We start from the raw sequence: 576716 nt of genomic DNA, 5'->3' as shown, positions 1-576716 counted from the left end.
CACATCTCCTCCAAGAACATGCCATATGTACAAGAGGCTGTTCCAAGGAGAAGCACATTTGCACATCCCACTCAAAGGGGGAATGGAAAGGATGGGTGTGAGGAGCCCCCGGATTTTCTGCTCTTCCTCTGAGGCACTTTAGGAAGGAGCACACAACTCATTTCAAAGGATCAGGGAAAGAACACCACCTGGGGAGTGAGAAATGGTCAAGAAGCCTCGGATAGCAAAGCAGCTTTAGGATTGGTAATGAAGCAATGTCGCTTTCTTAAGTTGATCTGACTGATCATTGTTTTATGGCCCAACACACTCAGTTTACCAGCTGGTCATATATAATTTAGCTCTTAGTTATAACTTGTCTTGTGAGGTCCTCAGAATGCTTCATATGTGAGCTTCATTCCAGCAGCTGGAGCACAGGCTCAGAGAGTCCTTCAGAACATTCCTTTCAACAAAAGTGGGCTTGCTTTCTGGCCTCTGTTTCAGCTGTAAATTGGAGACCTTCCTGGATTTCTATTACTTAGGTTGGAAGCATGGATGCTGAGTACTGGGAGAACTTGTTTGGAGAAGAAGGGGAAAGAGAGCAGAGAGATCTGAGGGCTCATGGACCTAATCTGACTATATGCTTTTTTTTTTCACCTGGCCTAGGATTAACTTTTTAAAATATCATTTTCAAATTCTATACAATTTGGAAGTTTTACATACAAATCTGTATTTCTAGTTTGTCTTGGAAACATGTAAATTCTTGTGATAGCAGGCTGGCTGTCTCACAAGGGAGCAGAAGTGGAACTGAACTGAATAGTGGTGGCTCCATTTGGACGGGGCCTGAGCTCTCCACTGGGCTTGGTCATAACACAAGATGTGTGTCTGTGTATGTGTGTGGTGGTGGGGCTATGTATGTATATGAGTGTGAAACTCCAAATCTACATCTTTATTCCTAATTGGGTGTGTCCTAGGTCTTAAATTACTACAAGTCTTTTTTCTGCCTCTTTGGATGTGACTAATGACTATTTTGGGATATGCATGAGGGTTGGTTAATGACTTGGGATCAGACTAGGAAGATGTAACATTGGGCCAGGTCTACATATGCCTTGGGGAAAGTTAACCACACTCTGAGTTCATCTTCGCACCTCTTAGATTCTGCTTTCAAGTTTTTAAGCAGGAGTGTGGCTTGTAGCTAAGACCTAAATCACTTCATTATATGATGCACCAGATCATGAAAGGCCTTGAATGCCATGCTAAGGGTTTATATATGGACAATGAATTTGAAAACACCAAAGCACCCCAAGTTCTTTCACCCCAGAGCTTTTTTACTGTGTGCAGTGCAGTGCAGGGCCATGTCATGCCAGACACTCTGTTTGAAGTCAGATGCTCCCCACTTACGGCCAACAGAGCCATGTAGAATGACTCAGAACTCCAGGGACCCATCATCCACAGAAGGACCTTCATTTTTTTTTGTTTGTACTTTCATATCTTCTGGCCCATCATCTTCCGTTTTGTGAATTTATGTCACAGATATTGGCATATGTGCATGATGACATATGTATGACCTATTTGCAGCAACCCTTTTGATAACTAGAGCTTGGAAACAATCTAAGGGCCTATCAATAGGGAAGCTGAACTAATGGGGGCACATCCACACAGTTGAATACTGTGCAGCTATGAAAGGACTTAGATGTCTATGGCTCATACAGAATGATCTCTAAAGTATATTTTAAGTGAAAAGAGCAAGGTATCGATTAGTATTTTTACTGTGTTTCCATTCATTTCAAAAATGTGCACTTGTTATATAAGGCGGCATAGTTTTAGGAGGTAAACAACTGCCGGGGAGAGAGCATGGGGCACAAGTGTTGAGAGATAGATGTCCTTTTCATGGTACATCTTTCTGTACTGCTTGCTTAGTTTTCCATGTTCATATATTGTTTTTTTCCCAATAATAAATATCAAGTAGTGTGGTTGTGGGCACTTAATTTTGAGCTTCATTTCTCCTAGAGACTGCTTCATTTCTTTTAGGAAAACATCTACACTACACAGTACAGTTTTCTAGAAGGAATCGCTGGTCCTGCTTGCTGGCAGGACAGAGCAGGTCATCCTGGGCTCCTGCTGAGAGCTGGGATTTTTTTCTTGGAATTCTGGGTGAGAAGAGCTCTCGGGTACTACATAGTGCCTTGTGGAGCTGCTCAGTGAGTGGGCCAAGAAGATACAGAGCCAGATGACGACTCTGTGCTACTTTCCACATCTTGTCTTGCTGTGACAACTCCTGCCTGAGACGGTCTCCTTCCACATATCAAATGGACATGATGCTATTTGTCCTTCCCACTCTGGGGACATTTCAGGAAATAAATAGTGGAGATAAAACTCTGTCTTGGAGGACTATGTCCTCTCTTGCGGGAGACAAGGGATGTCCTTTGTCCCCCCCAAAGGACAGAGAATGATGGATCTCTTGCCTCAACACCTAGGATATAAGCAGAGTAGAGTAGGGTGAGTGGGACTAAGTTTGAGACTGTGAAGGACTGGCAAGGGGATTATAGAAGATAAATTGCTCTGCAATCAAAAGGGGAAAAGGACTTCTGGGGAAAGGAAAGGAAAGGTACACACGCATCTTAGAATTGGTTGCATTTTAGGAAAAATGGTAGCTCAGAGTGGCTGGGACACTGGCTGAAATGGGAGAAGCAACTAGGGGTGAAGCTGGAAAGTTCAGTAGGGAGTATAGAGTTTATTCTGGAAAAAATTGATTCCCAGGAGGTTTTTTAAAGCATATTTATTTATTTATTTTTATTTTGGCTGCATCAGATCTTAGTTGCGGCACGTGGGATCTTTCGTTTCAGCACGTGGGCTTCTCTCTAGTTGTGGCACGCGGGCTTCTCTCTAGTTGTGGCACGCGCTCAGTAGTTGCAGTACGTGGGCTTAGTTGCCCTGCAGCATGTGGGATCTCAGTTCCCTGACCAGGGATTGAACCTGCATCCCCTGCCTTGGAAGGCAGATTCTCAACCACTGGGCCACCAGGGAAGTCCCCAGGAGTTTTTTTATATAAGAGAATAATGATATAATTTTATTTGACAAAGATAACTAGCATATATATAGGGTATAGTTACTAGAACAAATTCCTCCTGGCTAGAACCAGGAGAGAGACAATTATTGTAATGATGCTTTCTAGCTCCATATAATAAACCCTAAAGGAAGGCTGTGACAGTAGGGTTATAGGGGTGAGGGCTAATCTGAAAGGGATTTGTGGAGTAAAATCCAATAGCTTGGTGAGCGACTAAATGCAGAAGTAGGAGGAATGTCAACAGTGACTTTGTTTGGCTTGGAGAAAACAGTGACTCTGTTCCAGGAGACAGAGCACACAGCTGGAAGGATAGTTTTTGACCTTGAAGTTTGAAATCTTTGTGTTTCACCCACAGGAAGTGTTGCCTGTGAGGGAATGCCCTCTGATTCTATGAATTTACTTGACCAAACATTTACTAAGTCCTAACGCTGGGACCTGGAACAGGGATTGTGTCAGGTGTGAAGGTCAAGAAAGTCTTTGGAATTTAATATTTTAGATCTCTCTCCCCCTCTTCCAAAAGAACCAGAAAAGATATTTCTTCCCTTCTAAAGAACCATGAAAGCATCCATAACAATTAAAAAGAAATAACGTTGTTTTTCTTTGAAGATCAATTTCAAGCCCTGAAACTTCAGGGCAATGTCCCTTCTACCTCAATGGCAGTAACTTGGGGGTTACCCAGGGAAGACAGCAAGGAGATGACTAAATTATGAGCAAAATCAGTCAAGAAAGACCGAGCAAGACTAGCAAGGATCATATTTGCTGAGTGGGAAAATACTTTCACTTTGTTGCAAGCAGCTCAGACCCAAGGGAAATGGGTGAATCTTTGGAATTGCTGGGAGGGACAAAGGGAAACAGTGGGGGATCAACACTCAACTGGCAGACTGGCTTCTTTTGCCGCTGAGGGTCCTGCTCAGTGACACCCTGCAAGGCATCTTGGCCCTATTGGGATATGGTTGTCACGCTGTCTTGGTGAGGGCAATTCCTCCTCTTGACAGTTTCCTGGAATCTGCTGGAATTTCTTTTGCCTCAAGCAGGATTTAATGAGCTGGGGAGGTTTTTGCTCTGTTGCTTTTTCTGCAACTCTTTTCTTGTTCAGGTGCCAGCGGGGCCCTCGTCCTTCTAGGATTCCAAGCTGTAGCTTCTGGGAAGGCTGATGTAATGGTTCTGAGCCTCAGAATAGAAGACCCACTTTCTGATAGATCTCTCTGGTGTACGTTCACCTTGCTGACTCTTCTTTCCTCACTTATCAACTCTGGTAAAGACCTACTGACACTTGTCAGCATCTTCCCCCACGAAGATCCCTCCTTGGACCGCCTTTCCTCTCTGCCTATCACTCTATACTTGGCTGCTCCATTAAATTGTATGTTTTCAGCTAATGGATCTATATAAGGAGACTCCAACACTCATTTCCAGGCTCAACTTCTTGCCTGGATTCTGGCCCAGCATTCATTCAGAAAGTGTTTATTGATCATCTATACTACACAGGCTCTGCCTTTGGCACTGGGCATATAACAAGACGGACACGGTTGACTCTCATGGAATCTGTGTCAATCTTCTAGCTGTCTGTTAGACATTTAGGCTTGCATGTGCATCATTCCTGTCCTAGACCAGATGTATATCTTTGTCCATCCAACCTATCCCTTTTCCTGGCAGACTTCTGTTAAGGGCATCACAGTCTCCTAGTCGTCTGAGGTTGAACTTCATCTTCATTCTTCACTCCTCTCTCTCTTAACCTCATATCGAATCTGTTGCCCAGCTTTATTGATTCTGCCTCATTTCCCTAATTTGATTCTTCCGCTCCTTGCCCACCTTTACCACCTTAGTTAAGTTCCCATCATTCCTCACCCTGTAGAGCTTCTTGACTGCTTTCAAAGATTCTGATCTTTTCTCCCCTCCACTCAAAATTGTTGCAGACCTTCTTGTTATTTAATGACCATCCATGGCTTCCCATCATCTTGAAATAAAACCCTCAGCCATGGTCTCTCAGCTGCATGATCTGCTCCTGGCCTGCTTTTGGGATGTATTTGCAAGTAGCCTTCAGCAGAGCTTCCCTGGAAGAAGGAAGAAAGGAGGAGAGTAGAGGAAGGAGGGAGACAGGAGGAAGAGGATATTCAGGCACATTGGGAACAGCAGATTGAGTGTCTACAATGTGCGTGGTTAAACTGTGGTAACCTGTGCTAAACGCTACATTTTATTTAATCTTTTTCATCCCACCCCCCGCTGTCCCCCCTTGGTGTCCATACATTTTTTCTCTACATCTGTGTCTCTATTTCTGCCTTGCAAACTGATTCATCTGTACAATTTTTCTAGATTCCACATATATGTGTTAATATACAATATGTTTTTCTCTTTCTGACTTACTTCACTCTGTATGACAGTCTCTAGGTCCATCCATGTCTCTACAAATGACCCAATATTGTTCCTTTTTATGGCTGAGTAATATTCCACTGTATATATGTACCACATCCTTTTTATCCATTCGTCTGTTGATGAGCATTTAGGTCACTTTCATCACCTGGCTGTTATAAATAGTGCTGCAATGAATATTGGAGTGCATGTGTCTTTTTTTTTTTTTTTGCGGTACGCGGGCCCCTCACTGTTGTGGCCTCTCCCATTGCGGAGCACAGGCTCCGGACGCGCAGGCTCAGCGGCCATGGCTCACGGGCCCAGCTGCTCTGCGGCATGTGGGATCTTCCCAGACCAGGGCACGAACCCGTGTCTCCTGCACCGGCAGGTGGACTCTCAACCACTGCACCACCAGGGAATCCCGCCTGTGTCTTTTTGAATTATGGTTTTCTCTGGGTATATGCCCAGTAGTGGGATTGCTGGGTCATATGGTAATTCCTTTAATTTTTTTTTCAGAAATATTTGTTTAATGAATGAATACGTTGACTCCTCTCCCAATAGATATTGAAACACAGGGCCGCTATTCCATAGAAAGTTCCTATGATTAATAGAAATACAACGTGAATCATAATAACCATGATAATAGCGGCACTGGTGGCGATGGCAGCTACTACTATTTTTCTTGAGTGTAATAAGAGTGTCTGAGTGTCAGGAACTTGATATATATAACATGTCAGATCTCTTTAAAACCTTTAAAATTAAGTGTTATCCATACTTTACAGCTGAGACAAGTGAAGCCCAGATAGATTGCATACCCTGCAGGTGGTAGAGCTATTGACCCCAAACTCTGCTATGTATCGTATTTCTTCTTCTTTTTTTTTTTTTAACATCTGTATTGGAGTATAATTGCCTTACAATGCTGTGTTAGTTTCTGCTGTATAACAAAGTGAGTCAGCTATACATATACATATATCCCCATATCTCCTCCCTCTTGCTTCTCCCTCCCACCCTCCCTATCCCACCCCTCTAGGTGGTCACAAAGCACCGAGCTGATCTCCCTGTGCTATGCGGCTGCTTCCCACTGGCTATCTGTTTTACATTTGGTAGTATATATATGTCCATGCCACTCTCTCACTTTGTCCCAACTTACCCTTCCCCCTACCCATGTCCTGAAGTCCATTCTCTATATCTGCGTCTTTATTCCTGTCCTGACCCTAGGTTCGTCAGAACCTTTTTTTTTTAAGATTCCATATATATGTGTTAGTGTACGGTATTTGTTTTTCTCTTTCTGACTTACTTCACTCTGTCTGACAGACTCTAGGTCCATCCACCTCACTACAAATAACTCAATTTTGTTTCTTTTTATGGCTGAGTAATATTCCATTGTGTATATGTGCCATATCTTCTTTATACATTCCTCTGTCAATGGACACTTAGGTTGTTTCCAGTCCTGGCTATTGTAAATAGTGCTTCAGTGAACATTGTTGTACGTGACTCTTTTTGAATTATGGTTTTATCAGGGTAGATGCCCAGTAGCGGGATTGCTGGGTCATATGGTAGTTCTATTTTTAGCTTTTTAAGGAACCTCCATAGTGGCTGTATCAATTTACATTCCCACCAACAGTGCAAGAGGGTTCCCTTTTCTCAACACCCTCTCCAGAATTTATTGTTTGTAGATTTTCTGATGATGCCCATTCTAACCCGTGAGGTGATACGTCATTGTAGTTTTAATTTGCATTTCTCTAATGATTAGTGATGTTGAGTGGCTTTTCACGTGCTTCTTGGCCATCTGTATGTCTTCTTTGGAGAAATGTCTATTTAGGTTTTTTGTCCACTTTTGGATTGGGTTGTTTGTTTTTTTAATATTGAGTTGCATGGGCTGTTTATATATTTTGGAGATTAATCCTTTGTCTGTTGATTCATTTGCAAATATTTTCTTCCATTCTGAGGGTTGTCTTTTTGTCTCATTTATAATTTCCTTTACTGTGCAAAAGCTTTTAAGTTTCATTAGGTACCATTCATTTATTTTTGTTTTTATTTCCATTACTCTAGAAGGTGGGTCAAAAAAGATCTTGCTGTGATTTATGTCAAAGAGTGTTCTTCCTATGTTTTCCTCCAAGAGTTTTATAGTGTCTGGCCTTACATTTAGGTCTTTAATCCATTTTGAGTTTATTTTTGTGTATGGTGTTAGGGAGTGTTCTAATTTCATTCTTTTACATGTAGCTGTCCAGTTTTCCCAGCACCAATTATTGAAGAGACTGTCTTTTCTCCATTGTATATCATTGCCTCCTTTGTCATAGATTAGTTGACCATAGGTGCATGGGTTTACCTCTTGGCTTTCGATCCTGTTGCATTGATCTATATTTCTGTTTTTGTGCCAGTACCATATTATCTTAATTACTGTAGCTTTGTAGTATAGGCTGAAGTCAGAGAGTCTGATTCCTCCAGCTCTGTATCCTGCTACTTTACCAAATTTATTGATTAGCTTTAGTAGTGTTCTGGTGGCATCTTTAGGATTCTCTATGTATAGTATCATGTCATCCGCAAACAGTGACAGTTTTACTTCTTCTTTTTCCAGTTTGTATCCCTTTTACTTCTTTTTCTTCTCTGATTGCTGTGGCTAGCACTTCCAAAACTATGTTGAATAATAGTGGCAAGCGTGGACATCCTTGTCTTCTTCCTGATTTTAGAGGAAATTCTTTCAGGTTTTCACCAATGAGAATGATGTTTGCTGTGGGTTTGTCATATATGGCCTTTATTATGTTGGGGTAAGTTCCCTCTATGCCCACTTTCTGGAGAGTTTTTATCATAAATGGGTGTTGAATTTTGTCACAACCTTTTTCTGCATCTATTGAGGTGACCATATGGTTTTTATTCTTCAGTTTGTTCATATGGTGTATCACATTGATTGATTTGCATATATTGAAGAATCCTTGAATCCCTGGGATAAATCCCACATAAATCATGGTGCATGATCCTTTTAATGTGTTGTTGGACTCTGTTTGATAGTATTTTGTTGAGGATTTTTGCATCTATATTCCTCAGTGATACTGGTCTGTAATTTTCTTTTTTTGTGACATCTTTGTGTGGTTTTGATATCAGGGTGATGGTGACCTCATAGAAAGAGTTTGGGAGTATTCTCTCCTCTGCAATTTTTTGGAAGAGTTTGAGAAGGATGGGTGTTAGCTCTTCTCTAAATGTTTGATAGAATTCACCTGTGAAGCCATCTGGTCCTGGACTTTTGTTTGTTGGAAGATATTTAGTCACAGTTTCAATTTCCTTACTTGTGATTGGTCTGTTCATATTTTCTATTTCTTTCTGGTTCAGTCTTGGAAGGTTATATGTTTCTAAGAATTTGTCCATTTCTTCCAGGTTGTCCATTTTATTGGCATAGAGTTGCTTGTAGTAGTCTCTTATTATGGTTTGTATTTCTGCAGTGTCTGTTGTAAATTCTCCTTTTTCATTTCTAATTGTATTGATTTGAGTCCTCTCTCTATTTTTCTTGATGAGTCTGGCTAAAGGTTTATCAATTTTGTTTATCTTCTCAAAAAAACAGCTTTTACTTTTATTGATCTTTGCTATTGTTTTCTTTGTTTCTTTTTCATTTATTTCTGCTCTGATCTTTGTGTTTTCTTTCCTTCTACTAACTCTGGGTTTTGTTTGTTCTTCTTTCTCTAGTTCCTTTAGCTGTAAGTTTAGATTGTTTATTTGAGATTTTTCTTGTTTCTTGAGGTAGGATTGTATTGCTATAAACTTCCCTCTTAGAACTGCTTTTGCTGCATCCCGTAAGTTTTGGATCATCATGTTTTCATCGTCATTTGTCTCTAGGTATTTTTTGATTTCCTCCTTGATTTCTTCAGTTATCTCTTGGTTATTTAGTAATGTATTGTTTAGCCTCCACGTGTTTGGTTTTTTTTACGTTTTTTTCCCTGTAATTGATTTCTAATCTCATTGCGTTTTGATCAGAAAAGATGCGTGATATGATTTCAATTTTCTTAAATTTACCAAGGCTTGATTTGTGACCCAAGGTGTGATCTATACTGGAGAATGTCCCATGTGCACTTGAGAAGAAAGTGTAATCTACTGTTTTTGGAGGGAATGTCTTATAAATATCAATTAAATCCATCTGGTCTATTATGTCATTTAAAGCTTTTGTTTCCTTATTAATTTCCTGTCTGAATGATCCATCCATTGGTGTAAGTGAGGTGTTAAAGTCCCCCACTATTATTGTGTTACTGTTGATTTCCTTTTTTATAGCTGTTAGCATTTGCCTTATGTATTGAGGTGCTCCTGTGTTGGATGCATATATATTTATAATTGTTAGATCTTCTTCTTGGATTGATCCCTTGATCATTATGTAGTGTCCTTCCTGTCTCTTGTAACATTCTTTATTTTACAGTCTATTTTATCTGATATCAGTATTGCTACTCAGGCTTTCTTTTGATTTCCATTTGAATGGAAATCAAAGTCTTTTTCCATCCCCTCACTTTCAGTCTCTGTGTGTCCCTAGGTCTGAAGTGGGTCTCTTGTAGACAGCATATATGTGGGTCTTGTTTTTGTATCCATTCAGCAAGCCTGCGTCTTTTGGTTCGTGCATTTAATCCATTCACATTTAAGGTAATTATCAATATTTATGTTCCTATTACCATTTTATTAATTGTTATGGGTTTGTTTTTGCAGGTCCTTTTCTTCTCTTATGTTTCCCACTTAGAGAAGTTCCTTTAGCATTTGTTGTAGAGCTGGTTTGGTCCTGAATTCTCTTAGCTTTTCTTGCCTGTAAAGCTTTTGATTTCTCTGTCGAATCTGAATGAAATCCTTGCCAGGTAGAGTAATCTTGGTTATAGGTACTTCCCTTTCATCACTTTAAATATATCGTGCCACTCCCTTCTGGCTTGTAGAGTTTCTGCTGAGAAATCAGGTCTTAACCTTATGGGAGTTCCCTTATATGTTATTTGTCATTTTTCCCTTGTTGCTTTCAATATTTTTTCTTTGTCTTTAATTTTTGTCAATTTGATTGCTATGTGTCTCAGCGTGTTTCTCCTTGGGTTTATCCAGCCTGAGACTCTCTGTGCTTCCTGGACTTGGGTGGCTATTTCTTTTCCCATGTTAGGGAAATTTTTTACTATAATCTCTTCAGATATTTTCTTGGGACCTTTCTCTGTCTCTCCTCCTTCTGGGACCCCTATAATGTGAATGTTGGTGCCTTTAATGTTGTCCCAGAGGTCTCTTAGGTGGTCTTCATTTCTTTTCATTCATTTTTCTTTATTCTATTCTGCAGCAGTGAATCCTACCATTCTGTCTTCCAGATCACTTATCCGTTCTGCCTCAGTTATTCTGCTATTGATTCCTTTTAGTGTATTTTTCATTTCGGTTTTTGTATTATTCTTCTCTGTTTGTTTGTTCTTTAATTCTTCTAGGTCTTTGTTAAACACTTCTTGCATCTTATTGATCTTTGCCTCCATTCTTTTTCCGAGGTTCTGTATCATCTTCACTATCATTATTCTGAATTTTTTTGGAAGGTTGCCTATCTCCACTTTTTTTGGAAGGTTGCCTATCTCCACTTCATTTCGTTGTTTTTCTGGGGTTTTATCTTGTTCCTTCATCTGGTACATAGTCCTCTGCCTTTTCATTTTGTCTGTCTTTCTGTGAATGTGGTTTTCATTCCACAGGCTGCAGGATTGTAGTTCTTGCTTCTGCTGTCTCTATGCTACACGCTTTATATACAATAGTCCTCCCCCACCACATCCATGGGGGATTCTTTCCAAGATCCCCAGTGGATGCCTGGAATGGCAGATAGTATTGAACCCTATACCCAAGGGTTTGTACCCTAAACACAAGCACTGCAATACTGGGACAGTCCATCTGATAACAGAGATGGCTATTAAGTGTCTAATGGGCAAGATATGCTGGACAAAGGGATGATTTATGTCCCAGGCGGGACAGAGCAGGACAGAGTGAGATTTCATCATGCTACTCAGAACAGCGTGCAATTTAAAACTTATGAACTGTTCATTTCTGGAATTTTCCATTTAGTATTTTCTGACTGCAGTTACCCACAGGTAACTGAAACCACAGAAAGTGAAACTGCAAGTAAGGGGGGGATTACTGTATACAAGGCTATGTAATAATCCTCCCCAAGGGGAAGATTTTTATTCCTCTTTTTTTTTAATTGAAGTATAGTTGATTTACAATGTTGTGTTAACTTCTGCTGTACAACAAAGTGATTCAGTTATACATATAAGGGGCAGATATTTTTTAATATCCCATTTAACTATAAGGAAAGAGAAGTTCTGAGAGTTTAGACAATTTAGCCAAGGTAAATGAGATAATAAATAATAATGGTCCACATCCATTGAGAATTTAAAAGGGTCAGGCACTGCCAAGTGTTTTACCAACATTATCTCCAAGAGGTAGGTGCCCATAGGAGTCCCATTTTACAGATGATTAAAATGGGGCACAGAGAGGTGAGTGACATGCTGGGGCTGAGGCTTTCTACCCTCTGTGTGGTGTAGCTAAAACAAAGTTTCAACCTATGTCAAAAAATTTTTTAAAGCAATTTAAATAGATACTGAATTCTTCTATAGGAGCAGCAAAGGGAATTCTATTGCTGGATATAAAGAGAAGCCTCTTATAATCCTCTCTCTCCACCTTTCTTCTAAGAGTTCACACATCATAAGCATGGCTGGTACCTATAGTTTCTCCCCCCATTCCCCCATTGCTACCCGCCCCTTTCCTCCTTCCATCTCAGATCTCTTTTCTCATGGAAATAGCTCTGTTCCTTTTAAAATAAAAATCCATCAAGACTTTCTTGGCTTTATCCAGTTCTCCTCTCTACACCAAATACCCCAAACCAGTGGGCTGTATTCAACCACCCCAAGTGTTTTTGTCTGGCGAACACAATTTTCAAAATATTTTAGGTAACACTGAAAAATCGGTGGCTTTCACACTGACTTGCAAATTTATGGCTTGCCTTTGCCTCATTTCTGAAAGATGTAGTAAGAGTGGTCCTGCATCCCTGGCCACCCAGTCACACACACTATCCAATTTGTCTCATCACCTCTGTTCACCACCACTGTCTGCTCATCTCTGAATCTTGACTCCATCCATGCTTGTTTCCAGGTATCCTTAAAGATAAGGAAGTGAAAGGTAGAGAGACATGTTGACACACTGCATGTGTCAAGACCCCATATTTTCCTTTGGATGCAAACAGTAATCACCCATGTTTGAAGATTAAAAAGAAGAAAAGAAGATCAAGGGTCTTTGAAAAAAGAATACAACCCTGGCTTCTTCCTCTTCTACATATTCCTGTTGGCACTTGAGTTTATGAGCTCTAGATCAGATTGACAGAACAAAAAGACCCCTTCTCACCCGCCCAAGCCTGGATCAAACAAACAACCAAGACCCAGTTGATCAGACAAACACAGAAACCACTTTAGGTGGGGAGGTGGGAGGAGAGAATTTGTGGATTGCATGTTGATATTTCCAGCCATTCTAGTTGCAACTTTCAATCGCCCTTACCTTGTAACAAACAAACAAACTCCTTCCCAACAAAAATCCCCAGCTGTTAAGTGTTCTAGATGTTATTTGAATTTAAGTAAAATGACTTCTTTGGCAGCTACCTGGCAGCCCACAGCTTTTACGACATGTTTTCTGATACAAACCGTTTCACAAAGAGCTTGTATCTTTTTACTACCAAGCATTACATTCTGAACAGAAAACTTAATAAGATTTTCAGCAGCAATTTTAAGAGGATCTATGGTAGGACTTAACAACAACAGTGACCTATTCTTTTTAGTGCAAGTGTAAAGACCTGAGAGAAATAGCATTTTCAATTTGACTTTATGGCCCTCCCAAGTTGTGTTCAAGTTAAGTGAAAGTTAAAACTTGGTGCTGGGGAAAGAGCAAAGATTTTGGACTCAAACTGATTTGAATTCCACTGTTATTCACTTATGAACTATTGCACTTTGCGCAAGTTGCTTAAACTAATTTGTGCCTCGGTTTTCTCATCTATTAAAAGGAGACATTCCACTGTATAGGATTGCTGCAGCAAAGCTTTGTGGTACAGGGCCTGAAACATAGTAGTTGCCCTAAATGCTTTAACTTGTATGTGACAGTAGCCCAACTCAAGCCAGCTTAAGGAAAAATGAGAATTTCTTGGCTTGCCTAATTGAAATGTTCAAGAGTATATCGGTTTCAGGCATAGCTGGATCCAGGGGCTCAAGCAATGTCCTCAGTACTCAGTCTTTCTCCACCTTTGGGCACTGTTTTCTTCTGTGTTTGACGTTGTTCTTCATTGAGCCCAGCAGACTAGCTGGTTATTTTTTGGAGCAAGCAGAACAGAGCTCTGAAGGAATATAGACCAAGATATTTAAAGCCTGGTTGACAGCCCTCTTTAGACAGGGCAAAGCTAGTTTGGGATGTCCTAGTGGGAGTGGCATTCAGGGCCAGCATAAGGACCCAAGACATTGCATCTTCATCAAAGCCACACAGAATAGGCAGATCCAAGACTATAATTTCTGCTTGACAGATAAGGAAACTGAGGCTCTGTATTAGCTTCTTATTGGTGCTATAACAAATTACCATAAACTTAGTGGCTTGAAACAACACAAAGGAGTTCAAAATGAATCTTACTGGGATAAAATCAAAGTGCCAGCAGGGCTGCATTCCTTCTGAGGCTCTAGAAAAGAATCTGTTTCCTTACCATTTCTGGCTTGTAAGGGCCACTAGCATTCCTTGGCTCATGACCTGCTTTTCACGTTCAGAGCCAAGAGCACAGCATCTTTAAATCTCTCTGACACTGACACTGACCCTCCTGCCTCCCTCTTTCCTTTATAAGGACTTTTGTGATTATATTGGGCCCACCTAGATAATTCAGGAAAATGTTCCCATCTCAAAATCCTAAACTAATGACATTTGTGAAGCCCACTTTGCCATGTAGGGAAACATATTCACAGGTTTCAGAGACTGACATGGACACCTTTCAGGAGACCATTATTCAGCCGGTCACAGGCTGATAAAGGTAGAAGCTTCCTGGTCACTCCTTAAGGTAACAGCTGAGTCATGACTAGAACTGAGGTTAATGGTTCTAAATTAAGACAGTGCAGGTGAGAATCCTGGCAGAGTAGCTGGATGGCCTCAGTCAGGCTTTTCTGAGCCTCTGTGTCCTCATCTGTAAAATGGTGATAATGTTATTAAATGAGACACTATTTAAAAGTGTCTAGCACAGCATCTGATATGGAACAGAAAATTAATGATGCTAGGCATTCCTGCTATTTTTAACAGCCTTGAACGAGCAGGTGCCTTTGAACATTTAGCTCTGGGAAAACTAGGGAAGAGCCAGTGGCATGATGGGGTGCAAAGAGCATGGGATTTGAGTCTGCCATACGACCGTAAAGAACTTGAAATTCTCTTGAGTTCCAGTTCCTTATTCATACATGAAGATAATAGGTCCTTCCCTCACAGAAGGAAGTGGAGAATGTCTACCTGGTGCTTGGCATCCTCAGTCAAACACCTCCCTCTGTCACTGCCTTCCTTTTATCTTCCTTCTCAACTTATATCTTTCACTTTTTCTTTTCTCCCTCTCTTCATTTCTGTCTTTCTCCTGTTTTCCCTTCCTCCCTCCATCCTGCTCTGATTTCCTTCTCTCATTTCTTCCTCCCTACCTCCTTCCTTTCCTCTCTCTCACCCTTCCGTTGCACATTCTTGAGACATCCATTTAAGAGCAGTTGATCAATTTCAGGAACTTCTGGTGTCTGCTCTTGGTCTCCCCTCTTATGGGCCATAGCAACCCATTCTTTTTTTTTTTTTTAGTTTTGCTGTAGAGGTGTGTTTTTTTTTTTTTTTTTTTTTTTTGCTTTATAACAAATTTAATCAGGTATACATATACATATGTTCCCATATCCCCTCCCTTTTGCGTCTCCCTCCCACCCTCCCTATCCCACCCCTCCAGGCGGTCACAAAGCACCGAGCTGATCTCCCTGTGCTATGCGGCTGCTTCCCACTAGCTATCTACCTTACGTTTGGTAGTGTATATATGTCCATGCCGCTCTTTCACTTTGTCACAGCATAGCAACCCATTCTTCCCACTCATCAGTTTCTCAGTTGTGCAATCTAAATGCTAATGATCCCTGACTAACCTGCTGCTTTATCCCCCTCTACTGTTACAACTAAACACACCCTAGAAAAACTTCCCAGAAGTAAACAGGATCTATTCCCCCCACCCCCACCCTTTGTGCAGGGTGTGGGCTGGAAACCTTGCCATCTTTGGAAACTTCTGACAGTCCAGAAAGGCGGGGGGAGTCCTTCATCTGGAGTCCCCCAGAGCTTCTTCCTCCCCAGCAGGACACTGTTTATCAAGCTGCCCGATGCCCACCCAGATGCCCTCATTCCCTTTCATGCATTGGTGGTTTTCAGTCTGATATTGAAAGTGCAATATGCTTGCCAGTAATGATGTCTTACTGGAGTGTAAAGATTTTCCCATTTCACTGCTTTATCCTGAATTTAAAGTGTTTTGAAATTCATTTACATCGGAGAGGACCAGCAGCTGAACGTTTGCTATAAATAAACTGGGGGCTTCTAAGGTGTTATCTCTGAAATGGGAGATGGGATAGGTTACTGCTCTCCTGCAGGCTGGGCAGAATCAGTGGCAGAGTTTTTCCATCACAAGGACCTGGCAGCTTTTATGCTTCCAAGTGCTGGTCAGGGTGTGAGGGCGCTCTGGCCTTGTGTTTTGATCTATTCAACTGAAGTTTGTCCAAGGTGTTGAGTTGGAATATCACTGAGCTCTTGAACACCTGCTTGGAAAATCAGAAAATCTTAAAGCTAATGCAGAGACTGACAGTAATTCAAACAGTGGGTAGTGGCGGTGGTGGCTCTTATTATTGTTGCTGTTGCTATTATGATCAGTGAACATTCACTGAATGCTCTGTATTCTGCACCAGGCACTCTGTTAAGGGCATTGCATGGATTATCCTCATCTAGCCTCTTAACAACCTGTGAGATTGTTGGGATGCCACCCAATCTGGCTGGCCAGACAGATCTGATGCTCCTGGGAAATTTCTTAACATCTAGTATCAAGGCCATGGCCACAGGTGTCCATGGAAAATAAACCAGGGAAACTTCTCACGCAGGTTGCCTTAGTTGCTTAGATTTACTGATGTATTACACTGGCCCATTGTGACCAGTGTGGCAAAGAGGAATGCCTGAGACTCTGGGCCCAAAGGCAGTGTTGTGTCAGCCACAATGTATGACCTGGGGCCACACATCTCTGGGCCTCCGTTGCCTCTGGGCCTCAGTTCCCTCCTCTGCAAAATGTGAATAATAGTGGTACCACCTCGTTGGGCTGTGTGAGGATTCCATGCGTCATTGTATGTAGAGCACTTGAACAACGCCTGATGCCGTGGTGAAGGCTGTATAAGTATTTCTTTATTAAAACCTTTAAATACTGCTTCACCTTTTCAATACCGGCGATGTTCTGCATTGTTTCCCATGGGTTCCGGTCAGTGCTATGTCCTGGATGATAAGCAATAGAAAATGGGGCTCTAAAGCCATCTTCTTCTCTTTTCATTCCTGTCCTTTCCCAAGGGCTGGATGTGGGAAGGTTGTGGTAGTGTAGGGTGGCCAATTCATCCTGGTTTGTCTTTCCAGGTGTTAGCACCGCAGTTCCCAGGTTCCGGGAACCCCCTCAGTTTCAGACAAACCAGGAGGAAGTAAGATATGCTGACTTGCGGGTTTTGTGAGGATAAGTGTGTATGATTGGAGACTGTATTCATTTGCTAGTGTCGCCATAACAAAACACCAGAGACTAGGCGGCTTAAATAATAGAAATTTATTTCTCACAATTCTGGAGGCTGGAAGTCCAAGGTCAAGGTACCAGTGGGGTTGGTTTCTCCTGAAGCCTTTCTCCTTGTGTGAATGGAGGTGTAAGTCCCCCGTGGGGTCTTTAAGGATCACTTCAACACAGCCATGGAAATTATACTTGGCGAGGCATAGGAAATTAGAGGAATTATTATACTTACATGTCCTAGAAGGGGGAGCACGGCACACTGCACAGAGGAACACATGGGAGGGGAATCCAGGGAACAGGTTCACCCAAGCAGGTAAGGAGCCGAGAGAGAGAGAGAGAGAGAGAGAGAGAGAGAGAGAGAGAGAGAGAGAGAGGACTGTAGGAAGTACCTTGACTGAGGATCAGAGTGGAGTTACAGAAGCAAAAGGCATGAAGGGGGTGCATTGGTGCATTTGAACATCACTAGGTTACACTCAGAGGAGGGCAAGAGTAGCAAGCACCAGCCTTATCACACTGGTATATGTGGTCACCTGGGCAGGTGCTCACAGTCTGTTTGTGGGGATGCTGAGGCATCAGGAAAACTAAGTTTTTAAAATGTACAATACACACCTTGGCTTGCAGATGGCTGTCTTCTCACTGTGTCCTTACATGAGCTTTTTCTCTGTGTGCAGGCATCCTTAGTGTCTCTTCCCCTTCTTATAAGGGCACCAGTCATATTAGATTAGGGCCCCACCTTTATGATCTCATTTAACCTTAATTACGTCTGTAAAGGTCCTATCTCCACATTGGGGGTTAAGGCTTCAGCATATGAAATTGGAGGGAACACAATAACAGCCTCTGTGAGTTTTAAAGCAAAGGCTTTTCAGAGCATCCTTTCCTGCATCAAGAACTCAAGGCAACTGAAAGTGCTCTCCGCACATTGTTTTTCTGTCATTTCCCTGTTGGGGGCCTCTGTGGCACGTGCAGTGATCTTTAATTGGAGGGCATATCTCAGTACCAAACTAGCACCAGGTGGAATTTTGATAACAAATTCAGATCCACTGACTCTAATGCTTCTAAAGCAGAATAAGGCCTCTCTCAACCTCTGCCTGCTCCAAGCCCTACACAGCTGCCCACACTGGAGCAGCATCCCAGCTCCTCAGCTCCTAGAGGCCCTGTGCCATCCATGTGCCTCTCTGACCTTGGCTCACCCACTTGCTGATGCTGCTCCTTTGCTCTGCCCAGTCACACTGGTTTCCTTGAAAATGTTAAACTGGTCTCTCTCAGGGGACGTTTGCATTTGCTGTTCCTTCTGGTAAGAACTCTGTTCCCCACATCATCCCCTGGTGGCCTCTTCATTATTCAGGACTCCACCTCTTTTGCATTCTGTCCACTAAATTCCGATGTTGGAGGGGGGGTGGGGGGTGGTCCCTCCCATACTTCCAACAAGCAACTCTATGGACATCAACCAGGTGTCCAACAATTCAACTGAATTCCGACACTATCAACCCGGGTACAGTCAGATTCCACAGGTTAAGAGCTCAGTCTTACCCTCTCCAACAAGTTCAGATGCCAGTCGAAATCTGTACTTCTGACCAACTGGCCATAAATCAGAAGTTCCCACAACTCCATTCTCGGGTCTGATTAATGTGCCAGAGTGGTTCACAGAAATCAGAGAAATATTTTACCTTTTAGATTACCAGTTGATTACAAAGAATTTAACTCAGGAACAACCAGATGGAAGAGATGCCCAGGGCAAGGTATGGGAAAGGGACATGGAGCTTCCAGGCCCTCTCTAAACACACCACTCTCCCCAAATATCCACATGTTCACCAACCCAGAACCTCTCTGAACCCAGTCCTTTTGGGTTTTTATGGAGGCTTCATTACATAGGCATGATTGATTAATAAGTCACTGGACATTGATCATTGAACTCAATCTCCAGCCCCTTTCCCCTCCCTGGAGTTCAGGGGTAGGACTGCAGGTTCTAACTCTCTAATCTCAGGTTGGTTCCCCTGGCAACCAGTCCTCAACCTTAGGTGTGGTCCAGAGTCATCTCATTAACATAACAATAGACACCTTTATCACTCTCAACACTAGGAAATTCCTAGGGTTTTAGGAGCTGTGAACCAGGAACCATGGACTAAGACCAAATATATATTCCTTATTATAAATCACAGTATCACACCACCCAAATGCCACCTCCTTTAAATGACCTTCCCTCTGTGTCTTAGTCATATTACTCACCACATTTAACTTCTTCTATCACTTTTAGGTGGTGGGAAAGATTAGGTGGGTCCTTTCGTCAGTTATCTATTTATTGGGATCCTCAGGTACTAGGCAATGGAGATTCAACAATAAACAAGACAATTCCCATCTTCTCCAAAGAACTTACATTTTGGAGTGGGGAGGCAGAGAATAAACATATAAACATCCAAATATAAATGTAAATATAAATATAGATCTCTCGTTCAGTGGAATGCTTTGAAAAAGCAACATGTAAAACTATTAGTCCTGGAAAATTGCTGGACTAATCCATGTGGCCTAAAAATCCATTTCTAAGATCCCACTTGAGTACACAGATAGAATGTTATTCTTGGGTTAGTTTTCAAACAAGGATAGCTGGGGAGAACACTTCCTTTCTCACCAGAGGTCTCAAGCTACTTCCCTGTAGGAGTGGCTTTGGGCTGTCAGAACATTTCTTGGTCTAATATTCAAGCACAGCGTTGTTGGTGGGGGTGGAGGGGAGGATAGCCTGTTCAGTCTCTCTCCCCTTAGCTTTCCCGGATTCAAGGCAAGGAGCATACTTACAATAGCCATGAAAAGGAGGTCTGGTCTCAGCAACGGGGAAAGACAGTAAAAAGAAGGTATTTTGCAGAGAAATAGTGCAAATCCCAGAGCCCAGCAGTGGGGAAACAGGCTTATATCCCTAATGGCTTATATACAACACTGGTGACAAACTCTGGAATCTGCATGCAACTTTCCATATGTGCATCTGACTCTGGCTCTGTGTTGGCATGCTTGTTTCTTTTGAACTTGTAGAGTTATAAATTATAGTGATCTTAAGAACGGTGAAGGCAGGAGAGTTTGTGTGTGTATAAGAAAGAAAGGTTCAGTTTGTTAACCGTGTGTTCATCCCGTATCTAACACTGAGGATAAAGAAAATGAAGAAAATGTTATAACAGCTGGCAGAGTACTCTTCTCCAGAGGACCCCTGGCTGTCAACTGAATATAAACTTGCTATGGAATCAGTGTTTGTGTCCCCTCCACATTCATATGTTGAAGTGATGGTATTTGGAGGTGGGGCCTTTAGGAGATAATTAGGTTCAGATGAGAGAGGGGCCCTTCTGATGGGATTAGCGCCCTTATAAAGAGACATCAGGAGAGCTCAGCTCTTTCTATCTCTTCATCCCACCCACCACTTGAGGGTGTAGTGAGAAGGCAGCCGTTTGCAAGACAGGAAGAGAACCCTCACCAGAACCCGACCATTGCTGACACCCTGATCTCAGACTTCCAGCCTCCAGACCTGTGAGAAAATAAACTTCTGTTGTTTAAGCCACCTAGTCTGTGGTATTTTGTTATGGCAGCCAAAACAGACTAAGGTAGAGCTCAGATCAGCAAATATTTACTGAGTGTCATCAGGCAATATGCCAAGCCCTGGGGACATAAAATGAAAAGGCCTTTGCCTTCGAGGAACTCATAGTTTAGTAGTGGAGACTGAAAAGTAGATTGCACTACACAAAGAAAGTTCTCTCAAGTGACCTCCACCTACTCTTTTTCAGGGATTCTCCACATTTTCCCATTTCTTCTGTAAAACACTGTCGGGGGCTGAACTGTGTCCTCCTCTGATACCTATGAATTTGGCCTGATTTGGAAATAGGGTCTTTGTAGAGGCGATTAAGAAACTAAAAATGTGATCAGACTAGATTTAGGGTGGACTCTAAATCCAATGACTGGTGTCCTTATAAGAGAAAGGAGGGGAAGATTTGAGACACACACAGAGGGGAAAACCATGTAAAAATGGAGGTATAGATTGGCGTCTATCAGGGAAGGAACCCAAGGATATCCAGAGCCACAGAAGGTCAGAGAGAGGCATGGTTCCAGAAGGAACCAACCCTGCCAACACCTTGATTTTAAACTTCTGGCCTTCAGAACAATGAGAGAGTAAATTTCCATTGTTTAAAGCCACCAACTTTGTAGAACTCTGTGACGGTTATCTCCTGGTTGTTGGAGGATTGAATGAGCTAAGATGTGTAAAGGGACTAGAACAGTGCCAGGCCAGTGGTGAGTGCTACATGAGTACTAGCCATCAGCACTCAGTGATTTCCTCATTCTACAACTTTTTTTTTTTTTTTTGCGGTACACGGGCCTCTCACTGTTGCGGCCTCTCCCGTTGCGGAGCACAGGTTCCGGACGCGCAGGCTCAGCGGCCATGGCTCACGGGCCCAGCAGCTCCACGGCATGTGGGATCTTCCCGGACCGGGGCACGAACCCGCGCCCCCTGCATCAGCAGGCAGACTCTCAACCACTGCGCCACCAGGGAAGCCCCATTCTACAACTTTTTACTGAGCATCACTTTTGGGCCAGCACTGTGATTCTACCTCAATTTTGCATTGAAAGGTTTCAAAGGTTCAATGCATGTTAGTGTTCCCCCCGAAATTCATACGTTGAAATCCTAACCTCTGTTAGGATTTCAGTACCATCAATGTGATGGTATTGGGAGAGGTGGAGCCTTTGTGAAGAAAGGAGGTCATGAGAGTGGAGCCCTTGTGAATGGGATCAGTGCCCTAATAAAAGGAACCCCAGAGAGTTCTTTCCCCCTCTTTCCACCACATGAAGACACAACGAGAAGTCTGCAGCCCAGAAGAGGGTCTTCATCAGAACCCGACCAAGAGGGCATCCTGATCTCAGACATCCAGGCTCTAGAACTGTGAGAAATAAATTTCTTTTGTGTATAAGCCATCCAGTCAGTGGGGCTTTGTTATATCAGCCTGAACTAAGACAGAGGTTTGTTTTTTTTGTTTGTTTGTTTTAACATCTTTATTGGAGTATAATTGCTTTACAATGGTATGTTAGTTTCTGCTTTATAACAAAGTGAATCAGCTATACATACACATATATCCCCATATCTCCTCCCTCTTGCATCTCCCTCCCACCCTCCCTACCCCACCCCTCTAGGTGGTCACAGAGCACCGAGCTGATCTCCCTGTGCTATGCAGCTGCTTCCCACTAGCTATCTGTTTTACATTTGGTAGTGTATATATGTCCATGCCACTCTCTCACTTCGTCCCAGCTTACCCTTCCCCCTCCCTGTGTCCTCACAAGTCTATTCTCTACATCTGTATCTTTATTCCTGTCCTGCCCCTAGGTTCCTCAGAACCATTTTTTCTTTTATATTCCATATATATGTGTTAGCATACGGTATTTGTTTTTCTTTTTCTGACTTACTTCACTCTGTGTGACAGACTCTAGGTCCATCCACCTCACTACATATAACTCAATTTCGTTTCTTTTTATGGCTGAGTAATATTCCATTGTATATATGTGCCACATCTTCTTTATCCATTCATCTGTCAATGTACACTTAGGTTGCTTCCATTAAGACAGAGGTTTTATGTTATGTGCCTTATTGGACGTTACCTTGTATGTGAACTACATTCCAAAGCCCTCCAAAGGGGCTTTTTGTCTGGAACAAATGTTTGACATTCATAATCACCCAAGATGTCAAAGGGAATAGAAATATTGCATGTTTATAAACGCATTTTTCCTCATATTACTGGAAAAAGAGAAAATTCCTGAAAAGCAGAAAAGAAAGTAATCATCCATAATTTGATGCATAGCCACTATTTACATTTTAATGTCTTTTCTTCGGGGCTTTTTTTATGCATAGTTTTTTTTCACATAATTATATCTATTCTCTATATGCAATTTTTATCTTTCTTTTTTTCAACTATTATATCACAAGCATTTTCCATATTATACAGACTTTGTGAACATTGCATTTTATGACTCCATAATGTTTCATGCTAGGATTATGGCATGCCTTATTTAACCAAACATTTAAATTAAAAAAAATTTTTTTCACTATTAAATATGCTGTTGTGATGATAATCTTGTTGCATAAACTCACCCCCTCCCAGTCCCCAGCTCACCACCAGTATTTCAAGTGACTTCATTAAGCTACATATTCCAATGTGTAATTACTGGATCAAAGGGTGTGACCATTTTAAGGCATTGGATAAACACTTAAAATTGCTCTCTTAAAAAAGGCTGTGCCAGTTTACAATCTGATCTGCAATGTTAAGAACACACCCATTTGCATTTCCCTGATGATTAGTGATGTTGAGCATCCTTTCATGTGCCTGTTGGCCATCTGTTTGTCCAATCACTGATCCTTGAAGATGATTTTGTGTCCAGCTCTCCTCTGTTGTCCACCCTGACGTCTACTCTTGTTACTCCAAGTTGGGACTGGGAGTTGAAAGAGGATGAGCTTCCTGGAGATGAGTTTTATTCTCACCCTCACCATGTGCCCCATTGTAGATCCCTTGGGTGACCAGAGCTCTTTTCTTCACTAGTTTTTCTTCCATTTACCTCTGCCTGAATTTCCTTCTTCCCCTCCAGCCTGACAAGTGCCTTGCCATCATGGGCACCCACTGATTTGCTTTCTTTCTCAGAGAATTTCATTTCTTCCTGATAGGAGGCAGATGCCCCCCACCCAGGGTCAAAACCTTATTCTTAAATCTTTGGAATACATCTTTGTCGACTTCCTTCCAGACCTGATGATTTTCAGATTTTGTTACTTCTAATTTTCCTCAAGTATTATCTGGTCCTTTGTTACACACAGCAGGGGATGAGAAGAGCTAAATTAGGGGGATGCCGAATTCATGGTAGGAAAGGGGGACCAAGGAGCTATTCCATAGGAAAACCCTCCAGGCTATCTAAGTGGAACTCCACGAGTCCCAGAAGTTAAAGGAGCAATATTCAATACACATGCTGCCCAAAACACTCAGGCAGGAACCTCTAGCCAACAGGGCAAACAGATCACAGGATATTAATACTCCACCATATCTGCAGGCCAGCTCAGACTTGTCATCCTCTCATCTTGCTATAGGAGCTGATAGTCTCTGTTTAGCATTTTGAAAATGAATTCAGATTCTAAAAGGGCATGTTTTCAAAATCCATCAGAACAAAGCCCGTGAAAGGTCTGAGCAGATCATACCACTGTGGATCAGGTATCAGCAAAGGCGCCAGGTATAGTACAAATACCCAGGGCAGGATTTATTCATTCACTTGTTTACTTATTCATTCATTCATTCATTCATTCATGCAACAAGTACTTAACAAATTCTTACTCTGTGGCAGGCATTCTTCTCATCCTAGAACTTGGGATCCAGTGGTGAAATCAGCCTGGTCTAATGGAGAAAGCATTCTAGCCAAATCAAATGGAGGAGACAGGTAACACAATGCATTATTTCTCCTTCAGTCTTCTTTTTCAACCTTCTCCATTAACGCTTATAAATGAAATGTGGAAATCTAATCTGGTTGCGGTTTACTGGTAATCAGTAGAGATACTTTCCACACAGGCAACGCTGCTGGAAGCTACGTGGTGAATATGTATTGTGACTCTTATAAATATGTTTCTGCTTAGCACTGCCTCTTGAGAAGAAATGATTTCACACCCACTGGGAATCTGCATCTGAGCTATTTTGCTAGTAAAACAACCAAAGGACAGATAACAGACAGTTCTTCCCACGTGGGATCAGAGAAACTGGAGATGTCTGAGGGGGTGGCAGAGTCTTTTCTTGTAGATCCACCCAATATAGCAAGTTGTTTGAAAACAAAGAAAAAAAATTTTTTTTCTTTCCCCTAAGGGGTTACAAAAGGGAGTGTGGGGGGGAAATGAACATTCAAATAAGGAAGAGTCAAGATTAGTTATAGATACTTTATGGGCTTAACTGAGAGTTGGGAAATTCTTAATTATAAGTTAAAATCTCTTGACTTCTTTATTTGATTCTGCAAATCCATACTTAGCCATGGCTTATTATGGGCCTCGCACAGTGTTTGGCATAGAGTGGGCCCTAAGTGAGTTTCTTTCTTTCTTTTCTTTCTTTTTTTTTTAACAGGGCACTGTGACAGATTCTGGAGATATAAGATACTGCCATTAGCCTTAAGGAGGGAAGACAGTTTTGTGAACAGCTAACTCTAATGCAATAATTACCAATGTTTATTGAGCTCTTACTGTATTTCAGGCACCAGGCTCAATGCTTAATGCCTGTTACCTCCTTTAAATCTTGTAACAATCCTATGAAATGGGCACTAATGTCTTCTTTGGTTAAGGATGAGGACACAGATGCTGAGAGAGGTTCACAATACTACGCAGGAATGGTGATTGGAACCCAGATCTTTGTGATTCAAATGTCTACATGCTTGAGTACCCAGCTGCCTGGCCTCTCTCGCTGTCTCTGTTGCCTTGCAGGTATGGGTAATGTATCTAGAAGGCAGGACAGGGAAAGTGGCTGGTTCTCCTGGAGAAGGGTTTGGAAAATGTTCACCGGGAAAGTGCCTTTCACTTGGCACCTTGAAGGTTTCTAGCGCGGGTGAGCTGGGTGATTCAGCATGCCGTTAACTGAGACACTGGACACTGTACCACATCATTTTGCTACTAGTCTGGTTTTGTCCTGGTGACCCCAACCGGGTAACTGCAAACTTATCCATCCTGATGGGCACCTCAGTGTCTGGATTGAGAGGAGAACTTGGCCCCCCTTCCAGCTCCTCTTCCTCGATCAGTGACTGAGGATGTCTCCCTGACAGTGGGGCCTTCCTCCCTGTCTGGATGCCCTCTGGATCTCCATTTCTATTGTGATTTCATGCTGGGCAGTGCTGACTTTGGGCTGAGCTACCACTTCTGTTATTGACAAACCCACACTGGAAAATCAACCCAGTCGGCTAGGTTTTCTCTCTTAGTCTGTAACCAACCTTCACTCTGCAATCCCATCAGTGTGGATTCCAGTGCAGTGGCTCCATTAAGTCCCAGCTAATGGCCTTTTCATTCCCCTTCTATCATGCAGCTCACCCCACTTCAGGCCATAGGAAAAGGGCTGCAGCATTGCTCTCAGAGCTGGGCAAGAAGGATCCCTATGCTTTGGAGGCCCCATCCTGGTTCCTCTCTGTCTATGTCCCCCTCCCCACACCACCCACACACATTATGAAAAATTATCATGCCAAGGAACATACATATCCAGAGGCAGTGCCCTCCTAGACCACAATCTGCTTATCAGAATCCTGCAATTCCCTGTTCGGATGGCCCCATGCCCACTTTCGGGACCTGTTCGGGGGTCTTCCCGTGTCTGTCTTCCAGAGGGTGGGTTATGCTGGTATGTGCCTTCCTAGGCCTCAAGGCTGTTTGTGACAAAGTGTGGACAGGCTTGGACATGCAGTCTAGGGTATACACAGGCTTGTACAAGAGGATGTGGTGTAGAACAGAGCTGAGAGTGGGCCAAAGGCTCAGAGGTGGCTTTTCCCATACATGGAATGGGTTTGAGAACTCTGCAAGAGAACTTGGCCTTCTAGGTTGTTGTGAAGGTATATTTATCAAGGAAGCAGGCTAGAACATATTTTATTTAGGTTTTCATTTTGTTAACTATTTAACATATGGTATATGGGCCTTGTGTTTTTACTCTTGCCGTTGGCCCTTGCAAATGTTAGAGGTGAGCAGACCATTGTACTCTTATCTTTTATGAAGGAACCAAATCTGGACAATTTTTTTCTTTCTCCCAGGGAAAGGTGCATCTTGGTGTATTTCTTGCCAACATGAAGATGTTAGTTCTGGGCACAGTCACAAGATGCCAGATGGTACCCAGGTACCAACTGCTAACTATTGATGAATTATACCATTTAGAGACTAGAAAATCCTGACTGCTTTCTATGTGGCCCTATGGTAGCTCATGGGATGTGGGAAAGATTTACTGCCTTGTTTAAACAGAAAGGACCACATGTCAAGTGAGCAGGGAAATTCACCTCTCAAAGAGGACCCTTCCTACGTTTTATCACAAATCCCTATTATCATAAACCAGCCATTATGGTAAGCCAAGCAACTTCATACGTAACTCACATGCATTACATTTTATGGAATATTATTGGGAACCAGTCTTCTTTCCTCATTCAACCTCTTGGAAATAACCCACATAGAAGTCATACACTCTCATCACATTGCTTTTGCTAAGAGATCTTGTATTAGTTATACACTGCTGTGTAAGAAATTGCCCCCAAAACTTAACAGCATAAAATAGCAGCACTTAGGAATCGGGGTGTGGCTTAGGTGGGTCCTCTGGCTGAGGGTCTCTCAATCAACTACAATCAAGTTGTGGCCAGGGCTGCACCATAAGGCTCAGCTGCAGGGGAGGGAGTCCTCTTCCAAGCTCACTCACCTGGTTGTTGGTGGGATTCACTTCTTCATGGGCTGTGGGACTGAGCCTGCCCTCAGTTTCTGCCACATGAGTCTCTCCACAGGGCAGCCCACAGCAGGGCAACTTGCTTCAGCAGAGGAAGAAGAGAAAAGAGCTTGAGAAAAAAAGTGCGAGCAAAACAGAAGTCACAGTGTTTTGTAACCTAATCTTGGAAGTGACCGTGGGATACAACATTCTAAGATGTTCCCCTGGTGTACACATCCTGTATGACCCAGGAGTGTGAATATGATGGGCTGGCACTCCCATGATTCTATTACATCATATGGCCAAAAGGATTTTGCAAATGTAATTAAAGTCTTAGATCAGTTGACTTAAAGATAGGGAGATTATCTGGGTGGAACTGACCTAATCACATGAGGCCTTTAGAAGGGTAGCTACCACATGTGTATTTAATGAGTCTGGGTCTCAAGGTCAGAGATGAGGGAAGTCAGAGATTCAAAGCACAGGAAGGGTTAGACATGCTCTTGAAGATGAAAGGGCCATGTGGCAAGGAATGCAGGTGGCCCCAGTAGCTGAGAGCAGCCCACAGATGACAGCCAGGAAGGGAACAGGAACCTCAGTGCTTCAACTGCAAGAACTGACTTCTGCAAACAGCAAGAATGGGCTTGGAAGTAGATTTTCCTCCAGAATCTGTAGACAAGGACTCAGCCTGGCCCACACCTTGATTTCACATTTGTGACACTTAGAGCAGAGAACCCAGGTAACCTATACCCAGATTCCTGGCCCACAGAAAGAGTGAGATAATACATGCATATTGTTTTCAGCTTCTCTGTGTGTGGTGATCTGTTATGCAGTGTTATAGACTGAATTGTGTCTCTTACCCTCAAATTCACATGTTAAAGCCCTAACCCCCAGTGTGATTGTGTTTGGAGATAAGAACAATAAGGTTAAATGAAGTCATAAGGTGACTGATCCAAACAGAAAGCTCACTCGCTCTTTCCATACACACTCACCAAGGAAAGACCATGTAAGGATGCAGTAAGAAGGCGGCTGTCTACAAGCCAGAAAGAGAGCTCTCACCAGAAACCGAATTGGCTGGAACCTTGATCTGGGACTTCTAGGCTCCAGAACGGTGGAAAAATAGATGTCTGTTGTTTAAGCCCCCTCATCTGTGGTATTTTGTTATGCAGCCCAAGCTAATACATGCAGTGATAGAAAACCAACAGTAACTTTCCACCACTGTTGCTCTTTTGTTCATTAAAGGTAAAGTAACTAGATCCAGCCTACACTCAGGGGGAGGGGTTCCCTAGGGTGTAACACTAGGTGATGGGGATCATTGCATGCCAGCTTAGAAGTCTACCTGCCACAGATATATTTAACAAAAAATACAACAACAAAACGAAAATATCCTTTAGCACATATACTAAACATTAAGTAGGTGAACTGCACCCTGAGAATATTGGGGTAATTCCACTCCTCAACACCATCTACTCCTTGTGCAGTTGTGGCAGTTTTCTATTTCCCAGGTGGGCATGGCAAACCTTGGGGCAACTTACTTCTCTGTTCAGCTGGGTGGCAATGTGGCCTAGTGGTGCTTGGCATATAGTAAGTTAAAGTCCCAGTTCTGCTCCTTCCTAGGTATGTGGTCTTGAGCAAATTACTTATATATTCTGAAACTTTGTTTTCTGGCATGTAAAATGGGCATAAGAAGAATACTTGACCCACAACATCATTAGGAGGAATAAATATGCTGATGCATGCAAATTTAGAGCACGGTGCCTGGCATATAGTAAATGCTTAAAATCTTTATTTATGTTAACAAAATTTAATCTGAGTAAATTTTAAAGATCTTATTGGCTTTATTCAATGATTCATGAATTAGACAGCATCCAATCTAGCAGATGGAAAGGAGCTCCAAAGAGCTGCACAAAGAAAGAGATTTTATAGGCAGAAGGAACAAGGAAGTTGGATAAGGCAAAAAGCCAACTGGTTATTGCAAGGTTACTAGGGAATGGCAGGGGTTTATCAGATGATTACCTAATTAATTCTCATCAAGTTATGTCTGAGTGGTTGGTTTAAGGTTCCACTTCTGAGGACTTCCCTGGCAGTCCAGTGGTTAAGACTCTGTGCTTCCATTACAGGGGGCATGGGTTCAATCCCTGGCTGGGAAACTAATATCCCACAGGCCATGCGGCATAGCCAAAAAAACAAAAGCAAAAACAGAAAAGATTCCACTCTGGGAGAGCTGAAACATTTGTTGAATCTCGGTTTGGTGACATGGGACTTAGCACAAGTGACTCCATTTTGGGCCTGTTGTCTTGTCTTTAATGTCTATTATTAATATCATTATCAGGAAGGTCTCATGGGCTACTTACAATGCCACAGACATGTGATGATGTCTGCTCTTCATCGGAGTAAACAGTTGATCTTATTCATATATTTTATTTCATTTCATCTTTACAGCACACCCTATGAGATAGGTATTTATTATACTCAACTTACAAATAACAAAATTATTAAACCCTAGGGAGGCTAAACAATATCATACAGCAATTTAGCAATGAAGTTAGGATTCCCTGACTCTGAATCCCATTGCTTCCCACTCCACTGAGCTGCCTTTACTGATATCCTGATGCATTTACTGATGCCTTTACTGGCTTTCATGAGGCTCCAGATTTTAGCATCACCAGGTTACATAAAAGAGCTCATCTTCTTTACATGGAGAGCACTTTTGGCCCAAGCAGAGGTTTTCCTTCATCCTGGATTCCCAGGTCACCAGGGCAACTGAAATTATTTAAATTTTTTACCATTCCTCACTTTCACTTTTTACATTCTAAAACACCTCAATAAGCCAGGCGTGTTGGGAGGATTCCACACAGCTCTCTGGGAGAGCATGAGTGGTTGGAAGGGTGGGTTTGAAGCCAAATTCTCCAGATCTTCCCCAGCCTGGCTTGTGTTTCATCACCTACAGCCCTGGGGCTTTGTGTCTGAGGCTGAATGTGGGGACGGGGGAGGGCTGGGTGTAAATTCTTCCACCCCCACCAGTGCTGCTGGGCCTCTGGGAGCACTGTAGAGATGCAGTCCATTAAGGAATTAGCTTGGTGCTAATGCTTTCCACTGAGAAGCTATTCTGCTGAGGCCTCCCGAGGGGTAGCTGAAAGTGTTTCATTCCTATTCATTCTATTCTCTGCATTCCCCAATTTAATGAGGTCTTTACTTTTGCCTTTAAAGAGTGCTCTCACCCCTGTGGTGTCTAGCTGTTAGCTGGAATTTGAATATAGAAGGGAGCAGGGAAAGAAGGGAAGAGAGGGAGCACGAGGGTAACCCCCCACCCCCCAGCACACTGAGAAGGAGCTGGCTGTCTCTGGCTCCCCATCTTTGGTCAGCCCTACTTCTGCCTTTCCTGAAATTCCAAATTTTGTGTCTCAAAGACCTCCCACCTACTGGCTGAACCATCCCCAGTTACAGAGCAGACTTCCTTAGGGGCACAGAGTTTGTTAATAGTCTCCACCCCCAGACCAGTAGGGATCAGAATAAATTCATATTCTCAGAAAATAAAGCCAACACAATAGCTGGGCCTCTGGCTGCCTCCACCGTCTTTGCTCCTTCCCAGGCTCTGTTGGTGGCAATCAGACAACCCTCACTGGACTGAGAGTTCCAGCAGATCCTTGGATGCCCACAGAGTGTTGAAGGCAGAACTTCTGGAATATGGAGTTTCATTCAGTGTTTATTCCATTCAAGAGACAGGGCTTCTAGCTTGATCAACCTCCCAGTGATACTGCTAAATGCTCTAGATTCACCTTTAGCCTCAAGCTCAAAGCCAGCATAACTCTCCAGAGCCCTGTTTGCTCTTGCTACTTTCACCCACAATGGGCAGATCTCCCCATTCTATAACCACAACTTGTCAGACTCCTAAATATTCCCCAGGTGACTGAACTTCTTGTTACCATGGCCTAAGTGATCGCTTCCCCATCTTTTACAGATGCCTCCAAGAATTAGCATTGAGAGAGTCATATAGCCCTGGACTTTGTCTACATTGTTTAGTTCCCCTCTCTGTGCCAAGTTAGTTTTATCAGTGCCAGTCCCAATTTCCTACCATCATCCTATGACATCAAAAGAAATCTCAGAAGCTGATTTTATTCTTTGTTCTCTGTTTGTATATCTTTATTATAACCAGTACATTCCTTTCAACCTGGAATGGACTTACCAATAACAGAATGGAACTGACCTTAACTTCTGGAAGAACTCAATGCAGTAAGCCACTGCAGAAGACTGTCTTTACATAAATTGCTGGTAATCAGTCACCAGGCATCAAATTCAGAGTCCCAGGAGATTTTTCAATGCCCCCATGATCCGAAAAGCAACATTTCTGGCATATAGAGCTCGGCCCAATTTTTATTTCATTCAAGAGATTGGGCCTCCAGCTTCAATGGCCATGCTATAGTCCTCCCAGTGACCCTGCTTAATGCCATAGACTCAGCTTTAGCCACGAGTTCAACCCCAGCCTGTCTAGAACACTTAGACATGCTTAGGTGTTCAGAAACTGGGTCAACAGCAAGGAGAAGTAAACTAAGATATGGCATGATGGAAGATTGAGGCACCACCATGAAATCAGTCTGATCCCTGTCCAACTACAAGAGAGTGACAAACTCAGACTTGGACTACCCTATCAGTTAGTGTTCAAAGTCAGGCAGCTGTTGGCAGTGGTGTTACAGGAGAATGGTTCCTTCTTAATGTCACCTGACCTCATCTGAGGCTAAACATGGTTCTTTACTTTGGCTGCACATTGGAATCACCAAGGGAGCTTTAGATATATCAGATGCCTGGTCTCCATAAACAGAGATGATGACTTAATTGGCCTGGGCATTAGCAGTTTTGGAAAACTCCCCATATAATTGTAATGGGCAAGTACTGACAATAATGAGAACTACTGACCAAAAAAGAATAGGACTCAGGTATTGATGGTGGCAACCAGACTGAAGGCTCTAGCTCTGACTTGGAAATGGAATTTGAGGCAGAAGAAAAAAACAAACCTAATCATAGACTAGGCCAACCTAGATACATTTGGTGATTTCTTCCAAATCCACCAGTTGCAGTCTAGCCAGGTCTTCCTCCCCAACCAACTGAAAGGCTGAGGTTCCTAGTGGACCACCAGAAAACTCCCTGGTGCGTTTTGGTTAAAGGACTGGACTGAACTGAGTTTAGGAGTGAAGGGCCTCACTGACCACATCTGGATGAGTCAGGGACTGACATTTTGGTAAAATCACTCTTCCCATTAACGTTACATCCTTATATTATTCTCTGGCATAAAATCCTTCCAGGACTCTCCTTTAAATTGTTACAATAAGAGGAGGCTATAGACCTGAGATGCATAGAAGATAAAATGGGCCATTGAAGAGCCTTCTTTTTTGAGTGAAATGGACCAAGTATATTCTTTTTACACAGTTAACCAGGAAAGAAAACCATCTGAAAACAAACCTTGTGGATGATGGCGATGTGCAGAGAGGAGATTGAGCCTGGAATGTGGTGTAGGAGGTAAGCAATGCTAACGGCCAATGATCCATTAGCTTGTGGAGTTGAGCAACTACTGGGTTTGCTACCAACCGTATCCAAGTGAGAGCCTTTCAGGGACGCGCAATGGCTGTCAGTCCTCGGAATAAAGCTGTGTGAGGCTGGTGGCTGTGTGTGAGCTGTCATTGGCTGGTTTCAATAAGCAGATGTTGCCTAACATAGCTCAGTCTCATTTCCATACAAGCAGCCCATGCCCATCCCAGGCAACCTCTGAGCAAGGGCCTTTGCTTCCCCACAATCTGCAGTGCCTTGGTTCTAGGTGAAAATGGACAGAGGCTGCAGGGGTTGCTCCTAAAACCGATTTGGGGGGAGGGAATAGATAGACTCACCACTTACTCATACACTTTTCTCATGGCTAACGTGTTGTCCCTCACAGTCTACTGTTTGCTGGGACAGTACAAAGAATCTTATGTTTATTTATATAGAATATTTATCAAGTGTCTGCTTTGGGAAAGGACTATTTTAGGCACAGAGGATGGAGCAGTGAGCACAGTAGATAAGCTTCTGCCTTCAGAGTGCTAATCGTCTAGTGGGAGACAAAAAAGAGCCAAGGATACCTATAAATAAATAAATATCAGTAAGCATAAAAGCCATGAGGAAAACAATACAGGGTGACCTGAGTATCAAGAAGTCAGCACAGGGAATGATAGACAAAATAGACTAATTGGACTTGATCAAAATGAAAAGCTTTTGTGCTGCCATGGAAGTGATACAGTGAAAAAGGCAACCTAATTTTTATTTTTTAAGTAAAGGGCCAATGATCTGAATAGATAGTTCTCCAAAGAAAATATACAGGTGACCAATAAACACATGAAAAGTTGTTCAACATCATTAGCCATCAGTCAAATACAATTTGAAACTGTAATAAGATATGACTTTACACCTATTAAGATAACTATAATAAAAAACACAGATGAGAAGTGTAAGCAAGGACATGGAGAAATTGGAGCCCTCATATGCTGCTGGTGAGAATGTAAAAGGATTTGGCTACTTTGGAAAGGGTCTGGCAGTTCCCCCCCGCCCCCCACCAAATTAAACATAGAGTTAGCATATGACCCAGAAGATCCACTCCTATGTATATACTCAAGAGAAATGAAAACACGTGCCCACATGAACACTTGTATGTGAATGTTCCTAGCAGCATGACGTAGTAGTCAAAAAGTGGAAACAACCCAGATGTCCATCGAATGATGAATGGATAAATAAAATGTGGTATATCTATACAATGGGATATTACTTGGCAATAAAAAGTAATGAAGTACTGATACATGCTACAACATGGATGAACCTTGAAAACATTATGCTAAGTGAAAGAGGCCGCTCACGAAAGCTTCCACTGTCTGATTCCATTTATATGAAATGTTCAGAAGGGGCAAAGCGACTGAGCCAGCAAGTAGACTAATGTTTGCCTAGGGACAGCAGGAAGTGGGGAGAAGGGGAGTGACTATGGGTTTTTTGGGGAAAGAGAAAAACGTTCTAAAATTGAATGTGGTGATAATTACACAGTTTTGTGAAGATACTAAAAAACTGAATTGTATTCTGAACTTTAAATAGTGATGTTCTATGGTATATGCGTTATGGCTCAGTAAAGATTTTATTAAAAGAAGATGAAGAAGAAGGAGAATAAAGTAGCAGCATCTGCCCCCCCCCCCACCATAGAAGGATTAAGGATTTGGGGGAAGCATTCTGTGCAGAGAGATTAGGTAATGTAAGTGCCCTAGCTTTTCTGTTTGATATTTTGTGGTAAAATAAAAAGAACATGGGTTTGGGGCCAGGCACATCATCATCTGAATCCCATACCGACCATTTACCAAGATTAGCTTCCTTTAAAAAATTTTTTAAGCTTTCTTCTTTGAGAACTTACGTGTACTAGATATTGTGCTAATAGATTTCCATGCACTGATGTAATTTCCTCTGAGGGAAATGGTATTATCTTCTTCTTACAGGAAGATGAGACCCAAAGTGCCTGTAAACAGTACATGATACTGCAGGAATGACCTGAGATATGCACATCATCTCCTTGGCTCTTAAGTATCTCATTTATGAAGTGGAGATAATATCTACCCAACATGGCCTTGTAGATGGAAAACCCATGTGTACCTAACCTAGCACTGTGCCTAGAATTACTTTAAAAGTTTTTTTTAAGTTTTTACATTTAAAAAAATTTATATGATCATTTTTTATGAATGTCTTATTTCCACATTCGATTGTGAGCATTTTTAAGAAGTGGCAATGATTTACATGCCTTTCTAATTTTAACCTTATAGCACAACAAAACTGGGTTTGGTATTTGTGGCAGGTTAAATAATGGCTTTCCCCTCAAAAGATATGTCCAAATCCTAACTTCCAGATCCTGAGAATGTTACTTTATTTGGAAAAAAGTTCTTTGCAGATGTGATAAAGATCTTGAGATGAGATCATTCTGGATTACCCATATGGGACCTAAATAGAAAGACAAGTGTCTCTATTAAAGACACAGACACCAAGGAGAAAGCCATGTGAAAATAAAAGCAGAGGTTGCAGTTATATATTCACAATCCAAGGAACACCTGGAGCTGCTAGAAACTGGAAAAAGCAAGGAAAAATCAGAGTGGGGCCCAACCAACACCTTGATTTCAGACTTCTGGCCTCCAGAATTGTGAGATAATACATTTCTGTTGTGTTAAGCCTCCCAGTTTGTTACAGCATCCATAGGAAACTAATATGGTACTTATGAATAGTTAGATTATGAATAAATAAATATTAGATTATGAATAAATAACTATTGATTGATGAGGGTGTTAACAACAAAGGCCACCAAGAAACAAGGAATAAAGGGAGGATTGTAATTAGTAATTTTTGAGCACAAGACACTGTCTTGATACTTTCACAGCTATTAACTTCTCTCACGCTGGAGCCAATCAGGATGGTTAATTGTATGGATTTTGAAGTTAGAGCCAGGTGCAAGCCTTGTTCCCACCACCTATTTTATATATGATACCAGGCAGTCGGTGTCATTTATGTATATCTCAGTTCCTCCACCTGTAAAATGGGAAAAATCATTGCATCTGAGGTGGTTATGTAGAGTAATGAGAAGTAAAAATATTTGAGACAAGCTATTTCTCTGATGAAACAGACAGTAGGGTCTTGAAAGGCTAACACTCCTACACAGAGATGAGCTCTAGGCAGACATTGCTCCCAGAATTTAGTTAAAGATTTTCAGCAGTCTGATTATGATAGGCCCAGGCATGGTTTTCTTCATATATGTTTTGTTTGCTGACCTCCTTGATTCTGTAAATTTATGTGTTTCACCAGATTTGGGAAGTTTTCAGCCATTATTTCTTCAAATTATATTTTCTACTCTTTGTTTCAGCAACTCTAAAAATCCATATGTTAGAACTTTTGATTCCCACCCCCCCCAAAAGTCCCTGTACATTTTTTCCAGTATTTTTTCTGTCTTTTCTTCATTTTAGGTAATCTCTGTTGATCTATCTTCAAGTTCACTTTTACTGACTCTTTTCTATGTCATCTCCATTCTGTTATTAACCCCATCCAATAAATTCTAATTTCAGATACCGTGTTTTTAGTTCTAAAATTTCCAACTGATTCTTTTTCATATTTTCAATTTCTCTGAGTTATCCTATCTTTTCATTCATTATGAGCATATTTTCCTTTACCTATGGAGCATAGTTATACCATTTTAAAGTCCTTGTCTGATAATTTTATTTTTTATTTTAAAAATTTATTTATTTTTATTTATTTATTATTTTTGGCTGTGTTGGGTCTTTGTTGCTGCATGTGGGCTTTCTCTAGTTGGGGCGAGCAAGGGTTACTCTTCGTTGTGGTGCGTGGGCTTCTCATTGTGGTGGCTTCTCTTGCTGTGGAGCATGGGCTCTAGGCATGTAGGCTTCAGTAGTTGTGGCTCGTGGGCTCTAGAGCGCAGGATCAGTAGTTGTGATGCACAGGCTTAGTTGCTCTGCAGCATGTGGGATCTTCCCGGACCAGGGCTCAAACCTGTGTCCCCTGCATTGGTAGGTGGATTCTTAACCACTGTGCCACCAGGGAAGCCCTGATAATTTTAATAGTTGAGACATCTCAGTGTTGGCCTTTGTTGACTGTCTTTTTTTTTTTTTTTTTGAGAATGGGTCACATTTTCTTTATTGTGTATATGTTGACTAGTTTGGACTTGTGTTCTGGACATTGTGAATGTTGCGAATTCAGTTATATTTCTCCAAAGAGTATTAATGTGTATAACCTGCATTAATTTGGTTAGGTGGGTGGCAACTCAAATCTCAGTTTTAATATTTTATATTTAGCTGGGCTGTTTATAGCCCATGCATATATGGTTCAGGCATCAGCCTGAGACTTGGGGCAGAATCTGTACGCAGAATTTAGTGTTATTCTTCTCTGATTCTTTCCTTATTTTGAGATTGCCTCCTCAGTCTTCAGCAGCCATAGTTGCTCCAGGTTCCATCCCTTTGTTCCTTAGGCCAGAAAATTGGGTTTTCTATGGTTTTAGATTCCCTAAATTATGACTGGAGTCTGCCATCAGGTCAAAGCCCCTATCCCCAATGGGAAACTCACTTTATCATGATTGCCTCTTCCAGGTTTTGACTCTCCTCCAAAATCTTTTGCCTTTGTTCACACTCTAGACCCTTCAGGTGGTTGTCTTAGGGGGTACTTTGTCCCAAGTTTATAGCTGTTTTCTGTAGGAGCGTCAGTCTATTGAAACTTACTCCTTCACCCTGGAGATAGAATCTTGCATTTAGCTATAGATGGAAAATATAAGAAACACTTCGATAATGTCTGGCCCAAGGTAATCCTCAATAATAATCACTACTGATTATTCTCATCATAACACTGTGTAAGTTATTATTCCCATTGTGCAGATTAAGAGTAAGGGCTCAGAGAGGTTAAGTAACTTGCCCAGCATCTTATAGCTAGTAATTTGAGATTTATCAAAAGGAGTAAATTCAGTTTGGAGTTTTGGCTAGATATTTCCATTCCTGTTCTCTCTTGAATCTTCAATGACCTTGAATATCTAAGATTCATTGATTTCCATCTGTAAATGGAGATTCATAACTGTGCTGCTGAACCCCCGATGCTACTTTTCATGAAGAGAAATGAGCTTGAAGAACCTCAGGCTCAGGTTCACCTTATGAGCAGATATAATAAATAACCACAATGACTATTTAAATGGGGATGAGAAAAGGACCCAAAGCCTTTACTTGGCTACCACAAAGACACTCAGCTCCTCCTTTTATTAACTATGTGGCATTGATCAGTAATTTTTCCTTGAGTCTCAGTTTCTTCATCTGCGAATCGGGTGTAATAATTCCTAATCTCCAAACTGGGAGAGAATTCAGTGAGAAAGCTGACTTCCCCATGCCAGACTTTGTCCTTCACAAATGGCAGGATAGATTTAAGTTAGCAGAATTGGAATAGTGACTCCATATGCAGACCAAAGAGAGAAGAAACAGAAGTCAGTGGCACAGAGGAGACCAATAGTTTCTCTGGGTTTTCCCGTGGTACGGTTTTCCTTTTCAGATGGCTGGGAATGAGGCTTCTGCTTGCTGGGGAGGCCAGTCCTCGACAACAGTCCGTTCTCCTCACTGCCACACACGACCACTTTTCCCCTTGAGTGGCCTCTGGCTTTGGCAGACAGTTAGGCAATGGACAAGACTGCACAAGGTTTCTGGGGAAGTGGCTTCTTCTTATTACTTGATGCTTCATTTTTATTTTTAATTTTCTTATCTTTGCTCTCATCCCAGGGGTAGTCTTCACATATGCTGTATTACTAAATTCTTGCAATGGAGCAATGGAACAATGGAATAAGTGATAAAAAGTAGATTTTGTAATTCCCCAGTCTCTCTTGGGATGGGCTTGAATAGTCCAATCCTTTGGACTTATATTTGGAAATATTGGTTCATCTAAAGTTTATCACATAGGTTTTATTATCCCCTATTTAACAAATAAGGAAACTGAGAGGCAGAGATGGTATAACTTGTGCCAATCTCCACAGCTTCTTAGTGCAGAGCTGGTATTCAGTGTCATTAAGGGCCATGGAAAATTGAATGTAGCTGGAGGAACACCATTTCTTTTTTTTTTTTTTTTTTTTCCGGTATGCGGGCCTCTCACTGTTGTGGCCTCCCCCGTTGCGGAGCACAGGCTTCGGACGCGCAGGCTCAGCGGCCATGGCTCACGGGCCCAGCCGCTCCGCGGCATATGGGATCCTCCCAGACCGGGGCACGAACCCGTATCCCCTGCATCGGCAGGCGGACTCTCAACCACTTGCGCCACCAGGGAGGCCCATGAACACCATTTCTTTAGACTCTGTCTCTGGCTTTTACTTATAACTTTATAGCTGCAGTCTAGATTAGAGACTTAATTTTATATTTTCTCGAAGATTTTGCTTTGGATTTTTTGGTATGGGAACTTGGAGGGTGAGAACCGAGTGTGTGCAACCATTTCAATTTGGAGATTGCATTTTACATGTCTGTGGGATGATACAAGAATAGACTTAAACTAAACTGTTTATTTCAGGTCTGTTTACACTTCCCATTTTATTTCTGACACCTAGCTCTTTTTTCTACTGCATCACAGCTCCGTCCTTTCCAGTACAATTCTTTCCTGTCTTCTATATGCCCAGGGACCACATAAACAAATAAAGACATAGAGCAGCACATGTAGACAGTGTCCTCTGAAAGTTGAAGTGAAATCCCCCAAGATGAAAACCTCAGTTCTCCAAACAGGCTCACCTCTTCCGCCACATGGCTCTGCTAAAGGATTTGTCTGGGAAGGCCTCTGAGTCCATGTCTGTTTGGTGACAGCTGTCCAAATATAAGAGGTGTTATGCATTTGGAGAATGAAGTTATTTGGCTGAATTGATGGTGTGTGACCATGAGTGGCAGATGTGTGTTTTTGTGCTGGTCATTACAACCTCACTTCTTTTGGTTTCCAAAGCAAACATGTTGGAGAGAGACGAATTTGAGGTAAACATCATTTTCCTTTGTAGGAAAGAATAATATTATTCCCAGCATGTGAAGTCCTGCCAGGAGGGTATCTCCTAGAGTACAAAAGGAATCAATGCAAAAGGGCACAGTAAGAGCTAGTCGAACTCTCTTTCTTAAAATTACAGTAGAAAATGAATAGAAGGGACCTTGCCAGAACTCAACCATCATTTGCTGGTTTAGAAGGGGAATGGCTTTAGGCTGGAAGACACCTGAGAAACACTGGAGTCTAAATCCCTTTTCACTACTGTTGAACTTTGCAGAGCTCGGAGGCCTCAGAGAGAGAGTGGAGATACAGTGCTAGGAAAGGGAGCCAGCTGTTACCACGTGTGCATGGGATGAAGACAGGCCAAACAGAAGATGTCAAATTCTAGGTGATTGCTAGGTTAAGAAGTTGTAGAGAATATCAGTATGATGGTTGGGTGATTGGACTGCATAGCTCTTAGTACGTCTTCCTAACCTGAGAATATTTGATTGTGTGAATTAAACCAAAGTTAATTCACTCTATATTCAAGTTCTGTGTTGCTCTACAGATTTTGATCGACTGCCCCAAGGGAATGAGATGGAATATACACCAGAAACATGTTTTCAGAGAGAGTGAAGAATTGATATAAGTTATAATTCAACAAATTACATATATTTGAACACCCACTGTATACTAAGTCATGAGATTCCAAAGATGAAGAATAGATCATCAAATTTTAGACGGGCTTAAAGTCAGGTAGCAAAGAAAGACACTTAGTATATAGTGTCTTTATATACTTAGGGTATAGTGTGATTAAACGCTTTAATAGACCACTACTTATAGTGCTTAGAAACACAGATGAAGGATAATTAATCGGCCTCATGGAAAGCTAGAGAGAGGAGATGATTTTTTCCTGGGCCTTGAGTATTAACTCATGATATTAACTCATCAGACGTTATGAGAAGAGAGAAAATAACGTAATATGACTGAAACATGTAGTTAGGTAAGGGAATGGTCAGTCATCAAAGTGGAAAGATTGGATGAAGCCAAGTTTGTTTGCTATGCTGAGGAATTAGTACTGCATTCTGCAGGAACTGGGGAGCCATTAAATTTACCTCTTAGAAACTCTATAATGGCAACATAATCAAAATGGATTGAAGACTTCTAAGTAACATGGTAGGGGGAGTACATCAGAGATCTCTGCCCTCCAGTCCAAAAACATAGAAACGATCAATAAAATGCTTTGAAAGTATAAAAATATATAGATGTGCTACAAATAAGCAAAAATAAACAACAAAAATACCTCCTGCCTTTTTCAATTCAGAATTGAATTCAGAATTCGACCGCAGGCTGTTGGTGGTTTCTTCATTCTGGTTCCTACTGATCACCACCAAAGATTTCAAAAAACTCAGAAGTGTTCAAATCTTATTAGATTAATAGATCCCCAGAACTTATTCATCTTACATAACTGAAACTTTTTGCCCTTGACCAGCATCTCCCCATTTCATGTACAGCACTATGACTGCAGTTAACAATACTGTATTAGAACCTATAGGGGAAAAGAATCTGAAAAAGAATATATATATGTATAACTGAATCACTGTGCTGTACACCTGAAACTAACATGACATTGTAAATCAACTATATTTCAATTAAAATAAGTTTTAAAAAGTACTATATTTGATACTTGAAATTTGCTAAGGGAGTAGATCTTAAGTATTTTGTTTTGTTTTGTTTTTGTTTTTTGCGGGGCTGAGCCATAACGCTTACAGGGATCTTAGTTCCCCAACCAGGGATCGAACCTGTGCCCCCTGCAGTGGAAGTGCAAAGTCTCAACCACTGGACCACCAGGGGATTCCCGATCATAAGTGTTCTTACCACAAAAAAGAAAAAGAAAATGGTAACTGTGTGAGGTGATGGATATGTTAATTAGCATGATTGTGGTGGTTATTCACAATGTATATGTACATTAAAACATCAACTTGTACATCTCAAATATAAACAACTTTTATCTGTCAATTATACCTTAGTAAAACTGGAAAAGAAACTAATAGGAATAACTATTTTAACTGCTCTCTGTTCTGTGCCGATCTAATGAAGATTAAGGGGTCTTTTCACGTTCTTTGCTTCCAGATTCTTAGAGCAGAAATGTTATATGATTCTAAGAGAGGGACTCCTAATCATTTTCTGTGCCATTGGCCCCTTTAGGAGTTTGGTGAAACCTGTAGACTCCTTCTCAAAATAATGCTTTTAAGTACATAAAATAAAATACATAAGGGAAACTAATTATATTGAAATACAGTTATCAGTTACAGAAAGAACCCCAAATCTGTAATATGGGAATATATGTGCTTTTAATTAACATATTAAATAAAAAAGATCCAGCAGTGGGTCTAATAACTCATTTTAAAGTGAGGAAGAGCATCAATAATATTTCTGTATATCTGCAACAACGGTAAAATGGTACGAAAATATCTGTGATTTTTATTAATGACAGAGTCACGGATACAAGTAAGAGTCATATTCAGAATTCAAATTTACACCTTTAGTTTGAGAATCAAACCCCACATAAGGCTTCTATGAAATCATTTCCAATGTTGACCCAGCAGATTTTGTGCATCTATTAGTTGTGGGGCATGTCCACTGACTATATGAATACCTGGCACAAGGAAGGTGCTCAATAAATATTTATCAATGAATGAATGAGTGAATGAATGAATGGAGCTGATCTACCTGAAGAACAAGCAAAGGAAAGTATTCTTCTCTCCTGCCCACACTTTCTCTCTCTGTCCTCTTCCTCATTCCTTCTCATCCCCACTTGTATATGCACACATCACTGCACTGATATTTATTGGGCAGCTACTGTATTAAAGTCACTGTACTAGGATTTGTGGTTGACACTCAGATGAATGAACAAATTATAAATCTAGCCCTAAGATAGACATAGTCTGGGAGGATGTGATGGGAACCCAGAAAAACCATCCTCATGTTCAGCACATGACAATGTTTTATTGATTGCCTATTTTTTCCTTAAGCATTCCTATAAAACCTGGGAAACCATCAAGGCAAATCTCAAAGTTGGCAATAATGAAATAGCAGCCAGGTTGCAGTCTCTGAAAAAGAAACCTGTCACACACAGGGCCTTTTCAAATCATGCAATTTGCAAAGCTGAGTTTGGAAGAAGTAGGTCAGTTTGCAGAGTTAGCTGCCATAAGATTCTACAAACAGCTGCCTTAGCTGGAACCTGTGTTAGCCAGGGAAAAATCACAGATGGGACAACTTTAAAATATGCCATAGAGTGGTGCTTGCTATTGAATTTTCTAAAGATTGTTTTATGAGATGTTTCCATACTGACTTTTTGAGAAATAGGTCACTTCTCCCACAAAATTTGATAACATCTGATTGGATGTGCAGCCTTTCTTCTGTATGCTACCTCTAAACTTTCAGTAACCCCGCTCTACTGGTGGTTGATGAAGACAGCTACACAAGTGCAGATGTGGTGCTGGTTGGTTGTTGGGGAGAACTTTCCTCCTTCCACAGTGGTCAGCTGGCCTGTCAAGTGTATGTCCACAGCAGAACAGAAAATACTGCCTATTTTCCATTTTCCTGGTGAAGAAGTCCATAATCTAGAAGAGGCGTTGGCAAACAATGGCCCAAGGGCCACTGCCTGCTTTTGTCAGCAAAGTTTTATTGGAATGTGGCCACACCAATTCATTTAAATTTTGTCAACAGCTGCTTTCATGCTACAACAGAAGACTTGAGTGGTTGTGACAGATACTTTAAGGCCTGCAAACCTAAAATATTTACTGTCACTCTTATAGAAAAAGCTTGCCAACACTTGCTTTAAAAGGCCAACAGGGGCTTCCCTGGTGGCGCAGTGGTTGAGAGTCCGCCTGCCGATGCAGGGGACACGGGTTCGTGCCCCGGTCCAGGAAGATCCCACATGCCGCGGAGCAGCTAGGCCCGTGAGCCATGGCCGCTGAGCCTGCGCATCCGAAGCCTGTGCTCCTCAACGGGAGAGGCCACAACAGTGAGAGGCCCGCGTACCGAAAAAAAAAAAAAAAAAGGCCAACAGTTCAGATGTGTCCTCTTGCTCATGGGATGGCTGGGATCCCCAGGACATGTTTGGGAATGCTGGAAAGCAATCTTATGGGCTGACTTAATTCAGACTTGCTTCTCCTTTTTCCATCTTAAGCCCTGTAAAGATGCTAGAGGGTATCAAAATCTGCCCCATCTAAAGAGGAAGTATTTTTATTTTGTATAGGTATAGGTAAAATAAGAAAGGTCCATAAATAACTATAACATAAAGATCAAAGTAGTAAGAGAGATACAGAGAAAAGCACTCTGGGAGCACAGTCTGGGAAAAACTACTTCAGACTTAGGGGAACAGAAAAATCTTTACAGGGAAAAAAAAAAAAAAGGTATTTAATCCAGGCTTTGAAGCATGAATAGATCTGAGCAAGAACCTTATGAAAAGGATCAGAATCACAGATCACATATGATCTGTGAGGATTTGGGGAGATCATCCAATCTCTTGGGTCTTCTACATTGATCTATCTATGCATCCAACAAATATTTATTAATTTTCTACTAGGTCACAGGCATGGAATTATGGAGATCCAAAAACAGTGGTCCAGCCCTTCTCCCTCTTCTCTCAATTTCCAAGGTCTTGCCAAAAATGACCCAAGGAGTACGCAAAGAGATGTATAAGGGAAATTAAAGAAGATGGCATATACATGCTACAAACATCAAGAAATTTCTCCTAGAATTAGAGAAGCTAGGACTAGATTAAAGACAGTGTGATGGCTAATTTTATGTGTCAACTTGACTGGACAATGGGATGCTTGGGATTGCTGGTAGAATATTATTTCTGGATGTGTCTGTGAGAGTCTCTAGAAGAGATTAGCATTTGAAACAGTAGACTGAGTAAAGAAGATCTGTTCTCACCAATGTGGGTGAGCATCATGCAATCTGCTGAGGTCCCACATAGAGCAAAAGGGCAGAGGAGGGGTGAATTCTTTCTCTTTCTTCTTGAGCTGGGACATCCATCTTTTCCTGTCCTTGGCCATCCCAGCTGTTCTCAGGCTTTCAGACTTTGGGACTTACCCTAGCAGCTCCCCCTTTTCAGGACTTAGGGCTCTGACTCAATTACACCACCAGCTTTTCTGGTTCTCCAGCTTGCAGACAGTATATCATGGAGCTTCTCAGCCTTCATAATTATGTGAGCCAATTCCCACAATAAATCTCTTTTATACCTATATGTATCCTATAGGTTCTGTTTCTCTAGGGAAGCTTGACTATTACAAGAAGGCAGCAAAGGTCACAATAAGAGATGTGCAAAGTTAAGAAGAAAACTGCACTGCTTTTCAAATGTGAAGAGGAACTGTCTAGAGGGAAGGATAAATCATGGTATGTAGGGGAAAAACTACATATGAATTTCATTTATCAGTCAAGAAGCTGCTGCTTCCATGGTCAAAGGTGGTAACAGCCAACGGAAGCTGGAAAACAAGAAGACTTGTCCATGACATAGTATGATTTCCCCTGATCCGGTTGGCAGCATCACTAGGAAGGTCAGTAGAACCACTGTGTCTCCTTGAAACAGAGGTTAAGATTCATAGACTATAAAATGAACATAACTGGTGCTCAGCTCAGTAGCTTTTCCAAATACAAAGAAAAAGTAAGGCAGAGACCTTCTATAGCACCTTGATTCTTATCCAATCTGTACAGTCTGTTAGATCCTGTAACTGATAATGAAAAAAATCATGATGCTATTGCAGCATCCAGATGGACAGGAGAGAACTTAAGGGAGATGGCTCACACTATCTTTCATAAATATGAGGCAAGGATCGAAATATCTTCCATCAAGCCTAAAAAATAAGAAAAACAACTTGAGACCCAGGGAAAGATATTTCAACATAAAAAAGGAAAGAAAATATAGGATTCAAAAGAAGATATCTTTAGAAAAAAACAGAAGTACATTTTAGCTAACACGTACCTTCCACTCTCTATGAAGTGAAAGTAGAAAGACAGGATGATATCACAGCAGTCTGTGATGAAATTGTAGCCTGGGATAAAGGGAAAATACAAGAAAACCAATAATGGCAGTGCAGAATTTTAAATGACATTAGAAAACTAAGTCGGTGATAATATGACTCAAACTTGGGAAGCTCTAGAATGCAGAATACAAGAAAAGGCAATGAAAACAAAGAGAAGAATGTTACAACTTATGTCTAGAGGACAGAGGCCGGAGATTCATGATACAAACAATTAGTTGTTGGGAGAAAGAGAGAGAATGAATTTTATATAATAAAGACAAAACTGAATACAGCACTCCTGAACAGAGAATGAACCAAAACTACTGATGTACAGGTTCCAGCTAGTTGTGGGAAAATTTAACAGAAAGAAGTGAACTCTGGGCTATCTTTCAGGATAAAGAAAATTCTATGAGCATAAAGATTGTATGAAAATGATTACCTACAAAGGCAGATTATTAGGCTGGCAGGGTTTTTTTTATATTGCCTTTCCCTTTCCTCATTCTTGAAAAAGAAGAAATCTTTCCAGGCTCAGGAGTTCATAAAAATACCACATTAAAAACTTTTTTTTCTCTGTTTACCCTTATGGTATCTAAATCCCCTCCATCCATTCATCCAACCACCCATGCATTCTTTATCCATCCATCTAACAAATATTTATTGAGCACCGACTCTGTGCCAAGTACTGTTCTAGACACTGCAGTTATATCAACAGACAAGAGAGACCAAGTTCCTACTCATGTGGGAATTATTTCCTAGTTGGGGGGAGGAAAGTCATTAACAAATATGTGTGATAAGTGCTATGGAAGGGAAACAAAGCAACCTCAAGGAAGAGGGGCAAACAGCTCCTCCCTAATAAGTTGGCATTTGCACAGAAACCCAACAAAATTGAGGAAACAACCCTGGCAGATATATCCTAGGGAAGAAGGAACCATAAGTACAAATGACTTGAGATAGAAATGGGCTTGTCTGGAGCGTTTGAAGAAGAGCAAGAGGTGTGTTTGGCTGAAGCAGAGTGAGAGAGAGGAGAGTGGTTAGGATAGGAACTCAGACACATAGGTGGGTAGGGGTTCGACCACTACGGCTTTGAGACAATGGTTAGGAGTTTGAATTTTATATCCAAGTGACATGAGAACCATCTGTAGCATTTTGAGCAGGAGTGACATGATCTGACTTACATTTTAAAAGAATCTCAGTGGCTTCTGTTTGCAAGATAGACTATGGGAGGCAACAAGGGAAGGAGCAGGGAGACCCTTGGGGAGCCACTGAAGAAGCCCCAGAGGGAGAGAAAGGGGGGTTGGAGCTGATGAGATCTTCCCAAACTGCCAACCAAAGGCAGGGTGTAGCGCTCCAGTCAAATCCTGTTTGTATTCAGCTCCTTTCCTCATGAACCCCTATCCTCTGAAGTGACATCTTCCTCCTAAACCCATGGCCAGCTTTCACACATCTCTGAACTGAAATTCTACCTGTAAAGCAGCAATTGCTGTCACGTGTGGCTACCAGACTGGTACCATGTGGTACAACACCTCCACAAGTTCAATCCACTTCCACTCTCCTCTCAGACTTGCCTGTCTGTCTGAACGTAGGAATATGTTGGGCTGTCCTTGAAGTAGGGTTGACCAAGTTCTCTGATGGTTACAGTCACCACATCCCTGAGCCAGGGGAAGTACTGGACTGATGAAAAGTTGTTTTACCTTTTTCTGGTGCTCTTGCTTTCATGAATCAACAGAAACAGAAACCCAAGCAGGTCTTAATTTTTATAAGTTTAGATCCATTTACCCTATAATTGAATTAAATTCTCCCCAGATTTAGGCATCGACGATTTTGTCCGTTTTATTTATTTATTTTTGCTGTAAATATTTATCTTTAGAGTCTTTGTCATTTTTAGAGAGTAGAAAGGCAAGCCTATACCTAAAGCGTTAATCATTGACCATGTTAAACCGGATATTACCCACATTGTACTTAGAAGTGCAAAGTAAGATAGTAGAGGCTATCCCACTGCAGTCAGGGTCAAGACAAGAATGGCAGCAATTATCACTATTATAAGCATTTCCACAACAGAATAAGTTTTCAAAACAAGAATTAGATAAGCACAACTAATTAATTAGGGAACACAGTTTATACCATGTGGTCCACTAAAGTTACAAGAAAATCTCCATTTCTGTATATGCACAGAGAAAAAAGCTGTTGTGCAGACAAGAGACACACACTTGCTTTGCTTTAGAGGTTAGCTGTGCTTTTATGTTGCATTATTTTATTTTGTTGTTGAATATCAATCAAAACTTCAAAGTCAAGGTCATGGATGATAGAGGAGGCCAAGAAATAGCTGAGTATGTAGAATGAAGAAAAAATAAGGCAATGTTTAGGTCCGTTTTTGTCAATTTTCATTTGGCATTTTTAGCTTATAATAACAAAAATACACTCAAAAGTATTATTCTTGGGCTTCCCTGGTGGCGCAGTGGTTGAGAGTCCGCCTGCCGATGCAGGGGACACGGGTTCATGCCCCGGTCCGGGAAGATCCCACATGCTGCGGAGCGGCTGGGCCCGTGAGCCATGGCCGCTGAGCCTGTGTGTCTGGAGCCTGCGCTCTGCAGCGGGAGAGGCCGCAACAGTGAGAGGCCCGCGTACCGCAAAAAAAAAAAAAAAAAAAAAAAAGTATTATTCTTCAAATCCCTGCAGGACAAAAAATGTTGTAAATCTAAAACTCTCTAGCTCCACGATTATGTTTTTTCCAATGGAGCCTACATTTAAAATGCATCTTTGAAACTTTTACAATGTGTTTATAACAAAATAATTCAGTTATAGAAAAACGTACTGTACATTGTTCTAGAGCTTCTTGCCAACATAATAAAACAAGAGAAATTATCAGTATACATATTGGAAAAGCAGAGACAAAGTTATTACTTTTAAGTGATAGGAAAGTCTACCTTGAAAACCCATGAAAATCAACTTAAAAACTATTGGGATTAAATGAAAGCTCAATGAGGTGGCCAAACACAAGAGAAATATTAAAAAATTAACAACTTTCAAATATGCCTGAAAAAAGAAACGGTGAGAAAATTGAATGGATTGTAAAGGTGCCATTCACATAATGACCCAAAAATAAAATGTCTAGGAATAAACTTAAAATGTAAGAGTAGAATTCTTATGAAATAATATAAACTTGACTGGGGGACATAAAAGAAGACTGAAAAATAAACAGAGTCAAATAATGAAGAGACATATCAAGTTTTTGGATAGAAACATGGAATTTCATAAAGATTTCTATCTAATTTCCTAAAATTAATATGAAGTTTAGGGATATCCCAGTAAAGATACCAAGATAGTTTTTTGTTGTTGTTGTTTTGGTTTTTTTTTGCGGTACGCGGGCCTCTCACTGTTGTGGCCTCTCCCGTTGTGGAGCACAGGCTCCGGATGCACAGGCTCAGCGGCCATGGCTCACGGGCCTAGCCGCTCCACGGCATGTAGAATCTTCCCAGACCAGGGTGTGAACCCGTGTCCCCTGCATCGTCAGGCGGACTCTCAACCACTGCGCCACCAGGGAAGACCCCGAGATAGTTTTTAAAGGCAAAGAGGATGAAAAAATAATTTAATAGTTCATTTGTAAGAAGACATAGGATTATAGCCAAGAATATTTTCAAAAAAAGAAATACAATGTGATACACTCTAGTTATTAAAACACATGATGAAGTCATACTCTACTGAAACTGTGTCTTCATATAGAGACCAACAGATCTTTGGAACAGAAAAGAAAGCATAGAAATAGATTTAAGTACAAATATGTATTTATTACACAAGGATGTTAGCATTTTAAATAAGCAACAAGATGATCAGTTATTCAATAAGTGACTCTGAGGCAAATGGTTGACTATTTGGGAACAAAGTTTAAATTCCCATTTAATATTGTGCACCAAAAAAAAATCCCAGATAGATTCATAAATTAAATGGAAAAAGTTAAAACATAACAACATGTGAAAAAAAATGCTAGTAAATATGTAATGTAAAATTTAGTTAGGGATGACCCTTCTGAGTACAGCACTATATCAATTTACTGTAACTCCATGCCAACTATTAGATATTTTGACTATCACCTGTAATGGAGACTCACATATGTTTGAGGTCATTGGTGGCCTGATTAATTTACTTTTCAGAAAATTATTTATGAGAGAGTGAAAGTGATTCCATTGTTAGAAAAATAAGTCAGGTGTGATAAACTTGACCCAGTGTCTAGACATAGTGATTATAGTTAAGAGTTTATTGGGGATCCAGCATGATGGCTACCACCAGATTTTGTCCCTATGTAGCCCTGTGCACTAATTACTAGGGACTAGATAGAGACACCTGTACATAAAAACTGGAAGAGTTGTTTCACCAAAACTTACAAAACAGTAGCCCCACTTTGGTACATTTTATATCAGAATGAAACACAAAACGGATGTGTGTGTGTAGGAAATTGATGGATATGTTTTCAGTCAGGCTAGGCTAGAGGATGCTACACTAATAAATGATCCCAAATCTCAGTGACCTATAACAACAAATGTTTATTTCTGGCTCTCATTATATGTTCATCATTGCTTAACTGCAGTCCTGCCGCATTACATCTTCATCCAGAGTCAGGCTAATAGAGCAGCTTGGGTTGGGGTCCATGAGCATTCATGGCTAAGGGAAAAGAAACATGGTAAACCACACACTGTCTCTTAAAGCTTCCATTTGTAAGTGACACTTCTGCTTACATTTCACTGGCCCAAGTAACTCATATGACAAAGACTGATGTCAATGGAATGAGGATACATAACCTTCCCACGAGGAGGGGCATCACAAAGAGGACACAGGAACATTTGGTGGATCAGTAACACAAACTAACACACTCATTTTCCTAAAGACTGTCTTGCTGCTCTGGAACCTACAGGTGCCTAGGCACTTCTGGTCCATTTGGAAAAGTGCTCTATGGCATCAGCAAGACACAGAGTATTTCTAGAAGCCATCTGCTTGCTCTCCCCTTCCTAAGGTGAACGTCACCCAGTGGAGCAGATGTTGGCTGCCAAGGTGGTGCCAGACCCCACTGTGATGGACAGCTCTTATGTTTTGTTTACTCTTCCAGGCAGGGTGATAAATTCTCCTTCAAATCAGGTTTGGTGTTTCTCCCTCTCAGATGCACCAACCTTGCTAATGAATGATTCACTGAAGTTAGCGGCTGAGACATAGCATGCTGCACACCGCTCTGCCTTTGTTATGCAAAGTCATGCCCTCACTATCTCCGGAACACAAAATCGAGTTCCCAGAGTATGGCGTGGATAGATGATGGAGTGTACAACAGCCTCAGGTAATTGGTTCACAGTTATTCAGGCCAGTATATTCTGTCAAGTCCTCTGCTGAATACATTTGGTTTAACTTGCTGAGGGAGAATGGCGCTTGGAGGGAGCCTTTCGATGTTGATCACTGCAAATAAAGTCCTGAGAGTTCCCAAGCTGTCAGTCCAAGGAACCGGATGGAGCTAGTACTCTGAGCCTTGTCACTGGGTCCTGAGAAAGCTTCAACTGTGTATAGGAGGAAACCCAGGAGGTAACTCCAAGGGAACCCCATCCCTTGACTGCCACCATTGCCACGGCTTGACAGAAATTAAATCGACCAAAGGATGGAATTTTCTTTTTCTTTTTCAAAATTCGTATTAAAACCGAGACCAGTCAAAAAGAATTAAAGGAAGAGGATCTCAAACCATAGCACTTTTCACTGGACCTACTCCTGAAGCTACATTCCAAACCTGGGTATTAAAAATGGGGCAGGTTGGGCCTCCCTGGTGGCGCAGTGGTTGAGAGTCCGCCTGCCGATGCAGGGGACACGGGTTCGTGCCCCGATCCCGGAGGATCCCACATGCCGCGGAGCGGCTGGGCCCGCGAGCCATGGCCGCGGGGCCTGTGTGTCCGGAGCCTGTGCTCCGCAACGGGGGAGGCCACAGCAGTGAGAGGCCCGCGTACAGCAAAAAAAAAAAAAAAAAAAAAAAAAAAATGGGGCAGGCTTGGGGGCAAGACATCCTAGGATGTTAGTTGTAGGGACAGAGAAATGCCCCTGGCTGTGTGGCTGATACCCTGATGAGAAGCAGGGTAATCCAATGTTGTGACTATCTAAAGGGTGTTTGGGAAATGTTGTTTGGGAAAATGTTGTTGGTACAGCAGAAGATGAGAGGACTCAGCAGTGAGAGTACCCGTAGAAGTTAGAGCTCAGAGTCAATTGGGAGGAAGAGTCATACCACACAACTGATTATTTTACAACCCTTAACCTGAGAGTTAAATCAGAGCCCATGTCACCTGATATGCAGGCTAAGTCAGAACTCTCATCACAATCCTCACCTGGACTCCAGGCATGGCTTTGGACAGTCAGGGGCAACATTGAGAATAACCAGGGGGGAGGCTGGGATTCTTTGAACACTGGCCGCCAAATCTGCGCAACATTCATTGTGTCTTTGGGAGAAAATCGATCAGGGTTAGACTTGGTTTTGGTGATGTAAAACACACTGAAGTTAACTAACGTGTACTGCAAAGGAACCTGCAGTTTTAGGACGTAGCCAGAGAGACAAGAAAAGAATGTCAAAACAGATGTGCTTGACAATGGTAATTCACTTCCCATTGGACCATCTTGATCAGGGATAACTTGTCAGGAACAGAGACCCACTTGGGCCACCTTAAGTAAAGGGAATAGTAAGTGCAGTGGGTACAGATATCAGCCTAAAAACTTGAAAATGCAGGAAGTATCTCTTTGTTTTCTAAAACAATCTTTCTCTCCAAGTCCTCGATCCCCCAATGACATCAGAAAACTAACTCCTATTCTTCCTGTAATGCACCCTCTCCCAGGGTACGGTTTTGATGTTAGGCTGCATGAAGGCATCAGTGGAATGGATGTTCGGCTTTCAGTTTCTGGCCTTCATGGAGTGTTGCTGACATGTCCATCATGTCTGCCTACATGGCCCTTGGGATTCAGGGGCTTTCTGCTATTTTGTTTTCATGCTCAGAGTGAGGTTGCCCCTGGTCCCACCCACCTATTCACACCATGGAGTCTGTGTCAGTCAGGGTTCTCCAGAGAAACAGAACCGATTAGATATAGATATAGATATATAGATATACATCAATACATAGATATAGATGAGATCTATTATGAGAGATTGACTTATGCAATTATGGAGGCTGAGAAGTACACAATCTGCTCTCTGCAAGCCAGAGGCCCAGGGAAGTTGGTGCAGTTCCAGTACAAACCTGAAGTTCTGAGAACCAGTGGAGCAATGATGTAAAGTCTTGGTCAGGTTCCGAAGGCCCAAGAACCAGGAGTACTGATGTCTGAGGGCAGGAAAAGATGGAGCTCAAGCACAGAGCAAATTCACCCTTCCTTCACCTTTTTGTTCTCCTCAGACCCTAAACGGATTGAATGATGCCCACCTGCATTGGTGAGGGCAGATCTTCTTCTCTTGCTCTACTCGATCAAATGCTAAGCTCTCCTGGAAACACCCTCACAGACACACCCAGAAATAATGTTTTACCTCTATCGGCATCCCTTAGCCCAGTCAAACTGACACAAAATTAACCACCACAGAGAGATTTCCCCTTTGGAATCTAGCTGCTTTGTTGGTGGTGTGACTGAGAAGGAAGGAATAGGGTCCCGTTTGGGGGCCCTAGACAACGCACTCTTATTTTTTCCCTCTCTCCCCACATCCCCAGACTAGGGAAATGTCTTGGGTTAAATATCTGCTCTTCTTTGCCAAGCCTGAGAATACCTGGGACATTGATTTTGAAAAGAAAATCCAGGACAAGAAGACATATTTGGTAACTTTGATTTTTCCACTCAGATGCCTCCCTCCTTTGAGCCAATGAGCATAGATCCAACTTCTGTGAATGAAGGGAAAGGCAAGAAGAAAATGGAAGAATATGTATAGACCAGGCACATAAGGAAATAGGATATTTCAGGGAACTCAAAGAACTTATGTACAGCTGAATCTCATAGTGAACTAGAAAGCATCAAAGAACTGAGGCAGCCAGCCATGCTTTGTTTCTCTGGTTGGGGTCACGTGGCTTCTCATCTCTGTTCTTCTTGGTGCGTCTGATTCACTTTCCTTTCTTAAAAAACTGATTTCTTATTCTTGCTTATACATGGTCACCAATGGCTGCCCGAACATGGCATCCCCAGTTCTGGGATTACATGACCTTGGTGTAGAGAAAACATGGTAAATTACCTACAGCCCCTGGCTCCAGTTCCAAAAATCTGTGAGAAAGCATATTAATGTTACCACTTGGGACAAGCCTGATTAGCTGTAGTTTAAGGAAGTAGAAGCACATGGCACAAATAGGACTCTGGGACCAGGGCTTTTTGGTGAGCACAGTTCTTAGATAGGGAGGCATGGGTTGCACAGGCACTTGAAAGGACATCCACCACAATTCCTCACTGAATAAATGGCACTTGGATGCTATTACCACAGATATTGATTCTGTTATAGTAGTAGGTTTCAAAGTCTATTCATGGGCAACGCGAGGAAGATCATGGTCTTCGATACTGAATGACCTAGCTGTGAATCTAGCCCCTCCAGCCAATAATTGAACAACTTTTCCTTTTTTTTTTAATTTTAGAAATATTTATTGTTAAGTAAAGTTATTTCTAGTGAATTAAACTTTACAAATAGAAGTAATACATTTATACAACTGACAGAAATTTTAATTTTTTTTTTTTAACCATAGTGCCCTTAGTACTAACAATGAACAATGTTTTCTTAACTGCAGCCTGAATTTCTTCGCATGAAAGTGGAAGTGGAAGTGAAAGTAAACAGCTCATGGGGATGTTATGAGAAGGAAACTTACTCAATCTAACGATATCTTGAAAGAACACAATTTAAAATCACACTAGGACACTAGCTGTGTGACTGTAAAGTATTCACTAAGTCTCTCTGGGCCTCATAGGCAAAATGGTGAAAACAATAGCAAAGTCATAGCACAGAGGCTAAAAGAAGAGGCTTTTGTGTCAGAATGCCCTGAGTTGAAGTCTGCTTCTACATTCCAAAACTCTGTGCCCCGTCTTAATTAGGAGTTGTTAAACTGCCCCATCTGAAATCTCACCTTTTCCAAGAAGCTTTCTTGGATTACTGCCCTAGTCCAGGACTTCATCATTTTTTAATTGGTTGGTTCCAAGGGATTTCTAATTGATCTTTTTGCCTCCATGCACTCTGAGAATCATTTGATCCCATGTATGACTTATACATCTCAGAATACCCCTTACTTGTTTACCAGCCTCTAATGATTTCTTCCCAACTCAAGGATAAAATCAAAACTTCATCACTTTCATGCAAACTCCTTCAAATTTGATCCTTCCATCTTCCTTTATCTCCCTTCCTTCCTTTATTCCCTCTCTCCCTTCTTCCTTCCCCCCCACTCTTTTTCCGAGTTGCAGAATATCTAGATACATTCTTTTCATAATTACCTACACGCATGTGTGTATATTTAAGGCAGATATATACAAAATACAAAGTGAAAATTTCCCTTCTCATCCTTCTACCCCCACTCCCAAATTCCCACCCTCAGTGTAGCCCTGGATATCAGGCTGATGTGTAGCCTTCCAATTATTCTGCATATGTATATATCTCAATCTGGTTTTGCACCTATACCCACGTCTGTGTCTATGTAATCTACATCTAAATCTGTATCTATATAACAAGTGTTTGTGCATTATTTAAAAAATACAGTTTACCTTTGCCTTTGTGCGACTTTTTTCTTTTAACAGAATAGCGTCATACTATATATATGTTACCGCAACTTACTTTTCCACTTAATGTGTTGAAGATATTTCTAGATAAACACATATAAATCTACTTCTTTTATTTAATAGCTGCATAACATTCTATTACATAAATGTTCTATCATTTAAGTGTTCTGCTACTGCTGTTTACAGACGGTCCCTGATGTAACAATGGTTTGATTTACAAGTTTTCAACCTAAAGATGGTGCAAAAGCAATGCACATTCAATAGAAACTGTACTTTGAATTTTGCTCTTATTGCGGGCTAGTAGTGTGTGGTATGATGCTCTCTCCTGATGCTGGGCTGTGGCAGCTGCAGCTCCCAGGCAGCTACGTGACCACGAGGGTAAACAAGCGATACACTTAGAATCATTCTGTACCCAGACAACCATTCTGTTTTTCACTTTCAGCACAGTAGTCAATAAATTACGTGAGTTATTCAACACTTTACGATAAAATAGGCATTGTGTTAGATGACTTTGCCCAACTGCAGCCTAATGTAAGTGTTCTGAGCATGTTTAAGGTAGGCTAGGCTAAGCTGTGATGTTTAGTTGGTTAGGTCTATTAAATGCACTTTCGACTTATGTTTTTTTTCAACTTACTGTGGGTTTATCAGGAGGTAACCCCTCGTAAGTTGAGGAAGATCTGTATTTTGTTCATCTCCAATTATATGTACCCCTCTGTGCCCATGTATTTCCAGAGGATATCTACCCAGATTTCTTGGTAGAGAGGTCAGATGCATTTCTTTTAAAAAATTAATATACTGTTGAATTGCTTTCTAGAAAAGGTTTACCAGATTGATCTTCTACCAACAATGTATGGAAATGCTTGTCCATAGGCACTTAATATTGCTTAAACTTTACTATTCCATTGGGAAAAAAAATCCATGAAATTTCACTGTTGTTTTATTTTACATTTTCTTGGTTACTAGTAAGGTTAAACATCTTTTTGTTTGCATTTTCTCCTTTTTGTGCATTGCCTGTTTATATTGTCTGCCAAATTTTCTATTGTGTTAGTATTTATATCTTATTGATTTTGGAGAAATCTTGATATATTTGGATATCAAGCCTTTGGTTCATTTTTTCCAGCATTATTGAGACATATAACATCATATAGGTTTAAGGTGTACAACGTATTGATTTGATACACTTATATACCACAAAATGATTACCACAATGACATTAGCTAACACTTCCATCACATATTTTCATATGTTTTCATGTAACTAATTTCCTTTCATTTCAGCTTGAAGAATTTCCTTCCAGCATTTCTTGCAAGGCAGGTCTAGTGGTGATGAATTCCCTCAGCTTTTGTTTGTCTGGGAAAGTATTGATCTCTCCATTTCTGGAAGTGACTTTGCTGGATATATTTAGCTTTCTAATTCATCTAGAATTTACTTTTCAAGTACGGGGAAAGGTGGGTATCTACCTTTTCTCCCATCAAAGAGCTAAATCTTATTTGTTGAATTGCTTCTCCACCACTTTGAAAATGCTGGTTTGACAGTATACTAAACCCACATACGTTCGCGAGCCTTTTCTGGGCTCTCTATCCTATTCCATTGACCTATGTATTTGGCTAGTTCCATACCAGACCCACACTGTGATAGGCTGTAGCTTTTGAGGAGGCTTTCCTGGAGCTTTGCGGTAATGGAAGGGAGATACTAACGTATAACTGAGAGAATGACTTACATCTCTCACCCATGCCCAGATCTCTCCTCAGGAACTCTGCCTCAGCCCCTTTCCTGCTTCCTGAGGGCAGGGGAAGCTTGTGCTCACCCCTGGAAGAGTTTCAGGTATTTTCATTGTTCTATGATTGGCCTAAATTTACTAATAATCACAGAAAGAAGACAGAAAATTTCCCTGGTCATCTCAGTCTAGACCTGCCTCTCAAATCCTCATGTCTTATCCAAGGGCTCAGCCCTTCCCAGCTTGACTGATGACAGGAGGAATTGCTCACTTCTGGGCCGACTCCACCTTAAGTGTGCGACCATGGGGCCTTCTGGATGGTCCCTATAAGGATAACCACACAGTGGTCCAGCAACAGTGACTTCAGAGTGTCTGTCTTGTCTTCTATCATGTGTGATGTCACAGCCCAGGTAGTTTTAGGATATGCCAAGCCAATCTCATTACTGCTCAATTTCTTTTTTTTTTTTTAGCATTTATTAAATATTATTTTTATTTAAGGGCAGACTTGGAAATGGACAGTAAGCAGTACTTAGGCTTTTTTTTTTTAAGTAGTATAAATACCTTACCTAAACCCTCTTTCTATGACCACTGCCATACAGAATCTATGACAGAACTGAACTGCTCAATTTCTTATCAAGCGTTGAAAAAAATAAACATGGAGTTCAGTCGCACCCAAGACCATACAGCTGTCCATTTATCACTGGACTTCACATCACAGCTTTTCATTTCTGCTTTTCTTTTCTTATTTAAAAAAAATTTAATTGAAGTATAGTTGATTTACAATGTTGTGTTAATTTCTGCTGATAACAAAGTGATTCAGTTATACATATATATGCACTCTTTTTTTATAGTCTTTTCCATTATCGTTTATCACTGGATATTGAATATAACTCCCTGTGCTATACAGTAGGACTTTTTTGTTTATCCATCCTATATGTAATAGTTTGCATCTGCTAATCCCAAACAGCTTTTTGTTTCTGAATCTGCCTCTAGCTCTGGACCGTGAGCTCCTGTAAGGCAGCGACGGCACCTTATGTGTCTTTAAATTTCCTTGTCCTGATTTCCAGGGCTGAGCACAGAGCCTGGCACAAAGTAAGTACACTATCACAATAACATTTGTCTAAGTGCATTGAATAATTAGCAATTTCCGCCTCCCCGCAACATCATCCTCTTTACATAAAGCTATTTTAGCCCCAGTCACTCATCCCACAATTTCCACTTGCTCCTTTGCCTCCCCACGATGCCATTGTATAACTTCTCTATCTCAATATTGGCTCAGTTGTCTGTGTGACCCTTATGTCTGTCTCCATCAACGTCTTTTACATTCAATCGGATATCTGCAACAGCACAAGAGGCTCCTGGCAGCTTGATCAGTGAGCAATGGATCAGACAGCTGAACGGTTGATTTAATTGGCATAAAATAACTAAGCCATCTGTTCCGTGGAGCTGATCTTTTAAGTGTTACTCTCTTGTCTGCTCTGAAATGTCTTGGCCACTTGGAGAGACCGTGTATGTCAGATGGCAGGTCACAAAAAATGATTGCTTTAAGATGGAGAGCAACAGTTTAAGGGAAATTGAAGAATTTTATGGTGCTATCGTTTATCCTGCTCTCTCTCTCTTTATAGCACTTGTTAGTACCTGCTATATTACATATTCACTTGTCTGTCTCTCTCAGTAGAGGCTAAGCACCAAGAGGGCAGGGACTTTGTCCTTTATGCTCCCTGCTGATGCCAGGGCTTAGAATACATGACCTACCTTGATTTGATCACCAATGAGACATGCTTAGCTCCTTCTTGGGTTAATTCTGTGTGAATTGGTGTTACAAAGGTCCATCATGAATGTCAGATAGATGGAAAGAGGGTGCAGAGGCTAACTCAGGAAGGAGTCTAAAGTCTAATTTGGCAAGTTCAATGCCCGTAGCAAGCTTGACTTTTGTGTAGGATGGTGTGGGATTCAAAGGGTTCAATCTAGAGGAGCAAGGAGGGGTAGTACAACACTGGTGGGTAGTGGCAGCTTAATGAAGTGGACCTTGGGAATGTTCTTTCATCTTTCTGAACTTAGGTACGCTCATTTGTAAAATGGGGATAGTATTTATCATCTTGAATTTATGATGATTAAATGAGATAATGTACATGAAATAATAGTCAGCACTTGTAGCACTTACTACCTGCCAGGTAATATTTTAAGGGCTTATATATACTGACTCACAATAACCCTCTGGGTTAGGAACTATTATTATCCCCAGCTTATCCAGATGGGGAAACTGAGGCACAGAGGGTTGCCCAAGTTCTCCTAGCTAGAAAGTGCTAGAGCTGTATCTGTCTATACTGACACCTATCTATCTATCTATCTATCTATCTATCTATCTATCTATCTAGAGAGCACTCTGAGAATCCAGTTCAACCATTCTAGTAGACAAATACACACACAGAGAGAACACTAGTATCCTGGACCTACTTCAACCATTGTAATACACGAATATACAGAGACAGCACGCTGACATGCATTTGCTCTAGAGCCTTCAGTCCCTTTTCCACACAGTAGCCCAGGTGATCCTATAAAAACACAAAGCTGACTATGCCATGGTGAAGCCAAGAGCTCAGGGGAGCCCAGCAGTGTCACTGAGTCCTGGCTGTATCTCTTGGGTAAGGGGATCAGAGGATACATGGGCCCTCTAATCATTTGGGGATCACAGGCTAAGAAATCTGAATTCAGTTGCCAGCTAGGGGAACTTCTGGGAAATGAGAGCTTCCATTACCTGGAAATCTTGAGAACTCCCCATCAGGTGAGAATTTGAGTTCAGGCAAAACTCCTTTTATCAGAGGTGGCTGGGGCATCATCATTGTCCGACAACCTGAAGAATTTGTCAAGCCTCACTCTTCAGGAAATCCTGTTTGGTTAAAGCCTTTAAATGGTATTTCATTACTCTTGGATGAAACTCCAAGTCCCCTGCATTGCACACTAGCCTTGGCAAGAGCTGGTTCCTTCTCCTCATTCACTTTGTTCCAGCCATACTAGCCCCCTTTCCATTTCTTGAAAGCATCATGCTTCTCCCTGTCCCTGGACGTTTGCACATTCTGTTCCCTTTGTCAGCATCTCACCACAGTTCTTGCTTAATTAATTCCCATTCTCCTGTCAGATAGCAACTCAAATGTCACTTATTGTGGGAAACTTTTCCACACCTCTGAAAGTTTTTCTTTAAGAAACGTTTTCTTGTTGGTACCCTATAGTTTTTCTTCACCACACTGAAATATATTTATTTGCTTTGTTCCTCTGTTTGCTTATGATTCGCCTCTATCACTAGTATTGTAATCTCCATGAGAGTAGAAGCAAACTTATCGTATGTTTTCTTTGCTATTGTATCTTTAGTGTTTAACACAGTACCTAGAATACAAAGGTACTCAACAAATATTTGCAAAATGTATGAATGAATCTTTAGAACATGCTTATTCAAGTTAAAACTATTCATCAATGAAATTGGGCAAACTCAATCCAACTTAACCCATTGCCTGGCCCATAGTAGGGGCTCAATAAATATTTGTTGACCAACTGACAAATGTAGAAGGAGGTAATGAGAGATATTCTCTAAACAGGCTTGTTGTCCTCGGCATCTCCTTTCCAGTCCATCAGCTCAGCCACAGACATCCTATAAACGTCTGCATCCTACGGTCCTCTGGGATGCTTTCTAAATTCTGCATCCAGAACCCACTTGCTTTGTTTTGCTTCCTCTCTATTGTTGATTATCTGTTTTAGTTCCCATTCCGTCTTTTTGTATGCTTGTGACCTAATGATTCTACTGTTCTGTTCCTTTGCTCCATTCTCTGCCACTGGAAACAGGCCCATCCCCCTCTGGGATTCTTTCTGGGATTTCAGTTCTTTTCTCTGTGTTCTGAAGCCCTGGACTAGTCCCATTTTCTCCCATGCTCAACTGGTCTTTAGAGACAGTCCAGACCAGAGCATTTGAATAACACTCAGGAGAGAAAGTCATGGTCATTATCCACTGTGATTAATATTGCTATTTTGGACACTTAACTGGTCATGAATTAAGTTATAAAACCAGAAAACAGAGTGGCCTGCATTATAACTACATGATCAGGCAAAGCACAGAAGCCAGGTTCTACCCCTGACCAAATGGGCCATTTGTGGATTGGTTAGTTTGGCCATTGGCCACTCCAAGCATTGGCTGGTTATCCTCCTCCAAGTGGCCACGTGTGATGGTAGCTTTATTTCTCAGCAAGGTCTTGGCTGTGGGAAGAATTGTGAAGTGCCGGGGAATGCGGTGGTGTTGGCTTCTTGGGACGCAGGGTAGAGTCAGGGCTCCTACCCTGTATAGCCTCTCAGCATTTCCTCCTAGGCACACGGCTGCTGTGCAGGAGCAATGGACTTCATCTACATGCAACTCCCATTCCCAAGCTTTAGATGAAATCAAAAAATATATTCCTATCTCTCCAATTTGGACCAAATGCATAGAAGAATCTGATGTGAACTTCTAGGGTGGTGGTCTTCAACCTTGCCTGCATATTAGAAGCAACTGAGTTCCAATATGACTAATATAACTGAATTCTAAAAATCCTGGTGCCCAGTTCCACTCTAAATCAATTTTAAAAGTCTGTAGGCATCAGTATTTTTAAATCTCAAGAATTTCAATGCACACCAAAGCAATACAACCACTGATCTAGTCAGTGCTTCTCAAACTTGAACATGCAGAATAATCATCTGTAGGATGTGTTTTAATAAAAACACAGACTCCCAAACCCCAAATCCAGAAACTGGGTTCATTATTTCTAGGGATGGGCTGAGAATATGGATTTCTAACAAGCTCCCGGGTGAGGCTGTTGCTGCCTTTCCACAAAACATACATTGAGTAGCTCTGTCCTTTGCTATTCAGTGTGTACTCCATGGAGAAGCAGCCTTAGCATCATCCAGGAGCTTGTTAGAAATTAAAAATATCAAGCCCATCCCAGACCTGTTATATCAGAACCCATTTTTTTTTTTTTTTTTTTTTTTTTTTTTTTTTTTTTGCGGTACGCGGGCCTCTCACTGCTGTGGCCTCTCCCGTTGCAGAGCACAGGCTCCGGACGCGCAGGCTCAGCGGCCATGGCTCACGGGCCCAGCCGCTCCGCGGCATGTGGGATCTTCCCGGACCGGGGCACGAACCCGTGTCCCCTGCATCGGCAGGCGGACTCTCAACCACTGCGCCACCAGGGAAGCCCAGAACCCATGTTTTTAAAAGGGCTTTAGGAAATTTGTATGCACACAGGATTGAAAAACATTACTACGTAGAGGGTACAAACATTCAGCACCCAGGCCAAATTTTGCTGGCAGATGGATATTTCGTGGCTTACAGAGTATTTTTTGAAATTTAGAAATGATTGACAACACTTAAAAGTTGGGATTTTTCTGACCTCTCTTGAAAGATTGGAAGATCGAGCAACACTGATGGTAACTGGAAACAGACTATATGTGCTCCCAGCTGCCATGGCACCACTTGGTTCACTTAGGATATCTGCATGGTCTCTGCAGGCATTTCTGTTTGCAGTTCCTACTTCATGCCCTCACCTCTCCACTTCTTTCCTAGTTGGGAATTACTGTTCCCAAGCATTTCATCTTGAGCCAGCCCATTTTATGTCTTTGAACCTCCTTTGATTTATCTGTAAAATGGATTGATAACACTTACCCAGGGTTCTGATAAAGATTCAGTGGAACTGGAGATCGTGCTTTAAGCTCTATACATCTGTTTTACACACAAGTTGTTCCTATACCCAGAGTTCCAGTCTCAAAGTATGGTCCTTGGACCAGCAGCACTCACACTACCTGGGAACTTGCTAGAAATATATTTTTTCAGGCCCCACCTGCAACCTAAATGCTTAATGAATTACCAGGTGTTTCAGGGGAGGGTGGAACTTCATGTGAATTTCACCAGGATCAAAAGTCCATCATGAGCTCCATAATTTATGAGAAGACAGTTCAATCAAGACTTGTGGGTGGGTGAAGTTCTACAGGTCAGAGAGACCAAGGCAAAAGGTTAGTATGTGTAGGATGGAGCTTCCACATCTCCTTTCCTCTGGAATTTCTGACATCCCCACCTGTGGGCTCACCTGTGCTCCCATCCTAAGCCAATGAGCTGGGCTAAGACCTGGTATCTAGATAGCTTACCCTGAACCTGGGCATTCCCAGGCTCATAAAACAGGCAGCTTCTACTTTCACCACATTGGCCCAATCCAGAAAAAGCATCTTTTGCCTTAGTTTCCCTTAGCAGGCACCTGATAACTGAATGGACATCTCCCCAGCCAATGCCATTGCCATCTACCTGTACTGACTTTGGGTGCTGCCTGCTGCCTGGGCTCCCCTGATTTCACCATATTCACTGAACTGGACTCCTGAGACCATGATGTCTCTTCAACCTAGCCTGGAACTGCTGCCTTATATTAGACATTGTATATTTGGACAAGCTCTATAGTGAGGTCAGTTTCCTTGACCCCTGCCTCCCTCCCTATCTACACTGGCTGAATTCCTGGAGCCCCAGGATGCCTATGACCACAGCCTGCCCGAGCAAATAGCAGAGACCTGGAATCATATGACTTTCAGGGGAGGAAACTGTGAAGTGACCATACACTATTCTTAAGACAAGAAAGGTCACACCAAAAACTTTTTTTTTTTTTCCCAAAACTTCTTTGTCTTGATTAGGAGTAGCACATGCATGGAAAAAGTGGTGAAAGAAAAAGCTAGGAGGCAAGATATTTCTCCTCAAGGTGATGATAGATATGTATTGTGCTGGAATGCAGAGGAATTCCTTGGGAACTCTTGCTCTGACAGTTTTTAAAATGTGAGTCAGCAAGAATGACTCAGCCATCCTGGATTCATTTGGTTTAATACCGATGAAAACAGGATGATATAATTTTTCAGAATTACTTCTAAGCAGAGGAACCAGTCAATAATAATAATATGGTATTGATAATAATAATAGCAGCAGCATTTTTTGAGTGATAGGTATCATTCTAGGCAGTTTATATACATTATCTCAGGAGTCAGCAAAATTCTGCTGTACAGGGCTGGACAGTACGTATTTTAGGTTTTGTGGGCTACGTGGTCTGTCACAACGACTCAAGTCTGTACTTGTAGCACAAAAGCAGCCATAGGCAATGAGTAAACAAATGGGTAGGGCTGTGTTCCAATAACACTTGATTTACAAAAACGCGTTAGTGGGCCAGATTTTCAACACAAGCTATAGTTTGCTGACTCCGACGTTATCTCACTGACCCCAATGATACTGGGAAGTAGTACTTTTACTCCTCCCCATTTTACAGGTAAAAAACAGAATCCCGGAGTGATGAAGTAACTTGTATGAGATCCCAGAGCACTAAGTGGTGGATTCAGGACTGAAACTGTCAACTGAAAAACAATGCACAACCTAAAAGTTGAGAATTATATTTTATTCTGTGGACTTTCTGAGGACTTCAAACCAAGGAGGCAGCCTAGCAGACAGCTCTGAGGGACTGCTCCAAGGAGGTCAGGGAGGAACCAGGGTATATAGGGGTTTTGCAACAAAGACCAGGTAGTCGGACTTTCAAAAGACTACTGTTAATTAAAGAAAACCAGATAAGTTAATGAATTTAGTGCTTTTCTATGTAGGGGAATATGCAAGAGTCTGGGTTCATTGAAATCATTCCTTTGATATGCAACTTAGCTATCTAGGGCCAGCAACCTCTTCTTTCCCATCCTGAGTCTCCTCAGGGCTCACTGTTGAGGGCAGTTGGAGTGGCGGATGGTCTGAGGGCCACAACATCCTTTGTTTGCTCATGTGGCAGGCAACATTTTTCATCCACACAACTCAGGATTTCCTACACTATAGTGTCTGGGTAAGCTTTTTCATTCCCAGGGGCATTTCATCATTCGGCTCCCCACATCCCATATTCAGTTCTTCAATTATTTAACAATTATTGGGCAGTTTCAACATACCTATCATCATATATCATCTTATTTAACTATCAGGACAACTGCATGCAGTAGCACTGTTTTCCCCATTTAGTACCTGAGTTCCTAGAGGATAAGGTGGGATTCTCAAAGCCCACTCTTTGTGAGAAGCTGAGCTTGGAGTTAGACTCTGATTCTCAGTCTCTCTAAGTTCAGTGATCTTGCCTCCAGACCTGTTGGCTCCAGATTTTAAAAATCTTTAACAATTTTTGAATTATCAAAGCAGTACATGTGTATTGTACCAGAATTGGAACGATTATAAAGATAGTGACAAAGAATCACTCACGATTCTCCATGCCCAAATAATCTCTGCTACCAATCTGATGCTTTTTTCCCCCTCTTGATCCATGCTCATTCTCCATCAATTTCATACTAAATAAAATATTTTGTATATTATTTTACTAATCACATAAGATTGGGAGCAATTTCTTGAATTATTTTAATAAAATCATAATTTTAATGATTGCATATTTTTTCATTATAGGATATAACATCATTTTTAACAATTTAGATACTTTCTGGTTTTTTCTATCATAAATGCTTTGATTACATTCTTGTGCATAAATCTCTCTCTGAATCTCCAGTTATTGTCGTCTTATTCATAGCAAAGGATACTTCAGATCATGAGCATTCAACCCATCCAACAGCAAGAGTAGTAGCAAGAACAAATGCTTCCTCTATGAGTAGAATTTGCCAGGTGGCTGGAAATCCCAAGCAGAGAAGCTTAGCTATGACTTCTAGATCTCTGGTACAGACTGCAAACGTGCTGGGCTGTGCTTTCACACATGTAACTCCAGGGTAGAAATGAGCCCAAATAGGAGGCAGCCAGGGGATATAGAGAGGAGCTTTTGAGACTGACTATAAGCCGTGAGCAAAGGGTTGCCTTTGTTCTACGTGCAGCCACAAAGCACTGATTTCCTCACCATCCTTTCAAATAAGTAGAAGGAGGTGAAAAACAATGAAATGAAAACTTTGTTAAGAAGTCTGTGAAGTTGAAGACAGATAGGAACTTCATTCTCATACTCTTTGGTAAATTTAGAGAAAAGAAAAATGACTTGAGGCCTGACATTTTCTCTCCTCAATCCTCAGCATATTTCATTTTGAGGAAAAATAATCCTTCATGTCAGGTAAATCCCTTCTTTGGAAGCAATAACATTTCTTTCTGTGTATTGGAATGGGCTATGGTAATGTTTCTCAATCTTGGTACTATTGACATTTGGGGCAAAATAATTATTTGTCTGGGGGGGACTAAAGAATAAATAAATTAATTAATTAATGATTCAACAGTTTGCATTTAAATATTTTAAAAATTGTGAAATGAGAAATTCATCTCCCCCCACCATTGGTCCATAGGGCTGAATTAATTACAGGGAGAAAGATATTGGGATCAGTGTAAGAAATCTTTGTTATAATAAAAACAGTGCAAAAATAGAATGGTCTAGATCCAGAATTAATGAGCTCCTGTTCACTGGAGGCATTCAAGGAGAGACTAGGTTGTTCTTAGACAGGATCTTATATAAGACGTTCATACAAAAGAGGAGAGATTCAAAGTTTAAGAGTATCTCTCATCCCTGAAATTCTATAAATCTGTGTTTCTTGCTGTCTTTCCTTTTTAATATTTCCTATGCAAGTAGTAATTCCACTTGAGAAACGTATTTCTTTTAAAACAGAAGATAAACTTTTCTAAAGTGCTCAAAAATCATCACACATACTGCATAAACTGGCTTCTTTGGGGCTTCACAGAGAAAGCATGCTTTCAAGAAGTTGAATTAGGGATTTTCTGCAAAAACTAACTCATTTCCAGTAGCCTAGAGCTGGAAGATTTTTCATGGTCTCTTAGATACCATATGATTGAAAACGAGCAATGGAGTCAATTGAGGGGGCCTGGGGAAGGCACAAGAAGTCTGTACAGGGATAGTGCACTCCTAGGCAGTTTCCATAATCAGTGCTACAGATTTCTGTTGAGGTTCCAGACCTTCCCTGAACTGAGATCTAGTTTTCAGGAACCCTGAGTTTTCTGAAGGATTGGATCCTTTTCTTCTTCCCATTACAAGTTATGAGTGAACAGAAGGCATCGGTTAGCAGGAGCTATATTTCAGCAAAAGACATGGGTCAGCAGAAGAAATAAATGAGTAGGGACTAAGGGTCATTAGGAGTCAGAGTTCAGTAGGATCCATGGAACAGTAAGAGCAAGGGGTCAACAGAAGCCATGGGTCAGGAAGAACTGTGGATCTATAGAAACCAAGAGTTAGCATGAGCCATGAGTCAGCAGAGGCCACAGGTCAACAGGAGACAGAAGTAGCTTTTGTAGGAGATTTTGTTCATCAGGTCAGTAGGAGCTTTTGTTCATCAGGAACCATGGGTCCGTAGGAACGATTGTCAGCAGGAACCATACATCAGCCAGAGAGAGAGTCAGCAGTAGGTGGTGGGAGCAGAGGCTAAAAGACACACAGAAAGAGAGCAGCACCAGACTTGGAGGCGGCTGATGCCATAGGACAGTGGAAGCCATGATTAAGCAAAGGATGCAGAGTAACAAGAAGCTGAGTAGACAGCACTTAGCAATAATAGTATTGATTAAGTACAAAGTATAAGTAATTCACCGTCATAACAGGGTAGGAAACAATGTGTTTCTGAGCACGTGTCAAGATAATGTAGGGTCTACAAGAGCGTTGAGTCCTGAAAGATCTAATCCTGGATGACATTCTAGTCTCTATGAGAACTAGTAGTTTAGCAAATGAGATTCTTGTCTTTCCTAATTTCCCAGGTATTCTTATTGTTTTAGGTTGAATGCCTAAAAGGGGGAATTTTTTTTTTTTTTTGCGGTACACGGGCCTCTCACTGCCGTGGCCTCTCCTGTTGTGGAGCACAGGCTCCGGACGCGCAGGCTCAGCGGCCATGGCTCAGGAGTCCAGCCGCTCCACGGCATATGGGATCTTCCCGGACCGGGGCACGAACCCGTGTCCGCTGCATCGGCAGGCGGACTCTCAACCACTGCGCCACCAGGGAAGCCCTCAAACTTTTTTTATTACTGCTCTTCCTGCACTTCTTAGGTACCTCTAGTTCAATGTTTCCTGTATCCCTCAGAGCTCGTTCAAAAGAAAGCACCACAGAGTTAGTTGAGCAGAAAGAATTTAATATGAAAAAGTGCTAATGGGTATCGAACTGAAAAGGCAAAACTCTCTAACTTTCAGGTGCGATTGCAGGAAGCAGCTAGCATCACTAGAAAGAAGAAACAGAGAGAAGATGCTGGAATTGTTAAAACACAGAAGCTTGGAGGAGGGGTCCCCTGGTGCTAGGTCCCAGATCTCTGAGGAGGGGCACTGCTTGGCTGGGTCTGCTGTCTTTGAGAGGGTGCCATGAAGCTAGTTCTGAGAGTGTTGGAAAAGCTGCAAACTGGCTTCAGCTGCTGCTTCAGGAAGGAAGTGTCACTGCCATCGTGAAGAAGCATTGCTAGGGTGATGGTCGCAGGAACAACAGGCAAGTCCCTCCTCCCACCTCCAGCCTTGCAATCACCCTCTAGTTTCTCTCTCTCTCTCTCTCTCAGCAGAGTCTAATAGGAAGCCAGCTGGCCATGCCCAAATGTCACTTTCAGAGCACCAGTGCCAGCTCCAGGTGAGTTGAAAGCTGAGACAATAGCTTAATAATTGAAACAACTCTTTTACTTTCTTCCTATCCATCCTCCCCCGCCCCCCCCCCCACCCCGTCTTCATTTTCTTGTCTGTCCAGCTTGAGATTAATTATCTCCTTTCGGTTACTCTCTGGCTGCTATCATAAACTCATTTTGTTCCAAGCAAGCACATTGGTAGCACTGATTACCAGCCCAATGCCGCCCATACATCTCACTACATTTCTCTAGGCAGCCTGTTTCTCCACACTCGGCAAAGATTGCTTTAAATCTTCTCCACTCTTCGCGAACTTCGACCTCATTTCCCCTTTTGCTAGTTTCTGTTTCAATGATGGACACTACCTCTCAGCTCTGAGAACAAGCCAACGTCTGCCTCAACCTTCCTGTCCCCTCTCCTCTCACAGTGAGAAAGGTGATATTTCTCTGGGTAAGGCCAGCCTGTTCTCTGGATCCCGTCCTGTTCTTTTTTCTGGAATCTTTAATGTTCACCTATCCCCACTGGATTTTGTATCTTCCCTCTGTTCCTCTGTACAGGTTCTTGCCTTTGGCTTTTTTTTTTTTCTAATTGGCGTATGGATGTTTTACAATGTTGCTTTAGTGTCTACTGTACAGCAAAGTGGAGTTCCCTGTACTATACAGCAGGTTCTCATTAGTTATCTATTTTACACATATTTTTATGCATTTTAATTTTATTCACTAATTTTTTCTTGAATTTTTGAATTTTATTTATTTTTTTATACAGCAGGTTCTTCTTAGTCATCAATTTTATACATATTAGTGTATATATGTCAATCCCAATCACCCAATTCATCCCACCACCACCACCACCCCCGCCACTTTCCCCTCTTAGTGTCCATAAATTTGTTCTCTACATCTGTGTCACTATTTCTGCCCTGCAAACTGGTTCATCTGTACCATTTTTCTAGGTTCCACATATATGTGTTAATATACGATATTTGTTTTTCTCTTTCTGACTTACTTCACTCTGTATGACAGTCTTTAGATCCATCCACGTCTCTACAAATGACCCAATTTCATTCCTCTTTATGGCTGAGTAATATTCCATTGTATATATATATACCACATCTTCTTTATCCATTCATCTGTTGATGAATATATAGGTTGCTTCCATTACCTGGCTATTGTAAATAGAGCTGCAGTGAACATTGGGGTGCATGTGTCTTTTTGAATTATGGTTTTCTCTGGGTATATGCCCAGTAGTGGGAATGCTGGGTCATATGGTAATTCTATTTTTAGTTTTTTTAAGGAGCCTCCATACTGTTCTCCATAGTGGCTGTATCAATTTACATTCCCACCAACAGTGCAAGAGGGTTCCCTTTTCTCCACACCCTCTCCAGCATTTGTTGTCGGTAGATTTTCTGATGATGCCCATTCTAACTGGTGTGAGGTGATAGCTCATTGTAGTTTTGATTTGCATTTCTCTAATAATTAGTGATGTTGAGCAGCTTTTCATGTGCTTCTTGGCCATCTGTATGTCTTCTTTGGAGAAATGTCTATTTAGGTCTTCTGCCAATTTTTGGATTGGGTTGTTTGTTTTTTTAACATTGAGCTGCATGAGTTGTTTATATATTTTGGAGATTAATCCTTTGCCCGTTGATTTGTTTGCAAATATTTTCTCCCATTCTAAGGGTTGTTTTTTCGTCTTGTTTGCAGCTTCCCTTGCTTTATAAAATCTTTTAAGTTTCATTAGGTCCCATTTGTATATTTTTTTAAATTTCCATTACTCTAGGAGGTGGGTCAAAAAAGATCTTGCTGTGATTTATGTCAAAGAGTGTTCTTCCTATGTTTTCCTCTAAGAGTTTTATAGTGTCTGGCCTTACATTTAGGTCTCTAATCCATTTTGAGTTTATTTTCGTGTATGGTGTTAGGGAGTGTTCTAATTTCATTCTTTTACATGTAACTGTCCACTTTTCCCAGCACCACTTATTGAAGAGACTGTCTTTTCTCCATTGTATATCCTTGCCTCCTTTGTCATAGATTAGTTGACCATAGGTGCGAGAGTTTATCTCTGGACTTTCTATCCTGTTCCACTGATGTATATTTCTATTTTTGTGCCAGTACCATATTGTCTTGATTACTGTAGGTTTGTAGTATAGTCTGAAGTTAGGGAGTCTGATTCCATATTAACAAATTGTAGAATAAAAACCATATGATCATCTCAATAGATGTAGGAAAAGCTTCTGACAAAATTCAATACCCATTTATGATAAAAACTCTCCAGAAAGTGGGCATAGAGGGAACCTACCTCAACATAATAAAGGCCATATACGACAAACCCAGAGCAAACATCATTCTCGATGGGGAAAAACTGAAAGCATTTCCTCTAGAATCAGGAACAAGATAAGGATGTCCACTCTTGCCACTATTATTCAACATAATTTTGGAAGTCCTAGCCATGGCGATCAGAGAAGAAAAAGAAATAAAAGGAATACAAATTGGAAAAGAAGAAGTAAAACTGTCACTGTTTGCAGATCACATGACACTATACAAAGAGAATCTGAAAGATGCCACCGGAAAACTACTAGAGCTAATCAATGAATTTGGTAAAGTTGCAGGATACAAAATTAATGCACAGAAATCTCTTACATTCCTATATACTAATGATGAAAAATCTGAAAAAGAAATTAAGGAAACACTCCCATTTACCATTGCAACAAAAAGAATAAATGCCTAGGAATAAACCTACCTAGGGAGACAAAAGACCTGTACTCAGAAAACTGTAAGACACTGATGAAAGAAATTAAAGATGATACCAAACGATGGAGAGATATACCATGTTCTTGGATTGGAAGAATCAATATTGTGAAAAATGACTATACTACCCAAAGCAATCTACAGATTCAATGCAATCCTTATCAAACTACCAGTGGCATTTTTTACAGAACTAGAACAAAAAATCTTAAAATTTGTATGGAGACACAAAAGACCCCGAATAGCCAAAGCAGTCTTGAGGGAAAAAAACTGAGCTCATTCACTAATTTTTGAAAAAATTAAATTCAACAAAATCGTACAGTCACTGTAGAAAACAGCTTGTCAGTTTATGATAAAGTTAAACATACAGTGATCATTTGGCCCAGCAATGCCACTCCCAGGGATTTACCCAAGAAAAAGTAAAATTTATGTTCACACAAAAACCTGTGTGTGAATGTTTATTGCAGGTTTCGTCATAACTGTCAAAATCTGGAAATGATGCAAATGCCCTTTAAGTAGTGAATGGTTAAAGAAACGGTGGTACATCCCTACGATGGGCTACTACTCAAGAATACAAAGGAATGAACTATTGGTACCCACAACTGCACGGATGAATCTGAAGTGTTTTTTGCCAAGTGAAAGAAGACATACTCAGAAAGGGACGCACTATATGATTCCATTTGTATGACATTTTGGAAAATTATAAGGACAGTAAACAGATCAATGATTGCCAACAAGAATCCCTTTGAAATTTAAATAGAGAAGCCTCTTCTATTAAAAAAAGTACTCACAAAAGCCTCTTTTGAATCTCACCCTCCCCTGCACACTATTGCTAATATTACTCTGACTTTCACAGTAAATTTTTCAAAACAGTTGTCTACACCCATTTTCCCCCCATTACTTCTTTCCACTGGCTCCTCAACCAACAGGAAAAGTTGCTTCACTTTTGTTTCTCAAACCCGAGAAATTTACAGATCCCCTTACAAAACTTCTACAGAAGTTCTAGTGTCACTTAAGTTATTTTTATTCAAATATAGATTAAATATTTACAAATAAATGTCTTAGTTAAAAGTTCCTTATTCTTTTAGCTCTTACACAGTTGTAAAACAAAGGAAAAAATTGAAAAAATTAAATACCAACAAAACCACAAGACCCATCCGTTTCACATCCACAGCCTTAATTTAATGTGAGAGGTGATGGCTTTCTGCTGCAACAAGTTGCTGCTTTGAGGCCCAAGGCCAGTCCCCAGATTTGCCAGAGTGTGAATACAGGTGTCTACTGCCATATGTGGGTGATGATTTAATTCTTTCACAAGCTTCTCTGGGTGAAAATTCTTCAGAAAACTTTATTCACACAGAATGGGGGGTGGGCAAAACTTTCTGTAAAGGGTCAGATGATAATATTTTAGGCTTAGCAGGCCCCTGTTGCAACTACTCAAATGTCGCCATTATAGCTTGAAAGCACTCACAGAAAATACATAAAGGAATGGGTGTGTATGTATTCCAATAACCTTTATTGACAAAACAAGCAATGGACCAGAATTGGCTTGTGGGTTATAGTTTGCTGACCTCTTTTCTAGATCATGGACTTCAACCAGGAAAGCAGAAGATTGGTAGGATTTCTGTTCAGCTGTGGACGCATACTTGACAAGCCAGGAGACTATGTGAAAGGAAAGGAGTCACCACTACAAGCAACCATAAAATTTACTTTAAAAAGCAGGCAACAGGCTGGATTTGGTTCGCAAACCAAAGCTTGTGAAACTTGGATATAGAAAAGTGTCAGATAACCATGACCTCTTTCCTTAACATCTGTATCCAAATCAGCTCACAGCAAGAATGATCATATTGCCACTTTCCTTGGCCCAGCATGTGGTTTCCACCCAGAGCCCCTCAACCTTAAGAGACTTCAGAGATGCCTGCATGTCATAACCACTTGTTTCCTGCTGGGACATCCAGAAGGGTGGGGTAATTATGGACTTTGCCCATTAGCCACCAGAGACTAATGCTTACTAACAGAGTCTGAGCACCATGATGTTATAATTCTGAAACTCTAAAATGCAGTAAGAAAGGAGACTTGGGGAAAAGTCTTTTTAATTTGGTACCTAACTTTCTATCCACACTGCAAGGCATTTGGGATCAGAGATTTGATTCTCTTTATGAAGCCCTTCTATATATAGAATCACATCCTACCTTTATCTTGCAGCCTGATACACCAGAGAATTAATTTTATTATTAACATTATGCTTTAGTTTTAGACAAAGAATACATTTTGAAACAAAGGAGAACCAAGAAATACTATAATTTGGATAAGAAACAGCCTCCTTTAATAGCATGTTACAAGGAAAGAAAAACTTTGCCAAATATTTCCCTTACCTGGTTACTCCACTCTTCCCAAGATAGTAAATTCAGGAAAAAAAAAAAAAAGAGGGATAAAATCTGATTATTGTGTGTGTGTTTAAACTTCTCATCCTGGTGAATAGATGGATAGCTATTTATCAGCCAGGTACAGAGGGCGAGTTCTCCAGTGGGGCTTCAGGCATGTTTTTCTGGGTAGTCTTGGAAGAACTGGATTCCATTGCTCATAACCATACTTACCCACGCCAGGCTCTAAGGTGGACACTGGTAAACTAGAATGGAAGACAAGAGGGAGCTTGCCTCCAAAAAGATGGCTCTGATATGAGTACCACCAAGAAGTGTTAGCTTTAATGAAGTACTTACTGTTTTGCCAAGCACTTATGCTAAGCGCTCTACAATTTCTCTGGTTAATACTAATGACAACTCTACTTAGTAGATATTATTATCTTACTTTACGGATAAGAAAATTGAGACTCATAGAGGTTAACTAACTTGCCCAAGGACAGTCAGTGTTAAGCGGCAGAGTCAGGTTTTAATTTGATTTGCCCTAATCTCTGAGCTTCTCTACTGCCTTCTACAGAAGATAAACACCCAAACAGACAAGTTCAAGGCATTCTGTCAAGCTGCAACACAGCAAGAGCTGCAGAGGAGGCTCTGGAAGCATGGAAATTGTAAGGGTGGTGGGCTAAGTTTAGAGTATTACAGATGAAATTGATCAGGTCACATGACTTATGGGTGGGACACAAGCAAAACCCAGCTTCTGAGCCTAGTGGAGCACTTGGCTAAAAGTCCCATTTTAGATGACTCTGGACTATGTGGAGTAAAAAAAAAAACCAACAGTCAACCAGGCTCTCCTCCTAAAGGTCCCCATGGATGATTCCCTCACCTCTTTCAAATATGTTTTCAAACGTCATCTTCACAAGGAGAGCTACTCAACCAACTTATTTAAATTGCAACCTGCCCCTCCTCTCACAATCACTCTGATCTCTTTTACCCTGCCCTCCTTTTTCTTTTGTTATGGAACTGTTTTCACCTTCCACCAGATGGTACTGTATAACTTACTCACGCATTACGTATGTTGCTTATTCTTATTGTTTATTACTTGAATCCTTTCTTTAGAATCTAAAATCACTGAGAGGAAGGATTTGTATCTGTTTTCATGAACATATCCCAAATTCCTAGAAGAATGCCTCATGTACAGTAGGTGCTCAATAACTATTTGTTAAATTAATGAATGAGTGAATGAATGCTTGAAAAACAAAACTGTAGATATAAGTTTGGGCTGAATGATTTTGGTAGCCAATCCCAGACTTGGCATTCTGCTCCCATGTCTAAAAAAAAACATCCTTCCATTGAGGATTCAGGGGTATTGGAAAGCAAGTGTTCACCTGTCCAGATACCTGATTTAGATCTCACTGGGATTGTGCTTTTGAACCTGGATTAAATCTACGTGTTCAATAAACTCTCACCCTTGGTCTACTGTGCTCATCTTCATTCCAGTCCTGTGCTCTCGTGACATGGGCAGTTAAAGAAAAGAATTTAGTGCATACAGCAAATATTCCCCATATCTCAATGGCAGGCAGAACAAACTCTGAGATTTGAGCTGGAAATATATATTTTTTAAATTCATGGGAGTGTCTTTGAGTTTGAATTAACATAATTATAAAATTTACAGCCATCCAGTGTGCTTTTTATAAGGCTTCTATAACAGATGTGTCAAATGTCTAGTTTTGAAAGGACTTCATAATTCAGTTGCAGTTTCCTCTGGGTTAAATAAGGGAGTCTGCGAGTTGGGAGTGGGGGGAGGGGCAAGAGTAATACATTCCTTGACGTGCCATCTGAATGCAAGATGAACGCACTCTGTATCAAAGGCTTCCTATTTTTCTTTTCTCATTATGTTGAGTCATACCCCCTTACTAGGGTGAGGAACACTCCCTTTCTTTAAAGGCTGAAACTGACTTCCAAATTCTTTCTTGAGCACATTTGGGTTTCTACCAGGCCTAGTTTCCTTTTCAACCCCAGGGATGGAAGAAATGGAGGGTACTAAAATTTATTTCTGTATAGCTCAATGGTGATAAAATCAGGAGCTCTGATTTGACAGTTGATGTCAATGAACAAAGTGTCATTTTTTGGTGCTTTTGTTCCTTTTTTATGCATATTCCTTTGGTTTCTAAAGCCAAAAATTGTCAGTTGATTCTTCCCTTGATTATTCCCTCTGCCCTATTTCCTTCCCTGGCTATCATTTAGTCATCAAGTTCTATCAACTTACCTCTAAATATTTCTTAAATCCATTCATTTCTCTCCATCCTCACTATGGCCGCCTTGATTATGGCTACCATATTGTTCTTCTGCTAAGGTCCAAAATGTTGAAGAAGGCCAGTAAATAAGGTGACCAATTCATCCAGGTTAGCCTGGGACTGTCCCAGTTTTAAGATGGAAATTCCCACAACCCAGCACCTACCCCCCACCCCTCAGTCCTGGTCAATCTGGGACTGTCGGTCATCATACCTATAAGTCTTTGTAACTCTCTGCTTCCTTTGTTTGCTGCAGCCCCCCAACCTTCTTCCAGTTACTTGAACTTGACCATGTTCTTTCCTACCTCAAGACCTTCACACAGGCTGGGTTTTCCCCCTGGATTGCTTTTCCAATCACTTTTTGCCTGGTTAACTCATTCTCCTTCACCAGACATTGGCTTAAATGTCACAATTTCAAAAAGCCTTTCATGATCCAGCACCCAGCCCCACATTAATTTTTGATCTTGCTATAACCTCTCATTGGACTCTTTACTTTTCCTTCATACCACTTTCAATTGGTAGTTGTATTTTCATCTGATAATTATATGTTTAAAGAAGCACTTCCTCATCCAAAATTCAGCTTCTCCAAGGCAGAAGACATATCTCTTTATACAGCTGTTTTGTCTCCAACATCTACTCCAAGACCTGGCAAGTATTAAGCACTCTGTAAATATATCTTCAGTAAATTAACTTTCTATGTAGTTTCCATTTCCCCTTGATTAAACTTGCAAGACCTTTGTCTATCCTCTCTCCCTCCACCCCTTCTTCTTAACCTTCCTGTCTCTGGCCCTCTCTTTTCCCTTGCTCTTTCTTTCTTTTGTAGAAACAACTCTCGGAATTAGTTAATTCTACTGTTTTTATGCCCTTCAAACCAAAAATTTCTGCTTTAATCAATATCATTTCCTTCATCTAATTTTTCTTAGGTATACTCTATTTTATTTTTTGAGCTCTTAGGCCCACTTGCCCGCACTCTCTGCCTCCCTCTTGATTTAGCTACACCGAGTCGGCAGTTTTCCTGAAGAGACTAAGCTGTTTAAACTTTGTCACTTTTGCTGCACATGTTGCTTCCTCTGTGTGATATGCCCTTAATTTACTGATCTGACAAATATTGAATGGATACCTCCCAATCTTACCTACTCAGCTACTAATCTTTAAGACCTGGCTCAGCTGTACCTTGTCTATAATGCTTTTTTGCTTCTACCCAAAGAGAGTTAATACATTTCTTTGTGTCATGAGCATACCTTGAGTAGACATCCATTATAGCACTTATGCTGCATTATAATTTATACCCCACCTTCCTTACTGAACTCTGAGCTCCATGGTGACAGTGTCTGACCTCTGTGTCTATTTTGGGGAAGGTTTAGATTCTGGAGGAAAGGGGCATACATAATTAGCATAGCTCTCTCTACAGTCTCAGCCCCCTAATAAAGACATAGATCCACTAAAAAGTAAGTACAGTAAGTCAATAGGAAATGGTCTAGGAGACAAATAGATAGGGAAAAAAAACCATTGGGTCATAGGCCATGTACATTTTCAACTTTATTAGATAATGCCAAAGGAAATTTCTTTACTTGAGGTGAGAAAGAAAAAAGAGAGAGGCAAATACAAATATAAATTTGATGTAGATAGGAAAGATTTTGAGAAAACTCACATTGGATGGACTTGGTCCCCACAAAATATGATTTTGCAGGGTTCGGCGGTGGGAAAGGAATATGTCCTTTGATCAGAGTGGAATAGGTTTGAAGTGCTTTAAGAATATGTTATGGAGTCAGCCAAGGAAAAATCAAGGATGTTAGAGCTATCAAAGGACCCAGTAGATAAAGAGCAAATACCTCTCATGATTTTACTAAGTGTTGCCTGATAGTTGTTCTAGATATTGAAGGGAGTAGTGAGTGGCACAGCTGAGGATGGAAAGGCAGGGGTAATGGAAGTTCATGGAGGCAAGGGCAGTGGATGTTCATAAGAGCCAGTGAAGTGGCTGACTCTTGGCTGAAACAAGTGAGATCAGATTGTTGTGAGACTGGAGCTCCTGGGCTAGACAGACAGTCGGTTCCAGGGGAAAATAGAGGCAAAGAGGCAGAAGGAGAAGCTACTATGACCAGTGGAGTTGATTTCAGAATTCACACTAGGTGTAGGGTAGGTCAACACTGGGGTTACATCTTCTCACCAGCCAATAGCATGCTTTTATTCCATTTGATGGAAATGAAATAAGCATTATGAGATATTAAAAGGATAAAACTGGTTAAAGTCTTTATCTATCAAACCCAAAGCCAGGTACTATTCAGGTATTATAACCTACACTATTCCTGTCTTCTGGTTTTAGTCAGGACGGCCCTGGGCCCCAGAGTTACTATGGTTCATTTGTTGGTGGAACATATTTCAGTGTGATTGTTTTACCTTGTAGCTGAGCCTTTGCTCATGGGCAGCAGGGAGAGAGGGTCTCCTCCTCTTTGATTTGTGCTGTGCAAACACAAGATTTTTACCTTATTTGGAATGTGGAGGGATAAGATTCTCTATACATTTTTATAGGAATATAAAAGCAAACAAGAATGATTTTTAAATATATGGGACTTCAAGGTACAGATTTACAGACACATTTTTCCCTTCCTTGTTGCATATCTCTAGCCTTTCTGGGAGGAAACACATAGATCTTTGTGTGGTTTTCTTTAAAACAAGAGAAAAGAGTCAAAACAGTTAATCTCACATGCTTCAAGTGATAAGAAAAAAATCAGCACAAGCTGGTGTAGGGGGACATGTAGGTAGTAGAGCCGAAGTAGAGAATTCTCCCAGTGGGTCCCCGCAATCATGCTCTTAGAGGAGGAAGACTCAGAGTAATACAAAGATCCAAGGTGTGGCCAGGTCCGTGAATGACTCAAGTGGTATGAAAGTGATGGTCACATCCCAAGAGGAGGTCAAGGAATCACAGCCAAGACTATGGATGGTACTGGCCCTGAAGATAATATAGCAAAAGAAGAAATAAGAAGGCTCAAGGTATAGGGGCCAAGGTTTGAAACTTCAGCAACTAAGACGATAATGCTGCCATCAAAAGAAAGGAAAGATGCAGAAGGAAAAGCAAACCTACACTGCGAAGGGATTGAGTGGAATGAGCCTGCTTGAGACTGTAAAGAGATGGCTTCTTGAACTGCAGGTGGGGAAGTTGGGGAAATCAGAGGGAGAATGGCCACTTTGACCATCTTCAAATTCTAATTCAACAGATGTCTAAGCTCTATCTTCTTCCATAAGACGGAATGCTAGTCCTTTTGTTTCCTGAACAGTGCATTTGGAAAATCAGTTTCTAAGGCAGACACCATAGTGACTGACATGGATGCACTAAGACTTGACAGCTGCAAGACTTTTGGTCTTGGGTGTCCTCAAATCCTTGCTTGCCATTCCTTTCCTCCGCCTCCGCACTTCCATTAGGAACAGTAACAGTTGTAAAGATTTTAACTCCCTTCCTGTGAGTTTCTACACACGTGCCAAGTAGATGCTGAGTGGTCAGTTGGTTCACTTACCATCTATAGCTTCAGCATCCAACTCCATGTGTGAGGTAAGTTCGTGCCCCTCCCGCCACGCCCTGCCACACAAAAATTCACAATTGTTACATCTCAGAGTCACTTTCAAATAGTCTAAATTTTAAGTACTGGATGTGTAAGTGGCAAGGGACTGGCGTTTAACAATATTTGCATATGAACTTATTTCTAAGCTATTCTGTGGGTCTCATGCCATTAGTCAATGTCTCTATAGGCTCTTTAACGGTGAATTCATTATGTTTTATTAGTTTGTGCTGTTACTGTTGCTCCCAAGGGGTTACACTGTGGAGAAGATACTTAATCATGGCTTTGAACTTTGAACTTTCTGGTAAATAAACTCAAAACCCCTGTCTTTAACCAAATTAGTTTCATTTCAGGGAAAGAACAGATCTTGGATTGACTTGTTGGTTCTTAAAGATTAACACAGAGTAGCATTTATATTGAATTTTAGATTAAATGATTTCACTAAAGCCTCTAAAATATAGCCCTTTTTTATTAGGTCAGACAAACAGCTTTGCTTCTGCAATGTCAGCACAGCCTCCAGGGTGAATTGCTTGTGTGCAGTGTCTCTCTCTCTTTTTTTTTTTTTTTTTTCCCACCTCCACTTCCCAGATGAGAAGCTCTTAGGGGCCTCAGTCTGGGAAGGAGTTGGGGAGAGGGGGCTACTGTGTGGCCAGTTCTGGGGATGTTATTCACATATGAGTCTGCCCACGTAAGTCTCCATCGTGGTTACAGGTGCAGGGATCAGAGAGAAAAGTTGTTCTCAGTTATGTAGATGGATAAACCTCTTAAATAAAGCATCCTAAGTGGCTGAAGTCAGGATTCCTAGAAGCAGGGCCTGAGATGGTGATCTTGGTGGAGGTGAATTATTAGGGGAGCGCTCTCTGTGGACGGGGTGTGAAGGAAGCAGGATAAGGCAGGAGAAGAAAACTAAGCAAAGCTGGGGTCTCAGCTGGAGACTAACTTCAGCTCGATACCCTGGAAGTCTGTGGTCCACCTTGAGGCCAGGCAGCCGGCCTTTTGTACCCTGGTCAATCATTGGCCACTGACTGATCGCTGGCCAGGAGTAACTTCCCAGGCAAGGCAGCTCCCTTTTAGCAATGAATACTCACATCAACTGAGGTCCCACCAGTGAAGGGGACCTGGGCAGGGCATCAGCAGCATCCTCTATATTGGGGGCGGGAAGGGAAGATTAGAAAAGCAGGAAAGGAGGGCCTCTGAGCAAACAGCTTACAAGCTGAGACCAGAAGTGTAAGTAAGAGACAGGATAAGTAAGAGACTTGGAGGAGGAGCAGGGAGTAGGGTGTCCCAGGCAAAGGAAGTAGCACATGCAATGGCCCTGAGGCAGAGAAGAGGATGTTGGCCTCCTTTTCTCTTTCTTCAAGATGGTTTGGCCTCCTGATTCTGGGTTTAAGAGAAGGAACGTAGCTCCCGTAAGGCAACAACAGGACAGGCAAACATTTTTTTATTTTACTCTGGAGTTCTGCAAAGAACCCAACAGATTTGTGCAATAAAATATTATGAGTGTGTACTGGGCTCTGAAGATAGCTAATATCACCATTCAAGTACTCTAATCTCTGTACAAAAGTATATTTATTTGCTTTAGGGAGATGAGTTAAGATTTCTGTGCCTGGAAACTTTACAAATGCCTACCAAACAAACTCTTGGTTTGCAAGGGCGAAGGGTCTTCTGTTCTCAATGGGTTTATGTGGTCCATCCCTTCCAGGTACGACATCCTATGTGCCATCCCCTATTGACTTATGGCACTCCAAATTCAATGGAGATACATAGATAGATGATAGATAATAGATGGATGGATAGATAGGTATATAGATAGGAAGGAAGGAAACCAGGGAGTTAAAATACATATTTTTGGCATATGAATTCTAACATATCAAAAGCAGCACCTCCCTAGGAAATGAAACATCTGAAGGGTCCAGTGAAATTTAAGGGACAGGGAAGAATTAACCCTTCTGTTTCCTCAGTGTCCCAGCATGAGGTTTTTTTGATGAGCTATCCTCGACTCAGCTGGAACTGAGGAAGGCAGGTGCCTGCAAGGATAACTGGTGGGGGAGAAGGGCCTCAATTTTGTTTGCAGGTTAAAGATGCCAAATAAATATTTATTGGGTAGTAAGCAAATATCCTATTGAGGCCTCACCTCTTACCAGCCACTCTAAAGACAAGCTGAAAGGAGAAGAAACAAAGAGAAAAATATAGGATAACAAGGAGATTAAGATGAGCTCAGAGCTACAAATTTAAAAATGATTTAAGATTTCAATTAAAGACTGAATTAAGGACTTACATATACCAAGGTCCTTAAAAATGTGAAAACAAAACACCAACAACCCTGTGTTTTAAAAAGAATTAATCCAAACAACAAGGACCTACATATAGCACAGGGACCCATATTCAAAACCTTGCAATAACCTATAATGGAAAAGAATCTGAAAAATTATGTATATATATATATATAAATAAATTATGTATATATAACACTGAATCACTTTGCTGTACACCTGACACTAAGAGAACATTGTAAATCAAGTGTTCTTTTTTAAAAAAGAATTAATCCATAATAATGTTAGAAAACTAGAAAGGCAGGCAGCTGGAGGACATTTTGATGCAATCCTAGAAGATGGAGAGCAGATGGATCTGACTGATGAAAACAGATCATAGGAAGTTGTAGCCCAAATGCTAGAGGGAAGAGGGATCCTTCCCATAGGAGTCTTTTAAAACTCCAAGCTCCTAGTCCACAAATCTAAAGGACAGGAATGAGATATGGCACAAGCATTAAGGTAATTAATATGTTAATTATAGTCCAAGTCCTCCCATGTGGTCTGTTTCCCTGACTTTATAACCTTTCACTCAGTCTCTCCTTTGCTCACTATATTATAGCTTTGTTGACCTTTTTTATGTCCCTTTTTTTTTTTTTTTTCCTTTTTGCGGTATGTGGGCCTCTCACTGTTGTGGCCTCTCCCGTTGCGGAGCACAGGCTCCGGATGCGCAGGCCCAGCGGCCATGGCTCACGGGCCCAGCCGCTCCGCGGCATATGGGATCCTCCCAGACCGGGGCACGAACCCGTATCCCCTGCATCGGCAGGCGGACTCTTAACCACTTGCGCCACCAGGGAGGCCCTATGTCCCTTTAATATGTGTTCCCACCTCAGTGCCTTTGCACTTGCTGTTTCCTTTGTCTGGAAAAAATACCTCTAGACCTTCACGTGGTTGGCTCTTCCTTATCATTCAGATCTTGGCCCACACTTCAGCTATTCAAAGAATTCTTTTCTGGCCACAATATCTAAATTAGATCCCAACCCTAGGCAGTCACTCTGTCACATCTCCCTGTTTCCTTTCCTTCACACTGTGTATTACTCTCTGAAATTGTCTTCCTCATTTATTTCTTTGTTTATCACCAGCTGAGGGCAAAGGCCTTATCTACTTTTGTTCATCTTGTATTCACAGTACCTGGAACACTAATACAATTTGGTGCTTATATCAGTTAGCTTTTGCTGTGTAATAATCTACTCCAAAACTTCATGGCTTCAAATAACAACTCTTAACTACTGTTGCACCATCATCCTGTTACTCAGCTGTTGAGTTTACCATTAAGAGTTCCTCACCTCATTAAAGAAGTTTTAATGAAAAACAAAAAGCAAACAAATAAAAAAACAACTAACAACTCTTTATTCAGTTCATGATTTGGATCATCTAGGCAGTTCTTACCTGTGTGAGTTCAGCTAGTCTCTGCTGGACTCTTTCAAGCATCCATGGTCAGCTGTGGGTTGACTGCTGGTTGGATAATCAAGAGAAGTCTTTTTTCATATGCTTAGTGTCTAACAGGCTGTTGATCAGAGCCATAAAGGCAAATGGGCCACATGCCTCTTCTTATATCCTCTTGGGCTTCTTCCCAGCACTGTTGCTTTTGATATCTCAGAATTCATATGTAAAAGAATGTATTTTTAACTTTCTGGTCTTTCATCTATCTTCCCTACAAGAGCAGCAAGAGAGAACAAGCCCCAGTGTTCAAGAGATTTTCAACTCTCTTTCAGGTCACTTTTTTACAGTCCCATTGAGCAAAGCAAGTCACGTGGCCAAGCCCAGATTCAAGGGGGTGGAGAAATCGACCCCAACTCGTGCTAGGGGGTTCCAAAGTCATATTGCAAAAGTGCATGGGGACGGGGATGGGCAGAATTTCTAGCCATTTTTGTACTCTTGTCATTTCAATAAATATATGTTGAATATATTTGGTTTAAAGAACTAAAGCTGAGAAGTCTCAGCTAGTTGGACCTCGTCACTCTTCCCTGACTTCCCCCCAAATATATACAGCAGATAACTTTTTGCTCCCACTTAAAAATCCAAGTTGTGCACTCTAAAGAAAGTGTCTCACCCACAAGGAGATGCCTCTTTTTCGAGTGTAAGACCATGAATGGGAAGAAAAACAGAGTTCTAGAAAACTCTAAAACACACAGTTTGTACCTAATGAAAAAAGAAAGGCAAGGCAGCCTTTCTCAAGAAGGAATACATCAAAATAAACTACTGCTAAAGTCAAGTCCTCCTTTTTTTTTACTTGCTATCCACAGCCTACTGACCCTTTATCCACAACTCTTAAATGTGGTTTTCCAGTAATCATACCCCACCTACTGGTACAGAATCATCCAGGGAGAAGTTTTTTTGGGAACAGATCTATACAAATCCAAATGAAACTCTCATTACTTAATAGAGTAATGAGATATTTCTTCATAAACATGAACGAACAACCAAAGATCAACAAACATGAGAGAAAAAGAAATCACATGCGTGAGAAACATTAAAATTCACAAATAAGATAATTGTGTTTTTAGGAAACACAGATCATTCAGGAAACAAAACAATTTTTAAAACATTAACAAAGGACTCCAGTGAGATTGGAAAGATGTCACATACATAAGTCAGAACAGACTGCTACTGCAAAAAAAGGAGCAATCAGAACAAAAATGAGTACGTGGTAATTAAAAATATGTTTGGCACTAAAAAAAAAAAAATTCATTGGACAGACTGAATAAGAGAATGGCTATGTTTAACAACCATGTTGATGATCTGATGATAAAGTCAGTAGAATCCTGCAGACCTGAGCCAAAGGCAAAAGAATGGACTATATGAAAGAAATATAAAGCAGCATGGATGTTTGCTATTTCTTTTATTGGGGTTCTGGAGACAGAGAACAGAGGCAATAAAAGGGAGGAAAAATTCAATGTTCTATCAGAAGATAATTTCCCTGAGAAAAGCCTAGGGAGGTCTCTCAGGCCTCTTTTATAAAAGCACTAACCCCACCCATGAGGGCTCTGCCCTCATGACCAAATCACCTCCCAAAGGCCCTGTTTCCAAATATCATCACATTGGGTGTGAGGACTTAACATAAATTTTAGGGGGACACAACATTCAGACCACAGCAATGGGGCCGCAGAGAATGATATAATTTATCTTGCTTTGAGCATCTGGGTATACTGCAAAGGAGAGATGTCATTTCCGTTCCACTTCAAAGGATAAATGGGAATTTTCCACTGAGCCAAGAGAGGCAAGGCATTTGAGGCAGAGGGAACCGTATATGAACAGAAATATAAAGGTCTGAAATTACCTGGCATGTTTGGGAAAAAAGATTAATAATCTAGTATGGTGAGAATTTGAGATATATGGAAGGAAGTGAATAAACATGAAGTTGAAGAGATAGTTTGGTGCCATATTGTAAAGAGCTCACATGTTATTCTGAGAGGCTTTTATGCCTTACACTACATACAGTTGGAAACCCTTGAAGGATTTTATACAGCAGAGTGACATAATCATAGCCCACTTCATTCTGAGTTATGATGATAGAAATACAATGACCTCTGAGTAGCCATTCCCTACAGATACAAAACTCAAGAGGAGATGAAGAATTTCAATAGCACAGGGAATTAGCAGTATTATACAATGACCTGCTAGAAAACAGGAAGAATACCCATGAGTTAAATCTTTAAAGCCCATAGGTATAATGGTGGAACGATTAGTGGAAAAATATTTCAAGAAATCTCACAAGCTTGGACTTTCTTCCATCAGAGTGAAGGAATTCAAATCTCCCTCATATAGGAACTGTGGACTAGAGTATTCAGAGCCTTTTAACACCCTTACAAAGCATCAGTTGTGATATAAAATCTGCATTTGCAGAGAAATGAGCTGTGGAGTGGCCATGGTAAAGATTGTAGATTTTTAGTCATAAATGCAGAAATAGCCTATTCAGGAATAAATTCTAAATACCATAGAGGGATAATGAGGGAGTGGTACTAAGATATCCCTCTTTAAGTCACCAGAATATTAAAGAATAATTGGCTTTTTAAACTAGAACGTTTAATAATAGTTGGCTATGTTAAACTACAAAGCTGGCTAAAGGCTGCACATCAAATAGCTCTCCAACATCAGAGCAAAAAGGAGGAATAGATCACATTACAACCTGATGGGCACTCAGGGGAAATAAGGAGGAAATTTACATATGTAGCAAATAGGAAAAGGCTATAAATTTCTTGTTCCTTGATGAATAAGCAGAAGTAGAAATAAGAACAACGAACATCTCAGCCATTTATCTCAGACTTATTTTTTTCAAGATTATATAGCATGAGGACAGAAATATTAAGCTCAAGCATCAGAGGAAGGGTCTTTGAAATGGTACTGTTAGAGGAAGCAGAAGCATACTTTGGAAAGTGTTGTGCCTGTGTTCTCGATAAAATTTCAGGAAATTCTTTGCTCTATGAACCAAGAAACAAAAAATTATACAGTAAATTGAGAGATTGAGATGAAAAGGGAGATTGGAGTAAAATAAATAGAAATAAAGAGGAAATATTTTGAAAAGGATGTATTTCCCTTGAGATTAAATGCAGCTTACAAACAATAAAAAATAGAATTTATACTCCTGGGAATGAAATCAATAATGTTGAAGCCATTCTTGACAAATTCTCTCAGAAAGAAGGGCATAAAGAAAAAGAGATAAAGTAATGAGTGAGAAGATTCCAGAGATGGAAGAGATTCCCACTATAAGAATGACTGCCATATCTGATGGAGAGAACAGAGAAAATGGGAAAAATAATATTTAAAGATATGTCAGAAAAACTTACCTGAAGTCAGGAAGGGCCCCACTCATCAAAAAGGCACATCCTATACTAGGCAAAAGTAATAACACATATAGAGAAAGTTTTTGAATTTAAAGGATAAATAAAATTTTCTAGGTATCTAGGAAGAAAGAGAAAAAAGGCCATATTTGCATTAAACTGCTCATCTGCGATTCTGGAATATAATGAAGTAATGTGTGTAGATAGAGATGAGGGGCAAAATTTTGTGAGATAAGCATTCTATAGCCAGACAATCTCTCAATCCTGAGTGAAAACAGAAAGAAAAAGAAACATTTATATTAATGTGCAAGGTCTCAGAAAATACACTCTACGCTATTTCATTTAGTAACAATACTATAAACAGAGTTGAAAGATGAGTCAGACTCAGAAAAAATATTAGCAATACACAAAATAGACACATGATTTCTATTAATACTGAAGAAGGAGCTCCATAAACCCAATTAATGAACAGGCAAAGGGTATGGATAAACAATTTACTGAGAAGAAAATATAGATGACCAATTATGCAAAGATGTTAGAATTCATTAATTAAAAATGAAATTGACAATGGAATATCATCTTCAACCATTATATTGAGAAAATGAATAATGCTGACAATATTATGTGTTGGAAAAGCATGTGACAATAGGTATTTGTAAAAATTTTGGGAGAGTTTTCAGCGTCTGTAAGATAATGACGGCTCTCTGAATCCAAATCTCTTCACAGTCATCAATCAGCTCCATCCAAAAAACATAATCAACAGGGAGAACAGAGCTACATATAGCCAAGCCCTCAGCATTACAAGAAGACAAAGAATACCATAACCTTCAAATTATCTGTAAGTTCATAAGTAAACATCAAATTCCAACCAAGTTCCCACCACTACTGAAAGCCTTTGAGAGAGTGGAAGGTTAGAAGGTTTAAGGAACGTCATGAAAATGAGGAGAGGATCATGGAGGAATCAGATGAAATACAGATACAATCATCCTCCAAAATAAGTCCAGGGGCTTCCCTGGTGGCGCAGTGGTTGAGAGTCCGCCTGCCGATGCAGGGGACATGGGTTCGTGCCCTGGTCTGGGAAGATCCCACATGCCGCGGAGCGGCTAGGCCCGTGAGCCATGGCCGCTGAGCCTGCGCGTCCGGAGCCTGTGCTCTGCAACGGAAGAGGCCACAACAGTGAGAGGTCCGCATATGGCAAAAAAATAAATAAATAAAAAATAAGTCCAACACTAAATGCTAAAATACTGAACACAGGTCTCAGGCTTGGTAGTTTTCAGCATTGGCTATAAGCAAGCAGCTTGAAAATGAAAGCCTCTGGAGGTGTCAGCCTTGGAAAAGCATTGCTTCTGTGGGAGAATCAGAGATCTGGAAAAGAGGTAATGCTCCTTAAAGATGTGGCAATGAAGGAAAAAGGAAGTAAGGAAACTAGAAAGGAATATTAAGGATCTTGCATAAATGAAAGAGAAACAAAATACATTTCTCATTTCCCAGTAACATTATCTCTTAAAGAAACTGCATTTCATTACACTGACAGAAGTGGCCCCTCTAAAACTTGGAATCCTGTCCATAAAATATCTAGGAAGAGAAAAAATTTTTTTCATAGAAAGTTACTGTAAGAAGAAAACAGAAAAAGTGAATCATAACATCTCAGCTAATAAAAAAATTCTCCTCTGCTCCTCCAAAAACATGAAGGAGAAAAACTGTAGCACAAAACTCCACATTTAATTATTTTAAACAAACATTTGAAAAAGTTAAAAAAAAAAAGAACACCTAGAATTAGAAATCCAAATACTAAGAACAGAAATGGACATAGCATAGAAAGAAATGAAGTGAGATTTGATCAAATTTAAGAAAAAAATAGAAGAAAAATATAAAAGCATCTCAGGAAATGAAGACTAAAATAGAAGATGTCTCAGCAAGAATCCATTTGAATGTGAAAATTCAGTAAAACCATTGAAGAAAGGCATTAAACCACCAAATGGTTGAAATGGAAGATAGGCAAAGAATGTCCAAGCTACATACTGTTGGAAATTCTGGGGTTTGGAAGTGGGGTAGAAAAAACAACTGAATAGAACTAGTACTTAAAACTGTAGTTCAAGAAAGCTTTTGGGAAATTTTTGAAAACTTAAATATTCATTTTGAATAGGACCACAAAGTTCCTGGGAGAACTGACCTGGAAGAATCAATTCTAAGCCATATCCTAAATGATTAAAATTCAGAGACAAAGAAAAAGTCCTCTGGGCTTCCAGGCAGAAAATAAAAATCAAGTTTATTTATAAAAATAAGAAAATTATGCTGGCATCAGACTTTTTAAAAGCAACAAACAATTCAAGGGAACAAGGGACCTCAAGGAGAGAAAAGTGCTAACCAAAGCTTTTATATCCAGCAAACTGTCCTTTACATATTTAGGCTGTAGAATAATAGTTCTCAGCTGAGGCAATCTCTCCCCCAAACCCACAGGACAATTGGGCAATGTCTGAAGACCTTTTATGTTGTCATGATGTGGGGGATAAAGTGCTACTGGTATCTAGTGGTTAGTGGTCAGGAAAGCTATGTGCAGAACAGTCGTACATAACAAAGAGTTACCCAGCCCTAAAGGATAATAGTTTTGAGGTTGAGAAGCCATGCTATAGAAGGAGTTTTGAACTTGCAAAAATTCAGGAGATATTATACACTTGTGCCCATCCTGGAGAATCTATTTGAGCGTGAACTTCAGCCAAGCAAGAGATAACTGAAAAAATTTTGGCGAAAGGGCTAATGGTGAACATTTAATATTTTTAATTGTATTTAACAAATATATTAAGCATAGTTAATATATTTAGGTATAAATGTATTTCATTTAAATGTAATAATATATAATTGTAATATGTTTAATTGTAATAAGACTAAAACAAGGAAGGGGACATGAGTGAAAGAACAATATATAAATGTTAAATATTCCAATAATGTAGACAAATGCAACTAAGAATGCTGATGTTCTACATATTCAAAATAAAATTTAATCATCAAAATGGGAAAAAACAAAGCCTAAATTGAACCTGAAAAGAGACAAATGAACCCATTTGTTTTGCAAATTTAAGACAATCAGCTGCAGAGGAAAATAGTAATGCAACTGACTTTTGCATACAGTACTTTTACTCTAGACCATCAGTCTAGGGAACAAAAAACTACGAATTAATCTCAAACATGTATTATTAGGTATGTTTTTCATAGCAATTCTGAGACGCTTTTCTGTGTGACACAGGATTGTGCAAATGAGGAAGTGTGCTGATGTTTTGGAAGTCAGGGTTCTCAATGGGGTGTATGGAAAAAGCAAGGAAAGACTTTGTTGGGTTAGAATGGAATTGGAGGGAATATCAGTATCTACTCATGATTTCTAATGTACAAATATTTCAGTAACTGGCAAATGAAAAGACCTGGAAGCAATGACAGCTCAGTGCCAATGAACAAATCCAGAACCCAGATCTTAGTTTCCAGTCCCAACAAAGAAGACCAGGAATCCTTGGAGGAAGTACTAATTCCAGGGTTAGAACATCCAAGAACTTGGAACATCTTACAGTGCCAAGAGGTAAGCAAGCCCTGACAAAAACTTATGGGAACTTATCAAAATGACACATGAACCTGCTTAAAGGGGATCCTCCTGGACAGATCTGGGGAAAATTGAGTATCAAAATAAGTAAGGATTTAAATGTATTTTAACCCACTGAATAAAATAGTAATCCACTAGTCTATACTAGTATCAGTGTATCAGTGTATCAACACTGATAGTAAATAGTTAAGTAGATGGTATATGAAAGGGTGGATATGCAGACAGAAACATAGCAAAATAGTGAGATAGGTAGGTAGACAGACAGACAGATAGATAACAAGAAAGCGTTCTTTCTTCAGTAAAATGCCAGTTGATAAATGTGAAGGGAGTGGTAGAGGTATAAAATCACCATTTTGAAATCATTTTATTAAAGACTTGTTCAGATAATAATTGTCAATGGATAGAATATTTAGGAGATGAAAGTCTGATGAAGAATAGAATATTATCTGAAAGTGTCTCCCTTCAGAGAATTTATTAGTTATAAGTGGATAGTAATTATTATACAGTGAAACTAGACAACACTTTCATCAGTTGAGAAAAATTAAAATCACCAATGAGGGGGCAGATGGCCAGCAAGTGCCTCCAGACGTAAACTTCTGAAAACCAAACATGACTTACAGTCGTGTATCCAGGAAGGTATAATGTGAATCTAATCATGAGGAAACAACAGACCAACCCAAACTGCAGGACATTCTATAAGATAACCTGCCATGTTTTATAAAAACATCTCAGTCATAAAAAACAATGAAAAGCTAAGGACTATTTCCAGAATAAAAGAGACTAATGAGTCATCACAATTAAATACAAAACATGATTCTAGAATGGATCCTGTACTGGTGGGGAAAAAATACTGTAAGAGACATTATTGGGACAATTGACGAATGGAATGTAAACTGTAAAGTGGATATATGTTAAAATTTCTGAACTTGATGAGTGCACTGTGGTTACATAAAGGAATCTCCTTGCTTTTAGAAAATACACAATGAAATATTAGAGAACAACTTGGTGTTATATATACAAACTACTCTGAACTCAGAAAGAATGCAAAAAGGAGAGAGGGGAGAATAAAACAAAATGTTAACAATTGGTGAATCTTGTTTAGAGGTATTTGGGAGTCCTATGCATTAGTCTTGTAATGTTGTATAAATTTAATATTTTTTCAAAATAAAAAATTAGAAATAACTGGGTGAAAATATAAATTGCAACATATTTTTAGCTCTTCAAATTATGAAATCACTTGAACCAGTTGACACAGCAATTCTACTGCATAGAAATTTATGTATACACACACATATGTATTATATATATGCAATATTTGTGCAATATGTATATATATTGCATATGAATTTAATTTATATGTAGTTTGTATATATACACACTCCCAAATTATAAATAACCTAAATGTCCAACAGTAGCATTGTTTAATATTTTATGATAGATGAATTTCTGTGTAATACTCTTTTAAAATTTAATTTTATTTATTTATTTTTTATATATCAGGTTCTTATTAGTTACCTATTTTATACATATTAGTGTATATATGTCAATCCCAATCTCCCAGTTCATCCCACCACCACCACCCTACCCCGTGTAACACATGGGGTAGAGCTATACATTCCAATTAAAAAGTCTCCTAGTAACTGCTGAACAATCATCGAAAGGAAGACACTGGAACACACCAAAAAAGATACCCCACATCCAAAGACAAAGGAGAAGCCATAATGAGATGGTAGGAGGGGCACAATCACAATAAAATCAAATCCCATAACTGCTGGGTGGGTGACCCACAAACTGGAGAACTTTTTTTTTTTTTTTTTTTTTTTTTTTTTTTTTTTTGCGGTATGTGGGCCTCTCACCGTTGTGGCCTCCCCCGTTGCGGAGCACAGGCTCCGGACGCTCAGGCTCCGGACGCACAGGCTCAGCGGCCATGGCTCACGGGCCCAGCCGCTCCGCGGCACATGGGATCCTCCCAGACCGGGGCACGAACCCGTATCCCCTGCATCGGCAGGCGGACTCTCAACCACCTGCGCCACCAGGGAGGCCCTGGAGAACTTTTATACCACAGAAATCCACCCACTGGAGTGAAGGTTCTGAGCCCCACGTCAGGCTTCCGACCCTGGGGGTCTGGCAACGGGAGGAGGAATCCCTAGAAAATCAGACTTTGAAGGCTAGTGGGATTTGACTGCAGGACTTTGACAGGACTGGGGAAAAGAGAGACTCCACTCTTGGAGGGCACACACAAAGTAGTGTGCGCATCGGGACCCAGGAGAAGGAGCAGTGACCCCACGGGAGACTGAACCAGACCTACCTGCTAGTGTTGGGGGGTCTCCTGCAGAGGCGGGGGGTGGCTCTGTCTCACTGTGAGGACAAGGACACTGACAGCAGAAGTTCTGGGAAGTACTCCTTGGCATGAGCCCTCCCAGAGTCTGCCATTAGCCCCACCAAGGAGCCCAGGTAGGCTCCACTGTTGGGTCGCCTCAGGCCAAACAACCAACAGGGAGGGGACCCAGCCCCACCCATCAGCAGACAAGCAGATTAAAGTTTTACTGAGCTCTGCCCACCAGAGCAACAGCCAGCTGTACCCACCACCAGTCCCTCCCATCAGGAAACTTGCACAAGCCTCTTAGATAGCCTCATCCACCAGAGGGCAGACAGCAGAAGCAAGAAGAACTACAATCCTGCAACCTGTGGAACAAAAACCACATTCATAGATAGACAAGATGAAAAGGCAGAGGGCTATGTACCAGATGAAGGAACAAGATAAAACCCCAGAAAAACAACTAAATGAAGTGTAGATAGGCAACCTTCCAGAAAAAGAATTCAGAATAATGATAGTGAAGATGATCCAGGATCTCGGAAAAAGAATGGAGGCAAAGATGGAGAAGATGCAAGAAATGTTTAACAAAGACCTAGAAGAATTAAAGAACAAGCAAACAGAGATGAACAATACAATAACTGAAATGAAAAATACACTAGAAGGAATCAATAGCAGAATAACTGAGGCAGAAGAACGGATAAGTGACCTGGAAGACAGAATGGTGGAATTCACTGCTGCAGAACAGAATAAAGAAAAAAGAATGAAAAGAAATGAAGACAGCCTAAGAAACCTCTGGGACAACATTAAACGCAACAACATTTGCTTTATATGGATCCCAGAAGGAGAAGAGAGAGAGAAAGAACCCGAGAAAATATTTGAAGAGATTATAGTTGAAAACTTCCCTAACATGGGAAAGGAAATAGCCACCCAAGTCCAGGAAGCACAGAGAGTCCCATACAGGAAAAACCCAAGGAGAAACACGCTGAGACACATAGTAATCAAATTGACAAAAATTAAAGACAAAGAAAAATTACTGAAAGCAGCAAGGGAAAAACGACAAATAATATACAAGGGAACTCCCATAAGGTTAACAGCTGATTTCTCAGCAGAAACTCTACAAGCCAGAAAGGAGTGGCATGATATACTTCAAGTGATGAAAGGGAAGAACCTACAACCAAGATTACCTGGCAAGGATTTCATTTGGATTCGATGGAGAAATCAAAAGCTTTACAGACAAGCAAAAGCTAAGAGAATTCAGCACCATCAAACCAGCTCTACAACAAATGCTAAAGGAACATCTCTAAGTGGGAAACACAAGAGAAGAAAAGGACCTACAAAAACAAACCCAAAATGATTAAGAAAATGGTCATAGGAAAATACATATCGATAATTACTTTAAATGTGAATGGATTAAGTGCTCCAACCAAAAGACACAGGCTTGCTGAATGGATACAAAAACAAGACCTATATGTATGCTGTTTACAAGAGACCCACTTCAGACCTAGGGACACATTCAGACTGAAAGTGAGGGGATGGAGAAATATATTCCATGCAAATGGAAATCAAAAGAAAGCTGGAGTAGCAATAGTTATATCAGATAAAATAGACTTTAAAGAATGAATGTTACAAGAGACAAGGAAGGACACTACATAATGATCAAGGGATCAATCCAAGAAGAAGATGAACAATTATATATGCACCCAACATAGGAGTACCTCAATACAGAAGGCAACTGCTAACAGCTATAAAAGAGGAAATTGACAGTGACACAACAATAGTAGGGGACTTAAACACCTCACTTACACCAATGGACAGATCATCCAAACAGAAAATTAATAAAGAAACACAAGCTTTAAATAACACAATAGATGAGATAGATTTAATTGATATTTATAGGACATTCCATCCAAAACCAGCAGATTACACTTTCTTCTCAGGTGTGCACAGAACATTCTCCAGGATAGAGCACATCTTGGGTCACAAAAAAGCCTTAGTAAAATTAAGAAAATTGAAATCATATCAAGCATCTTTTCTGACCACAATGCTATGAGATTAGAAATCAATTACAGGGAAAAAAAGTAAAAAACACAAACACATGGAAGCTAAACAATACGTTACTAAATAACCAAGCGATCACTGAAGAAATCAAAGAGGAAATCAAAAAATACCTACACACAAATGACAATGAAAACACAATGATCCAAAACCTATGGGATGCAGCAAAAACAGTTCTAAGAGGGAAGTTTATAGCTATACAAGCCTACCTCAAGAAACAAGAAAAATCTCAAATAAAAAAATCTAACGTTACACCTAAAGGAACTAGAGAAAGAAGAACAAGCAAAACCCCAAGTTAGCAGAAGGAAAGAAATCATAAAGATCAGAGCAGAAATAAATGAAAGAGAAACAAAGAAAACAATAGCAAAGATCAATAAAACTAAAAGCTGGTTCTTTGAGAGGGTAAACAAAATTGATAGACCATTAGCCAGCCTCATCAAGAAAAAGAGGGAGAGGACACAAATCAATAAAATTAGAAATGAAAAAGGAGAAGTTACAGCAGACACCACAGAAATACAAAGCATCCTAAGAGACTACTACAAGTAACTCTATGCCAATAAAATGGACAACCTGGAAGAAACAGACAAATTCTTAGAAAGGTATAACCTCCCAAGACTGAACCAGGAAGAAATAGAAAATATGAACAGACCAATCACAAGTAATGAAGTTGAAACTGTGATTAAAAATCTTCCAACAAACAAAAGTCCAGGACCAGATGGCTTCACAGATGAATTCTATCAAACATTTAGAGAAGAGCTTACACCCGTTCTTCTCAAACTCTTCCAAAACATTGCAGAGGAAGGAACACTCCCAAACTCATTTTATGAGGCCACCATCACTCTGATACCAAAAACAGACAAAGGTACTACAAAAAAAGAAAATTACAGACCAGTATCACTGATGAGTATAGATGCAAAAATCCTCAACAAAATACTAGCAAACAGAATCCAAGAATACATTAAAAGGATCATACACCATGATCAAGTGGGATTTATCCCAGGGATGCAAGGATTCTTCAGTATACGGAAATAAGTCAATGTGATACACCATATGAACAAACTGAAGAATAAAAACCATATGATCATCTCAATAGATGCAGAAAAAGCTTTTGACAAAATTCAACACCCATTTATGATAAAAGCTCTCCACAGAGTGGGTATAGAGGGAACCTAACTCAACATAATAAAGGCCATATATGACAAACCCACAGCAAACATCATTCTCAATGGTGAAAACCTGAAAGCATTTCCTCTAAGATCAGGAACAAGACAAGGATGTCCACTCTCACCACTATTATTCAACATAGTTTTGGAAGTCCTAGCCACAGCAATCAGAGAAGAAAAAGAAATAAAAGGAATACAAATTGGAAAAGAAGGAGTAAAACTGTCCCTGTTTGCAGACGACGTGATACTATACATAGAGAATCCGAAAGATGCCACCAGAAAACTACTAGAGCTAATCAATGAATTTGGTAAAGTTGCAGGATACAAAATTAATGCACAGAAATCTCTTGTATTCCTATACACTAATGATGAAAAATCTGAAAGAGAAATTAAGGAAACACTCCCATTTACCATTGCAACAAAAAGAATAAAATATCTAGGAATAAACCTACCTAGGGAGACAAAAGACCTGTACTCTGAAAACTATAAGACTCTGGTGAAAGAAATTAAAGATGATACCAATAGATGGAGAGACATACCATGTTCTTGGATTGGAAGAATCCATATTGTGAAAATGACTATACTACCCAAAGCAATCTACAGATTTAATGCAATCCCTATCAAATTACCAATGGCACTTTTTATGGAACTAGAACAAAAAATCTTAAAATTTGTATGGAGACACAAAAGACGCCAAATAGCCAAAGCAGTCCTGAGGGAAAAAAATGGAGCTGGAGGAATCAGAATCCCTGACTTCAGACTATATTACAAAGCTACAGTAATCAAGACAATATGGTACTGGCACAAAAACAGAAACATAGATCAATGTAACAAGATAGAAAGCTCAGAGATAAACCCACGCACCTATGGTCAACTATGACAAAGGAGGCAAGGATATACAATGGAGAAAAGACAGTCTCTTCAATAAGTGGTGCTGGGAAAACTGGACAGCTACATGTAAAAGAATGAAATTAGAACATTCCCTGACACCATACACAAAAATAAACTCAAAATGGATTAGAGACCTAAATGTAAGGCCAGACACTATAAAACTCTTAGAGGAAAACATAGGAAGAACACTCTTTGACATAAATCACAGCAAAATCTTTTTTGATCCACCTCCTAGAGTAAAGGAAATAAAAACAAAAATAAACAAATGAGACCTAATGAAACTTAAAAGCTTTTGCATATCAAAGGAAACCAGAAACAAGACGAAAGACAACCCTCAAAATGGGAGGAAACATTTGCAAACGAATCAGTGGACAAAGGATTAATCTCCAAAATATATAAACAGCTCATTCAGCTCAATATTAAAGAAACAAACAACCCAATCCAAAAATGGGCAGAAGACCTAAATAGACATTTCTCCAAAGAAGACATACAGATGGCCAAGAAGCACATGAAAAGCTGCTCAATATCACTAACTATTAGAGAAATGCAAATCAAAACTACAATGAGGTATCACCTCACACCAGTTAGAATGGGCATCATCAGAAAATCTACCAACAACAAATGCTGGAGAGGGTGTGGAGAAAAGGGAACCCTCTTGCACTGTTGGTGGGAATGTAAATTGATACAGCCACTATGGAGAACAGTATGGAGGTTCCTTAAAAAACTAAAAATAGAATTACCATATGACCCAGCAATCCCACTACTGGGCATATTCCCAGAGAAAACCATAATTCAAAAAGACACATGCACCCCAATATTCATTGCAGCACTATTTACAATAGCCAGGTAATGGAAGCAACCTAAATGCCCATCGACAGACGAATGGATATAGAAGATGTGGTATATATATACAATGGAATATTACTCAGCCATAAAAAGGAATGAAATTGGGTCATTTGTAGAGACGTGGATGGATCTAGAGACTGTCATACAGAGTGAAGTAAGTCAGAAAGAGAAAAACAAATATTGTATATTAACACATATATATGGAACCTAGAAACATGGTACAGATGAACCGGTTTGCAGGACAGAAATTGAGACACAGATGTAGAGAACAAATGTATGGACACCAAGGGGGGAAAGTGACGGGGGGGTGGAGGGGTGGGATGAATTGGGTGATTGGGATTGACACGTATACACTGATGTATATAAAATTGATGACTAATAAGAACCTGCTGTATGAAAAAAAAAAGCAAGTAAAACTGATATGCTAAGGAAAAAAAACGTCTCCTAAATCTTTGTGACAAAATGAATTTGATAAGTAGTATTATTTATAGTATAATCCAATTTTTATTTATATATATAAAAGGAAAGACTAGTGGCAATCAAACTGTTAACAATAGTTACTTAGGGCAAGTCTACACTTTAGGATAGATTAGGTTCTGAAAGGATATTTGTAAGCCCATATGTTTTCAACTCCAAAGCAACTAAGACAGATTTAAACGTGTGATCTCCACTGCATTTCTGCCTGACAGGAACGTGAATCAACTTCTTTGAAGCTTGAAAAGCAGGCATATTCTTCTCCTTCTTACACATATATTTTCTCGCAGATTTATTTTCCTCAAATAGATAAATTTTGTCTTCCTTGGAAATCTGTTAAGGCAGGTATTTGTCTCTTCCTGCACAATCTTTGCAGGAGTCATACATCATCCTTTAGCAGTTTGAAGTCCACGTGTGCTAGTTTGCCACTCACATTGATGGTGTCTTGATTCAGATAGGCTTTCAACCCTGGTGGGAATAATCCATGAGACAAAAGAGTCAGGAGTAGCCTGTTAAGACCTACTTAATTCTTCAATTCCCCATATCAAGTCTTGTCAACAATGAACACTAGGCGGATGGACGTCTGACTTCTTTCTCTCACTCAGTCAAATGGTTTTTCTCACTTCTTGATGAATATAGTGGATTTCATAGCCACAATCCTCTTTTTATCTCGTGCAATTCATTCTTACTTCAAAATCACTCACACTCTCAAATAATTCATGCCATGCACATATGCCGCCTTCTTCCTTCTCTTGCCTTTTATTTCCAGAAATCTCTCTTTTTTTCTTTTTTAATCATGTGCCCTTTCTTAGCAACTTTTTCAATATCCTTGCTGCTGCTCTTCTATTTATCAGATATGATGGTTTCAATAATATTTGTAAAATATCTAAACACCAAGCATAAGCATGGGAAATACAGTGTAGACTGAATGGCAGCTTGAAGATCAGGGTAAACAGCATCACATCATCCGTCATTGGTGGACTCAATGCATTTTAACTTTGAAAAGTAGCTTTCATGATATCTATGAGAATTCATAAATTCAATATTTGTTAATAGAGGGGCTTCCAATTACATCTGTATTCTCGGATTTATTTTTTGCTAAATTCTCTACAATGTAGTCATATTTTATTTTGTAATTATAAAACCAGAAAACAAAAGAAAGATACCTTATAATTGTGTCATCTACTGGTGGGCTGAATGAATTGCATTTCTGTACATTTTTATCCTCTCATGAAAAATGTTTTTTGTTTGTTTGCTTGTTTGGATCTAATCATAGTTTGAGAATCCTTTGTGTCCAGAGAAACAACTGATTTTAGTCTTTTATGTAAAAGCGGACTACTTAATTGGGGGCCCTGCCAGGTTCTGGCTCCAGTTAGAAGCTCAAACCCTGTGGAAATGTGGAGCGATATATTCCAGAAAATCAAAAGTCAAATCAAAACACCTCCCAACTATAGGGAATGTGAAGGGACTGGAATGAATAGTTGAAGTTTAACATTGTATGCACTGAGAACCCATGATTATATAAATATAGATGGAAAACACATGTAAATATAAAGGAAGATATACAGTTAAAATATTGATGCAACAATGATGAGTCCAAAATTCCAAAGTTTATACCAGAAATTAAGTGGCAGAAAGGTTGAGAGGAGCTGAGAGTAAAAGCTGGATAATTTATTTTATATAGGAGGTGTGATGGTTAATCTTATCTTCCAACTTGACTGGCTGCAAGGTGCCCAGATATTTGTTCAGATATTACTCTGGGTGTGTCCCTAAGGGTGTTTCTGGATGAGATTAACATTTGAATCCATAGAATAAAGCGGTTTGCCCTCCCTAATGTGGACCTTATCCAATCAGTTGAAGGCCGGAATAAAGCAAAAAGGCTGATGGTCCCTTCAGTAAGGGGGAATTTTTCCTGCCTTTGCACTTGAACTGAAACACTAGCTCTCCTGGGTCTAAGGCCTTCGTAGCTGGACTAGAGCTATACCATCAACTGTCCTGCAAATCCCTGATTTGCCCTGCAGATCTTGGGATTTCTCTGTCTCCATAATCTAGTGAGCTGATTCCTTATAATAAATCTCTCTTCTCTCTCTATATATATATATACATATACTCCATTGGATTAAGTAGAGTTTTGCCAAAAGAAAAGACTGTCACTCTTTGGAACATTCCTGATTCCAGCTCAGGGTAGGGCCACAGGAGATAAACAAGGACAGTGAACCTGGTCCTTTGTGGGGAAGTTCAGTGCCAGGTGTGCCCAAGACCCCTCTTGTCACCTTCCAGGAAGAAAGTGTCCCCCAGCAATGGTGCCAAAGGAAGGGCTTGGTCTAGGGAGGTTCTTTGGGCCTACCCCCACCTCTCCCACCCCACAGTCCTCTCTCCTCTTTCCCCAGCCTGGGGCTCCAGGATTCAGTTCTCACATGGGTTCCTCAGCATCCCAGCCATCTAGGCCACAGCCCTGGCCCCGAGTTCATGGACACGGGCATGACTGCTCAAAGAGATGACTACCCATGGCAGGCAGGGTTGGCCAGCCCACCAACAGGGCCACCCAAGAGACATCCCATACCCTGTTGAACACATGAGTGCCAAACTCAGAGACAACATTCAAACTAAACCTATATATTGGCTTCCAGATTTGGTTCTCCTATATATATATGGAGAGAGAGAGAGAGATACATACATACATACATACACACATACACAGACATATAGATAAGCCTGGAGCATTTTGAAATGGCCAGAAAGAAGTAAGGAAGTATCAAACAACAACAACAAAAACAAAAAATGAGAACAAGTGGAAAGGATACAAGAGCCAACATGAAAGAACTCCCAATGACTAAAGTTGGAACATTTTCAACAACAAAATAAATTACAATTTATATAGATTATACTGATTGTGTAGATCAAAGAATAAAATAAATATCTGTGAGTCCATACTGATGTAAGTAAGCAATTGAATAGACAAAAAAATGGAAGGGACGAATCTTCCTTAGATGAAAATTCCAATTAATAAATGTAAAAAATGAGAGAAATAGAAAATCACCATTAGACCACCACAGTAATAATTGCTGCAGGTAAGAGCCACTGCTGAATGCTAAAATTAGTGGATGGAACTTTAAAGAGAAACAAGATATTTGCATAACCTCAAATATCTCCCCCCCAATACTTATTAATTATCGTACTGATTTTAACATATGTTTGCATAATCTTTGATAGTCTTCCCTCCAGGAAGTGAAACTTAATTGCTCTCCTTTTGAGTATGGCCTGGACTTAGTCACTTACTTCTAAAACAAAGAGTCTAGAAAGAGAAAGAAAATAATTTTATAGTGGAGAAACCTGGCAGACACCACGTTAATCTTGTTTTAAGGCTAATATCACCAAGAAGTCATGTCGATGTCCTGTATCCTTGATAGGATGTGATGAGGAGAGCGCTTCCTTTGTGGTTGTCTTCCTCCAAAACCATACCCCCAAACTAATCATGAGAAAAACATTAGACAAATCCCAAACTGAGGGGGTCTACACAATACCTGTCCAGTGCTCTTCAAAAGTCTTGCGGTTGTGAAAGACATGGGAAGATTGAGAAACTCCCACAGTGTTGGTTCACAGCCTCGGGAGTTCCTGGGGGTGAAATCTGAAACTAGCCCCATACACGGAGGGCAAGGAGAGACCAGAAGAAGAGGCAGCCATTCCAGATTGGTAGGTGGCAGGTTTAATAAGCAAGGGAACTTAAAAGGCTTGTCATGAGTGGCCACAATATGAGTAGATCTCCACACCTGCCCTCCAGAATCCTCCAAGTTTATATAGAGACCTTAATGGGGCTTAGTCATGTTTACTGTCCAGATGGTCGCAACAACACGTTACCCTCTCAAGTCTGTGTCCTTGAAAACGGCTCTAACTGTGGAAACAGTGAGCAGAACATACATTCCAAGGACAGGGATGGGGGTGAGGGGCCTCCAGTTGGCAGAGTCCAGCTCCAGCATCAACCAGCAGTCATATCCTCTCAATGACCTCCTCCAACACACAGACCAGAAGAGATGAAGAAGACATGACAATAAAATACAACACAATTGGCTACTGGAACAGGAAAAGAATATTAGTGGAAAAATAGTGAAATGCAAATAAAATATGTGGTTTAGTTGATAGTGCTGTAGCAAGGTTAGTTTCTTAGTTCTGACACATGTACCATGCTTTATGTAAGTTGTTAGCATTAGGGGAAGCTGCATGAAGTGTATAAAGGAACTGTGCTATCTTGACACACATCTGTAATTCTAAAATTATTACAAAATAAAAACATTTAAAAAAACCCAGTGAGTTCATTGTAAATGAGTTCACTGACATGAATAACAATGAGCAATCATTACTTCCTCCTACGAGTCATGTTTTATGGCTCCTCATAATTATAGAAAGTGTATTTTGCACATTCTAACACTCGTGCTCATTTCAGATAGGTAAAGAAATACTCTGTTATAAAAATTACTTCACAACTAGAGACTTCTTTTCTTTGTACATGGTAGGGCAGGGAAATACACAGGCTCAAATCTGTCACTTATGATGGAGATCAGATTACATAGTTACATTTATCTCTACTTGCAATATTCCTACTTGAGAACCTCATCTTAGTTTAATATCAACAAACCTAAGCTCCTTGATTAGTTCATGAGGTTGTCAATTTAGCTTTCTTATCAGAATATGGAAAGAATTTACGTTGTAGCACCTGAATAAACAAAGTCCTTTTTGGACTAAGAAATTTATTTTAATCTTTCTATTTAATTAAAAAATCTGTTTCCCTTCTTAAAGGGAGACTAGTTTTTCTGATTACACATTTTATTTTCTCAAAGAGGGGTTTATGTCACTTTGCTTCTGTAACTCCATGTGAAATTTAGAATTAACTTATCAAAATATACATAATGCATACTTACACATGACCCTATTGGGATTTTGTTTGAAATTACTTGGAATTTCGTGATTAATGGTGAGAAACTTTATCTTTACAGTACTGAGTTTTTCATTCATAAATATGATAAATGAATAAATGTGTAGGTTTGTTTATTCATACAAGTTTATGCCTGTTGTGAGTTGAATTGTGTCTCCCAAAAAGATATTTTGAAGTTCTATCCCTCAGTACCTGAAAAAGGGAACTTATTTGGAAATAGGGCCTTTATAGATTTAAGCAAGTTAAGATGAGCTCATCAGGGTGGGCCCTAAGCCAGTATGACTGGTGTCCTTACAAGAAGAGGAAAGTGTCATATGAAGACAGAGACACACAGGAAGAAGACCATGTGACAATAGAGGCAGAGATCAGAGTGATGCAGCTGCAAGCCAAAGACCGCCAAGGATTGATGGCCACGACTAGATGCTAAGGAGCAGCAAGGAAGGATTTTACTGAGAGTCTCAGAGGGAGCATGGCTCTGCTGACTTCAGACTTCTAGCCTCCAGAACTGTGAGAGAATAAATTTCTTTTTAAGCCACACTGTTTGTAGTACTTTGTTATGGCAGCCCTAGGAAACTAATACAACGCCCTTCCAAAGAGTTGTACAATTTTATCTATAAAGGACTCACTTGCCTTCTATTACATTTATTTCTAAGTACTTAATGGATTTTATTGTGGTTCTGAAGAGTATCTTCTCTTAAAATTATATTTTCTAAACGTATCTAGATTGTATATAAGAATGCTATTACTCTTTGTATTTTGAATTTTATTCAGCAACCTTGCCAAACTCTTTTGTTTGTAGATTTTCATACATTTTCTTTTGCCAACAAACACATAGTATGCAAATAATAATCATTTGATTTTTGCTTCCCAATTCTCATGTTTTTTATTATTCTTTCTTATCTTATTGCATTAACTGAGAACCCCAGTTTAAGGCTATTCAGGACCTGTGATGGCAGGTATACTTGTCTTGTTCCTGTCTTTAAAGGTTCAGCTCTCATATTTTGTAATGTCTCATTATAATGTTTGCTGTAGGTTTTTGGCAGATGGGGAAAAATAACTTAACCTTTCTCTTAGTCAAGTTACCTTCAATGTAGTTTGCCAAGTATATTGACAAGGAATGAAGTGGGTGAGATATTTCACATAGTAAAAATAATCTTGCGTTCCCTGGCTTAATCCAGTTGTCCCTTTATATGTGGATTTAAATGTCACTTCCTCTTTGAAGGCTTCTCTTTTGCCTATATACTAGTTAGGAATATCCAACAGTGTGTTCCATGGTACATTGTATTTTCTCTTTTTTAAATGCCTAACTTTAGGGGCTTCCCTGGTGGCGCAGTGGTTGGGAGTCTGCCTGCCAGTGCAGCAGACACAGGTTCGAGCCCTGGTCTGGGAAGATCCCACATGCCGCGGAGCGGCTAAGCCCTTAGCAGCTAAGCGGCTAAGCTCAGAGCCACAACTACTGAGCCTGCGCATCTGGAGCCTGTGCTCCGCAACGGGAGAGGCCGCGACAGTGAGAGGCCCGCGCACCGCGATGGAGAGTGGCCCCCGCTCGCCGCAACTGGAGAAAGCCCTTGCACAGAAACGAAGACCCAACACAGCCAAAAATAAATATAAATAAATAAATAAATTTAAATGCCTAACTTTATTGAACTTGCTTGTGTAACTGTTTCTGCCTTCATGAGGACAGGGTTGTTGCTTTCTGCCTTGCTATTTTATCCTCCGTGTCTAATCCAGGGCCCAGAATATATTAGTCTCTTGAAAACGACAACTGAAAGAATGAGTAAATGAATGAAACAAAAAGAAAGCAAGAAACTATGAAATTGAACAAAGCAGAATTAGCTGTGAAAACACTCATCCAAAGATTTGTGTAAGGTTTATGTCAATAAAATTACAGAAGTCCAATAAGAGATATAAAAGAAGATTGAATGAATGGAGATTCACTTTCTATATTTCTGCGTGGGAAAACTCCAACATTCTGGGTTTATTATATAACATTGGTGTTTCAAACTGTTGGGAAATAACTAGTGCTAGGGAAATGAAGATAAAAATAAAGTTAGGTTCTCATGTAAGACTACGTACTGAAGTAAATTTCAGATGGTTTAAACATTTAAGTGTAGAAAGTAAACCAAAAAATGTCCTAGAAGAAAATGTACATTTACATACTTTGGGGACATGGTTTTCCACAAAAGGTAGAAACTACAAAGGAAATAATAGATTGTGTACATAAAAATGAAAAACTTACGTAATCAAAAACACTAAAAAACAATTTACTGAAAGGCAAATTGGTAATTTAATAATTGGAATATATATGAAAGAGAAAAAAATCTGATATCCTTACCACATAAGAGACTTTTATGAATCAGTAAGAAATAACAACTGAGCAATAGAAAACTGTTAAAAATAAACACCTTCACAAGAGTGTGCTCAGACTCAGTGTGAACATGAGTGGGGCTAAAAGTGTGTCCCAACTGGACAGAGTTCTCGGTTATTCTGGTGGATCTGGGGGACTATGCCCAGAGATGACTATACTTTTTAAAAAATTTCCCTACATCATCTCAACTTGTTTCCTCCCTACTTGATGCAGTGGTCATAGGACCAGGGCTGCAACTAAAGGGGCTAGAAGTAGGGATGATTCTTAAACAAAACACTGTAACTGTGCTTTTACCTTATGTCAGACAGAATTCCTAAGGGCCTGATGGGGGCCCTTAGGAATAGTATCCTGGGGGGCAGGATGTACCTTCACCCCATCCAGCAAAACTGGGATTAACACAGACGCAAGAGGGAAGGGATGTGGGAACAGATGTATATGTATGACTGATTCACATTGTTATAAAGCAGAAACTAATAATAAAAACAAAAACAAAAACAAAAACAAAAAAAACCCCCACTGAATGTAGATATATCATCTGGGGGGAAAGATAGCCTGCTAGCTCTGTGCCTGTTTAACCCTCACTTAACTGAATAGAAATGGAACAGAAGGGGAGGCACTTGCTAGACCAGTATTGCTGCCTGCAATCTAGACCAGCACAGGGGCTGAAACTACTGTCTTTCCATAAGTGGAAATGTTTGGGTATAAATGGAAAAAAAAAAAAAGAAAAATAGTAGCTGAGGGAAAGGGAATCAATAAATAGGCTATGCAATGAGGGAAATCTAGTATTACATTAACACCTCCAAAGGGCTCAGAGGAAGAGATGTTATTGTCTCTTAGCTTGATGATACCAGGCGCCTGAAAGGGTGAAGCCACATATTGCTGAGACCACTTCTGCTTTTGGAGCCTGATGAGATTGAATGGAAGCCTGAAAACCTGAGTGGGCTGGCCCCGGGAGGCTTTTTCATACCATTTGATGATAGTTATTAATGACTGAGTGGGATTCTAGTAATGTGCCTGTATCTTTTGACCTTTATGATTGTTTTGCTCTAAGGGATCCATGTTAGAGGAGTAGGGGGTGGACTGTGATATTGTGAGTTATAAAAGAAATATGTATTTGATCCCCACCCCGGTTCCTGACACAGAGTTCCTAAAACCCTTGGAATTTCTATGATAGGAGCAATAAAGGTGTCTTTTGTTACGTTAGTGAGGTGACTTTTGGAAAGCCCTTAGGCAGCCTAAAGATGGAGCCTGGTTGCCAGGGGAACAAACCATGTGATCAGAGGGTTGAAACTTTTGGTCCCTGCCCCCACCCCCATCCTCTCCAACCTCCTGGGAGGGGAGAGGGGCTGGAGGTTGGATCAATCGCCAATGGCCAACGACTTAATCCTGTGTAATTAAGCTTTCATAAAAACCCAGAAGAACAGGTTTGGAGAGCTTCCAAGTTGGTGAACGCAGGGAGTTACTGGGAGAGTGGAGCGCTCAGGGAGCATGGGAGCTCCACCCCTGTTCCCCTGCTTTGCCCTGGGCATCTCTTTTGCTTGGCTGCTCGTGATTGTATCCTTTTATAATAAACTGGTCATCTAGTAACTAAAATGTTTCTCTGAGTTCTGTGAGCCCCTCTGGCAAATTAATCAAGCCCGAGGAGGGGGTCTTGGGAATCTCTGATTTATAGCCAGTGGCGACAACCTGGATTTGCGATTGGCATCTGCAGTGGGGGAGGTCTCGTGGGACTGAGCCCTTCATCTGTGAAATCTGATGCTGTCTCCAGGTAGACAGTGTCAGAATTGAGTTGAATCGTAGAACACCCAGCTGGCCTCACAAGAATTTCTTGTTGGTGTGGGGACCACCCCACTCCCAAAAAAACATACACATTGGAATTGGTACCAGAACCTATTTACAAAACTGTAAAAGATAAATGTCTTAGCTTGGGTCACCATAACAAGATACCATAGAGCAGATGACTTAAACAACAGAAATTTATTTTCTGACAGTTCCAGGGGCTGGAAGTCTGAGATCTGGTCAGGTTCTGGTGAGGACTCTCTTCATCGTTTACATAAGGTCCGCGTTTCACTGTGTCCTCAGACGGCAGGGTGTGTATATGTGTGTGAAGAAACAGACAGAGGTATCTCTTTAGCTTCTTATGCGGCCACAGTCCTATCCGATTCGGGTCCCACCATGATGACCTCATTTTAACCTTACTTCCTAAAGACCCTGTCTCTGGATATGGCAACATTGGGGGTTAAGGCTGCAACATACACATTTTGGGGCAACACAGTTCAATCCACAGCAATTAATTGATCATTTCCATTCTTCCTTACTTGACCCTCTTGCTCTTTTTCTAGCTTCTTCATTTCCTTTTAATCTTTCTTCTTTTTGGATAAGTATATTGAAGATACAATCTTTCTTATAAGTATTGCTGAATTCCACTCACCAGATTTTGTCATGTAGTGCTTTCAGCTCTAAGTATTTCCTGATTTCCCATGTGAGATCCTTTTCAATGCAAGGTCCTGTAAGTTCATAGCCATTATTATTATTTTTTAACCTTTTGCTCCTTTTATAAGTATATAATGTTCATTTTTGTCACCACGTTGCTTTTGGTTGGAGCTTTACCTCCGGATTTCTATAGATATACCTTTTTATTGACAGGTAGAAGACAAAATGGGGAAATACATTTGCTGTATATGAGACAAAGGTTCTGTCTATACTGCTGGGACAATGTAGACTTCTAATCCATCATTCACCCACTTCTGTGAAAGGGAATTCTAATATTGGCTTGTGGAAGTCATTTTGGTACACAGCAGAGGAAATTCATAATATGTATGTTTTCAACAGTCAGATAGTCTAGGTTGTGTTGTATTCACAAACCAACCCTCCACTCTCAGGAGCTGAGAACAAGCAAGGTTTATTTTTTGTTCATGCTACAAGTGATCAGGGGCTGGATCTTTACTGTCCTTGCTCAGTGTGGAGGATTGAGTAGATGGCAGCTAAGAGGGGCTCAAGCCCCCTCTTGCACAATCGCCAGGCAGGAAAATCATTCCCACCGGTAAATCTCCCGCTGTGTTTCAAACCTTCTTCCTGGAAGAGACAATCTCACTTCCTCTTGTTTCATTAGCCAACACGGCACACAGTCACACCTAACTTCAAGGGGCCAAGAAAACACATCCCTCCCATGGGCCACAGGAGCGCCGACAATATTTGCTGAATGGCGGTGATGACAACTGTACACTTATCCGCCCCATTTATTGCCTTTTCCAAAGCTGACTGTTGCTTTTTGTTTGTTGTTGATTTTTTAAAAATTCCCTCAGTTACATGAGTTATATACATCCTTCTAGTAAATTTCTTTAATAAAAAACCGAACCAAACCGAAGTTGGTCAGTTAGTTTCTATTGCTTAAAGAAACCCAAAAAACTATCGAAAGCTTTGGACTTGGCATTATCAATGCAACTGAGCAGCTTAGGAAAGTGAACTTCAGCTGACACATTCCGCTGGTTTTGAAGAAAGGGGACACACATATTTTTCAAGGATAAGGTTTTAACAAGAAAAGAAGACGGGCATGGATGAGCCAATATTTAGATCCAAACAATTATTGGTAGCCACCGCATGTCAGGCAGGGAGCCAGGTATTTTTGCATATGCTCTGTAAGTCAATTTGATTCTTTATAAAAACAATTTGGGGTGAGTCTTACTGTCCATAATTCATATATGCAGAAAATGAGGCTCAGGGAAGTGAAATGACCTGTCCGAGAGAGCCACTCAGCTAGCAAATGACAGCTTTGTTTTAATTCTATTGTCTGACCATATGGAGATGAAACAATGATGCAGCATGCATGTTTGAATGGTAGGTACTGTTTGGTTTGGCAATGACTGTGAGACACATAAAAGGTGGAAGGGCACCCTAGTGCAAAGGTAAAGAGGTTGGAATCTATGAGTTCGGCAGTGAGAGGAAGGGTACAGAGTCACTGAGGGCATTTGTAGAGCTCTGTCTCAGAAATATCCTTCCCTAGGAAATAGAAACAGGCACGCGAGGCTCAAGGGAGGCCTGGAGAGCAGTTGGAGGAATATTGCAAAAACTCAGATAGGCCTTAATGAGCATGGGTGTTGGCAGTGGAAACAGAAAAAAAAAAAAAAATCTATCTGGTCTCCAGAGCCACTGGGATTTGCTGAATGAAGTCTGGGTTCTCCCTATGTAGATAGCTCCTGCTTTTTATTGTAGGTTTCTCAAGAACTCGCTTCCAGAAAAAGCCTGGATCAAGAGTAGAAAAAAATAGACAACTGCCTACGTGAGAAATCTACAAAGCTCCTCTGGTCCCCAAATCACCTCTTCACCATCAGTTGTGGGGCTGACACTTTACCAGTGGGGCTCCATTCTTTCAAGAGTCTTTTATTAAAGTGTGACTATTTGGGGACAAGAGGGAGAAGGGATTCCGGAAAATTTCCTCCTTAGCATCGTCCAGGCAAGCAACATAAATATAGGGGCACAATCTGGGTGCCCCATGAAGAATACAGCATACGTGCTCCTCCTAAAGGAGGCTTCTCAGCTCTGGCTGAGGGGCCCATATCTGCTGGATCTGTTATTTCAACAGAAACCTCATCTCCAGATATTTTTTGCTGGAAAGCCCTTAATATTTAAGTACTGCAACTAGCTGAAATTTCTTCATATCACTGTGCTGGCCTCATTCAGCTTTGCTGGTCACCAGTTTGCCACCTCTGGGTTAAATTTTAACACAGTTTTATCAAAACCTTGCCAAATGTGAAAAAGCACATCTTTAGTAAAACTAGATACAGAGAAGGTTTATTTGGATTGCTGAGAGGGTAGATGGAAAAGTTTGGGCACTTGGACTACAGGGTGGCCCTGGGCCACATGTTGAGTATCCTGGGGCATGGCAGCGGCAACATTTGCTGCCACTGGGGCCTCCTGGCTGACCACCCAGAGCTGGGCTTGGAGTGGGAAGAGAGAAGGGCCAAGCTTGTGGTTTCTCCCAGCTCCAGTTGGCCCCTTCCCTTTAACATTACAGTAATGCAGTCGTGTGGTGTTTGAAAAAAGCATCTCTAGTTACACGGAATGATTTACAGGACACCAGACTCTGCATTTCAGAGGTCTCCAGTGGACCGTAAAAAATATATTATAAAGGAATAATCTTTATCTGAACTAAAGCTGCAGTGAAGGAAACTCGTGTCCAGCTGAGAGCAGCAGTGAGCTTTTGTTCACTCAGGGAAAAGTCCGTGTTCTTCATCTTAGTTGATTAACATTTGCTTCCCCTCTTTGGCACTAGGTATCTAGTTAATATTTAGACATTATATACTTTTTTTTCAGCTGTTGTTTCTATTATGCGATCAAACAAAACCGGAGATGCCAAACACATCTGTGAAAACAGACAGACCCGCCAGGCACCCAGCTGTGGCTGGCAGGGTAAATGGGGTAAATGGGACTCAGCGAGCCAGCCCCTGGGAGATACTGGCCCTGGGTGTGTGCGGGGGCAGCCCCTGTCCCCAGCAAGCAGAGTTGATTGCTCTGCCTCTCCCTCCCGTTGCAGACTCCCAATTCCCCCACTTCCAAGAAGCAAGACTCTAGTTTTGAATCTCCCAAATCCTTCTGATGTTTGCCATTACCTCCCCAGGAGAGGGAGGTGAGGGATGGAAATCTCGCTGAAAAGAATGCACTTAAAAAAAAAAAATCAATGAAGCGATGCACAGACACCCTGCAACGCAACTTGTCTCAGCTTCTTAGATGTTTAGAGCGATGACGGTCTCAGTCGGTTTCAGTCCAGGGAAATCTAACTCCTTTCGCGGCAACGCCCCCAAGGGCCGCAGGTGTACCTCTGGTTAAGGGTGTAGAGAAAGGGACAGCCTCATTTTTCGGAGCAGAAAGCGCAGTCCCCCGGTGGCGGGACAGAGGCAAAATCCCTGTGGGTGGGGAAACCTGGGGATTTGTGTCCAAGCTCAACCCGTCAGGAGCTTCAAGATAAGATGGGGAGGCTGGAAAGACGGAAGTTGGAATGAGAGAGCTGTTATGGAGCAGAAACCACTCCTGGACCAAAGGCAGGAGGATATCCAGGGTTAGAGAAGGGCGCGTCAGGGATGGGCCGAGTTTGCCTGGAGTCCCAGGGGGAAAGGGGACAGCGAGAGCTCGGTGAGCGGCACCGGCGGCGGGCGTCCGGCTCTACGTCCTTAAAAGTACTGAGAGAGGGATGCAGAACGCGGCGTCCCAGGCTCCCAGGAGAGGGGAAGCACGCGGGATGCGGCGGGGAACACCTCCAGCGAGTGCGTGCCGAGCCGGGGGGCGGGGGGTACGATCTCCGCTTCCCCAGGTGCCCCAGCCCTAGCGCACGCCTCCGCTCCCGCGGCCCGCTCCGCAGGCGCGCACGAGGCGCACTCCCCCTTCCCTCGGCGGCGCGGGGCGCGCGCCCGGCCCCCTCCGCCTCCCTTCGGCGCCTCTCTTCTCTCCCGACAGAAAGTTAGCAGCGGGGAAGGAACTCGGGGCTGCAACAGCGCGCGGCGGCGGCGGCAGAAGCTGGAGCGGGAGCCGCGGCGGAGCGGGGGAAGCTGGGGCGCTGCAGACGGAGAAGGTGCAGCCGGCGGGTCCGCGCGCCCCCCTCGGGCCCCTTGCCAGAGGCTGAGGGGGGTGGTGGGGGGCCCCCCGGACGCCTCGAGGAGAGCGGGGAGGGGTGCCATGCGGCCGGGTTCCCCCCCGGTGCAGCGGGACAGCGGCCAGGGCCGGGGGCGCAGCGGCGTCGCTTCATGCAGCCGGGGCGGCTGGGCAGCGGCGGCGGCGGCGGCGGCGGCGGCGGGGGCGGCGGCTGAAACCATGTCCGGGCAGCGCCGGGGGCCGCCGCCGCCGCCGCCGCCGCCGCGAGCCGGGAGCCGCGATGGCTCAGTGGTCCGCACCTCCTCCGCCTCCGCCTCCGCCTCCACCTCTCGCCGCGCCGCCGCCGCCCGGCGCCTCGGTTAAGGGCCCGCCGGCGCGCAAGCTGCTTTTCATGTGCACCTTGTCCCTGTCCGTCACCTACCTGTGCTACAGCCTCCTGGGCGGCTCGGGCTCCCTGCAATTCCCCCTGGCGCTGCAGGAGCCGCCGGCCGCCGCCGCCGAGCCCCAGCCTAGCCCGCCGCCACCCTCTCTGCCGCCTCCCCCCGTGCGCCTCGGCGCCCCCTCGCAGCCGCCCGCGCCGCCGCCGCCGGACAGCGCGAGCCGCGGGGAGCCGCCCGAGCCCCCCGAGCAGCCTGCCGCCCCCGGGGCCGACGGCTGGGGGCTTGCGAGCGGCGGCGGGGGCGCCCGGGACTCCTGGCTCCGGACCCCGCTGGCCTCTGGAGAGGTGGTCACGGCGCAGAGCGCGCTGCTGGAGAGGGAAGCGCAGGAGTCCAGCACTACCGACGAGGAGCTCGCAGGCCGGAGGGCGGCCAACGGGAGCAGCGTGAGGGGCGGCGCCGTCAGCACCCCCGACTACGGGGAGAAGAAGCTGCCACAGGCGCTTATCATCGGGGTCAAGAAAGGAGGGACCCGCGCGCTGCTGGAGGCGATCCGAGTGCACCCGGACGTGCGGGCGGTGGGCGTGGAGCCGCACTTCTTCGACAGGAACTATGAAAAGGGGCTGGAATGGTACAGGTAGGACCCCGAGCTCGGCGGATGGGATAGGCGCGAAGGGGAGACCAGCACGGGAAGCTGCCGCTCCCCTGGCCCTTGGGGATCCGGGCAGTGTCCCGAGAGGTCTTAACCCCGCGCGGGCTCTGCGCACCCTGGCGGGGCTGCTCTGGGGGAGCGGCGGAGAGGGCTGGAGGCTAGCCAGGGATCACTTTATTGCAGGGCGAGGAGAGAGGGGTCCCCCTGCTCTGCCTGCCTCAGGCTCCTCGTCCAGGGAGCTGCTTTCCGAATCTGCCTTAGTTCCAAGCCTGGGAATCCCCAGGCCTCGTGCCCCCGGGGTGTTTCCTAACCCAGGCTCTTGCGGGGCGGTGCGCTTCTGGGCTGGGGACGCTGAGGAATGGACAGGACAGCTAGATTGACCAGAGGGCTTTGGGATCCCCTGGAATCTCTCAAAATCGCCCTCAAACGCATTTGCGTGGCTGGAATCCAGTGTTTTCAGTTAAGAGCAAAATGAACAGGGAACAGTTAAAAAGATGATGCTGGCGAGTTTGGGCTTTCTAGTAAAAACTCAGGATGTCCCCCATCTCCAGAACTTTCTATCCCTCTTGGGCTGCATGAACACTGGGTTGATTTTGCATCAGAAGTATCCGTGCCTACATGACAGTTGGTGCCCTAAGAGTTTTCATGCCCTGCACCCGTGCCCTTTCTAACCTCCTTTGCAACAGATTGGAGCTTGTGTCTAGTGAGTTGTTTGTTCATCTCCCTCCTTTTCCACCGTCTGCCAGCGTTGAGGGAAAGGGAGAAGAGAGGAGTAGTAAGTTAAGTGTGGGTAAAATAAATTAATAAGCCAGCGTCGTACCCCCGCCTCCTCCTTTCCTCTTGTTTTTTAATTTCTCTGGAAAACAGATCTGGATGGCTGGCCCCATCTCGGTTGTATCTCAGTAATTAATTGCAGTTGTCAACCAGAAACACAGGCTTTGTCAGTTAAAGTGATGTTATCATCTTAACAGAGCCAATAGGTAAAATAAGGATTGCTTCCTGACAAGTCGCCTTCTTGTTGAAGAGATGTGCTTTCTAAGTTTAAATTACAGCCTAGGAAAGTTTTAGAAATAACTTAACTTTGGAAATACATGATAAATGTGTATATTGTGATTGATTTCTTTCCGTTTTAAAAATATGCCTTATGCTTTCAAAGCTTGAGAGAAGTACACTTAGGGATGAACATTCCAGCACATTAAACATTAAATACGTCTGTTCATGTCTCTTCTGTTTCAACAGAGAGAACTAATTGCAATATTTTAGGAGGCTTCAAACAGCCCCTTCCTATCAAAATAAAAAACAGCAAATGCCTAATTTAACTGGAAAATCAGTATTTATAACATCACAAGCCATGGCTTCCAGTTTGCAATTATAATTTTTTTTAAGAAAAGGTATGTCTGGGAAGGTTTCAGTTGTTTAACTGTTGATTGGAGGAATGTTCTGGTTTCTGCTGTGAGGCAGCCGTGTCCCTAAGAGGGTATAACTATGGCTTTTTCCAGGTTCTAATTTTAAAACCCTGTATCTTGTGAGAAGTGTCAAATGCCCTTTGGGGGAGAGGGAGGCATAAAGATCAAATCTCTCCAACACGTGTTTGGGTTGCTTTACCGCAGTTGGAAATGGAGAAGGGGGTGTTTTATTTGGATGAGTTAAAATAAAGTTGATGAAGGGTGTGTGGTGGACTGCATGTCAGGAAGTCCCATCGTAGGGTGTGGAGCATTTTCTGAATGAAAAGATAAAAGATGCCAGGTTTTCTTACGTTCTTTTATACTGTGGCTGGGAAAAGGAGGTATGTAAACTGCCTCGCTGTCAGGACATGGCTGTTGAAGATCTGTGGTACCCTCAGCCATCACTTGTGGTATTTGGGGCTCAGTGCCCCATAGGACTCAGAGATGTAGATGGAACTGGGTTCCCTTGATCCTCACTTAAGAGGACCATGTGATATCTCTGTATCCCTGATCTCCTGCCCCAGCATCACACGCATGGTAGATCTTTATTATGCTTAGGGGTGCCGATTGGAGTTGCTGGAGGAGAATCTATCTAACGTAGAGGAATCATTTTCCACCGAAACCTGGCTGTTGAGATGACTCCCAGAAACCCTTTGGATCCTAGGATAGCCCTCTAGCCTTAGCAGGGACAGCAGTCTTTTGAGGGCACTTTGGGGATTTCCGTTGGCTGCATCTCTTCAGGCTCTTCTCTCCCTCTCCCATGTAGGAAGAGGGGACTGCATCCTCACTATATCATAGAAAGGAAGCACTGGCATTGATTCAAACCGGTAGCAGAAACCCTTTCTCCTGGTTCCCTGGTCCCAATCTTTTAAATGGCGGCATCTGTACTTAAGTGGTTACATTTCCTCCCCATATGCCCTGTACCTTATCTGGAATCTTACTCTACTATTTGCCTGATAGAGATTCACAGGTTAATTAAAGGTTTTGATCCCCTCTTCCCATTATTTGTTTTGTTTTTCTTTTTCATTTCAATGCGCTTCCCAGTAGCCTACTGATTCTGCAGGTGATCATGGTTGTTTTGATTTCCATGAGAGGGAGAGAAAGAAGAAATTGGGGCTGCTCTCGGCAGAGCTGGCAAGGGTTTCCTCATATTCAACTAAGCAGCCCCAGTTTTATTTCCTTGGTGTCACTCTGGTTATGTCTAAATCCGGGTTTTGCTTTCGCCTATGCTGTTAATCTAATGTGATTTAAAAACACATTTGTGATTAGAACATATGCATCAGATTTGCAGAGCAAGATAGACTGATGGATTAGGGTGTGTTAAAGCTGTGGAACAGCAAGCCTCACTTGGTGGGTTGACACAGGCCAGTGATTAATAAGTGGGGGTAGATTAAACTCTCCATCCTTCCCCCCCTCAAAAAATTAAAAGGGCAAAGCCACAATACGCCTTTCAATAGGAGCTAATGCACACTGGGCAGAGACCTTAAACTCCTCTAAGGGGTTGGGACCTTATGGCAGGCCAAGTGGCTGCCATGGCAGAACTCATTAAAGTGACGGAAATGACTTGAGCTGTGGTCTCCCTCGTGGATTACAGAGTGTACGGTGACTGCGACCACTTTGCTTTGGAAACCGCTCAGCTGTAGGGTGATGGGAAGTGACCTTCCATGGTTTCAAGTTGTCTTCACTGCCAGCAGTTACTACACACATCCTGTTGGCTGGAGGGAAATAGCTAGCTGGCGTTCAGTAGTCATGCTTATGCTACCCAGAGGAGAGAGTGGTCCACAGCATCATTCGGACGTGGTGTCCAGAGAGAGAAAGAAAGAGGGCAGCATAAGGCACTGGCATGTATTGAACACCTATTATCGTGGTGGTTTGCGTTTTATAGACGTGTTATCACATCTGGGCGGCATGATGAGGCTGTGAGCAAACAGCATTTCTGCTTTACAGTTGGCTCCCAGAGGGTAAAACAACTCGCTCGAGGTTGCTCAGCTGGCCAGTGGTTGAGCTGACATTTGAAGCCACATCTGTCCAAAATGCTGGTATATAGAGTGCTAGCAAGGTCTTTTCCTTCCTTCTTTCATTCAGCAAACATTTAATGATACTTAATATGTGCGCAGTGTACTGTTTTAGGTGCTGGGGGTAAAGGGGTGAACAAGACAGGTGAAGCACCTGTTCTCTTGGAACTGACATATTAGTGGGGGTGGGAGTGGGAGAAGGGGAGACAGCAAACAAACAAGTCTTTCTGCTTACTCTTGTAATGTGGCTACTAGAAAATTAAAATTTACACTTTTGACTCCTGTTTTATTTATTTCCACCGGGCAGCACTCCTGTAGGGCAGTGCTTTTAAAACTTGGAGTGCACACAAAACATGGGGAGCGGGGGTGGGGAGTGGTGGTGTTAACGTGCAGATTCTGAGTCCGTAGGTCGGGGAAGGGGCCTGAGATTCTGCATTTTTGATTTCCAAGGTGATGCTGATGCTGCTGATTCCTGGACCTCCCTTTGAGTAGCAGCGGCCTAGAAAGTAATTGGTGTGTGTGTGTGTGCATGTGTTATTTTAAATCAAATGATGAGGAAAAACCTCTCCGTGGAGGTGGTCTAAGTGTCATGAAAGAGTAAGATCCTCCCATGTGAAGACCTGGGTGGAGAGGTTTCTCAGCAGAGGGAACAGCAAGTGCAAAGGCTCTGAGGTAGAAACAAGCCTCATGGCTTTTCAGAGTGTTCTTTCATTATTCCAAAAGCACAGTGTTTGTAGCTGCGCAAAACTGGGTTCAAAACCTGGCTTTGCAACTTACTTGTCGGATGATCTGGGTTGGATAACTGACATAACATCACTTGGCTTCAGTTTATCTGAGAGTAATTCCTTCCTTGCAAGGCTGTTAGGAAGAATAAATGAAATACTAAAAGTGAATATATTTTCGAAACAAAAAATGAGTATCCTAGAGCAGAAATCCAAATGAACCCAACTATTGGGTTTTGGTCTCATATGCTTTACGTTCTGTCACAGCTGTTGTAATATTGACTGGCGGCTCTTATTGGGGATGTTTTTGGGAAAAGCCTAATAATGATTCGCTTTGAAATCTACATCTGCTTAACCTTTTAAACCAAGGGTCACCAACTCAGATGCCTTCAGGGCTCATGTGGACAATATACATGAGTGAAATAGACTAGGTAGGGAGGAAATGGGGCACAGATGTTCTTTCCAAAGGAGCAGCTACTGCTATATTCCAGCTGCCTTTTTCCATGTGCAAATGTGGCATCAGGGGAACCAGGTCTTCCACTTGGAAAAAGAAACTGGAAATCCAGGTTTTGGTGTGAAGTGGCCTGGTTTTTAATGTTGGCAACAGATAGAGATTTCTTAAAAGCATGGTGTGGGCCAGCACTGCAGGACAAGCAAAACACATCTGTGGGCTGGATACAGCCAACTGGCTGCTGGTCAGCGACCTGTGGTTTAAACTCATTTCAGAAAGTACCTGGCATACCCACACCCTCTGCAGTTGCCAGAATTGTGGCTTACCTGTGCTATTTTAGTTTAGATATTTTCCCCCTTAACTGATTTTGCAACAGCATGGGGGAAGTACCTCTGAGATATGTTGCAACAGCAACAAAGGAAACTGGATATAAACTGGAACTGGATATAAACTGGATATAAGCAGAAAAAGACAATTCACAAATAAATTTCCCTTTTGTTCCCAGTGAACATTTTCCTGAAGGAGGGGAAATTCTCAGTTGTTCGCTCCTTAATCAGGAGTATCTGTATTTGATCCGTTTAGGTCAGTTGCACTTACAAAATAGATTCTGGTCCCATGGCCGGAGTAAGACCTGAGAGTTTTCTAGGGTTCTAGGTTTTTCTTTGCCACATACTAGTTCCACTGGATGTGAGGTTCCTTAATATCTTCCTCCCTCTTCCTCCCTCCTTCCCTCCCTTCCTCCCTTCCTTCTCTATTACTTAGATGACGAGGCTCTGTTATCTTCATAGGGTCCATTCAACCACTGAAATATTTTTGTTCTAGAACAAACACTTGTATTAGACTCTTAAGAAGGAGGAAGCTAGTCAAGTAGTAGCGACATACTTTGGAGCATGTATTTGTATCTCTGAGCCTGAATCCACTGCATCCTCATTGTGTGACCTTGGGCGAATTACTCAATATCACCAAGCCTCAATTTCTTTATCTGCAGAATGGGCTCAGTAGTCTTTACTTTGAAGGGATGATGTGAGGATGAAGTGAAATGACACTGACAGTGCCCTACACAGTTTGTAAGATAATACATTTTTTCTCTCCCTTCTTTCCTCTCTCTTTTACTCCCATTTTTTCCTTTTCCCCCTTGGTTTTCTTCTTCATTTTCCTTCCATTCTTTCCTTTTATCCTGCCTGTCAGTACAGAAGGCCCTAAAGAGAATGCGGTAATGCATTTTTCATTTGAATATAGTCTTTTATTTCAAGATTATGCCTGAATGAGGGATTTCCAACCCTGAAGCAGCTCTTAAGTAGCTCTCCAGAGAATAATCAAAACCAGATTCCAGAATTTGGTCTATGGTAACTTGAGCTGAAGGAGAAGAGTCTGATTGCAGGAGGTAAGTGCAACCAGAATTCTCCATAAAGGGGATGGGGTAGGGAAGTGGCTAGGCTCTCTGGGCTGGCCCACTGACATTTTCTTGAGCCTATGGTAGGAATTGATGCTGATTGCTCCGATAGGTACAGGGATATTTAGGATGCCAAGGGCATGCTTGCCTTCAGTTTTCCTGCAGATTTGAAAGCTTTTGAGAACGCAGGATGGTTCAGGAAGACCCCATGAGACTCCCTGTCTTGAGATTTGAGATTTGGCAGCTTTTTCTGGGGAGTTCTCTAGCCATCATGACATGATTTATTTATTTTTATTTTTATTTTTGTAAATCATACCAAGCATTTTTACTTTTAAATTGAGTCAGGAGAGAGGCCTCCAGACTTCAGGTGAATGAGGGATTGCTAGGGTTGCACGGTAGAAAGTTTTTAAAGGTTTTGGTTTTGCATAATGGATGATATCTCTGAAACTGGTTGAACCACTGCCCTGTTAAAGTAATCCCTTGATTCCATTGGTTTCTGCCGTTTAACAGGCTCCTCTATAACTGTCTTGGGAATTTCAATCTGAAATTATAATTCACTGAGGGAGCCTTTCAGCATATCTTGCCATTAATTAAAAGCAGGCGGTTGATTTTTTTTTTTTTAACACTCACTAGTTAGGATTTTTTTTTTTTTTTTTTTTTGCGGTACGCGAGCCTCTCACTGTTGCGGAGCACAGGCTCCAGACGCGCAGGCTCAGCGGCCATGGCTCACAGGCCCAGCCGCTCCGCGGCATGTGGGATCTTCCCGGACCGGGGCATGAGCCCGTGTCCCCTGCATTGGCAGGCGGACTCTCAACCACTGCGCCACCAGAGAAGCCCAGGATTGCCTTTCTTTAAAAAACTTTTTTTTCAACCTTTATTTAAGTATGTATAAAGCATATATGGAGGAAAACAAAGCAGCACATGAATTAGGCCGTATTTTTTGGTTGTAAGTCATAGAAATGGAGCTAAACCAAGAACGGTAATTTTTGGCTTATTACTTAGGAAGTCTAAGGGGTAATGGCTTTAAGAAAAGCTGAATCCAGGGGCTCAAATAATGGCACTAGGTCTCTGTCTCTTTCCATTCTTTGCCATGTTTGTCTATACCTTGCTTCATGCTCAGATAGGTTGTCTCACTACATTTTAGGCAAGATGGTAAGCAGCAACCCTAGACAAGCGTTTTTTTTTAATTTATTTTTTATTTTACAAATTTAATCAGTTATACATATACATCTGTTCCCATATCCCTTCCCTCTTGCGTCTCCCTCCCACCCTCCCTATCCCACCCCTCCAGGCGGTCACAAAGAACCGAGCTGATCTCCCTGTGCTATGCGGCTGCTTCCCACTAGCTATCTCTTACGTTTGGTAGTGTATATATGTCCATGCCGCTCTTTCACTTTGTCACAGCTTACCCTTCCCCCTCCCCATATCCTCAAGTCCATGCTCTAGTAGGTCTGTGTCTTTATTCCTGTCTTACCCCTATGTTCTTCATGACATTTTTTTTTCTTAAATTCCATATATATGTGTCAGCATACAGTATTTGTCTTTCTCTTTCTGACTTACTTCACTCTGTATGACAGACTCTAGGTCCATCCACCTCATTACAAAAAGCTCAATTTCATTTCTTTTTATGGCTGAGTAATATTCCATTGTATATATGTGCCACATCTTCTTTACCCATTCATCCGATGATGGAAACTTAGGTTGTTTCCATCTCCGGGCTATTGTAAATAGGGCTGCTATGAACATTTTGGTACATGTCTCTTTTTGAATTATGGTTTTCTCAGGGTATATGCCCAGTAGTGGGATTGCTGGGTCATATGGTAGTTCTATTTGTAGTTTTTTAAGGAACCTCCATACCGTTCTCCATAGCGGCTGTACCAATTCACATTCCCACCAGCAGTGCAAGAGTGTTCCCTTTTTTCCACACCCTCTCCAGCATTTATTGTTTCTAGATTTTTTGATGATGGCCATTCTGACTGGTGTGAGATGATATCTCATTGTAGTTTTGATTTGCATTTCTCTAATGAGTAAAGATGTTGAGCATCCTTTCATGTGTTTGTTGGCAGTCTGTATATCTTCTGTGGAGAAATGTCTATTTAGGTCTTCTGCCCATTTTTGGATTGGGTTGTTTGTTTTTTTGCTATTGAGCTGCATGAGCTGCTTATAAATTTTGGAGATTAATCCTTTGTCAGTTGCTTCATTTGCAAATATTTTCTCCCATTCTGAGGGTTGTCTTTTGGTCTTGTTTATGGTTTCCTTTGCTGTGCAAAAGCTTTGGAGTTTCATTAGGTCCCATGTGTTTATTTTTGTCTTTATTTCTATTTCTCTAGGAGGTGGGTCAAAAAGGATCTTGCTGTGATTTATGTCATAGAGTGTTCTGCCTATGTTTTCCTCTAGGAGTTTGATAGTGTCTGGCCTTACATTTAGGTCTTTAATCCATTTTGAGCTAATTTTTGTGTATGGTGTTAGGGAGTGATCTAATCTCATACTTTTACATGTCCCTGTCCAGTTTTCCCAGCACCACTTATTGAAGAGACTGTCCTTTCTCCACTGTACATTCCTGCCTCCTTTATCAAAGATAAGGTGACCATATGTCCGTGGGTTTATCTCTGGGCTTTCTATCCTGTTCCATTGATCTATCTTTCTGTTTTTGTGCCAGTACCATACTGTCTTGATTACTGTAGCTTTGTAGTATAGTCTGAAGTCAGGGAGCCTGATTCCTCCAGCTCCATTTTTCGTTCTCAAGATTGTTTTGGCTATTCGGGGTCTTTTGTGTTTCCATACAAATTGTGAAATTTTTTGTTCTAGTTCTGTGAAAAATGCCATTGGTAGTTTGATAGGGATTGCATTGAATCTGTAGATTGCTTTGGGTAGTAGAGTCATTTTCACAATGTTGATTCTTCCAATCCAAGAACATGGTACATCTCTCCATCTATTTGTATCATCTTTAATTTCTTTCATCAGTGTCTTGTAATTTTCTGCATACAGGTCTTTTGTCTCCTTAGGTAGGTTTATTCCTAGATATTTTATTCTTTTTGTTGCAATGGTAAATGGGAGTGTTTCCTTGATTTCACTTTCAGATTTTTCATCATTAGTATATAGGAATGCCAGAGATTTCTGTGCATTAATTTTGTATCCTGCAACTTTACCAAATTCATTGATTAGCTCTAGTAGTTTTCTGGTAGCATCTTTAGGATTCTCTATGTATAGTATCATGTCATCTGCAAACAGTGACAGCTTTACTTCTTCTTTTCCCATTTGGATTCCTTTTATTTCCTTTTCTTCTCTGATTGCTGTGGCTAAAACTTCCAAAAATATGTTGAATAAGAGTGGTGAGAGTGGGCAACCTTGTCTTGTTTCTGATCTTAGTGGAAATGGTTTCAGTTTTTCACCATTGAGGACGATGCTGGCTGTGGGTTTGTCATATATGGCCTTTATTATGTTGAGGAAAGTTCCCTCTATGCCTACTTTCGGCAGGGTTTTTATCATAAATGGGTGTTGAATTTTGTCAAAAGCTTTCTCTGCATCTATTGAGATGATCATATGGTTTTTCTCCTTCAGTTTGTTAATATGGTGTATCACGTTGATTGATTTGCGTATATTAAAGAATCCTTGCATTCCTGGAATAAACCCCACTTGATCATGGTGTATGATCCTTTTAATGTGCTGTTGGATTCTGTTTGCTAGTATTTTGTTGAGGATTTTTGCATCTATGTTCATCAGTGATATTGGCCTGTAGTTTTCTTTCTTTGTGACATCCTTGTCTGGTTTTGGTATCAAGGTGATGGTGGCCTCATAGAATGAGTTTGGGAGTGTTCCTTCCTCTGCTATATTTTGGAAGAGTTTGAGAAGGATAGGTGTTAGCTCTTCTCTAAATGCTTGATAGAATTCGCCTGTGAAGCCATCTGGTCCTGGGCTTTTGTTTGTTGGAAGATTTTTTATCACAGTTTCAATTTCAGTGCTTGTGATTGGTCTGTTCATATTTTCTATTTCTTCCTGATTCAGTCTTGGCAGGTTGTGCATTTCTAAGAATTTGTCCATTTCTTCCAGGTTGTCCATTTTATTGGCATAGAGTTGCTTATAGTAATCTCTCATGATCTTTTGTATTTCTGCAGTGTCAGTTGTTACTTCTCCTTTTTCATTTCTAATTCTATTGATTTGAGTCTTCTCCCTTTTTTTCTTGATGAGTCTGGCTAATGGTTTATCAATTTTGTTTATCTTCTCAAAGAACCAGCTTTTAGTTTTATTGATCTTTGCTATCGTTTCCTTCATTTCTTTTTCATTTATTTCTGATCTGATTTTTATGTTTTCTTTCCTTCTGCTAACTTTGGGATGTTTTTGTTCTTCTTTCTCTAATTGCTTTAGGTGCAAGGTTAGGTTATTTATTCGAGATGTTTCCTGTTTCTTAAGGTGGGATTGTATTGCCATAAACTTCCCTCTTAGAACTGCTTTTGCTGTGTCCCATAGGTTTTGGGTTGTCGTGTCTCCATTGTCATTTGTTTCTAGGTATTTTTTAATTTCCCCTTTGATTTCTTCAGTGATCACTTCGTTATTAAGTAGTGTATTGTTTAGCCTCCATGTGTTTGTATGTTTTACAGCTCTTTTCCTGTAATTGATATCTAGTCTCATAGCATTGTGGTCGGAAAAGATACTTGATACAATTTCAATTTTCTTAAATTTACCAAGGCTTGATTTGTGACCCAAGATATGATCTATCCTGGAGAATGTTCCATGAGCACTTGAGAAAAATGTGTATTCTGTTGTTTTTGGATGGAATGTCCTATAAATATCAATTAAGTCCATCTTGTTTAATGTATCATTTAAAGCTTGTGTTTCCTTATTTATTTTCATTTTGGATGACCTGTCCATTGGTGAAAGTGGGGTGTTAAAGTCCCCTACTATGATTGTGTTACTGTCGATTTCTCCTTTTATGGCTGTTAATATTTCCCTTATGTATTGGGGTGCTCCTATGTTTGGTGCATAAATATTTACAATTGTTATATCTTCTTCTTGGATTGATCCCTTGATCATTATGTAGTGTCCTTCTTTGTCTCTTCTAGTAGTCTTTATTTTAAAGTCTATTTTGTCTGATATGAGAATTGCTACTCCAGCTTTCTTTTGGTTTCCATTTGCATGGAATATCTTTTTCCATCCCCTTACTTTCAGTCTGTATGTGTCTCTAGGTCTGAAGTGGGTCTCTTGTAGACAGCATATATATGGGTCTTGTTTTTGTATCCATTCAGCCAATCTGTGTCTTTTGGTGGGAGCATTTAGTCCATTTACATTTAAGGTAATTATTGATATGTATGTTCCTATTCCCATTTTCTTAATTGTTTTGGGTTCGTTATTGTAGTTCTTTTCCTTCTGTTGTGTTTCTTGCCTAGAGAAGTTCCTTTAGCATTTGTTGTAAAGCTGGTTTGGTGGTGCTGAACTCTCTCAGCTTTTGCTTGTCTGTAACCGTTTTAATTTCTCCATCAAATCTGAATGAGATCCTTGCTGGGTAGAGTAATCTTGGTTGCAGGTTTTTCTCCTTCATCACTTTAATTATGTCCTGCCACTCCCTTCTGGCTTGTAGAGTTTCTGCTGAGAGATCAGCTGTTATCCTGATGGGGATTCCCTTGTGTGTTATTTGTTGTTTTTGCCTTGCTGCTTTTAATATGATTTCTTTGTGTTTAATTTTTGACAGTTAGATTAATATGTGTCTTGGCGTATTTCTCCTTGGATTTATTCTGTATGGGACTCTCTGTGCCTCCTGGACTTGAACTATTTCCTTTCCCATATTAGGGAAGTTTTCAACTATAATCTCTTCAAATATTTTCTCAGTCCCTTTCTTTTCCTCTTCTTCTTCTGGAACCCCTATAATTCGAATGTTGGTGCGTTTAATGTTGTCCCAGAGGTCTCTGAGACTGTCCTCTGTTCTTTTCATTCTTTTTTTCTTTATTTTGCTCTGCAGCAGTTATTTCCACTATTTTATCTTCCACCTCACTTATCCATTCTTCTGCCTCAGTTATTCTGCTATTGATCCCATCTAGAGTATTTTTTATTTCATGTATTGTGTTTTTAATCGATGCTTGATTCATCTTTAGTTCTTCTAGGTCCTTGTTAACTGTTTCTTGCATTTTGTCTATTCTATTTCCAAGATTTTGGATCATCTTTACCATCATTATTCTGAATTCTTTTTCAGGTAGACTGCCTATTACCTCTTCATTTGTTAGGTCTGGTGGGTTTTTATCTTGCTCCTTCTCCTGCTGTGTGTTTTTCTGTCTTCTCATTTTGCTTCTGTTACTGCGTTTGGGGTCTCCTTTTTGCAGGCTGCAGGTTCGTAGTTCCCGTTGTTTTTGGTGTCTGTCCCCAGTGGCTAAGGTTGGTTTAGTGGGTTGTGTAGGCTTCTTGGTGGAGGGGACTACTGCCTGTGTTCTGGTGGATGAGGCTGGATCTTGTCTTTCTGGTGGGCAGGTCCACGTCTGGGGGTGTGTTTTGGGGTGTCTGCGGACTTTTTATGATTTTAGGCCACCTCTCTGCTAATGGGTGGCGTTGTGTTCCTGTCTTGCTAGTTGTTTGGCATAGGGTGTCCAGCACTGTAGCTTGCTGGTCGTTGAGTGAAGCTGGGTGCTGGTGTTGAGATGGAGATCTCTGGAAGATTTTCGCCATTTGATATTATGTGGAGCTTGGAGGTCTCTTGTGGACCAGTGTCCTGAAGTTGGCTCTCCCACCTCAGAGGCACAGCACTAACTCCTGGCTCCTCAATTTGGGATGATTTGTTGTCTATTCATGTATTCCACAGATGCAGGGTACATCAAGTTGATTGTGGAGCTTTAATCTGCTGCTTCTGAGTCTGCTGGGAGAGGTTTCCCTTTCTCTTCTTTGTTCTCACAGCTCCTGGGTCTCAGCTTTGGATTTGGCCCCGCCTCTGCGTGTAGGTCGCCGGAGGGCATCTGTTCTTCGCTCAGACAGGACAGGGTTAAAGGAGCAGCCTCTTCGGGGGCTCTGGCTCACTCAGGCCGGGCGGGAGGGAGGGGCACGGAGTGCGGGGCAAGCCTGCAGCGGCAGAGGTCGGCGTGACGTTGCACCAGCCCGAGGCGCGTCGTGCGTTCTCCCAGGGAAGCCGCCCCTGGATCCCGGGACCCCGGCAGTGGCAGGCTGCACAGGCTCCCGGAAGGGCGGTGTGGACAGTGACCTGCGCTCGCACACAGGCTTCTTGGCGGCGGCAGCAGCAGCCCCAGCGTCCCACGCCCGTCTCTGGGCTCCGCGCTTTCAGCCGCGACTCGCGCCCGTCTCTGGAGCTCCTTTACGCGGCGCTCTTAATCCCCTCTCCTCGCGCACCAGGAAACCAAGAGGGAAGAAAAAGTCTCCTGCCTCTTCGGCAGCTCCAGAGTTTTCCCGGACTCCCTCCCGGCTAGCTGTGGCACATTAGCTCCCTTCAGGCTGAGTTCTCGCCGCCAGCCCCAGTCCTCTCGCTGCGCTCTGACCGAAGCCCGAGCCTCAGCTCCAGCGCCGCCCGCCCCGGCGGGGGAGCAGATAAGCCTCTCGGGCTGGTGAGTGCCGCTCGGCACCGCTCCTCTGTGCGGGAATCTCTCCGCTTTGCCCTACCCAGGTATGTGGGGAGTTTCTTGCCTTTTGGGAGGTCTGGGGTCTTCTGCCAGCGTTCAGTAGGTGTTCTGTAGGAGTTGTTCCACGTGTAGCTGTATTTCTGGTGTATCTGTGGGGAGGAAGGTGATCTCCGTGTCTTACTCTTCCGCCATCTTTGCTGAATTATTTTGACAAGCGTTTTTTTTGTTTATCAATTCTTTTGGAAAAATTTTTTCTTAAGAGCTTCTGTGAGAAATTCCTGGAGATGATGTTGACCCAGGTTGGGTCAGGTGTCCATCCTCAAGCAATCATTGTGTAGTTACTGTAATCAGGCCTGGGGGATGTGGCCACCCCTTTGGCTTGGGGCGATGGTGGGAGTAGGGAAGCAGGGTTATTCCCAATACAACCATAGGGAGTAGTTTCCCCATAAAGAATGAGGTGTTCAGGGGTTCTATTGATATAAGAAGTAGGGACCAGTTAAAACCACATATTCATTAAACATATAAAGATCCACTCTGGGGAAGGCATATGATCTCTTTGACAATTTTAAGCTGGGAAGAGGTACAAATGGTTAGTTTGCGGAGGCTAAATGTACCTGTTATTTCAGTTATTCATTTATTTATTCATTAAACACGTATTTAATGTCAATTATGTGTCAAACATGAATCAGTCATGTCCTGTGATCTGAAAGAACTCACAGAGCGGAGAAATGAACATGTAAGTGATTACATTACAAGGTAATTAAAGTCTTGAAAAAGTGCCATTTATTCTAGGAATGGAAGGATGGTTTGATCTTGGGAAATCTAATAAATATTGTGATTGACTTGTAACACTTCTCATTTAGAGAAAAATCTTATGATTATTTTATGGATGCTAAAAAGTCTGATAAAACTAAATATTTATTTTTGATTTTTAGAACGTCTGCTAATAAAAGTGGATCATACCCAAAGCAAGCATCATATTTAATGGTGTAACACTAGAAATACTCCCATTACATCCAGAACAAGACCAGAATGCCCACTATCATCACTATGATTTACCATTGCTCAGGAATGAATAGATAATGCAGTTAGATGCAAAAAAGAATAAGAATGGGGAAGTTAGAATTATCACCATTTGCCAGTAATTTCATCATTTTTTGGAAAACCTAAGATAAGCAATCCCCCCCAACCCATGAATCTATTAGAAATAATAACAGGATTTATTAATGTGAGGAAATTACTATGCAAAATCTATAGTTTTCATATCTGCCTGTGCCAAGCATTTTGAAAATATAATGAGAGAAAATATCCTATTTATAGAACCAACCAAAGAGACAAAATAACTATGAATAAATTTAGCAAGAATTGCAAGGGACTTGCAAGAACAAAATTTTAATACTTTACTCGGGTGTCAGAGAAGAAAACAGTAAATGGAAAGAGAGGCTCTTTCTCTTGGATAACACTTCTTTTTTTTCCTTCCCCGCCCCCTTCCTGCTTTCCCTCCCCCTCTCCTTCCCCACCTCCCCTTTTTAACTGGAGAGCTTTGCTACTACATTGAGGTCAGGTGTGTTTGAGAGTGGTCTGAAGATATTGTCTCTATGAACATGGCCAAAAAGTTGTACTTCAAATGTAGGAGTCCCTTACTTTCTATATTTTATTTGACTGAGGAGAGGATGGTAAGATGACCACTCCTGTTCAGATTCATAAACAGTGTTAGAATTCCTCGTGGAGGGTGGGTGCTGGCTGCTTTACATCCCAAATTCAGGGCTGGTAGGATCGTGCCAAGGGGAGGATTAACAGTTGAATTGGTGTAAATTAGTAAACTTAGGTGCACTCGTGTTGCTACAAAGCAAAAAACAAATCACAGACAAATGATGGTTATTTAATGGAACAGGGAGATGAAGATTTAATATTTGGACCTGAAAGAATCACAGTAGCAGGGTGGTAAGAATCGTGGTGGTGGACACGTACTGTATATGCCAGCTTCTGCCCCGAGCAGTGGGTTCATTCAGTCTTCCCAACAGCCTGGTGAGACAGGTACTGTGATTGCCCACAGTGTACAGGTCAGGGAACTGAGGTGCAGAGAGGTCAAGGAACTTGCTCAAGATGTGGAGTTGGGATTCAAACCCAAGTGTTTGGCTCCAAACATACAGCAGTTCCTTTTTTTTTCTTGAAGATTTTTTTTTTGATGTGGACCATTTTTTTAAAAGTCTTTATTGAATTTGATACAATATTACTTCTGTTTTATGTTTTTGGTTTTTTGGCCATGAGGCATGTGGGATCTTAGCTCCCTGACCAGGGATCGAACCTGCACCCCCTGCATTGGAAGGCGAAGTCTTAACCACTGGACTGCCAGGGAGGTCCCCAGCATTTCCTTTGATTTGTCCCCAAACTCTTTTCCACTGGAAGGGTTGTCTTCCAGCATCCTGGGGGTGAATAATAAATGCCAGCATTTCTGTGCTAGAAGGTTTTGGTTTCCTGTGTGTGCATGGCCTACCTACAGGACAGGCTTACTGTGGGGTTTTGCCCCCAAAAGAGACCATGGACGTGTCTCCCTTTCTGTTCTGGGACCAAGCTCATTCCCACTTCAGGGCATTTAAATCTCTGTTTCCTCTTCTGGGAATTCTCTGTCCCCAGATCCCTAGACTGCAGGTATCTCATTACCTGTCCTTCAGATCTTGGCTCACATTTCAGCTACCCGCCCAAGACCTTTACTAAGTACCTAATTTAAAGACCCTTTTCCACTTCTGAGCTTGTTACACTGTTTTATTTTCTTCAGAGCACGTATTACTCTCCCAAATCATCCTAATGACTTACCTCTCCCTCCCCAGAAGGTCAAGTACGGGGGAGCAGGGCCTTGTCCCACACATCTTGCCAGTGCTCTGAACCAGAAGCAGTACTTGGCACATGCTAGGCAATCCATAATGGTGGCTTATTCATCACTAATTCTGAATCAATGACTTATTGAATGAAAGGGGTACCTTCTTTGTGCTGTTTTCTTTCAAAACCCCAGGCTTCTGCAAAGAAATCACACACTCACATTCCTTGGGAACTCTGTCTAAGGATTGTTCTCAGCTCTTTCACGTACTATTTTTGCAAGACTATTTTGGGTACAAGAAAGAGAAACCCACTCAAACAAGCTGTGTGGGCTAGACAGTCTCCCCAAAAGGTCCCAGCGGCATACCACGTTATCCCATTTATTCTTCTCGGCAGCCTCGTGAAGTAGATACTGTCTTATCCCAGTGTTACAAATAAAGAGAAAGAGACTTCAGAAGGGCAGGTGACCGTCCCGGGGTCACACAGCAGGTGTCTTTCCACATTGTAACAGGTGGTTTTTGGTTCCTGGCCTTTGTTGCTGTAGTCGCCAAAGTTTTAGAAGAGCCTGGATGATTCCTGACAGACTGTTATGCTCCAAGAGTAGTTTGGATGGTGTTTCTCTAAATGCATTATCAAAATGGCATTATTGCCTTTTAATAATCAAACAATTACATCAAGGCTTTGTTCGATTTGTTGCTCACTATAGGTGCAGATACACCTTTCTGCCTCCAGGTTAAAGCCTCTACAGGGGGTTGGAGGTTTGGGTGTCCCCGGAGCTGAGGAAATTTGAGTCAAACTGCTTGAGTGCCTTTATCTTAGGGCAGTTTGCCTGCTTGGAGCTCTGTGATATTTAGAAAAGAAAGCTGAACCTAAAATCAGAAATTAAATATTTGGAGTCTGAGTTCTGTGTCTACCTTGCGTTGTGTGCGTAGAGAGTATTTAGCCTTTGAGCCTTTGTTTTCTCATCTCTAAAATGGGAATAACAGTTTCTAATAACCCTGCAGTGATTTTGCAAGGGCAGAATAACGGTGGTGCTCGCATCTGCTTTGTGTACATTCTGTAGTTGTTGTTAATCCATGCACGTTTTCATGAACTTCCCCAGGTAATTGGTTTTCTGGAATGTTGCACTCCAGGGAGTATCTGAAATACAGGACAAGCACTCTTATCATAAAGTTAGATTAAGAACTTTAATTTACAGAAACTATTATATAGCATGGATATCAAACATTGGGAGGGCAGACTGCATAAAGATCCTGAGAATTCCTGGAGAACCTCTGTCTGCATAATTCTTTTATCTGATTCATGACCACTAATGCATCATTCTTTCATACTGAAAAAGCATAAATAGCTATAGGGGGGCTTCCCTGGTGGCGCAGTGGTTGAGAGTCCGCCTGCTGATGCAGGGGACACGGGTTCGTGCCCCGGTCCGGGAGGATCCCACACGCCGCGGAGCGGCTGGGCCCGTGAGCCATGGCCGCTGAGCCTGCGCATCCGGAGCCTGTGCTGCGCAACAGGAGAGGATACAACAGCGAGAGGCCCGCGTACCGCCAAAAAAATAAAATAAAATAAAAAATAAATAAATAAAATAAAAATGAGAATAAAACTCCTTAAAAAAAAAAACACAAAAACTATAGGGCACATTTGCTTTTTAGGATTGCCCTGCAGTTGACGAGCTTTGGGAGTGACCAGAAGATTCTCTCATTTTGCTCTAAAATGACCTGTCATCTCTTTTTCCTGTGCACTCTCTGCATTTCCCAGATGGGCATATTAAATTCCCACCTTCTGGCTGCCTGACTAGCCTACTTTCTAAGCTATGGAAGGCAGAATAACGCAACCTCCCAATAACCACATCCTAATCTCCAAAACCTGTCAGTATGCTACATTAAATGGCAAAGAATTAAGGCTGCAGATGGAATTATGATTGCTAAACAGCTAACCTTGAGATGGGAGATTATCCTGGATTATCTGGGTGAGCCCCATGTAATCACAAGAGTCCTTTTAAATGGAAGAGGGAGCAGAAGAGAGAGAATTAGAGGGATGGCAGCACGGGAGGGACTCAACCTGCTGTTGCTGGCTTTGAAGATAGAAGAAGCGGCCACAAGCCAAGGAATTCAGGCAGCTTCCAGAAGCTACAGAAAAGGAAATGGATTCTTCCTTGGAACTTCTAGAAGGAATGCAGCCCTCTTGACACTTTGATTGTAGCCCATGGAGACCCATTTCAGACTTCTGACTTCTAGCATGTTAAGCCAGTTAGTTTGTGGCCATTTGTTACAGCAGCAAAACACTCTTCCCACATATCTTTAGAAGTCGCCATCTTGTTTCTTTTCTTCCCTTTGCTTTTTCTCTTTTTTTCTGGAGAGTATAATCTCTGGGGCTCTTTGGTCTCTTGCCAAACACCAACATAGATGTCACTGTCCACTATTTGCAGATGGTCACTGTATTAGTTAGGGAAAAAACTGAACTGTTGCAACAAAGAGACCCCCAACCTACAGTGGATTAAATAAGATAGATGATTTTTTTCTCCCTCATAATGCAAGTTGATATTCAAAGTTTGTAGCGATTGTTGCTGCCTGGAGACCAACCACTCAGAAGGAACACAAGCTGCAAACAGTGAGTTCAGGTGTGCAGGTGTATATGTTTGAGTAGCAGCCCTGCATGGGCACTCCAGCCAGACTGGACTGCTGGAGCAGCTGTGCTCAGGGAGACCATTCAGAGACCCAAGTTCCATTCTTTCCATCTTGTTGCTCTGCCATCCCCCTGGGAGCATGTTAGAAATGCAGAATCTCAGATCCCATCACAAACTTTCGGAAGTAGTATTTACATTTTAAGAAGATACTTGGGGAATAATTTTGCACAAAGTTTGAGAAGGTGGCCTTACAGTAAAGCTGTTCAACTTCAGCATAGTGGACATTTGGGGTCAGGAAAGTCTTCGTGGTGGGGGGCTCTTCTGTGCATTGTAGGAGGTTTAGCAGCCTCTCTGGCTTCTGCCTTCCCCAGATGCCAGTAGTTGACTCCTCACCCCTCATTTGAATAGCCAAAAATGCCTCCAAACATTGCCAGATGTCCCTGGGAAGCAAAATTGCCTGTGGTTGAGTGAGAACCCTTGCCTTAGAGGATTTTCCTCCTGCGTGATCAGAGCTGAGGCTCCACCCCATTTACCTTCCAGCCAACTGTCAGGCAAAGAGGGCAAAGTCTAGGAAGCAGTTTTCTCTTAAGCAAGTAGCAGAAATGACCCTCATGACTCCCACTCTCCTTCTGTTGGTGAGAATTCCAGTGCATGGCCAGATCCAACTGCAGAGGATTCTGGGGACCATATGAGTGTCTCTCTGTGCTCAAGAAGGAGGGGAGAATGAAGGGGGTCAGCTATCTGCCAAGGTAACTAACACAAGGATATGGTCGTACTAGACCTCTTTTTATTCTCTTCCATCAAGAAGAGAATCCAGTTGGAAGGATGAAATAAATTGAGTAGGCATAATGTTTTTCACAGTTGGAACACAGAACTATTTTAGGAGGTCACAGGAAATTTTAGAGGAACACATAAAACTTACCTGATTCTCTAATAGTGTATTTTGGTATTGAGAGTTTGGTATCTTCTAAACGTCAGTCATAAGTATTACTCTTGCAGGTTTTTTTTTTTTTTTTTTTGCCATATAGATATACTTGCCTATATTGATTTTTTTACATGAAAAATAATTTTCTTCAATATTTGTAAAGACTGTATCATTACTATAAGTGTGTTTGATGAGGTGGAGACATACATACATACACACATTTATGTTTGTATACATAGATAACTGTCTACCTATCTATCTATGTATCTATCAATCTGCCTTGGTACCACATGCATCTCTTGCCCAGACTGTTGCAGTAGACTTCTATTCTTATTTCTGCTAACACTCTTGACCTCTGTAGTCTGCTCTTCACAGTGATTAGAGTAAGTGATCCTTCTAGAACATAAAGCAGACCACATCACTCTCCTACTTCACATTTTCCAGTGGCTTTTTGTCAACGTAGAAAAAAATTTTAAGTCCCAGTCATGATCTACAAAACCCTAAAGCATCTGACCCCTGCCCACCTCTTCAACCACATTCATTTGCCTTCTTGTCTTTGCTTCTCTGCCTGAACCACACTAACCTCCTTTTTGTACCCTGAGAAGCCAAACATGGCCCTGCCTCAGGGCCTTTGCACTCGTTGCCTCCTCCACTTCCTGTAATGCTGTTTTCTTAGATAATTGCGTGGTTTGCTCTTCCATTCATTTGAGCCTCTGCTCAACTGTCCCTCCTCCGTATGACCTTTTCTTTTACTACCTGGACTCACTTTGTGTATTCCTAGTGGTAAGAGGTCCAGTCGTTGGTAAATGCTGGTAAAAACAGTGTTACCACCAGCAGTTGCTTAATTCCACAGTTATTCTGCTCTTACCCAGATTTCTGCTTTCTTAGTTTCCTGGTTCTTAATTCCACCATCCTGGAGGGAAAATCTAGTTCTGATCAAAATGACCATGACAGTGCTGGGGTCCATTTAAAAGATGTTTATTGTAACTCTCAGCTATTCCTGCTATTTAAGTACACCGCCACTAGGTGGTGGTCATGTGACATAGGCTCACTTCAAAGCACAATAAGGCTTTTCCTGAGATAAAAGATATGAATGGTTTCAGGCTCCTTCCACCTTGGGTTAACCCTGCATATTTTGCCCCTGCAAAATTAGAGACTTTATAAAAGGTTCACTTTCAGTAAACAATAAACAGACATCAAAACAGATATTTAGAGCCTGTTTAAAACAAACAAACTCAAATACATTTGGCTATCTTTTTTCTCCACACACTTCTTAGCCAATTTTTAAAATTTGTGTTCAGATACAGAGAGTATATTGCCAGGTGGCATTTTTCTTTCCTTCTTAGCTATGAATGTCTGAATGTGGACAAACAAAATGAATATACCATGTTTCCAAAATTATATGTTAAGGCATTTAACATTAGAAATTATTATTATAACATATATGCCAGATATTAAATAGGTGTACTGCCTATATAGACTCTGAAAATTGTATGGCGATTTCAGCCAACAAAAACCCCATGACCTTATCCAGAACCACTGATTTTCTTATTTAAAGTAAAATATGAGTTTGTTCTATACTCACTGGCTCTCATTCATGTATGAATTGCTGTGTCGAGAGTCCCTTCTTTTAGTTTACTTTCAGCTGTTGACCTTGGTGCTCCTAGATTTCTTGGGATTATGTCTCTTTCCCTCTCCTCCACCAGGAGGAAGAAATTGCCCCCAATCATAATATGTTAGAGCACATTTAAGGGAAATCTTTCCCAGTAGTTTGAAGTGTAGCTGTGGAACTCTGTTGTCTAGGATTCTTCTGGTTATAACACGCAGAAATTCCTGGTAAAATCTGAACCAAGCATGAACCAAAAAGGAGTTGAATGGCTTATATATTTAAGAAGTTGTGGGTGGGAATGGCTTAATTAGGGCTTAAACAGTGTCAGCAGATCTCTCATTTTTGGATTTTACTGCCTCTGAGGTGGTCGGCTGCTTTCTGAAAACCTGTCCCCTTGTGGATGGGAGTAGGCGCCAGCGCAGTCTTCTCACCCCAAATGCAGTAGGAAAAATGTGCCATCTTTGTCCCAGAAGTGTCTGCTGAAGTCTCATTGCCTCTTACGGGGTCACAAACACATCCTGCAACCAGCTGTTGTTGCCAGGGTGGGTGTGAGGCTTGAGGTACTCGCCCCTGTGGAGCAGAGGCAGGATGCTTCTCCTGGGGGCACGGAAGATGAGATGCGGGCATTTTCCCAAAACAGAGCCAGGATATGGTTATCAAAGAAGGGAAATGGATGCTGGTGCCAAAACCACAGATGTCTATTTTAAGACTCTTCTGTTCAGACATAATCTTTTGCTAAAGCACAACAGACTAAAACAGATACACCGAGAATTCCGCTGACCTGTGAGGGGATGGAGGGCCTGGGTCCTCCTCTGTGTCTCTCCACCAAGGTGGGCACACCATGGCTCAAAATCTCCCTCTCCAGCTTACTGCTTGAAGATTCTTTTTTTTTAAAATAATTTTTATTGGAGTATAGTTGATTTATAATGTTGTGTTAGTTTCAGGTGTACAGCAAAGTGAATCAGTTATACATAAACATATATCCACTCTTTTTAAAATTCTTTTCCCATATAGGCCATTACAGAGTACTGAGTAGAGTTGCCTGTGTTATACAGTAAGTCCTTATTAGTTAACTATTTTATCTTCCTTAACACAGAAAGAAAGGAAGAAGGGAAAAAGAGAGAGAGGGAGGGAAGACAAGACAGGTCACTTGTCCAGTCTTGGTACCTAAGCTGTGTGACATCCTGAAAAAAGTATCTAAAGTACCTGCCCCGCAGAAATCACTAATTATTTATTTAGAATATTTTCTATTTCCATCACTTCCTTAGCAACCCTTAGCAGCTGCCTGGGAAAATTTAAAGAGATTGTATATCTTACAAGAAAATTCTTCAAATAGCAAGTGAAATCGTTTCATCACATGAAGCGTTCCTGCCCAGATTCACTTCAAGTCAAGAGGGAGAAATGATTTGGCATTTCATCAGCCTAATGGGACAACTAGATAGCCCAGAATTTCTAGAACAACCCTGATTCTCTGTCATTTTCCTCTTTGCAGCTAAGGTAAGGCTGATGATAGAATATTAAGTGTGATTTATTTTTTTATGCTTTTGTAAGACTTTTTATAAAAATCTACATTTTGGGGAGTTTTTTGGGTCAAATCTAGTGTCTTGGTGTTTTGTTTAAAAATAGGTACCTTGTGGGCTTCCCTGGTGGTGCAGTGGTTGAGAGTCCGCCTGCTGATGCAGGGGACATGGGCTTGTGCCCTGGTCCGGGAAGATCCCACATGCTGCAGAGCGGCTGGGCCCGTGAGCCATGGCTGCTGAGCCTGCGTGTCCGGAGCCTGTGCTCCGAAACAGGAGAGGCCACAACAGTGGGAGGCCTGCGTACCGGGGTGGGGGGCGGGAAATAGGTACCTTATGTTGTCTGGGGGATTCTTATTAGCACGCAATGATGTTTCCCCCTTTGCCGAGGGTCCCTCCCCATCATTTCCCCCCAGAAGAAAGCCATAGGACCCTTCCCTTGAAGGGTTTACCTGCTGTAGGTAAAAGAGATGGAGGAACTAGGAACGGCCATCCAGCCTCTGGCAGCTCATATATTTGAACCCTTGTTTTCAGAGAGTTCTTTTCCAGCTTTCTTGTGATTTATTTTAAGAGTCGAAGACCTCTTCCAAATTCTCTCTTGGTTCAGAAAAAGGCAAACTTTCAAGACGAACAGGTTAGGTGGGAAGTGAACTTTTGTGATTTCTCCTTTCTAGCAATTGTGCTTTTGCATATTATGCATTTTTAATAACAACTGCTAACTTCCTTGATGTGCTTATAGGATTAAAAGAAAACCCCAGTGCATACATGTCCCTCCTTTATCTTATTTATTCCTCCCAGCAATCCCTGCTGAGCTAGGGTACCTGGTTTTAGGTGAACACTAAGGCACAGAGTGGTGAAGAGTGATTTCCAAAGATACACAGGTCCATAGGGATGCGACCTGGATTCCAGCATAGGCATTTAGGGCATGTTCTTTTAGCCACACAGCTGTAATGCTGAGGGAGTGTTCCATCCACAGTCCAGCTGTGTCTTGTTCCTGTCGGCAGACAGAGTGGTGATTCTCCGGAAACCACTTCTGCAGCCAAATTCCACATGTCCACATCTTAGAGAACAGCTCCCGTTGTCGCATTTCAAGGCTGTTTGGGAAATAAACTCACATCTCCTAATGCTCTGAAAGACCGTTGATAGTGTTTATCTACTGGAGTTTGGTCTAAAGGTCTCAGTACTTTGGATAACTTCAGAGAGAAGTATTGATTTTCCAAGCCCTGCTGTGAGCTGACAGCTTCAGAGACCCAGTGACTCAGCTACCTCTTCTCAGGACAGCAGAGGTATGAGATCTGCCCTGGGCTGTGTATTTTTTAAAAAGAAAGGGAAGGAAAAAAAATCCTTCAGGCTTGGCTATTTCAAAGCCGTGTGAGGGAGGGAAGGCATCTCTTCACTGGCATCTTATTTAGGAATGCTTCCTACCTGCTGCCTTGGTTGTGGGATGTCTGCAGGGAGGGGCTGGTCGCAGGGGCTGGTTTGCTCAGGGAAATCGTGGTCACATTCTTGTTCCTGATGAAGCACATTTAACCCCCCTCAGGTTGACAGCTAGCTTTGGGAAAGTGTTTCCATGAACAGTACTTTGGCTGAAATTTTAGCAATCTCGTCACGCCTTGTTACAAAGCTCTGTGACGTGCGTACCGCCGGCCTTTACAAAGTGCAGGGTGGCTGGTGTGGAGTAGAACAGCTTCTGAATCCTGGCTCCTCCTCAAGCCCAGCTTTACTTCTTGTCCCCCTGACTGCACGGTATGAACCACACCTATGGAATTTCCCTGTCCTGATGAGGGACACCTGCTATTCCTGGAGCTTTGCCCTTCTTCGAAGTTGGAAGGTACATTACAGTGCCACTGATGGAATGTTATTATTGAATAACATTACTGAATGTTATTCCCACCAAGAACTTTTATATGCACTCTCTCCCAAACAACAGACCTCCTGATTACCCCATGACCACCTGTTCTTATACCCATTTTACACACGAGAAAACTAAGGTAGGGAAAGTTAAATAACTTGCCTAAGGTCACCCTGATCCTAACATGAGTTGGTCTGAATCCCAGAGTTTCACTATCAAATTTTGTATTCTTGTCATTGTTGTGCCCCCCCCCAAATTCATGTGTTGAAATCCTAACCCCTGAGACCTCAGAATATGACCGTATTTGGAGATACGGTCTTTCAAGAGGTAATTAAAGCAAGATGGGATCATTAGGGTGAGCCCTAATCCAATAGGACTAGTGTCCTTTTAAGAAAAGGAGATCTGAGATACAGTAGGATTTCACTTAAATTATTATTTCGGTAAAGTCAATTAGAAAATACTGAAAGCGGGGCTTCCCTGGTGGCGCAGTGGTTGAGAGTCCGCCGGCCGATGCAGGGGACATGGGTTCGTGCCCCGGTCCGGGAGGATCCCACATGCCGCGGAGCGGGTAAGCCCGTGAGCCATGGCCGCTGAGCCTGCGCGTCCGGAGCCTGTGCTCCGCAATGTGAGAGGCCACAACAGTGAGAGGCCTGCGTACCGCAAAAAACAAAAAACAAAAAACAAAAACAAACAAACAAAAAGAAAATACTAAAAGCATAAAAAATCCTAATCACCCAGAAATAACTATTATTAATAATTTAGTGTATGTTCTTTCATACATTTTTCCATACTTATGAAGTATATATAAATCATTTTATTTCAAAAATGTGTATTTTTAAGTATAATTCCCTCTTTTCACCTAAATGTGTATCATGAATGTTTTTCTGTGTCTAAAAATCTATTTCTGTAATATAATTTTAACATTTTTATGAGTATAAAAGTAATATAGACAATGGGTCACCCCAAAGTTAGGGTCTGACCACACCCATATTACAGAAATATATTTCGGATAAAGAACGAAACAAAAGAGGTGCCACAGTACAACCATAGCAATAGTAACGGCAACAAAGATGATAAGAAGGCAGTATGGATATATCTTAATAAAGTTGGGATGGCAGAATCCTTTTAAATCAAGATTTAAAAAAAATGACAACCCAGAATCCATAAAGGGAAAGATTGGTGGATTTGCACATAGAAAATGTAAAATTCATGTATGGAAAAGGAATCACGAACAGAGTGTATTAGTTTGCCAGGGCTACCACAGCACAATATGACACACTGTGGGGCTTCAACAACAGCAATGTATTTTCTCACAGCCCTGGAGCCTAGAAGTCCAAGATCAAGGTGTTGGCAGCGTTGGTTTCTTCTCAGGCCTCTCTCTCTGACTTGCAGATGGTTGTCTTCTCTTCCCTGTGTCTTCACATGATCTTCCCTCTGTGTGTTTGTGCCCAGATTTCCTTTTCTTACAGCGACACTAGTCCTATTGGATTAGGGCCCACCCTAATGACCCCACTTTGCTTTAATTACCTCGTGAAAGACCCTGTCTCCGAATATGGTCATATTCTGAGGTCCTAGGGGTTAGGATTTCAACACATGAATTTGGGGAGGGGGACACGATTCAGTCCTTAACACAGAGCAAAAGCCAAGTGAAGAGCCTAGAGGACACACTTGCAAATATGAGTCTAAGGACCAAAATTCCCTCTCCCCTGTGAACTGCTTGCATGCCCTGCCACGTCTGCTGTTCCTGTTCTTCCTAAGCTACTAGGACTCGGTGCCATCCCCACCCTCAGCCCATAGGTAGTCATATCCTTTCTTTAGATACGTTACTGTTTTCAGTTGAGTTACATCAGGTCCTGAGGCTCGGAATCTCCTTCCCGGGAACTTTGCATATCTCTGCTCTCATCCATTAAGAGATGCCATTAAGAGATGCAAGTTTAACTCTTAGAGGCCAATCTTGAAAAAAAAAAAAAAACACTTTATGATAAAAGAAACACAAGCTGGTTTTAGAAGAAAAAAACCACTAACATATAAATGAAAGTAAAGCCAAAGACTTTTCCTCTTTCCTTTTTTTCCATCCTGCTTCCTGCACTGCCAGCCTTGTGCCCAGAAAGGAGCCACCGCTTATAGTCGGCCTGTGTTTCCCTTTGAGTGATGTATACAGTGGAGGAAGAAGTGTTGACCGATATAGTTTGATGACACTGATGAGGTGTCATTGATATTACTAAGACTGCCACAGAACTGTGGTGAGGTAACAGTTACCCCATATGCCAACTCACCATCTACTAGGCTAAGTGCTGTGCTTCATCCTACAGGACCCTCTGAGGTAGTGCTGTTATCACCCCATTTTTCAGATAAGCGACCTCCGGTTTAGAGATGTTGAGTAACTTACTCATAGTCTCAGAGCTGGGAAACAATTAAGTGAGACCTTTTGGCTTCAGAGCCTGCATTTGCTATGGCTACTTACCATGAGAGCGTGAACACTTTTTCATGACACTGTATAGAGGCTGAGTTCACTATTTCGTAATCTTGACAGTGTGTTTCCCTGTAAGGTCGTATCATGATACACTTAACCTCTCTACTCTTTGTGACCATCTCTGTCATTTCCATCCTTCGCTTTTACAGACAAGGCTACAGAGGATACCCTTGTGCTCTTGAATGCATGTCTCCAGAGACAATGGAAGGAGTATGCACTGTTAAAATTTTGATACACTTTGATATATTTTGATAAGCTGTCAGATGGTAATCTTACTTCTAAGTTCTTGGGAAAGACCTCCGTGTCATCCCCAAGTAATGTTACAGATTTAGTACAACTCAGCCTGTTTTGTGCCCCAGGCACCTTGATAAAAGCTTTTAATAATAAGGATGGTGATTCCATGTACCATTTCCATGAGATGAAAGAAAATAGGCAGTTTGAATATGGTTATCCTTCTCGGATGATCTTATTTAGAGTTTAGTTTCTAGTATCAAAATAGCAGTCAATGCCCCTTTCCCTTCTGCATGAAGGGGACAGAGTAAATACTTCCTTTCTCTCTTTGAACTGAGGCAGAATCGTTGTTTTTCTATCAGACTTGAGAATTCACAGTGAGGCCAGAGATTCCTTTTTTAACTTTTCCCAAGCGAATTTAATTGGAGTGACAGGATTGATTTAGCTGTAAAGCAAGATTGGATTTCTGAGGTGGTGGTTGGCGACAGGTTGGGAAGGCCCTCAGTGCGTCAGGTAAGCAAAGCCACAGTCCTCCTGTAGGTGACCTGCCCTGGAGGGATTCTGCAGGCAAAGGACTGCCCCAGGGCAACCTGAGAAGTCCCGCCTGGCACCTGTAAGCATTTTGCATCATTCAGAGAGAAAAGGTCAAGGCAGGCCTAAGTGAGTGACAATGGGACGAACCTCTGAAGGCTTCTCTCTGGGCAAACACACTTTCACTGGAGCCCAGGACCCAGGGGTTTAGGAAGTTCACATATGGGATGATGGTGGTGGTTTTCTTTAAAATCCACCAAATGCATTTATGTGCCTGTTGCTGTGACGGATGTGTTTCTGGGGAGGGTGCTTCTACAATCTCATTTGCCCATTTCATCTTTTATGGAGGCACTCCTTGACACAAAATGTCCAATTTCCATGTAAGAATTTTCCTTTCACTGTCTTGCTGTAAAAGAGGCCACTATTCATCTCTCAATTTTTGTTGGGCACATGACAATCTGAAATAAAGACTCTGTTTCCCGGCCTTCCTCCTGCTTGATGTGGCTTGACAAGGTTAAGTTCGGGCCAGTGGGATTTGAGAGCAGATGCTGGGTACGACTTCTGAGGAAGGTCCTTACAAGGATGCTCTTTGCTGTTGATGAGAATGTGAGTATGGGAATTGAAGTTCAACGGTAATTTGGTGCTCTGTGGAGAGAGTGTCATCTTGAGGATGAAGCAGCAGCAGGACAGAAGGAGCCCGATGGAAACCTCTGGGTAACAGAGGGATACTTTTCTGTGTTGCTTCAGCCATACTATTTTGGGCTTTAGTTGTTCTTGGATAAACCTAATTGTAATGGATACATCTGCTTTCTGTGTTCTGGGCATTGCTTTAAGTGTAAAAAACCTACCTAAAAGGTAGGTCATCTTATGAATCCTTATTATTGTCCGTATTTTACAGATGAGGAAATTGAAACTTAAAGAAGAGAAATTCTAAGTGATGTGTCCAAGGTGACACACCTTGTATTTCTATGGGCCCAAGACTTTATTTATTTGTTTTTATTTTATTTTTTAAAAATATTTATTTATTTATTTGGCTGCGCCCGTCTTAGTTGCGGCATGTGGGATCTTTAGTTGCAGCATGCGAACCCGTAGTTGAAACATGCGAGATTTACTTCCCTGACCAGGGACCGAACCCGGGCCCCCTGCATTGGGAGTGTGGAGTTTTAGCCACTGGACCACCAGGGAAGTCCCTATGGGCCCAAGATTTTAACCTGCTTGACTCCACAACTTGTACTTTTAATCTCTGTCCTTTCCAGAAATGACTCAGACATTTATTTCTCATTCCATATTGATTGCCTCCCAATGTGCCAGGCAGTGTGCTTGGGGCTGGGGACACAAAGGTAAGTAAAAGCAGTTGATTCTTGGCCTTGTGGCACTTGTCTTTCAATGGAGAAGAACGATATAATCAGTCAGTGTAAATAAAGTTAAAATGATGAGCAGAATGAATACTGTGAAGGAACAGTATCCAGTGCTGTAAGAGACTATAATGAAGGGGGTGCAGTTTGAACATCTAGCAAGAGCTGTAACCTATTAGAGGTTTGGAGAGTTGAGGAAACTCTCCTAAATAAGTGGCATTTGAGAAGAGATCTGAAGGTTGAGTAGGAGGTGAAAGTGTGAGAGAGAGAGCGTGTGTGTGTGTATGTGTGTGTATGTTGGGGAGGGTAGCAATCCAAGAGGGAACAGGACATAAAGACCTCATTTCAGGAAGACGGCTGGCATGTTGGAAGAACTAAAGACCCACGGTGCTGGAACTCAGTAAGAGAGAGAGGCGTGGCTTAGAATGGAACTGGAGAGGAGATAGCTATGGAGAATTGCAGGACATGTTAAAGATGTGGGGTTTTATCCTCAGAGAGATGGAGGGCTGTCTAATGGTTTCAACAGACAGGGGACAGGGTCAGGTTCATACTCTGAAATGATCAGCCTGGTTGCTACGTAGGAAATGGACTGGGGAGATGAGAGTAAGTACCTATAGGGGGTTCTTAAAATAGTCCAGGAGAGGTTTCTGGTGGCTTAGACTAGGGAGATGGCAGTGAGGTTGGAAAGAAGTGGATGATGTTGAATGACATTTGGGAGGCAAAACTGAAAGGATATGGTGCTGGCTTGCCTTTGGGGGGTGAGAGTGAGGGAAGTTTTCAGGAACTCCTGGGTTTCTGGCTTGTATAAGTGGATGGGAGAAGGATGGCTTTACTTACCAAGACAGAGACCACGAGAAGAAGAGCTGGCTTGGGGTAGCTGCAGGACATCTTCTCAGTTAACTTGTCCAGAAAACCCTGTGCTCTCTTTTGTTGAAGAACTGTTAAATCCAATCATCTGATTTTGGGTTAGATTTCCCTTCAGGAAAACCCACCTCCCCTGGCTGTAACAGGCATTGGCTTAGTGACCAAGGTTTGCACAGTGAGATTCTTCTTTGTGGAATGTTGGAGGTGAAGGCAAAGGGGGCTTGCCTTTGGGGTCTTGGAGCAGGAAGGATGGAGTCCTACAGATGCTTCTACCTATGGAAGTGTTTCCTACCTATGGAGAAAGCTGGTGTGCAGTGAGAGAGAAAGGAGTTAGATGGAGATTAATAGAGATGAGAGATGGCAAGAGAGACCTTATTGTGTTGTTTAAATTCCTGAATTCATGCATGCCTGAGACCAGCTCTGTCCAAGAACTTTTTGGTTCCTTGAGCCAATACATTTCCTTTAGTGCCCTAAGTCAGCTTGAGGTAGGTTTTTGATACCTCCATCTGGATGCTGATGAGTCAGGGAGGATAATAAGTTCAGTTTCAAAAATGTTGAATTTCAGATGGTTTTGAGACATATATATATTATATATATATATATGTATATATATATTGTTTATATATATTGTTTTAAGACTATATATATATATATATATATTTGATATATATATTTCAAATAGGTAGATGTATGTAGCTGAGCTCAGAGGAGAGGACAGGGCTAGGAGATATAACTTTGGGACTTATCAACATAAAGTGATAATTGAAGCCATGGTCAGTGATGATTGTGAGCAAGTGTATGGTGGCAAGAAAGGAAGGCTTAGAATGAGGCTTTGAAATTGGGTGCAGAGTACATAAAGGCGAGCTTGTAAAAGAGAAAAGTGTAGAGGACAATAAGAAAGCAGTTGTGAATAGTGCTGCTAAGAACATTGGGGTGCATGTATCTTTTTGAATTAGTGTTTTTGTTTTTTCTGGGTATATACCCAGGAGCAGAATTGCTGGATCATATGGTAGTTCTATTTTTTAGTGTTCTGAGGACTTTCCAAACTGTTTTCCATGGTGGCTGCACCAATTTACATTCCCACCAACAGTGCACAGAGTTCCCTTTTTTCCACATCCTTGACAACAGTTGTTATTTGTAGACTTTTTGATGATAGCCATTCTGACAGGTGTGAGGTGATATCTCATTGTTGTTTTGATTTACATTTCTCTCATAATTAGCGATATTGAGCATCTTTTCTTGTGCTTGGTAGCCATTTGTATGTTTTCTTTAGAAAAATGTCTATTCAGGTCTTCTGCCCATTTTTTTTTTGATTGGGTTGTTTGGTTTTTTTTTTTTATATTGAGCTGTAGGAGCTGCTTGTATATTTTGGATATTAACCCCTTGTCAGTCTTATCACTTGCTAATATTTTCTTCCATTCTGTAAATCAATATTACTTCCATAAAAAAGAAAGCAAATCAGTTTTATGGCACTATGGATTTTAAAAAGGAAGGAGTGATCGACCAAGTTGAATGTCACTAAGAGATTTTCTAAATTGAAGTCTGAAAAATATCCATTTGACTTAGGGAAAGCTTGAAAAAGAGTTGACTTTTTAAGATGTGTCATAGCGTTCTGAGAACTGAGAGGTGCCAGATCTAACATCAAAGATACCTCTAAAGGTTCAGAAAGATAGAAATGGGTCAGCATCGAGTTTTAGTTCTTGGGAACTGGGGGAGGCAGGTGTGAGGGAAATGAGTCTCTCATTTAACAAATGTGTAAGGCATCCCATTCTTTGCTGTATGCCAGGAGGAAGGTAAACAACAAGACACTTTCATCCTTCTGGAACTCACAGTCTAGGTGGGAAGACAGACAAGCAAATGCCAATCACAATTTAGGTTAATAAGTGCAGGATATGCCAGTCTGGATGCTTTTGGCTGTAAGCGAGAGAAAACCTAATGAACAGTGACTTAGGATATTTAGATTTCACTTAGCAAGAAATGCAGATGGGTGGTTCCAGGGTAGAGTCAGCAGTTTACCAGGCTGTGAAGGGTTCAAGCTGTTTGCATCTTTCCATTCTGCCATGTTAGCCTGTTGGGTTTTGAACTGTGGGTTGTTACATTGTGATCTGAAGATGGCTGCTGCAGCTTTAGGTATTACATTCTTGCATGAGAGTATGCAAAGAAGGAAGGGAGGAAAAGTGACAAAAAGGCTTATTCTTCAGGCAGCTCTTGCCTTTCATTAGGGAGAAAATTCCTTCTAGAAGACCCTGGTATATTTCCTCTACACCCACTGGCCACAAATGGGTCCTATTCATTTATTCTAAAAAATCTGTTCATTCACTACTATCTGCCAGGCACATTTGTAGATAAAATAAGGGAAGTGACACCTAAGCTGAGAAGTAGGGGACTTGTAGGGGTTAGCCATTTAAGCTAAGGGTCAATGGTGAGGGAAGGGTGTTGGACATAAGGAACAGGATATGTGAAGGCTTGGAGGAGAGAGATGTGATACCTACACATCTGATGGTGAAATGACATGATTCTTCTCTTTAAACGTGACTTCAGTGTGGATTATTACAGAGAAGGGGTTAACTGCAGTCTAACCATGCTGATCCCTGAGGCACACTCATATTCTGGATTGAGAGTTGCCTCGAAGGACTATCTTATACGGGCTAACCTTAGTCTTTTTTGCTTTTCTTCCCCTGATAATACATGTCTGCATAGCAATGAGATACCCTTCTTTCAGCCAAAGCAATATTTTTCACAAATCTCATCTAAATGAATTAGCATTCCCAGCTCACGTGACTCAGGTTATGGCAGGAACAAGTTCCTGTGCTCACACTTGGGCTGGTCTAGTTGACCGTGGCACTGAAAATCAAAGCTGGTCAGTGTATTTTTGTGCAGACAACCCTTGAGAGGCTGTTTCTGGCCATTTTCTCCTCCATGTTCACAGTGACATCTGTTGGATTATAGCTGGCATTCTCTGTAAAGTGTACACACTGTTCAGTGCAAGAGGAGAGTGGAAGAGACAGGCACATCGTGAGATGAGGGGGTAAAAGCACTTTATATTTTTTACTTAGATGTTTGTCCTGGAGCCTCTTTTTATTTCTCTCTTTTTCTGCAAAAGTACTGGGTGGATTTGTTTTATGATTCAAATGCATATTTATACTGAGAGTTTTCCTTCTCTTGACAAGAAACATCAAGCTGGAAGGAAGGCATGGAAGACGTGGGGGAGCTTTTATAGGTCTCCTTGTTCTTCTGTGACCAGATTTCCTTAATGCACTCAGTTTTTTTCAATGCTAAAGAAAGACCCTTTGTTGTCAGCAGTATGTTTTGGCAGTGGGAAACTCAAGTTTATTAGATAACTGTCAGGGAGACTCTACTGGGAGTGGGTTGACATAACCAGACTTTTTGGAGCACAAAACTAACCAGCCAACTCCACCCTAAAATTAGCCTGCTACCTTCGGCACCCTACAATGCAAATTGTTTTCATTAAAACTTGCAGGGCTTCCCTGGTGGCGCAGTGGTTGAGAGTCCGCCTGCCGATGCAGGGGACATGGGTTCGTGCCCTGGTCTGGGAGGATCCCACATGCCGCGGAGTGGCCGGGCCTGTGAGCCATGGCCGCTGAGCCTGCGCGTCCGGAGCCTGTGCTCCGCAGCGGGAGAGGCCACAGGAGTGAGAGGCCCGTGTACCGCAAAAAAAAAAAAAAAAACCAACTTGCAGACCTCTGTCGGATCTCAGAAGGTACAAAACCCAGGACATAAGGGCACTTCCTCCTTCATGTCTCTGAGACTCCATGAGGAGGGTCATCTGGTCTACCAAGGTACCAGGTGACTGATATATGTTCTCACTTGCCATCCCTTTATTAAAACCATTTTATTTGTTTACATCCAACACACAATGTGCCCAAAGAATCCCTCATGTTCCTTTTCTTTTGTTTCATTTGCTTTGCTTTTCAGCTAGTGAGGAATGAAGCTGGCCTTGTGGGAAATTACCTTGGTCTCTCAGACAATACCCAGCAAGGGCATACAGTGACTTGGGGAAGGTCACAGTATTTTAACAAGCTATTTCACGTGGTTTTGGGGGAAAGAATAAGATACCATCTGCCAAATGTTTAGAGTGCTTCCGAAATAGGGGGCACTAGGGTAACATGGGCTTTGGAGCCAACTGCTTGGCTATGAGTATGGGCTGTGGCACCTGCTGGTTGTGTGGCCTTGAATGAGTTACTAAACTGATCTGTGACTCAGTTTCCTCATCTTTAAAATGGAGATATTAATAGTATACTTTAGAGGTTAGTTACAAGGATTAAATGAGATACACATGCAAAGCTCTGGAAAATAAATACTAATAGAGCAAAGCAGATAATGTGGAGATTTTTAAAAATGAGAAGTCGTCTATCAGTATAGACAAATTAATCCATGTGCCTTTGGTATACCAGTTGTTCTCCTTAAGCATCTATGTTTCTTTCCTCAAATCCTTATTGGATTCCACTAAAAAATCAAGCAACTGTATTTATCTAACATTGGATAATTACTTTATAACTGTCTGCTCTCCCCAGTGCTTTGCAAGATGCTAGGGATACACAAATAAATCAGAAGATTTGAAAAAAGTGATATAAATTTGACCCATATACTCTTCGGAAATCATGATCTGTGATCAACCTTAGTTTGGCCCCAAATTTTCACAGTAGCATCCAAAAGGATGGGTTTGTCCATCTGTCCAACAATTTTGTACCTTTTATTCCCAGAATATAACTGGTGAGGTTCAAATGCTTTTCTCCTTCAGCCTAGAAGTGATCTTACTCTTCCTGAGTTAGCACACTCTTTTCCCAGTGTTCTTCATATCTTGTTATTTATGTTTAGTCTGAGTGGCAGTAGGAAGGGTGGTTTTAAGTCTTATCACCAGTCATTTCCATCAGCAAGCATTCTCTTCCAAGCCGCCTAAACCTCTACATCACCTACGTAAATAGAAATCCAGGAGTTGCCATTGTCTCCCCCAACAGAATATAAACATTTTGAGGACAGGGTCCCATCTCTACTTGAGAAAGATTTGGAAAGTGAAGAAATGGAATTCATACAGAAAAGCTGCCATTTCCTTGCTTAACATTGAGTAATTTCATTAGTTATGTGCCTCACTGGGGTACCACTGAGGTGAAGCAGAAGATAAATAGCATCACTAATGATTATGCTTCCATACTAAAGCCCCTTCCTCAGAAAAAAAAAAATGTAACAATGTTTTCCTAACAGTGAAGTGATCACCTGAACCTGAATTAGCACTGACTCATCAAATCCCTCATCCAGTTTGAAAAGAGGTCAGGTCATTGGCCACATCATTAACTCATTATGAATTAAAAAAGGGTTTATTGAGTTCCTGGGCGTTTTAAAGTTTAATAACTTCAGGATGATATTTGCTGGCTGAAACCTCTAGTCATAAAGTGAAAGCTTTGTCCAATTTTTTTGCTGCTATGTATTAAAGACAAGCTTTCTTTCTCTCTCTTTTTTAAAACATATCAGCTATTTTTGGTACTTTCTTTTCTTTTCACTCTTCCCTTCCATTATTTCTGTTCCTTCCCTCCCTCCTTTCCTTCCTTCCTTTTTTTTTTTTTTTGGGGGGGGGTACGCGGGCCTCTCACTGTCGTGGCCTCTCCCGTTGCGGAGCACAGCCTCCAGATGCGCAGGCTCAGCGGCCATGGCTCACGGGCCCAGCCGCTCTGTGGCATGTGGGATCTTCCTGGACCGGGGCACGAACCCACGTCCCCTGCATCGGCAGGCGGACTCTCAACCACTGCGCCACCAGGGAAGCCCCTTCCTTTCTTTTTTAATAGAAACAACAGTCACTTGTGTATACTCTGTGATACAGAATAAGAATACTTTCAGTTCTGAACTACTATTATTTTACTTTTCCTGTGCACCTTCTTATAGGACCATGCTGCTTGTCCCAATGTGTTGGTATGCAACATTTCTGAAAGAAGATTTTTCATAGGAGGGTGTCAGAGGATGGAATGAGTGCCTGGTCACCTCATTCATTTATTGTCACCCTTGACTCATTTTTGGAGCATCTTAAAATACTTAACATACTTACCAAAACCATATTTGGAAATAGCCTCTGTTTTTTTTCTGCTTATTAACATAATCAGAAATTATAGGAAATTTAGAAAAATACCAGAAGCATGTAGGGAAAATAGAGAAAAATTACCTTCACCCATAATACTACTATCCAGAGAATGTTTCTTTTCTGTGCACATATACACATACATATTTGATTGTTGGTATTATCTCAAATTTGGGATTATACTATATAATTTTTAACCTGTTTTTCCCCACTTAAATGTAGAATGTTGACATATTTCCATACTAGTGAATATTCTGTTGCCACAGTGGTTTTCAGTTTTGTTTTTTTTTTACTATATCCTAAAGTAAGAAGTACATTTTATATACTGACCCAGAATAAACACACATCCATTTAAATAAAGTTTCATGAAACCATACTGACACTTACTTTGTGTGATGCGCTCTGATATTCTTCTATTTAAAAAGCTGTCCATGGCCCACAAAAACTGGTTTCATGACTCAATGATTTGTGACCCACAGGTTGCAAACTATTCCTTTAACACATGAATTTTATTGGCTGTGTAGTTTTCATTGTATGGTATGAATACATTATAATATATTTAACTGATACCCTACAGGTGGACATTTACATTGCTTCCGGTGTTTCTCTGGTCCTAAAACATTGCAGTGAACAAATGGGTACAGAAAACACACACACACACACACACACACACACACACACACTTTCTTAGGATGAATCCCAGGGCATACATGGGCATATAATTACTGGGTCAAAAGGTGAGCAGTGAGCATGATTTTAAAGCTTTTGGTACACATTGCTGAATTTCCCTCCAGGAAGCTTATATAAATATTTACACTCTTGCTTGCTGTGTCTGGGGATGCCCAGTTCTCCCTGCCCTCACACGTAAAAACTACATTCTTTGAGTTATCTTAGAATCTCAGTCACAGACGAAGTTCACAGCAGCATTCAACAGTGAGGGGAGAAATGTTTTTGGCGGTGATGGAAGTCTGCTCTATGACTGAAGATTGCTATTGTGTCTAAATTGTATTATGTTAATGTCCCATGCAGTGTGCTTTGCTGGTGAGGTTTAACATTTATATTTCTCTTGTACACCGCCAAAAAGAAGTGCTTATTTTAAACATTGCACAGTGCTCTTTAGATCCTGTGGATCTTTCCGTTGTCCTTGGCCACGGACCCTCTGATTCTCTCAGAAAGAGTATAGATGCAGTAACCATGCATTGTGCAATTTTCAGGACAGATTTTGTTTCAGATGTGCCTGCTCTCTGTTGGTCCAGTTTATGTCTTAGTTGTTGTCCTTACTTTTGAGTTGGATCATAGCATCTCTGGAAGAACAGGTATATGCCTGCGTTGAGAACAACACTACTCTGTGTTCAGTTTGGAGAAATCTTAATTGTCCAGCAAAAAAATATGTACGAGTTGTTTTATTTTTAATGGCAAAAGATTGGAAGCCACCCAAGTGTACCTCAGTACGAGACTGGTTGTGTAAGTTCTGGCTTACCCACGGAAGGAATACAATGCAGTTGTTTAAAAGAAAGAGACAGCTCTGTGCATATAGCCGTGGAAAAAACTCCAAGATCTGTTGTTGATGAGAAAAAACAGGCTGCAGAGAGGCGTCTAGTCTAAATCCTTGACAGCGTGCATGTCTCTTTTTCTAAAATCCTCTGAGTGTATTACTTCAGTTAAAATAGATAATGGAAAAAAAGTAAAGATTAGCAAGTGTCTAAGGCATTTTAGAAAAATACCCATCAGAAAACACCTCAACTGTCTCATATTGATACTGTGTTGTTTCTGATTGAGAGTTTTTTTTTAAATTTATTTTTTTCAAGTATAGTTGATTTACAATGTTGTGTTAAATTCCACTGTACAGCAGAGTGATTCAGTTATACACATATATACATTCTTTTTCATACTCTTTTCCATTATGGTTTATCACAGGATATTGAATATGGTTCCCTGTGTTATACAGTAGGTCCTTGTTGGTTATCCATTCTATATATAATAGTTTGCACTTACTAATCCCAAACTCCCAATCCATCCCTTCCCCCTCCCTCCCTCCCTGGATTGAGAATTTGGAGCTGAGTCCTCCCAGGGTGGAGGATATCCCTTGGGGATCGAATAGACACTTGGAAAGAATTAACTCCACTTCCCAGAATGCCTGTACACTACCACCCCATTTACACCCAGGGAGAACCCGTATCATTCAATCATACTTAATCCATTTAGAGGGGGCCTCTTCAAAGCTGAATTATGCCACTTGGTACACCTCATGACTAGAATTATGATTGGCTTCTGGGCTTGCTGATCATTTAAGTGTTTTATGGAAGACTTGTAACTGGCAAAAACACATGTGCGCACCCAGATGCTCGTGCACACACTTCATTTATTTATTTATTTATTTAATTAATTTATTTATTTTTATACAGCAGGTTCTTATTAGTTATCCATTTTATACATATTAGTGTATATATGTCAATCCCAATCTCCCAGTTCATCACAGCACCAACACCCCCCTCCGCCCCTTTCCCCCCTTGGTGGCCATACATTTGTTCTCTACATCTGTGTCTCAACTTCTGCCCTGCAAACCAGTTCATCTGTACCATTTTTCTAGGTTCCACATGTATGCGTTAATATACGATATTTGTTTTTCTCTTTCTGACTTACTTCACTCTGTATGCAATTCATCCTTGTCTCTACAGATGACCCAGTTTCATTCCTTTTTATGGCTGAGTAATGTTCCACTGTATATGTGTATCACATCCTTTATCCATTCATTCGTCTGTCGATGGGCATTTAGGTTGCTTCCGTTACCTGGCTATTGTAAATAGTGCTGCAGTGAACATTGGGGTGCATGTGTCTTTTTGAGTTATGGTTTTCTCTGGTGTATGCCCAGTACTGGGATTGCTGGGTCATAGGGTAATTCTATTTTTAGGTTTTTTTAAGGAACCTCCATGCTCTTCTCCATAGTGGCTGTATCAATTTACATTCCCCCCAACAGTGCAAGAGGGTTCCCTTTTCTCCACACCCTCTCCAGCATTTGTTGTTTGTAGATAGTTTCTGATGATGCCCATTCTAACTGGTGTGAGGTGATACCTCATTGTAGTTTCAATTTGCATTTCTCTAATAATTGGTGACGTTGAGCAGCTTTTCATGTGCCTCTTGGCCATCTATATGTCTTCTTTGGAGAAATGTCTGTTTAGGTCTTCTACCCATTTTTTGATTGGGTTGTTTGTTTTTTTAATATTGAGCTGCATGAGCTGTGTATATATTTTGGAGATTAATTCTTTCTCTGCTGATTTGTTTGCAAATATTTTCTCCCATTCTGAGGGTTGTCTTTTCATCTTGTTTATGGTTTCCTTTGCTGTGCAAAATCTTTTAAGTTTCATTAGGTCCCATTTGTTTATTTTTGTTTTTATTTCCATTACTCTAGGAGGGGGGTCAAAAAAGATCTTGCTGTGATTTATGTCAAAGAGTGTTCTTCCTATGTTTTCCTCCAAGAGTTTTATAGTGTCCGGTCTTACATTTAGGTCTCTAATCCATTTTGAACTTTTTTTGTGTATGGTGTTAGGGAGTGTTCTAATTTCATTCTTTTACATGTAGCTGTCCAGTTTTCCCAGCACCACTTATTGAAGAGACTGTCTTTTCTCCATTGTATGTCCTTGCCTCCTCTGTCATAGATTAGTTGACCATAGGTGCATGGGTTTATCTCTGGGCTTTCTATCTCGTTCCATTGATCTATGTTTCTGTTTTTGTGCCAGTACTATATTGCCTTGATTACTGTAGCTTTGTAATATAGTCTGAAGTCAGGGATTCTGATTCCTCCAGCTCCGTTTTTCTTTCTCAAGACTGCTTTGGCTATTCGGGGTCTTTTGTGTCTCCATACAAATTTTAAGGTTTTTTGTTCTAGTTCTGTGAAAAATGCCAGGGGTAATTTGATAGGGATTGCATTGAATCTGTAGATTGCTTTGGGTAGTATAGTCATTTTCACAATATGGATTCTTCCAATCCAAGAACATGGTATATCCCTCCATCTGTTGGTATCATCTTTAATTTCTTTCATCAGTGTCTTATAGTTTTCTGAGTACAGGTCTTTTGTCTCCCTAGGTAGGTTTATTCCTAGATATTTTATTCTTTTTGTTGCAATGGTAAATGGGAGTGTTTCCTTAATTTCTCTTTCAGATTTTTCATCATTAGTGTGTAGGAATGCAAGAGATTTCTGTGCATTAATTTTGTATCCTGCAACTTTACCAGATTCATTGATTAGCTCTAATAGTTTTCTGGTGACATCTTTCGGATTCTCTATGTATAGTATCATGTCGTCTGCAAACAGAGACTGTTTTCCTTCTTCTTTTCCAATTTGTATTCCTTTTATTTCTTTTTCTTCTCTGATTCCTGTGGCCAGGACTTTCAAAACTATGTTGAATAATAGTGGTGAGAGTGGACATCCTTGTCTTGTTTCTGATCTTAGAGGAAATGCTTTCAGTATTTCACCATTGAGAATGACGTTGGCTGTGGGTTTGTCATATATGGCCTTTATTATGTTGAATTAGTTTCCCTCTATGCCAACCTTCTGTAGAGTTTTTATCATAAATGGGTGTGGAATTTTGTTGAAAGCTTTTTCTGCATCTATTGAGATGATCATATGGTTTTTCTTCTTCAATTTGTTAATGTGGTGTATCGCATTGGTTGATTTGCATATATGGAAGAATCCTTGCATCCCTGGGATAAATCCCACTTGATCATGGTATATGATCCTTTTAATGTTCTGTTGGATTCTGTTTGCTAGTATTTTGTTGAGGATTTTTGCATCTATATTCTTCAGTGATATTGGTCTGTAATTTTCTTTTTTTGTAGTATCTTTGTCTGGTTTGGGTATCAGGGTGATGGTGGCCTCACAGAATGAGTTTGGGAGTGTTCCTTCCTCTGCAATTTTTGGAAGAGTTTGAGAAGGATGGGTGTGAGCTCTTTTCTAAATGTTTGATAGAATTCACCTGTGAAGCCATCTGATTTTGGACTTTAGTTTGTTGGAAGATTTTTAATCACAGTTTTAATTTCATTACTTGTGATTAGTCTGTTCATATTTTCTATTTCTTCCTGGTTCAGTCTTGGGAGGTCATACCTTTCTAAGAATTTGTCCATTTCTTCCAGGTTGTCCACTTTATTGGCATAGAGTTGCTTGTAGTAGTCTCTTAGGATGCTTTGTATTTCTGCAGTGTCTGTTGTAACTTCCCCATTTTCATCTCTAATTTTATTGATTTGAGTCCTCTCCCTCTTTTTCTTGATGAGTCTGGCTAATGGTTTATCAATTCTGTTTATTTTCTCAAAGAACCAGCTTTCAGTTTTATTGATCTTTGCTATTGTTTTCTTTGTTTCTATTTCACTTACTTCTGATCTGATCTTTATGATTTCTTTCCTTCTGCTAACTTTGGGTTTTGTTTGTTCTTCTTTCTCTAGTTCCTTTAGGTGTAAGGTTAAATTGTTTACTTGAGATTTTTCTTGTTTCTTGAGTTAGGCTTGTATTGCTATGAACTTCCCTCTTAGAATTGCTTTTGCTGCATCCCATAGGTTTTGGATCATTGTGTTTTCATTGTCATTTGTCTCTAGGTATTTTTTGATTTCCTCTTTGATTTCTTCAGTGCCCTCTTGGTTATTTAGTAACGTATTGTGTAACCTCCGTGTGTTTGTGTTTTTTCCTTTTTTTCCCCTGTAATTGATTTCTAATCTCATAGCACTGTGGTCAGAAAAGATGCTTGATATAATTTCAATTTTCTTAAATTTACGGAGGCTTGATTTGTGACCCAAGATGTGCTCTGTCCTGGAGAATATTTCGTGCACACTGGAGAAGAAAGTGTAATCTGCTGGTTTTGGATGGAATGTCCTATAAATATCGATTAAATCTATCTGGTCTTTTGTGTCATTTAAAGCTTGTGTTTCCTTAGTAATTTTTTGCTTGGATGATCTGTCCATTTGTGTAAGTGAGGCGTTAAAGTCCCCCACTATTGTTGTGTTACTGTTGATTTCCTCTTTTATAGCTGTTAGCATTTGCCTTATATATTGAGGTGCTCCTGTGTTGGGAGCATATATATTTATAATTGTTAATCTTCTTCTTGGATTGATCCCTTGATCATTATGTAATGTCCTTCCTTGTCTTTTGTAATATTCTTTTTTTTTTTTTTTTTTTTTTTTTTGCGGTACGCGGGCCTCTCACTGTCACGGCCTCTCGTGTTGCGGAGCACAGGCTCCGGACGCGCAGGCTCAGCGGCCATGGCTCACGGGCCCAGCCGCTCCGCGGCATGTGGGATCTTCCCATACCGGGGCACGAACCCGTGTTCCCTGCATCGGCAGGCGGACTCTCAACCACTGCGCCACCAGGGAAGCCCTTTTGTAATATTCTTTATTTTAAAGTCTATTTTATCTGATATGAATATTGCTACTCCGGCTTTCTTTTGATTTCCATTTGCATGGAATATCTTTTTCCATCCCCTCACTTTCAGCCTGTATGTGTCCCTAGGTCTGAAGTGGATCTCTTGTAGACAGCGTATATATGGGTCTTGTTTTTGTATCCATTCAGCGAGCCTGTGTCTTTTGATTGGAGCATTTAATCCATTCATGTTTAAGGTAATTATCGATATGTCTGTTCCTGTTACCATTTTCTTAATTGTTTGGGGTTTGTTTTTGTAGGTCCTTTTCTTCTCTTGTGTTTCTTCTCTAAGAATACTTAGAGAAGTTCCTTTAGCATTTGTTGTAGAGCTGGTTTGATGGTGCTGAATTCTCTTAGCTTTTGCTTGTCTGTAAAGCTTTTGATTTCTCCATCGAATCCAAATGAGATCCTTGCTGGGTAGAGTAATCTTGGTTGTAGGTTCTTCCCTTTCATCACTTTAAATATGTCATGCCACTCCCTCTGACTTGTAGAATTTCTGCTGAGAATTCAGCTGTTAACCTTATGAGAGTTCCGTTGTATGTTATTTGTCGTTTTTCCCTTGCTGCTTTCAGTAATTTTTCTTTGTCTTTAATTTTTGCCAATTTGATTACTATGTGTCTCAGTGTGTTTCTCCTTGGGTTTATCCTGTATGGGACTCTCTGTGCTTTCTGGACTTGAGTGGCTATTTCCTTTCACACGTTGGGGACATTTTTGACTATAATCTCTTCAAATATTTTATCTGGTCCTTTCTCTCTCTCTTCTTCTGGTACCCCTATAATGTGAATGTTGTTACGTTTAATGTTGTCCCAGAGGTGTCTTAGGCTGTCTTCATTTCTTTTCATTCTTTTTTCTTTATTCTGTTCTGTAGCAGTGAATTCCACTATTCTGTCTTACAGGTCACTTATCCGTTCTTCTGCCTCAGTTATTCTGCTATTGATTCCTCCTAGTGTATTTTTCATTTCAGTTATTGTATTGTTCATCTCTGTTTGTTCTTTAATTTTTCTAGGCCTGTTAAACGTTTCTTGCATCTTCTCTATCTTTGCCTCCATTCTTTTTCCGAGGTCCTGGATCATCTTCACTATCATTATTCTGAATTCTTTTTCTGGAAGGTTGCCTATCTACACTTCATTTAGTTGTTTATCTGGGGTTTTATCTTGTTGCTTCATCTGGTACATAGCCCTCTGCCTTTTCATCTTGTGTATCTTTCTGTGAATGTGGTTTTTGTTCCACAGGCTGCAGGATAGTAGTTCTTCTTGCTTCTGCTGTCTGTCCTCTGGTCCACATGCTTTACCTTGATAAAGTCAATATATCTGATTTCAGCATTACAGATCCCATGGAAACAATGGGGTGAGCTTGTAGAGAGGAGGTTTGGCTCCATGTGGAGAGCCTGGGAATGTGCATTATACACTTCACACCACTTATCACCTGAATTAACTACTCTTCTGTCTTGATTAGATTTTCAGTAGACTTATATTCAGGCTCCAATCACAGGATTGCCAAATCCTAGCTCTGTGACCTTGGGCTAATTGCTTGACTTCTCTGAACTATATTTTTTCATCTAAAAAGTGAAAAGTATAGTACCTTTGTCGTAGGGCTGTTGATTTGGGTTAAAGGAGATAAATTATATCAAGTGCCTAGCCTGATGGCCGCCCCTTGGTAGATCCTGGTTAACTGGAAGCTGTTTCTTGTTATGATATAGTTCTGGTAGTACAGACCTCCTGTTAGGAAGGTGTCAGTGGGAATTAAGAAGGTATCTGGGCTGTGCAGGGTCGGGAGGGCCATAGCAACCACACATTCAGGAATAAGGACTCAGAGACTCAGTGGGGAAGTGGCTGTGCAAGCCAAGATTCCAGGAGAATCTCCAGTGTTTGTTTCTTTGTGTCTTCTGTTTCTCAGTATTGATAACTAGGAAACCCTTAAGACGTTTTAATCCTATGGGTTTTGAGGGGGTATGAAGGAAGAGGCTGGAGAGATGGGGCCCCACTGAGCAGCCAGGCTGGGAGCATCAAACCAAGGAATTAAGTAGGGAAATTAGGAGTTTTTTCTTGGGATCTTTTCCTGAAAAAGAAATGGGACACAGAGAAAGACAACTATTATATGATATCATGTATATGTGGCATCTAAAAAATAATACAAATCAACTTATTTACAAAACAAAAACGGACTCACAAACATAGAAAACACAGGGGAAAGGGGAGAGGGATAAATAAGGAGTATGGGATTAACAGATATGTACTACTATATACTAAAATAGGTAACAACAAAGATTTACTGTTTAGCACAGGGAACTATATCCAATATCTTGTATTAACCTATAATGGAAAATAACCTGAATCAATCAATCAATCAATCAGTCTGTCTATCTATCTGAATCACTTTGCTGTACACCTGAAATTAACACAGTATTGTAAATCAATTATAGTTCAATTTTAAAAAAGTGCACCTATTATAAAAGCAAACCATTGCACTCTACAGCCATACCACCCTGAGTGCTCCCGATCTCATCTGATCTCAGAAGCTAGGCAGGGTAGGCCTGGTGAGTACTTGGATGGGAGACCACCTGGGAATACCGGGTGCTGTAGGCTTAAAAAACAAAAAAAGCAAACCATTGCATAAAGCTTTTTTGTTTTAATTAAATAAATTAATTAATTTTTTGCTGTGCTGGGTCTTCGTTGCTGCACACGGGCTTTCTCTAGTTGTGGTGAGCGGGGGCTACTCTTTGTTGCGGTGCGTGGGCTTCTCATGGTGGTGGCTTCTCTTGTTGCAGAGCACAGGCTCTAGGCGTGGGCTTCAGTAGTTGTGGCATGCAGGCTCAGTAGTTGTGGCTCGCGGGCTTTAGAGCGCAGGCTCAGTAGTTGTGGTTCACGGGCTTAGTTGCTCCTCAGCATGTGAGATCTTCCCGGGCCAGGGCTCGAACCCGTGTCCCCTGCATTCGAAGGCGGATTCTTAGCCACTGCACCTCCAGGGAAGTGCTGCATAAAACTTTGACTCACTAATTGGCAGTGTTCCTTCAGATAATATGTATTAGAGAAGAGACCAAGTATAATTTAAGATGTGTCGACTCTGAAACTATTGCTATTTTTATTTCTTGGACCATACCTTTTCCCACCTTTAAAAAAATTATTGTGATAAAATAAAAATAACATAAAATTAAAAAGAAAAAAAAAAGAAATGGAAGAGTGTTTGGAAAATGACCCCAGGCATCTCACGGTGTGAAATCCTGTGGTTTCCTTCTCTGGCTACAACTTCTACACGTGTGTGTATTGAACCCTCCAAAATCCCACTCGTGCTATCCACTCCATAGTACACCTGCATCATTTTGATTTGGGAGTTGTGGAAGGTGTGGAATAGATGCAGGTTCCATCCTAGTGCCTGGATTTCCATCCTCTTTTGATGAAGTGTAGTTAGGTTTAACGTTACCACCTGGGCAGGCAGGGAAACGATAGAGAGGAAGTTACTTTCTGGGATTTCAATCCCAAAGACATATTTCCAAGTACGAATTAGAGATGCCTTGTATTGTGAGAGACTTGAAGCCTCAGACTGTCACTCATTTCCTTTCCCCTTTTGTTGTCATGGGGACTTCTTTTCCCTGAGTTATTACATCTTGCACTTCAGCAAAAATTTTATTGGTTCGGGACCATCGAGTCTCAGGTGGGACATTTTTCACTGCTCATGGTGTAATACATAGAGGTAATTTCTTTCAAATGATTTTTGCTTGAAGTGGTCTTCAATGAATTGAGAAGGGTTAAGTGTATGAATGGAGGCCTGAGTTTCTAGTATTGGGTCCAGGCATGGAGCGTATCCCCTCGGCTTTGCCAGAGCATTCAACGTGGTTGTACAATTGACCTGGCAGTACAGAAATAGGCAGCAATCCATTTTCTTCTCGTTTGACCACCAAAAGAAAGAAAAGTATTATTTAATGCTGTAATCTATTTAAATCTCTTCAAGATCACTTTTGAAAGTTTTATTTTATTTCTGAAATGGAATGTTTTCATCAGAAGGGAATAGTTACGATTTCTCAATGGTGGAGGTTAGTCGTTGTACTGGGGAAACAGTTAGACAAAGCAATCTCAATGACGGCATGATAGAGTCTTCAATGATGCCTTGGGTGTTGCACGGGCAGCCTCTGATTTTTATCTGTGTTCTGTGTCTTTCGAGGCTCTTGTATACGTGGTATTTTCTTTCCTGCTGTTACTTTGAGCCCAAACAGCAAGAAATTTGGCACTAGAACAATTCCTTGGCTTTTTTTCTTCTTGTTTCACTTTATTCCTTCCCTCCCTCCCCTTTCCCTCCCTCCCTTCCTCCCTTTCTCCTTCCTTCCATCCCCCTCTCCCTCCCTTGCTTTCTTTCTTTCTGTCTTCCTGCCTCCCTCCCTCCTTTCCCCCTCTCTCCCTCCCTGCCTGGGTTGGGTATCTCCAAAACCACCTTCCTGTTTGATGATTTTCAAACAGGACTCACAGAACTCAGAAAAGATGTTATACTCCCAGTCAGGAAAGGATGCACATTAAAATCAACAAAGGAAAAAGACATAGAGGGCAGAGTCCGGGAGAAACCAGACCCAAGCTTACAGTTTTGCTCTCCCAGTGGAGTTGCACAGACGGCACTAATTCTCCCAACAACAGTGACAGATGTGCTACGTGTTGCCAACCAGGGAAGCTCACCGAGACTTGATGTCCAGGAATTGTACTGGCAACCAGTCACCTAGGCATGGAGTGCCCGACTGATGACCTTAGCAACTCAGCCTCCAGGATCTGCCCTTCTAAAGGTTCAACTGATTTGGCATGGCTCAGGGCCCCAGGCAAACAAAAACAGCTGTTCACTGTAAATCACAGTGTTAGCATAAATTGTTTGGCGTGGTCCATTGTCTCAGGTATACAAAGACACTCTTATCAGGTAGGGTATTCCAAGGGTTCAGAGTTTATCTCCCAGGGCATGGTCAAGGGTCAGTCTTTTCTTTGGAGTGTGCAAGGTTTGGGGACCCCAAGCCTGCTGAGTAAACCCTTTAGTGCACACTCCCACACCAGCACAGACTCTAGGTCAGGCAAGTGCAAGCTGATGGGAAAATAAAGATGCTTTCTTTTTTTTTTTTGCTGTATGCGGGCGTCTCACTGTTGCGGCCTCTCCCGTTGCGGAGCACAGGCTCCGGACGCACAGGCTCAACAGCCATGGCTCATGGGCCCAACCGCTCTGCGGCATGTGGGATCTTCCCAGACCGGGGCACGAACCCGTGTCCCCTGCATCGGCAGGCGGACTCTCAACCACTGCGCCACCAGGGAAGCCCTGCTTTCTTATACTATATGCAAATCTGAAGACTTGCTTTCATCTCTTTGCTGTCCCACAGTGAGCAAACCATTTGGTTAGACTCTACCTTGGAAGGATAAATCTTTTCATAATGTTTGCAAAGGAGCCATTTCATCATATTGCTGCATTTTCACTTGGCCTCTCCTGATGCAAGATTGGGGTGGAAATATTGTAAGACCCACAAGGGATGTGGCTAGAGGTGGCCTGCCCTCTCTTAGGATTCCAGGGAGCAAGTTTCAGTCAAAGTAACTGGAGCAGGCTTTCCATTTTTGAAACTTATGTCTTTAAAACAAATATTCTAAAGCAAATACCGTAGCTTTTCCCTCTCCCTTCCTTTCTCTCACCCCTTTTCCTGCCCCGTAAACCCTGGGCACCAGATGAGCATTAGGAGAGATTGTCAAGTAGGTGGTACTTTTTGGAGGCAGTTTAAATCAGCTACCTTTTTACACTGGATGAATTCTCTCAACACATGTCTGCTCAAATAAATTGATATTCTCATCCTGATGACTCATTTGGTGAACCACATTGTTTTGCCATCTCTTTGGCTGACCCTTGTAACTCTGCCACCCAAACAGTAGGAAATGCATGATTATTTTCATGCTAAGAAGCACTGGAGAGCAACAAGTTTTTTTTTCGCCCCAGCTGTTCACAGTGATACCCATTGACTTTTGGCTGGCATTCTGGGTGTCACAATGGATGGGCAGAGCCTGGGTGACCTCATGGAGCTCTTGACACCCTGAAGCGGCCTTTAAGAAATGGGTTTTGGTGATAAGCTCATGCAGTCTTGACTGGTTGAACAACAGAACTCAAAAAACATCCCACTACTTGAATAGGACCAATTAGATTTCTGGAAGGAGGTAGGGTTGCGTGGGTTATTGGAAGCCCTGGGTTTGAATTGCTGACCTTGCTTCTGCTGCTTCCTAGCTGTGGAGCTTGGGGCATGTCATCTCACCCTTCAGACTGTCTGTTTCCTCATCAGTTACAGGAGGGTAACAGTAGTACCTACTTCATGGCATAATTATGGTGATTAGTAGGTTAGAGCAAGTAAGGCTTTCCACACTGTGCTTAGCACGTAGTACACAACCATGTAATGGCAACCTCCACAGCCTAGATGTCCATCGACAGAGGAATGGCTGAAGAAGATGTGGTATATATAGACAATGGAATATTACCCAGCCATAAAAATGAATGAAATAATGCCATTTGCAGCAACATGGATGGACCTAGAGATTATCGTACTAAGTGAAGACAGAGAAAGACAAATATCATATGATATCACTTATATGTGGAATCTAAAAAAAATGATACAAATGAACTTAGAAAACAGAAATAGACTCATAGACTTCGAAAACAAACTTATGGTTACCAAAGAGGAAACGTGGTGGGGAGGGATAAATTAGGAGTTTGGGATTAACAGATACACACTAATACATATAAAATAGATAATCAACAAGGACCTACTGTATAGCACAGGGAACTCTACTTAGTATTCTGTAATAACCTATATGGGAAGTAATCTGGAAAAGAATGGATATGTGTATGTGTATAAATGCATCACTTTGCTGTACACCTGAAACTAAAATAACATTGTAAATCAACTATAATATAAAATAAAATTTAAAAAATGGCAACATCCATTGTTGCTAACATCAGTAATCATAGTAACAATAATACCTTCTGATAATAAATTGTTAGTGAGCTAAGGAGCTCCATACCTACCTTGTAGATTTATAGATTAAAGGTGCCTTCCCAATAAGACAGTCTCTGAGATCCACCTCATGTAGAGGATTTCTAGAACCTTTTGCCTAGGCTCCCTCTTCCTCCAGGATATGGGGAAATGGGAACAGTGGATGGTATATTTTAGAGATTATCAAGATGGAAGCACATGCGTCTTATTATTTTAGAAGTGCCAATAAATTGGTGATGTGAGATGCACTCTTAGTATCTTTGGTTATTGTTCCTCTGAGTCATCTTGACTCTTTCCATCTTGAGCCTGGGCTCAGATAACTGGATTTATTACACGTTCCCCTTTCTCAAGCATCTTGGTGCAGGGTGCCAGGAGTTCGCTGGGAGTCACCTGTCTGCCAGGAGACACCCATGCACAAGCCAACACTGGACACCCCTCTGTATTTGGGCTTGTTTCCTCGGGTATTTGAGCCTCAAACCTGGTTATGTAGCATCACATTTTACAAGGTAGTGAGTGGGACTCTTTATAATGACTCAGGTTTCTTGGTTCCTAAAGAAGCTACATGAGAATTTATCTCCAGTCTAGGCTCCAGAATTAAACATCCTGGTGTTAGAAAAAAGAGCAGTGCTGGAAGTTGGTTGGCTTGGTTTCTGGCCTTTGTCCTGTCCCAAATTTTTTAATGATTTTTTTGGGAAAAAAAATTACTTCCCATCTGTGGGTCTCAGTTTCCCTTTCTGAAAAAGGGTGGGGAAGCAGAGGAGACTAAATTGGTTAACAGGTGAGTGCAAAAGTCGGGGCATGAGTTAGGCTGGGTTCTTTCAGCTCAAAAGCATGTGGCAGTGGCGTGTGATAGGTGCATGCGGCCTGCCTGAGTTCCAGGTTTAGAGACTGCTGACTGGCTGTGTTATCTTGGACAGATTACTGAACCTTTCTGTTTCTCCGTTTCTTCTTTTTAAAAATTTGGATAGTCATAGTATCTAGGACTGAATGGGTGAAATAAAGGTAGTGTGCTTAGGGCTTCCCTGCTGGCGCAGTGGTTGAGAGTCCGCCTGCTGATGCAGGGGACACAGGTTTGTGCCCCGGTCCGGGAAGATCCCACATGCCGCGGAGTGGCTGGGCCCGTGAACCATGGCCACTGAGCCTGCGCGTCCGGGGCCTGTGCTCCGCAGCGGGAGGGGCCCCAGCAGTGAGAGGCCCGCGTACAGCAAAAAAAGAAAAAAGAAAAAGAAAAAAAAAAGTAGCGTGCTTAGAATGGCACCTGGCGTCTATAGTGACGCTGCATGGGTGATGGATGTATTATCAACTACGTGGGGATTAAGTTCACTCCTACAAAGGAATGTGTGCTCTCTAAATGTTTTTTAAAACATGACCCTCTCGGTCTATCTTTATAGACATTTATTTCCTAAAAGAAAAGAAACAGAATCATGGGATCATAAATAGCTGACCTTTGGCCTTGGTGCAGGGACCACATTGGGACCGTGGAGGGTGGGCGATTTTAGGCTCCATCCAGTGGTGCAGCCCTTACTATTTTCTGGCCCTTCGCCGCCATGTGCAGTGTGTACTCAAAATTGCCAAAGCTTCCATTACGAAAGAAAAACCAGAGATCTGAATTTTTATATGAAATCTCCCAGTTTTTTAGATTGTTACAAGAGTGTAAAATCGCGAGATGGGCCAAACAAACCCAGCTGTGCAGGACTCCTGGATTTGATCCTAGATCTCAGAGGCCCACATCCTCATTTGGAATGAGGGCCCAGGCCCTTAGAGAAGCATGAATAAACGTGCAGACTTGGGGCAGAGCTACGACTGGAAACCAGGCCCTAACTCCCAGCCCCAGGCTGTCTCCCATCAACCGTTTATCCAATACATATTGATTGTGTGCTTGAGTTCCAGGCACTAAGTGAGGTGCTGGGTATACAGTGGAGCCCAGGAAAGACACAATTCCTCCCCCTTAAGGAATTTACAGGGTAGTGGAGCCATAAACAAGCCAACAATCCCAGGCCTTTCTGATTCCCCTAGGAGGCTGCAGCTGGTGTAATGAGCAGACCTGTGTGATCTGGACAGATGAGCTAGTCAATTCAGGTGATCTCTCCTGTGTGACACAAATGGATCCCAACAGAAGCCTTTGAGAGAGAGAGAGAGCAAGAGAGTGCTAGAAACCAGAGGGGGCACCTGATGGTGGGGATTTCAGGCTTTATTATAGGAGTGATGAGGGGACCAATAGCTACATTGGCCCAATAGAGTTTTCTTGTGCATCTTACATTGTTCCCCTGGGACACTCACGCCAGGCTGTCGGGGGCTGACCTTACCAGGAGTCCTGTCTACAGTGGAGTGTGCTTTGTGAATTCTGAACCAGTCTTTGATCTAGAAAACCTTTGGCAATGTACTTGATTTCCTAGGGTATTGCAATGAGTATACTTCTGGTGTCTGTGCATGGAAGACCTTGGCCGCCAGCCACTTACACTCTTGTGGAAAAAGTCTCATTCAAAGCTTGGATAAGAGGCCGACACGGTCCACCTGCCTGAACATTTAAGTCATCAGCACTACAGGATATAGTAGTGTACAGGATTCCCCCGCTATCCGAAAGTAGAGCATGAAACATTTTGTAAGCTGAAATGGCGTAAAGCGAAGAAGCAATTACCTTAGGACACATCTTGCTCACAGATACACAAAATAAATTGAGATAAAGCACAGGTGCTCACAGACATATTTCAGGGCTGTGGCGGCTTGATGCCGAGATGCTGAGTGTGGTTCCTGGGGAAGGTGCTTGGTGATGCCACTCCTGCTGCAGGGGCTGTGCCCTCTCTCTATAACGGCTGAACTTGCTGCAAAACAAGCCCTGAACGCTGTTTTTGCTTTTCACCTTTTTTTGTAACAGTGAAAATCCTCTTCAGATTTCTTTCAGTTAGCGAAAATAGATACTAGTGTAGGTATTTTGTGAAAGCGAAGTGGAGTAAAGCAAACTTTTGAAAATGGAGGATACCTGTATAATGTTTGTAAGTGAGGGCTCTGTCTGTTGCAAGTGACATTTGCTTCACTAACTGAAAAATCTAACATTGTGTAGAGGTTTAAGGCAAAGCTGGATCCAGGGATTCAAAACCATCTGGGCGCTGTCTGTCTCTACGTCTTTGCTCTGCTCTGTGCTGGCTTTGTTCTCAGGCAGACCTCCTCTATGTGGTGGCTGCCAGTAGTTCCAGGCTTACTTTCCGATGACCCCCCCATAGCAGAGGATAGGGAATGCGGCAGAAGTTTCAAGGCTGATGCTCACTGATTGGGCTATGTACCCATCCCTGAACCAATCACTGTGAACCTAATGGCACAGACCCGGGTCTCCTGCCATCCCTGTAGCTAGGCTGGAGGCATCCTGCACCAAACAACACAGACTGAGAAGAAGGAGGGATGTTCCCTGAAGGGAAGTTGGGGTACAAATTACTAGAAGATGGAAGAATAAAACCTAGGCAGAGAGACTCTGGTGGGCCAAATTCTTTGCCTAAGATGTTGCAACAGTTTAATTTTTTCCATCAGGTTCCATCCAACTTTGCAGGGCTTCTCACGAATCCCTCTCCATCTGTCCTAGTGCAGGTTTCATCCCTTCATGCCTCCGAGTGGCTCCAGATGGGCCTCCCTATGGTGTCTGAGCAGAGGTCAAAGGATGTTTTCCAAGACTGTATTAGGGTTCTCCAGAGAAACAGAACCAATTTCTATATCTACACCTGTATCTCTATCTATATATCTATATCCATCATCTATAGAAAGATATTAATTTATTATAAGGAATTGGTTCATGTGATTACAGAGGCCAAGAAGTCCCATGATCTGCCATCTGCAGGGCGGGGAACCAGGAAAGCTGGTGGTATGTAATTTATTCCAAGTCCGAAGGCCCAAGAACCAGGAGTACCAGTGTCTGAGGGCAGGAGAAGGTGGGCGTCCCAGCTCAAGCAGGGAGAGCAGATTTGCCCTTCCTCCATCTTTCTGTTCTATTCTGGCCCTCAAAAGGATGCATGATGCCCACCCACATTGGTGAGAGTGGATCTTCTCTGCTCAGTCTACTGATTCAAATACTAATCTCCTCTGGAAAGCCCCTCACAGACACGCCCAGAAATCATGTTTTACCAGCTCCCTGGGCATCCCTTAGCCCAGTCAAGTTGATGCTTAAAATGAACTATTGCAAAGGCAGAGTGAGGAGGCTGATTGGAGTGATGATCCAAAACAATGATGCAAGACCGTGTCTTTGAGGATGGGACCACTCTTGGTCATCGTGTCCCTGCAGAGTGACCTTGGCCCTTTAAATATTAGACATGGTTCATTTGAAGTGAGAAAAGAAACCATGCCACGTGAAGTTACTTATTCATGTCTGTGAAGTGGAGTTCATCCTGTGGATTTTAGACTGCTGCTGTGAGATTCCTTGCTGTATAGCACATGTAAAATTCCTGGCACCGGCTGGATGTTCAGTAAAGGTTCTCAGATTTCCTCGAATGTGTAATGTGCTCTCTTGCTCTTATGATCACTAGGAATAGAGCACTGCTAATTAAACCATGACGGTACTTCTACATGTAGAATTTTTTTTTGGCGGTACGCAGGCCTCTCACTGTTGTGGCCTCTCCCGTTGCGGAGCACAGGCCCCGGACGCGCAGGCTCAGGGGCACGAACCCGTGTCCCCTGCATCAGCAGGCGGACTCTCAACCACTGCGCCACCAGGGAAGCCCTTCATGTAGAATTTTTAAATTTCACGTTTATTGGAAAGAGCATCCTTATGCTTGAACATTTATCTTTCATCACTCTTGTGCATTCATACATCAGAAAAAAATAAATGAGATAAATTGGTCCATGGATTCCTGACATTTCTTATTCCAAGTTTGACCCTTCTAAGCCACCCCAGTTAGCAGTGTCCTTCTCTTGCGTGTTCTTCATGCTCTCATTCTTAATTCCACCTAGGCTGTTGCTCTGGCAGCATTTCTTAAAGAGTGCTCCATCCTTGCCCTCAGGATTTTCTTCCAGGCTGCTGCTGGTTTTGACACACAGACTCAGGCAGTGACAATACGTGATGATGATTGTGAGACACATTTTGATTCCAGCTAGGTTGAAATGTGAATAAAGAGATACATTTTAGGATTGATGAAATATTGTAGTTTGCTCACTTTCCTCTCCTCCCAGCTTTGCTAATTGCAGCACCTGGGCAGCAAAATGCCATCAAATTGCCGATAGACTTGTATCCCCTTTCCTGGTACTGTACAGAAAGTGTGTGTGTGTAACTGTGGCTTCTGTGCTCTGCTCATCCTCTGTCTCCTGTATGAAATCTTCCCAGCTGACAGCAAGCAAACTCAGTATGCCCAGCTGAGCATATATGGCTATAAAGTCAACTGTCGCCTCTTTCCCCATCACCCATTATATGCCAAGCACACTGGCCTTCTTGCTGTTCATTGCACAGCCCAGGCTTGTTTCTAACTCAAGGCACTGGCCTTTGTTCTCTGCTGTATCAGAGGTTCTCAACAAGGGGAGTTGTAGCCCTTCCTCTAGGGAAAAGAGTGGAAACATTTTCGGCTACCCCAGTGACTACCCAGAGGACCCTACAGATACTGGGTACAGGGGAGGGTCAGGGGATGCTAAATGTCCTGCGATGCTCGGGACAGACCCACACAAGAAAAACAATCCCATGCCAAATGCCAATAGCATCCCGTTCGAGAAAACCTGACCTCGGTGGCTTTTGCCCTTGGCTTTGCATGGCTGTCTCTTCCTTGTCACTCATTCATGGTGTGAATGGTACCCTCTAGAAGTGTTCAGAGCATAACTTGCCTGCATAGGCTGCAGCCTTGCTCCCTCCAGCCTGGGTCACTTTCTATCATACTGCTTAGTTTATTTCCACCATAGTACTTGTCACTGCCTGAGGTTATCTTGTTTGTTCATCTCATTATTACTATTTTCATTGTAGTATAGTTGACTCACAATACGATATTAGTTTCAGCTGTACAACATAAGGATTTGATATTTTTATAGGTCATACTCCATATAATGTTGGCTCTATTCCCTGTGCAGTACATTACATCTTTGTAACTTACTTATTTTATACCTAGTGGTTTGTACCTCTTAATCCCCTTCACCTGTGTTGCCCTTTCCCCACACTTCTCCCCTCTGGTAATGACTAGTTTGTTCTCCATCTCTGTGAGTCAGTTTCTGTTTTGTTATATTTGTTTGTTTTATTTTTTAGATTCCACATATACTTGAAAACATGCAGTATTCGTCTTTCTCTGTCTGACTTATTTCACTAAGTATAATACCCTCCATATCCATTTATGTTGCTGCGAATGGCAAAATTTCATTCGTTTTTATGGCTCAGTAATGTTCCATTATATATAGGTGTATATATGTGTATACACACACACACACACACACACACATACACCACAGCATCTTTATCCATTCATCAGTTGATGGACACTCAGGTCGCTTCCATGGAGGTTCTTCAAAACATTAAAAATAGAACTACCATATGATCCACCAATTCCACTCCTGGATATTTAGCCAAAGAAAATGAAAACACTAATAGGAAAATATAGGTGCACCTCAGTGTTCATGGCAGCGTTATTACTTTATTATTTTTGGTTTGTGTCCTGCCACTAGTATATACATTGAGAGCAAGGATCTTGGCTATTTGTTTACTGCTATATCCTCAGCATCCAGAACAGAACCTCACACTTAATAAATATTTATTGAATAAGTGAACAAATGGATGAAGAATCAGAATTGTCTACTAATTATCTCAAGCCTCCAATTAGACAGGAAGCTATTTGTAACCTGCCCATTTTCCCTGTCTCCTCTTTAGCGAATGACACACTTAAACAAACAAACAAAAAAGCAACCCAAAAGACTACCCAGTAGTTGGCTGTCGTAGTGATGGTCTGTCATTCCTGTTTCTGTTTTCTAAGGAACAGTGTCATCGCTCATCAGTGTCAAAGTGAGTTGGATGGGTGATGTCTTAAGCTGATTGTTTCCTGAAAAGTGCTTTCTGGAGCCCGACTCCCTGATCGTTGGGATGGCAAAACGTGAGGAGGATTATGTTGTTGGTTATTGAAAGATGTTCTTTCCACTTAAGCTTTCTTTGAGATTTCAAGCGTGAGTTCACAGACCTTTTGATTACAGGGGAGCAAAGATGCATTGGCATCTTCCCGTGGTTGAAGTATTTAAAGTATTGGCACCCTTCCGGCCTCCTCCGGAAAGGCAGAGAGGAGACACAGGAGAGACTATTTAACCAGTGCTCAGGACACGTTTCTGCCTGTTCCCTTAATATAGGTATTTGCCTGCTCTGAACAGGTCGATTCTCAGATGGAATGAGCCTCAAAGATCTTAGGTTCCAAGTGACTCCTTTTCAAGACGTTGAATTAACTTGGTCAAGGTGGGACAAGTATTGATAGTTAGAAGCAGAGCCACGATTGGCAGTCAGATATTCTGGTTGTGGCTTCTTTCACGGAGAGGAGTCTTGTTGACGTCATGGTGGCTGGTTTAAACCACGCAGAATGAAAGGATAATGTAGAGTGATCACTCCTTTGTGGTAAGCACTGTCCATGCCGTTTTCTGACTCCATCCCAACGACCTATGATTATGTCACCCCTTATATAGATGCAGAAACTGAAGCTCAGAGAGGTGAGATGACTTGCCTGAAGTCATACGGTGCCAGGTCCAGGGACTCTCATTTTCCCTGCCCTCCCAAACCCACATTCTTAATAGCTGTAGTGGATGAGGTTTCCTCCTCTCCCCTTAATTTACTTTTAAATTTCTGTTTGCTAAGATCCAGGGAAAGAAAGAGTATATAAAGGGTAAATATAGTTGAAAGATATGGTGAGAGTTTCTCATTACTGAGCCTATCAGAGATTTTTAGTTTCTGTCTAGAATCTGTCACTATTATATTTCTGATTATATTATACAGTTGTGTGTGTGCGCGTGTGTGTGTGTGTGTGTGTGTGTATACTTTCCTTTTGTGAAAAGTATTTGAATTGAAGAGATTTCTATTTTTGAGTCATTTTCTTCTTTCCTTCTCATGCAGGGCTTCAGCAAATGTTGCAGAATTCATTATACACAGACATTTTCCATCCCATTTTGCGTTTGAACATCAGAGATGGATAATAATTTTTTTTATTACTTTAAATGATGTACTACTCCTCAGTCCTTTTTGTTTTGTTTTGTTTTCGTATAAAGGAAAGCATTTACCTTGCCAAGATTTGATTTTAAGTGCCAGCACTGCATTTCCTTAAAGGGTACATTCGAGAAAGAAGAGGGGGGAAAAGGCAGCAGGCCAAGATTGTTAAGATTATACGTGGCTGAACAAAGTACTTTGAGGGTACCTCTTCTTAATGAACTTGATTGAACTTCAGATTCAGTAAGCTTTAAACATAAAGACAGGCTGTGATATCATCTGTCTTTGATATAATAGTAAAAAAATATTCTGTGGCTTATAACACCCTCTTGCCTGTATTATTTCATTTAATTGTTGTGAAATAATTCAGTGAGGTTTGTTTCTACCAAGAATGTGCCTGGCTCTGTGCTAGGTGCTACCATGTGGGGAAGCACATTTCTTGCTTTCAAGGAGTTTATGATGTAATAGAGAGGCATGGATACATAAAGAAAGAGGTATCTTTGAGACATAGGTTATATATTGGCCATCGCTTTCAGTGGCAAATGACAAAAAACAACTGAAAAGGAGAATTTATTGGCTCACATAAATGAAAAATCTAGGGGGTATATGTAAATACTCAAATAGCAGGATCTGGTAGTACAAATGCCCACCCCCTGGCCCCAGCCAGTCCCTTGGCTTTACTTTTCTTTCCGCATTGGTTCATTTATGGGCAAGCTCTCCCCATAGCGGCAAAGATGGCCCTGGTAGCTCCATGCATTCATCTTACTGGCTTAGGTACCCGGAGTGGTAAAGAGGAAGTATCTTGCTAATAATTCCACCAAACGTTTCAGTGTTGATTCTCATTAGACCCACTTGGGTCTTATGTTTGTTCACCCTAAACCAACCGTGGTGATCAGGGGAATAGTCTGCTTATTGGCCAGGTTTGAAATACGGGCAGCCTTGGATTCTCCAGGGAATGGGGTCAATCACACCAGGAAAACATGACAGAGAGGGATGGTTCTCAGAGGAAAATGGGGTGCTGTTGGAAGAATAAGGGGGAATGGATTCTTGGCAAACAAAAGCAGCAGAGATCTCACACTTCTCAGTTACTCAACCCTTTGAAAGATTCTTGTACTGTCTTCTGGAGCATGAGGCTGTTTCCATGCTTAGCTGCCACTAGTTTCTCTTTCTACTCTCTGTGTGCAATGCATGGTTCATGGTTTCAGCCTTAGTATCTGCCTTCTTTGGTCTCTGCTTTCTGCCTTCTCAAACGTGAATGCTTCATGGCTTCATTGGTCACATATCCAAAGAGTGATTTCAAATTCTTTATGTCTAGCCTTGACCTTTGTGACAAATGTGTGCCTCTGATTTCTAATGTTTCCCTTGAACTACCTTCCAGTTGTGTTACATTCACATCAAATTCTACATGTTACAAACCCAGCATATCAGCAGTTCCACAAAACCAGAATCCCACTGAGCTTCCCCAAAGTCCCAAGTCATTGAAGATATCAGAGGTCCATCATACCCAGTTGTCACCTTAACATTCTAGACAGCTAATTGTTATGGTCTGCTCCAGTAACAGGACAATCATAGGAAGCCTTGCGTGTTTCAGCGAGGAAGAGGCAGTGTAGCTGTCTGGTGATGAACACGTGGGCTTCCAGGGCCAGTGCACTTGCCTTTGAATCTCAGCTTAGCATCCATTTTCTTATCTGTGTGACCTTGGGCAAGTTACTTAACCTTTCTTTCTCAGTTTGCTCATCCATAAAAATTGGGGTAATAATAGTAACTACTTAAGACTGTTGTGTGAATCAAATGAATTATACATATAAAGCACTCAGAAGAGTGTTATCACATAATCACTTTGAAATGGTAGGTGTTTATTTTGGGCACAAGGTGAGGTGTAAATCAATTAATCAATCAGCATATCAGAGAAGTCAGTATTTTGTGAGGCAGTTCATTTTTTTTGTTGTTTGATGGGCCTTCGTATGCTGATTTCCACTGACTCTCACATCCTGTTCTACTTGCTTCTTCTGTAGCTACACAGAATGAGTCTTACTGTTCTAGAACATGATGGCTTTGCAGATATTTTCCATCATCTGTATCATCCCATCCCAGTATTCCCTTCCCAGGTTTAGATAGCCTAAATTCTTCGGTTGACATTTTCTAGGCCTTTGACCACTCTCTCTATTCCTTTCTGGATCACCTCAATTTTGTCAACATTCTTATTCAAAAGAGGTGTTCAGAATAAATTCAGTATTTCATCCATTGTCTAAAAAGCCTGTCGGAAAGCTCATCTTCTTTGTTCTTTATACTCTACCTCCTTTAATGTAATTTGACATTGAATTAGTTTTTAAAAATGATCTACATCACAAGGTTGACTAAAATGAGTCCTGTGGTCAACTAAGGCTCCCAATAGACTTTTCCATTCATCCCAATGTTGGCCAGGTATCTTTTTTTAAACTATTTTTTAAGTTGAAGTATAGTGGACTTACAATGTTGTATTAGTTTTAGGTGTACAGCAAAATCATTCAGTAACACACACACACATTCTTTTTCAGGTTCTTTTCCATTATAAGTTATTATAAGATATTGAATATAGTTCTGTGCTATACAGTAAGTCTTTGTTGTTTCTCTGTTTTATATACAGTAGTGTATATACGTTAATCCCAAACTCTTAATTTATCCCTCTCCCCCCTTTCCCCTTTGGTAACCATAAGATTGTTTTCTATATCTGTGAGTCTATTTCTGTTTTGTAAATAAGTTCATTTGTATCATCTTTTTAGATTCCACATATAAGTGATATCATATAATATTTATCTTTCTCTGTCTGACTTCACTTAGTATGATAATCTCTAGCTCCATCCTTGTTGCTGCAAATGGCATTATTTAATCCTTTTTTTTTTTCGGTACGTGGGCCTCTCACTGTTGTGGCCTCTCCCGTTGCAGAGCACAGGCTCCGGACGCGCAGGCTCAGCGGCCTTGGCTCACGGGCCCAGCCGCTCCGCGGCATGTGGGATCTTCCCGGACTGGGGCACGAACCCGTGTCCCCTGCATCGGCAGGCGGACTCCCAACCACTGCGCCACCAGGGAAGCCCCTCATTCTTTTTTTATGGCTGAGTAATATTCCATTTTATATATACCACATCTTCTTTATCCATTCATCTGTCAATGGACATTTAAGTTGCTTCCATGTCTTGGCTATTGTAAATAGTGCTGCTGTGAACATTGGGGTGCATGCATCTGTTCGAATTAGAGTTTTCTCCAGATATATGCCCAGGACTGGGATTGCAGGATCATGTGGTAACTTTATTTTTAGCTTTTTAAAGGAACCTCCCTACTGTTCCCCAATTTACATTCCCACCAACAGTGTAGGAGGGTTCCTTTTTCTCCATACCCCAGATATCTTTTATAGTTGCCTGAAGTTTGATTCTGTCACCCAGCACACTGGATAATGAAACAAGCTTGGTGTGAAATACAAAATTAATAAACTGCATATATGAGACAGTATTAGGTTTGGCTGCATCTAGTGGAAACATCCCAAATAACAGCGACTTAAAATAAGACAGAAGTTTGTTTTTCTCTTCAACATAAAAGAATTCCAGAGTTGAGCTTGTTCTAACATAGTCTATAAATTCTCCATGGCCATCAGGGACTCAGGCTCCTTTTAACAGGTGTTTCTCCATCTTTAATATGCTGCCTCAGGGTTCAGGATAGCTTCTGGGACTCCAGCCATTGCAAGTGGGAGGCATAGAGAAGAGAAAATGAAGGTCATGTTTCTTCCTTTTATAGGAGTTTTCCTGGAAATCTTGAAGAACACTTCTCATTGGCCAGGACATAATCACGTGGCCATATCTAGTTGCAAGAGAGTCTGGGAAATACAGTCTTTTGGCTATGTACCCAGATAAAAATAAGAGTTCTATTACTAAAAATGGAAGAAAGAATAAATGGTGAGTTGGGCAACTGACAATATTGGCCACAGATATGTTGGTGATAACATTTTTGAACAAGGTCAAGCATTAGGTCATGTGTTGCGCAACTTGAGACCTTCCCGAATATGACTCTGAATAGACGATCACTCCATCAGTGTTTCTGAAATGGTTTTTCTTAGACTGTATCCCATTTGCTAGAGATGCTTATTAAAGATGCAGAATACTGGGCCATGTCCTATATTTTATGCACATTAAGTATTTTATTACTCCCTTAAAAATCAATTTTATTGAAGTATAGTTTACATTCAATACAATTCACAAAGTTTAAGTGTTAAATTGATAAATTTTGATAAATATATACAGTCATGTGTACCATCAAGGTATAGAACATTTCTGTCACCCCCAAAATTTCCTTGTTTCCCTTTGCTGTCCCCTCCCAAGAAATATGCTTTATGTCAGTTTTATTTTTGCCTTGTCTAGGATTTTATATAAAAGACTATATAGTACGTAGTCATTTATATACCGTTAAACTTGGAGATCCACTGATCTACATGATTTCAATAAAAATAAGCTCTGACTTAACTGTTGTTTCATTTGGCTCTAATTTCTTAGTCTGGTGTCTGTAGTATCATGGGACAATTTATCAGATATTTGACAAATATTGAGATGCAAATGTCCACTGCATACAAGCTTTTGCCTTCATTTTCACCCATTTAAGTCATCCTTCAGATCTTAGTATAGATTTCACTTCCACTGTAAAGCCTTCTTCACTCCTCTTGTCATGCATCAGATGTGCTTGTTCTATATGCTTCATTGTTCCATGGACTTACCTGTTGATTCTAAGCTTACTCTAGGTTTGCTCCCATTAGACTGTGGGCTTCTTAAGGGCAGTGCCTATTCTTTGCCTGTCATTGAATCCCCAGTGCCTATGCCAATATCTGGTTTTGTGACGGTACTTGAAAAGTATTTCCAAGTGATTGATTGAACACAGAATGGTGTTACAAGTGCAATAATTTGATGTAAAGTGCTACAGGTTAGTAAAGGAATATGGCTGAGGAGATTCAGAGAATGACTTACAGAAGTTGTCATCTGGACCTTGAAGGAAATTTGCTAGGCAAAGAATGGGATGAGAGCATCCTGAGTAAAGCAGTCACTCTGTGCAAAAAGCATGGCCTTAGGAGTGGATGTGAGGTGTTTGAAGAGGAAAGAAGAGTTACAGGTGATCAGAGCATGAGGTGTGTAGCAAGCAAGGAGGGGATCAAGCTGTGAGCCCACAGTTGATGATACCCATTACAATAATCAGAAAGAATGAGAGAAACTTATGTCTGCCATGGAAAAATACCCTGGGCATTATTACTTGATACTCGTGTAAATCCTCTTTCCATTGGTTTCTGGCCAGTTAGAGGCTTGTGGACATGACAGTCAGAGAGAGCCATGAGTGCTAGTTCCAAAGGCAGAGGTATGGCTCGTTTTCAGCACCATGTGTGTGGACAGCACCTATTGCAAGGATGAGCTTTTGCTGCCTTCTGCAGGCCGAGATATTTGGTTTGTCTCTATGCTGGACATACGGCAGGATGGGACTCGAAACCTGTGGTCCAGAGCATCTATACTTCAGAATCAAAAAGTAACAGGTGCCTCACTGGCCCAGGGGTATTGCATTTCTCCATCGAATCCTCCCAGCTCTTCTCAGGTAGATGTCATTTTTACTTCTCTTTCTCCAGAATGGTGAACTGAGGCACAGAGACAAGAGATGGCTGGCAGATCTAGGACTCAAGCTTGGGTCTTCATGACACTGATATCTGTGCTCTGAGCCACTACACTTGTCTTACAGTGGGCCCCAAAAGACTCCTGTGGAACTCTCCAGCTTCCTTCAGATGCCCAAGTGTGGATATCCTCTCAGTGGAGACAAGCACTGTAGATGATTCATAGTTGGAATCTTGCTTGAGCCAGCAGGAGTGGTGGTAGGAAAGGGGGCTTTTCCTAGCTTGCTTCCTCCTGAGTTTGAAAGGGTGGTCTCAGATAAATGCGTCAGCTGGCAAGCAGGTGTGTGCGTCTGGATGTTGTCTCAGTTGCACCTGTGAAAGGGAAGTTTGTGGAATTCAAGAATTTAGTCTCTCTCTCTCTCTCTCTCTCTCTCTCTCTCTCATGCAAGTAGGAGTCATTGAAGATCCAGTGGAAAAACACTTGGGCTCCTTTCCCACTAATTTCATTTATAATTATACTTCCTTAATGATTGTCTGGGATCTGGTCAGTGGGAGGTCCAGCTCCAAGTCTGTGGGAGAGACGCATCGAGTTCTCCCCAGAGAACTCCTGGCTGTGCTTGGATGGGTATGCTTACATATGGCATAAGCATTTCTTTCTTTTTTTTTTTTTTTTTTTTTTTTTTGCTGTACGCGGGCCTCTCACTGCTGTGGCCTCTCCCGTTGTGGAGCACAGGCTCCGGACACACAGGCTCCGCGGCCATGGCTCGCGGGCCCAGCCGCTCCGCGGCATGTGGGATCTTCCGGGATCGGGGCACAAACCCGTGTCCCCTGCATCGGCAGGCGGACTCTCAACCACTGCGCCACCAGGGAAGCCCCAGCATTTCTTTCTTAATGGTTGCATGCCACTCCTCCTCGTTTTGAAATAAGCCCATACTGTGCCCCAGTAGCTGAAATTGACATGGTGGTTATTTTCAATGCCGTTTCTTTAAAGAACTCTCTCTCACTGTGCATTGCTAGCTTTCCGTGCCTTGCTAAGTGGAAGGAAGAACCCCTGGGAAAGTGTGGTGGCAGCTTTTCAGAAGCTTCAGAGCCCAGCTCCTGCCTTCCCACCCTCGTATCTACAGCTCAGAGAGCATCACACGTTATACAAACATTAAGGATTCCTTTCTCAAGGCAGAATCCTCTGGAAATCTCAGAATCAAAAGCTCCATGATAAAAATGCATGAAGCCGTATCCTTATTGGTAAACTTACATATCCAGCTGAGATACTGCACATGATAATGCAATTTTCTATGCAAAAAGGGTTTATCTCCATCCACATGTTATTCCACATCATTATTCATTCTGGGGAAGTGATTGTTGTCCTAGGTTAACTGATTGAACTTTTGGAACCAAAGCTTCAAGCTTATCTTACTGGCTATTGCTTGACTTCTCATAAATTGCCATTAGGTTGGTAGGAATGATTAAACATACGCTCCATTAGGAAATGTTAAAGTTTTTATACTGGTTTAGAATAAAAACAGGATTAAGGGGGGGCATTTCTAAGGTTCAGTACAGCGTGAAATTGAAATCTTTTTGGCGTATGAAATGTACAATATGGATAGTCTTCCCATTTTCTGGGGGGATTATAGACAGTGGGCAAACATGCCAAGTTCACCTGCAGATGCTAACACAGGGAAGTAGGAAAAACCCATTTTGGTATTTCCCGAGTCTGTATCTCTTAGTTATCAGATTCTTAAGCAAGAACGACAGCCACAACAATAATAATTACAACAAGTAAACATCGCTCAAGCTTAAATACGTGTTAGGCACTGTCTTCTGTGCTTGACTGTCTATAAGCAGATTTTTAGAGTGGTTAAGAGGCTAGAGGAAGCCTGATTTGGTTTCGAATTCATATTCTGCCTCTTACTGTGTGAGTTTCGGAAAACTACATTTCTCTCTGTGCCTCAGTTTCCCACTCTTAGAAGGGATAATAATGGCTTTGTGCTTCATGAGTTTGTTAAGAGAATTAAGTTACGTGACATGGGATTAAGAGCGCCGCGTGGAGGAGCTCCAGAGACGGGCGCGAGTCGCGGCTGAAGGCGCGGAGCCCAGAGACGGGCGTGGGACGCTGGGGCTGCTGCTGCCGCCACCAGGAAGCCTGTGTGTGAGCGTGGGACGCTGTCCATGCCGCCCTTCCGGGAGCCTGTGCAGCCTGCCACTGCCGGGGTCCCGGGATCCAGGGGCGGCTTCCCTGGGAGAACGCACGGCGCGCCTCGGGCTGGTGCAACGTCACGCCGACCTCTGCCGCTGCGGGCTCGCCCCGCACTCCGTGCCCCTCCCTCCCGCCCGGCCTGAGTGAGCCAGAGTCCCCGAAGAGGCTGCTCCTTTAACCCTGTCCTGTCTGAGCGAAGAACAGATGCCCTCCGGCGACCTACACGCAGAGGCGGGGCCAACTCCAAAGCTGAGACCCAGGAGCTGTGAGAACAAAGAAGAGAAAGGGAAACCTCTCCCAGCAGCCTCAGAAGCAGCGGATTAAAGCTCCACAATCAACTTCATGTACCCTGCATCTGTGGAATATATGAATAGACAACAAATCATCCCAAATTGAGGAGCCAGGAGTCAGTGCTGTGCCTCTGAGGTGGGAGAGCCAACTTCAGGACACTGGTCCACAAGAGACCTCCCAGCTCCACATAATATCAAACGGCGAAAATCTTCCAGAGATCTCCATCTCAACACCAGCACCCAGCTTCACTCAACGACCAGCAAGCTACAGTGCTGGACACCCTATGCCAAACAACTAGCAAGACAGGAACACAACACCACCCATTAGCAGAGAGGCTGCCTCAAATCATAAAAAGTCCGCAAACACCCCAAAACACACCACCAGACGTGGACCTGCCCACCAGAAAGACAAGATCCAGCCTCATCCACCAGAACACAGGCAGTAGTCCCCTCCACCAAGAAGCCTACACAACCCACTAAACCAACCTTAGCCACTGGGGACAGACACCAAAAACAACGGGAACTACGAACCTGCAGCCTGCAAAGAGGAGACCCCAAACACAGTAACATAAGCAAAATGAGAAGACAGAAAAACACACAGCAGGAGAAGGAGCAAGATAAAAACCCACCAGACCTAACAAATGAAGAGGTAATAGGCAGTCTATCTGAAAAAGAATTCAGAATAATGATGGTAAAGATGATCCAAAATCTTGGAAATAGAATAGACAAAATGCAAGAAACAGTTAACAAGGAACTAGAAGAACTAAAGACGAATCAAGCATCAATTAAAAACACAATAAATGAAATAAAAAATACTCTAGATGGGATCAATAGCAGAATAACTGAGGCAGAAGAACGGATAAGTGAGGTGGAAGATAAAATAGTGGAAATAACTGCTGCACAGCAAAATAAAGAAAAAAGAATGAAAAGAACAGAGGACAGTCTCAGAGACCTCTGGGACAACATTAAACGCACCAACATTCGAATTATAGGGGTTCCAGAAGAAGAAGAGAAAAAGAAAGGGACTGAGAAAATATTTGAAGAGATTATAGTTGAAAACTTCCCTAATATGGGAAAGGAAATAGTTAATCAAGTCCAGGAGGCACAGAGAGTCCCATACAGAATAAATCCAAGGAGAAATACACCAAGACACATATTAATCAAACTGTCAAAAATTAAACACAAAGAAATCATATTAAAAGCAGCAAGGCAAAAACAACAAATAACACACAAGGGAATCCCCATCAGGATAACAGCTGATCTCTCAGCAGAAACTCTACAAGCCAGAAGGGAGTGGCAGGACATACTTAAAGTGATGAAGGAGAAAAACCTGCAACCAAGATTACTCTACCCAGCAAGGATCTCATTCAGATTTGATGGAGAAATTAAAACCTTTACAGACAAGCAAAAGCTGAGAGAGTTCAGCACCACCAAACCAGCTTTACAACAAATGCTAAAGGAACTTCTCTAGGCAAGAAACACAACAGAAGGAAAAGAACTACAATAACGAACCCAAAACAATTAAGAAAATGGGAATAGGAACATACATATCAATAATTACCTTAAATGTAAATGGACTAAATGCTCCCACCAAAAGACACAGACTGGCTGAATGGATACAAAAACAAGACCCATATATATGCTGTCTACAAGAGACCCACTTCAGACCTAGAGATACATACAGACTGAAAGTAAGGGGATGGAAAAACATATTCCATGCAAATGGAAACCAAAAGAAAGCTGGAGTAGCAATTCTCATATCAGACAAAATAGACTTTAAAATAAAGACTACTAGAAGAGACAAAGAAGGACACTACATAATGATCAAGGGATCAATCCAAGAAGAAGATATAACAATTGTAAATATTTATGCACCAAACATAGGAGCACCTCAATACATAAGGGAAATATTAACAGCCATAAAAGGAGAAATCGACAGTAACACAATCATAGTAGGGGACTTTAACACCCCACTTTCACCAATGGACAGGTCATCCAAAATGAAAATAAATAAGGAAACACAAGCTTTAAATGATACATTAAACAAGATGGACTTAATTGATATTTATAGGACATTCCATCCAAAAACAACAGAATACACATTTTTCTCAAGTGCTCATGGAACATTCTCCAGGATAGATCATATCTTGGGTCACAAATCAAGCCTTGGTAAATTTAAGAAAATTGAAATTGTATCAAGTATCTTTTCCGACCACAATGCTATGAGACTAGATATCAATTACAGGAAAAGAGCTGTAAAACATACAAACACATGGAGGCTAAACAATACACTACTTAATAACGAAGTGATCACTGAAGAAATCAAAGAGGAAATTAAAAAATACCTAGAAACAAATGAGAATGGAGACACGACGACCCAAAACCTATGGGATGCAGCAAAAGCAGTTCTAAGAGGGAAGTTTATGGCAATACAATCCCACCTTAAGAAACAGGAAATATCTCGAATAAACAACCTAACCTTGCACCTAAAGCAATTAGAGAAAGAAGAACAAAAACATCCCAAAGTTAGCAGAAGGAAAGAAATCATAAAAATCAGATCAGAAATAAATGAAAAAGAAATGAAGGAAACGATAGCAAAGATCAATAAAACTAAAAGCTGGTTCTTTGAGAAGATACACAAAATTGATAAACCATTAGCCAGACTCATCAAGAAAAAAAGGGAGAAGACTCAAATCAATAGAATTAGAAATGAAAAAGGAGAAGTAACAACTGACACTGCAGAAATACAAAAGATCATGAGAGATTACTATAAGCAACTCTATGCCAATAAAATGGACAACCTGGAAGAAATGGACAAATTCTTAGAAATGCACAACCTGTCAAGACTGAATCAGGAAGAAATAGAAAATATGAACAGACCAATCACAAGCACTGAAATTGAAACTGTGATTAAAAATCTTCCAACAAACAAAAGCCCAGGACCAGATGGCTTCACAGGCGAATTCTATCAAGCATTTAGAGAAGAGCTAACACCTATCCTTCTCAAACTCTTCCAAAATATAGCAGAGGGAGGAACACTCCCAAACTCATTCTACGAGGCCACCATCACCTTGATACCAAAACCAGACAAGGATGTCACAAAGAAAGAAAACTACAGGCCAATATCACTGATGAACATAGATGCAAAAATCCTCAACAAAATACTAGCAAACAGAATCCAACAGCACATTAAAAGGATCATACACCATGATCAAGTGGGGTTTATTCCAGGAATGCAAGGATTCTTTAATATACGCAAATCAATCAACGTGATACACCATATTAACAAGTTGAAGGAGAAAAACCATATGATCATCTCAATAGATGCAGAGAAAGCTTTTGACAAAATTCAACACCCATTTATGATAAAAACCCTGCAGAAAGTAGGCATAGAGGGAACTTTCCTCAACATAATAAAGGCCATATATGACAAACCCACAGCCAGCATCGTCCTCAATGGTGAAAAACTGAAACCATTTCCACTAAGATCAGGAAGAAGACAAGGTTGCCCACTCTCACCACTCTTATTCAACATAGTTTTGGAAGTTTTAGCCACAGCAATCAGAGAAGAAAAGGAAATAAAAGGAATCCAAATGGGAAAAGAAGAAGTAAAGCTGTCACTGTTTGCAGATGACATGATACTATACATAGAGAATCCTAAAGATGCTACCAGAAAACTACTAGAGCTAATCAATGAATTTGGTAAAGTTGCAGGATACAAAATTAATGCACAGAAATCTCTGGCATTCCTATATACTAATGATGAAAAATCTGAAAGTGAAATCAAGGAAACACTCCCATTTACCATTGCAACAAAAAGAATAAAATATCTAGGAATAAACCTACCTAAGGAGACAAAAGACCTGTATGCAGAAAATTATAAGACACTGATGAGGGCCTCCCTGGTGGCGCAAGTGGTTGAGAGTCCGCCTGCCGATGCAGGGGATGCGGGTTCGTGCTCCGGTCTGGGAGGATCCCATATGCCGCGGAGCGGCTGGGCCCGTGAGCCATGGCCGCTGAGCCTGCGCGTCCGGAGCCTGCGCGTCCGGAGCCTGTGCTCCGCAACGGGGGAGGCCACAACAGTGAGAGGCCCGCATACCGGAAAAAAAAAAAAAAAAGACACTGATGAAAGAAATTAAAGATGATACAAATAGATGGAGAGATGTACCATGTTCTTGGATTGGAAGAATCAACATTGTGAAAATGACTCTACTACCCAAAGCAATCTACAGATTCAATGCAATACCTATCAAACTACCAATGGCATTTTTCACAGAACTAGAACAAAAAATTTCACAATTTGTATGGAAACACAAAAGACCCCGAATAGCCAAAGCAATCTTGAGAACGAAAAATGGAGCTGGAGGAATCAGGCTCCCTGACTTCAGACTATACTACAAAGCTACAGTAATCAAGACAGTATGGTACTGGCACAAAAACAGAAAGATAGATCAATGGAACAGGATAGAAAGCCCAGATATAAACCCACGGACATATGGTCACCTTATCTTTGATAAAGGAGGCAGGAATGTACAGTGGAGAAAGGACAGTCTCTTCAATAAGTGGTGCTGGGAAAACTGGACAGGGACATGTAAAAGTATGAGATTAGATCACTCCCTAACACCATACACAAAAATTAGCTCAAAATGGATTAAAGACCTAAATGTAAGGCCAGACACTATCAAACTCCTAGAGGAAAACATAGGCAGAACACTCTATGACATAAATCACAGCAAGATCCTTTTTGACCCACCTCCTAGAGAAATGGAAATAAAGACAAAAATAAACACATGGGACCTAATGAAACTTCAAAGCTTTTGCACAGCAAAGGAAACCATAAACAAGACCAAAAGACAACCCTCAGAATGGGAGAAAATATTTGCAAATGAAGCAACTGACAAAGGATTAATCTCCAAAATTTATAAGCAGCTCATGCAGCTCAATAGCAAAATAACAAACAACCCAATCCAAAAATGGGCAGAAGACCTAAATAGACATTTCTCCACAGAAGATATACAGACAGCCAACAAACACATGAAAGGATGCTCAACATCTTTACTCATTAGAGAAATGCAAATCAAAACTACAATGAGATATCATCTCACACCAGTCAGAATGGCCATCATCAAAAAATCTACAAACAATAAATGCTGGAGAGGGTGTGGAAAAAAGGGAACACTCTTGCACTGCTGGTGGGAATGTGAATTGGTACAGCCACTATGGAGAACAGTATGGAGGTTCCTTAAAAAACTACAAATAGAACTACCATATGACCCAGCAATCCCACTACTGGGCATATACCCTGAGAAAACCATAATTCAAAGAGAGACATGTACCAAGATGTTCATAGCAGCCCTATTTACAATAGCCCGGAGATGGAAACAACCTAAGTGTCCATCATCGGATGAATGGATAAAGAAGATGTGGCACATATATACAATGGAATATTACTCAGCCATAAAAAGAAATGAAATTGAGCTATTTGTAATGAGGTGGATGGACCTAGAGTCTGTCATACAGAGTGAAGTAAGTCAGAAAGAGAAAGACAAATACTGTATGCTGACACATATATATGGAATTTAGAAAAAAATGTCATCAAGAACATAGGGGTAAGACAGGAATAAAGACACAGACCTACTAGAGCATGGACTTGAGGATATGGGGAGGGGGAAGGGTAAGCTGTGACAAAGTGAAAGAGCGGCATGGACATATATACACTACCAAATGTAAGGTAGATAGCTAGTGGGAAGCAGCCGCATAGCACAGGGAGATCAGCTCGGTTCTTTGTGACCGCCTGGAGGGGTGGGATAGGGAGGGTGGGAGGGAGATGCAAAAGGGAGGGGATATGGGAACATATGTATATGTATAACTGATTAAATTTTAAAAAAAAAAAAAAAAAAAAAAAAGTTACGTGACATGGGTCCAGAAACAGAAGAAGCTCTGAACAAATGTTAGTTTATTATTAATTATTATTATTATTACTATGATTATATTTTAGTGGCTCTTCAAAAAACTCTGTGAGGTAGATATTATTAGTTCCATTTTCCAGATGCTGAAATTAAGGTTAATTATGTAGAAATTGATTATTTTCTGAAGAAGCAGAGAGACTAAACACATGCTATTCTGATTCGCTGTTGTGATGTAACTCACTCACAAAATTTTATACCATACAACAACAATTATTTTATTAGGCTCATGGATTCTGTGGGGAAGAAATAGAACAGTGCCCGGCACAGTTGGTCTGTCTCTGCTTCACAGAGCCTGGGGCCTCAGCTGGGAGAACCCAGATAGCTTGGTGCTAGAATCCTCTGGAGGCTTCTTAATTCATATATCTTGGGCCTGGGCTGGTATGTCGCAAAGGCTGGGTTCAGCTGGGATGGTTGATTAGAATGCTTCCATATGGCTTGGGCTTCCTCACAGCATGGTGACCTCAGGGTAGTCAGACTTCTCACATTGCAGCTCAGGGTTCCCAGAGCTAGCATTCTGGTGACAGAGGTAGAAGCCTCATGGTCTTCAGTGATGTGGCCTTGGAAGTCACCTAACATCACTTCATACTCCAGGGGTCAAAGGTGATGAACCCACCTGAACTGATTTCCATTTTCTATGGAACGAGTGTCATAGACTTTGCAGCTATGTTTTATAGCCACCACACATGCTGCTGGGACTTGATGTTACCTTTGTGCCTGGATGTAGACTGCTATTACTTGCTCCAGCTAATATTGTGTAGCTCTTGGAAAGCTCAGAGTATACAGTGGTTGAGGAACTTTCTCAATACTCCTGAGCCCAGCCCTCAGCGGTGTTGCCATCTTGGAAGCTCTTTGCATTCACACGTACGCAGTTTCTCTCCTATGAATATTCAGGTTCCCACTCACCTGCCCTGCATCTGTGTGTGTGTGCATGTGTGCGCTGTGTGTGTCTTCGTCATTCCATCCTGTTACTTCACTCTCCTTTTTTCTTTTTCCCTTCTAATTCTTTCTTTCCAGTGGATTCAATTAGTTCTCTTTGCTCCCTTAGCAATAAAGCAGTTCCCTCTACAGCATTCGAATGAGTCTCTCTCATTATTTCATTGAGAGTGTTGTTATGTTTGAAAACTTGAGGGCAGGGCAGGCGGAAGGAAAGGAATGTTAATTTGCAGGGAGTCCCTGTTGTGTGGTGCGAGCGCTGCCGAAGAGGAGACAAGAAGCTGCCACTTGATGTTCTCACAATACATAAAGAATTGATGATGCATGCTTAAAACCGCACCCCTCCCCAGTGTCTGCACATGCCGAGACCCATGACCTTACAGGAGGGTGTCGTGTGGGTCCTGGCCAGAGCCTGGTTTGAAACGGCTCATGGCCATCACTCCTCTGTCCACCTCAGAAGAGAGATTTCCCCTGACAGTGTGTGAGGATGCGGATGGATGCCTGTGTGCTTAAGTGCATGTGAACCCGGCTTCATTCATTTCCCCTCTGTACTCTCCAGTCATGGAGATCCTCTTTCATTGTGGCCATCACTGGGAAAATGCAGTACGTGGCAGAGACCGAGCTGAGGATCTTTATAATATGACTCGCAGAATGTCAGAGAACATTACACAAAGCCAGGAATTAAGCTCTCTGAGTGCCGGAGCGACATTGATTATGTAGGGATGACATAGAAGTAATTACATAGCACTCTGGGTTTTTATCGGGAATCTGTGTTTTGAGTCTCCTTTCAGGAGTTTATGTCGTCAGTTAGCTGAATAGCGAACAGAACCTGCATTTCATTCCTGCTTTACACTTTGCTAAACAGGAATCATATTTGTTACTAGACCGAAGAGTCTCTTAGTGGAAAAAAAAAATGAACTGGTGGGGAGTAAGCAGGACTCGATTTCAATCTAATTGCCTTTCATGTTTTCCACTGCTGTTTGGCTTACACACAGTGGTAGTGTTTTTGGGAAGTGAGGATTAGACTGTTTGCTGGAGGTTAGAGTAAGAAAAGACGGGTCTGCTGCCGTTGGTAGTGATCTCAGCCTACTATGATGAAAGGAAGTCCCTAAGTTGTTATGCATTCGATTGTTAAAAAAAAAATGGCTTTCCCACTGTGTTTCTGTGACACATAAATTTTAAATCTGCTCTACTGCTTCCATTTTCTTTTCTTTTCTTTTTTATCCTAAGATTAAATCTGGGACTGTTTGGAAGCTTCCAAGCCAGGGAGAGATTCAGACCAGCTTTGGGAAATACAGGTGGAGATGGGCTTAGGAAGGGTCTTCCCGGTTCCTTTTACTCCATGAATAAATATGTCATGAAAAGAGGACTTTCATGAAAGACTCTGAGGGTCACAGTCACTAATTATGCCGAATGATTATCGAATCAAGGTGTTGGGCTCTTCTGTAGCACTGCTCAGCCGGGCCTAGGTATATTTCACATTTGCAAATGGCCAGCCGGATGGGCCAATTGAATACTATTATTAATAACCCGGAGACATAAAATAGAGATGCTCTGGGGGGAGTGCAGATATGTGTACTGGGAAAAGAAAGGCCATTCTGCACATGAAAAATGAGATCTTAGAGGTGGGCAAGAATGAGAGAAAAGTTTAGCAATTAATCACGTTGGTTATAATGAGGAGAGGAAATCAACGCGATAAAAGGTTTTGTGTGAATGGATTATAGGCAAATTTAAAAGAAGGAGGAAAAAAGCAACGAAGGGCATTGCTGGCTTGGGATTTGGGCTCTTTCAAAATCCTCAGTCATTCTCACAATCATTTCTGCATTTCCTCAGTAGCCACGTGAAACACAGCTCTCTCTTCATTGTCTGAGATTAACCACTAACTGCAAACATACATTAAATGAAGTATTGAGTGTTTGTCTTCCAAAAATACACTTGAACGCTGTTTATTTCCCCGATAGGTCTGCTGTGATGCATTTAGGTGCCATATTGCTAAATACATACTGTACTTTCATATCTGCACCGGTTCCTCTCCAACTGCCGTACTTGGGAAGCAGGTGTGGAGGACCCACAATTACAGATAGAGTTTTTCTCATAAGCTGTTTTAATTGTTTGCTTCTGGAAACAATTAGACTGACGGTATTATAGAGTGAGTGTTGTATTGCAGCCGGCAATCCTCTTTATGAGTTTTCCTAGCAAAATACCATGTTGACATATGCTGGGCCCACAGAGAAGATTCACTTATATGGTGGTCTGACCTCCAAGGAAACGGGGCTCAGGAGAAATTTCCCCAGGACAATGGCATTGCCAAGAGGAAGTCAGCCTGGAAACAAGTGTTGTCCTGGCACGGGTTGCTTCTGATCAGGCTGGCACGGGGTGTGGACACCGTTCCCCCTCAGCTGCAGTGGTGGTGGTGGGGAGACCCTGAAGCTTTCTGGTGAGTAGCACAGAGGGTGATGTAACACTCGTGACCTTTGTCCAGCCCAACAGGCTTTCACAGAGCTGGTGGCTTGCAAAGCCCCAGTAAGTAAAGTGCTTTGGGAAGGAGTCAGATGTGTTGATGTCTTTGTTTCACAGGCCATGTCTCATGACATTAGGGGTCAGTGGGCATGGCCTCACAGTCCCCACCGTGATGCTGCTCTTCAGTTGGTGTTCAGTTTGTGTTCTATAACTGAGGGTTCGCAAGTTAAGTGGTTTTCCCAAGGTCACTTAGTGATGATAAGTGACAAGTCCTGGTCTCACACTCAGGTCTCTCTGGCTCTAAACCCCAAACTCTTAGCAGCTATAACATGCGGCTTCCTAGAGGAAATCTTAATAAGGACAAGAGATTTCTTATTCCCAGTGTTGTTTTGTGTTTTGTTTTGTTTTGCCACAAAGGCCAATAAAAAACACCAGAGAAGTGGGTTCCACTCATTCATTTAATTGATTATTTCCTTCCTAGTAATCACTTTATTCATATTTATTCAGCATCTACAATGTTCCAGACACAATGGTAGGCATAAATCTGTAGCAGTGCCTTCATGAAACTTTCTAATGTAGGTGGATGAGAGGCATAAAATATATGTGTAAAAACAAAAATATAGACAAAGCAGTTTTATTCAGTGAGAATTACTAACGAACCCAACGATGTAATAATTATTGACTTTGTTGTGGTTCTTATGATTGGGATGGTTGAGAAAGGTTTTCTAAGGAGGTATCATCTGAGTTGAAGCCTGAATCATGAGAAGGAGCTAGTCTTGGAAAGAACTGGGGAAAGAACAAGGTCAAAGTCCCTGGTAAAGGAATGAGCTTAGTGTGTTTGAGGAACTTAAATAAAGCCAGGGTCGGGACTAATCCATGACAGCTGTTCCTAAGGCCTTGGTGCGGAGCCTCCAATCACACAATCCATGCATCCATGCATCCATCCAGCCAGCCAGCCAGGCACCCATCCATCCAACCAATATTCATGCAAGCTTACTCTGCAATAAGCCCCGTTGGTAGCATTGGAGCCATAGAGATGAGTAAGACATAATTCTTACCTTTAAGAAGTTCACATGCTATTAAGAGAGACAGAAATTAATATAAAAATTAATATAAACAATGTGAAAAGTGGGTTCACAGTGTAATGTTCAGAGTACTAAGGGAGCCCTAGAGAGACAGCGATGAACTCTGCCAGGGGAATCAGGAAGGCTTCACTGATGAGGTGACATTCATGCTTTGTAGGAGAAGGAGTTTTTTCAGGTAGAAAAGGAGTAAGAAGAAACAGCATGCGCAAAGATGCAGAGGTGGGTGAGTCATGGCATGCATGGAGCGGGTCTAAGAGTGAACGGAGCAAGTCATTGCAGTGCAGGGAGGTGGCCTGCAGCTGTGCTATGTTCTGCCTGGATAGAGGTTTTCAAAAATGAATCAATTTCCCCATTTTTTTTTTAAAGGGCTTCAAATGCTTGGCTATTTATTTATTTATTTATTTATTTTATTTATTTATGGCTGTGTTCGGTCTTCATTTCTGTGCGAGGGCTTTCTCTAGTTGTGGCAAGCGGGGACCACTCTTCATCGCGGTGCGTGGGCCTTTCACTATCACGGCCTCTCTTGTTGTGGAGCACAGGCTCCAGACGCGCAGGCTCAGTAGTTGTGGCTCACGGGCCTAGTTGCTCCGCGGCATGTGGGATCTTCCCAGACCAGGGCTCGAACCCGTGTCCCCTGCATTAGCAGGCAGATTCTCAACCACTGCGCCACCAGGGAAGCCCAATTTCCCCATTTTTAATTAAGAGATTCACACACAGAAATCCAGATTTCCAGCTTCTCTTGGAAAAATCAGAAAATTCAGCAACTCTGGGCCCACCTTGGGCTGACCATCCAGTCAAAGCTGTTCTCTGAAGCTGGGGCACGTGTCTCCCAGCTTGCCCCAGTCGTGCCCTCCCCATGGTATTCCCCACATTGAAGCTGAGTATGTTTTCCTTTATCATCACGCTTGTACTGCTGTTTGTCTGAGAATAGAGAGGAACATAAAATATTTCCTTTTCTTATGTCTCTATTAAAAGAAGAAAAACAAAAGCTAGACTGAGAGGTCTGTCTCTTTCAAGAAAAGTGAGAGAGAAAACATATTTCTTTGTGGAAGTGAAGAATATTCCTTCATCTTTAATATGCAAACAAAGTATGTCAGTGTGGGAAGGATACAGCTCTAGGTGGCATTATAGACACACACACACACACACACACACACACACACACACACACACGCTGGTTTCTTTCCTTTATGTTACTCTTTGCTCCTGAAAGACATTTGAGTCTGTAACCATTACTGCAGGAATCACAGAATCTTGGAAGAATTTTAAGCAGAGAAGTGACATAGGTATTGTTGGAACAGTGATTTAGTAAATCACTCTGGTTGCTGATGGTGATGGTTTTACAGTTGGAGGGGAGGGTGCTGGACAAATCTAAAAATAGAAAGGCTGTTACAGTTATCCAGTTGAGGAAAGATGTGTGTCTGAATGAATATATGACAGCAGCAGGAATAATTGACAGCAAGGGCAAGAGAAGAGATTGAGACAGAACCTGAAAGGGTGAATCACATGGCAGCCGTTTGTACCACTTCCCCTCCTCTCATTTCACCCCGAAGAAGAACTGAGGCCTTCAAGTTCAATATTGACCACAAACCTTCCTGTGGAGGCAGAGGTATCTGCAGCCCCTCAAAACCTACAATCTAACCTTATAGTGAAACTGCTTTGTTGATAAAAATGATCCTTAGTGAAACAGATGTCACTGGTGCTGGTGCAGAAAGATGAGGAAAGATAAAGAATTACAATGGAGTTGAAAACACTGTAAAACAAACAAAACAAGGACCTAACAGCACAGCACAGCAAAGAAGCAAAACTGCTTTGAAGTTACGTCTTTCTTGCACCTGAAAGCCTATGAAACTTCATGCTTCATTGAAAGAAGTGGAGCAAAATTTGTTAGAATAGCTCCTTCAGCTCTCATCCTGAAAGTACTTCTTATGTATTTAATAAGATCAAGAATAACATGAGGGCAGGTAGCTAGCCATATGTTTCCAATATTAATTTAATAACCTCTTACCTGTGTTTATAGTTTAATAAAATCAGTTTCCTATACATTCGGGATTGCCAAGTAAGGTTGAACAGGTTGTGCACTGCTCAACTCTAGGACAACACTTCACATAGATCCCAGTGTGAATGCTGCTCTCTAGATTTATGCCCTGGTCAACTTGTACAACTGTACTAAGTGGCCCTGGTAGATTAGTTAATTCCAGTACCACACTATTTTGACTGTTGTAGCTTTGATGTATGTTTGAAATCAGGAAGTGTTGAGTCCTCCAACTTTATTCTGTTCAATAGTATAACTTTTTAAAACCTGGGTTCAAATGTCAAACACTTATAGGCATGTGACCTTGGGCAAGATATTTAAATACCTTGAGCCTTATGTTCCTTATCTTTAAACCAGGTACAATTATGATACCTACCTTCATCCTAGGCTCTGGGGCCAGACTGCCTGGGTTTGAAGCTTTCTGCCACCTCCTGGTTGAGGGACTTTGACAAAATTCACTTAAACTCTCTGTGCCTTCATTTTATCATCCATAAAGTGGGATAGTAATAGCACATACATCATAGACTTGTGAGGATTAAATGAGTCAATGTATGCAAATTGCTTAGAACAGAGTACTGCACATAGTAGGTATTCAATAAAGGCCAGCTCTTACTATGGTAAACACTTGGTGCAATGTCCAGTATACATTAATAGCTCAATAAAGAGTATTATTTTAACTCAGAGAGCAAAGTATTGCTTGTTTTGTGGGTTTAAGATGTTATGTCTCCCCCAGAACTTGCTCCCTGCTCTGTAGGGCCTGGAGAAAATCCCAGGGCCTGAGACATAGCAGGTGTTCAGTTATTGATAGTTGGATGACTGCTATATGCTACATAAACGTTGCCAATTAGGTTTTGAAATGATTAGAACGAGGTAGTCCCAGTTCAAGTCATTGAAGCAGGAGATTGTAGAATTTTTCCTTTGCTAGAGGAATGGTAGTAGCGTCCTACTCCGTACAAATAAATTTATTTTTGTACTTTAAAATTTTATTTTTGATTGATTAATTAAATAGTTTGCCTTTTTATACTTTATAATTTATTTATTGCCATTTTATGCATCTTTAAAGAGCAGTAGTCTCTTTAAAGAGCAATTTTAGATTCACGGCCAAATAGAATAGGTACAGAGATTTCCCATATTCCCCTTTCTCCATACATGCATAGCCTCCTCCACTGTCAACACCCCCCGACCAGAGAGGTACATTTGTTACCGTTGATGAACCTACATTGACACATCATTATCACCAAAGTCCATCGTTTACACTGGCTTCCACTCATGGTGTTGTACATACTATGGGTTTGGACAAATTTCTAATGACATACATCAAACATTATAATTTTATATAATGTGTTTTCACTGCCTAAAATCCTCTGTGCACTGCCTAGTCATCCCTCTCCCCCCAACCCTTGGCAAACACTGACCTTTTTTACTGTCTTCATAGTTTTGCCTTTTCCAGAATGTTGTACAGTATGTCGCCTTTTCACATTGGTTTCTCTCACTTAATAATATGCATTTAAAGTTCCTCCATGTCTTTTCATGGCTTGATAGCTCATTTCTTTTGAGCTCTGAATAATATTGCATTGTCTGAAGGTACCACGGTTTATATATTCGTGCACCTACTGAAGGGCATCTTGGTTGCATCCAAGTTTTGGCATTTACGAGGAAAGCTGCTCTGAAGGTCTGTGTGCAGATATTTGTGTGGACATACATTTTCAACTCCATTGGGTAAATAGATACAAGGAGCACAATTGCTGGATCATATGGTAAGAGGATGTTTAGTTCTGTAAGGAAGTGCCAAACCATCTTCCAAAGAGGCTGTACCACTTTGCATTCCCACTAGCAGTGAGGGCAAGTTTTCGTTGCTCCACATCCTTGTCAGCATTTGGTGTTGTCAGCGTTCCAGATTTGGCCGTTCTAACAGGCGTGTAGTGCTCTCTCTTTGTTACTTTAATTTGCATTTCCCTGATGACATACGATGTGGAGCATCCTCTGTAATTTATTTTTATGTCTATCCATTACATTCTAGTCATATGTTACGGGATTCCTGTCTCCTTTCCTTTTCCTTTCCTCAGGTGCGTAATTGAGGGGGAATCTCAGACTCCTCAGCCTTTCTTCCTAGACACTAAGATGGAGATTGTCTGGGTGCAGGTGTCTCTTCAGGTGGAGGCCAAGGAGGAGCAAAAGCACGGGAAGTCGAGGACCGAACCTGTCTTGTTCTGTGTTGAGTGTCCAGCCCCTGTGACGCTGCCAGAAACATTGAAGATCACAGTAAATGTTTAATATATCGGCTCCCCAGTTGGGAGCTTGGAAAGAAGGTAGCTTCTTTTCTACCAACCACATAGACACTGAGGACAGGTGCTAGAGAAGAGAGGGCCCCAGTCAGCCTGAGCTGACAAGAGGGGCCATGTGCTTATAACAGGCCTGTTATAGAAGTTGGAATGTGATTGGTCCGCTGAGATGTGGAAGCAAGGGCTTGGTGGCTGAAGAGGGGAGGGAGGGGAAACTTCCTTCACACAGGAAACAGCCATGGGGCCAAAGAGTGATTAGGACAAGGGACTGATAGCCCTAGGAGATAGAAGATGGGCGTTTCCTTCTTTTGTAAATAGGAAAACTGAGGCTGAGGTTCGGAGAGCTGCCGAAGGTGGCATTGTAAATGGCAGAGACTTGAACTCCACTCTGGGCAATTGTATTCGTCTGCTTGGGCTGCCCTAACGAACTACCACACACTGTGGAGGCTTAAAGAACAGGAGTGTATTTTCTCACAGTATTGGAGCTTGGAAGTCCAAGACAGGATCAGCTTCTCTGCCTTGGCTTGCAGACGGTCGCCTTCTAGCTGTGTCCTCACATGGTTGTCCCTTGGTCTGTGCGTGTCTCTCTGTGTCCTTATCTCCTCTTATAAATACATACTGGATTAGGACCCACCCTAATGACCCCATTGTAACCTAATTATTTCTTTCAAGTCTCTGTATCCCAATACAGTTATATTCTGATAACTGGGGGCTAGGGCTCCAACCTATGAATTTTTTGTGGAGGGACACAGTTCAGCCCAAAGCAATGACCCTACCGAAAAAGAGGGCTTAGGATAGTCTAAGGAAGTGGGCTGTAGGCGTGGTGCTGAGTCGGAGGCAAGGGAGACAAACTACAGAACCTCCCTGATGTGGGGCTTCGAACAGGAGTGTGTGCAAATGGTCAAAGCCAAGCCAGACAGGGCAGGGGGGCTTGGGTGATTGGATGCATGCAGAGTGGTTTCCAAACCAGATACCAGAGTCAGAGAGAGCCAGGTCAAAGCCAGGTGAGGTTAGGGTCCTAGGGAAACCAGGGCCTGGTCAGGATCTATCCAGTGATTTCCTGCAGCTACATCTTGCTCAGCAGATCGTCACTGTGCATCATTCCATAGCTACCATCTAACTCAGATGGCCCTGCACTGGCTCTGTTCAACAGGACTTTCTGCCATGATGGAGATGTTCTCTGCCTGTGTGCTTGATTGAACATGGTGGCCACCAGTCACATGTGGCTGTTGAGCACTTGAAATGTGTCTAGTGCATGTGACTGAGACTTTTAGTTTAACTTAATTTTAATAAATTTAAATTTTTATTTATTTTTAACAAATGTAAATTTTACTTTATTTGTTTTTTTGGCCATGCCGTGCGGCTTGTGGGATCTTAGTTCCCTGGTCAGGGATTGAACCGGGCCCTTGACCGTGAGAGCACCGAGCCCTAACCACTGGACCGCCAGGGGATTCCCTAAATTTAAGTTTTAAAAAGTCACATGTGGCTAGTGGCTACCATATTGGATACCTCAGACCTGGACAGTGCAGTCTTGATCTAAGCTGATTGGTAGACCATCCAGGAAGGAGTGGGGATCTCCATGAACCAGGCCTGGGGTGGGTCCCACGGAGAAATGCATGTGTTGCATGGAGCCATTTGTCCACATCCACTTGCCACGGGGACTGAGCCACGAGGCCGAAGGGAACCAGTTCTTGGTTCTTGGGCTGCTCTCCAGCATCTTAAAGGGCAGAGTTTACTTATTCATTCAGTAAATATTTCTTCAATGCCTACTCTGTGCCTCTGTTCTAGCATCACTGCTGTGCTTCACTGGCATAATAGCTATTACCTAATTATACTGTTTACTGAGTGGTTGCCATATGCCAGCTACATGTACTTTATATGTATTAACTTAATCCTCAGAGCGATCCTCTGAGGCAGCTATATCATCTTTCTCATTTTACAGTCAAGGAGGGCTTCCCTGGTGGTGCTGTGGTTGAGAGTCCGCCTGCCGATGCAGGGGACGCGGGTTCGTGCCCCGGTCCGGGAAGATCCCACATGCCGCAGAGCGGCTGGGCCCGTGAGCCATGGCCGCTGAGCCTGCGCGTCTGGAGCCTGTGCTCCGCAACAGGAGAGGCCACAACAGTGAGAGGCCCGCGTACAGCAAAAAAATAAATAAATAAATAAAATAATAATAATACAGTCAAAGAGAGTGGAGTTCAGAGAGGATGACTGACTTGCCCAGGTCATGGGAAGAGGCAGGATTGAAACCCAGGTCGGTCTGACTCCAGAGTCCACACTCATACTCACTGTCCTCTTATGGAAGATCCCACTGGAGAGGGGTTGCAGGTGAAGGGCGTGGGCTGGGGAGTTCCACGAAGAGCAAAAGAAGAAGGATCACGTCTGCTTGGCTTTAGAGATGCTGTCACTTGCAAGACCAGCTCCTGCGAGGAGGATGCTGCGGATGAGGCATCCGAAGGCATCTGCCAAGAGATTTAATTCAAGCAAAAGGTGGGGCAAAAGCCGATGGTGAACATGCCAAACCAGGAAGGGTGGGGCATCCAGACACAGTGATAGGACTCGAGTCTGTAGGGTCGTGAAATGTGTGGTGGGAAAGGAACAGACACCCAGGTGCCCAGGAGGCAGAGAGGATGCGCGAAGTTGAAGAGCTCGTCTCATCGACCCGCTTCTCATCACTTCCTGCACCCTTGCCCCTCTGGCAGCTTCACCTGATACATCTTAGAGCAGCAGCAATCTCAGGTAGCAGGCTGCCTAATAAGAAGGCCGCTCTATCGTCAAGCAAGGTCATCTGAGGCCCAGGAGTTACGGTAGGAAACTCCAGGTTTATAGCAGAAACTTGCCTTTGGGGACGTTGCAGCCTCTTGTGAATCTCCAAGGCTGCTTTGCTTTCTGCTCAGCTGCTTCTGCAGGATGGAAGACAGCCCAGGCAACAGGAAATGCCACCTGATGGCCACCTCCCAGGTCTCCTCCAGGCAGGCTTCAACCAGTTGTGAGAATGGATTTGAAAAGGTAAACCCAGCCCAGGCCCTCAGGGGTCCAGAGCAGACATTTTCCTGCCACCTCTGGACAAACCTTTGAGTGTCACATTATTCATGCATTTGCCAAATATCTGCCAAGTACCAGGCACTGTGGTGGGTGCTGGGATACGAGCACCGACAGGACAGACACTGTCTAGGTCAAGTATCAGAAGGATGAGAATTTGTCAGATGAGGGGGTGTGGCTGGGGGAAGGACATGGGTCTTGCAGGAAGAGGAAAGGAACAAGTTCAGAGCCTTGAAGGGTACGTACAGGAGTCAGAAAGAAAGTCATTGTGCCTGGATCTTAAAAGGCAGAAGGGAGGGGCTGCAAGTGTGGCTGCAGAGGGATGGAGAAGATCGGACACCGAAGGGCTTCCTAAGCCGTGGGATGTAGACAGGTTGTATTTTATGTTGAAGGCAGTGACAAGCCACTGAAGATTTCTAAGCAAGGGAGTGACTTGTTCAGATTTGAGTGTTTGGAGACATGGCTTTAGCTGTGTGGGATTGGAGATGGATGAGATAGGGCAAGAAAGGATTCAGAAAGAGCACTTAGAAAACTAGGCTAGGTGATGGCCTGGATTGCATTAGGGCGGCAGGAGCAGGGATGGAAAGAAGTGGATGGAGTCAGGAAATAGGAGGCAGATTCTAAAGGACTCGGGAAGGGGAGCACAGATCCCAGGCTGACTGCTGGCTTGGGCAACGGGGTGGAAGGTGGTCCCAGGCAGTGATGCAGGGAACACAGAAGGATGAGCAGGTGTGTGGGGGAAGATGATGAATTCTTTTGGGGACATGTTGGGACATTGAAGGGAGGTGCCCACAGGCAGTCAGACCCTGAGCCCAGCAGTTGATCTGGACTGGAGATGATTTGCAGAGCTGCAAGAGGAGGGGGTGGTGAGAAAGGGCCTATTCATCCCTAGTGTAGTATAGGCACATTCATCAAACTCTTTTCCTTTAATATTCGCAATACAACCCCATTTTACAAGCAAGGAAGCAGAGGCACAGCAAGGCTAAGGATCGTACACGGCTTCGTGCCCAAGCTGAGATTTGAACCACACCCTGTGTGTGTGTGTGTGTGTGTGGTGTGGTGTGTGTGGTGTGTGTGTGGTGTGGTGTGTGTGTGGTGTGTGTGTGTGTGGTGTGTGTGTGTGTGGTGTCTGGGTGTGTGTGTGGTGTGTGTGTGGTGTGGTGTGTGTGTGGTGTGTGTGTGTGGTGTGTGGTATGTAGTGTGTGGTGTGTGTGGTGTGGTGTGTGTGTGTGTGTGTGTTTTCCCCAAGAGGCAATCCTGTCATCACTCTTTCCCGTGCCAGCCAGTGCTTGAAAATATCACAGTTGCCTTTGCCAACTTGGCTTCCTTCTATGGGACATCTAGCGGCGCCTGCCCCTAGAAAGGGATGGCACACTGATACCAGTAACTTGGGACGCAAATTGGTGCTAGTGGATGGATCGGAAAACGAAGGCAGAATAATGTAACCATGACTGCTGAATGCTAGATGTAGCAAGTTCTTTTTTGCACCCTGCCATATGGCCAGCTACCGTGGCCATGAATGTGGATCTTGGTGAAATCAATTTTCGACTGAAGAACAGGAGATCAGAAAATAATTCCACTCGGCGCTGTGTGTGCATGAACTTGCCACGGAATTATCTGAGGTAAGAGTAACCTTGTGAAAGGCCCCCTCCTGATCCTGCCAGCTCACTCCTTCACCCAGAAAAAAGCTTAGACATCAAAGAAGAGAAATACCTTAAGGGGAAGAGATGGAAGAGGGGGAAGAAATAAATGGTGGCAGTGGGTAGCACAGCCACGTCTGCAGCACACTTGGCCGTTGGAGCGTGGCAGGGTGGGGATCACGTGAAACATTTTGTGAAAGTGGAGAGCAAGGCCACAGCCACTGGGCTTCCAGAGGCCACCGTCACCTTATTAAAAGTTATGTTTTGATCCTTGGAAGCAGACTCGTGTGTGTGTGTGTGTGTGTGTGTGTGTGTGTATAAAGGAAATGAATCCTGGCGTGAAGTTCTGTTCCACTGAATTTATTCTGAAAGATGCTCCTATTCAGTGGGCCGAGGCGTCATGGGAATCCAGCAGTGCCGCTGAGAAGGCATTTCTGAGGGATTCGGGTTGTCAAGACCTAGTCCTGAGGAGCTGGTTGCCCTTGACATTGTTAGAGTTGAGCTGGGACTGGAAATGCTGATTCCCTGAAATAAGGGCCAACTCAGATGGGGTTTAGAGCTGGGAGGAGAGCACATGGGCCAGATTCTAAATCAGATCCAAAGATGAGAGGGGCTGTCAGTGTTTGGATGGGAGATTCAGTGGGTGTTGATTCCACCCTTCTGCGAGTAGGATTCAGGAGTGGAACATCTTCCTCGAAGGGCTGTGACAATCTTCAAGTCCCTTTTAGACCCTGCCGTGGCTCTTGGCTTCTCTGCATCTCAGTGAATTTGCTCTGACTTGTCCAGAGGGGACACCCTCATTGGTTTAACTAAGTACCATTGCACCCTAGTGGGTGGAACCCTCTATAGCAAGCCTCCTGGTAATGGTTGGCCAACCCATGGATATATCTGTAAATGGGGTACCCATCCTGGTCTGATCAGTGACCAACTCAGACAAAGCATGTTATTTTACTGAGTGCACCGTTCTGGGAGGGGGAGTTGGATGTGGCTGAACCATGGCTGACTGGCCCAAGGCACACTCTCTTGTTGTGGGAGAAGGCTTGGCTCAAGAGTTACCAGACTGGTTAATGGTTGGTGTGTTAATCGGCCACTGTGGTTAGAGAATGGGACCAGAAGAGCACACGTGTTCAGTAGCAAGTCAAGAATCCCAGGATAATGCAAAGAGCCTCCCAGGCTTATCTAGTCTATTCTATCAGGAATGTGGGAATATCTCTGGACTTGGGTCAAAGGGCAAGGTTCAAAAATAGGCACAACCACTTAGAAGCTGTGTGCTCTTGGGAAGCTCAGTTAAGCAGTCAGAGCCTCAGTCTCTTGTACTGTGAGCTGGATGGACAACAGTGCCCACCCTTCCCCCACCCCGCCACCCCACCCAGGGTTGTGAGGATGGGGTGAGATGATGGTGCCTGCCCTCGCTCCTGGCACCCAGGAGGCACGTAATGACGTTAGTTTCCCTACAGTGAAGGTCACTTACAACTGACCTTTCAGTGTAGAATGAATTGTAGCAAGACTGTGTCCACCCAAGGGCATAACATGTGTAAAGATGTTAGTAACTGTGGCCAAAAGAGCTTGGCAGACTGTGGCCAAACTTTGGGTCAGTATCCAGAGAGGAGAGATACAGGTGGTAGTAGTGGTGACAGGTCTGTCTGCTTCTCTTTCTCGCTCACTCATTCACTCACTATTTAACCCACCTCTCTCTATATCATCTATTTATTCTTCCACCCACCAGTCATCTATGTCCACACGCATCATTTTTTTTGACATATTTATGACAACAACAGTTTATTAATTAATTAATTAATTTTTGCTGTGTTGGGTCTTTGTTTCTGTGCGAAGGCTTTCTCTAGTTGCGGCAAGCAGGGGCCACTCTGCATCGCGGTGCGCGGGCCTCTCACTATCGCGGCCTCTCTTGTTGCGGAGCACAGGCTCCGGACACGCAGGCTCAGTAGTTGTGGCTCACGGGCGTAGTTGCTCCGCGGCATGTGGGATCCTCCCAGACCAGGGCTCGAACCCGTGTCCCCTGCATTAGCAGGCAGATTCTCAACCACTGAGCCACCAGGGAAGCCCAACACACGCATCATTTTTTAATTGAGAAATATTTATTGAATGCCTGTTATGTGCCAGGCACTGGGAATCCAGTGACGAAGAAAACGAGCCCCCTGACTTCACAGAGCTTACATTTTGGGTATAAAGATGGTGCAAAAGATGATACGTAAAAGTAAACTCACTGCGGATAGTGACAGTGTAATGAGCTTCTGCCTGCATTGCCTCATTTATCCTCACAGCATCTCTTATGGGTCTTATCATCCCATTTTAAAGATAAGGAAAGTAAGGCTCTGGGAGGGGCGTCAGTTTCACCAGGTGGCCACAGCCAGTCTGGGGCAGAGCCTCCTGACTCCAAATCCTGCATTCTTTGGAATTCCCCGTAATGTAACTTCCTGGGTGAAGGAAGAAATATAACTGACAGAAAAGAAAGAGAAGGTTTTCAAAATAAGAGTTTGTAAATCAACCTTTAAGAAGTGCCAGGAATGGCAAAGGGGAAAAAAATAGCTCACTCAGTTACTTTTATTTTCATTTCTGGTTTTAAATTTCCATAGCACACTTTCTCTGAGTGGTTCAGGGTACTTCACCTTCTTGTAATGCCAGGCAAATATTTATCCTTACTGGTAACGCAATGCCACGGTCAAGTGTGCCGTATTATTCTGGTTTGACATTAGCCCGGCGTTCTTGATGACTCTCCTCCTTTCTTGTTGGATTAGTCCAGGGACTACAAGGCAAGTGCCCAGTGGGACTGGACAGGTGTCAGAATAAGTGAAGGGAGTCTGGTGGGGATGCTAGATGTAGCAAGTTCTTTTTTGCACCCTGCCATATGGCAGGGTGATCCAAGAGTGATCCACCCTCCCAGGGGTGGCCACCACTCAACTCCATCCAATTCCCATGGAGGCGGGGAGGTGGAGGGTTTGAGGGTACTCAACATTGTCAGTGCATCTAGTTTACGAGAAACACAAATGAAACGTTTATGCATAGTATATTGAACTTAAATTTTTTTTTTGCGGTACGCGGGCCTCTCACTGTTGTGGCTTCTCCCGTTGCGGAGCACAGGCTCCAGACGCGCAGGCTCAGCGGCCATGGCTCACGGGCCCAGCTGCTCCGCGGCATGTGGGATCTTCCCAGACCGGGGCACGAACCCGTGTCCCCTGCATCGGCAGGCAGACTCTCAACCACTGCGCCACCAGGGAAGCCCTGAACTTAAATTTTAATTAATTTTCAACAAAAGGAAACAAAACGCATATTGTGGGCTAAACCAAAGAAACACGCTTGCTGGCCAGGCCATTTTATGTCATAGGCTGAGGTTTTTTGATCTCTGAATAACAACATGCTGGTGATGGGACAGGGATGGCTGCTTTGCTCAAAGCGCCTCCTGTGTGCTTGAGTACTTAGCAATGCCTGGCATGTTGCAAATGCTCAATAAACACTTCTCCATGAAAACGGGAACTCAGAGAGGTTAAGTCACACACCCAGTGTTGCACAGCGAGTAAGTGACAAAGCTTCCACTCAGACGCATGTTGGCTTGTCCTTTTCAGTTTCTTACGGCACCCAGGCAGATTTGTTCCTTTACCATGTGCTATGTCCCTGGCGCTGTTCTTAGTAGTGGGTACATGGACAAATAGAAGCATATCTGTGTCGCTGTGGAGCTCACAGTGGAGATTAGAAATTAAAAGCTTCCGCATGGCACAGGGAGGTCAGTTCGGTGCTTTGTGACCACCTAGAGGGGTTGGGTAGTGAGGGTGGGAGGGAGGGAGACGCAGGAGAGGGGAGATATGGGGACGTATGTACATGTATAGCTGATTCACTTTGTTGTAAGGCAGGAACTGGTGCACCATTGTAAAGCAATTATACTGCAATAAAGATTTAAAAAAAAAGAGAGAAATTTAAAGCTTAAGGCCCAACCTTCCCATGTTATAGGGGAGGAAGCAGAGGCCCAGGAGATGAAAGATCTAGGCCCATGTCATGTATGGGGGGTGGAGTAGGATGCAGAACTAGGTTTTTGAAGCCTGTGCTTTTTCTAATACCCCAAACTTGTGGCTTTCCTGTCTTTTTTCACCCATGCACGTTTCAGTCAACAGAGATGAAATCATACTATACATATACATACACATACACGTATATATATACTCTATGTGTATATACACACGTGTGTGTGTGTGTGTGTGTGTGTGTGTGTGTAATTTTCCTAAGGATCATACCCTTCCAGTGTCATTTATTTTTCTTTTAGAATCGTCACAGCGCTGCTATGTGCTTGAAAGGGGAGTGTGTCTCCTGGGGAAATCAGACTGATCCCGAGGCCCTAGGAGGGTAGCTGTGTTACCTCTCTCTCTGTTTCTCTTGTTTTTGAACAAACACAATCAGAAGACCAACTCCTGGGTGATAGGAATTCAGGGCAGGGGATCCCACAGGGCATGAGCAGGCCAGGAGCTGACAATCCAGAATGTTGCGTGAGGGAGCAGATTGGACATTTTGCAGACCAGATGTAGAGTGGAACAGGGCCTGCCCTACAAGGGATTTGATTTGTTTAGCTCAGAGGGTTTTAAGACTACTTTGAATCCATGGCTAATGTTTTAAAATTGGGAGATTTCACATAAAAATCTGGGTTTCTGGCTTCTTAAAAAAAAAAAGGGAATAATGGAGAGCCATTTGATCCCCATCCTTGCCCAGTCATAGTCTGCTGGCGTTGAGTGGTGGCAGTCCCTTTAGACAGTTAGGTGCCACAGTCCCCACCACTCCCTATGACTGATTTCTGGCCCATTTCATTTACTGATGTGATCTTTCTGGCTCCTGTAGGCATTTGAATTTGTGATCCCAGGTTCAAATCTGTGTTGGGCCAGAACACAAAAGGGGCATTCCTTCTCACCCGGTGTCCTTGTGGATTGGCAGCAAGGATCAGAGCGCTACCTCTTCCCAAGCAGGAGATAACTCCCAGGGGCAAAGTGAGTCCTGCTGGGATCTTCCTGCTTCAAGACTCATTTCCTTTTTACCTGCATCTGGTGTAAGGTGTGTGTGTGTGTGTGTGTGTCTGTGTGTCTCTGTATGGGTTTGAGTGCGTGTGTGTGTACACACCTGCATTTATTCTGTGTGTGCGCACATGTACACGTGTCATGCAGGTTTGATCCTTCTCATGTCTGTTTCAGTCTTTCAGCTTCCTCCGCAGTCATCTCTGCAGTCTTCAGCCCTGGCTCTCAGGCTTGATGACACGACCTTTTGCTATTTGATGCAGGGAGGACTGGGCATCTTCTGGCTTATGGCAGGCCCCTTTAGTGGCTGGTGTTCTTGGCATTTTACCCATTGTTTGCCTCTCACAATCATTTTCCATTTGTGATGCTCTGAAATTTGTAGCAGTCTCCTTGAATGCGTGCGTTCAGCAGGTGGTACCACTCAAAGCTTTATCCCTCCATTCCGCCATTACTGCCCTGCTATGGAAAGGATTTGAAAAGGAAACCTTGACTTTTAGATTGATTTTTAAATAAGCACATATTTAACTGTTCATGCTTGAAGTGCAGGCTGGATTATATTCTTACAACAAGCAAACAATATCCTAATTGATTCCACTCCTAGATCATGAAAGGGGCCATCTGCCATAATTCCTCACCAGCCTGGGGACAAACCTGATATTTACAAGGTTGTTGACAACTGTTGGGGGTGGGTGGGGGGAGACGATGGCAAATGCAGTCACGGGTGGAATTTTTTCTCCTCTCCTCTCCTCTCCTCAGTCCTTCCCATGCAGACTCTGTCTTGCCCCTGCTTCTCCCTTCTAGTTCCATTGCCATATTTTTGTGGTCACTCCAAGGTTCTTTTTTGTGTGTGCCTCACTTCTAAATGTAAAACACAGACAAGGAAGTACTGTTTGATTGTTAACCTAGTGGAGTTTCCAGTAAAGATGATGGGACACAGTGTTGACCATTAAAATAAAACTTAGAAATTTCAGGATTCATAGTTGCCTCCCACCCAGTGAATATTCTTCTCTGCTTTTCCTAGAGATGTCTGGAATCTCAAGTGGTTTTCCCGAGAGATGAGTAAAAAAAGCCTTTGCTCCTCCATCAGGGCTTCCTAGAATGTGAGAAAGAAAACGTGTACTTGTTTCGCTCGCGTAATGATGGCCTTGAAGGTGATAAGTGAATAGCTAACATTTATTGATGGCTCCTTACATCCCGACATTGTGCTGTGTGCTCTCCATGATCATCTCCTGTAATCCTCACAACTGTCTAGGGGGTTGGTTCTGTTATCATCCCTAGTTTACAGATCAAGAGACCAGGGCACAGAGAGGTTAGGTAACCTCTGTCAGGCCACACAGTGTGGATGGTGGTGTTTGGATTTGAGCTCCGCTTATTCTCTTAAGTGGAACACATTGCTGTACTGTAGCCTATGTTGATACATTTCATCTGGCTGTGTGTTTCCTGATACTTTTCTCTCCATTAGTTGAAGATCAATGGAGGCTGAGTGTTGCAATTTATGAAGCATGGTTAGTTTGCCGGACATTTCGGATCAGCCCCATAAGATGATATTAACAATAGAAATGAAAATTCAAGTGCTGTTGGTGTACCGGGGATGGTGCTAAGTGCTTTAAATGCATTTTCATGTTGGCCCTCACAGTGACTTTGAGAGCTGGGTATGGAAGTCACTGACCATGATCCTATAGCCAGAATTTGAACCAGGATGGATAGGGTTGGGATTGAACTGGTGGAGCCTGTCTGCAGAATCTACTGTACAGCCCATGATGTTGCAGCTTCCTTCTCTGTTCTTCCCCCATTTAGTGCCCTCCGCTCCAGCCCCAGGATGGTTCCTCGCTGTTGGTTTAACATGCAAAGTGATTTTCTACCTCAGGACCTTTGCACGTCCTCTTCTCTCCTCTTGGTACACCTTTCCTCCTCTTCTCTGCTTGGCAAACTATGCTTTAGCACCTGGTTCAGATGTCACCCCAAAAAGCTTTCCTCATGTTCTAGGGAAAAAAACTAGTTGCTTCTTCCTCCTTCCTCCCAGGGAAGCCCAGTGTCTTTAAACTCTCTTACTAGCCTCCTTACATAGGGTTGTCATAATTTATGTACCCAATGCAGTTGTAAATTCTTGGAGGCGGAGATTATGAGGTATGTATCTCACTAGAATATGCAGTTTATGTTTATCACTGTCTCCCCAGCACCTGCTCCAATGTCCGGTACATAGTAGGTACTAAATAAATGTTTGTTGAGTGAGTAAATGAGTCCTTCTCTTGCTGGCGCGCAGCCTGGAGGCCGGTAACAGTCATATTGAGTACTTATGATAGGTTGCTTGTATTAGGGCTTTCCAAATAAACAGAACCAAAAGGATATTCATAGATGCATATAAGGGGAGATTTATTATAAGAACTGGCTCATGTGTGTCAGCTGAAAAAAATGCACAACTTAAAAGCTGAGAGTTATGTTTTATTTAGCAGACAAAACTGAGGACTTAAGCGTTGGACACAGCTTCTCAGAGGGCTCTGAGAGACTACTCTGAAGAGACAAGGGCGGTGGAGGAAGGGGGGAACCAGGATATGTAGGAGTTTTTGCAACAAAGACCAGGTAGTTGGAACATCAAAAGACTACTGTTAATTAAAGAAAACCAGATATCTCAAGTTAAGGAATTTAGAGCTTTTCTATGTATGGGAAGATGCAAAATCTGGGCTGATTGAAATCATTCATTTGATATGCACTTCAGCTATCTGGGGCCAGTATCCTGTGCTTTTCATCCTGAGTCTCCTCAGGGTGCACTGTCAGGGCGCCTGTACCGTGATGGCTTGATGGCTGCATCATCCTTTGTTTACTGATACGGCAGGTGGCATTTTTAGTTCACACGTGGTAATGGAGACCAGGAAGTCCCGGGATCTGCCATCTGCAAGGTGGAGAACCAAGAAAGCAGGTGGTATAATTCAGGCTGAGTCTGAAGGCCCTGGAACCAGGAGCTCCAATGTCTCAGGGCAGGAGAAGACGGATATCCCACCTCAAGAAGAAAGAGAGAATTCGCCCTTCCTCTAACCTTCTTATTCTCTTCGGGCCGTCAACTGATCGGATGATGCCCGTCCACTTTGATGAGGGTGAATCTTCTTTACTCAAGCTCTGATTCAGTCTGTTCCAGAAACAGATATATCCAGAACAGATATATCCAGAAATAATGTTTTACCAGCTGTCTGGGCCTTCCTTTGCCCAGGCGAGTTGGCACATGAAATTAACCAGTACTCAGTACATTTTTAATGATGGTTTCTCATCATTTTGCGCTCTCTCCCACCTCTTTGTTATCTTCTGGCTTCAAATAGCATATAGTGGAAGACGAAATGATGTTTCTAGCCTGGGGGTTGATAAGCTTTTTCTGTAAAGGGACAGACAGTAAGTATTCTAGGCTTTGCAGGCTGTGTAGTCTCTGTCACAACTACTCAACTCTGCTGTAGTAGCGTGAAATGAAACTGTTGACAAAACACGGCAGCAGGCTAGATGTGGCACATGGCCTGTAGCTTGCTGATCCCTGTTCTAGAGTATTCTTATCATGACAAATACTGCAAGATGGTAGTTGGGTTTCTCTTATCACAGTCAAGATTAGCTTAGGTGCCTAAGCGATTATTTTAAACTAGACCTTGAAGAAAAGATTATCTGCTCAATGTCATATACATATCACTCTGAATACAGCACCGCTAGCCCATTTAGGTATCATCTTACCACAGGTTATAGTGCAAAGGACCTAGGCTTTGGAGTCAACTGTTTTGGTCTGAATTTTGCATTTGAGCTGCGTGATCTGGGTGAGTTACTGAGCCTCTCTGATCCTCACTTTTGTCATCTCTATTACTTAGATCATCATACTTACCTTGTAGGTTTTTTTTTTTTTTTTTTTGCGGTACGCGGGCCTCTCACTGTTGCGGCCTCTCCCGTTGCGGAGCACAGGCTCCGGACGCGCAGGCTCAGCGGCCATGGCTCACGGGCCCAGCCGCTCCGCGGCATGTGGGATCTTCCCGGACCGGGGCACAAACCCATGTCCCCTGCATTGGCAGGCAGACTCTCAACCAATGCGCCACCAGGGAAGCCCAGCCTTGTAGGGTTTTAATGGGTGGAAAATATTTAGTGTGTTTCAGGCACATAATAGAGATTGAGCAAAACTAGTTACTTTGTCTTCTTGCAGACTTTTATCCAAAAGCTCAACCTTTTAATAGAAACATGGAAATGTAAACTGTGAAAGTCAGTGGAGCCCTGGGAGGCCCAGTGTCTTTGGAATTCTAGAAAGAGTCTTTGAAAAGTGAGAGACATTTCAGTCTGAGGAATTCATCATTTCTAACTGTCTCACCATTCTTTTGGAGAGAGAGTGAGAAAAATTTGACATTTCAGTTTCACACCTGCAATGTTACAAGTCTAATATAAGCCTGGGAATCAAAGGTGGCTATGACGTCAGGGGACAGGGAAATAAATGGAGGTGGCAGGTAAGCAGTCGGCAGACCCAGGCCAGAGATGCTGTGCTCAGCTCCTCAAGGCAGGTAGATCTGATACCTACAAGATATCGAAGAGACCCTTATGAAACTTCGGGGACCAGAAGGAGTAAGAATTGAGACTCTGCATCAGGAAAAAGAAGAGGCTGGATATCTGTACATGCCACATACCAGAAGTTTATACATTGTACAACTACTTGCATGTGGTGTAGGGCAACTAAATGTCACATAGAGAACTGTCAGTTTCCGCATCTGCCCACATTTCCCCGGTTCTGTTCCCAGACAGGATCTCTGCAAACGTTCAAAATTGTCTCTATTTGGTCCAAGCTGCCTTCCACACTCCTTAGCTGCAATATCTTCATGGTTTTTTTTTTACCACTGAGCTTTGGTGATCTTTTACATCTTATCACCATGACCTGGCCCCCTCCCCAAGGTAGAAAGAAATGCTCCTGGTCCAGCCCCATAGCATTTTGTTTTTAATACCCCAGAACAGTTAAAACATGTAATTGACCTTGGTTGTGAATTTGTCTCCCTAACAGATTAAAAGCTCCTTGAAGCCAGGGGCCATATCTTATTAATCCTCTTAGTTTGAGGACTTAGCATGGTAGTGGGAACTTAATAAAAGCCTGATACATATTGCTGACTTTGAAAATAGGGACTTATTTATAAACGTGGAGATATTTGCAAGTTGACATTACTGAAAATGTCTTGGAAATACTGGCAGTCTGGAAAAAAAGTTTTGTGTTGACTTCAAAGTTGAGTGATCCAGCCTTTTAAACCAGCCCTGCTAATAAGTCTTTGATGAATCTCAGAGCATCCTAGTGACCAAAAAAAATTACTCAAAAACTTGTTGTGATTGTTTTTATTGCTGGGAGCACTGTCATTCAAAAATCAGTCTTGTAGGGCTTTTTTTGTGGGAACCCTAGGGAAGGGAGCCACCCTTCAAGGAACACCCCAGGATCTGAAGATTTTGACACTGTGGACTAGTTATGGTCATTATGTAGATAAGTAGGAGGTTTGATCCAGGATGATTGGAGGGCAAGGTGAGCGGGTTAAAGGAGTCACTTTGGGAAGTGATTAATGCTCATTGTGTGAGCTCTTAAATTAGGAGCAGCCACAATGAGAGCCCTTTGGATAGCTTCTCAGCTTGGGAGTTAGCCAGGATCCACCGGCTGTCCCCTGTGCACCAGGGACTCACTCAGTCGGTTCAAGACCTTCGGAGATAAGCTCTACAAGTATTTTCATTTCACAGTTGGTAAAATCAAGGTTCAAAAGATTAAGCAACTCTCCCAAAGACTTAGAGCTAGAGCATTAGAAGGACTAAGATTCAAACTCAGGCCTCCCACTTTCAAGATACAGTCTCTTCCCTTGCTGTGGCCATGATGGTTTTGACCATGAACTCTAAAGCCAAACTTCCAGACTGGGTTTCACTTCCAACTCTGTTGCTTATGAGCTGTGTGACCTTGGACAAGTGACTTACCCTCTCTGTGCCTCTATTTCCTCATCTGTAAAGCGAGGATAATGATAGCCTCCTACCTCATTGTGAGGATTAAATGATGTAATATGCGTGAAGTGCCAAGAACTGTGTCAGACACACAGCCAGCACCACACAAGCATTTGTTATTATTACAGAAGACTGCCTCTTCCACACACACAATACCTACTTGATCTATTTGTTGTGTAGCTTTGCATTCATCTTCCTGATGGGCCAGTTGCCTGACAGCAGAGTCTGTTTGCATATCACAATGTACTTTTCACCCACCATTCCTTTCTTGGCTTACACGGAATTTCCAAGGACACGGAAACCTTTGCTGCATAATGCCCCAGCTCGTAGCTTAAAATCTGGTGATGTTATTATTTTCTTCTGCAAGATTATGCATCCCAGGGATGTCTTTTTTAGCACTGATGAAATAGGATGTTATTTATGCAGGGGCCTTGGTGGCTAAGTTGCTGTTGCACCCACCATGTTTATGTGTAGATTGCGAACTGGCAGAGTGATCCATCAAGGGTTCCAGAAGCAGAAGCGCATTTCATTCTGTTATTCTGTGAAGACCTTGGTCACGCTCTCTGTTTGATATACTGGAGGATTGTTTTGCTATGGGCCCCCAACTCGAGGGACGTCAGTACTGAAGATTCTAGAGAATGGATCTGGACAATGAGTGCGACTGGCATGTGTCTGCAGGATGAGCAGCTGTTGCCTGCCTCTTGCCCTCCCATAAAAGAAAGCAGCACATCACTGCAGAGTGTTCTGTGGCTGAAAGGACACAGATTCTGTCATTAAAAAACATCAGGGTTTGTTAGATGGTTCAGTGGGAAAAGCCCTTTTTAAACCAATCCAGTCATCTTACCTGCCTGCTTGCACACCTCCTCTGGCTATTCGTTAGGTGCAAAATCGACCCCAAAGTCCTCAGCATGGCACATAAGGCCTTTACAGTCTTAGGCCCCTCATCTCCATCTGTGTCCAAAAATCCACCTGCTTTCACCACATGTACCCCATAATCACTTTCTACTGAATTTCTTGACTGGTTTCCAGATAGTTTATACTCATTTATAGCTTTTGCCTTTGCATATTCACTTCCTTTTGTATGGAATGCCCTTCCTCCTTTTCTCCAATGGCAAACTCCTATTTATCCTTCAAAACCCAGATCTGATAACTCTTCCTTTGGAGAAGACTTCTGCGAGGCCCATAAGCCAAATTACTTGCCCTCTGTCCTCGTCTGCCACTCTCTTCTCTGACATGATAATGGATGCACTTACTTTTTGTTACGTCTCTCCACCAGTTCATATTCCTTGATGGCCATTTATCTTTGAATTCCTGGCATAGTCCTAGCCCTGTGCATATTATAGGAATGAAAGATGAGTTAGAGCTACCATATGAGTGGCATATATGTGGAGAAAACCATAATTTGAAAAGATACATGCACCCCAGTGTTCATTACAGCACTATTAACAATAGCCAAGACATGGGAAGAACCTAAATGTCCATCAGCAGAGAGGAATGGATAAAGAAGATGTGGTGTATATATACAATGGAATATTACTCAGCCATGAAAAAAGAATGAAATAATGCCATTTGCAGCTCCATGGCTCAACCTAGAAATTATCATACTAAGTGAAGTAAGCCAGACAGAGAAAGACAAGTATCATACGGGATCGCTTATATGTGAAATCTAAAATATGCTACGAATGAACTTATATACAAAACAGAAATAGACCCGCAGACATAGAAAACAAACTTATGGTTAACAAAGGCGAAAGTGGGAAGGGATAAATTAGGAGGTTGAGGTGAACATATACACACTGCTATATATAAAATAGATAACCAACAAGGACCTATTGTATAGCACAGGGAACCATACTCAATATTTTATAATAACCTATAAGGGAAAAGAATCTGAAAAAAATATATGTATATGTATGTACAACTGAATCACTTTGATGTACACCTGAAACTATCACAACATTGTAAATCCACTATACTTCAATTTAAAAAAAAGATGAGTTAGAAATCCTGGTTTGAAGAAGTCCGGTTTCTGCAGGGCCAAGCCTACTTGGTGAGGCTCAGCCGGGGGTCCAGCAGTGACATCCTGTCAAAGAAGTTAGCCTTTTCCTCCCAGGCCAGAGGCCTGGCCTTCAGTTGAATTGCACCTTAGTACTGATGATGGCTGCTTCTTCAGTAGACTGTCAGCTTGCTGTTTCTGCTGGGTGTTCTTCAACCCCTCGGTGCAAGGACTAGACCTCAGTCTTCAGATGCTTGGCTTAATCACACTGGCTGTGATCATGGCCCTGGGAGGAAAAAAAAGTCGGGTACTAGGCGCCGTATATGCCCAGTTGCACGCACTCAGTACATGACCTTTTATCTGAAGCTCTAGACCTGGGCCACGTGTTCTTCAGCTCTTTCCTTTCTCTCGTGGACACAAGGATATCTCAACTCTAAAAATCTCCTCTGCATCATTCCTAAGTCTCTACACATCTTGGTGACTGAGTCATGTTTGTCTAGTCCTGCTGATTAAATTCATTCTATTATTAGTAATAATCTGAACCGACCCCCACCCCCAAATATGCATGCCTTCATTACAAGGTGCATTTTTCCCATGGGCATTGCTTAGTCAATATTTTGTCCTTAATTTAATCCATGTCCCTCCTGATCAGCGTCATCCTGCACCCATTCCTGTAGGGCTTCCTCTCTGAAAAGCATTAGGTGTCTCTGATGTGCCCCTGCAGTGTGGGTCGGAATTCTCTGTTGACACAAGCACCTTGGTCTCCACGTTGGCGAGTTGAACTCATGTGGCGTCTGGCACGACTGATACATTAGCATTTGCTATCCCCGCTTTGTCTGTTTTGTTTGTTTCTCGAACCCTTTACTCAAAACCTGCCAATATCCTTCACACCTCCATAGCTTTGCCAGGATTCAGTAATCACTCATTTTTTTCCCCCAGCAAATATTTATTTTTTGCCTCTGTGTCAGACACAGATCCAGGCATTGGGGATATGGTAGAAAGCACAACAATGTATAGCTGATACATTGTATACATAACTAAATTAAATACTATGAGAGAAGATGAGAGTACTGTGGAGAAAAGTCGGGGTGAAAGAATAAGCCTGGTAGATATTTGGAGGAAGAACATTCCAGGAAGAGGAATCAGCAGGTGCAAAGGCCCTGAGGTGGAAGAGGGCTTGATGGATTTCAGCAAGGAGGAAGATCACGTAGGGGATGGAAGACCACTGAAGGACTCTGGCTTTTATTCTGAGTGAGGTGGGAAGGCATTGGAGAGTTCTGAGTGGAGAATCATGATTGACTTCATGTTTTCACATCATTACTCTTGCTTTTGTGTTGAGAACGGACCGTATGGGCCCAAAGGTGGAGAGACCGGTTAGAAGGCTGCACAGTAATCCATGTGAGAGATTAACTTCTCGGCATCACCAGACGTTCTCCAGGGACTTTGGCCATTTGGTTTGGGACAGCGACTCCTGAGCCTGTCAGGTCTGCGTGGCTGATGACTGGCTTCCTGAGGTTGAAACCCCATGGTGCCTTGCCTCCTGTCCTCCCTTTGAGCCTCTTACCCCCTGCCCTGGCTTTTCTGCTCTTACATCCTTTCTGGCTCAAGTACAGCAGGAAGAAGAAATTTTTAAAGATGTGATTAACGTTTAAATCTGTAGGTTTTGAGTGAAGTAGGATACCCTCCATAATGCGGTGGGCTTCATCCGATCAGTTGAATCTACCTCTGTCTCTGTCTCTGTCTCTGTCTCTACCTCTACCCCTGTCTCTACCTCCTTCTCTATCTCTGTCTCTGTCTCCATCTCCATCTCAATCTCCATTTCCATCTCCATGTCCCTGTCCACCTCTGTCTCTGTCTCTTTCTCTGTCTCTACCATCTATGTCTATTTCTATGTCTATATCAGTGTGTATTTCTCTCTCTCTCTATGTATATATCCCCCCTCTTGGTTCTGTTTCTCTGGAGACCCATGACTAATACAGCTGTGATTAGCCTGGCTTGAGTCATGGTCCTCCCCCTGAGGAAGTTACTTTCTCCATAGGAATGGAACACACCGTTTGGCCTAGCCTAAGGTTATATGTTCACTCCTGGGGCTATGGGTAGGGTTAGATCTACCCAAATGACCAGAGTACCAAGGGTGGGAGAAGGATGGGTCACCAAACCGAAATCAGTGTGTTACAGGAAGTAAAATAAATGGAGGCTGGAAGGAAACAAAATAAGGCAGAGAATACAAGTCCATCACTGTAGCTAATATTATTCCCTTTTACAAACCAATTAACAGGCTCAGAGACCTTAAGTGACTTGGTCAAAGTCACACAGGAAGTTGGTGATTGAGCGGGATCCATGCCTAAGTGGGCCTGCTCTTAAAGTCTGTATTCTTTCTTCTGTACTGATCATTTCATTCATTCATTTATTCATTCATTCATCAACCAACCAACCAAGCAATCAACCAACCAACCAACCAACCAACCAACCAACATTAAACTAATATTTACTTGTTGCTCAATATTGACAGGCATAGACCGAGCTGGACCCTGAGGAATCTAAACCATCTGACCTTAAAAATATCCCTCACAAGAGAAGAAAATATGTCTTGTGCTATAGACCACTTTTCAGATATTCTGAACAAAATCCACTTCCCTTGAGCTTCTCAGAGCAGGCACATTCAAATCCAGATTGGTCCTCAGAGATGAGTACAAATTCTTTTTCCACCAGGCTAACCCATTTTCAATTCACTGCATGAGGTCAAACAGAGAAACAGAAGGGTAAGAACAATGATAACGACAACACCCACTGCACCTTACAAGAGGGAAGCCTTCCTGATGGGTCAGAGGAAGATGTACGGTGCCCATGCGCAGAGCTCGCTTGGCATCTCAGCAGCTGCAGATCACTGCTTTCCTCCCGAGGTCCCTGGGTTGGTTATTGCTCTATTTCTTCTTTACATGAGTGCTGAGGGTGTCTGTCCTAGGAGGCAAGCAGGCCTACAAGTGCGAACAGTTGTATCATGGATTTACTGTTTCTTCTCTGCTTGATTCACTCTCTTGGCTGCCCCTGTGAATGAGTTCCACTGTGAGAGCAGCTCCTGGCCTTGCTGCTTCTAGAAGCTGCCGTGTTGACTCCTACCTCTGGGCCTTTGCTCTTGCCTTTGTCTGATGTGTCTGTCCTCCCTGTTATTGTAGGTCAGTCCAAGTCCTGCCCTTCCCATATGGCCAAGCTGTAATAATAGTAATCATGGTCCCTTTTGACATTCATGGAGCACTTATAGTTTATAAAGGACTTTCAGAGATGTGGTAGATCTCACTACTTCAGAACTTGGCCTTTGGAGCCCAACTGTCTGGTTAGCCTTTGCAGGGTAGATAATCTTGGGTTACCACTCCCTCTACCTAGGTTTCTGCATCAATAAAGTGTGGGCAATCAAAGGGGGCTTTTATGGAGAGGAATTTGAGCTAATCCATGTAAATCACAGGGTAAATCCTAAATAAATGAGAATGATTATTTTTATTATATTACTTAAGTCATCCCCAAAGAAGGAGGAGAAGCAGAGAATTGACATCGTTGCTTGAAACTCCAGATCTGCCACTAATTAACATGACTTTGGGCAAGTTATCAGTTTTCTGTAAAATGAGAATGATGACGGTTCCCCTCCCCGTTGCCCCCCCCCACATAGGGTTGTTGTGAAGGTCAAATGGGATGTTGCCTGGAAAGTGTTGAGCCCAGTCTCTAGCATTTAGTAAACACCCAAGGGACACAATCATTTTTAACTCTGCACCTTGAAACATTTCACCACTGTTAAATGAGCATGATCTGTGTGTTGTCATCCTAAAAGTAACTTTATTTTTGTCTTCTGTTGTCTCTTTAGATTTACTCAGTGGGGCTGGTTCTGTGGCTGCCTCTGGATGAAAATTCTGGAAGGCCCTACTGACTTTCTGGTACCTATTCAGTAATAGAAGGTCCTACAGCCCCTGGAAGTCGCAAAACTCAGCTGCACGTCACTAATTAAAATATCCACCCCAGTGCAATTGCTGAAAGTTTGAATTTGGTTTCTGGGGCTTGCTACGTGCAGGGCAGCTCACTGTCATGAAAGGGAGGTGGCCAACCTCTGGCTCCTTCCTCATCTTACTGGCCAGTTTCTGCCTTCTCCAGGGTTGGAGGGCCCCAGGGGGAGAGGGGAGGAGGTATGAATGTGTTTACTTGACCAGAACTGTCATGAGCTGGTATCGGCACTTTCTGGAATTGGCAGATGTTTCAAGCAGGCTTTTCCTCTCATGGTTGCTTTTGGGGTTTCTTTGGAGATTCCTGAACACATATCCATCCCTAATTGCTGGAGCGTTCTCACCAACGATTCTCTGGATGGCAGTAATTGCATCTCTGTTTCTGCACTGTCACTTACGGCTTCCTCCTCCACCCTTAGGAAAGCAGATTCCATCCTTTTTCCATTGAGGTTCCGTTTTTCCTTCCAAGTTGTCCTCTTGGACGGAACCTTCTTTCACACATGGCTTACATCTGATCCATGGAAACATGAGCTTCCCCACAAACTCATTTGTTCTTACCCTGCCCTGATGGCATGGGACCTGTCACTGTCTGCATTGACAGAGGCAGAACCCAAGCCATCAGGCACACACATAACTTAGTCAGGATCTCACATCTAGCAGGTGATGAAGTCAAGATCTTAATCCAGGTCCTCTGACCCCAGAGCCCAAGGTTTTAACCACCCAAGTCATACTCTCAACTTAAAATTTAGCATTACTGTTTTCCTTTACTGTCTGGGAAAAGATGTCTAAAGATTGTGTACAATTCTTTTTCTTTGTTTTTGAATTTTTTGGGTTTTTTGGGGGGGTATGGGGCTAGCCAAATTCTAGTTATCTTCATCTAGTATCTTCTCCCTTCTTGCTTCTCCCTCCAAAAGCACCTGACCATACAGAAAAACAGAACCAAACTCAGCTACCAAATAGAAACACCCCTGTCTTTTACTGACATCTGTTGGTTCAGCATCATGGAACTCGACCCCCGGGCTCAGTGGCATCCAGTGCCCTTCCCAGGTGCTGTCTCTGTGCCTCTTGCCTTTTCTGTGTGTTTCACACCAGTTCTCTCTGGCACACACTTAGATTTTCCCCACTGTCAGATCTTAACGGTATAATTTGGATTCAGTTTATAAGAAGAATATATTACACTTGACCAGGTTATATTGTATACCCTCTGTATCTGTTTACGTATATCTCTGGTGTCCCAGGATTCTTTCAAAGCCAACTTGATTAAGAAAGTGCTAGATTAGTTAAAGAAGTATGCACTTTGCTGCTGCTTGGCTAGTCCATTGTTTTTTAATAACAATATTGGATAATTTAATGCAAGCAAATCAAATATCAGCTAGTTTTTGTTAATGTTCTAATCTCATTTAAAATCAGTGAGATCTGGGCTTCCCTGGTGGCGCAGTGGTTGGGAGTCCGCCTGCCGATGCAGGGGACATGGGTTCTTGCCCTGGTCCGGGAAGATCCTACATGCCGCGGAGTGGCTGGGCCCGTGAGCCATGGCCACTGAGCCTGTGCTCCACAACGGGAGAGGCCACAACAGTGAGAGGCCCGCGTACCGCAAAAAAAAAAAAAAAAAAAAAAAAAAAAAAATCAATGAGATCTTATTAAATTAGAAGATCCCAATAGGTGAAAATAAAATTGATTTCATATATTTTTGCAATCATGAATGTATGAAATCAAACTGCCATTCTTACTGGCTTAATAGTTTAAAAATACTTCTCTTAGATTTTAGTTCTCTTGTGGTAATAGCTTGTCTGTTTCATTGGTATTGGGTCTCTTTTCAGATGCTTTCATTGTCATCAGCATTTTCTTTCCCTACTTAACACAAAGAAAACCTAATCCACCCTCATTTTGCTGCTTTCTTTGAAAAAAAAAAGAGGACGATTGGGAGCTATTTAGCCAGTCTGCCTTGCTCCAATTTCTTATATCAGAGGAATCCCGTTCTCCTTTTTTTTTTTCCTTTGTATTTTGTATACTGCAAATATGTTTGAAGATGTCATTGTTAGTGAAAGTCTTCTTTTTCAATTTTCCACTGTGTTTGTTTTCACCAATCTAATTATCTCTTTAACTCACCGCTGCTCTTATTTATAGCTTGTGACTTCTCTTTTAAGCCTTCTAGTACTTTCCAGAATTGTTCAGTTTTTTTTTTTTTTTTTTGCGTTATGCGGGCCTCTCACTGTTGTGGCCTCTCCCGTTGCGGAGCACAGGCTCCGGACGCGCAGGCTCAGCGGCCATGACTCACTGGCCCAGCCGCTCCGCAGCATGTGGGATCCTCCCAGACCGGGGCACGAACCCGTGTCCCCTGCATCGGCAGGCGGACTCTCAACCACTGTGCCACCAGGGAAGCCCCAGAATTGTTCAGTTTTTAAAGCTAATGCTGATTGCCCAGATTTCCAGTTTTTGCAGTTAGAACCACGGAGGTTTGTCTTGCCTGTCCTCTGTTTTAACATCAGCTCCATCGATGGCAGTTGTCACTGAAAATCGCATCACTGCTTTGCACCAGAGCTTTGGTAATCAAGCCAGTTCTAGTTTTTTTTTCTGCCTGTGGAGTGACGACAATTTTCTGATTTCTAGACACTTGAGCCATTTTGAGGCTGCAACTACTCTTGGGGAGAAATTCATTCTATTAGAGGATAGGGCAAGGTGACAGTGAAAAATATGATTAATAAAGAGTTTGTGGTAATTCAGACACGGAGGTTACTTTTTCTTTACACTCAGAAGAAAGACATGTATGAACTTTTATGTTGTTAGTAAAATATACATAACATCAATTTTGCCATATTTAACCATTTTTAAGGGTCCAATTCAAGGGTGTTAAGTCCATTCACAATGTTGTACAACCACCACCAGTATCCATTTTCAGAACTTATATAGATTTCAGAGATTTTGAACTACTTGGGTGATCGAATTTGTTAAACACTTTTAAGGCACTTTTTATATCATTATATCTTTCTTATTTGTTCTTTAAAATATATCTTTTACAATTCCCAAGATATGGAAGCAACCTAAGTGTCCATCAAAAGATGAATGGATAAAGAAGACGTGGATCAAGGGATCAATCCAAGAAGAAGATATAACAATTGTAAATATTTCTGCACCCAACATAGGAGCACCTCAATACATAAGGCAAGTACTAACAGGCATAAGAGGGGAAATCGACAGAAACACAATCATAGTAGGGGACTTTAACACCCCACTTTCACCAATGGACAGATCATCCAAAACGAAAATAAATAAGGAAACACAAGCTTTAAATGATACATTAAACAAGCAGGACTTAATTGATATTTATAGGACATTCCATCCAAAAACAACAGAATACACATTCTTCTCAAGTGCTCATGGAACATTCTCCAGGGTAGATCTTATGTTGGGTCACATATCAAGCCTTGGTAAATTTAAGAAAATTGAAATCATATCAAGTGTCTTTTCCGACCACAACACTATGAGACTAGGTATCAATTACAGGAAAAAATCTGTAAGAGATACAAACACATGGAGGCTAAACAAAACACTACTTAATAACCAAGAGATCACTGAAGAAATCAAAGAGGAAATTAAAAAATACCTAGAAACAAATGACAATGAAAACACAACGACCCAAAACCTATGGGATGCAGCAAAAGCAGTTCTAAGAGGGAATTTTATAGCAATACAATCCTACCTTAAGAAACAAGAAACATCTCAAATAAACAACCTAACCTTACACCTAAAGCGATTAGAGGGAGAAAAACAAAAATCCCCCAAAGTTAGCAGAAGGAAAGAAATCATAAAGATCAGATCAGAAATAAATGAAAAAGAAATGAAGGAAACAATAGCAAAGATCAATAAAACTAAAAGCTGGTTCTCTGAGAAGACAAACAAAATTGATAAACCATTAGCCAGACTTATCAAGAAATAAAGGGAGGGGCTTCCCTGGTGGCGCAGTGGTTGAGAGTCCGCCTGCCGATGCAGGGGACACGGATTCGTGCCCCGGTCCGGGAAGATCCCACATGCCGTGGAGCGGCTGGGCCCATGAGCCATGGCCGCTGGGCCTGCACGTCCGGAGCCTGTGCTCCGCAATGGGAGAGGCCATGGCAGTGAGAGTCCCGCGTACCACAAAAAAAAAAAAAAAAAAGAAATGGAGAAGACTCAAATCAATAGAATTAGAAATGAAACAGGCGAAGTAAAAACTGACACTGTAGAAATACAAAGGATCATGGGAGATTACTACAAGCAACTGTATGCCAATAAAATGGACAACGTGGAAGAAATGGACAAATTCTTAGAAATGCACAACCTTCCGAGACTGAACCAGCAAGAAATAGAAATTGTGAGCAGACCAATCACAAGCACTGAAATTGAAACTGTGATTAAAAATCTTCCAACAAACAAAAAAGCCCAGGACCAGATGGCTTCACAGGCAAATTCTATCAAACATTTAGAGAAGAGCTAACACCTGTCCTTCTCAAACTCTTCCAAAATATAGCAGAAGGAGGAACACTCCCAAACTCATTCTACGAGGCCACCACCACCCTGGTACCAAAACCAAAGATGTCACAAAGAAAGAAAACTACAGGCCAATATCACTGATGAACATAGATGCAAAAATCCTCAACAAAATACTAGCAAACATAATCCAACAGCACATTAAAAGGATCATACACTATGATCAAGTGGGTTTTATCACAAGAACGCAAGGATTCTTCAATATACGCAAATCAATCAGCATGATACCATATGAACAAACTGAAGGATAAAAACCATATGATAATCTCAATAGATGCAGAGAAAGCTTTTGACAAAATTCAACACCCATTTATGATAAAAACCCTCCAGAAAGTAGGCATAGAGTGAACTTTCCTCAACATAATAAAGGCCATATATGGCAAACCCACAGCCAACATCGTCCTCAATGGTGAAAAACTGAAACCATTTCCACTAAGATCAGGAACAAGACAAGGTTGCCCACTCTCACCACTATTATTCAACGTAGTTTTGGAAGTTTTAGCCACAGCAGTCAGAGAAGAAAAAGAAATAAAAGGAATCCAAATCGGAAAAGAAGTAAAGCTGTCATTGTTTGCAGATGACATGATACTATACATAGAGAATCCTAAAGATGTTACCAGAAAACTACTAGAGCTAATCAATGAATGTGGTAAAGTAGCAGGATACAAAATTAATGCACAGAAATCTCTTGCATTCCTATACACTAATGATGAAAAATCTGAAAGTGAAATTAAGAAAACACTCCCATTTACCATCGCAAAAAAAAAAGAATAAAATATCTAGGAATAAGCCAACCTAAGGAGACAAAAGACCTGTATACAGAAAATTATAAGACACTGATGAAAGAAATTAAAGATGATACAAATAGTTGGAGAGGTATACTATGTTCTTGGATTGGAAGAAGCAACATTGTGAAAATGACTCTACTACCCAAAGCAATCTACAGATTCAGTGCAATCCCTATCAAACTACCACTGGCATTTTTCACAGAACTAGAACAAAAAATTTCACAATTTGTATGCAAACACAAAAGACCCCACATAGCCAAAGCAATCTTGAGAACAAAAAACGGAGCTGGAGGAATCAGGTTCCCTGACTTCAGACTATACTACAAAGCTACAGTAATCAAAACAGTATGGTACTGGCACAGAAACAGAAATATAGATCACTGGTACAGGATAGAAAGCCCAGAGATAAACCCACACACATATGCTCACCTTATCTTTGATAAAGGAGGCAGGAATATACAATGGAGAAAAAACAGCCTCTTCAATAAGTGGTGCTGGGAAAACTGGACAGCTTCATTTAAAAGATGAAATTAGAACGCTCCCTAACACCATACACAAAAATAAACTCAAAATGGATTAAAGACCTAAATGTAAGGCCAGACACCATCAAACTCTTAGAGGAAAACATAGGCAGAACGCTCTATGACATAAGTCACAGCAAGACCCTTTCTGACCCACCTCCTAGAGAAATGGAAATAAAAACAAAAATAAACAAATGGGACCTAATGAAAGTTAAATCTTTTGCACAGCAAAGGAAAACATAAACAAGACGAAAAGACAACCCTTAGAATAGGAGAAAATATTTGCAAATGAAATAACTGACAAAGGATTAATCTCCAAAATTTACAGGCAGCTCATGCAGCTGAACATTAAAAATCCAAAAATGGGCAGAATACCTATATAGACATTTCTCCAACGAAGATATACAGATTGCCACCAGACACATGGAAGAATGCTCAATCATTAGAATTAGAATGCTTAATCATTAGAGAAGTACACATCAAAACTACAATGAGGTATCATCTCACACTGGTCAGAATGGCCATCATCAAAAAATCTACAAACAATAGATGCTGGAGAGGATGTGGAGAAAAGGGAACCCTCTTGCACTGTTGGTGGGATTGTAAATTGATACAGCCACTATGGAGAACAGTATGGATGTTCCTTAAAAAACTAAAAATAGAACTACCATATGACCCAGCAGTCCCACTACTGGGCATATACCCTGAGAAAACCATAATTCAAAAAGAGTCATGTACCAAAATGTTGCAGCTCTATTTACAATAGCCAGGACATGGAAACAACTGAAGTGTCCATCAACAAATGAATGGATAAAAAAGATGTGGCACATATATACAATGGAATATTACTCAGCCATCAAAAGGAACGAAAGTGAGTTATTTGTAGTGAGCTGGATGGACCTAGAGACTGTCATACAGAGTGAAGTAAGTCAGAAAGAGAAAAACAAATACCATATGCTAACACATATATATGGAATCTAAAAAAAAAAAAAAAGGTCATGAAGAACCTAGGGGCAAGATGGGAATAAAGATGCAGACCTACTAGAGAATGGACTTGAGGATACGGGGAGGGGGAAGGGTAAGCTGGGACAAAGTGAGAGTGGCATGGACATATATACACTACCAAACGTAAAATAGCTAGTGGGAAGCAGCCACATAGCACAGGGAGATCAGCTCAGTGCTTTGTGACCACTTAGAGGGGTGGGAGAGGGAGGGAGATGCAAGAGGGAAGGGATATGGGGACATATGTATATGTATGTCTGATTCACTGTGTTATAAAGCAGAAACTAACACACCATTGTAAAGCAATGATATTCCAATAAAGATGTTAAAAAAAAGAATTGGTATATATATATGTATATATATATGTATACATATATATATATACACATACAATGGAATACTACTCAGCCATAAAAAAGAATGAAATTTTGCCATTTGCAGCAACATGGATGGACTTAGATGGTATTATACTAAGTGAAGTAAGTCAGACAGAGAAAGACAAATAGTGTATAATATCACTTATGTATGGAACCTAAAAAATACAACAAATGAGTGAATATAACAAAAAAGAAATAGACTCACAGATACAGAGGACAAACTAGTGGTTACCAGTGGGGAGAGGGAAGGAAGGAGGGGTAATAGAGTGGTAGGGGATTAAGAGGTACAAACTAATATGTGTAAAATAAGCCACAAGGATATATTGTACAATGGGAATATAGCCAATATTTTATAATAACTATAAATGGAGTATAACCTTTAAGATTGTGAATCACTATATTGTACACCTGTAACTTACATAATATTGTACATTAACTATATTTCAATGAATTTTTTCACTTATTTAATGTATGTCTATTGAGTGTTTTTGCTAATCTAGGCATAATTCTAGGTACAGTGATAACTAGAAAGACACAAGGCTCATAGATTAGTGAGTTGACTGGAGTGATTTACATGTCTTATTTAGCTATTTGACATTTATTTATTACACATGTATGTGAGTACATTATCCTTTTCAGAGAAATAAGGCCAAAGCCCCCTTACTTTGATCTCCATGCCAGCCTTCTTCTCAAACCCCATCCCAATAATGTATTTGGATTGTATCATTCTAGTCTTTTTTCTCTATAGATGTGTACTCTCTAGCCCTGTTTCATGGGTGTTTAAACAGAAATACTATTATATTGTATGTATGGCTGAGCAATTCATTTTATTTTTTTCCAGTTTTATTAAACTATAATTGACATATAGCACTGTGTAAGTTTAAGGTGTACAGTTAATGATTTGGCTTACATACATCGTGAAATGATTATCACAGTTAGTTAACATCCGTCATCACATATAGATACAAAAAAAGAAAAAAGAAAAAGAAAAAGAAAAAGAAGTTTTTTTCCCCTTGGGATGAGAACTCCTGTGATCTACTCTCTTAACAGCTTTTATTTTATTTTTTTCAAGATTAAAAGAGACTTTATTTGAAATTTGATCCAAACAAACCACACATAAAAAGTTGTTTTGAGGGCAACTGGGAAAAATTGAAAATGGATTTGGTATTAGAATATGTTAACATATATTTTAAAGTTTTGATGGTGTGGTAATAGTGTTGGTACATAAGAAGATGTACTAAGATTTTTGAAGCTGAAACTATAGTATCTAGGGTTAACACAGTGAAATTACGAAGGTAGTTATTATTTTTTTTAGTAGATCTTTATTGGAGTATAATTGCTTCACAATATTGTGTTAGTTTCTGTTGTACACCAAAACAAATTAGCCATATGCACACACATGTCCCCATATGCCCTCCCTCTTGAGCCTCCCTCCCATCCTCCCTATCCCATCCCTCTAGGTCATTGCAAAGCACCGGGCTGATCTCCCTGTGCTATGCTGCTGCTTCCCACTAGCTAACTGTTTTACATTTGGTAGTGTATATATATTGATGCTACTCTCACTTCGCCCTAGCTTCCCCCTCCCATCCTGTGTCCTCAAGTGCATTCGCTATGTCTACATTTTTATTCCTGCCCTGCAATTAGGTTCATCAGTACCATTTTTTTCTTCTTTTTTTTGTTTCCATGTATATACGTTAGCATACGGTATTTGTTTTTCTCTTTGTGACTTACTTTGTGTGATAGACTCTAGGTCCATCCACCTCCCAACAAATAACTCAATTTCATTTCTTTTCATGGCTGAGTAATATTCCACTGTATATATGTGCCACATCTTCTTTATCCATTCATCTGTCAATGGACATTTAGGTTGGTTCTATGTCCTGGCTATTGTAAATAGTGCTGCAGTGAACATTGTGGTACGTGTCTCTTTTTGAATTATGGTTTTCTCAGGGTATATGCCCAGTAGGGGGATTGCTGGGTCATATGGTATGGTAGTTCTATTTTTAGTTTTTTAAGGGCCCTCCATACTGCTTTCCATAGTGGTTGTATCAATTTACATTCCCACCAACAGTGCAGGAGGGTTCCCTTTTCACCACACCCTTTCCAGCATTTATTGTTTCTAGATTTTTTGATAATGGCAGTTATTTAAAAAAAATTTATTGCAGTATAGTTGATTGACAGTGTTGGTTTTTTAAATTAATTTTTATTGGAGTATAGTTGCTTTACAGTGTTGTGTTAGTTTCTGCTGTACAGCAAAGTGAATTAGCTATACATATACATATATCCCCTCTTTTTGGGATTTCCTTCCCATTTAGATCACCACAGGGCATTGAGTAGACTTCCCCACAACTTTTAAATACACCATACAGCAGTTTTAACTATCGTCATCCTGCTGTATGTTATATCCCTAATACTTGTTTATCTTATAACTGGAAGTTTGTACTTTTGGACCACCTGCAATTTGCTCTATTACTAAGCAGTATTTCTTGGAAGTGAAGCTTCCAGTAAATGCTAGTTGGATCCTCACCACGTGGCGGGAAGGATGAGCTAATATCTTCACCTTTCTTCCTCATTAAGCTTAACAAAAACCCTGGGAGGGAAGGGCTGGGTGTTGACACCATCCTCATCTTATGTAGGAGAAAACTGAGAATCAGGGAGTTGGAAGTGTTTTGTTCAAGGTCACTCAGCTAGTAGGTAGAGTCAGGATTTGAACTCAGGTCCCTGACCTCCCAACATGGATGCCTACCATTTCACCAAGCTGCCTCTGACTGTTCGTTAACTCAGAAATTTCAGACATACAGAAAGAATTTGTTTCTGATTAGTCCAAATAAGTGGGCCTGGCATCATGTGGTTACACACATAAATAGAACATCGTAATTGTGGTGAGTGTTTCACCAGCACGGTAGGCTGGTTCTGTGAGAGGGCTTTGACCTGGTCCAACCTTCCCTGCCTCAGCTTCCCTGAGGAAATGATAATGAGCTGAACTTGAAAGACATATAGAAGTTACCCAGGTGAGGAGGAAGGGAAGAGAATTCTGGGCGGAGGGAACAGCATGCACGACAGTTGTGACCAGAGAGGGAGCACAGAGCCTTCAGAAACCCAGGAGTCTGGTGTGGCTTCCGGAGTACAGACAGGAAGAGGGGAAGTGGGTGAGGCAAGTGGGGAGGGGTGCGGTGCCGGGCAGGCGGGGTGCAGGGCTAGTGTTGCCAGGTTATGACTTCCAGTCTTTATTCTGAGAGTATCGGAAAACCGTCCAATGATGTAGAGCAGGAAGGGTGGCGTTTGCGTTTCTAGAAGATTTCAGCCACATAAACACAAACTGGACACGGACTGAGTGGAAGGTGGAGGCTGTTGCGTTAGAGAAGTGTTGGTGGCTTGGACAAGGCTGGTGGTGGAAGAGAGGCGAAAGAAGTGAATTGGTAACAGTTGCTTTCGAAGAGGTAGCATTAGCAAGTCTTGGAGCTGCATTGAATTTGGGCAGGGAGGGAGGGAGATAGAATATGAATCAGTAATGTCTTCTGGGTTTCTGGCTTGAGCAGCTAAATGGAAGCTGGTGATAGTCACTGAGCGAGAATAGACCGGAAAATGGCTAGATCTGGGGGGGAAAGATCAGAATCTGTGCAGAGTCGAAGTTGGGTAGCTGATTTCAGAAGGGCGCTCCGACTTTATAGTCAGTGAGGGGTTGAGAACATAGTTTCTGGCGTCAGACATGGACTGGAGTCCACGCTCTGAAACTTCTGGCAGCTTCCAGTCACTTCTCTGAGGCTCACTCAGACTCCTCTTGGGCCAAAGGGATATTATCGTACCTGCCCTCAAGCGTTGAGAGGGTTAAATAAAAAATGCGCCTGAAGCACTTAGCCCAGTGTTCTACAGATGCTAAGTACCCAGTCTACTAACCTAGATCATTATCATTATCACCATTGTTATTATTCTGAAATGATTTGTAACTAAAATACTGGAGGACCTCTGGGCGACAGGGTAGGTAACGCTTTACTTTTTCAGTATATACCTACTGAACCTTCTTCTTGACTTAACAATGGACTCCCTTGAACAATGCGATCTTGTTCCCCATAAAGGACATTTTATTACAAATAAATCAGGCAAACAGTCACCTTTGAATGCATGCTGTACAAGAGCCACAATACATAATTTTAAAGGTCATGGGTGTCAGTTTTTAAATTAATTTTTTCCTTTCTTTAATAGTTCAGATCAAATTCTTGATTATATTATTAAAAAAATAATAAAACCACCAAAAAATCACCCTGTAATTTCAGAGGCTGGTGTCTGCCTCCAGAGTGACAGCCACATGACTGTGCTATAAGAGGAGGCTCTCAGCAGAATGAACGGAAAAAATTACTTTTATGAACACCAGATTCTCCTGGGAGGACCCTGCCTCTGACATGTTTTAAGAAGCAGCTGCCAGATTATTCTCTTCTCCATACTTGCTAAATTAAAAGCAATTCAAACATGGCTGGTTGAGGTTGGAACTTCGAGGCTGTTAAAAATGTGAGGTGCATGTTGGAATAGGGTAATTTTCCTTCTAGAGCTTGTATAGGTAAAGCCATCTGATTTTCAGAAAGTATAATATAGTTTCACTAAATAATATATGCCAAAGCTTCTATGCCTTGTCTCTGTTTAAAAGAAATATCTTTTATAAGGAGAAAAATATTGGGTGTTTGGAGAATGGATGTTAGCAACCGTGTAAGTATTGCCTGAGTCTTAGAGGGAAAAACAGAGCAATGTGCATTCAAAATCAGAGGTGGGGAAGGAGTCTTGCCCAGACTTCATTCATCTTGCAGATGTCTTTGGCCTGCATGGGGATTGGAAAGACATTCCTAGGTAGCCACAATGGAGTGGAGCTGAGCTACCTGCCTTGGCTGGCTTGTATTCATCCTCTGCTGTACCTTGTTGTCTTACCTGCCTGACCCCTGTAGGAATTTGAGTCTGAACCCCTTCCCTATGTCTGTTCTTTTAAAGCAGGGATATGCTGCCCCTAGGAGTAGTGGTACTGTATGGGTAGCATGGATAACTTCAGAATAATACAGTGTTGATTTTACATGATGATATGGAAGAAATGTTTTCACATTAAGACAGAATATTATGGAATAGGTTTGAAAATTTACATGATTTTCTTTTTTCTTTTAAAATAATATATGAGACTTCAAAGAAACTTCAAGCTTGCAAGCAGAAGGGCTTGATTCCGGAATCTATTGTTCATTCTCCTTAGGCCATAAAGGATGCTTATTTGGAAAAGTTTGGAATGCATTGCCTAAGTCATGGAATTAAAGCTGGAAGTGGCCTTGGAAATTTTAACAGTTAGTGCTCTTGGCTGCACATAACAGAAACCCAACTTATTGCCTCAAGCAAAAGAGGGAATTTATTGGCTCACAAAACTGAAAAGTCCAAGATTGGATGTGACTATATTCAGATTCTCAAAAATATGTCATCATATGTCAGTCTCTGTGAATAATCTATTTATTCTATATTTCTTTCTATCCATCACTTAGTATAGTCTACGGCTCCATCTGTCATCTTTTGTCTATTTATCTATCTATCTATCATCATCATCATCATCATCTCTGCTTTTTTCTGTTTTTTTTTTTTGTTGTTGTTCTCAGGCAGAATCTCACGGTGTGATAGCAATGCTAAGGATTGTGTTCACTAGTTAATCAGTCTCAGTGGCAACCTTTGCTGTTCTTGTCGAATAATTCCATCAAAAAGCTGCCCTAAAATCATTGATCCTGTTTGGGTTATATGCTCATTTCTTAATCAATCAGTGATGTGGCCAGGAGGTGGAATGCTCTGATTGTCCAGGTCTGGGTTTTGTGGGATTGGGGGTCAATTCTACCTGAAATTGCTGGTCTGGGAGTGGGGGGGGGCATGGATGTTTTCTACCAGAAGTTGAAATGACTGCTACAAAAGATCTTATATAATTCCAGTTTTGCCCTTTACTGATAAAAGAACCCAGGTCAAAAGAGATTTTTCTCTTTTATTATCTCATGAAAAGATAATAGTGAGTAGAACTGGATTTTTAAAAGTAATTTTTAATGGAAATATAACACATACAGGAATGTACATAAGACCTAAACATACACTATGATGAATTGCCACAAAACGAATATACCCATGTAACTAGCACCCAGGTCAAGAAATAGAACACTACCCACTTGTATCCCACACCATCACTACCATCCAATCCCTAAGACTATCGTGACTTCTGTTACCACAGATTTATTTTGCCTGTCTGAACTTGACATCAGTGGAATCATAAAATGTTATAGTTTTTGCATCTGGTTTCATTAGTGCCACATGGTTTGTAAGATCCATTCATGTTGTCTGTCGTTCATTCTTTTTCATCACTGTGTAGTATTTCATTGTGTGAGTATACTGAAAATAATGTGTCCATTCTACTCTTGATGAATGTTGAGGATGAGTCTGGGTTTTTGTTATTATAAACAGTGCTACCATGAACATTCTTGAACATTCCTTTGGGGGGCATATATACACATTTCTATTGAGTATATTCCAAATAGTGGAATTCCTTGGTCATGATGTGTACTTTCAAATTTAGGTGATAGTTTTTTGAAATTTGCTGCTGACAATTTAAATTACCCCCAGCAGTGTTTGAGAGTTCAAGATGCTGCACATCTTCACCAGCACTTGGTATTGTCAGTTGTTTTAATTTTTAGGGTTTTTTTTTTTGGTGGTTGTGGTGTATCTTATTATGGCTTTTAAGATTTTTCTGATTAATGAGATTGAGTACTTTTGCTTATGCTAATCCAATACTTGGCTACACTCTTTTGTGAGGTGGATCTTTAAGTCTTTTGCCCATTGTTCTTAATGGTTTATTTTTTTTTCTTATTGATTTTTTAGGTGCTCTTTATGTATTCTGGATAGAAGTTCCATGTTGGATATCTTCAAGCAGTCTGTGACATGTCTTTTTGCTTCATATTGTCTTTTGAACAGGAATTCTTAATTTTTATACAGCCTAGTTTATTAATATCTTTCTTTAAAATAAGTGCTTTTTTTCATCACGCTTAAAAATTAAGGCTTTATCTCAGGGTCTGAAGATATTCTGTGTCTTCTTCTTAAAGGATTTTTTCTTACATTTTTCAAACTTAGATCTGCAATCCATATATGACTGAGTTTGTGGCAAGGAGTGAAGTAGAGGTAAAGATTTGTTCTTTCTTTCTTTCTTTTTTTTTTTTTTTTTTGCGGTACGCGGGTCTCTCACTGTTGTGGCCTCTCCCGTTGCGGAGCACAGGCTCCAGACGCGCAGGCTCCGTGGCATGTGGGATCTTCCCGGACCAGGGCATGAACCCGTGTCCCCTGCATCGACAGGCGGACTCTCAACCACTGCACCACCAGGGAAGCCCTAGTCATGTAAGATTTTGGTTGTTGTTTAAGGTAATCCTAGCCTCACAAAACAAATTGGGACGTAATCCTGGGTTTTTTTGTTTGTTTTTGTTTTTTCTTTTTATTCTTAGGAAGGTTTTGTGTAATACTTGTGTTAATTATAATTTAGATGGTTGGAAGAATTCACTGATGAAGCTATCAGGACCTGGAGACTTCTATGTTTGAAGTTTGTATTTAAATTTAATTTCCCTCAATGATATAGAAGTATTCACATTTACCATTTCTTCTTGAACCTGTCAGTGTTAGTAATAAAATCGCCAGTTACTTTACTGGCAAAAGCAGGTTCACTTGGGACTAGCCAGAGGAATTGCAATTCAGAATCTATGAACTATGGCAGACCTAGGCAAACCCAGAGAACAAGGTGGGGGGGACTTGCTTTTACAGGGAAAAAGAGGGCATTGGGAGGGGCTGCAATAACCAAAGAGTCCACTGGAGGAAGCTGGGAGTTCAGAGTATGAAGTCTTCTCATTGGTTGGGCTGCTGCAGCCTCTGATTGGCTGGGCTGTCTTTGGACAGAGAGTTTTCTTTTTCCTGCTGTATAGTAAGGTGGGCAGCACCTTTCTGTCAGAGATGTGTGTTGCATGTGTAGGTCTCTTCCTGTTTGGAGTAATTGCCAATGTATGTATGACAGGGTATGAGAGGTCCCCATACAGGCCTGTTTGGTCTCCAATTTTAGCTGAGGTTTCTTTAATTAATGTCACATACTTGTTTTCTACATTGTGTTGTTCTGGGAATTTTTTCATTAACCTGAATTTTCAAACGTGTTGGCATAAAGTTGTCCTTAATATTCTTACATTATCTTTTAAATGTCTGTAGGATTTGTAATGCTGTTGCTGTTTTTGCTCCTTTTTATTGGGGTATAGTTGATTTACAATATCATATTAGTTTCAGTTGTACACATAGTGATTCAGAATTTTTATAGATTATACTCCATTTAAAGTTATTATAAAAATATTGGCTGTATTCCCTGTGCTGTACAATATATCCTTGTAGATTATTTATTTTATACATAGTAATTTAACCTCTTAATCCCCTACCCCAACTTACCCCTCTTTCTTCCCCTCTTCCCACTGGTAAGCGCTAGGTTATTCTTTATATCTTTGAGTCAGTTTCTGTTTTGTTATATTTGTTTGATAACATACAGTAGTTGTCTTTTTTTTGTCTGACTTATTTCACTAAACATAATGCCCTCTGGGTCCTTCCATGTTGTTGCAAATGGCAAAATATATATATCTCTCCTTATCTTCTTTATCCACTCATCTGTCAGTGGACACTTAGGTTGTTTCCATATCTTGGCCATCTTGTAAATAATGCTGCTGTGAACATTGGGGGTGTATGTATCTTTTCAAATTAGTGTTCTTGTTTTGTTCAGATATATACCTAGAAGTGGAATTGCTGGATCATATGGTAGCTCTAATTTTAGTTATTTGAGGAACCTCCATACTGTTTTCATAGAGGCTACACCAATTTACATTTCCTCCAACAGTGTATGAGTTCTGGTTTTACCACGTCCTTGCCAGCATTTGTTATTTGTAGAATTTTTGATGATAGCCATTTTGACAGGTGTGAGGTGGTATCTCATTGTGGTTTTGCTTTGCATTTCTCTGATGATTAGTAATGTTGAATGTCTTTTCATGTGCCTGTTGGCCATCTGTATATCTTCTTTGTTCTGATCTTCTGCCCATTTTTAAAAATCAAGTTGTTTGTTTGTTTGATATTAAGTTGTATGAGCTGTTTCTGTGTTTTGGATATTGACCCCTTATTGGTCATATTATTTGCAAATATTTTCTTCCATTCAACAGGTTGTCTTTTTGTTTTGTTGTTGATTTCCTTTGCTGTGCAAAAGCTTTTAAGTTTAATTAGGTCCCATTTGTTTATTTTTGCTTTTATTTCTTTTGCTTTAGGAGACAGATCCAAAAAATATTGCTATGATTTATGTCAAAGGGTGTTCTGCCTCTGTTCTCTTCTAGAAGTGTTATGGTTTCTGGTCTTACAGTTAAGTCTTCAATCCATTTTGAGTGTATTTTTGTAGATGGTATCAGAAAATGTTCGAATTTCATTCTTCTACATTGAGCTGTCCAGTTTTCCTAGCACCATTTATTGAAGAGACTGTCTTTTCCCCATTGTGTATTCTTGCCTTCTTTGTCATAGATTAATTGATCATAAATGCATATGTTTATTTCTGGTCTCTCTGTTCTGTTCCCTTGATCTAGGTGTCTGTTTTTGTGCCAGAACCATACTGATTTGATTATGTAGCTTTGCAGTATAACCTGAAGTCAAGGAGTGTGATACCTCCAGCTTTGTTCTTTCTCAAGATGGTTTTGGCTATTCAGAATCTTTTGTGTTTTCATAGAAGTTTTAGAATTATTTGTTCTAGTTCTGTGAAAAATGTCATGGTATTTTGATAGGGATTGCACTGAATTTCAGATTGTCTTGGGTAGGATGGTCATTTTAACAATATTAATTCCTCTAATCTGTGGACACAGTTTATATTTCTGTTTGTGTTGTCTTTAATGTCTTTCATCAGCATCTTATAGTTTTCTCAGTACAGATCTTTTACTTCCTTAGTTAAGATCTATTCTCGATATATTATTCTTTTCATGCGATGGTAAATGGATTTCTTTCTTAATTTCTGTTTTTGATAGTTCATTGTTAGTGTATAACAGATCTCTGTATATTAATTTTGCATTCTGCACCTTTGCTGAATTTATTGATGAGTTTTAGTAGTCTTTTGGTGGCATCTTTTAGGATTTTCTATGTGTAATATCCTTTCATCTGCAAACAGTGACAGTTGTACTTCTTCCTTTCCAATTTGGATTTCTTTTATTTCATTTTCTTGTCTGAAGTGGTGAGAGTGGGCATCCTTGTCTTGTTCCTGATCTTAGAGAAAATGCTTTCAGTTTTTCACCATTGAGTATGATGTTAGCTGTGGGCTCATCATATATGTCCTTATTGTGTTGATATATATTCCCTCTATGCCCACTTTCTGGAGAGTTTTTTTTTTTTTTTTTTTTTTTTTTTTTTTTTTGCGGTATGCGGGCCTCTCACTGTTGTGGCCTCCCCCGTTGCGGAGCACAGGCTCCGGACGCGCAGGCTCCGGACGCGCAGGCTCAGCGGCCATGGCTCACGGGCCCAGCCGCTCCGCGGCATATGGGATCCTCCCAGACCGGGGCACGAACCCATATCCCCTGCATCAGCAGGCGGACTCTCAACCACTTGCGCCACCAGGGAGGCCCTTTTTTTTTTTTATCACAGATGGATGTTAACTTTTGCCAAAAGCTATTTCTGCATCTATGGAGATGATCATATGATTTTTATTCCTCAGTTTGTTAATGTGGTGTATCACATTGATTGATTTGCACATATTGAACCATCCTTGCATACCTAGGATAAATCCCACTTGGTCTTCTTTATTTCCTCTGTTTTAGTTTATTTGGCTCTTTTCTTAATATTTTGAGCTAAACTTAGTAGATTATTGTTTTCAGCTTTTCTTATTCTCTAATAGATGCATTTAAGGTTATAAATTTCCTTCCAATTACAACATTAGCTACATTCTACCAATTTTATTTTCATTAAGATTCACAGGAAACTATTTTCTAATTTCCATGTTAATAATGTCTTTCCCTATGGTTATTTACAATTATATTGCTTAGTCTCTAAACATTTTTGATTTCCTAGTTGTTGTTTTATTATTGATTTGTTGCTGAATTCTAAGGTAGTCAAACAACATACTCTGAATTATATTTTCTTGGACTTACTTTATGATCCAGAATATGATAAATTTTAATAAACATTCAGATAAACTTGAAAATTTTGTTTATTATCATATCATTGTTAAGTGTAGCATTCTATATATTTCATTTTGGTAAATACTGTTATCATGTTAATATTTTAAAAACTTATTTCTTGTATTTTGCTTTGCTTGTTCTACCATTTACTGTTAGTTACTGGAAGAGTTTGTGAAAGTCTTCTATTATATTTATGTGTTTGCTTATTTCTTCTTTTAGTTATATCCTTTTTTGCTTTATATATTTGGTGTTATACTGTTTGCTGCAGACAAATTTAGAATGTTTATATCTTCCAGGAGGATTGACCATTTTCTTTGTGTGAGATATTCTTGTTTATCTTTAGTTGTATGTCTTGCTTTAAAGTCTACCTTGCCTTTTATAACTATAGCTACATCAATTTCTTCTATTTAGTGTTTGCAAGCTATAACTTTTCCCAGCCCATTACTGCCAGCCTTTATTTGTTCTCATATTAAAGGTATGTCTCTTATAAAATCAGTATATAGTTTTTAATTTTAATTCAGTGTGATACTTTAAGTTGGTGCATTTAAACTATTTATATTTAATTGCTGATATGTTGCAATTTTTATATAGCCATTTATTTTTAATTTTCCCTATGTTTTATAGTTCTCTCTCTCTCTCTCTCTCTGTTTGCTTACTTTTTGGTTAGTTCAACCTTTTAAAAAATATTCCATTTTCCCCATCTATTAGTTTGTAGATATTCTTTTATGGGTTCCCTAGAGATTAAAACATGAATCTTTGAATTGTTATAGTCTAATATTAATCAGTTCACAAATAATACTAGGATTATGGAACACTTTAACTTCTTGTACCCCTTCTAGCCTATTGTGTGATTGTGGTCATGTATTTTAATTTTACATATATCTTATATACTACAAAACTTTACACTTTTTTGTACAATGTTTCTTTAAATTAATTCTCATATTTAAACTTAAAAAAATTCCTTTCTGCATTTCTTGTTTCTGTGTGGAAGTATTTTCCTCCTTCCTGAATAATTCCTTATAGTGTTTCTTTGGTGCAGGTCTATTGGCAATAAATTCTTTGAAGTTTTGTATGTTTGGAAATATTTTTATTTCACCTTTATTCAGTTAATCCATTTCATTTATTTTGCTTTATTCTTTAGTGAAGAATGTTTTCTTTAAGTATAGAATTTTAGGTTGGTGGTTGGTTTTTTCTCTGCTTTCAAGGTGCCATTCCAGTGTGTCTGGCTACCACAGTTTTATTGAAAAGTCAGCTGTTAGTCTAAACTTTGCTCCTTTGACAATATCCCCTCAACCTCATGCTTTGAGATTTTCTGTTTCTTTCGTTTTCAATCATTTATATATGGGGTACTTTTCTTTGTAGGTGTCCTCCTTGGAAGTTGTATCACTTCTTTAATCCATACCTTGATGTCTTTCACCAGTTTTAGAAAATTCTGAGCTGTTATCTGTCCAAATATTGATCTGGTCCTGTTCTCCGTATTTTTCTCTTGTAGCACTCAAATTCCGTATATGGTAAACCTTTTCACAGGGTTACATATATATCTCTTTCATGTTCTTTTCTGTACTTGTCATCTTTTTTTTTTACCTTTTATGCTTCATTCTGAGTATTTCTACCCATGCATTCTTCCATCTCTCTTCACCTGTGTCCCATCTGCTGTTTAACCTGCGTACTGAGTTCTAAATTTCAGTTATTGTAGTTTTCAGCTCTAGAACTTCCATTTTATTCTTGTTTATATATTTCAGTTGTTTGGTCAACTTGTCTAATATCTCATCTATTTTATTGGACATTCTAATCAAAGTTTAGAACTGAGTCTTGTAACTCCAATAACTAAGTCACTTGTGGGTTTCTCTTAATTGTTTATTTCCCTACTTTTTATATGTCTGGTAATTTCAGTAGATGTTGGACATTATGGATGTCAAATTGTAGAAATTCTGGATGGTGTTATTGCTCTTCAGAGAAGATTCACCTTTTTCTATAGCAGGCAGCAGGGGACAAATTATCTCATACCATCATGGGTGGAGCTGACTTGAGGTTGGATTGCATTCTTTATAAGGGTCAATCTACCTTTTGTTCAACCTCCATCCTAGGGTCTCACCCTTTAGGTGTCCCAACTTAGGGCTTATCACATCTCCTAGAACTGTTCTCCTTGGCAGGTCTTCAAATCTAATTTTTGTCTCTCTAGCACTGTGAGGCTGTCAAAAATCTTTTTTCTTTTTATCCCTTTTAGTCTGGCTTCTTACCCTGTTCTGTGACATTTATAGATAAATGCCTCAAGAAGAAAACTGGTACTGAATATGGGTCTCAAATCTCTGTTCTTTCCTTCTGTCTCTGATCTTTGCTCCTCAAGTTCTGGCTAACTTGGCAGCCCTGAACCTCAACTTAATTTAACCCCAGCCATGTGAAATTGCCTGTACCTCTGCTGGTTTCTATCCCTTGTAACAATTACCCCTGCCTATCATTTCAGCTTCCTAACCTGTGGCAAAAATTGACAAATGTCCTATGGAAAATACCAGCATTCAGAGAGTTGGTGTAACCTCAGTAAGCTTTCCTTTTCTCTGGAGTCTGGATTTTAAATTCTGACTGCCACAGAAACTCTGGTGCTTTCAAACAAATGACTTTTGATATGTTATTGGTTTTTATCATTGCTCTTGGTGGGAGTGTTGGTCTGTTACAAGCTACTCCAGTTTAGAAGACAGTGGATGCTGTGAATTGCATATTATACTCAAACCTCCTGTCTTTGGTCTAATAGTGCTGGTCAATATCAGTCCATTGTTGCCATTGAGCAAGCAATTATGGCACTGCAAAAATGAACTATGTATTATAAATTACACTTATTTAGCATTTTGGACTTTATAGTTGTTCCCATCTATTACCACTTTCTGTTTTCATTGCAATCTTATACTGATAAAATGAGAATCATTTTCCTCATTCTGTAAATGAGGTAACATCTTTTAGGAGTGATTAAGTGGGTTATTCAAAATCACACAGTGAAAAAATGCCACTGTTTGAACTCAAACATAAGCCATCTACACAGTAAGTTTTTCTCCTTCATCTATGTTACTTTTCTTGAAAGAAGATTCTAGATATGGAAGAATGCCCAGGTATTTTTATTTATTTGTATCCTTAATCTCAGGCAATATAATATGATGAATAAGTGCTTGGACTTTGCTGTTAAGAGACCCACATTCAAATTCAAAATCTTCCATTTAATTATGATATGACCCTTTGCAAGTTACCTTTTTAATCTTCTATTTTGTCATCTTTTAAAGTATGGATAATAAATTGTACCTTATTCTCAGGTAAGTTAGGAATGGCAAAAGAATTAATGCAAGTGGGGACTTTAGAACACTATATGCCATCCAGCAAGAGCTATTGTTAGCTATCATATTTAATAATGATAATATTATTGGTGTTGTTTTTGCTATTGTTGTTACTAATGCCTCTTGGCCATTCCCAAAGCTCCCTGTATTTTCATTTCCTTCCAAGTCTTCCCCTGTAATATTCAAGTGATAGGTTTGCAGAGGTCCAAAAATACTGCTCATAAACCATTCAGAAAGCAGATGCTTGCATTTTATTGCCAGTGTCAACTATGCTTTGTCATCAGTGGGTAGAAATATGAATAACAGCTGGAATCCTGGATTCTTGGAAAACAGTGTTACTCAAACTGTAAATTTCTTTATGCAGGGCTTGAGAAACCAAAAGCCCTAGAGGATATTGACTGTAATGAGGGATTTCCTGCTTTGTCATCTTTTGGCTGCTGTCTGAAGTCCACTTCATTCTCAGCTGGTGAAGCTGTCCATTGCTTCTCATATCCTGTCATCACAGGACTGGCAGAGGGCATGTGACATTCTGGAAGGAAGGAGAGGTTTTTGGTATAATTACATGGTGAGCTTAGGGTAGGAGGAAGGGGTAAGGAAATCAGCCTGCCATTTTATTCCAGAGAGGGCTCAGTGAATCAAATCATCAAATCCAAAGGAGAATTAAAAACTCCTTCAGCTACAACAAGGAAGGTGCACAGAGGCCAGCTTCTGCGAACACTCTGTGAGTGTTCACAGAGCTTCTAGGAGGATGTGAGTCTTGGTGTTGAGTGGGTCTCCAAGTATGAAAGCAGGGATTTGGTAGTGTATCAGTCAGTTTATACTGAGATTTGCTGCAGTAACAAATTGCCCCGAAGTCTCTGGCTTACAACGACAAAGGTTTTTCTCACACTTCATGTCCATTATGGGTCAGTTGTAATTATGCTACACAACTTATTTATTCTGGGATTCAGGCTAATAGAGCTGCACCTATCTGCTGTATCAATGGTTTTATGGCAAGGCGAAAAGAGAACATAATAGCTGAATACTGTAAGTGCATAGTGACTCTTAAAGCTTCTGACTGGAAGTGTTTATATGAAACTTCCATTTTTATTTCATTGGCCAGTGAAAGTCACATGGACAATCTTGATTTTAGTGGGGTGGAGAAAAATAAGCCTTGCATAGGGAGATGCAGTGAAAACTTTGAACAATCATATAATCTACCATAAGAACAGGTTCACCCACAAAGAAAGGGTTTGGATGCCCTAGTATGGCTCTATTGGAGAAATCTGAATACTGACTGCTGGCAGTTGGGAAGTGCTGAGACATATAAGTCTCTGCAGCATCCTAATTATTCAGATGTTTGTCTCCAGTCCTCTCTTGGAGCCCATGATCCCACTGTGACACAGTCTCATCCAGAGACTTACATGTATCAGGAATGCCCACCTGTCTACTCCTGCAGCATTTCTCTGGACATTGAGTTGAGATTGTTGTTAGCGGAACACAGGTATGAACATATGTGACCTCTTTAATGAGCAAATAAAGGCTTTCTGGAAGAATCCAAGTATAATCTTGGTGGTGGTGTATATGGAGCAGGAAGGTCCCGTGCAATTTGAATACCCCAATTGTCGGGGTCTCTTCAATGAGGAAAAGCTGCCGTTTTAATTTTCATGGAGCAGACTGGAACCAAAATTTTCCTGAGCTTTACCTTTTTTTGGTAGCTGCAGTCTTGAAGTGGGATGATGGTGTTATAAGTGGTTTCCATGCCACCCACATTCAGTTTCTCATTGTTACTTTGAAGTACCATTTCTTTTCAAAACTCCATGCCTTTCAAAAGTTCTTTCTCTGCTGCTTGAATTTTGTAGGTCTTACCCTCATAGTGAGCTCTTACTCATTCTTTTCTGTTAATATACAAAAAAATATGTCCCCAGTTAAATATTTATCACTTACATAGCACAAGTCTTATATAATCTTTAGAGACAAAAGATAAACTGATAGAAAACAGGATTTAAATTACCTTTAATTCCATGATCCAGAGATAACCATTGTTCCTGTTGCAGTGGCTAACCTTTCAGACTTTTTCTCCATGAACCATCATCAACAATATAAATGATATTATGTGCACAGCAATGACCAGTGTGGAGGCTGACAGCACAGCTGGCCCCCACTACTCATAACCTGCTGGTCAAGTTATTCAAATTCTCCAAATGTGTTTCTTCATCTGTAAGATGGTAATTTTACTTTCTCATATTGTTGTTAGGATTGAGTGAGTTATTCTTTATAAAGTTCTTAGAATACTGCCTAACATATTAAATGCTTAATATTGACAGATATATTTTTTTCTGGATAATTTACATGTTAGTATATTTCTATATCAATATATCTGTAGTCATGCCATCCTTTTGAATGAAATAATTATGTTACAAGAGCACTGTATAACATAGTTCTTTTAATCAGTTTTATATGGTAGAATATTTAGGGTGCTTTCAATTTATTTTTCATTATTATTGAAAAAAAGATACCCTCAAATATTTAACTAGGAGAAATCCTTAGAATTTGGGTCACCAGGTCAAATACATGGCCAGTTTTATACCTTTTGCTATAAATTTCCAGTGCTCTCTCTGTAACATTTGCCAGAAGCCTCTGGGTCCACTATACCTGTGAATCCATTCAGTTTTAGTATTTTTCTTAATGACGCTTATCTGATAAGTAGAAACAATTGCCAAAATTTAATACAAATTTCTTTTAATTCTAGTCAAAATGAATGTTTAAAAAGTACCTTTATTAGAAATTTTTTTGCCTTTTTGTGGGAGTGTCATCACCCACTTAAATTTCTTGTCCATTTTTCTATTGGGCAGTCACACTCTTCTCTCAGTCTCTTTCCCTCTCTCTCCCTCTCTCCCCCTCTTTCTTTCTCTGTTGGAAATAACTTTCCTAATTTCAAATGTGATACATGTCAGTTAGAATATAGAAATATATAAAGGAGAAAAATGAAATTTCCCATGAAACTCTTCCCCAAGACAGCTTTTATATACAGTTTGGTGCCTGTCTTTCAAGATTTACCAATGGTCCTCAACCTTTATTGTGCATTAGAATGTTTTAGAAGGCTTGTTAAAACACAGATTTCTGGGCCTCCCTGGTGGCGCAAGTGGTTAAGAGTCCGCCTGCCGATGCAGGGGATACGGGTTCGTGCCCCGGTCTGGGAGGATCCCATATGCCGTGGAGCGGCTGGGCCCGTGAGCCATGGCCGCTGGGCCTGCGCATCCGGAGCCTGTGCTCCGCAACGGGAGAGGCCACAACAGTGAGAGGCCCACATACCGCAAAAAGAAAAAAAAAAAAAAAAAAACACAGATTTCTGAGTTCCATACCTAAAGTTTTTGATTCAGTAGGTTTGGGGTAAGGCCTGAGAATTTGCATTTCAGACAAGTTTCAGATAATGCTGATGCTGCTGGTCTGGGGACCACAGTTTGAGAGCCACTGTTGTATAGACACACAGACAAGGCACCCATACTGTTCAGTAACTTCCTATCTTTTGCTCAACTTATCACAGACAGTATTTATGTAGTTCTGACCCACCTTCGTATGCAGCAGAGTGCATCTTATTTGATATCAGAGGCATTTAAGTTGTTACAATTTTATTATTATGATAGCAATGCATCAAAAATCTGTGTTCCTATTTGTCTGAATACTGTATTTGTGCAGGCTTTTCTGTAGGACAATTTCCTCGAAGTGGAATTGCTGGTAAACGGGCATGCTTATATAAAATTTGACACATCTCACCGTTCTCCAGAAAAATCGTACCGAAATTTACTTCTGCTTACTGGTGTAAGAGTTTCCTCACATACTGGGCAAAGACAGTGTGATCACTCTTTACCAGTCAGAGGAGAAACAAAGTATGTTTCACTTTTATTTTAATATTTCTGTTGTTGTTTGTGATGTTACACATTTTAAATGTTTATCGGCCATTAGCATTTTTTCTTTTGGACGTCATCTTTGTTCACTTTCATTCTTACTGTTTTATAAAAGCTAGTCATTTAATCATAGACAGTCAGCTTTTAAGGTTGGAGATATTTTACCTGTTAATCATATAATTTTATTTGCCTTTTAAAAAAATTTATTTATTTTATTTTTGGCTGCATTGGGTCTTTGTTGCTGCGTGTGGGCTTTTCTCTAGTTGTGGCGAGCGGAGGTCTTTGTTGTGGTGTGGGAGCTTCTCATTGCAGTGGCTTCTCTTGTTGTGGAGCATGGGCTGTAGGTGTGCAGGCTTCAGTAGTTGTGGCACACAAGCTCAGTAGTTGTGGCTCGTGGGCTCTAGAGTGCAGGCTCAGTAGTTGTGGCGCATGGGCTTAGTTGCTCTGCGGCATGTGGGATCTTCCCGGACCAGGGCTCGAACCCGTATCCCCTGCATTGGCAGGCGTATTCTTAACCACTGCGCCATCAGAGAAGCCCTTATTTGCCTTTTTTGATGAAGAGAAAAATTTAATTTGCCTTTTATGCATATTTATTTTCCTTCATGTACTTTTTATAATCTGATATTATTTGTTTGTTCATTTATTTAACATACATTTTTTGCTCAGCTACTACATACTAGAAGCTTTCCAATGCACTGGGTATAGATAGTTAAAAATCTTGCCCTCTTGGAGCTTGTATTCTAGACAATAAATGATATAATAAAGAACTGATATAATGTTTTAGAAACTGTTGAGTGCTATGGAGAAAAACAAAGCAGGGAAGGATGACGTGTATATTCACTTCGATTTTCTTCAGTTTATTATTATTTTATTTTTCAATTTTTCATTCATTTACAAAGTATCTTGGTGTAAGACCTTGAAATGTGGTTTAAGCCTGTCTTTTATCTAAGTTTATTTCTTGAAAACATTGTTCTTTTCCTACATATCTGAGATATCTTTAGGGTGCACTAAACATTTATATTTGGGTCATTTTCTTTTATTTTTTCTTTTTCTTAAATTATGTTCCATTGATCTACCTCTGTTATGGTCTCAGGAACAATTTTTTAAAATGGTCACTGTATATTTTATTCTCTAAAACTGCAACTTTCCCCCTTCTCATTCTTTTGCAGTATTTTTTTGACTATTCTGATCTTCTTATCCTTGCTGATAAATTTTAGAATAATGTTGTGAAGTTCCAAATAAAATCACTTCGGGATTTTATTCAATGATATTAAATTTGTAGGTCAATGTGTAAGGACTTAAAATCAGTTGATACAGTATTGAGTTGTCCTATCTAAGAACTTGGCTTATATAACAGTGTATTCTGTTAGCCTTATATTCTCCATCAAAGGGTAAATATTTTTCATCTGGGTTGTGTGCATTTTTCTACAAAGTTATTTCAAGGTGTTTTACATTTTTTGTTGCTATTGTAAATGCGGTAATTGGGTATTATGTTTTTTAACTGGGTATTATTGCCATCTGGGGAAGCTAGAAGATTTTAAATTATATGCATAATTTAATATATAAACATATAATAATTTAATGATATGTATCTTGGACCCCCTACTGAACAATTGTAATAAGTTTAGTGGAATCTGGATTTCTAAGTGGTGTGTATGATCCACAAATAATGTTATAGTTACCTCTTCCTTTCCAAAATTTATCCGGTATTGCTTCTTCTTATATTTTCACATTGCCAACAATTTCTAGAATGATGTTAAAAGAAAAACTGAGACAATTTCCTTTTCCTGTTCTTGACTTTAATGAGAATTCCTCTGTCCTATCATCACTGAATATGATGGAGCTGACATTTCTCAAGCACTTAATATTTTCCAGGTGATGCACTGTGCTAGGTGCTGGAGGTCAGGAGAATTTTATGTGCAGATTTTTCAGCACTCAGTTCATGACTTTGGTGCTTTTATGACGCGCTTTCCTCACAAGGGAGGTTTTTATTTTTATTTTGTAATTCATTCCTCATTTTATTGAGTTTTCTTATAGACTTTTCTTTTCTTTCATGAACGGTCATCAGTGAGGGCTTCATTTTCTCAGTCAATTTCTGTCAAGAGAGTTTCTTTTTTGTTGCTTTCACAGGGAGTTTCAATTTACCCAAATATACAGTCGCCTGGTTGCAACAGGTTTTCATCAGAACTGCATACAGTTGGCCCTCCTCTTCCGAGGCTTCCACATCCTCAGATGGGGAAACATTGGGTGGGTGAGTGGATGGGGAATCCAGAAAGTTCTGAAAAGCAAAACTTGTATTTGCTGCGCTGAGTATCGGTAGGGGTCCTGGAACCAATTTGCGTGGTAGCAAGCTGTATCCAGATGTGGCTGTATTTTCACTTTTTTCTTTGGTTCGTACATGAGCTCTTCCCTTTTGTAGTTTTTAGCTTCCTTCTGTTTGTGCCCCCACTTTCTCTTCTCTGTCTCTCTGTCCCCCCCTGCTCACCCCTCCCTCTAGAGGCAGACTAGCCTCTGGGTGTGAATTCCAGCTCTGTTCCCGGGCTTCATAACCCTGAGCAGGTACCTAGCTTATTAAGGCCTCAGTTTGCTCATCTGCAGAATGCAGCTTATAAAAGGTCTGCCTCATCTGTATGAAGTGAGGACCAACTGTGATCACCCTGGCTGTGGTAATATAGTTTCTATCCCATTGGTCCTATGTTCTTCCTCAGGGTTTTGAGTTTGTATTTTGTCTCACCGTCATCAACATATTTATAGGAACCACTATAAAAGTCATTTCTAATTAATTTTATCTCCTTTCCTTTTTCTTGTGCATTCAGGAAGAGCTTCTTCAATTTGTTTTGCTCAAGAAGGTGTTGAAATTTCCTGTATTGTCAATTCAGCTGTTTAGCCCCTTTAATGTTTTAATTCTGCAAACTTATTTCTTTCCTTGAATTAATTCCCTAACTCTATCAGCGTCTCTTTTATTTTTCCCGCAGTAACTTGCCTTATTATTTCCTCTTATTTTATAGGGTCTGTGTTTTCTATGATTTCCTTGAAAGTGAAAAGCAGATGGTATCTAAAATTTCCCGAGCAGTTTTTCTTGAAAATATGATCCTCCTCTGCTTGTTGTATGTTATGTTTAAATCCTCCTTCAAAGTTCCACATTCTTTTCACAAGCCTCTTGTGGTGGTGGAGGTGGTGTTCGTTCTCTTTTAAATTTATCCTTGAATGTGGACAGTCATGTTCCAGCTTGTTACTTGCCCCAGAATCGCACAGCATTTTTCTAGGGTTTTATTCTGTTTGCCCTTATGTCCTCTGGGGTCCTTATCTTTGATCACGTAACATGAATGATGAAGTGAAATAATGTTTAATGAGCTTCATTCATTGGCTAACGCTTGCTACTAGCACTTAATAATTGTTAGTTACTATTATTGTTATTACAGTATTTTCTCAGGCTGGAGAAGAGGATGACTTAGGTTGGCATTAGAAGGTCAAGGAAACCACAGCCTCAGGTAGGATGCAAAGGGCGTTTGGGGACCAAGCCAGTCCAGTCAGCAACTTCTCTGTTTGTTAAAACTCTGGTGCCTGTGTCTGTTTGGTTGCTGGGTAGCAAAGTGGGGTGACTGAATCAGTCTCCTTTCGTGATGCTACTTACTGGATACTGACTTGGGGCTTCCTATCCTAAGAGAGCCCTTATGGGATGCTGTTCAATTTCCCTTACACACCTGAGGTAATTCCCACTTGGTCATGGTGTATAATTCTTTTTATACATTGTTGAATTAGCTAATATTTTTAAAGGTTTTTGCATCTAAGTTCATGAGAAGTATTGATCTGTATTTTTCTTTTTGGTATTGCCTTTGTCTCTTTTTTTTAAACAAGATAATACCGGTTTCATGAAGTGATTTGAAAAGTGGTCCCTCTTCTACTATTTTTGAGAAGAGATTATGTACAATTGGTGTTTATTCTTGAAATGTTTGGTAGAATTTTCCAGCAAAACCACCTAGGTCTGGAGATTTCCTTTTTCGGTAGTATTAAAAATATGAATTCAATTTCTTCAGTGGTTTATAGGACTATTCAAACTTTCTGTTTCATCTTCATTGATTTTATTTTAGTAGCTTGTGGTTTTTGAAGAATTGTCTATTTCTTCTGAGTTGATAAGTTTATGAATGTAAAGTTGTACATGGTTGTTCCTTATTATTTTTTTCATGTTTCTAAGATCTGTAGTGGTATCCCCTGTTTCATTTGTGATATTGGTGAATTTTGGCTTTGCTATTTTTATTTTCACCAGTTTTTCTTGAGTTTTACCAATATTATTGATTTTTTTCAAGGAAGCAGTTTTTCGTTTTATTGATTTCTCCATGTTTTCTTATTTTCAATTTTGTTGATTTTTGCTCTTATCTTTATCATTGCTTTCTTCTGCTTGCTTTGGGTTTATTTTGTTCTTTTTCTAGTTTCTTGAGGTAGAAGCTTAGCTTTTTTTAAATTAAATTTTATTTTCAAATTTTTTTTCAAGTTTTTTATTTTATTTTTTAAAATATCTTTATTGGAGTATAATTGCTTTACAGTGTTGTGCTAGTTTCTGTTGTATAACAAAGTGAATCAGCTATAAGTATACATATATCCCCATATCCCCTCCCTCTTGAGCCTCCCTCCCACCCTCCCTATCCCACCCCTCTAGGTCATCACAAAGCATCGAGCTGATCTCCCTGTGCTCTGAGAAGCTTAGCTTTTTGATTTGCTGTTTTTCCTTTTTTCTGAAGTAAGCATTTAATGCTATAGATTTTGCTGACAGCTCTGCATTAGCTGCATCCCAAATATTTTGATATTTTGTATTTTCATTTTTATTTAGTTATAAGTAATTTTTATTTCCTTTGAGACTTTCCCTTGGACTCATAAATTTTTTTTTTTTAAGAAGCATGGTGTTCATTTTCCAAGTGTTCAGAGATTTTACCTGTTGTCTTTCTATTATCGCTTTTTAGTTTGGTTCCACTGTGGTCAAAGAAAATTCTTTGTATGATTTCAATTCTTTAAAATTTCTTGAGATATATTTTATACCTCAGAGTCTGCTCTCTCGGCGAACGCTCTATGGTGATTGAAAAAATATATATATTCTGCTTTGTTGGATAGAATGTTCTATATGTGTCCGCTAGATGCTTTTGGCTGATTGTGTTCAGAACTTCTATTCCTTTGCTGATATTCTGTCTAGTAGTTCTATCATTTGTGGAAATTGGGGTGTTAATGCCTCCAACCCTAACTGCGGATTTATCTGTTTCTCCTTTTAAAAAAAACTATCTTTTTTTTTTTTTTTTTTTTTTCCTGAGGCTTTGTTGTTTGGAGAGTACACATTCAGGATCATTCTCTTATTCATTTTTATATTTCTAATACAGTGCCCACATGTAATATAGGCTTTCAGCAGATATTGCCTGAATGACTTAGCAAGTTAAAATTAAATAAGTACGTAAGTGAAAGATGGAAAATGTTTCACTTTCTCAAGCTGTGATTTTTTCCCCCCTTGGTTGTACAAATTATGCATCATATAATTTTCAATTAAATCTTATTCCTCATTTATGTTTTTTTAATGTTGATTTAAAAATTAAGTTTGAGAAGGATCAAAACTCAGTTGAAGAAGCATGGACTTTGGGTGAGACAGATTTGATTTTAAATATCCACTGTGTGGTCAAACACATAATTTAGCTTCTTTAATTCTCAGATTCTTAGTTGGAAATTGAAAAAGATGGCACTCTGTCAATTGGGAAACAGTTGGTGACAATGACAGAACTGCTGGCTTAAAAAACAACAAAAATTGGTTTCTTTAACAGAAAATTGTGGAAGTAACTCATTCCAGGTGTGGCTTGATCTAGTCAGAGCTTCATTTTCTCATCAGGGAATGTAGCTATATTTTTTGTGATTCTCTGTAATTTTGGTCTTCAGTGGCAGTTGTATCCTTAGAGTGGCTTCCCTCATAGTAGCAGAAATAACATCTCAGGTTCTCACCTTCCCATCACAGTTTACATAGAAAGGGTGAACATCTCCTTGGGCAGCTCCTACAGGAACTTCTTCCTCATAAGGACCCCAGACATTTTTCTTGCTTCTCATTGGCTTTCACTGGATCACATGACCTTCCCTTAACCAATCACCAAGACTATTAAGAAGGAACTGAGGGTGCTGTCAGTCCCAGTCAAACCACTTGGCTGAAAATAGGGGTCTTTCCTGGGTCTAAATGGGAAATGGGTGCAGAGGAAGCAGACAAATACATGTCTGTTGTAGTTGCCAGTATTTCAAAGTTGTTATGAAGATTAGAAATAATATGCAGGGGGTACCCTTTGTAGTGCCTGGCATTATTCATTACATGTCAGATAACTTGATATTATAATGATGATGATTATGAGTAGGATTTAATAATATTAGTAATATTAAATTAGTAATATTAAATGTCTCCAGGAAGTTCTTAGAACAGTATTATAGGGATACCTTCAGTATAAGTTGAGCTCTGAAAGTGTTGTAATCAAAAATGACACTAACTCTTGAGGTCTGGTAAGATCTGACCACAGTGGACTCTTAAATGATCTTCCTGTCTGTGGTCTAACCTCCTTCAGACTATTCTCCGTGTTGCCTCCGAATTCCTAACCCGTAAATCTGATCAAGTCACTCTCCTGCTCAAATCTTCAGATGACTCTCCTTGTCTGTAGCAGCGGTCCCCAACTCTTTTGATACCAGGGACCGGTTTCCTGGAAGACAATTTTTCCCCGGACGGGGGTGGGGATAGTTCAGGCGGTAATGCCAGCCAGCGATGAGTCAGGCGGTTATGCCAGCCAGCGATGGTTCAGGCAGTAATGCCAGCCAGCGATGAGTCAGGCAGTTATGCCAGCCAACGATGGTTCAGGCGGTAATGCCAGCCAATGATGGGTCAGGCGGTAATGTGAGCGATGGGTCAGGCGGTAATGCCAGTCAGTGATGGGTCAGGCGGTAATGCTAGTGATGGGTCAGGCGGTAATGCCAGCCAGCGATGGTTCAGGCGGCAACGCCAGCGATGGGTCAGGCGGTAATGCAAGCGATGGGGAACGCTGTGGAGCAGCAGATAAAGCTTTGCTGGCTCGCCCGCTGCTCACCTCCTGCTGTGAGGCCCAGTTCCTCATAGGCCACAGACTGGTACTGGTCCGTGGCCCGGGCGTTGGGGACCCCTGGTCTATAGCAGTGCTCTAGAGACTTTATTTGAATATGAATCACATGGAGTGTTTTTAAAATTCAGATTTTGATTTGGTCAATAGTAATAAGCTCCCAGATAATGTTGGCGTTGATATTGCTGCTCTGAGGATGCATTTTGAGAAATTAGGTCTGTAAGACAAAGAACAAACACTGTGTGGCAAAGACCCTCAATAATCTGACCTCACCTACATCCCTAACCTCATTTCCCATCAAGTCCCAACCTGCACTACACACTGCAGCCTTGCCTAAATGCCTCAGGTATTTTCATCCCATTGAACTTTTTCATACCCTTCCTTTTGCCTAGAAGCTGCATCCCCTCTGCCATCTTCCTTTCCAAGTTTTACTATTGCCTAATAATCTTCCAGTCTTTTGTTGGAAAGTTTATTTGACCTGCCTTTCTATACTCAATCACGAGATTGTCCCATAAATCCTCATAGTTTTTTCTTGCCTCTCCCCTCCTATAGAAATACTATTTTCTTGATAATAGAAAGGGCTGTTTTGTTGTTTGTTTGTTTTTATGTTGGTAAAACCAACAGAAACAGTTTATTATGGGCTGGATCCTGTGTTAAAGACTTTCCATGTATTATCACATTCAATCTCATCTGATCCTCACATCTGCTCTGTGAGGTAGGTATTTCTCAATGTGTCAAACAAGACTCCCACTTGAAAAGGACAGAGTCCAGAGACTCAATTTAATTGAACTTTAAAAAAGAGGATTTTATTGGTTCATATCACTGAAAATTCCTGGTGGTAGGTATGGTTACATTTATGGTTCAACCCACAGACCGGATAAACAATATTCATAGTACAGCTATCTGACAAAGAACCCATGTCCAGAACATATAAACAATGCCTACAAATTTTACAATACAAATCCACAAGCACCTTAAAATGAGCAAAAGCCTTGAACATACACTTCGTAAAAGAAGATATACAAATAGCCAATAAGTGGATGGAAAGGGTGTTCAATATCATTAGTCAACAAGGAATACAAATTCCAAACACAATGAGATACCATTTTACAACCACTAGAATGGTAAAAGCAAACAAAACAAAAACCAAAATTGGCAAAAGCAGGAGTTAGGGTATGGAGAGGATGCAGGAACATTATGTTGCTTGCTGGGGGATGTATCAAATGTTACAACCATTTTGGAGGATTGTTTGTTAATTTCTTATAAAGTTAAACATCCATTTACCCAATGACCCAGAAATTCCACTCCTGGATACTTACCCAAGAGAAATGTAATCATGTGGCCACAAAAAGATCTGCCCAGCAATGCTCACAGCAGCTATATTCACAATAGCCAAACTCTGGAAACAACCCAAATGTCCATCATTGGGTGAATGAATAGACAAATTGTGGATATACAGAGGCAATGGAATATATAACACTCAACAACAACAGTAAGGGAATCAACTGGTATATATGACTACGTGAATGTATAATTATGATGTTGAGATGAAGCCAGACACAAAAAGATACTTATGTATGAAAATATTTATCCACGGTCATAGAAATAAGAAGTGGTTGTTTTGGGGCGGGGGGGATTGATCTGAAAGGGGCCTAAAGGGACTTCCTGGGGTGATGGAAGTGTTCTATGTCTCGTTTTCAGTGGAGTTTACTTGGACGTAAACAGTTATCCAAACCCATCAAACTAAACACTTAAGAACTGCATCTTATCATATGAAAACTCTACCTCAAAAAGATAATTAGTAATACAGTGGAAACTTAAACAAGAAAGAGAAAGACTTGTGGGACAGACAGAAATACAAGATGCTCACTGCCACCATTTCCATTTTATGGTAAAGATAAATTTGAAATCACATCATGCACAGTTCACCTAGCTAGTAAGTGGTGTGCAAAGACTCCAAAAACTGCACACAAATCACCGTGTTACCCATCTTTCTTGCATCTGCCACAGGACCTGGTATGTAGCAGGAGTACAAAGAATGGCTGTAGAGTGAATGAACATATTTGCAGTGAGTGGTGGTGTAGTTGTGCCTTACCCAGGCAGTGGAGCCACAAATTAAGGAAGGTATGAGGAATATAAAGATGTGTCCTCATGCTAGGGTTGGTGCAAGGACTGGTCTTCCTACCTCCAACCCAGGAGTAGTTCATTTGTTCTGTGAGGGTGTGTCTGGGACAGTCGGATGTGCGGGACTTGCTGGATGGAGAGCATGATGGCAGATGGACCATGATGACCATGCAGCGATGTATCTAGTTCCATATATGGATGGTGCAGAAAGCAAATCTGAACCACATTGCCTGTTTCACTGCTCTGGAATGGGAAATGAGAAACAAGAACATTTATCTCGTTGAGAGAAGAGTGCCCAGTGATTTTTCTGCACCAGGGGTTTTGTCACTTCTTTGCTTAAACACACCCCTGTGTTCCACATTGTTGAAGCATGAATTCCACCCAAGCAAAGCTGTTCAGAGTTTGTGGGGCCCTCCATATGCAATTTTGGGGAAGACCCTCTTTAAGCAAAATGGAAATTAAAATATATTTCAAATTAAAAATAAAAACATGACCATCTGAATATGTTGTAGGGTTCCTCCCAAGGTCTTGGACTGGCCCCAAGCATGTGAGGGGCTAACTGAAACTTCAGTGTCATTAGCTTCAAGGTAAAATGGCCTCTGCGCCCAAGGATTCTCCCATAATCTGCTTCCTTCCTATCTCACTCAACTCATCCTCTTACAACTCCTATCTCCAACCCTCCACCCAGCTTCAGCCTCATGGAATTCCTACTATTCCCTGAATGTACTAGGCTATTGGTTTTCAACATCCATTTAACCCAATGTTCCCTTTTTATAAAAAATATTTTGTAGGACCCCCTGGAATGAAATTCATAGATAATGTAACCAATCCACATGTATAATTAAAAAATCTATGTGACCTAATTGTAATATAAAGGAGAAATTAAAATGAAAGGAATTTATTGTAAAATAATATACATACCACTGTGTAAATGCTTGTTCATGACTGTACCAAAGGGCTAAACATGTACTTATGATTTACTACCCTCCCCTTTTCTTTCCTCCACTGCCCTGCGGGCTTTGGTACCTTCAGTGTCAGGGAGCATTCCCTGAGACCATTTCCATCTCTGCTCTTAGCAGACCCTATGCCTTCTCGCTGGACTGCCTTTCCCCCCCGTCCTAGCTTTTAAAATCCTCCGCGATCAAGGCTCAGGTGGTGGCCCTCATCCAGAAGCTTCCCTTGACAGCTGACTGCTCCAGCGGTGATCAATACCATTGCCATCTGTACCTCTGACATCCGTCCAGACTTGTGGTTTGCCCTGGCTGCACTGCGGCGTTCCTACTGATGTCCGATCTGATTAATATTATTAATCATTTATGTCCAAAGTTAGAGATACTGACAGAATTACAGGACTTCAGACAGAGATAAGGCTAGAAGCGGCTCTATTTATGAAGCCAGAGGTTAGAACCAAAAGGTAAGGAGAAGCATATGAGTCTCTCTTACACTAATTTTGGAGTCAGCGTGTCCTTGCCTGTGAAAGCTCCATTTGAATCTCAGGTGTTTCTTTTACCAGCGGTGTGATCTTGGGCAGGTTACTTACCCTCCCTGCACCCCAGTTTTCTCATCTGCAAACATTACTGAGTCCAAGGTCATACTGTTCACTAGATGACAGGCTGATAAATCGAGAGATGAGGTGTTGGGGCCTGGAATAGCAGCTTTGTTTGGAAAGCCAGCAGACTGAGAAGATGGTGGACTTGTGTCCCAAAGAACCATCTTCCCCAAGTTAGAATTCAAGCTTCTTTTATACTGAAAGGGGAGGGGGTGTGGTTTGTTGTTGCAAACTTCTTGGTGCTGGAATCCTTTGTTCTTGCAACTGTCCAGGTAGGTCAGCTCACGATGTTCCTGTAAACCTCCAACAAGACAAATGTTCTTCTCTGTTCTGCAACTTTTTATCTTTATATGAATGGAAAACTGTTATACCTTTAAAGGCCAGAGCCTTGAGAATGGGCTATTCTGTGTACTTCAGGCTATAGACAACATTCTTAACTTGTAGCAAAAGCAATAGAATATAAAGGTTACAGTGAAAGAAACAGATCCACTATGGAGTCAGATTCATTCTGCCCTATTACACAAAGTGAGGTTAATAACAGTACCTACCTTATAGGGCTGTTGAGCTAATGAAGTGAGGGATGCTTGCAAAATACTCACACTAAGACTGGCACTTAGATGGGACTTCAGATACCATAGAACATGCATACCCTCAGATTCCTGGGTAGGCTAGTAAAGGGGTTGGCAAGTTTTTTCTGTAAAGGACCAGATAGTAAATATTTTAGGCTTTGCTGTCATACAGTGTCTACTACAACTACACAACTCTGTTGTTGTAGCATAAAAGGAGGCTCAGACAATACATAAATGAGTGGGTATGTGTGTTCCAGTAAAATTTTATTTGCAAAGACAGCAGGGTGGATTTGGTCCATGGGCTATGGTTTTCCCATCCCTGTCCTAAAGGATGGACTAACAGGATGGTCTGTACCCAGAAGGGCAGTATCCATAGCAGTTAAAAGCCTAGGCTATGTATATATGTCTTTTGTTTTTCTTCTAAGAAAAATAGGATCATATTTTACAGTCTTTTCTGTACCCTGTTTTCTTTTTATGTATCAGCATATAGAGCACATACTGTAAATAACTAAATGTATTTATGCATATTCATTTTTATTGCCTACACTAGTAATTTATTATATACGGATAAACCATCATTTATTTGGCTTGTCATCTGCTGCTGGAGATACAGCTCCAGTTTTACTTATTGTGGTTTATAATTATGCATTTGTGATATGATTCACTTAATATTGTTCTCCTGTGAGACTGTTCCTGGAACTTGGGAGTCATAAAACCCTTGCCTTGGCACTCACTGCCATCTTGGGGAAGTTAGTTGACTTCTCCTGGCCAAAATTTCTTCACCAGTGAAATGTGGATCCAGCAGAGTGTTGGGTGGGACCGATGACTTAATGTTTGTAAAAGGCCATGGAAATTGGAGAGTAAAGGTTCTACCAGTCCAGAGTATCTCTAGGGTGGCAAGCATCTTTTTTGGCCTACATGTCATTTATTTTGTCTAAGGAGAGAATATGCCCATTTCCTATGCGAGGTGTCAGTTCTATTATATATCAAGAGATAAGAATAAACAGTGTTGGGGCTTCTCTGGTGGCGCAGTGGTTGAGAGTCCGCCTGCCGATGCAGGGGACACGGGTTCGTGCCCCGGTCCGGGAGGATCCCACATGCCACGGAGCGGCTGGGCCTGTGAGCCATGGCCCCTGAGCCTGCGCGTCCGGAGCCTGTGCTCTGCAACGGGAGAGGCCACAACAGTGAGAGGCCCGTGTACCGCAAAAAACAAAAAACAAAAAAAAAAAACAGTGCTGCTGTAAAGATCTTCGATAAAGAAATGAGAAAGTTAGAAAATAAAAGCAAGAGGGAAAAGAAACTCCCTGGGTGTCTGCATTTAGCCACCATGTGACACTGTAAAAGCTCCCGATTTTGGGTCTGGTTGTTCAATTAAGTCTTGATTTCTTTCTGTTTTCACTCTCACTTTCTATCTTTGTGGTTCTCATCCAGAGATGTTCTCAGGAGTGGTGATCCCTGAAGACAGGCCTGTGCTGGCAGGCTGGGGTGTGTGAAGAGGGGACAGATTAGAGAGAGGGCCAGAGAGGATGGAGGTCAAACTTACTATGAAAAGGTCACTTCAGAGAACTAAGCAGGGTGTGAACTGACCGGGCATACAGACTGGGGTTCCCTACAGGACTCCAGACTCTTCACCATGTGCATGAGAGGCAGGGGAACTGAGGCAGAAGAAAGGAAGTCAGAGAGGATTGGCCTAGGATCCCCCAATCCCCAGCTGTTGGTAAGACCATCATCTTCCCAGGAGGATTTGGCTTAAGAAACACAGTAGGGTTGATCCATTGGTGGGGGCTTCAGAGTCTGCAACTCTGCAAGGCTGGGAAGAACCATAGTGCACACACACACACGCGTGCGCGCACACACACACACACACACACACACACACAATGTGTTATCACACAAAGAGTTTTCCTCCAATCCACTGCAGTCCCAGCCTTCGCTCTTATATGATATTTGAGGGTTGCCCTGGGTGATGCTGCAAACCACAAAGGGTCATGGTCCCACCAAGGCCTGGATGGTTTCTGTTGATGTATGCTTGGCCTGTAGAGAGGCAGCTTTCCAAAGATGAAGTACACTAAGAGATCACAGATCCTCCCCACCCCCTGCCCCTGGAAGTCTTGTGTCCATTCCTTCCTAATTCTAATGGGATCATCAGACTGACTTCTGCCTGTGAAAATGCGTGTCCCGTCTGTTTTGTGCTGGGGATTCTATGGTCATTCATCCATGGAATCTAGTCATCACTCAGAGGTGTGGTCCCAGGTGAAATTTCAACTTCACTAGACACGTGCTCCAGGGATGCTCTGGAAGGAAGTGGTTTCTCATTCATAACCCGAAGGCTCTTACTAATGGGAGAGATGTCTTTCATTCACACCATGGGTTGGCTGTTTGTAGAACAGACAGGGCAAGGGATTCAACATTCATTACAGAGTCTGATCCTGACCTGGAGTCCTGAGGAAATGCCCACTGTAAGAAGGATTTAAATTATCTTCCTCCTCCTGCTGAAAGTGTAGATCCCTAGAAATGTATCATTCTCCCATCCCACCAGCTCATGATGATTCTCATGTCATGTGCAGAGAGAGGGATGGTCCAGGCCCTGAGTTTGACCCACTGACAATTGCTTACTGACCTCCTATGACCTACCTGCTTATTGTTGATGTTCCTGCATCTGGAGAAGGCAGATCTGGGCTCAAACACCTGTCCTGCTGTTTAGCAAATGAAAGAATTTAGGTAACTTAGAGCAGCGGTCCCCAGTCTTTTTGGCACCAGGGACTGGTTTCGTGGAAGACTGTTCTTCCACAGATGGGGGATGGATGGTTCAGGTGGCAATGCCAGCAGTGGGGAGTGATGGGGAGTAGCACATGAAGATTTGCTTACTCACCCGCTGCTCACCTCCTGCTGTGCAGCCCAGTTCCTAACAGGACCAGTAGCAGTCCATGGCCTGGAGGTTGGGGACCCCTGACTTAGAGAACCTTTTCTTTTTCTACTGATTTTTTTTTTTTTTTTTTTTTTTTTTTTGTGGTACCCGGGCCTCTCACTGTTGTGGCCTCTTCCATTGTGGAGCACAGGCTCTGGACGCGCAGGCTCAGCGGCCATGGCTCACGGGCCCCGCCGCTCCGTGGCATGTGGGATCTTCCCGTTCCAGGGCACGAACCCGTGTCCCCTGCATTGGCAGGCGGACTGTCAACCACTGTGCCACCAGGGAAGCCCTCTACTGATTTTTTTATAACTCTCTTGCCTGACGATTTCCTCAGGACCAATGCCTTTAGAAACATGCTTTTATTTCTCCTGCAGTCACAGTTGGGGAACTTTGCATATTTGAGATTTCTTCTCTAGTTGGATGAATCTGATGCCTCATAGACTGGCTTCCTAAATCTACTTGTCTTTTTGTCCTCCCCTGTATTCATGGTACATGATATGTCTACGTCTGATCTCTTCCTCGGAGCTTCTGCAGGTCAGAGAACAGTCTCAGGGAAGCCCAGCCACTCCCAGACTTCCTTTTAGGGGGATGGCCTCATGGCCCTTTGATGATAAAAGGGCTACCTGCACAGGCTTCTCAGCAGCAGGACTGGCTTCATGGATGTGCAATCTGTGTAGTTTCTCAGGTCCACATGCTTAGAAAGAACTGTGCTTGGTTTAATGCTCTGCCATCACCACTTTGACATTTTTGAACATGTGGACCTACATTTTCATTTTGCATTGGGCCCTGCAGTTATGTAGCTGATCCTACTCAACAATTTCACCACTGACATCTCGTTTCAGATTGCTCTTTGTTGGCGGTTGTCCTGTGCATTACTGGGTCATTGGCAGCATCTCTAGCCTCTACCTAATAGATGCCAGTAGCAACACCTCCCTCTCACTTACGACACCAGATGTGTCTCCAGACATTGCCAAGTGTTCCCTCAGGGTCAAAGTCATCCCCTGCTGTGAACCACTGGCCTAGAGAGATCCCTCTAGTCCCTCCACAGTGTGTCTGTATCTCAACACTTGTTCCTCCATATGCGGGAGGGGTAGTGGGGCTGGTGGTGTTCCTCTGGGTTCTTGCTTTCATTTTCATAACAATAAGCTGCTTTCTCAGGAAGAGACTTGCAATTCAGGCCCTAATTTCTTCTTGACATTTAGTCCTATCCCTGCTTTGTTGAAAAAGGATTCCTAGAAATTGGTACCAATGGTCATATTTGTGCCCTTGATTCTTTTAGCCCAAGGATTTCTTTCTATTCACAGGATGCACTTACACATTGTATTTTCTGCTTCCTGATTTCCCTCAGGGCTTAGGTTTCTGAAATTCAAAGGTCTAAATTTTTCAAAGACAAAAGCAAGAGAAGGACTCTGTGCTTCTCTCTGTTTAGCCACCCCTTGACAATGACTGTTACCTGTCCAAAAGCAAGAAGGGCCACAGGTAAAAGGAAATACAGGAATGAGGTGTGAATCTCATTACACAACTCTTCCCAGTCTTAATTTTCCTTTAATCATTTGGGATGATTTATTATATATTGGATTTATAAGACTTGCCGGAAATCTCCTCTAAGGCCACTATTCTTTATATATTTACATATTTTTGCCTTTTCAGTTTTTATTTTATTTTTTAAAATAAATTTTATTTATTTATTATTATTATTTTTTGGCTGTGTTGGGTCTTCGTTGCTGTGCACGGGCTTTCTCTAATTGTGGCGAGTGGGGGCTACTCTTCGTTATGGTGCGCAGGCTTCTCATTGCAGTGGCTTCTCTTACTGTGGATCACGGGCTCTAGGCATGCGGGCTTCAGTAGTTGCAACACTCGAGCTCAGTAGTTGTGGCTTGCGGGCTCCAGAGTACAGGCTCAGTAGTTGTGGCACACAGGCTTAGTTGCTCTGCGACATGTGGGATCTTCCCGGAACAGGGCTCGAACCCGTGTGCCCTGCATTGGCAGGCGGATTCTCAACCACTGTGCCACCAGGGAAGCCCCTTCAGTTTTTATTTAAATCAGAAAATAAAAAATAAAATACAGTGTGTGTGTGTGTGTGTGAAAAAAAATATCCGAAAGTAATCAAATTTATATACAGTCTAGAAAACAATAGAAGACCTGACTAGAGTGGTCTGCAGTACACCTAGGAGGGAACAAGGGTGGGTGGAGCTAGCATTGCATCTGGCAACAGAGTGTGGGTGGCCTGGTGTTGTCTTGGCAGCCCTGGAGAAACAGGACTGAGTGGAGAGTGAAACTCACTGAGTTGGGGCTGGGAGCACCCTGGCTAAGCCACACATCCCTGCATGACAAACACAATAACAGAGAGGCCTGTTAATGAAGTGGCCTGGCTCAGACAGACTCAGGACACTTCCAGGGAGAGCCAAGGCCTGGCCTGGATACTCTGTGAGCAAATCCCATCTTCCCATGTCCTGTCCAGGGCCCCCAAGTAGAGCCAGCTGTGGGACACGGCCAGCTTGACAGTGAGGGAGCATTGACATAGGCCGACCTTCCACAGCTCTGCAGACGTGACCACAGTGGGGGAAGAGCCCTCAGTCTGCTGGTCACTGCATCACCACCATCAGCCTCGTGGTGTCCTGAGACATAGCTCTGACTTCAAAGAACATCTTCTACAGAACTGTGCGTCCAGTGACAACCAGATTCTTGAACACACAGTTGGCCACACAGCTTCTCTAGTAACTACTCCGAAAGCACCAGTGGTTCTTCTTCCTCCTCGGGCATCAGGGCATGCTGGACTCAGGGTGAAGGGAGTGGACTGAGCTGGCCGAGTCAGAGCAGTACTGATGGATGACACAGGGCATGTGGTGCTTCTTGTCCAGTGGCAAGGAGGAGAGCATCGACAGTGACAACTGTATGTGCTGGTCCCCTTGTTCCTCGTGATGGTGATGGCCAGGGGCTCAAAGGTCATTTCCATGGTGAAGATATCCAGGCTGGGGGACTAGTGGTTCCCTCCCAGAGCAGCAGTTGTAACAGAGATTCTTGCTCATGCTTACACTCCAGAGTTTATCCTCCCCAGCATGACTGTCCCAGAGCAGCACTTCCCCCGTCCTTTGTCCTTGTGTTCCCTCTGTGTTGTCTGGAAAAGGACCTGTACTTTATTTTAACCAAGGCAGCATTTTCTTTATAGTGTCAACTTCTGCATGTAAATCACCAGAAGCAGTGCCAGCAACCTCACTGGTTTTGTACTAAACAACATGTTCTGGCCTCTTCATGTGGCACAGAACATGTTTTATTCTCTGGGGATCTCATCAAGCACAGTCTAAATCAGTGTGTCAGAGTTTAGAGATGAAAATAATTATTTTAAAACTTTAAATATCTACTGGGAAAAGAAAAGTATTTCTTCTTCCTTATATGCAAAATCTATGACATACAGTTTTCATATAATATATATTATAGTAAATATTTACATATATTTATATAAATGTAAAATATAAATCTATATACATATATATATATAGAGAGAGAGACAGAGAGAAACAGAGACAGAGAGACAGAGACATTGACATTCTGATGGAAATGTAAGTAGGATCATATGTGTCTGTGGTGTTCCAGGCATGTGCTAGACACTTGCATATAGCACTCATAACAGCCATTTAAGGTAGCTGTAATTATGTTCATCTTATAGTCAGGGAGACTGAAATAACCTGGGAGAAACTTGAGCACTTTTTAAATACTGATGGAAAGAAGCTAGTTGAGGTAGAATGATTGAAAACAGAGAAGATTCTCAGAAGGCTGGGGTGCGGGGCAATGGGAACCAGAGCATGAGTGAAGCAGGTTGTAGATAGGATTGTAGGTGTATGGGTAGAGAGGTGAAGCCTTCTGCTCCTGATGGCTCTTCTTGTAGTGTGCAGCAGGAGTTAAGGTCATCCTTGAGAGGGATGGGAAGTGTAGTGGGGGACATTTGGAGATTGGAGGAGATTGGAAAAAATTAGAAATAGTCATTAAGGATAGTGGACACGTAAGTTGCTCAGAGAGAACTGTAGCAGGATTCCTAGGCGCTGCCGAGGGTCCAGTTAGGGTTGACGATGATCATACCTTTATAGTGAAAGCATCCTGCCCAGGTGTGCAGTTTTCTCCAGCAACTCTCAGATGCTCAGGGACCTGCATCATGTATTAGTTTGCCAGGGCTGCCATAACAAAGTACCATAGACTTAGGGGCCTCCCTGGTGGCGCAAGTGGTTGAGAGTCCGCCTGCCGATGCAGGGGATACGGGTTCGTGCCCCGGTCTGGGAGGATCCCATATGCCGCGGAGCGGCTGGGCCCGTGAGCCATGGCCGCTGAGCCTGCGCGTCCGGAGCCTGCGCGTCCGGAGCCTGTGCTCCGCAACGGGGGAGGCCACAACAGTGAGAGGCCTGCATACCGCAAAAAACAAACAAACAAACAAACAACAACAACAAAAAAAAACAAAGTACCATAGACTGGTTGGCTTCAACAACAGACATTTATTTCTTATAGTCTTGGAGGCTAGAAGTCCAAGGTCAAGGTGTTGGCAGGGTTGTTTTTTCTGAGGGTCTCTCTCCTTGGCTTATAGATGAACATCCTCTCTGTTTTCACGTAGTCTTTCTTTTGTGTGTGTCTGTGTCCTAACTCCTCTTTTTTTTGTTTGGCCATGCCACGTGACTTGCGGGATCTTAGTTCCCCAGCCAGGTATTAAACCTGTGCCCTCGGCAGTGAGAGCGCAGAATTCTAACCCCTGGACCATCAGGGAATTCCCCTAACTCTTCGTATTAGATTGGACCCACCCCAATGGTCTCACTTTACTTACCTCTCTAAAGACCCTATCTCCACATACAGTCACATTCCGAAGTGCTGGGGTTTAAGATTTCAACATGAATTTTTTGGGAAACACAATTCAGCCCATAGCACATGGAAAAGGGGAGGGTAGAGTTCATTTGGGGCTGGGATTTTTGTCCTGGTGACTGTAGGGAAATGCAAAAGGGCAAGGATATTATCAAGGAAGTTGTAGAAATAAGGACCAAGGACCGTGAAACCAGAGAGGGAAATGAAGCTGTGGGGGAGGACACAGAAAGAAAGGGAAGAGAGTAGTGGAGCCGTGACAAAATGTCTTGGTGACGCCAAGGGGGTCATGAAGGGAGCAGTTGAATAGGCAAGGTAGAGGGATCAGGAAGCTGTGGTTGTAGAGCGGGGTGATTATGTTAGTGGTTTCAGAGGTGATTTTAATACCTTCCATGATATATAATTTCTCTGAGCCATTTATCTCTTTATAAAGCATAGACATGCTTGCCCTTTTCAAGCCTTCCAGAATATGCGCCCTTCAAGACAGTGATGATCCACGGTTTTAGCTCCCACCTTAGTGAAAGCTGCATCTGTTGTGGATGCCTTTCATTTGCAAGTAACAGGAGATCATTCAAACTAGGCTAAGGAGAAATGAAAGGGAGATTTATTATAAGGATTCAAAGGTATAACATGGAACTTAATGCGAAATAGAGCCAGACCTCTCAGGAGGCTAGAATCAGAAACTGGAAACTCAGCAGGAACGAGGGACGAGAACCAAGAATCAGAACGCCACTGGGATCCAAGGTAGCTACTCTCTCAGCCTCTTTCTTGGAGCCTCTCAGAGCCACACAGCCCTACAGACTGGCTTTCATCTGGTCAGGTAAGCATGGAGTCAGCCTCACAACAGTCTCAGAGCTTGTGTGCCCTCTATTCAAGCAGTAAGTGGGGAGTGACTATCTTCTGTGCCCTGATTCCACCCCACAGGTGCCTAGGACAGACGCAGATATCATTCAGGTAGAGATGGGGAGTCCAGAACATGAACTGACAGTAACGGAATAAACTGCAGTTCCTCAAATCCCTTTAAAGTTTTTTCTGTCTTTTAAACTTACTGTTAATTGTCAATGAAATGAAAAAAAAATTTTTTTAATTGAAGTAGAGTTAATTTACAATGCTGTGCCAATCTCTGCTGTATAGCAGAGTGACTCAGTTACACACATAGAGACATTCTTTTTTTACATATTCTTTTCCATTATGGTTTATCCCAGGAGATTGGATATAGTTCCCTGTGCTGTCAATAGGACCTTGGTGTTTATCCATTCTACATGTAATAGTTTGCAGCTACCAAACCCAAACTCCCAGTTCATCCTGCTTCCTCCCCCCATCCCCCTTGGCAACCACAAGTCTGATCTCTATGTCTGTGAGTCTGTTTCTGTTTTATAGATAGGTTCATTTGTGCCATACTTTAGATTCCACATATAAGTGATATCATACGGTATTTGCCTTTCTCTGTCTGACTTACTTCACTTAGTATGATAATCTTTAGGTCCATCCATGTTGCTGCAAATGGCATTATTTCATTCTTTTTTTACAGCTGAGTAGTACTCCACTGTATATATACCACATCTTCTTTATCCATTCGTCTGTCGATGGACATGTAGGTTGTTTCCATGTTTTGGCTATTGTGAATAGTGCTGCTGTGAACATAGGGGTGCATTATGTTTTTGAATTACAGTTTTGTCCGGGTATATGCCCAGGAGTGGGATTGCTGGATCATATGGTAATTCTACTTTTAGTTTTCTGAGGAACCTCCATACTGTTTCCCATAGTGGCTGCACCAACTTACATTCCCACCAACAGTGTAGGAGTGTTCCCTTTTCTCCACACCCTCTCTAGCATTTGTTATTTGTAGACTTTTTAATGATGGCCATTCTGACCGGTGTGAGGTGGTACCTCATTGTAGTTTTGATTTGCATTTCTCTCGGAATTAGTGATGTTGAGCATCTTTTCATGTGCCTTCTGGCTGTCTGTATGTCTTCTTTGGAGAAATGTCTATTAAGATCTTCTGACCATTTTTTGATTGGGTTGTTTGTTTCTCTCACTACTTCTATTCAACATGGTATTGGGCTCATCTTGATGTGATTGAAAAGCACACAATGGCAGGGACTTTATATTTCTCTGTAATTTTGCTGACTTCGCCATTTTAGCAAAAAATAATTTATTCTAATGGGATTTGCATGCATAAATTATAATAAATGTTTTTAAGAACAAGGTGCTGTATATTTATGAAATCGTTGTGTTTATATGAGGATAAGGTTTAAAATGTATTGGCATGTATTTTCCACAAACACTCATATGCAAAGCTGTATACTCTGCAGCTTTGATATTAACATATATTATTTGCATAAACCATAAACACTGGGCAATTTCTTTGTCAAACAAAAAGTACTGATTACCTTAGAAAGGATATTAATATCTTTTCTTTATCCATCTTTTTAAATTTTGCTGACTGTATTTTGATGATCATTCATCTTGTCTGGTAGCACTATCTGTAGCAAAGACTCTCTCAATATTTCCCAAAACAAAAAATAAGATACAGGAAAGGCAACGGCTTCTGAATGTGAATGGTCTGCGATACAATAATTTTGATCGGTAGCAGAAGTTCAGCTGAAGTTCACAGCTATTAGACCTGGGCAAATGCCAGGGAGACATCTGATTGACAGAGGGGTGTCAGTAAATATATTTTCAAATTAAATTTCATGTTTATTTTCCACCCTCCTTAAAAGCTTTCCAGTTGGAGTTCTGTTCCACTGAATCTAGCTAGTTTCCTTTGGGGAAAAAAAAAAGAGTTGTTCATGTAAGTCTTTGTGTGTTTCCCCTCAATGGCTTGGGAATCCTTGGGACTCATTCCAGCTGAATTGATAGAAACAAAGCTGAGATTGCATCTCCCCAAACTTGGGATTCCATTTTGTGTGTGAGCAAGTGAAGTGGCTGATACTGATGGTTAAAAAGGAAGGAACAGTGATCTTGGAGTCAAACAGATTAGGACTTCATTGACTGGGGATGCAGCTGGGATCAAATTATTTAATTGCTCTAAACCATTGCTCATCATACCATGGACTGTGGTGAGGATTAAATGAATTGATCCATACAAGGAGCTTAGACAGTGCCTTATACACAGGAAGTACTCAGTAACTTTAGATGGTGTTATTACTATTATTACTACAACTGTATGCATTGGAGATAATGAGGCCTGCAACATAGACTTCTATGGAAATTAAATGAGATCAAGTGTCTGACATGTGGTGGAAACTCAGTATATATGAGGGTTTCTACCTCTCCCCTGAGGACAGACCCCCGCCACACACACTGAGCGCTCATGTAATATGAACCCCAAAGGACAGCTGGGACTTGGCCAGCATGAGCTCCATTTTGGTTATCCACAGAGGATTATTGGATGAAAAGGCAGAATTTGAAATCCAAGGAAATTAGTAACTAGAGTCACCAAATATGTCCCTGTCACAGCAGATGTTTTAGTTCTTGCCTCGCAGACTGGAGTCTTCTCTACCCCAGGGTAAGGATGCTGCCAGGTGAACTTGGAGGCTTTGCCAAGCATTCACCCATTTATAACCAACTTTGCGGTGTATGCTGTGTGGTAGGTCTGATGGAACTAATACAATATGAGCAGCTTTCTGCCTGGCAGGAAATACTAATTGGCGACTTTGAAAAAAATGATAAAGGTATTTTCCCAGGGTCTGTGAGAATTTGGAGAGTGGGGAATGCCCATATATAGTCGATTCAACTGCTTTAGAAAACGACTTGGCAATATCTAGCAAAGCTGAAGGTGTTTGTATTGTAAGTCCTGCCACTTCCCCTCTTAAATATAACCTAGAGGGATGGTTCTCAAAGTGTGGCCCCAGGAGCAGCAAAACCCACATCACCTGGAAACTTGTTAAAAGTGCACATTTTGTTACCAAACCAAATTTGGGTCTGCTCATCTGCACGTGGTAAAGCCAATCTACTGACATCGGGTTGTGGTGAAGGAAAGTGCAGCATTTATATCAGGGTGCCAAGCAAGGAGAACAGGCAGCTCATGCTCAAAAGACCCGGACTCCCCGTTGGCTTTCAGGGAAGGGGTTTTAAAGGCAGTGGGAAGGAGAGGGCTACAGGGTGCATGATCAGTGCATGCATAGTACTGGGATTTGGGGGATCAAGGTGAAGTTTCAAGCATCATCAACCTTCTGGTTTTAACCAGTCTAGGGTCTGCATTCTTGCGGTCAGCAGTTTCCATCTGGAGGGGGTTGGCTTCCTGTAAAAATGACTCAGGACTGTGTGTCAGGCCTGTATCTGTGTCTTTCAGGGAACTGAGAGTTTGGTGATTCTGCCATGAGGCAGATTTATAGTCTAAATTGGTACCAGTTTCCCCACCCAATAGCTATTCTTCGTTTCTACATCTTCACATTCCTAATCATTTAACTTTTGAGTCAGCCTTTTGAGACTCAAGGGAGGCCCAGGAGACTAAAGCAAAAGCCTTTTACTTCAAGGGACAGGGACCCAGGGGCTTGAACATGGTCTCAATTCTTGAATCTCATCTCAGACTTACTGAATCAGAAACTCTGGGAGAGGGACCCAGCAACCTTTGTTTTAAGAAGCCCTCTAGGTGATGCTGGTGGACTCTCAAGTTTGAGAACTACTAGCCTGGAAGTATTCTGGAGCTGAGGCACAAAGGAGTTGGATGAGAAAGTGTTGGAACCGGAAGTGATCTAAATGTCCATCACCAGCATTATGATACATTCTATGAAATCATACTATTCAGAACTGAACAAGACCATGCACAACAAAGGTTGTATCTCAGAAACATAATGTTGAGAAAGAACAGACTTGTGGTTGCCAAGGTGGAAGGGGTGTGGGGAGGGAAGGCTTGGGAGTTTGGGATTAGCAGATGCAGACTATTATATATATAGAATGGATAAACAGCAGGGTGCTACTATATAGCACAGGGAACTATATTCAATATCTTGTGATAAACCATAGTGGAAAAGAATATGAAAAAGAATGTATATATGTGTATAACTGAGTCACTTTGCTGTACGGCAGAAATTAACACAATATTGTAAATCAACTACAGTAAAATTTAAAAAACCCACAAAAACCAAAAAACATAATGTTGAGAGAGAGGGAAAAAAGGGCAAGTTGCCTAAGAATCCATGCAGTATACCACCACCATTTATTTTATAATGTTAAAATTTGCAAGAATTATATAGCTATGTGTATATAGTTATGTATAGTTTAAGGACGAATGCATATGTAGAAAAATTAGGGGACAGGGGAAGGAATGTGATAGGAAAAGCTACACAAAGGATTTCATCACTATTAGCAAGGTTTTATTTCTTAAGCTGAGTGATGGGCATGTTGGTTTTCATTAAATTATTCTTTGTTTGAATGTCTAAAATATATCATCAACAACTAATTTTAAGGAAAGGCTTTCCTAAAATAGGTCTCTTTGTTCCCAGGGTAATTTCCCTTTTCCCACCTTTGTTGGAACATGAAAACCTCCAACTACTTGCTGAACATCCCTTACCACAGGAAACGCTGGGCCAGCATTGCCTTGCTGTATGAGCCAGTTCAGTTCTGTACGTGAGCCGGAGAGCAGCTTGTCTGTTTTTTCTGGTTTCATATTTGTGGACTCTTTATATATTTCAAAGTATTGTCTCACATACTTTCGTCCTGAAAATAACTCTGCGAGTGAGTGTGGATATTATTATTCCTCAGTTGACAGATGATTAAAAAAAAAAACAAATTAGCCAACATTTATTGAGCACTCTTTATTGCTATCTCTGGAGAGAAGTGCTTAACACACATTTTCTCATGTAGTCATTAGAGTTAACCCATTTGATGGATGAAGAAACTGAGTTTCAGAGAGGTTAAAGGAACTTGCTCAAGTATAGTACATTCAGTGTCAGAAGTCAAAATCAGATCTGTATGAAGGTCAGAACCTTGCTTTAGTGACTAGTCTCTGCTATCTTTAAAGAATAGTGTGGTTCCCTAACTGGTCTAAGGCTGATTGGGTTTGGAAACCAACCTACATACTGTTTCTTATACCAAAAGGTGGTCCACACTGTTTTTCTTTGGTTTTGGTTTAACCTTCTATGTAAGTCAGGTTTCTTTTTTTTTTTCTTTCTTTTTTTTTTTTTTTTTTTTTTTTTTGCGATATGCGGGCCTCTCCCGTTGCGGAGCACAGGCACTGGACGTGCAGGCTCAGTGGCCATGGCTCACGGGCCCAGCCGCTCCACGGCATGTGGGATCTTCCTGGACCGGGGCACGAACCCGTGTCCCCTGCATCAGCAGGCGGACTCTCAACCACTGCGCCACCAGGGAAGCCCTAAGTCAGGTTTCTTGATTGCAAGTAATATAAATTGTTGCTGGCTTATGTAAGCAGAAGAGAACTTAGTGGGAAAATATCAAGAGGAATGGAAAAGAAGACTGGAAGAAATGGAAATGGATAGAAGTATATTCTGGAGGGCTGGGCAGCAAAAACCACAGCCATGTCCAGATCAGGAAGAGGGAAGAGCTAGTCTTCTCTTCTGGGAGAAAGTCAACCTGAATTACCTTCTTCCTAAACCTACAAAATAAGAGAGAATGATCTCTTTCTCCCTCCTACCACTGCCCCCCACCAAAAAAAAAAATCAGGATGTTATTAAGAAGGGGTAAATGGGTGCTGGCAATGCAGTCAGTGTGGCAGACACACAGACCGGAAGTTCATATCCCTAAGCAGGCAGTTACATTAAGCAAGGAAAGAAAGAAAGACATACATCTTTGTTGCCTGGCTTCCCCCAGTGGGTAATTAAAATGATGCCACTGCTGTTTTTACTACATTCAAAAGTGTTTTAATTTGTATTTAGCCAGAGGCTTTCCGGCAACAGGAACATTTTTACAAATCTAACAAATAATTATAAATAAATAAAGTCTCCACTTCTGCTATTTGGGGGAACGTTTCCTTCAGGTAACACATTTATAAATCCACCTGTTTGACAATATGGAGCTAAAATAACAGTGAGCTTGAACTGGTTGCTTAAGTGACAGTTGAAATGGTGTATTTGTCAGCATAGAAATGAAAAACAATATCATGCAGGGAGGTAATCTAGTCCCAAAGGCACCGTGGACTGTGAATGCTAAATTACAATAGACCTAGAATACAACATTGCATAATTCTTGAATAAAGGATACGAGGAACAGAAAACCTAAGGTAGCAAGAATTCAGAGTATAAATTCACAATTTATAATTAAGGTGATTTCGAGACTATTGATTTGGTCTCTACGTGCAGCCCCAAAATGTGTCTGAGAGCTATTCTTCAGTAACACTGGGTACAATAATAATGAGAAAGAGAATTTAAGGAGGAGTTGCTATGTGGTTGTGTGCTCATAGCCCCTCTTGGGGACCTCAGATCTTCTCAGCTCAGTATGGGTTGATGCCAATTACAGTGGATTTTTCAATCTTCAGTTCATGGAAGATTACAAATGGAGCTTAGGAGATACCACATTTCCTTCCTAAGGCCAGCTAAGATCTTTCCACTGCAGCATATTATCAAGTCAGAAAACTCACTGGATGCCATCCAGTTCATTCATGTTCAGATGAGGCATATATGAACCCCAAATGTGAAATATACCCATAACCTGCTTTCCTCTCATTCTGAATGACCAAGGTCCTAGGTGGACACATTGGGGTTCTGTATGGCCTCAAGAGGGAAGAGTTTTTCAATAAGGAATTTGTGAAAAAAAACTATAAGGACCACTTTCCAGACATTTTCCAGGAACTCTTAAGAAATGATATAATCTTGTTCTTAAAAAGTCTGGTGGGGGGGAGAGTGGAGGAGGGGAGAGCCTATCTCTTGTAAAATATGCTGAAGTCATAAAAAACAAAACAAAACAAATGTCTTTAGGGTGGGGAAGAGCTCAGTGCCTACCTCCATCTATCTGAAGAGGGTATGTGGATATTCCAGCCAGGACAGCCCGTTCATTGCATGGTGTATGGAAGGTTGGATTCCTTCGATATAACAGAATCATTGAAGAAATAATATATGTGAATCATATTTTCATTGCAGTAATGGATCTCACTCTTTAAGAAGTCTTGTTGTAAGTTAAATGCTTTTTTTAGAACTTAAAAAATCACTTTTATTGAAGAGAGGCAGCATGGCATCATGGGGAAGAGCAGGGGTGCTGGCGTCAGGTGCCTGGTTAGAATCCCAACTCTGTAGCTCCCTAGCTGGATGAAGGGTGCTTTGGTTTCCCAGATGCTAAATGGGGATGCCAAGAGAGGAATACATTTCAATAGTGTATCGTAAGTATTCAGTGAATATCAACTACTAGTACTATGACTTAACTACATCAAGTTTGCTAAAAGCTGTCTCAGCTTTAGTGGAAGTATATTGCAGGCTTCTTATCTTATGCAGTCTTCCCAGAAGTACTCGTCTGACTGATTCATTCTCTTTATCACTCTACTTCCCTTTCATTTACCATTTACTGGTACCTGCTATTTGTCAGACACATGTAGCTGGTTTTAACAAAAGGAAAAGATAATAGTTTCAGCTTTCAGGGAACTCACAGTCTAGTGGCAGAAAACCAGTGAGTCTATGATGGTGATGCATATTTGCAGTTCATTCTTCCATCTCATCGTGTACTGGTAAAATGTCCTCAGTGTGCTGTTCACTCCAGAATCTTTGGATAATCGCCCAGTGTCCTCAGTTGGCTGTTGAAGAGCTGTGATGCCCTATTTGCTTACGGTCCTTCCTTAGAACATCAGTGCCTTCTATGTCTCTTTATGGATCCTCGTATTCTTGAGCACTATACTGGGTTTGCATCTTTCCCGAGAAGCTGGAGTAGATCCAGCCCACTGGGATGGCCCTTAATCATAAGTCACTGGATATCTTCAAAATCAGACCTGTGCTCAACCAAGAAAATACGTAAGCCCTTTTGGGGTCATTTTTTTTCTTCTTAAATAATCCTGATGAGAAATTAAGGATCCCTTGAGGGATGGGGAGGTACCACCAGAGAATTGTCTTTTGTGATTTGCCTTCCCTGCCACTAGGTGTCACTGCTCCACATAAATAAAGTGGAACCAAATTGGCCTTGGCACTGTGAAATTTGACCATTGGTTAAGGGGATCTGGCAGGTTTAGGTATGTCCTCATTTTAAAGTTGTCAAGTAACCTGAAGACTGGCTACCATACAGGAACCAACCCTGCATAAAAAGCCTTGGAAAATTAAAGTATCTGAGACATGTTAAGTCCAGCATTCTGTTTATATCCTCTTTGGTATTGATCCTTTTAAAACAGATCTTTAAAGATCAACTTCTTGGAATAAAGATAATGTCTTTATGGAATGTACTATTTATGTATCTGTCTGGGAAGAAATATCTGGTTGTATGAAGACATCATACAGACAGCAAAGGAAATCTCGTAAAAGAAGACTATTTCTCCTTCTACTGTGGCCTTCTTCTCATGAGAGACAAAGGCTTAAAAAATAACATTCCCTGCTTGATCCTCCCTTCCCCCAGTTTTAAAGAATTTTTCCAGAATTTTCTGCCTTAGGACAATGAGTGGTAGTTCCTCAGCAGTTAGGAGGGGTTACCAGCAAAATAAAAGCACCTCCCACTCATTTCCCACCCTCCTTCCCCCCAACACACAGATGCACAGAATTATTGTGGATTCAGTGATCTCTGACACACAGGAGATCCTCCCTCCTTGAGTTACTTACATGATCTTTTTTTTTTTTTTTTCTGGCAAGAGGATATTGTGCTCTATTCTAGCATTTATTAAAATACAGGGACCTTGAACGACAACCGTAGTGATGATCAGTGACCACCACTCTACTTTTTCGTCTTTGATAAGTTGGCAGAGCGAGGATTTAGAATGCCAGCCTTAAGTGGTCCTAGACAGGGTTTTCTGCCCTCGTCCTGTCCCCTAATTTTATTGATAAAGTAATGATCACAAAAGCCAACCAGGACTTTGAGCTTTATGTGCCATTGGGATCATGGGCTGGATTTTAGGGCAGATCTAGTCCTTCGCAAGTAAAAGGCAGACAGTACTGATTAAAAGAAGCAAAGTATAGGCAGAGAAGAAGCTAAATCTGGAATGCTTTCCTTATTAAATGTTTATCATATAAGACGTGGGTTCAGTCCAGAATGAAATGGTTGAGTTATACCGCCTGTGGCATGTTGATCAGGAGAAACCAGAATGCCCTTTTTGGTTGGTCTCTTCTTACAACAAAGTAAGGTGTCTTGATTATCTGCACATCCTTTTTAATCCTGATAACTCACAGGAATATGAGGGGGGTGTGATGGAGATAGTTCAGACAAGACTCCTGTCCAGAATTCCTTAAATGTCCTAAAAACCTTTCTGGGAAACCTCTGTTGAAAATACTGGACAGAAAGCTTTGGTTATTGCAATAGAAGTTTGAAATCGGTGTAGGATTCCTTTAGCCATTTTGAGAAACAATCTATTATGAACCAGAAGTTTCCCCACATAGTATGGCTCTGTCATGTGAGCAAGACATCTTGACTATTCCACTAGAGAGTGTTTTGATAGGTTATAATAACTTTAGTATTTTATTTTACTCCCAATATCAAATAAATTGTTGGTCCTCATGTAACTTCTAGTCTAGCCAGTGCCTTCATGTAAATAGTTCTCAGATGCTATCACATTGTAATGATAAAGATAATGTAATGTCAGCTTCCTGGAATAGAAAAGTGATTTTTTTTCCATAAAGGGCATTTGTAAATGGGTCATTAACTAATTTTATGAGTACCTTAATGCTTTGAGCACTGTGAGGATATAATGTATCAACCTACTGGGGCCAGAATTGATTCAGAAAAGGATTTCATCACCTACAGAATATCCTCTTAGGAGATATTACACTTGCTAATGTCCTGAATCAAATAAACAGTGAAGAGTTTTTATTTTTGCAGCCAGCACCCATGTAAATATTACTCATGGGTGAGCTTGTGGTGCTACACCCATTCCCTAGGCCATCCATGGTCAAGTAGGCTTTTTGTCCTAGACAGAAGAGTCTCATCATTTGCCAAATGAAATCCAGTATTTAATTCTTCTAACATTTTATTCCTTCATGTTTAATTCAAAACCATGGTCAGTCCCATGGAGCATCTTGCATCATTAGATTAGCCTTCACAAGTGGGTCTAACTTGTCCTCTGGTCTATGAGTTTCCAGTGGAGGTGGTGTAATGCACATTAGGACCTACATCAGTGGGTAATAGGCAGAATATTCATTCAATATGTTTCTCCCATTCTTACAGCTGAAAGTATAGTCTTAAACCCAGAGCTGTAATGAAGAGGCTAGGATTATCCATAGCTAAGAGTTCTAAACACATTCTGATAGAGACTTCTAATCAGTACAAATTGTAACGGCCGTAGAAGGAATCGTTCTGCAGATGGCTTTGTTCTCAAGTACTCAGGACCATCTGGCACTTTGAGGCTGAGCTCAGCCCCACCACTATAAGAAACCATATTTGCAATGTGTTGGCACAAATACGGAAGTCAGTGGCTCCTTGACATTTTGGAGTCTTCGTCATATGGTAAGTCCAGCTGCAGATCATGCCCTGTTCCAGTGGGCAGGGAAGTGGCTCAGATGAGGTTGCTTTTTGTTGAAGAAAAGGTCACCTCAAGGAGTCTTGAAGCTTTGGCTGAAGTTTGGGGATTCCATATGGCCCTATGAACCACTTCTTTTAGGTTGAGTGAAATACTTGCAGTATTGATGTAGAAATCTAACAATTTCACACCCGAAGATCTGAGTTTATGTTAAAGTAAGTTTGGATAATTGATACACTGAAACAATGTGGGCTTTTTCTTAGCTACTTTTAAAACACTTCAAACAACTTGAAAATTGTATGTATCATACTGTACTGTGGGTTTTCTTTTTTTCTTTCTTTCCCCTACTCCCACCCCCCTCCCCCATGGGCTGGGATATTTTTGAAGACAGAAGCTGTGTCTTTTTCATCTTTTTATTCCCAGAATCTAGGACCTGGATGGGCATATTTTAGATACCCAGTAAATTAATTGAGTTGAGTCCTGAAAACTTTCTTTGTGTTTTTGCTTTATTAATTAGGAAGTCATTGAAATATGGTTCTACCACCAGAATCCTAGGAATCAGACCAATGACTCTTTTGAACTCAAGGAGCTTAGTGCCCTTTTGTAAGTATTTGATCATATAGGTGTTCTATCAGTATTTCCTGAGAGAATAGGTAATTTTGAATGTACTAGCCTCACTGTTTACTAGCTGTGCTACCTGGAACAAGTTATTCTGACTCTCTAAAGCCTTAGCTTCTCCGTCTAGAAAATGGTGCTAATAATAGTATCTACCTGGGAGGTAGTGGATTTCATGAAATTAGCATATAAAGAGATGAGCAACATGAGTCATAACTGTCAGCCATTGACTAAGTCTTGACAAGAAGGATGGATACCTCCCTGCACTTCCACAGCATCACCTTCTTTCCTTTCTCCTTCAGACAATTGTCTTCTTGGAAAAGGAATGATTGTTACTGGTACCCCCAAATTTAGTGGGTTAAAACAACAATTTATCATTATTTCTCAGTTTTGTGGATTAATTTGGCTTAGCTGGGCAGTTCTCATCATGGTCTCTAAAGCAGTTCCTGTCAAATAGTTGTTACCGGAAAATTGAGTTCACCTCTTGGTGGGTGTCAAGCCAGTAGACACAACTAAGCCAAAGATTGCAAGAAGAAAGGATTCATTATTACTTGCAGCAAGTAAGGAGAACGCCGGGGATCTTTCCCAAAGCAGTGTGTCCCCAACAGCAAAACTGGGGAAGTTTTAAGGGAAGCGTACATGCATATTCATGAAGGGGCTTGAGCAAAGGAAAATTCAGCATAGAATTGGGGCAAAGGTCAACAGAATCCAAGCTTTAGTTGATAAAAGTCAGGAGGGTCAACACCATCTTTCCATCCTCCACCTGGGTGAGGGCCTCAGTTCCTGCAGAACTCAAAGGTATATTATTATGTGTATCCCTTGAGGAGGAACCAGGACCCTGCCTTATCACTGCACCATTGTTTGACTGCCTTTTTTCTGTTCCTTCATTCCTTTGTTCCCTTGAGATCATTAATTATTGAGACCTGTTCAAGGGCAAGCATTGCGGCCAGGCTTAGATCACAAAATGGCTTAGACCAGAATGGATTCTCTTATGTCAAGAAAGCCATTCCTGGGACTTCCCCGGTGGTCCAGTGGTTAGGACTCCACGCTCCTAATGCAGGGGGCCTGGGTTTGATTCCTGGTCAAGGAACTAGATCCCGCATGCCTCAATTAAGACCCGGTGCAGCCAGATAAATAAATAATAAATTAAAAAAAAAAAAAAAGAAAGCCATTCCTGGCTCTCTTTCTCTGGGCATCCCCTAACCTGGATGCTTACATAGTGGCTTCTGAAGGCTTGTCTGGGGTCACTTCTTCTGCTGGCAGTTGATGCTGGCTGTCAGCTGGGAGCTATCCACTTGAGCTCCTATATATGGCCTCTCCATAAGGCCTGGGGTTTTCAGGGAGGTCTCAAGGAAGTTGCCCTTTTCCAGGGCAGCTAATTTCCAACAGGGAGCAATCCTAAGAGCAGGCATTCCAGGAGACCCAGCCCGAATGCAAGATTTCAACGACCTAGCCTTAGACCTGACCTGTGTCACTTCCACAGTATTCTGTTGGTCAAAACTAAATCCCAGTACCAGCCCAGATTTGAGAGGAGGAAGCTATATCAGGGCACGAATACTGGGAGGCATGGTTTACTGGGGGAAGGTCGGGTAGAAGCTTATCTTTATAGAGATGAGCTACCAAAGTGAGCTCAGCTCCTCTGGCAGAGAGTCTGGAAATAAACATGGCAGGGGAATTCGTCAAAAGATCCTCTACCTTTAACAACTATAATCAACTTCAATCTTTCAGTCATGGCTATTAATGAGTCCTGTTACTTATATGGCAGCAGCCTGCAGCATTATGTGCAGGGTTTTCTGATTATCATGCAAGTCTTGGACTGCATTATCATTTGAAGAATCAGGATTGCTTCATGCAAGGTGATCCGCTGTGACACTGCTTGAACTTCATTCTAATGGGTTTTGAATGGCTTCTCCTCTCAAGTTGGCCCAGCCTCCTGGAATTTGTATCCTGGGTTCTTGAAACAGACAGGATTTCCCTCCAGTTTAAGTTTTAGGTTGATATCCCTGAGCTTATCTGCAATGAGTTAAAGCAATAATTCCCAACTGCTGAGCAAGCCTCATCCCCACTCTGGTCCATCATTAATTTTTCTCCCTGTGTGTATTCATTTCTAACACTTCAGTGTCCATCCAATACCGCTTTCTATTCTTCTTGCAAAGATATATTTATAGTTTTGTTGCTTATTAAACAAATTTGGGATCATTTGTTCATTCAACTAGACATTCACATTTATTGGTTCAGAAATTATTTTCTGAGTGCCAGTACGTCTGAAATTTTATTTCTATTTTGAAAAACATACCTTGGCCATTCTTCTGTATCAGTACATATAGCTGTCCTATACTTTTTAGTTGCTGAATGAGATTATTCATTTAGCCCTTCCTTTAATGATGCTCACATAGTATTTTCCACTTTTTTGACATTACAGATAATCCAACGGTGATCCTCCTTGAACGTGTATCTTTGGGCACATACACAACATTTTTTTCTGTTTGAGTCTAAGAAAGCGGAAATGCTGGGGGTCAAGGGTCGAGGAGAAGGCCCGTTTAAAGTTTTGATTAAATGATGCTGAAAAATTGACTTTCACAATGGCTGTACCAAGGGATAGCATGTGATAATAATAGTGATGCCCTGTGCTCTGGCAGCATTGGATATCATATTTCTTTCTCTCTCTCTTTAATTTTTGCCAATCTGAAGGCTGAAAAATGCCATCTTACTGTTTAATATGTCCTTTGGTAAAGTTTATTCTTATATATTTAATGCACATTTGTTTATTTGTTTCTCTTTTCCTCTAAATTACCAGTTCTGGCCTTTGTCCATTTTTCTGTTGCGTTGTTTTTATCTTGGTGATTCCTATTATGCTCCTTTATATTACTGATGGTATTTGGAAGTGTCGCCTGCAAGAAACAGGGAACCGGACTAACGATGACTTTAACGAGTAGGGGTTTACTTTTCTTGCGCTGCAAGAAGCCTAGAGGTGTGAGGCTGTTGGCATTTGCTCTGTGGCTCAGTCTTCTCAGGACTGGGATCTCTGTAAGGCTCTTGGCTTTTTCCTCTTGATCACAGAATATTAGTGCCATATTTCTGTCCTTTTTATCAGAAAGCTACAGCTTTCTGGAAGTAAGGAAGTTTACTTAGTAGTAAGGAAGGAAGGAAGTTTATAATGGCTGGAAGTTTATAATGGCTGGAATGGAGATAGGAACAATCAAAAGACTGTTGATAAGGAGTTTTGGGTTAACTCACCAACAGTGCCTGCCACTTTGGTATTAACACCTCCTGTTACTTGCCATTTAAGTCGCATTTTCCCATTTGTCATCAGTATCTTAATGAAGTTTCGAGTCAGCTCACAGGAATTTACATGTTGAAGGTAGTCAGTTCTGTTATTACATTTGTTTGTGATTTTAGTTTTCATTATTTCCATTAGGAATTGTTTTCTGTTTTCTCATGTATTCATATTTCTGATTTTTAAGTTTCTTTAAAAAATCAATGTGGGATTTGATTTTATTTATGTGGGAAAATACTTTTTACCCTCCCCACCCGACAAATGAATAGTTTCGATTTTTTTTAAACAAGTAGGAAGTTTATTTTTCTTATGTAAAAAAAGGTCTAGATTACAATGAGAGGAGTTTTTTTCAGCTTTATTGAGGTGTAATTGACAAACAAAAATGGTATATGTTTAAGGTATAAAACTTGATTCTTTGCATGTTTACATTGTATGATGCACTGATATATGTTTACAATCACCACAATCAAAAGAATTAACATATCCTTCACCTCGCAACCTCAGATACCATTTTCTTTCCCTTCCTCCCTCCCTCCCTCCCTCCCTGCTTCCTTCCCTCCTCCCTTCCTTCCTTCCTTCCTCCCTCCCTCCCTGCCTGCCTCTCTTCTTTCCTTTGGTGAGAACCCTTAAGATTAACCCTTTTAGCAAACTTCAAGTATACAGTACAGTATTGTTAACTATAGCCACATTGTTATACATTAGATTTTCAGAACTTAATCATGTTTTATGTATTATCTGTATTATCTGTATCTACTCAACTAACTTTCTCTAGGATTCATGAAAGAAAAAACAAAATTCTTATTTCTTTGCTACTTCAATTTCCCTGCTCCCAGCACCACCGCCCCCCCCCAAAAAAAACAATTACTACTGTTATTCTTGGTTCTACAACCCCCTACAGAGACCTGGGGTCTCCTGAGTATTTAGAGGCTGTGCCTGTTGTGTGCAGAAGGATTTCAAAGTGAAGAAAGAGAAGGAAAATTCATACAGAGGCACCAAGGCATAAAAACACTGGACCTGTTTGGGACTTTACTAGCAAGTCATTGTGGCTAGTAACTATTTTTCTTTTAAGGAGGGAGCAAGAAGTGGTGGTAGGTGAGGATGAAAAAGACAGAGGTTTTCATGTGGAAATACTTTTTCCACAAAGGGTGATGCTGAGTCTATTGGTCCATTACAAAGTCTTTGAACTCAACTTGGACCTTTTACCTGATAATGTCCCATTTCACTCCTATAGTTGAACAGCTGGCAATCCTTGGACTCCTAAAGAATGGAGCTTGGAGAAATCACTCAGGGAATATTTTGCCAAGGGAACTGAGACATGGCCAAGCATTGTGGCACTCGTAAATAATGCAACACATTCCCATTTTCCTGCCCCATCCCTACTAGCACTTGATTCCATTGGGGGTTTATAATACGTGCTCGCTTTTCCACACAGATGCCTGGCAGATTGGGCACTATGCCCCTTTTGTTTTATTTCATGTTTATTATTTGCTCACTGTCCTTGATTCCACTCAGGAGGGCAAGTTGCAAATGGCCGTCATCACTGTTTCCCATCGTTCCTGTCTCTGTGAGCACTGATGCTCATGTGGTCCTGTAGACTGGGCTGATTGAGAAAAGAGCCTCCCATTTGTCTTCTGCCCCAGAGAGCCAGCTTTCAATGTATTTGTTGAGTGTACTGCCATCGTGTGACCTTCTCTTTCTTCCAGAATAATTCCCAACACTGTTATCTTTTGTGGTTACTCTTGAAACTGCCCCCTTCCCACATTCTAGAGGCCAGAGGTAGCTGAAACACAGTTTCCTCTGAAAGAAAGCTTTGGGGCATAGCTGGTGGGGCACAGTAAGAGGACTTGGGCGGACAATCTCTATTGCTTCAATTAGAGGGGAGTGGGGTTAAGTGGGAAAACTGTGGGACATGGACAGGCAGACCAGGAGCTAGTGTGCTTGAAATACTCACACTAGACCTAGTAAACAACCAAGAATTTATCACATTTGACACTTCTCCTAAAAGGTACCATTCAGTTTGGTTTTGATGGTGACATACAATCTCTTAATGAGAAATACCTACTGACACTTCAGAAAAGTCATTAAAGGGTCTGGCTGTGATATAATAACAATGGTAGATAGTTAGGGACCATGGGCTACATGTCCCGGTCTGCACATTTTATACACTCGCTGATGAATCATCAATGACAATAGTATCAGGTGAGTTCTATATTATCTGATTTTAGAGATGAGGAAGGTGACATAAGGGAATCATCCAAAGTCAGGTGAGTAAACAGTGGAGCTGGGATTTGAATCAGTGCTGCTAAGGATAGATGAGAAAAGCAGCAGAGCCTCTCATGATAGATAGCTTCTTACTTCCCCTTAGTTTTACTTGCTTCTCTTTGAATCCTCTTTGTCTCTTTTCTGAATCCTTTTCCTCTGAAAGTCTTTAAGTACTCCTGAAACTCTGGCCTTTGCTTCTTATTCTACCAACTCTCTCTGAAGTATGATCACCTCCCTCTGCTCCCCTGTCTCTACATGTTGACTCTCCCATGTTGATATCCACAGCCTAGACCTTTCCCTAATTATAGTGCCACACATATGCTGGGTACCTCTGTTTGGATGATTCACAAATCCTCAACTCAACATTTTGGTAACTCTTTTGATTAATGAAATCTCTTAGTTAGAAACTTGAAATTCATGCTTGATGCCTCCACTCCCTAACCACCCCAATGTATACACACAGAAGAAAGGACAACAAATTCATTCTCAACCTGATATCCACCGTACCCCCTCTTCCATCCCCTTTCCACAGCAAAGCTAGAATGAGTCCTATTTTTAAAGCAATTAAGGCAGATGTTGTTACTGCCTAGTTTAAGTCCATTAAGTTGCCTCCATCACTTCTAAGATAGAATCAAGCATAGAACATAATAATTCTCTGAACGTTGGGTTGGTTCATTGAATCTTCATGATTTGTCAAGTAGTTATTATTTTTACCCCCATTTTACAGATGAAGGCATGGAGGCACAGAGAGGTTCAGTTACTTTCTGGGGTCATAGAGGTAGTAAGTGATGGAGCAGAGATTCAAATTCAAATGATGTGAGTCCAGAGGCCATTCTTAGCCGTTAGCCTTTGTTGGCAATCTCCTCATGGCACATCCCACACCACCGCACCTGAGATGTTCAGACCTCTCCTGTTTTTCTTGGCCAAGGTGACGAGCAGACCAGGTCCTGGAAAAAGGAAGATGTGGCACAGAGCCCCCAGCCAACCAGTTAGCCCATGGGTATAGAGTTGGAGCAAGAAATAAATGCCAGTTCTTCAAAGGGCTGCTGCTGCTGCTGATGGTGATGATGATGATGGTGATGATGATGATGGTGATGATGATGATGATGATGGTGATGATGATAGGGTTGATGATGATGATGGTGTTGATGATGATGGTGATGATGGTCATGGTGATGATGGTGATGATGATGATGGTGTTGATGATGATGATGATGGTGATGATGGTGATGATGTCCATGCTAATATACTGGCACGTTTGGGGGCTCAGTGCATTTTGGTGAATGATGGGCTAAAATTGTTCAGATTGCACAATGTGAAATCTAAGAATAGACTTCCATACCATCCATAAAAATCATACATTGCTCTCGACAGAAATCTCTACATATCATCAGGGACTTAACCAAGAAGATATGCACATTATCTGTTCTGTGGCAGGTATTTTGCTATGTGAAGAACAAAATAACATGATCATCGGGCAATACCAAAGACAATAATTCTGTTAAGAATGGAATGGTCAGAGCATTACAAATCTGTCTATAGCACCAGATTCTGCATCTGAGCTGCATTAATTACATCAAAGTAGCTTACTTTCCACTATTCCTTTTCTTTTTTTAAAAGAACTTCTAGGTTTTATAGGAATGACTCTATAATCATCGATTTGTGAGGTATATGATGAGTAAACAATATTGCATTAAAGTTCTCAATGGTGGAAAAACTATCAAATCAAGGGTTATACATGTAAAGCTGGGAATATGTCAGAATCATTTAGTTCTGCTTGGGGCTGATTTTATGAGGCAGAAACAACACAGGATATTACTTTAGTCTAAATATTTTGATGGCCCACAAAGCATCAGCCTTTTGCTCTGTGAGTACAGTCTGAAGGTCCAACAGCACTGTAATTTGTGGCTTTTAAAATTTCTATTTCTTAAATTATCATGTGGTAAAAAATCACTTTTTTTTAAAGTATAGAGTTCCACGAATTTTAACACATGTAAAGATTTATGTGACCACCACCACAATCAGGGTTCAGAATAGTTCCATTGGCCCCCCAAAATATTTCTCGTCACAATCTCCCCCAACTCCTACCCCTTGGGAACTTCTGATCTGTTCTCTATCGTGTAGTTCAGTCTCTTTGAGAATGTCGTATCAATGGAATCATGCCATATGTGACCTTTCGAGACTGCCTTCTTTCACTGGTATAATGTCTTTGAGACCCATCCAAGTTTTTGTGTGTATTTATACTTCACTCTCTTTATTGTTGAGTTATGGTTGAATTGTGTCTTCCCCCCACCCGCTCCCCGCAAATATTTGTTGAAGTCCTATTACCTCTGAATGCCACCTGTTTGGAAACAGGATCCTTACAGACATAATTAGTTAAGATGAGGTCACTGTAGGTAGGGTGTGTCCTTAATCCCATGTGACTAGGGTCCTTATATGAAGAAAAGGAAGACACAGGGAGGAGAATGCCATGAGAAAACACAGAGAACACACAGGGAGAAGACAGCCAGGGGAGATGGAAGCAGAGATTGAAGGGATGCTGCCACAAGCTGAGGGACTGCTGGGGCCACCAGAAACTAGGAAGAGGCAAAGATTCCTTCCCTACAGGGTTCAAAGATTGGCCCTGGTGGCATTTTTTTTTTAACATCTTTATTGGAGTATAATTGCTTTACAATGGCCTGGTGGCACTTTGACTTAGACTTTCAGCCTCCTGAACTGTGAGATGATAATTTCTGTTGTTTTAAGCCATGCAGTTCATGATACTTTATTACAATAGGAATAATACAAGTAGAAAATGTGGCTTTTTGGACTGCTAAATATTCCTTAAAATTTCTGTCAACTAAGGTTGTAAGTAACAGAAGATGAGCCTAGAAAACGTAAGGGCAAATACAGTGGAAAGATGGGGTATCTTGCGGGATTAAAGATCACATTGAATAAAAAGATAGCAGAAAGACTGGGAACCCAGCCAGTTCTGGGGCCTGAGTACAGGAATGAATTGCCAGTTTCTTCTTGATCTTGTTAAAATGTCTCAGTTCCAATGACTTGAGAGTCATTACTAGTAAACTTGAACATATTTTCAAATATTTATCTGCTATTTATATTTCTTCTTGTCTGAATTTCTTATGTATCTTCCCTGATTAAAAAAATTAGTATCCTTTCTTTTTTTAAAAAAAATCTGTTGTAAGAGTTCTGAAATATTATGGACATCGATATCCTATTTCTGTCATATATGATGCAAATAATTTCTCCTAGAATCTGACCTTATAACTTTCTTTAGTCTTTTGTCAAACAGATGTTTTAAATTTATCTCAAGGTCAAATCAGTAATTTTTTCTTTCATTGATTCTTTCTCTTGTTTATTGCTTAATATTTTCCCATCCCAAGATTATAAAAGTATTATACTATATTGTCCTCTAATCTAATTTTTAATGTTCAGGTCTTTAATTCATCTGTAGTTTAATTTTGTGTGTGTAATGTGATGGATGAATGTCATTAAAATTTTTCCAAATATATAGTCAGTTAGGCCAACCCCAGTTGCTGAAGTCAGTTCTATGAGCTTCCTCTGATTTCAGTGCCACCTGCATTGGCTCACAAACTTTCCTTCAAGTCATGATTGTATTTCTGGGCTCTCTTCTGTTTTGTTAATCCATTTATCTGTTTTTACATCAGTAACACACTTGTTAAATTACTTTAGCTTCCTAACATGTTTTGGTTGCAGATAGAGCATGTGTCCACCACTATTTTTTTACAGAATTTTTATGATTTTTAAAAATATTTCCTTTAAAAATAGATTACTGAATTTGATTAAAATACTGTGATAATTTGTAGAGGACTGGATTTATAGATACTTTCAGGGTGAGATTTTAAATATTTGCCTTCTTGAGTTATTCAGATCTTCTTTAAGATACTTCTATAAATTTATGCAATTTCCTTTATATTTGTCTTGCCTAGTTTTTCCTTTGTATCTCATTTGTTTGAAGAAGATATATCTTATCATTAATCCTTTTAATTCACTGTTGTTTGTGTACAGGACCGAACACAACTTTTGTGTATTTATAAAGTATCTGACCACCTAACTGGATTGCATTATTAGTTTGAATAGTTTTTCAGTTGCTTTTCACGTCAATCATATCTTCTAATAATGACTCTCACCTTTTCTTTTCCAATATTTCATCTTCTTTACATGTCTTATTGCTTTCATTCAAACTCCAGAATAACATCATATAACAAATATGGTATCAGGAGTTTTGTCTTTTCCTATGTCAACTGAAAAAAAAAAAGCACAACCTAAAAGTTGAGAATTATGTTTTATTTGGTGGACTTTCTGAGGACTTCAAGCCCAGGATCAGCCTCTCAGATGGCTCTGAGGGACTGCTCCAAGGAGGTCAGGGAGGAGCCAGGACATATAGGAGTTTTTCAACAAAGTTCGGGTAGTCGGAACATCAAAAGATTACTGTTAATTAAAGAAAACCAGATATCTCAAGGAATTTTTTTTTACAACTTTATTGGAGTATAATTGCTTCACAATGGTGTATTAGTTTCTGCTTTATAACAAAGTGAATCAGTTATACATCTGTTCCCATATCCCTTCCCTTTTGCGTCTCCCTCCCTCCCATGGGGAAGATGCAAGAGTCTGGGCTCACTGAAGTTATTCGATGATGTGCACCTCAGCTGTCTAGGGCCAGCATCCTGTGCTTTCCCATCCCGAGTCCCCTCAGTGTGCACCGTTGGGGGCGGCTGCAGTGGCTGAGGGCTTGGCAGTTGGCTGCCTGTTTTTCTCCATCCTGAGTTCCCTCAGGACTCGCCGTGGGGCAGGGGTGACTGTGATGTCTTGATGGCTGCAACATCCTTTGTTTACTGATACGCAGGGAACATTTTTCATTCACACCTGATTTCATTGAGAATATTTTTTATGTTGGCATTTATAATAGACTTTTGGTAGATACAATTTCTTGACTTGGGAAATATTTTCTAAGTGTTTTCTTAAAAAAAAACTAAAGGCTGAAATTTATGAAATGCTTTTCCAGTGTCTACTTGAATAATCAAATATATTTGTTCTTATTCTGTAATGTAGTGAATGATATGAATAGAAACCCTAAAGTTCATTAGTTCTTTCATTCTTTGCCTTTTAACATGCCTTGTAATTTTCTGTTGAAAGTTGGACATGATGTATTGGGTAATAGGAACTGAGGTAAATAGAGCATGTGAAGTTTTATGTTAACACGGCTGTGGGCTGGGCTGTGTTTAATACCTGCTGTAGCTGTAGGTGCCAGCGACTTCAAATTCAGGAGTGCAGGAATACCCTTCCCCCCAGTAGGATAAAACTCATACAGTCACATCCCCAGAAAGTAGTCCTTTGTAATGGAGAATGCGCTGGACAAATTCTATTGTGGTAGTCATCTCCCCTCTCTGTCACGAGAACCACAAGCTGATCTTTCTCTGCTGTTCACTGTGAGTTGCTGGTGGGGTTTCTGAAGGTAAAACCTATGAAAGTGTGGAGTCCCTCTGTGGTATAATAAAAAAATAAATATTTGTTCTTTGTTCCTAGTTCTTGGCACAGAGCTCTTAAAATCCTTGGAATTTACTCTTGTGTGTGCTAATGAGATGATTCCTGGAAGGGGAGGGGGAGGGCCCTAGAGAGCATCATGATGGGGACTGGCCACCAGAAAGACCAAGTCATGATTTTAGGGTTGGAACTTTCAGCCCCGTACCCCAACCTCGGGGTAGGGAAGGGGGACTGGAGATTGAGTTCAGTCACCAATGGCCAATCACTCCTGTGTAATGAAACCTCCACAAACACCCCTAAACTACAATGGAGTTCAGAGAGCTTTTGTGTAAGTGATGCACTGGGAGGGTGTCACACCCAAGTTGGGCATGGAAACTCTGCACTACCCTCCACTCCCATACCTTGTGCCACACATACATTCCATTTGGCTGTTCCTGAGTTGTATTCTTTTATAATAAGCTGATTAATGTAAATAACATGTTTTCCTGAGTTCTGTGGGTCATTCTATCAAGTTACAGAATCAAAGAAGGCAGTCACAGGAACCATCAACTTTGCAGTTGGCTGGCAAAAGTGTGGGTAGCCTGAGCACTCCATTTGTGGCTGCCTCTGAAGTGGGGCTGTCGTGTTGGACTAAGCCTGTGAACCTGTAGGGTCTGCACTAACTCTGGGTAATTAGTGTCAGAATTAAGTTGAATCACTGGACACCCAGTTGGTGTCGTAGAATCAGAGACTCCCTAAGACTGGAGCCCCCAGTAATCTCTCATTCTCACACTAGTCCATACCTGGCCTCCAGCAATTTGTCAAAATGACCATGTAAGTGTTCCTGCAGTCTGTGGCTCCAGATGAGCAGATCCTGACCATAACTCTGTAGATTCACATGTACGTTACAAGGTGGAGATTTACCCTATGACTTCAGTTCTGTGAAGGATCCAAGAAAAGTCATTGATTTCCTACTTGTTCAACTTTTTCTTATTGGAAGGATGGGTGTGATGACTTCCAAGGTCTTTACATGCTGGGACCAAAACTGGAAGTCTCCTCACATTGTTTGAATGGACGCTTCGTTGCCATGATGTTCTTTCATGCCCTTCTAGAGAGGATTACCTCATAGTTTGCTTTTCTGTCCATCAGTGGGACTAGGCTATAGTTTTCCATTGGTATGTGTATCTTGTTTGTACAGCTTTGCCATCAGGATTCACAGAATGAGCTAAGAAGCTTCCTTCCTTTTAAATTTTAGGGCTTTTTATTGTATCTTAAAGGTTTGGGAAACCTGTGAAAAGCCTGGGTCAGTGTCTTTTTCATTTATTTATGTTTTTCTTTTTTATTTTTCTTATGTATGTATGTATGTATGTATTTATGTATGTATGTATGTATGTATGTATTTATTTATTTTGCGGTACACGGGCCTCTCACTGCTGTGGCCTCTCCCGTCGCGGAGCACAGGCTCCAGATGCGCAGGCTCAGCGGCCATGGCTCACGGGCCCAGCTGCTCCGCGGCATGTGGGATCCTCCCGGACCGGGGCATGAACCCGTGTCCCCTGCATCAGCAGACGGACTCTCAACCACTGCGCCACCAGGGAAGCCCTGTTTTTCTTTTTAAATTTTCACTTTTTGCACTGATGAATACACACAAAACAAACACACATACATACACATGCATACTCAAACATACACATATCTGATGCCAGATAAAGGAATCATAACATGAAAACATTTTGCCATGGAATCCTTAATTTATTACATGTAATCTTTTGTTTCTCCTTTTTTGCTTCTTTTACCTTCCCTCCACTTAGCAATTCATTCCCTGACCCTCACTCTATAACCAGTGCTTTCAGTCTGGTGTGTACATTTCCAGAATCTTCTGTATGTTCATAAAATTATACAAATACCTGTGTGTGTACACACCACACAGGGAATTGTTTTGATGATTGTTTTGCAAAAATCAGAATACACTTATATGTGCTTCTCTGTGTCTTGCCATTTCTTCTATCAATACATTCTGCAGATTGCTCCAAATCAGCTGATAAAAATCTAGCTCATTTTTTAATGACTATATAATTTTCCATGGTAGGCCATTCACTTTCTCCCCTGCTTTTTTCTTCTACAAATAATTCTGCATTAACAACCCTAACACATATCCTATGTACCAGTGCTTTTATTTCTATCTGATAGACTCCCAGGAGTGGGATTTCTGAGTTGAAAGGTATGTGTGTTTTTAATTTTAAAAGCTATTTCCAAATTCCTTTCACTGGTTCCTTATTTTGAGTAGTTTTTCTGACAGCATTTCCAATTTCTTCGATGATTATTGGTCTACTCGAGTTTTCTACCTCTTCTTGAGTCAATTTCAGTAAATTATGTTTTCCCAAGAAGTCATTCATTTTACATGTATAAATTTTACATAGTGCTGTCATATAATTTTTAAAATGATGCCCCACGTTCATAGACCTTTGCTGTGTATGTGTCTTCTCTTTATTTGTCTAGCAGCTCTGAATGTAACTTCCCAGTTTTTCAACTTGAGAATATCCCTAGGGACTTACGACTTTCTGTACTTGTTCATTTTAGGTTTGGAAAGTGTCAACCACTCTTCCCTCTGAAGCAGTCATTTCCTGCATTGTGGGGATTACTCCAGCATTCCCCCATAGATCAGTCATAGTTCCTTGGCTTTCTGAACTTATTCTTTTAAAAATGTGTTTTTTGGCATTTTTGGAATTTTGGAGGGAGAAAAGAGAAATTTGTTCTAAAACCACACATGAATTCAATCTTCTTTACATGTATTCCTAATGGACAGGCAGTTTTAACAGAACTATGTTCGTTGGGACAGACAGTACAGATACAATGCAATTCTCGGCAAATCTCTAAAAAGAATAGTGGCAAACGAGAAATTAAATGAGGGCATACTTTCTCAGGTTATTTCACATGCATTATCTTATTTAATTTTCACAGCTGTACTGTATGGTAACTCTATAATGATGTCCATTTTATAGTTGAGAAAACTGAGGGCTCAGAGGGGTAGAGAATTCTCCTAGTAAGTGCAGGGTCAGGACAAAATCAGTTTTTCTGATGTGCCCTTGAAAATGCTTTCCTCTAAGCAACTGAGTTGTTTTTTTCTCTGATAACATTTCATCAACCTGCAAAATAACAAGGTTGAACTACCTGGACTGTGTTGTGAATACCTCCCCTTATGGGTGCCCACAATTTTTTGAACACTGTTTTGATAGTACCCAATGATATAAATCTTGCCTTGTCCAGGTAAAATTACAAAAAACAAGAAACAAAAGACAAGCAAACACCCCCACATGCACAGATCCCAGAACCACACAAACCTGCATTTCCCAGCCCACCTTACTTTCAGGGTACGGATGATTTCAGTGTTGTTATCAGATGCACCTGTATGAAACATTGATTTGAACTGAGTTGTAGCATCATTGTTCAAGTATAGATTAGAGCAATAGACGTGGGGCCCTGGCATCTATAGCTGCAGTGGTGGCTCTTGACTCAGGAGTTCCCTGATGGCAGCAACTCCATTGTTGACCCAGTTCTGTTGTGTAGTTCTGTGAGCTCAGCTTAGAGTCTCTTTCTTCAGCTGTCCCAGTGATTCTGTGTGCTGTGTCCCACAGTGAATTCCATCCTGCTTACTAACTCTTAAAAACCGAGTAGATCCTGTTATTTACAAATAAACCCTCTGATGAATACATAAGGCCTACTCCTATTGTAATGTTTTATGATTTAAATTATTGGCATGTGTGAAAGCTTTTTATTTGTTTGTTCTTTACTTTTTTATTGTAAAATAAAACATGAAGCAGTGCACCAAAAGTATAGTGAATGAGAAACAATGTAACAGTCATAGACCCACTATTCAGATCAGGGAGATAATCTAGTTAGCACCTCTAAAGACCCCTTTATGTCCTCTCAGATAGCTTGATCAAGGTCACACCTTCCCTTTCTCTCAGAAAACAAACAGACACATTATCTAGAGTTATGGTAATTGATTCCTTGCTTTTCTTTTTAATTTTACCACCTGTCATCCCTTAATAAATTTTTGCCAGTTCTTAAAATTTGCCCAAGTGAAATTATGTGTATTATTTTATGTCTTGCTTGTTTCGCTTAAAATAACATTTGAAAGAGTCCCTGACTTTCGTGTATAGTTGTAGTTTCGTTCATTTTCAGTTTTGTGTAGTGTTCCATTGTGTAACTAGACCATCTGATAATAATAGACATTTGTATTGCTTCCAGTTTATGACAATGATGAGTGATATGACTGAAGAGAAAAAGCTCTTGTGTTTCTCCTCTGCAACCCTCACAGGACATTTCTGTGACCAGATGTGTGTGCCTTCTTCCCTTACCAAGCAGTTCTCCAATTCTCCGTGGACATCAACTGGGTGTCCTATAATTCAACTTCAGTTCTGACACTAACTGCCTGGAATTAGCATCAGACCCCACAAGTTAAGGGCTCAGTTTCACAAGACTGTCCCTACTTCAGACACCAATCCCAAGTCCCAGGTGTCACCCGAACTTTGACTGACCTTCTAGAAATCAGGGTTCCCTCAACTCTCTCCTTGGATGTGGTAATTTGCTAGAAGAGCTCACAGAAAACAGGGAAACACATTTACTGGTTTATTATATAATAAGGATACAATAAAGGATACAGATGAACAATCTGATGAAGCGATACATAGGGCAAGGTCTGAGCCCTACAGGGGCTCTGAATGCAGGAGCTTCTGTGCCTGTGGAGTTGGCATAATCCACCCTGCTGGCATGTAGATGTGTTCAGTAACCTAGAAGCTCTCTAAAGCCCCTAGTTAAGGGATTTTTATGGAGGCTTCATCACATAAGCATGATTGATTAACTCAATCTCCAGCCCCTCTCTCTTCCCCAGAGGATGGGGTCTGAAGTTCCAAACTTCTAATCATGGCTTGGTTTTTCTGGTGACCAGCCCTGTAAGATTCTGGAACCAATTCCAGCATGTGTAAGGGTTTTGTCCACAGCAGCAAGTGATTCTCTGACACAATTCTGACACCATTTACCTGGAGATAGCACCAGATTCCATAGGTTAGGGGCTCAGTCCCACGAGACTGCCTTCCAATTCAGATGCCATTCCCAAGCCCAGGTTGTCACCTGTGCTTCTGACGACTGGCTATAGACTGGAGGTTCCCACCGTGCTCTCTCTCCTTGCTGTCCTTGGGTTTGATTAATTTGCTAGAGAAGCTCACAGAGCTCAGGAAACCTTTTCCCACTCTAGATTACTGGTTTATTACAAAGGGTATTAAAGGATACAAATCAACAGCCAGATGAAGAGACACATAGGCCGTGGTGTGAGGAAAGGGCATGGAGCTTCCATACTCTCTGAACCACTGTCCCCAAATCTCCATGCATTCACCAACCTGGAAGTCCAATCCCATCCTTCTGAGTTTTGATGGAGGTTTCATGACATAGGCACGGTTGATTAAATCATTGGCCATGGTCAGTTGATCCAATTTCCAGCTCCTCTCCCCTCCCTGAAGGTTGGGGGTGGGGAGTGGGGTGAGACTGAAAGTTCCAGCCCTCTAATCACCTGGTTTGTTCTCCTAGTTACCAGCCTGGATCCTTAGGTGTGGTCTAGTCACCTCATTAACAAAGCAAAAAACACCTTTATCACTCTCATCACTTAGGAAATTCCAAGGGCTTTTGGAGCTCTGTGCCAGGAATCATTGAAGACTAAATGTATGTTTCTTATTATAAATCACAATATCACAAACCCTTATCCAGGAGCTATCCCAGAGCTCACCAATAGTCACCTCATTAGAAAAAAAGATGCTCCTATCACCTAGGAAATTCTAAGGGTTTTAGGAACTCTGTGTCAGGAAATGGGGGTCAAAGACCAAATATTACAACATAAGATGCTCCTAGCACCTTTATCACTTAGGAAATTACAAAGGTTTTTGGAGCTCTGACCAGGATCCAGGGATATATATTTCTTATTATGTGACAGTATCACAATAGCTATGGATGTTTTTGTACCTGTATTTGGTGTGTGTGTTCAAGAGTTTCTCTCCAGTACTTGTCCGGAAGTAGAAATGCTGGATTGTTGGGTATTTGTATATTCAACTTCAATGAATAATGCCGAATTGCTTTTCAGAGTGGTTCTACCAATTTTTACTCCCACCAGCAGTATATGAGAGTTCCTGTTGCTTCATATTGCTTATTCTTGATATTGTTTGAATTTTTCATCTTTGTTAAAAATGTGTAGTGGTAGGTCATTACAGTTTTGATATGCATTTCCCTAATTCTAATGGAATTGGACACTCATTCTTTTTTTTGGCTATTTAGATTTTTTTCTTTGTGTTGTATTTTACTCATTTTTCTCTTGTGTAGCACACTTTCTTATTGTAATATATCCTGGATATGAATTCTTTGTTAGTTTTACATGTTCGAAGTATATTTTCCACTGTGTGGCTTTACTTCTCTCTCTCTTAATGATGTTTCATGAGAAATAGAACTTATTAATTTTAAGGTAATCAAACGTTATTCTTTATGTGTTGAGTCTTTTTTTTTTTAATTGAGGTTTCTCTGTCTACTGTTATGGCATGGACATATTCTCCTATATGACTCTCTAAAAGTCCTATAATTTTGAACAATTGGATATATATTTTTTAAATCAGCTAGACATATATATGCATCCCCCTATATATATATATATATATATATATATATATATATATATATATATATATGTTTTTTTTGTTTGTTTTGTTTTGTTTTTGCTGTACGTGGGCCTCTCACTGCTGTGGCCTCTCCCGTTGCGGAGCACAGGCTCCGGACACACAGGCTCCGCGGCCATGGCTCGCGGGCCCAGCCGCTCCGCGGCATGTGGGATCTTCCGGGATCGGGGCACGAACCCGTGTCCCCTGCATCGGCAGGCGGACTCTCAACCACTGCGCCACCAGGGAAGCCCTATATATATTTTTTTAAATATTCAATCTTGCTTTAAAAGGTCAAGTCATCCACTGAAATTAAACATTGTTTTGATTTTATAGACATGTGTTGTATTGTGCATTTTTCTGGAAAGATATACTTAAGCTAGATAGTTAGAGGTTTAAAAATCTCTTTCCTTAAAAGTCACCTGAACATAGAAACTTTCTACATAAGGTTTTCTCCAATACTACCTCATTTTATGCAAGATGTCCAATGTTTGGACTCATGTATTAGTCTAATCAGGCTGCCATAACAGAATGCCATAGACTGGGGGGCTTAAACAATAGACATTTATTTTTTTCACACTTCTGGAGGCTAGAAGTCCAAGATCAAGGTGTCAGCAGGGTTGACTTTACTTGAGAGTCTCTCCTTGGCTTGCAGAGGGCCATCTTCTTGCTGCCTCTTCACGTGGTCATCTCTCTGTGCAGGACACCCTCCCCCTGCACCCCCCCCCATGTCTCTCTGAGTGTCCTAATCTCTTCTTATAAAAACACCCCTCAGATTGGATTAAGGCCTATCTGATGACCTCTTTTCAGTGGAATCATCTCTCCAAAGGTCCTATCTTATTCAGTCACATTCAGTATTGGGGTTAGAGCTTCAACATATAAATTTTGAGGGGACATGATTCAGTCTGTAACAGAGGCTAATGGTCTGAGACTTCCTATGTGTCATCTATTGCTGTGAGTTCACTTGTACTTCTAAGTAATTCATGGATCTCTCTAAAGGGCTGAAGACTTGCCTTGTGCTTAGAGGGCTTATTCTTCTATATTAAAGGTAACATGTATTGCAGAGGAGGCAGTAAGGTTTATTATTCCATGCACTGGGATCTTGCAGAGGAATTTTAATGGTCAGAACATCCATTTCATTGGCTTCTCTGAGCCTTGTATTCATCCTTTATACGTATTTAGGGAATCCTGGTTCCCTGGAAAGCTCACTCATCCATTCATGTAGAAGAGGAGTGGACCCAATCTTACCCGACCACAGAGTCACAGAAAACATATCGAACCTGGGCTGTCTTTTCTTTGATAGAATTAAAACAAACTTTAAAATAAAAATCCATCCTTTAAATCCTACCTTCCAGTGAGAGTAAAGAAGACTTGTCAAACCCTAAACCTTATGTCCAGCCCGGATTCTGGGGCCCAGTTTACAAAGCCATGGCATGCTTTAGGAGATTCCCCAAAGGCTTAAGGAGGATTCATGGAGGATAATCATGGGAGAGTGTTAGGGTGAAAGAGGGCCATGGGGACATAAACAACCTCACTGATGGGGGAGCAGATGCTACCATTTCTTCTGTGTTGTTGATTTGGCAGAGCTGGAAGGGGAGATATTAGGTCATCCCCTAAGATTTGAACCTCTCCCTAAGAGGAGAGTCTGCTGACCCTACAGTGCCCTCTGTGTGGCTTTAGGATCTTGTGCTAGTAAGACTGACTCCTTTAATCTAACCAAACATACTCTGCTGCAGTGCATCCCTTTGCTTTAGATGTACGTATCATCTGTCTTCACCTTCAACATGTACACACACACACACACACACACACACACACACACACTGTTCAATGCACACAGGCCTACTAAGGCATTTTCTATGGGGGTTTTAATCCCCAGGATTCAGCCAATATCTCTTTCACTAGCCACAGGCAGCCCTGGTACATACTAGGTGCTCAACAAATCTAGTTTGAGTGAATGCTGAAATTGTTTACAATCACGATTAAGAATTACTAAGTGAGGGCTTCCCTGGTGGCGCAGTGGTTGAGAGTCCGCCTGCCGATGCAGGGGACACAGGTTCATGCCCCGGTCCGGGAAGATCCCACATGCCGCGGAGCGGCTGGGCCCGTGAGCCATGGCCGCTGAGCCTGCGCGTCCAGAGCCTGTGCTCCGCAATGGGAGAGGCCACAACAGTGAGAGGCCCACGTAGGGCAAAAAAAAAAAAAAAAAAAAAAGAATTACTAAGTGAGTAGGATCTTGATTAAGAACATTGGGAGTGAGGTTGGAAGAGCTGAGTTAACCTCCACTTACTCATATCCAAGCAAGTTGCATAAACCTCGCAGAAACTGACATGTAACAGGAGCTTGTTAAGTATCTGTTGGGCCTCAGTTTACTGAACTGTAAAATAAACATACCGATAGGTAGGTAGGTAGGTAGATAGATAGATGGATGGATAGGGAGACAGGTAGGTATGTAGATTTAGGTATGTATGTATCTCCTTCAGAGTGTTCTTTTGAGATATCAGAAAAATAAAGCAATAAAGATTCTAGGATGGTTCATATCGGATGCACAGGTATCAACTAGAGCAGAATCTGGACCTGCATCCTTGTCTTGTTGCGCCTGCTGCTTCTGCCTTTAGCCTGCCTCCCACCTGAATGAGGTTTGGGTGCTCCCAAGATGGAAAACGCCAGGACCCAGTCACTTTCTTTGGAATCCTGTAAAAGAGAATGAAACAGACTTAGAACTTCGGCGGCTGCAACACCTTCTTTGCCAAAAAGCTGATTTTTCTTACAAATTGAAGATTCATTGTAAGATTCTAAATCCGGATGGAACAGCAGGCATCACAACCTGCTCCTCTCTTCTCCCTGCCCCCCTCCCCGCCGTAGGAGGCCGCGGCCTGACAACAGATGTCCCTCTGTCAGCCTGTAGCAGACGCCCAGGAGCACCTTGACACGGAGCGACAGCCTGCTCCATTTCAGGGTCATCTCAAAAGAAAAAGAAATGCAACTACTGTTTAGGTTGGAGAAGAAAATATTTCGTAAACAGAAACCAGTTGGTGAACCCTCACTTTGAAGAGGTTCAGAATTCAAACAAACAGAAGAAGAACCGAGCGTTTCATCCGGAGGCTAAAACTCCTTGTGGGTAATTTCCTTAAGGAGCAAATGTTATAATTCAGATTGTCAACTTTAAAAACTGGTTAGGGGCTTCCCTGGTGGTGCAGTGGTTGAGAGTCCGCCTGCCGATGCAGGGGACACGGGTTCGTGCCCCGGTCTGGGAAGATCCCACGTGCCGCGGAGCGGCTGGGCCCGTGAGCCATGGCCGCTGAGCCTGCGCGTCCGGAGCCTGTGCTCCGCAACGGGAGAGGCCACAGCAGTGAGAGGCCCGCGTACCACAAAAAACAAAAACAAAAACAAAAACAAACAAACAAAAAAAAAAACTGGTTAGGAATCAAGAGAAACAGAGATTGCCCTTGTCAACCATAGTCATTGCCCACCCCCTGCCACGTTCCTCGCAGGTAAATTGCGGGTAAGGTGGTTAATAAACCCTGGATCTGCCTGGAAGAGAAAACAAGATGAAAAGATCTCTGTGTAGACAGGTCCACTAATAGAATGATGCTCCCAGAACTTCTTTATGTCACAGCCTCTGAGAGTCTCCGTGGCATCTAAGTGCTTGTGTCTGTGTGTGTGCTTATGTGTCTCTGGGTGTGTGCATACCTGTGTGTATTTCCACTGTACCTTTGGAGTTCTGATTTTATTAACTCATTTAATGTAAGAATAATAACAGTAATTACTGAAGGCTCCTGGGGTACCAGAAAGGAGCTCAGTGAAAGATGGTTTCAGAGGCAGCCATCTGCTGCTGGGAAGCAGGAGGGGTTTGTATCCGAGTCACAGCCCCAGGGACCAGGCTGGTGATTCACGCTCTGTGGAGAAACAGCCCTGATGGTACAAGTTCACAGATTCCCCTTGAGCAAGAGAAGGTCTGGACTGTGAAATAATATCAGTCTCTTAACAGGTGGAGAAGGACAAGTTGTGGCAACTTTCCCCTGCGTGTGGGGTGGTCAGAATGACCTCGGGGATTTGGGGAAGTGGATAGATGCTGAAGGCAGACCTCCCCCACCCCATGGATTCCATCTTAGTTCTGCCACTTGTAAACTCTGTGGCTTTAGGCAAGTTATTTGACCTTTTTTTGACTTTTTTTCTCAGATGCAAAATAAGTGAAGATAATCATCTCATAAGTAGTTACAGGGAGGGCTCAGGAGTTCAGTGGCTTATTCTAGGGTATCTGCAGGACCTTGGGTGCACGTCTCTCGTCTCCAAAGCCCGTCATCTCCAACAGCAGAAGCAGCAACACTGCTCACATTTATTGAGTCGTTATTTGTTCAGAGCCCACCGTCAACTTGTGTCATCCTTACAGACACTCAGTCAGTAGGTGGTGTTATTAATCCCTTCTTCCTCACGGGGAAACTAAGACACAGAATGACTTGTCTCTGGGAGTGATTGGCATTTATTAAATTCCAGACTCTGTGTTAAGCCTTTTATATGTCATTTAATTCTTAGAATATCTCTGTTGTTATCTTAATATAAACATATTGTTATCTTAGTTTTAAAGATGAAGAAAATAAAGGTTCAGAGAGGTTCAGTAACTTGGCCAAGACTGCCCAGGACCAGGATTCAGCTCTCTGTCTGTCTTGTGCTAAAGCTTCAGGTCTTCCTGCAGTGTTCATCTTCATCTTTTTTTTTTTTTTTTTTTTTTTTTTTTTTTTTTTTGCGATACGCGGGCCTCTCACTGTTGTGGCCTTTTCTGTCGTGGAGCACAGGCTCCGGATGCACAGGCTCAGCGGCCATGGCTCACGAGCCCAGCCGCTCTGCGGCACGTGGGATCTTCCCGGACCGGGGCATGAACCCGCGTCCCCTGCATCGGCAGGCGGACTCTCAACCACTGCGCCACCAGGGAAGAGATATAACAGGTAGAGGTTCCAGGCCATCCAACCTTATGTTTTCCCACCCAACTCAGGGTCTGGAAGGATGAATTACATTAGATTACAGCAGAGGATTTTCAGGGTAAATCCATGGGTTCAGTCCACATGAGCATCAGTTATATCCTTGCTGATAGTAGTTTGCTTCTCTCGGATGAGCTTTGTGGTACTTCCAGCACCTGGCTGGCCCTTTCTCATCCCTCCTTCTCTCTTTCCCTTCTTCTCTTCTCTCCTTTCCTCCATCCATCCGGCCCTCCATCCTTCTCTCCATCTCTCTATCTCTCCATGAATGCCTCCATCCCTCCCTACCTTTCTCCTTCCCTCCTTCCATCCGTTCATCCTCCATCCCTCCCTATCCCTCCCTCCCATCTATTCATTCACCCCCCTCCTTCCTTCCCTCCCCCATCTCTCCCTCCATCCCTCCATCTCTCCATCTCTCCCTTCATCCCTCCCTCCATCTAGTCATCCCTCCCTCTCCATCCCTCCATCTATTCATCCATCTCTTTCCCTCCCTCCTTTTATTTCTTCATCCATTTAGCCATCCATTCATCCGTCCCTTCATTCCTCTCTCCATCTCTCTATCCCTCCATCCATGCTTCCATCTCTCCCTCTGTTCCTTCTCTATCCCTCCGTCCCTCTCTCCTCACTCCCTCCCTCTATCCATCTAATCATCTTCCCTCCATCCATCCCTCCGTCTATTCATCCATCTCTCCCTCCCTTCATTTCTCTATCCAGTCATCCATCCACCCATCATTTCCTCCCTCCTTCCATTCTTCCATCATCTCTCCCTTCATCCCTCCCTCCCTCCCTTATGTGCCAGATACCATAGTAGGTATTGTGAACACAGCAGTGAACAAGACAGACAAAATTACCTGCGGTCCTGGAACTTACATTTTATTAGGGAGAGATGCACAATACCCAAGATAAGGTAAAGTATAAACTATGTTACATAATGATGAGTGTTATGAAAAAAAATGGCGAAGGGGGCAGGGAGGGGAATTTGGAATTTCAGGCAGTGTGGCCAGTGAGGGTCTCCCTAAGAAGCTGGCATTGGAGTAAAGAGACGGATTGAACCAAACGCTGTCTTCAGGAAGAGCTTTACAGACAGAGAAGCAGCAAATGATGAAACCCTGAGGTGGAAGCATCAGAATAAAAATGTAAACGTAGTGGAATGAGCAAGCGGCTGTGCTGGAGTAGGTCAGGGAGGGCCTTTCAGACCACGGTGAGGACTTTATTTATTTATTTATTTTCAGCTTGTAAAATAATTTATTTGGGATTAAGCAAATTGCAGCAGAAGATGCATGTCAGTTGCTTCTTTCTTCCTAGAGAAGTTTGCAGGATGACTGCATCCCGGGGGTTTCTCTTTGTTGAATCTGAGAGGTGGAACAAAAAGAAAAGCAGCCTTTTCCAGCCCAAATCATGGAGGTAAAGTGTAGAGAAGAGATATCCACATTTCAAGAATAGGGAAGGTAGCCTGATAAAAGAAGCAGGACAGCCCCACTCCAGGAGACAACATAGAAATACCTCGACTCCAAACTGAGCTTGAATAACCTCTTCTGGTTGAAGACAAGACAGTTCTGATTCAAAACTTGGCAAATCCTGAGTTCAGAATTTTGTTTTCTTTTCAAGATGAATATAAAAGCACCTGCAAGTCAAGGAAAATGTTCTTCCTTGCATGGGCCAGCAGAAGCACTCAAGCGCCCCGGGGGCTGGACCTCCCCCCGCCCAAAGGCCAGATAGCCTTGGCACACCTCACTCCGCCATCTTTGCTTTATGGTGAGGTCTTTAGCCTTTGGTCGGAGTGATGGGAATGTGTTAGAAGACATTAAGCAGAGGTGCTGACATCATCTGACTTAGCTTTAATAGGAACACTTAGTTTAAAAAAATTTTTTTTAATTGAAGTATAGTTGATTTACAATATTGTGTTAGTTTCAGGTGTATGGCCAAGTGATTCAGTTATACATACATACATATATATATATATATACATACATATATATATATATGTATATATATATATATGTATGTATATATATATATGTATGTATATTCTTTTTCAGATTCTTTTCCCTTATAGGCTACTACAAAATATTGAGTATAGTTCCCTGTGCTATACAGTAGGTCCTTGTTGGTCATCTATTCTTATATAGTAGTGTGTATATGTTACTCCTATCACTTCATTTTAACAGAGTAGACTGCAGAGGGGCTAGTGCAGCGACAGGAAAACAGCTAGGATACTATTGCCAGCACACAGACAAGAGAGGATGGCATCCTGGACCAAGGCGGTGGTAGTGGAGGAGGGGGAAGTGGTCAGGTTTCTGCTGTATTTTAAGGTAGAGGCGATAAGATAAGATAAGATATGGGGTATGAGACAGCTGATGCCTCTCCTTCTCGCACTCTCTCCTGGTCCATAGAGAAGGGAGACAGATGCTCTAGGTTTTGAACTCTAGTTGTTTGAGAGGCGATTGCCTGTGGTAACAATAAACAGAAGAAACCAGAGAACAGGGGTAGGATATAGTGTCAAAGACTATGTTACCTTGGGTCCTCCAAGGATCAGGAGCAGATGTCAGTACAAGATGGGCCGTATGAGAGGTTTGGGGGAGAATGTGAAGGAAAAAGGCAAGGAAGATAGAGATGGCAGGGGAGTCTTCAGATTGCAGTGTAGGTCTGCAAAGGAGAGAGCAAAGAAGGACGGATGGGTAGGACTTATTGCTGACACAGTTCTCAAATTTGGCCAGGCCAGTGGACAGCCCTGAAACCAGAACTACCTGTCAGTTATGCTCCCGCAGCAGTGGACTCGAGAGGTACATTTTCATGGCTGCCTCAAAGAGGATGCCCAGAATGTAAACTGGGGAAGGAAAAACCATTTCGGGGCAAAAAAGTCAGAGCCACATGTCAGGGGCCTCATGGAATGAGGAGTGAGAAGAGGATGACAGGAAGGATAATAAAAAATAATGACAGGGCTTCCCTGGTGGCACAGTGGTTGAGAGTCCGCCTGCCGATGCACGGGACGCGGGTTCGTGCCCCGGTCCGGGAAGATCCCACATGCCGCGGAGCGGCTGGGCCCATGAGCCATGGCCACTGAGCCTGCACGTCCGGAGCCTGTGCTCCGTAACGGGAGAGGCCACAACAGTGAGAGGCCCGCGTACAGAAAAATAAAAAATAAAAAAATAATGACATGTATGTGGAACTTAAAATATGACACAAATGAACTTATCTATGAAACAGATTCACAGACATAGAGGAAAGACTTGTGGTTGCCAAGGGGGCATTGGGGGAGGGGTGGAATGGGAGTTTAGGGCTTGCTGAGGCCAAGTATTATAATATAGAATGGATAAACACCAAGATCCTACTGTATAGCACAAGGAACTGTATTCAATACACTGTGATAAACCATAATGGAAAAGGATATGAAAAAGAATGTGTATATGTATATAACTGAGTCACTTTGCTGTACAGCAGAAGTTAATGAAACACTGTAAATCAGCTATACTTGAATAAAATAAATTTTTAAAAATGACATATACTTACTGGTGCTTTCATAGAGCCCGGTACTCTAGGTATATGGATTATCTTATTTAATCCTTACAACAACCTTCCAAAGTAGCAACTATTACCAGCTCTATTTTTTAAATAAGAAAACTGAAGCACTGGGAGATTAATTAACACAAATAGTAAGTCCTGAATCCCGACTCAGACAGTAGAGTCCGTCCTCTTAACCACTCTGTGAAGAGTGAAGACAGCTGTCGTTTCTCCTTCCTGGGTGCTGGCAGTCAGCATGGGGGTGAAATCCTTTGGCCGAGGGCCCAGGCTCAGGCCAGACAGTTGTCATCATGCCACTTCCTGCTCAAAACTCTCTTTCTGCTCAAAGCCCCCTTCCAGCCCCTAATGTGATCACTTAGCCATGTTGGAATACAACCCATGTCTGTCTTGCCTCCACTGTCTTTGCAGGGCTTAATCCAGATGGGTGCTCCATTAATGTTTGTTGAATAAATTATTCAACAATTAAAAAGTGATGGAATAAAGACATGCCTGCAAGCTGGCTCTTGAATTCTAGAGAGTGGTCAGCTCGTGTTCTGGAGCCAATGAGAAGGGTTTTTGCTAAAATTATCCCTCTGCTCCAAGGATTGTCAAATAGAAAGGAACGGCTTCATCCATACCAGCTTGTTCGCTGAGTCTGCTGGGGTGGGCATGGCTACTCGTGATTCCCTGTGTTTCAGTGAGCTTTCAGAGCATAACACACCACCCCAAATTTAGTGGCTTAAAATGGTCATTATTTTATTATTTCCTATGATTCTGTGGCTGGTTGGGGGGTTCTTCTGGTTATGGGCCAACGCAGCCTGATCTCTGCAGTCAGCTGGCAGCACAGCGGAGGCTGCCTTTCTAGGATGGTCCCATTCATGCCTGACGATTGGCTCTGTGTCAGTTGGGGCGATAGGCATGACACAGCCATGTGTCTCTCATTATCTAGCAAGCTTAGTGAGCCTGGCGGTTCACAGTGGTCTCTGGGGTTTCCCAAGCAGCAAGAGAGCAAACTCCAGTGTGCAAGTGCTTTTCTGCCTCTGCTTGTATCACATTTGCTAATGTCCCATTGACCCAAGCAAATCACATGGGCAAGGTCAGGTTCAAGATGCAGATGAAAAATTTCCACTCTTGATGAGAGGAGCTGCAAAGTCATATTGTGAAGGGGTGCACCAGTAAGGGTGGGAGACATTTGTGGCCATTTTTGTGACATACTACGCCTGTCCCCTTGAGTCCAGCTATCTAAAGAGTTCTTTTTGCCAATTTCATCTCCTGCAGCCGAGCCCCATTTTCCATCTTCCTCGTGTCATCTCAGTTGAAGTTTCTGGCTTTGCCCCAGATCTGCCTCTAATGCTCTTGTTCCTTTCAGGTTTCAAATATGTGGACATCATCTCAGAGTAGACTGTGTTTTGCCCTGGACTTGGTTTTTGGGAAGTCCTGACTGTTCCCTGATTGTGGACCATTGTTTCAGCTTCCTTTTGACCATCTATCCATCCATGCATGCATCCATCCATGCATCTATCTTTTTTTCCCTCCCTGCCTCCCTCCCTGCCTCCCTCCCTCCCTTCCTTCCTTCCTTCCTTCCATCCATCCATCAACTGCTCCATCCATCTTTCCTTTCTTCCTTCCATTCACCCATCCATTCATCCATCCATCCATCCATCCATCCATCATCCATCCATATATTCATTTGGTGCAATTGATTCCTCTTTAAGGGTTGTGTGGGCACGTCTCTAAGAGCCTTGATTGACAGGGGAGAGAAACGTGCACACTAGTAGCCAACCCAAGTGAAGTAATATGAGAGCATAAAGGAAGAGAGGCTAATTCTATCCTTGCTCAGCACTCCCTTAGCATCCTACAGTTCCCTTTTCTTAACACTCATCTGATACGTTTTTTTCCCCTGTTCCCTGCTAAAGTAAAATCTCCCCAAATAAAAGGGCCATATTTGTCTAATTTACTGTTGTATCCTTATCCCCAGCACAATGTCTGCAAAGAGGACACGTTTCATAACATCGTTGAATTGAATTGAAAGCTACAGAAAAGAGATAACAATTGAAATGGGCTCCAAACAATAGCAAATGACATTTAATCCACAGTAACTGTGTGAGTAACTGGGGTCATTCCCATTTTATAAGTGAGGAAACAGGTTTGGTGGGCGAAGTGACTTGCTCCAGATGACACAGTTGGTAGGGGGTGGAGCCAGGCTTCTGGTCCTAGAGCATGCATGCATTCCACTGACAAATTACCGTCAAACGTAGGGAGAAAAACCACATGAAGAGAGACCCACAGTCTCTTTTGTTGATGGCTCACCGGTAATATTCAACGGATCCTTTCCATATTTCTGAGTCCCACCTTGTTCTTCACCGATCCATCAACTCATCCATCCATCAATGGCTTCATCTTTCTAGCCATCCATTCTACCTCTGTCTTTCCATCCATCCAGCAAACGTTTAATGAACTCCTGACTTCTCCTTATTCATAGCTGGATCCCCAGCACCTAGAAATGTACCTGGAGTGTTGTCAATACTCAGTTAGTACTTGTTGAATGAACGTCCCAGGCAGTTGGAAGGCAGTATAAGCATAGGAATCACTAGAGCTTGGACTCTGGAGCCAGTTTGTTTCGGGTTCAAATTCTGGCTCCACCATCTAGTTGTGTGACCCTGTGCAAGTTATCCAGCCTCTGCCTGAGCTTACTCATTTGTCTGAGAGGTTAATGATTGTGCCTACCTCCTGGGATTATTGAGAGAATCAAACACATTCTCTCTCACACACACACACACACACACACACACACACACACACTTAGACTACTGCTTGACCACTGTGGCCCCACTGTAGTGCTATTGGTTTATAATCATTATATGCATGGGATACAGTGTTCATCAAAAAAAGGCAAGGTCACTGCTGTCATGGAACCTACATTTTAGCAAATTAGTCAGACAATTATCAGGCAAACAACCAGGTAACCAAGACAAGTACAGCTAAGCAAACTCTCCTACAACTTCACCTTTATCTGAACTAGTTCCCTTGTCCCTGTCATTGCTTCTTGGATACCTGGGTATATGGGAGCCTTGCTACTCTTTTCCTTGGCTCCCTTTCAGGAGGGAGGGGACACTGCCCCCTCTATGTGGCTTTGTTCATTTATGGCACTAATGAGAATGCCAAGCAGTCTCTTGGTGTCCATGTGCCCAGTCGAGTCTGCATGTCCAAGCTGACAGCTGACTCTACAGACCCCATCTCCTCCCCAGACACAGACAGATGTGTACCATGTGGAGTGGCCAGCATGAGTCTCTGGTGATCCCTGGGCAACTGTCTCCTCTGTGTCACAGCTGCTAAGCCAGCCCAGTACGAGGGTTGGGGACCATGTGAATGTTAAGATGTGACTGCAGGCTTCAACTCTGCTGCCTACTCTTGAGAATGCTCAGGAGCCCAGAAGTGGAAATTTCCAGCATCCCTAAGTGTGATTGGATTGTAGGTGCCTAAGGATGGGGGAGGCTTGGCCATGGAGGTGTAGCTCATGCAGTCTGTGAAGGTTACTGCCACGTGTGTGATTAGCATACCCAGGGACCATGGGCTCCAGGAGCCCCGGGCAGTAACTCTTACCCCTGACTCTCTGCTTCCCTGTAGATTGATGGATACAGATAAAATGGCCAATAACAGGCACATTCAGATCTGAGGCTGTAACTCAGGCAAGGCTGCTACTCTTGGGCCAAAGTTCCTTTTCTCCTGCAAAGATTTCTGGAATGCAGACTCAGAAACCAAAGAATTTCAGAGTTGGAAAGGGTATAAAACCTTCACAATGAAACCCAAACCCCACTTGACCTAAAGTCCCTTCCTATGACACCTCCAGCATCTCTTTGCCCATTTTCCAACCACACTAAATTCACAACCATTTCTAGAAAGCACCCTGCTCTCTTGGCCTCTGTGACTTCTGATATGCCTTTTTTGCATCCTGGACTGCTGTTTCAGTTAAGAGTCATTTAGATGTAGGTGTCACATGGACTTAAGCAAAATGAAATATAGCTATTGATTCACATAATGGAGCGTCCATGGGTAGGGCTGGTTTCAGGTACGGTTTGATTCAGGACATAAATAATGTTAACAGGACTAGCCTTTGGCCATGCTTCTTGTGAATGGCTCCATTCCCAGGATCTGCTGTTTTTCTTGGCAGCTTCAAGATTCTCCCCTCTGGGTTGCACGATGGTTCCAGCTGCCACAAGCCTCATATTCTTACAGCACTGAATGCAGCGGAATCCAAACCACTCTTTCCCCCAACCTCGGCCACAGTCTTGTCTCTTATTGGCTCTAGTTAGTCAAGAACATGGGATATACTGACTGGCCTGAAACTATTGGAGCTTGGAGCTGTGGTGGTGTCATTCTACTCAGTGGGCAGTGCTGAGGATGGAGAAGGAGTGGTTCCCCAAAGGAAATATTTGTGTTTTTACTAGAAGGAGGAAGGACGGATGGAACCTGGGCCGGAGACACATATTTTTGCCATAATTTTTCTGCCCAGAGAACTCCAGTCATCCTTGATACTTTCATTGTTCTTCCCAGGCTGAGTTAGTTACTATAACTTCTATGTTTCCATAGGTCTTCAGAGCAAGCTTCCTTGTATCATATTTTGGTTGTTTCTTTGCACATCTGTCTCCCCCACCAGGCTTTGAGATCCACCGAGGGAACCACTGTGCCTTATTCATGTTGGACTATCCAACCACATGACTATATGCTAGGTAAACGGTTGGGATTAGTAAATGTTTATTGAATGAAAGGATCATATTCTAGATGGAGCTTTAATTTTATTGCCTGAGTCCTCATGATTAAATTTGAAGACTTCTGCCTGCTCATTCCTAGGGTGGAGCCATGCCCTACCTCCCTAGAATTGCCCCTCCTATTCAGTGATTGCACTAGTGTCCCCCTGAATTCGTGTCCACTCAGAACCTGTAAATGAGACCTTAATTTGGAAATAGGATTTTTGCAGATATAATTAAAGTGAAGTCATACTGGATTAGGACGGCCCCTAATCCAATGACTGGATCCTTATAAGAAGAGCTATAGGGACACAGAGGAGACACAGCCAGAGGGAACAAATGCCACAAAGACAGAACAATGAAATTGGAGCAATGCAGCTATAAGCAAAGGAACCCCGAGGATTACCAGCAATTGCCAGAAGCTAGGAAGAGTCAAGGACTGATTCTTCCCTAGAGTCTTCAAAGGGAACATAGCCTGCTGACACCTTGATTTCAGACTCCAGAACTGCGAGAGAATAAATTCCTGTTGTTTTGAGCCATTCAGTTTGTGATGCTTTGTTATGGCAGCCTTGGGATCCAGTACAGTGACGATTCTTGCTATAGAGAGTTGTTCCTTATGCAACCCTGCAGCTTGTCTTTGTTCATTAATTCACTCATTTCTTCGGCAGTTTATTAGATATTACTGTGTGCTGGGCACTGCAGATGTGGTGACGGCCAAGACAGGGCCCATACGGTCAGAATCTTCTTGGCAAGTGCACAGGCAAACAGGCATCCCACCCATAAGCCGTATTCTATGACTTGTCTCCCGGAAGGAGTGTCTTCCATACATCACATCTCATCTTGGTTAACGCGCTGAATCTGGACTCAGACAGACCTAACTCATATCTGAGCTTCGCCACTCACTGGATGCGTGAGCTTGGGCAAATTGTCCTTTAATCCCTGTCAGTCTCAGTTTCCTCATTTTCAGTTGGGGATCACTGAAGGAGGAAGGAATTGCTGCGTGCCAAGTGTTCAGACCATTGCCTGGCCCAAATCCGCTGCTTTTTTTTTTTTTTTTTTTTTTTTGCGGTACCCGGGCCTCTCACTGCTGTGGCCTCTCCCGTTGCAGAGCACAGGCTCCGGACGCGCAGGCTCAGCGGCCATGGCTCACGGGCCCAGCCGCTCCGCGGCATGTGGGATCTTCCCGGACCGGGGCACGAACCCACGTCCCCTGCGTCGGCAGGCGGACTCTCAACCACTGCGCCAGCAGGGAAGCCTCCACTGCTATTTTTATAGCTTCTTAAAAGTGTGAAAATAACGGTCCTGCTACCCCAAGTGTTTTCCTCTCCATGTTGATCATTCCCAGTTTCTTCAGCCACAAAGGATGTGATGTGATGTCCCCATCACTTCCCTGGTTACACTTATTCCGTGATGCTCAAGAGTGCTAATATCTGGCAGAAGGACACCCAAACCGACAACACAAAGCAGAACGGGACAGAAATGTCACCTCCCTTGCTCTCCAGACTTCTGCTTTGAGTAATGCAACCAAAAATGATCTGACTGTCCTTTGAGAACCACATGACACTGTTGACTGGTATTGAGCTTAGAGGGAATGAAAACCAGCCAGGTGCATTCACACCTGCTTCCCCATTCAGGGCTTGTCCAGCTGGTTGTTGAGCCCCCAAGGCAGAACCTTGTGTTGATCTCTGGTACATTTCATGTTGTGTAATTCAGTCTTCACACCAGCTGGTGGAGGTCTTCTGGGAACCTGATTCCATTATGTAGCATACTGCATACATGATAAAGTCCCAACTTGGTGTCACATGCAGAATTTCATGAGCCTTCATTTGAGCCCTCGATAAAGATGTTGACTCTCAGGCCCTAGGCTGAGACCACCTTCCCTCCTGGCTAAGTGGTGAAGACACTGCTCTGGCAGTAGGTTGGGGTCCCTGGTGGCAGCTCCAGAAAAGGCTCCCCAAATCAGCTGTCCTCTGCTTTGAAACAGCGCCCAGCGCTTCTGTCTCTCCCGGCTCTTACTCTCTCCAGGCAAGGATCCTATCCTAGGAGGACAGGAGGATGTCGCTGTCTCAAGCATCTAAGCTGAATTCCCGGGGGTTAACTCTAGACACAGTTGCACTTGGCAGACCTTTAGAGGTCCATTTAGTTCTGAAGGATTCCAGAAACTTCTTTCAGGTTTAACTGATATGTCTTTGAATGAGCAGTGGACCCACACTTTCCTTGGCTATTGAAGAATAATAATCATAGCTATACACGTTCACCTTGATTCAGCACTTACTTTGGGGCGGGCACCATGCACGGACTCACTTAATCCTTTCAACAGAATTTTGATGTGGACCCTGAAGCTGAATCTGGCCTCTGTACTGCAACACCAAATTAAATCTCAGAGACAGAGTTTGGGGTGAAGTAGAAAAGAATAGCTCTATTGCTTTGCCAGGCAAAGGGGGCCACAGCAGGCTAGTGACCTCAAAACTGTGTCCCCCCCAACCTGGAGGGGGGAGTAGTGAGAAGTCATAGTAATGGTTCAAAGAGGGCGTGATCAGCTTATGGACGTTCTTCTGATTGGTTGGTGGTGAGATAAGTGGGAGTCACCATCATCCACCTTCTGGTTCCAACTGGTATGGAGTATACGGGCTTGTGGGCAACATAGCTTTGTGAACCGTTAACTTCTCCCACCTGGTGGGGGTTTCCGTATCTGCAAAACAGCTCAAAGATATTGTGTGTATACCTTGATGGGGAACTGGGACCCTGCCCCAAGGCTACACTATTGTATCTCTTGACTGTTCCTCCCTTGTCTCTCCATCCCCTCCCTTCCCTAATTAACAACTGTTTGACCTGCTGGTTGGAACTCAGGGAAGATCATGGAGGCTGAATGAAACCTATTTCCTGTAATCAAGAAATGGGGGACACAGAGAGGCTTTTGTACCCAGGAGCGCCACAGGGTCCTGCTTGGTATCATCACTACTTGGTAGATGAGGACACTGAGTCGAAAAAAGGTTGAAAAGTTGTCTAAGGCCATGTGGCTAATAATTGGTCCTATAGTTACTCAAACCCAGGCCTCTCTTCCCTGAGACTCTGGGTTACACCTGGCCCCTCTCTTAGCATCAAGCGACTTTTCTTTATATAGCTCAGCGGGATGCTTGTGTGATTAACCAGTTAACGAAATACATTTGCTTAAGGGCTGTTTTCATTCGTGAGACTCGGTTTCTAGTGGTCAGAGACCATGTCTTCTTGGCTCATCTTTCTTCCATACAGCCTAGCACCCTGCCCTGCACGTGGCTACCACTCTATAACTATTTGTTGAATGAGCTAAGGACTCCAGATGCAAATGCGCTTGAAACCACTTCAATAGGCTCAAAGGTAAACTTGATTTAGGGTATTTTTCTTTTGACATGTAACCATCTCTGTGCGGCCGTTTCCAGAGTCCCAAATGGGAGTAAACACTTTCCTCTGGGAGGATTGAGAATTAATTGAGGTTGGTGACACCCTTTAAAATTCCTTGCAATATATAGCTGCTTTCATCTGGCTAAGTGCAAGGCGGTATTATGGGACCATTACTGGGCTTGGTGCTAATGGGCATTTGTCAACCTTCTCCCCGTCCTGTGCGTCCCCCAGTAATTGCTAAATAACTCACAGAGCGCTTGGGTTGCTAAATTAATAGATGGAAAATAATAGAGTGAAGTTAGGGACGGGCGTGTGGAATGAATAGAGACGTCCCGATACAGAGGTTTTCTCTGCTTGTACATCTCATAAATAAAGAGCATGACTCGAGTTAGGGTTGCAAGAATGGATTTTTCTAGACTTTGGGCTAGTTCAGTGGTTTGTGGGAGGATGCAGTGGCTGTATTTGATGGGTGGTCTCCCCTCGTTCTGCATGAAGTCCTGTGGGATGAGGGCAATTTGTCTTCTTATGCTCTGATTTCAGTACGGTGGCTCACCCATCAAGGAGGTAAGTCAGAAGAAGCAGCTGGCTTTCTTGAGCAGGAGTAAAACTGTGACTGGAAAATGCCTTTGTGACAACGATTGAAAACAAGCAGGAAATGCACAAAGGTGCTGGTCTAGTGGGAAAGAGAAATAAACAGGAACAACGGAAGTCAGGGGACAGGGGTGAGGACCAGTTCGTCCCGCGAAAACCCCTTGCAGGCAGATTTGTCTAAACCCTTTCACTTCATGACCAAGACCTTCCATTCCATTTTGTGTGTTTTCATAGCCTTTCATCTGTCAGTACAAATTAAAATACATTGTTTTATTTTTGTTTTTTTTTTGTTTTTTGTGGTACGCGGGCCTTTCACTGCTGTGGCCTCTCCCGTTGCGGAGCACAGGCTCCGGACACGCAGGCTCAGCGGCCATGGCTCACGGGCCCAGCCGCTCCGCGGCATGTGGGATCTTCCCGGACCAGGGCACGAACCCGTATCCCCTGCATCGGCAGGCGGACTCTCAACCACTGCACCACCAGGGAAGCCCTAAAATACATTTTGAAGGAAGGAACTTAACCAAAATTTGAGTCTTTAGAGATTCAAAGTAAAAAAAAAAAAAAAAAAAAAAGAAAAAAGAAAAAAGTAAACGGAGAAAGAAGTCCCTCATTATATAAAACATTCCTAAAATGTATCTGAGATTTGTTCAGTGTTTATTAGATGTGTAAAATTATGATGAAGTTGTCCTTTGACAAATTAGTTTTTAAAAAAATCCTTAGATGTCAGAGACTGGGAATAAAGAATAGCTGGATGAATGGACAGTCACCCAAAAGGGAATGGAATTTTGAGAGGTGATCTGGGTCCAGGTGAAGTGTTTATTTGGGTTAAGTGGACAGGGAACTCCTTCTTGGTGTCCAGCACCCAGACAGAAGGCTCCTGGGGCTTTTGGTGGGCTTGGGGCTCTGTTCAGAAGGACTTCATGAGGCTGGTGGAAGCTTCATCATTGGCCTCAGGTGGGTGGCCACCTGGCTTCCTAGCTGGTTATCTTGGGCCAGAGTGGGGGACCATGAATCGGAGAATGGTGATTCTCCAGGGGAGGGGCTGTTAGTGCAGCAGCAAAGTCAAGGGCACTTGAAATGAGACAGATTTGGGTTTGAATCAAAGCTCTGTCTCTTCTTAGCAGTGAGATTTTGGATGAATAACTTCACCTGTTCGTTCCCCAGTTTTCTCATCTGCAAAATGGGGCTAAAATAGCACATACTGAACGGATATTTTAGATGAAAATATTTCATGGCCTATGTTACAAATTTATCTCAGTCCTTGGAACACTGTCAGTGATCAATACGTGATGGCAGTGATTGCTCTTGTTGTCATTGGCATTCTTGAAATTGTAATAGAACAAGAATAAGAACAGCAACAACAAAATGGCAGAGGGTCAGAGCCCCACTGAAGACTTAAGGTGCAACCAAAGAAAGGCAGAAGCCCCTTTAGACAGTGTCCAGGTGGTAAGGATGGGGTAGAACCAGCCCTTTGGCATCACTGGGTGTCCAGGATCAGATTTCAGACATGCTAGGTACCTAATGCAGGGTTACTTCTTAATATTATTGTTTGAATAACTTTTATTGTTTCTCATAGTGTGTAGTAAAGAATTTAACCTTGCCTAAGAAGTCCAGTCTTTATTTTTGGCTATTGGGAGGTGATCTAATGTCATGCATGATTGGAATGTGTTTGCTTGGGACCTTGGGTCACACAGGTTGGTCTAACAATATGATTTAGGGTAGGGGATGGCCATGTGTGAGGAGGAAGGTGAGCCATGCCAGAAAGACCAACAATGTGATTTGGGGTGGGGGCTTTGGGTCATGCCCAGTGGGGTGGAGATGGGAGACCGATCAGCCATATGGGCCATTAGTCATGCCTGCATAAGGGAGCCACCAAAAAACTGGACGTTGAGGCTAAGGGAGTGTCCTTGGTTGGCAATACTCCGTGAGAGTTGTTGCGCATGGATGTCCCAAAAGTAATGCATCCTTACTCCAGGGGGAGAAAGCAATGGAAACTCCCCTTTTGGTACTTTTCCTGGACTCTGCCCTATGCATCTCTTCCGTTGGCTGATCTTTGTTTGTATCCTTTCCCTGTATCGTCTGTAACGATGCCCATTACAACTTTCAGTAAGTGTGAGTTTTTCTAATGAATTATCCAAACTTGGGGTGGTGATAGGTTTGTTTTTTGTGTGTTTTTGTTTTGTTTTAGTTTCATCGATAACTCAATTTATTTAAAAGAATATGTAACAATTAATTATACTAAGTGACATTACCAAACAATTTTAAGAGTGGTTAGCTCTAGAACAAGGAATGAAAGAAACATTGTTAGCTGTTATGCATCTGTGTATTTTCTCTTCCCATTTCTTAAATCACAAACAAAAAAATACAAGATACTGCAGTGAAAATACAATTAGAGTTTTGCTGAAATAAATTAAAAGTGTGCATGGCCTGGGGAAAACCGAAGCCCAGCAAGCCCCCAAACTTGTAGTTGGTGTCAGAAGTGAGAGCAGTCTTGGCGACTGTGCCCTCTAATTTTGCTGTTGGCCTGAACCCTCACACATAAGAAACTTAAATACCCTCATACTTCCACCCTTCAGAGCGTCGCTGTTTTATTTTGGTGAACCTCTTTACACATGTGAATATTTGCAAACCTTGTACACACTCACAGTAATGTAATTTAAAAATTTTCTACCCTAAGCAATTTCCCACATTGTTAAATATTCTTCAAAACAGAACGTTTAAGGCCAATGTAATAGCCCATGGATTTCCTGTCATTTAGTTAATCCTTACCCAATTGTCACGTATTTAAGTTATTTACAGTTTTCATTATTTTAATTAATTCTGGGCTGAACATCCTTGTAGTTAAACCTCCACATAGATGCGTGATTATTTCCTTAGGATACATTCCTAGAAATGCAATTGTTGGGCTTCCTGTATTTTGCCAGGCTCCCCTTGGCTAGGTGAGGCTGGCCCCGGGGAGGGGGATGGGGCTCGGCTGCCAACATCAGGACAGGAGCAGCACGTGCTCCCTGGAGCCCGAGAACCTTGGAGGACAACTGGGTTCTCAGACCTCAGCAAACCCAGTGACCTCGTTCCTATCAAGTACAAGTCACATTGACTATGCACTTAATTTTATGAAAATTTATAAGAAAAGGCTTCAGATTCATAGGCCGGTCTCTAACAGTGATTTTTAGGGGGCAGTCTTAATGGAAAGTTCTACTTTTTAAACTTTTTTTATTTTTAAATTTTTTAATTATTTTTTTTATTTTTGGCTGTGTTGGGTCTTCGTTGCTGCGCGCGGGCTTTCTCTAGTTGCGGCGAGTGAAGGCTACTCTTCGTTTCAGTGTGTGGGCTTCTCTTTGTTGCGGAGCATGGGCCCTAGGCACGCGGGCTTCAATAGTTGTGACACGCAGGCTCAGTAGTTGTGGCTCACGGTCTCTTGAGCGCAGGCTCAGTAGTTGTGGCTCACGGGCTTAGTTGCTCTGCGGCATGTGGGATCTTCCTGGACCAGGGATCGAACCTGTGTTCCCTGCATTGGCAGGTGGATTCTCAACTACTGTACCACCAGGGAAGCCCTGAAAGTTCTACTTTTGAACGGAGTCAGTCAGTTAACCTTTTGCTTCCTAATGATTTGCTTTTATTTATTTATTTTCACAGTGGAATTTTATTTTTACTTTATTTTTTAGTTGATTTAAAAAAAAACATTTATTTTTATACAATTTTTAAAGGTTACTGTCCATTTACAGTTATGACAAAGTATTGGCTATATTCCCTGTGCTGTACAATACATCCTTGAGTCCATCTTACAACCAGTAGTTTATACCTCCCACTCCCCCATTCCTATATTAACGTTTTGCTTTTGGTATCTTAGATTGTTTTGCTTTCGAAAACCTAAGATGTTCCCTTGGGGAAACCGAGGCAGTTACCTTTTGTCCCTCTCTGTCATCCATGTGAACGTACACAGAGTCGTAAATTCAGTCAAGCTAGTGGCTTGTGTTCCTTCTGCTACAGTGTTCAGATGGCAGCCCAGGAGTAAGGCATGTTCCTCAGCTGAATACCCCTTTGAGACCTTTCCTCCATCCTTCCCTTGTCCAGTTAGTTGTTAGCATCCCGTGAAAGATTTCTGGAGCGTGGAGTCCAGAAAGTGAAAGGAATGAGCTTGGGAGACTCTGGGGCATTGTGTATCCCCTTCCCCATCTAACCCTACATTGCCAAAGTTTATGTTCCTGAAATTTCATTTCAGTTCTAGGAGAGAAGGTGAATGAAGAGGGGAAAGCAGAGGGCTATGCCAGCTTCACGTCAGGCAGCTTTCGTCTGCTTTTTCTCTAGACCATTACTTTATTGATGATGGGTTGTCTTTCCAGAAAATCTCTTTGGATTGCAAGTGTATAATGAAAGCGTGTTTTACTGTCCTTCTTCCTCCAGGGGAAACTCACGGGGGTTCCTTTCATTCCCACTGAAGCATCAATGCTGAGGCTGATTCATCTTGATTTTTAGAGCCACCATTCCATATTAAGGGCTTATGACTACTCTAGGCCATGATAAAGGGGAAGTGTCCACGTGGGGTAATTCAGATGGTGCTAAGCCAAGTCTTGGGTCACAGACAGGTTTCTCTTTGTCCAGGATGCTGGCTGCTGTGCTTACCAGGTGCCCAGGAGAAGAGCAATTAACGTGGTGATGCCCGGTGCTCCCTTGAATGGTGGAAGGCAGGCACCAGCTTCAACCTTTATCCACAAAGTGTCTCCAGATCCAGGAACCCTATAGCTTCTTGCCCTCATCGATAACACCAGGCCAGTGTTGACCCTCAGGAGAGTGCTGGAGAACTCTCGAATCCTGTTTGATGACGAATCCAGTCTCTGTACCCTGACACCGAATTAAATCTCGGAGACAGAGTTTTGGGTCAAGTGGAAAAGAATACCTTTATTGCTTTACCAGGCAAAAGGGGCCACGGCGGGTTAATGCCTTCAAAACTGTGTGTCCCGACCTGGGGGAGGCCTGTGAGGAGTCTTATAGTCCAGGGGCAGATTGCTGATAAGGATCAGGGTGTGTGCAGGGCCCGCATTCCTTCAATCCAGAGATCATCTGGCGTTTGGTGGTGATGGGCAAACTGTGACCTTCTCCCTGGAATGAAGAGTGCTTCATCAAGCAATGAACATCTTCCATCTGTTGCTGGTTTTAGTTCTGCAGAAGAGCTCAAAGATACTGTTATGTGTATCCTTGAGGGGGAAGCAGCACCCTGCCCCGTGGCTGCACTGTTGTTTCTTGGCTGCCCCTCCCTTAACTCCACATCCCCTCCCTTCCCTGATTAGCTACTGTTTGAACCTGCCCTTTGGAACTCAGGGAAGGGGACACAGAAAGGCTTTTGTGCCTAGGAGCCCCATAGGGCCCTGCTTGGTTTCATGTTCACTTTTCCCGTCTCCACTTGGGAAATGAGAAGTGGTTCCCCTATCCCCTCATATCTGCAATTTTATTCCTAACTCTTATATTCCACAGGACTTGACTTCCGTAGGTACCCTGACCAGATTCTAACCCTCATGTTTCTCCTCTACTGCTTCTCCCCAGCTTGTGGGATTTTTTGTGGCAGAAGAAAAACTCATTCTCACAGATCAATGACCATTTTCTTCTGTGTCTGTTGCTTAGCACAGGGTTTTGGTCTTTTGAAACTCAAAGGATATAGGCTCTTGAAACTCAAAAAGCCTTTTTACTCAAGACTGTAGTCCTTGCCTTGAGTTTCAAAGACCTGTTTTTAACCTCAAAAGCCAAACACAGACTCTTTTTCTCCTTGGATCCCTACTAGGGAAAAAACCCTACAGGGAAGACAGTGGGCATAGAATGTTCCAGCTATTGAAGGGGTACCTGGAACCAAAGAAATTAAAATAAAATTTACATCAGCTCCTATTGCACAATCATCAATCTCAAACCCATTCAAACAAGAAGGGACTCAGAATTCGAATTCAGGTCAGCTTTTACAAAGGACTAGTCCTTTAACTTTTTTGAGTCTAAGTGCTTTCTGGAGTTTGTCCAAGGAAAGCAATGAAATTAGAGTGATGAATAACCAATGCTGAGTGTTTACCCAAGAAGTCAACTGAACATTTTAGATACACCATCATATTTTCACAGCTATCTTATGAAATAAGTGTTATTATTCTTGTTACCATTTTATGGATGGGAAAACTGAGATACAGAAGATTAGTTACATGGCTAGTGAGTGATGGAACTAAGAATCAAACCAGTTTAGAGCCACATCTTTAAGCCACGTGAAAAGAAGTGGAGGGAATGAAGGAAGGGTCGATACTTGAGGAAGTTGGATAAAGAAGAGGTAAATTGAAGGAGTCTCATTGCATGGTTGTTGTACATGTGTCTCCCTTTACCAGGAACGCTCTTCCCTCAGATCTTTTAAGGCTGGGTCCTTTCATTATGCAAGTTTCAGATCAAAATATTATAAAGATCATCATCGACCACCCAACCTAACCACCCACTGCATGCACACACACACACCCTTGGACGTATTTTGATGAATCCTATTTCATATTTTAAGTAGCATTACCTCCTCTGGAATCATCTTTTCATTTATTGATGTTTGTTTGTGTTTACTGTCTCTCCCCTTTCTAGAATCTCTGGAGCATAGGTACTTCGTGGTTCTGGCCTCTTGTTCATCCGTGGTGTTTAGAACAGTGCCAGGCTCAGAAACGCTGCTCGATAAATATCTGAATGAGTTTGGTTGAGTGAGAAGGAGCGATCCGAAAGATGAGGAAGAGAAAAGCCCCATCTTGTGTATCTCTAAGCCACATTTCAGAATAAAAATGACAAGCTTAACCACCCATTGCTTTTCGACCTGGACGTCAAAAGCTGCTTAGAAAGGTCTGGCTGGCTTGCTTTGGGGCTGCCTCTTTAAGTGAGGATCAGAAAGCACCTTTAATGTTTAGCTTCATTTGTTTATCAAAGACAGCAGAGCCTTTGTCCTGCATCACAGCTGGGATTTGGCAAGATGGGAACTTGCTAGGCCCTGTACTTCAGAGGAGGCAAATGTAGCTAGAACAGTAGTTTTTCAACTCTGAAAGAATCCAGGAATGTTAAAATTTTGCTTAGACACCCTAAGAGGAGGGAGAACAGGAAAGTTCAAATTATTAGCTGGTTTCTGAAGCCCTCTGTGAAGCTTCAGCCCGTTTCTCAAATTCTGCTTCTTTGGAGAATTTGGGAGTACACCTGCTTTGGGGCGCTGCCCACCAAACCCTTCATGGGTATCAAGGAAGGAGGGCGTCTTTTTTTTTAACTTTTTATTTTATATTGGAGTATAGCCGATTAACAATGTTGTGATAGTTTCAGGTGCAGAGCAAAGCGATTCAGCCATACGTATCCATGTATCCATTCTCGCCCAGATTCCCCTTCCATCCAGGCTGGCACATAACATTGAGCAGAGTTCTGTGTGCTATACAGTAGGTCCTTGTTGGTTATCTGTTTTAAATACAGCAGAGTGTGCATGTCAGTCCCAACTATCCCTTCCCTCTACCCTTCCCCCCTGTAACCATAAGTTCGTTCTCTAAGTCTGTGAGTCTGTTTCTGTTTTGTAAATACGTTCATTTGTATCATTTCCTTTTAGATTCCACATATAAGCAATATCATATGATATTTCTCTTTCTCTGTGACTTAATTCACTCAGGATGACAATCTCTAGGTCCATCCACGTTGCTGCAAATGGCATCATTTCATTGGCAGGAGGGCATCTTAAAAGTCAGTTACTCCATCCAGCTCCTTCTTCTAGGTTTTTTCCCTAAACTTGACTTATTTGAGTGTCAACATCACAAATTTTTGTCATATCCAAGCACCATCTGCAGTTAATATATGCAATTATATATATAATATTATATTATGTTATATATATATATATAATATAGAGAGGTATCACCCTTGTACATATAAATATCTGTGTGTGTAAACACTTAATACCTTTAATTATTTTGACTCTTTGCATTTAAATGAAAACTTTATATCATTCATGTAAACGGAAAAGAAACCAAAGGTATCACTAACCTTAAGTAGAAGGGAATTATAAACATAATACAATAAGAGGAAAACAATATTATTAATGCTGTGCCTTTTAAAAATGAGAGATTAATAAATGTTAGGTTTTAAAGACATACGAATAACAAACATTAGACTTTGTTTAAAGCAATCAGAAGGAATGGAGGAAATTTGAAAAGAGTATCTTTCATACTGTGTATTTTAGTAGTTGACTGCTGTATTTATGTATCACCTAAAGACATCTGGCAAAACCCCTGAAATAATGGTTGTGTTTGTCCAGAACTTTGGGAACCACTTCATTATTCAAATCTGCAGTCCCATGTCTAACATCTGGCCAAGTTATCATTAGACCTGTCTTGATCATCTGCTCTGAAGGAAGCTCAGTCTTCTAATGCAACCCCTCCAAGTTCTATCTCTGTTTAGGGTAAGAAGGTCCTGGAACACTGGACCTTCTTAGTAAAGTGACAAGGAAATGAGAGGTGTGACAAGGAAATGAGTCTTTAGGAGCCTCTGAGAAGACAAGATATTTCAGGCAGATAGAACAACATTTAACAAGGCAGAAGGAAAGACAGCATGGCCTATTTTAGAGAAACTGCAAGTCGTTAATACAGTATGGCTGGATCCACATAAAATCCACATAAAATGCTGAAGGGAAGGTGGGAGAGGGGTGAGAGGTGAGGCGGGGTAGGGGCAGACCCTGGGGAGCACGCTCCTGACTTTTGATGCAGTTTTGGCACCAGCTTCCTTGCCACCCTTTGCACTGGTTATTTGTAGGTGCTTCCCATTTGGATGGCAGCGGCATTCCCTTCAGGAAGAAGTCTGTTTTTGCCGCATGAATATATCGATACGTTTTGGGGGCGGGTGGGGAGGGTGCGAGAACTTCTAGGATTTTGTTTTGCTTCGTGGGATATTCAGGCTGAGGGGAGAGATGAGTTTCTAGAGTTCGTGGAAGCGGATTTGTAAAAGGTTGGGCAGCCCAGGGAAAAAAAGGCTGTCGGGGGCGGAATTTCCATTAGGGCAATAACAGAGGTGCGTCTGATGGGAGGTTTGATGACATTTCTGCTCTCAAGGCAGAAGCGGATACTGAGACAGTGGTGGAGCTCGTGTAGGTGATGTAGGAGGTATGGGGACACCAGCAAGGGTGTAGGGAGGTGGTGGGGGAAGGGGAGGCAGCTGACTGGGGGGCGTTAGTAATCCCGCTATCACAGTTGGGGCCTAAAACTCAACCCTGTGGGGAAAACTGAGAAATGAGGTTTAAAAATGCTCCCAAATCAACCTTGCCAAAGGGCAAGTAAATGGTGAAGGAAGGGCTGCCCAATTCCCAGGCACTACCGACTTGTCGTGGGCACGGGCAAAGCAGGGTTCTGAACCCTGGGGCATCTTCCTCAGGAAGACGGAAGCTCTGACTGCTCAAGGTGAGAGTGAAGTGCATGGCAGTGGTGGGGGGCTCCGAGGGGGTATGTGGAGGGTCACCGGTACCCGTAGTCTTGGTTTGGGATGTTGTATCTGCTTTCCCAGGAATCGTGTGCAATCTTCAAAACTGTGCCCGTTTGTTCTTAATACATTGGAAAGTTGAATCTGATTGGAATGTGTGACTAATTGCTGAGTGTGGCCTTCAGTTTGGCTCCCCAGGGAGCTGACGCTGTCCAAACAGGTCTGCCTTATCTGGGACATACAGTGACCTTGCAGTCCTCAGCTCTTTCTAACCTAATTCACATTGGCTTAAAACCAAGAAAAATCGAACTTGTTTGATCTCAGACCTGGAAAGTCCAGGGGATGGTTTTCAGGTACAGCTTGATTCTAGGAGCTCTAATGATCTAATCAGATTCTGGATTATCTCTTTCCATCTCTTATCTCTGTCTTTCTCTGGGTTGAGTCATTCTCTCCTTACGATGATAAGACGATTTTCCAGAAGCTTCAGGTTTGCTTCCTGTCTTCCCAACCATCCCAGTGGAGAGATGACTTATTTTAACAAACAATTATGATGAACTCCAAGACTGAGTCACACTGGCTCTGATGGGCCTTTGTGGATTGTGTGCATATCCTGGAAGCATTCACTGAGGTCAGGGTGCTGTTTAGCTTTGACTGGACCGGGCGAGATCACATGCCTACCTACCGTTACAGCTGGAGGTGGGTTAAATCCCACCCACATCTCATGGACTGAGAAGTAGAAAAGGAGCTTTTCCCCGAGATAAAGTGGGTGCTATTGATAGAAAAGCAAGAGTTGAATGGATGCTAGGCAGGCAAAAATAAGAGATATCCACTACAGCCAAGAAAAACCAACAAGATCCTTGGAGACCTGGAAGCTCAGGCTTTAAGGACCTAATGCAAAACCAGCATCTTAGGCTACTGTGGCCCCAAGACCCAATTTTGTTAACTGTCCCTCTTCCTGAGCCAGACCTACAATTTCCTTTCAAAGCTGCTGACTCTGGCTGATGGATGAGGGTCTCAGGGTGTCCGTGGCACTGGATTTCCGTTGACTGCTGTAACCTTGAGCTACAGGCGTCATTGGCAGTTATTTAACACAAATCCGTTTCCATCCTTGTCAGACTCCGCTTCAATGTGCGCCACAGGAGGAGAAGTCGAATGCTGAATTGATTTCTTTAATGGGCTGTGCTCTGCAGCAGATAGCAAACCTTCTGGAGAAGCATTAATCAGATTACAATTGCATCTTTTCTCGCTCGCTTTTATGGTCTCTCCTTTTTGCCAGAAGGCTGGAACTCTGATATCGTCATTTGCCTACGTTTTCTTTTTTTTTTCTTTAGACTAGAGATTAAGAAGGTCAGGGCTCCCACCTGCAGCCTCTAGGTCAGAAGCTGGGTCTTCCAATCTCTAGACTGACCAGAGAAGATAGAAATGTAGTGAGTAATATCTGGAGATTGCAGGGAATGATGAGTGTCAAAATGCTTCTCAGCAGCAAGGGGCTGAATAAACACTTGGGAATCTGGGAGTTGGCATTCTTGCCTCTTTGTGGGATTTTAGAGATTGTTAATACTGTAGTTTGAGAAAATTTGGTGGGTTTTTTTCTAGACTGTAGTAAGATTCTGCTTACTTCTGTTTGGTAGGGATTCTTTCATTTCTATGTATAATAGCAATAATAATGATCATGGGGGGGATTATTATGTGCTAGACTGTCTACGTTATCTCACTTAGTCCTTACGACAACCCCGTGACATGGGTCCTGTTATCCCTGCTATGCTGATGACTGCATGGAAACTTACCAGGTTACAGAGCTTGCCCCAGGTCACACAACTAATATTATTGGTGAGCAGCAGGACCTGTATTTATACCTTTGTTTGATACCAAAAGTTTGTTCTTTTAGCCACCACTGTATATTTTCATGCCGTGAGAAGGCATCGTACGCTCATCAAAGGCGGATTTCATACTGCAAGGACCCAGATTTATAGTATGACATTCTGGAATGTGACACAAAGAAAGAAATAAAAACTGGAGGGATCTGGCCAATACAAATCTTCTGTACTGGCCACACCCACCATACCAACTCACGAGGAAGGACCATCTTTCTTTCCTAGATGTACTTATGATATAAGGTGTATTTCCAAAGTGGAGGAAATCCAGACCAGAGCTGTTGCCTTATTGGAATATCAGGTGGATTCTCTCTGTGCCTGGAGAAAAACCCAGTGGTTTTTCCATCTTGGAATCCATAATTTATCTTGTTTTCAACCTTCCAAGATATGACCTCTCAGGGGGCCACCAAGGCAGCTTAACACAACTGCATGACCAAAAATGATTTACTTTCTCTGCGCCTCAGTTTCTTCTGTGTAATGGAGTCAGTGAGCCTAGTTTCTTCTGTGTAATGGAGTCAACAATATTATTAATTGCACAGGATAAATTATGAGGGTTAAATTCAGTAATGTACATTAGGGATTTAAGAGATGTCAGTTGCTACTGTTCTTTTAAGGGCATTTTTAATTTCAGTTTTATTGAAAAATAGCTGGCATAATCACTTTATAAGTCTAAGGTGTACAGCATGGTGGTTTGATTTACATATGTTGTGAAATGGTTACCACAGTAGGTTTAATTAACATCCATCATCTCATATGGATACAATAAAAAGAAAGGAAAAAACATTTCTCCTTGTGATGAGAACTCTTGGGATCTACTCACTTAACAACTTTCCTATATATCCTACAGGAGTGTTTATTTTTATTGAGGTATAGTTGATTTACAATATTATCTTAGTTTCAGGTACACAGCATAGTAATTCAGTATTTTATAGATTATACTCCATTAAAAGTTATTACAAAATAATGGCTATAATTCCCTGTGGTGTATTATATGTATATCTGTTGCTTATCTTTTTTTTTTTTTTTTTTTTTTTTTTGCGGTACGCGGGCCTCTCACTGTTGTGGCCTCTCCCGCGGCGGAGCACGGGCTCTGGATGTGCAGGCTCAGCGGCCATGGCTCACGGGCCCAGCCACTCCGCGGCATGTGGGATCCTCCCAGACCGGGGCACGAACCCGTGTCCCCTGCATCGGCAGGCGGACTCTCAACCACTGCGCCATCAGGGAAACCCGCTTATCTATTTTATACATAGTACTTTATATCTCTTAATCCCATACCCCTATCTTGCCCCTCCCCACTTCCCTCTTCCAACTGGTAGCCACTAGTTTGTTTTCTATATCTGTGAGTCTGTTTGTGTTTTGCTATATGCATTCATTTGTTTTATTTTTTAGATTACACATATAAGTGATATCATATAGTATTTGTCTTTGTGTGACTTATTTCACTAAGGATAATATTCTCTAGGTCCATCCATACTGCTGCAAATGGCAGAATTTCATTCTTTATTATGGCTGAGTAGTATTCCATTCTACATATATAACAATATCTTCTTTATCCATCTATCTGTTGATGGCCATTTAGGTTATTTCCATATCTTGGCTGCTGTAAGTAATGCTGCTGTGACCACTGGGTCACTGTATCTTTTTGAATTACTGTTTTTGTTTTTTCCAGATATATACCTAGGAGTGGAATTTCTGGGTCCTATGGTAGTTCTTTTTTTTTGAGGAACTTCATACTGTTTTCCATAGTGGCTGCACCAAATTACATTCCCAGCAACAGGGTACAAGGGTCCCCTTTTCTGACATCCTTGCCAACGTTTGCTATTTGTGTTCTTTTTAATGGTAGCCATTCCGACAGGTGTGAGGTGGTTTCTCGTTGTTTTGATTTGCATTTCTCTAATAATTAGCGATGTTGAGCATCTTTCATTGCCTGTTGGCCATCTGTAGGCCTTCTTTGGAAAAATGCCTCTTCAGGTCTTCTGCCCATTTTTTGATTGGGTTGTTTGTTTTTTTGCTATTGAGTTGTATGATCTGTTTATATGTGTTGGTTATTAATCCCTTGTTAGTGATATTATTTGCAAATATCTTCTCCTATTCCATAGGTTGTCCTTTTGTTTTGTTGCTGTTTCCTTAGCTGTGCAAAAGCTTTTAAGTTAAATTAGGTCTGATTTGTTTATTTTTGCTTTTATTTCTTTCACCTTAGGAGACAGATCCAAAAAATACTGCAATTTGTGTCAAAGAATGTTCTACCTATGTTCTCTTCTAAAAGTTTTATGGTATCATGTCTTACATTTAGTTCTTTAATCCATTTTAAGTTTATTTTTGTATATGGTGTGAGGAAACATTCTAATCTCATTATGTTTTACATGTAGCTGTCCAGTTTTCACAGCACCACTTACTGAAGAGACTGTTTTATCCATTGTATACCCTTGCTTCCTTTGTTGTAGATTAGTTGACCATAGTTGCGTGGGTTTATTTCTGGACTCTCTATTCTGTTCCATTTATCTATGTGTCTGTTTTTGTGCCAGTACCACACTGTTTTGATTTCTGTAGCTTTGTAGTATATTCTGAAGTCTGGGAGGATGATACCTCCACTTTTGTTCTTTTTCTCTGATTTGGCAATTCAGGGTCTTTTGTGGTTATGAATTTTAGTTATTTTATCCAGTCAGCCACCCTATGTCTTTTGTTTGGAGCATTTAGTCTGTTGACATTTAAAGTAATTATTGATACATATGCACTTACTGCTATTTTATTACTTGTTTTCCTGTTGTTTTTGTAGTTCTTTTCTGTTCAGTTCTTCTTTTTGTTTCCTCCTTTGTGCTCTGATGATTTTCTTTAGTAGTATGCTTGTGTTCTTTTTGTTTTTTGTGTATGTATTGTAGTTTTTTGACTTGTGGTTACCATAGGGGTTCATATATGTTGACCTATAACTATATCAACTTGTTTTAAACTGGTAGCCATTTAAGTTCAAACACATTATTCTAAAATCTCTGCATTTTTTACTCCCCTCCCCCACATTTTGCTTTTTTGATGTCATATTTTACATCTTCAGGTTTATCCCTTAACTATTTATTGTATCTATAGTTGCTTTTACAATTTTTTGTCTTTTAATCTTTATTTTGGCTTATTTAAGTGGTTGATTCTCGGTCATTACTATATATTTGCCCTTCGTAGTGGAATTTTCCCTTTCCTATAGATTTTTGCTTCTTTTCCACTTAGAGGAGACCCTTTAATGTTTCTTTTAGGGCATGCTTAATATTGCTGAATTCTTTTAGTTTTTGCTTGTCTGAGAAGTTCCTTATCTCTCCTTCAATTCTAAATTATAAGCTTGCTGGACAGAATATCCTAGGTTGCAGGTTTTATCCCTTCAGCACTTTGAATATATTATGTCACTCCCTTCTGGCCTGCAAAGTTTCTGCAGAAAAATCAGCTGATAGCCTTTTGGGGATTCCCTTTATATGACTTTCTATTTTTCTCCTGCTGTCTTTAGAATTTTCTCTTTGTGTATGTCGATGTGGATTCTTTTGATTTCATCTTGTCTATGACCCTCTGTGCTTTCTGTACCTGGATTATCCATTTCCTTCTTCAAATTTAGAATTTTTCAGCCATGATTTCCTTAAATTTATTTTTGATCCCTTTCTCTCTCTTCTCCTTTTGGGACCCCTATAATGTGAATGTTGGTATGCTTATTGTTATTCCAGAGATCTCTTAAACCATTCCCATTTAAAAAAAAATTTGTTTTTCTTATTGCTATTCTGATTGGGTGATATCCATTATTCGTCTTCCAAGTCACTTATATATCACTTAGTGTGCTATTGTTTCCTTCTAGTGTGTTTTTTATTTCAGTTATTGACTTCTTCATTTCTGATTGAGTCTTTTTTTTTTATATTTTCTAGTTCCTTGTGAAAATTCTCATAATTCATCTATTCCTTTCCCTAATTCAGTTAACATTCTTATTACCAATGCTTGGAATTCTTTATCTGGTAAATTGTTTATTTCTGTTTCATTGTTTATATTTCCAGAAGTTTTCGCTTGCTCTTTTAACTGAGACCAGTTCCTCTACCTTTTTGTTTTGCTTAATTTTCTCTGCCTTCATGCATTTAGGTGGAGCAGTTACCTAGTACAGTCTTGAAAGGGGTGTTCTTAGGTGGGTACGTCCTTTTACAGACTGTGTATTCCCTATGCTTTTGGTGGGAGAGCAGGATTTGACATGAATGCAAGTCACGTCTTTCCGCAGGGTGTGCTGGCAGCTATCACCTTGGTAAGGGTGGGGCTGGAGATGAAGGGGCTAGAGCTGGAGTTAGGTGTGGGGTGGAGCTTCCCCTCTGCTCAGTGACTGTCACTTTATTGGGGTGGGGTCTGATCCCAAATTGTTGGAGCAGAAGCCCTGAGGGTCGGGCCCAAGGTGGCTCTGTTCCCTTTAAATGTATGCTTTCCCCTCTCCCAGCACTGGGATCCTTGCCCCAGAGGGAGGGAGCGCCAGAGTGGGGTGGGGGTGGGGGCCTGAGTCAACTCTCAGTTTGTGTTGGCCGAAGACAGAGATCTGAGCTGTCTCCGTTGCTCTGTCCATTGCAAGTGCCAGCAATTGTTTCCCTCGCTCTGCTCAGATGCACCCCTGGTTCCAAATCCTCTTTATCCCTCAGAGCCAATACCTCCCCACACCCTTGCCACCCTGGCCCTGTTGTGGAGCTGCACTGCAGGGCAGGTGGGTGGGGCCCATGTTGCATCTCAGTGTGTATCAGGGCAGGAACTGTGGTGGTGCGACTGCCGTCGGAGAACTGGTTTGCTTCTGATGTGCTGCATAAGTGCCAACAGTGCCCTCTGCTGCCCCACCCAGGCTCCGCCCTGGGACTGGGTCACCTCCGTGTCCCACAGTCAAGTCTCTTCCCTGGTTGGGTCACCCCAGATCCAGTACTGCACTGTGGCAGGGCTGAAGGACTTGCTTTGTTCTGGCTGGGGCATGCATTGAGGCAGCTGTGTGGTTTCAGTTTGCCCTCTCTGCTCTGCTTGGGGCAAATCAGTGCACACACTCCTCAGGAGTGGCGTCCAGGCTTCCTACAGCCTTCCCGTTAGTCCCAGCAGTCCTCCAACCAGCCTAGGGGGCTCATCTCCCCTGCATAGGACCCCAGGAAGGGGACACGCAATCTGTGCCTCTCACTCCCCAGGATGAGTCTCCGCTCGTGCCATCTCCTTTTTCCTCTGGGTCCCCTCCCCCGACCTGATTGCTTCTCTTCCCTTCTTACCCAATTCCATGTGGATTTTTCTTACAGCTTTGGTTGTACAGGAGTCTTTCTGCCAGTTTCCAGTTAGTTTTCAGTGAGAATTATTCCACGTTGTAGATGTATTTCTGCTGTGTTCACAGGAGGCGGTGACCACATCCTCCTACTGTACCATCTTGATCGATCCCCACTATTTTGTGTTATTTTGCTGGGCCTCTGTTTTTACATCTCTCAAATGAAAAAGCTGGATTATCTCCGTTTCTGAACCATGACTGAATCACCTGAAAATGGATGGGCCTGGATGGGAGAGGAGTGAGACAGGAAACAGATCTCTGGACAATCTCGGAAGGGTCAGAAACAGCTTCAGGAAGTAAAAGCAAGTTCAGTCTAGCTGGTAACACTTGGTGTCATGAAGATCTGGCTAGAGACAAGAGAGGTAATTGAGGGTGGCTTTTGGCATTCAGGAAGTCCAAAAAGGAATGATGGGGTGACATATCAGGCTAGCAGAATATGATGGACCGGTCATTGGGTATTAGGGACTGAGCCAGATACTGTTCACAGGTAGAGGTCTATAGATGGTATATACAAGGTTGTGGTCGGGGGTGATGCTCCGGGTACTATTGCTGTGCGACAAACCACGACAAAACCTAGGGGCGTACAATGACCATTTTATTAGGCTCGTGTGTCCTGCGAGTCAGGAATTTCGGTAGGCTTGTCTTTGCTCCTTGATGTCTGGGTCCTCATTTGGCTTTTGGGAGGTCTGAGGTCTTCTGCCAGCGTTCAGTAGGTGTTCTGTAGGAGTTGTTCCACGTGTAGATGTATTTCTGGTGTATCTGTGGGGAGGAAGGTGATTTCTGCGTCTTACGCTTCCGCCATCTTCCCCGGAACTGGGTCCTCATTTGGGAAGACTCAAGGGTGGGAGTAACTCAATGACTCAAAGCAGGAGCCATCTGGAGGCATCTCCACTCACATGTCTATTGGTGATGCTGATTATATCTGGGGTGGGATGAATCAGGAGATTGGGATTGACATATATACACTACCATGTGTAAAATCGATAGCTAGTGGGAGCCTGCTCTATAGCACAGGGAGCTCAGCTCGGTGCTCCATGGTGACCTAGATGGGTGGGATGGGGGCTGGGGTGGGAGGGAGGTCCAAGAGGGAGGGGATATATGTATACACATAGCTGATTCACTTCGTTGTATAGCAGAAACTAACACATTGTCAAGCCACTATACCCCAATTTTAAAAAAACCCAAAAAACTAAGAAGAAAAGTACTCAGAACAGAGCCCAGCACATGGTAAGCTAAAGGCAAGAATTTACTATTATTATCATGACTAAGAAGGCTTCCAAGGCAGAGACTCAGGCTTAGGGAACCAGCCAGGAACAGTTCAAAGACTTAAACCAAGGAGCAACATTCAGGCTAACCTGTTAGGAAGTAGGTCCTGGTGCTGACATAGAATGTGGTACTAGAGATGATTAATTACTCCGCTTTTGGATCAGAACTGATCCCAGAGATAGGGCTTCTCTTCTAAGGGCAGGCAGAGAATGGGGGCCAGTGGCCCCTATAGGAGTGAGATGGACCCCAGACACAGGAAGAATACAGGGTCTGGTTCTGCCACATCTAATAAATGTCTGGCCCCACCACACTTGCTTTCACCTTTCTCAACATAAGCCGCTCTGTGTCTCTTCCTGCCTCTTCTTACTTCCAGGTAAAAGGCATGGAACTAAGCCATGTTAAATTACCAGTGAGTGACAGATGAAACAAGCCTAAACCATTGTGACCAAGGCTTGTCTAGATCTGTTTGGAGAATATATGAGTGGAAACGGAGGAGAGTGATTGCATGCTCAGGCTTCACCACTGGCTGTACGCACCCTCTTGGTGTAAGTCAGAGTTCTTTGGTTGTAAGTGACAGGAACCCAGTTCAGATCAGCTTAAGCTAAGAAGGAGATTCATTTGCTTGTTTAACTGAAAAGTCCAGGTGGAGATAACCTTGGTTTGGTCCATGTGCTCCAATGATGTTGTTAGGAATCCTGTCTCTCTCTATTTTCCAAAGCCACTTTCCTTTTTTTAATTATTTTTTAAATTTCTGGCCCTGTTCTCAGTTGGAATAAATCTATTCATTCATTCATTCATCAGATACTTACTAGTGGCTTATTTTGCACTAGCCATGTTTTAGGCATTGGGGATACAGCAGTGAATGAGATGGCAAAGTCTTTGATCTCATGGAATTTATCTCTGTAGGGGGAAAGCTATAAATGAATAGACAAATGAAAATGTGTGTATAATTGCAATTAATGGTGTAATGGAGGCAATAAAGCTGAGTATAGAGATAGAGAGTGAGAGTAAAGAGAATGATCACAGAACATCTCTCTGAGCTGGTGACCTGTAAGAAGGCACACGTGGAGTGAGAGGGAGCCCGGTATGTGCTGTTGAGGGGAAGAGAGTTCCAGGCAGAAGGAACAGCATCTTCAAAGACTTTGAGATGATCTTGCTGTGTTTGAATAACTAAAAGGATGCTGTTACGGCTGGGGCTTAGTGACCAAAGAGGAAAGTCATGTGAGCACAAGTGAGAGCGGCAGATGGTACAGGGATTGTGACCATCAGAAGGAGTTTAGATTTTATTTTAAGTGTATTGAGAAGCCATTGGTGATTTTTAAGTAGGGGAATGGTATGTTCTCATTTGCCTATTTAAACAATCACTCTTTGTAGGGAATGTAGTGGCAAAGATGGGCATTCTTGGGTCCAGGCTGACATCTTTCCCAATTAGCAACCCCTCCAGACAAAGTCCCAGGGAGGTATATCACTGATCAGCCTTGGGTCACATGCAAATTCACAGACCAATCACTGTGGCCATGATGATGTGGTATTTTGAATGATCATATACCCACTTCTGGAGACTCATCCACTGAGAATGAAAGAGTAATTCCATAAATGAAAATTGTGGGTACACTTAACAAATGTGGTGATGGGTATTGGACAGGCAAAAGTGATAGAAGTCCTTTATGCCCCTCAATGGCATTCCTGAAGTGTGGACATCCCATCTCTGCTTGAGCACATTCAGTGATGTTCAGGGAGTTCCTCTCTGCCACTCACCAGAGCAGCCACTGGGGAACTGCTTGAACAGAAAGCCATCTCCTCCAGGTTTTAAAACAGGGCAGTTTTCACCTAGCCTGACAGGTGAGCCGAAATACCATTCCATGTAGCCCTTTTGAAGGGAATAGCAACATCTCAAATATTCATTTTTCTGCCCTAAATAACCTCAGTTCATTACTTTCTCTACCCAGGTCACAGTGTCTTTACCATTCTAGATTCTTTCCTTGGAGTGCTTGAGACATCATCAGATTTTCAAATGCTAGGTTCTGTTAATGGGGTGGGGGGACTTCAAGTTTAACAGGAGCAATTTCTTACTTTAAGCCTGATTTAGGCTGAAATAAAACAGTATAGTATGCAAATGAAGTTGTTCCCAGCTCTAGATAAAGTCACTAGTTAATAATTATTGATGCCGGGGGAGCCCAGGTCAGCAAAAAGCAGCTTGAAAAGCAGAGTGGGAGTTACTAGGAGAGCCATATTTCTGGGGGGCTTTTGGGTTTTCTGTAACATTTGTGACGTCCTGTATTTGATGGGTCTCTTTTTTACTGACAGGAGCAAAGTTGGTAGGAGTATTCTTCCCATACCATCTGCATTTTCCTCTAGTGTGGAATTCATGTTTTGTAGTCATGCATTCAGCAAGCATCTGTTGAGTACCTACTGCATACCAAGTACTGGACAGTAGGGCTGTAGAAAGGAGCAGACAAATCTAGACTGTAATATGGGAGACAGAGAAGAGAAACTGCAATGGCAAGGAAGTGGGATTGGGGCTGTAATAAGAGTATATGCTAATGGGGATCCTTCCAGGAAGTGCCTGAGACCAGAGCTGTGAGAGGGAAGAAGGATGGATGAGGGAGGCAGGGTGTGTGTGTGTGTGTGTGTGTGTGTGTGTGTGTGCACGCACACTCATGCATGTGTGTGTGCACACTTGTGTGTGTGTGCACGCGTGCTGGGCAGTGGGAACAATGTATACAAAGAAAGCCACTAGGGCTTGAGAGAACAGGATGATGTGAGTTCAAATATGACTGGGAGGAAGGGTAGATGGGTTATGGCCAGATATTAAGCTTGGTTGGTAGACAAGGATCAGACAGTTTAGGTCTGGACATGGTGTATGAGGGCAGTGGGGAATGACTGAGAGTTTCAGTCATGGACAGTGACATGATCGGTGTTGTGTTTTAGAAAGATCATTCTGCTGAATTTGTAGAGTGTGGACAGAGACTGGGGTGGTCAAAGGACCAGTGACAGGGGCCTGATGAGCAGGCAGTGGACCAGGGAAGGATGAAAACCAGAGCTGAGACAGTGGCTATCTTAGTCAGTTCAAGCTACTATAACGGGATAACACAAACTGGGTGGCTTAAGCAATAGAAATTTATTTCTCACAGTTCTGGAGGCTGGGGAGTCCAAGATCAAGGGGCTGGCTGATTCGGTGTCTGGTGAGAACTCTCTTTTTGGTTTGCTCACAGTCACCTTCTTGCTATATCCTGACAAGGCAGAGAGAGGGCTAGAGAGAGAAAGAGAGAGAGAGAGAGAAAGAGAGAGATCCTTTCTTGTGTTTCTTCTCCTAAGGGCACTAATCCCATTCATGAGGGCTCCACCCTCATTACCTCATCACCTGCCAGAGGCCCCATCTCCAAACACCATCACACTGAGGATTTCCTAACTCAACATAGGAATTTGGAGGGACACAAACATTCCATCCATAGCAGTGGCCAAGGAGACAGAGAGGGATGGGGAAGGAAGGGAGAAAGGGTGGGAGTAATATCAACAGCCCTGGTGAGTGACTTATTTCAGGGAGTAGGAGGTGATGGACTAGGCTCAGCTCCTCTTATCCTTCTGGGCCCCACTCCTGACCAACAGAATCTCAGTCCCTTGTTAGAGAGTCTCTTGGGATTGAAACCAATGTAATCTAATTCCAGTGCCCTTTTGTTTATCGAATCTGCCACACATCTAACTATGGAAATATTGAAGGATGCTGACTAGGTTAGAGAGGAGTGAAGCAATATGTCTTGGGTGAGTCAACAGTGAAGTCAAAAGTAATACTGCAGGGTTCTATCAGTATTAGCCTTCAAGCCCTCATTTTGCCTACTCTTTCGGTTTCCTTAAATATTGACCCATAGGTGCAGTTTGAGTAAAGCATGGGCTGGTCAAACATGATTCATATCCCATGACCTTTTGCTAGTTGTGTGACCATTGGCAAGCTACCTAATTCCTCTGAGCTCTGGTCTCTTTACAGGACTGTGATGAGGACTGAATCGGATAGGGGATGGGGCGTTGGTGGGTAGGGGGCATTGCTGGCCAGGCAAACCCACTGAATTAGGCTTCTTCCCTCTCCCTTCCTCCTGCCTGGGGGAGGTATGAAGTATGTCCCTGGAGACCCTGCCTCGTTAATAGGGCTCTGTGGCCAATGATATGTTCTTCAGACCAAGGTTTCGGATTTTTTTAGTTTATGTTCAGGTTCTTTTCCTTTTTTCCTCTTCCTTTCTCGTTTCAGCAGAAGAGAACTCTCACTATGTGTGACAGGTGATATTCTGAAAACGACAAGGTGCCGCACTGGGGACAGAATGTGCTCTGGGAGTCTTATCTGTGTGTGCGTGATGTTCATCTGAGTCAGTCTGTGCAGGGAGACCGTGCAGTGTGTCACCGTGAGCCGGGGGCTCAGACAGCTTCCAGCACCAGCAGAGAGAAAGGAGACATTCACCCTGACCTCCGTCGCACCAAGACCTGCAGATTCTTCTTCCTAAATGTCTCCAGTCTCTCTTTCCATCCCCACTCTCCCCAGAGTTTGTTTAGCTTATATCACACTAACAACCCCTTGATTCATCTCCTGCATCCAGTCGTTCATCCTTGAACTCACTTTGCCTCTCGGCTGATGATGATATTAGTAGTCCTGATAGGATTCCAATAGTTAATATTTATTTTATCTGTCAGGAATGATTCTAAGCTCTTTGCATGTATGAACTCATATATTCATCACAACAAGTCTTTGTAAAACAGGTCTCATCATCCCTTTCTGCACTAACATGCTCCCTGGGTGCTGGGGTGAGATTTTCCAAACTTCCCCAGCTTGCCCACCACCTTCACGGTTTTCCAACAGGAAGATATCATGGATGGTCTTTGCGAATCCTATCATATTGTATACCACCTGTGCCATGATTTACTCAAGGTTTTTCTGTAAATTAACTCACTTTTGAAAAAAATTACATAGATTAAGATCAGAGAAACTCACAGTGTCGTTCAAATGCAGTATCAGTTGCCATCCCTAGAAGGTAACCATGAGTAAAAATATCATGCAAACAAAACCAAACAGCATTGTTAGATCTGAACTGGGGACTGTCGACAAGGTTGCCTGCCTGAGGTTTGCATTCTTTGTGCTACAAAGGGACGTGAATGAGAGAGAGATGTTAAAGATACAGCAACCCCAAACCAAGACTTTCTCCTTGATGCAAAAACAAGATGTCAACGAGAGTTTATAGGGGAATATTTTTCTCATACGACTCATGCCCTTTAGTACTGTGTTCCTGTCTTCTAAAATCATCTCCTAGTCACTGAAAGCAGTCCCTCATTGAAAAGTACTGTATGACAAGCTCCAGTTCAGTGGGACCCTGATCTGTTGGATTGTCTCCATCTCTTTCCACTCCCACCACAGTTTTCCCCTCTACCGGCTCCAGTCTCACAATTCTTCAGTTTCTTACTCTTTCTCATCTCTGCCTTTGCATTGCTGTTCTCTGTTTCAGGAAGCCCTTCCAACTCCAGCTGACACACCACCACCCATTTCCTCCAGATGTTTCACCAACATTGCCTCCTGTATAAGGTGTGTCCTAAATCCCAAAGGAGAATCAGTCAATCTCCCCTGTGGTCCCAATTTAAATGTGCCCCCTCCGTTTTGGTCGTCCTACATGCTGGAAGTTTCTGAGGGAGGTACTGTTAGTTGGCCAACCCAACAGCCATCCCCACATCTTCTAGAAGCTGAAAACTCAAGATGTACTTCACCAGCCTCCCCTGAACCTATGGGGGGAGGGCCTGTGACCCAGCTGCATCTAATGAGACCTTAGGACTAGTCTGTCGAGTGACTTCTAGAAAGGTGTTTTGCTTCTTGATGGTCAGGGCAAGCCTGGGAGAAGACTCCACTAGAATGGTCCCTTACTCCTTCCTCCAGTCTTGAAGGCAAACATGGTACCTCTTTCAGTGGTAGCCTTGTTATGGTCACATAGCAACATGCATAGGACTAATAAGTCGACAGGAGTGGAAAGATGCACATCTCACTGGGAGATCACGGAGCTGCCAGACCAACCCTGGGACTGCCTACTTTCAAATTTCTTGTTAAATAAATTAGGAAGGTTTTCATGGTTTTAGCCACAATTAACTAGAAGTTCTGTTACATGCAGTTGAAAACATTTCCAACAGAGTTTCTTTACTGAAACTCCACCCCTGGCTGGATTTTGAGCAATTCTAAGGTAGACGTAGAGTATCTTTAACAATCCCCTCACTCACATAGGGCTTGGCGCATGGTAGTGTTTATTATTATTATTAGCAACAAAAACAGCTGATATTTATTCAAACTCTGTGTCTGGCTCCAGAGCCTGCATCCTTCACCCTTACGGTATAATTCTGGTGGTTGATCAAAGTGGAATGGATGAACAAATGAATGAATAACTTACCAGCAGAAGGATTTGCAGAATTGGTTTCTATGCCAGTTTTACTTCACAACTTTATTAATAATTAGGATTTTAAAAATGAGGCTCCGTCATTTGTTCTGTATTTTGGTTTGTTTTTCTTTTTTTCTAACTTCCCTTACTTGAACTCATGAAATTGTATATTCTTGAGCTTTTAGGGGGGCAATAGGGGGAGAGAATTAGGGTGGATTCAGATCCTCTTATGTGCCTCTTAGGTGTGTGGATTAATGTAACACAACCACACTGGGATGTAGCTGTTACCAGAGGAAGGATAGAGTTAGAAAGACTGAAGATGCAGTCTGTGAAACTCTGGATGCCCTGTTCTGCGTACTCTGTCACCTGAGTGACACCTGCTTGAGGACCCTATGATTCCCTGCTATTGAATTTGATCTACTCCCCTTAGAAGTCAGGACAGGGACCCCACGGCTCATCCCTGGAGTGAATGAGCTGGATGTGTGCCTCTGTGCTATTAGGAGAAGCTCTTGACTTCCTTGAGCCCATAAGCATTAATTCCTCCACAGCTAGTAGTTACTTTTCTTCCTCCCCTGCAGGTTCCTGGTGAAGAACCTGGGACGAAATTCATCCCTGGCCCTAAACACATTTCTGTGTTTCTGCTCCAGGATGTTCACTGTGGCTCCATGGGGTCCCAGGGCCATGTATAGTCATCTGAGAGCAGCTCTCAGCGTCTGTGGAAACTTAACCAACCCCATGGGAACTGGCAGTGCAGTATCCCACCTCCAGCTCCAGGGAGTAGTAGGAAATATTCAGCAACCATTCTTAAAATGCGCTTTCATTTCCCTCCCCTTCCTTTCCCCATTCTCACACAGAAGAGCTGTTTCAGCACCTCTCTTCCTAAACTATAGAGCAGTGTTCTTCCACCCCTGCTTCCCTCAGCCCTTTCTTGTCCTCTGCCCCTTGCTTTCATTTTTTTCCGTTACAAAACTTCCCCCAGACCTGTTTGTCCAGACAGGGCCTTCCTTAGAGTTTGGGAGATGGGAAAAATGAGTTTAGTCTGCAGGGATTAGAAGTTGGGAAATACAAGCATATTAACATTGTTTTATCTTATCCTATGTATATGTCTACTATCTACTGGTTCTGTCACTGTCTCTGTCTATATTCACCTCCGCAGCACATGTCTATGGTAATATGGATATTAATTATGTTTCTTTTTTCTGCATGTCTCCTGTCTTTTCTTTCTTCTCTCTCCTAGTCCTGCCCCAACAAAGGAGATACTCATTTCAGTGCTCATTGCTTCCGGGGAGGGATCTAGCAGGAAGAAAACCAATGTTGCCTGCCCCATACTTTCTTTGTGGTTTTTGTGTTCAAAAGCTGAAACCCTAGACGGGGCAGGGATTTGGGATGTAAAGTAACATCATGGGAAGAGTGTGGCCTCCTCTTTACCATCCTAGAAGGAGAATCCCTCCCTTCAACACATCGAGTTAGAGAATGAGTGAAGAGCGGTGAGGGAGAGCGAGAGATCTCTGGGTGCAAAAGAGAGGCGACCATACCTCTTGGATGCATGCAGCGGGGACCACAAGACTCTGCAAGAAAATGTCAATGTGGAACTTCTGGGCAAATGGGGTCCCAGGCAGCTTTAAAAACATTGCAGGTGCTGAGCATGATGCAGACGTAGCAGAGAGCCTTTGAGGCGGCGGCAGGGCAATGCTAACACAGCCACCCTGGCCGGATAGATCACTGGAGTCCTCAGCAACTCACTGTCACACTTCCGGCACCGCGGCACTGAATCTCAAGGTCAGGGGAAGCCATCAGGAAGAACCTGGGATTTCCGCCCCCCGCTCCACTATGCTAAAGACTTAGGGTCAGAACTGAAGTTGCTTTACAGAAAGATGAAGATGATTGGTAGATAGACATAGATATAGACATACGTGTGTGTATGTATGTATTTGTACTTCCATGTTTGAGTGTTCCAGGTATACCTGATTCTTCATTTATTTGTTAACCTATAAGGATATGGACATAAATATGGATATGGTTGTATCAAGTCCCCTCAACTTGACACAGTCCTCTCTCAGGGCATCCCTTGTAGATCCACAGAGCGACTGACACCCTCTAGTCACTAGAAGCGAAGAGGAGGACTGAGCACTCTTGCCCGCATCTCTGTATCTCATCGTTCTCCCTTCCTCCTGTTGCTCTGTACTCTAATTTCTGTTCGGCCATCCCACACCTCCTCCATGCTTCAAGTGTGCCACACTCCTCACACACACACAGCTTGCACACATGTTGTTACTTATGTCTAGAACTACCTTCATCCCTCCCTTATCCATTACGTAACATGCTGTAATCCACATACCTATTTACCTGAATAATTTTTGTTTATCTTTCAAGTATCAGTGGAGAAGTAATTTTGTAGGAAAATTCATTTGACAGCTCCCTTCCAGCCTTGCCATATTTTCAGGCTTAAATAGTTCTAAAACACACCGAGTCTTGATCAATATTGAGTGAATGAAAAAATGAACATCAGGATGGATCAATGAATGGATAAGTGAATAAAACATGAATAGGGCTTCCCTGGTGGCGCAGTGGTTGAGAGTCCGCCTGCCGATGCAGGGGACATGGGTTCGTGCCCCGGTCCGGGAAGATCCCACATGCCGCGGAGCGGCTGGGCCCGTGAGCCATGGCCACGGAGCCTGCGCGTCCGGAGCCTGTGCTCCGCAACGGGAGAGGTCACAACTGTGAGAGGCCCGTGTACCGCAAAAAAAAAAAAAAAAGAATAAATGAATGGAAAGATGAGTGAGCGAAAGGATGGGTGGATGGATGGATGGACGTATGAATGAGTGAATGAATGATGTGTGGTATTTCTGGCCTCTCACACCTAGTGATATCTGTAGGTAAAACATATTCACTGCTCTTAACTTTCTTGGGTCTAGAGTGTCGGTCAAGCATCTTCATGTCCTTCATCTTGGTGTCAAGGAGCTGAAATAACAGGTGGAGGCGTTTGCTTTTTAAAAATCAAATCTTATTTTGAGCTGCCAGAGGTCAGAGCAGTAAACCAGAGGCATAAATCACCTTTTTTTTGGTCTTATATATAAGCACTTGGCCATCTGAATAGGGTACTTTCATTGACTTGTAGGAAGAGGTTGTCTGGCTTCACAGATCCCCAAGGGCAACAAAATGAATGACAAAAGTCATCCGTGCCTTCATTCCTGTCTCATTTGTTCTGTCAGTCTTTCATAATAGCTTGGCAATTAGGAGAAAGAACTTTGGAATTTTAATGAAATTGAGTTTGGACTTAATTTTGCCACTTAGCAGCTGTACATCTTTGGGACAGTTATGCAGCTTCTCTCAACTTTCTCCTGTATAGTGCGGGCCTCACCGTATTTAACTCTCGGGGTTGTTCCGAGCATAAAATGGGTTAATAAATGTAAAGCCTATTGCACAGCGCCTGGTAAACAAGCAGTGCTCAATAAATGATAGCTCTTCTTATAACCTCCCTAATTTATTAATTCCTGCTGTCTTCGAACACTTATTGAACTCCTGTTGACTGGCAGACCCTGAGCTGAGTAAAATATGCTTCCTACCTTTTAAGACCCCACAGTCAGTTGAGGTTGACAGACACATGGGTCAATAATTAGAAACTCTGACAGATTTAATGGCAGAGCGTGGGAAGTGGTAGGACCGGGAAGGGAATGATTCACCCTCTCTGTGGGGAGATGGGGAGATGGCTAGAGAATTCTCGCCTAATTGCATAGGGAAGGTAATTTTGGGATGATAAAATGTTTTAAGCTGATATGTTTTAAAGTGATATGATTTTGATTTTTCCCCTAAAACTTCCTCGGCAGCATCAAGAAGGATGAAATAAAATAGAGGCAGATGGGACGGCAGAAAAGTGGGTGGAGGGGCAGGTGTTAAACAGGCCAGGTATGAAATGAGGAGGGTCTGCGTTAAGGAAGAGGGGGGAGGCAGAGCCTGGGACATGTTGGGGGTTTTCAAATCCTGGGGGCTCTCAAAGACTGGTCCTTAGGGCAGCAGCATCTACATCACCTGGGAACTTGTTAGAAATGCAGACTCTCAGGTGCCAGCCCGGACTTCATGTCAGCAAGATGTCCAGGTGATTCACAGGCCCATTAAGGCTTGAGGAGGACAGCAGGTTAGACCCACTAGGATCTGGCGACCACCGGGGTGTGGGGAAAGTGAGTGAGGTAAGTAATTAGGAATTAGGGTGTCCACGTAATTGAGCACACATACTGGATTCTGTTTCTTTCTTTTTTTTTTTTTTTTTCGGTACGCGAGCCTCTCACCACTGTGGCCTCTCCTGTTGCGGAGCACAGGCTCCGGACATGCAGGCCATGGCCCACGGGCCTAGCCGCTCTGCAGCATGCGGGATCTTCCTGGACCGGTGCACGAACCCCTGTCCCCTGCATCGGCAGGCGGACTCTCAACCACCGCGCCACCAGGGAAGCCCTCTGTTTCTTGAGAAATGGAAGAAGCTTGTATACCTCATTAGTGATATTTTCTCCTTGATATTGATGTAGCATTAGAATTCTTAAAAGGGACAACCATGGTTTCTCCTTGAGCTCATGGGTTCACTTACGTATCTTTGCACAGCGGGGCAGATTTCATTTCTGTATCACCAAAGCCAAAGCTGAGTGTTTATGGCTGAGTGATAAATCCCCAGAACATGGATTTCCTTCTAGAAGTGCTGACTCAGCCTTAACTTTAGCAGTGCAAATGGTGCCACAAAAAAATATATATATCAAAGTTGTGGCGACCATAAAGGTCTTTGAAAATCGAGTTGACAGGGTGGTATGTTTCCTCGAGATAAGGTAAGGATTTACATTCATAAATGGAACTGTGAAGCCTGAGAAGCATAATTGCCAATTTGGGGTGTTGAGATTTGGGGATCTTTTGTCCTTGAGCCTCACTGAAGACTTCCTTCTCTTTCTCTGGAAAGCAGTCTCACTTTTGTAGCTTTTAATCTGGCTTTGTACACAGAGATGGAGAAGCAATTCTGAGGACCCCCTTGGTAAGTTCCCCCTGCAAAGTGCTTTTCAAGCCCATTCAATTCAACAAAACATTACTTTTTGAATTCCTACCCTGTGCCAGGCACTTAACTATGTACCCAGAATATGAAATGAACAAGAAATTCTGACTTCAGTGAACTCACAGTCTAGCCCCCGGGGGTAGACTTTCATTTATTCATTCATTCAACAAATATATTTTGAGTGATTATTACGTGCCAGGCACTAATCTTAGGGTGCTGGGGTTAGAGCTGTAAACATGAGAAAGTCACTGTCCTCAAAGAGGTTATATTCCAGTGAGGAGGACAGTGAAACAAGTAAACAGATAAATATGAAATACAGTGTAGTACTACAGAATAGATCCTGGAATAGAGGGGTCCCATGGGATCACACACAAAAAAAACCCATTTATATCTGCCAAAGAGAATCAGGAAATGAGGAGAGAGGGAAGGCACTAGAACCGCACGTTGATAACTAGTTGTTTACTAAGCAAATGCGTGGAGGTGTGAAAAGACAAGACATGTTAAGTGCCAGTGTGACTGGTATCGGGGAAATGTATTTGGGGGTAGCTCCCCGCGAAAGTAAAATCAAGTCAATTCCTAATGAACTGCCAAAAATGTTAGATTTCAAGCATTAGAGAAACCTAATAAGATGCCTGTCTTAATAAAGGCTATGCTGGCAACTGCGTGGAAGTTGGCAGACATGGGATGAACCAAGACAGTAGTAGAGAGATGGAGAGGTGGAGACCTGAGGCCTGGTTCTAGCAGACATCAGGAGGGAAGTTTGGTGAGCGGATGACTCTGGGGATGCTGGGAAAGAGGGAGATGAGTCAAAGGTGTCTAGGGTGACGTGGTACCTACTTTCCCAGATTAGAGGTAGCATTGATCTTGCCCTTCTGGTCATTTCCTTTGGAGCCTATAGTTCTCCTCTGACTTATTTCTTTTTCTTTTTTCTTCCTTCCTTCCTCCCTCCCTCCCTTCCTTTCTTCCCTCCCTCCCTCCTTCCTTTCTTTCAAGAAGAGGTAATTATGCACTTGTTTATTGTCCATTATTGCACATGAAGATTCTTCATAGGGCCAGGCACCGTCTCCTCCTGTTCATGTCCAGCAACCATCTCTTTGTGTTCCTTAATGTCAAACACCACATTTCTGGCTAGTTTTATATCCCTGACCATGAGGGAAAAAAGAGGCAATGCTGTATTTACGTCCAGAAACATGGCATTTCAGAATGTCCTTGTTTGGAAACAATATACTAGATCCCCGTGCCTATGCAGGCCCCTAATAGCATTTTCCCCAAATTTTGTTTATTTATTTATTTATTTGAAGTATAGTTGACTTAAAAGAGTATATTAGTTTCAGGTGTACAACACAGTAATTCGATATTTTTTTTTTTTTTTTTTTTTGCGGTATGCGGGCCTCTCACTGTTGTGGCCTCCCCCGTTGCGGAGCACAGGCTCCGGACGCGCAGGCTCCGGACGCGCAGGCTCAGCGGCCATGGCTCACGGGCCCAGCCGCTCCGCGGCATATGGGATCCTCCCAGACCGGGGCACGAACCCGTATCCCCTGCATCGGCAGGCGGACTCTCAACCACTTGCGCCACCAGGGAGGCCCAATTCGATATTTTTATAGATTACACTCCATACAGTTATTATAAAATCTCGTCTCTGACCTATTTCTGAAAGGCGTCCTCGTAAGCAGGGACTAAGGAAAGCTGAAGTTCATCAGTGACCCAAAGCTTCAGCCACCTGCCGGCTAGAGGCACCTCAAAGCGCACGGAGAGGAGTTGGAGGGGCAGCGCGAGAAGGACCTGGCGATGCCCTTATCCCCACAGTCAATATTTACACTCCTCCAAGTGCTGGATTAGGATGGTTCCATCGGCCTGTGGCCCCTTGCAACACGCACACCAGGCACATGTTCTGCATTGCAAAGTGCGTCTTTTTAACATTGATCTCTCAAAATCCAACAAGCCTCATTGATTTTCCTGGGACCTGGAAGAAAGACTGTGATAAACCAAAGATGCCTACAGCTTCATCAGCCCAAAGGACATGACTTATTTTTCTCTTCCTTGAACTTTGCTTGGCTTCCTGAGGAGATAACTTATTTTGATTTCTCTCTTTATTTCTTTATTTTGTATCAGCCTATATTAAAGTCCTATAAATAACCTTGGTGACTCATGAAACAGATTCGTTTAATTTTCCTTTAGTTATCCTAAGTCAGAACAGATGTGTGTTTGTGATAGAAAAGGGGAGGAGGAGGAGGATGAATCATAGGTGTGTGGAGAGAGATGAGAAACCTACTGGCATCTGCGCCAGAACATCTGACTGATTTTAGGCGTTTGGCAAACAGTATGGGTGCAGCCTGGCTGGGGCTGCTTGAACCTGGTAACATCTGCCACAGCTGAGTCCCTGGGAAGCCGAGATACCAGCTAATGGGGCAGGGAGAGGTCATGTTGATAGGATGATGTGTTTTCTGGCATCACTTGGCTATAGTGCTACGTCACTGCTCAGGCCATTAACTGACTCCCTTTCTTATATGCATGAGAGATGGAGGAGGCGGGGGATGGGAGACCTGAGGTCAGAAATACAGCTTTGGGATTCAAAGAGTCTGGAGATCACCTAGTTGGTTCATCGTCAGGGCATGATTGAGCATCTGTTGTTTGCTGCACCCTGTGCTGGAAGCTGGGGCTGGTGAGGCACATTCCAGATCCACATAGATAAGGCATCCCACCTTAAGGTAAAGGTGTATATCCTTTGCATTGCCCATGAGGAGTTACTGACTGTCACATCCCAGGCATAAGGCTGGCTGGGGCATCAGGAATCTGAGCCACAGTGAGGATAAGCCTTTAAGGTCAAGGAAGTAGGAGGGCAGCATCAGTTTGTTTCTACGAGTATCCAGGGGGCGTGTCTTGCCCTGGCATGGTAGAGTATGATATTCAATGCCAGGAGTGTATTGTTATTTAAGTGTCAGGAATCACTGCACAGCAGGTGCGGAGGAGATAGGAAAAGGTCTAAAAGGCAAATCCTTAGGAGAGGAGGCCCACAAGCCCCTGGGAAGGCATCAAGAGCCCATCCATGGGGTCTTGGGAGACAGACTGGGGTGCCCTTTATTGAAAGGATTAAATAGAGGAAACCAGGACAGAAGTCATTTGTCTAGCGTGGTGAGATTGTCAAGATGCTCCAGTCCGTGATACCAGCTGAGGCTGATGGCATTACCATCAGGATTTCATCAGGGTGCGGATACCAGCAGAGCATCTCAAATCCCCACCAAGTCACTGGGGATGTTGTTGGCCTGCAGATCCTGGTTCAGTAAGTCTGGGGTGGGGCCTGAGATTCTGCATTTCTGACAAGCTCCCAGGTTGTTTGCAGACCACGCTTTGAGAAGCAAGGGAGTAGAGAAGCCTTATCAGACTGGATGCTGCTGGGGGGCATCAGGGAACACAGCCTGCTGTCTCGAGGTGGACATATGTCACCTGGGAGGCAACCGGAATGTTTAACCGAGACTCACTATGTTTTTACCCACCATACCTCATCCAGCTGTCCGAACAGCCCACTAGCTTTTATCAGGGAAGAAAAAGTGACTTACCTGCCTCATTTGACAAAGTCCCTTAGCTCGAGGGGGTCAATGCAAGTTCAGATGTCAAGAGGCATGTGAATGTGTCAATCAGACACAGCTGATGCAACAAAGGCTTGAACCCCGACTCTGCTATTTAGCGCTGCTGGGACCCTGGACTGACCATCACTTCTCAGCCTCGATAGTGTCATCTGTAAAATGGGATCTTATGTGGATTAAAGGACACAGACCACATAAAGGATTTTTGCACAGGATTTATATGCTACAAACATTAGCTATTGCTCAAGGGTTGGCAGTCTTTTCCTGAAAAAGGCCTGATAGTATTTTTAGGCTTGAGGGCCCATGATCTCTGTTGCAGCTACTCAGCCCTGCTGTTTTTTTCATGAAAGCAGCATAAGCAATAAGTAAACGAGGGCTTTCCTGGTGGTGCAGTGGTTAAGAATCCACCTGCCAACGCAGGGGACATGGATTCGAGCCCTGGTCCAGGAAGATCCCACATGCCGCGGAGTAAGTAAGCCCGGGTGCCACAACTACTGAGCTTGCGCTCTAGAGCACGTGAGCCACAACTACTGAGCCCACGTGCCACAACTACTGAAGCCTATGCGCCTAGAGCCCGTGCTCTGCAACAAGAGAAGCCACTGCAATGAGAAGCCCACGTGCTGCAACAAAGAGTAGCCTCCGCTCGCCACAACTACAGAAAGCCCGCATGCAGCAACGAAGACTCAGTGCAGCCAAAAATAAATAAATAAATTAAAAAAAAAAAGTAAACGAACAGGTGTGGCCATTTTCCAGGAAAATTCCATTTGCAAAAGCAGCCACACTGGCCCCCAGGCCATAGTATGCTGACTCCTGATATGGAGCATTATCATAACATTCTTACTAAGAAGAAGAAACAGCAAGAGATCCAATGAAAAACCCCAGGAAGGAGTTTAGATAAGGCTCCATGCTCTTTGTTGAACTCACATACAAATTGCAAACGATGCCCAGACTTGCCCAGTCTGCATGGCTTATCTCACCAAAATGGAGAATAAAACAAAATAATTGTAGATAACTTAATGCCTGGTAATAATATTGGGCTCTTTGATAATGGAGCTGTTAGGGCCAACGAATAGTGAGCGCAGTTTAATGTATTGAGAAATATGAAGACATTCTCTCTGAGGCCCCAGAAATTACAGAATGAATCTCTGTAAGATAGAGTAACCCAGATAAGTGTTATCAGTCAGGGGAGGCTGCTCCATCCCGGGTGCTTTCCATGCCGATAGCTCCTTAAAGAATCATGAAATCAGATGCCTTAGAAAACACCTCCCATTTACTTAGGGGGCATGCAGAAATGGCGGTCACCACAGTAGACTGCAGGAGGTGGTGGGAAGGTCTGAGTGCCCTGGAGATGGCCTTATGGGCAGGCGGGGCATCTTAGGGCTGGCTCGGGCAGAGCTTGCCTGGGAGCTCTCTCCTCCTCCTCCCCATCTCCCGCTGCCAGTCCCTGGCAGAGTCCAGAGAAGAAGGACAGGTTTTGGTTTTGTTCTGTTTTATGTCTGTCTTTTTTTTGTGTGTGTGGTACGCGGGCCTCTCACTGCTGTGGCCTCTCCTGTTGCGGAGTACAGGCTCCGGACGTGCAGGCTCAGCGGCCACGGCTCACGGGGCCAGCCGCTCCGCGGCATGTGGGATCTTCCCGGACCGGGGCACGAACCTGTGTCCCCTGCATCGGCAGGCAGACTCTCAACCACTGCACCACCATGGAAGCCCTGTTTTATGTCTATTTTATTTACCTCTGTGGCCCCAGGACTTGGCACAGAGAAAGACTCAAAATAAATATACTGAGTGAATGAACGAGTGAATGAGTGAGGGATGGCCACCTGTCTAAATGCAGCAGGAAACAGGTAAAAGATGGGTCTTGGGAAAAGCACGCTCTAGCCTTCTAAGGAGCCTGGGAAGGGTGTCTAGGCCTTGGCTAAGAGGGCTGTTGATTGAGAAGGTCTCAAGTCCAGCTGGGAAAGCAAGCACTAGTCAAGCAAAGAAGATAAGGCCCATCACAAGGGGGCAAAAGTGTGTGTAGAGAGGACTCTAATTAAGGGATTATCTGGGCCCCTGGGGTAGAAAATGCTGTGAACTCATCAGTCACACTCTCTGTATCTTAGGGTCTTTGCTGTTTCCTCTCATCCCGGAAGACTTCTACTCCATTTTTCCTGGCTAACTCCCATTCACCCTTAACCCCTAAGCTAAAATGTCACTCTTTCAGGAAGAAGACTACTCTAGCAGGAGCAACACTCCCGCCCCATGTCACACCTGCTCCCCTAGCATCCCAGACTTCCTATTTGGTAGAACCTACCATCCTGGGATGACGTGTTCATTTCTGCTTTCCTCCCCAGAATATCAGCCCCAGTAAATAGGGACCAGGTGTGTTTTTCTTTCTTCCTCCCTCCCTCCCTCCCTTCCTTTCTTTTTTCTTTTTTCATTTCCAGGGCTCTTTATTCCTTTGGTTGGGATTTGCACAATTTCCTAGGTCTGTAGGTCTATAGTTTTCATCAAATTTGGAAAGGTTTCAGCTATTATTTTTTAAAGTATTTTTCAGTCTATCTGATTTTGGGAACTACAGTTATGTGTATATTAGGTTACTTGACGTTGACCCATAGGTCATTGATTTTTTTAAAATTCCTTTTTCTCTCTTTGTGTTTCATTTTGCAGTGTCTATTCCTATGCCTTCAAGTTCACTAATATTTTCTTCTGTGATATCAAATCTTCCATGAATCCAATCCAGTATAATTTTTATCTTAGACATTGTAGTTTTCATTGCTAGAAATTTGATTTATGTTTTTATATCTTCCATGTCTCTACTTAGTTTTCAAATATTTGAGTATTTAAAACGTTGTTTACCTTAGGGCTACTGAAGCAAGACTGTCTGAGTACTCTACCCAGTACTCCATAATTGTGAAGTTTTCTGGTCTAGCTGATGGGATGGGCACTATTTTGACCTTGATTGCTAGAGAGGGTTCCAGCTAGTCCTTTCAGATGGTTCCCTCCCTCAACTCAGGCCTGTTGGTTTCTCACATGCTGATCAGTACTCTGCTAAACACTGGCGTGAGTCCTCTTTAGGTATGTTTTCTGTAACATTGTATCTCTACTGCACAAAGGGCTTGGCACACAGTAAGCTTCAGTGGGATTTTATAGGATGGGTCCTGGCTCTTCTTAATTCTAAGAACTACTGGATGGGGAGTGTTATCATACCCCCGAGGCTAGTCCTGGACCTACGGCTGGGATCAGCTGTCTGGAGAAGGATGTAGGGTTTCCATCTGGCAGGGATGGAGGAAGCATGGATAAATAGGCTGTTCATTTGTTTAGCTGTAAATATTGAGTGTCTGCTATGTGTCTCTTCTATTTTGTTGCCAGCGATACAAAGATAAATAAAATAGCATCCTTCTCCATATCAGGGTCCCAAAGTAGAGAGAAAGACGCACAAACAGACGACTGCTGTATGGCCAGCGATCTGGGTGTATGGGGCTATTTAGGAGGTCCTGGAAGTATGGAGATGTGGCTGGCAGCTCACCTTGCCTACAGCAGTTCCCTTGCACTTTAATATGCAAACAGAGCACCTGGGATCTTGTTGAAAGGCAGATTCTGATTCACTAGGTCTGGGATGAGGGCCTGAGATTCTGGTTTTCTAATAAACCCCGAGGTGATGCTGATGCTCTTGGCCCACAAGCTTTGGTGAAAAGTGTTTTCCGAAAAGGTGAAGAAGGTGATGCCATGAAGCCTTGAGGGATGAATGGAGTTTTGCAAGGTGGAGAAGAAAGAAAAGATTCCCAGGCTGAGATAAAGTGGTGTGCAAAGGCACAGGGCGGGGTGCAAGTTCAAGGCTGGCCTGGGAGATGGTAGGATGTCCAGCGCCATTGGCTCTTGGTGGGGTAGGAGGTGAGGAGAAGATAGCCAATCCGGGTCATGGAGTTTCTTGCATGTGGTGCTTAGGGCTTCAGACCACCCTGTAAGGGGCAATGAGCTGTGGAGCCTCATTCAGGAAGTAATCTAAAGGAGTGTGTTTTAGAAAGACCATTTTATTGACAGGCTGGTAGTAATTTGCGTTTTCGGTGATAATTTTTTTTAAAAAATTCAAAAACAGAGACACTTCCTTAAAGCAAGGTCTCTTGATGGGAGCACTGTTGACATTATACCCAGATAATTCTTTCTTGCGGGAGGCTGTCCTGTGCATTGTAGGATATTTATTAGCATCTCTCCACTAGATGCCAGGAGCACCCTTCCCCGTTGTGACAACCAAAAATGACCCCAGACATTGTCAGATGTCTGCTGGGGTGCAAAATAACCCATGGTTGAGAACCACTGCTCTAAAGCATGACATGTTTCATTCTTCTTTGTATTTCGTTCTTGGAAGCCCAGATCCTTCAAATATTCAGTAGCCCTGCAAGATTCCTGGAAGAGGTTCTGTGAAGAGCATCACCTCTGAGCCAGATCGATCGCTTTGCTGCTTCTCTGAAGCAACAGCAAGGAGAGGAGAGCCTGGCCTGGAGTGAGAAACACAAACGCACCTGCTTCTAAATTCTGTTTTAAAATTTGCCTCTTCCCTCCATTTCTCGGCCCTTTCCCTCTTCTTGATGCACAAGGAATTGTCGAGGAAAATACAGTCATGTCATGAAAATTTCAACTGCTTAACATCTGTGGATGTGTTTGGAGTTCTAAGAATACTTTAAAGGTAACGTAATATCCAAGGTAGACTCCCACAGATAATATTGAACTTCTAGTAATTTCCTGCCCATCGTAATATCAGATCAGGCTGGCTGCTTTTTATACAACCTGAGCTGATGTCTCCTGATCTTTCTACCTTTAAATTTTTCTGGTGATTATGCATAAACATAGAATGCCAGGTTAGGGAATATTATTGTGAAAAACACGAATGAACAAAAAAAGCTTATACTTTCTCAATATTTATTGTCTAGGAGTGTAAGGAAAGAGGCAGTGTGGCATAGTGTTAGATAGCTTGGAATCCAGCTTAAAATAGGCTAGGGTTCAAGTCAGAGTCCTGGCCCCATTACTAAGATTGAGCAAGCTATTTAACCTCTCCAGGACTCAGTTCCACGATCTGGAAGAAAAAGGGTTTGTGAGGATTAAATGAAAGTATGGTATGTTAAAGGCTTAGCTGGGTGCCTTGGCATGTTAAAAAAAAAAGAAAAAAAGGAAAGTTATCAGTGTTGGTTTTTAGGGTAAACATCATGGTGATGTTTACTTCCTTGAGGCAGAAAGGAGGAAAAGTGGAAATATCATTCATTATAGGTCTGTTATGGGCCAGACAACCACAGAACATGTGATCACCTGACCAGTGGTACAGAGAGACAAATCTCCTGGCAGCACATAGCTCATTAGTAGCAGAGGAAGAACTCAAATCGAGATGTGATTCCAAAACGCATGTTCCTTCAACAATATCATTATGTGCTCTGAGATATGGCCATGCTAGCTCAAGAAGAAAGTGATTGGCTGTTTGACGCTCTATGGGGCAGCGCAGACTCTGAAACGTACGGGTGTCTTGGTGTAGTACATCCTTTGTTGTTGCTGTGTTGTTCTTTGAATCCATTCTTCAATGCGGGTACCACTGCTTTTCATCGTTGGCCAATTTCATGTTCTTGGGCAAGTTAACCTACTTGAACCTCCATTTCTACATCTCTAAAGAGAGATAATGATCCCTCCTAGGTAGGGGTTAAATGAGCTGGGAAGATGCCTCGCTAGGTTCTAGCACATAGTAGGGGCTCAGTAAACATGCAGCCTATTTTACTTACTTATTTATTTTGACCATACCGTGGGGCATGTGGGATCTTGTTCCCTGACCAGGGATCAAACTGGCGACCCCTCCATTGGAAGCATGGTGTCTTAACCACTGGACTGCCAGGGAAATCCCAAGCATGCAGTCTATTATCACGCTTTCTAAACGCACCAGGCTGTGAATTGGACAGGAGAGCGATAGATGGGCTACGTAGACTGAATCCATATGGGTTACTCTCACATGTGCACTGGGGAGTCATGGAGGTGAGCTTTTTGGACGAATATGAGTATCCTTACGCTGCCCATACCCACAGACCAGGTTTGGGCATCCCCTCCCCATCATTGTACAGCTTAGCTTTAACCATTGCTGTACATGTGATCTAGATATTTGATGTCTTTGGGTGAAAACAGACCTTCTGTAATCTACAGCTGTTTTCTTCTGCTGCCTAAACAAACCTTCAAGTAATGAACATCACCTTTATTGATGAACTTCAGGTGCCTTTCCAAAGATAAACAGGTAAGAAACGGAAACTCATTCAGGGAAGACACAAAACAAAACAAAAAACCCTTTGCCCTAGGCCATACATGTATTGATTCACCCCAAACATGCTTACTTTAAGATCTCCAAACCTTATGATCGGGTCAAAGCATCTTTTTGAGATAGATGGGTAGGAGCATTAACTATGGACTGGGGAGCTACCGTCAACTTTTGTTTTGATCTTTCTTCAGACAAATAATAATAGGAATTCAATTCAACACACATTCATTGCCCAGTAAGTTTATACCAGGTGCTGATGATACAGATGTGGGTAGAATAGCCTTTCTCTCCTGGAGAATAAAAATGTAATGAAATGGTATGCTAGCCCATGGTTTTATTTGGTCTGTCAAGTAATACGTGTCCAAAGAAGGGCAAATATCATTGTCATCACATTACAGATGAGGAAGCCGACCCTCGGCATATTATAAAGTAGATGACATTCATTCACTCACTCATTTAGCCAGTATTTATTGGATATTTATTCTGTGCCAAGCACTAGATATCCAGAGATGAATACCATTAGATAATGGACTTTTAAGGAGTTTACAGCCTGTGTGAGGAGAGATGGCCCTGAACTGTTCAGCACACATGTGCAGAATTAGAAATTGTAGGGAGTGCCACGAAGGAGCACATGACAAGGGCAGTTTGGATGGGGACTGGTGATGAGGCTAATGGAAGTGACATTTGACCGAAATCTCCAAGATGAGTAGGGACAGCTTGGTAAGGAAGGAGGACTTTTTCATGACAGAGGGAAGGCACTGAGGCAGAAAAGAGCCAGGCTCAGTTACGGAACGAAAATAAAGCCCATGTGGATGGATGCTAGTGTGCTCAGTGGGGAGAAAAGTGCAAGAGGAGGCTGGTGTAGGAGTGCCATGCTGAATGCCCACAGAAGCTAGGTAGGTGATGTATTTGTGTGCAGTGAGCCAGCCAGGGATTTAAAAACTGGAACGTGCATGGGCTTCCTGGAGTAATCCTTCACCCTGTGGGAATAGGGGCCCCGTGTGAACAGATCTTTCCATTTTTTTCGTAGGAACTTCCATGATTGTTAAAGGTTGGCAATGCATTTTAAAAGTTATCATTACTGGAACTAACTAGAGAAGATGGGATGTGTTTGGGGGTTGGGGAGACATCAAGAATTCTGTTTGGATATGTTAAGTGTGAGATGTCTAGTAGACATGCAGATAGAGTGGTTGAGAAAGCACTTGTAGGTATTAGCCTGAGCTCAGGGCATCAGTTAATTTGGGGTGTCATTGGCAATAACTGGTTTTGCAAGTCAAGGGACTTAGGGCATCACTTAGGGAGACCATGTGGAGTGAGAATCAGTCCAGGCCTGAGCCCTGGCAAATTCTAACAAGGTAGGAAGAATATGAGGACCCAGGTTAGGAGAAAGAGTGGCCAAATGATTTGGAGGGGGGATAGGAAAGCTGGTGCCACCCAAGTTGAGAAGGGCTAGTGTTCAAAGTGATGGCATAGCCACTTGTGCCTGAAGGCTGCTGGGAGGTGTGAGAAGGTGAGACCCTAAATGTATCCTGAGGAGTTGGCAATCATTTTAGAGGAGTGATAAGGAAATAATCCCTATCTGAGGGGGTTGAAAAATGAAAGGGAAGTAAGGAATTAAATTCAGTCTATAAATAAGTCTTCCAAGAAACTTGGCTAACCAAGGGACCCAAGAAAAAGGCCCAGTTTCTCCTCAGTAACTATCAGTGAAGCCAGGGGCTAAGCATCTATAAAGCAGAGAGTGTGGATTGAAGTCTTCTTCCTCATGTGACTATGGGATCTGTGCTTCTTTCCACCCTGTTCGTCTTTGATTTCCCTCAAAAGCCCTTGTTTTCTTTTTTTTTTCTTAATTAAAAAAAATTTTATTGAAGTATAGCTGATTTACAATGTTGTATTAGTTCCTGGGGTACGGCAAAGTGATTCAGATATATATATATATTCTTTTTCATATTCTTTTCCACTATGGTTTATCACAAGATATTGAATATAGTTCCCTGTGCTATACAATAGGACCTTGTTGTTTATCCATTCTATATATAGCTTGTATCTGCTAGCCCCAAACTCCCAATCTACCCCTCCCCCACTCCCTCCCCCTTGGCAACCACAAGTCTGTTCTCTGTATCTGTGAGCCTGTTTCTGTTTTGTAGATAAGTTCATTTGTGCCATATTTTAGATTCCACATATAAGTGATATCATATGGTATTTGTCTTTCTCTTTCTGACTTACTTTACTTACTGTGACAATCTCTAGGTACATCCCATGTTGCTGCAAATGGCATGATTTCATTCTTTTTTATGTCTAATATTCCATTGTATATATGTACCACGTCTTCTTTATCCATTCATCTTTTGATGGGCATTTAGGTTGCTTCCATGTCTTGGCTATTGTAAATAGTGCTGCTATGAATATAGGGATGGATGTACGTTTTTGAGTTATAGTTTTGTCCAGATATATGACCAGGAGTGGAATTGCTAGATCATACGGTAGCTCTATTTTTAGCTTTTTGAGGAACCTCCATACTGTTCTCCATAGTGACTGCACCGATTTACATTCCCACCAACAGTGTAGGAGGGTTCCCTTTCTTCACACCCTCTCCAGCATTTGTTATTTGTAGGCAAGTCAATGAATCTTAGCTTTTGCTTCTATTACCCTGGACACTACTGATGAACTTCCCTCTTCTCTCTAAGTTTTGACTCATACATGGCCACTGCAAGTCTATGCCTTTGGTTGCCTTGTGGCTTTTGCTATCTCGTGGCTTCTTCCCACTGCCTTCTTTATTTGTATTTTTGGCCTTTCTCTTATCTGCTAACTGGCTGTCTCTAAATATTGCAACTCCTCAAGAGAGGGCTGTTTATTCAACAAATATTTATTGAGCAATTACTATGGCCTGGCACTCTTCTGGGCATGCTGGATATCTGAGCATCCTTGCCGTGGCAGAGATAGCAGCTGTTAAGCAAAATGCTTGCAACCAGTCCCAGGCACCAGCAACATCAGCATCACCACAGGGGAGCTTGTTAGAAATGCAAATTTATGGCCTACATGCTGACCTACTGAATTCCAATCTCAGAGCATGCATCCTAGAAAACTGTATTTTAACAAGTTTTCTGGGTGATTCTTCTGTACATTAAAATTTAAGAACTACTGCCATATAGAATAGCTGCCCTGGGCTGGGTCTCACCCTGGTCCACTCAGCTGTGGCAGAAGGCCAGGGCCATCAGTCAGTTTTCCTCTGAAGGGCCCATTGGAGTGGTGGCATCTAGAATATAATATAAATTTTTGATAGAAACACAATTGCTTGATGACCACAGCAGCCACCTAAAAAATTAGGTTTTCTGACTCTACTACATCAAGTTCACCAACCTTGTTTTTATTGCTCTTTGCTTCTTCCATTTTTTTTCACCACTGTTGCACAAATCCATATGCTGAATGAATTTCAAACAAGGCATTATGGGTGACACTCTTCAAATTCCAGTTTACTCTTCTCTGGAATTTCTTTTGAGGAGGTGGCAGGGGTTTTTGAGAGCTTTTTGAGTTGGGAGGAAAAGCTGATGCTAGTTGGAAGGAAGATACAGTACTCAAGGCTATATTCTGCCTTCATATTAAACAAAGTTATTAAATGTCTGCTCTCAGCCAAGCTTGCCTGATACTTTTCTGTTTTCCTATGTCCATGCTAGAAAGCTCAGGGGTGGCTCTTCTATAATTCTGGTGCCTGAAACCTAAGACATCTATCAAAGAGAAAGATATTTTGGAACAATAGTAATGAATAGATTTCTACAATACAATCAAGTTTGAGGATTTTTTGTTTGTTTTGGGAATGACACTTCAGACATGTTTTATGTACCTGCAACTTCTGCCTCTCTGTTTTTTCTAAAAAAATATATATGTATGTTTGTGTGTGTGTGTGTGTGTGTGTATACATACATATATATATATATATATATATTTATATATATATATGAATGATAGTCAAAGACAGCCTAGAATTCAGGAAATAAACATTGATTACAGGTACAGCCACTATGGAAATCCTCAAAATATTAAAAATAGAACTACCATATGATCCAGCAATTCCACTTCTGGGAATATATCCAAAGAGAATGAAAACAGTAATTCAAAAAGATATCTGAACTTTCATGTTTATAGCAGCATTATTTACAATGGCCGAGACATGAACCAACCTAAGTGGTTGATGTATGAATGGATAAAGAAGATGTGGTGTATATATAAATATTCCATATATATATATATATATACACATATGTATATATAAAAAGGAATATTATTCAGGCATAAAAATGAGGAAATCCTACTATATGAGACCACATGGATAGCATTGAAAACCTTATGCTAAGTGAAATAAGTCAGACAGAGAAAGATAAATACTGTATGATATCACTTATGCATGGAATCTTATTTTTTTTGGAATTTTTTTTAAACATCTTTATTGGAGTATAATTGCTTTACAATGGTGTGTTAGTTTTCTGATTTATAACAAAGTGAATCAGTTACACATATACATATGTTCCCATATCTCTTCCCTCTTGCGTCTCCCTCCCTCCTACCCTCCCTATCCCACCCCTCTAGGTGGTCACAAAGCACCGAGCTGATCTCCCTGTGCTATGTGGCTGCTTCCTACTAGCTATCTATTTTACGTTTGGTAGTGTATATATGTCCATGCCACTCTCTCACTGTGTCCCAGCTTACCCTTCCACCTCCCCGTGTCCTCAAGTCCATTCTCTAGCAAGTCTGTTTCTTTATTCCCGTCTTGCCCCTAGGTTCTTCATGACCATTTTTTTTTTTTACATTCCATATATATGTGTTAGCATACAGTATTTGTTTTTCTCTTTCTGACTTACTTCACTCGTATGACAGACTCTAGGTCCATCCACCTCACTACAAATAACTCAATTTCGTTTCTTTTTATGGCTGAGTAATATTCCATTGTATATATGTGCCACATCTTTATCCATTCATCTGTTGATGGACACTTAGGTTGCTTCCATGTCCTGGCTATTGTAAATAGAGCTGCAATGAACATTTTGGTACATGACTCTTTTTGAATTATGGTTTTCTCAGGGTATATGCCCAGTAGTGGGATTGCTGGGTCATATGGTAGTTCTATTTTTAGTTTTTTAAGGAACCTCCATACTGTTCTCCATAGTGGCTGTATCAATTTACATTCCCACCAACAGTGCAAGAAGGTTCCCTTTTCTCCACACCCTCTCCAGCATTGATTGTTTGTAGATTTTTTGATGATGGCCATTCTGACTGGTGTGAGATGATATCTCATTGTAGTTTTTTTTTTTTTTTTTTTTTTTTCTGCAGTACGTGGGTCTCTCACTGTTGTGGCCTCTCCCATTGCAGAGCACAGGCTCCGGATGCGCAGGCTCAGTGGCCATGGCTCACGGGCCCAGCCGCTCCACGGCATGTGGGATCTTCCAGGACCAGGGCATGAACCCGTGTCCCCTGTATAGGCAGGCGGAGTCTCAACCACTGCGCCACCAGGGAAGCCCCTCATTGTAGTTTTGATTGCGTTTCTCTAATGATTAATGATGTTGAGCATTCTTTCATGTGTTTGTTGGCAATCTGTATATCTTCTTTGGAGAAATGTCTATTTAGGTCTTCTGCCCATTTTTGGATTGGGTTGTTTGTTTTTTGGATATTGAGCAGCATGAGCTGCTTGTAAATTTTGGAGCTTAATCCTTTGTCAATTGCTTCATTTGCAAATATTTTCTCCCATTCTGAGGGTTGTCTTTTCGTCTTGTTTATGGTTTCCTTTGCTGTGCAAAAGCTTTTAAGCTTCCTTAGGTCCCATTTGTTTATTTTTGTTTTTGTTTCCATTTCTCTAGGAGGTGGGTCAAAAAGAATCTTAGTGTGATTTATGTCATAGAGTGTTCTGCCTAATTTTTCCTCTAAGAGTTTGATAGTGTCTGGCCTTACATTTAGGTCTTTAATCCATTTTGAGTTTATTTTTGTGTATGGTGTCAGGGAGCATTCTAATTTCATTCTTCTACATGTAGCTGTCCATTTTTCCCAGCACCACTTACTGAAGAGGCTGTCTTTTCTCCATTGTATATTCTTGCCTCCTTTTATCAAAGATAAGGTGACCATATGTGCATGGGTTTATCTCTGGGCTTTCTATCCTGTACCATTGATCTATATTTCTGTTTTTGTGCCAGTACCATACTGTCTTGATTACTGTAGCTTTGTAGTATAGTCTGAAGTCAGGGAACCTGATTCCTCCAGCTATGTTTTTCTTTCTCAAGATTGCTTTGGCTATTCGGGGTCTTTTGTGTTCCCATACAAATTGTGAAATTTTTTGTTCTAGTTCTGTGAAAAATGCCAGTGGTAGTTTGATAGGGATTGCATTGAATCTATAGATTGCTTTGGGTAGTAGAGTCATTTTCACAATGTTGCTTCTTCCAATCCAAGAACATGGTGTATCTCTCCATCTATTTGTATCATCTTTAATTTCTTTCATCAGTGTCTTATAATTTTCTGCATACAGGTCTTTTGTCTCCTTAGGTAGGTTTATTCCTAGGTATTTTATTCTTTTTGTTGTAATTATCCGTGGAATCTTAAAAAAAACCAATAACAACAACAACACCTCATACAAAAAGAGGTCAGACTTGTGGTTATCAAAGTTGGGGATGGGGGATGGGGGGATTGGAGGAAGGTAGTCAAAAGGTATAGCTTTGTTATACTTAAGTACCAGGGATGTCATATCTAACATGATGACAGCAGCTGACACTGCTGTATGATGTATAGGAAAGTTAAGAGAGTAAATCCTGAGAGTTCTCATCATAAGGAGACAATTTCTTTTTCTTTTCTCCTTTGTTTTCTTTTTATTGTGTCTATATGAGGAGATGGATGTTAGCTGAACCTACTGTGGTAAGCATTTCACAGTATCTGTAAATCAAACCATCATGCTGTACACCGTAAATATATACAGTGGTATGTGCCAATTATTTCTCAATAAAACTGGGGAAATAAACTCCAAAGTTGGTTCCAGGCTATGATTCCCTCTCACTGCCTCCACAGAAGGATCTGATATGCCGCTCTAGCTTTCAATCCCGTTCATGAATTTGACTGATTGTTTATTCAGTAAGTAACTATTTATTGAGCTGGGGCTTGAGGCATTGGTGGGGCACTCCGTGGGCTACAGCATCCATCATGCTTAAGTAGATCCCATTGGCTTTCTCTGGAATGTGACTCTGGGCACTCCCTTTGGAACATCTCATCCATACTCATGGCTTCAACTTTGCAACAATGACTTAAAATGTTTCCTTTTTTAGGTTTACTCCTCCCAGCTTTAGGCATCAATATCTAGATGCTTACTTGACATCTTCACTTGGCTATTTCACATTCACCTCACATGCAAAGTGCCCAGAGACGAAACTTATCACCTCCCCACGCAACTTAGTTTTCTTCTAGTGCTTGTCTCCGTTAAATGACATGACCAGCCATTTAGTTGTTCAGTTCAAAATCTGAGAATAGTCTCTGAGCTGCTTGCTTTTTTATTCCAAATAGTCAGTCTGTCACTAAGTCCTGTCAGTTCTACCTCTTAAGCATCCCTTTAAGTCTATCAGCTCCTCTTTCTATCCACTGGCACCACTCTTATTAAAGATACTATCCTTTCCCATTTTGAGGGTAACAACAGCCTTCTATCTTCTTCCTCAACCCTCTGAGGCTCTTTACCAATTCATTCTTCACCCTACATCCACGGGACCTTTCAAAATCTAAAAGTGATATTACCTCTGCTAACAATCTTTCAAGTACTTCCCATTACCCTCAGGATACTAACTAGTATTTAATAATAACTAGCACAGCGTTTTGTACTAGACACTGCTCTGTGTTTTACATATTTCAATCCATTTTCCTGTATCACCCCCTTTAAGCAAAACTAAAGTTGTTGCAATGGCCGTAAAGTCCTGCGACTATAACCCCTGCTTGCCTCTCCTGGCTTGTCTTTCTATTTATGATTTCCACAACCTTTCCCTCTTTTATAAAATGCATTCCCTTCTCAGGTTGAACTTGAGGTGGACTTGCTTCTGGAAACAATCACATGAATTCTGTGTGGGTGCCCAGACTTGATGAGCAGCTGACCTCTACCATCTTGGGTAATGAACATCAAGACCCGTGGTCTGGCAGGAGAGAAGGATTCTGGTGTCAATTTTGCTTTGTGATTTGGGCCAACCACTCTCTGACTCAATTAGGACACTGGGGTTACAAGTGAAAGGAATCCATTTCCAACTTGTGTAAGCAAAATATAGGAATTTACTGGAAGCATCCAGAGCATTTAATAAATCCCAGGGGTGTAATAAAGTGAACCCAAACTCAGAGAGGACTAGACTTGCAAACCAGAAAGCTGTCAGAATGGAGGGGAAAGGTGAAGTCCATCACTGTCTCCAGAGCAGATGTCAATTCCACGTGGATGCAGGTCCACTGACCAGCCCAGAGCAATGCACATTCCTCAGTGGTGTTCTAAACCCTTTGGAAAGATCATGTAAATGGCCCAGCTGGGACCAGGGATCCAGTCACCCTAGGTCAGGAGGGTGGGGTCAGAGACTATAACCCCGTCTTCTATGTTGGCAGGTGGGACAGCAGAGGGGAAATTGTGGCCTGGGTAGAAATCTTGAAAGGTGCTGCTTTGGCCTCAGCTTTCTCATCTTTAAAAGCTTTCTGGGGCTTCCCTGGTGGCGCAGTGGTTGAGAGTCCGCCTGCCGATGCAGGGGACGCGGGTTTGTGTCCCGGTCCGGGAAGATCCCACATGCCGCGGAGCGGCTGGGCCCGTGAGCCATGGCCGCTGAGCCTGCACGTCTGGAGCCTGTGCTCCGCAACGGGAGAGGCCACAACAGTGAGAGGCCCGCGTACCGAAAAAAAAAAAAAAAGCTTTCTGATCGCCTTGATTTCTCCCAGCTCGAAGCTGGCTGTCACACATTTCACTGTGGTGCTCTTGAAACAGAAACTGAATGCCACCCAAACTATGAAGATCTGGGGATTAAGCAGAGAAACCTCTTGTGTCGTTTCCGTAAAGAAGCTACAAATCCCCTAAGTACCAGTGAAGGGGAAGCTTCAACTGGGGAAACAGCAGAGAAATCAAACACTTCGCTCTGGTATCCTGTCCTGTGAGGGGACTTCTGGTTTTAATCAGTGAGCACGTATTTTTTTTAGGCAAAGCTGAAGCCCGCCATTTGCATGGGAGACAGAAGGTGAAACGGCAGAGACCAGGCATTTCTGAGGGTGGGGTAATACAGCTGTATCCTGGGGAAGCCCCCTGCCCCGCAGTTCAACACTAGGTGGGATACCTCATCCCGCCTTTTCCCACATCTCTCCCTCCACCTGCCATGTTGCTGGTCCCCGATCAGCTGAGTTCTGCCCACTCTCTGCCTTTGCTTCTATGCCAGGACCTGGGGGGAAAACTAAATCCTCTCTTTAGAGTGAATCCTACCCAACCTGCAGACTTAGCTTACATGGTATTTTCTCTGTGAACTCTTTTTTTTAAAAAACAATCTATTGAGATACGATTTACTAAAATTCACTTAAGTATACAACTCAATGGTTTTTAGCAAATTTACATAGTTGTGCAACCATCACCACAGTCCAACTTAGAACATTTCCTTCTCCCCAGAAAAGATCTTTCGTGCCCTTTTGTATCAATCCCCATTCCTACCCTCAACCCCAGGCAACCACTAATCTACTCTCTGCTTCTATAGATTTGCCTCTCTAAGAACTTCAGACTCTCCCTAGCAGAATAATTTCATCCTCTAGGCCTTTGTTCGTCCTTTGTATGAACTTTGTTCATCCTTTGTATGAACTTGTAAAATGATCTGGTAATTGTTGTTTATGTGTATGTTTCTCCAGCTAGAATTTAAATACCTAGATCACTTCCTTATCCTGGGGCTTAGCAGAATGCCTGCAGATGATAGGTCGAATAGAACAGTCTATATATGAGTGAGCATGGGCATGAATGAAGTTTATTGCTTGATCTGGGGCAAACTTTCATGCCATTTCTCTTTTATAATAGCATAACTAATGTTTACTCAGCATTTCTTGGGTGCTGGAAGCTCTGCTAAGTGTTTGTATTAATACCGAAACCTCACAATCCTTATTTAACCTTCATTTCAATTGAAGAAGTGTTTTCTATTCTTATTGGCATTTACAGAGACTGAGGCTGAGAAACTCAGCACTTTCAGATAGTAAGTGACAGAGCCAGACCTCAAACCTGGATCTGTTTAGCTGAAATCCATTCCCTTAACCACAAAATTGCAGTGCTTCCCAGCTGCTGACAGGGTATCCACAAGAGCCATGCCTAATGGATTTCCTGGGATCTCAATAGGTCTGTACCTTGTAGACTTTAATTTGTGATTTGGTCAGTGAGTGCCCCCCATTGCATTCACTTTGGGGTCCCTCTCTCTGACAGGAGTGGGACCATTCCAAATACTTTAAGGTCTTTGACTAGTTTAGTGTGAAGCTATTTGATTTTCTTGATCACCTTAATCAACTACATTTTCCTTACCCATTGATTCCTTGCAGGCAATGGCCCAGTGGAATATGCAGTAATAATAACAAACTTAGCATTTGTAAAGCATTTTAGAAAAAAAAAAAAACCTGCCTGTGATCTTACTAAAAAAACAAAAAAAATACTGAAATAGATTATTTTGAATTTTGAATGATTCATGTTCCCCATCTTGGAAATGTTGGAAGCAAAGGAAGAACAAGATGTGGGGTGAGTTTGTGACATTTTTGACCTCCTAAAGTCCACAGACTCTGGCAGAAGTGAGGCCCTACTTTCTCAGGAGGGATGCTTAAAGGGCTAGCAAGGCAAGTGATAACCCAGGCTCTCTGGCTGCACCCTTTTCAGGGACTAGAGTCAATTTAACCTGGAAAATTCCCATAATGGCTTAGGTCAGCAAACATAAATGCTTACATGCTGGCAATGTTGTATAGAAATGAAGTGGGTGCCATATGAGACAATAGAGAGTGGTGAGGACTGTGGTAAAATGGAGGGAACAGCTTCTGTCTACAGGGAATGGCTGCTACTCAGCCCCAGCTTACTATTTTCCTAATTTTTCAAAAGGAGCTAGAAATCTGGATGTTTATTGAAAATCACCCAACTCCAGTATCCATTCATCCATCAATTCAGTAAATGTTTACTGAATACTTATTATGTGAGGATACTGCTCACATAGTGCTGAAGATGTAATTGAACAGAAGAGATACAGCCTTTGTCTTGCCTGGTCAATTAGAAACATGTAGGCAAGTAACAGATCCTATTTGCTTGTCAGATTTGGTCCATGGACCAGTTTGTAACCTCTGGCTTTGGTGTTTGAGCCCCATCCACTGGGATCACTGGCACGCTAAGTTGCCTTTTCCATCAGACCTCTCTTCCCACAGATCTGTACTTGATATGGAATCTGCAAAGTCCTGGGCTGGGAAATGCTGTTCTCTCTTCACAGAACTTTCTACTTCCTCTTTCTTTGCCTAGTGCGTTAGAATTTTTTCATTTGCAAGTGACAGTAATCCCTTAAAACTGGCTGAGTCAAAAATGCTCAGTTAACTATAAAATCAAGGTGTAATAATGTCTTCAGGTATGGCTACGTCCAGCATCATTCAGTATGACTGCGGCTAAAAGAATATCAACAGAAGTCTTTCTTTCTTCATCTCTTGTCTCTCTTTTCCTGGCTGATATTTTCATCGTCAGCCTGGTCCTCCCTAAATATTGATAGAGATACATTGGTCCCTCCAGGTTTACATCCCAGCAAACTGAGATGATCCCTTTTTCAGTAGCTCCAGCAAATGTCTAGGTGCTGGCCGTCAATGGACACTTGGATCATTTGCCCACTCCTGAACCAGTGACTGTGACCAAACTCCCACTGGCCAAGTCTTGATTACAAACCCATCCTCGGAGTCAGAGAGGAGAGTCAGGCATGCCTAAGCCATCTAGACTAGCCGTAGGGAGTATATGGAGAGAAGCTGGTGCAGATATCAGATTCTAAACTCCATGTGAGAAGGAATAGTTCCTGGCTTTTCCACCACTGTGTTTTCACTGTTGAACAAAATGTCATCTACAACATAGGTGCTCAGTAACTGTTTGTTGAATAGAGCAATATGCCTCCAGGACACCACATACATCTTCTATCATAAGTGCTGATCAGAGTGTTTTAGATTTTTTTTTTTTTTTTTTTTGCGGTACGTGGGCCTCTCACTGCTGTGGCCTCTCCCATTGCGGAGCACAGGCTCCAGATGCGCAGGCTCAGCAGCCACGGCTCACAGGCCCAGCCGCTCCGCAGTATGTGGGATCTTCCAGGACCGGGGCACGAACCCGTGTCCCCTGCATCGGCAGGCGGACTCTCAACCACTGCGCCATCAGGGAAGCCCAGAGTGTTTTAGATTTACTCTCCTATGGGTCTACCTCCCTTGCTTCCCTGTGAATCCTGGGGGGCTGTGTCTGAATCGCCATTTATATTCCGGCCACCTAGCATTGTGCCTGGCACCTGGCAGGCACTCTGTAAATAATGAATGAAAATGGAAGAAAAAGTAAGTTCTTAAAGATCTGAAGTAATGATAACAGTGTTAAGAGAAATAATTATAATTTGTCAGGTTGAGTGAGCAACAGAGGACAAAATTTGGGCCACCTTGGCCCAAGGCCAGAGCCACCTGCCTGTGGACCTCCAGGGCGTGGGCTGCAAGTGGGATCCCCCTCCCACACTGTTGAGGTTTAGGGGCAGGGTTGCTGGCATCTCAGCAGTACAGGCTGGTGGACACAGTGGGAGAACCGTGGGAGAACTGGCAGTAACCATGCCCAAAGGAGGCTGGCATCCTCTGTGAGTACCAAAGTATTGTCAGATGAAGGAGAGTGAGGGTGAGCATACACTGGGCGCTTAATGCATGCCATGAACGGCGTGGAGCACTTTTACACGTTTTGCAATAACCCCAAGAGGTAGATGCTGTTACTATTGGCACCCATTTTATAGATGAAGAAATGAAGGCTCAGAAAGCTTAGACACTTGCCCAAAGTCACATTTGAATCCAGCTCAACAGCCTGTGCTGCTAATCCCTGGACTACAGGATTTCCTGGGAAGTGAGGACAAGGAATTAAAAGGAGAGGATGCCAAGAGGAGCTCTGGTACTAAAGCAGACATCATCAGGCTACTCATCGGCATTGTGCTGTCAGGCAAGCGACTTCTCCAAGATTTAATTTCATATTCTACAAAATAGGAATTAAAAAAATTGAGAACCTCCTAACGGAAGAAGAAAGGTCAAAGAAAAATTGAGTACTTGGACTTGGGAGACCCGAGCTCAATTTCTGGCTTTGCTCAGCGGAGGGAAGAGCTCAGCCTAGGAGCTGAGAGTCAAGATGGGCTCCGTCGTGCCACAGTAACAAGCAGCACCCGAGTCCCGGGGGTGTGAGACAGCAAAGTGTTCTTTCTCACTTTTGCTCGTGTCCATCATGGTTGGGCTGGAGCTCTGCTTCGTATCCCCTCACTCCCAGGTTGCCAGGGCAGCCACCATCTGGAATATTGGTTTGGTCACAGCACAGAGAGAGTCGTGAATTGCACTCTGGCTGGCCAGGCTTCTACCGGAGGTGACACTCTTCCCTTTGCTCACGCTCCGTGGTCCAGAATAAGTCACGGATCACACCTGACTCCAAAAGGGCCAGGGTGTGACTTTTCCATGTGTCTAGCAGGCGAGAGAACTGGAAACATGGTTCTCATCTAAGTTCCAGAATCCCCGTGTGACCTTGAAAAAGCCCCCTTCGACCACTGGTCCTCAGTTTCCCCTTGTGTAAAATGAGGCTTATCGCTCAAAACTCTTGGAGGACTGAATGTCACCCATGGGGAAAAAGAAGTTCTTATGAAGTACAAAGTCAGTACTGGAGTAAGTGATTTTTCCTTCTTTTTATTGCCCCCCTCCTCATCCCTCCTGCTTTGCTTTTTTTTTTTTTTTTGTCTTTTCTTTTCTTTTCTACCAGCAGTGAAGGGCTTGCTTCGTCTGGTCCCCACCCTGCAAAAAACAGTTCCCAAATGGTCCTGCTCGCCCTCAGGCCCATGGCTTTTACGCAGTCAGGTGATCCAGTTTTATTTCCCCTGCAGGAACAAGGCCTAAAAATCGATGAAGTACAGGGCACCCACGATAACCATCCGATGTATTGACCCAGTCATGAGTTTACCTTGCTGAAATTCAGATTCACTCTTTATTCCCAAAAGCCAGAGCACCCTGGATGGGCAGTTACAGAGGCATTACCGGGGCCATTTGGCAATAAAATGGGGCTGACTTCGTTATGTAGGATGGAGATGAGAAACAGCTGGTCTTCAACCACAGGCCAGCTGACCAGGGTGCATGTGGCGCCAGCATATGCAGATAGATTCTGTTTGGTGGGAAAGGATGCCGCAGAAAGGGAGGCTGTTATTCAAATGCAGGATGATTTTAAGTTCTTCTGTTTAGCTCAGTGCCAATAGGTAATTTATGTGGAACGTGTAGCAAGCCCTATGGTTCTGTCTGGGGGCTGCCAGCACCCCTGGCTGTTGCCGCTGTACCTTCAAGGCTTTCCGTCTCTGAAAGGTGTCATGGCAGAGGCTGCCTCGCTGCTTCCAATGGGTGGATTGTGGGGAATCAAGTCTATTGGATGGGACTTGGTTTCCAAAGGCTGCATTTCCCTCAAATGGAGATTTTTGAAAGAAAAGAGGCAAAACACTGTACTGAAAGTTCATTTCCCTGATCTCTCTCTGCCACCCTCAAAATTGCAGTGTGTGCACTCTGTAAAGCAGTTTTCTATCTGGTAATTCTTTGCTGATGTTCTGTCTGCAGTGTTTAGTCCAGACAAAGAATAGGAGTTGCCGTTTTTTGTTTTTGTTTTTTTTTGCGGTACGTGTGCCTCTCACTGTAGTGGCCTCTCCCGTTACGGAGCACAGGCTCTGGACGCGCAGGCTCAGCGGCCATGGCTCACGGGCCTAGCTGCTCCGTGGCATGTGGGATCTTTCCGGACCGGGGCACGAACCCGTGTCCCCTGCATCGGCAGGCAGACTCCCAACCACTGCGCCACCAGGGAAGCCCCAGGAGTTGCCGTTTTTTGTGGCTGCTTCCTGCTAGACCTAGTTAGGACCTTCGTACGCTGCATCTTGTAGCAGCCTAACATCATCCTTGTGTGGGATGTTATTCCTCCCATTACCTGGATGCAGAGCCTGAGACAATGAGGGAAAACAGTAGCTGATAACCATGCCTGATGGATGCTCATCAGAAGCTGGTCACTGTGCTTGGCACTTTAAATGCATGATCCCACTTAACCCCTCATGAAATCCTTCAGAGGTATGTACTGTTATGATCCCATTTTACAGAAGAGGCGATTGAGGCCTAAGAAAGTGAAGGAACTTGCTTATGATCGAAGGGACTTATTCAAAATAGAACAGCTTCTAAGTGGCAGAACTGGCCTTTAAACTCAGTGCAATCTGGTTTCTAAATCTAGCTCTTTCCACCATTCCATAGAGGGACAGTGAGATTTCAGAGCTGAGTTTAATGCAAAGATGGGAATGGGGGTGGGGCAGGGGGAGCAGATCTCAGACAACGTGGATCTTTTTCTTGAGTTCTCCTTCCCTCGGCTGTCAACTACAGCAGGCAATCATAGCCTTTCTGTTTATTCAGGGGCCTGTTTCCAGAGCTCCTCTCCATTCTGCCACAGAGGTTCAGGGTGATTCACACCCACTAGCTCGCTCTCACTCAGCGCTGCTGTCTACCCCTCCTGCTCTCAGACACCCAGCTCTTGGGCAATCTCATTAAACTGGCTTTAATTGCTTATGTGAAGATGAAGAGAGAGACCTCAGGTGCCCCTCCGCCGCAGCTGTTATTGATTGGCTGCTGAGACGTTCCTGTTAGCAGATTAGAAGAGGTTAGTTTCCCTAATTCTCTAACACTCTTCCTGGTGATAATTGGTTCCCAGGTGAAGCATCGTCCTCAACAGAGGCGTCTTGCATTGGTTTTCTACCTTCAGTTGCATTTAAAGTGAGGATTAGCACAGTTGAAAAAAAAGTCCCTATTTCCCCTGTTTCTTGGGGCAGAAAAGAAACCTTAGATGCCATGGTGAAGGTTGACCCTGCCCTAGGAACTCTCTGGCAGTTGTCACAAGGGCATTTGTTGTACAAGTCTATCTGCTCTTTCTTCTGATCACCTCGAGGAGGGTCAGTCACACCTGGTTTTCTCAGTGCCTGTGAGAAACATCTTCAAATGGATATTAGAAAGGGCCAGGTGATCCCTGAGGTCCCTTCCAACCTTGAGACTCCTTGATAATTCCTGGCAAGAGGGGCTTGCCCCTCAGGTAAATACCTTTTTTGACTTGTGTCTTAAGTGTCTGCTCCCTGTTTGGTTCTTTATGTCATTCTGCTCTCTGAAGACTGCCACACATTCACGGGGTTAAGAGGAGGTGACCAGGCTGATAGGTAGGGTCTAGAAACCATTACCCATAAAAATGATGGAAGGAACTGAAGTTATTTACATGGGAAAAGAAAAGACTCACTCAACCAGGGGGAGATAGGGGGCAGAGCCCTCAAAACATAGATGCACTGGTGTGTGGAAGAGGTGGTCATGATTTCCAACATGGCGCCAGAGGATAAGATCCAGTCTAATGGAGGAAGAAGGGAGGTTGAGGGGGGAAATTTTACCTCCTCATGAGAAAGAACAGTAATGATCAGCTCTGTTAGAAAAGACAGAGTTGACCCTGCAGAACAGCGAGCCCCTCGATACTGGGAATGTTCTGGCTGAGGCCATCTGCTCTCCTGCTGGAGCCTTGACTGAGGTACATGCATGGAAATCTGCAGTTAGGTAACATGGGCCCCATGGTGCCGGGTTTGGGGAGCTTTCTTAAAAGCCAGAAATTGAGACCTTTATGTGAAATCTCCCACATTAAAAAAATGTCAATTAAAAAAAATCTGTGGGACCAACAGAGCACTTTGGGGTACCAGGATCTCTTGACTTCTACTGGATAACTGAGGGAGCATATCTGTATGCCCCTGTTGATTGAGATGGTGATGTATTTCATTGAGGATGACACCATCTTGTTGATTTCCAGCTGTTCGAACCTTAGAATGTGATGGATAGTTCTTTTTGCACCTGGAGAAAGACTTCTATTCATGATCCATGGGTCCACTAATGATCCCCTGTGTTCATTTCTGCCCTAGTGCACAAGTTTTTTAAAAAATTAATTTATTATTTATTTTGGCTGTGTTGGGTCTTCGTTTCTGTGCGAGGGCTTTCTCTAGTTGTGGCAAGTGGGGGCCACTCTTCATCGCAGTGCGCGGGCCTCTCACTATCGCGGCCTCTCTTGTTGTGGAGCACAGGCTCCAGACGTGCAGGCTCAGTAGTTGTGGCTCACGGGCCCAGTTGCTCCTCGGCATGTGGGATCCTCCCAGACCAGGGCTCGAACCCGTGTCCCCTGCATTAGCAGGCAGATTCTCAACCACTGTGCCACCAGGGAAGCCCCCTAGTGAACATTTTAATCAGTGATTTGACAAGAACCTAGAAGGTCTAGTAATCAGATATGCAGATGATGCCAAGCTGAGTGTAATAGTTATTAGGAGGAACGGTGAAATCAGGACTCAGACTCTCTGATCAAGTTGGAGAGCTAGAAACATACCAGTTAAGTTGAAACTTAGTAAGAGCTAAGGCTGAGTCTGGTGTTTAGGTCTAAAATATGAATTGCATTTTCACCAGGTGAGAAAAAAAAACAAATTGGAATATGTCCATGTAAAAGGAGAAAAGACTAAGATCTGGGAGGATTTGTTTGACCACAAGATGAATATAGCCAGCAGTTTGATAAAGATAATAAAAAACTGAGGCCAAAAATATACAAATAGTCACCCATTCATCAACTCTTACTAAGTATTTTCTCTGTGCCAGGAACATGCTACATGCAGGGAATAAAGAGATGAATAAGGCTGGGTTGCTGCTTTTGATGCTCTCCCAGCAGCAGATTCAGATACATTACCGTCCAGTGGGATAAATTCTGCAGAAGAGATTTCTACAGAGAATTATGGGAGTCTAGAATATACAGTGCCTGCTTTTCTAGCATTACGTAATTTCACATAGGAGGAAAAATGAGTTTTTTTTTAATTGAGATATAATTGACATATAACATTATACAGTCAGCCTTCTGTATCTGCAGGTTCCATATCCAAGGCTTAAACCAATTGCAGATCAAAATATTCAGGAAAAAACAAATTCCAGAACGTTCCAAAAAGTAAAACTTGAATTTGCCACCCTGTCACCTTTATCATAGTATTTACATTGTATTTACAACTATTTACATAGCATTTATGTTGTTTTAGGTATTACAAATAATCTGGAGATGATTTAAAATATATTGGAGAATGTGCACAGGTTATATGCAAATAGTATGCCATTTTATATAAGGGACTTGAGCATCGGATTTTGGTATCCTAGAGGGTTGGGGTCTTGGAACCACTCTGCCCCAAATACAGAGGGAGGACTATATTAGTTTTAGGTGTACAGCATAGTGATTTGATATTTGTATACATTGCATAAAGATCGCTCTAGTAGGTCTAGTTAACATCCATCACCATACATAGTTACAATTTTTTTTCTTGTAATGGGGAATTTTAACAAAATGTTGTTGTTGTTGTTGTTGTTGTTGTTGTTGTTGTTGTTGTTGTTGTTGTTGTTGTTGTTCGATACGCGGGCCTCTCACTGTTGTGGCCTCTCCCGTTGCGGAGCACAGGCTCTGGACGCGCAGGCTCAGTGGCCATGGCTCACGGGCCCAGCTGCTCCGCGGCATGTGGGATCTTCCCGGACCGGGGCACGAACCCATGTCCCCTGCATCAGCAGGCGGACTCTCAACCACTGCGCCACCAGGGAAGCCCCAAAATGGGGTTTTGAAGGACGATTAGGAGCTTTTCATGTGAAAAACAGAGAGTACGGTTGTTGGAATAGCAGTAGTAGATATTTGTGCTTTTTACCCCCAGTATTTGGCATGTGGCATTGAGATTATGGAGCTCTCTCAGACCTCGTGCTTTGCATGAAGTTAACTCAGCTCCCGCATCTCAGGTGGAATCCATAGTCAGGATATTCTGCCTTCTGGCCACCCAGGTTGGACCAATTAGGGACAAGGATATACCCTTCTGGGACTACTTTTTGGGTTAGTAGGAAAGCTGAATGAACATTTGTCTAGTTGGTTGCCAAGAAGAGAGAAAGATCTAGAAACTACTTCAGCTGGGTGGTGAGTTTATAGGGGGTAAAAATGGAGTCAATATGAAGAAAAAAGAAATAAGAAACAAAGAGAAATTCTGCCCCATGCTATCATTTGAACCAGAGACCTAGTTAAACCGGACTGTTTAGTTACACTAACCTGTCAATTCACTTTTACTTTTCTTATATGACTTCGAGTTGAATGATCTCCTCAGTTTCAAATAATGGGAATCCTATGTGATTTTATTGGCCCATGTGGAGAGAGAGGATCTCCTAGGCAGAGGAACAGCGTGCATGAAACACGGAGGCACGGGGAAGCATCATGTGCTCGTGAAATCTGAGTGGTGTGTGTCAGTGGGTTTGCAGAAGGTTCTAGTGGGTGATGCAGCTGGAGAGAGGATAGAGGCTAGATTTTGGTGAGTCTTGAGATCCCCTGGCCTACACTGTCCCATGTTGTCTGGTCGGCACTGAGATGCTAATTACGGTTTTTAACTGGGCAGAGCTTGGATCTGTTGTACAAGGCTTCTGTGGATATTGTTCAGGATGTCCAGAATCCTTCTACATTCATTTGCTTGTCCTGTCCTCCCAAGGACACAGTGAAGTTGGTGAGTGTATCCATTTTGTAAATACAGAATTAGGCACAGAGAGATTTAGCAGTTAGCTCGAGATTATCTAGTGAAGAATCCCAACTCTGCAGTCTCGAGGGGTGCACAGGTGGGAACGAGCGGCCTTCTGGCCACAGGGAGGCAGGAGGGGACAGGAAGGATGAAAGCATCACTGCAACCTGGGTTTTCTGGGGCAGGCAACGTTTGGGAGCAGTGCTAAGTTTCCCAGCTTCAAAGATGCTTCTGCATTCAGATCACCCTAGCAAGTGTTGAAACTCACCAGGACTGTCCCTTTGGACCTAAGCAAGAGCATCCTCTCCCCAAAGCCAAGAACTCCATCAGCAGTAGCCATCGGTGAGGACAGATGGGCCCAGCAAGACAAGAAGCTCGGAGCAAACTGAAACTAAAAACATAATTCTGGACATACAGGAGGCCCAGGGAAACTCTCAGAAACAGCTGGGAGACCGTTGGATGGCCTCAGGCCATAATAATTTGCCTGTGGAAGAAGAGCATCATCTCATTTTTGTAGTCACAGGCTGATGAGGTTGGGGACTTATGAGTTACATATATTTCATTGTCTTTTTAGGAAAAAAATAAAACTGCCCATCATCTGCCAGGGATTCATGCATTCGTGTGTGAGAACACAAGCAGGAGCCTGCACACCTATCTCTTGCTCAACAATAGGGAGCATATTGGAAAGATCGTCGTTGTGATAGGGAGCTGGTACCTGTTCTTAAGAAAGAAACAGTAATAAAATCCTCCCCAGGTTTTATCTACAGTATTAAAAATAAGAAGAAAAGAAAAGCTTCTTTGAATTCCCAAGATGCACCAAGCTCCTTCGTGCCTCAAGACCCGTGCACTGGGTATTTCCTCATCGTGGAACTCTCCTTACTCTCTTTTTCACATCTCCTGTCTGCTTCTTCTTGTCCTTGAAGCCTCAACTTAAATGTCACTGTATCAGAGAAGGCTTCCCTGATCCCCTGAAGAAAGCAGACTTTTCTTGTATTTGTTTTAATGGTGCTGTTTTTCCTTGGAAACCCTTCTCACCTTTGCAATTAGTAAGTAAGGCAAGTCACTAGTTGTTTATGCCCTTTTCCCCTGCTAAGATAGAAGTTCTGCAAGGGCCACTTCTGTGTCTTCTTGTTCATAACTGTATCCTCAGAGTCTAGTGTGATATCTGACACCGAATAAATGATCAATGATGATTTCGGGGGCTGAATGCATCAAGTGGACCCTTCTGACTCCAAATCAGATATGTTTGCCACTGTGAATTGTTTGGCTTATGAAACCTACATGCAGAAATCAGAGACATGTACACTGTGTCGGGCCAGGTGGGGATGGTGGTGAATGGGAGCTCATATCCCGACTGAAAGGGAGCAGATGCTACAGTGCATTAGCTGTTGGTTTTGTTACAAGCAATTTTGTGGACTCAGTGTGGACAGGTCTTGGCAGTATTGTTAAGAAAGTTTTGAAGTCTTGATTTTATGGGTTTCCTTTCAATTTTTTAATGTTGACAACAATATTTTTTTTTAAGGTAAATGCTATGTTGATCAAAGCAGTCACATATGGGAGCTGGCCATGGCCCTGGCCCTGTGGGGAATGGGTTGCCTTCTCTGGAGAAAAGCTCCGTACACATGCCTCTTTGCACTGCTCAGACTGCATTGGGAGGAGAGAATTCTAACCTCAGTACCATTTTAAAAAAGGCTTATTGAAAACTACAGGTGAAACTAGGGCAGCCAGAATGATGAAAGGTCTGGAGGCCATGCCATGAAAGGAGCAGTTGCCCAAAACGCAGATATTTAATGGGACTCTTCAGCTTGGCTGCCCCGGCTCTCCCAGTTTGGTGCCTAATTTACCAGATAAGAATCTAGACCCCAAAGTGCTACAAGAGTTATGACCACAACCACATGGGTGGTAGGTAGGTAATGAGACCAATTATTAACAAATTCATTGGTTCTTCTGCATCCACATGGATGTGGTCCTTCTTCCAAGCAGACCCCTGAGGAGGTCATAGCTTTACTCCAATTACATGGCAATTTCCCAGCTATTCTGGGAACTGCTTTTTGAAAATTGCCATAAGAGTCTGAACATAATTTTTAAATGTCCTCAATTGTGACAAATCTCCAGATTTGGTTTTTTGAAACAGCCAAGAGTTACTTGGAGCTAAGTGGAATGAATTAATCTGATCATTAAGCTTAACAGTACTGTTTTGGGGGCACTGCGATGTGCAGTTAAGCTTTAACAAGAGCATGGTCAGGACAAGGCATGCTAGGATCAGCCCCAGGGCCATCGGGGAGGAGGAACGGCACAGGACCAAGTGGAACACCATTTAGTAGGGATAGGATGTGGGCTTAGGGTGTGCTTACTTGATTTCAAACTGGCCAAGGTGTCAAGTCCAAAAGGCAAAGCAGAATTAGACATGGTTCAGAAGGCCTGGTATGAGCAGAGATTTACAGGATGAACCAGAAGGTTGGAGTTAGGTCCAGATGTGCCAACTCCTTTTTAGGCAAGTCTGCAAGTCTTGATCAGAAGCATAGAGAGCAGAGGCAATCTCCTATGAAAGAAGACTTATAAGAACTCTCTGTAAATAATAGGAAGAGGGGCTCTGTTGGGAGAGTGGAGTGTGAAGTAGGTTGACCAGATGGACCACAGTGCTCATCAAGGCAGAAGCTTTTCATTTTAATGAATACTACACTCCTTACCAAGTCCTTTACTACCCAAGTCATTTGCTTTCTGACCTCCTCACCATCCTCGTCTCCTACTACTCTCCCCCTTGCCCTTTAAACTTCAACCAGAAAAACCAACCAATAGCTTCCTTGCTGTTCTTTGAACACATCTACTTCATTTCTGCTCTGGGGCCGTTCTTCTGCCTAGTACACTTTAGATTTAGATTTTCGCTTGGCTGGCTCTTTCTCATGTAGGTTTTATCTCTGATATTAACTTCTCAGAGAGCCCTTCCGTTAACCATCTAGACAAAAGTAGTCTCCCTCCACCCTCAGTTACTTTCAATCCAATACCTTATTTTGTGTCCTTCATAGCACTTCCATAGGTACTTGAATTGTTTATTGATTCCCTTCTTTATTATGCATCTCCCAGCACTAGAATGGAATTCCATGAGGGCAGGATCTTTGTTCTGTCTTTTATCTTCAGAGTTATACCTATGCATGACACGTGATAGGTGTGAAGTCAATATTTACTGAATGAATCAGCAAATGAATGGTAGCTTGGTCTATAGGTCAGAATTAGCCCATTCGAAAGAATTCAGGGGATGAATAGAATCCCCCTGTGTCACTGGGTCCGATAATTATTTGGCAGCAAGTCTCAGGTAGTGGGAGCTGTTCCAGTTGATGGATTCGAGCTCAGTAGCATTATGGGCCCTGGAGCCACAAACCTGGGGACTGGGGGAGAAGACACAGGATAGGGTATCCATCACAACGTGAACAATGTAAAGTGGGTCTTGAAAAATCTGGCCAATAGCAGAATTCTTGGAAGAAGGAAGTCAAGAACAAATGAACACACTCTGTATGTTTTTTCGGCAGTTAGTTTCACAGGATTACAGTCACGTCTTACTGTATTATTTGCTGCCTCTTGATGGCCTCAGGGAGTAGGGTCATCTGCTATTCCATATCCTTTCTCAGAGAGTATGGAGAGAGCTTTTCATCAGTCCAGGCTGACTTGTCCGGAGAATTATGTCTGTGGAGACTATTTTATATTGCAGTGTACCGTAATGTGTGTCCTCTGCCCTGTCTCCTGTTTAACATCAACTCTGTAGTTCCTGGAGAGTGTTTTCTTTCTTTAGCTTAAACATTAAGTAAATAAACGAAGCAGTTGAGAAGGCAATCCACTTCATTAACACAAAATGATAGCAATAGCAGAACCAGAACACTAATGATAAGGTCTGTAAAATGGAGCCCCTGCCAACCACCAGCCATCAACCATATTCTAAGTACTGGAATATTCTTTTTCTTAAATTGAAGTACAGTTGATTTACAAAATTGTGTTCATTTCAAGTGTACAGAAAAGTGATTCAGTTGATACATATATATATATTCAGATTATTTTTAATTATAGATTATTACAAGATATTGGATATAATTCCCTAGCACTGGGAAATTCTTAAGCATTAGGTGCAGGCCAACGAATGGAAAACTTTGTACAAAGGCACCCCCTGAGAAGGTTTGTAGAGGATATGACGACTGTTCCAATATGAAGGATGGATTAAATACATTATATACCTCAAATCCAGGAAATACTGCACAGTTCTGAAGGCTATGGAGGACCGTGAGGAACTATTTATGATGCCAGTGGAAAGTGCAGGCTATAAAAATGTAGAGCTATGCTTCTCTTACCACCATGTAAAACATGCTAATGAGAAAAGACTGAAAGCGAAGGCAGCAAAATGATAAAAATGGATTTATTGTTTCATTTATTCTGTCACTCATATAGCAGATACTGGGGACGCTTGGGGGCTATTGAGACTATGAGTAACTTTTTTTTCCTGTTCTACTTCCCCAGCTTTTAAATTTGGATGGATTATTTCCATTTAAAAAAGAGCCACAACGAGCAAAAAAGTGAGGCTGATTCCTTACAAAAGCGGAATCATTCTTATAAAATGCTCCCCAGTCAGGGTAGATGGCTGGATAGACTCCCAAACTACATTATGGATTCTGTTTTGAGCTCTGTTATCAAATTCTGATGTAAAACCAGCTATGATATAATCATAGTCATAAGCAACATTTGTGTACCATTTTACAATTTTCCCAGGGCGATCTCATTTAATCCTCAACAACAACTTGGAGAGATGGAAGAATTATTAGACTGGGTTGGACGTGTGGTCATTTCTGCTCTGTGGTTTGTTTATCCTTATCTGCTTGGCATTTTCCTACACCAGAGCTTCAATGTACTTTGTACATTTAGATATTTAACTATAAATCCCTTTCAGATGATTTGTAAAAACTGTAAATAAGCCCAGTAGTGTCAGCAGTGGTGCCTGGGGAACCTTTCTTTATCTAAGAGATGTGGTGATTTCCCTGCTTCTTTACTTCTTTTCTCCGCACCCCTCCACCTCCAAGTTGCTGATCCATAATGAAATAGCCTCCTCTTCCACATTTGTCAGAAGTTCCATGATACCCAGAGGTGGCATAGGGCTGAGAATGTCCACAGAGAGACCAGCCATCAATAAAAGCCCTCAGAACCACATCGAGACATCTAGAAACCTCCATCTCACTCTGAGCAACTTTCCCTTTCTCTTGGCTGCAATTTCAAGTGCAGTTTCACTCGACTCAGTTCCTTGGTTTCTTTGTTACACGTTCATGCTTTTGAACAACTTGTTTTTCTTTTTTAAAAAACTTTTAATTTCACTAGTTAAGGCTACCTCTATTATTCCTTGTGAAATGAATAGAATATTATAGACAGTGCCCAAATCTCCATGACTCCCCACACCCAATTCCAGTCCCCGCCCCATTTCTAAAGGTGACTGCTCTTAACCATCTGGGGTGTCACCTATTGGGCCACCCGCTACATGATTACACACATACGTTTGTCAGCAAAAAATGCGCAATATACAGTATTGCTACTTTAGATATGTATATTTAAGACAATTATAACATACTAGTTCCGTTATTATTATTTTTTTTTGCGGTACGCGGGCCTCTCACTGTTGTGGCCTCTCCCGTTGCAGAGCACAGGCTCCGGATGCACAGGCTCAGTGGCCATGGCTCACGGGCCCAGCTGCTCCGCGGCATGTGGGATCCTCCCGGACCAGGGCACGAACCCGTGTCCCCTGCATCGGCAGGCGGACTCTCAACCACTGTGCCACCAGGGAAGCCCTAGTTCTGTCATTTGACAACTTGCTTACAGTATCTTTTGGAAATGTTTACTTGTATTAACATGTTTCTTGTTGCCTAGTATCCCATAGATCAGTGGTCCCAACCTTTTTGGCACCAGGGACTGGTTTCATGGAAGACAGTTTTCCCACAGCCGGGGGTCAGGGGGAGATGGTTCAGGCAGTAATGCAAGAGATGGGGAGCATTGGGGAGCGGCAGATGAAGCTTTGTTCACTGGCCTTCCACTCATTTCCTGCTGTGTGGCCTGGGCGTTGGGGACCCCTGCCATAGATGACTATGTAGATTAATTTGTCTGATCAGTCCTCTAATACTGGACAGCCGGGTTGTTCTCAGTTTTTGCTCTGATGAACATGTTGCAGGGAACTTCCCATCATCTGCCTTCCTTTGCACTTGGATGAGTGTTTCTCTAGGAATATACTGAGAAGAATCGTACAGCAAGTATATACACATCTCAATTTTTAAAATGTAATGCCCAAATGCCTTCCAAAGCAATCAAGGCAATTTCTCCTCCCACCGTGTCCTCACCAACGTTTGAGATCACCAATTTGATTTTTATGCTCTCTCAAATTTATTCTCTCTTTGGTGCCCTTGCACTCGATTCTGTTGCCATTGCACTTCATTTAGCGAGTTTAGATCATAGTTCCCAGCACTCTACTTGCCTACTGCTTGTGTTCAACTCCAGCTTCTCCATGCTCACGCTTAACTACCCCTTATTTGACCTTTATTCAGATACAGACTTCCATCTTATGATCAGAATGATCCTAGGGTATTGGTTAATTATTTACCGAATTCATTTATTTATTTCACAGATATTATGTGATAACAGGGATGTCCTTTTCCCTAAGCACAAACACATTCGAAATGAAGTCATCATTCCATCCTACCCATGGCCTCTTTGACTGCCAGATCCCATATTCCACATCACTCCCAAAGGAAATCCAGGTAGTCTTTGCTTAATACCAAGAAGGGACTTAAACAGCATGTTCCAATGCCAGCCACTATGCTGCTACTCCAGAAACTCTCATTTCTTGTGCATTGATTTTGAAGGTGATGGTATAGACAACCTGTTGAGAGAGTTTGCAGCATCCAGATGTTTCATCCTCCTCCAATTATGGGAGTCTTTTGGATTGTAAAATTACAGTGCGATGTTGGGGGATACAGGATGAACACCTGCCACATAGATGGACCATATTGCACTGCGCTGAGGTCCTATTTCCCCATTGGTCCTAACAGATTGATAATGCATTTCCACCACACTCTTGCTTTGTGACAGGTCTGTCTTGGCCAACTCTCAAAGAAAGCAAGCAAGAGTTGAAAGGGCCGATGCAAGAAAGAAGGATTAGTTCTGTTCTTGTGTGCTTTAGGCAACCAAAATAATCCATTGCCCTCACTGCTGTCTGAGCTATCATCCAACAGCATTCTTTCATTCAGCAAATTTTATTGAGCATCAGCCACGTATCAGGAACTGTGCTAAGGCTGGGTATACAAAGATAAGGGGGAGAAAAAGACCCTGTAACTGCTCTGAGGAAGTCGACAATTTAGTGGCAGAGAGGGACACTAATCAAAGTTTATGAACAAATCTGAAACTACAACTATATTAAGTGAAATAAAAGAGAAACGCATGGTGCTAAGAGCACCTATAACAGGGGAAATTGACTTACCAAAGAGCTCGGGAAAGGCTTCCAGAAGGAAGCAACAATTAAACTGAGAGTAAGGTAGGCAAAAAAATTAGAGAAAGAGTTTTTCTAGCAGCATGAAAAGTGTATGCAAAGATCCTGTGGTGAAAAGGGGTGATCACATTCAAAGAACTGAAAAAAGGACAGTGGAGTTAGAGCACAGTGTGAGGGGAAACATGGGGTGAGATGTGGTTTGGCAGCTGAACAGGGGCCAGAGATTAAGGATTTGGGGTTTTATCCTAAGACCAATGGAAAGCTGTTGACAGGTATTAGGTACGTGTATGTGTGGTGATGGGGGATGGAGGTAGTGACTCATTTTGTGTAACAGATGACTCTGTTGCAATGTAGATAATAGAAGTCATATCATTTTATGCCTCTGCCTAGAAGCATTTTATGCTTCTCCGTTGCTTTTGAGATGAGATCCAAAATCTTTAACATTACTTTTAGGATTCTTCCCATTATGGATGAATCCTCATCGGCTTTAAATCCTCATCTCAGGAAATGCTGAGCAGTTGAAATGAGTCTGCTATTGCTATGATAATGCTGGGTAACAAACAGTCCCCAAATCTCAGTGGCTTCCAGCAACAAGCATTTTGCTTTTTCTCCTTCATGAGTCTGTGAGTTGGCAGAGGTAGCTCTGCCTCAGGCTCTGGGCTGGGTAGAGGTCTAGTGTACTTGTCCCTTATTCTGAGATGCATTCAGCTACCTGGAGCATGCTTTTTCCATAATAAATCATGAGAGTATGAGAGGCCAAGCCAAACCACAAAAGCACATTTAAAGCCTCTACTTATGCCACCTCTACTAACATTTCATTGGCTAAAGCAGTCCAGCCTCAGTGCAGTGGGAAGTAGAATCCTTCTGTAAAGCGGAAGGCATGGAGAGAGGAGAACGAGGAAGGAAAGTATTGTGAATAAATAATACAGTCAACCACACTTGCTCTTAATTATAGCGTGTAGATGTGGTTGAGTGTGGTATTTAAGCATAAAGAAAGGTTTTGAGGCAAGGCTTTGTGGCTTTGATCCTGGTTTTGAGACTTCTTAGCTGCATGAGTCCAGGCAGGTTAGTAACCACCATGTGCATCAGTTTTCTCATCCATGCAAAACAAGAAAATCACAGTACTTACCTACATTAGGAGGATTAACTTAGTTAAGTGTTTAGAGAGTGCTTGAATATAAGAAGTGCTCCATAAATATTAGGGATTGTTAGTATAGGTTCATATCTTTTTACTGAAAACCAGACATGTTTTGAAATTTGGAATTATTTCTGCTTTAGAAAGGCAATGTGATACACACACAATATAGTAAATACATTACATCCCCAATGGGTTCTGGAGCAAAAACTTGTAACCAAAATCTTGAATATTCTGCCATGAAACGTGATCATTCACACAAAATGGAAAAACAAAAAAGGTGAACACTTTTGTATCAGATCAGCTCAGGTTTTGTCACAAAAATTAGTTATAAACATATTTTGGTTTTCAGAGCATTTTGGATTTTAGGCTTGTGGATGGCCAGTGTTAGCTTTGAAACATGGTGTGTCTGTGGTTCTCTGTGTGCGTCCTGTGCTCTCCTCTTGAAATGCCCTCCAGACCCCTCTTCATGGATAAATTCTAGTCCTGCCATGATCACATACATCACCTCATTCTTTGGAGACCTGTTATCCCCCAAGCTGGAAGTAATTTCTGCTGCTGCTGCCTTCTCATAGCATTGATCACTCTGTACCCCCTTGTTCTAATTACTTGTATTGATTCTTGAGTTTAGGGATTGTGTAAAATTCCATGCACTGCATAAATGTTCTCTGACTCAAATGCTATATACCTCCATCACCTAGGCACTTTTCTCACACCTAATATTAATGACTACTGCTAGTTACATGACTAGTTACCATTAGTAGCAATGGTTATCATTGCTGGTATCTTTTGAGCATTGCAGTGTGTCAGCCATTGTGCTAGGTAATCATCACCTGACTTGATCCTCACGTCTCTCTGCAATGATGCTGTTATTAGGCCTATTTTCCCGTTGAAGAAACTGAAGCAAAGAAAGTACCTTGCCAGTTAATAAAAGCAGGAATCTGAGGATGAGAGTATTGAGTTGACCATCAGCCCAAAGACTTTCCATGTCCAGATGGTATTTGTTACTCCCTCTGCCTCAGCAACAACTGGGATACATTGCTTTTCAGAGCAGGTATCATCTAGTTTCTGAGAGAACAAATGAATCTTTTCCATGTGGACCTTCCTTCCACGCCATCCATGTGTCAAAACAAAGCAGAGCCAAACAGTACTTAAAGTGGTGAATGCAAATTTTATTCAGGGGCCATTGCATTAGGGGAAGAGAGACTTCAGTATGGAACTGGGCTCCATTCCCAATGCAACAAAAGACAAGTAAGGATTTATAGCCAAGAATCGAGGTGGAGGTTAGTGGATGGAAAATCACTAGAGGAAACATCAGGGGTAAGTGCCATTCTGGCGAAACTGACTCAGCAGGATTCTTGCTGAAGACAGGTGGGGTGATAAGAGGTTGAGGGTGGGGGAAGAGGAATCCAATCAGATATCAAGGGTGGGAGATTTTTGCTAAACTGACCCTGCAGAATTCTTGCTAAAACTGGGCTTAAAGAGCCAAGGATAGAGCCCAAGGTTGGGTCTTGTCAAAATGGAGCTCAGAGGAACTTGACCCAAGTTTGGTCAAGGAGAGAATCTTGTACATGGGGGTGGTCATCAGAGTCTCCTTGAATAACCTCAGAGAAGCTAGTGCATATCCCTTTGCAGGACAATTCAGATTAAGAATTCTTTACAGCGTCACGAAGTACCTTTGTTTTACCAACTTGTGACATCTATTCACTGACCCAAATTCTGATCTTTTAGGGCATAATGGCTTTGGCACCAGTGAGGGCAGTGGGCTGGAGGGAAAAGAGATGGAGGTAATCAGGGAACACAAATCATTCATATCCAGGTAGATGACCCATTGGACCCCCCCAGGTAGATGACCCATCGGACCACCTGGCCTTGAGTGGACACCATCAGGAATGTGGCCCCTCTAAAATGTTAACCCCTGTGAATGGGCTAAGAGTAGGTCTTATTCATCATTTTACTTTCCCTCTTCAGGGCCTGACTAATAGGGGACACCCGGGCAGTATTGATTATATGTTTAAATGAATGATTGATTAATCGGGTGGATGGACAGATATTTGGACAGATGAATGGATGGATGGATGGATGACCAGATGAATAGACAAATGATGACTATAAAATTTCTTGTTTGATGCTATATGGGTTTGACTACTCTTTGCCTGAAATGTTTATTTAAAAAAAATTTTCCCCTATGTAAATACTTTTTATTTATTTATTTATTTTGCTGCACCACGTGGCTTGTGGGATCTTAGTTACCCAACCAGGCATTGAACCCAGGCCCTCAGCAGTGAACGCACAGAGTCCTAACCACTGGACCACCAGGAAATTCCCTTGGTTTTTATTTTATTTTATTTACTGTAAATAGTTTCTTTTTTGTAAATAGTTTTTTAAATTATATTGAACTACAGTTGATTTACAATGCTCCATTAGTTTCAGTTGTACAGCATAGTGATTCAATATTTTTATAGATTATACTCCATTTAAAGTTATTACAAAATAATGGCTGTATTTCCCTGTTCTGTACAATATATCCCTGTTGCTTATCTGTTTTACACATAGTAGTTTGTATTTCTTAATCCTATACCCTTATCTTGCCCTTCCTCCTTGAAATATTTAATTTTAAAGCAGTTCTGTTGGGTCATTTCAAACATATCTGGGTCAATGGCTGTCGAACCACTGCAAGCCAAAGGAGGATAAAGGTCCAGATTGACACCTTGGAACTGCATTCCTGAGCCCAGCAGGCAAGTGAGCATGGACTTTGGAGTCAACATTCTTGCTCAGCGTGATGCATTGATCAGCTGAGCTTCTTCAGTTCCTTCATCTGCAAATAAGTGCAGTAAAACCCACCTCCTAGAGTTGTCTTGAGGATTAAGTAAAATAATATATGTGATGCCTCTTGACCCAAGCCCAGCATGAGGGAAGGTCTTCCACGATGCCAGCTTTGATCACTCCTGCCATTATTACTGAAAACACTGCCTGTGGATCAACTCCTTTGCCCCTACCCTACGGGGCACTCCTTGTCCTGAGCAGCAAGTAGACTCCAAGCACAAGTCGTTTTTGTAGGAAGCATGGATTCTATGCAAGGGGCATCCCACTGAGTCTTCTAATTAATTCCTCCCTCTGTAAGGTTGATGCCCGCCTGCTGCTAAGACGTAGGCCTTCCAGCATCACTTGGTTCTGGGTAGCTCTGGAAGCTGAGAGGGGATTTAGATTAGAGACTGATGTCAGTGGTGGATGTTCCTAGATCAGGCCTGAAGCAACGAATATGCAGCAGACCAGCTTGGAGCCACTGCCAGTCTTTATGGGGGAAGCTGACTGTGTGTGTTTCACCTCTCTGCTCATCCTGTGTAGGATCCGCAGTGCTTAGAAACTGGCATCAGGCAGCTCTGCATGTGAATACCTTCTGCGTGCTGGGGGGTATTGGGCCGGTCACTTAACCCTTCTGAGTTTTGGTTTCCTTACCTATGAAGTAGGGATAATAATATACTCCTAACTGTGTCATGATGGAGATACACAGCAATAGAACACTAGCCCACTAATCCCAGGAACTGTCACATGGTACTACGCACCTATTGGCAACTTAAAAAAAGTTCAACCTGCTTAGCGAGGCTATGTGGGCTCTTACTATATGGGTTCTACTTTCCATTCTAGTCTTCAGGTTGCAGGCTAAACTTCAGGTTAGCCCTTGAACTTGAGGTGGGCCAGCCCCAAATTATACTCCAATTCTCTAACCATTTGCCACTTTATAAAAAAGCAATGCAGTATATCTTTTTGCACTGTTGTATGTGGGGAGGGAAACCAGAGCTCCTAAGTACCACTTTTGTCCAGATAGTTTTCTAGATCCTAGGCCAGCGATTGGCAAACTAGAGCCCAGAAGTCAAGTCTGGGCTGCTGCCTGATTTAGTATTGCCCATGGGCTAATAATGCTTTTTACATTTCTAAATGGTTGGGAAAAAATCAAAATAAGAATTCTGTTTTGTGATACGTGAAAATCACATGGCACGCCAACTTCAGTATCTATAAGTAAAATTTTCTTAGGGTACACCCATGCCCATTGGTTCATGTATTGTCTTTGGCTGCATTTGAGCTACAATGGCAGAGCTAAGTAGTGGTGACAGAGATGATGTGGGTGATAAAGCTGAAAATATTTACTCTCTGATCCTTCACAGAAAAAGTTTTCCAAGCTCTGTCCTAGGGTAAACTTTTGGGTGGGCTACTCAGTATAAGAAATGGTCCTTGGGGGCTCCTCTGGTGGCGCAGTGGTTGAGAGTCCGCCTGCCGATGCAGGGGACACGGGTTCGTGCCCCGGTCTGGGGGATCCCACATGCCGCGGAGCGGCTGAGCCCTTGAGCCATGGCCGCTGAGCCTGCGCGTCCGGAGCCTGTACTCTGCAACGGGAGAGGCCACAGCAGTGAGAGGCCCGCATACCGCAAAAAAAAAAAAAAAAAAAAAAAAAAGTTTAGTGCCAGATTGTGACAGGAGAGTTTGGAGTCCATCTCCTATGAAGTGGGAAGCCAGAAGGATTTTTAAGCTGAGGAATGTCATAGGCATAGATGGCTGCCCCAGAAAAGAGGGGACAAGACTGGAGGCTCTGAAGCCACCTATTAAAGTTAAGAAAAGAGATTATCTTTCTTGGCCATGAGAGTCCAACAGAAGAAAATCCAGTGCAAGAAAACCAACTGTTTCTTCTGCAAGACCCTTCTCCAAAACTGCCCATAAGGAGAGTACCATTTTCTTCCTCCCAGTCTTGAGTCCTGCTTGGCTTCTGGAAAATAATCCCAAGAACTCGGGGCTAATGCTGAGTCTGAACCTAGTGCCTAGTTCTGTGACCTTAGGCTTGTCATTGAACTTTTTGCATTTTTATTTCCTCATCTGAAATTGGGATGATTTTGCTGACCTTGAATACTTTGACAACCAGACACACACACACACACACACACACACACACAAATTGCTACCATTTATGGATACTTTTAAAGAACTCAACAGTGTTGTAGGTTTTTATTATGCCCATTTTACAGGTAAGAAAACTGAGACTTGAAAGGTTAATGACTTGCCAATAATTGGCAGAGCACACCTTCAGGCTATTTGACTTTGTAGCTCAAGTGCCTCTGTTGTAGTACCAATGTCTAAGAGCTGTAGCTCAAGTGCCTCTTCTGTAGTGCTAATGTCTGAGAGCTTAAGAAATGGCCCTTCCTGCTCTGCAAACAAACTATCAGAGAAAAGGAAGAGACTTTCCATCTGCCTGAGGATTAGAGGTACAAGGCAGCTTGCTCATAAGGACAGGGGCCAGGTCAGACTTACCTCAGCTTCTTGCTCATTTCTGATCTGAGACAAAGCTCTTGTATATACTTGTGACATGACCGAAGGAGTTTAAATTTTATATATTCTCCGTATTTCTCCATAATCTGTCAGCCTCTCTTTTGGAGAACTCACCTTTAAATCTCTCTGAGCTGTATTTATCTAAATACGTTTCTGGCAGTCATCAAGCTGCTAGTTGTTACTATTTTGTCTGACACTAGATTTTGTGAGACATCAGAGGGCCCTGCGTGGTCTCCAGGGCTGCTTGCCGCTGGAGCTATTTTTAACACCCCCTTGTGATGTCTCAGATAGCATTATGGGACATGGATGCACTAAGCTACTTAGCCACTTGGCAACACTGCATTCTGGGAAGGCCACTGTTATAACATGAACATTATGTTGCATTTGAAGCTCAGAAACTGAGTGATGCAAGTTCCTCCAGAGAGGTCCTTTCATCTAGTTTGGGGAATAGAAAATGTGTCCTGATTGAGAAGGCAGCAAAGGAAGTTGCTAGATCCTTAGAGCTCAGAGTAGCAAAGAAACTCCCCTTTGGGGTCTTTGAGTGACCGAGGACCATGCTTCAAGAACATAGCATGAAATCTGTGGTCTAGAGACAAGAGAAAACAGTAGTTATCTGTGAGGGGGGCATTATAAGTGATTTTAATTTTCTTTATATATATATATATTATTTTCCACATTTTCTCTAATGAATGTGTTATTTTATAATTTTTACAAAATAATTACAGTTAGACAAATGTCATTTAAAAATGGCATACTTCTGGACCTTTAATAACTTGTAATAGATCATTGAGACATTCAAAATTACAGGATCACATGAAATTGCTATAATAATTATTTTGGACTTAGTGTATCCAAACCAAACTCTTATTTATTTATTTGCCTCTTCCCAAACCTCCTCCAATGCTGGCCTTTCCATCTTAATAAATAGCCACTCCATTCATCCTGTTGCTCAGGTCAAAAGCCTTGGAATCATCCTTGACTTCTGCTCTCACCAGTTACACGAAGTAATGTGTCAGCAAATCCTGTCATGTCTATTTTTGAAAAATATCCTGATGACTACTTCTTTCTACCATAACCACACTGGCCTAAGCCAGCATCGTTTCTCGCCTAGAGTATTGCAGTAGCCTTCTAATCAGTCATCTCACCCCTCCTCTGATTTATTCCTTATGTGGCAGAGAGATGATTAAATGTTAAGTCCAAGCAGGTCCTTTTTCTGTCAAATCTCTCTGTGGCTTCTGTTCTCACTCAGAATAAAATTCATACATAAAATAGTCTTGAAAGGCATGATTTTTAAAAATGGCTAGTATGGCTAAATAGTGTGCTATGCCAGTAAATTATTTAACTACTGGTGGACTCCTACGCCCCTACCAGTTTTATGAACAGTGTACCATGATGCATGTAAGCAGTGGTCTCATATGATTTATCTAAGATGGATTTTTAGAGGTGGAATTGCTAAATAAAAGGAACTAAATAAAGGAAACTCCTCCAGTTGTATCAGGGAAGGAGAGAAGTTGAATAATGCTGCCAGTTTAATTTCTAGAAACTTTGTCCCAGTTTATATTTCCATCAAATGTGTATGCGAGTATCTGGAAAACTATACCCTCAACAGCAGTGAATTTTACAAATTTTTCCTGTATCCCAGCTTCATAATTTTAAATATTATATCTGTTTTTAATGGCACTTACTTAATTACAAGTGGCTCATATACCTTTTTCTTCAAACCATTATTGATCATTTGTGAATAGTCTATTTGTATATTCTGCCTTTGTTTCTCCAGGAGTGTCAGTTTATCTCTTGACTGGTCTCTGAACCTCCAGTAGAGTTTTGGGGCTTCCTGTAAACCCATATTTGGGAAGGAGAGGTTGGTGGGTGGCAGTGTGGGGTCTTATTTAGACATGCAGTGTCTGGATCAGAGGACTGGTTTTCAGCCACGGCTCTACTGTGTCCTGGCTGTGCAAAGCTGGCCAGAGAGGGGATTCTCCAAAGCTCTGTACCACCAGGAAAATGGGTCTAGGAAGAATGCCTCCCCATGTCCTAGAGCCAGAGTCAGCAAACTCTTTCTCTAAAGGACCAGAGATAGTAAACATCTTTGGCTTTTGTGGGCCACACTGTCTCTGTTGCAACAATTCAGCTCTGCCATTGTGGTGCTGAAGCAGTTGTAGACAGCATGGAAATGAATGAACATGGCTGTGTTCCAATAAGTTTTATTTATTGACACTGAAATTTGAATTTCATATAATGTTCACATGTCACAAAATCTCCTTCTTTTTTTTTTAAACTACTTAATAATGTAAAAACCACCCTTAGCTCACAGGTAGGATTTGTCCCATGGGCTACAGTTTGCTGACTCCCGTCCTAGTGCCTTGGGACAATTGAATGAGAAGATATTTGTAAATAATTTGGCCTGTTGTTTGGCACACACTAAGCACTTAGCATATATCATTACTATTCTTCTTTCACTAATACAATTTTGTAATATATTATCAGAATTGTCATTTTTAAAATAAGGGCTAATTCTCTCCTTACATACTTGCTGGACCATGACTAAGATGATTTGCCTGGACGTCCCTGCTACATCACAGACATTTAATGCCTTTGTTTCTCTTGCCCTGTGTATATGCAGGGCACTTGTCACTACTCCTCACCTGCATGCTGTGTTCCAAGGGACTGAAATCCTTTTAGTTTTCTGAACACACCGTGCCCTCTTTCACCTTTCAATTCTCATCACATTCCATATCTTAATACTTTTTTTTTTTTTTTTGCGGTACGCGGGCCTCTCACTGCTGTGGCCTCTCCCGTTGCGGAGCACAGGCTCCGGACGCGCAGGCTCAGCGGCCATGGCTCACAGGCCCAGCCGCTCTGTGGCATGTGGGATCCTCCCGGACCGGGGCACGAACCCGCATCCCCTGCACCGGCAGGCGGACTCTCAACCACTGCGCCACCAGAGAAGCCCCGTATCTTAATCCTTTAAACATAGCCCAACTGGTTTCCTCTCAATACTGAGACAATAAATAATAGGAACAGAGCCCTAGGACCTAAAAGGTCGTTACACATCCATCATTATATTCTCCAACCCAAAGTCTCTTTGTTTTTATTTATTTATTTTTTACCTGTTTAGTTGCACTTCGCTTTATTGGGGGTTTTTTTATGTTTATTTTATATTGGAGCATAGCTGATTAACAATGTGTTATAGTTTCAGGTGTACAGCCAAGTGATTCAGTTATACATATACATGTATCTATTCTTTTTCAAATTCTTTTCCCACTTAGGTTATTACACAATATTGAGCAGCATTCCCTGTGTTATACAGTAAGCCCTTGTTGGTTAAGTATTTTAAATAGAGCAGTGCGTACATGTCAATAGTTTCCCCCATAGAATCACATTCAAGTTGTCAGAACCTGCCCTTGAATGTGTCTGAGAATCCCATCCCCAAATATTACCCTGTTAACAGCATAGCAAGTTGCTGGCTTCTTTGGAATTCAAATCTTCAGTCCTATGATACTTGGCCTAAAGGGGAAGGGTATTGTTTATTTTTTGAATTAAAGCAGTAGTTAGTTGTTAAGCTGATGACAGTCTGATTTAAAGTCCTCTGTGGAGAGGAAGTGGAACCCCAAGCACTCCAGGCAACAAGGTGGGTGCCCTGCGATGTCCAACGCAGATTGCTGCCCCCAGCCTGGAGCCCTCCACCAGGCATCTTTTTTGTTTTTTTGTTTTTTTTTCGGTACGTGGGCCTCTCACTGTTGTGGCCTCTCCCGTTGCGGAGCACAGGCTCCGGACACGCAGGCCCAGCGGGCATGGCTCACGGGCCCAGCCGCTCCGTGGCATGTGGGATCTTCCCGGACCGGGGCACGAACCCTTGTCCCCTGCCTCGGCAGGCGGACTCTCAACCACTGCGCCACCAGGGAAGCCCCACCAGGCATCTTTCTTGGAGGTTCCCAGGTGGTAGTGGAAAGAGCAGGGCTTTTAGAGAGAAGTGTGGAATGGGCCTCACCACTTACTAGCTGTTTAACCTAGAGTGAGTACCTTCACATTTTCAAGCTTCTATTTCTTCATCTGCAAAATGATGAGGAAAATATCTACTGTGTAAGAGTGTGGTGGAGGAGAGTGAGGCTGCCCTTAAAATGTCTGACACACGACACACGGTAGGTACTCCAGCCTGGAGGGTGTCACTAGTACTGTTTCAGCCAATGCTGGCTTTGAATTAAGGATGGGGAAGGGGGCTGCCATGTAATATTCAATAATCTGGGACAATGACAGTTGGTTTTCCCAGTTTCAGAAATTCCAATCATTAGAAGAGAGAACAGAGGCAACTTTCTAGGCAAGCGTCAGCAACCGTTTTCCTGCTAAAGGGCCCAATGGTAAATATTTCAGGCTCTTCAGGCCATATAGTCTCTAATCAACTCTGCCATTGTAGTGCAAAAAATAGCCGTAGAAAATACTCCATGTGCGTGCATGGTGTTACAGTAAAACTTTATTACAAAAACAGATGGGCACTGGATTTGGCCTGGGGCCGTAGTTCACCTCTGGAAAGGTTCATTTTATGTGTCAACTTGATCAGGTGCTGGGGTGCCCAGATATTTAATTAAACATTATTCTGGGTGTGTCTGTGAGGGTGTGTCTGGCTGAGGTTAACCTTTGAATTGGTAGACTCAGGAGGGAAGGAAGATCGCCTTCCCCAAGGTGGGTGAGCCTCATCCAACCCGTTGAAGGTGGGAATAGAACAGAAGACTGAGCAAGAGAGAATCTGCGCTCTGCCTGACAGTCTTCGGAGCTGGCACATTGGTCTTCTCCTGCTTTTGGACTTGGACTAGAACTTTCACCAACTGGCTATCCTACTTCAAAATAGGTATAGGTATAGATATAGATATAGAGATAATCTCACAGGTGATCCTAAGTCAGACCTCAATTTCCTCATCTGAAAATGAGCATGAAAGTCATTGCTTCCTTTACGAGCGTTTGGCCAAAATTCAGATTAACACAAGTCTCAGCCTCCTTCCTCTCCCTCTTCCCTCCCCCTCCCCCTCCCCTTCCCCTTCCTTCCTCTTCCCCGTCTCCTTCTCCTCCTCATGACTGACTTCTTCAGGATTAGGAACAGAAATTATAGAGAAAAGGCAGTAAGAAGCACAGCAAGGCTCAGGCAGGGAGGGGCAGAAGTCATGACTGACGTGAGCTAGGACCTGAGACCTATGGACCACATGATAGTGATGGAGAGAGTTTACAGCTCTGCCCAGAGGAGGTTGCTCACTTGCTGTCTCTCATAAGCTCTGGACCCTGCCTCTAGCATTCCACTGGTACCTCTTCTCGGATGTCCTTAAACACTCTGAAACTGAATTTGGTACTTGCCCTCCCCTGAACCTGCAACTGGCTTCCTCTCTTCTGTGGATCATTCCTCCGTGAATGGTAATACCACCTACCCAGTGATGCAGATTATAACCCAACGTCATCCCTGACCGTAGCCCTCCTTCCGCGCCTCTCTCTTGGATCTGCTTCCTCCATCCCATTCCTCCTGCTACCATTTCAGGCCTCATGAGCTCTCCCTCAGTCATCCCACCTGCTTCTTTCCTGGTCTTCTTGCCTCTGGTCGTGTCCTCCTCCAATCTGTTCTTCACACAGCGAGTGTCTGTAAAACAAAAATCTGACCTGTTGCTCCTTGCTTAAGACTGCAGTGGCTCTAGGTTTTCCCCAGGATGATTTCTAAACTCACAGATGTGACTTTCCAGGCACTGTGTCCTCTCCAGCTTCATCCACATCATTCCTTTTGTGCACTTTGCCCAGTGCTTCCCTAAACCTGTCATGCTTCCAGCCCTCATCCTGGTACACACCCATCCTTACCTTTTCCTGCTTCTCCTGGATAACTTTGGAACTCAACTCGAATGTCATTTTGCCTGGGAGACGTTCTTGGATCCTCTTTCTTCTTCTAGGTCTGGATCAAGTTCCCCTCTCCTTGTTATGTTAACCCCTGGTACTTCCTGACCACATCATTTATCACAGAGTATTACACAGTGAGTTCCAGGAGGCCAGCCATATTCCCAGCCAGGTGAGCATCTCCTGTGGTTCCTGGGTATAGAAGTTCGGTAGAATGGACCGAGCCAACCACCAACATTCAGTCAAAGGCTTCTAGCCCTCTTCCATCCTACAATATCTCCCCACTTTGCACATGCCCACCTGACAGACTCCTGCTTTAAAGTGAACTGGGGGATTTGTTTTATTCAGCTTTGGCAAGACAGTCAGACAGAGACATGACTGTCCTGAAGAAAGAAGTTTTTATCCTCACAGCTCCCTAGAAACAAGAGGCATGGCACACCATGCAGGGCTACATGGGGAAGCACCAGTGTCAGCCAGGAGGCAGAGGGAACAAGGGGAAAAGGTAGACAAGAGCCTTTATTGTGGTTTCCCTGGGAAGGAAAGAGCAAGCTAGGGTAAGCAGGCTAAGGAGATTTAGGATTGGCTAGTTTGAATAGCTTCCACATCCTCTGGGGCTAGGGGTTGTCCCTAGTCATCTGGGACCTGGCCTTAGAGTGATTAGAGCAGAGGGACAGTGGCCTGGCAGGTGAGAGCCCCAGGAAGTAGGTAGCTGGGGGGTATGAACTTCAGATTGGTTGGTTTGCACATGAAAGGCATGCTTTAGGCCGAATTCTTTGCTAATTCTAGGAATTAGGTTACCCTGGGAGGGGCAATCCTTTCCAGTATCAGCAAGGCCCCAAGTTGTCAAAGCATTGAAATTAAAAAAAAAAACAAAAAACCACCAAAAAGCATGCTTAATACACCTACCCATATTCACCCCTGAGCTCTAAATCTCTTCTCCAGCTAGATTGTTAATCATACATAGCACATGATACCTTTTCATCATACAGCTGATTTAATATGAGGTTATTAGAATAAACGTGTGTATACCACATTGGACTATAAGACAAGTGGGCAGAGGTGTGGGTGTATTTCTCTCCATCATATTCCCAGCCTGGCACATGGTAGGCACTCAATAAATACTTGTTAAATGAATATATGAGATTACCAGCACTATCATTCTTCTGTTTTCTGGTTTGTTAAATTTTGCTTTTAGCTTTAATAATTCCTTTATTCTTCTTTTATTTGTCATATTTATATTCATTCACATAGAAAGAGTTTTGTAATATATTATTAAATGTAAAAAGCAGGTTACAAAAGGTCACGTATAGCATGATCTTATTTGTCTAAATACACACACACACATATATAAATCTACACACACACACACACACACACACACACGTATACAGTGTCTCTATGTGTGCCTGAAATGGTATTCAACAAAATGTTAACAATATTTAACTCTGGATGGTGAAAATTCAGATGATAGTAATTTTATATAAACACACACACACACACACCTATATATATAATCTCAGGTTTTTTTAATTTGAATTTTCAGCATTGAACTTTGTCAGAATACAAATGTTACTTTTACGTTGAATAAAAGAAATAAAAACTCTCTTAGGAGTTTTTAAAAACCAAGTAAATAGTAGGTGCTAAAAAATATTGGTTCATTCTTCTCTTTAACCAGCCTTGGGAACTACCCAGTAGAGCAGGGGTTGGCAAACTATTCCTAAAGAGGCAAATAGTAAATATTTTAGGTTTTGCTGGCTGAACAGTCTCCATAGCAATTACTCACCTCGGCGGTTGTAAGCTGCAGGCAGCTATAGAGCACCCATCAATGAATGGGTGTGGGTGTGTTCCAATAAAACTTTATTCACAAAAACAGGAAGTGGCTGGATTTGGCTTAGGAGCTGTAGTTTGCCAACCCCTACAGTGGAGAGTTCAGAGTGGGTGGCCCTCTGGTGGTGATTATTCAGAGATTACAGGACAGAGAAGCTGGGTTCTATCACAAGGCCCTTGGCCCACTCAGGAAGGCCGTAAATGCCAGAGCAGGTGCCCAGGAAGCAGAGGGCTTTCACCTGTGGTCTGTCCAGGGTCCACAGGCTTCCTCTGCCACCTCATCCTGTAGGTGACCTGTAGGTGGCTGTGGCCTGTCATTCACAGGCCACAGAAAGGCTGAAATGGAGGGACCAAGCCTCCATGGGGAGGCTGTAAGTGTGGTTTCTAAGGTTGTGGGCTCTGCAGCTCTGCTTCAAACCTTGACTACCCGATCTTGGAGCCTCAATCCCTTATGGACAAAATGGGGATAATGGCATCAATCCCTATCACATAACCATAAGTTTGTTTGCTAAGTCTGTGAGTCTGTTTCTGTTTTGTAAATAAGTTCATTTGTACTGTTTTTTAGATTCCACGTATAAGTAATATCATATGATACTTATCTTTCTCTGTCTGACTTACTTCACTTAGTATGATCATCTCCAGGTCCATCCATGTAGCTGCAAATGGATTATTTCATTCTTATTTATGGCTGAGTAACATTTCATTGTATATATGTGCCACATCTTCTTTATCCATTCATCTGTCGATGGACATTTAGGTTGCTTCCATGTCTTGGCTATTGTAAATAGTGCTGCAGTGAACATAAGGGTGCATGTATCTTTTGGAATTAGAGTTTCTGTTTTTTCCAGATGTATGCTCAGGAGTGGGATTGCCGGATCATATGGTAGTTCTACTTTTAGTTTTCTAAGGAAGCTCCATACTGTTCTCCATAGTGGCTGTATCAATTTATAGTCCCACCAACAGTGCGGGAGGGTTTCCTTTTCTCCACACTCTCTCCAGCATTTATTATTTGTAGACTCTTTGATCATGGCCATTCTGGCCAATGTGAGCCCTCACCTCTTTCTTGATGCTCTAACTTGACACATTCTCTGCTGAAAAGCTTTTCTTGGGGAGATAAGTTGGGGGTCTTAATCAGTCTGTCAGTCCATGCTTCTCACACTTCAACCTGCACCAGAGTCACCTGGAGGGCTTGTGAAGACACGGATTGCTGGACCTTCCTGCAGAGTCCCTGATGCGGTAGGTAGAATGGAGCCCAAGAATTCACATTTCTAACAAGTTTCTAGGGGACACACATGCTTCTAGTCTGGTATCATGTGTTGAGAATCACTGTCCTGGAGTAATCACAGAATAACAGGTGAGGAAAGAAAAGCCTTCATTTCCACTACAGTAGGGGAGAAAGTCTAAAATTCACACTGTGCTAGAATCCTGGCAGTTATCAGAGATGTGATGTATTCTCGAGGAGGGGGCTTGAGAAACAGGGAATGCAGTTCTATGAAGATTAGGTCATTGTTTCCAGTTTCCAGAAAAGAGCGTCTAAAGTCTAGAGAAGTTCATTCAAGAGCTTAGTTCACAGAAAAGATGACCCAAGGTAAGTAAGCCCAGGGCAAATACATCCCTACATTCTGTGGTTTGGGGCTATATATAAGAAACAGATGTTGGGCTTCCCTGGTGGTGCAGTGGTTGAGAGTCTGCCTGCCGATGCAGGGGACACGGGTTCGTGCCCCGGTCCGGGAAGATCCCACGTGCTGCGGAGCGGCTGGGCCCGTGAGCCATGGCCGCTGAGCCTGCGCGTCAGGAGCCTGTGCTCCGCAACGGGAGAGGCCACAACAGTGAGAGGCCCGCGTACCGCAAAAAAAAAGAAAAAAAAAGAAACAGGTGTTTAAGACAAGTTCAGGAAAAGTACTTTCTGTACTCTCAGGTTTATCAAGAAAACAGAACAGTTTAGGCCTGAGGCATGCACAATGCTTTTTTGTTTAAGGGTTGCCTGAAGATCTTAACCCTTTACGCTGTGTGAGACCAAATCCTGGCTTTGCCACTTATCAGCTGTGTGATTTGGGCAAGTTACTTAACCTGTCTGAGCTTCTTCATTTTAAAAATATGGGTAGTAAGCTTTGCTTCATTCATTCAGTACATATTGAGGGCCGTATTTGTGCAGGGCTGCTGGGGAGCTAACGAAGAAAAGGTGTACCCAACAAGGCGCTTAGAATGTTTAACAAAAGAAGACACTCGTAGTTTCTACCCTCACGGAGTTCGGGATTCAGGGAGGGAGATAGAAATTAATCAAAGAATCAACAAGTCAAGAAAATCAACTGTGGGAAAGATGTGGTGAAGAGATGAATATGTCTTCTGAGAGTCTGGCAGGGCCTTGGTCAGCTGGGCGATGAAAGCTGAGAGCTTGAGCAGAGCACAGAGAGAGAACTCAGGAGGTAAAAGGCACAGGGAAGGAGAGAGCCCTGCACACACAGCAGCAGCAGGTGGAGGGAACTTGAGGTGGGAGGAAGCAAGGGGGGTTTTGAGGAGCTTAAAGAGAGCCAGGGTAGGTGGCTGACACAGAGAGAGTGGAAGAAAGCCTAGAACAAGTGAGGGATTTTGGTCCACATCATAAGGGAACTGGAAAATCAATAAAATATTTTAGCCCATATGGGGGCCTAGGGGTGGGGGAACTGATTTGCATCCTGAAGAGATCAGTTTTGAGGTTTAAATATGATAATATACCCCTATTTGTTACCCCTATTACAGAAGCTACTTCACAGTAGCAGTTGTTAAGTAATAATGATGATAAGGATGATGATGATGATGGTGATGATGGTGATGGTGAGGATGGTGATGATGGTGATGGTAGTGCTAAGGTCTGAATGTTTGTATCCCCTCAAAATTCATATGTTGAAATTGTAACCACTAAGGTGATGGTATCAGGAGGTGCGGTGCCTTTGCGGGGGGATTAAGTCAAGAGGGCGGAGGCTTCATGAATGGGATTAGTGTTCTTATAAAAGAAGCCTGAAAGAACCACCTTGTCCTTTCTGCCATATGAGGACACAATGAGAAGTCTGCATCCTGGAGGAGGGTTCTCCCCCGACCGTGCTGGGACCCTGATCTTGGACTTCCAGCCTCCAGAACTGTGAGAAATAAATTTCTGTTTTTTGTTTGTTTGTTTGTTTGTTATGCGGGCCTCTCGCTGTTGTGGCCTCTCCCGTTGCGGAGCACAAGCTCCGTACGCGCAGGCTCAGCGGCCATGGCTCACGGGCCCAGCCGCTCCGCGGCATGTGGGATCTTCCCAGACCGGGGCACGAACCCGTGTCCCCTGCATCGGCAGGCGGACTCTCAACCACTGCGCCACCAGGGAAGCCCTAAATTTCTGTTTTTTTTTTTTTTTTTTTTTTTTTTTTGCTGTACGCGGGCCTCTCACTGCTGTGGCCTCTCCCGTTGCGGAGCACAGGCTCCGGACACACAGGCTCCGCAGCCATGGTTCGCGGGCCCAGCCGCTCCGCGGCATGTGGGATCCTCCGGGATCGGGGCACGAACCCGTGTCCCCTGCATCGGCAGGCGGACTCTCAACCACTGCGCCACCAGGGAAGCCCTAAATTTCTGTTTTTTATAAGCCACCCACTCCGTGGTATTTTGTTACAGCTGGGCAAACAGACTAAGACAGGTAGCATCCAGTATTTCTTGAGCACTTCCACTGCTCCAGGCGATGTAATATTAATGAAAGTAGTAGAAGTAGAACTAGTAGAAGTAGACTAGTACTAGCACTAGTTGTAGTATGTTAGCCTAGTCATATGAGGGACAACATTGAGGATGATGAGAAGGCATTTGTATTAGTTACCTATTGCTGTGTAATAAATTATCTTAGAATTTAGTGACTTAAAAGAACACATATGAATTATCTCAGTTTCTCTGGGTCAGAAATGCAGGCACGACTTACCTGGGTCCTCTGTCTCAGAGTCTACAGGCTGCAATCGAGGTGCCAACCTTGCACGGTCATTTTAGGCTCCAGAAGGGGGAGGATCCACTGTCAAGCTCACTGCCTTGGTTGTTGGCAGGGTTCAGTTCCCAGCCACCGGGACAGCGTGCAGTGTAGCTTCCCTCAGAGTGAGCAAGGGAAGGAGCCAGAGTGGGTGTGAGCAAGAGGGGAGTGAGAGTCTTACACCCTCGTGATATCCCATCACGATGGCCCTGTTATCAGAAATGAGTTGGAGAGCTGAGTCCACACTCACAGGGAGGGGGTGCCATGTGGCATGGCCACGAGGAGGAGAGGATCACTGGGGCCATCTTAGAAGCTGCCTGCCACAGAAGCAGACTTATTCCAGAGACTCAGTGTGGGTGGACATGGGGCTGGGCAAGAACGACCCAGAGGTTGGGCGGAGCTAGGATTGTAGAGAGAGGACAAGGGTGGTGATACAGCCTGGGAGAGCTAGGGAAGACACCCTCTGGCATTCTGGCCGTCTTTCTTTCCAAACGCCATTCTCAGATCCCTTTGAGTTGCGTCCTAGAGCTATGGGATCTGGAGTTAAGTATCTGGCTCCATCTCCAGGAACCAAGTGTCTGAAGTAATGATCCGTGTCATTGTCCTGAGTGAATATTTATAGCATGGCATGGGTCAGCACTTGGCACTCAGTGGACCTCAATGCATATTAATAAAGATGAGTGAAGTGAATTATTCCCCACTTAGTACTACCTGGAGTTTCATCTGTTGGGAGAGAAATGAGCAGTGTTTGCCAACACTGGAGTCGATGGTGGAGAATCTCAGGGAAGATCCTCCCATTGGTTTGCCTGATGTGCATGTAGTTACATAACTTGGTGTGAACCCCAGTATCCAACTGGGAGGGCATGGGAGAAGCACCCGTGTGACCTTAAGTCTCCGTTCCCTGGTCTATAAAGTAGGCACAATGATTCTCACCTCACAGGATGTCTTGGTTTGGGTTGTCCCAGAAGCTGACCTGAGACAACAACTCAAGTGCAAATAGTGAATTGGGAAAATGATTCCAGGAGACAGAGGTCGGGGAGTGGGGAAGGGCAAGAGTTACCACTGTGAACTCCGGGAGCGAATGTTGAACTTGAACTTCAAGGTGATTCCACCCAAGGGGCGAGGGAGCTGGGGCATTTATACACCAACTCCCATCAACCAGTGGTTCTGGCTAGTGGGTCCCAGGAATACAGACGAGAACTGACAGTATCTCCTACATGGGGGCCTCATTTTAGTTCCCTGAACAGACCTCTCTTTGTGTGGCTGTTCACACGTTCTTTTCTTCCACTGGTCTGAGTTTCTGGGGACCATCTCTTTATTCTCATTCCTCTAGTAAGGAGCATATAGTTAGGACTCAGTACATATCTCGAATCATTGTGATGATTAGAGATATACATTAAGGTTCAATGTAATGTCCAACACTTAGAAGACACTCCATGAATTTTTTTTTTTTGCATTTTATTGCACTTTATTTGCCCAGTAAAAGAGAACATGTTCTCAGGGATTTGTTTGAACTTTGAGAAGAATTCACAGCCCCTTGCTTGCTGACCTCCAGAAAGCTTGTACCCTTTAATTACCTGGTTCTCCTGGTACACATTCATATAGTGATTTCCAGTTTGCAAATGATTTTCCTAAGCATCATGTAATTTACACAAGAGCCCTGTGGTAGGTGATGGCTGATGCTTTTCCTGTTGCCATGGTATGAACCAGTCCAACAGGCTTCCCTTGTGTTTCCAAGCAGAGTTGACATGTCTGTTTGGATAAATTAATTTCTACTTGTTCACTTACCTGGAATAGGTCCATTTGCCCGTGTTAGTGGAGACAGAGTTAGAGGCCAAGGCAAAGGGAAGAGAAGTAGGAGAAACTGCTTGCCTATCTCAAGAAATGAGTCTTATCACTTCACTTTTACACCCAATATCCTAGACATTATCATTTTCTATTATTTTCTCCAGTTTATATGAGGACACTGAGACTTAGATAGGTGAAAGGACTTTGCCAGGGTCACACAGTAAACTATGGGACCAGTTCTGGAACCTAACTTCACATTCCCATCTCTGTCCATGCACCATAGATTCTGTAAGCATAAAAATCCAAGGCTGCTAAATAGGTTATTCTAATTAATGTGATCAGTCACCAAGTACCCTTGACTGTCTTACAAGTTCTTAGTGACTTGGGAAAGGAATCTGCTGCTGTCTTTAAAGAGTCTATAAGATCACTGAGGTAACAGAATACATATTTTTGTAATAAAAAATTACAAAAGGGTTAGGCTGCAGAGCTAAAATGTTAAAGAATTTGTGGGCATTGAGTCTTTAGTTGCAAGTGACAGAAACCCAACTCAAAATGGCCATAGGAAAAAAAAATAGATGTATGGGATCATGTAACTGATTCAGGTATGGCTGGATCAAGGGGTTCAAACAATACAATCAGGTATCTGTCTCCTTTTGTTTTACTCTTAATTCTTACCAAGGCTGTCCTCAGTAAGGGAAAAGATGGGCATGGGCATCTCCATGGGCACTACACACTACCAGCTTGGTCATCCCAGAATGAAAATTGTATGTATCCCAATATATTTCTGGTGGACACTCTGAGGTACACTGGGTGACCTAGGTTGGGTGGTGTGTCATTCCTGGAGCCTGGAGTTATTTCATATAAACCACCTGGACTGATAATTTGGATGTGAAGATTCCCTCAAAAGAAAACTGGGGTTATTTTTAGAAAAAGAGGTAGAGACACAGGCAGGCAATAAAACAAAAAAGACAGGCCAACAAAAAACTTGTACTGTACTTGCACTGAAGGTGGAGTGTTTGGAGTTTAAGATCGACCCACTCATCCCATCACAATTTCTGTTGGCTTCATGAGGAAGTGGATCTTCCCTTTAACTGTGATAAACATGGCAGATACTGTGTTGAGGAGAGAATCAGGAAAGGCCCTTTAGGCAGGAAGACCCTTCTAAGCAAAGGCCTAGAAGTGGGAGGAGAAGCAGTGTATATAGGCACTAGGGATAGGGTTTCACTTTACAGAAAGGTTAGGACTAGTGTCTCTTGATTAAGCACCTACCGTGTACCCAGAAGTGATCTAGCTCCTTTAAGGGATGCACATGGTAGAGATTCATTGCATATGCTCTGGAGTCAGACTGCTTGAGTTTAGTCCTCATTTTCTAGCTATGTGACACTGGGAAAAATCTTAACTTTCCAAGGCTCAGTCTCCTGTTCTGCAAAGTGGGGATAATAATACTCTTGCTGTAAGAATTAAAGCCAGTAGTGTCCCTAAACTGCTTAGCATTGCATCTGTATCATATTAATACTCAATAAATGTTTGATATAATTTTTAATCCCTTCAATGACATAAAGTCGGTTTGATTCCTCCTTCTCAGATGAAGGTAAGTAGCTCGTGTAGTATAACTCTCTCTGAATCCCAAGTTCACGGCCTTCCTGTTACCAGAAATTTTTGTTGGAAGGAAATACAGTTAGATAGCTAAGGCAGGGTCAAACTGTGTGGAGTCTTTCCTTGTGCTTCTAAAAGAGATATGTTCTCACCATCCTAAATCCATATGAGCGTGCGATTTTGAGTCAGAAAGACCTGCATTTAGGTCCCATTTCTACCCCCATACTGGTTCTGTGCCTCATAAACTACTCTTCCAATCCACATTTTAGGGTAAGTGACATTTTCTAACATCACACAGTTAAGAAGTTTCAAAGTGCAGGTTTGAGCTTTGGTCCTTTGATTCCAGAAGGCGGAAATCACAATCTAGAACTTTTAACTTTATAGAGTCTCTAGAAATTCATGGGCTAATATGACAAGGTAGCATACTCCTGCATCCCTAAGTACCCTCAAGAATTCAGGTAGTTACTGAAAAGTCAAGGCTCCTCCCCTTTCTCCCCACATCTCTTGGCCTTTTTTAGTCACTGGGCACATCTCTGAGTGGGATGCTCTAGGAGGTAGAGGGGACCCACTGTTAAACAAATGAGTCACAACACTCTGGTCTTCCTGGAGGCAAGGGCAGCTTTTCCTGCCCAGGGCACCCATGTTAAGGTTAATCTCTATCGCAGGAAGGGGTGACAAAAGTCTCCTTGGACGTTTACACGCACGAATCCATTGACTTAGGTCGCATGGTTCTTTGCAGTTTCGAAAGCTCTCACATAGGTATTCTCACAGCATTCTCCCCGTAATGACAGCAACAATGCAACAACAGCAATAGCAACCATTTATTGGATGTTTACTGTGTGAATCTGGCTCTCTGCTCCAGTCCTGATCTATACTGACCCCCCCACTTCCGGGGCTATTTCAGTGTCATCTTCTCAGGATGGCCTTCTCTGACCACCCTCTTTAGTTTTTTTTTTTTTAATTTATTTATGTATTTATTTGGGGCTGTGTTGGGTCTTCATTTCTGTGCGGCGAGGGCTTTTCTCTAGTTGCGGCGAGCGGGGACCACTCTTCATCGCGGTGCACGGGCCTCTCACTATCGCGGCCTCTCTTGTTGCGGAGCACAGGCTCCAGACGCGCAGGCTCAGCAGTTGTGGCTCACGGGCCTAGTTGCTCCGCGGCATGTGGGATCTTCCCAGACCAGGGCTTGAACCCGTGTCCCCTGCATCAGCAGGCAGATTCTCAACCACTGCGCCACCAGGGAAGCCCTGACCACCCTCTTTAAAACTGCCTGCATCTTCCACCCACACTGGCATGACCGATCTTCTGTTTAATTTTTCTCACTAGCAGCAACATCTCCTTAGCAGAGTATCCGGTATACGTATTCACTTTTTACTGTCTGAATGGAAGTTGCACGAGATCAAGGTTGTTTCTGTTTTGATGACTGCTGTGTGCCCAGAATCCAGATGGGAAAGTGGAATTATGGATGAATGAATAAGTGAGCTTTATATTTGCAACATCAGTCTGAAGTTGGTTTTATTGTTATCCCCGCTTTCTAGATGATGAGCCGGAAGGTCGGGGGTGGTGTGTTTTCATTTTTGTTTCTGGTTAATTTGCCTCCAATATCTCAGAACAGGAGAACCTAGAGGCAGGACCCCAGCCCAGGCTCTCTCACTTCCAGTCCCCTGCTGTCTGAACAGCCACCCGGAGGGAAACAAGGCAATTCAGCGGCAGACCTGGTTGAGTCAGCGCTGCTGTTTATGCTCACAGTGTCCATAAAAATGTGATTTTAGTCCTGACACGGACGCTTATGAATAAAATTTAGTTCTCATTCAAAAGCACATTAGCCGAAACCATTCGGCGTCCTGTTACGGCGTTAATTTTTATGGAGAATAATACACTGGCAAGGAGCGCCTCTTCCACCTTCAAACAGAACAAGCGCCTCGAAGGCGAGGCCCGGCAGCACTCGCCTCTGATCATAAGACATTCCGGCGTGTTGCTGAAGCTTTTCTTATGGGACCTGGAATGTAATTTTCAGGCGGCGGTTTGTTTTGTCACCGTGGTACATCTCAGGCTTGGCAATTACATTTCATTACCAGGGAAACATAAGCCATAAATCACTGATCAGAAACAGGTTGTTAATCGGTCTGGTTAAAGCGTCTGCTGGCCGGCAGGGCACGGACTGTGGATTGAGGGATGCCCGGGCTCAGAACTTGCCCAGGTAGCCCGTTAAAGCAATACTGCTAATAATTTTCACTAATATTTATTGAGCTAGTTTCCCACGTGCCTGTAAGTAGTTTATTTTCCCAACAACTCTAAAAGAGTTATTCCCATATTACAGATGAGGAAATTGAATTCCGAAACGGTTAAATGGTTTGCTGCTGTTCACCCCACTTGAAGGTGGCAGAGGTGGGATCTCCCCCAGGGTTTGGACTCTGAAGCTGGTGCCCTTAACGGCCACATGCATTTCTCCTCCCTAAACTTCACGGCTGGAGGGGAAATAGGACACTGTTGGAAACCCCTGGCCAAATACCTGACTTGACCATGGCTCCCCCGCCACCCCACCCCGTGACAGTGCCTTTTTGTGAAACAGACCTACAGCAACCTTGAGGAGGTTGTAGGAGAAACTCAGGATCTGCAAGATTGAATTTTAACCCGTGTCTCCACGCGGCTGAAGTTGACCAGCATGGCCCGGCTGCCGGCTTCGCCTCCACGCCCGTCCTCCACGAGCAGAGTGGCGGCAGCTTGGCCGGTTCACGTCCTATTAACCTTGTCTGTTGGAATGACACCTGGCTGTGCTGAAGCCTTGGTTCCTGTAATTAGGAATGTAAACAACTCTGGCTTCCTTCCATCAGCACTGGCTCTGTGCCTGCCTCCGATCCCCACCATCCTAGGCTGGGCCTCCGGAAACAGATGCTCCTACCCCAAGCTGAGGCCAATGGGACTGCGGATGCTTTTTAAGTCTTGAGTCTAACACTGACTTGTTGATCACTTACCCTGAACCAGAGACTTTCTAATGCATGACCTCATTTAAACTCATAGTGACCTCATCTGGGTTGTTTATTCCCATTTTACGGATAAGAACATGGAGTTTTGGAGAGAGTGAATATATGGTCTCAGGTGACACAGCTACCTAGTCTCTCGGATGTTTTTCTTTTTAATCATTGAAAGTCCATAATATAGTTCATTCTTGGTTTTGTGCATTCTGTGGGTTTGGACAAATTTATAATGACATACATCAACTGCTGTAGTAGTGTACAGAATAGTTGCACTGCCCTAAAAATCCTCTGTACTCTGCCTAGTCATCTCCTTCCCCTTCCCCGATCCCCAGCCCCAGTAATCACTGATCTTTTTACTGTCTCCATAGTTTTGCCTTTTTACCAGAATGTCATGTAGTTGGGATCATACAATATGCAGCCTTTTTCAGATTTGCTTCGTTCACTTAGTAATATGCATTTAAGGTTCTTCCGTGTCTTTTAATGGCTTGATATCTCATTTCTATTTAGTACTAAATAATATTCCATTGTCTGGATGTACCATAGCTTATTTATCCATTCACCTACTGAAGGAATGGATCTTGGTGGCTTCCAACTTTTGGCAGTTATGACTAAAGCTGCTATAAACATCTGTGTGCAGGTTTTTGTGCAGATATAAGTTTTCAACTCATTTGGGAAAGTACTAAGGAGTGTGACTGCTGGATTGTGTGGTAAGAGTAAGTTTAGTTTTGTAAGAAGCTGTCAAAACTGTCTTCCAGAGTGGCTGTACCATTTCACATTCCCACCAGCAATGAATGAGGATTTCTGTTGCTCCATATCCTGGTCAGCATTTGGTGTTGTCAGTGTTCTGGATTTTGGCCATTCTAAACAACTTTTGAACACAGATGTTTTGGCTCTAAATCCAGTGAGCCCTCTAGTAGGATAATGCACTCTGATAGGACCAGTGTGAAGATGAAATTACATCACACAAGTATTATGATAATGATAATGCCTAGCATTTGGCACGTGCCAGTCACTGTGGATTTAATCCTCACAGTAACCTCATGACTCAGGTGCTATTCTTAGCTCCATTTTGCAGATAAAGAAACAGCAGATCTGAGAGATAAAGTGTTGTGCTCATGGATATGTAGGGAGTGGCAGAAGCAGATTCAAGCACAAATCTGCCTGACTCCGGGGCCAGTGCCTTTAACCGCTGTGATACCCATTGCCTCATATATAATAGATGTTCAGTAAAAATGTCGTCCTGCCTCTGGCATATAGCAGGGCAGTTGCTATTCATTTCAGCAAAGGATCCATTATGATGCTACTGGGTCTCCGTAAAGCCTTGTAACTTTTCCTGTAAGGCCCTGCAGTCATCTCACCCACACACGTCCACGGGACTGTGTCCATGCCTGTGGAGAATACGAGAACCTAAAGCATCGTCCTCCTCATTACGGCCTCAGCATGCTCTCTGAATCCTCATATCATCAATAACATTGATACCAACTAATTTAAACCCACTGAACCAGTGAGCTCAGGTTGCAGATGTGTTTATGAGCAGGATATTAAGTAGATATTTTATCTAAGTGGAACATTTCTTGCTTCAATTAATGCAAAAGGTAGCAACTCAAAGGAAATATTAGGGGCATTAAGTTTTATATTGGTGCCATTTATTATATCTGATATTTAACACTTTTAATCACTTTATTTCTGTGTTGACAGCTACTGAGAAAAAAAAAGAGCTTTCTGTGGTGATTGTGACCCAGGAATTATTGTCAAGCTGAGACAGATTATTATTAACCATTGAGTTGTCATGGTCTCCTGAAGAAATAGTGAGGATTTTATTAGTTTTATTAATGGCATTCAGGGAGATCAAGTTAGTGATTAGCAAAGAATGACTCCATAAGAAACAAATTTCTTGGAAAGGGTAAATGAAGTAGAAGGGAATTAACATTTATGGAGCACCCAGTGTGTGCCAGACGTGATGGGCTCTCTGCAACCTGGAATTAAATCACCAAGCAATCCTATGATTCTGGCTACAATGATGTCCATGACACAGATGAGAAAATGGAAAGGCTGAGATATTTGTTCATTCATCAAAACTTTTGCACTGTGCTAGTTCACCCTGAGGATCCGATGGTGAATACTATGGCACACTCCCTGCCTCATGGGGTTTCTATCCTGGTGGGAGACCTAGATATTTATCTTTTGATAATGATTATTATGATTATTAAAGGGAGACAAGTGCTGGGGCAAGGAAAGAATGGAGGTGCTTTGAGAATCTGGTTAAGGCGAACTTGATTTAAACCTTAGTCAAGGAAGTCAAGGTAGGCTTCCTGGAGGAAGTGATGTCTAAACTGAGATCTAGATTTGACCAGGGCTAATCCAGGCAAAGGGGAGGGGGTGGTGAAGAGGGGTGGAAGGGTGTTCCAGGTAGAGGAATATGTATCAAGGCAAAGAGGTAGGGAAAAGTCACTGACTTCCCAAGGATCATACTCTAGTATGTGACAAAGCTAATATTTGAATCCAGGATTATCTGACTCTTTACACTGAAACCCATAAAAGGGAATCTCTCGTCTTCTTAGCCACATAATCTTCAAAGGAGACATCCAAGTCGTTTGAGGTATATTGGGAGCTCCCAGTTAGAACCGTAGCAGTCTGACAGTGACACCCATAGCCCCAGATTAGAGTCAGCATCTTGTTGGGACTTTGAGGCTAGGGGTGAGAAACGTTCTTGGTTTCCTTCACGGCTTCTCACAATAGGGATACAAGGCTTCAAGTTGATGTCTCTGTAAATTTCAGGTTGTAAGGAAGAGAAACCACCGGGCACGCTGGCTCAAGTACTTGCAAGGTGCAGGGGTAATTTTACTTCAGGTTCAGCGTGACTGAGGATAAAGCTGAGCCATGAGGACGTTGTTGTTCTTTCTGCACTGCTCAGCTACATCCTGCACTCTGTACGGCCCATTCCCAGGCAGGCCGTCCCCTTTGGGGTGGATAGATGGCTGCCGCCAGTGGGAAACTTCTTATTTTCTTTTTTAATCGAGGTAGGTGGGTGTGGGATGAGTGGGGATGAGAAATCAAACTCTCTGTGAGCTCCAACGGAGGCCCTGCAATCTGAGGTTGCAGCTCTGATTGGCCTGGCTTGGGTCATCTGACCACCTTGGAGCCAATCAGTGCTGGGAAAGGAATGCGATAACCTGATAGGCTGAGGCCTAGGTTAGGTGCCCCGCCCAGAGCTGAGATGCGAGAGAGTGTGGTTGGGTGGTTTCCCAAGGGAAGAATGGGCTGGTTACTGGAATAATGCCGGGTGGATCATGGGCACCGTTGTGCTTTTACGTCCGTCACACCCTAACGATATTAATTCTGTCTTGAAATCCCAATGACACCTAGAGGCAACCTTTGGGGGGTGCTGAGAGGTAGCCACAGATGTTTTAGAGGCAGTGTGGGGCAAAGTAAGTGTGCTTTAGAAACCAAACCTTGGAGTTCCCATTTCAGCTGCACTTGGACCTACTGTGAGACCATGGCACATCCTTTAGCCACTCCAGGCCTTGGCTCCCCAGTTTGTAAGATGGGAATGTTAATACCGAGTGTACCGTGTTACTGTTAGGGTAAATGAGATACTGAATATAAAATACCTAGTTCTTGGAACATACTATGCGCTCAGTAATTATAAGGTACAGATCCAGGTAGTTGTCTGGCTTTAGAATCTCTCTATTCCTCTGTGTACGTTGTTTTACTTAACTCTCTTAGCTTTGTAATATATTCCTCTTTTCCCTATTATGACCCTATCATGTTTTAATTTTTATTCTACATAGTCTTGTTTGGTATTTTTAATCTTTTAGATTTATTTTTTCAATCTTATTATAACATTTATTCTCTTTATTTGCCCATTTTATCTTATTTACATTATCTACATATCTTACCATTTCATACAATATTGTAAAGACAATATAATATATGCTGTTTACTTATGAGTCACCATTTTTATCTTTCCAATACTGCCTTTGAGCTAATGTCTTCAGTTAGTAAATGCAATTAACTTGATCCTACTTATTTATTTTTTAACCAATATTCATTTCTTTAAATATGTTATTTGTTTTTAATGCTGAGTCTAAAGACTCGCTATTATACATTGTAATAAAGGCACTGGAAATCTAAACTGTACTCAAATACCCCAGCAAATTTAATAATATTACTTTATAGCCCTTTACAATTAAAAAAATAAAAGTACTTTAACAGCCAAGATCTTATTTTCATTGTACAAAATCTCTGCCAGGAGGAAGAGAAAGAATTAAGGCTCAGAGAACTACCCCCCATCTTGCCTAAAATCACACAGCTGAATGGTGAAACCAGAATTACCTTTCTGTTCTTTTTACTCAGAGTCCATAGTTCTTTCCTCTTCAACATGTGCTTTTTTCCCAAGTAACAGCCACATCGTTGGTAACCAGACTTCATTGTTTTTTTTCAATACAATTTAAATCCCATTAACATCAGCTTTCCCAGAATGTTCTTCCTTAATCCCATTCATCAAAGACAGCGTAGTTTTCACAGCAGGCTAAGGATGTGTCAGGTATCACAGCAGATTCTTTGGTGAAGTGGACTATTTTTCTCCAGCTAATAAATAGTGCTTTTCTAGGAAGCATGACGTTGTGGAAAGATTATGATCTTTGGAGTCAGAAAGAAAGACATTTATATCTTGGCTCTATCACTTCTTAGCTCTGTGGTGACTCAGTTAATCAAGACGTTTTCTGTGCAGGGGACAGCAGCCCAACGTGAAGTGATTTAAGTAAATACAGGAATCTATTGGTCTATGTACCTGCAAAATTCAAAAGCAGCATTTGCTTCAGGTATAGTTAGATCCAGGGGCTCAAACTGTACAATCAAGACCCTGTCTGTTGCCCTAGTTCTTGAAAAAGGCTTCATCTGTCCAGCTCAGTTCTTAGGTTGGCTCTGTCCACAGGGCAGCTCAGGCCTACAGTTTACCAGCTCAACTACTGGACTGGAAAAAACTTATGTTTTTCAACAGTTACAACAAAATTTTAAAATTTGCACTAATAGGACTGACCAGAGTCCCATGCCTAGCCCAATCACTGTGGTGAGGGGATGAAACAAAGTGATTGTCTGTGCTTCAGCCATGTGCCCATCCCTGGATACACAAGGACTGAGAATGGGGGTGGATGATTTCTCAAAGAGAAATCAGAGTGCTGAAAGGAGGGAACAGGTGGGAAAATACATCAGGATACTTACCACAGTGACCTTGAGCAAGTTATTTCAACTTGCTGAGTGGTAGTCTCCTCATTTATAAGACAGGGATAATGACACAAACTGTTTTTTTGTTTGTTTGTTTGTTTTTTTCTGATATTGAAAGTATTTTGCACATAGTAGGTGAACAGTAAATGTGAATTTTTCTCTCTTCTTCTGATGCTCCCACTTCCATTTCCCCTAGAGTCTACCAGGATTATATATTCAAAAAATGACTGTCACCTTGCTAAGAAGCACATTTGCTTCAGTTGATTTGTTCTTTCTCCTTTTTAAAAAAAGGGTATATGTGTAGATAAGATGGACCAGGAGATAATCAGTATAAATAATGATACAGGAAATTTTTTCCTTGGCTGAGAACTAGCAAAGAAATGTGATCAGAGCCCAGATAAAATTTGGGACCAAAAGCCTTCTAATTATTAGTTATAGCAATTCTCTGCAGGCATTGGTGGTGACAACACTATCCCCTGACACCTTCATAGATTCTAAGAATCCTCTATTTGTTATGTGATTGCTTTGCATCCATCCTCCTCCACCAGAGGACTGGGATAAGACTGAGGGCAAGATAAAGTGTTAGGAGAGAGTTTTATAGCTTCTGGGTATTTTGTGTGGTTTAAATCTCTGGAGATATGCATATAATTTTTAATTATAACCTAGGATTTAACTGTATTATTATTTCTTTACATTAAAATTTTTAATCTGTCAAAAATTTAATATACAGTATAAGATAATGGGTTCCATTTTCTTCCAGATAATAAACAGTTATGCCAGCACTATTTATTAAATAAAACTATGTTTTTGTTACTGGATATATATATATATATAGGCTCAGGGCTCATTACTGCCACCCCTCCATCTATTTATTTCTTTGTTTCAATACCACATTGTTTTGATTATGGTAATTTCATAATATGTTTTAATAACTTGCAAGGCAAGTCATTTCTCACTATTCTTCTTCACATATTTTTGGTTATTCTGGGACATTTATTCTTCCATATCAAAACTAATATCACTTTATAAAATTAACAAAAATTTGGTATCCAATTGAAATTACATTGAATTAATAAGGTAATTTTCAAGTAACTGATATAATGTATTGTCATCCCATCCATGGACATACTATATCTTCCCACTTGTTGATATGTAGATTTGATATTCCTAAATACAGTTTTATAGATTTCTTTAGATAAGTCTCATATTCTTTGGGTTTAATGCATTTCTAAGTATTTCTTTTATCATGTTTATGAATTTTCTTTCCATTTTCATTTCTAGTTAGTACTTGACTTAGAAAATGTACTGATTTTGTTTATTTATCTTCCATCCAGCCACTTTGTCAAACCAAAATGGTTTATCTAGATAATCATATCAGCAAAGAGGAAAAAAATGTTCTCTTCTTATCCAGTAGTTCAGAAATTAATTTATTTTTCTTGTCTTACTGTATTCTTAAAACCTCCAGGAAAATGCAAAATAATACTAGCGATGCAGGTCATCCTTACCTTGTTTGATTTCAGTGAAATGGTTTTTGAGAGTTTAAAGAGGGCTGTAATGGTCTCTGTGTGTCCTTTGAATTTTAAATCAAGAGCTCCTTTAATAATTTCTCATATGGCATGCTGAACTAGCCAGAAATCTTTTGGTGGTGAATGGCAGAAACTGAACTCAAACTAGTTAAAGAGCGTTGTAGATTCACATAACCGAAAAGTTCGTACTGACTGGACTAAGGTTCTCACTAATGGCATCAGGAACCTGTCTCTTTCCATCTCTTATCTATGATGCTTTCTCCACTGGCTTCGTGGTCACAGTGTCCCTAGTAGCCCCAGACTTATGTCCTCTCAACTGAGCAATCCCAGCAAGGAGTGAATATTTTTCTAATAGTTCCAACTCAATTCTTAATTTGGTGATCATGAGCCGAAAAACTAATCAGTTCCTTTTTTTCCAAGAGGATAAGGCTGTGGTTGGGCATGCCTGGATCATGTATCCACTGCTCTGGACAGTTTTAAGACCCAACATGGGCTAAGGATGGTGTGTGTATGTGTGTGTGGAGGAGGGTAATGGCGAATGCTTCTGCAAGGAGAAATGAATTATTTTTCCCCAAAGAATGAGAAAAAGCAAAACAATAGATTCCATCAAGTGACTCCTAATTATCCTAGTCTTCCTCTGGACATGTTCTCTCTTTTTTTAAAAAAGTTGATATTCCTTTAAAACTGGGCACTATATCGAGTGTACTGACTTGTACTGTAGATGGAGACTGTCATCTTCTTCTTTCTAGATAGTATACTTCTGCAACATCACATAAGGTTACTTCACGTTTTTGCTACGCACATCATATTTCTGAGTTATAATGAGTTAGTGTTGCATAACTGATATCACAGGTGTGACTACTTTCCTGGCTGATCTACCAAAGTTCAGTACCATATCCAGGTATTTTTAGAAATCGGCTCCACGACTCCAGTTTATCAGAATATTTTTCATTCCTGGTCCTGACATTTAATCCTTTTTTTTTTTTCACTCTTCCCAGGCTTGTGCCATTTGATGAATATTTATTTCCTCCATATGTTCATAATCCAAGTCTCTCTCCCCAGATTCCCATTGTCTGGGATGAACTTCCTGCTCTCGTCCATTTGGTGGACGAGAGCAGGAAGTTCAAGCTTTGAGAACTAGCAAAAGGCTCCTGCTAAAGTGCCCTGATAAGTGTTTAAGATTTCTCTCTGAGCACCTATCACATTATGCTTCTAACAGGATGCTCTATAACAGGTTAAATGGCACAAGATTTTTTTTTTCTTGAAGTTTTGATATAATTCACTTCTGAAGCTTTCTGAGCATATATTTCTTTCTTGCATAATGGAATTGCCTCTGCATCTGACACTGTTTCTCCATTCTTATTTCAATATTGTTAACTCACATTTTTCTCTTCTTCTCTTGATTAGGTGAGCAGGTGGTTTTTCAGAAAACCACGTTTGGGATTGTATCCATCATTTCAAGTATTTTTATTCTACTCTGTAATCTAGTAATTTCTGCTTTTATCTTTTTAAATTGCTGCCATCTGTTTTTCTTGCACTTATCTTGTTCTTTTTTCTAGATCCTTAAGTATAATTTATTTTCATTTGTGTAGCTTAAAATTCATACCATTTAGAACTATGAGTTTTCCTCTGATAACTACTTTAGACACATCCTAAGGGCTCTCAAAAATTCATGTTGAACCTTCCATTTGAAATATAATTTTAAATAGTTATGTACTCATCTCTTCTATCAGACTACTCATGAGCAGTATTGAACAGTCAGTACAGCAATAGGTGAACACAGAATCTAAGAAATGCTGATCTAGTCTGTAGATAAATGTACACAATGTTGAAAAGTAAATATATGTACTATTGCCCAATCTGTTATCATGCTGGACATCAGCAACACAGACTAGTGTGAAAAAGGTGACAAAGTCAGGCTGACGCAGTTTGCAAGACACAGACACCCGCTTTTAGCTTAAACAACGCAGGAAATTACCAGCTCAAGTAACTGAAAAGTCCTGGGTAATGAAGGCTTCAGGCATGGCAGGAATCAGGTGCTTAAATGAGGCCATCACATATCTCTTTCCGTCTTTTTCTTTCTCATATGCTCACTTCAAGTTACAGCTACATTTTCCCTCATTCTCAGGAAGGATCTCTCTACATTGTGATAAGATGCTCTTCCTCCACAGATCCAAACATATGTGCTCTCATAATTCACAAAGCTCAAAGAAAAGAGATGTCCTAAGAGGTCCGGAGAAAGTCCAGGATGGCCTAACTTGGGATATGTGCACATCGTTTTTTTTTTTTAACTGAAGTATAGTTAATTTACAATGTTGTGTTAGTTTCTGGTGGTCAGCAAAGTGATTCAGTATTATATATATATATTTTTCCCATATTCTTTTCCATTATGGCTTATCACAAGATATTGAATATAGTTCCCTGTGCTATATGGCAGGACCTTGTTGTTTATCCATTCTGTATATAATAGCTTGCATCTGCTAAGCCTAAATTCCCAATCCTTCCCTCCCCCACCTCTCTTCCCCTTGGCAACACAAATCTGTTCTCTATGTCTGTGAGTCTGTTTTTGTTTTGTAGATAAGTTCGTTTGTGTTATACTTTAGATTCCACATCTAAGTGATATCATATGGTATTTGTTGTTCTCTTTCTGACTTACTTCGCTTACTATGATAATTTCTAGGTCCATCCATGTAGCTGCAAATGGCATTATTTCATTCTTTTTTATGGCTGAGTAGTATTCTATTGTTATGTATGTATATATACATCTTCTTTATCCATTCATCTATTGACGGACATTTAGGTTGTTTCCATGTCTTGGCTATTGTAAATAGTGCTGCTATGAATATTGGGGTGTATGTATCTTTTTGAATTATAGTTTTGTCCAGATATATGCCCAGGAGTGGGATTGCTTGATCATATGGCAATTCTATTCTTAGTTTTTGAGGAACCTCCATACTGTTCTCCCTAGTGATATGTGCCCATCCTTGATTGCATTTCTGTGTCTAAGGAGAGGAGGGACCTTGTTGGCCATTCCTGGTCCCAGATGATATTTCTGGAACAAGAGAGGTGGGATCTACCCTATGAAAACCAAGAGGATTGAGCAGCGTTCATAAGGAATTTGGGGAGGGCATTCCGCAAAGGAATGGATGATGGATGGGTAAACAGATTCTCCAAAGGCTGGTCTCTGGGAGGTCAGACGGGCAGGGTTCAATGGATGTGTGGACTCTAGGGAGAGTCAAAGTGTAAAGACCCTGAATGCTACATTGGAAATATTTGGGCTTCCTAGACATATTACCCTGAGAAGGACAGGGTATACTTATGTGGTATTCAATGGGCGAGTGGTTAATTTGAATCTAATCATGAAGAAACATCAGACAAACCCCAAATGAGGGAAGTTCTGTTTCAAAGAAAAAAAGGGACTGTATTCTTCAAAACATGTCAGTGTAATAAAAGATAGAGAAAGGTTGTAGAAATGTTACAGATTAAAGGAGAAAAGAGACATAACAACTAAATGCAATCTCTGAGGGAAGGAAAAAGCAATAAAGGACTCGATTGGGTCAATTGACAATATTGGAGTTCAGGTGGTAGATTTGATAAAAATATTGAATCAGTGTTAAATTTAGTGAAGAGGATAACTGTACTGTGGATATATAAAAACACCTCTTATTTTTAGAAATAGACACTGAACTATTTAAAGGTAAAAGACCACGATATGTACATGTGCTCTAAAATTGGTGTGGAAAATAACAGTCTGTATGAATATTTATATAGAACAAATTATAAAGCAGAAGAGACAAAATGTTAACAATAGGTGAATCTGAGTACAGGTATTTTTTGTGCTGCTTTTATTCTTGCAACTCCTCCCTAAGTTTGAAATTAGTTCCAAATAAAAAGTCTAAAAAATATTGGGATTTATCTTTCTTTAGGCAATAACAAAGTAGTTGAGATTTTTCAACAAGCTTGTGATATAATATGTTTCAAAATCCATTTCGAAAGACGCTACAATTAATATAAATTCGGCCCTGATTCAGAATGTAATTGATTTTATCCTGTTCGCAAAGGTATCACACCATCCTCTTATTGGTTGTTTGAGGGCATTTTAAAGGGATTCAAGAAAGGGCTTCCTGACTGCTTACATCTACTGTGCCATTTTTTCCAAGGCTCCGACATGGTTTTTGAAGAGAGATTGTGCTGGTTACAGTGGGGAGGGCAGATTAGGATGGAAAGGACCTCGAGGTGATGGGAGATAGGGGGGGCTATCAGCAATAGTTCAGCCAGGAAATAATGAGGGAAGAGAAGAGAGTGTGTCTCTGAGGGATTTTTTTCCTTTTCCCCCTTTATATATTTATTTTTTAATTGTATAGCTGATTTACAATATTGTGTTAGTTTCAGGTGTACAGCAAAGTGATTCAGTTATATATATGTGTGTGTATAAATATATACATATAAATTTATTCTTTTTCAGATTCTTTTCCATTACAGGTTATTACAAGATATTGAATGTAGTTCCCTGTGCTATACAGTAAGTCCTTGTTGGTTATCTATTTTATATATAGTAGTGTATATATGTTAATCCCCCAATCCTAATTTATCCCTCTCCCTGCTTTCCCCTTTGGTAACTATAAGTTTGTCTTCTATGTCTGTGAGTCTATTTCTGTTTTGTAAATAAGTTCATTTGTATCATTTTAATTTAGATTTCACATAAAAGGGATATCATATGATATTTGTCTCTTTCTCTGACTTACTTCACTTAGTATGATAATCTCTAGGTCTTTCCTTATTGCTGCAAATGGCATTATTTCATTTTATGGCTGAGTAATATTCCATTTATATATATATATATATACACACACACATACATAACATCTTCTTTATCCATTCATCTGTCGATGGACATTTAGGTTGCTTCCGTGTCTTGGCTATTGTAAATAGTGCTGCTGTGAACATAAATGTGCATGTATCTTTTTGAATTTTCTCCAGATATATGCCCAGGAGTGGGATTGCAGGACCATATGGTAACTCTAGTTTTAGGGGGGGTTTTTTTGTTGTTGTTTTTTGAGGTACGCGGGCCTCTCACTGTTGTGGCCTCCCCTGCTACAGAGCACAGGTTCCGGACACGCAGGCTCAGCAGCCATGGCTCACGGGCCCTGCCGCTCCACGGCACGTGGGATCCTCCCGGACCGGGGCACGAACCCGTGTCCCCTGCATCGGCAGGCGGACTCTCAACCACTGCGCCACCAGGGAAGCCCTAGTTTTAGTTTTTTTGTTGTTGTTGTTGTTACGTGGGCCTCTCACTGTTGTGGCCTCTCCCCTTGCGGAGCACAGGCTCCGGACGCACAGGCTCAGCGGCCATGGCTCACGGGCCCAGCCGCTCCGTGGCATGTGGGATCCTCCCGGGCCGGGGCACGAACCTGTGTCCCCTGCATCGGCAGGCGGACTCTCAACCACTGCGCCACCAGGGAAGCCCCTTAGTTTTAGTTTTTTAAGGAACTTCCATACTGTTCTCCATAGTGGCTGTACCAATGTACATTCCCGCCAGCAGTGTAAAAGGGTTTCTTTTTCTCTGAGGGATATTTTAAGGGAGAGTTTTCAGGACTTGGTAACTAATTGAACAAGGGGTCCAGGGCAAGAAAGATGAAAAAGCCAAGTTGTCTGTTTTAGAATCTTGAATGAATGATAACACCATTAATAGAATTGAAATACAGGTAGAGGAGTAGGTGGATGGGGGTTCTGGCGCAACGTGGAAGAGACTGAGACTGTTTTGCTGTTGTTGCTTCTATGTGATTTCCAGGTGCACATATGTAGTAGGAAACTGGGATTATAGGTGTAGTGCTCAGAAGAACCAAAACTCCCTACGAAGTTTAGGGACCATCAGTGTGTAGTTAGTTGGTCATTAAAGCCTCGGGAATGGCTGGGATTACTCAGGAAAAGTGGAGGCATAAAAACAGAGAGGGACTAACTTAGGAGCCTGTGAACATTGTTTTTTAAGGATTACTCCAGAGCAGGTGGGACAGTAAACAATCACCGCACTTAAAATGTATCTCATGAGGCCAAGTGGGACAGTACGGCAAAGTTCTAGTTTGTTTCTTATAGAGGAAATAAGCTAGAAATAGTGGCAAGGGTTAAGAGGTAAATTCCTTGCCGACCAGAAATCTGAGTAGCTGAGAAATTCAGAGGAATGGTGGAAAAGTGGGGGCTTAGATCTTAGGAAAAATCCAGAAATAAGAGCTACTGAACATTTGGACTTTAAAAAGATTTGGATTATTCAGTGTTTCCAGAGGAAGGACTTTGGATTCCCAGATGCATCCTTAGACTTCCTTACTTGAAAACAATTCATAGGAGAAGGGTTTGTCAAGGCATTTTACACAAATAGTGTTTACATGCTTGGCAGGCTCCCATCAGTAAAGATTTCTTTCTTGTTCCTAGCAGACAAGACAGTACATTGGTTAAGTCTCTTTCAGATAGAAGGGACAGAAATCCAACTCCAACTGACTTCAATGAATTTATTGACTCACAGAAGTAACAACCAGGGATTATATACTCGAATGTTTTAAACTTGTAGGCTCTGGAGCCATACCTCCTGAGTTAGAGTCTTTGACCTAGTTACTTAACTTGTCCAAATGATTTTCTTATCTGTAAAACAGAGATAATTATAGTTCCTTCATCACAGGGCTGTGGTGAGGGTTAATTGATTTAATATAAGTAAATCTCTTAGAAGTGGGGCTGACACATAATAATTGCTCACTGAGTGTTTGCTGATTTTATCCAGGGATAATTGGCGTCAGGTATGGCTGGATCCTGGTGCTCAAACAAAGCCCATCATGAATCTGCCTCCCTCATTTTTTGGACCAGCTTCCCTATTGACTTTATTCTCAGGCAGTTTTTCTGCTGGGGAAAGATGACCACCAGAAACTGCAGGCTCAGATGCTACCAGTTTAGCAATCCCAGCAGGAGGAATGTGTCTTTTGCTTAACATTTCCAGCAGAAGTTCCAAGGGTGACTTTCACTGGAACGACTAGGTAGTATGGCCATTCCCGAATGGATCACTCTGGACAGTGGGATGAGCTGCACTGATTGTGTCCCTCTTCTGAAGTCACAGACTGTGTTTGTTTCCGTTTCTTTTGTGGGGGAGGTATTTTCAGCTTGACATTTGACAGGGGTTTTGGAGTGAGGTGAAGGTGTTGCCTGGCAGTGCAATGTAGGATGAGTAGACTTTCAACTGACAGCGCTGTATGTAGCTCCATGCCCTGTGCCCACTCCTTCTGCCTGGAACCTCCAAGCTCTGGGCCTTCCATGTTTCTTTGGAACACATTTTCTTGCTTCTTTTTGATGCCTGTCAGTGTGGGTGCTTAGTTCCAGTTTTTTTCCATCCTGCCAAGTCAGTTTCCTCATCTCCTCTTGTCCCATTCCAGTTCTTTTTGTCCATATGTATTTCTATACATGTTTAACAAACCTAGAAATTAGAGTTTAACATGTATTTACTAACATTTTAATGATCTTTCTGGAGGGAAAGGAGAAAAATGCACACATTCACTCCACCTTGTAATCCTGAGTCCCCACAGAAGGTTTTGTTTTGTTTTGTTTTGTTTTGTTTTAAAGACAGGGCTTCTTGCCATCCTGACAAATAAGTTTCTTTAGTATAACAAATTTCTATTGGTAAGGTGTGTTGTGTAAACAGGAGATACTATGGATCATGTGTACTTCCCTGAGCTGTAAGTACACTTCTTTCTCTACCATTGATCTGTAACACACCAGAGTCATGTGTTAAGAGCAGCTGATAAATACACTGGTTATTAAGTACTTTACAAGGATGCTGTGGTAAGGAGAGCATTTGGTAGAGAGATATTTACAAGGGCTAAGATCATGTGTCCAATCCTATCAATCAGAAATAAAGATAAAAGAGCCCACAAATGAAATCTGTGGGAAAACACAACCCAAGAAGTAGACACTTAACTTCTATGGCCACTTCTAGAAGCAGGCATTTCTTGAGACAGCTCATGGCCAATGTCCCTGTGTTACCCGTATGGAATAGTGTCCTCTACATGCAAACATGCCAAACTAGCATATGTGATATGAAGGTCAATAAGACAAAGCATTCACTGGGGCTTGGTTTCCCACTGAGGAGATTTAACTCATTTTGGTAAAATGGGATGGCTGCCAAAACAATAGAATATAGGATATGGCACATGGCACCTGGTGCAGAATAAATTAAAATGCCTATTCAAAGTGATTTCGTGATTACATTTTTTTCAGATGCCTCGGTCTGTTGTTTACACCTAAACAAGGAAGATATTTCTGCAGTTTTTTTTGCCTGTAAGCATCAGATCAATGCCTGTGGTTAATGTTCAAAGTTAACCCATTTTTATTATAACGCCTGTGGTTTTTGTATTTGTTGTTTAATATCCCAGTTCGTCTTCCCCTTTAATGTCCTTTCTTTCAAGCATAAAATTTCCTTGTCTATGCTGAAATAGCATTTTAAAGAAAAAGGATTCCCTTCTGAATGGACATTTTTAGGGCAAGAAGCAAAGATCGTGTTCAGGGGAATACAGAACTCTACTTTCTAGGTTTGTCCAGGAGCTGGTAAGACCCACGCTGAGAGGAAATGCTCAGTGTGGTTTGGGAAATCGGTGGAACAGTGGAAAAGTGAAATTTCTTAATAATACAGCCCATCCTGAAAACTATGGTGACTTTGTTGTTACTCAATATGAGTTTTATTTTGAGTGATGCTAGATTTAATGGCCAAATCAATATGTGTATTTAGCGTTGGGCTTTATTTCTGCGCTAAGTGACAGGAGATAAGCAGCCTTAGAGTGTGTTAATTGGTTTGTGTTTAGCATTTATGCTAATCAGCAGTAGCAGAGGTGCCCTGGGCCACTTCAGGTCTGGTAATGGGGTTTATCTAAACCAGGCTTTGTTTACATTATTGACTGGAGTTGAATCGCTCCTGTTTCTTATACACTTGAACATTAAGCTGGATTTGCAAGTGTAACTCAAGACCTTCAGCATTAGTAAGAAGTAGCCTGGGTCTGGAACAAGGCAAACCAAATGAAAAGCAAGTAAATATCATGCCATCCCTGCCGTAGGATAGCTGTGAGTGATGATGAAACCTGGAGAAGACTTAACTGGGTTAAGAAACCTTTAAATCAGAGATCAGAGCTTGAGGGACCACAGGTTAAATCAGGATTTCTCAACTTTGGCACTATGGCCACTTGGGGCTGGATAATTCTTTGGATGGGAGGCTGCCTTATGAATGGTAGGATATTTCCAAGCATCCCTTGCCTCTATCCACCAGAATAGAGTAGCTTTCCTTGCCCCCGGTTGTGACAACTCAGAGTGTCTCCAGACATTGACAAATGTCTCCTGGGAGCCAAAATCACACCTGGTTGAGAACCACTGGGTTAAATGAGGCTTCAGTACAGCTTTGGTTCCTGCAGAGACTGGGTATCTGTCTCTCTGTCTGTCTATCTATCTATCTATCTATCCACCCACCCACCTATCTATCTATCCACCCACCTATCTATCTATCTATCTATCCACCCACCCATCTATCTATCTATCCACCCACCCACCTATCTATCTATCTATCCACCCACCCACCTATCTATTTATCTATCTATCCACCCACCTATCTATCTATCTATCTATCTATCTACCTACCTACCTATCCACCCACCCATCTATCTATCTATCTATCCACCCACCCACCTATCTATTTATCTATCTATCCACCCACCTATCTATCTATCTATCTATCTATCTGTCTATCTATCTATCTATGTATCTACCTACCTACCTATCCACCCACCCATCTATCTATCTATCTATCTATCTATCTATCTATCTATCTATCTATCTATCTATCTATCTATCCGTCCATCCATCCATCCATCCATCTAGCTAGCTAGCTAGCTATCTTAGATGCCAGCATTTTAACAGCTCAGAGGTTTTACAATATTATCAACATTTGAGGATTCTCTTGAAATATGGAGAGATCTGTCCTCAGTGCCACATGGCAATTACCAATCGTGGCTGGTTAGTAGCTGCCCCTTTTCAAAAAAGCATATGCTCGCCAGGCCCCCTCTCTGCTTCTTCCAGGCTGCTTCTCCCCTCATTTGCCCTGCACAGGCCCCGGGAGGTATTTGCTTTTATAACTCCTGCTTTCAATTTTGCACAATCTGAAGCTTCTTTGTTAGCCTCGGGAAGATTCTGGATCTGATGGAACTGGGTTCAGATCTTAGCTTGACTAGTTACGAGCTTTGGGACTTCTGTGTGGCTCAGTTTCCTTACCTGTTGTCTGCTGTAGGCTCTGCACACATCTGCAAAATGGGAATGTTTCCAGGTACAATTTAGGGATGTTAGGGAAGTAGAAGGGACAGTATCCAAAAGTACCCTAGAACTTAATAAAATGTTGCTCCCCTGTCCCATTTTTTCAAATCCTCCGGGGTGCCGCTCACAAGGTGTGCAGGCTCACAAGACCAGGCCATTTCCTCTCTTTCTAATTTGCATTTTCAGGCAGTGAAGACCAGAGCTTCTGTCCATCACATGACCATGTCCTTCAGGGACCTTATACTGTTTTCATGAACTATGAGTGGAAATTGGGGTTTATGAAGCAATATCCAGAGAAACTGATTCACCACACTGTTTTTCTCTCTTTTCCCTCCAAGGATGTAAACTTTTAGGACCCAAGGCAGTTAGATATAGGGTCTCTGTTGGAAAAAAAAAAAAAAGAAAAGACAGAAAAAATAAAAGGAAAAGAAAAGAAAAAGCAAGCAGGAAGTCAGGAATTTGGTACATGCCACAGCGTCAGAGTCAACTGGCATCTGTGAAGTACCTACTAAGTTCTAGTACCTTCCAGGTCCTAAGTAATTTCATATGCACTGTTTCACTTAGCTGTCCCCATGGATAGAATGCCAGTGCTTCCATCTTGTCTGATCGTCACAGAAGGTGGGGAAGTTCCAAGCTGGTCTTACTGGTGTATCACTGGCCTTCATTCAGTTCCTTAAACTCATGGGGTCCTGTCCTGGGCTCTTTGCACGTGCTCCCTGCCTCACATGTTCTTCTCCCGTCCTCCAAAGCCTTTACCTAGTCACTCTTTTTCTTCCTTCAGCGCTCTGCTCAACTGTGAATTCCTTGGGGGAAGTCACTTCTGATCAGCTGATTCTGTTAGTTTATTTCATAGCGGCATACTCCTCATCTCAAAATATGTCACGTTGTATATTTAAATGTATGTCTTTCCTTAAAAAATATTTGTCTTTCCCAATAAACTATGAGTTCTGTGAGATTAAAGACTGTATATAACAACCTAAATGGGAAAAGAATTTGAAAAAGAATAGATACATGTATATGTATAACTGAATCACTTTACTGTACACCTGAAACTAACACAACATTGTTAATCAACTATACTCCAATATAAACTAAAAAGTTAAAAAAAAAAAAGACCATATCTGATTTTGCAACATTCTATCTGCAGCTCCTAGCCTAGAGCCTGGAATATTAGGTGCTCAATAAATGTTTGTTAAGTGAGTAAGTAAATAGTTTTGCTGCAGTAACAATCAACAAATATCAGTGGCTTAACACGGCAAAGGGGCGTTTCCCATTCAGCCATGCTTCATGTCCATTGCAGTCGGCTCCAGCCTCTGCCCCGTGGCATCCTTGTTCAGGTGTGTAAACACATGCAACCTCTGCCATCTGGAATGTTGCAGGTGAAGGAAAATGACAGATGGTTCACCAGCTCTTACAGCCTTCTACCCAGAAGCAACGTATTTCACTTCTAGTCACATTGTTTTGGCTAAAGTAAGTCACACACTCTTCCAAATGTCATTGGGACTGGGAAGTGCCATTCTCTGTTGCACGAAGAATGCAGATATGGCCAAAAGAAAACCAGTCCAACTGTCTCAGCTATGAGACTGGTTTAAACTGCAGCCACTGAACTTGGGGAATTAGCTCTGCAAATTCAGCTTTCCATTTTAGCTTAATTGATCCTAACAACATGAGCTGTGGCTCCTGTCTTCTTAGGAAGCCCACATTGTCATTCATTCATTTATTCAACTAACATTTTCAGAAGCTGCATTCCAGGCCAGGTCCGAGGCTGAGCAATAACAATCTAAAAATGAATAAGACGTGGCCCCTGCCTTCAAGAGGGGCATAGGCTAGTATGGGCAGGAGTTTTCAATATTTTTAGAGTCTAAATGGCTTTACAAGGTGAAATCTGTAGTTTTTAAACATATTTATGTTTTCTAGGGTAGGGCTTTTAAACTGAGGTTCAAGGAAAACCTGGGAACCTGCAGGATGTGCTTTGGGACGTTTGTCATTTTCAAGTCTGAGAAATACTGGTCCAGTGGGATATTTACATGGAATCAAATAAATGCAACAAAGTGTGATAACTTCACAAAGACTCCTAGAATCCTGTGGGGATGCTTAAGAGGGAGTAACTAATTCTGCCCGTGGAAACTCAAAGAAGTCAGAGGAGGGATTTATCTGAATTGAGTGTTGAAGAATAAGGCAGAATGACTGAGATAACTTATTGGAAAAGAAGGTGTGTTTGGGGAGCTGATGGTCTGATATCTTTTTATTTGTTTGTTTGTTTGTTTGTTTGTTTGTTTATTTATGGCTGCGTTGGGTCTTTGTTGCTGTGTACGGGCCCTCTCCAGCTGCGGCGAACAGGGGCCACTCTCTGCCACGGTGCACGGGCCTCTCACTGTGGCGGCCTCTCCCTTTGCAGAGCACGGGCTCCAGGCATGCGGGCTTCAGTGATTGTGGCGTGTGGGCTCAGTAGTTGTGGCCCACAGTCTCTAGAGTGCAGGCTCAGTAGTCGTGGCACACGGGCTCAGCTGCTCTGCGGCATGTGGGATCCTCACAGACCACAGCTCCAACCCACGTCCCCTGCACTGGCAGGCGGACTCCCAACCACTGCGCCACCAGGGAGTCCCCAATGGTCTGAGTTCTCATCTGGGATTTACTATTTATTAGCTGTATGATATTACACAATTATCCTAATCTCCAGAAGCCTGAATTTCCTCTTCTATAAGATGGGATACCAACAGTCCCTCTTTCATTTTGAACGCTGATCATAGTGCCCTACCCATACCACGTTCTCAGCATTCAGTCCTAGGTAGGGAAGGAAAAAGGGTCCAAGCATGAATAGCAGCATGTGTGGTGGCATCAAGTGACGACACAGTGTGGCATGGTTAGGAAATTGGAAGTAGTTTTGTGTGGCTAGAGATAGAGATTGCAAATTCAGATTCCTCCAGCCACCAGGCAGGTGAGATACATAAATGAAACTGGAGAATAAAGATTGATGGGGTCTCTGGTACCCATCATTACTGGAGAGCCCCAGTATGACTTGAAAACATTCCAATTTAACTGTTTAAAATACATGAAGAGGGAGAGTAAAACATGACTTCAGGCTGGGTTTGGCTGGTGGACTGCCAATCACAATCTGGCAACAGGAGTGTGTATGTGTGCGTGCATGTGTGTGTGTGTGTGTGCGCGCAAGCAGGAAACGCAGTTGGAATGGAGACAATGTGGAGAGTATAATAGAAAGGGAAGCAAAATCCATGTTTTACTAATCCATTACAAATATTATCAGGGATATATGAGGTGGAGATCTAAGTTACAGAAATGAGGTGACGAGGTCTACAGATTCTAGGCTTCTTTTCCCATGTACTGCTCAAGCCAAGATGAATGAAAGCCACACCAGGGCCAAACAGCCCTTGCAATTTCTGGAAGAGATTGAGAGGGCTGTAAAGTTGGAGAACAGAATAGATTCTACACCTGAATAATCAATTGATGCCTCTCTGATGATTGTGAAGGAGATAGGTACAAATTCCAAATCAGTCTCAAGAATTAATCAAACAAGGCAACAGGGCCTTATGTCTCAGTAGATAAGCCAGCAGGGCGTGGTTTGCAGACAATCCTATTTGACCATAAAACAAGGAGACAGAGATTAATGTCTTAACCTCCTCTCATGTGGCCCATGGGGAAAGGACTCCTGTCAAATGTATGAGCTTGAGGACCAGGGAGAGAAGAAATAATATGCAACAGTAGCAAAAAGGAAGGGAAGCTTTGTATCTCATCCAATGAGCCAAATTTTCGAATAAAGAGGGAAGATCAAAGGAGAAAAATCAAGATTTGGGCAGCTGAGAAAACCTGGTTAGCAAAGTCTGTTCTAAGCATAATTGAAGATTTCTTGAAATTTGTAATTCTACTACTGTAATTTTTTGTTTCTCAGAAGCCAGTAATATTTCCCCCATTGTTTATGAAAATGTCCAGATACACTAGCAATAAATTTCATACAACACAACCTCTGTTGACATATTGTTGTTGGGAAGACAAGCGGAAGACACATGAGGCAGTGAAATGCCATTTCAAGGCTTGAAATAGTGCATTATAATTTTGCACTTGTCTCTACTCCCACACTCCAGCATGTATAGGGGCCGGGCCACATTCTTTATATTCTCAGTGCCTGTTCAAGGGCTGGCAATTTAGCAGGTGTTTGATAAATGCTCATTGAATAAATATATCAGATGATAAATTCACAGGAAAGGTCCAAGTGTGTTTTGAGAGGTCAGGAAAAGGAGACCAGATCTTGGATTAGAGCTGTTGTCAAAATGTGCAGGACAGCTGAGTGGTTAAGGGCAGGGTACTCAAGAGATGACTGCCAGTTCCTATTCCTGGTTTTGCCACTTACAAGCTGTGTGAATTTCGGCAATTTCCTTAAGACTCTGGCCTCAATGTCCTCAGCTGTAAAAATGGTGAAGACAGCCTATCGACCTCAAGAGGGTGTTGTGAGGATCAAATATGTTAATTAATATAAAATATATGGTAAGTACACAATCGAATTCAACCATTTTTATTCCCAGGGATGTTTTCCAGCAACATTCAATGTGCATTTATGCAGAATCACCTAATGGATGCTTACACTTTCATTTAAGTGCCAGGAGCTAAGCTCATTAATTTTGTAGGCTTTATGTTGTTTGTTCTTCAATAGCCAAGTTTTTCTATAGTTCACATATGCCAAATTTGTGCCTGCCTCAGGGCCTTTGCACAAGGTGTTAAAGGATTCTCAGAGAGGTGTTAAAGGATTCTACTGAAAGAAGTATCCACACTTACTATTACTTTCTCTTTCCTTACCCTGCTTTATTTTCCTTTGTGGTGCTTCTCATCACGTAAAATTATTTGTTTATTGTCCATTTATCCTACTGGAAAGTGCACTCCATGAGGGCAGGGTTTTTTGTCTTGTTTGATACTATATCCCTGGGGCTAAATCAGTTCCTGTCACATTGTGGACACTCCATGAATACTTCATGAATGAATGAGTGAAAGCTCTATCATCACTATTTTACAGGTGAGGACAGCAAGTCTCAAGAGGTGAAGTGACTTGACCACCATTACAAACAAAGGGATAGACTTAGGGTTTATGCTCATGATTTAGAGATCTGAGCCATTTCCACCACACCCTGTGACTCAACATCTTGGAAATTCCTCCTGGTATTAATGGTGAACTGGAGCTATGATGCACAGTCCTTCCCCACAAAGAGCAATGGTAAACTGCTGGAGAAAAGATTTTTAAGACAAAATTGATGATGAAAAATACATGACCTTGTTACACTTGTACTCAGAATTAGTCAAACTGGAGGTTAAGGATATAGTCGTCTAGATGGCAAGTTTGCCCAAGGTTTCTGACTCTAGCCATAAGTTTGGAGGTCCTCAGGGCCATCCCACTTCAGACCAGCTGGCTACGAATTTAGGGGTTCCCATGCCTCCCCTCAGATGTGATAATTCACTAGTACTCAGGAAAGTGCTATACTTACAATTATATTTTATTATAGCAAATGATACACCTCAGAACCAGCCAAAAAAAGAGATCTATAGGGCAGACTCAGGTGGGTGGCAGAGGGTAAGGGTTCCAAACACAGAGCTTCTGTCATCCTTAGAGATGCCTTATCCTACTGGCAATCCAGGAAACTCACCTGGCTTTGGTGTCCAGAGGTTTTATTGGGGCTCCATTACTTAAGTATGACTGATTGAATTATTGCTCACATGGTTGAACTCGATCTCCAGCCCTCCTGCCCTCTTTAAAGGTCAGGATACTGTGTGACTCAGAGCTTCTAATCACGTGGTTGCTCTCTGTGGTGGTGTGGCCAGCCCCCACCCTGAGTCATTTGGTTAACACAGACTATCTAAGGGCCCACCATGGGTCACCAAATTAGCATAAACTATCAGGTGTGGCCCAGCATGAATAACAAAGATGATCCTACTGAGGGAAATTCCTAGGGTTTAGAGGTTACTTCCCAGGAGTGAGGACAAAAGTCAGACCTCTCTTTGGAGGCCAAACTCCTTAATCCACAGATTGTCTCTCTAATTTTTTAGGTTTAAGTTAAACCAGTACTCCTCAGCCAGGGGTGACTGTAACCCCTACCTAGAGACATTTAGCCAGGAATAGAGACATTTTGGGGTTGTCACAACTGGGGAGGGAGGAATCTAATGAGTGAGCCCAGAATGCTGTTAAATATTCTGTAATGTGCAAGACAGCCATCTCTCTCCACCACAGAGTTATCTGGCCCCCAAGTCAGTAGTGATGCTGTTACCAAACTTGGTAACAGCATCACTGCTTGCTGCTTGGAAGCCAATACTCAAGAGACATGTGTTGGCTGGAAAGGAAAAGTTGCTTTTTTCAGGAGGCTGGCAACCTGGGGAGAAGGTGGACTCATATCCAAAAACCAGCTCCAAAGATTCTGCTGGACCATGAAAGTTTTTAAAGGGAGAATCATTTGGGGAGGGGGTCAGAGTCTTCATCATCTTCCACTGTATGCAGACTTTCTTCTCATTGGTTGGTGGTAAGGTAACAGGGCGGTGTTCCAGGAATTTAGTGATCAGCCTGAAGTTGCCATCCTCCACCTTGGTTGGGGTCTTAGTACCTGCAGAAAAACTCAAAGATACTGTTATGTATATTCCTTGAGGAGGAACCAGGACCCAGCCCCATGGCTGCACTATTGTTTCTTGACTGCTCCCCTTTGTTTCTGCATTCCCTCCCTTCCCTGATTAGCAACCATCAATCTGCCCTCAGACACCTAGGGAAAGTCTGGGAGGCTGAAAGAAGCCTATTTCCTACAAACAAGAAACGAGGACATAGAAAGGATTTGTACCTGGGAGCCCCACAGTGACCTGCTCAGTTTCAATGGGATTGAGACACCCTGGGGTAAAGTAAATCCAGAAATGAGCCTATACAGACACATGAATTGCACAGAATAAATGTGAGCAAACAGATTTTACCCTCTCACATGTCTTGCTCCTGTGAACAGGAGGACTCTGATGAGGCTATTCTTATGATTACAGTATCTAGGAATCTTCCTGCAAGTGTGGTTGTCAGAGCAGGGCCCAAATATCTAATTCTGTCCACCCAGACATGCTCTAGAGTCAGAGTAATTCACAGGTGTAAGTACCACTGGTATATACTAGATCCCTTTAGAGGCTACATGGACAGGGCATTAAATAATACTGAATCACATCATTGGGAAGTTACTCACATTTTACTTCTCTTTTGTCTCTTTATGCCAAGGAGGAAAGTGTCTCAGTATGGGACTAACATATCTTTATTCTCTCTCTATCGTTAGCTTACCTCCTCTTTTATAAAAGGAGAGTGGGTCTTAGACTTGGACCCTTTAGCAGCAACATCTACATGAAATTTTAAAGTGTGCTTTGTTTCTGATCTATTTGTGCTTCCTATCTATTTTTGGCAAATGATGCCAGTTCTATCAAGTTTCCTTATACATATAAGAGACCTGTCTAGCCTTTTTTTTAAAGCCATTTGGAAGGAAAGCAGCCCCCAGAGATGGTACTAAGGGGAGATTTGGGACAGCCAGGATTATGCTGAGAAGAACTGTCAGGAAAGAGCAGAAAGGAACTTCTGACACAAATTTTCAGAAGCCAGGTAGCAGCACCAGTGTCCTAGAATCTATTTTCTAAGGTAGGATTCTAGGTGAGTTTGATGGCTGGGTTAAAAGGTAAACCAAAATGGAGTCTTGCACACATCTACCTTGGAGAGTTGATCCCATTGCGTTTTGTTTTGATGCTCACTTGATATTCGAGCTCTCTAGACTGGATGCTGTTTGAGAGCAGGGCTAACACTGTTTTATCTCTCTGTGTCCAGTGCCCAGCATAGGACCTAACCGAGAACAATGGGGCCACTTTAAGATTTCACAGATGAATGAACAGGTTTGGGAAAGTGGATAAAATAAAGTATAAATGGAGAAAGTGACAGAGTCAGGAGCCAGGGTATGTATTTTGACCAGAAAGAAAAAGAGCTGGGGGATAGGACTGGTCAGAACTGACGGTCAGAAACCAGGAGACTGGTTGTGGGGACTCACAGCATGACACCCATTCATTCTTTCACTTATTCAGTCATTCAACAAACATTTTCTGTGTGCCTGCTCTATGCCAGGCATGCTGCTGCACTCTGGGAGTATCAAGGTGAGCAAAGCAGACATGATAATTGCCCTCAAAGTGCTTACAGTCTAGAAGACCTTATTTGACACACAAGGAAATTGAGTCCTAGCAAGGCAATGAGATTTTTCTAGGGTGATGCAGCCAGTTATTGACAAGGTCAGAAAAGGACACTATTTCCTGACCCTCTACATTTAAACATTTGACACTCCACCAAGGACCACAACTAGTGACCCAGGAGCCATATCTGGTGCTCACCAACACTGTGTGTGGCCCACATGGTGTTTTACTTGGGAAACTTCAAGCAAACATTAGCTTTTCTACCTTCTCTTGAAGAGCAGGAGATCTGGCAGCACTGGGGCCATGCTTCCTGTTGGTGGAAAAATGGCTGGAGCTGAGCAGCAAACAGTCGCCCACTTTCATTACAGTCACCCCATCCTCATGACCTTTCCCCTGGCCCAGTTCACCTGTTAGTGTCACCTGCCTGGCCCCTGTCGTCATGTGACTTTGCAACCCCTGCTCCACACCGTTGCCTTTCATTGCCTCATCTGGATGCTGAGGACTCTTCCAGCCACATTCCCATCCTGCAAGCGGAAGCTGCCAGCTACTCCGTTTTTCTTTCTCATCTGTTCTCCCTTCCGTCTCACCCCTCAATCCCTACTTCTAAGCAATGATAGGAATGTCCAGGGGTCCTGTGCTATTCACACATTCCCCCACCCCTAGACCCCAAGCAGCAACATTGGTTTATGAGGAAGGGGGCCACCAGTTCGTATTTTTATATCCTAATCATTCTGGTCTCCAAGTTCATTCATTATGTATGCAGAAATGGTAATACACTGGTATTTTAATGCTCTTAAGCATACAATATTCTTATTAATCCAAGTGCTTTTTTCATCCATAATTGAATGGTTTACTTAATTATTGCTTGATGGTAACGACTCTGCATTTCCATTTTTCTATAGGGTGCCTGATTTTAACAGGAGGGCACTCTGAATCAGGAGGGCTGGCTGTACTAATTGCTTTCATCATAAGAGCAGCTAGCATTCTGGCAACACAGAGATAGCTGTTCTCCGGGACTAGAATAAAAACACAGAGGAAGGGCGGTGGGTCCCTCTGGCTCCCAAGGATCCAGAATGCCTCTTCTTATCAAAACAGATCCCCAATTTGCAAAATGTAACCTCTTTTCCGCTGTGGTGACGGTTTGAACATTAACATGGATCGAGGGCTATTTATATCAGTCTGTACATTTAATCAGTTTTTTTTGCAGTTTTCGGTGAGATGTGAACTCTGTTCCTGTCCCAGGCGTTGGGATCAAATCAGCTGAGACAGAGAATAATCAAGATTTATGATTCTCATTCTGACTCCCCTCACATAGTCACTGCAATTGCTACTCGCCAGCTGCACCAGCCCCATCCCCAGTCTGACTGACACCCACTTCACCAACTCTCCAGTGTGTGATTTAATGACCATCTCGAAAACTGTCAAAACACGTCTGGTGCTCCAGATAACAGCTGTGCGGTGTCCATGCTCTCCCGACACCACCCCCTCCCCCAATTACATCCAGCTCCCACCAGTCTTACCTCCCGAAGTCTATGAATGCTTAAAGCCCAGGATGTGGGGAACTTCTGAGAAGGGATGTCAGATCCAGAGAACACAGTGGCAGTCACCTTTGACAATTGGTAGTGGAATCAAAGAGGTGGCTTGAGTCAAACTGGGATAATTTTATCTCACTTGATCTTGGCTTTATTAGAAGATAAATGTGTATAACAGAGACAGCCCTTGCTTCTATTTAAGGAAGTGCTGCTCTTTATGGGGCCTCCAGGAATTATAGATAAACTCAGAACCATTGGCACCCACTACTGTGTCTCCTGGTCCAAGCAAGAATCAAAGCCCTAAGACAGAAGGACGGTGCACTCTGACTATTCCCATAGCCAAGCTAGGGATGCTGAAAAAGGATGGGGCTGTGGGAGCCCTAGGACTAAGGCTTTGCATTTCTAAGAACTTGAACTTGCATCAGAGTCATCTGGAGGGCTTGGCGAGCACAGATTGCTGGACCCCACTCCAGACTTTCAGGTTCGGGATGGGACCTGATGAATGTCATTTCTGAGGGGCTCCCATGGGACGCTGGTGGTGCTGCTCTGAAGACTCACACTTTGAGAACACCTGTTGTGGTGGTTAAGAGCTTTGCTACTCAAAGTGTGGTTCATGGACCAGCAGCATCACCTGGGAGCTTGTTCGCAATGTATCTCAAGCCTCACCCAGACCTCCTGAACTAGAAACTGGGTTTAACTAGATCTTCAGATGATCTGTGTGTACATTAAAGGGTTAAAAGCTCCGGCTAAGAACCCAAAGTCTGGAACCCACGTTGCCTAGACTCAAACCCAGTCCCTACAGTTACTAGTGTTGCCATCTTTGGTGAATTAATTAACCTCTCTCTGCCTCAGTTTCCACATCTATAAAATGGGGATGGCGAAGACAGTCCTTGCTTCCTAAAGGAATAGATGTGAAGCACTTGCAACAGTACCTACCATATGGCAAGCACTCATTAAACATGATTGCTGATATTTATTTGAGTTTTTGGAGCTTTCAAATCTCAAAGTATATCTTGTTTAAGGATTTGAATATCCATCAGGTGTACTTCTTGAAATCACTGCAAACTCACACATTTGTGAATATAATTTCAGCAGACTTGGACAACTGTCAGCCTATGGGACAAATTTGTCTGGCAGATTTCTATTATTCTATGTGATGAGTTTTTTAAAAGTTGCCAACTATTAAATATGGGAAATGTTACCTAAATATCTGGATTTTCAGCTTCCTTAGAAAAGTTAAAAGATCTGGCCACAGCAGGCCTGCATTTTTGCCAAGCAGAGAAGTGACCAGCTGGGGATCGGTAGCCAGCGTCCATCATGGGCAGGATGGGATGAGGTGGGCATTATTTCCCCATTTACCTCGGTCCCCAACACTCCCTATTGTCTTATGCACAACCAACTTCACTCATTTGAATTACCTGCCTAACCCCTCTAGACCTCTGAGTTAGCAACTGCTACACTTTATTATGTGAGTTTCACTGGAAATGATATAAAGTGGCCATTTCTGAGTTGCTGTGTTTGCAAGAGAAACTCACAGATCTGTGAGGCTGTGGGTCTGCCCCCAGTGCTCAAGGTTTCTAAACACATCCCATCAAAGTTCTCTTCTCAGTGTAATGGTGAATACTCATCTCATGGATGAATCTTGGTTGAAATCAAGAAAGCTAAATCCAAAAACGTTAGTGGTAGATAATGTCTAGGGCCTACTCTTTATCTGACATATCCTGTAGGATTAATGCCGAGCATGAATGTGACGTGTTCATAATCCCAGGCCTCTAAGTCAGAGGTCAGCACAATTTTTCTGTAAAGGGCAGATAGCTTTGGGGGGCCCAGAGTCCACTGCTCTTCTCATGTAGTGTAAAAGGTGTTGTAGACACACATAAATGAAGGCATATGGCTGTATTTTCAGGCTGCAAAAAACAGGTGGCCAGTCCAATCTGGTCCATGGACCTTTGTGAGTTATCCTGCTCTAAGTCAATAAGAAGGTCCATATTTTCATAGTATTTTCTAGCCTATGACAATGCTTTTTTTTTTTTTTTTTTTTTTTTTGCGGTACACGAGCCTCTCACTGTTGTGGCCTCTTCTGTTGCGGAGCACAGGCTCCGGACGCGCAGGCTCAGCGGCCATGGCTCACGGGCCCAGCCGCTCTGCGGCATGTGGGATCTTCCCGGACCGGGACACGAACCCGTGTCCCCTGCATCGGCAGGCGGACTCTCAACCACTGCACCACCAGGGAAGCCCAAGTAGAACACACTTTGACATAATTCATAGCAGTATTTTTTTGCTAAGAAAAAAAAAAAGGCAAAAGAAATAAAAACAAATAAACAAATGGGACCTAATTTAAATTAAAAACTTTTGTACAACAAAGGAAACCACTGACAAAACAAACCAACCTACAGAAGAGGAGGAAATATTTGCAAATGATATGACTGGCAAAGAGTTAATATCCAAAATATATAAACCAGTTATACAACTCAATATTTTAAAAAAAGGACAGAAGACCTGAATAGACATTTTTTCCAAAGAGGACATTCAGATGGCTGTCAGGCACGTGAAAAGATGCTCAACATAGCTAATAATTATAGAAATGTAAATCAAAGAAACAATGAGGGGCTTCCCTGGTGGCGCAGTGGTTGAGAGTCCGCCTGCCGATGCAGGGGACACGGGTTCGTGCCCCGGTCCGGGAGAATCCCACATGCCGCGGAGCGGCTGGGCCTGTGAGCCATGGCCGCTGAGCCTGAGCGTCTGGAGCCTGTGCTCCGCAATGGGAGAGGCCACAACAGTGAGAGGCCCGCGTACCGCAAAAAAAAACCCAGAAAACAATGAGATATCACCTCACACATGTCAGAATGGCTATCATCAAAAAGTCTACAAATAACAAATGTTGACAAGGATGTGGAGAAAAGGGAACATTTATACACTGTTGGTGGGAAAGTAAATTGGTGCAGCCACTATGGAAAACAGTATGGAGGTTCCTCAAAAACCTAAAAATAGATTTACCATATGACCCAGCAATTCCACTCCTGGGCATATATCCCCCCAAAATGAAAACCCTATTTGAAAAGATACATGTACCCCAACATTCATAACAGCACTATTTATGGTAGTAAATAGGGAAGCAGCCTAAATGTTCCTCAACAGATGAATGAATATAAATATGGCATGTGTGTGTGTGTGTGTGTGTGTGTGTGTGTGTGTATTATGGAATACTACTCAGCCATAAAAAAGAATGAAATTCTGCCATCTGCAGCAATGTGGATGGACCTAGAGAATATTATGTTTAGTGAAATAAGACAGACAGAGAAAGACAAATGATGTTACTTATATGTGGAATCTAAAAAGTAAAGGAATGTACATAGCAAAACAGACTCACAGATATAGAAAACAAACTACTGGTTACCAGCAGGGAGAGGGAAGGGGGGAGGGACAACACAAGGATATAGAATTAAGAGATACAAACTAGTATGTATAAAATAAACAAGGGGGCTTCCCTGGTGGCGCAGTGGTTGAGAGTCCGCCTGCCGATGCAGGGGACACGGGTTCGTGCCCCGGTCCGGGAAGATCCCACATGCTGCAGAGCGGCTGGGCCTGTGAGCCATGGCCGCTGAGCCTGCGTGTCCGGAGCCTGTGCTCCGCAACGGGAGAGGCCACAACAGTGAGAGGCCCACGTACCGCAAAAAAAATAAATAATAAAAAAATAAATAAACAAGGATATGTTGTATAGCATAGGGAATTATAGCCATTATCTTGTAATAACTTTTAATGCAGTATAATCTGTAAAAATACTGAATCACTGTGCTGTACACCTGAAACTAATAATATTGTAAATCAACTAAACTTCAATTTAAAAAATCTTAATGATCTTTGGGACTTCACTGGTGGTCCAGTGGTTAAGACTCCATGCTTCCAACGCAGGGCGCGTGGGTTTGATCCCTGGTTAGGGAACTAAGGTCCCACATGCCCCACAGTGCGGCCAAAGAAACCAAAACAAAACATAAAAAATCTTAATGATTGGGACTTCCCTGTGGTGCAGTGGTTAAGAATCCGCCTGCCAATACAGGGGACACAGGTTCGATCCCTGGTCCTGAAAGATCCTACATGCCGTGGAGCAACTAAGCCTGGGCACCACAACTACTGGGCCCACATGCCACAACTACTGAAGCCCGCGTGCCTAGAGCCCATGCTCCGCAACAAGAGAAGCCAACACAATGAGAAGCATGCGCACCTCAAGGAAGAGTAGCCCCTGCTCTCAGCACCTAGAGAAAGCCTGCACGCAGCAACGGAGACCCAGTGCAGCCAAAAGTAACTAAATAAAATATAAGTAAATTTTTTAAAAACTTAATGATTTTTACTGTTAATGGCTGAAGATTATGTCATATTGATGTACCATCCGTGTCACCTACTTCCCCATAAAGACTATGTATATCCATGGGCCATGTGTATAGGCATGTGTATGGTTTTTTTTCCTGCCCCCAATTTTGGCACAGCTGGTTTGGTAAGAGGAATGGTATTTAAATGGACAGAGGACAGAATTTTAGAAAACAGTTTTGACTGCACTGAAATTCCAAAATGCATAAAAGGGTTTTCTGGAATGGTTCTTATTTCAGACTTTGGATTTGATATGGCACAGTAGAGTAGATTGAATATGAGCTTTGGAGCCAGACATATATAAATCTGCACCCTGGCTTTGTTACTTATTAGTCATGGGACCTCAGCAAACTGTCCAACCTGAGTCTCTGTGTCCTTATCTGAAAATGCATTTCCTACAAGGTCATTCTAGGTAATAGAGGGAATGTATAGAAAACACTTGGATTGATCAGTGCACAGTGTCGAGAAGGCATCCACAAATGAGAGCTCTGATTATTATAATAGACCATTAGTTGGTGTTACGTCTATCTTCCCTTTAGAACTATGACGTGCAAGAAGGGCACTCTAGAACTATTTCGTTTGTTTTTCTTTTTTCTTTTGTTTATTTTTAAAACAAGTCTCGTTTAACATAATGCTTCCTGGTTTGCAAAACACTTTCAGTACCTCTTTAATTGATCTTCACATAATCCCAGCCTTAGCCACATTGACAAAATGTAATCTAGTAAAAGCCATGAGTCAAGTGCAGCCTCCTTACCTTTGATGGGTAAACCAAAGGCCAGATCGTCTAAGCAATCTGCTTAGAGTTGCATGGCCAGCTAGGAGCTAGTTTGTAGCATATGACTTGTCTTTATTTTATGGATTCCTCTCTCCCATTCCATTAGTAATAAAGTTACTAATGGATAAGGTTCAGATTTTACTTTTCTTAATTAATTCCATCATATCTCCTCCAGACCATGGGGCACAAGTTACTCTTCTGTAGTTCTGCAGAGAATAAAAATTATACTTCAAAACCATCTCTGATGTAAGGGAGAAGATGTGTTACTGTTTAACACAAAGGTCAAATTTTTCCACCATGAAAGTGCTATAATATGACTTGATATTAAGATAGATCCCAGTTGCAGGTTTGGTCGATTGCCAGCTTTCCTTGATCATTCCACTGTCTGTTACTATTTCATTCGTACCCTGGGTCCCACATCTGATGTCCAAAATGCTCCCTGGAACTCAAGGCCATCTTTGATTGGCCGGTGATGCACCAGTGGTTCATTAATTGCTAGCTGGCGAAGAGGGGGTGAGGCCGACTACTGGACAAGAGTGAAAGGCTAGGACTGGCTGCTGCCTCTGTGGCATGGATTGATGTCACATGGGAGGATAGGCAATAACGGGCAATTAAGTTTGTCAAGTAACAGGAGGGTTAGAAACAACATCGTTTGTTGATAAACCTCCCTCATTTCTCCTTATGTTGATAACCGAGACCAATTCTATGATTTCAAAAGCCAACAGGTTATAGCTTAATCATAAAGCATGCTTTTTAGCTACAGATAACAGAGAGCTCTGATCCCATTAGCTTACCCAAAAGGAACAACTTAGTACTGCATGTAATAAGAAGTTTGGAAGATAGGATGGCTCCAGTGTTGGATAACTCAGTAGCTCAGTGATGTCACCAGTGATCTGGTTAGTCTTGTCTTTCTCCTCTGCTGTTGTGATGTGTCAGTTGTTTATACAGGCTAGCTTTTCTTCATGGTCATGAACTAGACGTAGCAATGTTAGGTAAGCATCACATCCAGAATCAGTTCTGTGCAGAAGAACAAGAATGTGGAAAACAAGATATGACATCACTTTCTGGTGCCCCTTTTTATCGGAGAGGAAACCTTTCTCAGAAGCCCGCCCCCCACCTCCCCCCACCAGTTGATTTCTGCTCAAGTCTGTTCTCCAGAATTGGGTCACATATCCACGCCTGCACAAATCCCTGCCAAGAGAAATGGGATCATCATAATTGTTTTGGACTAATCAGGTGTGTCCTCTAAGTCAGGTATGGAAAATGGACATTGGTGCTCAAGCCATCAAAGAAGAAGGAGCCCGCAGAACCTTCTGTTACAGGGCAAAAGGGTGGGTAGAGGTCACTGTGGGTCATTTAAATGATAAATGCTAAACGTTTTGTGCGTGCATACATCTGTGGGCTGAGCGTTTAGAAAATATCCTATGACTCATGGCAGAATCCTTACTCATAAGTCAGTGCCCTCCTTCCTCCTTCAACGTTGCCCCTGCTTATAAATATCTACTACCTAAGTCCCTGCTGTAGACCTTTGGAATATGAAAAAAGATCTGTTTTACTTTCAAAACGTTAAATTTAAAGTAAAATCTATTTTACTTTTCAAAAGTAAAAGTAAAACTCTGAACTGGGGATAATTTTGGACTATAGCCACGCTGTCAGGAAGCTATAGAGAGTTCCATTCATAAAAAATAGCTTCGGCTCTCATTGGCCAGTAGTTGAAACACTACCCACTGAGCTGCTTACTATCCAATTGAAGAGCCCAACTTAATGTCCCCTCTTCCAAGAAGCCTTCCTTGATTCACCCAGTCATGTCCTGTCTCCATGTTCTCTGGTACATTGTCTACTCTGTAGTATAACTATTTAGGTCAGCATTTACTTCCTCCTTGCTGACTAGTCTGTGCACTCCTCTAGATTTGGGCCTCTGTCTCCTTCTGCTTTTCCACACTGTGGCACAGGTCTGGAACATAGGAAGTACTCAGCAAGATTTCTTTAAGTCAAATGAATGAATGAAAAAGTGAATGAGATAGCAGAGGAATTAGATGAGACCAATTTAGGAGTGTTACTGCCAATGACACTACTGCTAATTGTTAACATTCATTAAGCACGTTGCTAATAGGCACCTAATAGTCACAACTCTGCATTCTTTTATTATCCTGATGAAGAAACAGAGGCTTAGGAGAGGTTTAATACTTGCTCGAGTTGACACGTCTGGTAACACAAGGGGCTGGACCTAAACTCAGTTATGCCTGACTCTTTGGTCTTAAACACATTACCCATCTAATGGCATGGCTGGATTGCATCACACAGGAAAGAAACAATCTGGATAACAGAGAGTCTTAATTGTGGACTAAATAGGGTAGAAAAGTGAGTATGAATACGGGGCTATATATATAGCCCCGTATTTTTTTTTTTTTTTTGCGGTACGCGAGCCTCTCAGTGTTGTGGCCTCTCCCGTTGTGGAGCACAGGCTCCGGACGCGCAGGCTCAGCGGCCATGGCTCACAGGCTCAGCCGCTCCGTGGCACGTGGGATCTTCCCGGACCGGGGCACGAACCCGCATCCCCTGCATCGGCAGGCGGTGGAGCTATATTTTTAAACTCACTTAAAAAATTGTAATAATTAAATAGAAAACTCTACTGGGCATGTCTGGTTATCAAGAAGAGAAACTCCTCCATCTGTTTGTTGAGGGCAGCCTGTGCCAGCCCGAGGATGAGGTTGACTTGGCAGCAAGAGCAATTTGTAAAGATGCTACCTGCTGTCTCCACTTGGGCCTCTTCTCTAGGCTTTGGGGAAGATATTCATGACCCTGGACAGTTGTTGACACATGCGTTGATTCCACCTCTGGGATGGTCCAGACCAGACTATATAATCCAGGCAGGAAACTGTCCAAGCTCTGCATTAGACACAGGAGCCCCAAGCTACAGGCAGGAGACAGAGTGGCAGCATGTCTATGGACGTGGCTTCAGAGAATCATAGCTTCGAGTCCTGGAACTCCACAGATGTTACTTGTTGGTTGTCGTTTCATTATTATTCTGATCTTGACACAGTTACTCATTAATTCTGAGAACTTGATCAGGTCCTTCTTGGCCTTAGACATTCAGTTTCCTCACCTGGAACTTGGGCGTGATGATATTCAGTTCCCAGAATTGCCTTGAGGAAAAGATGAGATAAGGGAGGTGATGCTGTTGCTCAGAGAGACCTGGGAGCAAGACTGGCTTGGAGGCACTGCGCTCTGCCTTTAGAAGAACCGTACACTTGGTTTAATGATCTGCTGTTGCCCTCTTGACATTCGCAATAATTTTTGAACACAGGTCCCCACGGTTTCCCTTTGCACGGGGCCCTGCAAAGTATGTAGCTGCTTCTGCCTGGGAGAGTCCCTGGGTCTATCTCTGCACCAGTCCCAGGAGGAGAAGGATGCTGGCCTGAAGGGACTGACCAGAGAGGGGATCTTCCTGCTTGGGTGACCACCGGTTTCATGTCCGGTGTCAAAAGGAGTGACGATCCTCTGACTTGTCTTTCTTTTTTTTTTTTTTTTTTAATTTATTTTTGCTGTGTTGGGTCTTCATTTCTGTGCGAGGGCTTTCTCTATTTGTGGCAAGCGGAGGCCACTCTTAATCGCGGTGCGCAGGCCTCTCACTGTCGCGGCCTCTCTTGTTGCGGAGCACAGGCTCCAGATGCGCAGGCTCAGTAGTTGTGGCTCACGGGCGTAGTTGCTCCGCGGCATGTGGGATCTTCCCGGACCAGGGCTCGAACCCGTGTCCCCTGCATTAGCAGGCAGATTCTCAACCGCTGCGCCACCAGGGAAGCCCCTCTGACTTGTCTGTTTAGAAACCAGGATGCTTCTTCCTCACCCCTGCACCTTAGCTCGCACTGTCCTCTTTGCTAAGTACACCCTTCCTCTGCCTGTTTGTCAGAACCAGATCCGTAGTCCTTCATATCTTTTGCTCTTTATAAGAGCAAGACCTGTCAAACTTGAGAGCAAGTGATGTAGCACGGCCCGAGGGACATCTGGGAATCCAGCCTTCCTCCAGCCTGAGAGCAGTTGCATCTCATCTTCACGCAGCCGGTGGTATCCAAGAACTAGCCCTGGCCCCAGCCGGCCTGGGGCCACACCCAAGCTCTTCCCCTTCCCAGTTCCATGACTCTGGCAAGAGTTTCATAAACCCTCCATCTGTTAGTCTCTTCATCTGTGAAATGGAAATAATACTAAAAGTACCCATATTTGTAGGTTAGTTATGAAGAGAAAATGAAGCAATGCAAATAAAGCATCTGAAACTATGCCTGGCCCATAGTAGGCCTGCTATGGATGAGCTAGAATGATCGTGCTTTTCCACTCTCTGTAACCTGATTAAATGAAAGACCTTTTGAATCAGTCAGAACCAGTTTGCAGCCTCCCTTGTGAATGTGCTAGGTGTACAAACCAAGGCACAAGCTGTTAAATCTTGATCTCACCCCCTCAGTCAGAGGGATTCTACGAGTAAGACCTGCCATCAGCAGGAAGTGGTCCAATATAATAGAAGGAAGGTGGGTTTTGGTCTTAGAAACCAGTGCTTGAGTTTCATCTCTTCTACTTACCAGCTGTGTGAGGTTCCAAGTTATGAAAACTCTCCAAACTTTATTTTCTCTTTAAAAATGAGGATAACAGTACCATTTAAAGAGATGTTCCCCTGCTAAAGAACATGAGGCCCATAAGGACAGAGGGTTGCCTGCTTTTTGTTCATTGCTGCATTCCTTGGACTGTATTCCTTTTGCACACAGGAAATGCAAAATAAATATTTGTCAAGGAAAGGATTGTTGAGAGAATGAAGTAATATGATTTATGCAAAGTGTCAAGCACAGAGATGGGCACCTATGTAGCAGACTCAGGAAAGCAACAGCTGTGGATAGTCTGAAGGCAGGTGGGTGGGAACACTGTGACCAGCCAAGAGCTCCATTTGGAGCAGGATTTCATGTCCCTGCTGCCTGCCCAGGATGCTGGCATGGAGAAGAGGGATCTGATGCTGCAATGAGGGGCCGGGAGCTGAAGTGTAAACCCAGGAACGTGGACCCCCCCACACCAATAGAATCAGGCACAGAAGATGGCTACAGATCACTTAGCAGCTCCCAGCCACATAGTGACAGGAACAATTCCAGCCCTGATCCCCTCTGGCAAAGATGTCTCACTCATTTCTATCAGAATAAGTTTAGAATCATGATCGGACTTCGCTTGCTCAAGGAAGATGTTTGTATTCCAGCCAGGGAGGAAGCCTGGGAAGGCTTATTCCACTAAAAGACTGCACAGAGGCAAATGCTGATTATCATTACATCTATTTCAGCTAAGCTAGTGTTAGATCCCAGTCAAGCAGAGAGGAGCAAATTGGTCCCAAATTAAAAAAAAAAAAAAAGGAGGAGTGATCATTTAGAAAGCATGTCAGTGCTTTCTGGCCTAATCCACCAGCAGCACAGCCCAGCAGAGTGAGGCATGGTTCTAACCCTGATTTGGATTCTGGCCCAAAATATCCTCATCATAAATTAAAAAAAAAAAAAGTGGCTCTGGGGCTTCCCTGGTGGCGCAGTGGTTGAGAGTCCGCCTGCCGATGCAGGGGACACGGGTTCGTGCCCCGGTCTGGGAAGATCCCACATGCCGCGGAGCGGCTAGGCCCGTGAGCCATGGCTGCTGGGCCTGCATGTCCAGAGCCTGTGCTCCGCAACGGGAGAGGCCACAGCAGTGAGAAGCCCACGTAATGCAAAAAAAAAAAAAAAAAAAAAAAAAGTGGCTCTAGCTCAGGTGTTCTCTTTACACTCACTGGAGGGTTTATATGAGGTGAGACCCACTCATTAGAACCTTGGAGAGTGGCTGTGAAGTTGAGTAGAAAGAACACAGTCTCGGAGTCTGAAGTACAGTCCATGGCTTACAAGCTGGGTGATGGATCCTAGCCTGTCTGAGCCTCAACTTCCTCTTCTCTAAAGAAAGGTAGTGAGAATACCGGTATGAGATGAGAATCATGTGGACAAAGAGAGGTGAAGGGACTGGTAGGATAACACTGCATATCGTCTTATGTAATAAATATATACATATATATATATATATATATATATATTTTTTTTTTTTTTTTTTTTTTTTTTTTGCGGTACGCGGGCCTCTCACTGTTGTGGCCTCTCCCGTTGCGGAGCACAGGCTCCGGACGCGCAGGCCCAGCAGCCATGGCTCACGGGCCCAGCCGCCCCATGGCATGTGGGATCTTCCAGGACCGGGGCACGAACCTGGGTCCCCTGCATTGGCAGGCGGACTCTCGACCACTGCACCACCAGGGAAGCCCTGTAATAAATAGTTTCCCATCCATGTCCCCACCATCTAGTGGCCCAGGCTCCATAATCAGATTTCAGCTCTGGGTGATCCCAGGAAAAGACAAAGAGAGCTGCAGTAAATGATTGAGTCTCACCCTGATTGCCTCCTCCCCAGGACCCTTCTGGAGTCCCTGCTGTCTGACTCTGGCTTCTACAGTTTCCAGGGAAGAGGGCAGAGCAAGGGAGGGACTGGCTGGAGATGGGCCCATGGACATCATATGAGGGGCAAGATTCTGGTGGGTGCTAAGTACACATGCCCAGTCACCAGGCAGCGTTTGAGGGTGATGTATGCACAGGATGCCTGAACGACATCTTCAGCATCCTCAGCTAAGCCTCATCACTGCTCTATACATTCCTCATCATCTACAGAGTCATTCAACACCCATTTATTGAAGCCTGCTTTGTACTGGGCTTATGCTGGCCTGAGAACACAAGAGCTATAAGTCGAGCTATAAGTCATGGATCCTGCTCTTATTCTAGGGGCCACACAGAACAAGTCAGGTTTCTCTTTTTCTTGCCAGGCCTCTTGATCATACCCCCCAAGTTATCTTGTTCTCCATCCTGCAGCACCTCCAGGCTGCTCTCTGTCCTGGACCCTTGTCCATAAGACATAATCTAACCTGTCCACTTCTGCCCTAATGTGTAATCCCCCAAACTGGAGATGCTCCATGAAGTGGGAGAAGGAGGTCTCTGCAGAACAGAGGATAGGGTTTCAGATTCCAGATGCTTGGTGTCTCCATTAGGAGAACAAATTTAAAAAAATGGAATTAGCCTCATCATCTGGTCAGATCTCTTAAACCACCCCTATGTAAGACATTGTTATCATGGTGCCATGAAAAATAGTTAACAAAGTCAAAATACCATCCCCAGAAATTAGCTGTGGCGATGATTAAGATTAATTAAACAGGAACAAGTCATGGGTGGGTACCTTTTGAGAGGGAGGAAACCCAACAGCATCAATGGAAGATGGAAGGAGAGTTGTCAACATGAATGCAGAGGGGACAGTTACCAAGTTGGTCTCTGGCTCTGTCTTCTTTCCTCATTGATATTATGCATGTCTTTAGCTTTGTACATGGACTGGCAAGTTAATACCTCCAACCTAGACACATCCTCAGTGTTCCTTATGTGTATATCAGCTGCCTCTTAACACTTGCTCTTAGGAGTTTCAAAATATTCCAAACGGAAGCCCTGCCCTTCACGAATCCCTTGCTCAAGTCTGGTTCTCTTTCAGATTCCCCTTTATGGGTGAAGTCACCATTATCCATTCATCTGCCCAAAGCACAAGCTAAGGATCATTTGTAACATCTCTTTCTCCCTCAGTTCCCCATATCTGATTTATCACCAGCCTGTTGATTTTAGTTCCGAAAAGTCATTTGAGTCGATCTATTTCTCTTACTCCTGCCAATATTTCAGTCCAAAGCGCCATCTTCTTCCCTCAAACTCTTGACGGTCTCCCAGTTAGTCCTGTTGTATGCCGTCTCTTCCTCAGAGTGAGCCTGAGGGATGTTCCCCAGACGCAAACCTGATCCCATCATCCTACCATTGACCTTGTCCTCATAGGCACCTAATGAAACTCATCAGTGGCATCTCCTTGTGTCACAGGACAAAGATAAAGCCCTGGAGATGGAAGCAAAGTCAACACCCCATCCTCACCGCCACCTCACTGAGCACGGGGATTGAGATGGGAGGAAGGGTCCTTTCTCAAGGTGAAATACGGAGCTGTTACCAGCCCCAGAGGAAGTGGATGCTGGCCAGGTAAAGACAGCAGACATCCATCGTAAGGGCAGTCCCTCAAGGGAGAATTTCTCAAGGGAGAACTTCATAAGGGGTTAGTTGTTTCACAACACTATACAGGTGCACTGAGATACTGATGCCAGCAAGAGACTAAGAGGCCTGGAAGGTTTAGGGAAAAGCTACTGCTAAATGGAATCAAGGCTTGTATACCAAGTTCATGGCAGCCCCATTAAGAGCACACTAGCTAGTGAGGCCAAGGCATCTAATAGGCGTCCTGCTGCTGAAGCATTTCAGTTCGTGCCGGTAAACAGGATTGGGGAAGGCTGGGGCTGACAGGAGTCTGGCATGGCTGGGTCACACTGAACCTCTGTTGGCTTCTCCCTGCTCAAAAACCATCTGTTTTATGATGTTTTCTAGAATTGAACTGGGGTTTGATGTTACTCCGCCCAATCTGTAATTCCTGGTCGTCAGCCTTGAATCTTTGGTCTTGTCTGAAAATGAGCTCATTAGCCAATTGTCAGTCTCCTCGCATCTTTCTCACCTGAATGTCATTCTTTCTTGAGGTTCAGCTTCTACTTCATCATGAATGCCTGTGTTGAAGCCACTGATTAAAGTGGCTTCCCTTTCTGTCCATTTTCCATGTTTCTCCAGAGACATTGAAAACAAAACCAAAACCAAAACAAACAATCAAGCAAACAAAAACCCCAGGCCACTTCTCTGTTTCAAAGCCTGAACTTCAGTCACCTGCTCTCATGTGGCACATGAAATTCTTTGTAACATGACCTGCATCTTGTAGGGTTTCTCGGTTACAGGCACAGTACCTATCTCTGAATGGTGCAAGCCTTGAAAAGGATGCACTGCGAAAGCCTCCTAGAATGGAAGGAATAGCTGAGCAAAGAGGCCTAAGATAGTACTAGAACCAGAGGATGCCCAACACCCCAGAGAATAGGAGTTAAGAGACAGTTTCTTCAGGAACTAGTGGCCAGTACAAACCAGCACCAAGACTTTTCCTTCAGCCCCTCCATTCATGATTCAAATTCCTAGGAACTCCTCTGCATTGTGTGGCTTCTTGGTAGGGTTACCAATCAAAGCATCCCATGTTCCTTGGGTGAAGAGTGTAGACCTAAGCTTCACCATCTTGCTTAAGAAAGACAGTACCATTCTTAAGCCCATGCAAGAAGCATCCTTGCCCTGGGTCATATACCCTAGAGATCTCCACTCTAGCCCTTCTCCCACTGCATGTCTTCCCATGAGATGAGAAGACCATGGGGCAAGGGCACTTGCTTATTACAACCTGCACTTTCCCTTCTGGATCATTCTCTGGGTAACAGAGGACCTGGATTTCCCCGCCCAAGTTGCCTCTTCCCTGGATCTGCCTTTCCAAGGACAAATTGCATACCAAAGCCAGAGGGGATGTAAAGCCAGTTGTCTACGAGTTTTCAACGTGCAGGTTGCAATGTACCCACTCGTGCAAAAAGCCACTATGGCGGGGGGCAGGACACAGAGCTGGCAAGAGGAAGAAAAGTGGGGGACAGGCTGAGGGTATGGATTCAGGATCCATAAGCCAGGTGCCAGCCCTCCCCATGCTGCCATGTTTTGGCAAGGAAGCCTGAGAAGTCTGAGGATTCTCAATTTGAACCTGGCCTTCCAGGTCATCATGAAGATGGTAGGATAGTACATATTTTATAGAACACTGTAATAGATTGCTTTAAAACTTTCAAATACCTTGGCATATAGTATAGGGCCCTTGGTTTGTACTCTTACCCTGGGTTCTGCAATGTTATAGGCGGGTCTGTCCAAGAGAATGGAGGAGCTGCTACCTAAGGAAGAGGTACCAGTGATGTCCACAGGCTGCCGAGACCCTGTTTCCCACACTGGTATCAAATGATCCAGCCCCCACAGACTCAGTCGCCCGGACCCTTAGCAGATCCTGCAAATACAGGACCCTCCCAACGGGTCTCTCTGCTTCCACTCTTGCCCCTGGAGTCTTCTCAGTGGAGCAACCAGAGGGATCTTTAAAAACATGTAACAGATCAAGCCACTTCTCAGTTCAAAAGCCTCCAGTTACCCCCATCACTCAAGAAGAGTCCAGAATCCTTTTCATTTTTCACAAAGCCTTACGTGACCTGTCCAGCCCCCGCCCGCCCTCTGACCCACAGTCCTCTTGCTGACCCACTCCAGCTGTGCTGTTTTCATTGTCGCTGGGACATGTCAAGCTCAGCCCTGCAGCGGGTCTTCTGCACCCAGTGTTCTTGTGTCTGGAATGTTCTTCCTCTGATTGTATCCATAGCTAGTTCTCTCACCTTCTGCTCTCTGTCCATGATACCTCCTAGCACAGCCACAGTTAGGGGACCCTAGCTAAAGTAGGGGACCCCATTCCCACGCCAGCACTTCCCATACCCCTTCCCTCCAGATCGCACCCACCATCACACTGTGCATTTTACTTGTTGGACTGTATCTTGTCTATCTAGACAGACTAGAATAGAAGCAACATGAAGGTGGGGACCTTTGTCCTCCCCCGCCCCATATATGTCTAGCACCTAGAACATTCTTTTTTTTAAACTTTTCATTTTATATTGGAGTATAGTTGATGAACAATGTTGTGCTAGTTTCAGGTGTACAACAGAGTGATTCAGTTATACATACACATGTATCTATTCTTTTTCAAATTCTTTTTCCAATTAGGTTATTACAGAATACTGAGCAGAGTTCTCTGTGCTATACAGTAGGTCCTTGTTAGTTATCCATTTTAAATATAGCAGTGTGTACATGTCTATCCCAAACTCCCTAACTATCCCTCCCCTACCCTTCCCCCCTGGTAACCATAAGTTCATTCTCTAAGTCTGTGAGTCTGTTTCTGTTTTGTAAATAAGTTCATTTGTATCTCTTTTTTTTTAAGATTCTTGAGCTCAAAGGAGACACTCTTCAAATGTTTGTTGAGTGAATAAATGAATGAATGAGTGATAACGTACACGTTCATGGCCCTGATCTCCTGCTCGTGGTCCCCTCTCTGCCTGGGATGCCACCATCATCTTCTCCAATGGCTCACCCTTCAAGGCCCAGCTCAGTGTTATCCTGTCTCTGTGGCATCTCTTCTTCTCCATCCCACCCCAGCAGAATTCTTTCTTTTGGCACTGCCATCATACTTTACACACACTTCTATTATAATACTCTCCATATTGAATTATTGTCCTGTTTTTAATTTTTTAAATGTACATAAGAAGCACATGAATACATTCATTCATGTTATTAAATATTCAAACAATATAAGTAAAGTGAAAGATCTCCTCTATCCTACTCTAAATCTACCTTTCCTTCCCAGAAGTAATCTTGTCTGGGATTTTACATACACATAAGGGGATAAAAACATAAAGTTTTGTTTTGCGTGTGGGTATGTGTGCTTTATTATATGTAGGTTTTGGCATTTTCTATTATTTGCAACTTCATAAAATACTTGGGACAGCTGTCTGTTTTATACCTGTATGTATTCCTCATTTAAAAAAAAAACCCTCAATAAATTACATAGACTGATGACTTAGCTAGCCATTCCCCGCCTTATGGGGTATCTGCATGGTTTCCATTGTTGCAGCCATGCCAGAGTGCATGTTCTTACACAGATGTATATGTATTCCTACTGACTAGATACCTAGAAGGGAAATAGAGGATTTGAGAAGAACACAGATATTAACTTGACTATTTACCCTCTAAAAAGTCTATAAAATTACACTTCCGTGAAAGCAGAATATTTTCAATATTTCTAATATTTGCATGTTTCCTGGGAGAAAATGTCTCACGTTTTATTTCTCATTTCCCTGATTATTACTGAGGTTGAACTGGTTTTGTTGCAGTCAGTATCTTTTTATGTGCCTGCTTGGCTTACTTGGCCGTGAGCTCCTTCAGAGGGTCGTCACGTCTTACGTATCTCGTTTCCCCTTCCCAAGCACACAGCTAGTGTTTAATGAATGCATACTTAATTGCATTATTAAAGCCACAGGCATTGCCTTCCATCACAGTTGTCTCCATTGTCATCACCCTCATCACCAACATCATTTATGTAGATTTCCTGGATGCTAAGCCCTGTCTTGGGAGGTATGCTTTCCTTGTCTCTAATCCTCATAACACCTTGCCCAACAAAGTGACTACTGATATCTCTCTTTTACAGATAAGGCAACTGAGACTCACACAAATTACTTAGGCTACCCCAGGACACTCAGCTGTGGGGAGGTGGGATTATGAAGCAAGTTCTTTTCAGCCAGTTTGCAAACCATGTGCAATCCCCTTTACAGCATCATCCTGTTCATCATCCTGGCTGCACATTGAATCACCTGAAAAGCCTTCTAAACAACACCTGTATCCCAGTCCAACCCCAATCCTGGTGGTTCAGAATCTCTGGGAATAGGTCTGGGAAGTGGCATTTAAAAAAAAAAAAAACTGTAAATGATTCTGATGTACAGAAATAATTGAAAACCATTGGTCTACTGTGGAAGTGAGCCAGCTTCTTCTGTAAAGGGCCAGTTAGTAAATATTTTTGATTTTTGTAAGCCTTATAGTCTCTGTGGCAACTACTCAAAGACAAAAATGAATGAACATGACTGCGTTCCAATTAAAACCTTATTTACAAAAGCAAGTGGTAACCAAATTTGGCCAGGAGGCAGTTGTTTGCTGACCCCTGGTCTATATCATAATAACTTCAAAGAGCCTGGAATTTAATATCATCCCACTCAAACCACAACTTCTGATTCCACTAATGACCATGGTAATTCTCAAGGTCATAAGAATCCTTGCCTCACCTCAAGCGATACTGCTTCAGTACATTGGGACCTTCGTCTGGGAGTTTTCATTTCAACAAGCAACGCAGATGATTTCATGTGGGCAGGCTTTATGGGTCCATACTGCAAGAATCTCTGATCTACTGAAGTGTAATGTTCCTGGCAAGTAGCAAAAGCTTGGCTGGAGAAGCAGAACTGGCTCTTCTTCAAAAATCCTTTAAGATCATAGATAGACATTTTGTGTGTCCCTGCCTGCCTTATGTTCCAGTATCCTGCCTCCAAGGTTCTGGAATCGTTGATGCCCCAGCATCCAACCCTCCCAGTCTGAACTGTTGGTGGAGAAGGCAGACATCCTTCCCCTTCTACTCTGAAACGAGTAAAAGACCAAAGTCCTCTTCTATTTCAAAACACTGAAGAAGAAACTATTTAACCACCTACAGGATAAAACTGAAGCTGACATTTATCAGTGTTTGTGTGTGTGTGTGTGTGTGTGTTTTAATAGTTCAGTGGTTAGAAAATGGAGCTCCCATTCTCCCGTCATCAGCTTTAGAGCAGTGTGGTGGGTGAATGCAATCATTTCTGTTTCCTGACCTCTTTAACATCCATTATTTCTCTGGTGTCCACATCTAATAGTCTCAATCCTTTTAGTTATTGATGGCTTGGCGATTTCCCATGCTACTGATTTAGGATTACATCCAATTGCATTTGAACAGTTGAATTTACTTACCGCTTGCCTCCTAAAAGCTTTTTAGCATGATCCAGCTGGGGTGGTTTCATCGGGAGAACCATTATTTGCGGCTCTCTTTTTCAGGAGGTGGAAAGAAATTTACCCAAAGATGAAAGTGAACTCTGTCCATGGTAGATCTACAGTATTACTTTTTCTTCTCTCTCCTTTTTTACATTCCATTTTCACAATTTTCCTCAGGAATGACTCCTCTCCGGGAATATAGGAATGTTCTAAGTTGAACAGTTGAGTCAAATCAATATTTAGAGTGGTTTGGACTTTTAAGCCTTTTGCTGGATTTGGGCAGTATCATTTTATAGCGTAAAAACCACTTTTCCCAGGTAACCTATAATATTAATATTGAACCGTATTCACAGCTTTCTAACATTCCCAATTTCACCTAGCTATCAGCTAAGCAAATAGTGCCCAAGAGTTCAAAATAGGCTATTCTTCTTCTAAGGCATGTGTACTTTGATGTTAAAATGGTATTGCTATGTGTTCCTAATCTCTGTATACATATCTATCTGTGCATGTCATAGCTTTCAACACTAATTAGAGAAACCACACGATGCAAACATAATGCCCACACAGGTTTGTAGCACAGCTGTGACAAATGCATAATATGGTAAAACACCTTTGCACTAGCTAGGGCAAACTCTCAAATATACAAGGAGGGGTTCAAACCAAAATTATGTAGAAGACTGAACTATTTCATGCAGGAAGATGGCACAGATGATAATATTCAGAATGCCTCTCTGGTTAAGTGTATTTGAGAGGCAGTGTGTAATACTGGAAGGCTGATAATTCAAGGAGTCTCATCCTTGGGTTGAAATCCCAGCTGAAGAATCTGAAAAATAATACATATTTATATATATATAAAACTGAATCACTGTGCCGTACACCTGGAACTAACACAACATTGTAAATCAACTATACCTCAATAAAAATTTTAAAACTCAAAAAAGAAGAGCTTCGAGAGCAAAAAATAAATAATGTAAAAAAATTGCAAAAAAATAAAATAATCAATCAGTCAATCCCAGCCGAGGGGCTGTGTGATCTTGGGACAGTGTCTTACCTCTCTGTTGCTTTTTACTTTTTTACATGATGGAGCTAAGAATAGATAAGAGTAGAACACTTACCTCATGGGGCTGGTGTGAGGATTTAGGTAGGTAACAGATGTTGAGCAACAGACACAGTTTCCTCATCTGAGGATTGTAATCACAGTGTGGTGAGGAAAATGAACAGAGATAGTAATCATTCCAACAGAACTCCTGGGAATACACTGATCCCCTCCACACACACACAGCAAATATGAATCTCTTTTGTGGACTGTCTTTTTTAATAGCACCCACGTTTACTCAACTACCCTAGTAGAAAAGTTAGGAGCTACACTTGAATGGTTTCATTCTCATCTTACCCCTCCTATTCTTCTTGCACCCCGCACCCCATGGTCACTTGGTCACCAAATTGTGCCATTTGACCTCCTAAGTAATTTTCAAATTCTACCTCCGTATCTTCATCCTCTCTGTCACTGTCTCAGTCCAGGCCCTTATTTCCTTTTGCCTGGATTAATGCAAGAACCTCTTAGCCAATTTCTCTGTCTTCAGCTTGGTGCCTCCATGATCCATTTTAAACCCCAATTTATAGATTAAGAAATTGAGACCAGAGAGATTCAGTAAATAGCCCCAAATCACAGCTAGTCAGTGGTGATACAAGGATTCCAACATAAGCAGCCCAGCTCCAAGATCTCTGTTCTTCCTTGCACAGTATATTATTTGGATGAGGAAACCCAGCAGTACCTCCTACATCTGGTAATTGCACCTCAAGTGAGTCCTCTTTCTCCCTCACCATATGTTCCATCAGAGCTGCTCTAATTGTTACATGGACTCTGCAGGAGCTCCAAGGAGCCACCAAGTCATTCCACAGGAAGAGAGCAGGAGAAGGAGGAAAGGCAGAAATCGACAAATGACTTCTGGTGGGAGACCATCAATGCATCATAACATGCTGTCCAGAGGCAGACCCAGACCACGTACAAAAAGGAGGAAGGCTGGACTAGAGATGGAGAAAGTAGTGTTTCAGATGCATTTCAACATTCCAGGATCCAGCCCAGTGGGTGGGGCCTGATACGGGAGATTTACAAGTTGGGATGATGCTTGGATTCTGGTGGTAGCAGAGGTTGCTGGTTTGGAGCAATTTCCCAGGTAGACATGATGCTGTAGTACCACCATAAGGGCACATTATCCATGTCCCAGTGGAGCTGCAGCCAGATGGAAGCAGCAGGTCAGGGCTTTCCCATGCCCTGTGGTTACTGGCTCTAGAGTGGCAGGAGAAGTAAACAGAGGCACTTAAGTTCTGGGACAGGATTGCTGGTTGACCAGTCTGTGGATCTCAGTGCTCTCCTGCAAGACCGACAGTGGTCTCCCCAGCCATGATTTTGCAAAAGACACTGACAGCCTGTGTGAATGTGTAATTTGTACATCAAGCTGCTCTAAAGGCTGCGGGTGTAGCACTGAGGGCACATCCGTGAGAGCCTGACATATTACGATCCTGGCATTTGCTTGCTCAGGGTCTACCTTGGCATTTCTCAATCTCACTCTTCAAAATTCATAATGCATCTCAGCATTAAAGTTATGAAGTAAAGAATTTGGTTTTAGTTTAGATTAACATATTCTTGTCCAAATTTCTTTGACCAGAGAACTATTTTTACCCAGAAGAGCCAGTAACATTGCAAACAGTGTTCCCCAGAATTTAGTTTAGGAAATACTGATTTAGTCGAGCACAGCAGTAGAACTTGCAGAAAGTAGGAAGAAAAAAAGCGTAGACTGTCCTCCCTGGAAGATTATACCTCATTGCTAGGATTTTCTCACACTAGACAGTGAGCTCTGCTAATGCAGGCTTTGTGTCTAACTTCTCACCACTGTGTCTTCCTAAACCTGTGAATGTTGGTTGTGTGTGTTCTGGTCTTTTCTTTAGGAACAACCATCATTTGTGAATTTTCCATCTCTCTCAATATTTTCTTTTCTTTTCTTTTCTTTTTTTTTTTTTTTTTTGCTGTTTCTCTGCACTTTTATAACATCCCAGTGTTTCTCTGACATTAATGATTATATTTTTGTCCGTTTCAGATAACCTGTTCCTTTACCATGCCTAATGCATATTTTAATTCTCTGATGTTATTCTTGTTTTCCGTACTAGCTTATCTGAAACAGTTCTTTCCACTTCAGTTAGTTGTTTTATCATTTCCACTTTATTTCTTTTCATTGAGTTTATAGTTTTGAAACTTTATAAAGACCATAAAACATTTTTGCTTTCAGAAATTTTCTTTTGTTGCTTAGAGTATATCTTCTTCATGGGCATTTTCTACCTGTGCTATATGAGTGTGAGAGCTACATTCTTCTTTCTTGCTGTACAAGATTTGGCTGTACTTAGAAGATAGTTTCCATGAAAGGACAGGAAGAGTTCTTATTCAAGCCTGTTGTTTGCCCATGTTAGGCTCTGTGGATTCATTTGTATTTCCTACATGGTACTTCTGGTTGCTGTTAGATTTTCTTTTCTGTGAGTGATATTCACCACTCTGAGCTGAATTTCTAACATCTTCGAAGACTTTTAGCCAGTGTGGTTCTTTAAGATTAAGGAGGAATTTTCTATCTCTGCTTTATGCAGAGAAATGTGTGTGTGTGTGTGTGTGTGTGTGTGTGTGTGTACACACATATATTTATATACACATAGTTTAGTTAACAAACATTACTCATTGCTTACTGGGGTGGTACTGGGCACTATTCCAAAGCCCTTTACATTTATTTAATCTGCAGAATAATCCTGTGAGGTTGATAGTCTTAGTATCCCCACTTGACAGATGAGAAAACTGAGTCAGTATAATTTACCCAACATCATACAGCTAGTAAGTATTTGAGCCAGAATTCAAAGCTGAGCAAAGGAGCTCTAGAGTATGTGCTCTTAACTACTATGATATGCTTCCTTTTCATTCCTTTCTTGCAAAAAAAGTGGAAAGCAGCAGAAAGTGATTTGTTGCCTCTTATTTCCTTTCCTTTCCTATTTAAAAGAAGTGGCATGATAGCTTTGTTCCACAACTGGGCATAGTAGTCCTGAATGAGTGTAGAAAGGGATGCACTGATTAGAGAAATAGAAAGAAAAAGTATGTGTGGTCATCTCCCGAAATAGTTCCCATGTAGTGCAGGAGCTCTCCTGCCTCTGACTGGCACTGGGCCCTGGGCCCTAAGCTTTTGTGCTAAGAAGTTGTTGCAGAAGGGCCTGGCCTTGTTTATCAGCAAGGACACTTCCTTTCTTTGATTAGAGGAAACCCTCAAAGGCCCCAAAGATTTCAATCAAAATTTCTTGTTCCCAGGGCTGCAGCAACTTTGCATGTGCTGGTGTGTGCGTTTTCATGAATATCTCAGAGGGAAGTCGGTGGAAGGTGAATCTTGTCGTTTGCTAGCTGGTCTCTTGCCCTGGAAGGCCTCATTATCTAGTTTAATCCTGAAAGCAACCTTGCAGGGTGCTGTTATTAACCCTGCTTTACAGGTGAGAAAGCAAAAGCTCAAAGTGCCTCAAAAGTCACTGAGGGCCACACAGCCAGCAAAGGACAGAGGGCAGAACCCAAGCCAGGATCTTGTTTCTGAAGCCCTTGTGTTCTCAGCTGTTACTCACTTTCTCCTATCTCCCATCATTTTATTTCCTTTTACTTAATCCAGTCTTATTGAAGATGTACTTACTGAGCTCCTATTATATAAGAAAGACCTGGGCTTGACTCCCAGGGAGCTCATGGTGAGAAGAGAATGGTAGAAAGTGGTGGTTCCATCAGGGCAATGAGCAGCATGCACAGAAACCTGCAGGGTTTTGACAAAAGCAGAAATTACATTTGTGTAAACGATTGGAAAATATCTCATGAAGACAAAAGCATTTGAAGTGGTGCTTGAAGAGCGACATGGCTTCTGAGTCAACCAGATGTGATGTAATGGCCTAGACAGAGGCTGAGCATTGGAGAATAAGTGAACTTTAGGAAGTGTGCAACTTCTGTTTCGACTGTGTGTTAGTTTGCGAGGGTTGCAATAACAAAGTACCACAGGCTCAGTGACTGAAACAAAATGAATGTATTTTCTCACTGTTTTGGAGGCTAGAAGTCTGAGATCAGTTCTCTGCAGGGTTGTTTTCTCCTGAGGCCTCTCCCCTTGGTTTTCAGGCAGCCGCCCTCTCCCTGTGTCTTCACATGGTCTTCCCTCTGTGTGTGTGTGTGTGTCTTAAGCCCTCTTCTTAGAAGGACACCAGTCATTTTGGATTAGGACCCACCCTAATGACCTCATTTTACCTTAATCACCTCTTTAAAAATCTTATCTCCAAATACAGTCACTTTCTGAGGTACTGGGGCTTAGGACTTCAATATGTGAATTTTGGAAGGACACAGCTCAGCCCATAATGAGCTGGGACCAGTGGTATGTCCAGGTGGCATCATGAAAAAGGCTACAGATAAACACCAGATCATGTGGCACAGCACTTGGAATGCCACTTGGGGGAATTGGGACTTAATCCTTCCTCGAGATCACCTTTTCACTGAACCCATAGCACTGATTGTGTGAAAACACACACACACACACGCACGTGATTGTGTGTGACAAGGTTTTAAGTGATACTAGGATTCAACATTAAATAACATTGCATCACTCCACAAGAAAGTCATTCCCTTTTCATTTGTCTTGCAGTTTTTCAGGAGGAAGATCTCAGTTGGTGCTAATATGCCTTTCACACCTCTCTGACATTTGCTAATATCCCCTTTGAACAAAGAGGAAGACAAGGAGCCTTGGAAGATAATGGAATCTAGCTAGAATTTGAGAATACTCTTGTTCTCATCTTCTTTTTTTTTTTTTGCGGTACGCGGGCCTCTCACTGTTGTGGCCTCTCCCGTTGCGGAGCACAGCCTCCGGACACGCAGGCTCAGCGGCCATGGCTCACGGGCCCAGCCGCTCCGCGGCATGTGGGATCTTCCCAGACCGGGGCACGAACCCGTGTCCCCTGCATCGGCAGGCAGACTCCCAACCACTGCGCCACCAGGGAAGTCCTCATCTTCTTTAATTTTTATGCTTGCCTTTTATTTATGACAGATGATTGTGGGCTTCCACTTGCAATAATCATCAAAAACTTTCCTTTATTACCTAAAGGTAGCCAAGATTGTTTTGAAGTGGGTTGATTTAAAGAAAATATTGGAAAAAAATATAGACTAACTCTTATAAGCCACAGCAAAAGTGATGAAGGTGGAATGCAAAAGCCTGCACCCTGGGAAATACCTTTGTGGGGCTGAGGCAAGGAAGAAGAGGAAGGAAAATGGTGACAATTATTGGGAGAAGCATCTGGAGGAGGATGTCGTTGTGAATGTGTGTGTATGTGTGTGTTGGAGGGAGACCTGTGTGCCTGTGAGTGTGTGTGTGTTCTCATACCTTGGAATCTCCCCGTCAACAGGGATGAATTCGGAAGACTGGCTCTGCCTTTGTTTCCTCTCTATAAATAGAATTAAATACAGCTACATACTCTGAAGTACAAAATAATATGAATTCTGCTTGTTTTTCTGGAAATAGTTATCAGCAAAACTCATTGAGTCTTTTCCATATGCCAGGCCCTGTGCAAGATACTGTAGCTACAACAGGGGTTAAGACAGATGGGATCCCGGCTAAGAGGTCAGAGAATTGTCTGTGACTCCCAGCAGCACCTCTTTCTGACCAAGCGCCCTTGGCCAAGTGATTTGAACTCTGAGCCTTTGAGCCTCCTCTTCCTCCCATGTCAGAGACCTGCCCCACATATCACTCCTGGTGATAAGTGAGCCAAGATGTATGAACACACACTGCAAATTGTGGAAAGGCGTGTGGTCAACATTCTTACCGTGAGCCTTACATTCAGTGCTTCCAAAGTGCCATTCAGAGAATCCTTGCCTTTCCAGCCCTGACTTAGAAGCATGCAAAAGATACAGCTCCTCAGAAGACCTAATTGCCTAACTTGGGCAATTTAGCTGGAAATGTGGGGAAAAAAATAACCCTTTCTGCAGCAGAGAGCTGGGATGGAGGGGACCATGAAGGTTGGAGGTCAGGGATCTCCTTTGGGAAGCAGTGACTTTTAAGGAGCCTGGCATCCACGTTTTGTTCATCTAGAGAGGTATTGTGGGTTAATATAATGCAGCCCCTGAATTTTAATAACGAGCCCAGCAAATGTGCAGAGCTCCAGGGAGAATAATTGAAAGGAAACCATCTAAGTCAGACCAGGTTCATGGGAACCCATTTGCAAGCTCTCTTCCAGTAGGGGCGGGAGTGGGAGAAAACTTCAGGTTAACAAGTTAATGACACCTGCCTACTGTACCTTTAATTACCCTGCAAACCTCAAGCAGAGACTGACAAGTGCAGGAGCCCTATGCAGGTTGCCTAGGCTCCCTCCACACAAGTAACACAGCTGTCTTCCCACAAGCTTTCCTGACAAGGATGAGCATTATTCCAGGAAACCCACCTTCACAGGGCAAGTAAATATATTCATATTTTCTCCTAGAGTGTCTCTTTAATTCAGAAGAAACCCTGAGAAGTCAGCATTCTTATGTTTATTTACCCAGGAGGATGCTGAGGCTTAAAGATATGAAATGATACATCCAGGATCACCCAGATAGGAGTAGGACAGTTTTTTTCCTAGTCTCTTTTTTCCTACCCCTCTCTTTCTGTTTTCCATTTTTCCTTTCTCTCTTCCTTCTTTCCATCCTTTCAGCTTTTCTTTCTTCTCGTCCACTTTCTTTTAACAAATATAAACAAAATACCCATCGATGCTGGTCTCAGCACTGCAGATAGAGAAATGGAAACAATGTGCCATGTCTCGGCTTCGTGAATTTACATGGTCACTCTAATAATATCAAGTAAGGAAGCATAATATCAAGTAAGGAAGCATGTAAAATACGTTCAGGGACGGGTCAAGGTGATGGAGAGTGATGACAAGCAAGCGTCATTCAAGTGGGGGCCCATAGGAGGCCTCCCTGAGAAGGTTACTGTTGCTCTGAGATCTGAATGGTGTAAAGGAATAAACTCTGTGAAATCTGCCCCGTGAGAATTCCAGGTGGAGGAAGCAGCAAGCACAAAGGTGCCTGTATTACGCTCATTGGGCTGCTATAACAAAAAAGACACAGACAGGGTGGCTTAAGCAACAAACATTTATTTCTCACAGTTCTAGAGGCTGGAAGTCCCAGATCAAAGTGTTGGCCTCTTCAGTACCTAGTGAGGACTCTCTTCTGGGCTTGCAGATGGCCGCCTTCTCGCTGGAGAAAGGAGGCTCTGGTGTCTCTTCCTCTTCTCCTGAGGGCACTAATCCCATCATGAGGGCTCCACCCTCATGACCTCATCTAAACCTAATCACCTCCCAAAGACACCATCTCCAGATACCATCACATGAGGGGTAGGGCTTCAACCTGTGAATTTGGGGGAAACACAAACCTGAGCCATAACAGTGCGGGAATGAGTTCGGTGTGTTTAAGGCACAGCGAGAAGGTCCTTGGGGCTGGGGCTGGGCCTGAGTGAGCAATGGGGAGACTGGGAGGAGATTGGTTCAGAGAGGAGAAAGCTGGGAGCAGATCATGTCCAGCTTTGTAGGCTAAGGCAGAGAGACCGTCCATGTGTGGACAAGGAGCTGTGAGCAGGCAGGACAAGACTCTGGGATACCCTGCCATCTGCTCCTTCCCCTTTCCTTTGTTTTGAACTGGCCCATCCAGCCTCCTGCTTTCCAGATGTTGCAAAAGTTTTCTGTCTGTCTTACACAATGTTCTCTTGGGGGGAAAGGGCAACATTTAAATGTCAGGAGACTGCATACTTAAAAAAAAAAACTGTAAGATCCAGAATTGTGGCTTATTCTGAAAAAACTCAAAAGATCGGACAAAGCTGGCACTATATTCCCCCATGGTGACAGCAGCTGGAGCGTGTAGCTGCAGACCATGTGACTTATGCTTTGCCGTGGTCCCTGCCACTCCTGATGCTTCCTGGACCCCGAAGCCAGAATATATTTCCGTATCCTTTGTACCCTGTGCTGCTTTACCTCCATGCAGGGACCTTTATCTCTGCAGATGATTTCTGATTTGAGATGGGGACTTCTGGTTTACTAAAAATATGCTTTGTCTACCTTCTTGAACTCTTTTCATCTTATGTAACATAGGTTGTTAGTTGCCTTCAGATGATTCTGTGAGGTTTGTTGGGAAAAAAAAGACCACAAGACTGGACTCCTGGGATCAAGTTCTAGGTCACTAGTTTGCTGTGTTACCCTGGGCAAGCCCTTTTCCCTCCCTGGGCTTCAGTTTCCCCATCTGAATGATACTCTCTAGGCACCCATCCAGCTCTGCCATCTATGTGTATATCCTGGCAACATAAGAAACATCACTCAAAAACCCACTTTCCCACATAAATTGATGGACACGTTGTCTTTCTATAATGGTCCGTGAGAGCAGGTGGAAGTTTGAGGTTTCTCATTTAGGAAGTTTAAGTGAGATAAGTCGTTTTAAAATGGTCATCACAGCACTGAGAATAACTAATGAATGTTATCATTTGTTGCTTTTATCATCCAGCATGAACCTCCCAAGTCACAGAAAAATCATGTAGAGGACAATAAACATATCTGGTTCCAGGAGATGTAAACAGTAGGGTCTTAGGAAAGAAGCAGACTTTACAATGATGTAAAGGGAACATGGGTTATTCTTTCCCAGGAAGACCCAAATTGGGACTTTAGGAAGTGTGGTCCTAATCAACCCGGGACAAGGAGATCTTGATTTGGGACTACGATGTGTGTCCCTGTGCACCATCGGGGTCAAGTATGGACTTCTCTGGACCCGATTTACTTGTCTAGAGACTTGAAAATCAGAATCTTACATGTATATGTGATTTTTTCCCAATATAGTTATATATATATATAAATTTTCATATTTATTATTATTATTGGCATTAGCATTTACTACGGATGTCTGGGCAAGTGTAACAATATAGGTTAGACTCTGTTGCAGTAACAATCACAGCAAAACTCTCAATAATTAAGTGCTTATTCCACATTCAGAAAACATGTCTATTGTGCATCAGCTGGGGTGCATTGCCCAGCATGGGGTTCAAGGATGGAAGCTGATGGAGGCTTTTTTGAAACACAGACTTCTGCCACCACAAAGGCTAGCAAAGGAGACTGTGGCAGTAGATGCCCTGGATCTTAACATGACGTATGTCGCTACTTCCCACATTCCATTGGTCAAAGCAATTCATACAGTCATGTCTGAGAGTGAGCAGGTGAAGACACGTGATTCTACCGTGTTCCCAGGGCGAGAGAAGCAAATATTTGTGAAGGCTTTGACCACAAAAGGGTGTTTGCTCTCCTGCTCAGCAGAGAGGCTTGACTCCCCGATATTTCATAGGTGGCTCCTGACATCACATGCATTCCCAACCCCTGGACTAGAGGTTCTCTGAGGACCTGCTGAAGGTTAGATCGGATTGTTCTGTTTTGTTCCTGTGAGATTGAATTCAGAGTCACTCGGCTTGGCTTTGCCACATCTCTGTCATCCTTTCTTAAATTGATGAGCTGGTCTTTTTAGATCATCCAAAATTGCCCTTTAATGTGGATCATTAATGAGAAGGGCAGGACTGCCAGCAGGGAAAGAGCCTGCTGAGATCCAAGAGGAAGGCACAGGATTTGAAGTTGGACTGGCCCAGCCCCAGATCTCAGCTCTGGCATTGAGAAGCTGTGTGGCTTTGGGTAAGTGATTTACCCTCTCTGAGGCTCAGCTTTCAGTTATGATGGTAAAGGAGATGATATTTGTAAAACGCCATACTTTGCCTAGCTCATAGCCGGCATGGGACCAATGCTGATGATGATTTAGGGGAAACTCGGGCACTGTGTTTGGGTCATGGTGATGGGGGCTGAGGAATACAATGATTTGGGGGCTATCAGGGAGGTCTCAGGCATAACTGCTGGTCAGTGGCAACAGCCTAGTTCTAGGTGTTACCCACCGATGGAGCTGTGGCTACAAATAAATGCCAAACCTTATGGGTTTGAAGAACAACTTCCCATATGAGAATCTCCAAATGACGTACTTTAAGATCCTCTGAACCAAGTCTCTGTCCCTTTACTAAAAGCCTTCCACTCTGGAGAGCCACTGGGTGAGGGACACTCTGTTTCTTTCCTCTCCTCTTAGGTGTCCTCGGGATGCATACCATCCTAAAGTATCATGTCTCACAGCAGTTGAGTATACATTGACCAGAAAGAAGTTACATTCTAACCATCTGATTGATTTGATTCATACAGATAAGGAAACTTTACAGATTGAGTCAAGAGTTCTAAAAGACCTGGCTTGTCTCTCTACATGGTTCAGGCTCACTGGACATTTGATAAAGATCCCCTAGGGCTGTAAATACCATACTTGACAGGTTGGATTTACATCTTAATGTATCCTCACCACCAAGAGAGAGGGAGAGGGAGAGAGAGAGGAAGAAAGAGAATATGCATCAAGATCTCTTATTTTTCAGAAGGTTGCTAACTCTTATCCATTCAGATCAACTTCCCCTCTTAATGGACTCAGTTTACCTACCAGTGCAAGGGCGAAATGCCTCTCTTCCATGAATCCTTGTCAATTTCTATCAAGGGGTCAGGAAAGCTGATCAGTTGAAATAATCAAAACTGTGGCCATGAGGATTTGGGGAGGGGGAAGGGTAAGCTGTGACAAAGCGAGAGAGAGGCATGGACATATATACACTACCAAACATAAGGTAGATAGCTAGTGGGAAGCAGCCGCATAGCACAGGGAGATCAGCTCAGTGCTTTGTGACCACCTAGAGGGGTGGGATAGGGAGGGTGGGAGGGAGGGAGACGCAAGAGGGAAGGGATATGGGAACAGATGTATATGTATATCTGATTCACTTTGTTATAAAGCAGAAACTAACACACCATTGTGAAGCAATTATACTCCAATAAAGTTGTAAAAAAAAAAAAACAAAAAACTGTGGCCAGTGAGCCAGGCTGGAAATTTTTGAGAGCTAGTAATCAGGAAAGGGTTGTGCAAAAACAGTGGCTATTTCCACCAAAGTGAGACAGAAAGATGGGAAATGGGAGCCCAGGTGTGTGAGCAACAAGACATTGTTTTACAGGCAAAGACCCCATTGAAATCCAGTCTCCAGAGAGAGCCTGAGCTGAGGACAGGCAACATGGCCATGGGTTCCATGAATGCATAATGCTATAAGATGCTCCAAGGTCCATCTCAGGGTGGAGCAGGGTGCCCAAGCAGCCTTCTCTAGGACGAGGCAGGTGTTCTGGTTGCTCTTAATCCATGTGTGTTCACCCTGAAGCTCCATCCTCTTCTGTTATTCACTAAATGCAGCTTCTACCAATGCCCTCCATGCCATGTCCTAAAAAATCACTAAGGGCATCCTTGTGTTTCACCCAATAATGAGTCATGACACACAGGCATTTATTTATTTATTGCCCTTCTTGATTTTCATGATAACACAGGTCAGCCTATCAACTTGGCATCCTCAGTTCTGTAACTACCCAGAGATGACAAGTTAATGTATGTGTCATTATTAGTATCATAAGGTGTATTCCTATTTATAATTAGCACTAAGTGTATTTTATTGAGTAGTTCCTGTTGTATTGTCATATTGACAATTCCCTTGTGAAGTTGATACTATCCCCATTTGATAGGTGGGAAAACCAAGGCTCACAGAGTTCAAGTAATGTACCCAGTCTTTCTTGTCAAGAGGAGTGATGCAGAAGCCTGGAACCAAGCGGGGTCTCCATCTTACTGTGGAATATCTTAGAGGAGACAGAGGGGGACATCTCACTGGGGGTCCAAGGTAGAAGGGCACAGTCCTGCCCAGAAAGTATGAGAGAGAATTAAAATACAGAGTGATGGCCATCTGAGAAGTCCTTCCTGAGAAGGAGGCATCAGGTCCTGGTGGAGGAGGGAGAGCTTCACCATGAAAAGTGGGAGTAACACGAGTCATTTCAAGGAAAGGGCCCCATTAGAGCATTGAATTACAGCAGTTCTCTGAGCTATGTAATTGTGGCTGTGTGATTTCTAGGAAGCCCCCGCACCTTTCTGAAGCCCACTTTCCCCATCTATAGGGTAAAGGGGCCAAGCTAGGGGCTATACACGTGCCTGTTATTTGAGCATTATCTGGGCATTAGCTCAGAGCAACCCCTGGAGATTTTCCATCTGTCAAAAGAAGAAAAAGAGGGCTTCCCTGGTGGCGCAGTGGTTGAGAGTCCGCCTGCCGATGCAGGGGACATGGGTTCGTACCCCGGTCTGGGAAGATCCCACATGCTGCGGAGTGGCTGGGCCCGTGAGCCATGGCTGCTGTGCCTGCGCGTCTGGAGCCTGTGCTCCGCAACGGGAGAGGCCACCACAGTGAGAGGCCCGCGTACCGCAAAAAACAAACAAACAAACAAACAAAAACTGGGGAGTGACAGGGCTCACGGGCGTAGCAGGAGGTGGACAGCTCGGTGGCAGCTTTGACTAAAAGGTCTTAATGGATTGCCCGCTCTCCTGCTCGGTGATTACAGGGTTCCTTCCTGTCCATCATGTCTTGGCCTCAGAGCAGCCCTGAAGAACTGTGTATTTCTGTTTGGCCCCCTTGCTCCCTCAGGCAGAATCAGGGGGGCTGGGAATGGCTTCTCTTATATCATCCGCCTCTGCTTCCTTCCACATGAATGCAGTTAATTCCAGAATCTTGGCTTTGGAAGCATCCTCATGGAGCATCTCACCCAGCCCCTTTCTGGTACAGATGGAGAAACTGAAGCCCAGAGAAGGAAAGAGAGAGAGGGAGGTCGTAGAACCACAACTGTAGAGCTGGACCCTGGAGTCCCAGCAATCAGGTCAGATGCACACGTGCCAGGGGAGCATCATTTGGCCCCATTCATCATCCAGGTTCAGCCTGCAGGGTGGGAAGCAAGTAGTAGGTCACACCTTTCAGAGGGAGGTGGAGAGAGTGTGATCCAAAGGATGATTTCCCATCCAAGTACTAACCAGGCCTGACCCTGCTTAGCTTTGGAGATCAGACAAGATTGGGCATGTAAAGAACTCACGTATGATTACCAAAGGGGGAAAGGGGTAGTGGGATGAATTGGGAGATTTGGACTGACATATGTACACTACTATGTATAAAACAGGTAACTAATGACAACCTACTGTATAGCACAGGGAACTCAATGCTCTGTGGTGACTTAAATGGGAAGGAAGTCTAAAAAAGAGTGGATATATGTATATGTATGACAGATTCACTTTGCTGTACAGCAGAAACTAACACAACATTGCAAATCAACTACACTCCAATAAAAATTAATTAAAAAGAAAAACAAAACTCTCTCAGAGTGGGAGAAAATATTTACAAATGAAGCAACTAACAAAGGATTAATCTCCAAAATTTACAAGCAGCTCAATATCAAAAAAACAAACAACCCAATCCAAAAATGGGCAGAGGACCTAAATAGACATTTCTCCAGAGAAGATGTACAGATTGCCAACAAACACATGAAAGAATGCTCAACATCATTAATCATTAGAGAAATGCAAATCAAAACTACAATGAGATATCATCTCACACCAGTCAGAATGGCCATCATCAAAAAAAGTCTACAAACAATAAATACTGGAGAGGGTGTGTAGAAAAGGGAACCCTCTTGCCCTGTTGGTGGGAATGTAAATTGATACAGCCACTATGGGGAACAGTATGGAGGTTCCTTAAAAAACTAAAAATAGTACCATATGACCCAGCAATCCCACTACTGGACATATACCCTGATAAAACCATAATTCAAAAAGAGTCATGTACCAAAATGTTCATTGCAGCTCTGTTTACAATAGCCAGGACATGGAAGCAACCTAAGTGTCCATCAACAGATGAATGGATAAGGAAGATGTGGCACATATATACAATGGAATATTACTCAGCCATAAAAAGAAACGAAATTGAGTTATTTGTAGTGAGGTGGATGGACCTAGAGTCTGTCATACAGAGTAAAGTAAGTCAGAAAGAGAAAAACAAATACCGTATGCTAACACATATATATGGAATCCAAAAAAAAAAAGGTCCTGAAGAACCTAGGGGTAAGATGGGAATAAAAATGCAGACCTACTAGAGAATGGACTTGAGGATACGGGGAGGGGGAAGGGTAAGCTGGGACAAAGTGAGAGAGTGGCATGGACATATATACACTCCCAAATGTAAAATAGATAGCTAGTGGGAAGCAGCCGCATAGTACAGGGAGATCAGCTCGGTGCTTTGTGACCACCTAGAAGGGTGGGATAGGGAGGGTGGGAGGGAGGGAGACGCAAGAGGGAAGAGATATGGGAACATATGTATATATATAACTGATTCACTTTGTTATAAAGCAGAAACTAACACACCATTGTGACGCAATTATACTCCAATAAAGATGTTAAAAAAAAAAAAAAAAAAAAAGGACGATTTCAAGTCAGGATCAACAGGGAAGCCAGATCAGCTGTCCTAAGCCTCTAGTTCAAAGAATGAGGCATAGCCAGCTGCAACCCCAGAATGTGTAAATAGGCATCAGTGGACGGTCGGGAAGCAGTGAAAGACCTGGTCAAAATGATGGGTTTGGGATGATGAATATTGGGGTATTTGGGCTGCTTCTTTTCTCTCCTTACCTGTCTCTCTTGTTTCCCTGCTCTCTCTTTTTCTTGAATGCTCTCCATAAGACGTGAGATCTGGTTTTCTTACAGAAAACTACCAGGCTAGAAGAGGCAGAACTGTTTTCACAAAATCGTTATCTTTTATTCCTAACAACGAACTACAATAAGGAAGAGAGAACCCTTTAGGTACCGATATTGAAAAAATAGGCAAGGCACTAAACTTGGATCAGAAAGGCTGGCTTCATTAACCAATTCATTCATTCAGTTACTGATTCATGAACAAGCCTAATATATGCTAGATTCCCAGCTCCATTCTTCACTACGTGAGGCAGATAGAACATATAAACACTCCTGGTCTGAGCTGTGAAGATGATATGATGATGACAGCTTACTGGATCTTGATAAGATTAAATGCGTTACTCTAGGAAGGTAAACACATTGCATTGTGAAATCCATAAAACATAAAACTCTTTCTCTATATGTGTGTGTGTGTGTGTATAATTATGATTATTTTACTTGTGATTGTTGACTGTTGTCAGAGCCCCGAGCCTGTGCATTAGGATTTTCCTTATGGTCAATTCAGAGAAACCCAGTCCTGCCCCACATGGAAAGACTGGATGACTACTCAAACTCCCTAAGAGGTATGAGGAGCCTGAAGCCCTGGGAAGTAGGTGTAGCAATTTGAACTTGACCTGTGCTCTTCTTATATTGGAGTGTTGGGGGTGTCTGTGGCTGGTAACCTAGGGTAAACACCAGTGACACATTAGTTGGAACCTTTTCCACCAGAGTAGACCCCACTTCAGCTCTGCAAAGCCATTATCTTCCTCGCTTGCTCTGAGAATTTCCTGGTGGCCATTGAGTTGCTGAAATGCACTCCCACCTGAGTACCTTGCTTCCTGCTCTCAAATAGCTCAGTTTGTACAGTCTTCAGACACTCAGTGTATTCTCACTGCTCTCTGCTTTTTTTTTCCTCCATAGCAGACAATGCCAATCAATCATAACACTGACACTTAGACGTGACAGGCACTGGGACTCTTTCTCAACATGGTTCTCTAATTAGCCACAAGGTGGAAGATAGCCAAGGTGGCATATTTGTCATCTGAAATCTGGTATAACAACTAACACATATTGATTGAGTGCCTGGTATGTGTTCAACCTTCTAGCAGATACTGTGTTGGGAGCAAGGCAGCAGTTTCTAATTCTCCTTGGTCTAGAAATACCCACAAGAGCACAGTAGTTTCAAACGCCACCCTGCAATTGATCACCCTGGATTTGTAATTAACTGGTCAGTCATTGATTGCTGAGTGGCTGGGTATTCCAGTGGGAGTCTCTGTCCCTTCCCTCTGGCTGCTTGCTAACTGGAAGAATTCGCTACTGTCCACATGATGGGGTTTTCTACTCTGCAACGCATCCTCGATCTTTCATAAGATCCGTAAGACAAGTGCTATCATCGATCCTTGAGGAACACTGTTTATTACATGTTCCCTTCCTTTCAAGGTCCTGTTTACTTCTCTGTTCTTGGTTTCTGAGCACATTCTCTATTCATGGCAAAAGGCACACACACACCCCAATCCCATGGTGATGCAGTGTTTTGAACAGCTTTCGATGTGGAAGTTTGTCAAAGGTTTTCTTGTCTTTCTTTCTCTCTTTTTTTTTTGTCTAATTAAATTATTTCCACAGACTCCTTTAGCCAGGTGCCTATTTGCCATCTCAGAGAGCACTAATAAATTGGTTGAGCCTGACTGCAGACACTGTGTTGTCTCTCTCTAATAAGAGGTGGTTCATTGCACAGCACGTACTTACTGCTGCACTGTGTGGTCCTGGCTCAGAGTGCAAGCCTAGCTCATGGTAGAGAATATTCAGGCTCACCTAGTTCCAAGTCTCCACACCTCTCTTCTTTCTTCAAGCCCTCCTTGACCTCCACTCACCATCTTGGCTGCACACAAGCATCTGGGAACAATTATGACCAGAAGGAGTGTGGATTTAAGAAATCCTGGCCAGATAATTGGGAGCTTGGCATCCTTTTAACTTTACTCTGTGCCCAGAATTCGGGTAGGACTTTTTCATTATAAGTAGCAGAAAACCTGACCACAGTGGTCTAAGCAGCTGGGAGTTTATTGGCTCAGGAATATGAAGAATCTAAGAGTCATTCTAGCTTCAAGTGTAATTTGACTCAGGCTCAAATGATGTCATCAAGACTGTTTCTCAGTTTCTCTTTCTTCTTCCATCTCAGGGCTCAGATCTCTGTGCTGACTTTATTCTCTGCCCAGTTCTGATCTTACGGTGACAAGGTAGAACCAGCAGCTTTAGCTTCCGGTTCTCTCAAGGTTCAGGTCCCATGGGAAAAAAAGTCTTTTTTTTTTTTTCTCCCAGTTGTCCCTAAAAAACTCCTGAGATTCATCCTTGCTTGGATTCGCTTGGGTCACATGTTCATCCTTGAACAAATGTAGCCAGGAGAGTGAACTTTTCTAAACAGCTAGGCTGGGTCATGTGCTCCACTTTCTGGAGTCCATAATAGACTTCTCCCTAAAGCTCATGGGCTAAAAGTGAGAGAAAGAGGTTAATGAATGTTAAGTGGCTAAAAGAGCATGTGTCTACTATCCAACCATTAGATTTCTGTCTCAGAGCCAGAGCCCCAAGACTAAAACCAACTAAGTTTCTCAGATCCAATTCAGAGAAATTAGAGAAGGGAACATTGGAATAAGATCTCGTTCAACTTCTGGATTCAATACTAACTTGCTGCTTAATGCCTCTGGGACTTAGTCTTCTCATCTTTAAAAAATGGGGATAGTAATAGCTTTTTCTCAGTGCTTAGCACAGTGACTGGTGCACATTAAATTTTAATAAATGAGGGTCTGGCTTGGTCTTTCTATCTAGATTTCTGTCATGAAAACTTTTTTGGTACTGTCAGTCAAATGAAGACCTACTTTCCTCTTACCTATCTCTTTTTGCCCCCAAAGATGCGATAGTTATACCTGAACTTTGGCTAGGTGTCTGCAGCCCTGTTAGCCTACTTTTTTGATACATACCTGCCATACTTGACTTAGGTCTGAATCATCTTCATTGCCATGCATCATACACTGTGGGAACCCCTCTACCCCATGCTGAGCCTTCCCATGAATATATCAATACTTTCCAGAGTTTCTGGTTAGTCTGACTTCCTCTTATAGCTTAGAGCTCAATCAGTCCGTCTGCATCACAGCCAACAGCTTCCCCAATCCTTTCAGTGCACTGTATAGTCCCTGGCTATTCCCTGTCCTATCCATTTTCAGCTAACAAGCCCATGCTCAGCCTAGTCATGAAATGTGATAGGGAGAAACTGAGTGGGTGAGATGTTCACAGCACCATATTGAGTTGAGTTGGAAAAGATGTTAGAGGTCATCTGATACAACTTCATTCCCTTGGGAAGAGTCCTAGCTGTGTAAATGGAGCCAGATACAGAGAGGGTTCTTTGGAAGCCAATTGTGAACCCCTAGGATTCCAACAAAACTGTGGATGACTGGTAAATTCCAGTAAATTAAAATAGGCCATTGACAATTGGCATCCCATACTTCCTCAGGGAAACAACTAAAACACAATTAAGATATACCTTATGGAGAAAATTACCTTAAATTAGGTCTTAGGGCTTCAATTGGGTTCACTACTGAAATATATAAGAGGCTAGGTGGGTAAATGTACACGGGTGAATGGGGCTGGTGTTTACACACGTGTTGTCTGAGTGATGGGGACTGTGGTCCCCAGACAATGCAGTCCTCTTCTAAAGAAACCAAGCCATGACTCAGATCCTTCCAGAAGTTGTCATGTAGGAAGGAAAATTCAGCATAGCCAAATCTTCCACTCTTTCAAGAGATGATGGAAATCTGGATTTCTTAAACTAAACTCAGTTTTTAAATGTTGGCTATTTTTAATCACTAGCAAAAAATAGTCTCCGACATCTGTCTTAATGTTTAGAGTAGGTCTTGAGGGTGTGGATGAGAGAACTGGAGTTAGCCCAGGTGTGGGTAGACCATGAACAGAGTCCCAGAAGCATCATGTACAAGAGCCAGAGTGAGTCATGTGAATGGCCTGGAGGGGTTGAGGACTGGCGGGAACAACACAGGGTACGTAGAGCCAGATAAGGGAGAAACTTGAAGTTATCCAGAGTACAGTAGTTTAGATATGATTCATGGGCTGTGGGGAATCCTTGTAGGTTCTTGAGCATCAGGATTTAGGGAATAAACCCGGCAGAGGGTGTACACCAGGACAGAGTGGAGAAAGCCTAGGAGCAGAGATGGCAGCTAGAAATATATTCTTATATATTTAGCTATTTATTCAATGCCCAATGGTAAAGAAAACTTGAGGTTGAATTAGAAACACAGTGTAGTAAGATTGGACAGTCAGCATAGACTAAACCATAAGGCAAGAAATAAAAAAGGAAGGGAGGGAAAATTTTGCCCACGGATTTCAACAGTTACTGAATACTCCTAGTTTCCAAGTACTCTACACCAGCCTAGATACAGGAGACCAAAAGTAAATAGGAAGCAGATCTCACTTCGAACTACTCACAGCCTGATATGAAGAAGTCCAGAGAGAAGACAGTTCGATACCAAGTACTAAAACTTTGCTCTCGCGTCTTCGTTCTGGTAGAAAGGGGCAAATTAAGACAATAAAATAAGACAATCATCTATATCTCATCTACATTAATAAAATACATTTTTGCCCATTTTTAAGTTATTATTTCATTCAAAACAGCTGGATGGAGTTCCACAGTCTGGAGGGTGTGTTTGAGATGATCTTCCTGAATATGTTATGTGACAACTGGAATTGAGTGTTGGTTATGACACGTCAGGTCATTACAACCTGGTAAAGAAGACAAAGGGTGGTCTCCACTATGAACCCTAAAATGCAAGGTGCAAGAAAACCCTCTCGGTAGGAAACTTGCTTTGTGAGTGAGCTGCTTATGACACAGTCACCTGCGTGTGGGGCAACGGCAGAGACGGTGAAGGGTTCTCACGAACAATGTGAGGGAAGTGACCTAATCGTGAGATAAAGGAAGTTACACTTGTTCATCATATATAACTTGCTTTTTCCTCCCCCTAAACTTCAAAAAGAATTTGTTAAGGGAAGTGGAGGGAAAGGTATTCTTTCTGCAAGAGACAGTGAACATTTTAGCAGATGGTCCCTGTGATGGACTGAATGTTTGTGTCCCCTTGAAATTCCTGTGTTGAAACACTAATCCCAATGTGATGGTATTAGGAGGTGGGGCTTTTGAGAGGTAATTAGGTCATGAGGGTGGAGCCCTCATGAATGGGATTAGTGCCCTTATAAAAAGAGGATAGAAGCTAGCTCGCTCTCTTTCCGCCATGTTGAGGTACAATGAGAAGTTGACAGTCTGAAACTTTCTGAACCAGAAGGAGGTTCTCAGCAGAACCCAACTATGTTGGCACCCGGATCTTGGACTTCCGGTCTGTAAGAAATATATTTCTGTTATTTTAAGCCACCCAGTCTATGGCACTTTGTTAGAGCAGCCCCAACTGACCAAGGCAGCCCCAACTGACAAAAACAGTCCCCTGGAGAGAAAGAATATTATCATCCCATCATTTTGTATTATCTGTGTTAATTGAGGAAATGAAACCTTCTACATTAAAAGTGACCACAAGTGGAAACGTTTTCATCTCATTCTCCTTTGGTGCATTCATCTTGTTCCCTTCTGTCCCTTGATCCCTCTGTCCTTTCCTTCCACTTTCCTTCTACTTATTCAGTGAGCATCTGCAAGAAACCTAGATGACTTCCAATGGGAACCTATCCCTCAGGTAAATGGAAATCTAGCTGATATGAGACTCACCACAGGCAGCTGCAATGCTGAGACATGTGAAAGTTTAATTAACAGAAAAACATCATGCACCTGCATAACTGCAGTTTGAGTACAGGGCAGAATTCCTCCTGCCTCATTGGCTCTGCCAAATTCCAAATGATTTCTTCCTTCTCATTTTGGAATGAGTCTCACTCTAGAGTCTTTCTATAGCCAAAGGAAGGAGATCCCTTTGCAATGTGTGAAGTTCAGGTACATTTGTTCCTTCAACATCAAATCTGTAGATGGAATGAATTCCTGTAGGATTCTTTAGGCATCGGCAAATTTTATGTAGCCAATAATTAGCGGCAGGGTCTGTGCCAAGGACCAGAGATGCAGACATGGATAAAGACATGTAGGGACTCCAAGGAGTTTGATTGGGTAGGAAGGTCCTTGTAAGCCCATGGATCTGAGAGGTAGATGGGATTGAATAGCATTTTACAGGCTGCAGTGTTCTGAGGGGTGGCTTGTCCCTCATAATTTGTATTAACCAACACTTCCCAAGCACCCCAAAACTAACATGCAGTCTAATTAAAAATCACGTTTCCTGTGCAAACATTATTTCCAGGCTCTCTTAGCCCACTTGGGCTGCTGTAACAAAATGTCATAGACCAAGTAGCTTATAAACAGCAGAAATTAATTTCTCACAATTCTGGAGACTGGAGAGTCTAAGATCAAGGTGCCAGCACATTTGGTGTCTGGTGAGGACCCACTTCCTAGACAGCCATCTTTTTGCTGTAACCTCACGTTGTGGAAGGAGACAAGGAGTTTTCTCAGGCCTTTTTTATGAAGGCACTAATCCCATTCATGAGGGTTCCACCCTTAGGATCTAATTACCTCCCAAGGTCCTCACCTCCTATAGGATTTTGACATATGAATTTTGGGAGGGACATAAATACTCAGTCCATAGGACAAAGTCCCCAGCCCCACTTCCAACCAAATTACTGCCTCTGAGTCCTTCTAGAGAGAAGTTCTGAATCAGCAGTGACTCACAATAATTCTAAGCACCAAAACAATGGAGTCCTTCGTGCTCCCCTCTCTACTTGTTCCTGTCCCGGGAGGATGAATGAAGGCCATTTGGAATCAGAGAAATATGGGTTCAGTGTCTCTCTGCCACTAATTGACTTTGTGACCCCGGGCACATTTTTTTTCCACCTTGCTATTTCTCAGTTTCCTCTTCAGTAGAATGGGAAGATGATACTGTCCTCCCAGGGTTGATGTGACAGTTTTGTGTAATCAAGAAAAATTGCTTCTGGCACCAGCCACTCATCAGGGAAGTTCAGTTTCTTCACTTCTCCTGAAAAGACACCACAGAGGAGCAGATTCAGAGTGTCCTTCCCTTTCAGGCATTCACACTGTGCATGACTTGGATGTACATAGTTGTATGTCTACTTTCCTAAACCTCCAACATCTTAGCCAAGTGTGAATTCTTCTCCTCTTCCTCCCCACAACTCTCATTTATTGGGCACTTACTGGGGATGGACACTGTTCTAATCAGTCAGCTTAGCTTAATTCAACCCTTTGAGGAAGGCACCACCATAGTCATTGAGTCTAAAATGCCATTAATTGGATGCAAGCAGTTTCATGTGTGATTTTTAACATGGCATCAATTGTGTGGTGCACCCCAACTTCAACTTCAGAGATATTAAAAAGTGAAAATTGTATCTTAGGATCAACAAAATATTCTACCCTCATTTTACAGGTGAGAGAACTGGGAATTATGGGGATGTTGTACCCAAGTTTATGTAACCAGATTTTGAGAGAAAATTTGAACCTGGACAATCTGACTCCAAAGCCCACACTTTAATCACTTCACCAAACAGCCTCTTTCCATCAGCTGATGAATGAACATTTCAGGCAATCTCAGATCCAGCTTCAATTATATGCCCTTTGGGACTCAAGTGGTCACTTGACTCTCTTCAGTTTTGAAGGAAGGGAATGGAATTAAAGAACAAGTACAAAATCCTGAAAATACATCGTCAAAAATTATGTTCAATGCATGAGCTATAACTTGGCATTTTATGATACTGTTTTGCTCCCTGGAAGATAATTGACTTTTAATATGGAGTTGGATTGTTTGATTTTTGCATGTTCAACTTTTGTGTGTGATTTCAAGGCATGTCATATAAAAGTTGGCACCTTGGTACGCTGTTTGCAAAAAGGACTCCAATTCTCCACTCTTGCCTCTACCTATACCCTTTGAAATGGGATGTTACAGCCTCTCCCATCAAGAAATGGAGTCTGTTTCCATACTTTTTGCATCTGAGCTGGCCTTGTCCTTTGCTATAGTCAACAGAATGTGGTAGAAGTGGTAGCCTGCCAGTTCTGACTCGAGGGATCAAGAGGTCTTCTAAGATTTGCTTTTCTTTTGGAACTGCTCCAACATGAGAGCAAATTCAGGGTAGCCTGCTGGAGAGTGAAGACTAAAAGGAACAAAGCAAGTCATCCCAGCTGACACATTCCTAGACTAGCCAGCCCCTAGCTGAGCTGCTAGCTGACTGTGACTGCAGACTCTTGAACAAGCCCAGCAGAAATCAGACGAGCCTGGCACAGATAACCTGAGCCCAGCCCAGATGAGCTGAACTCCCCAGGCAACACATAGACTCTTGGGGAAAATAAATGGTCATTGTTTAATGCCCCTACGTTTTTCAGATTATTTGTTGTACAGCAATAGCTAACTGATAAAACTCCTGCCTTAGAGCTTTGCTAACCAAACAAAATGATGGGCTAACGCTTGACTAATGTAAAAATTGCCTGGGTGATCATTTACCCTAGGAGGATGCTGTACATTTACTTTGGCACTGAAAACTTCCCTATTGAAACAACTCCATTTTCTGTATATCCAGTTGCTATAGCAACCTGATACTTTTGTTCTCTGCTCTGGTCTTCCTGATCATATCACTTTGCAGTTAGTCAACATGATGTTGGAACCTTGGTTGTTATGGTAACCTGGGACCATTTTTTAAAAAATGTATTCCATTGACATTGTTTTTGAGGAGACCTGCGATTTAGTCTTACACTCATCTGGAAAAAACTTGTGGGACTGAGCAAAAAGCATTTCAGGAAATGCTTCTCTGGGGAGAAATTCTTCATTAAAGCCTCCTTCCAAAACCCTCCGACATTCTGTCCTTTTATGGATTTTTCCTATTTAAATGCCTCTCAGAATTTTGGCAAATTGCAAAGTATGTTTTAAAAAGTCCTAAAAGAGCCTGAATTGCTAACAGAAAACATGTGTAGCTGAATTGTCATTAATTATGCATGAAGCCCCATGGAACCCCTACACACAGCTCCACAAACCCTGGAGATGAAATTCTTTGTGCTCTGAGGAAGAGGCACATGAAACAGAGAGAGAAACATCAGTGGGAGTAGGTGAGGGGTGAGGGAGGGTGGGGGTCAGGGAAGGGACTGCGGGAGAGAGAAGTTGGGGTCGGGGCGGCTTGAGGCCCTGAGTGATGCTTCAGGAGAGAAGAGGGAGGCCAGGCAGGGAGCAAGGAGTTGGGGCATCTAAGTCCAAAAGCAGATTCCAGAGCAAAAAGAAAGTATTTCTGAACTTAGAAACTTCTCCCTTTCTGAGATGCCTGAGGCACTTACATTTTTTGAGGCTTCGCTGTATTAAAAAATCATTAACTGTCAAAACGGTTATGAATGGTGACATTTATCAAATGTTTACATTTAAACTTTTACTAAGGAAAATATGATGCGAAATAGTCATGCTCTTCACAAAATAATTAGAAGATTTATTTTTCAGTGTGTTCATTAGTAGTACACCAACAGCTCGTCCCCGGACTCAGGTTTAAAGCGCAGGATGCACCAGGACAGGACTAGAGTGAAGCAAGTGAGGCTCGTTGGGGACAAAATTTAGGAGGCACCTACTGTCAGGATGGAGCCCCCTTCAGTCTGGTGCCTTAGGCACTTCACGGTCCTCACGCTCTCCTTGCCCTCCTGGAATGCACCTTTTCTTTCAGTCACCTTAGCGTATCACCATTGCTGAATGCATGATCTCATTTGGAACATTCATCAGAAGCCCAGTCAGAAATGTGTGAATTGAGCCAAATACCCTCCCACCTTTTCCTCCGATGGGCGCCACCTTTGCTGTCCTTGGGTTTTGACAGAACTGAGAGAAGGACCATCAAACATGGAAGGATCATTTGAGAAAGTCAGCACAGAGTAATGTAGAAAACTCAGCCCCAGAAGGAATGGGTTCTGGACGCAGGTGGGCCACTTACTTATTGCGTGATCTTGTGTAAGTGCCTTTCCTTTCTGGGACTTGTTCTCAATTCTCAGAAAATATTTGGATGAGCTATTTCTTAGGGCCATTCTGACTCAGACTACCTAGGATCCTGGATGAGGGGGTGTTAGCTTTTAGAAGAGTGGTCTAGAAGAGGGATGTTTCATCTTCACCTGCCAGGGAGAATTTTGGCTGATGAGCTGGTGGTGCCTTTGGTATGGGATGTGGAGCATCAGAATTGGTACCCACGTCAGACCAATGGTCTCTAGAGCCCCTGACATAGTTGGAAGGAATATCTATGTGGTGGTGGCCTCAGTCTTAGAAATTTAAGATGGCACCCAAGAGATAATAACTCCTTTTCTCTTCCATGAGAGGCAGTACAGTATACTGGTCAAAGGCACTTTTATGAAATGGGGCAAAACACTACCCCTTATCTCGCTTAAATGAGGCTTAAATGAGTTACTACATGCAAAGACTTAGAACAGTGTCCAGCACATAGTTCAGGAGTTATAGTGCTTACTATAAGTTCTTACTATTGTAAATTCTTGCTATTTTGTCCATTTATGTATTCAACAGACATTTATTGAGCCCTAAATCTTTGCCAGACCCTGTGCTGAGCACTTTACATGAACTATTTCATTTTATTTTTTTTACAGCCACCATTAGAAAGAGCATGGCCCCATTCTGCAGGGAGATTGAGTTCTAATGTCAATGTTGAGGGTGGAATTTGTGTAGAGTCAAAATTATTCTTGAAAACTCTTCAGGATTATGCAAATTTGGAGACCTGCAATGCTTTTTGGCTTCAGAACCTGTACTTTTAAAATCTAAATAATCTTTAAAGCATCATACATACTCTAGGTATCATTAAATTTCCTTAATATTCTGTCAAAGAGATAGTGTGTCGGGGATGTGGTGTGCATAATCCTGGGTTTGAGGACTTCTGCCAGTTGTTACTTGTGTCACCCTCGGATGGATACTTTGTTGCTTTCACTCTTTGATTCCTTAGCTTTCTCTCCTGCTGAGTTGTCATACGACTGAACAAGACAAAGCATAACTATTTATGTTATGCGTTCTAATGCACTGTCTGGGTATTATTATGAAAATTATAGAAATTGGGAGACAACTTGAATTATTTTTCCAATTTTGATTATTTCTACTGAATATTTCAGCAATTCCCTCCGCCTTCCAGTTTCCAAACTAAAAGCCCTTCACTTATTATGAAATATCATTTCCATGCCGCCCCTCGTCCCCACTCCCACGTCATTTCTCAGGATCCCCTAAGGGTAGGAAACTTGTGGCTTCTCCACATCTTCCAGAAGTGCATTTTTTTCCCTCGCTGCGGCACTTGTGGGATGTTAGTTCCCCAACCAGGGGTTGCACCCGGGCCCTCGGCAGAGAGAGTGCAGTCATAACCACCAGACCACCAGGGAATTCCTTCTCTAGAAGTATTTGTTTTTCTCCCCCAAATGAAATTTTTTTGCTTAAAATCCCTCATCAGGCACAACTGTCTGACTGACCAGTCTCAAACGGCTCCTTTCCGACTTCTGTGTTTGGAAAAGCTTCAGACATTTCCATCCTTCCTGGCAACTAGATAGGGGCCCCATGGCATTTTCTGAACAGTGAGATGTAAATAGATATCTGTGGAGGCAGTCCTGGGAATGCTTTTGTTTTTTTGATAGAAAGGACATTTAGGACTGGTGCCGCTTTCCTCCTTCTTCCCGTTTTGAGTGTTGATGTGATGCCTGGAGCTGGGTAGCCATCTGACAATGAGAGGCCGCAAAGACAAAAGCCAACTGGCTGAGAATGATGGAAGGGAAATTAGAAAGAGGCTGGGTCCTTAAAAGACATGGTTTATCAGCCGACTATCTTTTTATCATTCTTTTATACGAATCCTTGACCTTTGGAATCAGAAAAAAGCTTTAGTTCCTAGACTTGGCACACAATGCAATTTGTAATGTGAGTATTCTTACTTTCTAATATTAACGCCTACCTACTGTCCATCAACTATCATGTTCCCCATATATTTTCTGCCAGTGTCCTGACTCTGAGCTTCAAGCAAGAATGCTGAGCTTCTGCGTTCATTTAAGGGTGAATGCCCGTCCCGATTTTTTGTCTGACTAACTCTTACTTTAAGTCTCAAAAAGTGTGTTACTAAGTCCAAGAAACTTCTCCAGACTATCTTTTTTGGCCAACTCTCTCCCTCACAAAATGGCTGGCAGGCCTCCAGGGTGATTGCTTAGCACCTGTTCTTATTTGCCGCTGGGCTTACGATACTCTATTTCAATCATTAACACGCTGTCTCCCCTATTATCAGATAGTAGTTACCTGAGAATAGGGACGGCATTTCTAGCACTCAGTGCTATGCCTGATCAGTAATAGATACTCAACAAAGGTTTGCTAAAAGAATGAATGAATAACTGAATATTTTATATTGGAATTTGTTCTTATCGCTTATGAATCTAACTGGAGACCTGCGTGCCTCATGCTGGGATGTGATCTCGTGCAGTTTTATGCAGATATTCTGTAGACCTTTGAGAACATGGCAGTAAACTGGACAGAAGTGCTTAGGAAACAGTGTAGCATGAGTCTTAGTTACTTTTCTCAACTGGTTGGGATATAAATATGGTTGCAATTCATTTTTCTTAAACAGATTGCCTAATATATTCCCAAAGGGCATCCCCAGGCTATTTCACACACTCCAGTTATTCTTTGATGCCAGCTTGGTTTTTCACTCCTGAAAAAGAATGTATTATCTTCTGCATTGTTAGACATTTCCTTTTTTGACATAATTTTCAATATCTTCAGTTTTGTACCAACACTCCTCCCTGGGATGTCCACGGTGGTTAGATATTGTCATCTAGAAATTTAATAGTTTATCCCCAGCCTTTATTCCTGAGTATAATCCATTTTTCCATCAATGACAGAAAAAAATCCCTCCTTTCAACCTTCACTGCTGGTCCCAGACCCGGCCAGTTTTATGGATCTACTTTAAATTATAGTACCTGCTTAGAAATCTTGCTTGTATTGGAGGCTGTAGCTTGAGCCTGCAAGCTTCATTAAAGTACAAAAGCACTTGCAGGTACAGATCAAGGACAGGGACCAGCAGAGAGACATATGTGCTTGTATCTGTGTGGATTTGGTAGGGAGGGAGATGGGCAGCCCAGGAATCTAGGAAGGGCACAGTATTGGGGTTTACATGGTTAGAACAGTGACTCTGGCATTGAAGTGGGCTTTCTTTACCCAAAAGATCATATTCTAATAGGCTAAAGGTGTTGGCATCAATTAAAGTATTGGATTGGGGAAGAGCATCTCAGGCTCACCCATACTGTGAGAATGGCTGCAGTCAAGGCAGTGGGTTTAGAAGAAGTTATCCCACTGCTTGAGCCTGGGAGAGAATTAAGGGTTAGGAACCAGGGAAGTATCGTGATCAAAACATGGCCTTTGGAGTTAGAACCATTTTCGGTTTTTCCACTCACTAGGTGGGTACAAAACTTCTCGTCTCCAAGCAGAGTTTCTTCATGTCTAAAATGGGAATAATGAGATGTTCCGCATAAGATTCTGTGAGGATTAAATGAGGTAACAAGAAAGTATGTCAATCCTAGCAGCCCTTGTTATTGGAATATGAGGATGGCAGGAGTAGCCACTGCTTTTATAGGTTCATAGAATTGGAACTCTGCATTCCTTAGACATTATTCAGAATGGTTAAGAATTCTTACACATTTCATTCTGGCCACACTGGCCATTTTGTGGTTCTCTGAACCCTGCCCCCCACCACCAATAAGTAGAGTTTGCCTCAGGCCCTTTGCATTTACTATTCCTTCTTCTGGGGACACTCTTTTCCCCAGTGTTGCAGCTAGCTATTGCTGCATAACAAACTACCTGAAACTTAATGCCACCAAACATTTATATTTTTTTATTTATATTTTCTCATGTTTCAGTGGAGTGGCACCTGAGTGACTCTTTTTTTTTTTTTTTGAGATGGCAATGTTATAACCATTTATAAAATTTATTTGTATTTTTAAATTACTCAAGTAATACATGAATAGAAACATTACATTCATAAACATTGCAAATATAGAAATAAATATTTTTTTAAAAAAAGACATAGTGCTTCTCACCCACGACATAAATGCCACTCTCTTCTTCAGAGGAAATCTTTGTTAAAATTTTGTTATTCACCATTCACAGAATTTTTCTATGCATATGCATTTCATATACATAGCTATAATGTATTTTTCATGTAAATGCATATTGTTCTGAAACTTGCTTTTTTCACTTTATAATATATACTGGAAATTCTTCCACCTCAGTACATGTATATTTACCTAATCATTTTTAATTGCTACAATAGTATTGATAAACACAATTACTGGTCATACAGATTGTTTCCAATTTTGCATTTCCATCCATTTACAAGAAACAACCTTATAGATATATCTTTTTTTGAATTTTTGAATTTTATTTTATTTTTGTATACAGCAGGTTCTTATTAGTTACCCATTTTATACATTTTAGTGTATACCTGTCCATCCCAATCTCCCAATTCATCCCACCACCACCACCACCACCACTTTCCCCGCTGAGTGGCTCTTCTGCTTGTCTCACCTGATTATCCATGCAGCTGCAATCCTCTGATGGTCCTCAGTGACCTCATTGATTTGTCCAGCCACTGGGGTAACTTGGCCTCCAGGAGGCTAGCCTGGGCCTCTTTGCATCATGGTGGTCTCAGTATTCCAAGAGGGTGAATGAAAGAAGGTTTGGGGCTTCTGTGGTGGCGCAGTGGTTGAGAGTCTGCCTGCCGATGCAGGGGACACGGGTTCGTGCCCTGGTCCGGGAAGATCCCACATGCCGTGGAGCGGCTGGGCCCGTGAGCCATGGCCGCTGAGCCTGCGCATCCGGAGCCTGTGCTCCGCAACGGGAGAGGCCACAACAGTGAGAGGCCTGCGTACCGCAAAAAAAAAAAAAAGAAGGCCTGCAAGTATGACTTACTTTGACCAATGGCAAGCCCAGATTCAAGGAGGTGGGGAAATAGATGCCACCTCTTGATGGGAGGAGCAGCAACATGGATGTTGCAAAAGGGTGTGGTCACAGTGAGGCCTGATGGATCAGTGGTCATGATGATCTCCACTTGCAGCCTCTGGTTATCTGCATGGCTTTCTGCCCATTTCGCTCAGCCTTTGCAGGAAGCTGACCACCTTTATCCAATAAGCTACAATGCTGCCATGTCCTGCCCACTACTGTCACTCTAGCCTTTATTCTGCTGTACTTATGTTCTGAGCGCTTATCGCCACCTGCCACGTGTTACACATTTATTTGTGTTGGTTTGCTTGTCTGCCTCCCCGACTGAAATATCAGTTCCGGGAAAACAGGGCCGTCATCGGGTTTATTCCCTGCTACGTGCTCAGCACCCAGGCCAGGGCCTGGCACATATCAGAGACTCAATGAATATTGGTTGCATGCATGAATTGAGTTCACTCAACTGACATTTGTGTGGATTGATTGAAGGAATGTTTATCCCAGGCACTTTGAATAACCCTCAGGGATGAGTAGTGTTTGCCTCATTTGGGGGAGGGGGACAAGAATAATGAGTGACCGCATTTCCCTTGCCAAAGTTGTTTGTGCTTTAATTTTTTTTTTTTAAACAGACCCATGCACATGGCCCAAATCCTAGAAATGTGTATTTAATCTTTGGCAGCAGCAGGTTTTATGTGTCTTATTAGAAAGGATTGGCTGTTCTGGCTTAGTAATGTGCAAAAGGATTGGGCTTTGGAGGGGTTAAAATTATTTTCAGCCTTAAATGCGATCTATCTGAGCTGATGCATCTAGTCTTGCATATAGATTCTCAGACCAGAAAGATTATGAGACATTAAATCTATGTAAATTCAACTATTAATTTAAGTGTGAACAAATTCAACAAGAGATTTGACTTGGGGGCTTACAGATGAATAGATTCGGTGGGGATACATGCATCTTGCCACCTTTAACCATGACGCTGTATTCCCCTTAAAAATTCCACAGCTGAGTGCATCTCTAACAGGTCACAGTTGAGAGCCCAAGCAGTTATGCCAGAATGTGTTAATAACAAAACAGCGAAACGACTATGTTTGTCTTGTATGAGAACGAAAGCAGCTGTTGGTACCAATTTGGAGAAACGATAGTGAAACAGGCAGCTCTGTTGCTTGTGGTGCCCAGCAGGATGCAAGGAAGGGGCTCTTCCCTGGAACGTCTCAGCCCCGGCATCTTCTCAGGCCCCTTTGTGGGTGACCAGGACCATGGGTACTGCCATCAACATGTAACTCGGTGGCGGTGGTGGCAGTTGAAGTTCACGAAGGCAGCCTTGAGCAGGTGCCTGGGAAACCAGAGACATAATAAACGAGCTACCTCCATATGATCAACAGCAGCTGGGACTGAAGGGATAAACAGCATAATCTGGATTTACAGGAGCCACGGGGGGCTTTGGGCAGCGTGCAAATTCACATACTTAACAAATGTATCCTTTGAAAAAGAAAGGCTCTTTTGAAGCTGGCAGTCAAGGAGAACCAGTCCAGCCTGGATGCCTGAACTCACAGAAGAGCAAATGCTGCCTGAGCTGAAAGCCCTGTTGCTTCCATAGGTCTGATGTTAATAACAGTAATGATAAAGAAAATAACATTACTAGCTCTTACAATTTATCAGGTGCTTTGTATGCCTGATGCCATTTAAACATCACAATACCTTAGCATTATGAGATGAGTACTATTACTATGCCCACTAGACAGATAAGGAGACTGAGGCTCAGAGAGGTTATGTAATGGCCCAGAATCACCAGTAGCAGAGCTGGGATTTGAACGCAACCCTGTCTATCTGATTCCAGGACCTCCACTGTGATAGGCAAAAGAATTTCTGTTCAGGAAGAGGGAAGGGAATTTCCTCTTGGGGCCCACATATCAAGCTCTACCTCCCGTCTCTGTTCTGGAGTCTTTCAGACAATAGTCATAAAGGCTTTAGCACTGGAGCTGGCTTATTGAAGGAAGCCAATGATAATGACAACATCATGGGATCTGCTGCTTTCCAAGCACTATGTCAGGCATGTTTGGGGAGAGAGTTGATATTCATCCATTATCTCATGTAACCTTCATAATAACTATACCAAAAAATAAGTCCTATTGATAGCCTGGTTTGAAAGATGAGGACACCAAGGCACAGAGAATTCAAGTACCTTATAAGAAAATGGCAGAAGGGAAATTTGAACTTATCTGCCTGACAGCCTAACTCCTCATACTTGGAGAGCACCACCCACCATGGCCAAGGCTGGATTCAGGAAGTCAGGGCAGAATAGCTCTTTCCTTCTTTTCGTCCTTCTCTCACCAACCAACATTTTCTGCAAACCTGTTTTGGTTTTTTTGTTTGTTTGTTTGTTTTTGGGCTGCGTTGGGTCTTCGCTGCTGCGCGCGGGCTTTCTCTAGTTGCAGTGAGCAGAGGCTACTCTTCGTTGCAGTGTGCGGGCTTCTCATTGTGGTGGCTTCTCTTGTTGCAGAGCATGGGCTGTAGGCGCACGGGCTTCAGTAGTTGTGGCTCGCGGGCTCTAGAGTGCAGGCTCAGTAGTTGTGGTACACGGGCTTAGTTGCTCTGCGGCATGTGGGATCTTCCCAGACCAGGGCTCGAACCCATGTTCCCTGCGTTGGCAGGCGGATTCTTAACCACTGCGCCACCAGGGAAGCCCTGCAAACCTGCTTTTGTCTGCTTTTCTGCTAGGAACTGGGAACACAGAAAAAAAATCAGAATTATTCCTTACCCTCAAGTATTGATTGATCTTTCACTACATGCCCACTTGTGGAATGAAGGAATGAATGAGTACCTAATAGAAGTCCAAGGACAGAGCAGATAGCTAGAGTTTTAGGGACTTGATTTAAGTTGGTTTCCCCTAAAAGCATCCCTGAGACCATGATGGGATAACAAGTGGTTCATTTAGGTAGTCGTCCCAGGAAACCCTAGTAAAGGAGTAGAAGAGGGACAGAGAAGGGAAGAAAGCAAATAGCAAATTCACCAACAGATAGGTTACCAATGTGGGCAATGGGAGCACAGTCCTACGGGGAAACTCTGGGAGTTACTATGGAGAACGTCTCAGGGCCACTCCAACCAAGGGATGAGGGAGCTGGGGTATTTATTCACCGATACCCATCAGTCACTGGTTGATGGCTTCTCTTGGGGGTGTTAATTCTAAGCCCCTTCCAGTCTTCCTCCTACAGGGCCATGTGGGGTCCAGCAGCCAGAGAAAGACCTCAAGAGTCACAGGTGGCCTCCGCCATCTTGAAGTGCAGTGTGAGGTGCAGCCGTTTCGCAAGAGGATCTCTGGTCTGAAGCGTTGGAGGCGAGGCCTCTGCACGTGGCACCCTATGAGCAAGTGAAACTAGACGAAGCACTGAGGAAAGAAAAAAGCTGCCCCCTGCCTCCCCAGGAGACCCTCCAAGACCAGCAGATACACCAGAAATACAGCTACACGTGGAACAACTCCTACAGAACACCTACTGAACGCTGGCAGAAGACCCCAGACCTCCCAAAAGGCAAGAAACTCCCCACATACCTGGGTAGGGCAAAGCAGAGAGATTCCCGCACAGAGGAGTGGTGCCGAGCGGCACTCACCAGCCCGAGAGGCTTGTCTGCTCCCCCGCCGGGGCGGACGGCGCTGGAAGCTGAGGCTCGGGCTTCGGTCAGAGCGCAGGGAGAGGACTGGGGCTGGCGGCGAGAACTCTGCCTGAAGGGGGCTAATGTGCCACAGCTAGCCGGGAGGGAGTCCGGGAAAACTCTGGAGCTGCCGAAGAGGCAGGAGACTTTTTCTTCCCTCTTGGTTTCCTGGTGCGCGAGGAGAGGGGATTAAGAGCGCCGCGTAAAGGAGCTCCAGAGACGGGCGTGGGACGCTGGGGCTGCTGCTGCCGCCACCAAGAAGCCTGTGTGCGAGCGCAGGACACTGTCCACACCGCCCTTCTGGGAGCCTGTGCAGCCTGCCACTGCCGGGGTCCCGGGATCCAGGGGCGACTTCCCTGGGAGAACGCACGGCGCGCCTCGGGCTGGTGCAACGTCACGCCGACCTCTGCCGCTGCAGGCTCGCCCCGCACTCCGTGCCCCTCCCTCCCGCCCGGCCTGAGTGAGCCAGAGTCCCCGAAGAGGCTGCTCCTTTAACCCTGTCCTGTCTGAGCGAAGAACAGATGCCCTCCGGCGACCTACACGCAGAGGCGCGGCCAAATCCAAAGCTGAGACCCAGGAGCTGTGAGAACAAAGAAGAGAAAGGGAAACCTCTCCCAGCAGCCTCAGAAGCAGCGGATTAAAGCTCCACAATCAACTTGATGTACCCTGCATCTGTGGAATACATGAATAGACAACAAATCATCCCAAATTGAGTAGCCAGGAGTCAGTGCTGTGCCTCTGAGGTGGGAGAGCCAACTTCAGGTCACTGGTCCACAAGAAACCTCCCAGCTCCACATAATATCAAACGGCGAAAATCTTCCAGAGATCTCCATCTCAACACCAGCACCCAGCTTCACTCAACGACCAGCAAGTTACAGTGCTGGACACCCTATGCCAAACAACTAGCAAGACAGGAACACAACGCCACCCATTAGCAGAGAGGCTGCCTCAATTCATAAAAAGTCTGCAAACACCCCAAAACACACCACCAGGCGTGGACCTGCCCACCAGAAAGACAAGATCCAGCCTCATCCACCAGAACACAGGCAGTAGTCCCCACCACCAAGAAGCCTACACAACCCACTAAACCAACCTTAGCCACTGGGGACAGACACCAAAAACAACGGGAACTACGAACCTGCAGCCTGCAAAAAGGAGACCCCAAACACAGTAACATAAGCAAAATGAGAAGACAGAAAAACACACAGCAGGGGAAGGAGCAAGATAAAAACCCACCAGACCTAACAAATGAAGAGGTAATAGGCAGTCTATCTGAAAAAGAATTCAGAATAATGATGGTAAAGATGATCCAAAATCTTGGAAATAGAATAGACAAAATGCAAGAAACAGTTAACAAGGACCTAGAAGAACTAAAGACGAATCAAGCATCGATTAAAAACACAATAAATGACATAAAAAATACCCTAGATGGGATCAATAGCAGAATAACTGAGGCAGAAGAACGGATAAGTGAGGTGGAAGATAAAATAGTGGAAATAACTGCTGCACAGCAAAATAAAGAAAAAAGAATGAAAAGAACAGAGGACAGTCTCAGAGACCTCTGGGACAACATTAAACGCACCAACATTCGAATTATAGGGGTTCCAGAAGAAGAAGAGAAAAAGAAAGGGACTGAGAAAATATTTGAAGAGATTATAGTTGAAAACTTCCCTAATATGGGAAAGGAAATAGTTAATCAAGTCCAGGAGGCACAGAGAGTCCCATACAGAATAAATCCAAGGAGAAATACACCAAGACACATATTAATCAAACTGTCAAAAATTAAACACAAAGAAATCATATTAAAAGCAGCAAGGCAAAAACAACAAATAACACACAAGGGAATCCCCATCAGGTTAACAGCTGATCTCTCAGCAGAAACTCTACAAGCCAGAAGGGAGTGGCAGGACATACTTAAAGTGATGAAGGAGAAAAACCTGCAACCAAGATTACTCTACCCAGCAAGGATCTCATTCAGATTTGATGGAGAAATTAAAGCCTTTACAGACAAGCAAAAGCTGAGAGAGTTCAGCACCACCAAAGCAGCTTTACAACAAATGCTAAAGGAACTTCTCTAGGCAAGAAACACAACAGAAGGAAAAGAACTACAATAACGAACCCAAAACAATTAAGAAAATGGGAATAGGAACATACATATCAATAATTACCTTAAATGTAAATGGACTAAATGCTCCCACCAAAAGACACAGACTGGCTGAATGGATACAAAAACAAGACCCATATATATGCTGTCTACAAGAGACCCACTTCAGACCTAGAGACACATACAGACTGAAAGTAAGGGGATGGAAAAAGATATTCCATGCAAATGGAAACCAAAAGAAAGCTGGAGTAGCAATTCTCATATCAGACAAAATAGACTTTAAAATAAAGACTACTAGAAGAGACAAAGAAGGACACTACATAATGATCAAGGGATCAATCCAAGAAGAAGATATAACAATTGTAAATATTTATGCACCAAACATAGGAGCACCTCAATACATAAGGGAAATATTAACAGCCATAAAAGGAGAAATCGACAGTAACACAATCATAGTAGGGGACTTTAACACCCCACTTTCACCAATGGACAGGTCATCCAAAATGAAAATAAATAAGGAAACACAAGCTTTAAATGATACATTAAACAAGATGGACTTAATTGATATTTATAGGACATTCCATCCAAAAACAACAGAATACACATTTTTCTCAAGTGCTCATGGAACATTCTCCAGGATAGATCATATCTTGGGTCACAAATCAAGCCTTGGTAAATTTAAGAAAATTGAAATTGTATCAAGTATCTTTTCCGACCACAATGCTATGAGACTAGATATCAATTACAGGAAAAGAGCTGTAAAACATACAAACACATGGAGGCTAAACAATACACTACTTAATAACGAAGTGATCACTGAAGAAATCAAAGAGGAAATTAAAAAATACCTAGAAACAAATGACAATGGAGACACGACGACCCAAAACCTATGGGATGCAGCAAAAGCAGTTCTAAGAGGGAAGTTTATGGCAATACAATCCCACCTTAAGAAACAGGAAATATCTCGAATAAACAACCTAACCTTGCACCTAAAGCAATTAGAGAAAGAAGAACAAAAACATCCCAAAGTTAGCAGAAGGAAAGAAATCATAAAAATCAGATCAGAAATAAATGAAAAAGAAATGAAGGAAACGATAGCAAAGATCAATAAAACTAAAAGCTGGTTCTTTGAGAAGATAAACAAAATTGATAAACCATTAGCCAGACTCATCAAGAAAAAAAGGGAGAAGACTCAAATCAATAGAATTAGAAATGAAAAAGGAGAAGTAACAACTGACACTGCAGAAATACAAAAGATCATGAGAGATTACTATAAGCAACTCTATGCCAATAAAATGGACAACCTGGAAGAAATGGACAAATTCTTAGAAATGCACAACCTGCCAAGACTGAATCAGGAAGAAATAGAAAATATGAACAGACCAATCACAAGCACTGAAATTGAAACTGTGATTAAAAATCTTCCAACAAACAAAAGCCCAGGACCAGATGGCTTCACAGGCGAATTCTATCAAGCATTTAGAGAAGAGCTAACACCTATCCTTCTCAAACTCTTCCAAAATATAGCAGAGGGAGGAACACTCCCAAACTCATTCTACGAGGCCACCATCACCTTGATACCAAAACCAGACAAGGATGTCACAAAGAAAGAAAATTACAGGCCAATATCACTGATGAACATAGATGCAAAAATCCTCAACAAAATACTAGCAAACAGAATCCAACAGCACATTAAAAGGATCATACACCATGATCAAGTGGGGTTTATTCCAGGAATGCAAGGATTCTTCAATATACGCAAATCAATCAATGTGATACACCATATTAACAAACTGAAGGAGAAAAACCATATGATCATCTCAATAGATGCAGAGAAAGCTTTTGACAAAATTCAACACCCATTTATGATAAAAACCCTGCAGAAAGTAGGCATAGAGGGAACTTTCCTCAACATAATAAAGGCCATATATGACAAACCCACAGCCAGCATCGTCCTCAATGGTGAAAAACTGAAACCATTTCCACTAAGATCAGGAACAAGACAAGGTTGCCCACTCTCACCACTCTTATTCAACATAGTTTTGGAAGTTTTAGCCACAGCAATCAGAGAAGAAAAGGAAATAAAAGGAATCCAAATGGGAAAAGAAGAAGTAAAGCTGTCACTGTTTGCAGATGACATGATACTATATATAGAGAATCCTAAAGATGCTACCAGAAAACTACTAGAGCTAATCAATGAATTTGGTAAAGTTGCAGGATACAAAATTAATGCACAGAAATCTCTGGCATTCCTATATACTAATGATGAAAAATCTGAAAGTGAAATCAAGGAAACACTCCCATTTACCATTGCAACAAAAAGAATAAAATATCTAGGAATAAACCTACCTAAGGAGACAAAAGACCTGTATGCAGAAAATTATAAGACACTGATGAAAGAAATTAAAGATGATACAAACAGATGGAGAGATGTACCATGTTCTTGGATTGGAAGAATCAACATTGTGAAAATGACTCTACTACCCAAAGCAATCTACAGATTCAATGCAATACCTATCAAACTACCAATGGCATTTTTCACAGAACTAGAACAAAAAATTTCACAATTTGTATGGAAACACAAAAGACCCCGAATAGCCAAAGCAATCTTGAGAACGAAAAACGGAGCTGGAGGAATCAGGCTCCCTGACTTCAGACTATACTACAAAGCTACAGTAATCAAGACAGTATGGTACTGGCACAAAAACAGAAAGATAGATCAATGGAACAGGATAGAAAGCCCAGAGATAAACCCACGGACATATGGTCAACTTATCTTTGATAAAGGAGGCAGGAATGTACAGTGGAGAAAGGACAGTCTCTTCAATAAGTGGTGCTGGGAAAACTGGACAGGGACATGTAAAAGTATGAGATTAGATCACTCCCTAACACCATACACAAAAATTAGCTCAAAATGGATTAAAGACCTAAATGTAAGGCCAGACACTATCAAACTCCTAGAGGAAAACATAGGCAGAACACTCTATGACATAAATCACAGCAAGATCCTTTTTGACCCACCTCCTAGAGAAATGGAAATAAAGACAAAAATAAACACATGGGACCTAATGAAACTTCAAAGCTTTTGCACAGCAAAGGAAACCATAAACAAGACGAAAAGACAACCCTCAGAATGGGAGAAAATATTTGCAAATGAAGCAACTGACAAAGGATTAATCTCCAAAATTTATAAGCAGCTCATGCAGCTCAATAGCAAAAAAACAAACAACCCAATCCAAAAATGGGCAGAAGACCTAAATAGACATTTCTCCAAAGAAGATATACAGACAGCCAACAAACACATGAAAGGATGCTCAACATCACTAATAATTAGAGAAATGCAAATCAAAACTACAATGAGATATCATCTCACACCAGTCAGAATGGCCATCATCAAAAAATCTAGAAACAATAAATGCTGGAGAGGGTGTGGAAAAAAGGGAACACTCTTACACTGCTGGTGGGAATGTGAATTGGTACAGCCACTATGGAGAACGGTATGGAGGTTCCTTAAAAAACTACAAATAGAACTACCATATGACCCAGCAATCCCACTACTGGGCATATACCCTGAGAAAACCATAATTCAAAAAGAGACATGTACCAAAATGTTCATAGCAGCCCTATTTACAATAGCCCGGAGATGGAAACAACCTAAGTGTCCATCATCGGATGAATGGATAAAGAAGATGTGGCACATATATACAATGGAATATTACTCAGCCATAAAAAGAAATGAAATTGAGCTATTTGTAATGAGGTGGATGGACCTAGAGTCTGTCATACAGAGTGAAGTAAGTCAGAAAGAGAAAGACAAATACTGTATGCTGACACATATATATGGAATTTAAGAAAAAAATGTCATCAAGAACATAGGGGTAAGACAGGAATAAAGACACAGACCTACTAGAGCATGGACTTGAGGATATGGGGAGGGGGAAGGGTAAGCTGTGACAAAGTGAAAGAGCGGCATGGACATATATACACTACCAAACGTAAGGTAGATAGCTAGTGGGAAGCAGCCGCATAGCACAGGGAGATCAGCTCGGTGCTTTGTGACCGCCTGGAGGGGTGGGATGGGGAGGGTGGGAGGGAGACGCAAAAGGGAGGGGATATGGGAACATATGTATATGTATAAGTGATTAAATTTGTAAAATAAAAAAAAAATAATAATAATAAAAAAAAAAAAAAAAAAAAAAAAAGAGTCACAGGTGCTGGCAGCTGCAGTCTGTCCGGTTGGCATCCACGGAAACAATGAGATGAGAGGATATGGGTGGGCATCCACAACATCCCTACAGCCTTGATAATCAAAGTGTGTCCACGAACCAACATTTAGTAGCATCACCTAAGAGCTTATTGGAGATATACAATCTCAGGCACCACCCCAGCCCAATTAAATCAAAATCTGATTTTAAAACATCTTTAGGTAATAAATATACACAGCAAAGTTTGGGAAGCAGTGGGTTACAGGGCTTTTGCAAATATAGTCATTCATTCAATAGACATTGATTGAAACTCTCAAAGATACCAGGTACTCCACTAGGTACAGAGGACTCAGGGATGGGTAAGTCCAAGACTGGGTCTTTGAGGAGTTTATGAGGCATTTCAAATACTGTACACTAGGTCTATTGATAAAGTAAGTTTACAGTGTCCTGGGAGGTCCACTCTGGGGCATACACCCTACTCAGCTTCCAAGAGAGGAGGTGTCCAACCTGTGTCTTAGGGCCGGGAGGACTTATCCAGGTGAAGAAATCAGAAGAATGTCAGAGGGAGAGGAAACAGCATGTACTAAGAGTTGGAGGCCAAGAACAGGACACCAAGCCATTTAGGAACTCCCAGTAGAGGCAGACACCATTTATCTCAGGAGATGTGTCCTTTGAAGTGGGAGGGAGGTAGAAGCTAACTGAACTGGTATTCCATAGGGTTTTTATAGCATAGGCTTTATGGAGGTGAGTTCTGGGCGTCCTATTCTGTCAGTCACTTTTATATTCCCTTAAAATTCTCTAAGCCGGGGCTTCCCTGGTGGCGCAGTGGTTGAGAGTCTGCCTGCTGATGCAGGGGACACAGGTTCGTGCCCCGGTCCAGGAAGATCCCACATGCCGTGGAGCGGCTGGGCCCGTGAGCCATGGCCGCTGAGCCTGCGCGTTCGGAGTCTGTGCTCCGCAACGGGAGAGGCCACAACGGTGAGAGGCCTGCGTACCGCCAAAAAAAAAAAAAAAAAAAAAAATCTCTAAGCCTTGACCTGACTACAGCTGTTCTTCATCAAGTAGCATTTCCAGGCTTCAGTGATGGCTCTGCTGTCTTCCATCAGTCCTTAATACCTGACTGATCTTTACCCTCTGTTTTTTACATCATTTACTTAAAGTTGCCTTCACTTTTCCCTTCTCTCCCTGAGAAGCTCTTGTCCAGCCTTTAGGATCATTTTAGCCATTTTGGTGAAGGACACAAGTGGTAGGACCCGACAGACTGGGTTTTGAACCCGGACTCTATTCTCACTAGTGGTGTGAACTTGTGCAAGTGACCTACCCTCTGTGTTCTATAGTTTCATCATTTGTAAATAACACTTTGGTAGACATTACTAACACTCAACCGGTATTTCCTGTTTCTCCTTCTGGCACATTTCAAGCACCCTCGAAGTTAGGCATGGTCACGTGACTTGTTTGGGCAAATGAACAATGGCACACACCACGCTTCTGCACAGATGATTTTTTTTTCTTTCTTTCTTTCTTTTTTTTTTTTTTTTTTTTGCGGTACACGGGCCTCTCACTGCTGTGGTCTCTCCCGTTGTGGAGCACAGGCTCCGGACGCGCAGGCTCAGCAGCCATGGCTCACGGGCCCAGCCACTCCGCGGCACGTGGGATCCTCCTGGGCCGGGGCACGAACCCCTGTCCCCTGCATCGGCAGGCGGACTCTCAACCACTGTGCCACCAGGGAAGCCCTGCACAGATTTTAAGAGCTGTATGTGATTCTCCATTCTCTCCCGCCCTGGAGTAACAAACCTGGAGCTTCATGTTAAAAAAGTAGCTTCATTAGATGGTGGAGTGTCTGTCACCCTGGGGTCCTATGTGCCGACTTCACACTGCGACTACCCCCATCCCCTCACTGTAGCCAACTGTATTACACATGTTATATGGACAATAAATCAACCTTGGTTATTTTAAGACGCTGACATGGGAGGGATTGGTTGTTGCTGTAGCATAGCCTAACCTGTTCTGATACAGGCGTCTGTCACAGGAGTTTATTGTAAGGACTGAATGTGATAAGCCTTTATACGGTTCCTGGAACAAAGGAAATGCTCAATAAATAGAAGCCATTATTCATGATATTCAAGGCCAACGTGAAATGACATGGATTCAATGATGCTCTCCCGCACCTGCCTCTGTTCCCTTGTCTGACATAATTAGCTGTTCCTCCTCTGCCCTCTGACAGCACATTTTCTAAACCTCTGCAGCTCGTAGAATTACGGCAATTCATTTGTTAGTTTCTTCCTCACACTAGCTCTTAGTCTCCAACACTTTAAAAAGTCTATTATTTCTATCATTTCTTCCCCAGCTGTAGGCATGGTGCATGGCAGTAGAGTGGGCGTTTGAAAAAATGTATTAAAGTGAGTGAGCTGCATTAATTTGAATATTTCTGTAGCTATTGCAGCTAATTTGAGCATCAGAGACTTTTGTCCCCTTCTAACCTTTATTTCATTCTGTTCATTAATTCCATCAAATCTATCTCAAGCACTTGAATATTCAGTGCTATCCAGACTAAGGGTTGGCAAACTTTTTCTGTAAAGGGCTGGGTAGAAATATTTTAGACTTTGCAACCAAACTCGAGTCCCAGCTTGGCTTTTGTGAAGTGAAACTGGCCATAGGCAATACGTACGTGGATGGATGTTGCTGTGTTCTAATTAAACTGTATTTACAAAAGCAAGTGAAGGGCCAGATATGGCCCGTGGTCAGTACTTGGCAAATCTCTGATCTAGACAGACAGGGGCTTACATTCTTATATTCTAGTGCAGAGAAGATAAAAAATAAACCCATAGAGAGTTAAATAAAGGCAATAGTTTCACGTGTGACAAGTGCCCTGAATAAGAGAAAACAGTAATTTGAATGGCTGCTGCCAGGGGTGGGGGGTTGCGGGTTAGAGGGCTAACTTCATTTGGACTTTGAGGTCAGGATGGCCTCTCTGAGGGAGAGAACGTATGAGATGAGCTTGAAGCAGCCTTGTGAGATCTGGGAAGGAGAGAGTTACAGAGAAATACAGAATTACAGAGGAGTGACAGTGCAAAGGTCCTGTGGCAGGAACGGACATAGTATGTTGAGGAGCAACAAAGGAACCAGTAGCTCCTGGTGAGACGGCTTCCCTGCCAAATTTGGACTTTGTCCTGATGGTCCAATTTCCCCTGGCTTAGCTTTATCCCTTTGTTCCTGGCCAGATCCCCACGGGCCAGCTTCTATAACATCTGTCCCTCCTGAGCATGTCCTTTCTTCAGACGTCAGTGAGTGGTTATTATACCTCCACTTCGGCTCTGCTTATCCAAACTAAACAGACTTAATTTCTTTAATCCCTCTCTGTTACTTCAGTGCCTCCAGTCAAGGGCTTTCTATGGAGACTTTAGGGGATTTGTCTTTCTCAAGACACCAGGGACCTTCAGAAATAGCCTCTCCACTGGAATTCACTTTCCCTAGCCCTTCCTCCTTTTGCTTTTCTTTCTGAAGTCAAGTCTCAAACCTCACACCCCAGCTAATCTCCCATTTCTTTCTCCTGCAAGATTATAGGGATTGAAGTATTAAATGCTCCCCAGTCTGAACAGTGGTCATGCTTCCATCACTTTTTTGTCTCCTAAGACCCTTCTTTTGCCAGCCAAAGGATTGGAGTCTGTTGTAGTTTCCTTTGTTCTTTATAAATCCCTTGAGTCCTGGTTGCTCATGCCTTTGTGATGCTCCCTGCGGACCCTGCATCTGAACGTAGCTCCCATCCGTTCAGTGGCTCGCCTAGTGGGACGCAGCTCCTGGCCTTCCAGATATGACTCTTTGATGGAAAGTTGTGCCTCCACTAGCTCCTCTCTCATCCTGAATCCTGGAGGTTTCTGGGGGGAGTTCAGTGAGCTGGAATGAGGCTAAGGTTTAGATCCAGAAAAATTAGATGCAGATCCTGACTCTTCCCTAGCAACTCTGTAATTTGGGGCAAGTTAGTTCACCACTTTCTGGAAACCTTAATTATCTTAACCCTAACATGGGAACCATATTAATAATACCCACCTCACGGGATTGCATGAAGACTTAAGTAGCACATGTGAACGTGAGTTCATTTATTCATTCAAAAAATATTCATTGAAGGTATAGTATATACCAGACCCTGTGTAGGAATCCAGAGATTTAGCAGTGTTATAGATTATTGGTGAACAGTACAGGCACAGATACTGCCTTTACGAGGCTTACACTCTGGACAGAAATAATAATAATAATAATAATAATAATAATATCTTACCATTTCTTGAATGTTATTTTAACCGTACTCTGTGATAGCACGTCTATGATCTCAATTAGTCCTTATGAAAAATGTATATATTAGCCCTAATTTAGATATCAGAAAATTGAGACTAAAAAAGTTATGGAATTTACCCAAGGTCAACAGATAATGGGTTTCCAATCTGGTCAACCTTCGGGTTTCCTTTTTGGACTCTTTTTTTCCTCCTCAAGAGAAGCCTACCCATTTAATTTTGGTATTTTCTGGATTCATCTCTGTCATCATTTCCTAACAGGACAGAGCTTTGTTGCATCTTTTTAAACTTCATCATACGCAAGATTGTCCATTTCTTTTTGCTTTGTATCAGACTAGGATTGCCTACAGTTTGACTTTTTAATAGTTTTGGGGGCCTATTCTGTTCCCTGGCAGTAATTTCTTTGATCCATTGCATAAGAAATGTGATTTTTAGGGCTTCCCTGATGGCGCAGTGGTTGGGAGTCCGCCTGCCGATGCAGGGGACGCGGGTTCGTGCCCCGGTCCAGGAGGATCCCACGTCCCGCGGAGCGGCTGGGCCCGTGGGCCATGGCTGCTGGGCCTGTGCGTCCGGAGCCTGTGCTCCGCCACGGGAGAGGCCACAACAGTGAGAGGCCCGTGTACCCCCCAAAAAAAAGAAATGTGATTTTTATCCTCAATTTTTTAGCTTCCCTTTCTCTCCTTCCTGTCTACCCAGTTTCTCTTATGAACCTTTTAACAAACTGAGAAAATAAAGGTGGTTTCCATGTTTCTTCATTAATCATGACAGAAACTAGTCTATCTGGGATAAGACCTCCTCAAATATTATAGGAATGGTGACTTTCCTATTATGTGTTTCTTGCTATTGTATGTTGTATTTGAAATTTTTCACTTCTTACATCATTTCATACTTAGCAAATAGTTTTAAACTAAGAAAAGGAAAATATTTAATAGAAAATATTAATAGAAAATATTTAATATAGAAATAATAGGACCACAGCTAGGATTTGAATCTTAGGTGGGTCAATTTGTCTCTAAAACCAGTGCCCTTAACCAATAAAATATGCTGCTCAGTCAGAGTGGAAAGAATGGTGGAACTCCTCGATGCTGTAACTGATGGCTTTGTGCAGGTTGGGAAGAGAGTTTATTCTGGTTAAAACCTTGGAAGACGTAGTTTGAGTATTCAGCACTGATTTTGTTTTATTCGGTCTTGCTTTTCTGGAGTAGGGGCAGAACCTTGTTAAGTGATTCTTATAATGATTGTTTAGAGCTTGTAGTTCATGTTCCAGATACTTCTTTTTTCAGAAATTCATGTACGCCATATACCACAGAATCCTTAGGGCATCTTAGATTGTATATCATATGTTAACCATAAAGACATTGATTAAAATTCCACAGGGTATTGCAGAGGCCTCTAGAGCCACATAAAAATTTTTAGCCTCATCTACCAAAAGCATACTTTATGTATCTATTTAAAGACAAATAAATACATTAATAGGGATTTGTAAAACAAGAAGAGGAGAGATCAATTCTACTTGGAGGGATACAGAGAATCTCAACAAGGGGGTGATCCTTGGGTCTCAAAGAACACGTGGGAGGTTTCTAGCCATTGTCATAGCTGTTATTGATTAAACTCTTAGTTTACAGCTGTGATCTCCTCAATGTTCTCCTACCCTTAGCAGCTACATTTTGTAGCAGAGAGAAGTGAATCACATAGAGGGTTTCTGGGTGAATCAAGTTAGGAACAGAGACACATCCTCCTCTCCTCTGTGGCCGGTGTCTTGTCCATCTCCACTCCCCTCTGTGTTTCCCCTCAACTGAGACCTGGTTCTTTAAGCCAGCCTTATCCATGTTTAGTTATTTGAAGAACTGAACTCCTGCACTGATTGATAGAAACCTGAATGAAATGTCACATCAGACAGGTAGTTGAGTGTAACTGAAAGAGTAGCTGATTTAAAGTCAGGCTAGTGTAGATTCAAACCTCAGCTTTGCTAATCACAAGCTTTATAACCCCAGAAATACCAACTCATCTCTCTGGCCCTCAATGTTCTCATCTGTAAAATGGGTTTATAAAATGAACTGGTCATGAGCATAAAATGGAATTTATCTGAGACGTGCCTGGAATGCTGACTCCCCCAGTTAATCCCAATGCCTGTTTTCTCACATCACTCAGGACCTCTGCTCAGATGTCACCTCATCATTGCTCTGCTTGTGATAGCACCCTCCCTCTCTATTCCCTTTGTTTTATTTTTCTTTGTAGTCCTTATAACTACAAAAGAATATATCATTTTTATTTGCTTATCTTCTATTGTCTGATGCACCTACTAGAATGTCAGTACCATGAGGGTAAGGATTGCATCTGTTTTCCAAACACCTACAACAATGTCTGGCTCTTAGCTGGTATGTAAGAAATACTTGCCGAATGAATGAAATGCAGAAAACCCTTGACCTTTAATAAATATCAGTTCCTTCCTTCACTTATCTCTCTACCAACTAATATTCGATTGCATCTTTCATAAGTGTATATTTAGGTTTTTCCTCTGTATTTTCTGACAAACTGACTGCAGTTTAGTTGGGTCTCGGGCATCTACATGTATTGGCCCAGATGCAGCGTACTCACTGCCACTGCCTTCTCTCCCTCCTCCTCCACGCCACTGCTGTCATTGTTAAGCGAACAGTTTCTTCCTCCAGACCACCCCGATTGTGCAGGAATGTTTTTTCTAAGCCTTTAATGCAGAATGTGCTGATTAATTGTTCTTTAAACACTTTGGGGTTCCAGTTTCTGCACCTTAATGAGCCAGGATCATTAAGAGTGTGTTGGCATCTCTTTCACAAACTCCTGATGGGGCTCAAGTTTATGTAGTTTGACCATTCAAGTCAGCGGGAGGCATGATGCTGGCCACGCAGAGTGGGCATCTCTGAGCAGCTAGACATATTTACTTACAATGAATAGGATTTCAATCCCCTTGATTTGGTTAGAGCAAGCCCCAAGCTGCCCTGGAGAGTTGCATAATGAACCGCCCGCTCACTGGAGGCCCTTTCTTTCCCATCAAGGGACAAGCTGGTACCGGAATTGGGATTCAGCTGAACCAAGGCTTCTTAAGGGAACCAGGGAATGCCTGTCATTCTGCTGAGCCAAGCCAAAACCCGGGACCTACCTACACCTCTGGCTCCCTCCCTCCCCAAACATCAAAGTCATCAGCAGGCTCTCTGATTTAAACCCTGAAGTAACTCACATCTCTCCACTTCTCACCATCTCCGCCACCCTGGGCCAAGCCAGTGGCATCTCTTGCTCGGATTATTGGCGCCAGCCATCCCCACTCACTCCATTGTATATTGATCCTGCCTCCCCCCAAAACCATTTTCCCCATAGTAGCCAAAGTGATCATTTAAAAACAGAAAATGGGGCTTCCCTGGTGGCGCAGTGGTTGAGAGTCCGCCTGCCGATGCAGGGGACACGGGTTCGTGCCCCGGTCCAGGAAGATCCCACATGCTGCGAAGCGGCTGGGCCTGTGAGCCATGGCTGCTGAGCCTGCGCGTCCGGAGCCTGTGCTCCGCAACGGGAGAGGCCACAACAGTGAGAGGCCCGCGTATCGCAAAAAATAAAAATAAAAATAAAAACAGAAAATGATGTGGATTATACCCCTCACGTCTCCCTTTGCTTAAAACCCTGCAACACTTTCCCATTTCTCTTCAGATGAGGATAAGATCCTTCATGAGTGTGGCCTTCTCCAAGGTTCTGAAAGATTTCATGTTCCTCGCTTTGCCCAGCCACACTGGCGTCTCTAGCCATTCGGCCCGCCACGCTCCCTCTGGTCTCATCTCATGTGGGCCACAAGCTCCTCTTCTTCTACTTAACTCTCGTCCTTCAGATCTCAGCTCCACTTCAGCTCTTCTTCGTGGGAGCCTTTCCTGTCCACCCGGCTTGGTCAAATCCCTAAATGATAGACTTTTTTTTTTTAATATATCTTGATTGCTATCCTTGCCTTTACTATTTATATTTTTAATAGGAGAAGTTTTACAATATAGAAAAATAGATAGAGACCAAGACTATGAAATGCATATACTTAATATCCAACCTTAACAAAACTTAACACCTAAATGATAGGCTTTTACAATTCACTGTGCTTCATCTTTGCAGCACTTGTCACTATAATAATTGATTCAAGTATTGGATATTATGTGTGTCTCTCATTAGACTTAAAGCTCATAAGGGCAGGACCATATCCATGTTTGCTCATACTTAGCTCCATCGCCTACCATCGGGGAAGAGCCCCCAGCCACACAGAAGACAGCAAGGATTAACCCTGAGGGTAGATGGGGAGACTCCACGGATCAGAGCGAGATGTTTATTACAGCACAGCAAACAGCCTCCACGTAGCACACCAACTCTTGCTCCCAAGCCCCACGGGCAATGGGATGCCCCAAATACATTCTGCCCATGCTGTTCTACCCCCGAGGAACCCAGGGCCGAGGGCCCAGCACCATAAGAAGGCGAGCATTAATGAGGCTGTCCTCTCCCCTGGGAATGAACAGGTCCATGATAGCCAACATGGTTGCCTTGACCTACTAAGTTGCCAGTGTGACCGGCTGTAGAAACGGCTCAGTATCCGAGCAGCATTGGATCAGTTTGGTGGTTTGGCTCACTTAACAAGAGCGTGCAGGGTTCCCCAGGGCCCATGGTGGGCTGCGTCTCCCAGGACCTAGCAGAGTGCTCAGCACCCACATGGTGTTGATGAGAGATGCCCCACCAAGTGGACAGACCTTCCGTGGGCAGCAGTGCGCAGTGCCTGTCCTTGGGTAGGTGCTCAGCACATGATGCGTGTCATTCAGAGTAATTTTGCCTAGTGGATGAATGTGTGGTTTCAAGCCAGAATGCCTGAGTTCCATTTCCAAATCTGCTTTTTACTAGCTGTGTGACCTCGAGCAAACTACTTAACCTCTCTGTAGCACACTTTCTGCATCACTTATGATGATCCCTGCATCAGGGTATAATATAGTATAACTAATATAATGGAATATCATATTAGTGGTAGTAGCAGCAGCAGCGGTAATGCCTATCCCACTGGGTTAGTGTGAGGATAACATGAGTCAACCCATAGGAAGTACTTGGCACCATTCCTAGCACAGGGTAAATGCCAAGTAAAAGTTAGCGAATAGTGGTGGCTGCTGGATGTGCTAGCTGTTGGTTGGCTGTCATGGTGTTGGGTTGGGGGGTGGCTGGTTGAACATAGATGCATTGGGTTGGTTGGTTGTGTTGGTGGTTGATTGGGTTAGAAGTTGGTTGAGATGTTTGATTAGCTGTGATGGTCTCTGATTAATTAGGGTTGTGGTTGATGGATTGTTGTGGTCGTTCGCAGTCTTGTCTAGTTGGTTGTAGCAGACGGTTGGTTGAGAAAGTGACCAGCTGTGGTGCCGGCTGGTTTGTGTGGTGATGTTTGGTTTTGCTGTCATGGTTGATTGGCCGTCAAGGTGCGTGGTCAGCTGTGGTGAGGGTTGATGATAGTGTGGATCGCTTGTATTGGTTGGTGGGTTGTGGTAGTGGCTGGCTGGTTGTAGGGTGAATGGCAGGCCGATGAGCTCACACAACTCTAATTTCAGGTACAAATGCCCCAAACACATCCATGTTAGTTATGGTCAGTGAGTGAATGAGGGAGGAACTTGCAGTGTGTGGTTGTCATGGGCAAGGCTGCGTGTTGCAAACCAGCACCTGCGATAAGGAGCTTCAGATCAGATGCCGAATCACAGCTCGTTTTATCCATCCTTGGAATGCGAGCAGGTATGCCACGCCTCCCCCAGTTAGCTATCACACAGGCCTCTCCCTTTCTCTGTTTCAGCTGCTCTGGAGCCAGACTGCCTTTCTATCTGGGATCTCTTCAAGGTTCCCCAATATTAAATTTTCCTTAGGCCATGTAGGATATATTTCATGTCTAAGCATCCAAAATATACCCTGTAAATTCCACAAAGTCCATCCAGCTGTTTTCTTCTGGTGTAGTCCAGACACGCCAGTAGCAGGAGCTTAATTGTCTCTGAATGCAAGTCTGCCCAGAGGACCTGTCTCCTCTTGTTTGTTGCCTGCCTGGAGAGTTGCTCCAAGGTTCCTGCAGGGGCTCCGTGTATATGTGTGTCGTCTGTGGATGTGTGTGTGCATGCGTGCATCCCCACGCACACGTGCACATACGTCCCTAGCAGTGGGAGTTTTTCTGAGCAGGTGTAACAGGTTCGTCCCAGCCCCACTCTTCCTCCTAGAAGACCTTTATCCAAACCCCTCAGCACCTCCCAGAGAAGGTGCATATGAGGAAGCAACCTAAGGACCCCTAGAAATCAGAACGAGACTGTCTGCGTCTCCAGGTGGTGCAGGTTGACTTCTTTCAGCTGAAAGGTGGAAGGGCAACTCCCAGCCTGTGGCAGCTGAGAGCAGATCAGGTACCCCCTGAAAGTCCTGATGGAGGGTGGATCCAGGCTGATTCTGCCGTCTGTTGTCAAGGCTGGCGGAAGAGGAGGGCTTGATGCCGGAGCCAGAGAGATTAGGGTGGGTTTGTGAAAAGGGATACATGCCAAGTGTCACTGCAGAGGGGGTCTGAAGAGCAGATAGAAAGACAAGGACGCTTGAAGGAAAAAAGCAAGGCTGCTCACGTATGCTGAGTGCTTCCTTCATGCCAGGAAGGTCTGTTGGCTTTGACACCGTGGTCGTATTAATCCCAGAGGCAGCATGTTTCAGGAGCAGGCAGACCCTGAATAGGGCTTTTACAAGCTGTGTCGCTCGAGGCCAGTTGTTTTGTCTCTCATAGCTTTAATTGCCACACACACAGAGTTGGAACAATGATACTAGGAGATAGGAGAGCACATCTGGACTTTTGTGCCCGTGAATTGTTAGTTTGAGTCCTGGATCCCCAAATTTTGGACTGTGCAACTTTGAGCAGGTCACTTAACCTCTCTGTTCCTCAGTTTCTCCTGTAGACAAGCAGCACTGCCTACCTGATAGGGCCCTGTGAACCATATGAGAGAATGCATAGAGACCAGTTGGCCTGGTACCAGGCTCACTGTAAATAATTCATTTTCACTCTCATCATTATTATTACTAATTCTAATTTCATAATTTTGTTAATAGGCCCCATGAAATTATATCTATGAAGTAGCGGGCACATTGTAGGCATTTAATGTCAGTCCCTTCTTTTCCTTTTTCTGATTTTCACAACTCTCCTATTGACAGTTTTACAGAAAATGAAACTGGGACTCAGATTAGTTGAGAAACCTTCCCAAGATCATGCAGCTGGAACAAGGAAAGAGCAGAACTGGCCTGGAAGCCATTTGCAGTTCCAGAGTTCTCCTTGAAAGAATGAGTTGAATAAATCACATGAAACCTCCCAGCATTTGGATGTTTATGGTCCTTCCATGCATCCTGGAGAAGTCATTAATCATTGAGCTGTGTCCATGTTGGCCAGGATTCCCCGAGGTACACAGGCTGACAGACATCGAGGATGATTGTATAAAAAGCCTTCAGGGCCCTACCTAGAGAATGGCCCATTTCTTTCATTCTGCAGAGGAACATGGAAAGGATGCAGCTAGTTTCCCCCAGGAATAGTATTGTCCTCAAGAACCAATGAATGAGACCCAAAGAGCCGAACCCATAAAAGCAACTAGATTCATAAAGGTGACCTGAGAATTCTGTACTGCCACATGGCGGCCTTCCCCATGGAGACCCCGGGGAGCCATATAGAAGATTTGTACCACCATCCAAAGGGTATGCAATCATAAATAGTTTAATCTGGAGATGCCAAACCTCCAAGCAACAGCAAAGAGAATCAATAACACTGAGCTATAAGAAGGGGTGGCGTGATGTCAGAAGGAGCTGGCAAATCCTCCACCAGCCTGGGCCCCCTCACCCTGGTCCGGCGAATGCATCAAGGGACTTGTGAGGAGCCTGTGTTGGGAAGATGAGGTCATAGAATGGAGTTGAGTTTACTAGGCTAGCTTCTGGAGTGAGCACCTGAGGCTCACTCAACATATAGAGTCAACATTACCCTTGAGAATTCCTTAAATCACGCATAAAGCACAGTCTAGGAGGTTTTGTTATACAACCCTGTCAAGTTTCTCTTAGGCACATTAAAGTTTGAGGACCACGAAGCTAGACTAAAGAAAGAAGCAATGTCCATATGCAGATGTCTGGACATTTAAATCACTCTGCCTTCTGGATAATTAACCAATCCCTAATAAAGGAGAGGAATAGATGAGGAATTATGAAGTGTGTTTTCTTCACTTGTAACGTTTACCTTGATCTGTGGTAATATTAAGCCTCTATAACTTCAATACATGCTGTCAGGTGTGTTGTTGTGTGGATTAATCAACAGATATATTGAAAACATCTAGCATAGGCTCTGGCGCAAAAAAGAGATATGCAGTGAATGCTTGCTGGATATAAATCATGCCTGATCAGATCCACACACAGGTTTTGTTTTTAAAGGAGCAGAAGAGAACTTGGCCCCCTGCCCCCTGCCTTTCCAAGACAGTATTTGTTATTGAAGCCCATCTTTCATGTCCTTGGGCATTGGTTTCCTGACACCTTAGGTACATCACGATGACCAGCCTTTGTTCCACCTTTGCTGCTGGGGACCCCTGTGCAAAGGGCCAACTGAAGGAGAGAGCTACTGAGCCACAGATATAGATGCAAAGAGAAGATACCATATCCTAAGGAGACGCCAAAATGAAGTTAGTGATGGAACATTTGGACTGCCATCCAAAAGGCTAGGAATCCCAGCCAGTAACTGCAATATGAGGAATAGGTAGGGAGGAAGGAGAGAAGAAATTGATCTTGATGAAGTGCCCATCATGTGCCAAGAATTTTAGAGGATTCAAACCGGGGACTCCAAATCTAAGTGGGATCCAGAAAGCAAACATTTCAAGAATTCATTTTTTCAAGAAATATTTATCGAGCACCTGCCACGTGCCAAGTACTACTCTGGTGTGGGGACACAGTCGTGAACAAAGAGATGGAAACCCCTGCCCCATGGGGCTTAAATTCTACTGGAGGATCATAGTATAGAATTAGGAGTGATAGAGTAGCAGGAGGTTGGAGGTTTTGGATAAAATCTGGAAATGCTGAGCTAAGGTTCTTGGTGACTTTACATGTTCTGAGCACCATTGCATGGGGCAACTGGAGTCCTCTCAAAAAAAAAAAAAAAACAGAATGGGGTGGGCACAAGAAATTATATTGTGGGACCTCTAGAGCCCTCCTGAGGTATTGTTCAGGGATCTGTCTTTGTCTCGTCCCTGACCCTGTTCATGGCTACACTTCCCTTGGCAGAAAAAAAAACCATGGTGGAGAACTGGCCATAATGAGTTTCTCCACAGGACAATCCCCAGCTCTGTTTGGCTTTCAGAGAGAAGTGATATGAATTGGATCAGCCAATAAGCATGGGAATGTCACTAGGAGACCTGCCACAGCTAAGCCATATGGTTCTCACTGCTTTTTGTCAAGTCACCACTGTCCCAAGGCATCATATCTGATGATTCATTAGACCTGGTGGGGTAGAGCCTCCAGTTCCTGCAATAGAAACATTGTCTTATTGTGTTAGTCTGGATTCTCCAGAGAAACAGAACCAACAGGAGATTATCTGTCTATTGAGAGAGTGGTGGGAGGGAGAGGGAAGGGAGAGACATTGAGATTTATTATAATGGAATTGGCTCATGCCATTATGGATGCTAAGAAGTCCCAAGATCTGCAGTCTGCAAGCTAGAGACCCAGGAAGCCCAATGATGTAAGTTCCAGTCTGAGTCCAGAGGCCTGAGAACCAGGAGAACCAATGGTATAAATTCTAGTCTGAGTCCAAGTTCAAAGACAGAAGGCCAGTGTCCCAATTTGAAGACAGGCAGAGAGAGAGAGAGAGAGAGTCCTTCCTCACTCAGCCTTTTTGCTCTTTTCAGCCCTGCAATGGATTGGAGGCTTTCAACCACATTGGATAGGGCAAACTGCTTTACTCAGTTGACCAATTCAGTTTTAATCTCATCCAGAAACACAGACACATCCAGAAATAATGTTTAATCAAACACCTGGGCATTCCATGGCCCAGTCAAGTTGATACATAAAATTTAGCATCACACTTAGGTATCTTGGGATCTCCAGGGTATGACATGGAATTTGGCACAAAGCCCATGCTCAGTAAATGTTTGTTGAATGAATGAACAAATGGATGAATGTCCAGGGTGATGTATGAAAATTTGGACGTGTGGATGATGATGGGTGAATATACAGATGGACATATAGATAGCGTGGCTGATGGGTAGAGGAAAGAACAGAGAGTGTTGCTGCCAGGTGGTTAAATAACTGAGCCCAAGTCAAACATCTGGAATGTGGCAGGGCTAGGATTTGAACCCAGGCAGTCAGACTCCATCCTGTGTCAGACTCAAACCTCAAATGAAGGATAGATCTGGGATGAACTGGAGCAAACATCGCTCCCAGGGTCAACAGGGGGATCAAAGAAGGGAAATCCAACGTGCACTCCATGTCTGTCATCTTCATGAGAAGTTTACTCACATCCACTTACTCATCCATTCAATAAATGTTCACTGAGGGCTAGTTATGAGCCAGGTACCAAGGGACAGAGAAGTGAGCAGAGCAGACAGAAACCCCTGCCCTTCTGGAACTTACATCCTAGTGGGGGAGGCAGACAGTAAGTAAATAAACAGAAATATGAGTCACTGATGATTTTAGGAGGAAAGGGTGTAGGGGTTATCCTATTTCTATTTCAGTAGAGAAGAGAAGGGGGTCCCTGAGAAGGAGAAAGAGCAGAAACTATGGAGGGGCCAAGTGGATATCTGGGGGAAGGACATTCGCATCTGTTATATCATGTCATTTTCACAACAGTGGTACCCGTAAGGTACCCCGCCCCCAGTGTTATGTATGAAAAGGTGTGATTACTTAATGTTGGGTACTTGCTTCAAGGTCACAGAGTGACAGCATATTTGGGCCAAGTCTGGATACCCTAAGCCACAAATGCTCTGGGGGGCCCCTCTCAGATCCTCCAGATCCGTGCCCACGAGCAGGTGCTTTCTTGGTTCCCCGAGGTATCTAAAGATGACTTAGTTGCCCTAGATTTTGAGGACAGCAGGAGACATGATGGTACGTTTGAGTCACTCATTTGCACCCTCCCTTATACCTGTTCCCAATCCGTGGTGCAACCATACAATAATGAGAAAACTTTTCCACTCTGATTTATGAAACTTAGTCCCCTTGCATTATTTTCATGCCTCATAAATCTCCCCAACCAAACTGGAATCATCAGTTCAGGTCTTAAAAAGTTTTGCTTAAACCACCACCTGGTATCATGGAGAGCCTTGTTCTTCCCATAACTCCTGCATTAGTGTTTTCATTATTATCACATCATCTCCTGTGATCCTCTTAATAGTCTTAATAGTCTTATGAGGTAGTTAAGGAAGCCATTATTATCCCCATTTTGCAGATGGGGCAGCAGGAGCTCCCCAGCTGAGCCAGGGTTAAGGCAGGAAATGAGGGCTGGGCCTCGCCGTCTTCCAGTTTTGTAAATGGCAGCACCATCTGCCCAGTTCCCAATAACCGAAGCCTGGGAGCCATCCTTGTTGTCACCATGTCCCTCACCGCTTGTATCCAGCCTGACCTGATTACTCCAATGTGTGTCTCCAACCCCCTTACTCCTCCCCATCTCCTCCTCCCACCCCCAGCCAAGCTGCCAACTTTCTTCTAGTCTCCTCACTTCTACTCTCAAATTCCCCCACATCTCCAGTCCATTCCCCCAACTGGAGTTTGGATGGACTCTTCAAAATTGACCTACTTCAAGTCATCCTTTTACTTTAAGACCTTTCTAATGAAATCCAAACTCCTGGGCCCTACCTGGGCCTGGCCTTCCTTTCTAGCCTCATGTCATAACCCTCTCCCTGGAAGGATGGATATGTGCTTTTTACTTTGGGATCTCACATATTTTTTTTCTTTTTTTTCATAACCAAATAACCAGGCTATATTCTTTTTGTGATTGCCCACCCCCCTTTCCGTTTTACAATATTCTCTCTATCGCTTTTTGAAATCTGTCTCAGGATTGTATTCTCTTAACAGACAAGAGATTCTTCTGTGACCCCAATTGGAAGGCTGTAACGCAATAACATGGGTTATTATTGGAAAGTATTACCTTTTTTCGGGTATCAGTTCCCTTCTTCCAAGGATATGAGACAAAACAGTTGTGTGATACAAAAGCATACCCCACCTCAAGCACTCTTAATTTACAGACAGTGGTTCCACTCAGGGTGGGTGGGTCGATATAACAATTCTGAAACTGGACCATGGCTCTTGAAAGCCTAAAGTCATGCAAAAATCCAGTCTCTGTAAGGTCTCTTGGCTCAGACTAGCAAGGATTTTTCTATCAAGAAGGCCTCCAAGGGCTTCCCTGGTGGCGCAGTGGTTGAGAGTCCGCCTGCCAATGCAGGGGACACGGGTTCGTGCCTCGGTCCGGGAGGATCCCACATGCCGCGGAGCGGCTGGGCCCGTGAGCCATGGCCGCTGAGCCTGTGCGCCCGGAGCCTGTGCTCTGCAACGGGAGAGGCCACAGCAGTGAGAGGCCCGCGTACCGCAAAAAAAAAAGAAGGCCTCCAAGGTATTTGACATCATCGTCACCCAGGATCTTGAACTCTGATATTACCTACCTGCTGGGGCATTTGTCATTAATCCTCCAGGCTCACAAAAGGTGGTTCTTTGAATTCTCCATGTTGCTTCAGGGAAAAAGCCTCTGAGTTTCTTGTCCATCCCACCACCATTCCTCTTTCTTTCTTTTTCCCCTGCTGTTACCATTTCCTTCCTATCCATTTCCTCAAATGGTGACACATCAAGCAAAGTAAAATACCATTCCTGGAAACAGCTGTCCCTTGGGCAGCATGAGACTCATTATCCCATTGAAGATCTGGTACATACAAAACAAATACCTCCCACCTCCACCCAGCAATCGCCATGTGTTATGTCGACCTGCCATCTCTGTTGTATAATGTTCGGTGATTTACTCTCTCTGGGTTTTTGCTCATTTGCTCATGTTCTTTCTTACTAGGTGTCAGATTCTGTCTGTTCCAGTTTGGGCAGGCTAATACAATAGGTTTATTTTCTACTACGTCAGTAGCCAAGGGGTTGCAGATTATGGGGCAAGGGAAGGAAAATTTTCTTCCACACAGTGATTCAGGAGCCCAAGCTGATAGAGACTCTGACATGGTAAACATGTAGCTTCTAAGACTAGTTTGGTTATAAACAGCCGCCAGGCGGAAGAGGAAAGAACATGGAGATCATGAGTGGGAAATTTTTATGGGACAGACCTGGGAGTGAACACATCACTTGAACTCATACTCTGTTGGCCAGAACTCAGTCACATGACCACATTCAATTGTCAGGGAAGCTGGGAAATGCAACCTAGTTATCTGCCCAGAAGAAGGAGAAAATGGGTTTGGGGGAGTAGCTAGCCTAACTCTGCCACCCAGAGTTGGGTGTTTTTATATAATTGCCTTATTCAATACTCACAATAGTGGGGCAAAGAAATCTAATCATCACCACCATCAGTGAAGAAACTGAGGCCTAAGCCATAAAGTAAATTACAAGAGAACACATCATTGTTATGGTTAATAAGTTGCAGGGTCTAGATTTGAACTTTGATCCATGTGATTCCAACTCAGTTTTCTTCTCAAGGAATCACAATTCTTCTCTAAGGAAGGAAAAGTTGTCACTCTGGAGCTCTCGAAATTGCCATGAAAGCTGTAATGGGAGAGTAAACCCCCCATTGGCTTCATAGGATAGACAGGAGGTACTCTGGCCATCTTCATTAGGAAGTTCTTATCTACCCACTCCATCTCCTACATCCCCAGGTATTGACTTTATACCTTCAAAGGACTCTGTCTGGCTACTTGATTTTATTGATTGATTGATAGATAGATTGATTGATTGCAGTATGCGAGCCTCTCACTGCTGTGGCCTCTCCCGTTGCGGAGCACAGGCTCCAGACGTGCAGGCTCAGCGGCCATGTCTCATGGGCCCAGCTGCTCCGAGGCATGTGGGATCCTCCCGGACCGGGGCACGAACCCGTGTCCCCTGCATCGGCAGGCGGACTCTCAACCACTGCACCACCAGGGGAGCCCTGGCTATTTTATTTGATCTCCATGAGTGAGACTTTTGGTACATGATTAATCCAAACCTTCCCAGCTTAATTAATCTAATAACACCATTTTACCAAGCTATAAATTCACTTAATGACCATATCCTTTAAAATTCAATACTGTTGAGTATTTCACATCCATTTGTATATCCTATTCTTTTTACCCCTGGAAACCAAATTTTAAAGAACGGTTTATTATCAGTGTCATTAAAAACTACTTAAAGTGTTTGAAAGTAGATAAAATATGACAACTTCCACACCAATACAGAGAAAGCACAACTTTCATAAAATGTGCAGATAAATACATACACACACACATACATACACACAAACATACACTACAAATACAAAGCTAAATTGGAATGCTTTTAAACATTGTTTAGATCTTAAAGTGCTGTAAATGTGGTTTTTTAAAAAATACATTTGACTAGATTTAGAACTCCTCAAAGGAAGTGTGAATTTCATGACCTGACTACTAGGTGGGTTGCTTGTTAAGAGAAGTTAGTTTAGATAAACTCGCTTCAGTTAAGGCATCTATAGAGCTCAGCATTATCTTGTTTGAAGGTGTCCCTTCCTCTGATACTACTACCCAGTCACCCTAACTAAGTGTGTCTGGAACCAGTTGTTCCTCCTGGAAGCTTGGGAATTTAGCCTCTCTCTCACCAACCTGTCCTGGTCTCTGCTGTGTCTTTAGGCTTGATGCTGTTCGTGATTGACAGTGGTTGAGAAAGGACAATAGGGAATTCCCTGGTGGTCCAGTGGTTAAGACTCCGAGCTTCCAAGACACGGGGGTGCCGGGTTCAATCCCTGGTCAGGGAACTAAGATCCCACATACCTCGCAACCAAAAAAAAAGGACAATAGCCCAGTAAGTTGAAGTCACCTTAGACTCACTCTTCTGACTCCAGTAAGTGACCAAAACATGACCATTTGGGGCTGGTACCACTTGTTAAAGGATCAGCAGATCCCTTTTTTGGAAGCTTGGTCAGGGCTCACAGAGAACTCAGGACTCATTTCTCAGAACTTTTCTCTATTTTCACCCACTCTGTTTCTGAGTTCAGCCACTTTCAAAGCTTTAAATATCTCCTGTATACTGATTTTCAATTGACAGTTCTCAATCCAGACCTACTAACTCTCGATTTGTAAATCCAACTGCTTCCTCAACATTCCCACTTGGGTATCTAAGAAGCGCCTCAAAATTAACATGTCCAAAAGCAAACTCTTTGTTTCTCAACTCCCCAAACCCTGTTCCTCTTGAGTGTTCCTGTTCTCAAAAAGCCTTGGCTCTGTTCTTCCTTTTATTTAGGGCATGAACCTTGGAGTCATCCTTGGTTCTTCTCTTTCTCTCACACCTTCAATCCAATCCACAAGCAAATGCTGTTATGGCTGCCATATGTCATCACACCCCCATCACACTTACCTTTGGCCGAGCCCCCATTGCCTCTCACTGTGATGATTTCAGTAGCTTCCTAATTGGTTTTCGTTCAATACTTACCCCCTAGAGCCTCTTCCCCACACAGCAATCACCATGATCTTCCAAATGTGTAAGGCTGGCCATGTCCTTCTCCTCCTCAAAACCACCTACTGGCTCCCCACTTACTCAAGATAAAATCCAAAGATCTTACAGTGGCCTCAAAGCTTTGTATTACCTGGACCCTGCTGCTTTTCTGCCCTGATCTCCTCCCACTCTTCCAATCTCACACTTGTTTCTAGTCACCCCACCTCCTCCCTCCCTGATCCTTGGACACACCAGACATACTTTCACCCCAGAATTTTGCAAGGGTTGTTTCCTCTGCCTTCCTCCATGTGGCTTACTTTCATACTTCTTCTGTATCCCTATTCAGATGCTACCTCTGACCTTGTCTACTTTCACACTTCTTCTGTATCCCTATTCAGATGATACCTCTGACCTTGTCTTCTGCTTTAAAGTGCCCCAGTTTGCACTCAGGGAATTGCCTCTATCCCACTGTGTGTGGTTTGGGACTGGCACTCATTTGCATAACAAACTAGAGCCATCAGATGTTTTCTACCAGGACTTTGGATCTTTAGTGGAAAGGAGAGTGGAACCGGAAACCTTTCTTCAGGTGCTGGTCCCCTAGCACAGATGCAGAGGGAAGGAGAGATCTCAAGGGAACTGTTCTAAAGCCCCTCTCCTTAGCCTTTACTGTGTCATCTTCCTGCTTAATCTCTCCTCTTCTGCTGGGTGCAGAAGGACTTGACATGCCCTGTGTGCAAGAACTTAGGAAAAGAAAACCAGCAACAATATTTCACATCACTATGTACTGTTCACGTGCTGGTCCACTGCCTCTGTTGCCATTACAGCCCTTGATTATCTAAACTGTTCTTTTTTGTCTTCACAATTTAGACTAGCTGCCCCCTCTTCACCTCCCAAACTCTCAGGGGTTAGGTATTCCCTGTTCCGTGGTGCCTTGAACAGACCTCTGTCTGCAACAACCGTCATCCCACAGCAGCATGAAAAGAGCTTGGTGTAGAGTCGGAAAATTCTGGCTTCAAATCTCAGCCTGGTGGCATGTTATTTAGGTATCCTTGGATCACTCTCTGAGCCTAATTTTTTGGTAAAATGAGTAAAATCATAGAGCTTATTTTCCAGAATTAGAAATTAAAGGATTTGTTGTAGAAATCACCAAGCACAGATCTACATCATAAAGCAAATGTAATAGATGCTTAATCATAATTAACCCTCTTCCTCTTGCTTGTTTGCATATCAAAAGGTAGCACTGATGCAGTTAAGGGAGCTGCCTTATTGGAATCTTGCCATCTGTGTGACCTTAGACAAGTCACTGAACTGTCCCTTGCCTCAGTTTCCTTTTCTGTAAAATAGGGATAAAAGTAATTTTTACCCCAGAGGATTTTTGTAAGAGTTAAATGGGTTTAATCATGTGTTTTTTTTTTAAGGTGAGTTTAGGCTGTAATTTTTTTCTTTTCAACATCTTTATTAGAGTATAATTGTTTTACAGTGGTGTGTTAGTTTCTGCTTTATAACAAATTGAATCAGCTATACATATACATATATCCCCATATCTCCTACCTCTTGCATCTCCCTCCCACCCTCCCTATCCCACCCCTCTAGGTGGTCATAAAGCACCGAGCTGATCTCCCTGTGCTATGCAGCTGCTTCCCCCTAGCTATCTGTTTTCATTTGGTAGTATATATAAGTCCATGCCACTCTCTCACTTCGTCCCAGCTTACCCTTACCCTTCCCTGTGTCCTCAAGTCCATTCTCAACAACTGCATCTTTATTCCTGTCCTGCCCCTAGGTTCTTCATAAACTTTTTTTTTTAGATTCCATATATATGTGTTAGCATATGGTATTTGTTTTTCTCTTTCTGACTTACTTCACTCTGTATGACAGACTCTAGGTCCATCCACCTCACTACAAATAACTCAATTTCATTTCTTTTTATGGCTGAGTAATATTCCATTGTATATATATTGCTACATCTTCTTTATCCATGCATATGTCGAAGGACACTTAGGTTGCTTCCATGTCCTGGCTATTGTAAATAGAACTGCAGTGGACATTTTGGTACATGACTCTTTTTGAATTATGGTTTTCTCAGGGTATATGTCCAGTAGTGGGATTGCTGGGTCATATGGTAGTTCTATTTTTAGTTTTCTAAGGAACCTCCATACTGTTCTCCATAGTGGCTGTATCAATTTACATTCCCACCAACAGTGCGAGAGGGTTCCCTTTTCTTCACGCCCTCTCCAGCATTTATTGTTTGTAGAATTTTTGATGATGTCCATTCTGACTTGTGTGAGGTGATACCTCATTGTAGTTTTGATTTGCATTTCTCTAATATTAGTGATGTTGAGCATTCTTTCATGTGTTTGTTGGCAATTTGTATATCTTCTTTGGAGAAATGTCTACTTAGGTCTTCTGCCCATTTTTGGATGGATTGTTTGTTTTTTGGATATTGAGCTGCATGAGCTGCTTGTATATTTTGGAGATTAATCTTTTGTCAGTTGCTTCATTTGAAAATATTTTCTCCCATTCTGAGGGAGGAATCAGGCTCCCTGACTTCAGACTATATTACAAAGCTACAGTAATCAAGACAGTATGGTACTGGCACAAAAACAGAAATATATATCAATGGTACAGGATAGAAAGCCCAGACATAAACCCACACACATATGGTCACCTTATTTTTGATAAAGGAGGCAATGGAGAAAAGACAGCCTCTTCAATAAGTGGTGCTGGGAAAACTGGGCAGCTACATGTTAAAGAATGAAATTAGAACACTCCCTAACACCATACACAAAAATAAACTCAAAATGAATTAAAGACCTAAATGTAAGGCCAGACACTATCAAACTCTTAGAGGAAAACATAGGCAGAACACTCTATGACATAAATCACAGCGAGATCCTTTTTGACCCACCACCTAGAGAAATGGAAATAAAAACAGAAATAAACAAATGGAACCTAAGGAAACTTAAAAGCTTTTGCACAGAAAATGGATTTAATTTTGTAAAACACTTGGGACATATAGTAAGATCTCAGTAAATATTATACAGAACATTTGTTGGTATGAGTACGTTTTAGGTATTATCAGGGATTTCCCAAATAGGCTGTGGAACTCCTTGATGACAGGGATGGGTGATACTGATCTTCATCTTCTAGGACTTAGAAGACCATCTGGTATACAGTGATCAGTCAGAAATTGCTTAGTAAATGAATGAATAAATTGCTGATTGATGAGCATTGGTACCCAGTGGGCCCCAGTGTTGGAGCACTAAGAGAAATCCTGCTTCCTTTCTCCACCCCACCCCCATCCCACCACTCCTGCCCATCCAGGAGACACAGAATAACTTACACTGCAAAGACATAAACATGCTGAGGACTAAGTTAAATGCAGGATGAAACCAGGAAGATGACATCACAAACAACCCCTGGAAGCAAAAGAAACTCATGCTCATTCCATTGACTCTGTGGCAAAATGAGCTGTGATTTACTCCTGCAAATAACCAGCAGTAAAATATTTACAGCTAATTTCCTCTACCTCCCAGGGTGGCAGTGGCAAAGGGAAGCAGGCTGTTTAGGTAGTAAATGCAGAATGCAGTCACCACATCGGTGGCCCTGTTTCCTGCAGCAGCCTCGGGTGACAGCATCATTTATACCTTCCACGCACACAATCTTCTCTGCATGTTTGTGAGCCTCAATTACAGGCCGTTGAGGTTTGTGTGGTCAGCATTATGGATTTATGAGCCAGAGCAAACATTAACTGGCACTAGTAATTCATCTAGGGGTAGAGGAAGAGAGGAGAGGGAGCAACCGGGCACGGTGCTGGTACCCTGGCAGTGCATCACAGGTCTGGGACGCAGAAATTAGCACACAGCTGGGATAGAAATGTCCTGTCCCTCTGGAGACACCTGCTCTCCCAGGCTCATCTCCTGGCATGTCTGTCTCCCCACACCCCCAACCCCAGAGATGAATGTAGAAGTGTCACAGGGCTCAGTCCTTGGACCTTTCCTCATCTTTGTATACACCTTAGCGTATACCATCTGTGTATGTCGGCAACATTCAATATTTCTCCACCCAGATCTCTTCCAGGCTCACTGTTTACCTGGCATTTCCATCTGGATGTCTAAAATCATCTCAAGCATAACGTGTCTGAAGCAGAGCTCCTAATCTTCCCCCACTCTAAACCCAGATCTTCTCTCAATGTCTTCCTCCAACCCAGTTGCTCAGGGCTGTTGCCTTGGAGTCACCCTAACACCTCCCATTCCCCTTACAGTCCAAATATAATCCATCCGCAAATTCTATTAGCTCTTTCTTCCAAGTATGCCCAGACTCTGCCCACCACATCACTCCCACCGTCATCTCTTATCTGGACAGCTGCAATCGCTTCCTTAGAGCTTCCCAGCTTCTAAATCCCTGTGCAGTCAATTCCAATTCATCTGTGGAAAGTGTTCCTGGAAAATTGCAATTCAGATCATGACACTTAGTCTTCTGCTCAAAAAACTCCAAGGGCTTCCCATCACACTCAGAATGAAGTTTCATCATCAGGCCTCCCATTACCTCTCTGATATCGTCTTCTGCCGTGGCCTCCAGTCCCACTGGCCTCCACCTTGCCTCTGTGCACACTAAGAACCCTCCTACCCCAGGACCTTTGCACTAACTGTTTCCTCTGCTTAGAACAGGTTTCTCCCAGAGAGCCACATAATTTTTTCCTTCAATTTCCATATATACATGTATATATATATATATATATATTCATTCTCAGGTAGAGAAGGATTTCTTAAATAAGAAGCAGGAGTGGTAAATTAAACTACTTTAACATTAAGACTTTTGACCATCAAATACACATAAAGAAGATCATAAGTTAAGCCACAAACTGGGAGAAGATTATTGCAATCTAGAAAAACAATCCAATAGAAAAATGGGCAAAAGATACAGATATTTCAACAAGGAGGAAACACAAATCATCAATAAATGAAAAAGATCTCCCAAACTGAGAGAAATTCAAAGTAAGACAGTAGCAGACATTAAGTCACAAGGAGGATGAATGTGAGCTCTTCTGCACAGGTAGAGGGAATATAACTTAAGCGCCATCATCTTATAAAGGTAAGCATCTCAGAGCTCATGATTCAGTATTTTCATTATTTGGAAAATACCCAAGAGAGATTCTTCCCCTTTATACCAGGGGGCATGTACAAGAATTTACATAGCAACATTGTTCATAAAGCAAACAACCCCAATGTCCATCATCAGAAAAAATGGATAAATAATGCCATGTCCACACAATGGAATCTTATACAGCAGTGAAAATGGATTCACTAACAGTAAATGCAATGGCATTAATAGATTTTATAAAGATATTGTTTAAGTTTTTAAAAATTAACAGAAGACTAGAGTATTATGCCCTTTTGGAAAAAAACAACAAAACTAAACAGCATATCGTTTAGAAATGCAACATATGATATACCCACATACAAGAGAATAACAAACTCAAAATTCAGGAGAGTGGGTTTTTTAGTCTTTAGGTCATTTCTCTAGTAACTCTCAGCTTTCTTGTTCCCTTGTGGGTGGGTGGGGGTCACAAGACTGGTTTTGGTCAATCAATTAGCAGAAAGGATGAGAATCATTTCCAGGCTGACCATCTAATTACCAGTGTGGTGTTTTTCCAGAATGCTCACGTACTCACTGCGCCTCCCCTTCTTCCTCTTTCTTTCTCTCATCTACCCCTCTGGCACAACATCCGGGAATGTTTGAGATGGTGGGGAGCGTCACACAGATAGATGCAATGCTATTAGTAATTTATGGGTTGGTATATATTTATGATATATTTATATTTATATTATATTATATTATACTATACTATACTATACTATATTATATATGTTTCAGGGAAGCTGTACAGAGCAGGAAGCCTTTGGGTCAGGCATGCCATGAACAAGGGCTCCACCAGTCAGTGGGCAGGAAGGAAAGGGTATATCAGGAACCTGGAACATCATATGCAAAATCTAAGATATGATAAAATCCATTGTTTCCAGGAAATGACAAGATAATTCTAAGAGGCTAAAATGCAGAGTGCAGGGGGTGCACAGCAGGGCTGTGGCCAGAGCACAGCACTCCTCACCGAGCTGACGTGCAGGAGTCAGCAGGGCCTGGCTACAGTTTATTCTTGCCAGCAGACCCTTCCTTTGAGTTTTGTCCCTCCCTTACTTCTGCTTGGTTGCACCCAGTCACACTCATTTCTGCATAGGTTATTTTCCCATCAATATTTCTCGATGCCCAAAGTTCACATGACACTCCACCTGTTCCTGGTGCTGCCAGGGGCACAAGCATTCCTGGCAAAGGTCTGTTATAGCATCTGGAAAGAACAGGGGATTAATCTAGTCCAACCAAGCAAGCTTTTCCTGGGAACCATTTTGGCCTTTTCCCCAAGTTGCTCAGAGTCTGATAAAGAAGACAAGGAAATACGTATGTGCCATATTGTGGGATGAGTCAATGGTAGAAATAGACCAGGCAGCAGAGTCCACAGCAGGGAAGTGTTTTGTCATCCCGGGGAAAACAGGGCATGTGGGCTGAGTCCTGAAGGATGGTTATCACCAGGTTGGTGAAATAAAAAGGATCAGTACCATTAGAAGCTGGTGATGGGACAGGGATATTCTCACACAGTATGAGTGGGAGCATAATTTGGCATGACCACCATGGAGGGCAATGTGCCAGTATCTATTATGGCCTTTAGACACAAACTCCCATGACCCAACAACCCAACTTCTGTAGGGCTGTGTTAGGAAAATACTCAAACGGGTACATACAAAGAGAGGCATGTGCAAAGGTGCTCACGTTAGCCTTCTTTGTCATCATGGAAAATTGATGAAAATCCAAGGAGCCTTTACAGGGAAATGGCTAAATAAACTGTGGTTTTCATATGCTATAGAATGCAACATCCATTTAAAAATGGGAAGTGAATTGATAAGGGAAAATCTCAAGAAGCATTCTTTTTTTATTTTTATTTTTTTAAATTAATTTTATTGGAGTGTAGTTGCTTTACAATGTTGTGTTAGTTTCTACTGTACAGCAAAGTGAATCGGCTATACGTATACATATATAGATGATCTTATTTGCAAAGCAGAAATAGAGACACAGACGTAGAGATCAAGAAGTATTCTTGAGTAGAAAACCCAAATTTTATTTTATTTTTTAAACATCTTTATTGGAGTATAATTGCTTTACAATGGTGTGTTAGTTTCTGCTTTATAACAAAGTGAATCAGCTATATGTATAAATATATCCCCATATCTCCTCCCTCTTGCATCTCCCTCCCACCCTCCCTATCCCACCCCTCTAGGTGTTCACAAAGCACCGAGCAAAAACCCAAATTTTAGAATGCTGCATAGGGTAGTATACTATTTGTGTCAACATACTCCCAAGTGCATACATATTCACCCAAAGACACCGGGCTCTGTGCAGGAGGGCTAAGCTATGAGACTAATGATGAAAGACGGTCAGGGGTGACTGAAGGCAGATGGGGAGCTCTAGGCAGTGGGAAACATCTATCTGGAGAGGAGTCAGTGGTGTTATGTTTTTCTGCAACTAAGCCAGCTATCTGGACCTAGAAACGGAAACATCTGGTTCCCCTGGAATCAGAGTAGCATATCTACCCAATTCAAGGTGCACAGGTTTGAGGCTTATTAAGAACACATCCGGGGCTTCCCTGGTGGCACAGTGGTTGATAGTCCGCCTGCCGATGCAGGGGACACGAGTTCGTGCCCCGGTCCGGGAAGATCCCACATGCCGCGGAGCGCCTGGGCTCGTGGGCCATGGCCGCTGAGACTGCGCATCCGGAGCCTGTGCTCCACAATGGGAGAGGCCGCAGCAGTGAGAGAGGCCCGCGTACCGTAAAAAGAAAGAACACATCCACACAGGTTGACAAGTAAAGAGGAAGCCTGTTTCCCAAGGCAGCATATCAAATGTGTACCGAGCTCCGGAATGGGACCAAAAATTCTGTAGACCAGGAAGAGTAAGTCCAGGCAGAAGATGAGATCCACAGTCATCTGGGGGCAATGTCCTGCTTCCCTGGGATCTTTCAGCATAAGCAGAATCTTACTCTGCCAGGACTGTTGTGAGAGGGTCTAGGGAGGAGCGTAAAAAGAGAACAGCAAGGGAATATTCATTCCCCCTGAAAACATCCTCCAAAAATGGAGCTTTCTTAACACGTTGATACCATGACTGCAGTGTCATTGTGGATAGATGTGAGAGGAATAAGTCTGTAGGCAATTGATCAGACATGCAGCAAAGGCTGTGACTTTATTATTATTATTATTATTATTTTGCTGTACGCGGGCCTCTCACTGTTGTGGCCCCTCCCGTTGCGGAGCACAGGCTCCGGACGCGCAGGCTCAGCAGCCATGGCTCATGGGCCCAGCCGCTCCGCGGCATGTGGGATCTTCCCGGACCGGGGCACGAACCCACATCCCCTGCATTGGCAGGCGGACTCTCAACCACTGCGCCACCAGGGAAGCCCAAGGCTGTGACTTTGTATGTGCTCCTCCCCTGCCAGCCAGCAGCACAGCTCCATGGACCTGGATTTTCCCAAGGCTCCCGCCCCTTGGTGCTAGAGCCTGGCTAGGACGCTGAGTCCAGCCCCTGAGAAGTGTGGCAAGATGTGCAGAGCCTCAGTGAAGGGGGTTGGGTCGTGAGCAAGAGAAGCATCAGCACTCAGCCTTTTCTACCTTCTCACCAGCTGGTGGTGAAGGGATGGAGGCCCACCTACCACCAGCTTAGACCTTACTTCACTTCCCTTGTCTTGCTGCATGGATGCATGAAGTGAGTAAAATGTGTAAAATGTGTACAAATGTAAATGTGCACATCCAGAGGGGTCATTCGTTTATTCATTGTCATTTATTAAGTACCTATTATATACAATGCTCCATTAGAGACAGATAGAGCACCTAGTGAATAAGACAAAGCTCTGCCATTGCAGAGTTCAGTTCCAGGTCGAAGGGCATCAGAAATCATGTGAACTGGTAAGTAAAGTAGATAATTCCAAATCTTGACCAATGCCACACGGTGTGAACAAGAAGAGAAACCAGACAATGGGATAGACAGTAACTTGGAGCAGGCATGATTTTTGATAGAATGATCAGGGAAAGCCTCTCTGAGAGATGACTTCTGAGTGGTATGTTGATGTCACAAAAATCATAGCTGATGGACCAGACCAGCGTTATCCAATAGAATGTTACATGATGATGGAATATACTAGAGCTGTACCTCTAACACAGTAGCCATTGGCCATTTGTAGCTATTGTGCACTTGAGATGTGGCTATTGTCCCTGAGAAATTAAATCTTTAATTCAATTTAATTTTAATTAATTTAAATTTAAATAGTTCCATGTGGCTAGTGGCTTTCCTAATAATCCAAAGCCAGACATTTACTATGAGACCTGAATGATGGTCTCTCCATCCTTCTTCCTAACTCTCTTTCCTCCTATCCTTCCTCCTTCCCTTCCTCCCTCCCTCTCTTCCTTCCTCTTTTCCTTTATTCTCCCTTCTCTTCTTTCCAGCTGTGCTTTTTTTCCCCTTCGTTCCTTCATCTCTTCCATCATTGGACAAATATTTATTGAGACCTATGTCTCAATTCTAGGCACTAAGTGAGATGCTGGAGATTCAGCAGTATGCAGAAGTCCCAAACTGTGTTCCTTCTTGGGAGCTTGCTTCCTTTAGGACAGACAGACTAGACACAAGAAAATGAACACATAAACAAGATAATGTCAGATAACAAGAAGCCCTAGGAAGTGAACAAAAGAGACTGGTGTGAAGGAGGGTGATTTAGATGGTGCCTGGGGAAGGGGATTGCCCTCTGAGTAGGTGATGTTTGAGCCAAGACTTGAATAATAAGAAGGAGCCAGTTGGGGCTTCCTTGGTGGCGCAGTGGTTGAGAGTCCGCCCGCCGATGCAGGGGACACGGGTTTGTGCCCCGGTCCGGGAAGATCCCACATGCTGCGGAGCGGCTGGGCCCATGAGCCATGGCCGCTGAGCCTGCGCGTCCGGAGCCTGTGCTCCGCAGCGGGAGGGGCCGCAACAGTGGGAGGCCTGCATACCGAAAAAGAAGGAGCCAGTTGTGGGAAGAGTAGAGGGGTGTGTGTGTGTGTGTGTGTGAAAGAGAAAAAGAAACACTCTGTAGGAGATCAGTGTGCATGAATATCTGATGATATAATATTAGAATCTTCAATCTTTGGGGCACAGTTTGTGTGCCTGTTTGTGTATATCTTTCTAGGTGTGCACTGATCTTCTTTCCTATTTGTTATTTCTCCATCTGTTATACGATCAGATGGATGGGTTTGAAAATCTGTTTAGTATTTCATGTGCCCCAAGCTGTGAAAGTCAGGTCTAAGTACAGGCACAGTAGGGTGCACTGATTAATTTATGATTGTGCTTTACATCATTGAAGCTAGAGATCTTGATTTGGGGATGCAACCTTATGAAGGAAATATCTCAAGGACACACCTGGAAGGCTCTTACTTGGGCACTTTGTAGGAGAGGAGGTCCTGCCATCCTGGCCAAATGTAGGAAAAAGAAGGGTTTCTGGGCTGCATTCTGTTGGTGGAGAGAACAAGTTTCCTTCAACACTAGAGTTGGTGCCTGGCCGTGTGACAAAATATTGTTCTTCCCAGCACCATTCACACCTGTCCTTCATATGCATGGATGCCTCCATCTTGACCGAGTTATTTAACAAGTTTTCATGACCAGGTGTGAGTCGACCTGAGCAGCCCTTCCACCAATAAAACATCCAATGTTTTATTATATATATATCGGTCTAGCCGATTAGATTCCTTGCATCACAAGGAAGAGACACGTACAAATTATTTACAAAAACAAAGTTTGTTTTAAGGATGCACATGAGATAAACATGAAATAACCTCACCGTCAGCACAGGTCCTAAGATGGCATTCTCTGTGAATGCACAGTGAGTAAACAGGATTCATATATAATAGCAACAATAATTAACACTTGTACTCAGCAGTTAATTCCTTCCAGGCTCTGTGCTAAGCCTTCGTTTATTCTGGCTGCTATAACAAAAATACCATAGACTGAGTGGCTTAAGCAACAAACACTTATTTCTTACAGTTCTAAAAGCTGAGAATTCCAGGATCAAGATGCTGGCAGATTCACTGCCTGGTGAGAACCTGCTTCCTGGCTCACAGAGGGCTATCTTTTCACTACGTCCTCACACCGCAGAAGGTGGGAGGGAGCTTTCTGGGGTCTCTTTCATAAGGGCACTAATTCTATTCATGAGAGCTCCACCCTCATGACCTAATCCCCTCTCAAAGGCCACACCCCCAATACCATCCCATTGGGTGTTAGGATTTAACATATGAATTGTGTGGAGGGGGGCACACACATGCATTCTACAGCAGCATCATAAGCACCGGCCCTTTCAACCTTCATAAAACATGCTCTGAGATAGGTCTTGCTTGTGATACCCATTGTATGAGGAAACTGAGGCTTGAGGTGGTTAAATAAGTTTCCCAAAGTCCTTTAGAGTGAGGATGGCAGAGCCAGGATAGAGCCACACAGTAGGGCTGAGACATGCAAAGGGTGACAGAGACAGACTCAGCAGGAGCAAGCAGAGCTTGGCTCAGCCACAGGATGCAGGTGAGAAGGAAGCAGGGCTGGCAGCCTCCCCAAGGCAGGGATGAGCAGACACACAGCTGGGAGTGCAGTGTGCGGTGGAGAGACCTGGAATGGGGCCTTCCCGAGAGGAGCCCTCTCCTGTCACCGTCTGTTAAATCGTGAGCACAAGGTGCCCAGGCAGACAACGCTGACACCTCCATAATCATCATTTCATGGTGGCACCTGCCCTTTGAAACGCTGAGCCTGAGGAAAGAAAATACAATAAAACAGCTAATAGAAGTTGGTGTATGAGGTTCTGCAGTGGGACGCTCTTTGAATGTGTATGAATAAAGGATCAGAGAAGTAGACTCCGGGTGGAATCCCCAGTCAGGGGCAGGTGAAGTGAGCCGTGATCTTGTGAATTCAAAAATCAGGGAGCATCTTGTTTTCGAATATCTGGAGTGAGGTGGTCAAATAACAAGAGAGGACAGATTGGAGGGAGAGTTGTGGGTAAGAAGGCACCGATGGAGCTGAGGTTGTAAGTAGGCAGAGATTTAGATTTTAGAACCCTGCTTCCCAACCTGTGGGCTTGAGAATTATTGCAGGGACCTTCACATCCCTATAGATACCAAACACTGAGTATAAACTAAATCAATAAAAATCTCATACACACACATACGCACACACATGGCCACATTCAAAAATGTAGATTCAGTGGTGATGACTCAATCACAAATTCATTTTAAGGGATTGTCAAATTCATAGTTGTTTTTTGTCCATATGTGTTTTCTAAATCAAACCATATGGGGCTTCCCTGGTGGCGCAGTGGTTGAGAGTCCGCCTACCGATGCAGGGGACGCGGGTTCGTGCCCCGGTCTGGGAGGATCCCACATGCCGCAGAGCGGCTGGGGCTGTGAGCCATGGCCGCTGAGCCTCCGTGTCCGGAGCCTGTGCTCCGCAACAGGAGAGGCCACAACAGTGAGAGGCCCGCATACTGCAAACAAACAAACAAACAAACAAAAAACATATGAACAAGTCAGCTTCTGTCATATGGTGGCCTACTGATGCTGAAGCCCCCGGGGGGAACTGGGAAAAGCCAGGGATGACAAGGAGAAATAAAAGCAAGCCTAGGATTTGTGCCATATGGGCCCCATAAAGTGGCCAAGCTCTGCCTAGCACTGAAGCTTCCCAAGTGCTTGGGCACCCTGGGATGGCAAGGAGAAAGAGATTTCTAGAAATTCACTGGAGTCTATGCTAAGCAGAAGCTGTTTGGTCCTCTCAGAGTGGGTCGTATCAACGCCCATTGGAGAGGTGGGTTTCCTTGAATCAGGGTCATCATTTACAGAGGGGTGTATATATTAGACAACCAGTAATAGGCATTTAGATTCAGAATTTAAGCAAGGCTGGTGTTCTTCACTCATTCAACAAATAAATTTGTTTGTACCTACTATGTGCTACATTACACTAGCAGCAATAACAAGGGGGGACATTTACCAATACTTGCTCTGTGCCAGGATGCCTGATACCTTTTCTTCTGAATGAGGAGATGCTATTATACCCATTTGACAGATGATGGAACTGAGGATAAAAGACATGAAATGAGTTGCTAAAGCCACTTGTGGTTCAGAGATGGAACCCCGAAGTCAAACGCTGAGCCACCCGCCTTTGTCAGAATGAGCACCCACTGACAAGCTTCTAAAGGAGGTGAATCAAGTCGACCCTCAGCCAGTGATTCTCTACCTGAAACTCATGGAACTCCGTGAATCCTCAGAGACAAGGATAGACCTCACAGACTATTTTTACTCTTTCAGAAGATGTGAACGGGGCTTCCCTGGTGGCGCAGTGGTTGAGAGTCCACCTGCCGATGCAGGGGACACGGGTTCGTGCCCCGATCCCGGAAGATCCCACATGCCGCGGAGCGGCTGGGCCCGCGAGCCATGGCCGCGGAGCCTGTGTGTCCGGAGCCTGTGCTCCGCAACGGGAGAGGCCGCAGCAGTGAGAGGCCCGCGTACAGCAAAAAAAAAAAAAAAAAAAAAGATGTGAACGTCTTCAGGACACATCTTGCTCTTCATTGTATCTCCTAATGTACCTGGCACACGACAGTTGCCAAATTCATGAACAGATAAATGGTTTTCTCTCTTTTTCTTTCATAGATCCTAAAATATCTCTAACTGCCTGGCACAAACTTTAAAACCACAAAAGTGCCTGAGATCCGGGTTTGCTCTCTTCTCCCACAATGTGGTCATGTGTCATTCAAAACTGGAATGCTGGGCTTCCCTGGTGGCGCAGTGGTTGAGAGTCCGCCTGCCAATGCAGCGGACACAGTTTCGTGCCCCGGTCCGGGAAGATCCCACATGCCGCGGAGCAGCTGGGCCCGTGAGCCATGGCCGCTGAGCCTGCGCATCCGGAGCCTGTGCTCCGCAACGGGAGAGGCCACAGCAGTGAGAGGCCCGCGTACCGCAAAAAAAAAAAAAAAAAAAAAAAAAAGAAACTGGAATGCTTTCCTCATTCTTCTCCAGTTATTCAAATTCTTTGTGTTTCCTCAAAGCCCAGCTCCTTCTGTCCGCCTTCTTCCTCCCCTCCTTCCTCACTCCTTTCCTTCCTCTTGTCTTCATTTCTCCTTCCTCTCACTTCTAGTCGCCTTCACCCTTTGCTTCAGCTCTCTCCCTCCTTTCCTCTCCTCTGCCCTCACTTTTTTGTCACCTCCTTCTCCCTCTTGGTGGCAGATGTGATTTTGCCTGAAAAGAGACCTCTGCCCACAACAGAGATGCCCCATCTGAAGCACAGACCACTTTACAAAAATGGGAAATGCAGGTGTGTCCTTCAAAGAACTTGCAGTCTGTTGCAGGGCAGGTACCACGCCTGCTTTAGCATCACTATATACCCAACATAATAAGCACCAGCAAACACTCATTGGAATGAATGAGGGAATTCACATTAACATAGCCCTTTCATGGTACAGGTCCAGAGAGGGAAAAATCCTTGTCCTAAATGCATTCGGCAAGTTAGTTCTCAAGTCAGAGCTATAACTCAGGATCCCTTCTTTCTCGCCTTCAGTTTGGTCCTTAGCCATATGGCCCTGGCAAAGGCTGCTTTTCTTGGGTCTTTACATAAGAAATGTGGTTTCCAAAGGGTTTGACTTTTCATCTTCAGGGATTCCAGGATTCATAAACTGGGATTTGAAAAGCAGCATGAACTTTCCAAAAGAATGAGGCCGAAAAGTAGTCCTGAGCAGGGTTTATTGTCTCTTTGACTCAGTTTCCACATCTCTATAATGGGCTCAGTGAATTGTATGCTACTTGTGCAGTTCAGCCAGAACAATATGTGAAATTGCCCGTCCCGATGCTTGGCAAGTAGCAGGCGCCCGATTGAATTTCTAAGTTTCTTTCCTCAATGCAGAAGAAACAGCCTTACCTCATGCCCTGGCTCTAACCACCATTCTCTTGGGTTACAGTTTCTGGAGGCCTCAGAATATATTGCTCCTTTATGCACCATGTATCCCACTGGATAATGCCTTTGGGAAAATGTGAGGTGCCCACATACCTCTGATTCAGGCAAGCGAAAGGCAGGCTCAGCTGCTAACCCTTCCAGGGAGAATGGGCTCTTTACATCTAATACGGGTGACTGCCTTCTCCCTCGGCATTCGTGACGGTGTCCATTTGCTTCAATTGATGACGCCCCGGAGATGTCGCAAATTGAATGACGGAGCTTGATCTGGCAAGAATTTCTGGGGCTTCTGGCCTGGGTTTCTGTAACTCCCAGTGGTGAGTCAGTGACAGCCCACCTTTACAATGCACGTAATGAGGCTCAATTTAAGATTCAGCTTTGCCATCTACCAGCAGAGTGACCTTGGGCCAGTCATGTAAGCTTGTTGAGCCTCTGTCGTTTGGTTAAGCATTGCCAGGCAGTAACTAAGAGCTCTGGCTAAAGTTCACAACAGACCTGGGGTTGAATTTCAACGCTACCTCTTGTTACTTTGGACTAACAGATCAATTTCACTGAGCCTCAGTTTCCTGACCTCTGAAGTGGTGAAGGTAGTCATACCTTCTTAAGAAAGTTGTTTTAAAAATTCACGGCTAACGTATTGCGAGCCTGCTATCTGTGAGGCACTCTTTTAGGCATTAACTCATATCATCGTCACAAAATCCCTATGAAATGGGTATTATCATTATGACGCCTGTTTTCCAGATAATGCAACTGAGACACAAATTACTTGGGTTAGTAATTTGCCCTGAGCCACATAGCTGATAAGTGGATCCAGATTTGGTTCATCTGGAGGCTATACTCTTAACCACCAGGCTGTAGAGCCCAGTGTCTGAACGTGCTTAGAGACATTGATCTGGTTTCAGAATTTGAACTCTCAACCACCAAACGGCACAGAGTGAGCACTGGATAAATGGCATATGATAACTACCGTAGGATCGCTATTATTGTTGTTTCCTATGAAGCCCTGGATGCTGACCTGCATCCAGATGGGGCTTGTGCTCAGCCCAGCTCCCCCACCAGCAGAGTGGAGGTGGTGGAGGGCGAGCGAGTTGGATCGTGTCTCATAAACATTTGGGGTTGTGAGAGCAGCTGTGTGATCTTGCAGGATGATTCTCGCTTCAGGACTGTGTGTTGACGCTGATGTCACGGCTGCTCTGAGCACCCCAGATACTGTTAACGAGCCGTTCCAAGCCCAGATGCAGTGTTTTCTCACCATATGGTACACACTGCAGTGCAGGGTCCTTCAGATGAGGGATGGCTTGGAATTCAGAAACACTGAACCCCACGTGAGGGAAACCTACTTAGAGGAGCCCTCCAAACTGCCCCAATTCTCCTAACTTCTGCGGATCATGTTTTCATTCGTATGTCATTCGTTCATTCATCTAATAACCACACATAGTTATGGGGCAGCTGCCACGCCACCGGCACTGGGGATACAAAGGTGAATAAAACATTGCCCATGGCTTCCGGAAACTGAGCTTAGCCATGGAGGGCATGGGAACCAACCATATTATGACATTATCCTAAGCTCTGTAATACAGGAAGTTATCAAAGACCCTGGAAATTCAAAGGATTTAGTGAAAATCTTTGCTATGGAATTTAAAAATTTGTTTTGCACGCCGGCATCTGAATGCTTTTCCTTATTCAGGAGAACTCCCCAGATAGGCAGAGGTTAGGTCCTACCTTCTACTAGTGAAGGTGAAGAGAATCTGACATTCCTTCGCCCTACTTTCTGGCAGGTGGACTGTGAACTCATGATATAAATGTCCACCTCCAACTGGGATCTCCCTTGAGTTCCAGACTCCTGTATCAAGATGCTTACTCAACTCCTTCACTTGAGTATTTCAGATTCCAAGTCCAAAATCAGACTTGGTATCTTCCCCTGAAACTGGCTTCTTTCTCAGTTGTCTCCATGTCAATAAACTGCACTACTACTTACCCATTAGCTCAGGCCAACAATCTTGGAGTCTTCTCTGATATTCTCTCTCTCTTGCACACACATCCCACCCATCCTAAAGGACTATTGGCCCTACCTTTTAAAGGCATCCTAATTCTGAACACTTCTTCCTAGGTTGCCCTCTCCACTGGCATTCCTGCCACCCCCATCTCTAACCTGGTCTCCTGCAATGGCCTCTTAGCAGGCTGCCTTCTGCTCTTGCCACATGCCTGTGTGTTCTCAGCAAAGCAGCCAGGAAAAAAAATCTCTTAAAATGTAAATTTTATGTTCTCTTGTTTCATGTTCTTCAGTGGTTTCTCATCACACATGGAATAAAACCCAGTGTCTTGCCTGTGGCCCATAAGACCCCCTGTGGTCTTTCCCTCCCCACCCCTTGACCTTATTTTCTCACTTCCTTAGCTTTGCTCACTCCCCTGTGGTATGACTGGTCTCCTCCCCATTCCTCAAGCACAGAAAGGTGTGAGAACATGGGCAGTCAAAATGTCAGACCCAGTCGAGAAGAACTTCCCTAAAACCAGGAGAGAGAAGGACACTTGGGATGAATCATTCCTGAGAAAGTAGAGGGAGACAAGATCCAAAGCCCACTTTGGGAGAAGTTAGTCTTACACATAGACTGCCCCCTCTAGTCTTTTAGGAAGAGAGACACTAGGATAGATACAGAAATAGCTGCTGGGCCGTGGGCCCAGGTGAGAAGACTGGTGAGGGGACAAGGCCTGAGAAGTGACCAGATTAGGACAACAAAACCCATCACAACAAAGCCTCGCCTTAGGACAGGAGATTAATGGTTTATTCATCCATTCATTCAACAGATACTTATTCAGGACCTGCTGTTTGCCAGAAACTGGTGGTAGGTGTTTGCTTGGCCAGTGAGCTTAGGAACCAAGGATATACTCACCCAGTGAGACTTCGAAAAAGTATCTTTAGGTTCTGAGTCTGTTTCCTTCTCTCTGAAAGTGAAATAGTAATGATACCCACTCTGTTGATTAAAATAGTTATTTATGTGATGCTATAAAGAACTCTCCTTTTATCAGATGTAGTAGTTACACTGGAAGCTCTGTCAGGGAGGAGAACTTGTCTGTTTTGTTCACTAGTATATTGCCATTTATGGAAGTGAGCGTTTATGGAACAAATGAATGAATGAATGAATATAACTGATTCAGAATCATTTTTGGAAAGGGGGTGCTGCTACTTCATTGATTTTGAGCAGCTACTGGATAGCTTCTTACCAGCAAAAAATCCTGTGTATCTCATGCAACAACAGTTGTCTTTTGGCTTAATGAGATGGTTTTACCATGTGTGCCCCAAATGCAGGAACTGTCCTCAAGTGCATAGTGTAATCCATCTGTCACATGAGGATCAAAGCCATTGAGCCGCCTCTGCTCCCCTCTCCCTTCTCCATTGCCTTCTCTAGCCCTGCTCCTCTCATTGCTTTTTGCACCAAGCACTGAGCTAGTCACATAATTACCCCTATACACACTGGCTTATAGGCTGGGTACCATTTATCTCAGATGCTTCAGATAGAAGACTCGAGATCAACACAGATCTTGACAGACTGTAACAATAAGCTGAAGTGAAGGAGATGAATTTGTCAATGTAAAGATAAACACTGAGGGGGCTTCCCTGGTGGCGCAGTGGTTGAGAGTCCGCCTGCCGATGCAGGGGACACGGGTTCGTGCCCCGGTCCAGGAAGATCCCACATGCCGCGGAACAGCTGGGCCCGTGAGCCATGGCCGCTGAGCCTGCGCGTCTGGAGCCTGTGCTCCACAACAGGAGAGGCCACAACGGTGAGAGGCCCGCGTACCGGGGGAAAAAAAAAAAAAGATGAACACTGAGGTCTAAGAAGTGAATGGCAGAGACTGGATGAGAAGAAAAACCTAGCAACTGCTCCTTGCTAAAGAAAAATACAGCAAATTAAAAGGAGCAAGATATATCTGAGGGGCAAAAATCTGGAAAAGGCCATGTAAAAATATCTATCTTCAGTATTTTTTGCTTCAACATTTATTTAATATTTTTATACTATGAAAAGAAGAGAATCTATCTCTCCAAATAAAAGAAAAGTAGGATATCAGTCTATTCTTTCAACTTCAGCTGAACTAATAGCAGCTTCCCCATTGCTCCAGATCAGTCTCCAGATCAGGAAGAATGGTTGATGACACTGGCTTGAATCAGAATATCCTTCTTTTCTAGATCAGTTCCTTAGTTCCCACGTTGTTCAGCTTTTCCGTTTGGTCAAACGTAAATATTTTCTCCTTACTCTTCTCTAAGAATTGCTGTGCCAATGATCTTGTGCCTCTGGCTTAAGCTTTTAAAATTCTGGCATTCATTGGACAGTATTCTAAGTGATTTACCTGCATTAGCACATTCAATCTTCATTACAATCCTATAAGGGAGGGACTCTTGTTAACCCTATTTTTTAGATGAGAAAATGGAGATTCAGAGTGGGTGTACTCACTTCATCAAGGTGACCTAGGTAGTCAGAACTCTTAAATCAGGCACATGTGACTCCCCTAAAACTGTGGTCCTTAGCCCTGCCCCTCCAAACTTCACAATTAAATCTGATAAGAGCCAAACAGGCACACAAATGTGAAAACTTTCAAAATATCGGGGAGAGGGGGCTTCCCTGGTGGCACAGTGGTTGAGAATCTGCCTGCTAATGCAGGGGACACGGGTTCAAGCCCTGGTCTGGGAGGATCCCACATGCCGTGGAACAACTAGGCCCGTGAGCCACAACTACTAAGCCTGCGCATCTGGAGCCTGTGCTCCGCAACAAGAGAGGCCGCGATAGTGAGAGGCCTGCGCACCGCGATGAAGAGTGGCCTCCGCTTGCCACAACTAGAGAAGGCCCTCACACAGAAACGAAGACCCAACACAGCAAAAATTAATTAATTAATTAATAAACTCCTACCCCCAACATCTTCTTAAAAAAAAAAAACACCGGGGAGATAATATCAGTTCAAGATGAGCATGATTATTTATGGCCAGGGCTATTGCTTTGACCTGAAAACTCCTTACTGCCCAACCATTATACACGGACAACATCAAACTCCATGTGAATTTCTCTACATTAGTCAAGAGGCAAGTGCCTCTTGCCTAATAAAACTGCTTGCCGAGAAAGCTCAAAACCCAGTAGCAATTAATTATTGACAGAGCATGTGAATTAGAGATAAAAGAAGAATCCTTCCTTCTCCACACACGCAATAGTAAATAAATTTAATTATGGCAGGGGAAGCTGAGGGATCTTCGTCTGTATTAAGTTTTATTAGCTGAGACATTTAAAAGCATGTCATCATAACAAAGAGGTCTTGTGTAATCCTAAGTGTACCACTTTGGTGCAAGGCTCGGAAGTGAATAGACTTAATGGAGATGGATGGAGCACATGGTGGCAGATGGCCTGCTGTACGGATAGGTACAAGTACATCAAACTCCTTTAATCTCTTGAAGTTCCCAAGTAAGACAAGGCCACCCTGAAGGCAAACATGGATGGAGGGATGGGTTTGGAGAAGCAACCTTGGGAAGGAAACCAAGAGAGATGGGTCCTGGTGTGGGATCTATCACTGGCTCACTGGGCAACCTTGGGAGCCGGATCCCATGTATAAAACTAATTCTATGCTAGATGCTGTCACACTGTATGTCACACTATATGTCATTCGTTTCATCCTCAACTGAACTTGAAGTAAGTTTTAGGATTTTTACAGATGACGATAATAAGGCTCAGGGATGTGATTCAACTTGCTGAGGTCACAAAGCCTGTCTGATTCCCTGTCTCTGGGCTTCAGTTTCCTCATTTGCATAAAGATGCCTTTGGATTAGGTTAGGGATCAAGAAATGTTTTCTTAAAGGGCCAGATAGGAAATATGTTCAGCTCTGCATGTCATATAGTCTCTGTTGCAACTACTCGACTCTGCTGATGTAGATGCAGAAAGCAGCCACAGACAGGAATGTGTGGCCATGTTCCAATAAAAGTTTATTTATAAGCATTGAAATTTGAATTACATATAATTTTCATGCATCACAAAATTTTAGTCTTATTATTTAGTTTTTTTCCCCATCCTTTAAAGATGAAAAATCATTCTTAGCTGTGGGCCATACAATGACCCACAGGAGGCAGGTAGTAGTTTGCCAACCCCTGGACTAGATCATCTTTGAGGTCTTGTTGAGCTCAAACACTTTCTGTAAGTCACTACAACAACCATATCCTTGATTTATTAAGATATTAACACATGCCGGATTCTGTGCTAAATGCTTTAAAAGCATTATCTCCCTTAATCTTTTTACAACTGTGTGAAGTAGGTGCTATCATTATCTTCATTTCAGAGATTATAAAACTAATACATAGAGAAATTAAGAGTCAATCTAGGTTAAACATAACTGGTAAGAGATAGAGCAGAAATTTAAATGGAGGTGTATAAGATTCCCACGAATGAATTGCACAAGCTTTATGCTGCTTTTTCTGATAATACTATAATCAGAGCTATAGAGGGATATATAGTCCAAAAAGAACTTCCAAGTGTACATGAATTTTATTGGGTAGCTCCCCACTGGGCTATTTATATCATACATTTCGTGCAACAAGTTCAGTTATTTCTGGACAGGAATAATCACTCTTTTGTTTTCCTCCGTCTTCCAGAAATGTGATGCCTAAGACTTTGGATGGGCAGTTAACCATGGAGAAGACACCAAGTTACTTTGTGACAAATGAGGCCCCCAAGCGCATCCACTCCATGGCCAAGGACATCAAACTCATCGTGGTGGTGAGAAACCCCGTGACCAGGGCCATCTCCGATTACACCCAGACACTGTCAAAGAAACCCGAGATCCCCACCTTCGAGGTGCTGGCCTTCAAAAATCGGACCCTAGGGCTGATCGATGCCTCCTGGAGCGCCATTCGAATAGGGATCTATGCTCTGCATCTGGAAAACTGGCTCCAGTATTTCCCCCTCTCTCAGATCCTCTTCGTCAGCGGTGAACGACTCATAGTGGACCCTGCCGGGGAAATGGCCAAAGTACAGGATTTTCTAGGCCTCAAGCGTGTTGTGACTGAGAAACATTTCTATTTCAACAAAACCAAGGGGTTCCCTTGCCTAAAGAAGCCAGAAGACAGCAGCGCCCCCAGGTGCTTAGGCAAGAGCAAAGGTCGGACTCATCCCCGCATCGACCCCGATGTGATCCACAGACTGCGGAAATTCTACAAACCCTTCAACATGATGTTTTACCAAATGACTGGTCAAAATTTCCAGTGGGAACAGGAAGAGGGTGACAAATGAGGCTAGAGATGTGGAGGGAAGGCTGGTGAATAGCTAGGGAGGCTCCTTACCTGAGTCCTGAATCCCCCAGGGTGTGCAGCCTCAGCCCTGCTGGGGTGCCAAGTAGATCTCCTCTGTCCAATCAGGATTGCTTCCAACGCTGTTGGCTTAGGCAAAGGGATGGATCCCATGGCATACTCATGAGGGTACCAGGCCTGCCTGGGTAGCAGCATCTGGTTGACCAGATGGCCACCAGAATCCACTGCTAATTCTTGTCTTCTGCTGGTTAATCCAGTCTGAAGACAGGATACATAAATAGTTGTCAAGTTCAGAGACAGTGGCATGAATGTTTGTTTAAATGATAAAAAAGAAAGGAAGGTCTACTTTTGGCCGGAGTCCCTCACTTTAATTTGGGAAACCCGAGTTCTAGCCCCGTATCTGGCAAAGGCCCCTGGCTCTATCAACCTCTGCTTTGGTATCTTGCCAGAATACTAATTGTGGCCAATTGCTCCAGGACTCCTAGGGAGCAAGTTTCTCCTTCTTAAAGTGTCTCTAGCCTTCTCCTTAAAGGTCTCATCCCACAACCTTTGACTTACTCCCTCCTCACCTTATGAAGGCAGAGGCATGCATGTTTCTCACCAAAAAAAGCTGACACCCCTGGAAGCCTTCTTTCTAAGAGCCCCCGAAGGGGGGGGTTGGGTCTCTCTCTTTGTGAGTATCCTGGGCGGTGGAGAAGCTTAGCCTGTGCCTCCTTAGAATCAGAATCACAGGGCTGCTCTCAGAGCAGAGGGGTTGCAGCAGAGCTCAGAGCCCTGAGGTTGGGAAAGATGAATGCCACCTCTGGGAGTGAAAAAAAAGAAAGCCAGTCATTTTGGTGGGAGGTCTCCATCCCTGAAGACCCTCAGCCACATGGTTCTGACACATGCTATGAGGATGGGCTCTGTCCTTTAGGGCCCCCAGAGGGGCGAGGACCAGAGAGCTGGCATGTCTTTTGTCATGAATAACCTTTAGCAACACAACCCACAGGGGATCGGTCACCATCCTTCTCTTTGTCCCACCGTCTCCCCTACATGGTCATCTCGTGCTTCATTTGCTTAATTCAGAGATGGCACATATTGGGGCAGTGACAAGAGGGCTGACTCCATTTATCAGATCCAGTGTATGGGGGTGGGGGAGGGTAAGGGCTGTCTGCAGACACCCCCATCAAGGGCTGCTGCATAAAATGTCCCTTCCCATTAGTTTGATTCCATTAAAATGCAGCATTTGACATAAAGCGCTTTTTACAGATCTCCAAAACCAGGAACTGTTCTAGCAAAATTGGAAATATGTATGAGTGGGGGGGAGTGAAATCTGTTCGGCTGTTATTAAACTGTCATTTCTCCCGCTAACTGAAAACTGTGTTGTTATAAAGCTTAATGCGATCTGATTAATGGGTTTTGATGGTGTGTTTGTGTTGGTCACCTCCATTCCCACCTCTACCCCTACCCTCGAATTCTGGGAGTATCCCTTCTCTGGGATAGCCAGAAAGACCCAGATTAGAGAATCTTTCAGGGAATTCTGTCTGCAGGTCAGGATGATTCTTGAAATAGCACAAAAGAAGCAACTGCTGTAAGGGGTGCGGTACCCTCCTATCTTAACCCATCCTGGCAAAGAATGGACTGATGTGCCAGATTCAGAAACAAATAAATTTTTTCCAGATAAGAAAGTGGTTATTGAGCTGAAGGCAACATATATGCCTTTACTACCAAAGTAAAAGAAGATAAATATAAAAATACGTACACACGTACACATCTACACCTACTTGAAAAAAGACAATGCCTGCTTAATCAGAAGAGTGTACTGTGGCCTAGCTGATTTGGGGCCTTGTTTTATAAGCAAGCAAGGAGTGGATCTTGTTAGTTACACATCAGAGGCAGATGTGTGGTGTTTTCAAGCTACAGCTTCCTAAGCTCCACTGCAGACTTTTTAAAGGATCAGAATTTCTAGGGTAGGGCCTAGACATCTATCCTTTCAAAAATAGTCTTATGGAAGGTGGGATTGAGAATGAGGGAAGTCTCACCTGTGTATTTCTTTGTCCCCTCATCCTCCTTCCCCCCCTCCTTTTATGCTTTTGTGGGGATTACTTCCGAGAGACATGGCCCCTAGTGTTCATGGCTTCCTTGGAGGAATAGGTCTCTTTGGGAGTTCAGTGACAATGAGGTAAGGGATGATCTTATAACTTAGGAGGTCAAAGGAGCAGCTGCTGGTAGGAAAGCTTTAAAGATGTTTTTCCACCGACTAAGAATGGCCATTACTCTAGACTACCAGCATCTCTTCTATGGTGGGTGGTCACCCATTAGCTCAGCCCCTCAATCACACCTACTCTCCATGTGCCATCTTACTGGCTGTCTGCCTGTCCCCATAACCCCAGAACATCAAGACCTTAAGTGCTGCTTAAAAAGAAACCTAGTAAGTATGCATCCTCACATAAATAGGACAAGCAAATCCATTTTTAAAATGGTTAGCCCATGGTTAAGAAGCCATTTTGACCTGGGAAATCAAAGTGGGGAAACCTCCTTAAAGAATTTATCTGCCCTTGCATAGAACAGTAGGCTAAAGTTCTCTGGAGAAATAGGGCAGAGGCCTAAGCCTTGAGATCTGGAGGATTTTTATTTTAAGCATCTGTTTGGCGATATGGTTGAAAGCTCATGGCTCTGAAAAGAAATGCCAACTTGACATGTTTAAGGTCTCTTTTCGGCTGTGTCTCCTCTAGCTTGATCCTTGTGACTTGCTCCAAGTCACTAAGGCACATCCCCTTCTTCAGTGGGGAAACTTGACAAAGGAATTAATTCCTATCCAGAAAAGCTAAGTCAGCCTACTAAAATAGAATCAGGTTAATGATACTTCCGCCCTGTTTAAACACGAACATGGCAACTCATGGGAGACTGAATGTTGTATTTGATTTCAATTAGCAAAACATAAATTATATTTAATGTTCTATTCCCTTCCCTTCCCTTGAATGGATGATTCACAGCCCTGGAAAGGCTGCTGCGAGTGGTTCGAAGATTAAAAAGGGAGAATTCATCCTTCCAAGTAGAGCAGCTGGCATTGTTCTCGTGTTCATCGCTTTTTGCAGGTAATAGTCTGTACCTGAAAGGTATGGATGCCTTGACCTTAGAACTGAGACCTCCCAGCTCAAAACACAATAGCAATAACAAAAACATTCAACATCCCTATTTATCTTTAGACTGTATATGAAAACCCTGATTTCAGAGTTGGAAGGATGTGGCCATTCACTGGGAATTCCCTGCAACTTTATGAGCCTCTTGGACCAAATTTTAAGTTCAGGAGGGTGTGGCCTGCTCATTCCCATGGTACTGAGAGTCTTCATCTGAGTTTCATGTCTTTAAAACTTCAGCCCCTTGGTTCTGGCTTCCTGATCCTTCCAGTCTGTCTTGCCTCTTCCCATTTGCCCATCCTCCACCTCCTTATCCCCCCCCGCAAAAAAACCACTTCTGTCTCACTACTGTCAGAAGAAAGGTAGCTGGGTTTTATCCTTGCCTCTATCTCGGACAAGTAGCCTTCCCTATCTGAACCTTAGTTTTCCTATGTCGAAAACGGACGTATTTAATCCCTACTGGACTACCACCCAGAGTTGTTGCAATGACTAAACTGAATTAATAGGTGGGAAGGTATTTGAAAAGAACACACTGGATAGTGATGATAATGGTGGTGACCCTTCTGATGATCATGAAGAAGATGAGGAAGGGGGAAGAGGAGCAGAAGAAGGAAGGAGGTTCCTGATGGCCCTTTGAGAACAACATAACTTTACAGTGTTTCAAGGGTGTATCTTTACTCAGAAGAAGGGAACAACCACTGATTTTGCTCTGAGCCGAGGCCAGAAGAAAAGCCCTCTCTAAATGGCTCAGAACTGGCTGGATTTCAGGCATTTCAATGAGAAATCTTCTCCCTACCCAGGTCAGGCCCCTCCCCCCACCCCATACCCAGACAGGGTCACCTCACTCTGGCCTTTCTCTTGCTCCTCACTCAAGGTTCTTTTAGATGCTACAAGGCACCAAGGCTCATTCACAAAGAGCCAAACAGATTCCCTTGAGATGGAAGTGGGAGTGAAGTTTTCAAGCTTCCAGGCTATGAGCTCTGTGCTTGGAACTCTTGACTCCTAAACGTTTACCTGGAAGATGAAGGAGCTTGAGAATCAGGGCAGGTGCTTGGAAGCAGGTCTCATATGTTTCTGGAAATAAAGTGGGCTGGGGGAACCTCCTGAGGTTCTTCGTGTGACAACTTGGGGTGGGGAGAGATGAGTTCATATGATTTCTAGCTTATCAAGTGGGTGAGGATGTGTCCGTTTCAAATATAAGAGATATGGGAAACCACTTTTTTTTTTAACATCTTTATTGGAGTATAATTGCTTTACAATGGTGTGTTAGTTTCTGCTTTATAACAAAGTGAATCAGTTATACATATACATATGTCCCCATATCTCTTCCCTCTTGCATCTCCCTCCCTCCCACCCTCCCTATCCCACCCCTCCAGGTGGTCACAAACCACCGAGCTGATCTCCCTCTGCTATGTGGCTGCTTCCCACTAGCTATCTATTTTACGTTTGGTAGTGTATACATGTCCATGCTACTCTCTCGCTTTGTCACAGCTTACCCTTCCCCCTCCCCATATCCTCAAGTCCATTCTCTAGTAGGTCTGTGTGTTTATTCCTGTCTTACCCCTAGGTTCTTCATGACATTTTTTTTCTTAAATTCCATATATATGTGTTAGCATACGGTATTTGTCTTTCTCTTTCTGACTTACTTCACTCTGGATGACAGACTCTAGGTCCATCCACCTCATTACAAATAGCTCAATTTCATTTCTTTTTATGGCTGAGTAATATTCCATTGTATATATGTGCCACATCTTCTTTATCCATTCATCCGATGATGGACACTTTGGTTATTTCCATCTCTGGGCTATTGTAAATAGAGCTGCAATGAACATTTTGGTACATGACTCTTTTTGAATTATGGGATACCACTTTTTTAAAATTGTGAAAATATGTTATTTCAAGGTAATAATAGTACATCATCCATCATCAAGGCAAAAAATAAAGGCCAAGAAAATGTATGAAATGTGAGTCCACAGATGGAAGACAGGCAAGTATCTTGAGTGTCCCTGGATACAGAAAAGCAGCTGTGCTCCAGAGTCAACCATGTTTCCTTCAGATTTTATTCCACAAATATGTGTAGAGTGACCAAGGGGCAATTGAAAGAGAGAGCAAAGCTGACTTGCCTTAACATGGCTCCCAGCCTACTGGGGAAGATGGACACGGGAGAAATATATACAAAAAGGTTTACACTGTTATGAGATGGTATGCATAGGGTGCTATGGAAACATGAAATGGGGGTGGGGTGGGGGTGGTCACAACTAGGGAAAAGGAAAGACCACCAAGTACTTGTGGTGTCTAAGACCCTACTCAGCAGCATTTGGCCTCATCTCAAATCATAAAGCTATTCTTATTCTTTAGAGTTAGGCTAAAAGCACAGAGAAGTAGACACTAGCAAAATAAAACATAATACAAGAATGGATAATTAATAAGTTTATAAGGCAGAGATTTGGGGGGAAAAAGAGAGAAGTATGCATGAGGGACGTTGCTATCAAGGATAATTTTTTCACAGAAGAAAAGGTGTGTATCTCTAACTGATCATAGCCAAGCCATTAATAGGGAACATAAGTCCTTACAGAGATTTCCCCCCCCCACAACTATAGTATCCTTGGTGTTGTGTAAGGCCAAGGTCAAATGATGACCCCCCCTTTCCTTAGCTGTCAGCTACTTGTTGATTCATATAGCAAACCAATGGAACCAATTTCCAACTTTTCTGAAAATGTGCTAAACTCAATAATAGTGAAATGAAAACACACACACTCGCACATCTTAAGTTGGATATAGACTTGTCCTCTAGGTCAGGGGTTACCAACAAGTCTTACCCTGTAATTTACAGATGGGAACTGTGATGGTTTGGGAATTTAAGGGACTTTCCCAAAGTTGCACATCAGTGTAATGACTGAAGTAAAATCACAACACAGGTTGCTGCACTGGGAATTGTAGGAGAGAGAAGCTTCAGTACAGCCTGTTCTAAAGAATAGCAGGAAACATTTCAAAGGGTATTTTCATAATCTTTTCTCTAAGACCTCTCCTGGGCTTGAACAGCTTTCCTTGAATAGCTCTGATTTCATCTAATCATTCTGGACCACTTGGAAAGTATGATTTTAAAACGAATGACCAGTCAACAGCTCATCCTTGAGGCCATGAGTAGACTAGAGCTGGAACAGTCTGTTGTGTTTTGGGGTCAGGAATATCTTCATCACAGCTTCTTTCTGGCTCTGAGTGGACCCATAACGCCCTGTTGTTATGACAGTTGTGGGGTAAGTAGGTCTGAATGTGAGACAAGGAGTTCATTTGGGTGAACACTTCTCACTGGCCAGTCTCAAGCGTCATGAACTCATTCCCCAGCCCCTGGTCCAAGATCAGACAAAGATCTATGTTCACAGTGAGACCCAGAGCAGTAGACCCCTCTCTCAGCCACCTGGCCCCAGGAAGTACTTCCTAGCAGGTGTCCTGGATGGATCCTTCCTGGACAGCTTATTTCCCTAATAAATTTCTTGTTTTTTGCTCTCATCTTCCAGTAACCACATATATCACTGTCTCTACTGAGAGAAGCTTTCCCTTACAGAGATGCCAGATTATCTATTCCACGTGCCTTGGGAACCTGGGTCCTGTAGCTCCAGGACAGGCTATGCTGAGAAAAAAAAGGCAACAGAAAGTCAGGACAAGCTTTAGGGTGCTCTGAGAATTAGAATAAGTTACTGTAGGAGTCTAGATGCAGACCAATAGAGAAACTTGGTGTGAAGAATCATGTCTTATGTCTTCACTTTATAGATGCAAAATTAAGAAGCATCCTGTCTCATTTAAGCTCATAAAATAGGCACACTCCCAACCTGGATCTACTGACTTGTAGCCCAATGCACTTTCCACACCCTCACATCAGAGATTAAGGAGACAAACCAAGGGTATTAAAAGTAGCTTTGCCTAACCGATTGATCTCAGAAATGTGGTGCTTCTACAAATACTGACAGGGAGACTTTTTCAGGAAGCAAGGGATGAATTTATGCTTGATTCTAAATGCGCCCCAGCTTTGCCTTTTTGGAATGCAGTCCAACCTTTCTTAATGGTGTTCCCGAAGTCAGAGACCCCACCTTATGAGGTACTAATGATGCAGGCTTAGAGTGTTGCAGAGTTCTGCAGAGAGCACACCTTTGGGTGGGCCTAGACCTGTGTGTGTGTTTGACCAGTACACATACCTTTCCACTGCTCTTTGTCAACTCTACGTTTAATCTGTCAACCAGGAGAGGCATCTTTGGATAAGGAGTAAGATGAAGTCCCAAGGAGTCCACTGGGAATCATCCTTATCCAGAATCCACTAAATTAAGCACAAGAGGGAAGTTTTAGGCAGTGACAGTTGTTAAAGCAAACCAAGTAGGCTGTGAAATCCCCACCATTTATCCCATTCTATCACTAATTTGGCAAGCGTTTATGTGTCATAGGTGTGCCAGGTGTTAGAGGAAGGTTGTGAACAAGAAGTCCTATTACCTATCCTCATGAAACTTTAATAGGAGAAAGTTGCCCATCTGTCTGGAAAGGTACAAGAGCAATCCAGTCAGTAAGCAAGAATGGCTAGGATGGTTTCCCAGGGGACATTCACTTCTGGAATTTGATTATTAAGAGGATCTGGGGCTCTAGAAGATATTGGATATCTCCTTTAAGTCTCAATTTGAGAGAGGAGTTGATATTAAGCTTTTTGAACATTTCTAACTAACTTTCTTTTGGGGTTGTTTCAGTTTTCCCTGCCTGGAAGAAACACAAAATATTCTGGTGGGAAAAGGGAATAAGATGAGCTGGAATGCAGGATTAGGTTGGAACCAGGTTGGAAAAATGACAAATTATGGTTCTTGAAAGGTTAAGAGCCCCTCACTTCATATCCTGCATGCCTTGGGAGTGGGTCCACAAAGGCAAAAGTGGGACAGTACAGGGCAACCTTCACACAGCTCTGTGCTGGATGGAAGGATTTAGTCTTTTTTCCCTAAAAAATTTCAAGAAGCCCAATCTCCTTGGCAGACCTAACTCTGCCATGTCGTTACTTGCAAATCGGTTACACCAGTGTCTCTATGACAAAGGATATTTCCCCTTAAATGTATGTGCCTTTAGGGGATGTGCTTTTGTCACTAGTTTGTTTCTAAGATCATGGGAACAGCCTTGGGAACAATAAAAAATCTACAATAAATGGTATAAAGAAAAAAAGTGGTGTGTGTTCTTTTTGATAACTCATGGAAAAAGCAATATTTAGCAATCACTTTGCTTCCTTCTATCCCACGAGGAAAGAGCAAGTAACGTTCGAGACGATGGCTGCAGATTCCACTGTGGCTTTGACGATCAAAGGCAAGACTGTGTGATGGAGAAGGAGATAGCTTTTTTTCCGTCATTTAAGGAAGAAAAGAGTTCGCTTTTATCCCAGTAGAAGTGCTTCTAAAGGGTGCCAGGGGAGAGGCTCTGCTTCTGGGGATGCTCGGGGGAAGGGCTTGGAAATAAGGGCTTTCATTACTCTGGCCATCCTGCTGAGAGGAAAGAAAAAGCAAAAATTCAAATGGGAACTGTTTATGCCACAGACAGCACATCTGAGCACTGAGTCTAAATCATAGACTTGCAGACTAGTCCCCAAGCCAGGATGAATCCCATCATCCATTTATTCTGCTCTGGTGCTCTTGGGAGACGATGCAGATTGGGGTCTCTATCAATTTCTGGTTTCTAACCTCAGCTAAGTTCTCAGTTCTGTTATTCATCCCTTTTATTTCTCCCCTGGCAGCTTTTTTTTCCCAGGTCCCTTGTATTTGTTTCAGAAATTTCCACCTTCTTTCAAGCTTTCTATCCCTACCGATGTCCCCTCCCCTTTGTTCTATTGGTCAAGAGAATTGACATAGTAGAGAAAGTCAAGGTCATCTCTCTCTGCCTCTCATTGGTCTTGCCTCCCCTCATCCGTCAGATGGAAACAATAATAGTGCCCACCTCATAGGTCAGGGTGAGGACTAAGTGAGATGATACAGGCAAGGAACTTAAAAGAGGGACTGGAAAGAAGAAAGAGCTCAGTAAGTAGGCTTGCTGTTATTAGCATTACTATAAATGTTATTATAAATTATAAATTACTAGCTATGGTATGAATCCTTAATTCCTCCACCCATGTCTCATCATGTCCTACTGTTGCCTTGAATCCTTAATTCTTAACCTCTAGAATCACATACTTTATTCATTTACCCCCCTCTTCACTGGAATTTACATTTAATGTCAATCTAAAACAGATCATCCCATCACTAATTTAAAGACAAAAACTTTCTGTAGCACTTTTCAAAATACCATACAGGACTTCCCTGGTGGCTCAGTGGTTAAGAATTTGCCTGCCAATGCAGGGGACACGGGTTTGAGCCCTGGTCTGGGAAGATCCCACATGCCATGGAGCAACTAAGCCTGTGCGCTGCAACTACTGAGCCTGTGTGCCACAACTGCTGAAGCCCACGTGCCTAGAGCCCATGCTTCACAACAAGACAAGCCACCACAATGAGAAGGCCATGCACCACAATGAAGAGTAGCCCCCGCTTGCCGCAACTAGAGAAAGCCCGCACACAGCAACAAAGACCCAACGCAGCCAAAAATAAATAAATAAATAAACTTATTTTTTTAAAATACCATACACCATCCTGCCTTCACAGCTAAAGCTTTGGAAAGTAGATTTTACCCTCTCTGCAGTCTCTCAACTGCTTTCCTCTTCTTACACCCCTGAGTCCTGCGGTCAGCTCCCGTAAGTCTAAAGAAATGCTTGAGGTCATCAGTAATGTTACAATTGCCAAATATACAGGCCATTTTCAGCCTTCATCTACTTAATCTCTCCTTAGCATTTGGCACTGTTGGTTACCCCCTTGCTCCATGGAGCCCGCCTGCTCTATCTTCCATATCATCTTCTCCCTGATACTTCTTCCAGCTCTTCCTATCTCTCCTTCACAGACTCCTCCTCCTGTGTGTGTGTATGTGTGTGTGTTTCAGTTAATGGTGGAGGTTGCTATCCTTGGTCCATTCCTCATTGTGTGGATGCTCTGCACTGTCTCATTTACTCCCATGGTTTCAACTATAAGTAATAAGCAAGTTCCCAAAGCTATGGTGTCAATGGTCACAATTCTTATAACAGATGTTGTTGATAGCCTATCCAACAGCTGTCTATTCCCCTTTTCCTTGATAACAGAGCCCTGGTTTTGTTCCGGAAAGAGGTGTCAATATACATGCGTGGAAAGTGGACCTCTTCCACAACCCCAAGAAATGAACCATGACCAATCTAAGCAATTATGCTCATTTAATTTCCCACTGCCAGGCGACATGTGATCCTCTTATGGCCAGTGGGTCCTGAGCAGTGGACAGCTCAGGGCTTTTGAGAAATATAATCTTTAAGGATTAAAAAAAAGAGTGGCCAATGATAAGAAAAGATATGATAGGAATCCATTTTTTTCTACATTTGAACCCCATTGTAAAAGGATGACAGATTTAGAGTTGTGGCAGCCAAATTGTAACCATGAGGACAACAAAGCTTTTTGTCAAGTGAGATAAGAAAAATCTTTGTGGCTTGAGACACTTGTAATTATGAATAATTTTTCTTGCATGTTAAAGCATCCTAAATTACAAGCCCCTAGAGTCCTTGGGACAAGAAAGAGAATGCATGGGTCAGCATACCTCAGTATCTGGGGAAATCATTATGACCTCAGAATGTTAACAACCATTAACCGGTGATCTCATATATTCTCATGGTTTTAAACACCATCTCTATGCTGATGACTCTCAATCTCACATTTTTAGCCCAGATCTCTCTCTCTTGAGCTCCAGATTCTTATATTGAACAACACTTGACTTGTCCATTTGGGGGGTATCTCAATCTTAATACACTCAAGTCAAATTCCAGATGTTTTAACCCACCCAATTCTGTGCCCCCCAATGTCTTTCTATCTGAGTAAATGGCTTCTTTGTCTCTCCAAGCCAAAAACTTATATTCATCCTCATTTTTCTCTTTCTCCTTATCCCCTGCATATAATTTAAAAGCAAATATGTCCAGAATTCAGCTACTTCTCATTGCCTCCACTTAGGGCTGTCGGATTTAGCAAATAATTGCATAAAACACATTTATACTCACAATTTACACTTCTCATATGGTCTTCTGAGATCTGCACATAAATGGTCTCCCTTCCACTATTGTTGTCCCTTTCTTACTTATAGTCAATTCTGCATCTGGGGCTATGTTAGCTGACAAGGGAAACATTATAACATCCCCTTACTAATAAACTACTCACGCCTCCTAGATGAGTCAGTCACCTCTTTAACTGGCAGTGACAGACAGCATGACTCAAATGAGATTAAGGACTAAAGGAATTTACTGGCTCGCAACTGAGTTTTCCAGAAGGTATTGGCTTAAGGTATGCTGGATCCAAGGGTTGAATAATATTCATAAATTTGCTCTTTTTCAATCCCTTCTCCTTTACCCACTCTGTTTTCCAATATTTTGTCTCCACTGATCTCTCTTCACATGATAACAGTCTTATCATTCTCAGAGTGTTTTCATATTATATTGTTATGGCTGCTTGCAGTCCAACCTACATGACTCGTAACAATTCCCCAGGAAACACATTTTCCTAAGAGCTCCATCAAAAATGGATCGCATGGCCTCTCAGGAAGCAGTCACGGTGGCCAAGAATCTAAAGCAGTCTCCTAGCCTGGCTCCAGTCCCACCTGGGAACCAGGCAGAGCCAGCCCCTGCCCTTATGATTTGGAAAACACAATTATTGAATGGGGGGAAGTGATTCCAAAAGGAGATGATGGGAAGCCGATAAAACGTTTTGGTTTTTATTTTAGAAAATGTTGGGATAGGAGTTTTATTAATTTATTTATGCTGTGTTGGGTCTTCGTTTCTGTGCGAGGGCTTTCTCTAGTTGTGGCAAGCGGGGGCCACTCTTCAACGCAGTGCGCGGGCGTCTCACTATCGTGGCCTCTCCCATTGCGGAGCACAGGCTCCAGACGCGCAGGCTCAGTAGTTGTGGCTCACGGGCCCAGTTGCTCCGTGGCATGTGGGGTCCTCCCAGACCAGGGCCCGATCCCGTGTCCCCTGCATTAGCAGGCAGATTCTCAACCACTGCGCCACCAGGGAAGCCCCGATAAAACATTTTTCATAGTTCTCTATCACCTTCATGATAGATTCCGAATTCCTCAGCTTAGTGCGTTCGGATTTTTACAATCTGCTCCCCAGACCATCCCCTCCTCCAGCCTCCTCCCTGGCGACTACTGCATACTCAGTGGTCCTGCCACACCAATTTGTCATCATCCCCTACACAGTTTTTGCTCACCTGTACTCCCTGCACGAATCCTTTCTTTCCCATGCGTAAAGACCTGATGGAAATGTTCCTTCCACGATTCCCTGGCTGAACTCGTTGTCCCATCCTCCGCATTTTAAGGATTCTACAATGCTATGGAGACCCTGTAAATCATTCCCCTGAGCCATTGTTTGGGGGGATGGGATAGGAATGTCTTTTTCAGCTCTGTTCCACTGATGCCACATCTTAGGACTGATACAGCAAGTATCAAACAAAAGGATGAATGAAAGTTTCGACGAATGAGTAAACATTATTTCATGAGGAGAGCATCAGGCAAAGAGATTGCAGTCTTCATTTGAGCCCCCTCCCCTCTACTTAGTTACCTACTCTTTAACCTTGCCCATCCTTTTCTTTCTTTCTTTCCTTTTTTTTTTTTTGGCTGCGCCGCGCAGCACGCAGGATCTTAGTTCCTGACCAGGGATCGAACCCGCGCCCCCTGCAGTGGAAGTGTGGAGTCTTAACCACTGGACCGTCAGGGAAGTCCTGTTACCTTCTCTTAGTCTCACTTTCCCATTGTTGCCTCTTCACCTACTGAGCGTACTGATCTCTTGTAAAGGGATAACGTGATGAAAAATGGAATGAGAAGAGCTATGCACATCTCCCCTGTATACTTTCCCAGGCTGGAATGGGCATCTGACTTTTCTTCTGGAAACACCATTAAGAACTCCAAGAGGAAGACAGTTTTTTATCTCTTTGGAGAAAGGCTTCGGAGCCTCCAGACCTCAATCAATGCTCCTTTTAGCATTTTATCATCATGGATAAGAATTCCACCTTTATGTCTGACTAGATGCCATCTGTTTGTCGAGCTTTCCCTTTATTTGAAGCTAGTGTTTACTGAGCACCTACTAAGTGTCAAGTGCTCTTCCCTCCACCTGGAATGCTCTTCTGCCAGGTACTGCATGACTCGCCTCATTCCATCCGGTCTCTGCTCAAATATCCCTATCTTAGAAAGGCCTTCCCTGACCACCCCATTTAAAGACACAACCCTTCCACCTTGGAGCTTTATCCCTTTAGCCTGTGGTGTTTTTGTTCATAGCATTTCTCAGTGCCTGTTGTTATATTACAGCATACATCACCATGATGTGTTCAATTGCTCACTATCTGTCTCCTCCACTGGGACATACCCCTTGGGGGGACAGGTGAGTGAGCAAAGACCCCCTGGCTGTGGTCTACTGCTCTGCCCTGAGCTCCTGGAAAAGTGCCTCACGTACAGTACGCACTCAATAAATATTTACCAAGTTGATGAAGACATATTGAGCACCTTACATAGATTATTTTACTCAAATTTACCCCACAACCCTATGAGGTAGGCATTAATATCATTCCATGTTATAGATGAGGAAATTGAAGCTTAGAGGGGTTAAGAGGTCACATAACTAATAAGTGGCAGAAGCAGGACCCAGGGTCTAAGTGAGCATCTCCCTCTTTGGGGAATCTCTGGGCTTCACTAGAAAAGCAGAGATGGGATTTTATATTCTTCTCAAGTTCCTAGTGGGACATTTTCCCAGGCCAACCATTCTCTGTCACCATGTGGACCCCAGAGGAAAGAGATTTACTGAGCTATTGCTGGACTGACACAGATGAGCTATGGGGCTGATTTCTTAACTTTGCAGGTTATAAATCGTTTTCCCATCCATGATGTCACTTGACTCTGATTTAGGTTATGATTCCCATTCTGCAGAGAAAGAAACAAAAGATAGAGAGGCTAAGAGAGCTGTCCCAGAGGAAGTTTTCCAACTCTGTGTAGTTTCCTTTTTCCTGCTCTTCTCCCCAGGCAGTGAACAGCTTATAGCCACACGTGGAGCAGGCAGGAAGAACAGAGACTCATACCAAAGCCTTCTGCAACCCAGACTATGCAAGGCTATTGGTCATTTTTGCTAGAATGGATCTTCCTGACAGTTCCTGGTAAGGTGCATTCCATTTGCAAAGTTCCTCCTTTTTAAAAACAAAATGGCCATTATATCTTTATATTCCATTCAAACAGAGAGGCTGTTCCTCATGGATAGCCAGTGTTGCTAACCCCAGATGACCTTACTCTAGCCATCCCCCTCTGCATTCTTAATCTTATGAAGTGCTTTGTGGCTAGAAAGAGTGAACAGAGCCCCCTTACCCAGAGGAAAATGATGACATCTTCTCCCAGGTGACCTTACTAGATCATGGGGAGATGGCCCAAACAATCTGTCACTCATGAAAACTACTGAACTCCACTGGACTCTTTTTTTTTTTTTAATTATTTACTTCATAAGGAACCATTCTCCTACCAGATATCATCTCCCAATACAATACACTGTTCTATGAACAAACATACCAACAATATTATCCTATATAAATTAAAGAATTAATAATAATAAAAGATGCCACATACAGCATGATACTCATTTCCCATCTCATTTATTCTTAAAACAGCATTGTAAGGTAGAAATTATTGACCCCATTTTATAGATAATACAACTAAGGTTTAAAGAGTGGGAGTTATTTTTCCAAGGATACACAACTAGTAAGTCACAGAACCACTATCTGAGCCTAAGTTTGCCTTGCTCTAAAATGCATATTGAAAAAAATTTTTTTAACATCTTTATTGGAGTATAATTGCTCCACAATGGTGTGTCAGTTTCTGCTTCATAACAAAGTGAATCAGCTATACATATACATATATCCCCATATCTCCTCCTTCTTGTGACTCCCTCCCACCCTCCCTATCCCACCCCTCTAAGTGGACACAAAGCACCAGCTGACCTCCCTGTGCTATGCGGTTGCTTCCCACTAGCTATCTATTTTACATCTGGTAGTATATATAAGTCCATGCCACTCTCTCACTTCATCCCAGCTTACCCTTCCCCCTCCCCGTGTCCTCAAGTCCATTCTCTACATCTGCGTCTTTATTCCTGTCCTGCCCCTAGGTTCTTCAGAACCTTTTTTTTTTTTTAGGTTCCATATATATGTGTTAGCATACAGTATTTGTTTTTCTCTTTCTGACTTACTTCACTCTGTATGACAGACTCTAGGTCCATCCACCTCACTACAAATAACTCAATTTCGTTTCTTTTTATGGCTGAGTAATATTCCATTGTATATATGTGCCACATCTTCTTTATCTATTCCTCTGTTGATGGACATTTAGGTTGCTTCCATGTCTGGCTATTGTAAATAGAGCTGCAGTGAACATTGTGGTAATGACTCTTTTTGAATTATGGTTTTCTCAGGGTATATGCCCAGTAGTGGGATTGCTGGGTCATATGGTAGTTCTATTTTTAGTTTTTTAAGGAACCTCCATACTGTTCTCCATCGTGACTGCATCAATTTACATTCCCACCAACAGTGCAAGAGGGTTCCCTTTTCTCCACACCCTCTCCAGCATTTATTGTTTGCAGAATTTTTGATGATGGCCATTCTGACTGGTGTGAGGTGATACCTCACTGTAGTTTTGATTTGCATTTCTCCAATGATTGGTGATGTTGAGCATCTTTTCATTTGTTTGTTGGCAATCTGTATATCTTCTTTGGAGAAATGTCTGTTTAGGTCTTCTGCCCGTTTTTGGATTGGGTTGTTTGTTTTTTGAGATTGAGCTACATGAGCTGCTTATATATTTTGGAGATTAATCCTTTGTCAGTTGTTTCATTTGCAAATATTTTCTCCCATGTTGTCTTTTCGTCTTGTAAAACTCACATTCTTAATGGCTATGTTATATTGTAGTGGATTTTAATATAGGAAAAAATATTTTAAAAGAGTTTAGTTCACATTTTAAGCACAGTATTGATGCTACAAGAAGGTAATATTGCAGCCAAAATATTTTTCTAGATGAAGAAATAAGTCATATGTAAACACACAGTCATAGACCCCATATATTCAGTAAGAAGGTGTCACATTTAGCTATCTTTCTAACAACTGATATCCAAAAATGAAAATATTCAGTGAAACACAGCTAACCAACAGCCATGTGAAAATAAAATTATAAATGATCAGGAAAGCTAATATGAGGCAGAACATTTTGGAGTGACTTCCACTAGACTCTTAAGCAATTAATTTCTATAATATCAAAAATTGAAGAAAAGTAATAAAAGGGATATAGGGGACACATTTTTCTTGGGCATTCCAAACTTTTGTGCCATGCATATCATTAGTCCCCAGACCAAATTCAGTTTGCAGAACTCTTCTATCTGGCCTGCACAATTCTATTGTTTTGAAACAGAACTGGAGTGCTCCTAGGAAGGGTGTGGGTCCCTACTTCACCCCACTCCCCACATGTCCTTAGAGACTTCCATCAGCCTGCTTTCTGTCTTCCATATGTCTGCCTCTAAAAGACTCAAGATTTAACATCACTGATAGAAAATTTTGATGAAGCTACAGGATGAGTCTTCTAGGCCTATACCTCCTAATATTTTTGTGACATTTACACTTAATAATATGAAGAGAAATAGTAATACCCAGAATCTTGATAGCATCTTCCATTTTTTTCCAGAGTATATTTTCACTTATCTCATTTGCTGTTCACAGTACTCCTGTAAAGCACTGGTTCTTAAACTCAAGCATGCGTAAGAAGTACCTGAAAACTTACTAAAACACTAGTATCTAGCTTCACACCCCTAGAGATTCATTTTGGGTAGTTTTGAGGAGGAGCCTGAAATTCTGCATTTCTAACAAACTTCCAAGGTTGCTGATGCTACTGATCCATGGACCACACTTTTAGGAACAAGCAGAGGAAAGACTGTCTTACCCATTTCACAGATGTGGAAACTGGTAATCATCTGCAGAAAGTTTGTAAAAGCCACTGAGAGCCTCTATCTGAACTGCAAACTACAGCAATTCCTTTCCCTATTGGCTGTGAGCAGAGGGCTCCAGAAAGAGAAGTCCAAGCAAATTCTTTAGTAAATCTTTAATAAAATCTTTAGTAAATGTATTTCTGTCATTCCATCTCTCCTTGTAGCCCTGGGCTAGCTGGGCAGAAAGAGGAAGAGGTGAGCTAATGTGTTGTAATGAATATTCCTACAAGCTCACTAAGGAAAGATGTATCTGGCTTAATGAGAAAACAGTTTTCTTCTCCACTCCCACTGCTAAGGTTAAGGACTCCCAAGGTCAAATCTAAGCCATCCCCAAGCTGCCTTCCTACAACTTTCCCTTGTTGTTGATTAAGGATAATTTATTACAGATTCAAATGGGAGATTGGCACGGTGGGGAGTGGTAGTGGAGGGGAAAATAGGCTTACATTCCAATGAATGAAAATAGCTAATCAAACAATTTTTTAAACATATTTATCTCTTTAGGGGACCCATGTCTACCTCCATTTAGGGCAAACTGATTTCATAGCACTGTTGTATTGTGGTGCCTGATAAAGCCATTGAAAAAATTTTTATCCCCAAAGCGAGGAAGTAGTGAACTATAAAATTGCTAATTATTTTCTAGTAAATTTACTCTTAAATAACTTTAGACATCAATTACAGGCACCATTAGGCACCATTAAGCACTGGGTGTGTTTACCAAACAAGGGCAGTGAATTGCTGGTTCTTGTGCCATCTGTATGGCCTCATCCTTCAATTTCACCTTTCCCCCCAAGTTCCCCTCCCCAGGCTCTCCTCACAGACCCAGCATTAGGATCACGAGCTGAAATTAAACTCCATAAATAATGGCAGATTGTTTCCATTTCAAGTGTCATTGCTCAGTCAAGTCCCAGGTGTCTAAGATGAAGGTTAGTTTAGAGGAAGATTTTAATTCTAATTGTCAGCTTGGAGTGCGTTTCCTGGCCCAGTGTTTCTCTACTATTGCTACACATTAGAATCCCCTAGGGAACTTAAAATAAAACAAAAACACCTTTATGTCAGGGCTATACTTCAGATCAATTACCCTGGAACTTTTAAAAAATGTTTTTAAAAATTTATCCCAAGTGGTTCTAATGTGCAACCATGGATGACGGTTACAGCCTTCACCCTCGCCAGCTGCAAACTCAGATCTTCCAGACCAGAGAGGTAGGGAGCACAGTAACCTTTGCCTTCCTCTTGTCTTGTGTGCATTCAGTTGACTGGAGTTTAGGATTAAATAACGGGTCAGAAGCATGATGCAGTGGCTCAACTGGCATTGTGGGATCTCCTCAGGTGAGTTGCTATCTGCCCATCAGATATAAGACTTGGGGACATTTATAACTGCTTATATGCAGCAGCTCTTTCATGGTGTAATTGAACATGCTCTAGGTTCAGGCAGGCATGAGTTTAGACCCAGCTTTCTTTGACATCATGGGCAAACCTCAAGTTCCTTACCTGTCAAACCAGGACAAAGGGCTGGTGTAATGTTGCTTGCATCAGCTCCAGAGCAGAGGTTCAGAGTCCATACTCTGGTGTGATGCCCTTGGGTTCTTAGTCTGACTCGGTCACTTACTAGGTGCATCATTTGGCTTCCCTGTGCCTCATCCCATCTTAGTTAGCTCATAAGATTGTTGGGAGGGTTAAATGAATGAATATATGGAAAGATGCCTGGAGCACTGGAAAGGGCTCAATCCATGGTAGCATTTCTATAGAGGATTAGACAGAGGAAATTGTCTAATCCATAGTAGGTATGTTCCTACTCATTTTTGTGTTTCTACAGAAAGGGAGACTTTTGTCAAAGCTTCTAACCTTCTAAGAAAGGTTGTAAGGAGAGCTTCAACTCATCTTTCTTGTTCTTCCCCACGGGAGGTAGAGTAGCCACTATAATTGATGAGAACATGATATGTGTTGGACAGTGTTTGCCTATAGATTTGATCACTGCTCATGTGTACCTTGGACCTTGATCTCTTGGACCTGCCTGTGCTTAGAGGGAAGGAAGAATTGGAGGAGGAGATGGCTCTGTTCCCCAGCTTCTTCCATTCAAACTTGGGTCAACTCTGGGTCTGCTGTACAGAATGGCATCACCCCAAAGCATGAGGAATAGAATTAGAAACCTCTACTCTAGGGTCAGGCTCAATCCATGCTCTCCAGAGGGCCTCCCTCTGGAGGGAAGGGGGTCAAGGAGGGACTTGGGTTTTAATAAAGCTGATGGCCAAGTTCTCACTTGGCTATCATTTCTTTATTCTCTGTAGTCAGACCCTGGAGCAGGATTGAGGTAGATCTTTAGTACCAGAATCCATCATAGCCAGTTGGTTCCATTTTCCTCTCCACTCTGTTGGCTTAATCCACAGGACAGAGATTCTGTAATAGGTGCTTCTAGTTAGGACTGATCAATTCCCCTGCCTAATATACCAGTGTTTTGTTCACACACCAGAGCCCACATGGACACCTCTACCCCGCACCCCATGCATAACACATTTGCCTACTCTGGCACCATTTGCAAATACCCAAATCGCACCTTTTTTCCAAAATGGAGTACATGGAGTGGTAGACACAGGAAGGAGTGGATGGATGTTCACTATGCATCTGGTCCCCAGTGTTCAATTGTCACTTGGCTTCTGTTGTGCCATGCCTTGGCTGCTGAATTGAATTCCCACACCACTACACACACCTGTTAGACATGGTGCTTGGACCACCCACTATGACCTGTGAGGTCAACATGTCATCTATTTTGTCCCATCACCAAGACTCCACTTCTCTCCATGTTTGTCCTCACTGCAGAAACACCAACATTTCTTAAATGCAACCTTTCTTAGAAAGATCCTGGAAATTTAGTGGGAATTGTCTGGGCTGGGCTGGATTGGCTCTTTGGTATAGAGAAGATATCAAGCCTATCATGTGGATTCCCATATGTACAACTATAATGTTGGATTGGTTCTGAGCTCAATGATGTGAGCAAGTGCTTGGGGCCAGCAAGTGGGATATTGCAAGGAATTCTCCCCAACAGGGTTTGTATCCCAACGAGAGCATCTCTGAAAGGAGAGGCCTAGAAGACTAACTGATTTTTTTTTTGTTAAAACATTTTCTCCCATTAACAGTTACAAAATCAATATAATAACAGTATGGGGAGTTTGGAAAACAAAAGAAAATAGTTTCCTTAAATGCCAACCTCTAACACAATCCACATTTTACTTTTGTGTCTTTTCTTTTCCTTCTGTCCTCAATACATATACAAGCTATTTTTATACATTCACCATTACAGCTTTATTCAATAAATATTTACTGGACTCCTATTATGTGTGTAGCCTTCTTCTAGGGGTTCAAAGCCAAGGAAAACTCAGTGTCTGGCCTTGACTAGCTCACAAATTAGTAAGAGAAACAGACATATACACAGATCATTGCAACACAAAGAGGTAACTGCACTGATAGAGGTTAAATCTTATGTCTGAATGCAGGTAATGAATATAATGGCCTGATTCTTCCTAATGCCTCAAAATCTATCAGACAGGCCTGGTGATGTAGGATCACATGGCAACCTGGTATAATGCACAGGCCTCAAACTGGGTCAGTTTGTTACAATTCTATAATCAGAGGCTTCTTGGAGGGAGACGTGGTGTTTTGAAAAAATGGAACTCATTGCTAATATTTTTTAAAAATCAGGAAGCTTCATGTAAAAGTCCAGATTTCTGGCTTCTACTGAAAAGCAGATCAGACAACATCAGGCTTGCCTTCTCCTTTGGGGACATCTGGAATGAAAGTGAGAAGGGGCTGCCCCATTCAGAAGAGGCAGACACACTTGTTTGCCACAGTCCTACCTGAGCCATCCTGGGGTGACATCACCAGCCTGGGCTGTGGGGACAATTTAGTCTGTGACTGTGGGCTTTCCTGTATTTCTCATGTTAGAAAGCCAAGTCCTTCCAATGGTTTCCATGGCTCATCTTCCTCTCTGTCATCATCTCCTACTACTGCCTTTGCCTCACTCATGTTGACCTTCTTGCTGTGTATCAAGCCAGCGTGCTCGGCCGCCATGTTCATTCTCTGTCTTTACTCTGTCTGGGATGCTCCTCTCCCAGGTAACCACAGCCTCATTCCTCTTCCTCTTTCAAGTCTTTGCTCAAAGGTTACCTTCTCATTCATTTAAAATGGCCACCGTTTTCCCCATTTTAATGTACCTTTTAACTTTTCCTACCTATTATCCAGGGTAGTCATGTTACATTTATTGTTAATTGTACATCCCCCCCATCCCCTGCCACTAGATAGGCAGGGATGAGACTGAATTCTCATTGACTCGAAGGCTACCTTGTGCACAGCAGGTGCTGAGTCCAAGTTTTTTCCTGATATTTTAATTCTGGTAAATACACATGACATAAAATTTACCATCTAGACTATTTTTAAGTGTACAGTTCCGTGGTATTAAATGCACTCATAATGTTGTACAAGCATCACAGCCATACATCTCCGTAGCTCTTTTCAGCTTATAAAACTGAAACTCTGGGCCCATTAAATAGTAACTCACCATTGCCCGCTTCCCCCAGCCTCTGGCAGCCACCATTCTCTTTTCTGTCTCTATGTACCTCATACAAGTGGAATCATATGGTGTATGTCCTTTCGTGACTGGCTTATTTCATTTGGCATAATGTCCTCAAGGTTCATCCACGTTGCAGCATACGTCAGAATTTCTTTTTTTGTGTGTGTGTGTGGTACACGGGCCTCTCATTGTTGTGGCCTCTCCCGTTGCGGAGCACAGGGTCCGGACGCGCAGGCTCAGTGGCCATGGCTCACAGGCCCAGCCGCTCCGCAGCACGTGGGATCCTCCCGGACCGGGGCACGAACCCGCGTCCCCTGCATCGGCAGGTGGACTCAACCACTGCGCCACCAGGGAAGCCCTCCTTTCTTTTTAAGACAGGATGATGTTCCGTTGTGTTTATCGAACACATTTTGGTTATCTATTCATCCATTGATGGACATTGGGGCTGCTTCTATGTTTTAGCTCAATTCATTTATGTTGAATAAATAAATGACCCTTGATTGGACCACTGGACTTAGAAGAACTAGTTTCTAATCTCAGCTCCATCCTGGGAGCTAACTGAGCTTAGCATGTCACCAAATGACTCTCAATTTCCTTATTGGTAAAATTGGTTGGAGGCTTAAGAATCAAACACAGGAAAAAAAATTATATATATATATATATATATATATATATACCCTGGAAAGATGAAGTCAGTCTGGCTTGGGTTTGTCCCTTAGTGGTAGGGTGACCTTGGCAAGTTACTGAACATTTCTATAACCTCAGTCATCCCTAAAGTCTGGACCAATACACTGCCTCCTCAAACACAAGTTAGGAGCAGTAAAGCATATGGGACGTGAAGGGTCCACCCTAGGCCCTAATAACCATTAGATATTTCTCCTCTACCCTTCAATATGGAAGATTCCTCAGGGACCTAGAGCAGATCCAGGAACGGAGCTGCAGGGATGAACTTTTAACACCAGGAAGCTTTGACTAGCGAAAATTGGAAGGAGAGTCTAGGTGGGACAAAGGATAAGGATGTGTGTTCTTTGGCTGAGAAGAGACTTGCTGTGATTTACCATCTCCAGGGCCGTGGAGCACGATGATGTGTGGGGGTAGGGCTGAGGCGGTGGCTGAGGCTGGTGTTCAGTTCTATTTAGATGAGCCCATTCAAGTGAGCTGACGAAACCTGGGCTTCTGCATTTTCAGCTGGGCCTCCTTAGGGATATCTCTACCTGGAAGAGAATAATGATTCTTCCTTCCCAGGGCTGCTAATGTGTGTGAAAACATCCCTAGCTCAGTTTCCTGGTGTTGGCTGAGGTACCTAGAAGTAGATGGTAAAATCACCAGTTCGAGAGCCTCTTTCTCTTGCACTCAAAAGTATTCAAGGCAACAAAATAATCCTCGTGATGAGCAGAGCCGTCACTGCTTAGAGCATCTGCCAGGTCTGAGCACTTTGCTGAGTGTTCTGCATGGCAGTCTCATGTCCCCACAAGCCTAAGAGCCTGGTCCCATTAGCATCCCAGTTGTGACTGGCCAATTCTGCAAAAATTGGTTCCGGTTGGGCGCTGTGAAGGGCTAGAAAAGAGGCGGGTTAGGTGACCCAGGGCTACACTGAGAAGAAATTCATACCCCACAAGCCCTTCCCTTCCCTTCCCACCTGGGGCTGGGGGTGGGGACTGGATGTTTACTCTCCAGGCCTGGGCTCTTTCACCTTTAAAAGGGAGACCATGTGGTTTACCTCCCAGCGCTTTTATAAGGATTGGATGCACCCAGTGCAGGGTTTGGCCCAAAGCACATCATCCAGAGAAGCCAGTGTTCTTCTCTCTCTCCTTATCTTTCTTAAGGTCTCTGTTATGGGCTGAATTGTGTCCCCACCCCCAACCCCAAATTCATATGTGGAAGTCCTAAGCCCCAGTACCTCACAATGTCATTGCATTTGGAGATAGGGTCTTTAAAGTGGTGATTAAGGTAAATAAGGTCCTCTGGGTGGGCCCTAATCCAATATGACTGGTGTCCTCATAAGAAGAGGACACAGACACAGAAAGAAATGGCAGTCTGTTGCATTTTCTTATGAGAGTCCTAGCAGACGAACACAGGCTGCCCTAATAAAGGATAAGAGATGGGGTCTCCTTTTTTTTTCCATTGGAGTATAGTTGCTTTACCATGTTGTGTTAGTTACTGCCGTACAGCAAAGTGCATCAGTTATACGTATACATATATCCACTCTTTCTTAGATTTCCTTCCCATTTAGGTCACCACAGATCACTGTGTTCCCTGTGCTATACAGCAGGTTCTCATTAGTTACCTATTTCATACATAGTAGTGCATATATGTCAATCGCAATCTCCCAATTCATCCCACCCCCCTCCCCGCTTGGTAACCATAAGTTTGTTCTCTACATCTGTGACTCTATTTCTGCTTTGCAAATAAGTTCACCTGTACCATTCTTCTAGATTCGCATAGAAGTGATATTATACGATATTTGTTTTTCTCTTTCTGACTTACTTCACTCTGTATGACAATCTCTAGGTCCATCCACAGAGATGGGGGATCTTAAACAAGCAGGTTTGGTTTCCTCTGGGGCCTCTCTCCTTGGCTTGCAACTGACCACCTTCTTGCTGCCTCTGCACATGGTCATTTCGGTGTGCCTGCATCCCTGGTGTCTTCTCCTTTTCTTATAAGGATACCAGTCATATTGGAGTTTAACTTAATCACCACAATGAAGGCCCTATCTCCACATATAGACACACTCTGAGGTTTTTGGGAGTAAAGACTTTTTTTTTTGCGGTACGTGGGCCTCTTGCTGCTGTGGCCTCTCCCGTTGCGGAGCACAGGCTCCGGACGTGCAGGCTCAGCGGCCGTGGCTCATGGGCCCAGCCGCTCCGCGGCATGTGGGATCTTCCCAGACCGGGGCACGAACCCGTGTTCCCTGCATCGGCAGGCAGACTCTCAACCACTGTGCCACCAGGGAAACCCTATGATATTTTTGATATAAATACTTGAGAGAGGTTGGAAAGAGATTTGACATTTTCCTAAGCAACCATCACTGAACCCTGTCTGTGTTCCAGGTTACTGTGCTGTGTGCCTTCACGTGTGAGCCAGATGTGAGCATTTCCCATTTTTAAACAAGAAAACTGATGCAGTGAAGGTAAGTCAATAAGTAGCCCTGGAAGGGCTTTAACCAAGATCTGCCTAATTCCAGGTTCCGAACTCCAACTTCTGTAGTCAGCAGCGGCAGCAGCTTTATTCCCAACTAGAAAGTTCTCCCAGGTTTCCCAGGCAGCCCTGGCATTTCTTTGCAGAAAAAGATTCAGAGGATCGTCCATTATGCCAATGCTGTTGCCTTGAAACATAAATAGTCACTCACTGTGGAACTGTTTGTTATGAGGAATGTGCAGACTGGAGAGAAGTGAGACATAAAACCATTATTTCACGCAGAAAGACATTGCCAAAAGGATAGAATTACTTACTATATTAATTCTGTCCTTCAGCCCCCAGCTCATCTCTCTGCATAATGACTTAGTCACAGAATGTATTGTTGGCAACATTTGGGGACATTTCCACTATGATTTTTGAAGAAATTGAATCATCTAAGACTTCCCGTTCTATTCCCTTTCGTTCTAACTACCTCCTCTCTCTTCTGCTGGTCTGTCAACACTTCTTCCTCTACCCACCCTATTTCACCCTATGTGCAATCCCTATTTCTTCCCACCCACCTCGTTTCCTTCTACTACTCACTCATATGCACTTCTTATTTCCGTTTCTCTTCCTCCAAACCCCTCTGTCAACCCTCCATTTCTTCTCTCTCATTTTCCATCTGCTGAATGTCATCTTCTACAACAGGCTGGAGGAGCTGACAGTGGAAATTCCACACTAGTCTTAACAATGGTACCATGGGGAGAGTGCACATAGGGCATCATTTAGAATCATCGTCTAGAAGCATCCTATAGAATCACCCTCTAGATTCAACAGATAGATCCATCATGGAGAGCTATCATAGAGAACTATCCTATAAAACCACCATATAGAACCATCACATAGCGTCTCAGAATTAGAATGACAAGGATTAAGATAGTGGGGAGGTAAACAACATCTGTTTACCCCTGTGTTTATGTATCCATGAATCACTCTAATCCAAATCATACTTAATGGCAGAACATGATAGGCATTTCCAATTCAGTTAGAAATCCGATAGCTTTCATTTGATGTAGTTGGATGGATCTGCTATGGAGTGTGAAACTGGACTGAGAAAAAAAGAGTTAAAGCCACAATATTCCAACTTGGATGATGTTTGCTGTCTTGTGGCCTCACTTCAAAAGACTTATGGGCTAATTGTACCAGGTGCATAGAGAGTTGTCATGTGGAAGAGGAATTTTCTTCATGGTCTAGTATGATCATGATTATCTAAGGCTGTTCTACAATTTCTTTTAAATTAACACCAATTCTTACCATCACAAGTTGAACACCTGCCGTGTTGTGCAGTGCTCTGGGAGCTTTAAATTTACCACCTCATTTAACCCTCACAGCACCTGTGAGAGGCAGGGGTGAGCATGTCTGGTTCAAAAATGAGCTGAGGAAGTTCAGAGAGGTGAAGTAATCTCCCCTATACTACAGTGCTATGGAATATAAATAGTAGTTATAATTGTTGCAAGGTAGACACGAAGTGCTCAAGATCAGTAAAAAATTACTACAAATGTTTACTGAGAGCTCATAAAAGTAGGCTGAAAAAAACTGAGACTTACTATGTTTTTCTTTGGAAGAATAATATTTTAAAACTAGTAACTCTCCTAATTTATGAGTGTAAACAATTTAAAGCCAAATCTGAGTAATTTTTCACATCTTAACAAAGTTATTCTTAAATTTAAAAAATAAACATCTTGGAGCAGCTAGAAAAATATTAATAAGCAGTGAGAAGAGTGTATGTTAGTGTAAACTAATAAACTAATTTACTAATATAATAATGTAATGATATGCTAATGAATAATATGTATATAAATTATAATATTAATAAAATTAATATACTTGTTTCAAACATTATGGGAACTGGCTCAAGAATGGATCGTTTGATCAAAGAAAAAGCAGAGATAGCTCAAGAAGAGACCAATATATATAAAAATGTACAAGATGATAAATATGGCATTTTCCATCAGCAAGAGTAGGGAGAATCTTATTCTATATATGGTCAACCCACTATTCATTTATAAAAATGACAGTAGTAAGAAGAAGAAAAAAGAGAAGCAGAAAGGAGACGTTGAATGGTTACGTGAAGGTATAAAAGAAAATAAGTGGATTAAAGCATTGTAATGTTATAAGCAAAGGAATAGAAGAAGGAAGGGAGGAAGGAAATAAGGAAAGAAACTAAAAATAATGAAAGATACTCTATGTAACCAAACTTGGTATAGAAAGGAAGACTTCTTTAGAATAACTCGAAAAGAAAAAAAAAGGAATATATTGATAGATATGATTACCTTAAATATTTTCAAATAAAGTATTTATATCAAAAATATCATAAAACTGAAAGGCCAATTACAAAATGTGAAAAAGTTTTTGTCAACTATGTAACAGAAATAGTATAGTTAAGTTTTTTAATGTTTATGTTTATTCTATTACTATTTATGTAACACAAATAGAATATTCTAAATATGCAGACCTCTTAGAAATCACTAAGAAATTACACATGCCCTGATAGGAAAATGGGCAAAAGTTATGAACTAGCTGTTTCCAGGAAAAAAAAAAATCCAAATACTTAATAAACATGGAGTGTTGGATTCCTAGCAGTTAAAAAAAAAAGTGAAAAAAAAAGTGAAGAAAAAGATTGTGAACTATGTTTCACTCAACTTGGGAGTGAATAAAAACCATTGTTGATGAGTGTCGGGGGTAAAAAACATGCTCATACAATAATGAAAATAGGCAAGGGGCTAAAATGCTATGACATTTTTTATTGTTGAAGATATTATGGGTTTGTGTATCAAAAGCCTTAGGAAACATGCATAACAATAAACAATATGCATGATCCAACCCAATGATTCTCCTAGAAAACATATTCCAAATAAGCAACCAGAGGTATACTACAATATGTGTGACGATGAAGGTATCTCCAGGTAAGAATACAGATAATCATAGCAACCTGCGGTAGGCAGCTTCTAACATGACTTTCAATTACTCTGTCTTCTGGTATTTACACCCTTGTGTTACCCCACTTAGTGACAAAGAGACAATTACACTGAAATCTGAGAGATGAAATAGTATATTTAAGTAAAGGTGAGAAGAAGAAGGAAGACCTCCCCAATATAAGCCCACCCTTCCCAGTTATCTGAGAAAAGCCTTAAATAATGGTTTTCTAAGATCACACTCTCACTCTAGGATCTAAAGTAGTTCCTTGCTGCTTACAGTTCAGGATGACAGTTTTTGGTGTGGTATTCCAGACCTTTCCCATGCCCTGGAAGCAAGCCCAGGCATGGTAATGAAGAGCCCTGGCCTTGGTGCCAGGCAGGTCCAACTTGAATTCAGACTCCATCCCTTACCAGCTGGGTGACCTTAGGCAAGTTACAGACCCTTCCTGTGCCTCGGTCTCCTGGCTGGTAAATTGAGACAAAACCACCTTATTTGCCAGTGATTTGTGAGGGGTTAATGTGACAACATAGAGTACTACTGACACAGCAGGGAGCCTGCCACGTAGAAAGTACTCAAAAGTTGATGTTTTTTATTGACATGGACTTCTGAATTTGGCTCTAGGTCAATTTACTGAAATTCGCCTAAAATCAAACTGTAAAGAAAAAAAAAAATAAATTCACTGAATGATCAATTTGCCATTGTTACTTGATGCAGAAAGGCATCCTAACAGGCACAAAATGGAAACGTAAGACAAAAATGTCACCTAAATCTCACTCTAGCAGCTAGGTTTCTCTTGCTTCCTCTTCACGGCAAACAACTCAAAGGAAAAGTCTCAGTAAATTCACTGACTCCCCTTCTTCACCTTCATTTGCCACCCACCTCCTCCAATCTGGACCCTGCCTTCAGCAATCCCCCAGAAGATTCCTTCCTGAGGTCACTAATTACTCTGTCTGGCTAGGTCCAAAGAGCTCTTTCCATTCCTGGCTTTACTTACTGCTTACAGCTTAACTGATATGGACTACTGACCACTTTCTTTTTCTAGAAAAATTTTCTTTCTTTGGCTTATTTCTCATCACACTCCCCACCATGTTCCTCTGTCTTCCCTGACTCTCCTTGTCCAGTTCTTTCATTGTAATTACTTAGGGCAGCATCCCAGACCCTGTTTCTTCCCACGGCCTCCCTGCCCCCAGTTGAGAGCATTTACATCCATGGTTTTAATTGTCATCTATTGGGTTGGCCAAAAGTTTAGTTTGGGTTTTTCCATAAGATGGCATGGAAAACCCGAATGAACTTTTTGGCCACCCCCAAATATTTGCTGATAAACTCTGGAAGTTTATCATTCTAGCCCCGATCTTTCCTCTGAGGTCCGTTCCCAGATATCTGATGGCTTGAAGTCACCACCTAGATATCTCACATGGTCCCAGTTCCTCCTCAGCACCTCCAGTTTCCCAAGCTGATCTTCCCCAGTGTTAATCTCCATATAGAGCATCCCACCCACCCAGACTCTCACATCTAAAACCTAAGACTTGTCTTTGACCTTACCCTCTCTCTCACCGTCTGCCTCCAAAGAATCAACAAGTCTTGCAGAATATCCTTCCAGTCTTTGTCTCAGATATTTCCCTTTCCTACAGAGAGCTTTAAAATATGCAAATCTGATTATGTCACTTCCCTGCTTAGAATGCTTAATTCTCTTAGGAAAAAGACCCAAATCCTTAGCCTGGCTTGTAAGGCCCTGTGTAATCATACCGTGGCGCTTTTCTCAGCCGCATGTCATGCATTTCCCTTTTGCTTCCTGATCTCTAGCCACACTGCCCTTTTTTTTTACATCATTGACAGCCCCAGTTTCTGCTGCTTCCTTGGTACAAAGTTCTCCCCGAGCATGGGGTCCTCTTCCTTAGCTCCTACCCAACATCATTGGCTAATTCCCCTTTATCCTTTTAGGTATCAGGGTAAACGTCACTTTCTCAGACACATGAATTTCCTAATGATGAGCTCACATTTTATTTTTCCAACAGTAATTAAACAAGGAAATGAATGAAGACTGGGTTAAATCCACACTTTCCATGAGTGCAAGGACCCTATCTGTTGTGTTCTACAGTATCTTAAGTGTTCTGGATAGTGCCTGGCACAGTGTAGGCACCAAGTGAATAGTCTCTGAATAAATAGGCAAATAAACCTATATTTCTTATCATATTGTTTGTGAAAATGAAATAAGATACGAAAGCAAAAATTCTGTGCAAACTGTAAAGTACTGCATAAATCCCACTCCTTTTCATTATTAAAGTCTTCAGCAGACAGCTGTAATGCCAGAGCAATCAGCTATGAAGTCTAGGCTAACAGGAACAGGGCTCTCGTTGTGATCAAGGATGACAAACTGAAGCTGACACATATTTAATGATGTGCAGAACCTGGATTTCACTGTGTAGGAATCAAGTCTAACTATCTAATATCATAAGGTTCCTCCATGATAGCCAGGCTCTTGGGTCCCTCCCTTCCCCTGCCCCCATACATCCATACTGCTGGATTCTAAAGAAATGATAAAGGAAGATGTCCCTGATCATCCCCTTCCAATCTGGAAGTTAGAGCCTTCTTTTGTACCACCCTGATGTCACTCTGCCGATCCTTCTAAGAGGGCATGTGTCAGACTGTATCTCCATTGTGCATTTACATTTCAGTCTGCTCCCACTAATAATAAAATAATAGCTCCATTATGGACCCATAAAAATGTGCCATGTACTAAATGTTTAATGTTATTATCAGTTAATCTTTACAACAATCCTGTAGAGGTAGGCGTGCCTGTTTGCAGATGGGGAAACTGAGGCTTAGTGATGTTAAGTGCCTTGCTAAAGGGTTCACATATTAACAGATACAGGAAAACTAGAATTTGAACTTGGATAGGTGTGTCTGATTCAGCAGCATGTTGGTCAGTGTCAACAAGGAGCTCTCTAGGAAATAAAAACGAATCCTCATTTATAGAGTTTGTCAATTTCTCTGGTGTAACTATTCCCATCATAATGGATTTCAAGCCACATATCAGCTCTCGCAAACCAGTAGAAGCTGGCTCCGGCACACCACTGGTCGAACGAGAAATCACAAGCTCTTTTTTTTTTTTTTTTTTGCGGTACGCGAGCCTCTCACTGTTGTGGCCTCTCCCGTTGCGGAGCACAGGCTCCGGACGCGCAGGCTCAGCGGCCATGGCTCACGGGCCCAACCGCTCCACGGCACGTGGGATCTTCCCGGACCGGGGCACGAACCTGTGTCCCTTGCATCGGCAGGCAGACTCTCAACCATTGCGCCACCAGGGAAGCCCACAAGCTCTTTTTAAAAAGAAATTATATACGTTTATTTTTCTTGAAATAGCACTTTTCATTTTTAAAACACTGCCTCTTTAATGCCAGATTCCTTAGCTTAAAGCAGTGGGTCTGAAAGTGAAGTCCCCAGACTAGGAGCAACACCATCAGTATCACAGAGGAATGTGCTGGAATTGCAAATGGAGCCCCCCAAGAGCTCCATTATCAGGAAGTCTGAGGTCCTCTAGCAATTTATGTTTTAACCAGTTCTCTAGGTGATTCCGATGCTTGCTCATCCCTGTTTGGCACAGTACCAGCACTACCCTGGCAGATTTAAATATTTGTTTAATTGAACTGAATGGATAATTGTTAAAAGAACATCAGTTCTAGAGCCAAGATTAACCCTGAGGAGTCTTAGTTCTACCTTCAGGGAAGATGAAGTTGGTAAGGACATCTGGATGGGGCTGATGTTTTCTTTAAAGCCTTCTGATGATACCCCCTTTATATCTCATCCCTAACTGCTTATTCAGCTTTCTGGGAACCCCAATTAGAAAGTGTTTTCGTTGAGTGATTGCAACATAAGCAGTTCCTTCAAATTATTGCTGCCAGAGATAAGATTTTGAGTTCCTGTCCTCTATCTAAGACATCCTTGTCTAACACAAGATCACAAAGATCTTTCCTCCTGTTTTGTTCTAGACATTTTATAGCTTTATCTTTTACATTTCAGTTCATAATCCATCTTATTTTTCTGTACAGTGTTCGATAAGGATGAATGTTCATTGTCCTCCACACTGATAACCACTTGGAGATGCCTTCACAAGAGCTGGGAAAGGTTGTGTTTACAGCAGGATTGGGGTATGCCAAGCATTTAGCTTTGGACATGGTAAGTTTGAGATGTCTCTTGGACATCCTAGCAGAAATACTGATTAAGCAGCCCCATCTATGTGTCTGAAGATTAGGAGTGAATTCTGGGTTGGAAATACAAAACTGGGAGTCACTAGGAATAGTCATGAGATTGAATGAAACCCAAGAGGTTTGTGTAAATAGAGAAGAGAATAGGTCCAAGGACTGAGTTCTTGGCACTCCAACAATAAGGGGTTAAGGAAGATGAGGATTTACAAAATAAACTGAGAAGGAGAACCAATGAGATAGGAGAAACTCCAGGAAAGTCAAGTGAAGAAAGGATATCTGGGAGAAAGCAAGAATGATGATGTGAAGTGCTCCCGAGGGCTCAGGTTTAATAAGACTAATCATTTATCCCAGGATTTGGCAACCTGGAGGTCACTATTGACCTAAAAAAAGAGCAGTTTTTATGGAGCAATTTTAAGAGAGAAAGGGAAGAGAAGAATTAGAGATAGAAAATGTAGAACACTATATATTTTACTGCTAAGGAGACCAAAGAAATAGGACAGAATATGGCAGTAGAAGGAGCATCAAAACTTATTTTTCTAATGGGAGAAATCACAACATATTTAGCAGTAAACACCATTTCCCTACCCCTTTCGATGAATGGTATTCATGGTGTGTTTCATACCATTTCCTATGACAGCACCTTCCTCTTCCAAAAATTTTGGCTCCTGAATCTGTCTCTGGCTTGAACTCAGAAAACATCTGGCTGAAAACACCTTTTTTTCTGTCCCAAAATATTCAGTTGCAGTAAGAGCAGAATGTAAAGCCTGAACTAGTGGCCATTCCTTTATTCCCTTCTTACAAGTGACTACATTTGACTTATTTTGACCCATTAATGCCAGTTTTCTGCACAGACATTATTTCTTTTTTTTTTTTTTTTTTTGGCGGTACACGGGACTCTCACTGTTGTGGCCTCTCCCGCTCCGGACGCGCAGGCCCAGCGGCCATGGCTCACGGGCCCAGCCGCTCCGTGGCATGTGGGATCCTCCCAGACCGGGGCACGAACCCACGTCCCCTGCATCAACAGGCGGACTCTCAACCACTGCGCCACCAGGGAAGCCCCAGACATTATTTCTTTAAGACCTCCCTGACCACCCCTATCGTTCTCACTAGCCTAACTCAGGTCCTTTGTTTCACGGTTTCCTAGAACTGTGTACTTATTCATCAGAGCATTATTATCAGTTTGCTATTACATATTCACTAATATGATGATTTAATTAACTTCTAAATGAAAGCTTCATGTCAGTTTTAGTTCCTTTTCATAACCCCAGTTCCCTGGAATTCATTCAGCAACCTTTTCCTGTGTACTTACTATGTGCTGGACCCATTAGGGCAACTGAGAAAATCAAGGTACAGTACCTGCCAATGAGGCACTCACAGTTTGATAAAAGAGTTAAATTAAAAAACATAATTATAGGGCTTCCCTGGTGGCGCAGTGGTTGAGAGTCTGCCTGCTGATGCAGGGGATGCAGGGGATGCAGGTTCGTGCCCCGGTCCGGGAAGATCCCACATGCCGCAGAGCGGCTGGGCCCGTGAGCCATGGCCGCTGAGCCTGCGCGTCTGGAGCCTGTGTTCCGCAACAGGAGAGGCCACAACAGTGAGAGGCCTGTGTACCGCAAAAACAAACAAACAAACAAACCCATAATTATAAACAATGTGTTTTTGTATCCGGGGATTCCAGAGTCACTCAGGAATGACTTACCCAGGGACATGAGAGAAATGATTTAATTTAATTTATCATATCAGAACAATATAGGAATATGGATTTTTAAATGTATAAAATAATGCAGGAGTCATTTGTTGAATCATTCCCCCCACTTTTTGTCTCCACATTTAATCATTATCCTTGTTAGCTCTTTTGGTGGTATTTACCATATTTTAAGGTAATATGCTCACTGTATTAATTTTTTTATCAACTTCAGACTTTTTTTGACCTTTCATTGTGTAGATGGTGAGGTTGTTTTCCTGGGCCACCCCCAACACGAAATTTTCCTCTTTCCCTCCTCCCAATACAGGTATATCACTATTCTTGGAAATTCTACTAGTCTCTCCTGCCCGTTCAAACAGGTTACTTGAAACACCTTTCCAAGATTGATAAACCATGGAGAGACTGCTAATTGTTTGAGCTTGGATTTGAAACCAGAGTAGGAGTTTTACAGGAGGACGGGAACGAGTAGAGTGACAATGAGGAGGGACATTCCAGGGGGGATGATAAATCATGTGAAATGATGTACAGGAGGAGAGGACTATTTCACACCTGCAGTACATATGGCACCCACACTGTACAGAACCCAAAGTCTAATTGCAAGTTGTCTGGTGACTTATCCAGGGCACTGTGTGTGGACAGAGTAAGACCAGGAAATAAAAAAGGGGTTGATTAGAACAAGTCAACCCAGACTTGTCCCAAAAGCAATTCTTGTCATCCATACAGTCTCATTAGTAAAAATAAGAAGCCCAGAGCATTTTGCATTGGAAAATATTTTCTCAGTGAGACGAGAAATATTTTAAAATGTCACAGCCTTTTTAGCTACTTTCATATTTTGGAAACCAAATAGAAAGAGGTATTTTTCAATTAAGTCCTGGCTGGTGTAAATTTGTAAATGTAAAGGCTGCATGGAATAAAATTATATTTTGCCAATCTTTGGTCTGAGAATTTGATTAAAAACCATCATATTGCTAAACTCTAAACTCTTGTGTACATTGCTATATATCAGATTAAATTCTAACAAAAATTTCAGAGCAGTTACTTAGAACTTGTCTGTATGCTCGAAACTCAAACATGCCCTACTGCAGTGAAAACTTAATAAAACCCTGTAAGATAAGTTGTTCCTCTGTGTCCACGAGGAATTGGTTCCACGACCCCTGTGGATACCAAAATCTGGAGATGCTCAAGTCCCTTACATAAAATGGTAGAGTACAGTCAGCCCTCTTTATCCGCTGGTTCTGATCCGAGGTTGGTTGAATCCGCGGGTGTGGAATCCGTGGATACGGAGGGCTGACTTGTAATTATCATTCAATGTAATAGATGCAGAGAGTAAGGTTAGAAGAGCTTAAGCAACTTGCTTAAGGTCTTTTATATAACAATAGCAATCATTATGTATTTAGCCCTTACTATGTGCCTTGCTCTTCGCCAATTAATTCACCAATATTATCTCTTAATCCTTACAGCATTCCTGATAGATAGGCTTTATTTTCCCATTTTGTAGGTGAGGAAATTGAGGTTTGAGCATTAACTGAGTTGGAGCATTATAAATTTCCCACACTTCTTGGATAGTTAAGCTAGAATTCTCATCTTAAACCAGCCAGAAACCTTAACCAGCAGACGTGGAATCTGTAAGACAAACCCACTTTGTTCATCACTAGTTCAGTTGCCCTTCCTCTGTACCACCCTGATTCCTAGGGCAAAAAGTGATTGGATCCCTCCTCCATGTTGAAAGGCATGTAATTATGCCTTCTAAAGTTGGAAAGAATAAATTGCTATAACTGAATTCTTCCTGAGTATGCTTGTTAACTCCTCTTCACTGATGACAACCTTGATGGGAAAATCTGCATCTGAAATCATCACACTGCCCAGGAATCTTAGTGAAAATGCTAGAAGAAAAGGAAGGTTAGAAATCCACCCACATGCTGGGCTCTCAGATAGATTAGAAATGTCTGCCCAAGAATATTTTGTAGAATACCAGAAACAGGTTCTTAGAATCAGAAGAAACTTCAGAGGCCATCTGGTCCACTCCTTTCTATAGAGCAAGGTTTCTCTCTGTGACATTACTAGCAAAAGGTCAAAAGTAACTGCTTAAATACATTCCCAAGTTCCTTGTTACACTAAGTAGAATCCTCACACTGTAATTGCTACTCATGTGTCCATATTTTCGTCTTCGGAACTCAAACAGAAATCTGCTTCCTTATTTCACATTTTTATTCATTTGGTCAGCTACATTTGTTGTACTCTTACTATGTATCTGATAAACATATGGGAGGAAAAACTATGTAGATAGCTGGACAAACATGCCCCAAAGCTCTAATGCAGAAAGAAGAGCTTGTACTACTTGAAGAATGGAAAATAGTACAATATGACTGGATAAGAGATTTTCTTAGAGAGAAGCATAGGATTGGCTAGGTTGGAACATCTTGTGCCTTACAAGTGATAACTTGCTCAGAAAGATAGGGACATGTTGAAGGGTCAAGGAACAAACCTGAAGGGCCACCTCCTATATCTGTGGGTCTATTTCTGTTTTCTAAATAAGTTCATTTGTATCTTCATTTTTTTAGATTCGACATATAAGCAATATAGTATATTTATCTTTGTCTGGCTTACTTCACTTAGTATAATAATCTCTAGGTCTGTCCATGTTACCACAAATGTCATTATTTCATTCATTTTTATGGCTGAGTAATATTCCATTATATATATATGTACCACATATTTTTTATCCATTTCATCTGTCAGTGGACATTTAGATTGCTTCCATGTCTTGGCTATTGTAAATAGTGCTGTTATGAACTTTGTGGTGCATATGTTTCTTCAAATTAGCGTTTTCTCTGGATACATGCCCAGGAGTGTTACCAAAGGGGAGTTAGGATTAACATATACACATATGTTAACATATACTATATATAAAATAGATAACCAAAAAGGACCTACTGTATAGTACAGGGAACTATACTAAATATTTTGTAATAACGTATAAGGGAAAAGAATCTGGAAAACTACATATATATATATATATATCCGAATCACTGTGCTGTATACCTGAAACTAACCCAACATTGTAAATCAACTATACTTCAATAAAATAAATGAATGAATAAATAAATAAATAAACGACCTCCCCCTGGCCAAATAAGGGACAATTTGATCATCAAGATAAATGATGATAGAAATGGATTCTAATCCATAAAATGAAATAAAAATCAGTGAATCAGCTCTCTCATAAGTTGATGAATAAATATCTAAATAAACACTAGAAGAAAGGGCAGCTCCTCCTTATAGAAAATACAACTAATAAATATAGAAGGAAAGAAGGCATTAAAAGATTATCAATGAATTATAAAATTTGTGGCTAAAATTTTATGAGACATGCGATATTTATATACTTTCTCACAAGATGCTTATTAATTTAAAAAAGGGAAAAATAGAAACTTTATAGATAGAGAAGCTTAGTGATACAAATTTAACCAGTTGATCGAAGTTAGCATTGCAGATACTGGGGCAACCTGACATGATGGGCCTCCTGATGATATGATGTACTGAGAAAAACACAACACTTCTGCAGAGTTCTGACAAAATTCTTAACTCAGATCCAGTCATGAGGAAACATCAGGCAAACTCAAAATCAAGGACATTCTACAAAATAACTGACCTGCACTCTTCAAAAATGTCAAGATAGGAAAAGACAAAGGCATGGAACTGTTCTTGATTAAAAGAGACAAAAAAAGACATGACAACTGAATCCCATGCATTATTCTGGATTAGATCCTGGACTAGAAAATAAAAATAGCTTAAAAGGATATATTGGGAGAATTGACAAATTTTGAATATGGCTGAGGATTAGATAATAGTATTGCATCAGTGTTAAAATTTTTGATTTTGATAACTGGACATGTAAGAGAATGCTTTTGTTCTGAGAGATACACACTGAAAAAGCACACCATTTCTCAGAAAAAATAATTCTATACGTATTTTCTTTTTTTTTCACAACTTTATTGGAAAATAATTGCTTCACAATGGTGTATTAGTTTCTGCTTTATAACAAAGTGAATCAGTTATACATATACATCTGTTCCCATAACCCTTCCCTCTTGCGTCTCCCTTCCTCCCACCCTCCCTATCCCACCCCTCCAGGCGGTCACAAAGCACCGAGCTGATCTCCCTGTGCTATGTGGCTGCTTCCCACTAGCTATCTACCTTACGTTTGGTAGTGTATATATGTCCATGCCTCGCTCTCGCTTTGTCACAGCATACCCTTCCCCCTCCCCATATCCTCAAGTCCATTCTCAAGTAGGTCTGTGTCTTTATTCCTGTTTTACCCCTAGGTTCTTCATGACATTTTTTTCCCCTTAAATTCCATATATATGTGTTAGCATACAGTATTTGTCTTTCTCTTTCTGACTTACTTCCCTCTGTATGACAGACTCTAGGTCTACCCACCTCATTACAAATAGCTCAATTTCATTTCTTTTTATGGCTGAGTAATATTCCATCGTATATATGTGCCACATCTTCTTTATCCATTCATGTTGATGGACACTTAGGTTATTTCCATCTCCGGGCTATTGTAAATAGAGCTGCAATGAACAATTTGGTACATGACACTTTTTGAATTATGGTTTTCTCAGGGTATATGCCCAGTAGTGGGATTGCTGGGTCATATGGTAGTTCTATTTGTAGTTTTTTAAGGAACCTCCATACTGTTCTCCATAGTGGCTGTACCAATTCACATTCCCACCAGCAGTGCAAGAGTGTTCCCTTTTCTCCACATCCTCTCCAGCATTTATTGTTTGTAGATTTTTTGATGATGGCCATTCTGACTGGTGTGAGATGATATCTCATTGTAGTTTTGATTTGCATTTCTCTAATTATTAGTGATGTTGAGCATCCTTTCATGTGTTTGTTGGCAGTCTGTGTATCTTCTGTGGAGAAATGTCTATTTAGGTCTTCTGCCCATTTTTGGATTGGGTTTTTTGTTTTTTTGTTATTGACCTGCATGAGCTGCTTATAAATTTTGGAGATTAATCCTTTGTCAGTTGCTTCATTTTCAAATATTTTCTCCCATTCTGAGGGTTCTCTTTTGGTCTTGTTGATGGCTTCCTTTGCTGTGCAAAAGCTTTTAAGTTTCATTAGGTTGCATTTGTTTATTTTTGTCTTTATTTCCATTTCTCTAGGAGGTGGGTCAAAAAGGATCTTGCTGTGATTTATGTCATAGAGTGTTCTGCCTATGTTTTCCTCTAAGAGTTTGATAGTGTCTGGCCTTACATTTAGGTCTTTAATCCATTTTGAGCTTATTTTTGTGTATGGTGTTAGGGAGTGATCTAATCTCATACTTTTACATGTCCCTGTCCAGTTTTCCCAGCACCACTTATTGAAGAGGCTGTCCTTTCTCCACTGTACATTCCTGCCTCCTTTATCGAAGATAAGGTGACCATATGTGCGTGGGTTTATCTCTGGGCTTTCTATCTTGTTCCATTGATTTATCTTCCTGTTTCTGTGCCAGTACCATACTATCTTGATTACTGTAGCTTTGTAGTATAGTCTGAAGTCAGGAAGCCTGATTCCTCCAGCTCCATTTTTCGTTCTCAAGATTGCTTTGGCTATTCAGGGTCTTTTGTGTTTCCATACAAATTGTGAAATTTTTTGTTCTAGTTCTGTGAAAAATGCCAGTGGTAGCTTGACAGGGATTGCACTGAATCTGTAGATTGCTTTGGGTAGTAGAGTCATTTTCACAATGTTGATTCTTCCAATCCAAGAACATGGTATATCTTTCCATTTGTATCATCTTTAATTTCTTTCATCAGTGTCATAATTTTCTGCATACAGGTCTTTTGTCTCCTTAGGTAGGTTTATTCCTAGATATTTTATTCTTTTTGTTGCAATGGTAAATGGGAGTGTTTCCTTGATTTCACTTTCAGATTTTTCATCATTAGTATATAGGAATGCCAGAGATTTCTGTGCATTAATTTTGTATCCTGCAACTTTACCAAATTCATTGATTAGCTCTAGTAGTTTTCTGGTAGCATCTTTAGGATTCTCTATGTATAGTATCATGTCATCTGCAAACAGTGACAGCTTTACTTCTTCTTTTCCGATTTGGATTCCTTTTATTTCCTTTTCTTCTCTGATTGCTGTGGCTAAAACTTCCAAAACTATGTTGAATAAGAGTGGTGAGAGTGGGCAACCTTGTCTTGTTCCTGATCTTAGTGGAAATGGTTTCAGTTTTTCACCATTGAGGACGATGTTGGCTGTGGGTTTGTCATATATGGCCTTTATTATGTTGAGGAAAGTTCCCTCTATGCCTACTTTCTGCAGGGTTTTTATCATAAATGGGTGTTGAATTTTGTCGAAAGCTTTCTCTGCATCTATTGAGATGATCATATGGTTTTTCTTCTTCAATTTGTTAATATGGTGTATCATGTTGATTGATTTGCATTATTGAAGAATCCTTGCATTCCTGGAATAAACCCCACTTGATCATGGTGTATGATCCTTTTAATGTGCTGTTGGATTCTGTTTGCTAGTATTTTGTTGAGGATTTTTGCATCTATGTTCATCAGTGATATTGGCCTGTAGTTTTCTTTCTTTGTGATATCCTTGTCTGGCTTTGGTATCAAGGTGATGGTGGCCTCGTAGAATGAGTTTGGGAGTGTTCCTCCCTCTGCTATATTTTGGAAGAGTTTGAGAAGGATAGGTGTTAGCTTCTCTAAATGTTTGATAGAATTCACCTGTGAAGCCATCTGGTCCTGGGCTTTTGTTTATTGGAAGATTTTTAATCACATTTTCAATTTCAGTGCTTGTGATTGGTCTGTTCATATTTTCTATTTCTTCCTGATTCAGTATTGGCAGGTTGTGCATTTCTAAGAATTTGTCCATTTCTTCCAAGTTGTCCATTTTATTGGCATAGAGTTGCTTGTAGTAATCTCTCATGATGTTTTGTATTTCTGCAGTGTCAGTTGTTACTTCTCCTTTTTCATTTCTAATTCTATTGATTTGAGTCTTCTCCCTTTTTTTCTTGATGATTGTGGCTAATGGCTTATCAATTTTGTTTATCTTCTCAAAGAACCAGCTTTTAGTTTTATTGATCTTTGGTATCATTTCCTTCATTTTTTTTTATTTATTTCTGATCTGATTTTTATGATTTCTTTCCTTCTGCTAACTTTGGGGTGTTTTTGTTCTTCTTTCTCTAATTGCTTTAGGTGCAAGGTCAGGTTGTTTATTCGAGATGTTTCTTGTTTCTTAAGGTGGGATTGTATTGCTATAAACTTCCCTCTTAGAACTGCTTTTTCTGCATCCCATAGGTTTTGGGTCATTGTGTCTCCATTGTCATTTGTTTCTAGGTATTTTTTGATTTCCTCTTTGATTTCTTCAGTGATCACTTTGTTATTAAGTAGTATATTGTTTAGCCTCCATGTGTTTGTATTTTTTACAGATCTTTTCCTGTAATTGATATCTAGTCTCATTGCATTGTGGTCGGAAAAAATACTTGATACAATTTCAATTTTCTTAAATATACCAAAGCTTGATTTGTGACCCAAGATATGATCTATCCTGGAGAATGTTCCATGAGCACTTGAGAAAAATGTGTATTCTGTTGTTTTTGGATGGAATGTCCTATAAATATCAATTAAGTCCATCTTGTTTAATGTATCACTTAAAGCTTGTGTTTCCTTATGTATTTTCATTTTGGATGATCTGTCCATTGATGAAAGTGGGGTGTTAAAGTCCCCTACTATGATTGTGTTACTGTCGATTTCCCCTTTTTAGGCTGTTAGTATTTGCCTTATGTATTGAGGTGCTCCTATGTTGGGTGCATAAATATTTACAATTGTTATATCTTCTTCTTGGATCGATCCGTTTATCATTATGTAGTGTCCTTCTTTGTCTCTTCTAATAGTCTTTATTTTAAAGACTATTTTGTCTGATATGAGAATTGCTACTCCAGCTTTTGGTTTCCAATTGCATGGAATATCTTTTTCCATCCCCTTACTTTCAGTCTGAATGTGTCTCTAGGTCTGAAGTGGGTGTCTTGCAGACAGCATATATATGGGTCTTGTTTTTGTATCCATTCAGCCAATCTGTGTCTTTTGGTGGGAGCATTTAATCTACTTACATTTAAGGTAATTATCGATATGTATGTTCCTATTCCCATTTTCTTAATTGTTTTGGGTTTGTTATTGTAGGTCTTTTCCTTCTGTTGTGTTTCTTGCCTAGAGAAGTTCCTTTAGCATTTGTTGTAAAGCTGCTTTGGTGGTGCTGAACTCTCTCAGCTTTTGCTTGTCTGTAAAGGTTTTAATTTCTCCATCAAATCTGAATGAGATCCTTGCTGGGTAGAGTAATCTTGGTTGTAGGTTTTTCTCCTTCATCACTTTAAATATGTCCTGCCAGTCCCTTCTGGCTTGCAGAGTTTCTGCTGAAAGATCAGCTGTTAACCTGATGGGGATTCCTTTGTGTGTTATTTGTTGTTTTTCCCTTGCTGCTTTTAATATGTTTTCTTTGTATTTAATTTTTGACAGTTTGATTAATATGTGTCCTGGTGTATTTCTCCTTGGATTTATTCTATATGGGACTCTCTGTGCCTCCTGGACTTGATTAACTATTTCCTTTCCCATATTAGGGAAGTTTTCAACTATAATCTCTTCAAATATTTTTTCAGTCCCTTTCTTTTTCTCTTCTTCTTCTGGAACCATTATAATTCGAATGTTGGTGCATTTAATGTTGTCCCAGAGGTCTCTGAGACTGTCCTCAGTTCTTTTCATTCTTTTTTCTTTATTCTGTTCTGCAGTAGTTATTTCCACTATTTTATCTTCCACATCACTTATCCATTCTTCTGCCTCAGTTATTCTGCTATTGATCCCATCAGAGTATTTTTAATTTTATTTATTGTGTTGTTCATCATTGCTAGTTTCATCTTTAGTTCGTCTAGGTCCTTGTTAAATGTTTCTTGCATTTTGTCTATTCTATTTCCAGGATTTTGGATCATCTTTACTATCATTATTCTGAATTCTTTTTCAGGTAGACGGTCTATTTCCTCTTCATTTGTTAGGTCTGGTGGGTTTTTATCTTGCTCCTTCTCCTGCTGTGTGTTTTTCTGTCTTCTCATTTTGCTTATCTTACTGTGTTTGGGGTCTCCTTTTTGCAGGCTGCAGGTTCGTAGTTCCTGTTGTTTTTGGTGTCTGTCCCCAGTGACTAAGGTTGGTTCAGTGGGTTGTGTAGGCTTCCTGGTGGAGGGGACTAGTGCCTGTGTTCTGGTGGATGAGGCTGGATCTTGTCTTTCTGGTGGGCACGTCCATGTCTGGTGGTGTGTTTTGGGGTGTCTGTGGACTTATTATGATTTTAGGCAGCCTCTCTGCTAATGGGTGGGGTTGTGTTCCTGTCTTGCTAGTTGTTTGGCATAGGGTGTCCAGCACTGTAGCTTGCTGGTCTTTGAATGAAGCTGGGTGCTGGTGTTGAGATGGAGATCTCCTGGAGATTTTCGCCGATTGATATTATGTGGAGCTGGGAGGTCTCTTGTGGACCAGTGTCCTGAAGTTGGCTCTCCCACCTCAGAGGCACAGGACTGACTCCTGGGTGCAGCACCAAGATCCTTTCATCCACACGGCTCAGAATAAAAGGGAGAAAAAGTAGAAAGAAAGAATTAGTAGAAGTAGAAAGAAAGAAAGAAAAGAGGGAGGGAGGGAGGGAGGAAGGAGGGAAGGAAGGAGGGAAGGAAGGACAAAAAGAAAGAAAGAAGATAAAGTAAAAAAATTAAGTATAAAATATAATAAAGTTATTAAAATAAAAAATAATTATTAAGAAAAAACAAACAAAAACGGACGGATAGAACCCTGGGACAAATGGTGGAAGCAAAGCTGTACAGACAAAATCTCACACAGAAGCATACACATACACACTCACAAAAAGAGGAAAAGGGGAAAAAATCATAAATCTTGCTCTCCAAGTCCACCTCCTCAATTTGGGATGATTCGTTGTCTCTTCAGGTATTCCACAGATGCAGGGTACATCCAGTTGATTGTGGAGCGTTAATCCGCTGCTTCTGAGGCTACTGGGAGAGATTTCCCTTTCTCTTCTTTGTTCTCACAGCTCCGGGGGTCTCAGCTTTGGATTTGGCCCCGCCTCTGCGTGTAGGTCACCGGAGGGTGTCTGTTCTTCGCTCAGACAGGACGGAGTTAAAGGAGCCGCTGATTCGGGGGCTCTGGCTCACTCAGGCCGGGGGGAGGGAGACGCACGGAGGCGCGGCGAGCCTGCGGCGTCAGAGGCCGGCGTGACGTTGTACCAGCCTAAGGCGTGCTGTGCGTTCTCCGGGGGAAGCCGTTCCTGGATCCCCGGACCCCGGCAGTGGCGGGCTGCACAGGCTTCCCGGAAGGTGGGCGTGGACAGTGACCTGCGCTCTCACACAGGCCTCTTGGCGGCGGCAGCAGCAGCCGCAGCGTCCCACGCCCGTCTCTGGGCTCCGCGCTTTTAGTCGCGGCTCGCGCCCGTCTCTGGAGCTCCTTTAAGCGGCGCTCTTAATCCCCTCTCCTCGCGCACCAGGAAACAAAGAGGGAAGAAAAAGTCTCTTGCCTCTTCGGCAGGTCCAGACTTCTCCTCGGACTCCCTTCCGGCCAGCCGTGGCGCACTAACCCCTTTAGGCTGTGTTCACGCCGCCGACCCCAGTCCTCCCCCCTGCGCTCCGACCGAAGCCTGAGCCTCAGCTCCCAGCCCCGCCTGCCCTGGCGGGCGAGCAGACAAGCCTCTCGGGCTGGTGAGTGACGGTCGGCACCGATCCTCTGTCCGGGAATCTCTCCGCTTTGCCCTACCCAGGTACGTGGGGAGTTTCTTGCCTTTTGGGAGGTCTTCTGCCAGCGTTCAGTAGGTGTTCTCTATACATATTTTCTTATCTAACACCTAGCTAGCTAGCTAGCTAGCTAGCTATCATCTACCTATCTAGAGAAAATGTAATTCAAATAGGGCAAAATGGAAATAATTGATCAATCTAAGTGAAAATATGGGCGTTCATACAACTTTTCTATAAATTTGAAATTCTACCAAAATATACAAAAATCAAGATTAGCTGGAGAGGTAGGCAGAGTTAAATGCAGAGATCATGCAGGTCCTTGTTTATCATCTTATGGATCTGAGGTAAGAACATTTGGAAACTCTTGAAAGGCATTAATTTCAAGTGCATCAAGAGAGGATGCGAGAACCCCTCTGTCTGGGCAGGAGGTGATTGTGTCTGGCTGTGGCTCTGGCATGGAAACGGTGATGTGTAGAGGGATTTAGGAGATTTAGGTGGAGGGAGAAGAGGCTGGACGTTATGACTAATTAGTGTGGGAAGTGAGGCAGAGGACAGAGTGTGTCTTGAGCAAGGGAGTGGATGGCTCCTCTCACTGAGTTGAAATAACAGGGCTGGCAGACTCCTCTGGACCTGTGACAGTTTGGCTCTGCCTTTCACGAAGAGAGGGTAACTAGACCTGAGTGTACTACTCCAGCTGTGTGCTAAAGTCTGATTCTTAGAGGCTGAGCATCTTTATTTTTCCCTCTTAGGGAGATCATTTCCCTATTTATCCAACTAGCTATTGAACCCTCTTCATGAGTCTAAACCCTCTCCCCCAAATCACAGAGATCCCTGCTCTCCTCTGTACCTCCACTACCACTATTTTGGACAAAACTATCTTCTTTCACTCCTAAACTTTCTAATTTCTTTACGTCTTAACTTTATCTCTGCCCCCTCACATCCATCTTCACACTGGACAGTAATATGACTAATATGCAAATCTGGTTATGTTTCCCTTACCTTAGAAGGATCCCTAATTCCTGATAGAAATGGATCCAGATTTCTTATCTTGGAGTACGAAGACTTCAACCACGAATTCCCCCTACTTTCCAGTTATCTCCCACTCCTCCTATTCACTACATCAGTAAGGCACAGTACCTAAGAGCACCCCAACACATAACCACTGGATCCTTTATTCAAGTTTTTTTTCAGTCTGAGAATTTGTTTCATTTAGAAAATATAATGACAATATTGCCATATTTGTACGATTGTTATGAGGATTAATGGAGGTGATGTTGGTAAGGCACTTAGCACACTGCTTGGCACATAGTAATTGCTATACTAAAGGTGGTTGGAGAGAGTGCCTCTCCAGACACCCATCAATGCTCATTTCCTCCTCTGGGTCTTTGCAATTGTTCTTTTTTTAAAATAAATTAATTTTTACTGGAGTACAGTTGATTTACACTGCTGTGTTAGTTTCTGCTGTACAGCAAAGTGAATCAATTATACTGTACATATAACCACTCTTTTTTAGATTCTATTCCCATATAGGTCATTACAGAGTACTGAATGGAGTTCCCTGTGCTATACAGCAGGTTCTTATTAGTTATCTATTTTATATATAATTGTGTGTATATGTCAATCCCAGCCTCCCAATTTATCCCTCCCTCCCTCCCTTTTCTCCTTGGTTACCATGAGTTTGTTTTCTACTTCTGTGACTCTATTTCTGTCTTGTACATAGGTTCATTTTTACCACTTTTTATATTCCACATATAAGCAATATCATATGATGTTTGTCTTTCTTTGTCTGACTTACTTCACTCAGTATGACAATTTTTAGGTCCATCCATGTCACTGCAAATGACATTATTTCATTCTTTTGATGGCTAAGTAATATTCCATTGTATATACGTATCACATCTTCTTTATCCATTCCTCTGTCGATGGACATTTAGGTTGCTTCCATGTCCCGGGTATTGTAAATAATGCTTCAATGAACATTGGGATGCATGTATCCTTTCAAATTATGGTTTTCTCTGGATTCTGCAATTGTTCATATACAACAAATTCTTCTCTACTGTAAAGGCTCAGATCAAATGTCATCTCTTTTGAAAAGCCTTCTAGAATTAGGAGTGGTAGCCTAATTATCTCACTGATTCAACAAATATTTATTGGGAGCTCACTGTATGGCTGGAACTATTATGACACTGAGGATAGACCAGTGAAAGGAGTTTGTTGTCCCCATGGAACACACATTCTAGTATGGAGAGGTAGAAAATAAAGGAAACAAATGAATATACAAGGTAACTGGAGAGAGTGCCAAATTTCTTATAAGGAATTAAACATAAGAATGTGAAAGAAAGTGAGCCAGATTGGAGGCCACAGCAGAGGAGGTAGTCAGGGAAGGATTCCTTGACTTCAAAAGTGAGCTGAGAACTGAATAAAGAAAGGAAACCATGGGACTTGCAAGAGGAAGAATATTGCTGGCAGGTGCAAAGGACTGGAAATTGAGCTTGTATTAACCCAGGAACCCAGTGTGACTGGAGTATTTTGATCAAGGGGTAGAGAGAAACAAGATGAGTTTATAGACTGGTTTATAGACTAGTTTGTAGTCTAGTAAGTCACTAGATTATGCAGGACCTGAGAAGCATAACTAAGTCTCAGATATACAAGGATTGGTGGTCTCTAAGTTCCATCTTATAATAAAAAAATCGACTGGGAAAAGCAAAGAGTGATTCTATTCTGATATAGGAAAACTGATGAGGATTATTTTCTAAATATGTTCTATGGTTAATACGAATAATAGATATGTAACTAATGAAAGGAAATTTCAATGCAAGTGTATTGAGGGGTACATCTTTGTGAGTGTTAAAAGCATTGCTATTTGCTTTACTTGCAATTGGAAATATATACTTCAAAATCATGCAATATTGAAAGTTATGGTGGAACAAACCTTATTCTGCAGTTAAGTATCTGAGAATCACAGAGTCAGTCAAGGAAAGATAAATAAAAGAAAAACAGCTTCTGAGATTTATCTTTAAAAATGAAAATATTCAACAATCTGTTTATCCATCCATCCATCCATTGATGGACATTTGGGTTGTTTCCACAGTTTGGTTATTATGAATAATGTTACTATAAAAATTCATGGGCAAATTTTTGTGTGGACATATATTTTCATTTCTCCTGAGTATATACTTAGGAGCGGAAGTGTTGGGTCACATAGTAAACCATGTTTGATGTTTTGAGGAACTGCCAAACTGTTTTCTACATTGGCTGTACCATTTTATATTCCCACCAGCAAGGTACAAGAGTTTTTATTTCTCCATATCTTCATAAACACTTCTTATTTTTCTTTTTTTTAAAAAAATTAAAGACATTGTAGGGGGTGTGAAGTTGCATCTCACCATGGTTTGTGTTTCCTTAATCAATGATGTTGAACATCTTTGCATGTGCTTGTTGGCCATTTGTATGTCTTTGGAGAAATGTCTATTCAAGTTGTTTTCCCATTTAAAAAACTGGATTGTTTGTCTTTTTGTTGCTGAGTTGTAACAGTTCTTTACAGATTCTAGATATTAAAATTGGCAAAGCCACAGAGAAAAAGCAGCTTAGAAGTTACCAGGGTGAAGGGGAGGGGAGAGTGAGAAGTAATTAATGAATATAGGATTTTTTATGGGTGATGAACATATTTTGAGAGTAGAGAAAGCTGATGGTTACACAGCATTGTGAATATACTAAGTACTCCTGAATTCCACACTTTCAAAAGATTAATTGTGTGTTACGTGAATTTTACCTCAATAAAAACATTTGCATGTCAAAATGAGTATAAAAACCTTTCAAAGATGGGGGGCCTAAATAAATGATAAAGGAGATTTACGTTGAATTTTCTTATACCATGAAATAATTTCTTTTGATAAATGTATTTATTATTCTTTTTGCTTGATTAGCCCTCATGCAGAAAAGTTTTCTTACCACTTACAGACCCCTTAGACCTTATTTGCAAGGACCATAGATATATAGATCTTCCTACTTTCCTACCTGTTAAATTCTGTCCATTCTTTTAGATACAGCTAAATCAGGCTGGACATGCATCTCTGAGAAACTTCCATAGCTTGTTGAGTATCTAAACTCTTCAGAAAAAAGGTTGATTTCAGGAATGGATCATGTGTAGTAGTCAGAATAATTGAGGTTGACTGATGCAACAGAAAAACTTGAAATCTCAGTGGCTCAGCCCAACCGAGGTTTATTAATTGTTCTTATTAAATCAGATGCAGTTTCAAAAAACAGATAGGTGATGGATGGATTAAATGATGATAGAGGATTGATATGTGTGATAAAGCAAGTATAATAAGATGTTAATGATAGGTATATGGGTGTTCACTGTACAATTCTTCCAACTTTCTGTATTTTTGAAATATTTTATAACAAATTGTTGAGGGAAATGTAATGTGGGTCAGGTGATCCTCCACTATTATGTAGCTACACCATGTGTAAAACGTAGACCACAAATATACTACATGAAGGAAAGGGACGTATTGAGGATACACACCAACTGTGAACTGCTTTAGCCCAGAATGTATGCCCATCACTTCCACTCACAGTCCATTGGCATCTGGTGCTCAAGAACCTGCACTGAGTGGCCCTTTAGTGTGGATTGGGTCAACTAGACTCCTCCGTCTAGTATTCAATGGGCTTTTTCTCTGTATCTTCCAAAGTTACTGACCAGTGCAGTTCATCTTATCCAACTAGGCTGAGCTCCTTTATAACCAATTGTTAAATTTATAATATACATTTCTCTGCTTATATTGGGGCTGGCACAAGGCTGGTCTTCTACCTTGGGAAACACAAGATCAGACTCAGACTGAACTTTTTGCCAGAAGAAGCTGTCCTGCTTCTCAGGCACTTGGATTTGGACTGGAACTATACCATTGGCTCTCTTGGATATGGACTTCTCAGCCTTCATAATCAATCAATAACTTAATTAATCTGTCTTCTTTATATGTATATATGTATGTCTTTATATAGTACATCTATATAAAATATGTGTATATATAGTTTATATACATAAATAAATATACATATACATAAATAAATATACATATAAAAATATACATATATATCCAATTGATTCTGTTTCTCTGCAAAACACCAATGCAATTCCTGTTTATTTCTGTTCTAGAAAGGAGACTTTACATAGA

At 42.4% G+C, this 576716-nt stretch overlaps 1 protein-coding gene and 1 pseudogene across 1 annotated transcript; both read left to right on the top strand.

The window, feature by feature from the left end:
- The first annotated feature begins 112669 nt into the window (after positions 1-112669).
- On the top strand, positions 112670-526958 carry HS3ST4 (heparan sulfate-glucosamine 3-sulfotransferase 4). Its single transcript, XM_060078458.1, has 2 exons — positions 112670-113403; positions 526322-526958. The coding sequence occupies exons 1-2, from the start codon at positions 112670-112672 to the stop codon at positions 526956-526958; spliced, it is 1371 nt and encodes a 456-aa protein (XP_059934441.1).
- LOC132477164 (5S ribosomal RNA) lies at positions 158750-158867 on the top strand (annotated as a pseudogene).
- Positions 526959-576716: the final 49758 nt, after the last annotated feature.

The sequence above is a fragment of the Mesoplodon densirostris genome, chromosome 16 (genome assembly GCF_025265405.1).
Source record: "Mesoplodon densirostris isolate mMesDen1 chromosome 16, mMesDen1 primary haplotype, whole genome shotgun sequence".
NCBI classification, from domain to species: Eukaryota; Metazoa; Chordata; class Mammalia; order Artiodactyla; family Ziphiidae; genus Mesoplodon; species Mesoplodon densirostris.
The sequence above is the reverse complement of the archived record's forward strand: the minus strand, read 5'-3'. Positions and strand labels throughout refer to the sequence as shown.

Excerpts from the sequence above, each read along its gene's own strand:
- HS3ST4 (XM_060078458.1), top strand. The coding sequence starts at position 112,670 with ATGGCTCAGTGGTCCGCACCTCCTCCGCCTCCGCCTCCGCCTCCACCT. Across the intron at positions 113,404-526,321 it reads AAGGGGCTGGAATGGTACAG|AAATGTGATGCCTAAGACTT; the intron begins GTAGGACCCCGA and ends TCCGTCTTCCAG.